At 45.8% G+C, this 576,716-nt stretch overlaps 2 long non-coding RNA genes and 1 pseudogene across 2 annotated transcripts; 2 read left to right on the forward strand and 1 right to left on the reverse strand.

The window, feature by feature from the left end:
• Nucleotides 1–56,418: 56,418 nt before the first annotated feature.
• On the forward strand, nucleotides 56,419–130,162 carry LOC138568939 (uncharacterized). The gene is made up of 3 exons (XR_011303013.1): nucleotides 56,419–56,479; nucleotides 129,204–129,372; nucleotides 130,084–130,162. It is a non-coding gene; the product is annotated as an uncharacterized lncRNA (long non-coding RNA).
• LOC138568940 (uncharacterized) lies at nucleotides 130,163–447,038 on the forward strand. Its single transcript, XR_011303014.1, has 5 exons — nucleotides 130,163–130,188; nucleotides 162,625–162,683; nucleotides 200,387–200,490; nucleotides 200,986–201,082; nucleotides 446,614–447,038. It is a non-coding gene; the product is annotated as an uncharacterized lncRNA (long non-coding RNA).
• LOC138568938 (small ribosomal subunit protein uS10-like) lies at nucleotides 164,049–164,429 on the reverse strand (annotated as a pseudogene).
• Nucleotides 447,039–576,716: the final 129,678 nt, after the last annotated feature.

Below are 576,716 nucleotides of genomic sequence, written 5' to 3' on the forward strand. Positions count from 1 at the left end.
GGTGCCTCGGCGGGGGCCATGACACGGATATGTGCTATAAGTGCCGGTCGACGACTGGAAAGGCCTTATGAAAGGGGAAACTCGAGGTAGGCAAGGTGGCCAAGCCCCATAAGTCCCGACATGCTTGGCCTTCGACCGATGAGTCGTGAGGTGACACTCCTCAGAGGAAGAAGGCAGAGCGGTCACGGTTCAGGAGTGGTTCCCGCCCCTCGTCCGCCTCATCGAAGTGCTCGAGGAAAAGACACCACTGCCCACTATGATCAGGATGATCTTACAGACATTTTGGATCAGGGTCCGTCTACAGATCCCATATTGCTATTTCATGTGGCTCTGCAGAACCAGGTGACTAAAAATTGGGACTCCCCAGAGACTAATCTGGCGGTAAACAAGTCTCTGACCAGAAAATACCGCCCCTCCAGTAGCGATCCCGGCTATCTGTCGTCTCACCCCATTCCTGAGAGTCTGGTGGACCAGGCAGCCATGGCTACCTCGAAACAGGCTGCATACCCTACCATCCCTCCGGATAGGGACGATAAGCGCGTGGATGGATGAGCATGCAAGGTATTTTCAGCTGGGAGTATGGCGTTGAAGGCGGCCAACTCCTCTTGCCATGGCTAGATTTTTGTACAATCTGTGGGATTGCATATCTAAGGCAGCTGAGCATATTCCTGAAAGGGAAGAAAGGGAAGGCTTCCTAGCTATTGTTAAGGGCGGCAAGGAAGCTATGTGTGAATCCCTTCAGTCTGGGTTGGATGTTGCTGACGGTGTCAGCAGATCCATGGCTATGAGCACCATAATAACCAGATTTGCGTGGTTGAGGAAGTCTGGTTTTGCAACGGATGTGCAGGCTAGACTTCTGAACATGGCATTTGACGGGTCTCACTTTTTTGGCAGCAAGGCTGGCGAGATCCTTGAGAAGCTGCAGACCTCTAAAGCAGCCACCAAATCTTTGGGCGCCACTGTTCGGCAGCCTCAGCCTTTTCGTCCTAGCGAACAGCAATGAAGGGGTAGTTCCTTTCGTTACTACTCCTCATTTGGAAGGGTCAGAGGAATGACTGGTCAAAGAGGCCAACGTAAGTTTCCTCGTGGTGGACAAAGTAGAGGTGCCAAAGCCGCTCAAGCAACTGCATCTTTGCCATCTGGCTCTGCTACTGCCGCTTCAAAACCGCTGAGGCCTTCGGTCACAGCTCACTGGTGGAGGGCAGGCTGTCTCAGCATCTGGTAGAATGGTGACCCATTACTTCTTGTGCTCTGGAAACCATAGCCCACAGGTACTGCCTTCCTCATGACAATCCACCGGGAGTACACTCTTTCAGGGTTCCAGATCCGCTCCTTGTGCAGGAAATCTTAACCCTGCTAGAGAAAAGTGCTATAGAACCAGTGCTTGTAGCGGAGAGGAACTAGGGCTGCTACTCGCCTTAATTTTTGATTCCCCAAAAGGACAGGGGACTGAGACCCATCTTGGATTTGAGATACCTGAACAAGTTTCTCAGGAAGGACAAATTCAAGATGGTCACTCTTTCTCAGATCCTTCAGGCCCCCCAACTTCAAGATTGGTTGGTGTCATTGGACATTCAGGATGCTTATTTTCATGTGCCGATCCATCTCAAGCACAGACAATACCGGAGGTTTGCCGTTGGCGGATCGTGCTTTCAGTTTCGAGTCCTGCCATTCGGGTTGACCTCTGCCCGAGGGTATTCACCTGATGGTGGTAGTGGCAGCGCATCTCAGGAGGAGGGAATTTTTGTTTATCCCTACCTGGACAATTGACTTATCAGGGTGCTTTCTCCCGAACAAGCCTTGGATCATCTCGACGTTACCTGTCACTACCTTCACAGACTGGGCTTCTACCTCAATTTCAGGAAGTCCCAGATGACACCTTCCCAACAGCTCCAGTACATCGAGGCTGTCTTGGACACGTCCTTGGGGAAGTGCTTGCCACGCAATGTGAGGGCTCAGAACATTCTCCAGGTGGTTACCAAATTTCAAAATGCCAGTCTTCTGGCCTTCGAGTTCTTAAGGTTGCTCGGCCTCATGGCATTCTGCAGTTTTCTGGTGCCAGAGGCCCATATGAGAATGAGGTCCCTTTAATAGGCGCTCAGGACTCAATGGTCCCAATTCTCAGGCAAGATGTCGGATCGCCTTCAGGTTCCGGTCAGGGTCTCACAGGATCTTCTGTGGTGGACCTGCAAGGAAAACCTCAAGAAGGTAGAACCTTTTTGGCAGCCATGGCCGGAGGTAACTGTAGTTACGCACGCTTCCCTCGCAGGGTGGGGAGCTCATGCACTGAAGGCTTTTCTGCTGTCTGTATGGGGGAAGAATGTCCTGATCATGATGGACAACACGGTGGCCATGCATTACCTTAACAAGAGATGGGGTGTAGGGTCCCTACCACTGTGCAGAGAGGCGATGCAGCTCTGGTTCTGGGCAATTCAGGAAGGAATCTCCCTGGCGGCGGTTCATGTGGCCGGAGAGGAGAACACAGCGGAGGACACTCTGAGCAGGCAGAATGCAGTTCCCACGAGTGGGAAATGGCTCAGAAAGTCCTTCAAGTGATCTTCACCCTTTGGGGAACCTCGCAGGTGGATCTGTTCAAGTGCGAGGAGTACTGTTCAAGGGAATTTCCTCCGAGAGGAGCTCTAAGAGACGCGTTAGTGGGAATTCCCGCTACTTTACACCTTTCCTCCAGTCCCCGTCATGCCTCAAGTTCTGAGTAGAATAAGACCATTCGGGTCCCACATGATCCTAGTTGCTCTGCATTGGCCCAGGAGATCGTGGTCCCCAGATCTTCTAGAAATGTCCATCTGTCCACCGAGGATCTTCTCTCGCGAGAGGGACTTTAGGTTCCCCATCCAAAGGTGATGACTCTCAACCTTCACGCATGGTTTCTGAAAGGTTGAGATACAAGGATTGGGACCTCCCAGAGGACATCATGGAGGTGTTTCTCCTGGCCAGGTGGCCGACAACAAAGTCTCTGTACTGCTGCCGTTGGAACTTGTTCTGTGACTGGTGCAGAGAAAATAATGATAATCCTTTTCCGTGTTTAACTCTGGATGTTCTGTCCTTTAGCCCACAAGGGTCTTCAGGTGGGGGCCATTAAAGGTTAACTGGCAGCGCTCATTAGAAGAATGCTCTTATATTAAGAGTCCTTTGGTTACTCCATTTCTAAAAGGGCTCACACATGTTTCCCCCTTCTCCATTTCAGATTCCAGTTTGGGACCTTAACTTGGTCTTAAAGTTTCTGATGGGTGCTCCATTTGAACCTTTGTACTCATGTCCATTGAGGCTGTTACCCTTTAAGACTGTGATGTTGATTGCTCTTACATATGCAAGAACACTGAATGAGTTGCAGGCACTTTTTTCCAAACCACCCTTTGCTGTATTCCACAAGGACAGGGTTGTGTAGAGTCAGACCCTCCTTTCTGCCTAAAATAGTTTCGGACTTACATTTGAGTCAGAAAATGTGTGCTACCTGCCTTCTATCCTCCTGCATCCTAGTAAGGAAGAGGAGAGGCTTCATAGGTTGGACCCTGGGAGAGCTTTGAGCTTTTATATTTCCAGAATGTCCAAGGTGAGGGTGGATGACCGGGCACAAACTAGTCCAGGCTGTGTCTAAATGGACATTGTCTAGGTGGATCATCTTCACTATTTCTGAATGCTATACTTTGGCAAGGTTCCTCCTGAGGGCTTGAGTGCTCACTCAACTAAGGGCATGGCTACGTCGACAGCCCTGCAAAGGGGGTGTCCCTGTAAAGAACATATGTGATGCTGCAACGTGATCTTCAATGCACACGTTTACCAGGCATTATTCCCTGGATACTGCCCATAGCATTTGGTGCTTTAATTTCGAACATGCCTAAATTCTTCACCCTCCTCCGATTATGGATACTGCTTTGAGAGTCTGTCAAAGATGAGGAATACGTTGGAGGACGCAATCCATTCGAAGAACAAGTTACTTACCCCATGTGACGTTCTTTCGACTGGATGTTCCTCCAATGTATTCCTGCTCCCCCTCCCAACCTGCCCCTCTGTAGAATTTCCCATGCTATTACAGCTTATGTTCCACCAAGATTGAGTATGGTCAGGCCTGGGTTGTGGCCACTTCTACATGAAGAGGGGGCGGGGGGAAGAAACAAGAACTGAGACTATGGGTGCCATGCGTGCTACTTATAACATCCAATGACGTCACCCTCGACGGAGGCCTTCAAGGGACATCGACCCGACTCCATCGACGCAGGGCGCCCGGTGCCGAAAAATTTACAAAACAGCTGAGCTGTGGACACTACATGTCAAAGATGATGAATACATTGGAGGAACATCCAGTCGAAAGAACATTACCAGGAGTAAGTAACATGATTTTCCGTCAACGAGAAGTCCCCCAGCCAAGTCCAACAATTCCTAGGAACAATAATTCAAACGGAATACTCTGTCTTCCCCTAGAATGAGAGGGTCCAAAACATGCTACTGCAGATCCCTTGTTCTACAGCTGGTCATCGGGGAAGGTGATGTGTCTTATTGGTATGATGGCATTATGTATCTTCATTGTGCCACCTGCAAGGCCGGACATGTGTCCAATACAAGAATGGTTAGAGAAACAATGGTCTCAAGCTCAAGACGAATGGCATGATCTAGTGGTAGTTTCGCAGACTGGGGGGGGGGGGGCAGCACTTAAGTGACGAAAGAGAACTTGGAGAAGGGGAAACCTTTTGTCACCCCGCAAACACAAGCTGCAATAACAGACGCATCACTCACATGCTGGGGAACCCATTTCCTCCACCAAACGGCACGCATCATGTGGTCACACACTAACAAAGAAGCATATCAATGCTCTGGAGTTGCTAGCAGTGTGCAAAGCAAGACACGATTTCCAGCATATTTTGGCTGGGAAGACTGTACTCATTCCCACAGACAGCACAACCGCCATGTTTTACATCAACAAGCAGGACGGGACATATTCACTAAATCTGTATAGACTAGCACAGAAGATTTGGAGATGGTGTCTCCAGAGGAATATTTTCCTTCTGTCACAACATGTTCCGGGGGAATAATTGCCTAGCAGACACACTAAGCAGACATACTCTCAGAGCACGCGTGGGAGCCACATACAGGCATTGTCAACAACATTTGTGTAAAATGGAGTCAACTGGACAGATTTGTTTGCCACAAAAGAAATTGGGAAATGCCACATCCACGCCCCTTGGTTCACCAAGAGGGAATCCAAGGGGAACAAACTGGATAAGTTGGCCAGGGATATTTACATGCGCTTTTCTACAACCCCACTCTTCAACAGAGTAATCTACAAAATGCATCAGTAATGCAGGATCAATGATCCTGATTGCTCCATTGTGGGCACGTTAGACAAAACTAAGTTAATGATTTTCGGCTCTCCACAGGTCAGAGCCAAACTCGACCCATAATATGTCAGTATAGCGATTGAAGGGAACTGCATAAAGATTGTAAACAAGTGAAGACTCTAGGAGGCCATTTGGAAGCCTCGCTTGGGGTTGATGCGCACATGGAAGGAATTGTACGTAACACAATACCATTTTAGGGTGTTGCAGCATATTAAACCTTTTCTATCATCTAAAAATCATGAGTCCCTGGTCAGAGCTGTTATTATACCCGATCGAATTATTGTAACACGCTTCTGATTGGAGCTTATAAGAACTAATAAAAACAGACTCCAAATCATTCAGAATGAACCAATTCGTATTGCTGGCGATATTCCAAAAAAAGAATGTCGCTGCTGCAAGGAAGAATCTCCATTGGATGGCTGTAAAGGAGAGAGTACGCTTCAAAGCCTTTTCCCTGGTGCACAAATGTATCTATGGTGACACACGTGTGTACCTTAAACATCTGAAATTGTACCACCCTATGAGATCCCTCAAGTAACTGTGGATACTTGACTTTCCCAAGAAGTAAATGAGCAAGAGGCAACGGGCTTTCTTTCCCTATCTTAACAGCCCATGCCTGCAACTCAATATCTTCTGAGCGCCGGTTGGAAAAGCATCTGGTGGATTTTTCTGAAGTATCTAAAAACCTTTTATTATGAGTAATCGAGTTCTGGCTCCAACCCCTTAGGTACAACTTTCTATTGGAGTTCTTTTCTGGTCACTGTAATCTGGTTAGCATCTTGTTCACTTCTTAGCCTTTTTTTTGTTGCTGAAGGTTTTATGTTATCCTGTGTTACCTTGTCTCTTGTGTTTGTGTGTGCCCTGATATCTGTTGGCTTTGGTGTGTTATAAATAAATAAATTAGTGGCACTCCCACCTACTCAGGATGTTCGTTTGCCCATCAACAAAACTTGTCTCACAACCCAGGTTCATCCTGTCATCCACACCCTCAGGCAACCAAGTTAGCAGCTTGGCTCCTGAAGTCCTAGAGTTGAGACATCTTAACTTACCTGACGTATGCATGAACATATAAAAAGAAGCAAGTAACTCTTACATTAGACACTGCTACTTTAACAAACGGAAAAGATTTGTCATAGAATGTAGAAAGTCTAATGTTAATCCCATTGACTGTTCACCATCTAACATGGTGCACTAGCTACTGCATTTGTTGGACTCTGGCCCAGTGTTAAATTCCCCAAAGGTACATTTAGCTGCTCTTTCTGTATACACATCACACAGCAAGGTTTCATGGTAGAAGATTCCAGTTGTAAAAGCCTTCATGGAAGGGGTGAAATGGATTAATCCCGCTAATGCAAATCCACCCATGGATTTAAACATTGTCTTGAGAAAGCTCATGGGCCCCCATTTTGAACCTGTGCATAAAGCAAGCATTAGCAACTTTACTTACATCTGCTTTTCTTATAGCCATCACCTCTTTAAGGAGGGTGAGTGAGCTTTAAGCATCATCAGTGTCAGAGCTTTTTGTTACTATACACAAGAACAAGGTGATCCTAAGAACACAGCCACAATTCACACTGAAGTTCATATCTAGATTCCATGTCAACCAATCTATTGGGCTGATAGCATTTTTTCAAGGCCTGCACAACTCCGGAGAAAGAACTCTACATACATTTCACGTTAGGATATCTGTCATGTCTAAATAAGACAAAATCAGTCAGGAAGATGGACCAGTTCTTTGTTTCCTAGGCCAGAGGGAGAAAAGGGGGATCCTGATCCTATAGCAGCCCTCTCTAAATGGATTTTGAAATGCATCCAACAATGCTACAGTTTAGCTAACTAAGAACTACCATTTACACCCAGATCACACTCTACATGTGTTAATGGTGCCACATTACCCTGTATTGCAAATGTGCTATCTGAGGTAATTTGTAGAGCAGCAACATGGAGCTTAGTTCACACATTCACCCAGCATTACTGTGTGGATACACAAGCTAGCAGGGACTTTCAAGTAGGACAAGTAGTGTTAAGACATCTTTTTGCTCTGTCCCTTCTAACAACCCACCTCCTTCTATTGCTCACTAGTCTGTGCAAAGCATGTGATTCTAAGCACATCCACAAGCCTTGAAGACAAACATTACATACCAGTAATCCTCTTTGATGCTTGTATGCGCTTAGATTCATATGCGCCCACCCTTCCTCCCCTCGTTGGGGGTAGAAGGTACATGGACAACATACACTTTCAGCACTTTTCTTCTACTTGAAGACACTTCATGCAACCTCAGGTCAGAAATCACACAATCTGAGGACCTTGACCCGTGAAGAACCATACGTGACTGTAGGGATAGTATTGCAAACATGCCCTGTCACCGTCCCTTTTTTCATTTCGAATACAAGTCATGTAATACTCTGTTAACCACTAGATGTTGGCCTATTCAAAGCATTTGAATCTAAGCAGATACATAGAAGCATCAGAAAGACTATTACAGGTATGTAATGCTTGGCATATATTTTAAACACCCTGGCAACTTTCAGGTGCTAATGGTGTTTACTTGAAAAATACAACACCTTGCAGCGCATCTCGTTGCCACGCCTAGTTCCTAAAATCCATTTTCTCTGTTAATGACTGTGACTTCATCGGGAAACTGGCTTTTAATGGTGTGGCATGGCACAGTGCCACACCGCAAGCATTTTCTTTATTTTTAATTTGGCACCCTCCTAGGATACTACATGGATGCAAAAAGGTGAGTGCAGAGGGGAAGTGGGTGCCGGCCAATAGCACTCAGGCTACTTGTAACACAGGCTTATACGAGAGAATACAGCCTGTGCTTCTAGCATCCTGATTGACTTGTGCCCCCTTCCAGGGATATAATGAAAAAAAGCAAAACTTGGCTTTTGTTAGCCTACTGCCCAATCCTCCTGAACTCTTTTCCATCTAAATATTAATGTAACAAACTTAAAACAATACCAACAACTTCAAATAATCAATCCAAATCGAGAATATGTTCTCGAAACAATACTCATACATCTTTTACTTTTGGAAAATGATCTTCTATTAAAAACATTTTAGTTTTTACTTTGTATACGCGGTCAGTGACGTTTTATGAATCGAGAAATCATGCAAAATGTCCCTTTCTCAAAACTGACCACACTAATCTACTTCCTTTACACCCCTCCCTTCAAACAAATCCAACATTGAATAATCCTAAAATCAATTTTTCCAACTTCTGTTTTAAGCCTGATTTTGAGAACCGTGCTGAAGAAAACACTGACTCGAGAAGCGTTACTTCAAATGACGTGAAAACGGCATCCAATCAAAGCAAAACGAAATGTAATCCCGGCTCCTTCATGAACGCATCTCAGTGATGCACTTTATATTCCAAAACAAAGTTAAATAAAACCGTTCTTGAGCTCAATACACACATTTGAAATGTTAAGTCACCTTAATACAGGGTTGTCCAACTCCAGGCCTTGCGAGCTGATCTTTGTCTGGGTTCAGGATTCCCCTCATTAATACTCATGAGAAACATAGCCATACATTGATTCTAAATGTATGCACATGCTTCCTCATGAATAGTCATGATCCTGAACACCCATCAGATCCCTGCCCTTAAGTCCTGGAGTTGTACAACCCAGCCAATACAACCCCTATAAAACATTTTTTAATATGTATTTTTTTAAACTTCCTAAATTAACTAGAAAAACTCATCTTCCCCTACCTAGGAACTACACTAATTGTCACGTCTCAAGGTATCATGGTTTTTGAATATTTACACTACATCCACCCTCGCCCAACCCCTAATCTGGTCGCGCAGTTTCTCACTCTTGTCAAAACGCGCAATAAACAAAACTGCTATCCCTATGCCTTCACCAATCCTCACCCTGCCCACATGCTCCCTATCCTCAAAACTTCCTAATTAATACAAATTATAGCCTTTTAGGGGGTACTCTCCAATGTCGATTCAGAACTTTGTCAAATTATCCTTCAATTTTCCTTCAAGGGTGTTGTGCCTGACTTTTTTCTTATTTGATGCAAATCTGTCCAGGTGTTTTGTCTGTGTGCGTGAAGAATTGGACATTGTTCCCATGTGAAAATGAATGGAAAAGTAAAAAACACAACACCTTTTCTTTTGCTAGCCCTTTATTTTTATTTATTGGTCATTTTCTAGGTGCTTATACAGTTAGCAAAACTGTTTCAAAGCGCCCACAGGGCAACAGGGTGGGGACAGCGGAAGGTAGACAATGAATAACAACAAATAATGAGAAAACCAGGGATGGGCGATGAAACGACTATGCCCTGTGAGTGTTCAGAACGTGCAAGTGCAGAGGGAAGGGCTTAAGGGATAAGTGCTGTGGTGTTCATGGAGAAGTGCTTGGGGTGAAGTGCTAAGAAGAGAAGACTGTAAGTGCAACCTCCCCCTGTGGAGGGTGAGCCGATGTAAGTGCAGTCAAAAGACAGCTGCTGGGATGAGAGATGCGGGAGTCAGGGCCTCAAGGATACCTAAGGGCCCTGCACATCAGTCACACTATTGTATGATTAGCAGGGAAGAGAGGAGGAGAAGGAAGAGGTAAAGCGAAAGGTCTTGAGGCTTTTTCAGAACTTAAGGAGGACTTGCTCATGACGCAGAGGGAGAGGGAGGCTGTTGCACAGGAGGGAGCCCGCAGAGGAGAGTAATCGATGACCAGCTCTCTATTTAGCAAACCGCTTAACACGCAGGGAGTTGGTGCCAGAGGAATGCAGGAGTCTATAATGGGACTATTTGGTCTGGAAGCGTTGAAGATAGTGGTCCTGGCCACAGATAGCCTTGTGGATGATACAGACGGATTTGAATTTAATCCGTGCTGATACTGGGAGCAACTGAAGGCTTTGTAGGGCAGGATAGATGCAGTCCCTGGGCTTGAGGCCAAGGATAAGTCTTGCTGCCCTATTCTGGGCTACCCGGAGGGGTCGCAGGGTGGATAAAGGAAGATTAAGGAGGAGGCTATTGCAACAGTCTAGCCTGGAGAGAACCAGAGCAACATTGAGTCTCTGGGGGAAAGTGAGGAAGAGTATAGTTCCTTTGGGAAGGAAGAGCTGAAAGTGGGACTTCTTGACAAAGTCTGGAATATGAGGGAGGAAGGAAAGGGAGGAGTCGAAGATTACTCGGAGATTCATGGCTTCATAGGAGAGGGTGAGGGGAGCCCATGGAGGAAGGCCAGAGTGAAGGGAATATATATGGTGCAGGGGACCCAGTAGGGGAGAATCTCTGTTTTGATGGCGTTGAGGCAGGGGTCATTAGCAGTGCACCAGGCCTGGATGGCAGAGAGGCAGTCAGGGATGAAGGAGGGTGCAAGGGCATCAGTAGGACGTTTGAAGAAGAGTTGTGTGTTGTTGGCTTAGCACTGGAAGTTGGGGGAGAAGGAGGGATTCAGGTGTGCCAGCAGAGAAAGGTATATGTATGGGGACACCACAGGTGAAGGAAGTAGAAGAGAAAGGGCCCCAAATGGTTTTGGAGGAACGGTCATATAGGAAGGAGAAAAGCCAGTCCAGTGCCCGCTCCGAGATATCATGGGTATCATGGAGCCTTTTTATGAGGATGGAATGGTTCACTGGGTCAAATGCAGAAGAGATCTCAAGGAGGATGAGGACAGCAGGGGAGTTGGAAACAAGGGATGAAAGCAAGTCTTCACAGGTGTTCAGAAGCGTGGTTTCCGTGCCTCCTGGATGCTTGGAATCCAGACTGGTGGTCGTCTAGACCACCAACAAGTTCGGTAGGAGAGTTCAGTTGTGGGAGGGCTAACTTCTCGAGCAGTTTTCTCAGGAAGTGGGTGATAGAAATGGGGCGGTTGTTGGCTGGGCAGGAAGGGTCTGCAGAGGGTTTTCTAAGGAGGGGGCACACATGGGCGTGCTCGAGGGAGAATGGAAAAGAACCAATAGCAAAGGAGTGGTTGCAGAGATCAGCAAGAGCAGGGGCGAGAGAGGAGAGGAGATGTTTTCCTTGATGGTTCTCGAAGAGCATCGGGCAACCTGTTTGGAAGAGACCTTCATGAAGTTGACATCTCTGGTGACTTCTTCAAGGGAGACAGGAGTGCTGGTATGTCCTACGGCTTAAAAGTGATTAACTGTGGCTTTTCCTATAAATGATGGGTTTCACCTTAACTTATATATATATATATATGTATATATATATATATATGCATTTGTCACTTAACTTATAATATTGAAGTGTGGGGATTTCACCGCACTTTGAAGCAGCTGTGATAAGAGCGAAAAGAAAAAAATGCAATTACATTAATTGTTATTTACAGTGCTGGCATTGCTTAAACTAATTGAATCCTCCTTTCTAGGTAGCATTGTTAGGTCCAAGGCACGAGGTAAGCAGCGGTCCATTGTGCTCCCTGACCCTTAATCTTCAGTTTTTTCTTTATTGAATTTGCTGTGCTCCATGCGTGCAGTGTGTGTCTCTTGGACCCCTGCTTCCTGGTACCTGAGCCGTCTCTGCACCATTCTCACTCCTCCAATTGGCCAGAGAGCCCCATAAAACACATCCAACCAGGGCAGCCTCTGCCCTTACAGCCCTGTTGGTTAAGGGCAGCTCCAGAACAACCAGCGCCAATTGTGTTTGCCTGTGAAGCCTCCTGCGTCAACCAGTAGCGACAAAGAAGCTAAGTGTGGTCTGGGTGGGGAATACAGCAATCGCTGTATTCCAAAAAGCCCTACCACACACCTTATATACATACTACACCACACCTTGCCAAAGATTAAATAATGTACTGGTTGGTACGTGGCTCTATATATTGCTTTATTTTCCTCTACTCCTGTGACCCCAAATTAGGCACCCTCCCCCAAACCCTCTCTGAAAATCCAGGTGCCTCTAATCTAGGTATTCTTGCATCTGCTGTTGCATCTCCATTCAAGGCTTTTCTCCAACTTGCTCGGCATCCCAAATCTAGGTGTAGCTACATTTTACTGTTGTGGCCTCCATTCAGGCTTTTTCTCCCACTTGCCAGATGCCCCAAATCTAGGTACTGCTGATTTTACTGCTGTATCCCTGTCTTGGGATCGTCTCCGGCTCCCCTGGTATTTCAAGTCTAGGTGCCTCTGTCTGATTGTGTCTCCTGTCTAGACACTTCCACCCACCACTGGTTCCTCGTACTCCAGCTATTCCACCCTCCACCCATCATTGTTTCCTTGTACTCCAGCTATCCCCCACTCCTAGCACAGTGTTCCAATCCTAGGTATTTCCACCCCATTGCCATTGTCCCCATCCCAGGGGCTGCCCATCCATTCTGCTATCTGACTCCTAGGGGTCGTCACCCTATCGCTGTACGTGAACCACAAAGTCTCTACCACTGCAATTCATAGCTAGTCGCATAGACCACCCTCATTTCTATCTGCAGCCAATTTTATTAATATGCATCAAACAAAATTACACCCCAAAATCAACCCTAATACCCACCACCCTAGCCAGCCCCACGCAGAGGTGTTGAAAAGTTACTCACCTGAACCCATGCAAAACCCAATCACTCGAGGTTAGCTGGAACTGCACCAGGCATCGCACCGACAACAAAACCTTGGAATCAAGACAGAGGTGAACCTACAACAATAACCAAAGGACCCCCCAAAAGACACCAAAAACCACATCGTAACCACAAAGAAAAAACAGTAATCGGCCACCAAACCATGAGGGTAAACAGCCCCTGGTTCAACAACCACAACCTCATGAACTACAAGCGACAGTGAACCACAGACAGTGATGCCTCGCCACAAGAAAGGCAAAGAAACTAAAATGGACAACAGAAATAAAAAAGGAAACCTCAGCCACACAGGAAGGTGCCGATCAGAAGGTTCTCCAGCATGTGGTCTGGCATGGAGTCACATGCTCATGAATATTCCCGTTGTCAGGCTGGAAATCCTCAGTAAAAGAAAAAACCATTTCACTTTCACTTGAAACCTGTATTTCGAAGGGATTGTGTCCTCCGACTTATTCCTCATCTTAAATATCTCCTTCCAGCTCTGCTGGCCTCGGAAATTTTTTTCTCTCTAGAGGGCGCTGCGTGTCGAAGTCCTCCGAGTAGATGTCCCTCGCCAGCCGCTGTATCGACGTTGACGACATCCTGCCTATAAAGGCCGCGCGCAGTGTCCGTTGCTCAGTTCCGTTTTTCCGCGCTTACTCAGTGCCTCGGAATACCGTTGCTCAGTTCTTAGTCAGATTAATCCTATTTACCTCGAGTCATTCGATCCGTACTCGATGGCTTCCTCGTCGGAACCGACAACTCCTCGATCCGGCTTCAAAAAATGCCGAGATTGTGGGAAAACGATGTCGTTGACTGACCCTCACAGAGTTTGTCTGTGGTGTTTGGGAGCTGAACACCATTGTTCGGAATGCAAGGACTGTATGTCCATGACAGCTAAGGCCCTGAAGGAGCGTAGGGGGAAGCTGGAGAAAGGTAAGACTTTTAAAGCTTCTTCTTCGTCGACGAAGTCGAGACACTCGTCTCCTCGTCACCATTCGCGCTCCAGGTCTCGGAGTGGGTCTCATCACTCCTCGAGATCGAAGCACTCGAAGAGGAGACGTCGAAGATCCCCTTCTCCGTCTTCCTCTTCCTCTGTTTCGCCAAAAAGAATCCCTTGCCCCACGAAACATAGTTCCCGGGCAGAATGGGAGGAATTCTGCAAAAATATGATGAGCGTCTTTGAGAAAGCGGCCTCGACCCCCTCGAAGACTGCCGAGAGCGATGCTCTGGTCGAAAGACCCGAAGGTCAAAAACGCCGTGAGTCGCAGTACCCGGCGAAGGTAACCTCTCGAGCGCGTCTCGAACCCTCGAGTAGGACTATGACCTCCAAACCTTCCTCGAAGGTTCCGTCGACGCCGAGGTCGATGTCTTCGACGCCGTTGTCGATGGGACCTTCGACACACGGGTCTGTCGACTCGACGCCAGCTTCGACACCGGCGTCGACGCCAAGAAAAGTCACGGTTACGACACACCCAGTGACTATCCCCAGGTCCTCGATGACGAGATTGTCGAGCAGAATTCCAATTCTGTCGAGGTCATCGAGGCCTCCGCCTTTGTTTTCGACGCCACACTCAAAGCCGTCGTCGACGACATCGACGTTTTCGAGACCGATAATGACAAGTTCGGCACCCTCTGCCTTGGAAATGGGATTTACTCCTTTTATGAGTTCAGAACAATTGAGAACTATGTCCTCAATTTTGGAAGAGGGTGAATTGTCTGAACAGGAAGACACATTCGAGTTGCAGGGATCTGTAACCCCAATTAGAGAGGAATTTTCCTCTGAAGAACGCAGGTTAAAGGATCTTCATGATTCCTTACATGAGGCAAGTGGGTTAGACACTTCCCCTGAGGTGGAGTTTGCTAGGCCAGACCCGGGGGAGCATGCTGAAACCCCCTATACAGCCTTAATGGCCAGAATCACAGAGTTCATGGGGTGGTCTGCACCTTCACAATCTTTCCAACAAGATGACCTCACGGATATTCTTGACAAAGGCCCACAGGAGGATCCTGTGGTGCCTTTTCATAAAGCTCTTCAGAGGAAGATCATGACAAACTGGGAAACCCCAGATGTAGTACCAGCAGTAAATAAAAAACTGTCTACAAAGTACAGGGTATATTCTACAGACCCGGAGTTTTTGTCTAAACACCCATCCCCAGAAAGTCTGGTGGTACAGGCAGCATCCTCTACCGATGTCAAGACGGCTTATCCTACCGTCCCACAGGACAGGGACGATAAAAAATATGATGCTATGGCAAAGAAAGTCTTTTCAGCATGTAGCATGGCGTTAAAATCTGTTAATGCTACTTGCACCCTTGCTAGGTTCAGCCATACACTTTGGGAGTGTGCTTCTACAGCGGCTGACTGCATCCCGGAGGGAGAAGAAAGGGATGCGTTCCTGAATATTATACAGGACGGTAAAGACGCTATGTGCGAATCCCTCTAGACGGGCATTGATTCGGCTGACAGTATCAGCAGAGCAATGGCGGCAAGTACGTCAACCAGGAGATTCGCTTGGTTGAGAAAGTCTGGTTTTGCCCCAGATGTGCAAGCCAGGCTCTTGAACATGCCATTCGATGGCTCTTCTTTGTTCGGGAAAAAGGCGGATGACAGTTTAGAGAAACTGCAAACTTCAAAAGCAGCAGCAAAATCCCTAGGAGCTGCAATCCGTCAGACTCCTTTTCGTCCCACAGGAACCTCTGCGAGAGGCAAGTCCTTTCGCTTCTACTCCGCATTCGGAAGAGGTAGAGGACGACCGGCTCAAAGGGGACAAAGAAGAACTACCCGAGGTGGACGGGGTAGATATTCAAAAGCCGCAACAACAGCAGGTGCCTCTTTACCATCAGCCGCCCCAAAACCACTCTGAGGACTTCCCTCACAGGACACCTGTAGGAGGCAGGTTGACTCAACATCTGGCGGTATGGCAGGCTATCACGTCAGATGCTTGGGCATTGGAAACAGTTGCCCAAGGTTACTGCCTGCCTTTCCTATGTATACCTCAGAATCATCCACCGGGGATCAGCTCTCAGAAAGCTCCAGATCCGCTCCTCTTGCAGGAAATTTTGGACCTGCTAGAGAAAGGTGCCATAGAACCGGTACCTGTAGCGGAGAGGAACAAGGGCTGGTACTCCCCTTACTTTCTCATTCCAAAGAAAGACGGAGGACTGAGACCCATCTTGGACTTGCGAGAATTGAACAAATTCCTCAGAAAAGACAAATTCAAGATGGTCACTCTTTCTCAGATCCTCCAGGCCCTTCAGTTCCAGGACTGGTTGGTATCTCTGGACCTTCAGGACGCTTATTTCCATGTGCCTATCCATCTCAAACACAGGAAATACCTGAGGTTCGCAATTGGCAACTCTCACTATCAATTTCGAGTGCTGCCATTTGGGCTGACCTCCGCCCGAGGGTCTTCACCAAGTTAATGTCGGTAGTGGCTGCAAGTCTAAGGAGGGAAGGGATTCACGTCTACCCCTACCTGGACGATTGGTTGATCAGGGCTGTTTCTCCGGAACAAGCTCAGATCCAGCTAAATCACGTGTGCCACTTCCTTCACAGACTGGGCTTCTCCCTCAATTTAAAGAAGTCACAAATGATACCATCGCAGAGACTCCAATTCATAGGAGCGATCCTGGACACTTCCCTGGGAAAAGCCTCGCCACCAGAGGTGAGGGCTCAAGATATTCTACAGATGGTTACCAAGTTCCAATATGCCCAACGTCTCCCAGCCTTCGACTTTTTGAGGTTGCTAGGCCTCATGGCATCCTGCATTTTCCTAGTGCCAGAGGCTCGCCTGAGAATGAGATCCCTCCAGTGGGCACTGAGGACTCAGTGGTCACAATTCTCAGGGAGAATGACAGATCTTCTTCAGGTTCCCGGCAGGGTGGCTCGAGACCTTCAGTGGTGGGCCTGTCAGGAGAACATTCTGAAAGGAGAACAGTTTTGGCAACCCTGGCCGGAGATAACAGTAGTCACGGATGCCTCACTCACGGGGTGGGGAGCCCACGCCAACGACTTGACCATCAGCGGTCGTTGGTCTCCATCGGAGTCCAGACTACACATCAACCTGTTAGAGCTGAGAGCCATCAGACTTGCGCTGAAGGCATTCCTGCCAGCTGTACAAGGGAAGAACGTCCTGATAATGATGGACAACACAGTGGCCATGCATTACCTCAACAAAAGAGGAGGCGTAGGATCACTACCCCTGTGCAGAGAGGCGATGCAGCTCTGGTTTTAGGCAATCCAAGAAGGAATCTCTCTATCGGCAGCTCACCTAGCCGGAGAGAAGAACTTGACAGCGGACGCTCTGAGCAGGCAGAACACAGTCTCCCACGAGTGGGAGCTAGCTCAGGAAGTCCTTCAAGAGATCTTCGCCCTTTGGGGAACCCCTCAGGTAGATCTGTTCGCCACCAGCCTAAACAGGAAATGCGACCGGTTCTGCTCAAGGGAATTTCCTCCGAGAGGAGCTCTGGGAGACGCGTTCATAGTGGACTGGGAGTTTCCGCTTCTGTACGCGTTCCCACCGGTCCCTGTCATTCCTCAAATGATCAGGAGGTTGAGAAGATTCCGGCGAACCATGATCCTAATTGCCCCGGATTGGGCCAGGAGAACGTGGTACCCGGACCTTCTAGACTTGTCCATCTGCCCTCCAATTCGACTTCCACTCAGAGAGAACCTACTCTCACAGAAGGGAGGTCAGGTTCTCCATCCAGACATCAAAACCCTCATCCTTCACGCTTGGCTTCTGAAAGGCTGAGGTACAAGTATTGGGACCTCCCTGATGATGTTATGGAGGAGTCTTTATACCGCTGCCGTTGGAGCAGATTTTGCAGCTGGTGTAGAGAACAGAATATCGACCCTTTTTCATGTGGTACACCAATGGTTTTGTCCTTCCTACTATATTTGGCAAATTCAGGCCTTCAAGTTGGCACCATTAAGGGCTATCTTGCAGCGCTATCCATCTTTAAGCGTACTGCGGAAGAACCATCCTATTTCAAATTACCCTTGGTAATACAGTTTCTACAGGGGTTAACCAATGTTTATCCCCCAAGACCATTCCAAGTTCCCCTATGGGATTTAAACTTAGTACTAACTTTCCTGATGGGTACACCTTTCGAACCTCTCAATTCTTGTTCGTTAAGATTCCTTACCCTTAAAACTGTTTTATTAATAGCACTTACATCTGCTAGAAGGGTGAGCGAATTACAAGCTCTTTCTTGTAAACCCCCTCACACAATATTTCACAAAGACAAAGTTGTCCTGCAAGTGAAGCCTAATTTCGTCCCAAAGGTGGTTTCTGAATTCCATATCACTCAGAAGATTACCCTACCATCTTTCTATCCTCCTCCTCACCCGGGGAAAGAGGAAGAGAGGTTACACAGGCTAGACCCTAGGAGGGCTTTAAGTTTTTACATCAGTAGACTAGCCAGGATAAGACAGGCAGACCAGCTGTTTGTAGGTTACGCAGGTCACAAGCTGGGGTTACCAATACCTAAGCAGACCATTTCTAGATGGATCATTCTAGCCATTCTGGAATGTTATAAACTGGCAGGGAAAGAGCCCCCTCAAAACCTTAGGGCTCATTCGACCAGAGGTATTGCAGCTTCATCGGCCCTCAAAAGAGGCGTGCCGGTTAAAGACATATGTGCGGCCGCTACATGGTCGTCTGTCCATACCTTTACACGTTTTTACAATTTGGATTCCTCCTCCAGTCAAGAGACTAGGTTTGGAAGGGCTGTACTGCATTCTATTCATCAATAGAAGACAGCGTGAAGTCAGTACTCCCTCCTCCGATAATAGAATACTGTTATGGGAGCCTATCTAAGATGAGGAATAGTCGGAGGACACAATCCCTTCGAAGAACAAGTTACTTCTTACCTTGTAACGTTCTTTCGACGGGATGTTCCTCCGACGTATTCCTCATCGACCCTCCCATCCATCCCCCCAGTTCTACTTCCCTTGTTGTTGCAGCTTACGCTCCTTCAGGGTGATTAGTTTAGTCCAGAAAGTATTATTGTGGGCTACAAAACTGAACTGAGCAACGGACGCTGCGCGCGGCCTTTATAGGCAGGATGATGTCGACGTCGATACGGCGGCTGTCGAGGGACATCGACTCGGAGGACGTTGACGCGCAGCGCCCTCTAGAGAGAAAACATTTTCCGAGGCCAACAGAGCTGGAAGGAGATATTTAAGATGAGGAATACATCGGAGGAACATCCCGTCGAAAGAACGTTACAAGGTAAGAAGTAACTTGTTCTTCTTCTCTAAACAATTCACTGTCCTCTGGGTCATACTGCCCCATTCAATGAAAGTCCTCTCCCTTAGCTCCGCTCCTGGTGGCCGTCTTGAGATTTTTACCGCACACTTCAGTGTTAGGAGTCCTCAAGTTGCTCTCTGAGCTAGTTGTGTTTTTTGCGGATTTTTCCAAACTATTTAAAATGTTGACTGATTTTTGCTTTATCAGCTTTGACGAAGGACGGAGACCAGCAGCGGGGTTCCCCCTACCGGTGAAGATCTTCAGCCACCGTCGGATCATCGAAGATTCAAAAAAGTCCGGCCTTGGGCCTACTTCTCACCTTTCAGCATGACTGAAGAGATGAAGGAAGGTCGAAGCCTATTCAAACTTTGCACAAAGTGTGGATTAGGAAATGTCTTCATGGAGGATTAGCACCATAAATGCTTATACTGTCTGCATCCAGACCACGATGAGGAGGGATGTGTAGTGTGCTGTGAGTTCTTGAAGAAAACCCCAAAAGACTGCTACAGCAGGCAATCAGCGTGGCTCAAGTTAAGCAAGGCCACTGACGCAGCCCCAGGGCAGGGTCAAGCCTCATCCAGAACCGGCCTGTCCGAAGAGCGTTCTTCCTCTGAGAGGAAGTCAAATCTTTTGAGGATGCCCTGCTCACAGGGGTCCAAGAGAAGGTCAAGCTCTGAGATGCTATCTCTAATGGGTATGCCGCAAATGCAGCTCCTGATTCGAACAAAAGGCAATCGCCATCACCATCAACCTCCACGGGGAGCCTGTCTATGAAAGGCGCATCTTCGAAGAGAGCCACTAACCACGTCTAAACTGTGTCTGTGTAATCCAACGAGGGACCAGTCCGGGGAGGACTCGTTAAAGCCGACTAAGACTACACACCATTCCAAGTCAACAGAGTTAATGACAGCATTGTCGATGAAAGTAGCCACGCGCACTTAGTCATCTAAGCCGACGGCGTCCACTACAGCTCGGTTCAGAGTAGAAGTGGCGACTGCTCCACTGGTGTCCTCCCCCCAACAAGTCAAAATACAGCTGCGCGGGCATCAGTGGAGGAGCTGGGCCAGGGAACGACCAGGTGGGCACTCTGACCCAGCAACCTCTGGAGAGTGAGACGCTCCCGCCTGTGGAACTTCCTATGCACGTGGACCAGCATGCTACTGCAGATATACTCGAGTACTGACAAGGGAGAGAATGATCCACACGATGGGAGCTGCTCATACCACGAAGGGGAGGGATCTGGGGGGAGGAGGACCTCGGTCCCCTTTATGGAAGAGGAGATGCATCAGCCCAGATCCCACTCCGCTGGCTCTGTTCACCACTAGGGACGTTTCTCTGGGCATTCTATCTACCCTACACACATTGGTCACTGGAATCCAGCAAAGGATGCCTCGTTCAGGGCCTTTACCTCCACTGGAGGTGCCAGAGTGTCCAAGGTTAAACTCCCCATGCGGAAGAGGAAGTCTAAAGGGGGTGCTAGTCCTCGTCATCCAACACATTCACCACCACCACCACCACCTTGTCGCGAGAAGGCTTGTATCTGCACATGGGCATCGTAACAGCTACTGGTACCGATGAGGATGACTATTTACTTGTGGCTGATGGGGAGACTACACAGGCGGACAAGCTCTATAGGGCCTCTCCGCCAGATGAAGTTGGATCCCTTCATTTGGCCATGTCGAGGGCCTCTGAACTGTTTCAGTTGATTCCTGAGGAGATTAATAAAGAGGGTTTCCTGTACCAATGACGCGAATCGAGGGCAAAGACCATCATGTCCATTCCCTTCCTGGATGACATCTGGGAGGAGGACCTAGCCGAAAAATCCAAGTACAGCCCAACCAAGTGGGACAGATTGGAGAAAAAGTACTGGGTGCCAGATTCGGCCCCCAGGTGCCTAAGGTCTCAGCACTCGCCCCAATTTGGTGGTCTCAGCCGCAGCTAGGAAACACTTAGCGAGCCACTCCTCAGCAGCCATGTTACCTCCGGACCGGGAGGGGGAAGAAGATGGATGCGATGGGCAAGAAGATAATTTACACGCAACCTCTACCATCAAGGCAGCGTGTGACATAGCTGTTATGACCAGGGACTCTGGTACGAGCTGGGCCCTATCCTGGACTTCCTGCCTGAAGACCAGAAGGTTGAGGCACAAGAACTCTTTCAGGATGGGGAAGTGACCTCTGATCACGCCATCACGGTGGCTGTACACATCGCAGACATGGGGTTTCGCCAGATGGGAAACTGGGTGTCTCTGCGCCGTCAAGTTTTGGTTGAAGGTGACAAACTTCCGCCAGGACGTTCAGACTAAGGTGTTGGATATGCCGTTCGACGGGGAGAGCCTCTTTGGAAAGGCGGTCGATGAGTGTTTGCAGGCGATAAAGACCGACATGGAGATGGCATGCTCCCTGAGAACTGTGCAGCAGCGTTGATCATTGTTCTCTCGCTGTTCTCTAGCTCCTACCCCTAAGCAGGCATGAACCAGCCTTGGCTTTGGGCCCCCACCTATGCACCCCAGTGGGAGGCTAGCTGGCAAAGTTTGTCAGCACATGGAAAAAGATCACCACGGACAGATGGGTGCTGGATGCTCTCGGACAGGGGCACACCTTGAAGTTCCAACGCAGATGTCCTCGTATCCCTCTGATTCAGTGACAGGAACTACACAGGCCCCAGCTTCTGTGGGAGGTACAAGCCATGTTACTGAAAGGGGCAATAGAACCCGTTCCCCAACAACTCTGGGGCTACAGAGTATGTTCCAGATACTTTCTAGTTCAAACGAAGGCAGGGGGTTGGAGGCCGATTCTGGATCTGCGTCGTCTCACCAAGTAAAAGTCCCAAAAGTTCTGGATGGTCACGTTGCAACACGTGCTCGACCAGCTGGCCCAAGGAGATTTTCTGACATTTTTGGACCTGGAGGACATCTACTTCCAAGCACTGCAAGTTCCTCTGGTTCGTAGTTCATGGTGAGCACTACCAAGCCAAGGCTCTGCCTTTCTGCCTGAAGTCAGCGTGAGGGTGTTTACCAAGTGCCTGGCCTCGGTGGTGGCACATTGCCTGCAAGGTATCCACGTATACCCCTACCTGGACGACTGGGTGCATTCCCGCTCACAAACTGTATCAAGCAAACACACATCCAAGACCGTAGGTCTGCTGATGTAATTAGAGTTCTCGATAAACTATCCAAAGTCTTGCTTAAAGCCATCTCAGGACGCTCTATTCCTAGGTGCACAAATCAACACAGTGACGTGTTTGGTGTCTCCCTTGGAGGAGTGGTTGAAAACCATACAATGCAAGGTGCAGCACTGGTTGTCCGCCCAGACGGTGACGTTACGGTCCATCAAGTTGCTTCTGGACATGTTGTCCTCCTGCAGACTGTGCTTGCAACCTCTCCAGGAGTTCCTGGATGCGAGGTGAATGCAAGTGTCTGGGAATTTTACAGACAAGATCTCCCTCAACAAGGAGTTCCGTTGAGTGATACGGTGGTGGGTTGTTCGGCACCATCTCAACCAGGGAGAACTGTTTCAAGTTCCTACTTACCAGGAGACGGTAACCACGAACGACTCTCTAGAGGGATGGGGAGCCCACATCGGACAGTTGCACACCAGAGGTCTCTGGCAACGGGAAGAAAAGGACCTCCGCATCAATGTCCTGGAACTTCAGCCCGAATTCTGGGCCGTCAAGTCTTTTCTGCCGTCATTGAAGGACAAGGTGGTGAGGTTCTACAGACAACACCACCACGTCCTATAGCCGGAAATAGGGGGGCACCCGCTCACCGTCACTCTCCAAAGAGGCCCAAGACTTGTGGTGTTGGGCCATTCGTCAAGACACGTATCTCTTTCCTTTCCACTTGCTCAGCAGGGAACTGCATTCTTGCCATGGATAGTAGCATCGACTGGACCAGGTAGATCTTCTGTTCAACAAATGGGTCCAGCCCCAGATCGACCTCTTCGCGATGGCGGCAAACACCAAGTGCCAGAGGTTCGCCAGCAGGTTCGCCCGACTGAGGAGCATGTGTGACATGTTCTCGTTCCTGTGGGAGGGATAATACCTGTGTGCTCTTCCTCAAGTTTACCCTCCTATTGCATATTATCAACACGGTCAGACAGTGCCACTGCAGGATGAAATTCGTTGCCCCATACTGGCTAAGACAAATTTGGTATCCGGACCTGCTGCATCTGTCAGTGGCCCCGTCTATCAGGCTACCACTGTCCCTGGACCTTCTTGCCAGAGAAGGGAGGGCGATTTTGCATCAGGACCCAGAGTCCCTGAACCTGAGGACATGGCTTCTGCAGCCCTAGAGTTGGGAGGGTTATGCTCTTACAGACGAATGTAAGGACATCCTGGCCATGGCTAGGGCTTCATCAATGTTGAAGTGCTACTGGCATGAATGGAAATGCTTCTCCATATGGTGCAGGACGCAGAAGATTATCCCGCTGTGGATCACGGCCCCTCAACCTCCGCCATACTTGCTTTCCTTGGCCAAAGCAGAGCTGGCTCATGCCTCTATCAAGGTGCATCTCAAGCCATATCCAGGTACACCAGGGCTCCAGGCAGACCTTCACAGTGGTATCACAGACTCGTCAAGGAGTTCCTCAAGGGACTCTTCAGGATTTTCCCGCCGTTGAAGGCTTCCTCCCCGCCGTGGGTGCTCAATGTGATGCTTGCTAAGATCATGGGAACTCCTTTCGAACCTATGTATCAGGTCCTGCACAAGTTTCCCTTGTGCAAGACTGCTTTCCTCATGGTTATCACCTTGGCCAGGAGGATTGGGGAGGTTCAGGGTCTGTCTTGCAAGCAGCCTTACTTGTCTTTCCATGCTTCGAAGGTGGTACTGCATACACACCCCACCTTCATGCCAACGGTGCCTTCAGAATTCCACCTCAACAAGCTTTTGGTGTTACCCGTCTTGTTCCCGGATGTTGGCTGTGCCTTAAAGTTCTACATGGCATGTACCAAGAGCTTCCTGAAGACCTCACAGAGATCAAGGAAAGGCCTTTTTGAAGGCTTCCATCTGCAGGTGGCTTCCAAGCTGCATCGTGCACTGTCATAGACTGGCGAGGAAGCTGCTGCCAGGCTGGCCGAGAGCCCATTCCACCAGACCCATTGCAGCAACGACAATGTTTCTCTCTGGTGGAGGTCCAGGCACACCTTCACGAGGTTCTACTGCATCGACTGGGATTCCAGGGAGGAGTCCCGAGTCGGCCAATCGGTGCTTCGCAACCTGTTCACGTGAGGTGAATCTGTTCCAGAGGTGAGTGTTATTGGTTCTGTTGACCCTTGCAACCTCCCTTGGTTGTGTATATGTACTGCTGTCTAATATTCATAAGCATGTGACTCCATGCCAGACCCCATGCTGGAGAAGGTTTAAGTTACTTAACTGTAACTATTGTTCTCCAGCATGGCTCTGGCATGGATACACATGTGAACCCTCCCTCTGTCCCCTCTTGGCTCGTCTTGGTTCATTCTGCCACTTAATGTGCTTACCAAACCTGAAGATGGCCACCAGGGGTGGACCTTAAGGAGAGGACTGTCATTGTATGGAGACAGTATGACCCAGAGGACAGTGATTGGTTTAGAGGAGAAATACAGTTTTAAAGTGAAACTGGTTTTTGTTTGACTGAGGATTCCCAGCCTGGCGACAGGAAACATTCTTGTGCATGTGAATCCATGCCATACCCATGCTGGAGAACAATCGTTACAGATAAGTTACTGTAACCATCTCACAACTACGAAAACAAATTGACGAAGAAGAGGCCAAACGACCCGATGACACATACAAAGAACAGAGCAAAGACAGACTAAATCGCTCGCTACCTCTCCACATATGACTGCTTTGTAAGTAATGACAGACTACCAGCTGCAAACCCACAGGCAAGAAGCGAACAAATATAGACCCCACTGGGACACCAAACACACAATTGATGAACCACCACAACCCTGTCAGAACCATGGAAAATACTCAGAATAAGGGACAAACGTGACTCCATTACCCTCACTACCTCAAAGATGTGCACCAACACAACTCTCCAGCCGAATCATACCAAAACCAAACAATCCTACCATCTTATCGGTATACTATACGAAGAGACTGGGCATAAAAGGATTTTGCCAGCCAACAGGCAAAACCAGGAGCGGACCGCCAGCAAAGGAAAACCAACCGACAACACATCGACCCGAACGGACAACACAAACAGCCCAAAAGGAAAATCGGACAAACCACACTGCAGCCTACTCAACGTTGAATCCATGGCAAAGCACTCAACAGAAATCCATGACCTTCTAAGCCAAAGAGGCACAGACGTACAATTTCTTACAGAAACCTTGTTATAACCACAATGCCATCGCGAAAGAAGCCATACCAAACAATTTCAAATTAATACACATCAAGAGAGAAAACCTAAGAGGAGGTGGAATCGCAGCCATAAATAAAGAACACATCCAAGCCGCTCTACTCAACCCAACCGATGTAGAAGACTGCGAGCTACAGACTACCATCTTACAACCTCAACTTTGTGACCAAACTAGCAGACTCAGCTGCCATTTTAGCAACCTACCACAACAAACTAGTCATACTGGGAGTCTTCAACATTTGGTTCGAAAAAGAAGCTGCTGCTAATGCCTTCTGTGCACTCCTGGAAACCTTGCATTTCAAGCAAGTAGAAAATGGATCCACCTACAATGCCGGACATACCCTGCACACAATAATCTGTAGAGAAGGACTAAGCGTATCTGCACCACCTACACTGAGGGTATTGAGTGACCATTACTTCATATCATTCTACATCTCAATCCAAACCTACCTACTGGTCGGAAAGGAAATACACCATGCCAGCAAGAAAATAAATTGGAAGAACCTAGACCTGGAGTTCTTAACACTTACTATAATCAACCCTACAGAGCAGCACAGAACCCACCGAAACAACTCTAGACGCAGCAGAAAGCACTCTCAACACCTGGATCATTGAGGCCCTAGACCACTTGGCACCAGTAAAACCTTTTAAAGCCACACAAAAAAAACAACTGCAAAATGGAAAAAACATGGAGAGAACAATACAACTGACTGGACAAAATCGAATACCAGACAGCTCAGACTATATAGATCAATAGTTCTCAAAGCAAAAAAAAGTTATCACGCCACAAGAATTGAATCGACAAACAATCAGAACTGTTCAGAATCATTGGATATTTTTTAAAAGCTCATCCTGCAAGAAATCCGTCATCCCGACACAAGCACTTTGTGACATCACCAACAACCTGAGATCAAAAATAGCAACAATCCAGCAGACCAACACAACCCGGGCTAATCCAACTGCCATTCCACAGACGAAGGGCATACTATGGCAAAACTCACCTGCCTAGAACCAATCACAGAAGAAACCTTTGCCACACTGATCAAGGACGCCAAACTTGCAGGATTCCCTAAGGGGCCCTTATTCCTCCTCCTCCCCTCCCCCACATTCTGACCTACCATTAGACATTAGACCCTTGATTCATGTATAGTCTCTTTTTATTCAGATTTATAATTATATTGTCTTGGGAAAATGGCATTACGTTCTCAGAATACTAACCATGTAAGATCTGCATGCTCTTGTGGATAGTCATCATACAGTATTCCTCTGACCTGAATGTTTTTATAACACTTACCTTGACACATAGATCGTACATGGCCATCACTTTTGGATCCAGTTCTTGGGGGTGGACCAGTGCAGGAGGATCACCTGGATGGGGGTTCCTCGGGGGAGTGAAAGTGGGACACCACAGGGTGAGACGTGGTATCCCCTTCCCAATAACACATTTTCCCCATCATACCAGGTAGGATACCTAGGAATTCACCCCCTTTCCTGAGACAAACACTTTCTCACAGATAGGTCTCTGTGAGCGACTGTGGACTAACACCTTAGTCATATAGCTGACATGTCCCAACACAAGGGCCAGGCAGAGTCTGGCAATTACCGATAATTACACACACCTGACTTCCATTACACTTCCCCACACTGATAAAAGGCGGAGCACGAAAGCACACTCTGAGCAAGGCAAAATGCACGAGGAAGTAGCATTTCCAAGGTGGCAGTTTAAAATGAGGCAAAAGGCGGCAAGACCAGAGAGAGTTACAAGGAGGGAACTACCCTTGACCTCTTCATAAAAAGACAGTGACTTTCACAAGACCTTGAGGAAAAGAAACATAATGCCGGGAATAACAGCTGAACAGTGGTGCCGTGTGTGTCACAAGTACACAGGGCCCTCCCACATTGAGAGTCAAGGCGGGGAGAAGCGATTGCTGCAGTGGTACTGTACTTGGCACCGACAACAAAGCAGTGCCAGCCAACAAAGCCGGTGAGTCGGAGAGACTGATAGCAGATGGGACTGTGTTACGAACAAGGTTGCAAGCAGCAACATTGTATGCAGAAAGATGAACCGCATGCGATTGAACATTTGTGAAACCGAAATGGATACCATACACAGAGTGTATCCGGAGCCACATGGGTGCTCATTCGAAGGTCTCTGTTTGGTACCCAGCTGAGCATTTGAGAATTTTTGAACTGTGAAATCAATGTGGTCCTGCAACCGTTCAAGCTAAATCCCATGCACATTCGAAAGTCTTTGGTAGCTGCAAGAAATTGAGATTGGTCTGAGCCTGACTGAGTGAGACTAATTATATAAAAGGTGATCTGAGTCCGGAAGAGGGGGAACTATGAGTCACCCAAGAAGATATTGCTGTGGCAAATGTTAACCCGACTGAGGGATGCCTATCTATGAACTAAAATTGGTCTGAGCCCAGCTGACATAGGCTAATTGTATAAAAAAAGGATCTGAGCCTGGAAGAGGGGGGTCCAAACGAAAGATTGTGCTGAGAAAAGGGATCTGAGTCCAGCTGAGGGGAATCCCGTTGAAGAGTGAATCGCCCTACTTGAATATTTGGAAAGAAACTTTTTTGTTGTTTTTGGTAGATCAGGCCCTCTAAATCAAGAGACGTTGAACGTAAGAGACTTGGGCATGGAAGGCCCTGATGTTGGTAAAGGGAACTGTGCCTTTGTGCCAAAGAAGCACAAGAGTTTGCTATGTTCGAATGAACCACCTTGTCCTGTGCTGAAAAGGTGGGGAAGGGAGGCCAATGACCTGAAGATCCTGACTTATCATTTTGTGAACACTTCTTTATTTTTCATGAACATTCCCCCCACACTTTTGTAAATTAGCGGTAAGGATTGGCAATCGTTTTTGTTTTTTGTATAGGCCCTTTTATTTTGACAAGACTGCACTAGGACTGCATTATTATTATTTGATGGTCGTAGCTTGCTCCCATCTTTGATTTAGGCTTAGGTAGGCGTTTGTCACACCCTTGCATAAAGTTGGTCAATAAACACCCTTAAACTGTGGTCACTTGGGTCTTTCTTACTTTGATACCCTGCCTTCCTTACAGTACACATACTTTAAATATTTGGAATAGTAACACATTAATTCCAATTTATGGGAATTTTTGACTCAATCACTACATTATGGATATTCACTGGTGAATTAATATTTGTTAGTTGTATACATGGGAAGAAGTTTCCGATTTAGTTCCTTCTAATACCGTAACTCCCTTCACTCAGCGCGACATTCACAGATAGCACGCATGCCATTTGCTTTTTTACTTTAGCGGCATGCTATTGCTGTTTACATTGTGGCATCATCATGCCGTGATGTGATGACTTCATACACCACATTGTAAATAAAGCGGGGCTTTTCTGGTGAGCACACACAAATGTTTCCCAGAAGAGGGATGAGAAAGCTGCGGCGCTAAATGTAAGTTAGACATAGATCTTCTGGGACTGCCATATTTGTATTATTGAACCTGTCTTTCTTTATTTTGTTATTTGTGAAACTGGTTAGCAATCACATTGATGCAGCCCTTGCATTGATCATATATATTCACAGCCTCCAGCTTATGCATCCAATGGGTGATGATAAATTAAAGGAATTTTATACGATACTCAATCTTGTCTGTAACCTTCAAAATTGATGACTCACTATTGAACCAACCTGTGCTAGATTTCAGCGTCTACATATCCTGACCAAATATAGAGGTAAAATCCCCATTTGGGCTGGATGTAGGATATGATTTCTCACATGTGTCTATAGAGCCTTGATATAGGCCCCTGCGTTTAATCATGTCGTACCACACACATTCCTCTTCCCTGATTGCTAGATATGACTGTGACCATTCACCCTGAAAAGGTTTTCTCCTCTGAGAAATTAACATACGTGCTTTGACTCACCCCAGAATCCAGGTGAATAATGCCTATTGAACATGGGAGATTATAAAGATCAGATACTTGGAAATGCAATTGATTTATGATCGGAGAGATTGACATGATAAAATCCTGTTTGTAATTTATTTTATTTACCTTGTAGAGCATAAAGATTGAAATGTACTGGAAACATGAAATAAGTTTGCTCCTGACAAAGGGAGAATCCCCAAACGCGTAGAGCTCTGTTTGACATATTGTTTCATTAAAAAAGCCTGAAATACATATTTTTTGGAACAAGTACAAGTGTTGTCTTGGTTTCTTATACAATCAGAATATTAATAGACTTTATGAAATGTTTACTGCATTGCAGTACAGTGTGTGTGCAGGGGAGGCAAGGGTCCTTATTACTTTGGAACTCTCACTTGTTATCTTCAAAGAAGTCCTCAACCACCAAACCCCAGCAACACACTTCCAGAAACGTTCACGCAAAAACTGAATCATACCAACCGCCTTCAAATCAGGATACACCAAACCCCTGATAAAAATGGAATCGAAAGCGCAGAAGATGCAAGCAACTACAGAGACCGATATCCAGCCTGCCCTACCCAGCAACGATCCTGGAGAACCATGTGTACAAGATCTGATTTAAATACTTCAAAACAAACGGAATGGTCCACCGATCACAAGTTGGATTCAGACCAATTATAGGAATAGAATCAGTACTCTTATCGATATGGGACTACCTAATAATAAACACAGCTGACAGCACCTTATCTGCAGATTTTTACACAATCAGCAATGCAACACTAATAAGACTGCTGGAATGTGGCATACAGAAATCTGCACTAAAGTGGCTTAACTCATCCTGCACAAACGAAACCGAAAAAACCTACCACCATTCATCTCAAACACCAAAAATATCTCTTGCAGAATTCCACAGGGATCCAGCTGCTCTCCCCTGCTTTTCAACATCTTGTTCCCATTGAGGAAAATCAGTTGAACCCACGGACTAATCACCTACAACTATGCGGATGACTGATTTTGAAGATGAAAACAACTCACAAATTGCCTCAACAACTGCCTCACAGACATCTACAACTGGATGACAACCAACACCCTCAAACTGAACCCGGCAAAAACTGAAATAATGCTCTCACCCACAAAATTCAACACAGGAAACCCACGACTGGACTAGCTGGCCAGCCTAGGCACACAACTGTTGACTTCCAACGTAGATAACCTTGGAATACTCCTGGACAATGGACTATCCCTGGAACCGCAAGTCAACACAATCACCAGAAAATGCTTCTTTCTCCTAAGGCTACTCAGAGGGCTACTCCCATACCTCGCCTTACCTCACAATCCTATCCCTGATACGCTCAAGAATTGTATTGCAACCGGGCCGTTAGGCAACTGGGCGCTTGAGAACTTCTTAGGTTACAGTTACATGAGTATCTTACATTTTTTATGTTACAGTTACAAGGAGAACAATTGCTTAAGTAGCTTAAATTTCTTATGTTACAGTTATAGGCACATTTTACAATTATAAATATCTTACATTTCTTATGTTACAATTGCAGGCTTAACTGTACAATTACAAGCAGTCATATTAGGATATATTTAGAGTTGACGGAGGTAGAAGGGGGTAAAGGGATGGCAACGGGAGATGGGAGAGGTGTCTAGGAGATCTGTCGTATGAGAAAGGGTGTCAGCAGTTGTTGGTTTGTAGCCAGAGTTTGACATTAGTTTTAAACATGTGAAAGGAGGGAATGGCTCTAAGTGGGTCCGGAATAGAATTCCACAGATTAGCAGCCAATGCTGGGAGCTTGAGCCTCCAGTTCTTTTCAGATTGAAATTTGGGATTTTGATACTATTAGTTTGAGCCTTTCTAATAGGGCGGTCTGATGTAAACCTGGTAAATTGAGGTATGCGGGTGCTTTGTTGTTAAGACAGTTGTGTGCGATGTTCAGAGTTTTAAGTTTGATACAGTCATTGATGGACAGCTAGTTGATAGTTCTTCTTTGGTCAGATATGTAGAGACCTTTGGGGATGCCTAGTGCTGTTCTGAGGGCATTATTTTGCAAGGTTTGAAGTTTGAGTGTTGTGTTTGCTAGTGCCTAGATAGAGTGCTATGCAATTGACTATGTAAACAGCTTCAACCTAGGAATGCCAGAAAGACTCACCAAGAAACGCCAAAGGGTGCAAAACACTGCAGCCAGGATTCTATTAAGATTAAACGGAAGAGACCAAATCACCACAGCTATGAAAAGCCTACACTGGCTACCAGTAACAAAAACAGATTAAATTCAAAGCACTCTGCATCGCCGACAGAGGTTTGCACAGACAAGGAGACGTATTCCTCCAAGACAAGATCAGCCGCTATTGCTCAAGAAGGGACCAAAGATCAAGTGACAACCTACAAATAGAGACAAAATGATACAAAAAAGGAACAGCATTCTCACTTCTAACTGCAAACATCTGGAACACAATGCCCAAAGAAATTAGAACCACAGAAGGTCACACCACCTTCAGGAAACGACTAAAAACCTGGTTATTAAACAGGCAATTTTTAAAAAATTCATTTATTGGGTATTTATAACACACCTATACACAATGTGTTTTGAAGCGCAACAAGACAAGAGGGTGGGGAAAAGGGAGGATAAGAACCAAATGATGCTATAAGGCCTTGTGACATTTGGAATGTACAAGTGCAGTAGGGGAAGTGCAGGAGAGATGGGAGGTGGAGTGCGTGTCAGGGCAGAAGGGCCCATGAGAAAAGGCAAATGCCAGGGGTGGCCAGGTGGACAGAGCCAGGGGAAAGCAGAGAGAGCAGGGGAAGGAAGGTCCACGAGCAAAGTGCGAGGTAAGATGCCAGAGGGGCTACAAGGTACAGGCCCATCCAGGAAATTGCAGGGGGGAGGGCCCAGAAGGGCAAGTGCAGGTTGATGGGGGTCCAGGGAGATCAAGTGCAGGAGTAGACTGCAAACAGGGGAGGGGGTACTGGTTCCCTGAAGACTCTGAAGGAACCAGGCTGCCAATCAAGAAGCAGACAGCAGCAGGGGAGAGGGAAGGAAGAAGAGAAATAGAAGCTTCTGGAACCAGATCCAGCTCGAGTCTGAGAGGGGCAAGGAGGCCATTCCAAAGAGAGGCACCTGTGGAGGAGAGAGATCTACTCCAAACTCTCTGCTTGGAAAAGTTTCTGATCTGCAGAGAATTGGCGCTTGATGGCTGAAGGTTTCTAGCAGGGAGGTATTTAGAGAGAAAGAGTTGGATGTAGAGGTGTCCCAGGCCCCATAAAGCCTTGTAGATGATGCAGAAGCTCTTGAACTTGACCATCACAGCAACAGGGAGGCAGTGGATAGATTTTAGTGCTGGAGAGATGAAGTCCCTGCGCTTGAGGCCACGGATAAGTCTCAAAGTCATATTCTTGATTGGTTGAATGGTGTGAAGGGAGGAGTTATGAAAGTTAAGGAAGAGGTTGTTGCAGTAGTCCATCCTGGAAAGGGCCAGAACTCTGGAGACACTAGGGCTCATTACCGGTCTGGCAGTAACCAAGTCAGGCGCCAGTAAAATGTTGTTTCCCATTCACATAGAGTCCCATAGTACTCTATGGGAGTGGGGATCATGGAAGCACCGGCACCGTTGTTAACGGTGCCGGTGCTGGTGCTTCCATGACGGTCTGCCTACCGTGGCTGCTGTGCCCGGCAGGGTCCGACCTGTCGGGCACGGCGGCTCCGACCTGCAGACTTGTAGTATGCTGGTTCGGAAACAACAGTGTCAGTAAGCTTACTGGCACCGTTGTTTCCGGACCTGCATACTTGTAATGAACCCCACTGAATTTCTGGGAGAAGGTGTGGAAAGGGAGAATACCTCTGAGGAGGTGCAGCTGAGTGGACCTTCTTGTCAAGGTCTTTGATGTGGGGAGAGAGAGGATTCGAAGATGACACCAAGGTTTTTTTTGCCTCACAGGAGAGGTTTGGGGGAGTAAGGGAGCCCATGGAGGGCAGCCAGCGTGTGGGACGGAAAGAGGGGGAAGAGGTCCCAATGAAAAGGATCTCTGTCTTACTGGCGTTAAGGCAGAGATCGTTAGCAGAGCACCATACCTGAATAGCAGACAGGCAGTCAGGAATGAAAGAGGAAGAGGGATATGATGAGGAGGAGGAGGAGGAGAAGGAGGAGGAATGAAAGAGGAAGAGGGATATGAGGAGGAGGAGGAGGAGGAGGAGGAGGAGAAGAAGAAGAAGGAGAAGAAGGAGAAGGGAAGCTTGAAAGAGAGCTGTGTGTCATCTGCATACCACTGGAAATTAGGAGAGCAGGTGGGGATCAAGTGGGCTAGAGGAGCCAGGTAGCTGTTGAACAGCCAAGGTGAGAGGATAGAGCCCTGAGGAACTCTGCAGGTGTACAGTGAGATGATGTAGAGAAAAGAGCCCAGTTGAACCTGGGAAGGTCTGTCCGAGAAGAAGGAGGTTAACCAGTCCAGAGCCAGGTCCATGATGCCAAGGGTATCACAGAACCGATTTGTCAGGGTGGTATGATTGACCCGGTCAAAGGCAGAAGAAAGGTCAAGAAGGATGAGACCGGAAGGAGGGCTGGAATGGAGATTAGAGAGCAGGCCTTCACTGGTGTTCAGGAGAGCAGTTTCGGTGCCTGTGGCAGCTCTGAAGCCAGACTTGTGTTCGTGGAGACAACCAACAGATTCAGTATGGTGGATAAGCTGGGAGATGGCCAGCTTCTCCAAGAGTTTGCCCAGGAAGGGGATAATGGAGATAGGGTGGTAGTTTGTCGGACAGAAAGGGTATGCAGAAGGCTTTTTGAGGAGTGGGTGTAGAAGGGGTGTGCTTTAGGAGTGAGGGGAAGGATCCAGTGGCAAAGGAGTGATTGCAGGGGAGCACCTGTTTGGATGAGGCCTTCATAGAGTGGGCAGGAGAAAGGGGGACCAAGAGAAGCCTGAGAACAGGTGAGGAGTAGAGGAGAGTGAGAACAAGATGTCCCGAGTTTTAGAAATGAAGTGAGAGGCCAGAGAAGAAGTAGAGACCGCAGTAGGGTTGGGTGGGTTCCTTGCAGATTTTGAAAAGTTCAGCCGTGTTAATAGCCGCACGAAGGCAGGCTTGGATATAGGCCCTCTTCCTAGAGCAGATGGAAAGTCTGTATTGCCTTTGGAGCAGGCGACAGGCCAGTTTGTCAAAGGATGTGCTCAAGGCTTGCCACTTCCGCTCAGCTGCTCTGCACATGCGTTTCCGAGCGGCCAGGTCATAGTCATATAAGGAATTGCACTTGGGGGCAAATCCTCATGACATGGGCAAGGATATCCAGAGTGTTGGAGATGGAGAGTTGAAGGTTAGTAAGGGCTGTGTCAGAGGTAGGAATAGGAGGGGGAGTGAAGGTGGCCGCAAAAGCAGCAAAGGACATTCGCTTCATAGATCGAATGATGTAGAAGGAGGCTGGCAGTGCGGGTGGGGGCTTAGCCGGGGACCAGTGAGGTCCAGGTGAGAGGAAAGGAGAGCATGATCAGACCAGGAGAGAGGAATAATGAGAGGGTTGGAGACTGGGATGCCTGAAGAATGAGAGCATCCAAGGTGTGTCCAGCTGAGTGCGTCGGACCGGAGGGAAGAATGGAGAGGGAAAGAGAGGGAGAGGGAAAGAGAGTCACAGAAATGAAATGATATGAATTTAAATTATATTTTATTTATATCTCGCTCGTACACAGGTGTTTCAGAGCGCGACCAGGCAAAGGGAGGGGGACAGGGGAGAAGAATAACAACAATCTTACTAGGCCCAGTGGCATTGAGAACGCGCAAGTGCGTGGGGAACGTACATGGAATGGGGCAGAAATTGGAAAGTGCGGAACATAGGAGAGAACAAAATAAATAAGTAAAATAAATAAGTAAAGGTGATGAACAATGGTAGTGCAGCCGGCAAGTGGCAAAGTGCTAGGTTAGTCAGATAGGGTGTATCTGATAAGTGCAGAAGAGGAGTGGGTGGAGGACTATATGGGTACAGATACAGGCCCCAATGCAAGGGGTGGCCCGGAGGCAGTGCAGAAGGGTGGCAGGGTGAGCAGGTACCTGGGCCCAAAGGACAGAGGGTGGCCAGGTGCATAGTGCAGAGAGAGAAAGCAAATCAGCAGAGGAGAAGAGGGGCAAAGGCAGAAGCGAAGAGGAATGTCTTGAGGCGCTTCCGGAACCGTATATGGTTTTCCTCAAATTTCAAGGTGGCAGAGAGGCTGTTCCAACGGGAGGCCCCAGCTGAAGATGGAGATCTACCCCCAGCTTGTTTCTTTGGAAAACGACTGACCGTGAGGGAGTTAGAGGTAGAGGAGCGAAGGGCTCACGATGGGGGAGTTATTTACGGAGGGATAGTTGAAGATATTTTGGACCCAGGCCCCCGAAAGCCTTGTGGACAATGTAGAGGGTTTAAAATGTAATCCTTTCATCAACAGGGAGCCAATGAAGGGATTTCAGAGCTGGAGAGATACGATCCCAGGGCTTGAGGCCAAGGACAAGTCTGGTAGTCCTATTCTGGATTACTTGTAAAGGGCGGAGAGTGGAGGCAGGTCAATTTAGAAAGAGGCTGTTACAGTAGTCCAACGTAGAGAGAACCAGAGCTTGGTAGACAGTGAGCTTCTGAGGGAAGGAGAGGAAAGGCAGGGTACCTCTAAGGAGGTGCAGTAAGAAGTTTGACTTTTTAGAGACGTCCGAGATTGTGTCCAGAGAAGAAAAGTATGGAGTCAAAGATGACCCTGAGGTTCTTAGCCTCGCAGGTAGGGGCAGGAGGAGGGCCAAGGGAGGCCGGCCAGAGAGTGAGGGGAAAGGATGGTAAAGGTGTACCAATGAGGAGGATCGTGGTCTTGTTGGCATTTAAACAAAGATCATTGGCGGCACTCCAATTTTGAATGGCGATTAGGCAGTCAGAGGTAAGGGAAGGAGAAGAGGTGGCTGAAGGTAGCCTGAAAATGAGTTGGGTGTCATCAGCATAACACTGGAAATTTGAGCAGAAAATGGAAATGCAGTAGGCGAGCGTTGCCAGGTATTGGTTGAAAAGCCAGGGCGAGAGGTTTGACCCCTGGAAAACACCACAGATAGAGAGGGAGATAAAGATGTACCTGGAAGGGTCGGTCAGAGAGGAAAGAGGTCAGCCATGATTGGTGATACCAAGGTTGTCACAGAGACGATTGTGCAGGGTGGTATGGTTGACTGTGTCGAAAACAGAGCAGAGATCAAGTAGGATGAGGACAGAGGGAATGTTAGTACTAAGGTTGGAGAGCAGTTCTTCACAGATGCTCAGGAGAGCAGTTTCCGTGCTTCTGGCAGCTCTGAAGCCAGATTGGTGGTCATGGAGAGAGCCAACAGAATCAGAATGAAAGTTAAGCTGAGCGATGGGAAGCTTTTCCAGGAGCTTACCCAAAAAAAGGGAATAATGGAAATTGGGCGATAGTTAGCCGGACAAGAAGGATCAGCTGTGGGTTTCTTGAGAAGAAGATGTACAAGGGAATGCTTCAGAGGGGAGTGGAAAGATCCAGAGGCAAAGGAGAGGTTGCAGAAATCGACAAGGGCTGGAGCAAGGGTATCAATGTGGTCCTTAATGGTTTTAGAGGAGCAGGGATGGACCTGTTTTGATGAGGCATTCATATATCGGACTTGTCTAGCGACCTCGTGAGGGGAGAAAAGAGGACGGGAGGAGAAAGAGGGACGGGGGTAGCTGAAGGTGAGTCAGCAAGCAGAGAAGGAGAGGGGAGAGAAGGAGGAGTGGAGGAGAGGGTGGACAGGATGTCCTGGGTTTTAGATATAAAGTGTGAAGCAAGGGCATTGCAAAGGCCTTGGGAGGCGAGAGGAGGGGTGGAGACTGCAGCAGGGTTGGCCAGCTCCTTGTAGACAAAGGTTGTAGATGACCCTGGAGGCTGCATCCGGGGAGTTGAGGTGAATTTTGAAGTCTCTGAGGAGTAGAAACGTGGAGGAGGCAAGGAGAGAGGAGGTGAGGTCAGCCCATTCAGAGAGGATGTGGGAGACCTGGCCAGGGGGCCAATAGATGGTGGCCAGAGTAAGAGAGAGGCCAGGAGAGACGTGAAGCCTGCAGACAAGGCATTCAAAAGAGTACTAGGCCTGAGTTGGTATAATAGTAGCAGAGACCCACTCAGGGAAGACCAGAGCAACTCTACCCCCGGACCGGCTAGACGATCTTGTAGTCCTCAGGGAAGAGAGTGTCAAAACCTGTGATAGAGCTGTCTTGTTGAGAGCGAGGTTGTATAGGTAGAGGTCTTCAAGGAGGTGGTAGATGTCAGAGAAGTGTTTGACGGCAGAGCGAGTGTTGAGGGTAGCTAAGTGGAGCAGGTTGCCACTTTTTAAGGTTTTCCGGGTAGGAGTACAGGAATGTGGTACACCCATTGGAGGTGGCAGAAGGAGGTGAGGCAGAAGGGGGGAAGTTCATGAGAGGTGGAAGATGCCTATCAAGAAGGTGGAGGTTGGGCTGAGAGCCCTAGACCATGACCGTGCCATTTAGATAGGCCTTAATGATGGATTTGAAGGATGCCAAGAGAACCTCCCAACGGGTGCCACCATTAATGGGTGAGGAAGAGAAAAGGGACCGCACAGAGACCATAAGCGGAATCCATAGGTCTGGCGAAAGAACGACAAAGAGGATGTTGGTAAACGTCTGCCTGGAAGAAGCCTTGACATAGGTGTCAGCGATGGGTAGGCCTGGATTGGAGACCAGGAAATCCTTCTTGAACATTTTCCTTCCAGACTTCGTCAGAGCAATAAGATAGATAGGGGGATTGAGAGCACCATTGTGTGTGGAGAGCAGGCAGGGGATCGGAGAGAGGGAGGAACTGCAGAGCAGGACAAGAACTGCAACCAACAGCAGTGACAAAACTAGACAACAATGACAACTGCAAGGGGACATCGGCAGCATTAACATCATTGATCGAAAAGAAATACACTAAGGGACATGGTCAAAAATAATAGCGGCAATATCTTAAAGGACCAGAACACCACACCCCCAAATCATAACTAACAACTAGAGTGATGAACTAAGTGAAGGCCACCCACCCAATAGACAGACATAGGGTTAACACCATGTGCAATCATGCACCATGGAAACTCAGACAGCTACCTGCCTACTTCAGCTAGGCCCACAACGGCCCTCTATCTAATGACTCATTCTGTGCACCCTTTCGGCAACTGACTGTATATCTGGTCCACACCCAACGGCCATGACTATCCAGGATAAGCAACCAGGAACACATTAGGTACAACCATCCTTCTGCCACCATAAGGGAAGTCAGCCCCGGACCTAGAGAGAAGGTGAGATCGGCCAATGAGTCACAACCAAGACCAGTGGTAGATACCATTAAGCAGTAATACTAACCGGCTTACTAGCCCTTTTCCTGCTCCCCCAACATAACCAACACCACGACACCTGACTAGGGGATGGCAGCACTACCCATAAACACATCAAGAATCAATCTAATGCTCTCCCCCTACCATCTTAAAGAGCTGGAATGGAAGCTAGAGGGAACTCCACAGTTCATAGTCCATAAATCCACCAACCTCACAATTATACATCAACACAATAGATAATCATACACCAACAGCCCTCTGTGACTATGGACCCCCTAACGGATACAGCTAACCAGTGACACAACCACAGTCCACCCTAAAATCACATGACACGTACACCAACACAAACACTAGCACACATCCGAGGCACTGAGTCCTACCCATACGGTTACAACATGCAGGGCCTCCCGAACCAATCTCCCACATGCAAAGCAATGCTCCCAGACACCAGTTCCTTCTGGTTCTCAAACTATACTTTCCCCACGAACACACCCAGACCTCCTCTCTTGAAGAGCCACATGAGCGACTGGAGACTGCTCCTGGGTGGTATAGATGCATGGTATAAATCAACATAACATTAAGTCAGAGGGTGAACTGACAGAGAAGAAATGTATTCTAGACAGAATAACTATGCCATTTCCCTTTTTGTTGAAGTGTGGCTCTGCCAGTATCATTCTCAACCATACCCCATCTAAGTAATTCTTTCAACCATGGTGAAAGGTGCAGCCTTTGAATCCTTCCAATGTTACAGTGTTAAAACATTCTAATAACCTGTTACTGAGGACCATGAATTTAGTAGCTAACCTACCCTTCTTTACTTGCAGATGTCGAGCATAACAAGCACATCTTGGATTACAAGTAGTCACTCCCGAAAGCTACTCAACACTCTCTTCCAAAGTTTGTGAATAGCCAAGCAGTCCCAAACCTTATGCAGAAAATCTGCTTTTAGGTATAAGCATGCTGCACTAATTCGGGCACAAACTTGTTTAACTGGGACATGTAGGGTTTAAGATGAAATATCGGCTTGAATTATACATTCATTGATACCTCTTTTATATACTGACACGTTTGCCCACTCTGCATGCATTGTAGTCTTTCCACGGTCATTATGCAATTACTTCTTCTTCAGTTTTACCTCATTGGGTGAAAAGCTTGATACAAACCTACCTGCCTACCTAACCCTTGTAGTCCTGTAAGCGCTGTAATTATGGACTGTGCCAGTGGTGCATCACCACCCACGTCTTGTGAACGAAGGAGAATCCATAGAGGACAATTTTGAATTTAACTATTGAACTCGAACAGCAGAATGTTGTGGTCTCTGTATGAAGATGCTACTGTTGAACATACCTTATCAAACTAGGGGTGTCTACCAGACACAAATATACATTTTTCCCTGTGGGATGTTTCAACCCACTAGTCCAGGCCCAGCAACATTACTGTGCATTGCTTGCAGCAGAAACATCAGAATGGCCACTGGAAAGCATGCTGCTTGCTAAAAATCACCAGAAAGTGCGCAGTAAAAATCTGAAAAATAGGCCGCCATCCACTTTTGCCTATGTCAGTGGTAACACCGGAGACCACTGCCAAAACCCATCATTTGGCTGCCCACAGAGCAAAATCATTGCAAAAGAAACACAGAGCTGTTTTAATAATCCGTTTTTCCCTGACTGTCGAATTTGCAAAAATCATGGCTCACAAACCACCCAAAAAGATCCAACCTCCTTGTTGGGTGATGAACATCATTCTACTTCAAGAATCCACATAAATATAATGTCAGCAGGAGTATATGTTATCAGAACAAAGTGCACTTTTGAAGATGGTTGCTGGTAATAAATCTGTCAAAAATGGGTGTAATAACGTTACTCACCTCTGTCAGAAGCTGGCAATTTAAAAACCTGTCATGTTTAAAGTTGTACATTGAACTCAAACTATGCTAAAGAAAGACTTGCTATCAGAAGCCTAAGAGGTGGATCCAATTCAAAACTATATTTTAAAAAGGCTTGAAGTAAGAAATTGGTTGATGTATTTGTTAAAAATGTAAGTTAGATTTTAGGACAAGACAATTTCAGACTTTGGGCCTCATCACAAGTTTGGTGGTAACCCTTAAATCCGGCGGTCGCGCTATTACTGCCAGATTTATAAGGGTCTGCCAGATCAGGGCTTCGGCGGATTTCTCTCCAGCGCTGAGCTGGGGGAAATGCGCCGGAAATTCGCGCTTTTACCGCCGGCGGGGAAAATTCCCCATTGAGCCCAATGGGGAATGGGGCAATCCCGAATGGGCTCAGTGGGGAATGGGGAATTCCATTACCGCCAAACCCATGATCCGGCGCTGGGGGGTTTGGTGGTAGGGCAGATAGCGCCGGCGCTATTAGCGCCGGCGTTACCGCCCAACTCGTGATGAGGCCCATTTTGTTTAAAAGTTAAGGTTTCCCATACTGAGCTTCAAAGACATTCCACACCTTCTACACAACAAAAGAATACTTCCCCTTGCTCTCTGCTAAGAAACTGGCAGGCTGGTGTGAAAGGAACTGGGTGGGGCACTTTGGCATGTTGCTCTGAGTGGAGACAATGGAGTCCTTGAGCTAAATGGAAATGCTAATTCGGGTGTAAATGACAACAGCTGCTCTGGCAGGAAGACAAGCTATGTGACTCTCTGACTCAGCCAAGATCTTGGAGGCGGGCCAGACTGTGGATTGAAACTGGAGTAAATATATGTTTAAGGAAAAGACTTATAACAAATTGTACGGAACTGACAAAAATATGGAACTTAGAGATTAGTAAAATGAAAAATTTGCTCACAGTTTAAAACTAATCTGGAATCCGTGCAACATTCAGAGACTGAACCCCGGAAATGTTCATATTCTAGCTCTGGTGATTATGCTAGGAACATGAAAAATTACAGGAATATACCCAGAGGGTATGTGCAGGTATGGGTAAAAAATTGTACAGATCCGAAAATGTGTAACCGCCCAAAAGCGTGAACAACTGTCATTTGTGAACCAAAAGCTCGTAGGAAGATAAGATTTTGACAGAAACATACCTTAGTCAATCTATCATGTAAATATGTATTATGAACAAGTTGTGCATATTGTAAATATGTTTTTTATGAAAAATAAGATATACTGTACAAAAGCAAAGGGGAAGTTTTCTCCCTAAACCGTAAACATGACACATGATGACGCACTGTTCCTTCCTCCAATCAGGAGAGGGGAAATTCTCTGACCTATCAGATCCTTAGAGGGTTGGGCATAGACAATCAGCCTCCCCACCCACTTTGGAAAATGGGTAAATAGGGACTGTTGAGGAGCCACAGACACACACTTTCTCACTCATCAACTGAACCACTGGCGAAGCACCCTGCAGGAAGATCCAGACTCCAGAACCAGACTTAAGAGCTAGACTCTAGAACAAGACTCTAGAACCCTGGAGCAGAGGCCTAATCCAAAAAGCTGAAACCTTTTCAGCAGGCCCTTAAAAATCTTGCAAACCTGATTTAACCCCTAACTTCCACAGGGCCTAACCTAACTGATCCAACAGCCTGGCTGAGCTGTTTGCTGCTCCTGGCCAAGAACCGTGCTAGAACCCAAGATCCAGATCAGTCCAGCAGAGCTGTAACCCAGAACCCGTCAGACCCAGTCTAGTGCCCACGCAGACCAGAGTGCCTTGCTGAGAGCAGAGTCCAGGTGCCCTGAAGCCTGTCCGGTGGCAAGTGAAGTCCAAACCCTTGACCAGATCTTTGACGGGCCCATCCCATTCCAAAGCCATAGTTGTAAGTATTTAGTGCAGAACTGTCCATAACCAACCTCTTAGTATTAAGTAACCCAATCCAACCATTCCAACCTATCCATAATTGCATTATTAAATCTCTTTTGTCTATCCTAAATTCTTCTCTCCTCCACATAATCCTTGATAATTGTAGTGATAATCATCTTGGCGCTAATATATATTTTCTGGAGAAAGGCAATCATCTTGTGCAGACAGAAACCATCCGGAGGCGCCTCTGGATAGGTGGCTGGGCTGTCTTGTAGTTTGCGGCTCCATAGACTCTTTAGTGTTAAGAAATCTTTCTTCCAAATCTTGAACAGCGCATCTTTCATTTTGAAATCGTGACTTTTTGAGAAAAATCTTTCTTGACTAAAACCTCTGTAACTTTTGAACCGTATGTCCTACAAACGGAATTTAAATGTAATTTTGAAACTAACATCCTCAGCTTTCAAACAAACCCAAAACGACATTCCAATTCCCTATAGATGTTCCGTAAAAGTTGCAGCGATTTCGCATTTGGCTCTATTTCATTCCATGTAAAACAGCTATTTCTTGTTTTGAACTTCTGAATTTCGTTTTCCATCTGATAACCATTCAACAATAATTGCTAGTGTTCCCTGAACTTAGCCAAAGCAACTCTCACTTGTTCTGAATCTCATTTAGCGAATTAAAATCATTTTAGCATTTTTCCCATCCAATTCATATTAAATTTAAAAGCAATTGACCTCTTTTAAAATCATTCCTGTTCTCTCTAAGCTTGCTGGGGGAAGCGGGATTGAAACTGCAATTGTTGATTGTTCTCCCTGATACCTGTGTGCCCTCATTCATCTCTTCATATTGCATATTGGGGGGCGTGAGTAACAACAGGGGGAAAGAGTGATTATATTGTCTTTGGTTGAATTCATATCAAGTTTCTTCTGTGTTGCATTCTTTCCTATCACTGCATTCCATTCAACCCACACAAAGTATTCTCTGCTACATTATTCTTCCTATTCCTACTTCTAATTGATTAAAGAGATTGTTGATATTGTCATATTAATTACCCATTGCTGGTTATTGTTCATATTCATGAGTGTGATATTCAGATATTATCCATATTTATAAAAGTGTGATATATATATATATATTTTTCAATTCTTCAAATAAATCTTTTAATTTGCAAAACAAACCTATTTCTTGGTTCAGTGAGACCGGGGGAATTCAAAGAGAGGGGCGTTATATAACGGTACATCATCCAGAATTAAAAGAACTTTTGACATAATAATATATAAATAAGGGTTTTCATTGGGCATCCCATACTAGGCATTGACTTAGTTGGAGTGCTGGATTGAAATCACTTACATCCCACTGTGGAATATCTAGTGTAAATAAGGAGGATGGCATACTATTTGCGCCAATGATGCCCAACACTTACAAATGGTTCTGACTTGGACTAGAAGGTGTTTAGCAGTATTCTTTGTTGCCCATAGCAAATTCAACAAATTATCAGTTAACATTATGTTGTGGAGTATTTTCGCTTGGCAGGTCAATAGGGTTGACCTCACACCAGGACAGCTGAGCAGCACAATAATATCTGATGATGTCTGGTGCTCCCAACCCATCAAGAGAATATGCCAGCTTTAATCAAAGCAACGCGAGGAACACTGTTCTTCAATAGCTGCAGTGACAATTGGTCCAAGAGCGCCAGGGAACCACTCCGGTGGTGATAGTGCGCAGTATAAATATCCTTTAACATTAACATCTCTTTGAAGAAAGTCATGGGATTACCTGTCCCCCATTGCATTGACAGCTATTACAATTATGTTGTGTAAGGTGTCTCTTGGGTAATGACATTTTAGAAGTATGAGACAGTTTTAATTGCTTATTACTGAATCTGTCTACAATTAAGGATGTGGTATTGTATATTCAGCTCGTTCTGAATGGTGGGTTACATGTGGTAATTGATCAGATTGCTTAATGCGACTTCAGGTTCAAGGTGACACAGTGATAATCTAGTAGGTGCAACAACCATGGTAAAGTGACAGCTGCAAGCACTTTTACAGAGCCAACCCGAAAGGTGATACTTCAGGCTTAGGGTGGTGGCAGGGGTAAGTCAAACCTGTGTGAAATGGTAGTGGAAGACTAGTGGAATGCACAAGACTTTCCCCATCACATCAATGTTCAAGTGCTTTTCGGCCTTAGTTTCTGTGATGTATACTATTTTTCTCCACAATCTACGTTGAGTTGGAGGACGAGGATGGCATGATGCATACCCCCGGGCATCCAGACCACGTCCATCAGCCCCGGGAGCAGGCATCATGTCGCCTTGAGAAAACCCAGCAACCCCTGCTAGGGGCTTGTCTGGGTTCATTCCTATGCCAGGCTCATAGGTGCACACTTACCTGATGCAGACCATGCTGCAAGAAGATCCAAGCCCATGTGAGGCCTGGAAGGGACTACGTTACCTTAGGGACTATTTTGTTACTCGGGTGTGGTCGGGGAGGAAAACCTACCTGGGACTACTTTGGCGGCTATTTAAACCACGCCCGAAGAGCAGCACACGCTTCGCGTTATTCTGCATCCAGCAGCGTAACGCTCACCGTGGCAGAAGCAGCATCCAGCCTTCTGCCACGCCCACCTCGAACCTGGAGCACCTAGAAAGAAGGAAAGAAGCAAAGGTTAGAACAAGAGTATTACCTGATTTCTTACCTGATTCCGGATTCATCGCATCTTCAAACCAGAGGAAAGACTTTGTTTTAAACGCGTCGCATCGCCAGCAGCAGCGCTGCGCCATACTCACCGTTCCACGCAGCATCTCTTCGATCCGGCGCTGTCTCCATCTTTACATCTCCGAATCCCGGCACCTAAGGGGAACAAGAAACAACAAGGTGAGCAGAGAGAACAGACAGAGAATCTCTTTAGCCGCCATATGCTTACCTGATTTTACCGCCGGAGGTATAATTCATCAGCACGCCACATCTTCTTATGCCGCACCTGTAAGATAAGGAGAAAGCAGCAAATTTAACCCTTGGCATTATTTACTGGACAGTGTTGGGTAACACAGACTTTTACCGGAGCGCTTTCAGCTGTCAATCTTCTTATTGGGTCAAAGCTGCAAGATAAAAGAGGAATTGGACAGGAGTGAATTCCAGACATTTTGAACTCTTACGAACTATATACTTACAGCTCTTCGCCAGGACCTTTTGGAGTCAGGATTCGTCTACAACTCTTCCAATATCTTCAGGCCCGTGAAGTAACTGGTCATCAACGTGCCCCTGCGTGCCTCGCAGGATGGAGGGCTCATCCTCCAAGAATATAAGGTGAGATTGCTGAGAGGGCGCTTCTGAGGTGATTAGTGGGGAGGACAGTGGGGGTGCTATCACTAGAATCCACAAGTGGCTAAATCCATCTCTCCACTTGTAGGAGAATATTTATACGGGCCAAGCAGACAAGATTAGGAGGGCAAATCCAGTCAGTCATCGCTGCACTACGCATCACGTGGGTGGAGGCTGCAGCAGTCGGGTCCGACCGACGCCCCTGTGGGAGCCAGGTGAGCGTAACAGAACACGAAGCCTATCTACAAATCCCCACCCGGGCGTTATGGAAACCTCAGAAACAGACCAACTGGCCCAACTATTGGGGGAACTTAGGGCGTAAGTGCACTCCACTCGCCAAGAGACTAATGCCCTCAGAAGAGAACTAATTGTATCGAAGGAGCACACAGATGATCTCGCTAGACAACTGCTGCAAACTCAAGCTGGACAAGCACCCCTACCTGGTTCCGGGGGAAACCCGGCTCTTGTGTTATCGAGTAACCCTGTGCAAATAAACCTACCAGGAAATATTCCATTAGCTCCACCCGAATGATTTGCCGGAGATCCCAAAAGGTTCGCCGTGTTTATGAACCAATGCCGCTTGCACTTTTTATGCAGACCAGGAGCCTTCCCAAACGATCAAGCCAATGTAGCCTTTGTATTATCATATCTCAGCGGCAGTGCAGCTGATTGGTCAATTACACTAGTTACTCAGGATGACCCAATTCTTCGGGATTTTCAGGGCTTTCAAACGAGCATGGAAAGACTATTTACCTGGCACTCCCAAGGACAGGCCCTGGATAACGAACTTTTGTCCCTACGACAGGGTAACCAGGATCTGCTAACCTATATCGCAACCTTCAATAGATTGATAGTGGAAACCGGATGGCCTGAGGAAAAACAAATTATATTGTTTCATCGTGGACTTCGGGGAGAACTTAAAGGCGTCTTGGCTCAAGTTGTGAACCCACCTCAGGATTGCGCAGAGTTTATAGACTTAGTGGTCCAGCTGGATCATCAACTCCAGAATAGAAAGGCTGATTGAGCTAAATTCGAAAATCGGGTATTGGTTAAATCCAACGTTGCCCCCAAAGGAACAGATGCATCAGAACCTATGCAAATCGGGGGGGGGTCAAAGGACCCTTAACTCAAAAGGAAAGGGAAAGAAGACAACAGGTGCAATTGTGTCTGTACTGTGGAACCTCATGACTCATGACTTTTTCTATGGGATTGCCCTATAAAACCACCCAAGAAGGTGGTAGGAGTTGCTGATAAAAGTCCAAAAGAGCCTGATTCAGAAAACGACCATGCCCGACAAGCGTAGAGGTCCGCTTGCCGAGCTTAAAGAAGGACACTCAGACCTCGCATCTGATCATACCAATGGTCCTAATTGATCCTAGACAACCCGCACGTATGCAAGCAGTAAGGGCATACATTGATAGCAGGGCTGTAGGGGAAATATATAGACCACAAATTGGCTTCCAGGATGAATCTACCTCTGTGCTGAAAAACCACCTCAGATGTCATCACCACACTCGATGGAACTAAAATAGCCTCTAGGCCTGTAACTCATTCCACCACAGAGATGACAGTATTGGGTCAGGATGGGCATCGAGAGACTATTGTGTTTGATCTAATCAAAGCCCCACAGTTCCAAATAATACTGGGGATACCTTGGTTGGAAACACATAATCCTTGTATTGATTGGCGAGAGAAGAGAATAACCTTCCCGGATTGTGCACAAACCTGTTACCCAAAGACAAATCAGAACGCAGGCCTGGCCACAGTAACCACAGCAGCATGCAACTACCTCCAGAATACCAAGAATTCCAGGATGTCTTCCAAAAGGAACAGGCAAACACCTTACCTCCTCACAGATCGTGCGATTGTCAAATCGATCTCATACCCAGTGCACAACCCCCTTGTAGCAGGATCTATGCCCTTACGGAACCTGAGAACCTTCACCTACGACAATACTTAGACCAGTACCTTGCCAATGGCTTTATTCGCCCTTCCAAGTCTCCCGTATCCTCAGCTTTGTTCTTCGTGCCAAAAAAGGAAGGTGACCTTAGAACGTGCATAGACTACCGCGCACTAAATCAGATTACGGTTAAAAACTGGTACCCATTCTGATCCCTGAATTACTAGACCAAGTAAAGGATGCTTGTATCTACACTAAATTAGATCTCCGAGGGGCATGTCATCTGGTACGTGTAAAGAAAGGCGACGAATGGAAGACGGCCTTTTGCACCAAGTACGGTTTATTCGAGTATCAGGTGATGCCCTTCGGGTTGTGCAATGCACCAGCAGCCTTCCAGTATTTTATGAACGATGTCTTTCGTGAACTCATTGACGTCTGTGTTGTCGTATACATAGACAATATCCTTGTGTATTCCTCCTCAGAATCAGACCATGTTAAGCACGTATGTGCAGTCCTTGAGAAACTACGCCAGCACAAGTTATACACAAAATTGGAAAAATGTGTTTTTCATGTTACGGAAGTTGAATTCCTTGGATTTATCTTGACTCCAAAAGGAGTCCGAATGGACTCACGAAAGGTGGACGGAATTCTCAAGTGGCCATCACCTAGTTTAGTTAAAGGGGTGCAAAGCATGCTCGGATTTGCCAATTTCTACCGCAGATTCATTCCGGACTTCTCACATGTTGTACATCCCATCACAGCACTTTTGCGAAAGAACAAACGTTTCTTGTGGACCGAAGAGGCTGAAAAGGCCTTCCAAGAGCTGAAAGCGAAATTCACGTCGGCTCCTGTCTTAAAGCATCTACGCCCGAGCTTCCATACATAGTAGAAACTGTTGCATCCAGTTTAGCCTTGGGAGCTGTCCTGTCCCAGAAGGATCTTGAAACTGGTCAACTTCACCCAGTGGCATTTTGGTCCAGAAAGTTCTCGGCACCCAAGTTAAACTATGCTTGTTACCGATAAAGAGTTATTAGCCATCAAATCCGCCTTTAAGGCTTGGCGACACTATCTTCTCGGTGCCAGGCTTGCCATTACTGTAATCACCGATCACCGGAACTTGCAGTATCTAAAAACACCCAAAGCCGAATCATCGCACAAACTTCGATGGGCATTGTTCTTTGCTGAATTCAATTTTGTGATCACTTATCGACCAGGCTGTAAAAATGGCAAGGCAGATGCCTTATCACGAATAGGAATGGAAGAAGCATATGCGAATCCGGAACCGGTGCCTATAATTTCTGAACAAAGAATTCTTGGCATAACTACTTTACAGACACTAGAAGAAATTCATTTAAAAATCAAACAACTCTTCAATCCAGCAGCCCTGCAGTACTGGGTAAAGAAAGGCCCGGAATACTCAGTCATCAATGACCTACCCTACTATCAGGGACGACTGTTTCTACCACACAAGGAATTACAGGAACTTGTCATATCCAATTATCATGATACCCTAACGGAAGGTCACCCAGGTATCGCAAAAACCGAAGCCAAAATTAAGAGACAATTCTGGTGGCCCACCTGGTGAAAAGATATAAAGTCATTTGTGATTTCTTGCGGCATTTGCGCCCAAAACAAGAGTCAGTAGAAAAAACCAGCTGGCCTTTTACAATCTTTGGATATTCCACCTACACCATGGCACACCTTATCTTTAGACTTTATTACTGATCTACCTCCATGTAATGGATTTAACACCATTCTAGTTATCGAGGATCTTTTTTCCAAGATGGCCCACTTTATTCCTTTGAAGGGATTACTTTCTGCTTCAGTCCTGGCCAAGGAGTTCCTCGAAAACATCGTTCGAATACACGGGTTTCCTTCTGTATTGGTCTCTGACCGAGGTAGTTAATTCATTTCACATTTTTGGAAGAAATGTTGCCAATTGGCGCAAATCGACGTAAGGTTATCAACCAGTCACCATCCCCAGACCGATGGTCAGACGGAGAGGACCAACCAGACCCTTGAACAGTACCTTTGTTCCATGCTTCACCAGACCGAAAGTAATTGGAAGTAATTGGAAAGATATTTTATGGATTTCCGAATATGCATACAATAACTCTGTACATTCAGGAACCGGACAAAGCCCCTTTTATACCATATATGGACACCACCCTCGAACCTCAGAACTCGATTCGCCTCAGCACTTAGAAATGCCTGCAGTTAGTCATTTACATTCTACTATTACACAAGCCTTCAAGGAAGCGACAGAACATTTGAAGCAAGCAAAAGAGAAATACAAGAAAAATGCTGATCTACGTAGAAGTGAAACTCCACAGTACCAAATTGGAGATCAGGTTTGGCTAGCTACAAAACACATACCTTTGAAAGGAACTCAGACTTTTAATCCTAGATATTTGGGACCTTACACCATTAAGGCCATTATCAACCCGGTGGCCGTCAAACTGGAATTACCCTCCAATATGCGAATTCATCCTGTCTTTCATGTTTCCCTTTTAAAACCAGTTCAACCAGGAACAAGATTAAACAAACCACCAGATCCTATCTTGATAGATGGAGAAGCTGAATTTGAGGTGAAAACATCCTGGACTCCAAGGTGGTTAAATCAAAATCTTTTTACTTAATCGATTGGAAAGGTTACGGGCCACAGGAAAGGTCATGGGAGCCTAGTGACCACGTTCATGCACCACGATTAGTGAAGAGATTCCATCGGGACTTCCCAGACAAACCAGGACCAAGGGGAGGAACGACTTTAGGAGGGGCCTTGAGGGGGAGTGCTGTCATGATGCATACCCCCGGGCATCCAGACCACGTCCATCAGCCCCTGCTAGGGGCTGCCTGGGTTCAGTCCTGGCGCCTATGGTGCCAGGCTCACATGGGACATCAGTCCTGGCGCCATAGGTGCCAGGCTCATAGGTACACACTTACCTGATGCAGACCATGCTGCAAGAAGATCACTTTTAAAACCAGTTCAACCAGGAACAAGATTAAACAAACCACCAGATCCTATCTTGATAGATGGAGAAGCTGAATTCGAGGTGAAAACATCCTGGACTCCAAGGTGGTTAAATCAAAATCTTTTTACTTAATCGATTGGAAAGGTTACGGGCCACAGGAAAGGTCATGGGAGCCTAGTGACCACGTTCATGCACCACGATTAGTGAAGAGATTCCATCGGGACTTCCCAGACAAACCAGGACCAAGGGGAGGAACGACTTTAGGAGGGGCCTTGAGGGGGAGTGCTGTCATGATGCATACCCCCGGGCATCCAGACCACGTCCATCAGCCCCTGCTATGGGCTGCCTGGGTTCAGTCCTGGCGCCTATGGTGCCAGGCTCACATGGGACATCAGTCCTGACACCAGGCTCATAGGTACACACTTACCTGATGCAGACCATGCTGCCTCGAAGGGACTACTTTACCTTAGGGACTATTTTGTTACTCGGGTGTGGTCAGGGAGGAATACCTACCTGGGACTACTTTGGAGGCTATTTAAACCACGCCCGAAGAGCAGCACACGCTTCGCGTTATTCTGCATCCAGCAGCGTAACGCTCACCATGCCAGCAGCAGCATCCAGCCTTCTGCCACGCCCGCCTCGAACCAGGAGCACCTGGAAAGAAGGAAAGAAGCAAAGGTTAGAACAAGAGTATTACCTGATTTCTTACCTGATTCCGGATTCATCTCATCTTCAAACCAGAGGAAAGACTTTGTTTTAAACGCGTCGCATCGCCAGCAGCAGGGCCGCGCCATACTCACCGTTCCACGCAGCATCTCTTCGATCCGGCGCTGTCTCCATCTTTACATCGCCGAATCCCGGCAGCTAAGGGGAACAAAAAACAACAAGGTGAGCAGAGAGAACAGACAGAGACAATCTCTTTAGCCGCCATATGCTTACCTGATTTTACCGCCGGAGGTATAATTCATCAGCACGCCACATCTTCTTATGCCGCACCTGTAAGATAAGGAGAAAGCAGCAAGTTTAACCCTTCGCATTATTTACCGGACAGTGTTGGGTAGTCTTTTACCGGAGCACTTTCAGCTGTCAATCTTCTTATTGGGTCAAAGCTGCAAGATAAAAGAGGAATTGGACAGGAGTGAATTCCAGACATGTTGAACTCTTACGAAGTATATACTTACGGCTCTTCGCCAGGACCTTTTGGAGTCAGGATTCATCTACAACTCTTCCAATATCTTCAGGCCAGTGAAGTAACTGGTCATCAACGCGCCCCTGCGTGCTTCGCAGGATGGAGGGCTCATCCTTCAAGAATATAAGGTGAGATTGCTGAGAGGGCGCTTCAGAGGTGATTAGTGGGGAGGACAGTGGGGCGCTATCACTAGAATCCACAAGTGGCTAAATCCATCCCTCCACTTGTAGGAGAAAATGTCTATGGGCCAAGCAGACAAGATTAGGGGGTCAGATCCAGTCAGTCATCGCTGCACTATGCATCACGTGGGTGGAGGCCGCAGCAGTCCAGGTGAGCGTAACAGAGGAGTGGGGGGCGTGGAGTGGCTTGAAATCCAGTTCAGATCATAAAAGCTTTATTCGACACAATAGTCTTCGGCACACAGCATATAAATCACAAGTCAATCAATCACAAGAGCAGAATTTGGATGCCATTTTTTTAAAAATTGTTATAACTCTGAGCTGCATTGCTAAAATCATAGCAGATAAATGCATGTAGCTCCAGCAGATTGCTGGCTTGATTTCATCGGGCATTTCCACCTGTGTGTTTTAATATTTTCGCGGGGTGCAGCATGCCAACAGCATCTTTGACCTGACTTCATTGGCCTGCTGTGCTGTTCCGGCACTGTGTGGCCCTTCCATCATGGCTGACACGCTTTATTGTATTCTGCAGGCACCCTACCTGCCCTGCCCTCCATCCTCTGCATCTTGATTGGCTGGCCTTTTGTTTTGACCCAATCAGGGGTTACCAGCAGGCTTCAGTCAGCCCCTACCAAAGACCCACATCTAAGGCCCCTATCTGCTCCCTGTCTGCTGCCGGTATGCTCTGAGGTGGAGTTCTTGTGCCCCCTCACTGGAGCATTCAAGATGCTGCTCCCACACTCTTCAATGGAACCTGGACTACTGTGACTCTCTGACCTGCTTAACAATAGGTTAGTCCCCTCCAACTGCACACATTCCTACCACTTTGTCTTTCCCTCCTTCTCCCCATCGCACCATGTCTCCCACACTTACAGCCTCTGATTGCACTGTGTTTCACCTACTGCTGGCAATGTGAATTTAACTGTGTTTCACTTACTGCTAAAAATTTAAACTTAGCTGTGTTTCACTTACTGCTAGAAATTTGAACTTAGCTGTGCCCTTGTGGCTGTATTGTGTGCTTTTCTCTCGAATTTGGTTTGCCCAGTGACTGCATTGTGCTTCTCTGCCACGCTATTTCTACCCTGACCCTCCCCTGTCTCTCTCCACCTCTCCATTGGTGCGGTCTGTTTCTCCTATCTTCTCTAACTGTTTCTCCATTCACTATCCTTCCCTTCTCACTGAGTCTGGCAGGAAGAAGTTCAAAAAGGATATCCTGGTCTCTAAATGGACTCCCTATCACGGACACTTATACCAGCGCTTCCTCCAGACAAACCCTCACCAACATACTCTTTGTTGTTCCCTCACCAGATCTATGGACTCTTCATATGGTCTCTGTGCGCTCTCCTTTCTCCTCTTCTCCCATTAATGGTGGCACCCGCTGGGAGGCCCTCCTTGCCCCCTTCGACTCCGCTAAGGTCATCATTAATGTCTACCTGAATGGCATTGTCTTGGTCCAGGGCCCTCAGGTCAACCTCCTCCTCTTTGATAGACGCTTCCCATGTCTCATCAATTTCCTTTCATCTCATGCTGTCTCCTCTCTCCCTTCCTTGGCTTTCCTGCCTCCCCCCTCTTTCTCCTCCTTGGCTACCTTGCCCTCTCCTCCTTCCTCTCCTGCCCCCCTTCGGCCTCCATTTACACCTACTTCTACACCTCCACACGGCGTACCTCTGATCTGTACCCCTACCCGGAAGTCCTTCAAGGATGGCAACCTTCTCCCTATTGCCACTCTCAACTCTCGCTCAGCTGTCAAACACTCTTCTGACATCTGCCGCCTCCTGGAAGAACTTGACCTTGATGTCCCCGGTCTCACCAAGACATGGTTCACGGTCATCTCTGTCACAAGCTTTGACACTCTCCTTCCTGATGGCTACAAGATCCCCTCAGCACCCAGATCTACCAGGTCCGGAGGTGGTGTAGCCCTGATCTTCCCTGACTGGATTGCTGCCTCTGTCATTCTTATGCAGACCTACTCCTCTTTTGAATGCCTTGTCTGCAGGCTTTCTCTCTCCCGGCCACTCTCTTACCGTGGCTACTATCTATCGGCCACATGGTCATATCACCTCCTTCCTCTCTGAGTGGGCAGTCCTCTCCTCCTCCTTCCTGTCCTCCTCCTCCTTGGTGACCTCAATATCCATCTGGATGATACCTGTTCCTCCTCTGGACTCTTTCATGATCTATGTGGTTCTCTCCCTCTCTCTCTCTATTCTCCCCTCTGGCCTGACTCACTCTGCAGGGCACACGCTGGATGTTTTGATCTCTGACCTTCCCCCTCTCCATCCCTCTGTCCACTCCTCTCTCTTGGAGTGATCACTCCCTCCTCTCCTCCCATCTCTCCATCTCTACCCCTCAGGCCAAGCCAACTTCAAAACTGCCACCTACCCTCTCGATCATCCGACCCATGAAACGTGTCAGTTGAGCCCTTAGCCAGCACTTAGCCTCCCCGTCCTATGTCTCACTCACATCCTGACCCAGCCCTTTCCATGCTCTACTCCTCTATATGTGATACTTCAGATGCTCTTGCCCCTGTCATGAGGATCTGCTTGAAGCCCAAAGCCAAGTGCAACTCTTGGTATGACTCCGACCTAGCTACCATTAAACACAAGTGTAGGGTGGCTGAGAGGAAATGGTGGGCTTCTTGTACATCCTCTGACAAACCGGCCTGCCGCCTGCTCCAAAGGCAATACCGGCTCCTTGCCCATACTAAGAAGAGAGCCCACTTCCGAGCCCGCGTCTCTGCGGCATGTAACAACTCGGCCGAACTCTTTAAAATCTGCAAGGAGCTGGCCAACCCTACAGCAGTCTCTACCTCTCCCGTCACTTCCCAGGACTTTTTGCACGGCCCTTACCTCTCATTTCATCTAAAAGAAACAGGACATCCTGTCCACCATCTCTTCCTCTCCTACTCTTCCCCCATCTCTGTCTGCTATCTCTGGCCCTCCAGGAACTGCCCCATCACCCTCTTTCTATTCCTTTACTCTGTTCTCCCCTGGCAAGGTTTCTAGACAATTCTGATCTATGAAAGTCTCATCAAAACAGGTTCTTCCCTGTTCGTCTAAAGCCATCAAGGACCACATTGACACCCTTGCCCCTGCTCTGGCCAACTTCTGCAACCTCTCCTTCACCTCTGGAGCCTTCCCCTCCCCTCTGAAGCATTCCCTTGTGCACCCTCTTCTCAAGAAACCCTCAGCCGATCCCTCATGCACGGCTAACTATCTCCCGATCTCCATCACTCCTTTCCTGGGCAAACTCCTGGAAAAGCTGGCCATCCCATAATCTTCACAACGATTCTTTTGGTTGTCTCCATGACCATCAGCCTGGCTTTAGAGCTGCCAGAAGCATGTAACCTGCTCTCCGGAACATCCGTGAAGACATACTCTCCAACCTTGTATCCAACACCCCTTCTGTCCTCATCCTACATGATCTCTCTTCTGCCTTTGACACGGTCAACCATTGCCATTCTGCTCAACCGTCTCCGTGATAACCTGGGTATCACTGATCAGGCCCTTGCCTGGCTGACCTCTTTCCTCGCTGATTGACCCTCCCAGGTCCAACTTGTGTCCTTCCTTTCCTCTATCTCACTCTCTACCTGCAGTGTTCCCCAGAGGTCCAACCTCTCTCCCTGGCTGTTCAACCAATACCTGGCATCCCTTGCCCACGACATTGCCGCTCTTTGCTCTAACTGTCAATGCTCTGCGGATGACGCTCAGCTCGGTTTCAGGCTTCCCTCTGCCACCTCTTCTCCTTTTCTCATCTCCGACTGTCTGCTATCCAGGAGTGGTGTGCTGCCCATTATCTCTGCCTTAGTGCCAGTAAATGGAGATTCTCCTCATCGGCACACCTGCACCCCCCTTTCCTGTCTCTCTCTGACCAGCCTCCCTTGACCCTCTTCCTTCTCCCACCTGTGAGGCTAAGAACCTCAGGGTCATCTCCGACTCCACAGTCTCCTTCTCTCCTCACATCCCTGATGTCTCTAAGAAGTGAAACTAGCAACTGCACCTCCTCAGAGGTATTCTTCCTTTCCTCTCCTTCCCCCAGAAGCGTACTGTCTCGAGAGCTCTGGTTCTCTCCAAGCTTGACTATTGCAACAGCCTCTTTCTAAATCTACCTGCGCGGTGTGGCAGCAGTGTGTTTGGTATCGCTGGTGTGGAAGGTCCTCCGAGTTTTTCTCCTGGAGACCGGCAGCTACTTTGTATCCACCTCCTAATAGTCCTCTTTCTACCTCGGCTGACTTACTTTCCAACTATAAACACACCGCAAATGCGTGGGTTGCCAGCAGTGTGTTTGGCATCGCTGGTGTGGAAGGACCTCTGAGTATTTCTCCTGGAGACCAGCAGCTACTTTGTATCCACCTCCTAATAGTCCTCTTTCTACCTCGGCTGATTTACTTTCCAACTATAAACACACTGCGCATGCGCAGAGCGCTGCATGGTATGCCAGCAGTGTGTTTGGTGTTTGCGGGTCTATGGTTCAGTGGTCAGTGAAACTGTTTAATTTCAGCTGGTAAGATCTCAGCCTCCTTTATGCTTTGATGTTTTTGGAACTCTTCCTCGCTCCTTTAGCCGGCTGCTGAACTTTGATCATATTTCATTGGATTGCCCATGATGCACATACCGTACTGGTTTCCCCTGTTTAAACAGGTGGCAAGATCCTAAACCGCTTGGGGTCGCCAACGGTAAGTGAGAGCACGGAACTTGTTTTGCACGCGAACACTCAGCATAAAACAAACTGGATTGCAGGAACTGCACGTTTCAGCAAGTACGTTTAGATCACACTGTGAAGGGTGTGCAGCAACCCCTGCACGTTCCGGCTATAGCTCATCCCATACGCTCTGTCTGGAGTCCGTTGTTTTGCTCCTGCGTGGATGTGTGACTGTGAGATGTGGACTTTCTAAAAAGCCTCCTACAGGACTCGCTTGGCTTGTTCACCAGTCGATCTGACAGTGTTGTACTGGAAATCTGCACACTGACTCTCTTGTTTTATTAAGGGGCACCTGTGTCGGTGTTCTTCTGTTTTCTTATTTTTGTTTTTGTTGGGCATGTGGGCGACTGCAAGCCTAGTGCCTTTGAGCTTCCCTGCCACCTTTTTCTCAGCCCAAAGCGGATTAAGTCCACGCATCAGCATTTCTACTGTACACTTTACTAAAAGTTATGCGTGTGTCTTGAATAGTCTGATGCTTGAACCCTGAATTTGACTGGTGTGGGGGTGACTGTGAGAGTAGTGCCTTTAAGCCCCCACGCTACAGAGCTGCGTAAGCTAGTGATCCAACATCATTATTAAGGGGAGCTATGAGAGAGCATGTCAGAGGTGGGGGCCAGAGGAGTAAGGAACCTTATATGCCAGTCGGGCCCAGATCTGGACAGAACCGCATCAGGGGAGACCACGCAAGCCGAGCACCTCAATTCGGGATAGAGACGTAAACTAACCAACCCTACTAACAATTTCCCCTTCTGCATATACCTCTCAAACTCCAAACCAAACACAACCAAACCTACAGCACAACAAACCGCACACTACACTGCAACAACAAAACAAAAACGCACAGTCTTGCACAACAGTACACAACGACTACTGGCCGCAAACACCCCAGGCCCAGCCAACGGACGCACCGGGCTGAGGCCACCAACAGCACATCACTGCTCTCTTGCACTTTTCCTGCTTCCTCCCACTAACTCAACCTCCCCTCCTCTTTCAGAACCGCCAGAGCGCCAGCGGACCACTCCGGTGGTGATAGTGCGCGGTACAAATGTCCTTTAACATTATTTTACCCTGTTGCCTGTACTAAAATTGCATCGAAGCTGCAGGAAATCTGCAAAAGAACGATTCTGTCGACTCAAGGCGCCACTGTGATTGTGTGCCTTTGTGCTGTTTGATTTCTTTCCTTTTTTGGGGTGGTGGTGACTGCGGGCTGAGTGCCTTTGAGCCTACTTACCCTTATTCTTTAGTGCAAAGCAGCTTGAGTCCGCATAGCCGCATTACTTCGGCACAGTTTAGTAAAAGTCATGAGACTGCTCAGAAAGGTCGGTTGTAGTGACCTGAATTTGAGTAGGTGTGGGGGTGCCTGTGGGCCTCGTGCCTTTGAGCCCCTACCCCTTAGAGTAGAGCCAGCAGGTGATTCTGCAACATTACTTCATCACGATGCCTGGGTCAAAGCCGTATTGAAGTTGCAGGAAATTTGTAAAACAATCTTTTTGTCTATTTGGTTTTTGCACGCCGATTAAGGCTGTGCAGTGATTGTGTTTCTTTGTGCTCTTTGATTGTTGAGTGTGTTTGGTGCGGGGACAACTATAACCAGAGTGTCTTTGAAATTCCATGCCATTATTCTTCAGCACAAAGTAGCTTTGAGTTTACTCATCACTATTACCGACTCATGCTTTACAAAGTGACGTGAGAGGTTATTCGAGCCTTGAACCTGAGTGGTGCGGTATTTACCCTGTCAGACTTGTTGTGATTTGTGAATTTCCCCCTTTGGGAGGGTGAGTTACTGGTAGAGTGTGGTGTGATCCCTATTGGCGATTTGAAAAAATGGTCAATGGGCTTAGAAGCAGTCGCAAATTGTGTGAGCCCTTAGCAGGCTTGAGCCTAGGCTCACAGCTGGGGGTGATGGAACTACCTACCTCGGTGTGCCTAAATGGGCTTGAAGAGAGCAGCGAGGTGGGCACCACCGTATGTGAGGAATTACAGCCCCCCTCTGGCTCTCAGAAATCCCACACATTAGGGGACGTTGAAATGTGTACTAACCCTGTAATATCGGAGGGTGAGATGGTTGTAGGGCCATATGACTCATTGCCTGCGTTAAAAACATTTAAAATGAAAGAAATTAATGTTTCAGATCAAATGGAAGGCAATGATAGTAATATCTGATGAAGAAATTAATGAACGTGTAGATATCCTTAAGAAAATGGGAATAGAGAGTTTCAAGAGTAAATTAAATGATGTCTCTATGATTGCCCCCGCTATTGAAGCTGAGCTAGGGAAACGCATGTGGTTTTCCCTCGCACCTTCTACCCAGGTAAATCAAAGTGGCCGGCGCATTGAAAATGTACAACTGTTTAGCAAGCCTCAACAGGCACTGGTCGGATTGAGTAAAGGCAGCGTTTGTATGAGAGACCATAATGCTGACTACTCTACGGGTGACTTTGGTAATTGGAAATCTAGCTCCCCGACCGATGTGCAGGGTCATTTAAAACCTATGGTAGCCTTAATGCTCTCGGACCATGATATAGGCATATCCATGCATCATTCTGAGGCGAGCAACCCTGAAGCTCATCCAACGGGTGGTCAGTGTCCTTTAGATTTTCCTGAAATGTCCATAGATCAGCCGGCAGCTGCACTGCTCTTGGGACCTGATTCAGGTACCACCAATCATCACTATGATTGGAGTGCTCCTGAAGTTCGGGCCATGGCTGGCCAACATCCTTTAGACACTTCGGCAATGGGCACGGATTTTCCGGTGCTAACGCGAATATTACATTTGCTGGACAGATGGCATGAACACACGCACTCTGGAATTGGAGTTATGGAGGGTGCACCTGTCGAAATTCTATGCAAAATTAATCGGGTGGAAGGGCTTCTTTTTGCTTGTGACACTGTGGCTGCCCGAACAGCTGGCAAAAATAACCATAATGTGCCCACTGTGGATAGGGCTGTACAAACACCTCCGGATTATAGGATGATAGGCAACCCAATTAAGTCTTTTGATCAATTAGCTGCTGGAAATGTGAGCAGTGGCGAACCGAATTTGGCAGAATTAGTGACGGTCCTTACTCAGCTTGTTACTGAGAATTCACTGCCAATTCATAAAATTGTACAGAATATTAATGTGACCTCATATGACAACCAGCCCAACCCCAATGACCCATGGGGTGAGCAGCCGGGCAACTCAAATGATGCTTCTACAGTGAACCGATTAATAGTCCACTGCACTAACTAATTTGATAGACCTGGAATATGATTTTCATGTTGCATGATTATTTTGCTGTTGTGCCGCCAGTGCTGGAAAACACGGACGTCTCGGTTTCTGTGTTGTCTCGAAATCAAACAAAAAATGGCATTAAAATGAGTGGCCCGACAGAATAAATCTTAGAGCGCAAAATCAAAAAAGCCTCAAAATGAATTCTTGAAGAAAAACGATAATCATGCTTCCATGATGTTAAGGACATCTGTAATCTATCAAACGAAGAGGGGGTTATTGATTTGCATCAGCTTAATGCAGAATCTAAAACCTTAATGAATATTGAGAACATAAATGCGGTACCAATACCAAAAGTAGTTAAGGGAAAATAGAAACTCCAAAAAATCCCAGCACAACAGGGCATACTGGAATCTAGTTCTCACAAGAAATCCAAGATGCCCCCTTTGTTTATGACCAACATAAGCAATCTGACTGATTGAAATTCTATCCGCCACTTGAGATTTAAAAAAAAAGCATCAAATATAATTAAAGGCACAGGTGGAATAATGCCCCAAAAGCCATTGAATCTAAGTACAATTAATCCAGTAACGAAACCAGATTTAAAGACAATGCTTACTCCCAAAGTGCAAAGAGCTGAGTTGTATCTTAAGCCTGTTGAATCCAATACTGCGAATGTGCATTCTGGAAATCTATGTAGTGCACCAGTAAAACTAGTAACTGCCTTGGGTGCACATGTGGTGGCCCGTGTAGGCTATGATGAGACCCCTAAAGTACAACCTAACTCCAGTGTTAATCTCTTGGATATGAATTTAGAAGAGGGACTAAGCGAGGTTGAGATGGCACTTTCGCCTGAAATGCCATATATTATGGGGTGGGAAGCAAAGGCTGGTCCAAATGGAGAATCAAGTTTGAATCGTTCTACTATTTTGAGAGCATTCCAAGCAATTCCTTCCCTGAGGACAATCAGATCAGATGATATTGACTGGGTCCGGTTATCATCCCAAAATTGACAGCGGATGATTTGCGGATACCATTCATATATCATTATTAAACTGATCTGGGAACCAAGAGATGACTTTGAGTTGATTGGGCTCATCCCGTACATTTTTCCGTCTGAATCGGAAGTGACTGCCTTTGTGGAAACCCCCTCCTATTAAGATTGAGGTGCCAGGTGTCCCCGTTATGGGACAAATTCTCTCCCAACTTAATGATGATTTGCTTAAGCAACTTATGATCTTTGCAACTGCATTAACTGGGATTGTGGGATCAATTCCATCTATTCCCATGCAGTCCAATATTCAGAACCTAAACCACTAGAATGATTTTATAGGGGTGACCTTTATGTCGTGGAATCTGTGTGGCCTAAGACACTTTTTATCTTGGGCCTCACACCTTGATCCTGATCTACGACCTACTGTTATTCTTCTTCAGGAAACCATGCATTTAACTCGGTTTGTTGTGGAGGGTTATGACACTTACTACCAGCCAGCCAAATGGGGCTTATTGGTGCACCCTTCTGGGGGTCTTGAAATATCGATTGGCAAAACCTGTAGAATAGTGTCTAAACTAGTCTTTGCCCATGAGGTTTTTCTTGTGGTGGAACTCCATTTTCCAGGGTCAATGAACGAGGGAATTTTGGTTGTAAGCTTATGCTGGCATAGATTGGCATCGCCCATATCTGATATGTTCGATTGGTTGAATCAGATTTTAGAAGATGCAGTTTCTCGTAATCTGGCTTTAAGGGTCATTGTTGGTGGCGACTTTAATTCCACCAGTTTAAACCTATGGTTCCTTCTCGAGGCCCGCCTCGTCTCTCTGTACTTAATGGGGAAAAATGGGTTGAGTATTTCATGTCTTGGGATCTACCATACATTAGGCCTACATCTGATACTTATGGCTACACCTAGAGTAGAGGCTCTGCGCGTTCGATGATATGATTATTTCTTCACATCAACTAGTTTGCTTCACCTGGTACAGGAAGCATCTATTAGTGAATGTGGAGCAAGTGATCATCTTGCTTTAAAACTGATTCTGAATATCTCAAAACTCATGCATAAACCTGTGACTGCCCTAGCTCTTTTGGTCATGGATCGTCCACATATAGCGGTTAGATGGGATTTTAAAACTTGTGCGACTTTAATGAACCGCCTGAGAAATGACCCCATGCTCTGTTCTGTGTCGGCTAATTCTTGGATTACACCTATCATAGCTGAATGCCAGAATGAAGTCCGCATTCAGGAACAATTGAAATGGACTGCACAGCGTCAGCGTAAGGTGGTACCTAAGCACTGTCACCGCTTTAACAATCGCATCTCTTCCCTTAAGAAAGAAAAGAGAAGACAGCTAAGGCAATTGACCCTAGCCAAGTATGATTGGCCTATATAACTCCCGAAAACGTAATATCATTCAGTTGTATCATAACAAGGTGAAGGTTCTTAGGCACAAACTTCACAGAAATGATAATCAAAAGATGATACACCACCTCCTTGACAATGATACAAGACAGGTGTGGGCGATGGTGTGATGCTGGAAATGCATTGGAGGGACAGGGCCTCCCTGTCCTTGTCCTGTAGTCCTTTTTCATTTGTGTTCTGTATTGTTTTCTGCCCAGGAGTGGGACTCCTGGCAGTGCAGCTCTTCCTGTTTTTGGTTTGGTGTACAGACCCATGGGATAGTCTTATGGCACCCACGGGTGGGGGTGCAACCCCGTGTCCCTAGTGTATGTTTGTGGGCACCTGTGTGTGGCCCACAGAGCAGGGTATGGGCTGGTGGCAGCTCCATGCTGAATTTGACAGGTGTCCTCCATTTTGGGATACCCAGGCCCTGCCATTGGAATCAGTTGATAGATTCCTGATAGAAAACAAGATGGCCCCTATGACCTCTTGCTTACTATTGCCTGTTACCTTGTTTTCCCAAAGTCCTGGGAAGCCCTGGCTCTGTCCCTTCCCCCTGACTGGCAGTTGTTGGGTGGAAGTTCCACATATGGTGTTGTTGTGAAGTCCAGGCTAGACTGGCTGGAGCCTTCCCAGTGATTGTATGCTGTGGGTACGCCATGTGGTTGGGACCTGGGTGAATGGAGTGTGTGACCAATATGCACTTTTTGTTGTGGATGTCTGGTTTCTGGTGTTTGACACAATGACTGAGACAGCCCTGCCCGAAACTGGTATGAATGCAGTGTGGAGTGTTGAATGGCTTGGTACTTGTCCCAATACACATAACTTGTGAGTGTCTGGAGAAAAGTGAATGGCCTGAATGCACTATGCACCTGATTGGCTGCCTGCCTGCATGAATGCCCTTCTGACCGATTGGTTGCAGGGCGCCAACGCTCCATTATCGCCGAGCACCGCTAGGAACGAAGCTGCTGCCTCGCCGTCGTCGTTCACCCCTTTTTCCTCGTGGGATCTCGACGATCCGTGGCTCCTGCCTTAAAGGGAGATGCTCAGGAAGGATCCCTCGACGACCCGACGACGACCTCTGCTATTCCAGGTACATTGGGGTTGTAGAACTATTTTAGAAGGAAATAAGACTTCTAGAACAATATATGGACTGGGCTTGTGATATATCTTTACTTTACAGGTTGCCCAGGTGGGGGGATCTCCACACAGAACTGTGTCTAGGTAACAGTGCCAGTATTCTGCCAATTGTTCTAACCAGCTGCTTTCCTCCTATGTCTATTGTTGGTTACCTTTATTAATTGATTTGTGTGACATTTAACCAGAGTACAGTTGATGCACTTGAATGGATCTAATAATAAGTGTGGTACCACGTAGAACTGTATATATTTGCCATTGTAGGCTCACTGAGCACAAAGTGAGTTATTGTGATTGTGTACATAACCTTGAACATAATTATATAAAGACTGTGTTTTAACTAATACAGTGTGTGGACATTCCTTTGTGGGGGCCTGAGGACTACACTGTACTTAAGAACCAGCCTGCATCACCTCCTGAGAAGCTAGGCCTTGATTGCTCGTCCATTGCTACTGTAATAGAGAATCTTGGCTTGGGTCCTCTGTGCCTCCCCTCTACCATATAGAGAGCAGAAGTACAGACACCCCCCTCCAGTCTTTACACTGGTGGCAGCGGTGGGATGCTTATGGTTTTAAGAATCGCTGTATAACGTGCCACTTACAACATATCTGAACTTTGTTAAATTGAGGTTTAGTTGTGTACAAGATACCTACATTACAAGCAATAGAGTCTATTGCAAATGGTAAATTGACTAGGATGAGCTTAGAGGCTCTCCAGAGTGCTTGTGAAGCCAGGGAGTTAGACTTTGTGGATAAGTCTAGGGCTGAGATGATAGCTTCCCTGGTGGACTACCAGACTGATGGCGAAACTCTTGAAGGGGGGATGCAACCAATGAGGACTCTACCCTTGGGGTTGTTGCAGAATCTGTTTCTGGGAATGCCACCATTCCTGCTTCCCCTGTTTCAAACCCCAGCAATTCCTTAGAGCTTGAGTTATTAAGGATGAAATTGGCCTTTGAATACTGCAAGTTGGAAATAGATGCTGAGCTTAAGAAAGAGGAGTTGGCACAACAAGTGGGGCTCAACAATAGGGATCTTGAACTCAAAGATAAGGACCTTGAACTCAAAACCGGGACACTGAGTGTCAGAGAATCCAGCTAGAGAAAGCTAGAGTGAAGTCTTCAGCTAAACCCGTTGATAGTGGCAGATGCCCAGCTATCAGGTTTATGAAAGATTTGGTTAGTGTGTTTGCGGAGGGTTCAGAAATCCTCTAGTGGATTGAAGCGTTTCAAATGGCTTGTGTAATTCATGATGTAGATAAGAGAGATTGGGCTAAGTGTTTGTTAAGCAGAGTGCCTCAGACTGGATATGACCGCATTCTGAAACTGAGTGTGGAAGAAAGGGGTCAGTATGAGTACATGAAGTCTGCTTTGATTGCCAAGTATGGCAAGACACCTACTCAATACCTTAAAAGGTTCAGGGATTTTAAGAAAAGAGAAAATGTGTCTTGGGTTGACTGGGTGAGTGCTGCGCACATGAACATGATGGGGTGGATTGATGGATACAAGGTGAAAACTTTTGTTGAATTGTCCCACCTTTTGTTGAATTGTCCCACCTTTTGTGTTTTAATCATTTTTATGAAGCCTGTTCACCAGAGCTGCGTCAGTATGTTGCTGACCAGAACATTTTGGATCCCTTTAAGCTAGCTAGGTTGGCTGACAAGTGAGTCTCCCACCGGGTGTCCCCTAAGGACTCCAGTGGGAAGGACAAGGACAAAGAAAGCTGAGGAGTCCCAGAAGCAATCACAGTCGGGTAAACCAAAATCTTCCTCTCCTAATATCCAAAAATCTAGTGGGGATAAGTCATCTGAGGGTGGGAATAAGAGAAGTGGTCCGCTTGCTGCAAAGCAGGGTGCCAGTGGTTCCAGTGCCGTACCCCGCATTCCTGGCACTTGTTGCGACTGTGGGGCTCTGGATCACAAAAGGGGTGACCCCAAGTGTAAAGGTAAGGCACTTGGAGTACAGGCTGTCAGCCTGAGCTACCCTTACCCCATGTCTGAGGTGGAGGCAGTGTCCTCCCCTCCTCTACAGGGATCACATTTGGTGCTCCTGTAGAGATTTCCTTAGTGTCCCTTGGGGCCTGGGACCAGTACACAGAAGTACTGGTCACTATCCCACAGAACACCCGTAGGTTTTTGAGAAGTGTCCTCTTGAGTGGCCAGCCTTCTACTGGCTTGAGAGACACTGGGGTAAGCATGACAGTGGTGTACAGGACCCTGCTCAAGTCAGAGGACTATGTAGGTGCTCCTCTGAGAACCACCAGGTTAGCTGGTGGGACTCCCAAATGATCGCCTGTAGCCTTAGTCACACTCATGATTGGAGACAAGACAGGGAAAGCTTCCTGTCCTGGTTCAGGACAATGTCCCTGCTAACATTCTGTTAGGAAATGATCTAGTAGAGTTGGCGTTGATCTCGGATGGTCTACCCATGACTGCTGCTGCAGTCACTAGGTCACAGGTGACACAGGGTCTGGCTGTGAGTCAGGTACCCGAGCCAAAGGCGAGACCTAAGGCAAGAAGATGGAAGAACAAGAAGGCCACCTCTGTGAAGGGGGTTCCTTCTCTTCCTGCTGTTCCTGCAGCGCCCATTGGGATCCATGCTCCGGACAGTCTGGGTCCAGTGGAAAACCCAAACTCAACTCCTGAGAGAGAAGAGATAGAAGACTCTCCTGTGGGAGGGGTTCTCAACCCAGAGGACCACCCCGACCTTCGATGCCTGTTGGCTGAAGGGGGACCCTCCCGGGCGGACTTCTGTAAGGGACAGAGAGAGTGCCACTCTCTCGAGGGTCTGAGGAAACAGGCCCTGTCCCAGGCACAAGGAGAAGTGCCTAGGACCTTCAGAATCTATTGGGAGGGTGAGCTCCTTGTTAGTGAGCCCACTGAAACTGAACCTGGTGCCCTCAAGAGGTTGGTGGTACCCCAGGTTTACTGGCTCTTCCTACTGCAGTTGGCGCATGAGGTGCCCTTAGCTGATCATCTTGGTACCAATAAGACTTAACAGAGGCTCTCTGTCCATTTCTACTGGCCACAGATGGGAGTAGAAGTGGAGTCCCACTGCAGGACCTGCCCAACTTGTCAATTGTCTGGCAAGACTGGAGGCAGTGTCATTGCCCTACTGCAGCCATTGTCAGTGGTTGGCACACCATTTGAGAGGGTGGGCATCGACATTGTCGGTCCTGTTGACCCTCCCACTTCAGGTGGACTTCGGTTCATCCTGCTCTTGGTTGATCATGCCACCAGGTACCCTGAGGCTATACCCCTTCGGACTGTTACTGCCAAGGTGGTTGCCAGGGCTTCCTGGGCATTTTTACCCATGTTGGATTCCCTAAGGAGGTTGTCTCTGACAGAGGACCCAACTTCATGTCTAGTTACATGGAAACCATGTGGAAAGTGTGGGGTAACTGTCACACTGCTCCCCGCACAAGCTACGACTCCTCCTACAAAGACACGCCCCCCCCACGTCCACAGCCTCTTCTCAACCAGCACCCAAACACACACGTCCCGACAGGGATACCTTATTACCTTATCAGGTGTCACGCTATGGGGCACGGCGTGGCATGCTCGGCAGGGCTGGAGTTTATCGCCCTTCATGTTTATGGCAAGCGAACTGGAGGCTTCATCACAGAAATGCACGGAGGACTGCGCGATCCAGCGCGGCTCAGAGCACGTGACTCGTTGCCTAGCAATTCTCAACACTTGGGTACACGTGTCACGTGACAGTGGTCACGTGTTTCCTTTCCATGGATAAAAGGAGTCCGGTTACGGGAAGCGTTGCTTCACAGCTGTTCTCTCTAGATCACGTGTTGCTTACGCTTCGTTTCTAGACTCCTTACTTCATCTGACCTCGGCTTTGTTCTACGGATCGCTCAGTGCCTAACTCTTGTCTGCTTTGGAACTTTGGACTAATTGTTGACGAACTATTTTGCCCAACGGATTGCTTGTGTCTTGCCCCTTTACTACCTTGGGATTTGGATCCACTGATGCCGACCTACGCTCTGCCCTACGGACTGCCTTGTGTTTAGCCCCTCGGACTGCTCTGGTACTCTCTACGTTTCATGTGTTACAACAGGACTCCGGTCCTGTCTTAGGTGGTTACCTGCCCTTCTCTGCTGCCACGTCTGCCCGGACCCGCTGCCCCTTTCTGAACAACTGGCTAACGCCTACTTTCGATTCCCTGAGACAACGCTCCAGTACTCACAGGTATTTAGTGCCCTGGATATTCTCACTAAGATTACTACATTCTGTACAGTTACATAACCTTATACCTTCCTTTGCAGCGCTCCAGGGGTTCTTCCGGTTGTTCCCGAGTCCTGGCTCTACGGACTACCTTCTTTGGTCCTAAGCATCGCTCTGGCGGTATTACCGTGATTGTCAGTCTGATACTTGGGAACAGAGGGATAGCCCATACTCTGCACGACCAACAGCTGCGTAACAGTAACCTTCAAATTCTCCACCTCTTACCATCTCCAGACCAATGGTCTGGTTGAGAGATTTAATACAACTCACAAGTCAATGCTAGGCACTTAGGAAGAGCCCCTCCAGGTCCTGCCAAGCAAGTGGGGCACTATGTGTTATACCTCAGATGGAGGATGACACAGATGATGGGTCAGGCGACAGCAAATCTCAAGGTCAGCCAGGAATTGAACAAGTACTGGTATGACCTTAAAACCTCGCAAGTGGATTGGACTCTGGGACAGGAAATCCTTGTGATGGAGCCTAGCAAGCCTAGAGCTTTGGCAGACAAGTGGACTGGACCCTTCAGGATCATCTCCAAGATGGGCAAAGTCAATTATCTGGTTGACATGGGAGTCCATGGGGTAGCCCCTCAGGTATTCCATGTTAACAGGCTTAAGCCTTTCCACAGGCGAGCTGAAGTCTCATGTTCCTTGCTAGCTTCAGAGCAAGAAGAGGATGAGAGTGAGCCCCTTCCATATTTGCTGCATAGCAACCCTTAGCATGGCTCAGTGGAGGGAGTGCATCTCTCTCCCGATCTGACGACAGAGCAGCAGAGGGCCTGCAGGGCTTTGCTCCAGCAGTATGCCTCTCTGTTTTTACTGACACCAGGCCTTACACCGTGGTGTAGGCACGAAATTGACACTGGTGACAGTGTGCCTGTCAAAAGCAGGTGCTACCGTATGTCAGATACAGTTAAGAACCACATCCAGGCTGAGGTCGCCAAGATGTTGGATCTGGGTGTTATTGAACCCTCAACCAGTCCCTGTTGCAGTCCAGTGGTCCTTGTCCCCAAGGCAAGTTCCCACGCAGGTACCAAGGATTGGAGGTTCTGTGTGGACAACAGAGGGGTCAATGCCATCACCAAAACTGCCGCACACCCATTGCCCAGGGCTGATGAGCTAGTGGACACCATCGGTCCTGCCAAATTTGTGAGCACCTTTGACCTTACCTTGGGCTATTGGCAAATAGCTCTGACGGACCATGCCAAAGAAAAGATGGCATTCTCAACATCTGAAGGACTCTACGAGTTTAGGGTCATGCCTTTTGGGTTGAAGAATGCCCCTGCCACCTTCCAGAAATTGGTCAATCATGCGCTCAGTGGGCTGGAGGCCTTTTGTGTGGCCTACTTAGACGACATTGCTGTCTACAGTTCCACCTGGGAAGAGCATTTGACACATCTGGATACAGTGTTGCAGGCCTTGAAAAAGGTTAACCTCACTATCAAGGCCACCAAGTGCCAGATAGCTCAGGGGAAAGTCACGTATCTTGGTCATGAGGTAGGAGGGGGTCAAATCCAACCTCTCCCCAGTAAAGTACAGGATGTACATGACTAGGAGACTCCCACTACTCAAACCCCGGTGAGAGCCTTTTTGGGCCTCACTGGGTATTATCGCAATTTCGTGGCAGACTATGGAACCATAGCTGCACCACTGCACCACTGACAGCTCTGACTTTACCCAAACAGCCTACGAAGTTGCACTGGACTGAATATTGTCAGAGGGCCTTTAATGGCTTGAAAGAAAGTCTGTGTAGGGCACCTGTGTTGTGGGTGCCTGATTACAGCAAGCCCTTTATCGTTCAAACTGACGCCTGTGACACCGGAATTGGAGCTGTCTTGTCCCAGTTAGATGACAAAGGGAGGGAACATCCCATCATATTCATCAGTAGACAACTCAAGGGTGAGCTACTGTTGAAACGGAATGTTTTAGCATAGTTTGGAGCCTTAGGCATTTTAGGCCCTACCTTACAGGGTCTACCTTCAAGGTCCAAACAGATCATAAGCAGCTGAAGTGGCTTATGCAGATGAAGGGTGGGAACCCAAAACTGCTCAGGTGGTCCATTAGCCTGCAAGGGCTAGACTTCACCATAGAGCATAGACCAGGGAAGAGTCACGATAATGCAGATGGCCTTTCCAGAAGGTATGTTGACCGTCTGGATGAGGGTGTCTATCTTGTGGGAGATTAGGCACCCTAACCTCAGTCTGCGGGGTGGGCGACTGTGATGCTGGAAATGCATTGGAGGGACAGAGCCTCCCTGTCCTTGTCCTCTAGTCCTTTTTCATTTGTGTTCTGTATGGTTTTCTGCCCAGGAGTCCATGTGGGTCTCCTGGCAGTGCAGCTCTTCCTATTTTTGGTTTGATGTTCAGACCCATGGGATACCCTTATGGCACCCATGAGTGGGGGTGCAACCCTGTGCCCCTAGTGTATGTGAGCAGGGTATGGGCTGGTGGCAGCTCCATGCTGAATTTGACAGGTCCTCTGAGTATCCTCCATTTTGGGATACAATGCCCTGCCATTGGAATCAGTTGATTCCTGATAGAAAACAAGATGGCCCCTGTGGCCTCTTGCTTTCGATTGCCTATTACCTTGTTTTCCCAAAGTCATGGGAAGCCCTGGCTCTGTCCCTTCATCCTGACTGGCTGTTGGGTGGAAGTTCCATATATGGTGTTGTTGTGATGTCCAGGCCAGACTGGCTGGAGTCTTCCGAGTGACTGTATGTTGTGGGTACGCCCTGTGGGTGGGACCTGGGTGAATAGAGTGTGTGACCAATATGCACCTCTTGTTGTGGATGTCTGGTTTCTGGTGTTTGACACAATGACTGAGACAGCCCTCCCAGAAACTGATATGAATGCAGTGTGGAGTGTTGAATGGCTGGGTACTTGTCCCAATGCACATAACTTGTTGTGAGTGTCTGGAGAGAAGTCAATGGCCTGAATGCACTGTGCACCTGATCGGCTGCCTGCCTGCATGAATGCCCTTCTGACCGATTGGTTGCCTGAGTGTGACCCAGCAGAATGAATGGGAGATCAACTAGTATATCAGGGGGCCTCTCACTGCTAGAATTCGTGTTCAGAAGCTGAAGAGAAACTGGAGTTGAAACTGAAGCTTAACCTTGAAGCCCTGTTGGAAGATAAGTCTTGCTGCTGCTCTACTTCGTCGATCTGAAAGCTGCTGTGTCACAAAGACTGACTCAGAGAGGACCTGGATAGGCGCCCTCTTCCCGAGCTACGAGGGACCATCGTGCACCAGCTGATCTTTGCCAAAGCTCCCTGGTAGACAGGCCTACCAAAGAGGACTACCGCAGAATCACAAGGAGAAGCGTCCGGACACTGTTGTCCATCCCTGTGGACAACCGCCGTCGCTGACCGGAGCCGCCGTGCTCCCTTTGCCTAAGTAACATTTGATCCAAGGACGCTCTTGCCTACACCGTCGACCACTTTGTCCTGCCAGAGAAAGTCGAGGCCGCCGACGCGCCGAGGAGCATCCGCTGGTGGGTTTCACGCCACCTAACGACCATAGAGACGCCGGACGACTTGACACCCTTGCTCGGCCACAGTTCTTCACAATTTCTTTGCGGTCCTGAACTAACGTCTTCGAGGTGCCCCACACGCCTCTTCCTTGCAGGACGCCAAAGCTCCATTGTCGATGACCACCGCTAGGAACGAACCTGCCGCCTCGCTGTCGTCATTCACCTCTTTTTTCTCGTGGGATCTCGACGATCCGTGGCTCCTGCCTTAAAGGGAGCTGCTCAAGAAGGATCCGTCGATGACCCGACGACAACCTCTGCTATTCCAGGTACATTGGGATTGTAGAACTATTTTAGAAGGAAATAAGACTTCTAAAACAATATATGGACTGAGCTTGTGATATATCTTTACTTTACAGGTTGCCCAGGTGGGGGGATCTCCACACAGAACTGTCTAGGTGACAGGGCCAGTATTCAGCCAATTGTTCTAACCAACTGCTTTCCTCCTATGTCTATTGTTGGTTACCTTCATTAATTGATTTGTATGACATTTAACCAGAGTACAGTTGATGCACTTTAATGGAATCTAATAATAATCGTGGTACCACGTAGAACTGTATATATTTGCCATTGTAGATTCAATGAGCACAAAGTGAGTTATTGTGATTGTGTACATAACCTTGAACTTAATTATATGAAGACTGTGTTTTAACTAATACAGTGTGTGGACATTCCTTTGTGGGGGCTTGGGGACTACACTGTACTTAAGAACCAGCCTGCATCACCTCCTGAGAAGCTAGGCCTTGATTGCTTGTCCATTGCTACCGTAATAGAGAATCTTCGCTGGGGTCCTCTGTGCCTCCCCTCTACTGTATAGAGAGCAGAAGTACAGACACCCCCCTCCAGTCTTTACAGATAAGTAGAGTGATTGCTGGTGCTGCTACTACTTTACACGAGGCTGCTGTCTCAGCTTCCACATGGGTGATTTATATAAAAACCAATATGCACTGCCCATCGGTTTTGAACCCATCGAACATAGAACATTTGACTTGTTGATTCTGAAATGTTCTCTGTGGTTGCGCAAGTACATTGTCAGTGCAATTGCTCTAAAGGCTCTAGATGGCATTCCGCCTTGTGTGATTAAATTCAGTCTTATATAACACACTTGAATCGGTTGCCATGCTTCCAAGTGGGCTTTAGAAAACATATGGGCTGTCCTCTCAACGCATCTATTATGGCACACTTTTACGATCACTCTAAACATTCAAGAACAGGCCCTATCTACATGGCAGCCATTGATTTTATGGCCGCATTTGACACAGTGATTAGAGAGGTGCTTTGACAGAAGATGATTAATCTGGGATTTCCTCTGGATCTGGTGGCGGTTATCACACTTTTACATAAAAATACCTCTTATCAAATAAGGCTGTCAATGAACAGGCGGTAACTGATCCTATCCCTACTGAGATTGGATTTAAACAGGGCTGCAATCTTGCTGCAGTCCTGTTTAATCTCTACCTTGTGGGCATGGATGCGGATTGGAGTGAGAATGTTATTTTCCCAGTGAAATTGGGTCGACTGGTGCTTAATTGGATTGGATTCGCTGACGATCTTATATTTTTAGATCGCACTCCCTTTGGGCTTCAGACAAACCTGAACCTATTTTTCAGTTTCGCCCAAAAGCACAACCTTCAAATTAGTCATTTATTATTTCATTTGCAGATGGCAAGAAGAAAATTGCTAGATTCAATTGGTGTCTAAATGCAGTGTGTATTCCGCAGATGCCCTCAATCCGCTATCTCGGTTACACACTTTCAAATACATATTCCATATCTGCGTGGAAAGATCTTCTTAATGTAAAAGTGAAGACACTCACCTCTCAGATGAAAATCCTCTGTAACAAGTATTGTCAATTTTCTGTTCTCCCCTGTTTACAATATTATCTTTTGAAAGTAGAACCCATATTGCTATATGCATTGGACATCTGCCTCTTGGAGATGGATGGGTTTCTGAATTTGATACAGGGTAGAATGTGGAAGCAGATCCTTGGTCTAGCGCTTTCAATTCCGAATGTACCTATTTGCCACAAATTGGGGATTTTACCCCTTTCAGTCAAATGGCATTGGCGCATGTTGAACAGCTATGCAAAAATGCTCGCCCCTATCCCCCAGAAACAATCTTTATATGAAGACTTGCCACTTATGTTGAGGGAAGGTTCTGTTCCATCTATGGTAAAATTTGAAAAGAAAATGGATGTAATCATGCAGTCGGCATTGATTAGCAAGGATGACCTTGTTGCTGGTCTTCTGTCTTGTAAGCGCAAATTTCAATAGTATTACTGGTGCCTTATGTTAGATCAAATTGGCAAGAGCAAGACTTATTATGAATACGCAAAATTTTGCAGAAAATGGGGTGACAGATCTAGCTACTTGGAGATGTTTCCATGTAATCGCTTGCGCAAGACGTATATGCGCTTTAAATTGAATCAATTGCTGCCAAATTAAAGGACTAAATGTTGGAATGTGGAGGAGGGGAACCCAACTCCTGGAAGATGTTGATTCTGTATACATACCTCTGTACTTGAATCTCTAAAGCATCTGACCATATACTGAAACTAGCACAATGTCCATAGTTTTTTTGAAGCTCTTAGATAGGATTTTTGATCTTATCTATCCTTGTCATCCTGGTTGAGCAGAGAAAGCTTATGGGAAAATTGTATGTGGGCCTCCAATCAAAGGTTATTGCTTAAATTGATTCAACCTCTGAATGTTATTCAAGACAATTTGGATTTAAGGAATAATCCAGTTTCTCATTGTGAGAGCTGAAAGAGTATAGACTGAGAAAGTGATCCACTCCATTAATTAAGATATTGGTTAGAATTAGAGGTTTTATGTTGCAATATGATAAAATAGATGTAGAAAATGATTATCTTATGTTGAAAGGTGAATTGATGATTTCTTTTTTAATGTTTTACATTTACTCTGTAATATTTAAGTTTTTGTAACGGTTTTTAACCAAATACAATTAAAAAAAAATCTATCTGCTTCTACTCTCCACCCTCTGCAACTCATCCAGAACAACAGGACTATGAGACTTGTCCTTGGCCTCAAGCCCTGGGATAGTATCTCTCCAGCCCTGAAATCTCTTCATTGGCTCCCTGTGGCTGCAAGGATTCAATTAAGACCCTTTGCATTGTCCATAAGGCTTTCTGTGGCCTGGGTCCAAAATATCTTCAACTCTCCCGCTGTAAATACCTTCCCTCTTGAGCTCTTCACTCCTCCACTCCTCCACCTCCAACTCCCTCAGGGTCAGTCGCTTCTCCAAGCAATGAGCTGGGGGCAGATCTTTTTTCCTCAACTGGGGCCTCCCTTTGTAACAGCGTCCCTGCCACACTGAAATCTGAGGAGAACCATCTTCAGTTCCCAAGGCACCTTTAGACTTTCCTCTTTGCTTCTGCCTTCCCTCTTCCTCTCCCCAGCTGATCTGTCTGCTTCGGCACTGTGCACCTCGTTACCCTCTGATTTCAGGCCCAGGTCCCGGCCTGCCCACCACTCACCCACACTACCTCCTGGCAACCCTTGCATTTTGGTTCTGTATCTGTAACCCTACAGTCCCCTTACCCGCACTTATCAGACACCCCTTGTCTGAGCTTTAAACCTTGCACTTGCCACCTTGTTGGTTGCACTTTCAGTTGTGTTTTTATCCCTTGCTCAGCACTTTCCACTTTACCCCTCTCCCTTGCACTTTCCCCTTTCCCTCTCCCCTGCTCTCGCGCGTTCTCAATGTCACTGGGCCTAGTAAGATCGTTGTTTTGTCCTCCCTTGTTCCCCTCCCTTACCTCGTCACACTCTGAAACACTTGCGTATGAGCACGATAAAAATAAAGTATATATCATATATCAAGTCAATAAATAAAATACATAAGGGTTGCAATTAAGATCAATCAGCCGTACAGTTTATCAGTCACAATACTGATATGGATAAAATAGAATACCAAGAAACACCATATAAAAGAGGAAGGCTCCAGCATCAAGTAAAAGTCCAATCAAATGATTCCTATAGGTCCAGGCCCGATAGATGCACTTTGCCACGAAGAAAACATTATTCAAATCAGTGGTCACCTGGCATAAAAATAATGCTTCCCTACTCTTCGAATCCCTGCCTTCTTAAACAGCGGAAGCAAATACTGCAGCCTCACGTCCTTAAGTGAGTTGTAATAGATTATAGAGTACATACTAGTTTCCACATCATTGCAGCATAACCAACAGATATCACTATTTTAGCCTTCCATTTGCTAGTACATTTGGCAACCTTTACAGTCTCTTTCCTAAATTCCATGTAAAGCGCTCGTGCATAAGCCAGGGAAATAAAATCAAGATAGTCTTCAAGGTCAAATTCGTTTTTCACAGCCAAAATAGTGCACCCCTATATTCAGCTGCAGACATGGCGTTGTCAGTTGTTCATGCATGGCTCTCTATACTGCATATTTCGCCATGCACTTGCTACATTTGGGAATCCTTTTGGAGTTCGACCACAAATGGCTGGGGTTAAGGGCGCTCAACTGCTGTTTAATATGTTGTACCAAAGCAAGTGAGTGTCCTCCAGGTAGCTCTCATTTAGTAGTTCCTGGGCCACCCAGAGCCTGACCCAATATGTCACTAGCTTTAGAGATATCATGCTGGAATTTGGCATCAGCCGGCACTCTATATGTATCAGACTTGTTGGAAAGCTCCTAGGAAGTCTAAGGAGCGACTTCAGAAACATACTTTCAATCGGGCCAGTTCATGGAACTCACTATGGCATTAAAGCTCTGCACCATACGAAGCTGCTGAGGTAGTTTGCATTTTGTAGGTTTGGATAGTTGGTGATATAGCCCCTTCTCCATGATTTGCAAAACATTTCCTTGGACAACCACCGTTTCCCCCCAAAGTATTTGAAGATCTAACAACCTGGGCAGACCAGGAACCAGTGTCTGAAAACCCCACGCCAAGGTAGTCCTAAAGATGTACTTGTTCCAATTCGACACTATCCACCTCAAGCGAGCAAACGCAGGGTTTTGATCTCTAGGGCCTGAACAGCATCCCCCTTGTCTTTGCTTTTTTCAGGGTCAAGCTCATTTGGATACATTTGCCAACAAAACGCCCAAGGCTGCGTTTGATCCCCATAGGCGATGTTCCCAATAAAATGGCACCATCCATGAAGAAGAGTGCCGGAAATATAGTGGCACCGAACCACGGGAGTCAAATCTTTCGACTTGGCATTTGGACATTAGCTTTGAAATGATCTCATTAATGTACAAGCAAAACAGGAGCGGGCAAGGACAGCCTTGGTGCACGCCCCTAAATGCTTCAGTGGTCTCTCCCCCAAGTCCCCAGCGCACAACAGCTGTGTTTATCTGTGTAGAGCTGGCGAATGACACTCAACAATGTATCGACCCCACCACCCCCTGCTCTTTAGTTGGTTTCTCGGGACACAATCGAATGCAGTCTTAAAATCGACAAATACTGCATACACCCACTTTCTTTTTAAGACTGAGTACTTTTGCAAGATGAGGGACAAATGAAAACATTGATCAGCCGTACTGATCCCCTCTAGAATCCTGCATGGAGATGATTGATGAGGCTTGTAGAACTTGCCCAATCCTACAGTCGTTTAAGGATAACCTTTGCAAAAACGTTGGCAAAGGCGTGAACCAATGAAATTGGCCTGTAATTGCCAGAGTCCTCCCTTCTACCTTTTGAAAAAAAAAAAGAAATTGGCGCAATTTCTGCTTTGCGCCAGGAATCGAGCATCATGTTTGACTTGAATACTGCCATAAAAAGCCTTCATAAAACCGGTGTCCAAACAAGGGGCTCGTCTTTCAATAGGTCTACGCGCATCCTATCCTGGCCTGGGTCCTTCCGGCTCTTTGAGCTACATATAGCTTCATGCACCTCTTTAAGGGTTATTGTTATCAGTTGCCCATTAGCCTCTACGAGCCCTTTATTCCCATCGATAACCCTACCAGGTTAGATATTAACGTGGTCTTCGTGGTTTCGTAAGGACCATGGAAATGTTCGAGCCACTGTTCTGGGTCTATTGTACAGTAAAATGTGTTTATCTGTGGTTCCTTTTTTGGCTGCAACCAGCGACCAAAAGCCCATAGAGTTCCCCACTTGGACTTGTGGTACGCTTCTTTTTCCCACTTTATCATTGACTTACATTTAGCTCTGCCAAGGTGCAATTTGCCCCTGTCTACCCAAACATCTCCAGCAAGACACAACATTAGCTCTTTCTTAGCTAGTTTACACTCACTATCGAACTAGTCATCGGTTCTTAATGACTGTTTTTTAATCTCCCGTGCAGGTTGGTTGACAAAAGGGGAAAGACCTGTGACCAAATGGTCAAACTCTGCTAACACTTCCATGTCACCAGGTTTATTGTTGCAGATGTTTATAATGTTCTGTACTGCCTGGTAGATTAGCTGTTTGGGCTCGCCGGTTGCCAGGCTATCCCACTTGACTCTACGTAGAGGAAGGGACTCGGGAGAGGGGGGCTAATCTGCATCTAAAGTAGGGATCTCCCACACTGGTGCATGCTCGTCCCACCTCCCCTCTAACATTCTAAGAGGTTTGAATTGCAGGTTAAATTATCCAAATGCCAAAATATGGAGTTTGTTGGGTGGGCAACAATCCTGCCCTGTTATTAACTCTTGTATTTGCAATAAAGTTGCCAGTATATTTTCCGCAAAACAGAGAGTTATATACATAAAAAAAATCAGTCAGGGTGCCCCTTCTTGTTCCTAGCTTTAATTAAGTGCAGGTCCAAGGTACTCGCACGCTGATCTTTGTCTCCCACTGAAACTCAGTTTCCACCATAGTGAGCAACCCCACCTTGGGTCTTCCTCTAGCACCCTTTGCTGCTGAAGTATTATATGCCCTAAAGACCTGTAAATCCATTGTTGTCAAAGTCCAAGTTTCCTGGATGCAAGCAAGGTCATAGTTCCGAATTAACGCCCCTTTTGCCAAAATCCGATATGATTTCTTCAAAACATGCATGAGCGCTTGATTTGTTATGAGAACCCCCACCCCCTATCTCTCCTCCCCCTGGTACCCCCTCCAGTGGTGAGAATCGATTGGAGACAGGAATGTTTGGGGCAACTTCAATAATTTCACAGGCTTCACTTAGTAGGGCACAATCAGCAGGCACGTTGCCTAAATCATCTCACCCCCTGCCTCCAAATGTTGTAGATGTGATCACACCGTCCTGTAAAATAAAGGGAGTAGCTTGTTCTATACTCGGCTGTGAGTAAACCTCGATAATGTTACTGGCAGGGGGAACCTGCAGACCTTGAGTTAGATACTGGGATAACATATTTTCTCCCCCTTTCTGTCAGCTCAATCAGCGACGTACAGTCACCCTCTACTAACCGAGAAGGGGATTGAGCTCAATCAGCGACGTACAGTCACCTACTAACCGAGAAGGGCATTGAGCTCAATCAGCGACATACAGTCACCCTCTACTAACCGAGAAGGGTATTGAGCTCAATCAGCGACATACAGTCACCTTCTACTAACCGAGAAGGGCATTGAGCTCAATCAGCGATGTACAGTCACCCTCTACTAACTGAGAAGGGTATTGAGCTCAATCAGCGACGTACAGTCATTTTCTACTAACCGAGAAGGGCATTGAGGTCAATCAGCGACGTACAGTCACCCTCTACTAACCGAGAAGGGCATTGAGCTCAATCAGCGATTACAGTCACCCTCTACTAACCGAGAAGGGCATTGAACTCAAGCAGTGACGTACTTGTAGAATGACAGCATTATGGAAAAACGAGTCGGCAGGGACCCTTCGCCATCCTCTTAGCAAAAATATGGAACTTCATTCTTAAAGAAATCAGAATGATGGAAGAACATCTGACCTTCCCGAAACTCTTCGAAATCTGGCTATTCAACACAGCAGACTAGAAATCTACCCATAACCCCAAACCGGAAACAACATACCACCACAACAAGGCCACTAATGCACATATAAACACCTCTCAACGTACAGCACACTGAAACTAGCACAATGTCCAACAAACCTCTTTTTTTAAAAAACCCAACAAACCCAAACACCAAAACACCAACAACCAGAGCACACCTTCGGAAGATTGCAACGCACATCTCCACCAGAGAACTCAAGTTCCTTACAACAGAAGACCTCATTTAACAAGTCCATGCCCATAGAATCCAAACTGCCTAACAACTGCACTCTCCAAACACTTTAATCGGCACATGTGCACTTACTCACTGGCACAAAACCACAGCAAAGAAACGAATCTGGTTCAACTTGTTGCAGTAGTTTCCCTGCATCTTTTACAGTATTTTGATCTATTCCCCTCGCTGTTCCCCTCCCCCAGCCTCCACACTTCTTTTTACAAAATGTACCCTAACCCAGACCCCCAACCCCCTGCTTAAAATTGCGGCACAATTTCTGTGCCAAGTTGGTCTCTTTAAATTGGGGCTGGTACCAAACACATACTTCCACCCTTCAAAACTCTATAACTGTCCACCAACTGCTAGAACCTACCTGCAGCACACAGTTTGCCCTGCTCCCTCGGGTCTCCCAGAGGGAAACGCAGGTCTTTGGCAAAAACGCCACAGTTCACCTAGAGAACCTACCAGCACTGATACCAGTTGCTCCTGGCTCTAGAGGTACCAGGAGTTCAGCAAAATGCCATGTCTTTTCCCGCCAACCCACTTCGCAATCCCCCACCCCCTCTTCATCTACAGATCCATGAAAGCGGCAGTAGACCATGAAAATGGCAGTGGCGCGCTGTATAGGTCCAAAAAACATATGTGCTTTTAAAATATTGTATTTATATCTGAAGTTCAGCCTGTAGTTACAGATTAGTGATGCCCTCCATATACTTTTTATCGTCGTGGTGTGGAAACTGTATTTTGATAGGAGGGTGGAACTCCAAAAGAATTCACTCTACGTTCTGACCGGCCCATAAGGATCCTGCAACACTGCACTCATCACAGTGCCTTAATGGAATTGCCAAGGCCAAGTTGGTTCATAGTTTGCAATTGTCACCACCAGACAAAGGAGTCTGCACCCCGCTGGACCACTGCTCCTTCTAGAAGGCATTCTTTGTTAAACCCTAGAAAATCATTTTTCCCCATGGCATTTTTTTAAAAACTGTTTTTTATTGTTTTCATTTTCATAGTACATAACAAAAAACAATTCAGCACACACCTGGTACCCAAACCCACTCAAGAAAGGAAATAATACAACCAAAGAGAGGCTCAGCAAGACGAGTCCAGACATAATATAGAAAAAGAAAACGAATTAACAATCGGATACCCCGACATGCTGTTGTTTTTTGACAGTAAATATGCAACATATGGTCCCCAGATGTCCTTAGGCTTCGAGGCTGGGTGCACAATCGCACCATATTCCGTCTCCAGTTTGTGACAGCACGCTACATACGCCTTCCACTGGTCATACACAGGTGGGAGACCCCTCCACCACGCCATAGCCTCTCTCTGTTTAGCTAGCAGAAACAGCCCCAAAAGCTTTCTGACATGTTTCAGCAGCCTATGCGTGTGACCCAGTACAGCGGGAGACGGGGCAACCCTCACCCCAGCAATCCCCTCGGCCAGTTCAAACACTTGTACCCAGAAGGAATATATTCGAGGGCAGGTCCAGGCCAGATGTAAGAAGTCAGTGGGAGAAACCTCACACCTGGCGACTCCGGGAAGAACCTATGGATATCAACTGGGGTCAAGTAAAACTTTAACTTAAAATTACTACTGATTGCCCTCTTTCGCATCTGCATACTGCAGTATGTCCAGACATCGTCCGAAGGGAAGTCCCCAGTGTTTCCTCCCATTTAGCCTGGGAGTTATCGGCCCACCCAGTGGACTTATCAATCATGGTGGAGTGTAGCTTAGAGATCAGCTTAGTCCGGGTCCCCGTACTAACCAAACCATGCAGTACCAGAGCTACCGGGGGCTCCTGAGCGAAGTCAGCGAATCTATCCTTCAACCCAACTCGCAGAACTGAAAGAGATAAAGATGTCTAGCGCCATATCTCCCCTTGGCTTCAAGTTCTTCCAATGTCAGAAACTGCCCATTCGGAAAGAGATCCCGCCAACACACAAACCCCAACCAGTCCATGCTTTTGTACGAAGACTTTCTCCCCTGTGAGATTTCTTTTTTTTCTTCTCGGATTACAGTTCTGCCTGCCTGCCTCTAATGAGACACCAGATGCATTCTTGCCTCTTTACACCTTCCAAAACTACTGTCAGAAGGATCCGGTTTTCTAGGATCTCTGTTCTCTTTGAGACACTGCCAGCTGCTAAGCTAACATCTCTTCGCTATTATGAAGCCCTGCGAGCGCTCTATTTCATCATTTCCAAAGTGTAACAGTTCCCGTAGCACAACAGCATCTTGACACCAGCGGCACACATGCCGTGAGCGGGCTGTAGTTGCCATCTGCCATATAGTTAAAGAAGATTGTTTGCCTTTGCATGACGTTCTGATCTGTAGTATCCCATTTTGTAATGAATTGAAGCCATATGTTGCATTCCTTTACCTACAGCATTTCCATTTTATAAGTTTTAAGTTTGTTTAATTTTTAGATGACCTCTCACCTGGTTCTGCACCCTGGAATCTGTCCATTTGTCCTTTGGTCAGCAGTCGGGGTGGAATAAGGAACTGCACTCTTTCTCGACTTATTGCACTTTACCTCATCCTTTATTAGGTGGCCCTTTAAGATATATAGTTCAAGTAGATCCACAACCAAGTCAGCTATTTTCTCTGCAAAGCAAACACTAACGGCCTGGTTCATGGAATTATTTGCACGGTTCAAAGTGACTTTGCACGGCCGGCCGACACAAACCCTGATTCATGGAACTGTGCAAAGTGTATTTTTGCAGTGCAAACTCAGTGCATTGATATTGATATTTGACACATGTGTTTCATGCATAGTCCTTTTTGCAGTACTAAATGACTTTGCACGGACTTTGCACTGCACATTCTTTTTATAAACCCCCAACATGTATTAAGATGATAAATCAAGCTGAAATCACTGCCCAACAGAACGGGTTCCCAGATGTTTTCCTGAGGACCAGATACTACTTTTATTTTGCATTGTTATGTACCCGATTAAGAATTTCACACTGCAAGAGCAAATGCATTGTGGTTTCCAATGTATTAATACCACATATTCTGTTGGATCTTTATGTTCTACATATTTTTTTCCTTGCCCGCGTTATTTCCAGAGATTAAACGAAGTTAAACTTAATTCTCATATAGTCGTGCAATATTTAGTCATTCGGAAAAGAGATTAAGAATCAGGGAATATGCGTGTGCTTCAGTAGGTATTGGGTGAAGTCACTGCCATTCGCTTTACATGCCAGATCTACCAACCAGTTGCCCATTGGTGTATTCATAAATCACGTTTTGTAAATCGGGTATTTAAAGTGGATGTAATTATCTCTAGTACAGTCAATTGAAGAGTACAAGCACCAGCCACAATAAGCAGTCATTAACAGAAATGTAATGAGCGAGAGAGAACAAATTCGCAGTTTTAGATAATCAAGAGTCGTTAATAGAATTTACACACTCCAATAATAGTTAAGATGACTAGAAATAAGTATAGAGCTCACCTTACACATATCGAATTCTGAACATATATATTTAATTGGTAGGCTAGCGGTGGAAGTCTAGTTAAAGTCTTTAGACATCTTCTCCCTTGCAGCTTGTAAAGCCTCTTACATAATTTGCGAGCACAAACCGCTGCTCCATCTGTCATAGTGGAGACAATTTTAGCTGTATTGACTTTGATGATCGAACTAGTGGAATACCCATGTTTAATAGCAACAGCTCTTACTGCTCCTAGTTGCTGATTTATCCAGGGCTTGTGTCGTAGTTAGTTGCACAGTCCAATTGAGTTCATTATCTATAGTAACATCAAGGTATTCAAAGTGGGAAACTAATTTGACAGATCTGCCATCCAAGCCCCAATTTGGATGGCAGATCTGTCAAATTGGGGATTGGATGTCAACGCACGCAGTCCATCTGCACCGCAGGTGGGTCATTCAATCAATATTTCACATAAGCCACACGTTCAGGCACCCTCACTTGAACTGGCATGTGGTTTTTACATCCACAGAGTGTTTCGGGCAGTGTCACTGCCGTCGCTTATGATACTAATAGAGGCAAGCGCTGAACACTGGAGATTTTGGCATTTTCAAGCCCACTTCTTTATTTTCCCCAGTCAACAATCAGATATGTAACCACTTACTTACCTTTCTACTTTTAATTAATCTGCCACTTTTATCAAACTTCACTAATATTAGTTATTATTTTTCCTTTTTCTATACACGCACTTGGGCAACATTTGACAACAATTGAAATGGTATGTGGTGTTTTATTTATTTTTCATTCACAATTCTATTTGTATTAACATAATGCTGATGGTTTTATAAGACTTGTCCTGATGAAGGAGGGAACTCCGAAATGCATTGGCAAATTAGTCTAAGCTGCAACAAAATGGTCACTGCTTCCTCACTAAGAGACTACTAGTGAGTTTCCAGCCTTTTGGATATACATTTATTTTTGGAAAAAACATAGCGCAGATTGATTCATTATGGAATCTTTTTCTATGAACATTATTGGTTGAAACAGATACACTGAATTCTTTTGAATTTGTATGAATTTGTTTGAATTTCAACATCCCGTGTTGGGATTAACAGAGAGCGACAGTGTGGCTCTGTGCTTATACCTAGCCTTTCCTCATACAGTTGTTTTGTGGTTCAGGGTGTCTCCAGACTCGTGACTGTCAGCTCCTGATAAAATTTCATGGAACATTATTATTTGGGTTGATATACCTTATATTTTTTTTTAAAAAATAATTTTGAACTTAAACATAATATGATGAACATTGTGGTGCCCACTCATTTTTAGTTTGACTATTATAGATGTTTGCCATGACCAAGGTAGGATTTTATTTTTTAGGATCTGTTGAAACATGGTGGGCAAAATTGTTGCCCAAAGCTGTAAGTTTTCTTTTAGCATGATGCTATGTAGACCATCCGGTCCTGCCGCTCTAGAATTACTTGTCTTGTTAATTAAGGCTCTGATGGTATCTATAGAGCACTCCAATTTCCAATCAGCTTTGGTTTGGATAGAATATTTGAATTTGTCAAATACAATATCCAAATAACGATCTTTAAAATGCCGACTCCACTGTTGTTCTTGTACACCATTGACCTGTGCATCACTTTGGCAGAAATGGCTGCGATTATTGAGTAGCAGCCATGTATCTGCCGAATTTTTAGAAGCTATAGTTTTAAGAAAGGTTTTGCTATCATGTTGAAATAACATTGCGCTGCGGGCTCGCACCCAATTTGTATAGCGACATTTGGCTGATCCCAAAGCAGTTTGTGATGATGGGTTTGCTGATCTTAATATGAGTTTGCGTTCTTTACGATATACAGCTCTTCTTTCTCGTACTTCAGGATCAAAAGTATGAGTGTGTTTCACTGACTGATTGTTCCTGATCAGAATGTTATCTGTATAATGCTCTAATATTTCGGTGTATTGCTTTATTGGGTTATGTATGGAATGCCATTCAATCATGTTATTAAATGCGCAGAGCTTTTGCAAAAACCAGGAGAAGTCTAATCTAGCATTATTGACAGCAAGAGATTGTGTGAGATATTGGTGGTCTTCTTCAGATGCAACTCTCTTCCACTCAAATGTGATAGCTAACAAATTATGATCACTAAAAGATTGAGGTATCACATTTAGAGAGATAATCCGTGTGAAGAAGTTAGAGTCTACAAATACATAATCAATGGTGCTGAAACAATTTTGTCTATGCCATGTGGGTTGAGCTGGCAAATCTCCTTTCACCGCACCATTTATCATTGTAAAGTTTCTCTCAGACATAAAGCTAGATCATCTTCAGGCCTCCTGATTAGCACGGTCCTTTTTCTCATTAAAGCAATCGATGTTAATATCGCCTGCTATGATAGTCGATGTAATATCGCAGGACATAGCTACAGCTTCTAGCATATTTGAAAGTTTCAGATAAAATGGGTCATGTTATGTTAGCGGTACTTGTATAGCACACCGTCACCAACGGAATTGGTCCCCAGGTGCTCTGGCGGATCTGTAAACAGGAAGGGTGGGGGTGGGGTTAGTCGGGAGGAGGGGAGAAAGAGAGTGGGAGAAGTGGTGTGCTGTTGGCAGCTTCAGCTCAGTATACACCGAGTGCTGGGCTTTGGTGCTAGTATCGGATCGGATGAAGGCCTCGAGTGCTGTTGGTGAAGTTTATGTGTTGTTGATGCAGTGTGGTAAAGTGCGTGCGGATTGCTGGAAGAGAGATGGTTGTGTTGTTTTGTGTGGGTTTAAGTATGCAGAAGATTGAGGGTTGGGTTAGTGGGGTCTGTATCCTGGTTCAGTTACTTATGATTCCGTTAGAGTTGTATACCTGTGGGTTCGGATGTTGCTGGTTCCTAGTGGGCCGACTCGATTTGGTGGTGTTGCGCTAACTGTATCCTATTGAGTGTAGTTTGGATTGCTGGGTGCATCTGAACCTAATCTTCAGGTGTGGGACTGGGTGGGTGGTAACTATTCTCAGGTGACCTAGTGTCACGACTCGCTCCCTTCGCTCCCGTTCCCGCCACTTGGGGGCATGTTTTGGGGCTTATTCCTTGCTGGACATTTCCTCCGAACCTAATGCCACAGTGCTGTAATGAATTGGGAGCGCTAAATCCCTATTTTCCAAACTACTTCCCTTCCGGATCCATTCCAGGTTTTTGGCAGCCAGCATGCTTCTTTAACCAAATGACTGTGCTTCCCAGAATGCCTGGCCCGCTGCTCCACCTCCACCCTTGCAGGACAAGGTTGGGTGGAGGAAAGGCAACACCTGTGGCTGCAGGTGCAGCAGTCAGCACACCTGAGGCGTGTGCTCGTTAAACAGCTTTAAAAGCCTCAGTCTCACTTCAGACCAGCGCTGGTCATCGTTTGCAGTGTTCCTGTTTTTGACTAGTCCCTGGTTCCTGGTTCCTTGCCTTTGTACCTACTTCCTTGTTCCTGTTTTCTTGTTTCCTCCGCCCTGAATTTCGGATTCATGAGCTAATTGATTTCTGCTCCCTTGACTTCCCTTTTTGTCTTCCTCTGTTTGCAGGCTGCAATTCTCAGTGCTTTCCCCTTTTAGATGCAGCCCAGTTTGTCTGTGTTCTATATTTCTTTGACTCTGTCCTTTGCTGCTGTTACCCATTTGCCTTAGCCTTCCTCTTAGTTTAGTTTGCTGTCTTTTCCTTCGAGGGGTAGGGAGAAGTTTGCATAGGTTATTTCGTTTTTCCCTGCTCCTGATCCTTACTTTCTAGAGGATCCATTCCATGTTTTCCACTGCACTTCTGCATTTATTTTCCCTTTGATTATTAGGTGTGGTGTGCGGTAGTAGCTAGCTCCTGTGTGAATGCTTATGTTTTCCTCACTATTTTGTAGACACTATTCCCATTTAGGTATTTAGTTTTCCTTCCATTGCTGTTCTAGCCTTTCGGGGTCCCAGTTTCTTCAACAGGATTCGTGGGCTAGCTGACATTCAAGAGGTTTATCTCGTCCTCGTGAGTACAGTTCTTAAGTTCCCTTCTGTAATACCATCAAGAGTGTTAGTACACAGATCCTGTCATTGCTTGCCCTCCACGTGGGTTTAGCGCTGTCAGTACCTGTAACAGCAATTGGGGGTAAGGCGCTTGCCGACTTTCCTCGCGGTCAGGTGCTTACCCCACATCCCTTTTCATATATTGGTTTTGATGTCACACTCTATTTGCACTCCTGGGTTCTAGCATACCTGAGTCGTAGTTCCTGGGTGCACATTTCCCTTGCCATATTCGCTGCCTTTGTACTCGCCTGACTAATCCTGACAGTATGACCAGCCCAAAATTCCCATTGAATATGGCAAGTTTAAGAAAGAAAGGCAGCAAGGCCTCTAACAAGTTAGTACAGAAAGCTTCCCCTACATTTACCTGTGACAATCAAATCACTAGTCTTGGCTTAAATGAACTCCTTGTCACGAATGGGCATTTACGAGCAAAGTATTTTCCCCATAGGATGGCACATCCTACATTGCCTGATCCTAGTTCGATCTTTTGTTCTGATCCCGATTCTATGTCAGCGCAAGCCTTAGCCGCAGAAAACAACACACTGTTAGACTTATTATACAAGAGTACCTCTGTTGTTGAACCCCATGATTCCAGTTGTGCTTCACCTCAGATAGAACAGTTTCATGGTACAAACATAACGAATGGAGGGGTTCCTTGCATAACTTCAGTTTTCTACCCTCAGTCCAAATACTTCTTTGCACAAGTACATACGGTAGTCCCTAATGTCAAGAGGTCTAAGGTCAATAGATTGCTTAAGGGTAATACAGACCAAGTTAGTATGAGAAAGTATAAATCTCAGAACCTGAAAGCAGTTGAGGACAATGCACAATCGGTGTACATCCAGATTGCTAGTGCAGGATCCAGCCCTGATGCCACTATGCCTCCCCCTGTGCCTACTGATAGTGATGTACAGTTAATGCAGGGCATGCTAAGAGCTAGGCTTGAGGAGTTAACACAAGAATTCGTTTCTTTACAAGAGGAGAATAAGATCTTGCACGCATTCCTGAATACACCTCAGACTTTATCCATTGATGTTGATGAAGTGAACACAGTTCAGCCCCTGAGTGCAGAGACTTTGGTAAACCATGATAATTGCCAATATGTTAGATCTATTGGAAGTGAAAGTCTTTCTTCTAGCACAGCGCTCAATCTGGGCACAGTTTCTAACAATTGTTCTGCTGATTGTCAGGGATTGCAGTTAGCTGAAGATTTACAAGCCACTCCTTTACCTAAAGTTTCCTGTGTAGCAGTCTGTCATAATTCTGAGCTAGCACACATACAAGCTTCTGATCTCCAAACACAATACACAAAGGTGGCATACACAGATTCAGTCACTACAGTAGGCTTAGGTCCTGCTCTTGATACAGCTGCTGAGACTGAAGTAGATGTTAAAGCTGATGTGGAAGACGATCTTACCTCTGGGTTCACTCTTCCTTCTGCCAATTCTGATCAATACGAACAGTCAGAGACAGTACAGATTTCATGTTCTGATGAACTCATTCCACAGTATACAGAACCAAAAGACCAGCAGGCGATTCCTGAACTGTTGATTGTTAATCTGCCTCTTTCAGAAGCTAAGACAGAGGAATGGACAATTGACGAAATCCTGATTAACAGAGACTTTACTATGGTGATTCCACTGGTTGATTTTGACTTCCACAAAGAAAGAGACTCTGTGTCACCCACTAAAGAAAAGGACTGCAAGGGTACAGTTCAGTCCTTGGTTACTGGAGCCAAGGAGTCTAATGCCCTAAAGGTGCCCTCCATTCCTGAGCCACTAATGTGTCTATCAACTTCTGAGACTTCTGTGTGTCCTCCTACAACCATTGACTCTTCTATGATCCAATCCACAGCCCTGCAGTCATCTTTGGTACACATGTCTTCAATCAATGAACCGCTGCCATGTCTGCCATTTAATCAAGAGCCTCCACCATGCACGGGGTTAGTCCCAAAGACCCTGACATGTTTGGATTCAGCTACCGAGATGGCTCCAACTCGCATGCCTTCAGCTTCAAAGTTTCCTCTAGCCTGCCTGTCTTCAGCTACAGTGACTCATCCAGAAGATCATCCTTCAGCCAGAGAGCCTCCGGTAATCCATCATATGTGCATGTCTTCAGTTCCAGAGTTTATTGCTTGTTTGCCTTCAGTTCATAATACACCGGTATCCTGCTTAGCTTCGCTTCCAACATCAGAGGTATACCTGTCTACACCCTCAGATCCTGCTATATTTTCTACTGCTCCAGACAGTCCTCCTGAATCCCAAACATTTACTGTCGATGAACGTTTAGATTGCCTTTCTTTTGCTTCAGGAGGAGCACCAGAATGCCTGCCTTTTCCACAAGACGATTCTCCCAACTGCTTCACTTTAGCATCAGAGCCTCCTAAAAATGCAGCATCAGAGTTTGAGACTTTTGCCAGCTCCCACTTCAGAGTCATCAAGCTGGACCAAGTGGTGAGTCAGAACCACTCACCTGGGTGTGCACAGGGGGTGGTGCAGACCGGCGTATTACCTACAGAACTTGTGCAACAGAATTCCGCCAAGAAGCACCAGTTGGGTGCTAGTAGCCAAAGAAAGGGAATGACTGCTGCAGTTCAAGATGTGTCTGTTATTGCTCCTTCTGCGAGTGTGCCTGAAATACCAAGTACTGTGTCTATCACTCCTATCGGTATGCCAAACGTCCCTGCTGTTGTATTCAACGTGCAACAAAGTGGCTACACGACTGTCACCAGGAGTACCAGCCTCGTACAACCCATGGGACTTCCAGGCATCCAAGGCGTAGAATATGTGCAGTCAAACCTTAATCATTTTCAACCACAAGCTTTTTCCCAGATGGATGACAGAAAAAGATCTGAACCTCTACCTCAGCAGCCACCTTCTCTAAAGGCTGAACATGAACATTTCCTGAAGCCAGCAACTTCCTCACCTCCCGCAGGTCCGCTCTCGGCAGAAAGGCTAACAGAACTTCTACCATCGTCTAAGGCAAGTTGCACCAGCCTGCCTCCCTCCTCAAAGACTTACAAGGGTCCACTCCCAGTGACTGAGCTTCCTGGACCTTCCAACTCTGCTCCAGGTCCTGCAAGTTCTTCATGCCTTTCTTCGAACCATGAGTCTCTTCCTCACCAGAAGTCACCGTTTCCATCAGTATCACCTCCAAAGACAACACACTCCTATCATGGAAGCCCATCTGCCTTTGCCCAGAAGCCACCATTTCCATCAGTGCCACCTCCAAAGAAAAAGCACTCCCATCATGGAAAGAAGAAGTCTCGTACGGGTGGCGGGCACCCGAAGAGGGCCGTAGGAGGGGGTATACTGTCACGACTCGCTCCCTTCGCTCCCGTTCCCGCCACTTGGGGGCATGTTTTGGGGCTTATTCCTTGCTGGACATTTCCTCCGAACCTAATGCCACAGTGCTGTAATGAATTGGGAGCGCTAAATCCCTATTTTCCAAACTACTTCCCTTCCGGATCCATTCCAGGTTTTTGGCAGCCAGCATGCTTCTTTAACCAAATGACTGTGCTTCCCAGAATGCCTGGCCCGCTGCTCCACCTCCACCCTTGCAGGACAAGGTTGGGTGGAGGAAAGGCAACACCTGTGGCTGCAGGTGCAGCAGTCAGCACACCTGAGGCGTGTGCTCGTTAAACAGCTTTAAAAGCCTCAGTCTCACTTCAGTCCAGCGCTGGTCATCGTTTGCAGTGTTCCTGTTTTTGACTAGTCCCTGGTTCCTGGTTCCTTGCCTTTGTACCTACTTCCTTGTTCCTGTTTTCTTGTTTCCTCCGCCCTGAATTTCGGATTCATGAGCTAATTGATTTCTGCTCCCTTGACTTCCCTTTTTGTCTTCCTCTGTTTGCAGGCTGCAATTCTCAGTGCTTTCCCCTTTTAGATGCAGCCCAGTTTGTCTGTGTTCTATATTTCTTTGACTCTGTCCTTTGCTGCTGTTACCCATTTGCCTTAGCCTTCCTCTTAGTTTAGTTTGCTGTCTTTTCCTTCGAGGGGTAGGGAGAAGTTTGCATAGGTTATTTCGTTTTTCCCTGCTCCTGATCCTTACTTTCTAGAGGATCCATTCCATGTTTTCCACTGCACTTCTGCATTTATTTTCCCTTTGATTATTAGGTGTGGTGTGCGGTAGTAGCTAGCTCCTGTGTGAATGCTTATGTTTTCCTCACTATTTTGTAGACACTATTCCCATTTAGGTATTTAGTTTTCCTTCCATTGCTGTTCTAGCCTTTCGGGGTCCCAGTTTCTTCAACAGGATTCGTGGGCTAGCTGACATTCAAGAGGTTTATCTCGTCCTCGTGAGTACAGTTCTTAAGTTCCCTTCTGTAATACCATCAAGAGTGTTAGTACACAGATCCTGTCATTGCTTGCCCTCCACGTGGGTTTAGCGCTGTCAGTACCTGTAACAGCAATTGGGGGTAAGGCGCTTGCCGACTTTCCTCGCGGTCAGGTGCTTACCCCACATCCCTTTTCATATATTGGTTTTGATGTCACACTCTATTTGCACTCCTGGGTTCTAGCATACCTGAGTCGTAGTTCCTGGGTGCACATTTCCCTTGCCATATTCGCTGCCTTTGTACTCGCCTGACTAATCCTGACACCTAGTGTGACCCTGGTCGGTTAAGGCTTTGAATGGTTCAGGGTCGGCATCGTGTTGAAGTGTTGTCTTAGTGGATCCGTCTTGGTGAGCGTGTGTATTCAGACGTTCGTATCCTTCTGTCCTGACTGGTTCTTTGATTTCCGTGGGGTGAACATCCTTGGGACTGTTTAGTTGTAGTTTTGTGTGGTGGGGCATTGTGCTTCCTGCTTTGTATTGGTGGACAGTGTGTAGTGATGAAACATTCTGTTTCTCACCCATTGCATTGGGGCCTGTGATGCAGTGCTTCCTTCCCCTCTCTATGTTTTGTTCTTAGTGCTGTTGGGGAAGGTCATAGTTAAGGTCATTGTCCTCTTGATGATTCGGTCTAGTCTTTCTGTCTTAGTTTGCTATGTTTACTGTCTTTGGTCGTATTGCGACTGTGTCCCGTTTGGTCCTTTAGTATTCCGTGGGATATTTACCTCAGCTTTTCCCATTGATTGATCGGTGTGTATCATGGTTGCTCTACGTTCATTGATGTTTTTAGTTATGTCGGTGCCCCTGTGGCCAGTCTTTCTAGTTATGACGCGAAGAGCCAGGTTTTGAGTAATTTCCTGAATAATAGGTGGTTTCTTGTGTTACGTATGTACTTTGGGAGGTCATTCCAGGCTTTTGGGGCTTGGTGACAGAAGAGGATCCTCCAAGTTTTCTTTTGTAGTAGGGCTTTGGTTCCAGGCGGATGTCCATGCTTGATCTGAGCGTTCTTGTTGGTTGATGTAGGCACAGTTTGTCTCTTAGGAACTCAGCGCCTTCGTTGTGTACTGCTCTGTGCGTATGCACATTGTTTTGAATTTTATTTGTTGTTTTATTGGTAGCCAATGTAGTGTTTTCAGCGCTGGTGCGGTGTGTTCTCTTCGGGGTAGTTTCAGAAGTAGTCTGGATGCCGCATTTTGAATGCATTGTAGTTTTTTTAGGAGTCGTTCAGGCATGCCTAGGTATAGGCTATTGGCATAGTCTATTTTGGACATGACAAGGGCCATGATGGTGGTCGTTTTGTTGGTGAACGATAAGTACGGTAAGATTCTCTTTGCCGCTCGCAGGAGGAAGAAGCATTTCTTGAGGAGAGCGTTTACTTGTGGCTCTAGCGTGAGATTATTGTCCATCAGAACCCCCAGGTTTTTTACAATCGCCGAGGGTGTTGGGGTTGTCCCGAGTTCCCTTGGCCAAGGGATGAATTGGTTTTCTCCTCCATTTTTTGTGACGATCATTATTTCAGTTTTGCCTGGGTTGATTTTGAGGGAATTGGAGTTCATCCAGAAGAATACATCGCTGAGGCAGTTTTCTAGCGTTGAGTTTCTTTCCGGGTTGTCTTGTATTGTGAAGATTATTTGTGTATCATCAGCGTAGTTGTAGCAAGTGAGGCCGTGGCTTTTGATGAGTCTGATCAGTAGATACAGGTAGATGTTGAATAGTAGCGGGGAGAAGGATGATACTTGTGGTACTCCACAGGTGGAGTATCTCAGGCTGGATTTGAAGGGTTTCATCCATACAGTTTCCGTTCTGTTTGTTAGGAAAGATTTGATCCATACGAGGGCGGTGTCTCTTATTCCAAGTCCTTCTAATCTCGTTATGAGGGTGTCATGGTCATGGTCGACTGTGTCAAATGCTGCTGATAGGTCTAGGATTATCAAGGCAGTGCTGTTGTCCGAGCCTGCGTTGATTTTTATATCGTCCCATATTGAAAGTAGAGCTGATTCCGTTCCTCTCAGTGGTGTGATGCCTGGTCTAGTAGGCCGTGCTCTTCTATAAACTCTTGGGTTGTTTTGTATATGTACGTTTCAAGCAGCTTGGCTGTATACGGGATGTTGGAGATGGGTCTGTAGTTGGAGAGGTCCTCTACGTTTCCCGCTGTATCTTTGCGTAGTGGCCTGATGTATGCAGTTTTGAAGGCTTGTGGCACTTTCCCAGTTGCGATGGAATGGTTGAGGACGTGCCTGTGATATTCCATGGGCATTCTTTGTTTAAGAATTGATTTGTATATGTCTGGTGGGCATGGGTCTTCGGGGGACCCTAAGTTATTGCTTTCATTCACCATTTTGACGAATGTCTCCACTGATATTTCTGGGAAGCTTTGTAGTTTGTTTGGGTGCTCCTCCCGGGTGTAGGTTGGGGTTGTGGTCAGATCAGACGGTCTGCTTTGAATGGTTTGTTGGATGTTGGTGATTTTGTTTTTGAAGTGGTCTGCAAGGTCGTTGCAGAGTTTCACGGATGGTGTTGGTGTGTTGTTACATCCCGGAGGGTTTTTGATTTCTTTTATGATTTTGAAGAGCTCTTTTTGGGTGTTTGGTGCTTCGAAGATTCGGTTGTCGTAGTGTTTCCTCTTTACTTTTTGTATTTCCTTTCTGTAAACCCGGTTGTGTTGCAGGAATTTCAGTTTGTTTGCAGCATCATTTTGTTTTCCCCAATCAAGTTCTAGTCTTTGTTTTTTTCTTTTCATGGTGCAAAGTAGTGGGGTGAACCATTTTGCCATAGACCGTTTATTAGAAGAAGCAAAGGGTTTTTCTTTGGCGATGTTGTCTATAGTAGTTATAATCCAGGAATGCAGCAGGGTTACCTTTTTGTCCAGGTTATCTTCTTCCATGAATGTTGGTTGTGGTTTGTTTAGCTCCAGGAGTTCATGCAGGTTGGAGTTTTTGATGGTTCTCCAATTTCTTCTCATGGTTTTCGTTGTTTTGTCCGGTTGATTGTTTGTTAGCCTGGTCATTTTGATTACAAAGGGGATGATGAGGTGGTCGCTTCAGGGTATTTGAATTGGGGGTGCCGTGGTGAGTAGTTTGTTAGCGAAGATTGCGTCAAGTGTATGCCCTGCCGAGTGGGTTGCTCCTTTGACTAGTTGTTGTAGGTTCATTGCTGTTAGTTGGCTGTTTAGCGATTTTTACATGGTTGTGCTTTCTCCTTCAAACCAGATGTTGAAGTCTCCTAGGACTATCAGGTGATTGTGTTTGATGGCTAGGACGGTGATTGCTTCTGTGAAGGAGTCTAAGAAGGTTGCATCATAGGTTGGTTGTCTATATATTAGTACGAATTTCAAGTTTGTTTTGGATGTTACTGCTAGACGTATAATTAGGGAGTCACATTTATCGATGATTAGTGGGTCTTCCAGTTCGATATCCAGGTGTTCCTTGTGAATGATTGCCAGCCCTCCCCTCTTTTGGTTTTTCTGTTTGATTGGACGCATTTGAAGTATTCAGGCAAGCAGTTGTTGAGGATGATCTTATAATTGTCATCTAGCCAGGTTTCTGTTACAAATAGGATGTCGATCCCTCCGTCGCAGAGCAGATCGTATATCTCGGTGACATGTTTGACATTGATCTCGCATTGATGAGGTTGCAGTGGATCTTATTGGTGTCATCAGAAATTGCATCGGGATTTCGGTAGATATTTATTAAGGCAATAGAGCCAGTGACACTCACCAATTTCACTAGTTGTAAAAAGACACAGTAAGACAGCCACGGCTTTATAGCAAATTCTGAAGTTGATCTTATTGCCACCAGTAACCCCAAAGATGGTCTGCCCTTGCCCCCTCTCACGGCTGGAACAAGGGCAATCGCGTAGTTGTCCCACACAGGTATTTCAAGTAACCATGTTTCCTTTTTGCCAAATTCCTGTGCGGAGCTCATTATAGTGGTGTTTAATGCAGAAAGAGTTAGTACCAGCATAGCCGTATGAGGAATGCTAATGTTTGAAGGAGGATCTTTGCGACATTGTCGTGGAGTAGGATGGACATATAAGGACGAGTCTCTGTGAGCTGGAGCATCGTCAGAGGAGGCATCCAACTGATGTGTACGCTCACTACAAATGGTTATGGGTGATTCACATTGACTCGCATACAGTGAGATGTTACCATTTTGATGATAACTGATCTTTGAAATGTTTAGGCAGTCAGACACAGATATGGTTGGACTAGCCGACAAGGCTATATTAGCATGTGTATTTGTAGCGCCATATTCAGTGTGTAACATTGTTATATCTGAAAGTAGCTGAGGCTTCGGCAGAACCTTAACCGAACGGGTTCTCGTTGTATTGTTTTCAAGATTTGTTATTCCTGTGCGTGCTGAGCACGGAGCAAAAAATTGAACAGATTTTGAAACAACTGCCACGCCTCTTCCCCCATTGGAATTTTTCAGGGTGGGGTTACTGATCGACGACAATGTTTTTGACTGTCTGAGCGTCGTAAGAGTGATGGATTTATGAGAAATGCAAGCATTTGTAGAGCCGTTTACAGTAGCCATGTTGGAATTATAGGCCGAATTTGTAGACATACACGTTGTTAGGGAATACAATTGTCTAAACATGAAAGTAAGTATGAGTATAAATATACCTTAGACAAATTCAGCAATGGTTCACAGATTAAGAAACAAATAATTCCCCACCGGCACCCGGACACGCAGGGCAAAGCGGGCTAAGCGGTACTTAACTGAAGGTACTTGCTCTGCAGGTGCGCGTGCGGGTGCACAAGCGTGCACGTTTCTAACACAAACAAGAATGTCCAGCCCCTCATGGGACATGTCCAGAGACTTAAAGTCTTAACTAGAACAAACAACAAACAAGTATAAGTCTTCAGACTAAAGAAGATCCTGCTGGCTTGTGTAGTTTGCAGATGAGAGAAAAGTACCTTGAACAACTTTGATAAAGTCCACAGCGCCGCATAGGAATTTGGCAAAAAGTCACCAGCGTGGTCCACGCCAGGCTAAGCGGTACTTGACTGAAGGTACTTGCTCTGCAGGTGCGCGCCAGTCATTTACTTGAGTCCTTGTATTCTTTTTGATAGCAGTACATGCTTTCCAAAAACTCATCCCTCAAGAAATACTCCTTTTTTACGAACCAGATAAATGGCTGCTTTGCATGGTTTCACTTAGTTTTGGGCACAACCTGATGCTTAGTTGTGTTTTATCTAATTCATACATTTTGCTTTGAAAGACATAGGATTGGTTAATATAAAAGCCAATTGGCAATTTCTTTTAAAAAGTCTAGTTTGGTTAAAGAGGGCCATCCCCTTACAACTTCAGAATGTCTGACGTTATCATTGTGGTCCGCACATTTCTTCCTGGCCCTGATGCAGTTTCTCCCCATGCCCCTGTGTGTAGAGGTGCTGGTCTGGTAACATTGCCACTCTATTTTAATGAAACTGTATGAATGTCTCCCTGCCAGGTTTGGAGGTATTAGTATTGGAAAGAGTGCATATGCCAGCTGTTCTTGTTGGATCTACACTAACCCTTTGCTACTTTGGAGTGGATCATAACACTTACGTCTGATTTTCATACATGACAATACACCAAAGGCTTCCTGTAGTAGGTTTCCAAGGTGTTCACCTTGTTCCAAAAAAGACAGCGGGACTGTGCTGGGTCCAACCTCCTTGACTTCCCATACCCCTCAAGCGATACACCTGCCCCCTCCCTGCTTTCCTGTTGCAACTTATCACTGCCATGGTACTGTAACCAGGGCATGCCCCCATTTGTGGTGCCAGCCATAAAAAAAAGATGAGAAGTAACAGAAGAGGTCTAGATCTAATAGTGTATCCTCCTTTTGAAAATGTGTTGTTTTCCATCACTGTGAGGTGAAGCCACGGATGAAGTCTCTGGGATGAATTCCCTGTCTTACTCAGTATCCAGTCATAACCTTCCCTAGACTACATTGCATTTACTTTTGCTGTCTACTCTTGCTGTTAAACTGTCATTCATTTGGATTGTGTGGCATTCTTAGAGTGTCTTTTCACTGTAATAGGCAGCAACACTGATTTTGTGCTATCAGGGGTTCCAATTGTGGCTGTGTGCCAACAGGTGCTTTCTTTGCACAGGCCTTACACACCAACACCTCTTTTCTTGAGGGCATTCTGTAAGGTGGGAGGAAGGCAGGGTTCCTGTTGTGTGAATGATGGGATTGGGATTACCTCCCACAAATGGGTCATAAACATAGTTGGTATTTTTAGTATCTTAATGCTTGTATTGTGTTTTCTCCAAAGTCTGTGAAACTTTGTCCCTATCCTTATGGATGCGCAGCTAGATGGCCACACCAGATTGAGGTTTTCTGACCGCTTCCTTCCCCTCAATATAATGAAGGGTTTTCCCCAAGTCCTGAATCAGGGGCAATGGTGTAATTGCGCCCCTCAACACCTCTCTCTGTTACTACTAGCCACATCCGGTTGCACACACCCTTAATAATCCTATTTATCATTTTCACCAGTCTGCTGAGATTGGGATGACCTAGCACAGTGCATTACTGGATTCAAATCTTTAAGGAACTCTGGGATCTAAACCGAACTCCCTTTCCATGAATTCTCTCTCTCTCAAACACTCCAGTTAGAACATGTCTGTACAGTGTTGGTGGTCACCAAACCAGCAGCCTTCCCACTCAACCCATGTGGATTTATAATAAATTAGAGCCAACATGTACACCCTATTGATCCATTTTGTATTTGGTATGGTTATGGGCTTGCAAGGTGGATAACTCTGTAGTCTTGTTACTATTTTCTCTGAGCTGGCAGTATTTGTGCAAAATGTATTGTGATCTAGTATAATCCACCTTGTAATTTTGGTGGCCTAAATGTGTGTGGCTCTGCACGAAGGGGTTACATTGTGGTGGTGGGGGTGTCAGTGGTTTAGAGAATGAGGGAGATGTGAATTATGAGGTGTGAAGTGTAGTATTGGTAGGTAGATTGCTGCCTTGTGCAAAGGTGGACTGCGTGTAGTGTAAGGTGGTAAGAGATGGAGAGTGGAGTCCATTAATATGTGGTAGGAGAGTGATTTGGGATAAATGAGGACTCAATTGCTAAAGCTAAGCCTTTTCCTATGACAAAGTATCACTGGCCAAGCAAGGTCTACCCGTCACATGGAGCTGAATGGGCATCCCAGATGGCTGCACTCTTCAGCCGATTGGGGAGTTGGATAACATACAAAGGTAAACATCAATTGATCTCAATAGATGGAGCCAGCTGTTCACCAACCTCATGATTTAAAGATCCAGCCATTCCTGAAATCTTGGAAATTTTGACTATGAACTCGCAAAGGTTTTAAAAACAATCCTAGCAATTATTTAAAAAAAATGTTTGGGAACTTTGAGGGTCACTGAAAAAAAGATCAAATGTCAACAACTCTGTTCTGTATGAGCAGCAGTCTCTTTCATGGTGGTGGTGGGGAATCATGCTGGGGAGGTAGTAAATGAGCTTTGTCAGGCATGTGGCTGAAAATTAGCAAAACACCCTCTTCATGCCTGGCCACCAGTACTAGTAAATCTTTTGGTTATGCTCCCCCCCAGGGGACCTTTGTGGGCTATGCCTCTTTGACCCTCTTTAATACAAAAGGAGGGGTAGGGGATGACCCCGCATCCTTGAACTGTGCCCCACTCTGTTGAAAGTTTGCAGAAGACTTGTTCAAATGTTTGTAGTTGGCCGCTTTGTGACTTTTACTACACTCAAACCATTCCTCTTCATGCAGTTGAACTTGGTTGCAATACTTTGCTCACTTTTATAGTTTGCTCTTTGACATTCCTCCTGAGTCCCTATGGGCTACTTGGTCTCGACAGACTCAGTAACTACATTATGATTCCCTGGCACATACTCCATTGTAATAAATTGTATGTTTGGCAAGTTTGCTCAATCACCATCCACCTGTATTCTGTAACACATAGGTATTCCTTGAAGAGGAAGAGATGGAACTACAACAAGTGAACTTCTAATTTTCCCTTTCCAATATGGTTGCCTTTTGGTCCTTTCCGTTCATATCCTTTCACCAATCTAGTGTTTTCCAACATGGCCGCCATTCCTTGAAAAGTCTCTTATATATCGCCAGTCAGCGCGTTACTTCAATGCTGATTGTGAGCATTCTGCCGGTCGGAACTACACTGACCTGGAATTCAAGTAAGAGCCTTTCTTCCTAGAACCTATTCCTCCTTCTTTTCTATACCCTAAAGCACGTTCCCTGCTTCTTATTTTGGGAAGTTATTGTGCTAACACTGCTCCCTGACTCACACGTGCCCGGCACAAATTCTATGTCAAGACCGGAGGCTCGGATTATGCTTACCTCTTCATCTTTACTGTCAGCAGCAAAGAAAAACAACATGTACAATAGCATACAAAACCAAGAAAAAACTACAATAACCATGAGGTTTTTCGGATTTTGTAGTCCATCCCTATAGGTCCTTAAAACTGACCACGTGTTCCCAACAACCAATAAACAAATAACAGTCCTCTCAAAACCCTTGTCCTTCCTTTATTCTCCCTCTTTCTTTGCTGCCCGGCAGCGAGTTAAGTACCCTTTTTTCTTATTACATATTGAAAACGTGTGTGTGTGTACTGAGAGTGTATTTAAACTATACAGGTATATATCGTGCCTGCGGGCGGAGCATATCCGCTACATTCACGGTTTTACTGAAGTTGCGGGCGCGACGGGGCTGGGGCACCGGCGGCCGCAACTTTGCAGAACCGTCCAAAGAGGGCACTGCGGTACGGAAGAAGGAGCGCGACGGGACCGCGTAGTTCACTACGCGACGGGCGCTCACTTCTTCCGTGCCGATCCATATTGAGAGGAGTTTGTGTCGGACAGTGTCGGTGATTTGCTCATTTAATTCTGTTTTCGAATCACAATTGGATTCAATAACATTACGCACCGTTCATAAGAACGTAGCGTAGCGGCCTGTGTGTCAGGCACACTACAGCGCCCCTGCAGGCAATTGGTGATACCGCAGTCATACGGGCACAGTCCCAGGTAAAACCTGTTATCAGGTATTAACATACCTGTATATATTATATACTCAGAACCAGGGAATTTAATTTATATTTCTTTTGGACATATTTTTACTCTCTGTACTGAGAGAGTGATAATCCCTGGTATACAAATATAACATTATTATTATTTGCTTTCCCCGGGGCCTGAGACTAATGAGTTCCTCCAGTGATGAGGGGAAGGCTAGTGTTAGCCAAAAGAGGAGCCACATGGCCATGACAGACGTCCTACACAAAGCCCCGGGGGCTTCATTGGGACATGATCCTCAGCAGAGAGCGCTGATGGAGGATTGGCTCCGTTTTTCTCAGGGCCTAGAGGAGGTCAAGAGTTTGAAAGCTCGAATGAAATCCAAAGGGGGCAGTAAAGCAGCCCGTAGGGCGGAGGAAGCCCACACCCCCCCGGGCACTCCACCAGAGAAAGGTGGAAAGAGAAAAAGAAAAGGTAAAGCGGTGCCTAGCAGGGGACGAGAATCATCTCATACCTCAGATGAGAGTGAGAAAGAGTGGGAGGAGGAGTACCCTGAAGAGGAGGAAGTGCTATTGATATCCTCTTCGGGTGAAGAAAGCCATGAGGCGATAAAGAAAAGGAAAAATGAGGAGACTGAGGGGGACGGTGCGGATGATGAAGATTTCGATCCGGAGGCACTGATTCACCCCAGATCTTCAGAATGGGAACCCCCCAAAAGAATTGCGTCATATTTAAAGAAACGCCTGAGGGCGCCGCTAGCCAAAGAAGCTAGAAGCAAAATGAGGGCAGAATGCCCAAGACCACTCCTCCCTGAAGGGGCAGCTGATACGCTAGTGATTGACGAAAAAATGATTACCTTTATGGGTAAATTCACAAAAGATGTGAGGAAAGGACTTGATAGATCCTGGCGATCCTGTCAATCCTGTCAGGACAAGATGCTCGATGTGACGGGACCCCTCACTAAGATCCTCCAGATGGGTGAGGACGCGAAAATAAAAGGGGAACCGATAGACCCGACAATCCTCATAGGTTGGGCCCAAAGAGCGATATGCATGTTGGGTAATGCTAATCATGCCATAACCACCGAAAGGAGGAGATCTTTGTTGGTCAAGATCGACCCAAAATTGAGTGAGTTAGCATCGTCTGACTCAGCTTCGTCAGCTAAAGGAAAGCTATTTGGAGACTCCTTCATCAAGGAGCTCACCAGATTTGTGAACTCCTATGCAGCCTTGGATAAGGCGCAAGCATCGTTGAAGAGAGTTTTTGGGAGACAGGTTTTTGAACGGGCCAGCAGAGGCAGGGGTCGCTCGGCTGGCCGGCACCATTTCAACCGAGCCTTTCAAGATAGAACAAATTGGTGCGATCAAGAAGAGCGCAGAGAAACGCCTTTTTTCCCATCGAGGAGTAGAGGAAGAGGCAGGTAGGGGGGAGGACCGCTCAATTTTTGGAAAATTGGTTAAACATTTCAGGGGGTCCCTGGGTGATTCAGAGTGTTGAAGGCTTTTATATAGATTATATATTTATATAGATTTTGTAGAAACTCCTTAACAGAGGCAACCGCCAAGACGTTCAGAAATGAACAGCGAAGACGAGGCCTTACTGGGAAAAGAGTTACAGGCTTTACGAATCAAACGGGCTATTCGACCCGCGACGGTTCAGGTAGGAGGTTACATAAGCAATATGTTCATAGTAAAAGGAACACACAAGACAAGACCAATCATAAATCTGAGAGGCCTAAACGGATATGTGGTATACAGACATTTCAAGATGGAAGGGATACATCTGTTGAGAGATACTCTTATTCAGGGAGATTGGTTGGCCAGAATAGATTTGAAAGATGCTTACCTGACCATTCCCATCGCAGAAGAGCACTGCAAATTTCTAAGGTTCTTCTGGGAAGGAACGATTTGGGAATTTCGATGTCTACCCTTCGGCCTGGCATCAGCACTGTGGTGTTTCACAAAGATGCTGAAACCCGTGGTGTCTCATCTCAGAGCTCAGGGGATAAGACTGATAGATTGAATCTAGACGAAATTTGCCTAATGTGTCAAGAGAAGGGATTGTTGATAGAACAGATTCAGATGACTATAGAGGTGTTAGAGGATCTGGGTTTCCTAATAAATTGGGAAAAGTCCAATATAATCCCTGTCCAGTCAATAGAATTTCTGGGTTTCATTCTGGACTCGTTACAGGGAACTCTCAGTTTACCTTTTGTCAAGGTGAACGACATCAAGTAACAACTGAGATATACTCTAGCTAGAGGCGAGATATCGTTGAGGGACATAGCGAGATTGGTGGGCCGACTAGCGGCATCAATTCAAGCGATTTTCCCAGGACCTCTGCATTACAGGGCACTCCAGAGGTTGAAGATATCTCACCTCAGGAGGGGCGTTTCTTACGAATCAAGAGTGAATATTTCACAGGATGTGAGAGAGGAGCTAGAATGGTGGCTCATTCATATGGATGCATGGAACGGGAGAGCCATATTTGGTTCATCCCCAGACCTCATTATCGAGTCCGACGCCAGCAGATGGGGCTGGGGAGCCAGATGTGGGAATGTGTCCACAGGTGGCAGGTGGTCGGACCAGGAGACGAGACTCCACATAAACTGCCTGGAGTTGTTGGCAGGGTCGTTTTCAGTGAGATGCTGGACTCAGGAGAAAGCACATTGTTGCGTCCTACTGAAGATGGACAATGTCTCCGCAGTCAGGTACATCAACAGACTGGGGGGACGAGGTCCAAGTTATTGGCGGAATTGGCAAAAGAATTTTGGGAACTCTGTCTAGAGAGGAGAGTTTCGCTGATGGCGGAGTATCTGCCGGGACAGATGAATGAGGTGGCCGATTGGAACTCGAGATACCTCAGAGACGCCAGCGATTGGAAGCTGGACGAGGTAGTGTTCCAAGAAATTATGACACGGTGGGGTCCTTGTCAGGTCGATCTGTTTGCTTCGAGGTTGAACAGACAGCTTCCTCGGTTCTTCAGCTGGAGGCTGGATCCGGAAGCGGAAGTGACAGACGCCTTCCTACAACCCTGGGAACATCAGAGAAATTATGCGTTCCCTCCTTTTTCAATGATAGCGAGGACGCTGGCACAGGTGAGACGTCAAAAAGCATCCATAATTCTAATCACGCCAGACTGGAAGGGACAGGCTTGGTTTGCCAGTTTGTTAGAACTGACATACCACAACCCAATACTTCTACCAGACACAGAATTTATCATTCGAGATCCCAGAGGGGGCAGTCATCCACTGGTGAGGTTAGGAGGACTCAAGTTAGTGGCTTGGGCGATTTCAGGAGATCTTGGGCTAGGCCAGGTTTATCGAATGAAGCTGAAAACATCATTAATGAATCATGGGCCCCAGGGACTCACAAAGCTTATAGATCAGCATGGATTAAATGGTATAGCTGGTGTATGGAAAGGGATATTCATCCCGAAAAAGCAGATGTGGTAGATGTAACCAATTTTTTAGCTCAGATGGCTGTGCAGGGCAAGGCTTACAGAACAATCGATACAGCCAGGTCAGCGATATCTGCGGGACACCCTAGAGTAGAGGGTAGAGCGATTGGAGAACACCTGTTGATTTGTAGATTGTTAAGGGGAATAAAGATGTTGAGACCACCTAGTGTTAAATATAACCAGTTGTGGGATGTAGATAAAGTTTTGAAACTGTTTTTATCTTCGCCAGATAATCAAGATTTATCCCGGAAAGCGATTTCCGGCAAATTATCTATGCTTTTATGTCTGTTGGCATTTAAGAGATCTTCTGATGTGAGAGTGTTGGAGATTGACAGGAAGAGTATATCTCCGAATGGAGTGACTTTTCTTATAACTAAAAGGACCAAAACAGGTTTGCGATCTATTTCCTATGAATCTTTTCCAGATCAACCAAAATTGTGTCCAGCCAGTTGTATAGAGGTTTACGAGGATATGACGAGGGATGTTAGACCCCCAGGAGTGTCTCAATTGTTGATAGCGATTTGCAAACCCTATAAAGCAGTGGTACTGGCCACTATCGCTAGATGGCTTAGATGGGTGATGGTTCAAGCGGGCATAGATGTTGAGAGATATCACGCCCATTCAGCTAGAGGAGCGATGGCGACTAAAGCTTATAACCTAGGAGCTAGGATAGAAGATATTATGAGAGCTGCAGATTGGACGAATGAGTCGACATTTAAAACTTTCTATTTTAAACCCATGGAAAGTGCGTCATCGTTGGTGGTAAGTAAGCTTTGAACAAGCATAATCCGAGCCTCCGGTCTTGACATAGAATTCAGATTTTCCACACATTCATTACAGAAAGTCATAATTCTATTAAAGACACGGAGGCGAAGGATTATCCCACCATACCAATCGTATGAGATGTAATTGATATGCATCATGTTGTGTTTACATATGTACTCTTTATGATAGAATATTTCATTATTGGTAATATTGCTTGATGAGACGGTAGTAATGTTCTGATGCATACGATTGCCCACCCTTATTTTTGGTCTATAGTCACCTTTTACCTGATTTATTTTGTAGGAGGAGCGACGGATAACAAACAAACCGGAGTTTGATGCAAGACGTGGATAAAGTTTGAAGATGTACTGAACACACCCTCGCAGGATCAAAGAAAGAGGGAGAATAAAGGAAGGACAAGGGTTTTGAGAGGACTGTTATTTGTTTATTGGTTGTTGGGAACACGTGGTCAGTTTTAAGGACCTATAGGGATGGACTACAAAATCCGAAAAACCGCATGGTTATTGTAGTTTTTTCTTGGTTTTGTATGCTATTGTACATGTTGTTTTTCTTTGCTGCTGACAGTAAAGATGAAGAGTTAAGCATAATCCTTCACCTCCGTGTCTTTAATAGAATTATGACTTTCTGTAACGAATGTGTGGAAAATCTGAATTCACCCTTTGCGTTTTTCTTCTTCGCATGCAGGGACGGATTTACGCTGACCATAACGAGAGAATCATAACCTCACTCTGTTATTCTCCTTCGGGTTTATTGTACGGATTACCTTTCAGGCACTTAACTTGCCACGTTCCCGTGTGCACAGTTTCTTAGCGGATTTCCAGTCTACGAGTGCCACGGTCCCATGTTTACAGAAACAATGCACATTTAAACATTTCCTTAACGCGTGCAAATGCCCTTGGCGTTCTCTGTCAGTGGAACGCTGCTGCTAAAACTCTATGAACCCGGTGTGAACCCATGTGTGACTACCAAGGACTTCTACCAATTACACAACTCGTTCCTCAGGAATTGACATTATGCAACTCGTGCCTCAGTATCCTGTTTATGCGCAACACGTGCCCCATTCCTCCTGTTTAAGGGATATAACTCCTATCTACGGTAAGTACAAAGATCTAATCACTTGGGGCTTCTCCCATATTATCCTCATCGTAATATTCATCCCTATCATCCAGTTCCCATCTGAAATCCTGTTTATTTTCTCTTTCTTTTATACTGAAGACTTCACAGTGCATGCGTCCGTCTAAGCAAGGAAACATCCCTTTCCACACTACTCCTGAAATCACACTACTCCTGAAATCATCTTTAAAGAACAAATTCTTCTCTACGAGGGTTTCTTCCACAGGAGGGTTTCCCCTACTGGACCCTTGATCCTGAATTCCCACTTTCGGTTCAAAGGTGTAGTTAGGAAGACTCCAGACTTACATCTCATTATACCTGTGTCTATTCAGATAAGGGTTCTGTGAACCAAAATATTGCATACTTGCTAATAGTCATAACAGAAAGTAACACCACACCTACAATTTACCACAATGGATCAACAGGTACAACAACTGATGGCGAGGATGCAAAACCTCTCCAATGAAATACAAGGCTTAAAAAATGAGAAAGCTGTTCTTAGGCAAATGGTGTCACACCCTCCACCACATTTTGACATTCCTCCCATAGCCTTACCAGGAGGTAAATTTGATGGTAATCCCAAGAAGCTACGGGAATATCTAGACTCCTGTGTAGTACAATTTGCATTTAAACCCACATACTTTCCGACGGATCGCATCAAAGTTGGACATATGATTTCTAATCTATCCTGAGCAGCCCTCGCTTGGGCCACCCCATTGGTCACTACCAACAACCCCATTTTGGAATTCTACCTGGGATTTGTCAACAGTATTCGGGCCATGTTCGGAAGACAAGGGGGGTCATTATGAGGTCAGCGGTAAGGGGATAAAGGTGCCGGTAAATGTGCCGGAGCCGTCAACCCCTTACCGCCTCATTGCGAGTTCTGCTCGCGGGACCTGCTAAGGCCGCCTTGTATACACAGGCGTCCTTAGCAGGTCCCGCGAGCAGACCAGGGTGCTAACAACGGGCCCGTTGTTAACGGGCCCGTTGTTAGCACCCTCCCCATTCCCATTGAGCACTATGGGGGCTCGAATGGGAATGGGGATGGGTTCCTTGAATGAGGAATTACCGGGCCCTCCAAGGTCGGAATGGCCCCGTAATTTCTCATTCAAGGAACCCGGACCCAGTACCCGGTAAGGGGGTAGCCAGGCCGCTAATAGGTAGGCATGGTTACCTCCCACCTCATAATGACCCCCAAGATGTTGTTATCTCTGCCCAAGAACACCTTTTGGACTTTAGACAAGGATCAATGGATACCCTCTCCTTTAATACCTAGTTCAAGCAAATGGCCCACAAAACTGCTTGGTCTGATGATGCCTTAATAACCTTGCTTTGACGTGGTCTCAATGAAGAATTAAAGGATGAAATCTCTCGAGTTTCCTAGATCTGGAAATCTCGCAGAGAGGATTACCTCTATCTTACAAATCGACTACCGCTTACAAGAACGACATGCAGAGAAAAGACGTACTTGAGTTCCTCATCTCCTGGAGAATCCCAGATGAGGTCCTAAAATCTCTGAGGACGATGAACCAATGCAAATTGGGGCAGCCCGAGGACCCTTAACCACGGAAGAGAGAACGAGACACAAAACACTAGGGCTGTATTGCACCTCTAAAGACTGTGAACTAAAGGACTGCCCTATTGTTCCCCTGATACGCTCAGGAAATGCAACCTCCCGACCATAAAGGGAACTATGGTTTGGGAAGGAGTTCTCGGTTCCCCTTCATTCACACAATACGTGGTGATAAAGATTTCTTTACAATCTGACACACTATCCTTGAGAATATACCAGCATTAATAGATTGTGGAGCTGCCGGGAATTTCCTGGATGACCAATGGGCAGACAAATACAAGCTCCCTCGCAAAACCCGCTCCACTTTTCTTCCAGTGGAGGGACTAGATGGTACTCCATTGTCATCGGGATTGATTCGAGGAGAGACCAAACCTTTGATCATGAACTTCATGACTCATACAGAAGAAATTGCCTTTGACTTGATTAAAGTCACCCACTATCTGGTCATTTTAGGACTTCCCTGGCTCAAACTTCGCAATTCATCAACTGGACTGCGGGGTCTCTTTTTCTTGGTTCGGAGCATTGTATCAATCATTGCTTATCTGAGGGATCGATAGGACTACATTCTCTTACTTCCACTTTACCTTGTACCTCCCAAGGAAAACCAATAGAACTCATTGTGACCTTACCAAACCATTATCATGATTATGAGGACATCTTTTCCGATCTCGATTTCAAAGAGCTACCTCCTCACCATCGAGATGATTGCGCCATCGATCTTGTGCCAGACAAACCCATCCCCTTCAGACAGATGTACATTCTCTCTCAAACCAAAAAGACAGTGTTAAAAGAATATCTGGAAAGCAATCTTCGCTATGGACTCATAACTGAGTCCCATTCTCCAGTCAGAGCTTCACTATTTTTTATTCCGAATAAACACACCACCAAACTTCAACCTTGTATAGATTTCCGAGGACTAAATAAAATCACGGTCCCTGACAAATATCCCATGCCCCTTATCCCCGACATCTTAAAAGCGGTAAGAGGAGCCACAGTTTTCACCAAGTTGGATCTAAGGGGGAGCTTATCGCCTCATTCGGATTCGTCATGGAGGCGAATGGAAGACTGCCTTTCGAACCCCATTCGGGCATTGTGAGTATCGCGTGTTGCCCTTTGGCCTCATCAACGCACTGGGAGTCTTCCAAAGATTCAGCGACCATGTGTTTTCTGATCTCTTCCACTCAGTAGTGGTGTATATCGATGACATTTTAATTTTTTCAAAAAATCTCCCACACCATATACTCCACGTACGAGAGGCTCTACACAAACTAAAACAACACCATCTCTTCGCCAAACTGGAAAAGTGCGTTTTTCACCAACCTCAAATACCTTACTTGGGGTATATTTTCTCATCCCAGGGCACTCAAATGGATCCTACCAAAGTGCAGGCAGTGTTAGACTGGCCTATTACTCATACAGTAAAAGAAATCCTGAGTTTGTTGGGGTTATCAAACTTTTACAGAAGATTTATCCCCCAATTCTCATAGACTATCCTGCCCATTACCAAACCCCTCAAAAAAGGACAAACATTTCTCTGGACAGATGATACGCAAAGGGTGTTTACTAGTCTAAAACACACCTTCACTACAGCTCCCATATTATGACTCCCCAATCAAAACAAATCCTTCATAGTAGTATCAGACGCTTCTAACAATGCTCTCGGAGCGGTGCTCAAGCAAACTGATAAAAACGGAACAGAGTACCCCATTGGGCCTCATTACGACCCTGCCGCTAATGGTTTAACGGCACCGTAAAGAGCGTCGGCGCCGTTAAACCATTAGCGCCTGATTACAAGGTCCCTTAGCGGGTTGGAGGCTTTAACACCTGCTTTTTGCAGGCGTTAAAATCCAACCCGCTAAGGGACCTTGGAGCTAATTACGGCAACCATAATTTACGATGCCGTAATTAGCGCCTTCCCCATCCCCATCATGCCCTATGGGGCAAAATGGGAATGGGGAATTACCGCCCCGCCAACCTTGTGATGGGGCGGTAATTCCGCCATCCACCATGCCGGAGACCGGCATGGACCATGGTGCTAATAGCACCATGGTCCAGCGCCTGGGTCGTAATGAGGCCCATTGTCTTTCTATCCAAGACCTTGACGAGCTCCGAAATAAACTATACCATTTTGGAAAAGGAGGTGTTTGGCCATTAAAACAGCGTTTAAGTAATGGAGACATCTTCTAATAGGTGACAAATTTCCTATCAAAGTCTGGACAGATCACCACAATTTAAGAGTCCTAGAACATACAGAAACAAAAAACAGCTGACAAGCCTGATGGGCACACTTCTTTTCAGCTTATTGAATCAAATTCACCTTTATTCCTAGAAAGACTAATGTCATGGCTGGTGCCCTATCTTGGAAACCATTGGATCAAAAAATGACATTTCTCAAAGAGAAGATGTTCCCCGATTCTACCTTCATATTCCTGGTTACCGACTACTTGGCAACCCTGCGGAAGGCCACATCTACCTAGGAAACCGAAATTTCCAAAGACAAAGTCAAAGACAAATTTAACTTTGTATTCGAAGATGGATTATTTTTTCACAACACACAACTATACCTTCCTACACAGGAACTGAGAAAAGAGGCTCTCCGCATGAACCACGACAGTTATTGCTGGACATAGAGGAGTAAAAAATACACTTTCGCTTATCAATAGATATTTCTGGTGGCCACAAATATCCAAGGATGTGACAAACTATGTGACCTCCTGTGCAATCTGCAGTCAAACCAAAACCTCACGCCAACACCCCTGCGGATTACTTGTTCAACCTCCCAAACCCTGGCAGCAAATCTCCACAGACTTCATTGTGGATCTTCCCCTCTCTAATGGACACACTGTCATCATGGTCACTAGCAATTCCTTTACAAAATTAGCCCATTTTGTAGCAATCTCTAAAATACCTAATGCAGCACAAATGGCCACAATATTTCTTCAGACCATTTTCTCAAAACAGAGCCTCCCGGCTACCATCATCTCGGACCGCGGGTCCCAATACACTTCCCAGTACTGGACTCTTGTATGCAAATTCCTAGGAATACAATTAGTTCAGGATTTCACCCACAAACCAATGGTCAAACCGAAAGATTAAATCAAACTCTGGAACATTATTTACGGTGTTTTGTGTCAGCTCTAAAGGCCAATTGGAAAGATCTGTTACCTCTGGCAGAGTTTGCCTATAACAGTTCCCACCATAGTACCATCAACAACTCCCCTTTTTCTGTACTTATGGGTATCACCCTTGCAGCATATCCACAGTGCCTCTATCCAGCTCCCCTAATCCCTCTGTAGATACCTTGATGGATTCCATTAAAAAAGGACACGCAGAAGCCCTTTCTGCATTCACAAGTTCTACAAAAGACACAGGCTGACAAAAAGCGATGCTGGTTAGCTTCTAGATTTCTACCTAGCCATTTGGTTCCCTCCAAACTATCCCCTCGATACTTTGGGCCTTTTACCATTATGGCTACCATGGAACCAGTAGTGTACAGGATACATCCCCCCCTGGATCCGAATTCATCCGGGCTTTCATGTTTCCCAGGCAAAACCCTACCTATCGGATCGGTTTGACAGGAAAACTCACACCTCACCACCTCCGATTGACACTCTGTCCGGTCCAGAATACGTAGTCGCCGGAATATGTGATTCCCGCTATTATCGGGGCCGACTTCAGTATTTAATTGACTGGAAAGGATATGCTCCATGTGATCGCACTTGGGAACCAGCTTCCCATGTAAACGCCCCTATATTTGTCGAACGATGTCGCAGGTCACAACCCTGGAAACCAGGTCCCTATCCCACACAAGGGGGGCATACTGTAACACATAGGTATTCCTTGTGGAAGAGATGGAAATACCACAGGTGAACTTCTAATTTTCCCTTTCCAATATGGCTGCCTTTTGGTCCTTTCCGTTGATATGCTTTCACCAGTCTAGTGTTTTCCAGCATGGCCGCCATTCCTTTTAAAGTCTCTTATATCTCGCCAGTAGGCGCGTTACTTAAATGCTGATTGTGAGCATTCTGCCGGTCGGAACTCCACTGATCTGGAATTCAAGTAAGAGCCTTTCTTTCTTCCTTTCTATTCCTCCCCTTCTTCTTAGAACCTATTCCGACTACTTTTCTTTACCCTAAAGCACATTCCCTGCCTCTTATTTCAGGAAGATATTGAGCTAACACTCCTCCCTGTCTCACACGCGCCCAACACAAAATCACCCTTTGTGTTTTTCTTCTTCGCGTGCAGGGACAGATTTACGCTGACCATAACGAGAGAATCATAACCTCACTCCATTATTCTCCTTCGGGTTTCCACTCATTTTATTGTACGGATTACCTTTCGGGCATTAAACCTGCTGCGTTCCCATGTGCACGGTTTCCTAGCGGATTTCCAATCTACGAGTGCCGCGGTCCCATGTTTACAGCAACAAGGCTAATTTAAACATTTCATAACGCGTGCAAAGTCCCTCAGCGTTCTCTCTCAGTGGAACACTGCTGCTATTACAGCGCCTTTAGCAAGAAAACTCTATGAACCTCGTGTGAACCCATGTGTGACTGCCAAGGACTTCTACCAATTACGCAACTCGTTCTTCGGGAATTTATATTACGCAACTCGTGCCTCAATATCCTGTTTCTGCACAACACGTGCACCATTTCTCCTGTATAAGAGATAGAACTCTTATCTACGGTAAGCACAAACACCTAATCACTTGGGGCTTCTCCCATATTATCCTCACCGTAATATTCATCCCTATTATCCAGTTCCCATCTGAAATCCTGTTTATTTTCTCCTTCTTTCATACTGAAGACTTCACAGTGCATTTGTCCAAGCAAGGAAACTGTTACGCTCACCTGGTATCCACAGGGACGCCCCCCAGCTGGGTTACTCGCTGGTATGCTTCTCAGCTTTGCCCTGATGTGGTCTGCGGGGAAGGTTCTGCCTTGTGGTAGAATTAGGCGTGCTCTCCATCCTGCCTTCTTTGCAGGGGCGCGTTGTCTTTCAGCGCGAGTGGAATGTCCGGACTGGTGCCAGCCGAGAGGCGACCAGCCAGATAAGCCTTTTGAGCAGTTTGTAATTTGTAAATGTCTCTACAGCTTTCTTTAATGTTGCCTCTATCTTCCTCTTTTAGGTTGTTCTATCCGGGAGGTTTGCAGATTCGAGGAAGCTGTTCTCAGTAGCTGCGAGTATTTAAAGATGAAGACTGCAGGTAACATGCTGCTGCTAATGATGTTCCTTTTGTCTCCTTGCAGGTTCTGCTTCTCCGAGGTTCGAGGGAATAGCTGGACATGGTGAGCGTCACGTTGCAAGCTGCAAATTAACACGAAGCATGTTCTTCAGTCAGGGTGTGGTTTATATAGCCCAGGTAAAGTAGTACCAGGGAAAGTAGTTCCAGGCCTGCCACACCAAAAACACTAGACCGCATAGCTTGGTTCCTAGGAACCAAGCTATGTGGATGCCTCCATGTTGGCTGACAATACAATAAAGTAGTTCCCAAGCACATTGTTGTTCATGGTGTATGAGCCTGGCGACATTGGCACCAGGACTGCCCCCATGAGGGCTTTTGAAGAGCATGCCAGGCTCTAGAGGCCCGAGTCTTGACTCCATCTGACCAATGGGTTTGCCAGAGGGGGTTTTGGGTGAGGGTCATGACAGAAACATCCCTTTCCACACTACTCCTGAAATCACAATACTCCTGAAAACATCTTTAAAGAACACATTTTTCTCTACAAGGGTTTCTTCCCCAGGAGGGTTTCCCCTACTGGATCCTTGATCCTGAATTCCCACTTTCGGGTTGATGGGTGTAGTTAGGAAGACTCCCCACTTGCATCTCATTATACCTGTGTCCTTTCAGGTAAGGGTTCTGTGAACCAAAATATTGCATACTTGCTAATAGTCATAACATTGTCACACTCTGTGTAAATAGGAAGTGTAAAGATTTGTGGCGGAATTGACCGTAGCCAATTTCACTGTGAATCTGTTTTCACTTCGACAAATCAAATTGTGCTACATCCCAAATCCCCCACCCCTTGCCCTACTTACCTTTTTTCTCCCTGCCGCCTCTGCCATTCCTCCTGCACCCCTGCTGCGTCAGATCCATCCCTCTAATGCAGGTCAGATCCTGCATCGCAGTGTCCCTTTTTCTTTCTTTTTTCTTTTTTTTTGAAAATCTTCAAGCGGTCGGGTGCGGGGGACACTCCCGCAATCCCCTCTGATATTATAGTGAACAAGGGTGCGGGGGACAACCCCCGCAGCCCTTGTTTACTATAATGCCATTTGAATGGGAGATTTGGTCGCAATGATCGTATCGATCAAGTCTTCAATCAAATCTCCCATTCAAACAATTTTTTTCGGTCACATTGGTTATTACTAGTCAAAAACATAGATGCCCAAAGGACTTACACTTGCATTGGCTACCTATATCCAAGTGGATGCAATTTAAATCCTTGTGCATAGTTCCTTGTGCTTTCTATGGCATTGGTGCAGAGTACCTTCAGTCTAAATTTCATCCATACATCCCTGCCAATCACTTTGTTCGCAGGAGGCTCATCTTATTCAAGTGCCACGTTTTAGACTGTCCCACATTGGGGGTTGTGCCTTCTCAGTAGCAGCAGCTAAGCTTTGGAACTCACTTCCTCCCCTACTCCGTGCTACTAAGAATCATCTCTTGTTTTGACAATACCTAAAAGACTTCCTCTTTTAAGTCTGGGACCACCTGCTTTCTGGCTGCCTTTTCCTGTTTGGTTTTTAGCATCAAGATGCCCTTGGTCGTACGTTGCGCTTTATAAATAGCTAGAACCTAACATAACAAGCAGTCTTCAATACCACAACTATTTCCCAAACTAAGGTCATTATTGCTTAATTGACCTATGAAAAGTTACCAGCTCCCTTATGATTGTGTAATTGCTATTTTCTGGATCCTCTAGGTACTGACAATGGTTACACTTTCGCCATAATGACTGTGTGCTCCCCAACACATGATCCCTGGTATCGACTTCAATACATGTTTTGGATGATTTATTTATTTGAGTTTTATAAGAAGCCAACTGCGAACATACTCGCTTTGTACTGCCAAACGTAGAAGGAAAAAGACGTGGGCAGGAGACAGATCTTCAGAGCCTTGAAACATTTGGTTTGGGTAGATTTAAGAGAAGGGCAAAAACAGAAGTGCAAGGAATGGGGTGGAGAGTAAGTGCAGGCCACAAAACAGAAGAGAAGTTCATAAGAACAGTTTATGGGGCAGTAATCTAGAGGTATGCAGGGAGGAGAAGGTGATGTCAACTAAAGGAAGTCCACAGATAAAAGAGAAATCTGGATGTTCCTGAAGAAGGCGCAGAGTTTGAGGTTAAAAGCTCTGAGAAAAAGTAACGTCTTGCTGCCTTTTCTGAAAAGTGTATTGCTAACATCTCAGAGAGAGGCAAGCAACTCATTCCACAGGCTGGCACCAGCAGTAACCATTGACCTGTAGCTGATCCATGTGTCAAACCTATGAAAGGTTATAACTTGTTTCATAGCCTATTTAAATTCATGAAATGCTCTGACACATTTCTCGACACTCAGAATGAACCTTAAATTTAACCTTGATTTAACCTTAATTTTAAAAAAACACATTGGCAGTCTTACAGACAGAATTAGAAATACTTTTAGTGCCCTACCCGATCAGCCCAAACCACAGTTGTAAGGTGATCTTTAATGGTTGTGCTTGTAACATTAAGCTTTTCTTTTAGGAGCCCTGTTTTTCATTACAATCTTTCTTTGTATATTGTAAGCCCAAAATTGAAACTTCCTCCACCTTTTATTTGATATTTTTCAAGCTTGAGTAAGGCCCATCGTGCGAATAACCAACAGCCCTTGGAAGTAGGTGTAATTTTTCTCTTTATTGTTTCTCAATGATAAGTCTGTCTTAAATATACCCCTCTTATAACACCAAATATGTCATGCACTTCCTCAGCAATACTGCTGACTTAAAAGGGCATGCAACGATAGAAAGGACATGAATTCTGGAACAAGAGGTAAAATGGTGTGATTACTTGTGCATCTTATTTAGTGATGTACAGAAGAAATTGCCACAGTGAAAATATATTTTCTGGTTTGGGTTGCTAGAACGTGGTATATGTTTGGCAAGGAATAATGGTTCACCCATGTGCTATTGTTTAAGTCCCTTCAATCTATGCTTGGGTATTGAGTTTCTTTTGCCTTTGATCTAGCACAACGAGAGGCAACAAATCTGAGCACTCAATGGGCTTCACAAAATCACATAACTCCACAAGTTGAGCTTGCTAAAATTGTGACATCGAATGTCCAGATTCTACACACACACACACACATACACATGTCTCCTCTTTTGTTCTAGTTCTTCATCTACTTCTCTTCGCTTTTTTGCTTCCCATCTAGCTCTTTCCTCTTTTTGTCTGATCTTGTCTCTCCTTACCCGTGCTCTTCTTTCTTCCTCCTCTCTTCGACTCTGCATTCTTCTATCTCTTAATTTCTGTACTTCCTCCTCTTCTCTCTTCCTTTCTTGATTATCCCGTTCTTCTATTGCTCTCTGTCTGATGTCATACTTCCTTAGTTCCTCTGCCCTTTCTTCTTTTTTTTGTTGCTCATCCTGATACATCTGTTCTCGCCGCTGTCTGCTCTTCCTTTTATGCTCATCCCCTTTTAATCTCTTTAGCTGGGGGTAAATCCTGCCAAATCTGTGATTTGGCGGAGCCTTAAATGCGGCAGTAATAGCGTTACTGCCACATTTAAGGGTTACCGCCAAACTCGTGATGACCCTGTATGTCTTCTCGACCTTTCCTCAATTTTCCTTACACAATTGTCGCTCTTCGACACCTTAATTTATCACAAATACACAAACAGAAAGACTAGTCAACTCTTCACACTAATCCTCAGTGATCACTCTTTTATCACTGCCCCTTATAATACCCTGATCACAGGATTTAAATTGTTATCTTATATGGACATGTCCAATAAGTAGCCTATTTTACTTTGACTGAAGTATATAACAATTTCTTCTGAACCCCCTTGGGTTAGGACTCCCAAGTTTTCTCTCTCGTTACACAAGAGAAAATCACTCTTTACTTTTCCTGATACTTTTCACGTTACTTTCTAAACTACCCATTACTTTCCTGTTACTTTCTAAACTACCTGTTACTTTCCCATTTACTTTCTAAACTACCACAATCCCATCCCCTCAGTTTGCCATTCCCCTTAGTCTACTCACCATTTGTTCGTTTAGCTCAAGGCCTTCTGTATCGACTCCCCCTTCCAATCGCCACTTTCGCCTGCTGTCCATAGAGCACCCGTGGAAACCAGGAGGGATTTTGTCAAAGAGGAACCTCTCCCACCATCTCGATTTTCTTGCAAGAATTCAATATCTGGTGCGCTCCACAGGAAACCTTGTGATCTTCCGGCTAGATGGCGCAGGGCGTCCGATCATCCGAAGTATTAGAGTCTACTGGTCGATGGGTCTCACTCCCAAACCATCCTCTGCTACCAAGTGAACCCTTATGGTCTTTTTAATTAATGTAACACATCGTACGATGGACGGGATACAGAATAACTCTTACACCAATAAGAAGACCGACTCAGGAAGTTGGCAAAATGTGTCTGTTTTATTCTCAATGATCTAAAACAGTGAATACAACGGACATCAATGGAAGTCACAGAGCATAGTCTCCAAGCATTTCATAAAAAACAGTACTCATATAACAAAACCTCGTCATACGTGACGTCATACTACGTGGCAAGCTAAGAAAACATACGCGGTATTGTGATAGGACTGAGGGTAGTATCTAAGTATACTTTCTATAAGGGATTGGATTGTGATTGGGTCTCTATAATCAGGTGGGCAACACATACCCTCCCTTAGTGCAAGTCATCTTCAACAGTTATTAGAAACACGATACATCACTGGCTCTCAAACTGTAAGAAACTTGACACTCATGGTGTTATCTCTTTGCAACTTAACAAGGGATACCTCAGGGTCTCACATTCACTGTTCTTCAAGGACTGATAACCAGTTTTGGCTGCCTTAGCCTTTGACACCAGGCCAAGCAGCCTTCCTTTGGTCCATCTTTGAGCTACGGCTTATTTCTCTGCTGCGACACACACAACTCCTCCTCCTTTCTCCACGGGTTGAGCTTACTAAAATGATTACATCAAATGTCCAGATTATAAACACATATACATATTAGCGGCACCGCCGGCAGTCTATTCACTATGTATAGTCAGCCTTTACAATTACTTAGTTTACGTACGTTACGGCATCTGTACAGTTATAAAATGGCTTGCATGTTCTGTAGTGCTTCTCACACATGTCATCTTCATTCCGCACATGAAAGTCTTCTCGATTCTTTACTTTGCCATCAGATTCTATAAGGTCTATGCCTTTTCTTCTTCCGTCATCCTTCTTAGTGCTTCACACTCCTGTCTTGTGGTGATGTCACCAGCCTCTCCTTTTCACATCTTCACACTTCTTCGGGGATCTGTCATCTCTTCGGGGACACATCAGATAGGGTTGTCGCAGTGGATACCTTATCTGAAAGGCTTTTTGTGTATTCGGCACCATCGCTGGCGTTGCACATGTCGCAATTTCCGGTTTCCAACATATGGGCAGAATAGGGTTGGGACTTCCTGCAGAGGCATTCCGCTGCTCCTCTACACTTTGGATGAATGACTTGTGCTCTTATGACAAATTGGATTCTGCTCTACAGAAATACAAGGATGAGTAGGGGCGAAAATGCACATTCAGCCCTCACACTTCTACTAACCAAGAGCCAACACAATCACAAAGGTAAAACAGGCACAGTTAAGAGATAGTCCTCCTCCGCCTTTTGTGGTAACATGGGCCGAGGGAAGGCTATGCTATATGGGTGTGAATGTCTCGGGAAAATAGCTCAGGAGCAATGCGCTCGCATTGTAAGCAAGACAACACGGAGCAACACAGGTTTGATCCCCGGGTCCGCGCTTAGAAACCTCTGGATATTAAGTGCATTATAAATGACCAATTACAATGTGATTCTGTAGTGAACCAAACAGCAAAGCATAACCGTCCAAAAAAAAGGAAATGTGCAATCAAGGTTCTATACAAATAGATAGACACAGTTTAGCGATATACCTTCTTTGCTTTTTGTTGTAATGTGGGCCGAGGAAAGGCTATGCTCTTAACAGGGGTGTGAATGTGATTCACCTGGGACCTAAACAGCAAAGCATAACAGTGCAAAATAAAGGGAATGTCCACAAGAGGTCCAAAGAAGGTTCTATATAAATAGATCTACTTTAATAAAATACATCATCTGCAAAATAACGAAATATAAAAACACTACACAAAACCCACCCTGAGGAAAGGACGGAGAATAATCAAGGATAGTACAATGCAGCACTCTGACTACTGAATCAGGGGTGTAAGGCAAATACAAACCACAATGTTCTTTAAAATGGATATGTTTCTTGGATGCAAAAAGGGAATTAGTGACCTAACCAGTCTCTAGGGCCCAGAACTGGATGAAGGGGCAGTTAATAGTACCTTTCTGCAGTTCCTGTCGGGCTTAGCTCTTTGTGAATGGGTGTGACCTTTGATTCCTTTTCCCAGGCCAGCTTCCTGTGGTGTGGATGCCCCTGGGGACAGGGTTTGACCTGCCCTTGCAATGGAACAAAGAGAGGCCATCTCGCAGGGCAACAGTCCTGCCAGTGGGCAGGGGAGCCTTGTCTGGAACAAATACACGTCACCTTCCACAGCTGAGCTTGGCTCACAGGAGCCGACACATGTGATATCAAATTGAATGTGGCTGCAATGATCATAAGTAACACCATGCCTTAACTCAGACACAGCTTTATTTTAAAGTCTACCCTGCCACCATGTATGTATGTATATAATGGATTTATAGCGTGCAGCAACATCAGTTCTATGTCAAAATGTCCCCAAGAAAAATGGTCAGGTGAAAATGTAGTCAGCAAAAAGTTGTTTTAATTAAAAAATGTAGTCATTTAATTCAAGCAATGCAAAGTATGAACATGTTGTCAGTAATGGGTCGTCAAACAAGTGATTTTTAAGTATAGAGAAGTACAAGGCTGTAATGCTAACAATTACCCAAATCTCTATTAAAACATTCACAATGACCCTAACTCCATTCCCAACCCTTACCTTAGCTCTAATTACAATCCTGGTTCTACCCTCAACCCTTACTGAACACTAATCTTTCAGCCTGTTGAAGCATTTTATTTGCATGTCACTCAGGACAAACCAACAAATAAATAGAAAATGAACAGTGAACCTAGCTCCAACCCCAACCTCCAAAGTCCTTCTGCCAGCTGCGGTTTTAGTCAAACTGAAGGGCTCTTCCAATAAGATGTGGTAGAGAGTTGGGAATCCAAACATTGAAATAGTCTACCTGGTTGAAAAGAAACCCAACAGATGTACGGCATAGCCTACTTAATTTAAGGCATTTCTTCCCTCTAGCCCCTTGTCTTGGTTTCTGCCCTGAGCCGGCACATTGTGGCTTTTTGTGGATGTGACAACCCTTGGAGCTTTGATTCTCACATTTAACAGGCTGTGTTCATCACCATCACTCTGAATAGAAATGTTTGCCATGAAGAAGGCTGGGCTTGTTGACACATTTAGAGCTATGCAGTCGAAACTCGAGAAGGCCAGCAATTGATTGGAAGCAAACTCAAGAAGATCTACAATTTGTTTAAGCCAGAGTGAGGCAGCTTCAATCTGCGAGATTGGCTTATGAAATTTAGCAGGCACTTTTGCACTTTTGTACTGTGGACTGGTTCATTGCAGTCATCAGATTGTAATAATTGTCACCATCTGCACTTTATTTGCGTTGTTTTGCACCCAGAATAATTGTTCTTTGCGCTGTTTTGCAATCATAGCTGTTTTTGCACATTCAATTGCATTATGGTTCATTTGTATGTAGGTGATGTCTGATAGGACGAATTGATGATTGTGAGACTATGCATTTGCCTTGTGACTGATGAGATGTTATGATATATGAATTAATATATGGTGGTCACTTTTGGTATTCTTGTATTGTAGGTTGGTTTTATTAATTAAACAATCAATAAATAAATAGTTTTTTAAATCAATTACCAAATTGTCGTGTTGACACTGCAGTGAATTCAATTTAATGTGGCATAGGAGATTCCCTTTTTGTGTTACTTTTGGATCTCCACCCCACTCCCTGCAGGCCAGCTACTCTGGGTATGACATCACAAGCAAACGATGCTGCACATTGGGAATCAATCATATATAACGGTGGGGGCTGGGGGGGGACGTCCCTTTGTGAACACTTTTTTTAGACTCCCAATAGAAGAATTCACTGAAACCTGGTTGGGCGTATAGTCTATTCTACAGTCTTCTAGCAGAGAGGTGTAGATCAGAGACATCCAGGGAAGATGCGTTCTCCTTTCCATAGCCATCTCAAGTGGCCATTTGGACTGATCTGTTGATTACTGGAACTGAGATCATGTTCGATGGAGGTGAAGGATTCTTTCAGGTGCCCTCAGCCAAACCTCCTGGAGTGAAAGTGCAGAGAAACTGACTCATCATGTCCCTGGAGACCCTGGGCCAAGCCTGGGTCTCCTGCAACTTAGAAGCCCAATAACTACCCTGAGCTTCAAACGTATTGTGAGCTGCATCGCTTCGGACATCGCCTGACTGTCCCAAGCTTCTACGTGCTACGTGCTGTTGTTGCTTGTGAACTGCACTGCACTGCACTGTGTGTTGTAATCAGTCGCCAAGCTCACCTGCCTGATGCCGAATCACTGCTTCACAAAGCGCTTAGAAGCCTGTCTTGATGTTGTTGAGTTGCAATAACAAGATAAAAAAGGTATTTCCAGTAGTCTGTTCTTCCTGGCCCACTTTTGAGGACTTGTAATATCTCTCTGTCCACCTTTTTCCAAATATCTGCTCTTAATGCATGCATTCCTGCTGAACTGATAGCCTGTCTACCCTCTGTCTTCCAGACCCACAGTGCTCCTTCAGGACGAACGTCTGCATGCGCTGTGCTCTTATCTAGATGGGTGGGGTGTTCTAGTTTTGATCAATAGCTTGCATTTTTGTAGTTTAATGAAAGGTCAATGTTTTTCTAGAACTTTGGTTGGACATCCTTTTATGTTGGATTCATTGCACTGAGGTTGTTTGCATTGATACTGTTTCCATCTCACATCCCTTTCTGGAGAGTATAGCTGCTGTTGGCCTATGCTACCCTAGGTGGCAACATGTTCAGGTGGGGCCATCTTCACCTTTATGATTGGGATTACTGTTGGTTTAGTAGTAGTGTAGGACTGAGTGGGCGATTCGCTACTCTTCCCTATACTTGTGCAGAGCAGCTGTCATTTTCACAGATATAAAAGAAAATGCACCTCAGCATTAAAAATCGCTGCACAGGTTTTGCAGAAATCTGAAGCAACCCAGGGGTATTGTGGGGAGCTCTCATTCAGATACATGTTTTAAAATGGTACTTTAAAATAGTGCACAGCCAATGTTGTGTTAAAATATGGGTATGAAGCCATACAGTTTACAATCTGTTTTGTAGGGTAACACCTGAATAAATCCAATAGATGCCAACAGCAGTACATAGGCGCATTTCCCAGATGCATTTTCATTATGTTTTCGCTCACAATATATGCCAATATTTGACCCCTGGAAGAAGACATTTTCATGCTGACAGTGACCCATGGTGCCAGTATTGCCACTGTAAGACGTTGTTCAAGCTGACTGTGCCAATATATGCTAGTTTCCGCATGTAAAAATACCCTTATGGTTACTTTTCCAGTATTGTCAATGAAAATGCTGTCTGTGCCATTGTATGACAGTATTACCCTGTAATTGCAGCATCATATATGCTTTACCCATAGTTCCATTGTAAGAAAACATGCTTGTGTAACTATGGGCCAGTATCACACACTGCTTTGCTTTGCCCATAATGCCACTGTATGAACATTTGTCCATTCCTGTGTATGCCAGTATCCATACGTAAGAACACTCATGTTCTCTTTTCTCACAGTGCCATTGTATGAAAATTGGCCTCTTCACAAGCCCAGCGGTAACCGCGCCATCACACTGGCAGGTTGCCGCCAGACTTGCAAATTTTACTGGCGCCTGACTTCCCGGTACCACCGGGGTATTCTGACCCGGGCAGCCGGAAAGTCAGGCGCTGGTAATTCTGTAAGTCCCCATTCCCATGGAGTCCAAAAGGACTCCATGGGAATGGGGACCACGGAAGCACCGGCCCCGTTAATAACGGTGCTGCTGCTTCTCTGTAACTCTGCGGGCGGGTGCCGTTCCGCCCGCCTGGACTGACCCTGGTGGGCGGGATGCCACCCGCCCATAGAGTCGTAGTGTGCCGGTCCGAAAAATAATGGTGCTGGTAGGTTTACCTGCACCGTTGTTTCCGGACCGGCACACTCATAATTGTTCTGGCAATGCCAATACCCCCCACGTAAGAACACAATCTGTTTTGCCCATAATGTCATAATAAAATATGTCAATTCTGGCTGTGCCAGTATCTCCATGTAAGAACATACATGTTTGTTTTGCCCTTAATAGATTCGTAGGAAAACCTGTCAATACTGACTTTAGCAATATGTGTCAGTCTCCCCATATATGAACACACTCCACTTTGCCGTATTGCCAGCATGAAAACATGTCCATGCTGGCTATGGCATTGTTGGTTTCCACTGAACACTGAAGTTTTGTTCATAATGCCATGGTAGGCAAATATGTCTGTGCTGACTGTGCCAAATGTGTCAGTATCCCCACATAAGAACACCATTTTACCCATAATGCAATGGTACGCATAAACTCCCATGCTGGATGTGCCAACAATGTGTCAGTATTACTCCTCACAGTGGGCCTTCAATTACACTACACATCCCATGCCCCAGACTGCATTCCCCATCCCCCTACTTTCCCCAGCCTACCCTCTACACATAAACAGCCCTACATACACATTGCTCACACTCACACTTGCACTATTGCATGCTTGCATACGTACATACCTGCACACGTTGTTTTATTAATTTGCTTAATTGCTCCTCTGCTTTGCGCTGAGACGCTTACTCCGGTGCACCAATCCTGCTCATTCTGCAGGTAGTAGGCAGCAGGAAGGGGAGTTGTCTAACACCACTCCCTGATGCCTTATTGGGGTTGCAGAGCGCCTGTTGCTCATTCCCTAGCACAGCCTGAATTGCAGGCATGCACAAGAGCATCCCTACAAGTTTTTGAGCCTGCAGTACCCCATACAGAATGGCCAGTGGGCTATGCAAAGCTGGGGAAGCAAAGCATCCCTTGGTATTGCACGGTTCATTGGGCAGGCACATTGGGGGTACCTAATGGCAACCACAACCCAGTTGGCCCAGGAGCGCTTCCACAGCTGCACACTGCAGCTGTGGCAGTGTTCAGGATTTCACTGGTCTGGCTTTCGCTCCTCAAAATGGGTGGCGGATCAATTTCTCTGTTGACTATGGATGAGCTGCCACAGACTAGTTTGCACTGTTAGCCTTCATCCCCACCGCTACCTTGCTGCCCAATGGAAGCTAGGATAAAATATTAAACAATAAAGTGACCAGTGTACTGCAGTGCCCCTCCCCTCAAAACAGGGGAACGTCAATTAATCATTCAAAGAGTCTCCTCCTACCCAGGGCTATAACTGCGGCAGTACGCCATTTCATCTGTTAACGTGCCATCTCCTACTACAGAACAGGGTAAGAACCGAGGGGTCACCCTTCTATTTTCGAATTAGGGACACCTTATAACTGGATACTTAGACATTCTTTCTACATTTCCATAGATAACATTGAAAGGTGGGTGTAGACACGGGCATGAGATGATCCCATTATCCTATACAGACAACACAACAAGTGGCCTCCAGGCGATTACTGCAGAAGAGGTCATTATTGCCTTGTATTCCCCACGTTTCATATGTATTGCTTATAGGGGCTCAGTGATACAATTGCTCCTTCTCTCTCTACACATGCCATACAGACCTGTTGACACTGCAAGAATAGCGCTTATTCAAACCGACGCCTCGATTCAAATGAATACCAGTCTCTGGAGCAGTCCAAGATACAGGTGAATTCCGAATTAACCACCAATTATATCACTGGTATATGAATATAGACAATACCGCAGAGTACACTCACACACATTTCTCGCTTACTTTGTAGACTATGTTGGAGTGTGAAGAATTTCTGAATTCATAAAATTGAACATTAATTTGTTCCTAATGAAGGGATAGATATTTTCCTGAAAAGCGTTGAGCTTCATGCATTACTGTATATAATTGTTTTGATTAAAAATATTGTTTGTCTAAATGTCGTGTATTTGTAAACACATTATAAGAGGTTCACTTGACTGTGCACAGGATTTAACTTTAGTAACTGAAATTACCTCAATAGAAACCTCCATAGCTTCTGAGTGGCTGTTACCAGTAGTAAGAGTGTGCAGGGAACGGGAGTGTCCGTCAACTGTGCACACTTTTTTCCTTTGCTATTACCAGGTTCTTCAAAGGGACTTTATTGAGCCTCACCATTCTCTTTTGGCCCCTTGCTGGGTTGTTCTGTGGTACCTCTGTTGTCTTCTGGGTTTCTGGGTCGGAGCTCTGCATGCCTACCCCAAGTACTTGGGATTCCCCCTCCCCTTTCTTTAGCGGATGCTGGCCAGGAATTTGTCTCTCCGCCCTTCCCTTTTCTGGATACCTTTCAGACTGCAGTTTTCTAACCCTCCAGCCAAGGGTACGTTTTCTCGGCTGAGCCACATGCAGGTTCTGATCAGTTTCACTTTCTTGTGGTTTTTGAGTTCCTTCCAGGCTCTTGTCCAGTCGACTTTTGAACAGCTCCTCTCTTGTACATGGCCAATGCCGGGTCAAGGGTCAGAGCCCCTCTTGGCTTTTAGCAATTGTTGTTTACTCAAGGTATTATGGCTCTTGCTTCTAGCACTCAAATGACTCTTGGCATTCTGGGTCAAACAGAGTGCAGCACTGTTCAGTATCCTGCTCTTCTCTCTGGTCCTCTCTTTACCTCCACCAACCTTTCAGATCCATTTCATGACTCCCAGACCACCTGCCTCCTTTTATTCCATATTAACTCTTTGCAGAGATTGAGTAATGTTTTGGATGCGTGAAATAGTTCCCTAGTTAGCCAAGAAGGTTCCACAAACAATTCCTTGGAATCGTTGTTCGACACATAAATGGTAACAAAGATACCTTTAGTCGATCACGTAAAAATCAAGTATGCAACATTAATAAGTAACAATAATAAGCCAATAGCGCTTGTTATAGCAATGCTTTATTTAGATAGAAAAATCCTAAAATAATGGGTCTCATTGCGAGGATGGCGGCAGCAGTGCCTGTACTACAGGTACGGCTGCTGCCGGTATCAATTTTTTTCCGGCACCCGCGAATGTGCAATTACCGGGTCACGCCGAGTTTGCCGGACCCGGTAATTGCCCATTCGTGGGTGTCGGTAATAAGGGACTCCCCATTCGGCACAATGGGAATGGGGAGGGTGGTAGCACTGGTAGCGTTAATAAAGGTACCGGTATTACCATCAAGTTCTGATTGCGGGTGCCGGTATGGCCACCTGGTCAGACCAGGTGGCTGCAAGGACACCCTCAAGCAGAACTCCTAGTATGGTGGTTTGGTAACAACGGTGCCGGTAGCGGTACCGGCACCGTTGTTGCCTTACCGCCATACTCGTAATGAGGCCCAATGTTTCAACAGCTAGGATAACGCTAACAGATAATTTTAACTAGACATAATAAAGAAAGTTCAAAAAAGGTCTCCTTTCAAACGATATATTCTCTCCAGTGTACAAAGATCACCAGTGCTCCCGTAGGCCCCTTGTGCATTTCTAACTCATTCATTATGCATCTCGATAGGTCTTGCTGTGTCTGCTGCTTCCTGCATACTAGGGTTCCTACCTTGCCACAGTTTCTACTGAACAGAATGGGTGGATGTTTGAAATATAAATTGCTCAACAATGTATTCATCGGCTATGCCAGTGAATTTACATGTGACAGTCAGCCCTCTGAGTGTCGCAATATGGTAGTCCACACTCTCCCCTTTGCATTGTGTCCATGAAAAAAGTATCTCCCTAGAAGAGTATTGGTTTCATATCCAAAGTGGCTTCTAAGCTTATTAACAACTTTATTGTGCTTGGAAGAGGATCCGATGCCTGCTTTCCCTCCGGTCCTTGATCTGAGGCTCGGGTAAATGGCGGAAAATTGAAAGGCCATCACTGTCCGAGCGTGCTTGTGCGGATGTGCTGCTTCCTTTTGCTCATCGCTAAAATGAGGCCCTCCCACTGCCTTTGAATAAACTTGAGCTAACTATATTTCTCATTGGACAGGAGGGTTACCCTTGGTGCTGTTAGTAATGGAAAATGAGTGTCCAAATTCTGCATGATACCCTATGCACAATCTGCTTGAGTCACCATGCTGTAGTTTAGCACAGGTGTAGTTGGTGTGCATGCTCGGTAGACTGTTGTATATCTCATTGTCAGCTATCAGAATCCTTGTCAGGTTTATGCACACTTTGACCCTGGAAGAAGGTTAAGTGGAGATATAATAGCTGCCTACTTGTGTGGTCTCTGGCTGTGTCCCAAACGTGAGCAAGATGATAAAACAAGTCCATGGCCAGGATCACCCCACCCTATGGTGAACGTGGCACAGAGCCATCCTGCTCGAGCAGCAGCTTAATCAAGCATTCTTCATGGCATGGGCCGACTACCTTTCCCAGGAAGATGCTGCTGCATTTAATTGCCACAATCTCCGGGCTTACTGACTATGAATCCTTCATGAGAGAGTTCACGGGAATGGTGAGCACGCATGATACCCAATTGCATGACTGCCTGATGATTATCCCATGGTGGTTATTCGGGTCAGGGTAGCTGCACAGTGGGGGCTGTTACTGTGCATAGTAAAATACAAAGCTACGGGGCCTCATCTACCCTGAGAAAGGGTAGTACAGGTCAGTGGCAGCGTGTTTGTTGTGGAAGCAAGACGACGTGAAGCAACACAGGTTCGAATCCCGTGTCCGTGTATATATAAAAAAAAAACAAGTATAGAATTCATTATAATTAGTGCAGGGTGTGAAAATTGTTCTTGTAGGGCTCCCTGAGCAAGCAGATTGAAAATAGTTCCTCTGAATCCTAAGGAAAAGGCCAACAGGCCCGGGCAAGGTTCACTGATCTACTGCCACTGGATGCTGCTTATAGGTCCACTCTGGCCCTCAAAGTAAATGGTTAGGGGTGATGTTCTTCTGCTGTCTCCAGCTGCACACGTGCTGGGTGTGGACCGGCTGGTTGCCTCTGTAGCAGTTTGAAAGAAGTAACAGGACCAGTCGCTAGCAGTATTTTCTCCTGTATGATGTTTGTATGAACACTCAAAATAAATAGCTACACATGTGACTCTTTTTTTTTTAAATTGGCACGGGTTTCCTATAATGGGTACTCCTGTCATATTACTCGGAATCCCAATACTGTATCTGCACCTCTTTCATCATGTTGACTAGCAATACCTATAGATGGCACCCTTGCAAAATACAAGGGTAGATAATTATTGAAACTTTAGTTGGATCACATTTCCGGGTGGGGGGACTAATCACTTGATTTGGCCACCATAGGGCGTGCATTAAATGTGAAATTGGGTGCAATAGTTGCTTTAAGTCCTTTCAGCAGCTTTAGGTGGGTTCTCAAGAGCTTGGTTAATCAAAGACCTGTTTGGTGTAATACTTTTTCTGGAATAGAAATGTTGATTGAGCTTTTTCATATATGAAAATAAAAAGGGACCCCAAAAATAGTTTTGAATATTTTTCCTTTTCATAATGGAGAGTTTATTTTAACAATTGTTGTATTTTACCCCTAACTAATACAAATAATTCTTGCACTATTTGAGGGAGCATTCTAGGACGGTTCCCAAAGTTATAGAACAATGGTAAAACATACACATAACATTGTTATATGGAAAGGTTCCTAACGATAAATCAGCCCAGGATTTCTCTTAACACATCTTCAGTGTTTTGCAAAGTCAGAGTCTCATATTTTTAGCAACCACGCAGCAAAATTATCTTCTGTATGGTTGGGGTTTATGTACAATATTTTGTTCATTGGTTTTTAATTTTTATCAAAAATACTCCATCTAAAAATATAAAATGTAATCTAAACTGAAAGTCAAGTTGTAATACACTACAAGGACCGTATGGCCAGCAACTAACAAAAAAAAGGTGATGACACCTCTAACCCCCCCATTAAAAAAAACAAATCTGGAGTCAAAGACAAAATAACTTTTCATGCAGTCACTACAGTGCAAGTTGAGAAAGTGGGAGGACATTGTCCTTTTGGTTCCTCACCAACAGCTCTCCCCACAGCTTACTTTACGACTAGTGTATACCTTGTGCCTGTCAGTGCATTTCAAAAGGTCCCATCTTGTCTCTACTCGCGGGCTGAAATATTTAGGCTTCATTTGGGACACATCCATGGGAACATTGTCCTCTCTGAATAGCAGATTCTCGATCCCAGCAGATATGCTCAGAGATGATTGGCTCTTATTAGGTACAAGTGATTCTTTTCAAAGGGTCCCAGAATGTATGGCTTCAAGTGTTCTAGTAATATCACTTGTCAGGTTGCACATGTGGAAAACTCAGCTTTCCTTGGCTTATTGTTGGTAATACGTATCTCAACCACAAACTACTATGATCTTGGTGTCCTCCCAGGTCAAATAGGACATCTGCAGGGGATGGTCTACTCCAATCCATCGATGGGATCCCCCTTAGCTCTCCAGATCAGGCTCGGGTGATAATGACAGATTCCTCCTTGTCAGGGTTGGGAGTGACTCTCGACAACCTTCAAGTACATAAACATTGGGACTTGCAAAGGGTCATAATCAACATTTTCTAATTAAAATACATTTTTCTAGCAATGCAAGCATTCCATCCCATCATTCACAGCAGCAGGTTGTTGATCCTAATGGACTCGGCCACTGCAATGTTTCCCTTTAACAAACCAGGGGGCATCAGGCCACCAACCCTGTTCTGTCTTGTCGTAGACCTTTGGAACTGTTGCACTAGTCAGCATTTTTCTGGTAACTCATTTTGTGTGAAAACTGAACAATTGGGTGGACAAGCATAGCAGGAGCGCACAGGGGAAGGGTAAATCGCAGTGGTGTTCTTTCTCATATTTTCCAGGGAATGGGAATCCCCACAGATGGACCTGCCTGTGAAAGAGATCAACAGGACGTGTCAACAGTTTGAATTTCAAGGAGGGAGACGGAGAGATTCCCTGGAAGATGTTTTTGTCCTGGATTGGTCTCACCAACTGAAATATGCTTTTCCTCCACTTTCCCTGATGGGCAAGGTGATGTAGATATTTTGTAAACTGTCACATTTATTTACCCGGCATTTGTATGGCGCCTATACACAAGTGTTTCCAGGTGCCACAAGACAAAGTGGGGAGGGGGCAAGGGAATCAAAACAGTAGAGCAAACAAATAACGGTTATATTGGCCTTGTGACAATCCTACCGTCCAAGTGCTTGAGAGGTAGTATGTGCTGGGGTAGAGGGGTAGAGGAGGAAGTGTAAGAGTGGGGTGCCCCGAGGGAAGTTGGGCTGGGAAGTGCTGGGTGGGTCAAGGTGGCAAGTGCCAGGGGAAAAGAGGGAAAGGGAGGATAAGTGCGGTGGGCAGAAAGGACCAAGTCTGTAACAGGGAGCAGAGGGCACGTGCTGGCAAAAGATGCAGGAGGGACTGGTAGGGGATTGACTGGCCCCTGTGTGACTCTGAGGGGACCAGCCCCCAATCCCCAGTCGCAATGGCAGAAGGAGAGTTAGCACAGGAGGGGAAGAGGGAAGGAAAAGTAGAACAGGAAAGTCTTCAGAAGTTGCCAGAACCTTCTGATTCTGATGGATCCTTAAGGCCCAGCAGAGTGGTTTACAGACTTTCATCTCCCTCATGTTCTGTGTCAGTCACTTCCTTCAAACGAGAGTTGAAAGAAATGCCAACTGTGCCGGTGTTTAAGCCCAATCTTTTTTGATTTTGCCTGTGTAAAATAATGTTTCTTTTCTCTCGTAGGAAGTGAACTCTGTTAATCAGGCCTCCTTATCTAAATGATCCATGCTGAAAATGTATAGTACACAGTTGCTGGACGCTGTCTATTGGCATCCCAGAAACTGCCATGTAAGTTGACAACTCACCAGACCCCTTTGATTAAAGCGCTATATAAACACTGTAAATATAAATACAAAGAACATTCCTGAAACTGTCTGCTCCAATCCAAATTATTCCAACAGGCATGTGCTGCCCTTAAAACTGGGCATCCACAGTTTAAATCACATATAGCTGTGTTTTCCCAAGCTTGGTGGCAGTTTGGTTACATTGAAATCTAAACCTATTTCGAATGGATTGTGTCCTCCCACGTATTCCTCATTTTATGATAATTGTATCCCAGCTTCAGCTGCTTCGGAAACATTTTTCACCAGGGGCGATGTGTTCGAGACCGCAGAGTCGATGTCCCTCGAGGGCTGCCATTGGGCGTCAACGTCATCCGCTGTATAAAGGGCCCAAGCAGCGCCCGTTACCTCAGTTCCGTTTTTCTGATGCAACTGCTTCGTGTCACTAACGGCGCATCTAAAATATCTTCGACACTGTCTTCGTCTTCAACTCCCTCCACACCCAAGACAGGGTTAAAAAAATGTCTAAAGTGTGGCCGGAAGATGTCTATTACCGACCCCCATCGGAATTGCCTCTGGTGCCTCAGCCCAGACCATCGGGTTGATGAGTGCGGGTCCTGTCAGGCCATGTCAAATAAAGCTCTTAGGGAACACAGACAAAAGGATTCGGACTAATCCATTTAGAAAATCTCGTCACAAGTCGAGGAGGTCAAGATCGGAAAGTTGCTCGAGGAAGTCTTCCTTGTCTTCGACGAAAAAGTCAAGAAACCAACGTCATAGGTCTTTTTCCCCCTCGTCCTCTTCAGAGAGGACAGTAACTTACTCTTCAAAACACGATTCCCCAGAAAAATGGGAGGCCTTCAGGGCTTCGATGTTGAAAATATTTGAGAAAACGGCCCAGACCCCCTCGAAGTTGCTGCGTGGTGATCATGCCTCTACTCACTCCAAAAGTGACAGAGGAAAATCAAGATCCAAACACCTAAGGGTTGAAAAAGAGATCAGAGTATCTTCAAGGGAAAGTTCCCCGACACCTCACTCTAAATCTAAGCCTCCGGTGCACAAATCGGGGCAAAAGGAATCAGCATCGACGTCGAAGACAAAACTTGACTCAACATTGTCGACGACCATAGCGTCGAAAACGATTACAAAGATGGCGTCGACACCTGTAGCTTCGATAGCATCGAAGCCTTCTTCGACAACAACAAAGCCTCCTTTGACACCGTTGAAGCCAGCGTCTAACCTATCGAAGCCTTTGACGCCTTTATCGAGGCCTTCTCTAATACCAAGGCCCAAGTCGATGCCATTTTCTATGCCTAGACAAGTTCCACCTTCTTTGCCTGAAAAGGCTTTTCACTCTCAATCTAGACAGGAATTCTTTACATCCATGTCTTCTATATATGAGAAACATTCCTCTGAAGAGGATGTCACTCCAGCTGGAGTTAGATTTGGGGCCAGAGAGGTCCCTGAAGAACTAGTGGACACACAATCAAGAATAACACACTTGTATGATTGCCTACAAAATGCCAGTGGCTTGGACACTTCTCCTGAAGTGGATTCTGAGAGGCCAGACCCTACAGATCATGCTGATCCCAGTTATAGAAATCTTATGGGAAGAGTCATCGATTTTATGGAATGGAAAGCAGCTTCCCCGGATTTTGACCAGGATGACATGACTGATATCTTGAGTGAGGGTCCCTTAAAAGATCCTGTTTTACCATTCCATAAAGCTTTACAAAAAAGGGTAACGGTAAATTGGAATAATCCCGATTCGATTCCAGCAGTGAATAAAAAACTGGTTCCAAAATATAGACCAGCCTTATCAGACCCAGAGTATTTATCCAAGCATCCCTCTCCCGAAAGCCTGGTAGTTCAAGCTGCAACTTCCACTAGGCAATCAGCTTATCCATCAATACCATCAATATAGCTTCTTGGCTATAGTGAAGGATGGTAAAGAGGCTATGGAGGAATGCCTTCAGTCAGGATTGGACACTGCGGATAGTATAAGCAGGTCCATTGCTTCTAGCACGGTCTTGCGCAGATTCGCATGGCTTAGAAAATCTGGATTTGCACCTGATGTGCATTCTAGACTACTTACTATGCCCTTTGACGGCTTGAGGTTGTTTAGCAGCAAGGCAGATGAGAGCCTGGTGTAGCTGCAGACCTCGAAAGCGGCAGCGAAATCACTTAGCGCCGCTATAAGACAACCTCATCAACACTCTTACGCAGACTCATTTTCCTGTAAGAGTCGCCCTTTTTGCTTTTATTCCTCTTTTGGAAAAGGGAGAGGGCAGGCCAGTCCCAGAGGCCAACAGAGAAAACCTTTTCATGGTGGAAAAGGGAGAGGTGCTAGACCAGCCACAGCAGCGGCTACAACCTCCTCAGCCACTGTTGCAACCGCTGCAAAGCCACTTTGAGGTCTTAACCCACGAAACCCCTGCGGGAGGCAGAATCACACAGTATCTGGATGAACGGCGGGGCATTACGTCAGATGCTTGGGCACTAGAGATAGTGACCCATTGTTACTGTCTTCCTTTTCATCAAAGACCTCAAGATCATCCAACGGGAGCCAACTCTGTAAATATTCCAGATCCGCTTCTTGTGCAGGAGATTTTAACCCTGCTAGAGAAAGGTGCAATAGAACATGTACCTGTAGCGGAGAGGAACAAAGGGTGGTACTTCCCCTATTTTCTCATCCCCAAAAAGGACAGAGGATTGAGACCCATCTTGGACTTGAGAAGCTTGAACAAGTTCTTCAGGAAGGTCAAGTTCAAGATGGTGACCCTTTCTCAGATCCTTCAGGCTCTTCAACTTCAGGACTGGCTGGTTTCATTGGACCTTCAGGATGCTTACTTTCATGTGCCAATTCATCTCAAGCACAGAAAGTACCTGAGGTTCTCAATTGGTGGTTCTCATAATCAGTTTAGAGTTCTACCATTTGGGCTAACCTCCGCCCGAGTGTTTTCACCAAACTGATGGCGGTGGTGGCAGCGAGTATCAGAAGAAGGGGGATTCATGTCTACCCTTATCTGGACGATTGGCTAATAAGGGCGAGTTTATCCAAATGAGCCCAGGAACATCTGGCCTTGACCTGCCATTTCCTACACAGTCAGGGCTTCTCCCTCAATTACAAGAAGTCACAAATGATTCCAAGCCAAAAACTCCAATTCATCGGAGCGATCCTGGATACTTCCTCGGGAAAGCCTCGCCTCCCGAGGAGAGCGCTTACCACATTCTGCAGATGGTAACGAAATTTCAAAATGCCTTACATCTACCGGCATTCGACTTCCTAAGGTTGCTAGGCCTCATGGCATCGTGCATTTTTTCTGGTGCCAGAGGCCAGATTAAGAATGAGATCCCTTCAGTGGGCCCTCAGGACTCAATGGTCCCAGTTTTTGGGGGAGATGTCAGATCTTCTACAAGTCCCAACCAAAGTGGCTCAAGATCTTCTATGGTGGGCTTGCAAGGAGAATATCCTCAAGGGGGAACCGTTTTGGCAACCATGGCCAGAGATAACAGTAGTGACGGATGCTTCACTCACGGGGTGGGGAGCCCAGACCAACGATCTGACAATCAGCGGTCGTTGGTCTCCATCGGAGTCCAAACTACACATCAACCTTTTGGAGCTGAGAGCAATCAGCACAGCGATGAATGCTTTTCTGCCCTCTGTACAAGGAAAGAATGTCCTGATAATGATGGACAACACAGTGGCCATGTACTACCTCAACAAAAGAGGAGGCGTAGGATCACTTCCACTGTGCAGAGAGGCAATGCAGCTCTGGTTCTGGGCAATGCAAGAAGGAATCTCTCTATCGCCAGTTCATCTAGCCGGAGAGCTAAACACAGTGGCAGACACTCTGAGCAGGCAGAGCACAGTCTCCCACGAATGGGAGCTAGCTCAGGAAGTCCTTCAAGAGATCTCCACCCTTTGGGGAACCCCTCAAGTAGATCTGTTCGCGACTGGGACAAACCGGAAGTGCAAACTGTATTGCTCATGGGAATGTCCCCCGAGAGGAGCTCTAGGGGACGCGTTTGTAGTGGACATAGTATTTCCATTCCTTTACGCGCTTCCTCCAGTCTCTGTGATCCTCATGAAATCAGGAGGTTGAGAAAGTTTAGGAAAACCATGTTCCTAATTGCCCCGGATTGGAACAGGAGGACGTGGTGCCCGGACCTTCTGGACATGTCCATCTGCCCTCCAATAAATCTTCCACAAAGAAAGGATCTTCTCTCGCAAGAGGAAGGTCGAGTTCTCCATCCAGAGGTCAAGACACTCAGCCTTCACGCATGGTTTCTGAGAGGCTAAGATATAAGGATTGGGACCTCCCGGATGACGTAATGGAGATTTTGCTTTCGGCCAGAAGGCCAGCAACAAAATCCCTGTACCGGTGTTGTTGGAATAAATTCAGTAACTAGTGCAGGAACAAGAATGTGGATCCATTTCTTTGTAATACTCCAACAGTACTTTCTTTTCTCTTGCACCTAGCCAATTTGGGGCTCCAAGTTGGTATGATAAAAGGTTACTTGGCAGCGCTATCGATCTTAAAGCGCTCCTCGGAAGAGGTGTCCTATTATAAAATGCCTTTAGTCATTCAATTCTTGAAAGGGTTGACAAATGTATACCCTCCGACACCTTTTCAGGTGCCCATCTGGGACTTAAATCTAGTCTTAAAATTTCTCATGTGTGCTCCTTTCGAGCCCTTACATTCTTGCCCATTAAGACTGCTCACTCTTAAGACGATTCTGTTAGTGGCTATAACATCATCCCGCAGGGTAAGTGAGTTGCAGGCACTATCTTGTAAGCCTCCTCACACCATTTTCCATAGGGACAAGGTAATTTTAAAAGTTAAACCATCTTTCTTGCCTAAAATAGTGTCTGATTTTCATCCATCACAGAAGATTGTTCTACCTTCCTTTTATCCTCCACCTCACGCTAGTAAGGAAGAGGAAAGGTTATATAGACTGGACCCAAAAAGGGCTCTCAGTTTCTATATTTCCAAATTGACAAATCTCTGACAATGTGACCAACTATTCGTTGGATATACTGAGCACAAATTGGGCCTTGCAGTAACTAAACAAACTCTATCCAGATGGATAATTTTTGCCATCTTGGAGTGCTATAAATTGGCTGGAAAAGAGCCTCCGGATGGATTAAGGGCTCATTCAACCAGAGGCATGGCAACTTCCACGGCCCTTCAGAGGGGTGTCCCTGTGCAGGATATTTGTATTGCGGCCACCTGGTCATCAATGCACACCTTTGTAAAGCACTACTGCTTGGACTCTACTTCATACCAAGGAGGACTATTTGCAAAAACTGTCCTTCATTCTGTCCATAATTAAAAATTCTAGTACTCCCACCTCCAAAATTACCACTGCTATGGGAGTCTATCATAAGATGAGGAATACGTGAGAGGACACAGTCCATTCGAAGAACAAGTTACCAACTGTAACGTTCTTTTGATTGGATGTTCCTCCCACGTATTCCTCATCGACCCTCCCATCCTACCCCTCTGTATAGTTTACGCCAGTTGCACTCTAACTTCCTTAAGAACCTTAAGACTTAAAGCCTGATCAACTGATGCGACCATGAACACTGTAAAAACAGAACTGAGGTAATCGACTCGTGGTCTCGAACACAGCGCCCCCTGGTGAAAAATGTTTCCGAAGCAGCTGAGGCTGGGATACGATTATCATACGATTATCATAAGATGAGGAATACGTGAGAGGAACATCCAATCGAAAGAACATTACAGTTGGTAAGTAACTTGTTCATCTGGTTTATATAGTGACCTATGAGATGAGGAAATATGGCTATACCTCGTCAATGCTGCTGATGTTATTTTATATCAACGTGTTTCCTGTTACTCTTACAATTTTCAGAGCTTTTGTGTACCACTATCTGGGGCTGAGGTTCACCCAGAACAGGATGCTGGGCCCACCCCTGAAGACTTCTTTTGTTCTATGCCTGGGAAGGCATGATACCAACTCAGTGGAACATGACATACCCCAGGAGGTTGCGTGGGAGACAGTACTTCAAAGGACGATTTGCCAGCACAATGTGGTAGTCAGTCCAGGGGTATATTTACTGGAGTTTTTTTGATCAGTAGACATGAGAAGGGCAGGGTATATGGGAGTTGACTAATAGATCTATCCTCAGAGGAAGGGTCATGCCCTCTTGGAAATGTTTCAGCACCAGTCCTTCCTGTGCCCCCTCCCAACTTCCTTCAGACAAAGCACTCTTGGAGCTGACATCAGAAGGCATAACTCTTCTTTCAACAGTTGAGAGTTGCCATTTGCAGAAGGCCTGTAGTGGACCAAATCACTGTGGCAAAATGACTATATAAGGGGGTGAGACCCCCTCCCATCTCCTTTAGTTGAATCCCCTTTGGACACAAGAAGAAGGATTTCACTGGAACCCTATCGGGGGGGTAGCCTGCCCAAAGTCCCCTGCCGTTGGCGAGATAAATATTTCAATGGAAGGAGCATGACCTTCCCCAGTCCACTTCAGGGAAACATTCAGAGTGATCTACTGTTGGAATTGCCTGCCTGCTCCTGAAACACTGGTACCCAGGACACTGCCCACTGGAAATGGAAGTGATCTACGCCCGGGTAGCCCACAAAGAATGTGTCTGTTTTGGCTTTGCGTGGGGGCATGTCGGGGCGTCCTTGCCGTGACTTGCAGGTAGGCCTACTTTGTGGAAACAATTCCATGCATACACAGAGTGCACAAATGTGCTTCTGCGCACAGGTTTGCGCAGAGTTGTTCTATGGCACGCATGAATTGCTCGATCTCTGTGCACTTTTCAATAAATCAGGCCCTAAGGTACCAATAGCCAGGTGCATAGTCTCCTGTTTTCTGGCATCTCCAAAATTCCCCCACCAAAAGGAATGCATGCCCATTTTCTCTACATGCATAGTTCACATCTGTAGCCTATTAGTAGCATATTTTCATGGAGGTCATCTGCAAAGTAGCTTCGTGAGCCACTCCACATTCCATGCTGTAAACATTATGCCCTATACCCAATTTATTGGACAGATGCATGTTTGGCCAAGTGGTTCTTTGGTACTTCTTTGGGTACGATGTTTGTCAGTTTTCCAACCCCCCCACCTCCTTCTTTAGAGGCTGCTTTAGAATCTCCCATAGTTATGGTAGAAAGGGGATGGAAATAGGATCATGATTAAGATATACACCGGAGGGACTACTGTAGTCCTAGTCCATAGTCCTCTGCATTTCATATCTCCATCCCTGCATCCCCACTAATTAAAATACTGGGCCCTTAACTATTAAAAGGTAATGGCGGTGGGCTAGGGAGCATTGCCAAGAGAGGTCCTGTGTGAGTGGTGCACATGCCTGTGCACACTCGCCCTGTGTTGTTTTTCTTTTGAATTTTTGTTTCTCTGCATAAAGCACTGGTCGTCTTCAATTCTCAGGCGTGTCGCCTTAAGTATGGAGGAAAGGGGACTAGGGAGTACAGTGGTTAATGGGCTGAGTGACCCAACATTTTTCTCATTGTTCATTGCTTTCATCTTTTGCTTTTTCTTTCAATCTTCAGGATGATCTTCTTATCTCTGTGGTTCACATGCAACCCCTCGGTATTAGCATAATTGACCTAAAAACATTTGACCTAAACATTAGATAAAATTATTTTGACCTTTTTTTTTGTCAAATTTAATTAGATATATATTATATATACGGGGTGGGTAAGGGTATAGATTAGGTTGAGGGGAAGTGGGGAGGGGGACTGTGGGGGGTCTCCCCCTGCATTTTAGACCGAAAAAAGTTCAAATAAATTCGACCAAATGTTTAGGTCAAATAGACCCAAACCCAACCCCTCTGCTTGTGAACATTGCATGTGCTGCTATTGTCATTCTGTTGTAGTAATGACGCTCCACTCCAGGGGAAAGCAAGAAGCCTTATTTAAGACCCATCTCTGGACACAGCTTCCTGCACCTCGACTAGTATTTCACACCCATCTGCCCAGTGGCCCCATTCTACCCAGCTCCATGGGACCACATACCTGATGTTGCCTGCTCTCTCCACCCTAAATGTCACCATCATTTCCTGCACACCACCGTGGAAAAAGTAAAGGGACTCGCCGTTTTGCTCTATTCATCAGTTCCCTGGTGGCCATCTTGTCCACATGCATTTCATAGGGAATTCAACGTGTGCTTTCTGCACAAAGCTGTTTTCTCTCGGATCCAGAACAACTCACTAGCAGTGACAGCATCTTGAATACTTTTCTTGGCACTCCACATTCCACCCAACGATGTCACAGGTCAGCACAGCTGAGATATTAGATTACATAACACTTTATTAATAAATATATATCCATACATATCTAGCTGATATATATCACATCACCCTTCCTTGGGGAGAAAAGGCCCATTGATAGAACACATGTAACAAAGCCGACCGTATAGAAGCACCCACAGGAGCGCTGGCTACTAATCTACTGGCTAGGAATGCAGGTTTTAATACATGACTGAAGCAGATTTTTAATTCCAGCCACGGGCACCTCTCCAGCCAGTTTACCTCTAGCACTTGCATCTAATGGCAGCCCCACCAGAACTCCTCATCCATCTGCCCAGTGTCCCCTCGCAACTTGCCATCCCGGGGCCACTTACCCTACTTTGACCGTTCTCTGTTACCTCAGCACTGCAATCATTCTCTGCCATGGAAATAGTGAAGACATTCACCCCTGAGCTCTGGTCACTATTTCCCTGTTGGCCATCATGTTTACATATTTCTGTTATGGAATTTGGCATATGTGAACTTTGCAAAGCCATTTTCCTGCAACAAAGGCTAACAGAAGCCCAGATTTTCAGTCTCGACTCAAGTAACACCTGTAAAAATCCTAACACCTCGGGCTAGCGGGCCATCATGGATATGTAAGCATGCCCCATTGCCATTAAGGCTTAAATAATTGGAAACAATGCTATGGGACGAAACAAAATTGATCATTAACATGATTAATGTTGGGTTCATGAGCGAAAAAAGTGAAACCATGCTTTATATCTCTTTGTCCTCCTATGATGCAGTTATTTCCCCTGACTCGCAAGGCACTATTGGAATCGTCTTCTTTTTTCCATCTTGCATGGGTTCCTTTCACCAAACATGAGGTTTTGATCCCTCACTACGACCCGTACCTTACAGTCTGCTGTGTCTAGAGGCACTGGTGACCCTCACTAATTTGAAATGTAAACTAAATGTGGATGTGCCTTGAGGCATTAGGGCGCCAACAAACAAAACAAACATTTATAATAATAGATAGCCCAGATACTGAGCACAAGTACAAACACAAATACAAATACATTCCGGAACAAATGGACAAATTAAAATAACTTCATGAAAAAAGAGAGAAAGTATATTACTCAAAAGAGAGAAAAACATACATGGTAAAACAGATCAGTTTAGGATAATTCTTAACTTGGAAGACGAGAGTGTGTTCTGCAGTTTTGTAATTTTGGTCAAAAACAATGGTAGGCTACTCGTGCCACATCCAATAATAATGCAGTCCGTGTTATCGGTGGAACACCAATTATTAATCTGTATCCTACGAAGGACTTGAAAGTCTTGAGTTCTGAAACAGTTGTGGCCCACGTTTTGGTTAAGCCATGCTAAGATTTTGTTCTTGGGTGCCTCTCTTGATTCAAATTCCCTCGGCTTGTCGACATTTGTAATGATGATGTTTCTGGAGTCCGAAACAAAACTCCTGAAACTGTGATCCGTAATTTTCGCCATCGTTGTTTTTTTAAGGCGAATGTCCAAGGAAGCAGATGATACCGCAGGCTTAATAGGAAGGGGAATACCCCCTGATGGGCCTTCACCCACTGGGAAAATTGCAGGGGATGTTACCATAGCCTACAAAAACAGTTGCTCCTGGTTCTCCCTCTAACTGGTGTAATAAGTTTGTTTCACCCCAAATTTCCTTAGCCAAGGTGACACATGAAGTCACGTAAGGAGCTACATCTCATAATTTCAATTATGCATCCAACAGTGGTATGCTCTATTGTGCCCTGCGTGAATGGCTGTTCTGCCTCCATCAACAACTGTATGCTGTCCTTTAAGATCCCGTTAAAGCATTTCTCCAGGCTGTTGACCTGTTGTTGATATTTGACTATAGTGTGTTGCTCAATGTCCAGACTCTCGTTCTCATCTAATGCCCTATCATGTCAAGGGCTTCTTGTCTGCCAATCACTTCACTAAGAAATGTCATCATCCCTTGTAGTGTGACTTCATAAATTTGACCTGTGGCCTTTGGGATAAATAATCAATAACCCTATGAAAAAACACCAATGCTTTGGGCTGTATGGTTCTGCTGCTTATATGGGCATGATGAGAAAACAATGTATAAGTAATTCCTTATTTCTCTGTTCGCATTCTGCAGAATCTGACCTACCTGTGTGTACATCCCCGTCTACTCCTGGCCACCAGAAATGTTCGTCCACCATGCTCTTGGTCCTCGTTATACCTGGGTGACTAATGTGCACAGCGCTCATAATTATCTCCCTCAATTCCTTTGGGGGTACACTCATTTCACCTCGCCATAGCATGCTAGCTCATACACTGAGCTCTTCTGCAGTTTGAGGACATGCGCATAATCTGTTCTTTATCGGTCTGAGGGTGGGGACAGCCCTTTATGACTGATGTTTTGACTGCCTTAAGGGAAGGATCATTTGTCTCCAGGGTCTTCTACTGTTCCCTGGATACAACTTTCCCCATCTACCATGCACTTACTTTGAACATAATAAAGATAGTGTCACATTTCACAATTGTTCTTTCCCTTATCAATGTCACATTGGAGAGGGAACTGGAATAGAGAACCTGTTACCATGTTATTTTGGAGCATTCTGCTTTGTGCTCTATGATGTACCAGAACTCTATCATTCTAGATGCTATGCTAGCCAACATTGAGGTCACTTTGGTTGCCCCCACACTGTTAGGACACTTACTAGAGGTTTGTGGTCCATTTTGACTGAAAACTCTGCCACCCAAAGCAACTACTTGAAATCATCTGCTGCACAGGCACAGGATAATGCTGCTCGCTCAATGACCAAAACGTACTTCTCTGCTTCAGTCAATTAGTGCAATGTATATCAAACTGTCATAGAAACTGACCCAAAATTCATGTCGCAACAATTCTAAGTTGATGCACAGAAAGAAGCCATGGTTACTGCTGCGTCAGCCCAGAGACAGATAACATGAAATACGCTTCTGCCACTTCTGAGCCGAAGACACAGAAGGTTTAGGGGATCAAAGAGATGGAGAGCAGGAAGTGACACTGTCTGCAAATAGCACTGAACCAAAGAGAGTGAATCAAGGGACTGATCCTTGATGAGGGGACATCCCAAGGACCCTTCCAACAGAGTAGATCGAGAAGGGCGATTAAGAAGCCCCACCGTTTAGTGGAAGAAATGTAGAAGCTAACAGATAATTGGGGGAGGATGTCATGTCCTCCCAAGGACAGTGTACATACTGGCACAGTGATAGAAAAGAAGGGTATGGGATTTGATGGAAAGAGAGGAATTAGGGAGGAGGTATTCCAGAATTGGAAAGAACGGGAAGGAGAAATAAAAGCTATGTTGCTTTCCTTCTCAATTTGCCTCATTGGGTTTCTTTAATCCACCCGTGTACCTCATTGATGGTAGAACAGGGACATCAGCACAGTTTTGTCACCATTGAGTAATGCAGGTATACATCAGCATCTTGTAAAGGGAATATCCTTTACCAATCAAGAGAGCCTCGAAGGGGGGGTCTTTTCACTGTAAACCAGCCAGTTAGTTCGCCTGCACATCCATAATCACACCACCACATCACTGTTGGCCTACATGATTCTAATAGCATCCAAATGGAGTGCAGGGACCTGTAGATTGACCTTACCTACTCCTACGTCACGTCCCCTTTCCTCCATACGTGTGGGATATTCCATCCTTCGGGGCGGGACCGGAGCACTTTTTGGTAACATTAAACAAATATTGTCATTTTTTTTTAATGTGGCTCCAGCACGCATACCTCTCTAATCCCACCTTGCTGAGCTTCGCCCAACGCATCAGCCTTCAGTCCTTTTCACCACGTGGTCGGGATCGGACGCGGTAAGCATCCATGGTGCTTCTCTTTCACCCTGCTTCTTGTCCTTCAATTTGTCTTCTTGCCTCAGTTCTGCGTCATTTTCTTTTCCTCCACTGGAGCGTAAGGGCTTTGCATCATGTGTCTCCTGTGAACGTCAATACACGGCGACAGACGCTCACAATCTTTGCCTCGATTATCTAGGCCCAAAACATCAGTGGAATTTGCCCTCCTATTGCAATCCCCTCTCGTCTGGGCATTCGAAAGAAGACAGGTGGGAGGAGGGTACTACCCATTTTGACTGACAAAAATCGATCCAATGCTACAATTTGACCAATTTCGGCCAGTACCATTTGATCGATTTAAAAAAATAGCGAACATGTGGAGCGGGGGTTGTGAGGGTGTCCCCCACTCCCCATGTTCGGTATTTTTAGGCTTGGGGGTTGTCCCCCGCTTCCTCAGAATTGGGTTTGGGGGACCAAAACGCCCCCCAAAAGAACAACAAAAAAACAAAAAGGGTTGCAGTGGAAGAGGCGGTGACCGAGCAGGTAAGTAGGGGAGGAGGTGGTGGGGGGGGGGGGCTGGTGAAAGGTACATTTTGGGTTGTTTGGCTGAAGTGTAAATCGATTCACGGCAAAATGTACTACGGTCAATTCCGCCACAAATAATTGCACTTCGGTCAGACAACCCAGACCCGGGAGGAGGCCTTCCACAGCATTCCTCTGGTCCACCTAAGGGAATTCTTTGAGGAAAAAAGAAACCACCTGGTGAGTACCCTTCTTTTCAGAGCAACCTGTATGGGTGACGACTTTCCAGGCTCATCTGATTATGGGAGGAGTTGTCTTGACTCTAGCGTCACCTTGGCTCGCCCTGAGGTGCACCAGTTGGGGTCTAAACTGGATACCAGGTTCCCCAGAAAGGGACTAAGATGTCTACCAGCAATGGCGAGGATCCCTGTTGCAGAGCTAATAAAACCGGATTATCATCCAAGGCTTCCTTCAAAGAGACTAAACACAGTTGTTTGTGTAACAAGAGTACACTGCTGCCCACCTCTTCTGCCCAGGGCGTCTGGATGCCTTCGTGCTTTGGCGCATTATAAATGTGTTAACATAACATAGTACTGGCCACACTGAGGGAGCCAAACGGGCAGCAGTTTGTCCAAAGTTCGCTTCTACTGGCTCAGCGCAGGATCCCTCAAAATGGGCTAAAGAGTCATCGAAAGCTCCTAAAATAACAGCCAAAACAGCCATGGCTTCAGACAAATCTGTGACACACATTACCACAGTAAGCCTCAAAATGGTGGCTCCTCAGGTGTCAACAACGACAGCAAATTTGTCTGCGCCTTCATCTATGACAAGTTCTGATGTCAAGCCCAGGTCTTTGCCATCTGCATCTTCATGGAGAGACCATTACAGTCCAATAGTGGATTGGACTCTGCATATGAGAATGCCATTACCACCGACGGTCTCTCTGCCTCCTACCTCAGCACCATAACACTATGTGGATCTGTGATGGGGGGCGAGGGAGTGGCTTTAGGCAGCCAGTGGCAACTGAATCATGGAGACAGAATCCATTTGGCAGACCAAAACCAACTCCACAGCCAACGCAGCCCTCAGAGGAAGCATTTTTCAGCCATTTCCAAAACCTGATGTATTCAGATAAAATGAAGACCTACTTCAAAGACCTCTCTACAGAAATGTTTCTCCGGCCACAGGAAACTCTGAGGCCAGAGGGAGTACCGCCTCCACCTCCTCCTCCACCAATGGTAGAGCAACCTCCTGAGGCAAGGGAGTCTGAGCCAGCGCAACATATGCCGCACTTGGCACCTCCTACTGAAAGTCCAGCTGATAAGTGTGCAGAAAAATGCACACGAGGAAGAGGAGAATCCACTGTCATCAATCAGGTCATTTCATGACCGGGTGATTGATCTTATGTCTTATTTGCATTTTGCAACACCAGGGCCTCCTAGCTCACAGGTAGGCGTTTTGTCTGGGGCTCTTACTTTAAAAGCACTGGATCGATCAGGCCTTTTCCTCCAGAATGATATTTTGGCTGAGGCAAGAAAAATTTGTGAAAACCACACTCGGGCCAACACATAAATAAAAAGATGGACGCTTGCTAAAAGCTGAAGGCGTCAGAGGAAATTCCTCTAACCACATGCCCTTTGCCTTCTTCTACAGTGGTAGTGGTGGCTACCCTCTATGCAAAATCGTTGGCATCTTCCTCTTCAGCATCGCAAGTTTTATCAATGGAAGACAGAAGAAGAAAGTGTTTGCAAACACAACCCTCCAACCCTGTCAGGCAAATACAGAAGTAGTCCCGGTGGATTCCAACCTAATACTGTGGAAGGAACTATTGGATTTCGAACTGTTCATTTCCCAGGATTTACTCAGCCATTTCAAGATCAGTCTGATGGAAGCCAGGGTTCTGTATTTCAGGGAGATGTATTTCTCTATATCTGGAGACTTGGCAGACCATCACAAAGGATCCTTGGGTCCTGTCGGTAACCTGTTTGGATTTCCGTCTCCCACCAGTTCAAAAACTATTGGACATAAATACCTTCAGTTTTCGGTAAGGAGTGAACATTTCCATTACTGAGTCCTTCCCTTTGGATTGAGTTTCACCAAGAGTCTTTACCAAAATGACTGCTGTAATAGCTGCTTTTCTCAGCCTTCGGGGAGTCCACGTTGATCAATATTTTGATGACTGGCTCCTATGAGGGGTCAGACATGGGAGACGGACACATAGGTGGAGTTTTCCCACAAGTTGCCATTTCTTAAATGAAAAAAGGTGAGACAAACACCTATCTTTCCCTAACCTATCAAACTAAGGCTAGAGGAAAGGTTTGGGGATGGGTATCACCAAGACTCACTCATGCCCGTCGGCAATATACCAGTGTCACAGGCCTCTGCAAATACTTTCTGAAGTACTGGGGCCAGAGTAACAGTATAGTTCTTATAGAATTCAGAAGGGAGCCCCTCTGTACCCCGTACACTGTCCTTTCATCGTGGGATGAAAGGACGCTGGGTTTTTCACCGTTGTCATTTCAACATGAAAACCCATCGAATTTTGTAGGGGGTTAAAAAATATATATAGATGGGGCGTGGGTGTTCAGGGATAGTTAAATAATTAACGGGGATGGGGGATAGTGGGGAACCACCCCAAAAATAAAAATAAATAAAAACGATGAGTTTTCACGTTGAAATATCAACGAAGAAAAACCCATCGTTGTTTCATCCCGCGATGAAATGACATGGAACCCTGTACCCAAGGTTTTCAATGTAGAAGGTAGGATCTGGCCCTTCTGTTCCTTCTGGTATACCAAGCACGCGCACATTGTTCCTACATGACCTGCCCTCGGCATCCTCCGCTCGTGATTCCAGTGTGGCGTTCCGCTTTTCAAGTTCCTTGACCCTTGTTTCCAGGTCCTTGGTGGACGCTGATGTCTCCTTCAGGAGCGTTTCAGCAGATGTGACCCTTTCAGCTAGTTGTCCAACATTTTGCCGTAGGAGTTGGACATTAATTTTGACTTCATCTATCTTCATTCCCAGGGATGAACGTAGGGCCACTATCTCTGCAAGAACTTGGTTCTCTTGCGGGACTTGTGTGGTTGTGGGGGCCTGTTCCTGGTTTGTATTCTTAGCCTGCGTGACGGTGCAACTTTTGCCCTGGACCATAAATGATTCCATTGTCATGGGTTTGTTTTTGCTCTTGGTGGGCGACACGTGGTTTAATGTCGTGGGGTAGGCACCCAGTGTCTTGACCCTCCATTGGGCGGGCCTTGTGGCACCAGTATTATATCTCTGGGTGCAACTCTGCCAGGCACCTTCGTAGTGTCCCTGTCTGTGTCATCGCAGTTTAATGGCATTGAGCAGGTAATGTGTTTCCAGGCGATCTGGGCACTGCCTGCGGATTGTTAGCGCAGTGGTAAGCAATGTAGGGTCAAGGGCTCTAGGTATATAGGTGTTCGCACTCCGTGTTCGTAGTCTGTGCATCTAATGTAATTGCTTGCGCCTTCAATAGACTATATTGTCAGGTTTATGCACCAGTAGTCTTTTATGACAGGGGGCGTGTCAGTGCCACGGAATTCTGGGTCTTTTGGACATTGTTCGCAGGGCAGAGAGGCAATGTGATCTGGTTTTGTGAGAAGGGAAGAGGGAGGGGGGGCTGCGGTTCCCACCCAGGTCTTCTCAGTTTGTCTCACAGGTATGCAATGTCTCAATTTAGGGTTACTCACAGTTCATACAGACTGATGTGGCACCTACTGCGAGTGCCAGCGGGCAGCCAGTAGAATGTGGAGGTGAGCAGGGTCCATATGGCTAATGGGAGCTGGTAGCGGTTAGAGGCAGCGCTGCGTTTCGTCTACACGCACCGCAGTGGCCCGTTTGAGGTGAAGGGGGACTCTGGTTCCTTTTGCGAAATTACCGGCTTCCCGGCTCCGATTTGCATCAGTGTAAAGCTTGTCGGACAGGTGTTACTTTCCCCCACCTGTGAGTGGATTCCGGTAAAAATTTTAAATGCTTTAGCAGTTGCTGGAAGGACCAGGGAAGGATCTCGGCGGGAGCTCCACTCAGACGTGTCCTACTGCATCAGCTCAGGCCACACCCCCAGCGGGTTGGGGTTTAAAGGGGCTGTGACTCCCAATCGCATCCTTATCCCAAGGAGAGGAGTCTCTCTCCATGAAATCCTCCTGCATGTTACCACCCCTAGGGGGACTATTGGGTAGCAGCCTCACCTCGCTATCCTCATAGAGAGGGCTTCTCCTCTGGGAAGAAGGGACGCCATCAGAAGGATCGTCACAATGTTTATTTTCATAAATGGAGGAGGAGCAAAATCGCAAAAACAAAACATAAAAAACAATTATTTGAGAGTAGATATATTTCAATTGGCGCATTAAAAAGAAAGCGATGGCTGTGTAAAAATGTAATTTTAAGGGACACCAACCACTCCCTACATACAAAAATCATTGAATAAATTTTAATTGATTTTTGATGTTTTAATTATGACATTGCATAGCACAAGTGTGACATAAAACCTTACTTTTGTTTGATTCAACTGCAATCTAATGAAATATTGAAACATGCAATCTCCCAACTATATAGAACACAATGTACAGTAATAGATGAATTAGATAGAACACTGTTATGATTTCACAATTGACTTTTACAGAAAAACTGCCATTTGTTATTGTATTTAAAAATGAGCATGATGGGTGTCACAATTAGATGCTATCAGTGAGGATGGGTTGTTCTTGACTGTAGCAAATAGTGTTTTGCGATTTCATAACCAGAGTTCTTGAATTTGTGAGCAGGAAAGGAAGCACAATGCTGGATGATAGAGACACTCAAAGTGATCTGTGGCAAGGAGTATATGGTGAACTATTGTGTGCCATTAGGAGAAAAGAAAACAAAATCAGCACTGTGAGAGGGAAAGATTCAACACAGTAGAGCCTTGTGATCATGGTCGAGAAGGATATTGCAGAGTCTTGTTTTCCACTGGGAGGAAAGAAAAGGAATTGGCACATGGAAGTCAAGGGTTTAAATGCAGTGCAGCCTTGTGATCTTTGGCGAACAGTATATTTTGTGATTATATGTTCTAGCCATGGGGTAGAAAAGCATGAGACCATCAGACATTCTTGGGTTGGAGTGATTCATTGCTGTGCAGCTTTGGGAACTTGGGCAAACAGTACATCCAGACACTTGTGTGTCAAACAAGGAAAAGGATTGAAACAATCAACACTGGAAAGTGAAAGCGTTATTGCAGAACACCCTTGTGATGTATTTTGAGCAAACTTTATATTCTGGGCTGTTCCATTATAAAATATAACACAAAATGCTGTACAGATGCCTTATTTCCTATGTACGGGTTCCTCCTCAATGCACCCACCATTGCAGCTAGCCCATCCTGCAAACGGGGCTCAGTTTCTTCAACTTTTTTTAGTGTGTTCTGAGGAAAGGTGTAGCCTGAGGCATGCTCAATATACACAGGCAAAAAATAGTCATGGCACCCCTGTGCGAGAATGAACACAGCTAAATTACCTGTTCTTTGGGACGCTTCCCACTTGAGAGTCCGCAGCCACACTTTAGCTAACTGTACCATTCACAGAAGGGAAATACCCATTTGCATATCAGTCTTTGTCCCGCCCACATGGACAGTCCAGCACCGAAATGCTATGGCAATTCTCTTCTAAACAAGAGTACCAACAACAGCCCTAGACACGTGTTGCAGCCTTGTTGGGCCTCATCAGTGAGGTGGAGCTGGGCCTCTCTGAGCTTAGTGAGCAAGGAGTCCACTTCTGGATGACCCTAGGAAACTTAGGGTGACTAAACCTAAGTCCCTTAAACGATAAAAAATAGCCATAGGCGCCCCTCTACGAGAACGAACATGGCTAAATGAACTGTTCTTTGGGAAGGTACCCACTCCAGAGTCTGCAGCCACACTTTAGCTCAATGTACCTTTTACAGATGGGAAATATCCATTTGCATATCAGTCTTTGTCCCGCCCACATGGGCAGTCCAGCACTAAAATGCTAGGGCAATTCTCTTCTGAACAAGAGTACCAACAAAAACCCTGGACACAGTGAAACACTTTAGCTCACTGTACCTTTCACAGAAGGAAAAAAGTCATTTGCATATCAGTCTTTGTCCCGCCCACATGGGCAGTCCAGCACTAAAATGCTAGGGCAATTCTCTTCTGAACAAGAGTACCAACAACAACCCTGGACACAGTGAAACACTTTAGCTCACTGTACCTTTCACAGAAGGAAAAAAGTCATTTGCATATCAGTCATTGTCCCACCCACATGGGCAGTCCAGCACCAAAATGGTATGGCAATTCTCTTCTGAACAAGAGTGCCAACAGCAACTTCAGACACATGTTTCAGCCTTGTTGGGCCTCATCAGTGAGATGGAGCTTACTTCTCTGAGCACAGTGAGCAAGGTGTCCACGTCTGGATGACCCTACGAAACTTAGAGTGACTAAACCTAAGTCCCTAAACAATCAACAAAATATTCATAGGCACCCCACTGCGAGAACGAACATGTCTAAATGAACTGTTCTTTGGGAAGGTGCCCACTCGAGAGTCTGCAGCCACACTTTAGCTCACTGTACCTTTCATAGAAGGGAAATAACCATTTGCATATCAGTCTTTGTCCCTCCCACATGGGCAGTCCGGCATGTGTCTGGGGTTGCTGTTGGTACTCTTGTTCAGAAGAGAATTGCCTAGCATTTCGGTGCTGGACTGCCCATGCGGGCGGGACAAAGACTGATATGCAAATGTATATTTCTCATCTGTGTATTGTACCAAACGACTTTTTCTAAAAAAATTGTCAAAGTTAGAGTCACATATTTATTCTCACAACACTAGAGTAGCCAGTCAATCCTTGGTAAACTTGGAAACACATTCACTGTGAACATATAAAACGACTTACATGAAGATAGCTGTGCTGTCTAATTCAAATAGCATGCTCTAACTGGCATGCACATGGGAACTGGTTGATTTCAGGAACACGCTGGCCAGAGAAATCAAACCTCAATTGAGCCTGAAGAGAAAATTATTGGGAGCTCGGAAATCAGACACACATTATGCAGTGAAAGCATTGAAAATTCCCTTTAAAGGCAAATCTATAATAATAAGCATTTGCAAAGCAAATAGGTTTGGCTTCAAATGTGCATGGTAAGCCATGGTAAGCCATTTCTGTCCTGTGGGAGCTTACTACAAAATCCTATCCTCCACATTTACAAAGCCGGACCTACTAGATTTGCCAAATCCTGTTTTCCTTACGTTGTGTATGGGGGATGATGTGCCACCTTATTTTGTCTTTGTGTTCTTTGTGGTAGAGCAATTGGTTGATGGATGTGAGTTCTACCTTTGCTTTAGTGGTGGGTTTTAGCCATATAATTAAGTTATATGTTACTTAACTGGAAGGTCATCAGCCGGCCTCAGGGTGCCAAGCCAAAACAGAGGCCTTCTTCCGGAAAAAAAGACTTTAAGTGAGGTCTATGCTCTCTGCATTTGGTCTTCTTAGCTGTACACCACTACTCTACTGTACTCTAGACTACTCTCAATTCTATCACTGGCCATGGCTACCCTTCTCAAAGCAGAACTCATGCTCTGAACTGCTAACCAGATACAACATACTTGGGGGCAGATTTCTCTACCCTCTGCAACCCTCTTCTACCATACATGAGACTGAAGGTTGACCTTCTCAGGTTCTCTAGAGGTTTGTGGTGCATCCATTCCTTGGGCCTATGGACTGGACTCCACCACGTATGCTGAAACCTGCAGAGAATCCAACACTCCCTCTTGCTGCTCTGAAGTCTAAAACCTGTTGCACACCTGGCAACCATGTGTTAAGGTACGGACACTGAAGGCCTACTGCAATAAGGATTTACCACTGATGCAGAATGCAACCGGGAGATTATTTAGAACTGCTCAACAACATGACCTTTTATAATTGGCCCCTAGCATGTTCACCTACCCACTGAACTGTTGGGGTGTCAAACTAGGCGACTTGTAGCAGTAAATAATGAACATGCAAGTAGACAATAGATTCAGCTTTTTATTATTTTAAACATTCATTTATAACTTTTATAAATAGCTGTTAAAATACATTAATCAGAACACAAAAATGCTAATGAAAACACAGTGCACACAATTCTTGAAGGACAATTCATTCATATTTTGAATATTATCCTAGTGTAGAGGTAGTATGTATTTTACAGGGTTTTGATTGCATAAACTAGATTTTTCCCTGGTTGGATTTCTTTGATCGCCTTCCGGCCCCAGAGTATCATCCCATTGTTGAAGTATATATCTGAAAAGAGTTCAAATGTCCCTGTGTCTGGCCCCATGAAAGATACATTCAAAACCGGCTTCTTCTTGATCTCCTGCAATTCACTAAGGGCCTCATCAGGGGTTGGGTGGAGCAGTAAAAATGCAGCAGCAACGTTATTACCGCTGCATTACCGCTCCGCCCAATCCCGAGTTTGGGTGAAAAGTGGGAGGTTTACCTGCAGCTTTTTGTTGGATGTAAAAACCACCCCCTTCTTCCCATTTTCGGCGATATTACCACTGGGGCAATTACTGGGGATCAACAGCACCACTACAACACAGGATCCATTGCAAATTGCACAGGACTGAGTTGCAGTAACGCAAATAGGGTTGGGCGGTAGCGTTGCTGGTGTCCCGGTGCATTTACCACCAGGATACCGCCCAACTCGTGATGAGGCTCTAAATCAGTTAGCAAGACCGGTGGATTATGAAAGGGGACTATAGTATGCAGTGATAGGTGAGTACCATGGGAACATGTATATGAGGGCCACACTGAATATTCAATATGGAAAATTGTTATATACTGCCCAAATATATCTCCTCCTGAGCCCAGCCCATCATAGATAATAGTTTCACTACATCATTACATTGACCACTAATTGGCTGGCGTTATTGATCATGGGTGGTGTGGAAAGACGGATTTCTATTGGTTGCCACTTTACTTTCCAACCTTGGACACTTTGACAAGATGTCCAAATATGAAAGACACATAGGGTAGGGGAAGAGAGAAGTCCATGGTCTGCACTAATTCCAATTAAAAGTACTCCCCATCATTCTCATGCCATGTGGTCTATCTGTAGTTGGCCTTGTGTATCATCTTGTGTCTTTGTGTGTGATAGGGTGTTTCAGCAGGTGTCATATCTGTACTTGGCTCATAATGAATAACCAGCATTCTTTAGGTCTTGATAATGTTTTAGGGGACAGTGCTGGAGAATTAATGTCATCCTATTTACTAGGCTTTTAGCTAATTCTAACGTGCATGTTGTACTCGTTGTGGACACTTGAGACAAAATGTGTCAATCCACTATAGAGTCTCTGGCATACTGATCTCATGCATCTGGACATCAAAGGCTGTTTGTGCTCTTATTGTAACTTAATTAACTTGGGAGTCTGCTGCGTCTTGTCCTGGCAACTGTTATCTCGTCCCTGTGTTCTGCACATCCATGACTCCCTTCCATGCATCTGACCTTGGCGCTTGCTACGAACCACTTTGTGGGCAGCTTCAAAGCTTCTAAAATAAAAATTTCTATGAATTCAGCATCTTGTCTGAGGCCTTGCTAACTCCTAGGCCTGCTGGGACCTCTGTGCTAGGATAATGGCTGTACTTCTGCACTTCTCGTCTTCAGATTGGCAACCTATATTCGTCTCTGTTCATGTTACATTCACCTTGTTTATCAGCCATACGTTGGTTTCCCTGCCCATATATGCTGCTTGTTACCTGCCTACAGTTCCGTCTACCTTATTAGTGTAGTGAGTTCCCTCTCTTGCTATTCAGGAATCCTCCTCCCTTCCATGCTATATACAGCACACTACTTGTACTTACTGCTACCTACCTGTAATCCCTACTAGTGTTGCACAACCTAACTAACTCTTTATGGCAGTGGTGTGTACATTTACTGTTTAAAGCAGTGTTTCTTGAAATCTGCCTTAGTTTGTCTCGTCTCTCACCACTAGACGTACATGGGATTGTAGGGCTGCCTCAGTGGGTATCGTTTCTTACCTGTACGGTAATGGTGAGGGGCAGGGGTAGGAATTGGTACTTTATTTATCTGGTAGGGGCAGTAGGTGATGCCTGCATATTCATCTGTCCCATTACAATTTCCTTGGGAGTTTATTTATCTTCATGAAGTACAGTGTTAACAATTTATTGAATGCTTTCCATATTTTGTATGTGTTTCCATCCATGAAGATTACATTTTCTGAAGAAGAGTTATTTGAACTCGAAACGCATCACACAGTATAACAGATCTGGCTAGTCATCATTAAGGATCTAGTTGTTTTGCAGCTCTGTTTTGTATTGTCGACACATGATAAAAATATGTGGACTATTGTTCCAAGAACGTTAAGTGAAATTGGACATTTTTTGATGTTTATAAATATGTTCTATTAATGTTTATATCATTTGAAGAAAGATTGATGACTACAAGTTTACTGTTCTCAACTGATAAGAGATATATTTTGGCAGTGTGCAGCAATTGTCCATATCGAATAGTCGGTGTATCCCTCAGATACATATTTTGGTTGATCCTGGCTCTGTTGGATCTCATACTTGTTGGCACCCCTTACTTTGCTAATATTGAATACAGATTGAATGTATAATTAAGAGGAAGGATTTTCTCTAAGTAGTTGAGCAGGTACATTCCTTCTTGAGTACCATGGGAAACCCAATGAACCTGCTGGAACCCCTACTTATGTCTCCTGTAGCCGAAATAATCCAGTCATCGGGTCCCTGCCAATCATCATTCCAACCATCTTGCTGGCGGTCGCAAATATTCCCTGCCATAATGAGCTCATTGTGGGACAGGACCAGGTGAGGCGGAAAATGTCTGCCACAGAGCAGCTACAGCTTCAACAATGGCTGGAAACCTTGGTAAAAAATGATGTACAAACTTGCAAGGGTTTAGTGAACGCGATGCACCAGCTTAAAATGCAGCAGTTCAAAGCAGCAATGCAAGGAGGCTACTTTTGTCTGCTGACATATATACATCCAGTGGATGTCCTCAAATGTCAACCCAACAACTTTTCTCCAAACAATCCCTAGGTACATGCTTTGAATAGGTGTCACAATTAGTGACTGCAGTGTAGTGACCAGAGAATACTCCTCTCTTTCTGATCACTAATCATGATGTCTATGAAAGAGAAGGCCAGGGGCTGCTGAGGGAACCTAGGGAACAAAGGCTTCTAAAGCATCCCTCAACATGTAGTATGTTGAAACATCCAGTGGTGACTGTCCTTCTTTAGCTGTAAAGACCTCTATAGTAAGAAATTATGTACTGGGAATGTATTCTTGAGGGCTCTAAGCCCTAATGTAGGCATGGCTTTAGTAGTAAAAAGTAAAACCCATATTAGAGAAATCAAGGGTGAGTATAGCACCTCAAATCACACTTCCCTAGCAAGTCTGGACCACGTGCCAACCACATACAACAAGCCACATTTTTCTCTGCACGTTCAGCTGCAACTCCACCCAGAACAACAGAATGGAAAGAAGCTGGTGCAATGGTTGCCTTCTCAAGACATTAGATCTATTGGGTAGAGCAGAGAACCACTGTGAGAGATAAATGCACCTTTCTTTAAAATCTTTCTAGGTTTGAGAATGGAGGGCCTCCCCTCTCATATTGCAAAATGGAGGGCCTGCCCAATCAGAACCTTATGAGGTAGCATCTGTTGTCCCCTGCTTGCCTTCAGCCTAGCATCTGCAATCCCTTCTTTCCTTTTAGCCCCCTGCTACTTCCCTGGTTCCACTGTAACAGAAGTAGGTCCCTGCCACCAAACACTTGTTATTTGCACTGCAGGGTGCAAATGTAAAGGGCATAGGGCGGCATGCAAGCATTTACGCTTCCCTTTTCCCTTCACATTTGCACTCCGCAGTGCAAAGTGAGTAAATGCTGCCTGGCATGCTGGCATGTCAGCCATCGTTTGCTTTCCATTGTGAGCACCACTTGCCATGCTTGCATGGCAACCGGTGCTCACAATTGAAATGAAACCCTCCCTGACATGCGAGCATCTCAGCTCTCAGCCGTTCTTGCGTGGCTGGATGCGTGTACAATGGTACCCTATGGGGTCTTCCTTCTTTATGCTGGTGCGCAGGGTCGGACTGAGACAAGAAATAGGCCCGGACACCCAAAAGAAACTGGCCCACCCCTCGCCTCTGAAAAGTGGCCCACCCCTCACCTCAAATAGTGGCCCCCAAACCATCCGTGAATCACGTCAATTCACGACTTTACGCTTGAGAAAGTGATAACATTCCTTTTGTTCTTTTTTTTAAAAAAACATCCTCATCACACAGTAAAATACTTATTTTGCAGAACCAGACTCAAGGCATGTCTACTCGTTGCCACCAGTAATGAAAATAGAGTTGCATTTAATAAGCAGTACAGCCAAATGATGACAACGTAACAACAGAACTCAAAAATAACTGTGACAGGGTCCACAGTTCCTGGAAATCCTGCTTCCAGATTCAAAATGTACAACTGCAATCAAACAGCCCTTTTGGTTAAATCTCTGGGGATAGACAGTCAAAAGGTGGTGTTCAGCGCCCTACCAAATGAAAAACAAACATTGGCAATGCTAACAGTTTGGCCTTTTGTTTATATATGGGAAAGGCATTTGCCAGGCAGTTTTAACTGCCCATTGATGATAGCAGGTGCAAAATGGTGCGAGTACTCGGACAACTAATAGCACCGCCAGGCAAATGCCTAATTTTTTCTATATAAGCCAAAACTGTTGGCTTTGCCAATGCTTGTTTTTAAGAGGACTTCAGTGAAGGACATGCATAGTGCTGAGAATTTGAGTGGCTGAAGGCAGACCTGGTGAAGACATTTGTATTACACTAGTAGCTCTTTACTGCTTCCTTTAAGTCATAAACTCTTAGAAAACTGCTTTGCAAAAATACTGGCAGGAACTTCAAGTGCAAAGTTTGAAGTTATAGCAAAGTTTGAGAGGAAGGTAAGGTTCGCCAAATTATCCTTCATCCCTGGGGCTCGGAGGAAATCATGGTGGCTTTGGAAAATGCCACTCAAATGGACTTTAGTCAGAACAGGCAATTTTGCTTGCAATGTGGTTCACTTTAAGACAGGCCGTGTTACTAACAATCAATGCTGTGTTATATATACAGAGTGATGCACGCACATAAAACACAAGCGCTCCGGCTGCATATTATTTGCCCAGGATCATCCCCTGGACCAACGCTTCATTATACATAATGGGACCTTTGAAACACAGGGGCCCGACAACAACACTTATATTCTAGTGGTAATAGTCTACACCTCTACATGGATGGATTGGGTAAGCCCATGCAGGTTTACATTTGTTGACACACTCAACGGAGGAGATACCCGATTTGAGGCTGACTGACATGTATGCAGCTCTGCTCACAGGAAATGCAGATCTTTCTTAGGGAAATGGGTATGGCGCACAGGTGGGTCGCACTGCATCATCCGACCATCAATGGGCTAATGGAAAGGGCAGACAGATTTTAAAAAGGGGGTATTCAACAGCCCTGAGCCCTTGCTTGGAGAGAGGTTGTGGGGAGGCCACAGTCGTGTTTAATGACCCCTCATTCACCTACTGGTTTAGCACCATTTTGCATGAGGCGGGGATGCCAACTTCCAGGCTGGGACCAGTTTAAACCCAGAACAGATGGAAAGGGAGAGTGACGAAGAACAAGTAGACATACAGAATGTACTAGGTAACAAGGAAAAAGTAGACAAGTTACTACGAGCCACGCCACGGTTCACGAAAGTAGTTACTAAACCCGATGACTGGATGAGGGTAAGAAGGCCTACCCTGATGGTCACGGGTTAGCAGCCTATTTACCGGACAAGAAAGGCATGGAGGTCTCAGCAAGCGGTATGGTGTGGAGTAAAATTGACATGAAGGTAAGAGCAGCAAACCTGTTGTGGAGCACTCCCTTGCGAGGTCTACAGGAAGTGAATGCAAGCACACCCAGAAGAATCTGCCTCTTCACACCAGACATAGGAGACAAACAGCGTGCAAGGGGAATGTAGCGAAATAAGCAGCTGTGAATGTTCTCATGTAGTGCAAGGAGGGGAATGGAATGTTAGTGTTTGCTATTGTTCCTCTATCAGTACTGGCATGCTTATGTGTCATGTAATGCCCTTCACTCATGTCCCATGTTTTGATTTGAGGCCCTGCACTCTCAGCCAGCTGCCACCGGTTTCTGGCCTGAAAGGGTTGTGCACCCTGAAGTGAATCAACGTCTTTCTGTGGTATTTGGTTTTTGGAGCTTTCCTGCGTCTTTGTGAATGCCTGTTTTCTAAGCACTACTATTACTTGCCCCTTGTCAAGAGTCTTGTATATTAAGCTATCCCCGCCCCCAGCTGTATTCTAGAGCCCCACTTTCATTGGCCAAGTTAGACAGCATCATGGGTGGTGGACGGTGGTCCTTGACATTTGAGTATTGTCTTTAGGCTGCCTCTCAAGAGTCTGTCAAAGTTCTCCACTTACTGACCCGGGCATTGATAGTTCTACTTGTGGACCTAGTGCTGACGGAACCTGTAACAGGAATTGTAAGTGAGGAGCTTGTCCACATTCCATGAAACCTTCAAGAGCTTCTAAATACCTACCACACATCCCGTTTCATATTTCAGCAGGACTGTCTACATACACAACCCCAGAGTTAGAGTGCATGTGCCTTGTTTCCCGAATTCCTGTTGTTTGATATGCATTTGACTCCCTGTGTGATCTTGCGCACAAGTCCCTTGCCAGTATCCCCTGCCTCGTTTCTCCCGGTGTCAGTTGCCTTCTAAAAAGAACTGTAGCTTTCGGGTCTTCAGTAGAAGAAGAATGGCGTTGCCTTGCACTACTGGCTGTTTCTTCATTGTCCACGGATGTAATCACGTGCGACAGAAGAGGAAGATTAGAGACAGTCGCGCATGACTGTGATCACAGGAACTGCATGCCGTGCAGATATGGGAGATAAGTGGGCGCGTAGATACAATGCAGCCGGCGGGCGCGTACAAGGAGATAAACCCACTGAACCTTGCATGCCATTGTCACACTGAAGCAAAGCGGCCATGTTGCAAGAAAGCATTATTGACAAGACACAGGATGTTGACTTTCTTATAATTCATTTTGTTTGTGATTGTACGCATCACAAACTCTGAAATGTAAGAAGCCTTTGCATCACCCTAGTAGCAGAGAGAGGTTTACTCTTGTTCTCATTCAGGCAAAATCAAATTACATCGCGTATACATTTGTTTAAAAAAAAAAAATTAAGAATGTCAAAAAATCCACCCCCTGCATTTTCTCTCACTGTTGAGTCCACCCAGCAGGATATGAGCTATGCCAAAACTTCAATGAACACAGAATACAAACATGCTAAAGGCAGCAGTTCACCGAGTTTCTTTTCAATGTTCAGGAGTTGGGAGTGTGGTTAAGCCATATTTGGTGCCAGCCAATTCACAGGGGGTACAAACCAAAAACTAGGGAGAGTCACTGCCACTTTCTAGCCCCCAAGCGATGCTTCTGCAATCTCCCTGACACAGGCAAGGTGTTCCAGCAGTGACATGTCAGGGCCTTCCTCGAGATGTAACACTTCCAGTTCCTGCACCCCTTTTCTTTGCCGAACGTATTCCTAGCTCCCCTCTTTCTTTCATCAGCCCTGAGCACACGCTGCAAAGATAGCTCTGTTGGTTGCGCACATGTGCCATAAAGAGTAAAAATCAACGCTCCCCCTAGGATCTCAAAGATATAATTACTGGTAACAGGGCGGATCTTACTTTTAAGTGCAGTGTACCTACGTACACATACGTGTAACTGCTGATGGGGTGCAGGGGCTATAAGGTCAGTCACTATAACAAAAGAAAACACCTTTATTAGGGATATGGTATGGTGAGGTCATCGCCATCCTGGCCGCAAACCCTATCCCTCACCCACTCCCACTTCTACTCAGTGCAGCCTGGCAGCTGTTTCTAATGAAACATATGCACAGCAAACTAAACAGGCCATGAATGCTCCCCCATGTCAAGCTGTCCCAGCAGAACCTGAGCACAAAGGGTTCAATCCATAAAGTGGCAGAACCTCTGCCTGCAGACACGCCTGCCTTACATACAGAATGATGATGCATACTTGCTCCGGCTGCATATTATTTGCGCAGGATGAGGATCACAAGATTGCACTGCACTGCAGTAAAGCATCCTGATTCCAGTACATAACTCCCTGAATCATAATGCCAATGCCATACCCTCCAAAAACACAACCTGCTCTTACTGTCAAATCCGGCTTCCAGTCCAGTCCCACCACACCACCCACGTGACTCCATAATCAGAGACTAACGCTACTTGTGCAAATCGACCCGAAAGGGCCAGGAGGCTATTCTAACAACAACACAACATATTCTAGTGGAGACTTTGTGCAGAATAAAATAAATAAATAATAAGGTAATTTCCCACTGGCCTTCACTCACCATCCATACTTAAACTTCTGTGACATTGCCGACGTGTGGCAGGTCTCGATGCGCTGCTGCGCACACAGCAAAGTGGCGGCTCAGCCTCAGTCTGCCTGCTGCTGCTGCTGCTGGGGGGGCTGGGCCGGGTTCAGGGGCCACTGGCCAGGGCAGGATGTGGGCGGCCCCCAGCCACTAGTCTACTGGCTTGCTGCCTGCTGGCTGCTGCTGCCTGCAGTGTCTTCGTCGTCGAGTCCACTCGTCGTCAGTCTTGGGATTGGGGGCACTGGGCTGGCTCAGCTGGCTGACTCTCTGTGGGCTGCCTCTTCGACTCGTGGCCAAAAAATAATGCCAGGGTCAGGAGGAGGACCACTATATAACAGAGAGTCATCCATGTGTCCACCGATTGTGGCGGCACACACAGTCTGTCTGAGACTGTCGCCGCCCCAGCCCCCCACAGGCACAAGTTGCTTTCAACTTTGCAGGGCAACAAATTAATTGTTGATACTTCCTGAAAGTTGAAAGCAACTTGTTGTGTGTGAACCTGGGGCAGCCCCGCCCCCAGCCCAGCCCTGTAGGAGCCGGAGCCCGGAAGGAGCGCAGCCCTGCCAGCATCCTCCTATTGTGTGCTGCAGTATGTAGTTGTTTGTGTTAACACTGACTGTACGTTCTCACGGGGGGGGGAGGGGGCGGCCCTCTAACATATGCACATTGTGATGCATCATGCATGCATGCATCATGATTATGATGCATGCACTGCAAATCATCAAAGCAAGGTAACAACGTGTGTGTTGCTGTTACCTTGCTTTGATGAATATGCTCCCTCCAGGTCAGGAGGCCCGGCTGCTGGCAGCTCCAGGCTGAGGCTCCCCTGGGCCCGGGCTGGGTGGTCCGTCCCCCTCCCAGAGAGACAGAGGGCCCGGTCCGAGGCGAGCTGAGCACACACAACAAAAAAAAAAGGCCCAGCTTGGGCTTGCAGCCTCACAGCAGCAGAGCAGACACGTGTTATGTGTCTTGTGCGTTCGCAAAAATGATAATGTAATAGACTTTTACACCAAAAAAAAACGGCCCAAGGGTGGCCTCAGGAAAAAACTGGCCCCCAGGTCCCAAAGGTCATCGGCCAGTGGCCGATGGACCGATACGGCCAGTCCAGCCCTGCTGGTGCGTTAAGCTGATGGACCCATTGGGATCTTCAGCATTTGCGCCGGCACGAAAATGCATGCTGTCGCAAACGCTGTAGCATTTGTATGGCAAAGAGGCGGAGGTAGAGCAAATTGTGTTCCATCCTTCCTTGCCGCCACATAAATGAATGAAAATGAGCCGTGGCATGAATGCAAGGCTTTAAAGCCTTACTCAAGGCATTCACATTACGGCTCTATGGAACATGGCCCCCAGTGGCTGCATCCACATTTGTGCAATTGTACCTGGTCTCTTCTGTGCTATTTCCAAGTTCATCCAGAAGGAGCCTCAGTATGTCTTTCAGACAACTTTATTCCTATTTCATGATGTGGCAGCTGTTGTTATTTTTAGTTTTGGCTATTAGGTGGAGCTAAAGTGCTAGCTATAAGCCAAAACTATTGCATTGGAGTACAACCAAGCGGGAGGTTGGATGTGAGGAGTGACACACAGCGTGTGTGTGTTGTTTATTTACCCATCGATTGACTTCCCATGGCCTTGCTAATCTTGGAGCTTTCCCACCCCCCGACCTGATCCTGAGTGTCCAAGACACATCCTACTAGTATCTCTATGAGCTAGCTTTAACAAGCAATAACATCAAACGTTGAGCTTTGTCTGCAAGTGTTATTCCAAAGGAGTATTCCAAGAGTTAGTGGTGTAATTGCAGTTAAATATGTTTCTAATGCAATCAAAATATCTTAACCTTGATTTAAAAGCAGCATGCTCTGATGTCCTGTCACAAACGGTCATTGGCAAAGCCAACAGTTACAGGTGTTACATAAGCCTTTGCTAGGCACTGCTATTGTATATCCTGGTAGTCATACCATTTTGCGGCTGTTACCATCTTATGGCCATAAAGTACCATTATGTAATTACTTAGAAAATGTCTATGCCATGCCTACCCAAAAGTCCAAACTGCTGGCTTTGCCAATGCTTGCTTTCTTTTACGTTTTTTTCTTGCATTTAGGAGACTTGACAGTTATGCCTCCTCCTAACAATAAGTCATGTTTTTCTTTTATCATCAGAGCGTGCTATTTAGCCACCTCCCACTCTTTCTCTACTACTTTGCATTTGGTTGCTGAGCGCATGAATGCGTGCATATGAATGGAACACCCTTTAACCTCATGGTACCGTGCCTATAGACACCTGGAGGCTAATAGCCTTTCACCATGGAGAAATATCAACGCCACAGGACCTTTCCAGCCTCTTGCCACCAATGGCTAATTGGCGGAAGAAACCGCATGAGGACTCAACGGTAGTGAAAAGGAGGTAGATGTTTGCGCCACGGCACCAGCCACTCTTCCGTCAAGGGGGGCAGATTCTGAGGTGCCTGCAAATGTAAGAAAGTGTTCCTCCTTGAAGGAGGAGCACTTTGCTTACAAACACTGTATTCTAATGAAGAAAGAATGTGTTGCAGGGACACTGAAGCTTCGGCTTTTGCGTGTGCCTGATTCATGGCTTGACAACAGCCCTAGCAACCATCAGGAATGCAGAGCAGCTACGTGGAGGGGATTCTCCTGCCAGCAGCACTGGTTTAGCAGGTCAATAAAAGGAGTTCAAATAGGACACCTCTGAGGTGCCGTTAAACGGCACTGCACACTTTTCCCCTTCATAAACATAGCATTTCTTAGACTGCAACACCACTTTTATAGTTTAATGAAAGTTTAAGAAAACTTAATTAAACTAGAAAAGACCTTCCTTAAGCTAGAAAAGTGTCGGTCTTTTGGGAAATGCTTGCAATGCCACTGGAGCACGTTTCCCACACAATGTGTGAATTTAGCGGCTTTTGGTGCTGGAAAGCACCACATCTCCCCTCCAATATTTCCACCCACCTCAGAATGATGGTGCTGGAAACTGGAGTGGGGAATGTCGGCTTTCCACGCACTTTTTTTTATCACAAGCTCTGAATCAGGCCCCATTATCTCTTCAGTACCGTATTTGGTTTCATACAAGTTTCATGAACGGTACGCATTCTGGTTAAATGTTAGTAGAGTAAGGGACGCATTTTGTTATAAAACGAAACGCATTAAGTAGCAGCCATTTTGCAAAGCGCGTCTATGTGCTCTTTACAATTCCATGTTAACAGATGGTGCAGTTGATTCCCATTTGGTTTTGGAGCAATAGGTTTGAATAGATAAATGTCTCTCTCCCTTCGCAAAATAACTTTATTATTATTTTTTATTCCGAGAACGTCTGTTTTGTACAATGAGTGATTCCAATTAATTCTCTGCAATTTTGATTCCAGGAACTGGGCTTTATGGCACTGCCGACTGTATTTATCTCTGAATAGGACTTCATTTAAAGGTAGTATTCTTAGCTCTTTAATGGCTGCATTATGTGTTAGACCTCCATGCTCTGCACTGCACTCTGCATTAAACTGCATGAACAGCAACTTTAGTGGGCAGAAGGCATCAGCATGATTGTTGTGTCATCATTTTGCTCTGTTCTACTATATTTAAAAATAACCCCCACAATAAGCCTCATTGTGAGTGTGGCGGTCATGAATTAAGGGTGCCAGTAGCTCCGTACTGGCACCCTTGCTGGACCGCAACACTACAACTCTGCAGATAGGGGCCATTGTGCCCGACAGGTCTGACTTGCCGGGCGTAACGCCATTCGCCCGCAGAATTTTCAGGGTGGCGGTGCTTCCGAGTGCCCACTCGCATGGAGTCCAAGGGGACTCTATGGGAATGGGGACTTACACTTTCTGCCGCCTGATATCCCGGACTGCCGGGACTTGTAATGTCCCAGTGGCACGGGGGTCTCAGGCGGCGGAAACAATGTCAGAGTCTGGCATCAACCACCGGCGGGTTACCGCTAGGCTTGTAACGAGGCCCAATGAACATCTCATGACGATCATCTCCAGTTTAAAACACCTTTTTGTTAACTCCGAGCATAGTAGTGGCTTAGATGATTTCCCATAGGCATACTGTACTTTTGTCTTTGAAGCCGCCCACAGAGAGCATCCCCTTGACCCAGCACAAGTTCATGTGCAGCCATTGATTCTCCTGAATGTGTATATGTAGGCTGCTGCTCAGGAGTAATACCACTTGTGTTGTTGCGTGGGCATTAGTAGTGCTCATGTTATGTACGCGCTATACATACTCTGTAAATATTGTGCATAGTGGTTGTGTCCCACATCAGGACTATCGGAATGAGTCGGCCCCTTGACAGTGTAAATCATTGCATGGAACCTGGAACCATTGGGTGGTCTAGAGTGCAGGAGTGGTTTTGGTTCCATGCAGTGTCAGTTGCTGTTGTGTGGAGCTGGAGGTCGCTGTTAAGATCCCGGCCTTCTTTCCCCATGAATGCAGCCTCTTTACAGCCTTACTGTTCTACGGATTGGTCATTGAAGGCCTACACCAGTATACACAACAGTGGCGAAGGAGGTGGCTGAGGCAAATCAAAGGTTTTAGGGCCAAGGCTCCAGATCAGATACAATTTAGAAGCAATGATTATTGTGCCCCCATTTTTTTTTAAGTTGGAGGTAAAATGTTTGATTAGGGAGTAAAAAAGTAATTCCCATTTACAATTCGGCCATTTTTAGGTGAGCAAAAACAGACTACAGAAAATTTGCACCGGTGCAAGTGCAAAGTTTGCACCGTATTAGCACCATGGTAAAGTTTGCCCTATTTTTAAGTGAATAGATTTTATTGAAATGTAGGTAATTTATGCATCAGCAATTGTAACTTCCACTTCTACACCAGGCTCAATACTGATTGAAGTGATCTGCTTCACAATTTCAGAAGGACTATGAAGGTCAATCAGGCGCTTGTGAATTCGCATCTGGAAACTATCCCATGTCTTGGAACCTTCACCACGGGGTGTTTTTCTGGTAGTGATTCGCAGAGTCTTAGTGGGCATACAAACTGGTCCCTTAACTTTCAGGTTTGGTCAGTGTGATTCTGATACGGTGGATTGCTACTTCCTGTTCGATAGGTGCTTTGCCGGCAACTTTAAATGCCATTGCTACGTTTGTTTCCCGGCCGACTTATTCGTCCCTACAAAGACACGAACAGCGGTGAGCCAGGAGCTGACGTTAACGCTCACTGCGTGGATCGACAAGTTTGCCCTATTTTTAAAAACACTGGCACACATTAAAAACCATTGCACCTCGTCAAGTGCAGTTTGGCTTATTAAAGGCACCATGGAAAACATTGCCCTAGTGCCAAAAAGATGCACTTTCACTACATTTTTGCACCAGGGCATAGTTTGCCCTAGTGCTAATACCATTCCGTATTAGCACTAGGGCAAACTTTGCCCTGATGCAAAAATGTACCTTTTTAGCACTAGGGCCATTTTAGCCCTGGTGCTTTTAATACGGCAAACTGCACTTGTAGAGGTGTAATGGATTTTTTACAAACTTTGCCCTAATGCTAATACCCTGCAAAGTTTGCACTTGCACCCGTGCCACAATCTGTAATCTGGCCCTTGAACTCTAAAACATATATTCCTTATTTCTTTGCACCCAGTAAGGAATTCCTGCAAATTGAAAGGTGCATGATTCCCCTAAAGTTCACGTCAGATCAGCCGTTAAGAATGTTACTTTATTATTTGTAATCATGCTATTAGAGCTCCCGCCTGCCTCACCGCTCTGCTGGTACCAGCTCTGAACAGAGCCTGGAGCTGCGTGGGTGGAAGCAGTGCCAAGGCTTCTCCTGTGTCTCTCTTGATTCCCATTTTTCCGTTGTATTTTTACTCCCTATTTAAACTTAGTTTGTAGTAAATGCTTTTCTTTTTAGAGAATTAAAGTCGGGGGTACACCACCTATTTCAGGGCTGGTTAGGACCCCATCTATTTTCACACGTGTTTGGGAGTCTGTTTTAAAGCTAGAACACGCCCATTTCAGTTTATAAATGAGGAGCGCAAGGAATGTGTGGGGCGAAGGGGTTAGGCTAATAATTAATGTATGGGGCAACGGTGGGGCTGCGGGCGTCTTCCCCCTCCTGCATTTGCAGCAAAATATAGCAGTAAAAAAAAAGAAATCATCGATTAAATCTACTTTGATCAAATGTCTTCGAGCAGATCACATAGAACCCTGCTCATGACCTCACACGTCATGATGCAAGCTATCATCGATGACCTCGCTCATGACATCATCACTGTAGCCATGCTGTACAAGCACTGCTTACCAGGGTCGGACTGGGCCATGAAATTGTCTCGGGCACCAATGAACAAGATGAGTTGCAAATGGATATTCATTGCTTTTCGACACTGTTTGATTAGTACCCAAGGGGGAGTTTTTTGATGAAATATGATGCAAATTGTGCATTTTAAAGAATATTTAATCAGCAACACTGGTCAAAACTATTAGCCACATAGTGAAGTAACTAATCAAACTGGCCCACATTGGCCAAAAAGGTGGCCCACTTTGACCAAAAAAAAGTGCCCACACCAGCATTCTGCGTTCTTGGTTCGGCCCGGGGTCTATTGCCCTATGGGCCAGTCCGAGCCTGCTGCTTACAGGTAGGTATCCATGCCCCAAAACCGTGTTCCTTATCTATGCCCTGGGCGCGTTATCTCTGGAAATAATGATGGCAGCAATGGCAGGGCATCATCAGCTGCCAATAGCCTCCTTGAGTACTTGCAAGGGGTACGCAGGTGCTCTACATCTCCGGCCTCCAATCACACCTCGGCCTCTGTTTACTTCCCAGAAGAACATCTTTCTGCACGGCTAGTAGAGATACCATCCCCCTAGGGGGGGCCACATTTATTTTGCAATGTGGGCCTGCCAGTCTATTTTTAACCAGGGGAGCGATTTCTTTCTTTGGCTTCTGTTTCTCGCCTTTCCCGCCACATCGTACCACAGACAGAGGGCTCCTGATAATGCATTTCAATGTTTAGCTAGCAAGGGCTGGACAAAAGAAATGCTCTCCTAAAGTGACCTAAAGTGTGGTCGAGGGAGCAGGTGGCCTAGGCCCCAAACAGTGCATTATGGGACCCTGCAAACATGTGATTTGAGTCGCTCAGTAGGCTTGCAGGTGGTCTTGCTTGCATCCAGTGTGCACCTTGCCAGTACATCTCTCTCTGGCACGGTTTGTTAATAAATTGCTATCTGTAAATAAACCGCTCGCTCAGAATAGAAACAATCCATTCAGTGAGTAATAAAACACCATCATTTTGTAAATCCATCTTTCTTGAGAAAGAGGAGTGGGACAAAAATCAACAATGTGCGCTCCTCTCACCTTTCCATAAAATCAAAGAGCATTCTGGGTACATAACAAATAAGTGTGTGAAAGTGATTCAGGCATGCAACCCTTCCGAGTACACAACAGACACTGCACTTGGTGCAGATTTCACACTCCCCCTAACAATACAAGTTTGCAAATCATGAGACGTATATGCTTGCTTTGTCCGTTTTAGTGTTTGTCTACGAGGCTTAGGTTGTCCTGCCTAAGATGGCGACTGGTTTTCCTTTCCCTAAATTCTTTCTTTCACTGCTTGCATGTGGTGGCTGGTTAGTGCTTTCCCGTTCCTAAACGTCCTAAATATGCCTCTTTCTCTGCATGGAAAGCCCTCCAGTCGCTAATTGCTGCATTCACATGTATGCTGCTCCTTTCACTGTGTGCCAATTGCTCACTCTCTGCCACACATGACCTGCACAGGTTTTCAAAAGTGTAAGTGCCCTAGATGTGTTCATTTGTTTGCAAATAGTTTACTGTAAATTGCTCCTCCATGTTTAAGACAGTAGTGGGCGCACCAGTCCAATCGCTTGGGATGGTTATTAATGAGGAGACGGAGGGAGCCCAAGAAAGTTGTGCACTCGGCTCCAGCTAGCCCCGGCCTACTTAAAGCCTCAGCTGTCGCTCTTCTGTGTTTAGACTCCTTTTTGTATGCCATTGGAACCCCATGATCAGGAGCATAACAGGAACCTAAGGGGGCCCCGCCGGTCCAGGGGAATCTCTCTGTTTAGGGACCCTACATTGGCCCACGTTCTCTGCATGTCGCTATGTGGCTGACTCTCAGAGGCTCCCCACTGCGTTTTTATCTATTTTGTGTTACGCCACTCCCGCCATACAACGTGACTCTAGTCTTGGCAGTGTCCTCTTTCTCGCACCTTTTTCAATATTTGAAAATATGTCTTAGCCAATGCATTCAAACACAATGGGTTCGCTGCTATGATGAAATGCAAATTGGGGCGCTTCAGGATAACGTTTTGATCTGAGAGGCCTCTACATCTTTTTTAGGGAGGCTTTTATGTAAAGAAGATTGTGCTCAGTATCTGGTGGACTTAACAGAGCATTTCCACGCAAAAATGGTATCGGGTAATACCATAACAAACCCAAAGAGATAGGCCAGACATCAAGAGAGATCGAGGGGAAAAGACTAGAGAAAGAAGCACAGTGGCATGAACCGATAGAGAAATAAATACAGAGAAAGTGGCAGGAATCGCGGAGCAAACAAGGAATATGGCGACAACTCGAAGATTCAGATATAAGTGAACAGGACTACGACACCAAACAAAGATAACAACTAAAGAATGTGAAGACGACATCACACAGAATATGCTCCTGGAATACCCGCGGCCAAAGCCATCTTTTTAGAGAAACATGGCAAATGCTACATGGCAGAGACATTGTCTGTATACAAGAATCCTGGCTGACAGAACAACCTATGTGCGATGGTTACAGTGTGCTGATGAACCCGGCCATAAAAAGGTAAAAGGGTCAGCCATCAGCAGGACTCATGACTATGATAAAGTGCAGAGCAAATATAGAAATAATTGAGTGGGAAAATATCACCCCTTGGGTTCAAGCTACCATGCTCAAATTAAGGAACACACAAGCCAGGACCAATTCCAATAAAGACACCGAGAAAGATCTGATATGGTGTATTTTAAACGTATACTGGAACCCCATAGCAATAAAAGAAGAAACATTCATAGACGATGTCTTCACAACAATTGACCAAGCCAAAATCAAATACCTAGACTCAGAATGTATAATTTGCGGCGACCCAAACATCGAATTAAACGATCTTGCACTAGAAAATCGGGCGAGAAAATGGAACAAAGAGACAGCTAATAGACAACTATTCAGATCAGACTGCTGGGACACAACAGGAAGTCGAATGATTGAAACCTGTGTAAACGGCAACAAAACTGCAATAATAGACTATATTTATATGTCCAAAGGACCAGACGAAGAGACAGAGTTTGCTACCATCCTTAAAAACTTCAACAGCAACCATTACATATTGAAAAGAGTACTGAATACCATGGCTAATAAGAAACTCACCGGTTCCCTACCTGAGATGGAGATAAATGAAGGAATGACCAGACTAAGGATCAGCCAGCACAAAGTGGGAAAGCTACCAAGCATAATGTCCAAAACAAACCTGGAGGACAAGCAAAAACTGAACTACGCGTGGCTCCTACTTCCATACAGGAAAGAAATGAAAAGAAGTCAAAAATCAACAAAGATACACCAACATGCCTACAATCACAAGGCAGTTCAAAAGAAGAAAGATCTGAGACATGCAATAAATGCACTAAAGAAAGAGAATTCATGAGACTTAGTAAAAAAAGTGAAGTGGGTCAAGCGTCAACACAGAAACTGGATGAAAAACAACAAAGCAATGATTCTGCAAGATGATGCGGAGAACATGCTTTATGCCACAAGAAACCAGAACACAAGACAATTATGGTCACTGCTGAATGCAAAGCCACAGACACAAGATGTCATGATAGCAAATGTCCCGGAGGCAAGTTGGACAAAATATTTCATGGACCTGTATGGTGAAAAGACACGGCGGAAGGAGATCAAAAAGTGTGCAGAGTCTCACTCATGGCACCTTGTTTGGCATCTAGATGATATTACTGACGCAATAAAGAGCTTGAACGGGTCAAGAGCACCAGGGCCTGATGGACTGACCAACATGATCATCAAACAAAATCCAGAGCCGTGGGGCCTAATATGTAACAGCATCTTTGACCTTATAGAGAAAACGAAAAATATACCAGAAACGTGGCAGCAAGCCACCATAATCCCTATATATAAAAGTGGAAAAACTGAAGAACCAAGCAACTACCGCCCACTGGCCTTACTGGATCCGTTAGGGAAAGTTTTCGCAAAAATCCTACTGAGGAGCTTGAACAACTGGGCTACTAAGAAAAATTTGCCAGAAGGCAAACGGGATTCATAAAAAACATATGAACGAACATCAACCTTTTCATTTTGAACTTGCTCAAACAGCAAGCGATACAATCGAAGACGCAAATCTATGCAGGATTTATAGACCTCAAACTTGCATTCGACTCAGTCAACAGAGACCTTCTCTGGAAGAAACTGAGAGATTGGGATTGTCCAAGCAACATCCTGGAACCGATCATGTTATTGTACCAGAACACCACCATAAGAATAAGAATGTCCAAAGAAGGCACACTAACAGACTTGATAAAAACAACCAAAGGACTGAAACAGGGATGCCCCTTGACTGCCACGCTTTTTCACCTTTACACAGCTGATTTAGAAGAATGCATATATTCACCCCGGATCAATCCACCAAAACTGAATGGCACAATACTGACATGCATTCTGTATGCAGACGATATTGTCGTACTCGCAAAAACACTGCAGGGTTTACAGATAGCTCTAGAAAACATACAGACATACATGGTAAACAATCAACTCGAAATAAATGTAAAGAAAACCAAAATCATGACACTGATGAAGCAAAGATGCAAGAAGGGGACAGCGAACAACTTCAGAATTGGAAAAGAAAAAATTGAGGTAGTAACCAAAGTGAAGTACCTTGGAATATGGCTGAATCAATCTGCAGTTGAGACTCGCACGAAACAGCTTCTCAAAGAAAAAGCTCTGGCATTAGCAAGGCAAGCTAAAGTGCTACATGCAAAATACGGAACATTTTCTTTGATACCGGTCATACATTTCTATAAACAAAAAGTGACGGCAATACTCACATATGGTTCAGAAGCTTTACTAAACATAGAAAACAACATTTGGAAACAGATTGAAGGACAGTTCTGGAGGAAAGTCTTAAATTTACCAACATCATTTCCAATGCCACGTTTACGTGCAGAACTAGCGTTACAGTCATTGCAATCTCTCGTCACCTGGAAACAAATGGATCTGTACAGAAAGATCTCGAGTGAAAACTATGCTCCCCCGTTAGAAATCTTCCAAAAAACAACAAACGAGATAAAAGCACTGTATCGAAGCAAAATGCGAAGCTGAAGGCATATCTGGAGACGAGCTCATGAAAAGACCATAGAGAGCAAAAAAGAGACTGATTGAAAACGATTGGATAAAGACAAATGAGATCAAGTCCACATACGTCTTGGACGTCCCGTGTATACGAGACATAAGACCAATCAACAAACTACCAGAATACCTCAAATGCTTCCCGTCAGCGAAAATCATAGATACTTTCATGCGAATGAGATTGAACATCCTTCATACAAGATACTCATGGCTGCCAGAAAAAAAATACCTGCCCAATAGAAACCTTGTACCACATAATAATGATATGCCCCACCCTAAGCGAGAAAAGAAACTTAGCTGTAGGATGGTTCATTCAAAACCACATACCGCTCTCGCAAGAAGACCGATGGGCATCAATTCTAGCTGGAAAAGAAAAAAAAATTGATAAATGCGGTTGTTTCATACTGGAGTAATATCATGGAGCTTACTCAAATGGGGTAGGAAACGGAAAAGATCTCTCAAAGGCAATAAGAGTGAACAATGGACAATTTAAAAAAAAATGAAAGGTTTGTAAGACAAAACAAAACATTTAAAAAAAAAATAAAAAAATAAAAGTATCAGGTAATAATGTCCCCATACATAATGTCGCTGGGAAAAGCCATCAGCAACATAATATATGGTGACATTATGTATGGGGACGGGTTGCAGGGATCTTGTCTCCTCCCCTTGTAAAAAAAAAAAATAGGGTGTTGCAGGGGTGTCCCCCCCATGCTCAATGTAATAATGTCTCTACAAAAAACAGCGACTTTTTTGTCAGGAGACATTTTTGCGGGACATTATTAAATGGAACCGCACAAATTAGACTCCAGTTTGACAAACGGACAGCACTTGCGAATGCATCATTTAATATTTGAATATCCTCTTTTACACTATATGAAATCTGTCATCTACGCACATTGACCATGAATAACACTAAGGGGGTCATTTTGCGAGTTAAGTGGACTGGTAAAAGCGGCAAAAAAACATGTTCGGCCACGCTTACTGGCTTGCCTTATTTCGGTGCCTTTGTCAGGCGGACTAGAAAGTGAGCGGACATACTGGGCCTCATTACGACCCAGGCGGTAAGTTACCGCCTGGGCCGTGACTTTACCACCATGGCGTAAACTACGTTTACGCCATGGTGGTTGGCGGACTTACCGCCCCATTCCGACCTTGGCGGGGCGGTAAGTCCCCAATCCCCATTTACCCTTCCCCATTCCCATTTTTGCCCCATAGGGCATAATGGGAGTGGGGAAGGCGTTAATTACGCCACCGTAAATTACGGTGGCGTAATTAACTCCATGGTCCCTTAGCGCCATGGATTTTAACACCTGCTAAAAGCAGGTGTTAAAAGCGCCATGGCGCTAAGGGACCTCGTACTCAGGCGGTAAGGGTCGGCGCTGTTAACGCTGCCGTTAACCCCTTACCGCCTGGGTCGTAATGAGGCCCACTGTGTCTACCCCCAGTACACAAATGTAGAGGCCTCGCAGCCAGCCTCGTTTTTCATGCTGGTGGTAATGCAATGAATTCCTATACAATCTGCCTGAAATTACCACCTGGTAAAAGAAGGCAGATTCCACTAGAATCCAGTGTAAATACCTCCCGCAATCATTAATTGAGGGAGGCATTTCCACTTTTCCTTTAATGTAATGAAAAAGTGAATAGTAAAGACACTTTACCTATATTTTCCCCTTCACATTTCCACTATGCAGTGGAACTAAGGAACATTTCATGGAGGGAGCCTTTTGCACAAATGTACCAACTTAGATGGCCCCCTCTGTGCCATTTACTCCTTAATTCAAAGGAAGCCACAGAGTGTATTGAATTGTCGGCCACCTGGGTGTATTTACTCCTAGAAGCCAAAACTATCGTCATGAAAATTTACTTTAAGTAGAAGATGGCATGTGAGGAGGGACACACAGGCCGTGGATGTTGTTTAAATAGGCACACACCTAGTGCACGCCACAGGCAGAATGAAATGTACATTTTGGTGATTAGGGGGGGCTAACACTTCAAATGTTGGGAGACGTGCTAACTTTAGAGACACTGGGGAGGGGGCAAACTTATTTATGCGGGGGTATCTAAATTCTTTACACATTCTGACACTGTTCCAGTGCAGCTTCAATCTTACAAACAGTTAACTCTCTCCTTGAAGTCTGAAAGCACCCACTTAAGCACCGCTGGGAGAATGAGCGGTGTCCTGTCCCCTCTCTCTACCCTTCCAATTACTCCCCTGGCATGCAAGTACTAGCCCCACATCACGATTTCAAATGTCTAAAAACGTATTCATGTGAATGCAGGCAGTAACAATGAAATGCTTTACGCTAGTAATTGCTGGGCCCTTGTTAACAGCGAAGCCCAGGCGCTGTTTAACATCGGTGTCCTTTCCTGTCCTGCCATGGCTCTGTAGGTGAGCCAGGTCGACTCAACATAGCCCAATATTTCGAGGTGGAGGAGGTTGAAGCCCGGTCAGCTCAATGGTGCTTCACCACTGGTTCACGCCAGAGTTAATGGTAAAGGAAATGGTCTTTTACAGCCCAAATCACCTGCACAAGGGTTCCCTTTCAGAGCAAACCACGTGCTGTTATAGGGCTGCCACTGTTATGCTTAATATTTTTAAGCAGCCTTCTTATAGGTAACTAGTGTACAGGCCGGTGTACTTGGGCTAAACTACATGTTTTCAGTTTTCATTGACACAGTACCTAAGCCAAAAGCTCCCTCTAGTGGTGACAACAGGTGAAGCTATACAAATTGGCATTGTCTCTATGTATCTTAAGGCAACAGCTCCCTCTAGCGGTGACAACAGGCGAAGCTTCTGCATCGGACAAACATAGAGGGACAAACATACATCTGGCCTTTTATTATATTGTCAGATTATATAGATTAACTGCAGCTGTAAACCGTGTTGTTCTCCCCTCTTTAAGATTAAGAAATGTAAGATTAGATTCTAATTATACATTTTAATCTTTATCCAATGAAAGTTTATAATTATGGACATCTAAATTTACATTTTCACCCATGTGTGGCATTTGGCTTGGTTTGTGCCCCTTAAGAGGGCCCATGCACTTTGCGCCTCCTTTTATAAAAATGGAGCTTAAGGCTTCACACAGAAAGTGTAGTGTGCACTGTTGAGAGGACAGGGGGACAAAGTAATTGGGCCCTCCCCCGCCCCGGTGGCCTCTCATTCGTGCGCAATCACTGTACTCCCCATCAGCAAGCCCTGCACTTGATTGACAGGAGATGCAGTGTGGGAAATCGTGGGCTGTATGATGGGTTGGAGCTGAGCCACGCAGATCGGGCTATAATCTATGTAATCTATAATATCATATAGTCATCAAAGTTGTTACCTTTTAATACATGTCACCATCAGACATAAAATATTAAAACAATCCACGTTAAGATAGAATAAAATTCTCAATCATAAATTCTGTACAATCATAAAACCTACAGTGCAACTAGTTCCAACAATGCATAATACAACAATAAAGTCCACCCGGGACCTGTTCACACTCGCCCTCAAGTAAGTGAATTTAAAATATAAAACATGTTCCTCCACAGTTTAGTGAGGAAGATAATGCATCCTTCATGATGTCCAAGCATTAACGAAAACAAAGACGTTCCTCAGAGTGGATGCATTGAGTCCTGCAGCGTGAATTGCTTTTCCACGTAACTCTGCCGAAGCAGAACATTCACAAATAAGGTGAAACACTGTCTCCAGTTATAATCCTCCACATAACTGGTATCGTCTTTCACTTCTATGGATCTTTGACCATGCACCAGTAATTTCCAAAGTTTTAACACAGTTAAACGTCAATCTCATATAATCCCAAACAAGTGAATTCCCTACGAAATGATGAATATACTTCGGCAAATTCTCTTGTTCAATTATATAGGAGGTAAAGCTGCTTGAATTTGATTTGGAGGCTAAATTGACCAACCATTGCTCTGACGTCAATGATCCCATCAATACTTTCATCATTCGTTTATAGGAAACCTGAGACCTACCGAAGGGATCTACTGTCTGCCACCATCTTTATTTGACCCAGAACACTGGACTGCCTAAACAGAATTCTGCTTGAAAAAACCTAGAAGAGCCAGCCCATAAGCGAGTCCCTCGAAGCATTAACCATCTTCCAGTAGATGTTTAGACAGTTCAGCTCTAGTCTCTCTTTTATTGGCAAAAACGTGAATTCCAAATAGGGAATTTCAACTGATGTATATGCGGGTAGTCTTAAAAGTCTCTTTGGAATGCCTGATTCCAATCTGGTGATCTCAATCTGTAGACCCATGGCCCAAATCTCAGCTGCATAAAGCACAACCAGAAAAATCTTAGCACAGTACAGCTGAATAAGGATTCCAATTGTTAAGTGACTTCAATTCAGCAATCCCACTAAGTCAGTGCCTCGTCTTGGACGCCCAAGGGAAGCCCTTATTTATATATTTTTATGACAAGTTATACTCTGAATGATAAACCCTTATATAACGCCCCTCTCTTTGAATCCCCCTGACCTCACTGAGCCAAGAAGTAGGTGTGTTTTGCAATGTAAAAAATGTATTGGAAAAATTAAACAATATATATATATATATCACACTTTTATAATACATTAATATTTGATATCACACTTAAGAATATGACAGTGATCAACAATGGATAATATTACAATTGTACGCTTATTTAATTACTTAGGAGTTGGTACAGGAAGGAAAAGGTAACTGAGAATGCTTTTATGGTTTCAAGGAAAAACAATGATGGAAATAATGCCGTACAGAAATAAACTGATGGGGTTTCACAAGAGATAATATGTTCCCTTTTCCCCTGGTGGCAATTCACTCCCCCCTATGCAATATAAGGAGATGGAAGGGGAGCACACAATTTTCAGGAATACAAACAAAATACAATACAAAGTTCCAGTTCCCCCCAGCGAGCTTAGAGGAAAACAGGTATGATTTTAAAGGAGGCAAATCCTTTTAAATGTGGTGGCAATGAAGTAAAATATGCTAAAAATGCTTTTAATTCCCTAAAGGAGGTTCAGGGTAGGTGATAGCTATTTAAGATTAGTTCAAGTCACACTTGCGATGCTCAATGAGGGATTAGCAGGTTGAAAACGAATTTTGGCAGTTCAAGCAAAAGCAACTATTTTGACAGGAGCTAAATGGACCAAATCGCAAATCGCAGCACTTTTTTCCGAGTTGGATGATTTGGTGGAGATAGTTTCTCGAAATGAAAGTAAACTTCAGAATGACAAAATGACACTTTTACAGCTTTGAAATTACAGAATGAACACACGATTACTATGATGTAGTTCTGGACAGGTTCAAATGTTTTGAATCAGATTATTTTAAACTAAGAGATGGGTTCTGCACAGTTCTAGCTGAGTACTCACACTATAAATTTGAAATAGGCCGTCAAGGTCTGGTCAGGTTTGGACTGGACTCCGGGCGGTTTCTGGTACTGGTTCTGCTCACAGCGATCTGGTCTGGGTCTGCTAGCAGCACTTCACAGCGGTCTGGTCTCTCTGGTTCTGGTCTCTCTGGATACAGCACTGCTTTCTGGGTCTGCTACTGGTTCTGGATACAGCTCTGCTTTCTGGGTCTGGATATGGTTCTGGCCCAAGGTTCTAGCCAGAATCAATCAGCTCGTCCGGCTGTTGAATAATTGGCAAAAGATTTTGAGGCCTGCTGAAAAAGTTCTGAAGTCTGGATTCTAAGTTCTGGAGATGGTCCTTCTGGATATTGTCTGGTCCGGCAGAGTGCTTCGCAAGAAAATGGAATGTGAGTGTCCTGCCTGTCCAAAACAGTCTCTTTTTATGTGTTTTGAAAGTGGGTGGGTCGGCTCATTCTGCATGCCCAACCCTCTCATTATTTGATAGGTCAAGGATTCTCTGTGACCTGATTTGAGAAGGGATAGTGTGTCAGAGTGAGTCATCATTTTACAATCTATTGAAGAAACGCCCCTTTGTGTCCGTGCAACATATCTTCTTTTTCATAAAACCCACATTTGCAATATACCCCACATGTTAATATTACCTAAATTGCATTACGGATTGCTCAAGGTATATTCTTGCCTACCCCTGTTCTTCCTAAGAGCTAGGGTTCAAAAATGCCAACATTTTTTGTTTTTTGGTTGGTTTACCAATATTGGATTTTAACCAAAAATTACACAGATGTACACCGCCTCTCTACACATATTCCAGTAAATTTTCATTTTTCTAGCATAATCCCTGTGTCTGCAATCTCCATAATTCATGGGGTTTGCCTCAGAACATGGTACAGAGTTTAGTCTGGTCTCAAATTGTGGGTACATTTCTCAGATTAAGGATCTCCAAATTGTACATTTTAGTAAGCTCAATACAATATTTCAGAAGCATTTAACTTAAACATATATTTGCTGCAATATGAATCCACAATCCAGTCTGGCCCGCCCCCAGAAGCTTGGTGAGTCAGAGATCACAGGCCTCTCCTTCCTCCAGAAGACTGTTTATAGTCCACACCCAAAATCAGCATACCCCATTCAATTGAAAGGGTCTATTGTCTTGTGTCCTGCAGGCTGGAGGGGAAACTCCTCCCTCTCAATCAACAGGGCCATGTGATATCCTGGGCTGTTGTGTGTGTCTTTGAGGTGTTAATGGTTCTCAGGAAAAGCAAGTCTTTTGAGGTTTTTAATTGAAATAAGACCACCTTCTTTGCACTGCACAGTTCTGCAAGACAGCTCTCCTGTCAGGATTTATAGAGCGCCAGCGCCGGTCAGTGGCTTGCAATCATACTGCACCCATTTTTGGGAGCTGTCTTGAATTAATACATTTTGGATTTTGAACAGCACCATATTTCTTTGCACTGGTTTTTGCTCTGTGTGTAGCCAAGGATAGGGCCTGGCCATGGTCTCTTGTATTAACATTAACAGAGGCAAAAACGGATGACAACCTATTTTTCATGTTTTCCCTGTGCACTTTCTGGGGAGTTCTGGCCATCATGATGTTTTCAATGCCAGTAATGCACAGTTTTGTGGTAGGGCTTGGATGCATGGGTAAAAACATCCCACACAATAGAGTATCCTCCTCCTTTGTGTGTCAAGGAGCCAATACCACCCATAAATTGGGCTGTTCTAATTCTCAGTTTCTCCAAATATTCCAAACCGTTAAGATAACAATCAAAAGCCAAACCCAAGTAGGTATTCATTAGTGACTTCTTCAATTATTTCCCCATCCATCTGCCATTTAAAGTAAACAGGCCCTCTACCTGGTTTATTACACACTATGACTTTTGTCTTGGTTACATTTACTTTTAATGAATTGGTCGTGGAGTATGCATGGAGAATGCTTAAGGCAGCCTGAGAACCTCCTGGGGTCAGATCCAATAAGACAATGTCATCAGCATAACCCAGCCACTGCAACGGCTGAACTCCCAATTTGGCCAGGATGCACCTAAGGCTCACAAGGACCCCCCGCACCACCATGCATCCCAATCCAACTGGATGTCCCCCCCTGGCCCTCCAGCCGACTGTAACTCAAGGTTGTTCATGTAGCATGACAATCATTTTTTTGAACGAGCCTGTTGGACAGCCACAGCTTGCCAGTTCCCCCCCAATCTACTTCTGACAACAGTGTCGAAAGCTCGCTGTAATTAATAAACGCAGCATACACAGGCCTCTTTCGTATGAGCCATTCCTGTTGAATGGTGTTCACCAGTGCAAGACCATTATTGGTAGTAGGACAACCTTTACGGTAGCCAGTTTGGTTTAAAGGAATTAAGCTGTTGTTATCTGCCCCAGTGCGCAACTCCTCCAGCAGTACCCTCGCAAAAACCTTTGCTAGAGCATCTAACATTGCCAGCAACCGATAATTGCGAGGGTCTGCATGGGAGCTGTTTTTTAACAAAGGCACTAAGATACCATCACGGCAGGATGAGGGCATCTTTTGAGTAATGGCAATGCAAGTGAACAGACCATTTAACAGCTCTGCCCAGAGAGGAGTATCCTTTTTGATCAACAAATTGCACATCCCATCAGGGCCAGGAAAATTTAAAAATGTCTTCCTTATTCATTGGGTAAACCCAAGTACCATCAGTGAATACAATGTCACTCTGAGCAAACTCAAAACCCCCAGGGTAGCAGTCAATCCATATCTGCTCCATGACCCCATTGATATCCCTATGTTGCGGGCCATTGCCATTAAGCATCCGGCAAAACATACAGGAATCATTATTATACATGGTTTCCACTAAATCGCTCCACTGTTTACATTTCACTTTGTACTTGGGTACTTTCAGCCACTTAGACTAATTGCTCTTAATAGCTTTACGTCCCAATGCATGATGGAGTGGGTCAGGAATAGATCTAGCTAGGGCACGCAACTCCCTGTGAACGTTCCTTTTTTCCCTTTCATTTCCTGATTATACAGGTGTTGATGGATTTTATTGGGCCTATTAGCAATTCTTTTACTGCCCACAGGTCTAGGATGTATACTTCTCCTGATCAAGTCAAGACAATATCATACTTAGTCAAGAAAGAACCACATGTCAACAAATTATTCAGAAGTTCAGGCGCACCATCCAATTTTTTAAGATCACTAAACACTCTGCATGCCATTTCAGATGCAACTTGGATTTTCATTCCAAATGAGCCTATTTAGAGCATGATTGAATTGAAGATTTACTGCGGACGGTGTGGCAAAAGACACATTTTCCAAATCAAGATGAGGACAATTGGTGAATGATCACTCTCCAGTGTGTTTGAAACACACATATCTATGACCAGAGAGTGAGCATTAGTCGAAAAGACAAAATCAATAATACTAGCACTATACATGGAGGTCCTTGGAAATTGCAGTGGACCGTCAGAGGGGCGAACCCCATTGACCATGGAAAGGCCAGCAGTATAGAATAATATGGCCCAACCCATTCCTTTTGGACGAACAGAGTCCAAACGTGAATTGTGTGCTAATGCAGAATGGCTAATTCCCAGGTCAAACCCACTGTCACGCGTTCCCCTTCATGGCATCAATGGAACGTGTGGAAACTAGGAGGCCATTGAATGTTCCACTGTCCTGCTTTCACTTCATGGTGTGTGGGTCTAGTTTATTTTCCTTATGGCAGCTTTTTCCTTAAAGCCACGCTCCCACACTTCCTTCGGTGCGTTGCAACCCTTCGCTACCCTGGGTTGCCGCGCTGTTCTTCGCTTACCTTCCCGCTGTCTTTGCTACCCACTCTGCGACTCGTTATCCTTTCGGAGGCTCCCATGTGAGCTGTCCGCTCTCCAACATCCGCTAAACTCTCTGTGTGATCTTTGGGCTCTGTAGCCTTTTCGGTGCCTTTCTTTTTCCCTCCTTCGGTGGCTTCCGTTTTTTTCGGGCTTCTCTACTCCAGCATTTTCCTTGTCTATTTTCCCAGGTCTCTGCCCGTCTCATTTTATCTGCCTTCCTGCTATGCTTAGCTCTTCTGCCCTTTCCTTACTTCCTTTCTTTTCCTGTGTCTCATTCACTTTCTATTCTTCTACTTTCCATCCTTAATTCTCTTCCGTTCTTATTTCTTCATTCCTCCATTGCTCTCCGGACAATTTTGGGAAGTTTTTTGACCATTTGGACATCATTGTACTTCCTCTGTTATACAACTCTGCGACAGACGAACTTCCAGCTGTCTCTTCACTACGCTTGGATACCCATCTACTACTTACCTCGCCATCAGACTTCTGCAATCAGCCACAACTCCACAACACCCTTGGGAGTTTTTTTCTGCATTGGGCTTTTTCCTCTCATTTGACTCTGGCGGGAAGGGGTCCCTTGCCAGTCTGTTTTATAGAGACGGCAGGGTGGCGTCTACCCGAGGGAGACCATACCTCTACAAGAAAAAACATCCGATACGAAGGAGGAAGGGGAAACAATACACTGTCCTCAGAAGATTCAGGTGAGAAGGAGGGGGAGGCCGGAGTGTGTGACAATCCGGAGTCTGCAAGACAGGCCAGTGAGTTCACTGAACTTTCAGAGCGTGATACCCACAGACATTAATGTCTCTAGGAATCTTGGAATTAAAGTCACCACACAATAAAATAGGTGCATTACAGGCTAGAGACCCTAAAACTGCTTCCATATCTCTATGTACCGCAACATGGGATTCCAAATAAGGCAGAAAGTAGACATTAATCACTATTTCCCCTATCCCCACCTCCGCCTCCAAATCATTGATTGGCAGTACTCTACCAATGATAATGTTAGTGGAGTCGCTCAGGATTTCAGTCAAATACAAAGGCTTCTTAGCAACTAGAAACAAACCGCCATTTGGTCGACCTGCCGTCCTTTTAAATGCAGATTTATGAATGAAGTTCCATCCGTCCAAAACTAGGGGTTCTATGAGCCATGTCTCCTGAAATGCTAGAGTACTAAAGATATCAATATAATCCAAAAGGCCATCATTCTCAAACAGGTGTGTATGACCAGTGGCGTAACACAAAATGTGGGGGCCCCCTGCGAGCCATGCTGAGAGGGCCCCCCAAATCGGCAACAAATCACTGGTCAAGCTGAACTCTGGGCCGGCATAGATTATCACGCTTGCAAAATATGCACAGACGTGCTGCTGAAGGGATATGCCTCACACTGCACTAGGCAAAAGATATAAATATGTGTTTTAATGCAATATACAGCACACTTTCTGAGAAAAATTGCCTAAAAAGCCAGAGTGTTTGCAATTGTTTTGCAGGGTAACACCAATCCAATAGCTGCAAGTCACCAACAGTGCACAGGAACACATACTATCGTTACAGTAAAGCATGCCAGGCCACATTTAGACATACCTAGACTGGTTGCACCAAAATGCCAGTTGACGCATTAGCACTCATGAAGAAGAGAACACACATTCAAGCCTGTTGCCTCTAACACAGCCAAACTCTTTAAAATCTGCAAGGAACTGATCAACCCTGTTGCAGTCTTTACCTCTCCTGTTCCCTCCTAGACCCTCTGTATGGCTCTGTCATCTCACTTCTCTGCTAAAACTCCTGTCCTTCATCTCCTCTTCCTCTCTCGGCCCCCCCTTTGGCCATCTCTACGTCTCTTCCTCCTTTCTCCTCTTTCCCTCTGACAACACCTGACGAGGTTTCTAGACAAGTTCGATCTATGAAAGTGTCATCCAAACAGGTGCTCCATAAAAACCACCAAGGACCGTATTGACACCCTCGCTCCAGCCTTGGCCGGTTTCTGTAATCACTCTTGCCACTGGAACGTTCCCCTCTCCCCTTAACCACTCCCTTATGCACCCACTCCTCAAGAAGCCATCTACCGATCCTGCCTGCCCTGCAAACTATCGCCCAATCTCCATCACCCCTTTCCTGGGCAAACTGTTGGAAAAGCTGGCCATCTCCCAGCTTACTCTCCACACAGAATCTGTTGATTGTCTCATGACCTTCAGTCTGGCTTCAGAGCTGCCAGAGGCACAGAAACTGCTCTCCTGAACACCTGTAAAGATCTGCTCTCTAACCTCGATTCCAGCATTCCTTCTATCCTCATCCTCCTTGATCTTTCCTCTGCTTTTGACACGGTCAACCACGCCATCCTGATCAATCGACTCCATGAGACCCTGGGCATCATGGATCAGGCCTTTGAGTGGCTGACCTCCTTCCTCTTGGACAGCCCCTCCCAGGACCAACTTGGTCCTTTTCTCTCTGCTCCATCCTCTCACCATGGTTAGCCCCTTTGGCCCCTCTGAACTCTACCTTCTCCTCTAACTTTCAGTGTTATGCGGCTGACACTCCGCTTTCCTTCAGGCTCCCCTCAGACTCCTCTACTCCCTCGCTCATTCCTGACTGTCTATCCGCGATTCAGGATTGGTATGCCCCCAACGATCTCTGCCTTAATGTCAGTAAGGTGGCGATCCTTCCCATTTGAACTCCTGCCCCTGCTTTCCCTTTCTCACTCTGGCTGCCCACCTTGGGCCCTTCCTGTGAGGCAAACAACCTTGGTGTCATCTTTGAATCCACTCTCTTTATCTTTCTTTTTCTCTCCTCACATCTCGGACGTCGCCAAAAAGTCCCACTACCAGCTGCTCCTCCTCAAAGGAACTCTTCCCTTTCTCACTTTCCACCAGAAGCTCAATGTCTCCAGAGCCCTGGTTCTCTCTAGGCTGGACTACTGCAACAGCCTCTTTCTCAATTTGCCTTCCTCGACTCTCCACCCTCTGCAACTAATCCAGAACAGGACTGCAAGACTTATCCTTGGCCTCAAACCCAGGGATCTTATCTCTCCAGCCCTGAAATCTCTCCACTGGCTCCCAGTTGCTGCAAGGATCAAGTTCAACAACCTTTGCATTGTCCACAAGGCTTTTTGGGCCTGGGGCCCGCACTACATCCAACGATCTCTTCCAAAATATCTTCCTTCTCAAGCCCTTCACTCAGCTACCTACAACTCTCTAAGGGTTAGACACTTCTCCAGTCAGAGAGTGGGGGTAGATCTCCTCTGCAGGTGCCTCCCTCTGGACCACCTGAAGTTCTGTAAGCAGCTCAAAACATTCCTCTTCCCTTCTGCTTTCTCTCTCTCCTTCCCCTGTTGGCCTACCTGACCTACCTGTCTGCTGTACCAACTGGTTGCTTGGCTACCCTCAGAGTTTCACTGAGTCCAGACTCTTTCTTGATCAGTCACCCTTGCACTGCCTCTGGGCCTACCAATCACTTAGGGGCTGTAACTGTAACCCTACAGTCCCTGGTTCGCCTTGCAATACCCAGAGCCACACTGCCCTGGCTGCACTTACTCAGAGCATTGCTGCCCTGTTTTTCCCTCCTCTCTCCCTTGCACTTCCCCCCTCCCTTTTCCCTTGCACTTCTCGTTCTCGCACTTGCACGATCTGAACGACACAAGGCTTAGTAAGATCCTTTGTCTTGTCCTACCTCTATCTTCCCTCCCTTATCTTGTTGCGCCTAGAAACACTTGTGTACCGGTGCATTTTAAATGACTTATATCATATAATTTGATCACAGATGCCCAGAAAAATATACAATGCCGCAGTAAGAAACGGCTAGACTGGCAGCACCCAAATGGCAGTCTAGCCAGGTAATTCACTTAGCAGGACTGCTTTATCAGAAATGCCCAGTTTAAAAAAAAGTCATACCAAACTGAGGAATGACTAGACTGGCTGCCCCAAAATGCCTCTCTAGCCACTAATACCACAAATCATGCCTGCTTAACCTGGACATGGACAGTATTATGATTTGTTGCACAATCCTGTCTCCCCCCCACACATCCGTTCTCCTTACTACCCCTACCCCAACCTCCAAAATCAGCTCCTTGGCCCAGAATTACCTCCATGTCACTCTTCCTTGTCCCAGAGCTTACGTATGAGGCTCTTTGCCTCATAGGTAAGTACTGGGATGAGGAAGAGTGGGACTAGGAGTAATGGAGAGTACAGGTAGCTAAATCAGGCATTACCTCCATGTACCTCTACCTCATCCCAGTACTTGTTTATGAGGCCGAGTGCCTTATACACAAGTACTTTCTCATACACACTGGGACGAGGAAGAATAGGGCTAGTAGTAATGAGTAATCAAGACATTAAACACAAGTATTGGTTCAACACCATTGAGTTGACTGGGATTCAGCAATCCCCTGAAACTTTGGGCTATGTTTGTTGACTCGACCTGGCTGACCTTTATAGCAGTTGCCAGACAGAACAGGGCACAGATGTTAAATGGCACCTGGGTTTCGCTGTTAACAAGAGCCCAGCTAATACTAACATAAAGCATTTAGCACTGTTAGTACCTGCTTTCAAATGCCAAATGTTTTATGTAATTGAAATCGTGATGTGGGTTTAATACTTGCATGCCAGGGGAGTGATTGGAAGGGTAGAGAGGGAACAGGAGACCACTCATTATAACAGCAGTCCATAAGTGGGTGCTTTCAACCTTAAAGGAGAGAGTTAACTGCTTGTAACATTGAAGCTGCACTAGAATAGTCTCATTAAAATGAGTAAAGAAATGAGATGCCCCAAACAAATAAGTGTGCCCCTCCCCCACCGCCCATGAAGTTAGCGCCTCTCCCAACATTTGAAAGGTTAGCCCCTCGAAATGTAGGTTTTGTTGCGCCCCTGAACGCAAGCACACACACCAATCACCATATACACACACGCACCCCCAGCCATCCATGCATTTAAGTGTGCATTATTTCACCATACAGGCACAACCAGGCAGCCACCCGTACATTTAAGCGTGCACCCGTTCACCATACACTCACACACGCACACATAATGGGGTTAAGGGGAGCTCTAATACTTAAAACTGAATTTGGGCCTCATTACAAATATGCCAGTCTGGAAACAACGGTGCCAGTAAGCTTACTGGCACCGTTGTTTCCGGACTGGCATATTACAGCTCTGCGGGCGGTTGCCGTCCCACCCAGCAGGTCAGACCTGCCGGGCAGAATGGCACCCATCCGCAGTTTTCATGGAAGCACTGGCACCATTATTAACGGTGCCGGTGCATCCGTGGTCCCCATTCCCATAGAGTCCAATAGGACTCTATGAAAATTGGGACTTACCATTTGCCAGCGCCTGACTTCCCGGACCGCCGTGGTTGTAATCCCCTGGTGTTATCGGGAAGTTGGGCACCAGTAAATCATTACGGGTCCGGCGGCAACTTGCCGGTAGCACCGGCATGGTTACCGCCAAACCCGTTATCAGGCCTATTGTTTCTTCTTGAAGTCACTCTGACTTCATAAAGAAATTATTTCCGTTATGAACCAAACCATAAAGGAAATAATTTCTTTGTGAAGCGGATCTGTGGTCCCTGAATGGGGAAATACGGGGCCATTCCAACCTTGGAGGACCCGGTATTTCCCAATTCAGGAAACACATCCCCATTCCCATTTCAGCCCCCATAGGGCTCAATGGGAATGGGGAGGGAGCTAACAACGGGCCTGTAAATAACGGGCCCGTTGTTAGCTCCCTGGTCCCCTTGCGGGACCCACAAAGGACGTCTGGTCTGACCAGACGTCCAGAGCGGGTCCCGCAAGGGAACCTCGTAATAGGGCAGAGTGGGATTAACGTCACCGGCACCTTTACCGGCGCCGTTAAACCCATTCCGCCTGCCTCATAATGAGGTCCTATTTCTTTTTGAAATCATAGGGCTCCCCCCACGCCATGACATGGAGGCGTCAAGCATAGCGTCTTCCAGGCCCTGGGGAGGGCGGAGGCCTCGGACTTAAAAAGAAATGTTCTTTTTGTAGTCACTCTGCCTTCATAAAGAAATAATTTCTGTTACAGAAATAATTTCTTCATGAATGAAGACCGAATTCAAAAAGAAAAAAAAATATTTTTTTTTCTCCAGTGGGACCCCCTCCCAGGACAGGTGCTGGCGGGGCCCCCCCGCACTGCGGGGGCCCCTGTTACGCCAGTGTGTATGACCTCTTGTATTCCAGCAAATGAGCAGAAACGGCAGGCTAGGAACTCCGTTGCTTACGCCTTTGCACCATTTGTGCTAACCATCCCCAGCGGGACTCGTCCTCCCTAGTTCCTTGTTCAGTATTTCTAGGGCCATGCAATTCAAAACGCCTCTCCACACAACCAGAACCATAAACAGATACCTGATGCTTTGAAACGGAAACCTCCTTATCAAGCTGAGATGCCTTGGAGGTAGTGACCCCCTCACTCCCAGGACCACCAAACTCTCAGCTCTATCTATTGGTTCAAAAGGTGACACATCCTAGAACCATTGAAGTAGGGAACACCATTACCAGGCTCTTTAGCTTCAACAACAGTACATTCATATGGCTATGCTGTATCACATAATCAATCACGTTTTCCACATGGATAAACACCAAGGATGTCACGTCCTCCTCATTCGCGCACATATGAACTATCTTAACATCGTCCCTACAAACAAATCGCTGTGGCATGATTGATCGGAATAGCTCCATAAATTGGGAGCGATTCAAATGATCCCGTTTGCCTCACCAGAAGAGACTTTTTACTTTCCACACTTTCACCTTATGCACATGTTTACCATCCGAGATCGCCATTTATTAATCATCAGTAATGAAGATTGTCCAGGCTTACAGCTCAGGCAGTCTTGATTCTATTAAAGACGAGGTGGCGAGCATTATGCTTTAACCCTTTATTACTGTTCCCACAGCAATTTAAAGCAAACTTTATATATACATATATATTTTAAACTTTGTAACATTTTTGTTTTCTCCAGGACTTCCTGAAAGTGTAGAAAAACCAACATAAAGGTAACACAGTTTGAAAAAATCCATAAAATGACTCTGGACTACCAATGCCCACAGTCCTGTGGGCCTCTGTAGTCCTGCCTCACACTCCTTAGCCAATCTTCATTCTATGACAAGGCGGAGGCGAGCATTATGCTTGTCCAAAGCTATCAATTACTCTGTTCGAGATTTGAGAGACAGGCTCAAAATAGAAAGTTTTAAAAGTACGTTCATTAGACCAATCAGCTGCTTTCATGATATCCTGTAAAGGAACGCCTGCTGCAAATGCGCTGGATGCTATTGCGCCTCACACTGAATGTGCGCCAAACTGCAATAAATCTACTCCTGCCCACTGCATCACTTCTCTGACTCATCTTGCTATGGTGGCTTTCGCTACTGCATGAAAGGGCTTCCTTCTTGCAATCAATAGCTGTGTCACTCCTCTAGGCCTTATCGCCGCTGTAGCTTTCTCATAGTCTTTGATGCACTGCGCTAGACACAACTTTGCATTATCTGGGAAGTATGGATAAGAAATGACTGTCGAATCTGACTTTGTTCTATTCGTCACATTGAATGCTACTCCATCTGGGTAGAAAATCTTCCTGTCAATCTCTAGGGCCTTCACATCTGACACTCTCCTACATGCTATGAGGCACAGAAGCATGGCCAGCTTTCCTGACAACTGTGATCGCGAGAGATCTTTGTTCTCTGGCCAATCTGAGAATAACTGAAAAACTCTGTGCACGTCCCATAGAACCGAGTATTTGGCCTCGGGTGGCTTCTTTAATTTAATGTCTCTCAACAGCCGAACTACGGCGGGATGCTCTACTATTGGGTGACCCTCTACTTTGTTATGTCCCGTTGAAATCGCGGACCTGTAGACTCCTACTGCTCTGTAGGCACACCCTTCTTCGAATCTCTGTGCCAAGAAATTCAGCATGTGTACTAAAGGTGCTGAAATGGATGAACACCAATGGTTGTGCAGTACGTCGCCCATCGATCCCAAATGGCACCATAGCTCTTAATGGTGGAAGGTGCCCATGAGCTTCTGATGCTCCCAACGTTGCCGGAAACCCTGCACGCGAGTAGGGTAAGCAAGCCTTTCGCTATGAGCGGGTGAAACTGGCCGTCGGGGTCCTCCCTGTGAGGAATCACTCTTGGGAAATCCGTAGAAAGTTCCATCACTACTGGAAGCCACCTTTGGGACTTCCACAATGGGACTATGAGTACTAGTTCTGTCTGTTCTCGCCTTACTTTCTCTACTGTTCTCGTTAACATAATAAATGGGGGAAAGGCATGGTGGAGGGCTTCCGTCCTCTGCTGCGAGAATTCGTCCATCCCCGCTGCCTCCGGGTCTATCCTCCAGCTGTAGAATTTGGGAAGCTGAGTGTTGGGCCTGGTGGCAAACAAATTGAGGCCTAAAGGCCCCCACAGCTGTCAGATGCGATTCAAAATGCTCAGGAGTAGTCTCCAGTCGCTGGAGTCTACCAGATATCGCAAATTCCAGTCCGCCACTGTGTTCTGAGCGCCTGGTAAATATTCTGCTGATACTGATTTCTGTTGGCACAAGCAATGATGCCAGAAATCCTTCGCTAATTCTGCAAGTATCTTGGAAGATGTTCCCCCGAGTTTGTTCACGTATCGGACTGCCGAAATATTGCCATCTTGAGAAGGACACAGCAGCTCACTCTTCACTGCGAAGGAGCCTGCTAAGAGTTCCAAGCAGTTTATGTGTAGCTTGAGCTCCTCCTGTGACCATTTTCCGCCTGTCTGTAGCCCTCTGCACCGAGCTCCCCAACCTGCACTGCTGGCGTCGGATTCTATCACCAAGTCTGGTGCGTCTCCGAAGATAGCCCTGCCGTTCCAGGCCTCCATGTTCTGTAACCACCTCTGGAGTTCTGTAACTGCTTCTTGGTCTAGCGAAATCAACTGGTGATAGCCTAGCCCGCCTCTGAGGTGTTTGATCTTCAACCTCTGAAGGGATCTGTAGTGCAAGGGGCCTGGAAAAATGGCCTGAATCAAGGCTGCTAACAGACCCACTATGCGCGCTAGGCTGAGGAAGAGAAATACCTCTCTTTGCTAAAACTGCCCTCAGTTCTTTCCGTATCGCTCACATTTTTCGAGCTGGTAATTCCAGCGATGCTTTCTTCGTGTCTATCACAAAGCCTAGGAATTCTATTCGCTGAGCGGGCTGGAGGTTTGACTTTTCTACGTTGATGATGAAACCGAGGGAGGTCACTACCCATGCTGCTTGCTCTCGTAGGAGCGCTGCGCTCTGCCCTAGAATCAGAATATCGTCTAGGTAAATAATCATTCTTATTCCTCTTTCCCGAATGGCCGCTGCCACGGGTCTCATGAGCTTGGTAAATGCCCATGGAGTGGACACTAGTCCGAAGGGGAGACATATGAACCTCCAAACCTCCGTGCCCCAGATATTTTCGATGATGTTCTGCGATTGGGATCGTAAGATAGGTGTCTTTGAGATCCAAACGGACCAGCCAATATCCTGTCCTGAGGAGATCCTGTAGGAGGTGAATCCCCTTAATCTTGAAGTGCCTGTACACTATCCATTCGTTCAGGCAATTCAAATTTATAACGGTTCTGACTTTGTCCCCTCTGTGTACCAGGAACATGTTGCTGATAAAACCTGGGTCGCTCTGCACCTCTCGCTCTATCGCTCCCTTGTCCTCTAGGTCGTGCAGTTTGCTGTAAAGCTGCCCTTCCTCGCTCTGCGACTTCAACAGCGGGTTTGGTTCTTGCGCCTGAGAGGGGGTACTTACAAATTCTAGAGTCATGCCTGACACTGCTTGCAACACCCACGCATCGTTGGACAAATCGCGCCATGCTTGCAAAAACCAGGTTGTCCTGCCCCCTACTTTGTAGGTTGCAGTCACCGTACTCACCGCCCGGGGCGCTCTGCTGTCTGTAAACTCCTCTCCCTCTTCTGTTTCTCAGGAAATGGCTTCTCGCTGGGAAGAAATTGTCTTGCTGCCGTGTTTCCCAGTACTGGGTCCTCGGCCCCTGTGGTCTTCTGTGAGAGGGGAAGCGACCTGACGCATGACGCTTAGTTTGCTGTCTATCTTCAACAGCACTCCGCGCCTCCTTTCAGACGAAAGTGTGCAGTTCATGCTCCCCAGTAGGCAGACTGCACACTGTGCCCAGTTGGCTAGCACCTGGGTGTCCACTGGAGTGCTTGTATCCATGGCCCTTTCAGCTAAGTCCATAATCTTAGCGAGGGGCCCGGAAAGGTCCAAAAGCTTATCCTGACAACTCCGCCATGCTCTGTCCACCCCTTTTCTTATATCCTTGGCGTATTTCGTAACAATGGTGACCATTTTAGGGTCGAGATCTGGGGTGTCTGTAACTTTACCTGGCAACTCGGGCCTGGGGCATTCCGCTCTCATCTTTGACCTGATCTCTTGGTCGAGAGGTTTTCTTATGTGGAGGGTCATGTATTGGGCCACTCTGGGTGACGGCACCCAATCTGTAGATTTAGGATGTCTGATTGCTTCCGGATCGAACATATTTCCCAAACCTTCCTCGTCTGGGATCTGTTCTACCACCTCGGGCTGGTGCGGGGGTATATCTTCCTCCCAGCCTTCCTCATCTGGTGTGCATCTGGCATCCTCTCTTCCCCCACATTGTACACCCCTGGGGTCGGGGGTCGAGAGCCTGGCACTGTTGCCCTTTTCAGGAAGGCTTCCTTCAATCTACTCACTGGGTGAACTGGCTCTTGGGGCATCAAACCTACCCCTTCTGGTTGGCTCGGGGGCGTCATAGAGGCTCTGCTGGGCCTTTTTACTGCCCTTCTGATCAACCGCATGGCTGGGGTGTCTTGTTGAGGTAGCCTCGCCAGGGCTGAGCGCCCTCTTCTTAGATCTCCCATGATCAGCCTTTTGTTTATTTAGTATGGCCTCTAGCTGGTCTAACCTCTGGGTAAGAGGGAACACACCTTGTGCCACTGGAAGAGAGAATCTCTGAGGACCATCTTAAAGCTTTGTGAGAGATCCTGGTCAAGTTGTATGCGCTCTTCTGTCCATTCCTCTAAGATCCATTCTGGAGTGGTGGACCTTGACTCTCTGCGCTCTGAATATTGTGCCATTATCTGTATGGGCTGGCACCTCAGCTAGTATGTTTATTTTTTTTATTTTTATAGCCAGATATAGATATCACTAGCCCCATACGACCTCCACAAACAACAATTTCTCATTTTTGTTTTATGAGGCAAACTTGAATAATTGAATCCGCTCGCGCCCCGCTAAACCGTTCCTTTCAGAAGTATAGGAATGACGGTTGAGCGCGACGCGTGGTGGCTGCTGGGGCACGTTGTGCGCAGCTCGGCTCCCGCTGGGTCATAGAGCCCAAGCGGTAACCCGTATGCTGAGTGAATGAACTGCTTGGCTGAAGGAGGCGGGGCCGGGAGCCTAATGCGCGTGCGTTCACTCGCGGCTCCGGCTCCTAGTACTACACGCGGAAAGGAGTTGGATGATGAAATGGAGTGAAAACGCTCTGCGGACTACTTTGAACCTCATCTGAGGTAACGTTGCATTACCCAAAAGAAATGTTATATGAGCATATTAAAGCATGCGCTTTAAGCAGAATGTACATGCTAGAGCGTTATGTTATATTCCCATATAAACGCGTGTGCTTCAAGCAGAATGTATATACTAGCCCGTTATGTCAGCATGAAAAACGTTACAACCACAAGGTAAATAGATTTGAGGAAAGTACTTAGCTCTGGGAACAGGAACAAAGAAAGAGGAGTAGAGAGGCATCTAGGAACATCTTATAGGGGCAGGCTGGCCCAGATTGGCCAAGGAGTGTGAGGCAGGACTACAGAGGCCCAAAGGACTGTGGGCCTTGGTAGTCCAGAGTCATTTTATGGATTTTACCTTTATGTTGGTTTTTCTACACTTCCAGGAAGTCCTGGAGGGAAAAAAAAATGTTACAAAGTTTAAAATATATATATATATATATATATATATATATATATATATATATATATATATATATATATATATATATATAAAGTTTGCTTGAAATTGCTGTGGGAACAGTAAGAAAGAGTTAAAGCATAATGCTCGCCTTTGTCTTGTCATAGAATTGTGCATCTGTCCTTCTGTCCTTCAAGACCCTGGCATTAATGTGCATCCGTCAGTCTCAATCTCAGCATCGGAGGACTTTTTCTCAGCACAAGATGACTTAGTCAGAGGTGGTGGAGGATCTGGAATTCTAAATAGATCTTAAATATCACATAATTCACTGCTACTCTTATGCAACACTTTCTTTTCCCCCACAGTATTATGTTGCTTAGATTTATGTGACACAAATGTTTGACTATTATTACGTGTAGAATTCCCACCAAACTTGCTCATAGACGCCTCCTCAGCTTCAACTGAGAAGGATGTCTGGACCACAAACCTTTTCCACGTTTTCAAATTTTTCTTTTTTTCCTTATTTGGTTCACTTGTGGTCCTATTAATGACTCACTTTACAGAAGAAGTGCCCACATTAAGATTGTTACATGGTGAAGTGGGCAGTGCTATGGTTCTATTTAATGAAGCCCCATTAACATGCCTTGACCCCTTGTTTGTGGTGCTCTTATCAGCGCACATAATGGCCTGTCAAACTAGTATACGCTTTTTCCGTGTATACCAGGCAGCAGAATTAATTCCATGTCTGTACGTGCCAAGGTATTATGCTGAGGTCCTTCCACTATCGAGATAGGAGAGGACTTAAGTGACATAATGTCAGATCTAATACTTTCCACATTAATTTAGTGGTCCTGCATGGTAGTCTGTACATGTTTTATGGTACCAATGATTTTTGCATTTGCTTTATCTTGTTGCTTAAGATGATACCAAATGGCGTCAGTTCTCTAGTCAAGTGAAGCAATACGTTTTCTAAAACTCTGAACATTGAAGTGGAGTCGCCACTAATTACGCTGGGCCTCATTAGGAGTTTGGAGGTAGCCATGCCGTTTTTAGCGGCATGGCTACCCCAAACGGGGTACCGGGTCCGGGTTCCAGAAATAGGGAATTACTGGGCCATGCCGACTTTAGCGGGCCCGGTAATTCCCATTCTCGGGACCCGGACTCAGTACATCCCCATTCCCATTTGAGCCCCCATTGGGCTCAATGGGAATGGGGAGGATGCTAACACCGGGCCCATTAATGACAGGCCCGTTGCTAGCATCCTGGTCTGCTAGCGGGTGCCACTAAGGACGCCTGGTCTGGCCAGCCGTCCAGAGCGGGACCCGCTGCAGATCTCGTAATGTGGCGGCCCGGAATGAACAGTGCCGGTCCCTTACCGGCACCGTTCATTCTGCGGCCGCCTACCTACTAATGAGGCCAAATGTCTTGCAGTGAGTCGCGAAGAGAGGGATGAGGGGAATCAGATGTACTCTCAAACAATGGACCCCTGGTCTCCCAGAACATAGCCAAATCTGGGCTTTGTGATATTTTGAGCTAACTATGCATGCTAGAAGAATGAACATCAACAATTGCCTCAACAGCGTTAGTCAATCCAGGAACAATGATGTGATTCAATTCAGAGGGAGCAGCAGCCGAAACCATCTCAGTCTCAGTTACGAAAACTACTTTATTCGTGCCAAGCTTTTTGGTTTCGTGTGTACTCCTTGTCCGATATTTGTGTGGTTTCCGTAACTGCCTCCCTCAATATGTGTGCAACTGTTTCTATCATCTTTGATCCCAAACATGGAATTGAAGCTGATAACTCGTCCCTGAAATGTGAACATGAATGATAAGGTTCAGAGTTAATATCACTCGAAATTGACCTGGACCCAGACATAGCAAAGAAGTCTGTGATATTTGTGGGTGACTTGGCCGAACACACATTTACTCTGAATCTGAGTGTTTTCCGAGGACAAGATCTTAAATTCTGCTTCTTGGAAACAGTAATCCCAGAGGAGGAGGTAATAGTGGAAGTGGAGGTAGAAGCTAGGCCGATTCTGTCCATTATTTCGACCTTTCAAGTATTTCGAACTCATCCCTCTCAAAGGTATCCACAGCCACCTCAACCACCTCGACCACCACCACAATGTCAGATTCCACTTCAGCGGCGGCAGAGACCAATACAGCAGCTTCCATCTCTGCCGCCTCAACAATGGGCCCCATCACCGCCCCCACTGCCACACCTTCTATGTGCTCATCCGAAACATAGGGAAGTGTGCAAATGGCCATAGGTCAAAAATTCAGACTAGCCAAAGGAGCGCGCTTAGCACGCTTAGGAGCTCATGCTGCAATGGGATCTTTTGCCCGTCGCTTCGGCGTTATTTAGCCCAATTCAGCCAGTCACAACAATTTTCAATAGTGGATGAAAAGAGAGCACAAATGTTAAAGCAAGTGAAACAGTGCACGGCTTTACGCAAACTGCCAGTTCTGGCAGAGTCTAATTGGCCGGTCTAGAGAGTATCACTGATGTAGAAGTGAGGTGATGCAAACACCAAGTGCCGACCCCAAAACAGTTTGCGTTTACCTCTATAGTGATTTTTTCACTGGCAGTCAAGATGCACCTTCTTTCATGCACCAGCAGACTTAGGCCTCCTCAATGCCCTTCTACCCCGAACCACAAAGACCCCGCTGTAAGTAAGGAAGATAAAGGGGAAGCTGTCTCCCCTATAATTGGTTCAGATTCACTCCACAGACACACTGAAGCTCCTAGGTATATGAATGCAAGAAGAAGTACAGGGTGTGGGTGCAATCGCTGCTCTCTCTGAAGGCAGATCCACGGGGCACAGCCACAATTGCAGTGTCCCTCGCCACTCTCTGCGAGCGCAGGAGCATGGAAGGCTCCGAAATCCAGAGCAGCTGTCAATTTGCACTGCAAGTTGGCTTGCTGGTTTACTCACCATCTCTCATAAATTCTCTGAGTCACGATCACGGTTAGCCCGTGTCACGTCAGAGGCAAGAGCAGGCAGCAGTGGCCCCTGAATGAATTCCACTCGCCACCACGCCCCACCGATCCCTCTGCTTACTAGAGGAAAGGCCCTATGAACGTTTCTGAAGCACGTGTCAAGCCGCACTGAGGTTAAATGGGAGTCGCTCAGTCAGACAATCAGACGCTTCTGACACTTCTCAATACCCACAGTCTGTATTTATGTACATATGTACGGATTTATGCATGTATGCAAGTATGGTGACGTTGTGTATATATGCATCTATGTGTGCATGCAAGGGGGGTGTCTGTGTAAGTGCCGTGGGAATGAGAATGCAATGAGAATCTTCTGGGGCTTTTGTGAATGATTGATAGGGAAGATATATGGGTGTATGACTGGTAGGTAATGGGTATGCATATGTGTGTGCGTGAGAGGCTGGGTGGGGATTGGTGCAGGGAGCGTGAATGTTTTCTCACAATGGAATGGCAAGTTTTTATGGCATTTATGGTCAAAGCCAACTTGATGAGGAGCTGTTGTGGGGGAGGCTGTTACATTAGGGCAGGCAGCCCAGCCATTTTTATGGCATAAAGGGCAAAGCCAACATGATGAGTGCTGTGAGTGTTCTTGCAGGGGGAGGGGCATTTGTGCAGCCAGCAAGAGCATGTTGTGTTACTGTTGCATGGCAAAGCCAACATAAGTATGTTCTTATGTGGGAATATTGCCATATGTTGTTGCAGCCAGCCTAGACTTGAATGGGTACAGTCAGCATGAAAATGTTGTTTTACACTGTTAGAATACTGGCATGTAGTAGGCATAGGCATTATGAATGTGTTGGTAAATTGTTCAGTGAACTGTTGGTGACTTGTCATCTGATGGATATTTTCATGTTTTACCCTACAAAATCGATAGTAAACTGTGTGCTTTTTTGTGCAAAGTATATTTTTATTGATATGTCGATAATCAGCACAACCATCAACAATAGCAACGTCAAGTCGTAACAGTACTGCTTTGCTGAAATTTCATTTTCACAAATACAAAAAGAATTCCCCCAAGAACAGAAAGACAAAAAAAGAAAAGAGAAAAAAAAGGATTTGTATAAATGTACGATTGTGAATGGATGTACGTGATTATTTCCTTTCTGAAAATTTTGTATCGGAAAATTCAGAATTCGAAATATTTGAAAAATGGCAATAATCACGAACAGCAGCCCCACCCGCTATCCCCCCTCCCATCACTTCCTTAACCCTAATACTTACCTCCAGCGCCCAACTTATCAGTTTTCTTTCTCCGCAGTGCTCACCCTCTGACATTGAGAGGCGTAACTTCTGCTGCAGGGTCCTTTTTTAATTTAAAAAGGAAAACGTATTTATCCCCCGGTTTCCTTTTAATGGAAGTGGGGGATACCCCTGCAACTCCCAAAGTCCCATAATGTTGATCAAAGTGAGCGAGGGACACCCGTGCAATCCCCTCTCCCATTGGTTAACTTTATGGGACTTCGTTATTTTTCCATTGCAGAATTCAGCATTTTCGTCCGTTCTTTTTTTTTTCCGATCCACATTCACCCTAGCCACATAAGCCAGTTCAGTGTCAGCCGCAATCTGCTAACACAGCAATCCTCCTCCTTCCCTGAATCCTCTGAACCTCCACTAATTCAGAGAAAAGTGTTTCATCAGCTGCGGCCTAAAGAACATGTCCCCTCTCTCCCAGATACAGTCCACAAATTGAGCCCAAGTCGGTGTGAATTTCCCCATTCTATCAGATACCAGCGTGGATATTTTCGCCATTCCGAGTATTTCTGCATGGCCCTTCAGGAGTTTTCCAGAGCCTTGCATGATTTATTATTGCAGCCATTAGCAGCTGTAATATGAGCTCTGCCCCAGGACCTGACATTGCGTTGGAATCATTGTCTGGAACATCCCCCAGGACCAAGGTTAGTGGGCACACTGGGAGGAGCCTGCCAGTTATATCTTAAATCTTTGAGTGAATCTCGTCCCAATTTGTCCATATGGTTGGGCAAGACCACCACATGTGGGCCAATTCTCCTAGCTGACAACATCCATGCCAACAGTGATCTGAATATTCAGGTGAAATATGTGTAACCTCTGCGCAGTCATATACCAGCGGAAGCATAGTTTCAGTGCACCCTCTTTTACCATAGTGCAGAGAGATCTGCCACCAAGATTCCTCTGAAATATCTAAACCAGATCCCGTTCCCATCGGTGCATATATGCAAGCTTTTCCCCCTGGAGATGCATTCTCCAGCAAACAGTAACATGTAGATATCTTCCACACCTCCTGCCCATCCCAGACCTGGTGTTCAAGCCCTGTTGGGGCCTAGGTCCAGCGTGGTTCATCACACTGTTGGATATCCAATGACATATCTGAGAATAACAAAACCGTTCAGCTTCTGAGAGGGAAACCCTTTGCTTACATTCTATAAACATGAGGGGAGTCTCCTATTTAAACAGGCCGCCAAGTTTCAGTGTCCTTTGAGACTCCCAATTAGCAAAAGCCCTATTATTAAGCCCTGGTGTGAAATCTGGGTTTCGGAGAACCATCGCGAGAGGTCCCAATCTAGACCGAATACCCTGCTGAGTTCAGGCTTTATCCCAATGATTTAAGGTAACCCATGTGGTCACCAGAAGTTCCTGGTTGACACGTCCCACCTCCTTAGGGAGGAAGCGAAGATGAGCCAGCTTAAAAGGTGAGCAATCTTTTTTGATCATTTTCCACTTTGGGACTCTCTCCTCAGCCACCCAATCTAACACTGGAGCCACCTGTGTTGCCCAAAAGTACCTCTGTATTAATAGGACATTGAAAGCTCCCATGCCCTTGGATCTAAGGAGGACTTTATGCAAAATCCGGGGGGAGGCTATGTCACCAGATTAAATGCCCCATTGCCTTCTGGAGATCAAGAAGGTCCTGTTCAGGGATCACAATTGGCAATGATTGGAAAATTAGAGCAGATTGGGGAGCAATGCCATTTTGGTTGCACAAATCCAGGCCATACATGAAACCTCCTGCAAGTCCCAGTGTTTAAGCAAGTCCTTAGCCTCTTTTCCACAGTGGGAGAATATTGGCCTTCATTAAAGTGTCATATTTTGATGTGATCCATACCCCCAGGTAGGGGATGTCTTGATCAGCCCAATTGAAAGGGAACCGAGACCTCAAGGATTCTATAACATTGGAAGACTCTGTTATATTAAGACCAACCGACTTCCCTTGATTTATGTGGAACCCTGAAATTGAACTGTAGTCCCCAAGTAGTTCTATTATATCAGCTAAAGTGGACAAAGGAATTCCGAAATATATATGTATAGCACCACTTTATGATGTGTCGCACCATGCAGGAACCCCCAGATCCGAGGATGAAGATAGATCCTCTGAGCCAGTGGCTCGATCACCACGGCAAACACCAGTACAGAAAAGGGGCAGCCCTCTCTAGTTCCCTTCTCCAGATTGAGCATTGAGAACCACAGGCTATTCACTCTCACACTCATGGCAGGGATCTGGAACTTTTCCATGACATACCTGGAGAGGTTTTGCCCAAACCCGTATGCTGACAGCAGCAACCCCAGATAATCCAAGGACATTTGATCGAATGCGTGGTGTGCAACCAGTGACAGGATCACCAAGTCAGCTTGAGCCCAGGGACCTAGGGAAATAAGGTCAATTACCCTCCTGATGTTATCATGTGCCCCCCTATTTTTAATGAACCCAGTCTGATCACTATTAACCAGAAGTGGGAGAGCCTCAGTGGCTAACACTTTGCTGTACATTTTGGCATCTGTATTTAGTAGGGCAATGGGGTGATAAGCCGAGCAGTCCTCAGAGTCCTTCTCCGGCTTCAAGACTAGGAAGGTGGATGACTTTGCCATGGAGTCAGAAACTCTACCTGTTTCCAAAAAATAATGAAACAACTTGGTAAGGTGAAGGATCAGGACCTGAGAAAATGTTTTATAAAGTGTGTTGGAGAAACCATCTGGCCCGGGGCCCTTCCCAAATGGGAGTGCACAAATTGCCTGGGGATCTGAGGGAGGTCCACTAGGGTAATAAACTGCTGGGTTTGGGCCACTTTACTGTGATGACTGGTTGAGTTGCTGCAAAAATACTCCTCTATAATCTTGAGCTTCCCCGATTCATTGACTACTCGACACCCCTTTCTATCTCTCAGGGTCCCTATGTAGTTGCAAGTAGAGATCTTCTGTAATATGGCCGCTAGGAGGTTGTTTGCCGTATTGCCCCTGGAATAATAATACTGTTTTGTGAGCAATATGGAATGGGTAGCTTTTTCCCTAATTGAGCTTCCAATGCCTGTGTTGCAATCCGGAGGTCCCGCGAGTACCCTTTCATACATGCTCCCTTTCTTAACATCCCCCTCTTGGAGAGGTTAGTGATTCTTTCTGGCTCTCCCAAAAGCAGCAGACTGCTCTATTATTGTTACCCTGATCACTGCTTTCCCTGCATCCCATATCATCATAAAGTCCAGTTCCCCCGTATCATTTTCAAAAAAAGTTATTATTCAGAGACTCTACAATGTGGGACCTCATGGCTATTTCCCTGAGGCGGAAGTCATTCAATCTCCAGGGGGGTCTAGCGATGAATAATGCCACACCCAAATCTAAAATCAATTTAACTGGGGCATGGACAGAGAGGGTCTTTGGGTGTATGTCTATCCCAACGACCTCCGGAATGAGGGTGCTTGCTATAAAAACCATATCTGCATTGAGAAGCCTTTATGTACCGTTGAATAAAAAGTGTACTCGCCTTCCCCTGGGTGGAAAAAATGCCAGGTCTCAATGAGGGAATGGTTCCACAGTAGGGTAGTCATTGGCCATGGGTGCCAGGGATTTATCCATAGATAGGTCTACCACACAGTTGAAATCTCCACCCAGTATCAGTTCCCTTTCACTGAAGCCTGCTATTACCCTAGAGAAAGTGGCGAGGAAGAGTCTTGCCCTTAATTTGGAGCATAAATCAAAGCCAGCGTAACTCTGCATTCATGTAATAGGGATGTGAGTAACTAATATCTGCCCTCCCCGTATCTCATCGTGTTCATGATTTTTAGTGAGGTCTGCTTACGGATCATAATGGCAACTCCTCGTTTTTTAAAACCACTGCACATGAAATAAATCCTGGAGTAAGTATTATTGCAGAGCAATGCCTCATCTTTAACCAATGGCTTGGTTTCCTGAAGGGAAATAACAGCTGCATTGAGAGATGCCAATCTATGCAGGAGCGCCTTGTGCTTAATTGGTGAATTGATACCCTGAGCATTCAAGGTTACAAAAATCATATCAGGAGATGCCATTATTGATCACTTTGGGCGTGGCCTTGAGCCACGGTCTTTCCAATGCAACAATGTGAACTGAGCTGACCTCATTTCCAAAGAAGTTTAGGAATCGGCTAAATCATGAAAATTAATTAAAACAAAAACAAAACAGAAAAGACAAGAAACCCCCCCATGTTAGAACAGTAATAATCTAACATAAAACTGTAGAATCAGGCACAGAGCCTCTGGAGCACCCCATGTAACCTCCTATCTATCCATCAGATGATAAAGCAAAACAGAGCATGCAAATCATGAACATTGACAGTACAAGAATCCTGTAAGTGAAATTAACCCAACAATCAGGCATTTAAAGGATTGCCTTGTGAAATGTCATCCATTTTGGTTAGTCTAAGCTCTCACATTTCGCTTCAACCAGACTCCATTTTGTGTCTCCTATTTTCCAGCTTAGAATGTCTGCAGCATGAAGTGCTGAGCTCTTCAGAAAAACATGTTTTGCAAGGAATGATTAGCTGAGTGTTTGTGCAGGCCTCAGACCTTGAAGCCCGGCGTAAGTAAGATAAGAGATAATATATTCCTTTCCTTCTCTCGTCTCCTAAAACTAAATTGCATGGGCCTGAAAATATATTTACCAATGATTAACAATGCAGGAGATGTTCTGTACATTCCAGGAAGGGGATATCCTAAACATACTACCAAGCCAAGGATGCACGGCGACCTTTGGTCAGGCAAAACATATATTAGGTGCACGGGAATGTCTCCTCGCGCTGGGAACAGTTGGACATTTGTGAAAGGTTAACTTGTGCAAGCATGGCACTGATGAGAAATGTATGTTTTTCAGAAAATGTATATATTGCTGGAAGCCATAAATTGTCTGGAAATTGAAAATCTCAGCAAATCAGAAATGTATATAAGGCAAAAAAACTGAGATGTAAATTGCTCACTTTTTATGGCATTCCTAGATGAACCTGGGTCTGCTTGAAGCAAATAAACTGTTGTTAATATTTGACTCGTGACTGCTAGTTTTTTCTTACCTTGTTTGCAGTGCCTGATTTTGGTTTCCTAATTTGGCGCCCAACGTGGGGCTCTTCCGAAGACGATCCATCGCTTTTTGAGCATGGAGTAAACGGACACTGGGACCAGTGAGTACCGGGGGCCCCTGCTGATCTGAGACAGAGATTCTCGCAGCTGCTACTCGTGATCCACGTCTGTTTCGTTGGCCAGATGTCATATCAGCGAGAGTCCCTAACCATAAGCAGCGACTGTGTTTTCGCTTTGTTAGAAGACCACCAGCCATTTATTTATTGATTTATAATAATTTATATTGCGCAACCACTGACCCGGGGGCTTAAGGGCGCTGACATAAACAACAAACAAGTGCAGAATCAGAGAAGCCAAGTAAGGACAAAAGAGAGCCAGGAATTAGACGTGATAATTAACTTAGATAAAAGTGTCAGAAATGCACATTAGTTAAACAAGTGTGTTTTTTTAAGCCCTAGAGGTTTCTTCTCTAAGCTTGCCAGGTAAATTATTCCAAACAATAGGAGCTATAGAGTAGAAGGCTCCAAGTCTGCAAACGGGAGTGGTTAACAAATGGCTGTTATTTGATCTAAGACTATATTTGTTAGTTTTAATCAACAGTTCATCCTTAAGGTAGCCAGGACCAGAATTATTTAAGCAGTTAAAAGATATCAACAGCCCATGATGATGTTTGCTTGATGGGGGATTGTTTTTCATTTAGAATCAGGCGAGTTTCTTTCAAACTGTATATATAAAAAGAATATTTTGCAAAATATTTTGCCATGTAGGACCGTTTTTTGAGCTAATAAATGCCTGGTTTTAGTAAGATGCGCACATGTTGGGCAGCACTTTGCTGCAATAGAAAACAACCCAATGGGTTAGAATATGGCCAGCCCACCCAACCTGAGGTTTCCCCGGCATATGAGATGTACATTAAGTTCAGGTTAGGAACAATAGTTTTTAATAGTGTTTGGTACCGCCAGACCAGACATGTAGCAGACCTTCAGTGGCCGGAGAATGGATCTTTTGAACTCACTAGAATACAGCACTTAGAATCAGTGCTATTACAGAAAATGGCTAGACCCACTGCTTTTGATGCGGTTCGGGATTGGCACAAAGAAACCATGCAGAGCCTCAAATGTTTAGAAAAATGTGCTTGCTGACATATCACCCAAGCAGAAAAGGCTTTAGCACATGACCAGCAGAAGCAGGATGAGGCGATTAGGGACATGACAGGAACATCCAATTAGATATACATAAAATAAACCCATCAAAAGATTTGCACACATCTGATGAGTTATTGGACAAACTGCTGAGTGACAGGCAAGCACCTCCTTCAGCACCACAACCCCCTCCCTATGTTCCAACACCACCTGTGCCAGTCCAGCCACAGCCATCAGCTCCCGACACATGCCCTGAGTATTGGCATGCACCCCCTCTCACACTGGAATCACCTACGTCCTCGCCACTGACATCTCCTGCTTCTTCCAATACTCTTCTTTTACAATATTCATGCTGCCTCAGCGACTGGAGAGCTGTGACTCGTAGTACAGTACCCCTTGAGTGAAAAATTGCCTTAACACGATTAGCAGAAATATATATAGAAGGGGGCGATGAAGCAGCCGCTTCCAGCTCTTTCTAAATGATCATGAAAACATCCCTGAACAGAAAGTATTGCTAGAACAAATGAGAAAATGCCTGGTCCAGATTTGGGGTGATCTTACCAACACCGTGGTCCCCCAGGATTTGCAGGATTTGAATTTTCTGACCTATACCTGGGATACACCACTGAAAATATGCAAACACATGTTAAGTTTATTTTCCTTTAAACGAGAACTGGACCAGCTACACCAATCCAAATTAGATAGAGAGGCAGGTCCCACACTCACTACATACTCTTTCCAAAATAGAACTTTACCCGTACACATTAGCGATACCGAAGAAATGAGCGTCATCACGAGCGACGATTCCAGGTGTATCTCTGATGTCTCTATCTCTCCTATTGAGGTCCATGACACTTTCACCCAATATTCCCTGTCCATTCAGAGGAAAGTGTTGCAAGTCATGGCTGAATATTTGCAAGACGAATGTCGTAAGAAGAAATCATGCTGTGCGGGCGATATTATGAAAATATACAAACACACGTTTGCTGATGACACCCTGCCAACATCACTGTCTTGTGACCTACCTTTGCCCCTAAGTAATAGATTTGAGAATCCCACGGCACAATTACCAGTCATGGAGGGCCCCCCTACTCTTGTACCACAGAAAGAGGAACCAGCCGATGCATACTGACATTACCTAACCAGATTATAAACAAACTTAAGTCATTGGTGCAGGTAAAAATTATTATTTGGGATACATTGACCACCTGCAAGCGAGGGAAAATGGAGGGGGCCACAGAATACTTTAATATATTTTCAGCAAGTGTTTTCGTATTACAGCGGCCATGATTTGAGTACTGAACCAGAGAAAAGATTGTTGATAAATTTGTACGTGGACTATTGCCTGACATTTCATCTCAGATCTCTGCCTCTGAAAGTGCCTGGTAAGCTAAGCCACAATCCGACATCCTACATATGTCCCAGCATTATTAGAATGGAGTGAATAGTGAGAAGGAGAAGATTGAAAAGAAAAAAAGTTGATTTAAAAACTAGGGTGCTCTTGCAACAACTTGTAAGGGGAGATGGGGAGGGAATGCCCAACCCAGAGGACAGTTCACCCCACACAAGGGAACTGTGAATGTGAACCAGTGAGCCTATTGTAAACAAGAAATCCATTGGAGGGCACAGTGTCTGATCCTCCAACAGAAAGCAAATGGGATGTCTGGTAGAAGGCCAAGAGCACATATCAATGGCATGCAGGAGTCAAACAGAAGTCAGTTCTCCCAGAACCAGCAATACAACAATAACGCAGGAAATCAAGATGGGCAACAGAATACTAGGGGCGCGAACATTTTCGACAACACTACCCACACTTATTTTTCTAAAGATTACACATCCGACAATATTTTATTTCACTAGGACAGCCCGAAGCAGGATCTGGAAACCACCCCTATCCCCGTAGACCAGAAAGGACACTACATAAAAATGAAAGATGGGGATAGGGCACACACTTTTCTAGTGGACACAAGAGCTAACAAAAATGCACTATTGACCACTTAAAAGTTCCAGACATCCTCCTGTCAGGGCAACAAAATGTATCAGTAGGTTTCTATGGTACTCTGTTTGTAAACCCGGTCTCCCAACCGGTGCCCATTTCTCTGGGGCCTTTCTCTGACTCGTGTCCCTTTTCGTTAACAACCAACTGCTGTGACAATCTGTGGGGCTGAACTTATTGAACAAATTACACGCAGTAATGTATTGCTCTCCGGATGGAGTTTACCTGACAATTTCTCCCCAGTGGTATTCCACCTCTCAATTCATGGCTTTGCCTTTACACAGTGAGCTGCACCAAGTACCTACACATCTGTGAGAAATACATGACAATAACTTTGGAATTTTAGATGTCAAACCACTGCGCATAGTTTTAAAAACTGGTGCCACATTGCCTCGCATTCCCCAATATAAAGTTTTGGTTGTTGGAGAGCAAGCACTTAAAAGTATTGTCTCTGACCTCGTACATCAAGGTGTGCTAGAGGCAATTTCTGGTAGCGCATGTACTAGCCCAATTTTGCCTGTTTACAAGAAAGGTGACAATGCATTGCCTTACCATTTTGTTATTGATTTGAGAGCTATTAATAAGGTTTTTTTCACCCCAGTTTCCCATTGTTACTGACATCACTAACATTCCAACAATGATCCCTGCACAGGCTACCCATTTTTCTGTAATTGACTTGAAAATCGCATTTGGTAGCATACCCATACACCCGGATAGCAGATATTTGTTTGCCTTTACTCTTGGGGAACGTTCCTTTACTTTCAACAGAATCCCGCAAGGGTACACAGAAAGCCCTAGCATTTACAGTAGGGCCCCCAAGGAACAACTAGATTCGCTTGAATTACCTTCCTCTTGCATGCCAATACACTACATAGATGACCTGCTTATCACTGCAGATTCAGAGAGCGCTTGTAAGGAGGATATCATATTGTTGTTGAAACATCTAGCTGACAACAGACATTAGGCATCTTTAAAGAAATTCCAGTATTGTCAACAGGAGGTCGCCTATTTAGGTTACCTCCTTTCGAAGGAGGGTAGGTGGCTTGCACCTGAAAGGGTACAAACTATCTCTGACATGGCGGTACCAAACACTCAGAAAGAGGTTAGGGCTTTCATCGGGATGGCTTGCAGGCAATGGATTCCAAATATTTCCCTTTTTATTAAGCCTTTGTTAGCCCTAACAAAAAAAGATCTACCTCTACCCCTACCTTGGGCTGTTGTTTGTCAAGACGCTTTTGATATGATCAAACCTGCTTTATGTTCTGCACCAGTATTGGGCACACCAAATTCCGCTAAAGAATTTGTGTTATTTGTGTATGAAAAAGATGATTGTGCTTTGGCTGTTTTGACACAGGAACATGGGGCAAAGAACAGGTCATGCAGCTATTTTTCCTCCATGTTAGATCCTGTTGGATGCACTATGCCGAAATGTCTCAGGGCTGCGGCTGCTGCCCCGTCAGTTAAACAAAGTGAAGGCATAGTTTTGGGTCACTCCTTAACCATGATGGTGACTCACTTGGTAGATCTACGACTGAAAAGAACGCAAACTCAGCAACTCACATTTGCCCGGCTCACGAGATACAAGCTCATTCTATTTGCATCCCACATCAAAATGAAGAGATGCAATTCTTTCAATCCGGACGAAATGTTACCTCCTCTAGACGAGGACAGTACTAATGACACCAATCATGATTGTCTCTATGCCACTGAGCAAGATACAAAAGGAAGGATTGATTTGAGTGACACACCCTTGCCATCCTGGATGGGGTAATATTTTCTGATGGTTCTTGTTTTAAACTTACAGACTGCACTTCTACCGCTGCCTATGCAATGACCACCTTAGACACTATTGTTGAAAGCAGGAGAATTTTGCATAATTCTGCCCAGGCTGCATAATTAATTAATTTAACTTGAGCTTGTGAGATCTCCAAGGGGCTCAAAGTGAATATTTATACTGACAACTAGTATGCCTTTGGAGTAGCTCACAACTTTGGGAGACTATGGGCCGAGAGGGGAGTTTTAACATCCCATGGCACTAAGATTCAACATAATACCTTGATAGTGCAACTGTTGTCAGCATTGGCTTTCCCTAAACAACTGGCCATAATGAAATGCTCAGGACATCAGAGAATTACTGACAATATTGGGAAAGGGAATGCATTTGCATGCAGAATAGCCAAACAAACTACCACAGATCCACAATCAGGAATGTACGTATTAGGACCTGCCAGCTATAAGGTTGCTGAAAGTGGGATGATGGAAGAGGGCATTAGAAGTGTGAAAGAAATTCAGGCAGAGGCCACAGCAGAGGAAATTAAACAATGGGGTTCTGGACTAGCAGGGCTGGATGATGAAGGATGTTGGGTTGATCATGACAAACAAAGATGGATGTTGCCCAGCTATAGTTACTATGGCACATGGCTGGTAACATTAGTGCGAAAGGCATTTGTAAACATTTAGACCCAGTATGAAGAAATGGCAACATCCCCAAAATTGCAGAATGACTAGTTCAGAACTGCATGATCTGTCTGCAACATAACATTGGGAAGGGAATGCCAGTCCCGAAGGGTAGTTTTGGGCCACCTTCCATGCCATTCTAAGTAATACATTTTGTTTTCATTGAAATGGAACAATGCCAAAATTACAAATATGTGTTAGTAGTGATATGTGCATTTAGAAAATGGCCTAATTTCATTGCCGCCATAATACAACAGGTATGTGAAGTGTTACAGATCAAAAAGAAATTCCATTCAGCTCGCCAAGCCCAATTGTGGAAACAGAAAAATAATATGAGGCCGGGAAGCCCAAAAGAAACACACCAACACAGGTTACAAAGAACATAGAAGTGTTTTATTTAAAAGCTACAACAGTTACCAAAGTCAATTGACAAACGGATAGCTATTCGGCTCTCAGAGTAACGTAACGAACTTCAACGAAGGTTCGATGCATTAGTGAGAGAGAGTGTACATTGGAATACTTGAGCTTTTTATATTCTTTATCCAGCCCTTGGCCAACCCCCTCGCGGGTTAACCATTCTAGGGATCGGGCTTATGGGTTCCTTGCCAGGTCAATCCTATAATATATGCATTTTGATTAGTTTTGCTGATATAGTTGTACATTTACACACAGGTCAGCAATAGGACAAGGTCTCAGTTCGCGACCCCGACAAGTGGCCTGCAGGCATATTAATTATTTGTGCGTACGGAGGTCACAACGGCCAGAATCTTACTCAGAATGTCATTCGGCCTCCATTTTGATGTTCAGGGTGACTTCCACATTACAAGAGAACCTAAAATGGCGCCTTAATCCAAGATGGCGACTTACATTACTTTCTCTAAGGTCGAAACCTTGCCGTGGAGTTTGTTCGCATATGATGTTTTAGACAACTTGGCGTAGGCCAATACACATACAATTGCTGCGATAGGAGGCATAATATTGTTTCAATTCTGACAAACCCTCCTTTTGGCCTATGCCAAGTGCTAATATCACTTCTAATACTTTCGTAAATAACTCTATGCATTGTCGTCTATACATCCTGAATCATTATCTGTAATGTCTATAGCCATTAGGTCGTTCATCAGAACCTCTTGTAACACAAACTCTTTAGATGCTGTATCTGGGGCGTACATTTTGTGCCCTACTGTGCTCACCGCTTGAGCACAACACCCCCCTAGCATTGCACATATACTAGGTAGACATTGGAAACAGCAACAAAGGAATAGCAGGATTCCCAAAATAACCAAGATAACAGAAAGCACCTTCCAACCCCAGGATCGTAGAGAATCCCAGAACCAGGTGCTAATATTCCAATCTCCCACAGGAACATGCACCTCGGAACTAAGGATGTGCAAGTTCTGTATTGCTTTAAAAATTGTCGGTGAGGAGTCTGGTACGAAAACACCGCAAGCGGACCCCACTAATTTGCATACTCCACCACGTTCTGCCAGAATGACATCTAATGCCATCCGATTTTGGAGTGCTACCAATCTTATTGCCTTTTGTTCTAGTGTCATATTGTAGAGTATATCCGTGGTCCGGTTGATGGTTCTCTCCAGTACTCTTGCTAGTCCCCTAATATTTTCAGAGTTTGCTATCTGTCCCCAAAATGGCACAACTGATTTCGCTATATATCCCAATACTTGCCCAGGGGTATCCCCATCCTCGTCCCGCCGTGGGCGAGCCTTAGAAACTTCCAATGTACTAGCTACAAATACCCCAGGTAACAGGATTCCTAAATAACAGGTTCCCTGCCAATCCTTGGGCAACCAGGGAAATGCTGAACTACCACAAACGAAATAAACAGGCCCCCCTACATACAGAGGCCTGTTCTCCCCAGTCAAATTTACAATGTTCACACAACCTTCAAAATCTCCCATTGGCCGAGTGCCATTTCTTTGTACACAAAAGGGGACTGAATCGGGGCTATGATTAATAGAGTAGGAAGGGGGCACAGCGTCCTTATTGCCTATCAGAGCCATTTTAAAGGAAATTAGAGTTTGGAAAGGAAGAGATAGTTTATCAGATGGCCTAATAGAAGCAACATTAGGTCTACTTCTATTTGCAAAAAGCGAGCATCCCAGGGGAGTCAATTCACGTTTCTCAAAATCATTTAAATTAGTTCCATCAAAGTTCCCTGAGACGCTATCATTCCAACGGCCAAAGAATAGTGCTCTAAGAGAAGCATAGCAAGCAGTCGTTAAAGGTAAAGGGTGAATATACCATCCTAGCCCCTTGTTCCCATGTTGCGGTAAATGGGTGCAAATCCAGCAATCACTCTTATTAAAAATGGCATGCATTGCGTTCATTACTATCATTAAAGTGTTACTATGATACTTTCGTCTATGCTGGGAGTCTCTAGGTGACAAGGTGTGGAGGTGTACAGAGGGAGTCAAAGCAGTAGGTACAATCTCAACTGGCAGTAGAGGTTTTAGAGGGTAAATTTCTTCGAAGTACCAAAGTCCCACAGCACAAATTCCAATTATTATTAACACAACACCGCAATACGTTTTCGGGGCCCAGGCACATTGTTCGTTGTCCGAGTTGGTCACCCCCTTATTTACAAGTCCAGTGCGGGGAGCAGCGGTGGAGGTGGCAAGCATCGCAGTTTCTCAATCGACGACCCCAATGTTCGTTGCTGGCGACACTACGATCGCGCGACTTCTTAGTCCTTCCCAACCCCAGCCAGCAGAATCCCTTTTTTTTTTCCTTTTGTTCGAAAGGTACTTTCTTTTACAAGAGAAAACTTTCAATCACTTCTTCTTTCCAAATGCACGGAAAAGACCCGTGCCGTAGTTCTATTTTCTTCGTCGAAGGTTGTACCTGGTGGTACCCAGAACTGTTTGATCCGGAAACAAGGCGACATCACTTCCTGAGGGAAGCGACGTATCGGAGGCGACGGAAGCCGCAGAACTTGAAACAATGTTTTCCGGAAGTGACTTTTCCAAAGAGTGCGGAGACGAAATGGACTGTCCCCCAAGCTCCACGGGCTCAGAGAAATTCTCCGACACACTCACAGTGCTGTTTGCTACTCCAGGATCAGAGATTGTAGCATCAGTGAGGGGTTCTGCTTCTTCTGTAACGTGTGGCGTCGGGTGAGGAAGTTTCTTTAAATGCGTCGCGTGGATCCAATGTTTTTTTCCAGCCACCCACACTGCTGTCTGAGTGACCAACAGCACCTGGTAGGGTCCCCTCCAGCGATGAGCGAGACAGGAAGACCTTTCGTAGGCCTTCACTAGGACCCAACTTCCAGGCTGAATATCGTGTCCTGGCCCCGTAAACCGTACAAGTAAAGCTGATTGGACCTGATGATAAATGAATTACAGATTATTAGTCAACTGGTTGCAGTAGTCTACAAGCAATACATTGTCAACCTCCCTCAATGTTTTAGGCCTCAGAAGACCCCAAATATTAGCAGTTCTCCCCATCACTACCTCAAAGGGGGAGAGCCCAGTTTTAGTTTGAGGTGTGGTTCACATGCCTAACAATACAATAGGTAAGGCATCTGGCCATTTCAGTTTGGTGTTGGCACATGTTTTTGCAAGTTTATTCTTTAAGATGCCGTTATGTCTCTCTACCAACCCAGCACTTTGAGGATGCCTAGCTGAGTGAAATCGTTTTTCAATGCGTAACGCTTTGCATATCTGTAAAATTACCGCTGCAACAAAATGGGGACCATTGTCCGACCAAATTACCCTCGGAAGCCCAAATCGTGGAAAGAATTCTTTTACCATAGTCTTTGCAGTGGTCATGGCAGTAGCATCTTTAAAGGGGAAAGCCTCGACCCATTTACTAAAAGCACAAATAATCACAAGAACATATTTTAGATTGTTACACCGTTCCATCTCAATAAAATCAAAGTGGATGACCTCGAAGGGAACAGAAGGGGGCCCGAAGCTTCCCCTTGGAGTTACTGTCCCCTTCCCCACATTGTGCTGTAAGCAAATCATACAATTCTGAACATGGCGCTGTGCAATCTTCGAAATGTTATCATTCACCCATACTTGTTCTAACATTTTCGTGATCTGCTGAGCACACACATGCGTAGGACCGTGTGCCATCGTAACCATTGCCAGCACATATGAATCAGGGAGCAACCATTTTCTTTCAGATGTATCCACCCAACACCCATCATCATCCAGTTTCCCCATTCCTTCGGCCCACCTTTTAGACTCTTCTATTGTGGCATCAGTTTGAATATCTCGCACAGACCCAATACCCTCATCCATTACATGGGCATCTTTTGTTTCCCTTAGAGCATACATGTCTGTGCTAAGGTCTGTGGCCGTTTGCCTGGCTATCTGGTCAGCAAAAGCGTTCCCTTTTCCCACATCATCTATGACCTTACGATGTGCTGCACATTTCATGATCGCTAACTGCCTAGGGAGTGAGAGTGCCGAGAGCAATTGCACTATCAAGGGACCGTGCTGAATCTTGGTCCCATGTGAGGTTAGGAACCCTCTTTCCGACTAGAGCCTCCCGAAGTTGTGAGCCACCCCAAAGGCGTACTGGCTATCAGTATATACGTTTACTATACGCCCTTTGGAGAGTTCACAAGCTCGGGTCAACGCTATAATCTCTGCGGCCTGCGCAGAGTTATGCGGAATTCTCTTAGTTTCAACAACCGTACTCAACGTAGTAACTGCGTAAGCAGCTGTAGATGTACCATCTGGAAGTTTGAAGCAGGAGCCATCACAAAACAGCTCCCCTTCTGCATTGTCCAAAGGAGTATCTATAAGGTCTATCCTACCCTTCGTTTCCTGTTCAGTGGTATACAGGCAGTCATGTAATTCTTCGTCACCGCAAACAGTATTTTGCGGGAAAGGTAGAAGTTCAGCCGGATTAAGAACACAACACCTCTTAATTTGAATGTGAGGGGCAAACAGAATTAATTCATACCTTGTCAGCCGTGCAGAGGTGAGGTGTTGCGTTTGAGTCTTATTCAATAGGACATCTACAGAGTGAGGTACCATCAAAATTAAATCATGGCCTAGAACCATTCCCTCACTCTGTTTTACGGACGCGGCAGCAGCAGCGACAGCTCGCAAACATCTCGGCAAAGCGCATGCGACAGGATCAAGGGTGGAGGAGTAGTAGCCGCATGGCCTATTCTTCCCTCCATGTTCCTGCGTTAACACAGCCAAAGCACATCCATCACATTCATGCACAAACAACACAAGGGCCTTGTCATAATTTGGAGTACCCAGAACCGGTGCAGAGCATAACACGGTTTTGAGAAGCTCAAATGATCGTTGATGTTCTGATTTCCATGGCAGTGGCAGAGAAATGCCCTTCTTCGTCAAAGCCAACATCGGTTTTATCACTAGTGAAAAGTTCGGGATCCACAACCTACAGTAAGAAGCCATACCTATTAAGGCTCTGACTTCCTTCTGCGTATTTGGAACAGACATGCCAGAAATGTGTTTTATTCTTTCAGGTGTCAATCTTCTCCCCTCCTTTGACAGGAGGTAACCTAAATAGGCGACCTCCTGGCAACAATATTGAAATTTCTTGAGCGAAGCTTTATGACCGTTTTCGGCCAGATGAATAAGTAACAATACAGTGCCTTCTTTACAAGCACTTTCAGAATCTGCAGCCAAAAGCAAATCATCGACATACTGAAGTAGTGTACAAGTAGGTGGCAATTCGAGGGTATCAAGCTGCTCTTTCAAAGCTCTACTATAAATGCTTGGACTTTCAGTATACCCTTGTGGTGCCCGAGTAAATGTGAATGAACGTCCCCCCAAGGTGAACGCAAACAAATATCTACTCTCCTTGTGTATAGGAATACTAAAGAAAGCATTCTTTAGGTCCACAACACTAAAATACGTAGCTGTAGCAGGGATCATTGTTAGTATCGTTGTTACATCAGGGACAATTGGAAATTGCGGGGCGACAACTTTGTTAATAGCACGAAGATCAATTATAAAACGGTATGGGATTGCATTGTCACCTTTCTTGTATACAGGTAAAATCGGGCTGTTACATAAACTACCTGCAATCTCCTCAATCACCCCTCGGTGCACAAAATCGGAGACAATGCACTTCAAAGCACGCTCGCCCTCAACTGATATTTTATACTGCGGAATGCGTGGTAATTTAACTCCATGTTTCAAAACTATTTTAACGGGCTCAATCTGTAGTACCCCGACATCATTGTCGTCAACCGCCCATAAACATTCCGGGACAACACTAAACTCAGGAGGCAATGGTCGAGTCAGAAACTGGGAACTGGGAAGTTGCTGTGGTGAAACCGTCCGTCGTACTCCATCAGAGGAACAATGAATTACTGCATTCAGTTTCTTTAACAAATGTAACCCCAGCAAATTCTCTCCACAGTTCGAAGTCAGAAGGAAAGGGCAATGGTCGTAAAGGGACCCAAAGAAACAGACACCGGCGAAGAAACCGGACAGACAATTGGTATACCAGAAAACCCTACAGAAACATTTGTTTGCCCTGATAGTGGAATGTTTGGAACCCGGGAATGATTAATGGAGCACTTCTGTGCTCCAGTGTCTATCAAAAACTGATGTTTCCTTTCTCCACTAACAATTCAACGTAGGGACCTTTCTGATTAACGGGAGTAGGTGAAGGTTCCAAACCCTTCTTCGGGCAGTCCTATCGGAATAAAATGTTATCGGAAGGAAACTCTTCAGAAAGGTAGGCAGCAGAAGGGTGATCAAATATGTTTCTTGCGTCCACACTCGAAGTCTGATTTTCCCATGAAAAAGGTTGCTGAGGATCTTGTGAAAACTGACCTCTATCAGGGCCCCGTGCTCCAGGGCGACCTCTAGGTCGTCTACCCATACTCCCAAACGCATTGTTTGACCTTTGTCGAAGGACAGGGCACTGTGCTCGCCAATGACCTTCCTGGCGGCAATAGGCACATTGATTAATATTCACAGAACCCAAAGGAGCGTTTCCTTTTGGGACATACTGACCTCTGGTCTGTGACGTACCTCCTCTGGGATTTCTAACAATTTGTTGTAACAATACTTTAGTCTTCAAATCTCCTTTCCTCTTCTCTATTTTCTCTTTTTCATTATTCAACGGTTCTCATAATACTGAGCCATGTGCAAAACTTCAGATTGGGACTTCGCCTGCCAAGCGCTCTCAGAGGACATAATCTGTGACTAGATGTCGGGCAACAACCCACGTACAAATTTGTCCACAAACAACCTTTTCCCGGACTCTGTGCCCAAGTCCTGACCACTGAAATCAGAGAATACCTGTTCAAATATATTAAAGAACTCGGTGGCACCTTCAGTTTTTCCTTGAACACAGGCCGTAAGCTTGTCCCAAATAATTCTTTTCTCAGGAATTATGGTTTTCAATTTTGCGACGATTCTATCAGGCAAAGTAAGTATTACCTGAGGTGGTTTTTCACCAGCTGGTCTTTCCCCATCAAACCTAATCAAGTTAGCCCACGCATCTCCTAACCCTGGCACATCGTCTATTGTTCGAACCTGCTTCCATAAATCTACAGGCAGGAGTACAGGGAATAGCAAGTCAATGTCACTTAAGGTGAACACAGAGGACTGCAAAACGGACTCTATCTCTTTATAAAACCCTGTTGGGTTTTTTCTGATATCAGGAATTGATTGTCTAATAGTGTTCACTTCCTGTCGTGAAAACGGGACGTGAGCAAATTGCGATACATAGTGTGCAGGGATGTTCACAGCGGGTGCACCAGTCCCAGCGTTAACGGGAATCTCGACCTTTGGGACAAATGTCGGAGGAACCTCTCTCATAGGCAACTGAGATATAGGTAACTCTGACTGCTTACCAAGCAATAGAGCCAGGTCGAGCGCTAAGGCAGCTGAAGAAGTGTCGGGCGAAAAAGCCCTCTTACAAATACCCAATAATTCTATAGGACAACTAGCCTTCTTCCTTACACATTCATCTTGTAGGTACTGTACCATTACCTGAATCACCTTCTTCTGCATTTCTACTGTATACTGACTATATGTGTCATATACTTCATCTGGCGGTACCGATGAATCCGAGATCCATCGAATCGCATCTTTGGTACAAATTCGTACTTCCTCAGGTGCCGATCTACGACACGGAAGGAACCGTTTCTGTACATACATACTGTCGTCTTCATCATCCTCATCTCGTGATTTCTCAAAGTCCCTCCTATACTCAAACAATATTTCAACATGACCATGTACTTTCTCCTCTGTGTCCCTCGAAAGTGCTAAAGCATTCAGATCCCTCACCCCTTATGGGAGATCCGAATTTTGTAATCTACCCCACATCACACATAAATGAGTCCCCAAACCTTCGATAAAAACATTTTTCTCGGGAAAATTGTTCAAATTTGATAATGTGGAAAAAACGTTAACTTGATCACCTTTCTCCATACAGTGCTTAGCACATGAAAATAATTTTCGTTTCTTGTCTGCGGAAACAGTATTTTCTGGATACCGAGTGAGAAAGCCCTATCCATGTTTCTAACTGACTCTGAATGTTTTTCTTTATCATATAATAACGCCTTTTCGGCATTTATCTTATGACGGCGTGCATGTTTATCCCTACTTTTAAGCTCCTGCAATGCTTCTTTTTTCCAATTTTGCAAAACATCAAATGCTGCAGGTCTGGCCTTCTTTTTTAGCAAGACCGATTCTAGGTATTCAATACGGGGGATCTCGAAACTACCATTGATTGGCCACTGAAATTCGGAGGCATGTCTGGTTTGTCTGTGCCAAATATCATTAAATACTACACTTCCAATGCCATACTTACAGTACATAGTACATGCCGGCGACCCCTCCTGTGGTGCCAGGCGGCTAAATTCCAAAGATTGTCGATCGCTGCGGAACAGAGCCCTAAAGCAGCTAGACAATTTCCCAGGCATTTCACAAAAAAATTGGTGTTACCTGGTCAATAATTGTGTCTGCAGATACAATACGCCAAATTCAAATTGTCAGGGTTAAATTAAGAGCCGGGTCACGACTGCACCTGACCAAACCTAACGAATTTTACCTTGTGTTTGGTGGTTTCGACAAATCTTCCCGCCTCAAAAAATGGACCCTCGTCAAGATGCCGTGTCACACCACACGACTATCGTCCAAGGATCGGATCGTGCAGCGCTGCCGAGGTATCGCGTCTCGTTCGGTCGGGCCCGCAGTATCACACCGTCCGATCCCGGTTCGATAGTCTGCGTCAACCTTCAATGATCCGGCATCAATCTTGAGGGTCCCTATTCGGGCGCCAACTGTGGAAACAGAAAAATAATATGAGGCCCGGAAGCCCAAAAGAAACACACCAACACAGGTTACAAAGAACATACAAGTGCTTTATTTAAAAGCTACAACAGTTACCAAAGTCAATTGACAAACGGATAGCTATTCGGCTCTCAGAGTAACGTAACGAACTTCAACGAAGGTTCGATGCATTAGTGAGAGAGAGCGTACATTGGAATACTTGGGCTTTTTATATTCTTTATCCAGCCCTTGGCCAACCCCCTCGCAGGTTAACCATTCTAGGGATCGGGCTTATGGGTTCCTTGCCAGGTCAATCCTATAATATATGCATTTTGATTAGTTTTGCTGATATAGTTGTACATTTACACATAGGTCAGCAATAGGACAAGGTCTCAGTTTGTGACCCAGACAAGTGGCCTGCAGGCATATTAATTATTCGTGCGTACGGAGGGCACAACGGCCAGAATCTTACTCAGAATGTCATTCGGCCTCCATTTTGATGTTCAGGGTGGCTTCCACATTACAAGAGAACCTAAAATGGCGGCTTAATCCAAGATGGCGACTTACATTACTTTCTCTAAGGTCAAAACCTTGCCGCAGAGTTTGTTCGCATATGATGTTTTAGACAACTTGGCGTAGGCCAATACACATACAATTGCTGCGATAGGAGGCATAATATTGTTTCAATTCCGACACAATCGGCGGGTTTAGTAAAACGTTATAATGGAATACTTAAAAACAAGCTAGCGAAGGTGTGTGCCCCCAGTAGGTTAAAATTGCTTGATGCCCTGCCCTTAGCTTTATTATCTATGAGAACCACAGCTCAAGCAAAAACAGGCCTTTCACCCTATGAGATGGTGATGGGGAGACCTACTAATATATGGAACGCAGCCAGACCCAAGAAACTGTCTGACATTGAATACCCATTATTGGTTGATTATTTTGACTAGTTGACTCAAAATGTGCAATTTATTCACCAACAGGTTCGTGCAGCACTGCCCGATAAATACGTGGGCCCTGGTCACTGCATTCGACCTGGGGATTACGTGTTAATAAAGGACTTCGAGCAAAAATCCAATCTTGCAGCTTGTTCCATCTTCGGACTAGAATCTCAGTGTGATTTGTAAGGAACTCATGATGGCAACAGTAAAGACAGACGCAAGTGATCACAGTTCAAGGGTGTTTATTAAACTGTAAATGCAGGGTGGAAAAACGCCTAACCTAAACCTAAATCTAAGATTGGAGCAGGCTTCGACCATCAAATAAAAAATAAGGCAGGCCTTGTGGCGTCTTGTCAAAGTAAAAGGCCTGTACTAAAAAAATCTATTGTTAAATCCTTTCAACTATTTACAGAAAGAGTGTGGTATAGAATTTTCAATAAAGAAAAAGTGTTCTCAAATAATAAGTCAGGATATGATTGCCAGGGGTCTTCCTTCCCCACGTTTTGAGTATGGGACAAGGTGGAGCTCCTGAGCACAGCACACACTGCAGCCAACCCTGCATGAGCCAACAGTTCCGTACCAACTATCAGGTTCTTTGATAGTTAAGTCTCTTTCAATAAAAGTCTCTTTTTAATAAATGTCTCTTGCCTTCGAGGGCCTGATGTATTCACAAAACAAACAAAAGTTCCTTTCCAAATGAACTTTGGGTGTTGACTTTCCACCCCTTGATCTCCCTCTGCCGGGCGCGGACCCCTGGACTTTCCTCGATTGGCTCAGGCCTTTTGTTTGGGATCTCCCTCTGCCGGGCTTGGATCCAAATGCCAAGAGGGACAATCCACTTCCCCTGGTCTTGCAATACTCCTTGCATTCATGAATCTTAATGTCTTTTTAAACAGTTCTTCAGGCTTTGCACCTTTTTGTCAGCCCCCCCACTCCCGGGTTCAGTCTTGCCAACATTTGCAAAACAGTTCACTGTGGACATCCTTCGGTCAGGTTCATTCTTGTCAACACACTGTATTTCGGAAATTTAGACTTCGTCCCCTTTTATCGGCATCCATCCTTTGGGTTCACTCTTGCCAATCTTGTCAATCATACTTTTCTCATTCAACTCTTACGATGCAGGATTCACTTCGCCAATTCTTATGATACAGGATTCACTTCCCTTAACTTCACAATCATCTGTCGGCCAAAGACTTTTGACTTTACAGAGGATTTTACAAGACCACTGTATGACCACTTCGACCCCTATTCTTGCCTTTCCCAAGGTCTTCTGGTTCTGATAGTTTCAATACTTGGGTAATCATCCAGAGCTTCCTGAGTGAGCCCCCATGCGGTGCCGGACTCCTCTATTGCTGGTTTCCCCCTTTCACATCAATTGCTCTTTATTCCTTCAAAGTTCGATTAGCCGTTTGCTACTTTTCGTTCAACACAGTTCGGTTTCTTATCGACTTTCATCTCGACTCACCGGCTGTGATGAACCGCTTGGCGTTCTTTCTCAATGAAGTCAAGGTTGGTACCACAGAGATAAGTTTCTCTCCCCGGCTTTGTTATCCCAGCAGAGGAGGGTCTTGTGTGCCATTGACACCTGCTGCAACACACGCTGGCTATTGTTCGCTGTCTTCCTTCTGCGGAGGATTCATGTGCCTTGGTCAGAAAGAGCAAGGTCGCTTCTCTCACTGTCGGTATGCGCCGTCTCTGAAAGGGTTCTGTGGACATACATGACAAAACTCTCATCACTTGTTGAATATCAATGATCCTGTAGGTCGTTGTTCTGATTCGCTTATCCCTTGATGTGCTTAACACCGTGAATTAAACTGCACTGAGAATAGGCACAGATGTTCGGGGGAGGCGAGAGTTGGTGTGCTGCTGCATACTGGCACCTTCTGTGTTATCTCCCCATCTGTCACTTCACCCTGACATGGTGCAGTTCTTTGCGTTGCATATATCTTGAAAACCGTGCATCCTAGGGCCTGGATCTCGAGTTTTGTTCCTCATGTCGGGACCAGAACTTCTACGACGGCATTGATGTTTCGCCGATTTCAGGAAACCATTTCATGTGTGAATGTGCTGAAATCCGGGGAAAGGAGTGGGATGTCCAAATGTCATGCAGCCAGTAATGTCTGGAGGGTCCTAACAGGTAACTAAGCAAAATTTGGTCCTTATTGGTGAAACAGTGTGGAATTGTATAAGGCACACACTTCACCAAGCCACAAACGCACAAATGTTGACTTGTGCTGAAATCGGGGAACTGGGTGTCTGTTCTGACTTGAGTGTCGTGTAGACCGATGAGACCTCCGTCCCCAAGTGACGCACAGGGGAACTAAATAGAAACCCGCTGTACGACCCTTGAGGCCACAGGTGAGAGATGTCTTCTCAGATCCACGGAGCCTCTTGGAACACCGATGCTGCTGTCAAGAGGGAATGAGGTTAAGTACCAGGCAAGCACAATACAATGAGGTAAACAAGTAACTAAAGTGTCTTACCTATCTGGTGTAATGGAGACCCAGGTAACCTAGTAGGGAGGTTCGAGGCTCATTAGATGCGGCGATCCCTGGAATGGTAGAACCGCAGGTTCAGCGTGGATGAAGAGTAGCCACCTGTGGGAGTCAGGGCTTGACTTGAATCCCCAGTAGGGAAAAGGCCTAGAAGATCAGCAAGGTACCAAGGGATGATCCAAAGACAAGTCGAGGTGCAGTCCAAATATCCGGCAACAGGTAAACAGTTCCAAGCAAAAGTACCAAGGGGTGTCCGAGGGAGTCCGAGATAGAGTTCCGTGATCAAGGTAACAAGGAGCAAGTTGTAACGCCAAACAGTGTCCGAAGCCAGCTGAGAAGCAATGAGCGTTCTGTCTCTCAGAACTTTATACTGATCGCCCCTGGGTCATGTGACTTCTCTGGATCATGTGACGTCCACCAAGATCACATGGGGAACGCCGTAGTGTATCACGTGACTGGCGTGAAGACGTAAGGCCGCCCTTTCTGCTATACGTTCTCCAAGGCAGTTGCCAATGCAGAAAGGGTTGCAATCGAGCCCGTACACTGGTACAGAGTTTTCGGTTCTGTGGGTTCACCGAATCACTTGAGCCTCGAAGCTTGGGAGGAGATGTTGGGGGAATGTGGGCAGTGTTCTGATGTGTCGTGGCCTGGTGTGCAGAGGATCGCCTAACATAGCCCCCCCCCAACGGCCCACGACCCCGTGGGCAGGACGGATGATCCCTATGGAAGCGGGCTACCAACCGCGGGGCGTTCAAATCAGATGCGGAAACCCACGAACGCTCCTCCGGGCCGTAACCCGTCCAATCCACCAGATACTGGAGCCTACCCCTAAACCATCTAGAACCCAAAATGGCCGACACCTCAAAAACATCAGGAGAGGTCAAGGACACCGGCGCAACAGGGGTACGAAGACGGACTGAGTCAGGACAGGGTTTGAGGAGGGAGACATGAAACACAGGATGGATACGCCAAGAGCTGGGGAGTACTAGACGGAAAGCCACCGGATTAACAACCTGTGAGATCACATACGGCCCGACAAAGCGAGGCAGCAACTTCCGGCAACCCACTAGGCGAAGATGTCGGGAAGATAACCAGACCCTAGAACCCACCACCAGAGGGGGAGCAGCACGACGTTTGCCATCCACACGGGCCTTCATAGAGGCCTTTGCTTCAGTGAGATGAACCACTGTACTCGCATGAAAAGCAGGAAGATCCCTAAGACATGTCGTGGCCGCAGGATTCAAAGAACCAGAGGCATCAGGGACCGGCAAAACCTTGGGATGTTGACCATAGAGGGCGTAAAAAGGAGAATAACCAGTAGCTGAATGAGCCGCGTTGTTATACGCGAACTCCGCAAGCCGCAAAACGGCCAACCAAGAGGACTGATGTTGCAATATGAGGCAACGAAGGTATTGTTCCATCGATTGATTCGTCCTTTCGGTCTGACCATCGGTCTCCGGATGATAGGCCGAAGAATACCTCGTATCAATGCCCAATAGTTTCGTCAAGAACCTCCAAAACCGAGAGGTGAACTGTGAACCTCGATCGGAAACAATGACCGAAGGGAGGCCGAATAGCATAAACACATGTTCAAAAAACAAGTCCGCCAAGACAGGGGCCGAAGGGATACCCCTACAAGGAACAAAACGGGCCATTTTAGTGAACGTGTCCACCACTACCCAGACGGTGTCAAAGCCTTTTGACTTGGGGAGATCGGTAACGAAATCCATTGTCAACGTATGCCAGGGCCTGGGAGGTACCGGAAGCGGAAGCAACAATCCAACCGGTCGACCCCTTTGATGTTTAGCCTGAGCACATACCGCACAAGATCTGACATAACACTCCACATCGCGCTTCATAGAAGGCCACCAACACCAACGCTTGAGAAGATCTAAAGTGCGCTCTTGTCCGGGATGGGCATTAAAGGGAGCGTCATGAGACCAATCAAGGGCTAGATTACGTGTATCAGGTGTAGGAAGGAACAGGCGTTCATGTACGAAAGGTAAACCATCAGAATATACTGGATCCCATTCTCGTAACTGGTCAGAATGATTGCTAGTCCAGGACCGGACCGAATCTAATAGTGACAATGAGGGTGTACAGAGACAAATCACATGGCTCTTACCGAGAACAGTGTCGGGGAATGTAGGCAACTGGACCCCTCCCGGGGAACGTGACAAGGCATCCGCCTTCCCATGTGAAGTGCCAGGACGGTGCATGATATGGAAATCAAAAGCGGAAAAGAAAAGATGCCATCGGACCTGTCTGCTATTGATGCATTTCAAAGAAGCCAGATCCTGTAGGTTCCGATGATCTGAGTATACCGTGATGGGATGTCTAGCCCCCAGAAGATGATGACGCCAGACACGGAAAGCATCCATGACAGCCAAGAGTTCTTTCTCCGTAACGGTATAATGAGACTCAGTACTGGAAAACTTACGGGAATGATATGCAACTGGATGTAATTTGCCTGTATTTGGACATGTTTGTGATAATACCGCACCGAGGGCAAAGGAAGAGGCATCCGCCTCTACTATGAACGGAAGATCAGGATTTGGATGTTGGAGTACCGGTGCGGTAGTAAAGGCGGTTTTCAAAGCCTCAAAAGCCTCCTGCTGTTCTCTCTGCCATTGATAAGATACCTGAGGACTAGTCAGGGCCGTAAGCGGGGCTACAATTGTGGAAAAGGAAGAAATGAAACGCCTGTAAAAGTTGGCGAACCCTAAAAAAGCCTGCAAGGATTTGAGTGTTTGAGGTACTGGCCAATCTAATACTGCTTTGACCTTAGATTCATTCATGGATAACGCCCCAGGGGTGATGTGAAAACCCAAAATCTCAACAGTTGTTTTATGGAACTGACATTTCTCAGGTTTGGCAAACAAGGAATGTTCTCTCAAACGGGTCAATATTTCTCGGACATGATTCACGTGTTCATCAAGATCACGAGAAAAGATTAGGATATCGTCCAAGTACACAACCATATAAACATCCAGTATATCCCTGAATATGTCGTTCATGAATCGTTGGAATGTGGCCGGGGCGTTACATAGGCCAAAGGGCATGACCAGATATTCGTACAAGCCATACCGAGTGCAGAAAGCGGTCTTCCACTCGTCTCCCTCGCGGACGCGTACTAAGTTGTATGCGCCGCGTAGGTCAAGCTTAGTGAAAATGGAAGCATGTGTTAAATGGTCTAGAAGTGGAGTGATTAACGGGATGGGATACCTACCCTTTTTAGTGATAGCGTTAAGACGCCGATAATCTACACAAGGGCGTAAATCCCCCTCCTTCTTGGGTACAAAGAAGATAGGACTTGCCGCGGGTGAAGTGGAGGGGCGGATGTGTCCTAATCGTAGGGCGTTCTGTACATAGTCTTTCAACGCCAGTTCCTCCGAAGGGGACAAAGAATAGATCCTGCCCGAAGGAATATTGGAATCGGGAAGCAGTTCGATCGGGCAGTCATATGGTCTGTGTGGAGGAAGTACCTCAGACGAGCCCCGGTCGAACACTGATTCGAATTCTCTGTATTCTGGCGGAATCCCAGATACCAACCCCCCAACAGTATGTGTATGCACAAGCTCTGGATCGTCGACAGTCAGTGTGAGTTGGGCTAAGGCCCCCAAGGCCCGAGAAGGTGTGTCAGGGGCTTGATGGACCGGAAGACAATAATTCTGACAGATATCAGACTCAAAGACTACAGTACCTGACTGCCAATTGATCAATGGATTATGTTCATGTAACCATGGAATCCCTAGTATGATGCCGAATTGGGGTGTGGTGATCAAATCAAAACTCAGGGTTTCGGTGTGTACTTCTTGTATGTTTAATAAGAGGGGTGCAGTTTGATGTCTGACAGGACCAGAAACCAGTGCAGAGCCGTCTACGGCTTGGACATGTTCCGGTCGTGTTTTTACCACTAAAGGTAGGTTGAGGGAATGGGCCAAATCAATATCTATGTAATTACCAGTGGCACCTGAATCAATAATGATATTGACTGCATGAAGAAGGCCTGTAGAGGGACATAGGGTAGCCTTTACAGAAATGGGTTGAACACGAGTAAAGGCAAGGGAGGTACCCGGAGAAGATGACGGAACACTCGACCTGTTCTCCGGTTCTAAGGTCGAGCCGTCCGAAAAACCTGACTCTTCCTGGGCCGTCGAGGACACTCTTTCACGAAATGTCCAGTGGTACCACAATAAAAGCATGCATTATCCACCCTTCTACGTTCTCTCTCAGATGTTGTAATAGGACTACGTAACCCTCCCACTTGCATAGGTTCTTCAGTACTGGAAGCAGGAGTGCCAACAAGAGTGGGAGAGGAAGAGGCCCCCAATTCAGCTCTACGCTCCGATCGTCGTGCATCTACCTGCAAGACCAGATCAACCAATTCCTGATACTGAGTAGGCATAGAAGGGATCACTGCTAATGCATCTTTCATGGTGTTACTCAACCCTCTATAGAAAACCACCGCCCTCTTGTTTTCTGGCCATGATGTTTCCGCAACTAGCTGATTGAATCGGGTGATGTAATCTATCAGAGACCTTTTTCCCTGAGTCAATTCCAACAACTCCAAATCCCTAGACTGTACCTTGTGTCGGGTATCGAATACTCGGGCCATTTCTAGGACCAACAAATCAAAGTCATAAAGAACTGGGCTATTGTTCTCTAACAGGGGATTAGCCCAAGCAGCTGCTGTTCCGGCCAAATGGGAAAGGGCGAAGGCAGCTTTAGCAGTGGTTGTGGGAAAAGCCAAAGGTCTGCATAGGAAATGTAACTTGCACTGATTAATAAAGGTTCTGAACTTCTTGGGATCCCCTTGATAGCGTTCAGGAGCAGCTAAGGGGGAAGGGGTTGGGAGTATCATCGGAGTTGGGACTACAGGAGCAGTAACGGGAGAGGGTGTAGTGGAGGAGCCGGTATCGCCAAACTCAGGGTCTGCAGGAAGGGAATGTTGAACACTTTGTATGGAATCTAACCTTTGATGGATCACAGTGTTTGCGGCGGCCATATCTGCCCTTAATATTGTAATTGCCTGAACCAAAGCAGCTATGGGTTCATCCGTGGATCCCTGCATCGTCTAACACGACTGTACGGCTTCTCAGTCTGTTCTGACTTGAGTGTCGTGTAGACCGATGAGACCTCCGTCCCCAAGTGACGCACAGGGGAACTAAATAGAAACCCGCTGTACGACCCTTGAGGCCACAGGTGAGAGATGTCTTCTCAGATCCACGGAGCCTCTTGGAACACCGATGCTGCTGTCAAGAGGGAATGAGGTTAAGTACCAGGCAAGCACAATACAATGAGGTAAACAAGTAACTAAAGTGTCTTACCTATCTGGTGTAATGGAGACCCAGGTAACCTAGTAGGGAGGTTCGAGGCTCATTAGATGCGGCGATCCCTGGAATGGTAGAACCGCAGGTTCAGCGTGGATGAAGAGTAGCCACCTGTGGGAGTCAGGGCTTGACTTGAATCCCCAGTAGGGAAAAGGCGTAGAAGATCAGCAAGGTACCAAGGGATGATCCAAAGACAAGTCGAGGTGCAGTCCAAATATCCGGCAACAGGTAAACAGTTCCAAGCAAAAGTACCAAGGGGTGTCCGAGGGAGTCCGAGATAGAGTTCCGTGATCAAGGTAACAAGGAGCAAGTTGTAACGCCAAACAGTGTCCGAAGCCAGCTGAGAAGCAATGAGCGTTCTGTCTCTCAGAACTTTATACTGATCGCCCCTGGGTCATGTGACTTCTCTGGATCATGTGACGTCCACCAAGATCACATGGGGAATGCCGTAGTGTATCACGTGACTGGCGTGAAGACGTAAGGCCGCCCTTTCTGCTATACGTTCTCCAAGGCAGTTGCCAATGCAGAAAGGGTTGCAATCGAGCCCGTACACTGGTACGGAGTTTTCGGTTCTGTGGGTTCACCGAATCCCTTGAGCCTCGAAGCTTGGGAGGAGATGTTGGGGGAATGTGGGCAGTGTTCTGATGTGTCGTGGCCTGGTGTGCAGAGGATCGCCTAACAGTGTCCAATTGTCATGCAGCCAGTAATGTTCGAAGGGTCTTAACACATAACTATGCACAATTTGGTGCAGATTGGTGAAACAGTGTGAAATTGTATAAGCAAAAACGCTTTGCCACAAACTCTCAAACAAATTTTGACTTTTGCTGAAATCTGGGGGAAGGGATACTGTGTCCAACTGTCATGTAGCCAGTAATGTCCGGAGGGCCCTAACAGGCAACAATGTAAAATTGTGTGCAGATTGGTGAAACAGTGTGGAATTGTATAAGGGATAACGCTATGCCACAAATAAACACATTTCACTTTTATATATATAGATGTAAACTGGACCCTTTATAATCTCCAGCTATTTACACCTCCCTCCATTGCTTTATGTATGGGGGTTCATTACATCATCTTTTTATACACTACAGCAGTGTTCTGATCCAATTTCTATCAAATGTATGTAACATGTGTATTTTGGGGGGTTCAATCAGATGTATATGCAAATTATTGGGGTACGGATTAATTGCATATCAAATTTATATAAACATTTTTTAGCACCTTTACACACTAGCTAATAAAAGAGAAAAAATCAAACAGAAATTCATATTTCAATAAAAACATGCCAATTTCTCTAGCAAAAATACACATTTTATATACTTTTAATGACATTCGTTGCAGGATTATCAGAATTTTGCATTATTAGCATCCGGTGCAATGGGGCAAGACGACCAGCTTCATAAAACACTGCGTCGAAGCATGCTTTATAGGACAGTTGATTGCTGCTTCGCCACGTGCAGGGCTCCTTTGTCCTGCATCCACCACCCTACCGCTGAGTTGGCTACTCATCCTTCCACCCCCGTTTTCACTTACCTGCTGACCTGGGCCTCCATCTTCACGCCATCACCTAATCTGCCCACCTCATGACAACGCCTTTGAAAGTGAGAATGGTGACCATCCTTAGATGGGCTACTCTTCCCTAGGATGAATGGGTGTGGCACCACACATGCCCATTCATCAAAGGAGACACATTTTTTTTTTTAAGAAACACTTTTAGCACTGCTTCACTTTTGCCTACTTAGGCTCAGGTTACTCAGCCCTTACTGCCCACGCCCACCACAGACCATTGGGCTTAATGCTATAAGAATTGAAGCACAACTTGACAATATGTATTGTTAACAAACTTTTTGTTTTGTATTGCTTGTGCTTAATTTTGGAAGTTAGCCAGTTTTCAAGCCCATCTGATTTTTTCAGAAAAAACAGAGGCAGGGAGATAAAATAGATTGCCACGGATTGCCCACTTTGGTTGAGTTGGAAATCCACGATTGCCCCATTGCTCACCCCTTTCCTTGTAAGATTCATGATAAGGGTGAGTAGAGATAATTTTGTATATATCAATCTTTTCACCAAGTGGACATGACAGGTCCCAGACCTAATAATATTTCTAACAATTTTAATCCTAAATAATACAAGTTCACCTTTTAACATCACTTAACTCCGTGACCACAAAGCTGCTTATTGGCAGGATATTAAAGGTCTTTTAGGTTTGCATTTACACAAAACAACTTGGGGCAATCATTACAAATCCAAAAACATTTTATTTTCTCCAGTATCAACAGCAAGTATTGGTACCAGAGAAAGTCACACATAAAAATGACATTTGGGCACCCATGTTTGCTTCTTTTCTTCCTCCTAGTGTAAGTGTGGGGTTGTGTCAGGCCTGGGGTCCTTCATGCCACGTCTATCTGCGCTGGCGGTGTTCATGGGCTCATGATATCGGGCCCCTTTGGACGCAGACACGGTTGGGCGCCGCCATCTTGGTTCCTCTGCGCATGTACAGATGCCCGAGTTTGGCGTTCCGTGCCTGTGCAGTTTGGAAGGAACTTCAGGTTGCCACAGCAGCCATGGCCTGCACCCCAGCCCTCCCTCTGAAATACCAGGGCCTATTTAAGCCCTCCAAAGGGCCCAGAAAACCGCTTCTCAATGCGATTAAATCCCTGACCGTGCGTTTGCTCCTTGGCCCTTCCTATACTTGGGTTCACTGCCAGTTCTTCTGGGTCCAGTTTCCTGACAGTCCTCCTGGGTCTAGTTCCCTGACAGTCCTCCTGGGTCCTATTCCCTTCCCTGTCCTCCTCGGTTCTGTCCCTTGCCCATCCTCTGCGGTGCGATCCCTTGCCAGTCCACCTGGGTCCTCTGTGTTGCCTCTAAAGGCGGTGCCACCCAGTCCAGTTCCTACTGTGGATGCTATGCTCAACCAAATACAGGCTCAACATTATCTGGCCTCTGAGGCTTTGGAGGGGGCTTGGACCGCATTAAGGCACAGGCAATTAGGAAATGGACCCCAGAACCTGTCCTACAAGTGGAGTATAAGGTGTGGTTGTCATCCAAGCACCTACCTAGCCTCAATCTACCATTCAAACAGGCCCCCATTACTTCAGACCTTCCAGGATCACAAAACGATTATCTTCCGTTGCCTTTCGGTTACAGATACCCTCTACATGGCACATCCATCCAATGTTCCATGCCTCGCTCCTAAAGCCCTTCCTGCCTGATCTCTATGAATGTTTGTTTCCTAGGCCGGCCAGGAAATCTGCGACTCCCGTATCTGGTGTTGGAACTTCAGTTCAGGCCCGGCTCCAGCAGGGGAGCCAAAAGGGCCAGGCCCGCCCCAAAGTCAGCCTCTTGCCCCCCTAGAAAGAAGGCCATGTCAGTGGTGGTATACACCACTGGTAACCGAGGTAGTGGGGGTGGTTGTCACTCTATACATTCAGCAGCCACCTAAGAGACATCATTCTGTGAGGCTGAATTGCAGGAGGCGTGGCCAGGATTTGTTTTCTTGCCCTAGATCATGATTTATGCCACACAACCATAAAGGTACAAATGACCAGGGAGATGGAGGTCCATTCACACCTCTAAGTGTGGTTGCACACTTATTTAAGCAGGCTGCCTACAACTATTTTCTCAAACCTAAAATCACAATTTTGGTTTCTGTTATTTAAAGTATGTTGATTTTTTGTGGGAATATAGTGGTTTTCCACATCATGCTTAATAAAATGGTTAACTTTATCAAACAATAAATGGCAGGTAAAGTTGCTTCAACACAGATTTCTGCAGAAGGTGCGTCAACTGACTGGGGGCCCTTGAACCACTTGTGTATAGGCGCGTTATAAATGCCATATCATATCATATCATACACATTACATTCAAAGTATATATTCTGCTGCATTAACTACTTGAGTATAAGTGAAAAAATAAGGTTGGCAGTAACAAAAATGTAATTTTGAAGGGGAGAGTGTAGTAAAATCATAAAGTGATAAATGCAAGGCCTTTAATTAAACATTAGCACTACTGTAGCTCTGTGTAACATTCCATGCCATAATTCTGTAGTATGTCTGTGCGATTAGAGAAGGGGACAAGCCATTAGAAAATGACTTTTGGTGCTGCCACCAAAAGGTGCAGTTCAATCTCAATTGCTAGGCTGTGTTCCATCTGCACTAGAACACAAGCAACCATATGAATTTTTAGGCCCTGTGGCCTAGCAGTTTGGGAAGGGATTCTGGCATTAGTGACAGCGCCAAGGCTGATATGCAAACAATGATATGAAAGTCTGGCCAGTGCAATGACGGTAGTTCTAATTGATTCAGAGACTTTTTACCTATCAGGTACAACCAGAATGCATTCTGTGGAACAGAGATAGGATGGCAATAAAATGTGAGGAGAAACACACATCCTATGGGTGTGACTTGTCATTTACCCACCTAATGACTAGCCATGGCTATGTCAATGCCTCATCACCAAAAACTAACCTTTCTAGAACTCTTTGAGCAAGCTCCATCACAAAGTAAAACCAAACGTCTTGCTGTATAGGGCCTGCCAGTGTTATATCTAAGCATTCTTTTGAGTATTTAATTACTTAACTGACTCTGTAAATGAGCTCCTGGTATAGTACATTTCTCTTAATGTGTGTCTTTAGCTAGTTGATTTTATAAGCAATATATTTGTCAATGCCTGTCTTAAACAAGCAATTACAAAGCCAGCAGATTTGGCTTGTGTATAGGTATTAGCAGACATGTGTCAGACAATGGCCCTCATTACGACCCTGGCGGAAAGTAACTGACATGACCGCCACAGCGTAAATAGCGTTTCCGCCATAGCACGATGGAGCAAAGTGCGGCTAATTCCGACCCATCGGGCACGAGCATAACGCAATGGCGGAAGTGCAAAGTCCGCGATGACGGAAATGGCCCCAAAACGCCCCTTACCGCCGTCGTACGCCGCCCAAGGTGCAACTCCGCCACCCATCTTAGCGGTCACCGTAATGAGCGGGCAGCGCAAATTACGGTCACCGTAAATATACGGAAACGGAAGTAAAAACATGGGGCCGGACCGGGAAACAGCACTCCGTACACCTATAAAATCAGAATCCCAACACAACCATCAAAAACCGACCCTGAGACACATCCCAACCCGTTAGCCACCCCAGTTAAAAAAATAAATATGGGAAAAGTTGCTAAAAAAGCGTGCGATCGCAAGCGGCAGGTCCACCTCTCCCATGAGGAACTCACCGTGCTCACAGAGACCCTCCAGGAGAATGCTGCCGTCGTCTTCTCGACGCAAATGACCAGGACGGCACTTGCGAACAAGAAGGCCATATGGGCCCTGGTGGCACAGCGGGTAAGTGCGGTGGGGACCGCACCCCGCAACCCACAGCAATGCAGAAAGCGATGGGACGACTTGCGGATACGCGTCCGGAGCATACTTTCGGCCAACCGAAACATTGCCACAGCCACCGGGGGAGGATCGGAATCACCCATCAAGTTGACCCCCTGGGAAGAAATCTGTGCCTCCACCATTGGAATGGAGAGCATAGAGGGAGTCGGAGGGATGGAGAAAGGAGTGCAGACATCCGAAGAATCAGGTAGGTGGCCCAAATAAAACAATGCTAAATTCACAATGTCCAATCATGTGAAGTACCATGTGTCCCCATAGTGCAATAGAAACACATGTCCAGGAGAACGTCCACATACATTGCCATGATAGCGCCCTTTAAAAGTCAGATCAAATACATAAATAAGTAAAAAACCTAAAAACACCCTCTACATGTGCAGCATGCACACCCTAACTGCAGGCTGCAAAATAACTGCATCCTCAATCCACACAAAAATGAGACCACCTCCAAGGCCCTGACCCAAATCACCCTCAGGTACCACCCCAATGCATGTGATACATTGCCATTCCAATTTCCACAGACCCATAAATAACGCTCGCCCTCCTTTACTCCACCACAGGGTCCGAATCAAACGACGAGCTACAGGACACCCCTACCAGCACACCTGCAAAGAGGGCCAAGACCAACGGCCAAAGACCCTCCACCTCAGCTGCACGGAACAAGACACGGCAGCAGCACAAATCAAGTGGCAGCACACTGGAGGGGACTTCAACAGGCACCCCAGCAGCCAGCATGTCCACAACAGCAGCACCACAGGTCCCCCCAATGGATGCCACAGAAGGCACTGCTTCTGGTGGCAGCAGCACCATAGGTGACACTGCTTTCATGCCAGCATGCTCCGACACCGAAAACAGTGCTGTAGATGTAGGATCCATCCATGACCTGTCTCAATCCCCCTGTTTGTTTCATCCCGTACACCATGAGGAAACCACGCAGGGGCACCCACAAGACGACGACTGGCCAACCCCCACAAGGCCTGTGGCAAGGCAACATGAGGTGATCAGCCCCTCTGTGACACCACCGCAAATGGGCATGGCCCAGCAGAGGCAACAGTCCCTCGAGCAGATGATTGTGCAACAGCAGCAACTGGCCACGCTCCTCAAGGAGCATGCTGCTGAATGTGGGGGTTCTAAGGCAGCCATTGAAACATCTACTGAGACACTTAGGGCAGAAATGGAGCGAAGTACAGAGACACTAAGGGCACAAATGGAGAGAAGCACCGAGAGCCTGAGGGGGGAACTGCATGCGACGTCCAAAGACGTATGTGGTGAACTTGCCGCTGTGCGCCGTGTGCTCACTGAGCTCTCACAAACCCTTAGGGACATGCATGGACGTGAGCAGGCAGAGACATCATCCGTTGCAAGTTCCGTCCAGGGCAGCCCCCAACGTAGATCTGGGAGGAACCTGCGCTCCACAGGCAGGGGTGCCCCTGATACCCGGAGAGGGGGCTTGCAATAGCGACTGCCCACTGACACTGAGCATCTTTGGACACTGGTGTTCGGGTGGGAGGTAGGAGGGTGGAGGGGGTGTGTTGGGCTTCTTTGGGTGGCGGGTCGATTGGGTGTGTAACATCATTTCACATTTGCTATACATTTCTTCATATTCATCCAATGAGATGTGTGGACATTGATCTTTGTGTACGAGGCCTTTCTTGGCGTACAGTCCACATTGTGCATGTTCCAGACACACACAGTGCCACAAGTCCCGTGTCCATGTAACAGCCATCAGGCGTGAGTGCTAGAAGCATGCATCTATGAGATTCTGACGAATTTCACGGGCCTCCTGTGCCTCGCGGACTCCTTGAGGTGCTGCCACATCCCCACCCTCATCATCACCATCTTCAGGTGCTTGCAGTTCTGCGTCAGGGGGCATGGCCACATTTCTACGTACGCACATGTTGTGTAGCATGACACATGCCATGACCATCTTTGCCACCTTCTCATGGCGGTACAGGAGTGCCCCGCCAGACCTGCTGAGGCAGCGGAAACGAGCCTTCAGTAGGCCGAATGCCTGTTCTATGACTACACGGGTACGTGAGTGGGCATGGTTGTAGTCCTCCTCATGCTGGTTCTGTGGGTTCCGGATTGGTGTAAGGAGCCATCTCTTCAGTGGATACCCGGCATCACCTGTATGTGGACAAAGAAGGATGTTTGTGGAATAACATTGCTACGTACGCATCCCCCCCCTTCCTGCCACGTCATTGACGCATCACCTACCCCACATTCACATGCATTAAATGAGACTCACCGAGTAGCCAGGATCGGTGCCCTGCGTGTCGCTCCATGTAGCGTGGTATTGTAGAGTTCCTCAAGACCATAGAATCATGGGTTGATCCTGGAAATCGGGCACAACAATGTGTAAAGATCCTGTTGGAGTCACACACCATTTGTACATTGATAGAATGATATTGTTTCCTGTTGCGGTACTGGACCTCCATGGCATGTGGGACAACCAATTCCACATGGGTGCAGTCGATGGCACCAATGCAACCCGGTATGCCGCCAAGTGCATGGAATCCCACTTTTGTGTTTGTAAGCTCCTGCTCCGAGCGTGGTAAAGAGATGTAGTCGTCTGTGTGCTTCAGGAGGGCATCAAGCACTTGGAATAGTGTCCGTGACAATAGTGGCTGTGAAATGCCATGCAACTGTCCGACTGTGTGCTGGTAGGTGCCTGTGGCCAGGAAGTGGAGTACAGACACCACCTTCAGTAGGGGTGGGATGGCGGTGGGGCTATCTATCATGCTGACAAGGTCAGCGTGTGTCATGTTGACAATGGCGGTTATGGTTTCCCGGTCCAAACTGTAGAGGGTGTGGATCTGCTCAGCAGTGAGGTTGAACGGATTAGCTCGGAGGCGTGGGATTGCGGGCTGCCTGCGTGGTGGTAGTGGCTGTGCTGGTGGGCCTTGCTGCCCGTGCCTTGCCCTCCTCCTCCTTCGTCTCCTCTGTGCGGCCGGTTGTTGTAGTAGTTGGTGTTCGTCTTCTTCTTGAAGTTGGAGTACTTGCAGTGCTATCAGGTCCCCCAGGCCCAACATCGCTAGTCCTGTCGGTAGCATTTTGGAGTGGGTGTGGTTGTGGGAGGGGTTTGGGTGTGCAATTTATGTGTTTTCAGGCTGTATAGCCTCCACCTGTGGTGATTCATTCCACCTGTGCCAGCTGCAGTAACTATTGGGCGAGCACGTCCCGCACACAACGCTGCAATTTGACGCATGGCATCTTGCAATTACAATCATGTATTTAATCCTGATGGCAGTGAAATATTGGTTTATATGTTAATTTTGCTATTGTTCCATTTTTTAACATACTATATTTGCAGTGGCGAACAAACTTGTGAAGGGTCAGTGGAATGTAGTACTCGATGAACGGTGGACCCTCATGCAGCACTGTACCGACATTCACCGACGGGCGGGGAGTCCCATTAGTGATTGGAGCCAGTTTCCATTTTCACACACAGCCACACTACATAGATGTATTTGTGAATTCAAGCGTTCACAGATGCCTTTTCGACGTGATGTTGCAAATGAGGAATTCGAAGGACAGCGCTTTTGGTTTTCAACTAGCGGCGAGGAGACGCCCACAGGTCTGACAGGGAATATAACGTTCTATTGTTGAATGTCCTTGGGACAGGGCCCATGACGAGAATGCAATGATTGATATGAATTGAATGGGATGCGCAATAGCGTAGTGGACGATAAGGCAGGACGTTCCCAATTACATGTTATTTCACTACACTAGAAATCCGGCCAGGAGCACAGTGGATTTTGCAGACTGCATTACGCACAGACTCAATGGAAATTTCTAATGTTATGTGAGTAAATATTCAGGCGTTTTTATACCGGGATGAGGGAATGATGAATGGATGCATGGACAGATGATTTAATTGAGGGTTTGCCATGTACATGGCTTTTTGGAATCTATCCCCTTCCCCTGCGCTATGTGATGCAATGCTGCCATAGTGGGACCATCGTCTATCTGCCCTTGTTGAACCCTCCCTGTCTCGACGCGCCTTCAAACACTTGTGTCTATGCACGTTACCAATCCCATCAAATGGATTATGTTTTAACAGACGCATGCACACAAACACTCGTTTGTGATAGTGTATTCACCTCGATTTATATCGTTATGATTCCCAAGTTATTTTTGGGTGAAATTAATCCTTTTGAGTGGGCTAGCATGCATATGGTTGTAGATTTAGTGTGTTGAATGAAGTGAGTAATACTTATGAAGTTCGGATTCCCATACTATTTTAATTTTTATTCATTTGGGTGACAGGTATCTCCTCCCCTTTTGCCGCTGCCATCTGTACGCCACTCCTGCAGATGGCTTCTACAGTCGACACCTGCAGCTTCGAGTTAATCAGTGGAGCACCATTACGATCTTATGGGACGATCGCCAATGGGCCACATGCCCTTACGCAGTACTAGTGGCTAGGGGCAACATCTCATACTTTCAGATGGACTAGTGCCTACTTCATGGGACGGCCCTGCGGTTCTAGGCGCTTCCATGTTGCCTTTTTGAACGTAAATGTAGCCCCTGTGTACCATGAAGGAACAGGGCGTCACACAAGAAGTAGCTGGTCATTTATTGCGGATGCAGCCCACAGTAATGAAAATATGAAAATTATTTGGGAGTTTATGAGTAAATAGCTGTATTGGCTTGGTGATTTTGATGTGCATTAAATTTATATTCAGTTATTTACCGTGTAGCGTTATTCTTTGCTAGTAATGTAGCATATTCCCATTGGTGCCGCGATGTATTGTGAGATGATATGCATTGGGTTCCGGCTTCTGAGTAGAGTTGTGTGGTACTGTACTGGCCGCGTTTGCCTGCGAAGCCCAGTTAGGTCAGGGATAGGGGCTGCCATTATGACTGTTTTTATGATGTCATGCTCAGGGGCGGGGGATTAGCTTTTGTGCAACAGATGCCGGTCAGCCAGGTGAATTGGTGGAATGATGGGATTATCAGAAAATGGCTGGTCACAGGTGCCTGTGTTTGCGTGCGTTTCTTGGAGGGAGACTGAGGTCAGGTCCATTGGAATTGCTGCTGTATTCGTGCCATCTGTGCCCTACAGCTCCCATTGGCCCCTCTTAAGATGAGCCTGGCTGCTCAGTCACTCTGCCAACTTGTGTGGTACATGCTTATGCTGATGGTTGGTTTGTCTACTGGCAAGAGTACAGGGCTGGTGCAGTCTCCCTCAGGATACTGCTTTGGATGTTGATTTTAACTGGTGGCAAGCGATGGGGGACTATTGTTGTTTTGTCTCATGGAATATTTCAGTTCATTTTGGTGTACTTGTACCTTCACATGCCTGTGCTGCATCAGTACGGCAATGGTGACATGCCAAATATGGATGGCCACTCACAAGCCACTTGGAGCCCCTGCATGCATTTGATCGTTGGCATGCATGGGTGACTTGTACATTTCACTGGTTGCATAGTGTAACTACATTGCGCCTACGGGGAGTTGTGCAATGTGGGCAGGGAGTGGAGTACAGGCACTCAGTAGGGCCATTTACGGTTGGTTCGCGATGCCGTAATTCTCGCCATGGCGGAATGGTACTTTCCGCCATGCTTGATGGCGTTGAGTACATGTCCGCTAGGGTCAGAATTTGCGTACCGTTGCGCCATGGCGGAAATTACGGTTTCGCAAGGCGGGCGTGCGCGTACTTGGTGCAGTTAGCGTTGGCGTTCACTACGGTGTCGCTAATGGCATCGTACTTTACGGTGACGGGTCATGATCGCAACGAGCGGTATTCGATGGCGGTATTACATTTCCGCCATCGTTTTTCGAATTCCGCCAGGGTCGTAATGAGGCCCAATGCCATTAAATGCCCAGTTACTGGCACCATTTTCCAGCTATTCTCATCTTATGGCCAGGTGGTACCCTTATGGCAGTGCCTGGCTAATGCCTATCCGTGCTTTATCAAAAGTCCAAGCTGTTGGCTTTGCCAATGCATGTTGGCTTCCATTTGTCTCCCTAAGTGAATGTGTATATGCCCAGATGTGGGTGTCTTGCTTGCTACGCCTAAACAATCTAGCTGCAACTCACTGTGCTGGTCCAACAAGGCCCTACCTGAAAATGATAAGGCTAGGTTGGCAAGTATTGACCAGTTTCAGATCTTCTCATGCATACTTACCAGTGGGGCTTCGAACTGAATAGAATGTACCTTTGTTTGGAAGCCTGGTCTACTCTGACAGAACATTTCATGATTCAAACTGATGCATACTGACTTGATAACTTCATTCTGTTTGAGTAAATTTACAGATTTTGCATGCAAATAGAATATGTCATGTGTGTTGCGCGATTTGTTTGGGAAGTATGATGGAAATCTTGGGTGCTGGGCATTTAGACAGTGCCGGAAATGAAACATGAACACCCGTAAAATATCAAAAAAGAAGAGCGTTTTCTATAATGTTATGAGCAAAGTATAAAAGGTGATCATCTTTCATAACTAAAAAGCAGTATTTAAATATTTTCTATAGAGTGTAATCAGAGGTGGATTTAACATTTGGACAAGGGACAAATGCCAATGCCCCACCACCCCCCACCCCCCTGCTCTACTCCCTCCCCTCAAATACAAAGAGCCAGGACTGATGAGGCCCTACCAGTGAGATCTTATCTTTTTAACATGTCTTATACAGAAAAAGCTGTGTGAAACAATAACCTTGCCATGCATTTCATTTCACTTTGTGTCTGTATGAGATTGTTTGTAAGTTGTCATTAATTACTATGCTGGAGATTGTAGGCTTCCATTCAGGATGGGGACAATAAAGCTACAGTCATAGGGGATCATTTTCCAGGTCAATTGGAGTGGAAGAAGTGGTGCTTAATGCATGTAGCTCCGCTTTTTATGAGCTGCAGTGTTTTGTATGATTTGACAGGTGAAGTTGGAGAACAGATAAGACTTAATAAGGTCCCCCTGCCAAATCTGATTGGTATTCCACCAGCATGTATTTTTACGTTGGCGGAAAACCAATAGATTCCTATAGGACCTGCCTGACTTTTATGATATGATATGATATGATATGATATGGCATTTGTAATGCGCCTATACACAAGTGTTTCACCTGGAAAAAGCGGGCAGAGTCCAAAGGAATCCATTGTGGATGGCTCCCAGTCGTTAATTGTGGAAGTTATTTACACTTTCCCAGACACGTAGTGGTAAAGTAAAGAGCAAAGGCGATTTTCACCAATGTTTTACTCTTTATTTTTCCAGTACGTGGTGAAAACAATGAAAATTAATGAATGGCCCCTTTTGCAAAAAAGTGCAAACCAGAGAATTCCAATATGTGCAATTTAGGATTCAAAGCAAAATGACCACATTCATCTTTTTATCAACATGTTTCTACAATAATAAATACATTGTTAGGTTGGTTTATCACGTGACTTGGGCATTTTTAAAGTAATCTGTATACAATTTAGTATTATTTTAGGAATTTAAAGCCAAACTTCAACACATATTTTTATCAACTCGAAAGATTTGTGCTCAAGCATCTAAATTTAAGGCTAGGCTTAAATTGTGTCTTTGTCACTTACCAAAGTGTGTGATCCTGGGCATATTTTTTAACTTCACTACGCCTTACCTGTTAAAATTAGGTGCCCCTAGAGGTGACTCAGTTTGCATTATAAGCTATTCCAAAAAGCCTCACTTGTGGTTTAATAGATGGGCAGCACAGGGATTATGACACACACACATCTAACTTTGAAAATATCCGGCCCACATTTATTGAACACAATAGCAAATCAGAATAAACACATCAAACAAAGAGTCATCATGGACAATTGCATATTATAACCAGTATGTACCAGACAATGATGCACAGAGGCACACCCCACCAGGAGCGATACCAGGAGACCGCACACCCCTCAACCAGTAATCTCTGCCTCCTGATGCAGCCCTTACAGCCCTAGCACTCCCTTGCACTCTCAACTCAATTAAAATGTGCTGCAACAATGCAACAAAAATAACATGTTGTGTTTAAAATATAATTGTGGACATGAACCATTGATGAGAGAAATTCAGAATGGGACTACTGTAGGGGTTCAGTTGAAAAGGAGGTCAGAGGAGGTTGTGGAATGGGTGGGTGAAGGGAGGATTGTATACATGTGTATGTTATTGGAGGATATGTTGCTGTGCTCGAAATATTGATAAGATCAACAAGACTACCTGTATTAATTGGACATGGTATGTTCTGTTGTTGATATTTAAAGACGTTTGTAATTTTGTAGGAAACAAAATCTATTCCTTGCTTCAGTATTCTGGGTGGGGGGGTCTATCTTTCACAACAAGATGGAGGGACTACAAGCATCTCCTCCGGGGCCTGCTGGGAGTAGCCACAGTGCTCAGGAAGGTATTGTTGGGCAGACACGATCTGAGATGGTACAAAGACTGGGGGCCTCACTTCTTAGCCCTCTCAGAGGAAGAGGAGGAGGAGGCATCACCCTCAATTCTCCCAAGCCAGTCCAGGAAAGGCATGCTGCGTGCTGGTGTGAATAGGTGAGAGGGGAGGTAAATGGGAACGGTGGTTAGGGCAGCTGAAGGGAGGTATATGGACAGTGAAAGGTGAAGGAGCATCAGATATAACAGAAAGAGGAGAGCAGATTGGAAGGCAAGGCAAATAGATTGCTATTGCAACACTATTTTCCTTGCTTCTCTTTTGCTACGTACAGTTTTACATAGAGGGCTGCAAATGTAATCCTGGAGATCTGGGAAGCATTTTTTTGCTGGATCACAGATCTGGGAAATCTGGATCAACGCCAGCACTTTATTTAGGGTCCTCCTAGACTTACACCCAATGGAAAATGGGCCCCCTGATCACAACCCTGGCCCACCCAGATGAAAATTCCTGGAGCCGGCCTGCTTCAGTTCCTTGTGGATTGGAAGGGATACCCTGCCTGTGCTTGCACATTGGAGCGAAGTCCTAATGTACATGTGCCTCGACTGATACAGGAGTTCTATTCCCATAGCATGTGGAAACCCAGTGCCCCGGTCTTCCAGGGAAGGGTCATAGTGTCAAGCTGCATGTAGCACCCAGTGCTCGCAGGGCCTTTATGAAAGAAGAGTCACACTAACAAGATTATTATTATAACTGTTCTTTTATGACAAGCTTAACACCAGCGAGTGGTTTCTAAGCACTGGATCAGGATTCAGACCTGTGTTGCTCTGCCTTGTCTTGCTTCCAAGACAAACGTGTTGCCCCTGAGCTATCCTTCCTTCCCGATTCACTATAACGGACAATTTTCTGTTTGTGCAGCCAACTTCAAGTTCTGGGAGGACAACTATCAAATTCAGCGGACAGCCGAAGGACGAGCATCCAGGTCTATTATATCCAACATTAACCTAATCAAGGGCTATTGGCAAATTCTCCTAGCTCTGGAAGACCTTTAGAAGACTGCCTTTTCGTACCCAAGTGGGTCTATTTGAATTTACTGTGCTTTTATTCAAGGTGCCTGAGACACCCAACACCTACCAGAGGGTGAGGGGCATGATTCTCCAACGTCACCAGATGTTTTCAGCTGTATGCATGCACAACATTGTTATTTACAGTGGAGGCTAGGAGGAGCAAATGGTGCATCTATATGCCATAGCTGAAACCCTTTGGGACATAGGGTTCACTACCAATTGGGCTATCTGCCACCTTGCACCACCTTCAGTCCGTTATCTGCATTTTCAAGCAGCAGGAGAAAGGGTAAGGTCCTAGAAGGATACATTTAGCAACGTGCCAGCCCTGAATACCACACAGGAATTGCAAGCCTTTCTGGAACTTGTGAGCTACTATTGGCGATTTGTCCTTGAATTCTCAACCATCACTTGGCCCTGCACTGACCAGCTGAAAGGATCCAAGCACAGGAAGATCCAATGAATCGAGAGTATGAGAAAGGCATTGAGAGTATTAAAGCACTCGATGTGCCAACCTCCACTCTACAGTCCTCATAATGGCAGACTTCAGACTTCAATGAGCCTTCATACAGCAAACCGATACCTCTGAAGCAGTCCTAGGGTAAGTCCTCTCTCAAAATCGAAATGGGATAGATTAGTCAATTTTCTTTATCAGCAGGGAAAAACAACTGCGGACAATAAATACACAAGCTTTGAATTTGAGTGCCTGGCAATCCTGTTTAATATCCATTACTTTAAGTAATAACCCACTGGCCAGAAATTCACAATAGTCACAGAACATTCTTCCCATGCATTGCTTTCAAAGGCCAAAAGATACCAATGCCAGTGTAATGCGGTGGTTCATAGTTGTGTAGACTGACAACGTTTCAGTAGAACACCCCCGAGAGGGAGACAATAAAATGCAGATTATTTTAGCGGTTACTCCTTTAAAGCATCAGATGGTCTCCAAGGAAGAAGGTAGACATGGTAAAAAGCCCCCTTCCGGACGCTTAGAGCGCATGTGGCATTGTCAACGGGGCCGGGTGCCATCCCCAAGATGTGCCCACTGGGCCTGGAGAAACAACGGGGGATTCTCTTGTTATTTATTTAATTGTATTTTACTGAGTGTAGACCTAGCTTTGATAAGTAGCTCAGCGCTGTATATCAGAGGTTGATAGGATTACATGTGCAAATTACTACAGTGCTGTTTTACATAATAGCTAATCAACAGGAGCAGTAATTAGGATTGGTGTGGGATGGGCTGCAGGTGGGTTGGGGGTCTTATGGTATCTCAAAAAGGTGCTTCTTGAAGAGCAGGGATTTGAGCTCTTCTTTGACTTGCATGAGGGTGAGCGAGTGCCAGTCTTATATTGATGACTAAGAGGTTCCACATCCTAGGTGCATACACTAAGAAAGCCTATTTCCTGTTTTCTTTTGGTTTGCATTTTTCTAGCTCTAATCTGACCAGGTTCTGGCTTTAAGCGAAGTATTGGCCACCAACGATGGTGAACTTGTCAGCCAATTAGAAGGGAGCTTGCAAAGTAAAAGCTTTGAAAATTATGTAACTGATATTGAAGATGAGTGCTTGCAAAGGGTAATCAACGTAGTTCAATAGGTGTGGGTCTGATGTGGTCAAATTTGCAGTCACCCAGATCACTGCACCAAGTTAGGGAACAATCTCAAACTGCCCCCACCAGCTCTACTGGTGGGCAGGGCTATGGGGGCTAGTCACTGAGGTACCCAATGTCCTGCCCTTGCCAGTGACCAGAAGAAAGAGAGAAGTTTTCCAATGCCCCTTAAAGAAATTCTTTCCAATAAAGTGCATGCTTTCAAAATCTTTCAGCCAGTTGTGTGAGCTTCCATTGTGAATTATGCTTGTGTGGGAAGTCCTGCAGTAACAAAGTCGCTTCTGAAGAATGCAACAGTGATTCCTCTGGAATGAGTGAGCGTAGAAATAAGCAGACAATAATCTATGGATCTAGTTGGTTACACATTTCAAGTTCCCCAGTGAGGGAGGACTAAATGTAGTGAAGAACATAATGGTCCTCGGGATCAAGTACTAGCAGAGCAGAGGAACTCATCCTCATGCATGCAGTAACACCAGGACTTAAAAGGGCAGGGAGGGTGACTCAATACATACACATAGCATTTCTGAAATCCAAAATGGTGGTATGTCTTCATGTAGCCTCAGGGCAGCCCTCTTCCAAACCAATCACAGTCAAGCACAGCCCTCAGTACACAGGTCTACCAAATACCAGTACGCACCACCACAGGGGAGGGGAGATCCTGCTATATAATGCAGCCAGATCATACTGGCAGTGAGGGGAGTTCAAGTAGGTGTTTGTGGAAGGACTTTAATGGAGAGGGGTCTGATATAGAGAAGTAGAGAGAAGGGAGCTGGGGGTAGAAGGGAATGTCTGGATGAGGTTGGAGAAGGAGAGAAGTGTCATCAGAAGGACGAGAGTGGTTGGGGAGTGTAGGAGACTAGAGAAGGAGAAATGTGTCAGAAGAGGAAGAGTGTTTGGGGTATGTAGGATGTTGGAGGACAGAAGTGGCACCTGCAGGAGGATAGTTGATGGGGAGCAATGCCAAACCAAAAACACTAAATGACAGTGTTATCGAAAATTATTAGATCATCTGCATAAGCTAAATATTGCATACGTAGAGGACCAAGCTTGGGGGGAAAAAGCCAAAGGAGGGCTGAGGGGGGATAGCTGAGGGGCAACGTGTTTGTCTTGGAAGCAAGACAACGTAGCACAACACAGGTTTGAATCCTGATCCCGAGCTGAGAAACCAATATCTGGTATTAAGCGTTATCTAAAAGAGCAATAAAATAGCAGTGGGCACTGGATCCATCAAGTCACCCCCCAAGATTCTAAACACCCCCTCATATTGGTGTTTGTATAGAGGACAGTTATGATTTCCAGTAGGCTTAAAGGGAATCCCCATCGGTCCAGTTTAGCGCGCAGGATTGCTCTACTCACTGTATCAAACGCAGATGTTAAATCCACAAAGTATAGATAGAGGTTCTTCCTATATGATCTCATAGATCTACTCACCAGATTCAGCAGAAACCCATTCAGCTCGTGCCCAGACCACTTCTGACCGCTTCTAATGTGTGAGTTTACAAACCTGAACTAACGGGGATGGTGCATAGAAAGAAGATGTCAGCACTGGCTTCTGATACAATTTCAGTTCCCCTCTTTATCTCTTCAACCTCCTCACCTGTGGAGTCGGAATCCTCCTCTACTGGGCTGAGCGCTCGGTGTGCCTTGTAGTCCTTTTCTTTTTTTCGAGGCTGAGCGTGTCTCCCACAAGAGGAAGCCACAGTGAGGGCGTGTAAATACGCCCCGACAGTGTCCCCCTCCCAGGAGGGACAAAAAGGGGAAAAAAAGCCAGAATAGACAAAAAAACCCTAGGACCGGCAGGTATCCTGATGGCAGGTGGGCTCGTAGAAAACAGACGAGAGAATGGGAGAAGGCAGCAAACAGGAAGCACCGGGAAACGTAAACTCCAGCAACACCGGAATGATAGTAAACAAACGAGAAGCAGAAAGCCGGGAACGAGGGAGAGAAGGGAAGAAGGAGGAAGAGTTCTGAAGAACGGGGACCGGAGAAAAGCCGGGAGAGGAAAGGAAAAACTAAGGGAAAGGCTCGAGGAGCAAGAGGTAAACAGCGTGTAGCAAGACCGCAGCAGCGAGGAAAAGCAGCTGACCGTGGAAGGTTGCAACGCGCTGAACCAAGGGAGAGGAGTGGCTAAATAACATTACGGTCAACCAAGCGGAGAAAGACTAGACCACTTAGTGAAACGCAGCGTAATGCGTGACGGGAATCAGGAAGCCCGTAAGCGGCAACGGGGCCAAAGGCGCCAGCTGAGAATGCGGCGCATGACAGAAGAACACAATGGAGGGGAAACGGAAGGAGTTGCCCCCATTTTTAAAACAAAAATTATACTCTTACCAATGGTCTCAGCTCCAATGCAACCACATGGAATTAGTGAGGTGTATTAGCAAAGACATTAACACATTCAGTCATAATAATCGAGGAACCTCTCCTAGTTTTCCTAACACTGAGAATTCCCCTTGAATCTTGAAGACAATTCTTTTCATTTGAGCTACACTTCACATTTCTATTGTCCACTGTTCTACAGTTCAGATTCTTCCAATTTCAAAAGCTTAAGTTTTTATTCAATGACAGACTCCTCAGTTTAGGGATTTTATCCGGGGAGACAATTGATGAGAACGCATGGAAAATATCCATTTTACTTTGGCGACATTTGACGATACGCCAGAAAAAACAATACCAGACTCGCCAAGTGGGCAGAGCGTCCAATTGTTTTTTAAATACTAATTGAACTACATTTCAAACAAACTCTGTCACGTCTACAGCCCGAACCGCTGGATGGATTTCTACCAGACTTGCGTGAGGAGCTTAGGGCTGATCACAAAAGCTTACTTTTGCAGATTTGCTGTTAAAGCATCCAGCGAATATTTTTTTAAGTTGCTAAAAACTAGATTAAGAAATAAGCGATCCCTCAATCCATCGCGCAAACTCACTTCCTTATTCTGGGTTCGCAGATGGTTCTCGAGCAATGAAAAGGACTCTTGCTGTTAGCAGGCATCATGGAAAAGAGCTGATTGGTATATTAGGGAACCTGAGGAACGGCACATTCTTTTGAAAATTATGTCATGTTTGATTCACGAAAATCACCCATTGTCCACGAACAGCATGTTACATGTTAAAAAATATTAAAAAACACAACATTACAGTAGTCTTTCATGTGAAGCAACCTCAGGGGACACAGTGGGTGGTCAGGATCGGGGTGAAATATGGCTGGAACAGAGCAAAAAAAGGCAAATCTTCACAAATATTGGGGGACATTGGTGTTCCAACTGCTCAAATGTTTGGCAATATTTATTCATATATATGTCAGTGTCATGATAGCAACGCTGTACCTATGGTTAAATTGCTCTCCCCGTAGTTACAGGACATTTTGGTCAGTTTATGACTTTGTCACCATTCATCAAATCTGCATGGAACTTTCCAGAAAAAAAGAGACCGGGCTGAATTTTTGCAGAAGGTTTTGTGTGGTTTTGTCAAGGGGTGAGGGTGGCAAATTCACAACAGGCAGGGGGATCCAAAACATTTAGAAATTGCCATTGACATAAAAAATAATGTCTGTTGTGTCTACAGCCCAAACCAAATTTGGCAGGGAGCAGCAGCCTGGTCCTGTCAGAAAAAGCAGTCTACCCCATACATTTTGGGGTAATCTGTGGTTTCATCAAGCACAGTTATTTTGACCACCTTTTGTTCTACTCTTGTTGGTCATTCGACCAACATCCACGTGTGTGTGTGTTTTAGTAGGGCTATGAGATGTGAGGGGTGGGGCATGGTGGAGGTGGGCATATGGGGGAACCCCCATTTATAACATTTTTTTTAAAATTGCATATCTAACAAGAGTCGAACAAAACATGGTCAAAGTAACTGTGGTTAATGAAAGCACATCGAAGCCAACTTCGGTTGATGACGAACAGGCATCTTTCTTGTTATTTTAGAACCTACGTCTTTTGAGGACTGACTGCACTAACCTTATTTATTTGTATTTATTTTTGCATTTGTAGAGCGCACTAAGCCCTGGGGCATCAACCTTAATCTTAACCTGCCATCCAGAGCACTGGCTTTGATAGGTGACCTGACCAGATTGCAACTTAAGAACATTCTGGAAAACATCACTAGACCTCCTGGCTGGAGCCTCATGCCTCCTGCAAACACAGAACATCCTCTCATTCATATTTAGTTCTTTCTCGATAGCCACTTCTGGTCACAGCATCATATGATGACTTCCTGTCCAGCACGTCCCGCCGAGGGGCTTAGGCATCCCTTCCTTCGTGACATCTTCGGTCTCTGAGAACACTATTGTACCCCTCCTCTGTGACCCTCTGTATTCCAGCTCTGCTGTATATCTATCCTGTTGCTACCTCTGTAAAGCACTCCATTATGTATCTGTATTGTTTTACTTCTATGTAAAGTGCTCTGTTGCTTCTTGAAGCCAGGTCCGTGCTGGGTAAACACAATAATAGCAATAATAACAATAATAATGCTAATAATATTGTCTTACCAGACATATCCCATTTATATGATGACGTGGGGAGAAAGGTTTTTGGCCTGAATTGTTGCTGAGCAGCACTTTTTCAGTCCTATCTTCTGCTCATGTTCAAAGGCCCACTGGAAAACTGGCAATGGCAAAGTCATATTTTGAAGATACAGCCATACCGCAAAAAGTCTGCTAGAAGGAAAGAGAATAATCTAAGGGCTTTAGTTATGTTATATTACCAGGGAACATGGCCTATATTTAAGTTTTATTTGGGTATTCGTGTATTGTTCTTTTATTAATTTTCTTTATTCATTTATTCCTTCCCCCACAGTCCTGAAAACAGGCTTTCACAATTTTGATATGAATCCGTCCAGCGACTTCTTTCTAAACTGGCAAAACAGACCACAGACCAGTTATGGGGCCACAGCGGCCACAGGCCAGGCCACAGGCCAGGTCCAGTGTCTACTGTGGGTTGCTTGGCAGGGCCTGCAACAAGGCTAAATGCATGCTCCAGGTAATGTGGCTGATGGTCCTGGCCTTCTGTCCTATTATAGGGGTATAGTAGTGTATTTGGTAATGTAATTTGTCAGCACAGTGGAAAAAATGGCGTAGAGGTGGGCACCTCTATAAGTTCAAAATTTTGATCAAATGGCGTGTTTATTGCGTTTGCAGTAATTTGCTTCTCATATATGGAGCTACCAGGTTAGGAATAGCCCAAATTACACCAGGGCTATAACAAGAACATAGCATCAAAAGAAAAACAGAGTGGGATCCACCCTGTAAAGCCTGGTGCACCTCGTTGCTCCACGAAAGGAGCTCAGTTCATTTGTTCTCAAGTTCCAAAATTAAAAGCTTTTGTTTGTAATTATGTTTGCTTCAATCTTCAATTATGTTATTACTAGTTTGCTTGCTTCAATGATCAGATGTTCAAAATATACTCATTCGAAAATATGCTGTAAAAGATTTGTTTTTTAATCACACAATTATCCCAGGAGAATCAACAAATCCTCAGTTAACAGTACAAGCTCTTTGGCCAATGCATTTCGGTGCAAAGCACCTTCGTCAGGTCTGCGTTATTTAAAAAAAACAGTAGTTCAAACAAACGTTTCAATCATGTAATAAATTGTAAGTATTTACATACCCCCTTTTAAGCGTGTCACAAATGATGCATAGTTGTATGTCAATGAACAGATCAGGAAAAAACAGAAAAAGACAGAGTACCCTAATTAGAATACTCGAACCCATATTTGCATTATGTATCATACCTTTTACAAAATTCAGTAACCCGCGTCATGTTTAATAATTACCTTAGCTATGACTGGCGAGAGTATGTGTCTCGTGTTCCTTCAATTTCAAGTATACGGGGTAGATATCTCTGCGGGAGAAACAGTATGCAATAAACGTGTTGAGCATCATGGTGTAGCTGTGTGTGTTTCAATACCCATGCAGGTAAAGCCCTTACCTCTAGGCCGTACTCGTTGAACCGTTCTGCTCGCGCGGCAGGCTGCAAATGCAACTGCACACCCGAGCTTCGTGTTTAAACGTTGCCATGACGACCGGGGCGACGCCACACGTCCAGGATTGGACAGTGCAGGCGCGCCTCCTGTCCCACCATCCCAAGGGATTGGAGGGGCGGGACGTGGTCAACGTCGTGACAACGCTCTGTCTGGAAGTAGACACTACGTACCGGGTCAGTGTGCCATGTAGTTATGTGTAACTGTAAATACGGCGGTTTGGATATCCTTAAATAAAAGTGTGAGTCAGAAACCCGACTCACACCATGGTAAAAAATCGCATGCAATAGAGTCTGGTGTGTGTTAAAAAGAGATCGGAAGTCGACCTGATCATTATAGAAATGTAGATTGGGCCACCCATCCTTAAAGGGCCCCTACATCATGTCAACATGGTTCTCTAAATAGGTGCTGGTGCCACGTCTGTGTAGCGTCAACACCCATATCCCTAGACAGAAAGGGGCATGACAACCTCACGGTGTGGTTACAAAAAGTTAAACCATGTTCGCAGTCAGAGTGCACGCTCAATCTCCCCTCATGTTGATTGTATATTTCTGCATCCATTGACAAGAGACATCATTTCTTAATCTTATAACCTTCTCTCAATTCTCTTTGCCCGGGCAGATAACGTTCCCTCAAAGCCTGGGCAGATACCATAAGAACCAAAGGATACCACGTGGCTTACGCATTCAACTACGCCCTACGCTTTGTAAGGAAAGCAAGGAATTTGTGAGGAAATGGGAGGCCATTTTAAATAAATGCTCCCTAGATCTAATATTATTGACAATTCAAGAACTGGCAAACAATCTAACCGCAATACATATTGAAATAGAGGAGATTGAGAAAGAATTGGTGAGAACACTGAATCAAGAAGAGGTACAAACGATTCTGGAAGATATCAACAAAAAATTAGCAGATTATAAATCAGAATTGGAGGCAAAGAAGGTGAGGAAATTTCGTAGGGATACATACGATTATTTGAACGGAGAGGTAAACACCTGGATGGACAAATATGGGCCACTAACAGGTAAACCTAGACCAAAGACCAGACCTGAAAATACGAGTGAAACATCCAGCTCCGGATCAGAAAATAATACAACTGAAGGACCCACACGGGGAGAGGAGGAACCTGAAACAAGTAACACCAACCCCACACAAGGTTCATGTACTCCAAGAAACAAGACTTCATACTCTTTTTTAGAAAGAGGCCAAAAAGACCCCAGAGAAACAGGAGGGGGAAGAGGAAAACAAAGAGAAGGTCCGGAAACGAGACAGAGGCAGAGAAAAGTCTAGTACTGAACTTATCTCTAAGAACACTTACGGAACAAGAAACCAAAACGTTACAGAAGGGCCTCAGTTTCGTACCTACATACAACAGCTCCCTATTTGACACTCGGATAGAACTCTTCAAATTGATAAGAAAAATTAAGTTAAAAGTTTTCCTCAATGAATTGGAGGCACCCGAAAGGAGAGAAAGTGATGAAGAAGAATTTAAAGAGTTCAGATGAAAAAGTGGATTCATTCCACCCATAAATGTACCATCCATAGAAATTTTCCAAAAGCAAACCCTGAAAGACCTTGAAAAAATGAAATTTAAATCTAGAACACGTGGGAACATGAATCCCCACGAATGGGAACTAATCAAAAGATTACACAGTGAAGACAAACTAACCATAAGAAGTGCGGACAAAGGTGGAGCACTAGTGCTCCTAGATACTACAAAATATGACGCAGAATGCCAGAGACAATTGAAGGATCGCAATACGTATGCAACACTAGATCAAGACCCTACAATCGAGATCCAACGTAATTTGGAAGAGCTACTGGTCAAAGCTGAAGAACTAAGCTGGATTAATGATCATACCAAGAAATTTCTCACAAACAGGTTCCCGAAAATTCCTCACTTCTACACATTGCCTTAGGTGCACAAACGTCTTATTGACCCACCAGGGAGACCCATAGTGGCTGGCACCAACAGCATATCACAACCCTTAGGAGTCTACATAGACTACTTTTTACAGCCTTTGATACAGAAGACCACAACATATGTAAAAGACACTACTCATTTTCTGCAACATCTTAAAGAATGTGAATATATCACAACAGACATTATGTTCACAATAGATGTAAAACGTCTCTATACATCCATACCACACGACCAGGGAAGAGCAGCAGTAGAATGGCTACTATTACATGAAGACAATATCCAAGCTCAAAAAGAATTCATCATGGCATTACTTGAATTCATTAGTGAAAACTTTTATTTTGAATATAACAAAAAGTTTTTTCTTCAAACATCGGGAACATCAATGGGAGCCACTATGGCACCATCTTACGCTAATGCCTTTATGCACGAGTTCGAAACAGACCATGTCTTGAAAAATGAGAGATGGAACAACAAGCTAAGGCTATGGATTCGGTACATTGATGATATTTTTGGAATTTGGCACAACACTGAAGAAGAATTGAAGAATTTTCTTGAATATTTGAACAGCATTGAACAACGCATACAATTTACATAAGAACAATCCATAGAAACAATTCATTTTCTGGACGTAAAGATCACCAAAGAAAGCACTGGTTTCCAGACAAACATCTCTCAAAAACCCACGGACAGGAATAACATTCTTCACAAATTAAGCTTTCACCAACCAAGCTTGATAAAGAATCTACCATATAGTCAGATGTTGAGAGTAAAGAGGATCGTAAGTGATCCAACAGATTATGAAGAGGCTATCAGCAAGATGGGAGATACATTTCTCACTCGTGGTTACACAAGTTCTGAAATAGAGCAGGCAGAAGGAAGATTGACAAACAAGACAAGAGAAGATCTGTTGAAAACAAAATTCACAACAAAGGAGACACCGGCATTGGTGTTTGTTTCGAAATACTCTAAACAGAGTAAACGCATTAAAGATATAATTAAGAAGAATTGGAACATACTGGCCCTGGCCGAGAGGGTAGTATCACTTTTCAAGGAACTGCCAACCTTTGCATACAAAAGGAGCCAAAATCTTAAAGACAAATTGGTACGAACAAGGGGAAGTATCTCCCCAAAGGACACTGCCAAAACCGGAACATTTCCATGTTTGAGTTGCACAAACTGTGGATATATACTTAAAGGCAATATAGTACACCATCGCACACAGGAGAAAAAATAAAGCTCAGATGTTTTGGAACATGCAATTCTAGCAATGTGATTTACTCCATAAGATGTCTTTGCGGACTATACTACGTGGGACAATCCACACGTACCGCAAAAGTAAGATGGAACGAGCATCGCTCCTGCATTCGCAACCATAACAAAAATTCGGCAATGGCAAGACACTGGGATTTGAAAAAACATAATTTATCCCAGATCAGATTTCAGATACTGCAAGTGGTAAAGAAAGTTGTTCCGCACATGAATATACAACAGAGACTGGACCAGCGTGAGTCTTTTTGGATTGACAAATTGGGAACTCCGACACCAATGGGATTAAATGAAGAGTTACATTTCGCTTGCTTTCTTTAAGAATGATGTGCAGTTGTTTGTGTTTTTCTCGAAATGTCTTTATCTAAATGTTAATGTTAATGCTTCAAAGTCCACTGTTGGAATCTGCTGACAAAGTTGATGGTTTTTGCAGATATGTGTTACAAAGAAAGAGAATTGAGGGAAGGTTATAAGATTAAGAAATGATGTCTCTGGTCAATGGATGCAGAAATATACAATCAACATGAGGGGAGATTGAGCGTGCACTCTGACTTCGAACATGGTTTAACTTTTTGTAACCACACCGTGAGGTTGTCATGCCCCTTTCTGTCTAGGGATATGGGTGTTGACGCTACACAGATGAGGCACCAGCACCTATTTAGAAAACCATGTTGACATGATGTAGGGGCCCTTTATGGATGGACGGCCCAATCTACATTTCTATAAAACACACCAGACCCTAATGCATGTGATTTTTTACCATGGTGTGAGTCGGGTTTCTGACTCACACTTTTATTTAAGGATATCCAAACCGCCGTATTTACAGTTACACATAACTACATGGCGCACTGACCCAGTACGTAGTGTCTACTTCCAGACAGAGCATTGTCATGACATTGACCACGTCCGGCCCCTCCAATCGCTTGGGAGGGTGGGACCGGAGGCGCGCCTGCACTATCCAATCCTGGACGTGTGGCGTCGCCCCTGTCATCATGGAGACGTTTAAACACAAAGCTTGGGTGTGCAGTTGCAGCCCGCCGCGCGAACAGAACGGTTCAACGAATACAGCCTAGAGGTAAGGGCTTTACCTGCACGGGTATTGAAACACACACAGCTACACCATGAAGCTCAACACGTTTATTGCATTCTGTTTCTCCCGCAGAGATATCTACCCCGTAGACTTGAAATTGAAGGAACACGAGACACATACTCTCGCCAGTCATAGCTAAGGTAATTATTAAACATGACGCAGGTTACTGAATTTTGTAAAAGGTATGATACATAATGCAAATATGGGTTCGAGTATTCCAATTAGGGTACTCTGTCTTTTTCTGTTTTTTCCTGATCTGTTCATCGACATACAACTATGCATCATTTGTGACACGCTCAAATGGGGGTATGTAAATACTTACAATTTATTACATGATTGAAATGTTTGTTTGAACTACTGTTTTTTTGAAATAACGCAGCCCTGACGAAGGTGCTTTGCACTGAAATGAATTGGCCAAAGAGCTTGTACTGTTAACTGAGGATTTGTTGATTCTCCTGGGATAATTGTGTGATTAAAACACAAATCTTTTACAGCATATTTTCGAATGAGTATATTTTGAACATCTGATCATTGAAGCAAGCAAACTAGTAATAATATAATTGAAGATTGAAGCAAACATAATTACAAACAATAGCTTTTAATTTTGGAACTTGTGAACAAATGAACTGAGCTCCTTTCGTGGAGCAACGAGGAGCACCAGGCTTTACAGGGTGGATCCCACTCTGTTTTTCTTTTGATGATTTGTCAGCACAGTAACATTATGAGACAAATTGAGTTATAAAAACCTCTGAAATACAATGAAGAACCTTATTTAAAGGGGTATGGTGGTTAAGCTTACAATTTAAAAAAAAAAACATTATTAAAGGAGCATTAGGTTTGCATCATAAAATCTAAAAACTAGACATTTGCCAGTTACAGTTAGCTAGGAAAACTCCCCCCCCCCACAATGCACTGCTCATACTGGGACACATGACATCACAAACAACATCCACAGATGAGTGCTGCTCGACATTTTTATTGCAAAAAAAGGGCCATATTTCACCCCCTCGGGTAAAACATGACATTGAGGTCTGACATGTTCTCTTTTTTACCTTTTATCACAGATTTTATTCCTGCACCAGATCCATTGGTCACGCACAGATGCCTGGATCCAATGTTGTCAATTTGTAAACGTTTTCATGGGAACCTCAGCCATTCAAAATACCCAAAATGTTGACATGTGGATACATGACTATTACAGATATCTGCCGAACCGCATCCTGCCAATCAAACGGAACTGTTTTCTTTTTTACCAGTCAAATTGCATCTTTACACTTTAAAATGTGGATCTGCAAATGTAAGGGCCAAAATATACATAAGCAGAAATTCTGCCAATTTTGTTTTACTAAAAAAAAAAAATAGCTGGCCAGATTTTCACTAAACCAAGATCATTTGCCCCAGGCGTCCCATATCCAGTGTTTTTTTCTGTTGGTGACAGCAAACATTCCATATGGAAATTTGAATTGGAAATGGAAATGCAACGTTTAAGACCCCACTAATAATGTAGACCCTCCTCAACGAAACTTCACAACTTCTACGAAAAGAATTCTAATGGGCATGTTTATTTATTTTTTTAGCCAAGTTTGGTACAGATCCATCAAACCGTGCCAAATTATCAACACATCAACATTGACTCTTCTTGTGTAAGCAACTTAACCCTAACTATATGGTAACTATTGTCAACTTTTGTTCCAGTCCATGAAAGTTCTCCAAATCTGGCAAGCCACAGAACTTGGCGAATCTTATCATATCATATCTTTCCAAAGAGGTTGAAAAGGCATCATTTAGCCTGCAAATCTTAAACATGATTGTTTAGATTTTTAAGATTTTTGGCACACACCTCCCTCTTCAGCTAATGAAGTACATACCACAAGAATGTCTAAATTGGTATAGCTAAACTCCAGATGTTGCCCTTCTAAGTAAAACAACTATCACCACTGTTGGACATGCTCATTAGGTGCACAGGGCCCAAAAGAGGGTCAAATGAAATGAAGTTCATGTTGGCAACACACAGAAACATCAGCCACCAGCGCACCCAACATGGAATGCATGTCTGGTAAGGTTGGAGGGCTAAGAGATATGAAGTTTATACTGCCCAACACACACACGCACACATACGCACAAGCAAGGAATGTTAGGACCAACCACACATCCACACTCCTGTCTAAACGTGCTCTGCATAACAATGCTAAATTAAAGGCCTAGGTCAAGCTAAATAAGGTGCGTACCAACCAACACAAATAAACATCACCCAACACTCACAGATGTGGAAGAAACCTATCCCAAACAAGAAACTAGACACTGCACAACAACATAAATCCACACAACTCACACACACGCGCACGCGTGTGCACACACACACACACACACGCAAGCACATGCAAAAACACGCACACAGTCACGCCCCCACACACACACACACACATTCAGTTCGCTCAAGCAGTGGAATCCTTACTGGGACAAAATCCATTATGCATGGCAACATACAAACAAGGAATGTAAATGACCAATCACACTTCCAACACTCACAGATTTGGAAGAAACCTTTCCCAAACAAGAAACTAGACACTGCACAACAACATAAATCCACACAACTCACACACACGCGCACGCGTGTGCACACACACACACACACACACACACACACACACGCAAGCACATGCAAAAACACGCACACAGTCACGCCCCCACACACACACACACACACATTCAGTTCGCTCAAGCATTGGAATCCTTACTGGGACAAAATCCATTATGCATGGCAACATACAAACAAGGAATGTAAATGACCAATCACACTTCCAACACTCACAGATTTGGAAGAAACCTTTCCCAAACAACAAAACGCCACAGTTCTGTGTAACACAATTCATTACGTTTGAAAATGTGCAACCATGGAATGGAATGACAAATCCATGCTCCTTTGCAAATTGACCCAATATATCCACACTACTTAAACGGCCAATGATTAAATGAAATAAATAATGCACTGTTCAACACTCTTAAAAATCATCTAACACATACACACATAGAAGAAACTCTACCAATTACTCTACTCCCAAAAACCCTGCCACTCAACATTACCTTACCTCAGAACTATGAATGCTAACAATGCCGTTAGATTTGGCGGGACCGTTAGACTTGTTAAGACTTGGCTAGATTGTAAACATTGGCCTGCGTTGCACCTAGATAGGATTGTGATTATTAGCAATGCCACATCTAGTTAGAATTGGCAAAATTAGCCTGCATTGCATCTGGATAGGATTGTGATGGTTAGCAATGCCACACTCAGGCAGAATTGTGAACATTGGCCTGCGTGACATCTGCATAGGATTGTGATTGTTAGCAATGCCACACTCATTCAGAATTGTGAGCATTAGCCTGCGTTGCATCTGGACGGGATTGTGATTGTTAGCAATGCTACACCCAGTCAGAACTGCAAACATTAGCCTATGGCAGACCCAGACACGATTGTGAATGTTAGCAATGCCTCACCTAGTTAGAATTGGGAAAATTAGCCTGCGTCGCATCTGGATAGGATTGTGATTGTTAGCAATGCTACACCCAGTCAGAACTGCAAACATTAGCCTATGGCAGACCCAGACACGATTGTGAATGTTAGCAATGCCTCACCTAGTTAGAATTGGCAAAATTAGCCTGCATTGCATCTGGATAGGATTGTGATGGTTAGCAATGCCACACTCAGGCAGAATTGTGAACATTGGCCTGCGTGACATCTGCATAGGATTGTGATTGTTAGCAATGCCACACTCATTCAGAATTGTGAGCATTAGCCTGCGTCGCATCTGGATAGGATTGTGATTGTTAGCAATGCTACACCCAGTCAGAACTGCAAACATTAGCCTATGGCAGACCCAGACACGATTGTGAATGTTAGCAATGCCTCACCTAGTTAGAATTGGGAAAATTAGCCTGCGTCGCATCTGGATAGGATTGTGATTGTTGACAATGCCACACTTGGTTAGAGTTGTGAACGTTAGCCTGTGCCTGACCCAGACTGGATTCTGTCAGACCCATACCAAATTGTGAATGTTAGCTATGCTGCACCTAGTAAGATTTGTGGGTGGTAGCCTGCGTCACTTCTGGATATGATTGTGAATGGTGGCAATGCCACAGTTGGTGGACTTGTGAACATCGGCCTGCGCCGGACCCGGACCGGACTGTGAATGTCTGCAATGCCACACTTCTGCACTTAACTAGAATCATGAACATTGGTCTGCCAAGACCTATACTAGATTATGAATGATACCAATGCTGCTCTTAGATAGAATTGTGAACGGTGTCCTGCGTCACTCCTAGATAGGATTGTGAATGTTAGCGGTGCCGCACTTGGTTAGAGTTGTGAACATTGGCCTGCGCCGAACCTAGACAAGATTGTAAACATTGGCAATGCTGCACTCAGTTAGAGTTGTGATCATTGGCCTGCGCCAGACCCGACAGGATTGTGAACGCTAGCCTGAGTCGCTTCTAGATAGAATTGCTTGGGTTGGCATGTCCCACACTCGGGTGTAGCTATGAAAATTAGCCTGAATCGCATCTGGATAGAAATGCAAATGTAAATGTTAACATGTCCAACACGTTGCATTGTATCACTGTGTACCTTGCTTTCCTGTTTCCCACACTGTTGCTATATATCCGCATCCCCCCTCCTGCCGCTGTAAGCCCAGCCCCATGTCTCTGTGTCCGTGTGTCACCATGTTCCCTACCATCCTGTTCATGTGCCTGGTCTCGGGCGCTTTGAAGATAACCATCATATCACATCACTATACTTACTCTTTACTATACACAATCATTCGACTAGAACACAGCTATACCCCTGATTAATTCGGCTTAGCTGTTCATATACAAATACGACCGCATGAACACCTCATCACCCTAATAAAACGCAACTAGCCGAGCACATTCCGGCCTAGCTGCTCACATAAGTGTCATTCAGGCCTAACACAGCCATAACCCAGTCTGGGTGTCCACCCACCAGACTTCACACATCCAACTGATATCTTCAGCACCCCACTTAACGGTAGAATGCAGCTACCTTCCAGCACTTACATCAGCTGCACACATAACTGGTGCACCCACGCACCCTACGACACTATCTTTCTCTCTACTGACCAGAACTACGGTTCCCAAGGGCGTTCAACCTACCAACGCTTTGAGGTCATAACAATGATATATAGAGCGCTATATAAATTCCAAGTAACATAACATACCATGTACAAAAACACAACTCTACACACACACACACACACACACACACACACACACACACACACACACACACACACACACACACACACACACACACACACACACACACACACACACACACACACACACACACACACACACACACACACACACACACACACACACACACACACACACACACACACACACACACACACACACACACACACACACACACACACACACACACACACACACACACACACACACACACACACACACACACACACACCCCCCCCCCCCCCCCCCCCCCCCTCCCATGTTGTTCACATAGATAAAAAGGGAAGTTTTCCGGAACAGAATTAACAACGAGTGCACAAGGAATGCAGTGACCAATCAGACATCGATGCGCTGGCTTGAACAGGCCCCCAAGAAACCACAGCTGATTAAATAGTGATGCTGAAGCTCGAGCCACAGTGAGCGATCAAAAGGTAATGCATCAAAACGACACCAGGAGTCCTACACTCAAGCTACCGGTTCCAGCGCCAGGCGATGAACCACAGAGAGGAGCAGATTCTATGTGTGCTGTTTATACCAACGTACCACCTATGAACACGCACACACACACACACACACACACACATCCATGCTCATACATGCAACACTCAGAAATTGAGCATTAAAATGTACTGCTTTCTCCTTATATTTCTGAAAATGTCTATCATATTAACCTCTTCTTAGAAAGCAACACTAAGGCTGAAAGAACGCATGCACTTGTCGAGGCCTTCAAGTTGAATTACAAAATAGCTTACATTCACCTCATCATACATTCATCTCGACTCAAAAAATCACTTGTCCATAAGCAAATCATGATCGTACTCATGCATGTAAAACTTCACCACTAGAAAGGCCAACAACGTCATGCAGGCACCACACAAAACTTCCCAACACTCCATACCCAATGACAGAGTATCTTCATAGTCACTTCCCAGCATGCTTTCACACTGCAATGAAACCCAAATCCTAAACTAAATTGCAAAGCACAACAAAACGCAGATCACTGAATACCAATGGCTTCTCAAACCCATCTCTCACTCACACACTCACACTCCTCCCATACAGCAATACTGGATTTGGTAATCTGCAACTTTGAAATGCATATGTCACAGTAGTTTCCATGCATTGTTTAATACGCTGTATATCTCTGACGTGTATCTTTTAAAGTTGCCCATTAGCAAAACTATGGTTCTGTGTGTTCTTTAAGATGATGTACAACTATGACATACGTCTTTTGAATTTGAAAGTCCATGATTTGGTGTGGTGACATGGGGGGTATAGAGGGGACAAACCCCCCCCCACAATTTTAAGTGGGGGGGATATAATGGCATATGTCCCCCCCAGAATCTCTTGTTGTGCACAGACAGTTCACTGTCTGCTGCTGCTGCACATAATTCCTGGCTCAGCGGGGTGCAGGAGGGGAAAACTGCCCCAGGCCTCGCACTTGGGTGAGGGCCTCGCACCGCATCCGACAGACCGTCATTCCACGCCTATAGAGGCCCAGGGAACACGGTCTCAAGGAGCTCTGGCAATGCTGAGCGAGTTTAGCCGTTATTGGACAGTGGCCCATCTTTTGGCTTGACTGCTTTATATCCCTGATAACGAGGGCGGTGGCATGTCAAAGACACTGAGAGCTTGTATACTGTGACTGAGGTGACATATGACACACACAAAAACACACACACATACATACGCGCGCTGTGAGAGTTTAGACCCACAGGATGTCGTAGATTTTACTAATCGATTACGGAACATCATTTTCAGAAGGAACATCGTCTCCTCTTAAGCTAAAGAACCATAAAAACACGTACCTGCTGCTGACCTTCCACACCACGCTCAGAATGAGTGTTGCTGGCCTTCCAAAACTCTAACAGAGTGGGATGTCCTCTTGCCAACCTTTCAAACCGCACTCAGGTTTAAGGCGCATTTCTCCTCTTATAAAGCACACTTGAAATGGGTAAGATATAAACTTTCCATCTTCGAATGCATTATAACATGGACAAATTATATGCTCTGCATGAACCCACAATAACATGGAAGAGTGATATGTACTGCATGAAACCGCTACAAACGAGCATTGATAAAGCCAACAGATTTGGCTTTTGTGTAGCCATGGGATAGGCATTTGACATGCACTGCCTGAATGGTGATAACTTCACCATGATACGACAACGGCTGCAAAATGGTGTGAACAACTGGGCAAATGATACCAGTGCTAGGCAAATGCCTATGATACCTACACACAATCCATCCAAACTTGCTTGTTTTTCATATGACTTCAGTGCAATGAAGAGATGTAAGGACACACACACTACTTGTAAATTAAGTGGCTGAAGGCACACTTGGTTAAGGCACGTTCTATTACACCAGTAGCACATTTACAGCTGCAATTATTATTTGTATTTCTATTATTATTAGGGTATTTATTGAGCAGAGACCGTGCTTTGGCATGCAACAAAGCGTTTTACAAGTCTTAGGAGAAAGTACACACTGAGGTGAGGTAGCAGAGATTGAACGGAGCGGGGAGCGAAGAATGGGGTGGGGGAGGTTAGACAGTTTGGCAGCAATGGATATGCAAGCAAACAGGGGAGGAAAAAGGAGGGATCAGATCCCCCAGTCTCAGGATAGGTGGGTAGTTGAGCTAATAACTCTCAGGAGACTGCTTAGAAATAACGCTTTAGGGCCCTCTACTGCACAAAGTTTGGTGTTATTGTTTAATAGAGATTGCTCAAAGAGTTCCCATGAGGATATGGTTTGGTTGGGAAGATGCAGGTAGTGGGTTGGTATGGCGATAGGGATTATTAGCATGGGGTAGTCATTGGGTGAGTCAATAAACAAACAACACCCACAAGCTGTGTGCCTCTCCTGATATACTATATCTCTCCTATGTGTAATCCAGTGTAAAAGTTTTGTCTCGTAGGTGGCGCTTAGGCACCACCTAATAACCAAAACTAATAAGGGGTGCCTCCTACCACTCTGAAACAGATGGAATAATCCACATATTGCATTAAGAACACTGATATTGAAATTAGCTCTAGAAAATGTAAAATGTGCCTACTTCAAACCTCTCAGGCATCTCACCCTGTGATACACTATGAGAACAATCAACCATGTACTGGCCTAAGAATAAATATATTGACAGCCCAATACCTCTGAAAGACTTAGAGGGCTTTTGCAGAGTCTTTCAGTGGTTAATCAGAGCCTGATGTGAGACTGGCACAGTCTATCCCAACCCTGCTGACCTCTCAGAGGCACAGACCCGTTGAGAAATGCCCTAATGTGTCCAGCGGTGGGGGAGCAAGCTTGCCCACACACTGGGCTCCACAGTGCAGAAAACTTCCCATGGCCATGCTAATCCCTATGGCAATTCCCACCCAGTTCTTGCCTACCCCCACCCAAAACACCTCCTCATTGGAACTCTTTGAGCTAACTTCAATCAAGACTTACCATCAAACGTTGCCCTCAAAGTGTCCGCAAGTGGTTTCTGAAACGAGTCTTCTGAGAGATAATGACTAATTGAAGTTGTAAACACTCTACTGCTGTAATAAAAATGTCTTGACCAGGTCTGCCTTCAGCCACTTGATTTTAAAGCACCACGTGTCTTTCACTGAAGTCCTGTTAAAAACAAGCAATGGCAAAGCCAACCGTTTTGGCTTGTGCATAAGTATTAGGCATTTGCCAGGCACTGCTATTAGATGCTCAGGTACTCAAACCATTTTGCACCTGCTACCATCAACGGCCAGTTAATATCAATACAGCAGTGCATTTCCCATGCCTACACAAACGCCTAAACTGTTAACATTGCCAATTCTTGTTTTGCTTTGCCCTTGAGTTGCAGGACCATGCATCAAGGATAAAGCAAATATACTACCTGGCTAAACTGAACCACATTGCATATAGGTCGGTCTAGTCAGTAATAACATTTATGTTGCATAGTCACCCTGAACATACTTTCTTTTACTGGCTGGGAGTCCTTATATATATATAGTTCAGAAATTCACCAGCCCCCACTTTACATCATCTATCTGTCACTGTTTATGATGTGTGTTTTAATGTGCACACAGGGGCAGGATGCTCCTTAATGCTCGTATGACGTACCACATGCCGTCATACCATCCCATATATCTTTATGCATATGATACAAAAGTTAGTCTGGCATAAACCTTTCTTCAGTACAGAAATCGAACTTTGCTGTAGTTGATTTGCAGTTGTAATAATTACCCATATTTGGGTTCCTCCACATAAACTCAAGGAGAGATTTCTCGCGTCTCCTGTTTGCCGCCCCTGGCCCAGTGCAAAAAATGGTAAGGGGGGCCTCACCCAATTTCTTCCCCCGGGCCTCACCACACCTTGTGACAGCCCTGGCCGGGCAGTTGTTCGCAACTTCATTTGCATGCAAAGATGAAAGTTCTGCTCGGTGTGTGCCACGGCCCGAGCCATGTGCCTGCGCATATGACTCCAGGCACTGCCCGGGCGAGAAACAAACTGCACATGCCCCTGCGCAGTGCACTGCTGCACAGCCTCTGGAGTCAAGTCACAGTGCTGTTCACTACTGCTGTTGAAGCGAGCACAGAGCATGAGCGAGCAGGCTGACTGAGGCAGCGATGCTGCATGCTGAGTCTCAGGCTGGGCAGGAACGGTCACATCCTATTTGCTTTTGCAGCAGCGACCAGTGAAATTCAAGTGGTTGCAGTCTCACTTGCTGCTTGCTGGGCTGTCTGGCATGGGCGGAGGTAGCCCTGCAGCGGGGATTATGGTCTGGACAGAGATATCCCTGCAGCAGGGGTTCTGGTGTGGGCAGGGGTATGCCTCTAGCAGGGATTTGGGTGTGTGCAGAGGTCAGTGGTTGTTCATTGGATAGGTGGACAAGTTTTAAATTTGGATCCACCTTTAAAAATATAGGAACTGCTTTTTATTTCTTCCACATTTGCCTATGTGTCTCCCGGCCTTCTTTGTCCCCGTTTTCTTCTATCCTGCCTCTTGTTCTCATGCCCCTCTGCTTATGGGGGGTGATGGGTCAGCTGCCTGAAAGGAGAACAGTCATACTTGTACCGTAACCCACCCTGGCCCCATGCCAAATAGGGGAACTGCTGCACAGTGCGGGCATTAGGGGAGGTATGGTATTCGGATGATTACTGAAAAGCTTAGCACCGGCCACTGGCTTAAGAGGTGCTCTGTGTGTCTTTTCAACACTCGTGAAACTGCCAAGGCAAAGAGGCCAGCCAATAGTCTCACAGCAGCCCACTGGTTTGCACCCCTCACATTCTTTGGTGTGCACGTGCACCACCGTCAACAGGCTGCCGCCAGCCCCTAGCTGATGTGCATGATAAAGGGGGGCTAGAAAATGTCCAGGCTTCGAAGGCTCAGAATTGACCATGTCACTTGTTCTAAACATTAGTATTCAACAATGGGAATCACCAATGGTGGAGAGAATGGGAGGTTACCTACCTTTGTAATCAAGGAACATTGGTGGAAGGGAACTTCTATCTGGAGGGATGTTGAAAAGAATACATTTTAGGACTAGAAACTATTTTTAAGTATCTTAAATAGGGAAAGTGAACAGAGGCACGTGTGTTCTGCAACCTGGCAGAACTGCCACCCTTAATCCAAAGATTACCCTGCAACACAGGACAATGTTTCACTGTAGCATGTAAACTTTCCCAGGCTATGCCACACTTTCTTGGCAGTAGTAAGGAATTTCTCTGTGGAAAAATCCCTGACAGTGGCACTAAATCATTCCTTGCCTGAATGGAAGATTCTAGGAGTGCCTTTGAAATGCTACCCACATCCAGTCCAGACTCAGCCAATCCTTAGAACGCTGGCATTCCTCTGCTTTTGGGGCTCAGCATGCGCTGGGTTTGTCACCTCTGCTGAAAGAATATGGGTTTTGAGTGAAAGCAATAGTTCATTAATTACACGCTCCTATTTCCTGCAATGACATGAAGCAGCTTCGGGTGCTCTCATTGTAGCCTCTTTCAAAAGCACATTTTTCACCTGAGTGCCTTGATGTGGGGAAGTCGCCCCTGGGGGCTACATAGGTAGGTTCTCATGCTGTGTACTTCACTCTCTGTGGATTACCCTGCATTCCTGCTGAGGATCTCCCTTTGTCTTCCTATATTACCTCTCACAGTTTTGGGTGTTCATGCAGACTGGATTAAACAAGGCAGGAACGCCACCAACGCCCCACCGTCAATGTGCTCTGGCTCTCTCTGCCAGATTCTCTGCCACCATTCGAATTTGCTTGCAAATATTAAAGCAGGCAGTGGGGTGACCATGCATTTTAAGCAGTCGTTACTCTGCTTCGACACACAAAAGTATAGTTTAGTGTATGTTTCTTGACCTTGATTCAAGCTTCAGCTTCGTTCCTGTATGTGGTCATGGCTCTCCTCGGTCGGTGACCGCAATATACTTTATCCCATGTGCAATTCACATGTGCTCTGATTAAAAAAACACTCCTTTTGCAAACATGATTAACCTCTGGCACTCGAAACACGTGTGTTTCTGCTGTGGGTATTATCATGTTAAACTCTCATGTGTCTGTCTTTTGCATCGCTTGCATCTGAAATTGCATAGTTGAGCTGGGCGTCTGTCTTGAGCCACCTCGCCAATACACACATTACACATTAGACTCAATCATGTTTGTGTGTGCAATATACACAAAGATATAATGGATCTGGTTGACATACAAACAATAGCAACAGAATTTAATATACGTACCGAGCGCGCAAAAGAAATGTGTTTTTTTGAACAAATGTGCAGGATCATCACTTACTACAAATAAATTGACAGTTCATTTTACTCTGTGATTTGTGTCTGTAGCAAAGTCCCCAAGGTGTCTGCTGTCCCCCACCCCGATTTTATGTGTCTCCTACACCCCTGTGTGGGGCCTGTGTATAAGTCTTTTATAGTTGCGCATGAGCAAATCAGTGTTTCTGCATGTCTCAGTAGTTGCACATCACTTGTACTTAATGTGGAAAACACGTTCGTCAACACAAGATTGTGTTACCAAAATAGATTGGCAAATTTGCAGTTTTAAAAAACATGTCACAGTTGTACATCTGAATAACACACATCTTAATAAACATCACAATAGAACATCATATGCACTTGTAAAAGGCATATTTGAATGCAATATTGCATAACCCCGTAACGACTGTGCAGTTTTAAAAATCTTACAGCACAGTTGCACAACACATTAAAATACACACCAAAACATCTCAATACTGCATACCGCATTAAAGGGAATCCTCATAGCCACGTCGCAACACTGTTTCACACCACACCCAAACTCATGGTGCAACTAAATTGAAAAGTACACTAAAAAACATTTGTTATTTTCTGTTATTTAATATTTGTATAGTGCCTATTGCCAGTGCAATGGCTTCAAAACCCTGTGAAGGCCACCACAATAGATGAAGATGAAAATAATAAAGCATTACATTGCATGCAAACAGTAATTAGAATTCAGTGACTATTCAATTACTAGCAGAGATGACTAGTTTAAAACGTTTAAAAAAGCATGCAGTGCATTATATTCGCATGCAGGGATGACTGCTATGTCAGTGACTATATGACAGCCAGACCCAATTGTTTGTGGGACTCTTCTCTATTCTATGGGTTAGAGCGAAAGAGGGGGAATAGGTATTATGACTAGTCTATTAACCCCTAGGGCAACTATCTACAGTTGAGGGCTCTGCTATACTTTACATCTAGAACACATGCACACTGAATAGCAGGCAGTCACATGCAAATAACATGCACAATTGCCAGATATGTCAAAGATACATTCAATGCATGTCCTTTTATCTGTACCATTTCATTATTGCAGTGCAAATGTTTTATATTGGATTCAAATGTGATGGCAGCAATAAATAGCCACCAATAGAGAAAAATACTGCCTCGTCCTTCACAACATCACCAATCTCTAATACTCCAGGGGACATATTAGAAAACCATTGAACCATGACAAGTGTACTTTGGCAAATTATAAGCACCAGGGCAAACATTGCCCGAGTGCTAATATGGAATGGTATTAGCACTAGGGCAAACTTTGGCCGGGTGCGCGTCGGAAATGGATCTTTTTTGAACTAGGGTAATTTTTCCCCATGTGCATAAACCATACCTAAATGCACTTCTCATGGTGAAATGGTTTTCTAATATGCCCCAATGTTTTTAGAAATAGGGCAAACTTTGCCCTAGTGCTAATAGCGTCCAACTTTTCACTTGCAGCAGTGCAATGTTTCTGTAATCTAGCCCCTGGTGCTCTAGGGAAAAACACTCATTCTTTCCCCCACCCACCTGAGTCCCTGAATAGCCATTTCCCTGCACGGCAGAGTCCTGTGCACCAGACCTTGAGCTAGTGGGAATTCTAGTTACGTAGTCTGCTCCTGCTGGGACCCTGCCATCCCCCTTGTACCACCACAAGCCTAATGCTAAACCACAAGCAAGATGGGAACACAAAATCAACATGCACACTTAGCAGTCACATCAGCAACACATTACAATGCGTGTCCACCCATTGAGGGGACCTTGACGTTTACTCAGTAGACAAATCACAGTTTCCTATGAGGACATGTCTAAATGGCAATATATCAATGGGATTTATAATGTAACAATATCCTGAAACATAATTTGGAAACATATTGTATGAAACCATCTCTTAATAACAAATCAAAGTCTATTCTACACATTTATTTATTTTATTTCTTTATTCATACAGGAGGAACAATGCTCTGTTGATCACAAAAGAACGAACAAGAGATAAGAAATCAGATTTGGTGGGCAGTAGTGAGCTTCTTACAATGGGGTGAGCTTGAAGGACATTCTGACCGGGGTGTGGTGGGGAGTAAATGAAACAATCACCAGGGACAATACATAAGTGGACATACATAAATTAAGGACAAACAACATTGGACATTTTTAAGTGCAGGTAGGCGGTACAGACAGCTGTGCTTGGGATATGGCCATGACTGGTGAAGTACTAGAGTGGAGGCAGAGGAAGTGAGGGAGAGAGGCAGGTTAGAGACAAGCAGCCTCATTACAACCTTGGTGCTAAGTGCACCAACTTTACCACCATGGTGTAAACTCTGTTTACACCATGGTGGATGGCGGATTTACCGCCCCATTCCAAGGTGAGTGGGGCGGTAAATCCCCATTTCCCATTTTCCCTTCCCCATTCCCATTTTTGCCCCATAGGGCATAATGGGACTGGGGAAGGCGCTAATTACGCCGCCGTAAATTACGGCGGCGTAATTAGCACCATGGCAGGTTAGCGCCATGGATTTTAACGCCTGCTAAAAGCAGGCGTTAAAATCAGAATCAGGCGTTAAGGGTTAACGGTGGCGTTAACCCTTAACGTCTGAGTTGTAATGAGGCCCATGGTATGTTAGCTAGAAGGCACATGAGAGGCAGGTTAAGAGGGTAACTCAGAGGTGATGAGGTAGGCTTTGAGTTCGGTTTTGAACAAATCTGTGTAGACTGTAAATAAGGATATAGTGGTGAAAAGCTCATCAGTGTAAAGCATAGCGTATCATGTAGAATCAAAGTTTGTGCTGTTTGTGTAAGACCTGCCAGTGTTATCTTTCAGCATTCGTCTGAGAGGTTATGCCCTAATTGTGTATGTAAATGAGTTCTTTTGTAATTAAAGTAAAACAGATCTTGCATCTGTTCTTTGCACTTAGGTCCTGTTAAAAACAAGTACTAACAAATACTATATTTTGGGTTTTTGTATAAGTAATCAATGGCAGTGCTTGGGTCACATCAAGGTTTGTTTTGTATATGGCCTGTCAGTGTTCTTTGTAAGCAGTCTTCTGTCTTTCTGTAATGTCTTAGTTGTGCATGTAAATGAGTCCCTGTTGCAAATAAAGTAAGACAAGTGTGTGCCCTTGCACGTATTCCTTGCAATTAAGTCCTGTTAGAAAGAGGTGCTAAAAAAGACACATTTGTTGACTTTTGTATTGGTATTCTGTATTGTTATGTAAGTGGTCTTGTATAGTACTTGTCTGCCACTATTGGTGATCTTGGTGTGCCTGGCTCTGTAAGAGAAACTGTGGGGTTCATTAGTGGGACAGTGGGAAAGGTGGATGCAAAATGTGTGGTGTTGATGGGATCAGGTCAGAAGTACCTTGTTCCTGAGTGCCAATTTGCTTACTATGAGTTTGGCGGTGATACTTGGGAGTATGTTATCCATAGGGAAGAGTCAAAGATCTGATGGACTACAGCGCTTTTGGTCTGGATAGCCACTGAAGTGGCATATCAGTTGATTGACATAACAAAAAACTAAATGGCATAATAACTATGGCAATCTGAAAGGCAGAGGCCACACTTTAACAGTAGGAGCGAAAACCCACCATAGCTGATCACCATATTAAGAAAATACACCTGAACATCTCTAGCCCCTTGCAGAAAAGTGATTCCTCACAGTCACCCATATAGCCATTACACATGGCCAAGACGGTGGACAACTCTTTGAAGCTGTGGTGAACTCGTCATGCAGAAAATCCACTCCACCAGCAAAAACACATGCTCTAAATGCCGAGATCAAGCAGGATACATTTTCCACAATCAGGGTCGGGATCCCAGAGCTATGGCCTTTTCCTTGCCACCTGAGAAGAGAATCCAGGGAGTTTAGGAGTGAGGATACCCTCAGGTATCGCACACTTTCTCATATAGTCTTGTTTTAAAAGATCTGTTGGAATGATATACTGTTACTCAGCTAATCGTTAAAAAAGAAAATGCATTTCCCTTTGATTTGATTGCCACAACAACGTAAGTCCACAACTAGGCCACTTATCGAGTACAAGATATTTTTTAGTGAATGTATTTTCAGTTCTGTCTAGCAAAAAGCTATTTTAAATCCTTTACACAAAATAAACATTTTCTAATATTATCGATTAATTACATTCAGTTCCTGGTTCTTTTTTAAAATGTTGTCATATTTAGGAAATAAGCACACGTTTCAGAGATGATATACAGATAGAAATAATGTACTAAGAACATCAAAAATACAACCTAGATGACAGCAGGAGACATTTGTACATCTGTAAAAGAAATTGCAGAATGCTTATTTACATACATGTACTTTAATATTTAACATGATGGTATCCTGTATTTCTCTGATACAGTATATTGAATGGCTATGCATATTAGAGCTGCATGGGCTAATGGTTCAAAGTGTTTGTGAACTTAAATTCTAGTAATTACACCAGTGCATGCGATCTACTGGGCTACATAAATACCAATAACATAGAAGTATCAGAATGTAATCATAAGTGCAGATTAATTATTGCTAAAAGCATATTGAGGAAACGTATCCACGTGTTGGACACACTCTTGCTCATGACAATCTAATTCATTTTTAAGAAGGGCTTTGACCTTTTTTCCTTTCATTGTGCTTTCAAGTTTATTTAATTTGAAAGGAGGGGTCATCCAGGCCGAGGCAATATTCTGAGATGAGGAGTATGCAGAATACGAAGATGGTTGTATTTGGCAACACTTGTGTCATCAGCCACAACCTTTTCTCCTCAAATGTAATCAAGTGTAACCCACACAAGCTTTGCACATGGGGCAGTGTCACACATGACATGTCTTCCTTAAACACACAACCTAAATCAATTAGTGCAATATCCAAACTCTGCCTTTGGGACTTGTGCACTGTAATTCTGTATGCAGAACACTGAGGAAACTGTTTTCTTTACAAACATGTCACAGAAATGTGGGAGCATGCTCGTTTTCTTGCTTCAGGCTGAGGTTCACTAATTTGGCCAAATCTAATGAGGATAACCTCAATGCAAGTCTTCTGAGAGTAATTAATAATACCAACTACTTTAGTCATTGCTCCATTACCAAGGCTAAGCTCAACTTTCATGTTACCCTCAGCATTAATCAAAAATTGACACACAACTTTAAAACATGCTCTAAAAACCCTGTTTGAGAAATTGACGTGTGTAAATCAGTTAAGCAAGCTTCTGCCTTTTTGTTGAAGTCTAATGGCATGGCTTAGACATCCAGAAGATCAGTGCACTTCATTTCCAAGATCTTTCCATTTTCTGGGGCCATCATTGCAGAAATAAATTGATCACATTTTGCAATAGTAACTATTAAGCAGACGCAAACAATTGTTTGCTGCCAATCCAACATTGCTCCTGAAGCTGTAAATCCTTTGTGGTAGATGTTGGAAATTAGTCTACTATATAGGACTTTCTTCACACCATTATCCAGCACTCCAATGCAAACCCTTTTCAGCATTTCTGTATAGTCCAAATCAGCAGATTGCCTCATGTTGGAAGTAAGTTTGTAGTTGTAGAAATGAGATTGACATTTCCTATACTGCCAGTGGATGTTTGGGTATCTTTGTTGACTGTCTCAAAAGCCTAATGAGCTTTAACTGGGGCAAATGAAGGAAATCACAGACAACAATCATATTTTCTTTCTCGAAACAGCTCCACATAAACAGCATTCAACACCACCTGCATTCTCAAGTACACACACCATGCTAACTTCATCCAGAAGGAGAACCTTCATTTTACAGAGAGCCCAAGAAAGTTCATGGGCTGCCACTCTTGAAAGCTTCCTGAATTACAAAATGTTGTTATGCCCAACAGGTGGCACCAACATGTGGTGCATATTCTAAATGCTGTCAGCCCAGTGTGGACAGTCACTACACAAAATAATGGGCAGCTAGCATGTTGCTGGACAACGGAATGAAGTGCATGAATTAAAAAGCTCTGACTGCTAACATACAACAAAAAAATGATAGTATTCTTTGCCATTACAGGTATTGTTCACATTATGAAAGTAATGCATGATACTTTGGGTGAGTTTTTAAAACAACACTAACATTTTCAAATCAATGTCTGAATCCTTGGCTTGTTGCATGGTGCGCTTAACCTTCTCCATGGCCAGTTCAGCAGTTGTTTGAAGGACTGTGTCACAAGAGCATTCTGGCTCCAGTGCAGAGACTCCTGGCTTTTTTCAGGAATGTTCTTTGCTAGTTCTTCTGCCAATAGTTCCTGCTGGTGACTTTTTTCATCTAGCATGTGGAGTTATTGCTCGAAGTTGCCATAAACAATTATGCTTTTCTTTTCTTCAAAAGTTGCTTGATAAGTATTCAGAATACTAAGCAAAGCTTGCTCATTACACCAAGGTAAAAACAGCTGCAAAGTAAAAAAAAAATCATTTTTTTCTGGCAGTTTGGCAAGACCGTCTCATGTGGTTAATAAGAGATGGTGTCTCGTGTCTCACCAGGCAACCAGGACCCTGCCATTTGAAATGACCTTCTTTCGAGTTACCTTCCACATTGTGGTATGAATAGTGCTCAGGTACTTCATACAAGAAAAGGTCTTCCAAAAACCAGACCTCTTTGGGTACTAATAGGGTTGACTGGTGGATTTGAAACTAGAAATCTGTGCGCTAATGATCACCCTTAAATTCTATCACAGGTTGAATGAAGTAATTGGATGTGTGCTGGCAGCAATCACTCAGATCCCACCAACCTATCCACCCAGGATGGTATTCAGTTGCGAACAGCCAACATGTGTTTCGACACGCTGGCCGTTTTCAAGGCGAAGACGTAGAAACCACTTTCCACTATGTGGTCCTGAATATCAGTCAAGTGTAGGTTGGGAACAACGCACGTTATAGGTGTAAGTGATATTGCTTTCAAATTCCTAAGCACGCCACATTGGCAAATTCTAGTATATTGCTCGGTAAATCGAGCAACAAGCAAAACCTCGGGTAAAATCCCACAACAAATTGTTGTGGGATTTTACCAACCTACACTTTTCCCAAACTACACTTGACTGATATTCAGGACCACATAGTGGAAAGTGGTTTCTACGTCTTTGCCTTGAAAATGACCAGCATATCGAAACACGTGTCGGCTGTTCGCATCTGAATTAAAGTATTCATTTACTACTCACACCTAACCACTTCATTATTGGTGCTGAGCGCATCACCATCCCTTACCCCCAAATTTGTATTCTCTTTGGGTACTACGTGTCAATTAGATTACTTTTCTGGATGTCTGTATTTTCAGGCATCCTTTCTGCAGGTTGTTCAATTACAGGCAATAGTTTCAGCACATGTTTCCAGGAATGATGCTCAACCATAGAATATTGAAGCTAACACCAGATATATGAGTTCTTGCCAATCAATTACAGGCTTCATATGCACTTCAATATGGATGACAGAGAATCTTGATACCAAACCTCAAAAGCTTCTAAGACTTTTATCTGCTGACAAGCTTGTGGGATGTTTTTACCCATGCATCCAAGCCCTACAATAAAACTTGGCAGTACTGGCATGGAAAACATCATGATGGCCAGAACTCCCCAGAGAGTGCACAGGGAAAACATGAAGAATAGGCTGCCACCCATGTTTGCCTATTTTGTGAGCACAGGAGGGCACTGCCTAACCACCATTGGGCTACACACACAGTAGCCTGAAACCATTGGGAATGGCAATGCTGATTGCCAAAAGTAACCCAGAACTGTGTGGAATTCATTTTCTTAATCCCAAAAATGCTTGTATTACCAGTACTCACCACTATCAGAAAGCCAGCGTTTTAAAACCACCAGACTTTTGTGTAAAACTGAACAAATGAAACAAAACCAGACCAAGGAAAGACTTGCTAAGAGGTGGATACAATGTAAAACTATATTCTGAAATGACTTGAAGGGAGTAATTATTTAATGTATAGGTAAAAATTGCAGGTTGATTTGAATGTAGAAAACTGGGAACAAAAAGTGACATTTAGCTGAAACCTGGCTTAATGAAACTGAATTCTGCCTGACAACTACCCCCGACAGGAGTTGAAACTGGATGCTCAGCCACTCTGCCCCTGGCCAAAAGGAGTTAACACCTCTCTGATTAGATTAGGGGTGGAGCAGTTGGGGACTACAGGGAGTTGAACAAAGGCCTGTCCTGGACTCAGGCAAATGTTATATTGGGGCGTCGTAAAATAGCTTCCTCTTGGGAGAAACGGGGGGGCAGCTGTGCCTCTGTGAACAAGCTGAGCTTGGGGGAAGTGGATAAACCAGTTATTCCACCCTGTGATGTGGGAAGCCTCATCCCTTTTTGACCAGAGCATAATTTCAAAAAGATAGATAACTGATAGTGCGGACTTGTCAGAATTATATAAGTAATATCATTATTTTTGTGATTTTTCTGTGAACATTTTAAGAGGCGTTAGGACCCTGTGGTGTATTCTGGGGGGTTGCTAGCGGAAAATAGGGTCTTACTCCAAATGTCTGCATGTTAAAAATCTGACACTTCATCAATTAATGTCCATACTCCTTGCGCACATGTGTGTAATTTTGGGTAAATGTCCGATATTGCAAAACCAGTTAAAAAGCGCAAAATGTCATTTTTGAATGCAAGCCCCCAGGAAGATCAGAGGTGGACAAGCATGGACCATAAGGAATATATAATGTGTACATGTAATTTCAACAAATTGTATATCTGGGAAAGATATATTTGAATCAAATATAGATTTGTGGGCAAACTGACCAGGGGAGGATCCTCTGACCCATAAACAGACCTCATCATGATGACAATCCATTTCCTTCCCCCAATCATGGGAGAGGGGAGAATTGGGCCAATGACAAGTAGAGAGGGGCAGGCTTAGCTTGGCCCAGGCACACACCCATTTTCAAAAGACATAAAAAGAGACTGCTGGGGCAGGTAGAGACATTCAATTCCATTTGCTGCGGAGCATGCTGACCGACGACTTCACATCCAGAGATCCAACACTTAGACTTCCAAGCTAAACAGAGACTATAGAACTTTGAACCAAGAAGGCCCACTGCAAGCAAAAGTATTTGTTAGCAGGCCTCAAAATCATTTGCAAACTATTCCACAGCCGGGGGAGCTGTCTGAATTCTTTTGCCAAGAACTCTTGCCAGTACCCAGAAAGCAGTGTTACATCCAGAATCCACTTGACCCGGACCGGAAAGCAGAGCAGTATCCAGAACCAGAGGCTGCTGAATCCAAAGAGGCTAGACCAGCAGAGCAGAGCTGACCCAGATCGCTGTGAGCAGAACCGGTGCCTGATTGACCCGCCGAGCAGACTGAACCGCAGCCGGACGTGTTGACCAGATCTGTGATGAGGCCTAGTTCAAATTTATATTGTGAGTACCTAGCAGAACTGTGCAGAACCAATCTCTTAGTTAAAATAATCTAATCCAAACTATTTTAACCTAAGTAGAACAGCCTCCTAGAAATCGTGTCATCTGTCATTTGTAAAGCTGCACAACTGTCACCTGTCAATTCTGAAGCTGCAAGCTGTCACCTGTCATTTTGAGTTTGCTTTAAATCCGGAAAACTACCTTTATTTAATCGTCCGTATCTCTGGAACCGTTTGGGCTAGGAACTTAGAATCTAAGCTTTCCAACAAGCCTAGAACCGACTTGCTACTCCTTATACTTTTGCCGCAATCACGATTCACGCACTCGCGAATTTACCGCGATTTGCGATTTTGGCACAATTTCTCCACTTGTCAAAATAGCAGCTCCATTCTCTCTTTTGTTAAAATCCGTTGCAACTTGGTAATAACTCATAGAGCATTGCTAAAGTGAGCCTGAACTAATACCAACATGCATCTTCCACTCACCCTGAATCTCTAGAGGGAATTAAAATCAGTTGGCACATTTTCCCATCCATTGCCGTCACATTTAAAAAGCATTTTGGGCCTGTGTTTCAAACTCCTACCTGTTTCCTCTAAGCTTGCTGGGGGGGAACTGAATTTCGTATTGTATTTGATTGCATTCCTGAGAACTGTGTGCTCCTCTTTCCATCTCCTTCCATTTCTTACATTGCATAGGGGAGAGGATTTGAATTGCCAGAGAAAAAGTGATTATCTTATCTTTTGCTAAAATCATATCAAGTATTTCTGTACTGCATTTATTTCTCATTGCTTTTCCCTTGAAATCATAAAAGTGTTTTTGCTACTTTATCCATCCTATACTAACTCCTCATTGATTGTCAAGAAGTGTGCTAGTGCCAGATTACCCATTGTTGATCAACATCATATGTCTAAGTGTACTATCAGATATTAATTTATTATAAAGTGTGATATATATATATATATATTGTTTAAATTCTCAAATAAACCTTTTAATTTGCAAAACAAACCTACTTCTTGGCTCAGTGGGGTCAGGGGGATTCTAAGAGGTGGGTGTTATACAAGGGTTGTCATCCAGAATACTGAACTGGATATACAAATACATCAATAAGGGTTTTCCTCACCATCCCAGACTAGGCCTTGACTTAGCTGTAGTGTTGATTGAATATCGCTTACAAACCTGCGCCAACCTCGCTGGTTTCACTCTTTTCTGGATTGGCAAATTAACCTGTAATGTACTGCGCAACATCCGTATTATTATCAACTGCATATTGAACCTCAATGTTGCCATTACAAAGCAGAGCAATGACTAAATTATAGTAATTGATGAATTTTGATTCTTCCAGATGCCTGAATTTGTTAGTGTCTTAAAGAGGTTTGTCAGTAACATTATGGTGAACAGACAAAATAACATAGCAACTTCTTCCTTATCTAATTTCCGGTCTTCTTTCAAACATGCTTAGGTCAACCCTCTACTTATGAAAACCTATCCAGGATCTAACTGTTTCTGGTAATTTCTGCGGTGTCTGCATTTCTTTGTGTATCTAATGCTCTCCTTTCTTCCTGCTAGGCTAAACCTTCTTCTACTCTCATTCTCTTTAAACTATCTGCAGCTTTTGTCACTGTTGATCACTCTATTTTTCTCTCCACACTTACCTCACTTGGCCTATTTGGTTCTGCCTTGCAACAGTTTTGTTTCTATTGTTCTGACCTTAACTACTCTGTTTCCTGGGCTGGACCCATTTCTTCCCCTCACCTCATTTTGTATGCTGTCCCTCAAAGCTCGGTGCTTGGTCCTCTGCTATTCTCCCTCTATACTATTGCTTTTTCCATTCTTATTACATAATTTATACTTTTCTTGTCAATTATACCCTAATGCTACTCACATCTTTCGTTCCCTTCCTTCATTCACTGACTCTCTTTAATCTAACTTTTTGCAACTGCAATTTAGCCATCGAACAATGGATGTACTCTCACTATCTCCATCCGAATCCCAAAAATAGAGAGGGCTTATTCTTCCATGCCACCATCCTCTCTACTCCTTTAAACCCACCAGCTCTTTCCTTTCCTCATTCCTCATTCTCCTTTTCCTCCTCAGCTCATAACCTCAGGGTGATTTTCGACCCCCCTCTATCCTTTTCTGTGCACATGTCATGTACTGCAAGCACCTGTTGTTTCATTGTCTTCAATATTTGCCATGATTGTCCTTTCTTATCATTTCGGGCCAACAAACTACTCATGATCTCCCTTATCTTTCCTTGTATTGACTATTGCTCTGCCCTTCGTACGGGTCTCTGTGCTTCTCATCTTACCCCCCTCCATTCATCTTCTCTATTCTCTCCCTCATCAATCTTTTATTATCCCTTCTCTTTTGATCAATCTCTTTTCTTCCCCTCAATGCTTGTCTCCTTTTTCATTTTCTTTCTATTGGGTACAGGTGTATCCTGCATCCACAGTCTTGCTCCACTTTATTCCTCTTCTGTTGTCTCTTTTTACTCTCCCTCACATTCTCTTCACTCACAACCTAGTTCCTTCTTACTGTCCCTAAGCGCCCTGTGCTTCATCCCGTTTCTGTTCCTTCTCACTCCTACCACCTAAACATTGAAACTCCATCCCTCTATTTATCCGCTCTTCTCCTTTCCTTCATTTATTTTGCGCTCAACTTAAAACCCACGTTAATTCTCATCTGACCATTTAATATTTATTTATTCACTCTACATGTGGATGTATTTATTCTTTTTTATTTTGCATAATTCTGTACCGCTATATTCTGAGATTGTAAAGCGTTTTGGCGAGCGCACAATATAAGTTAAATTAATACATTTCATAACAGAGCTGTCAAGATATTTTGCCAAAGTGAGGGGCATATTTTACCCACACTAGCATATGAGAATATTGTCCGATGACACCAAATGGAGTGTTGTCTTTGTCACAATAATGTACAACATAGCAATGAAACGATGGTGGAAGAAGTGTGACACAAGAAAAAGATCCATGGCATACAGTTCTTAGGGTGACATGCACTTGGCCACAACCTTGTCTGTGTTGCTTGCTCAGATAAAATCTGCAAGATCATCCCATCCATATTATGCACAATTCAGAGTAACAACCGGGCTGGAGGCTGAAAGCTTTGCAACATGCACCTCCCCCCTGAATGAAGGATTTATGTTTCAGTATTCTTTTGTTGAATGCGTACTGGCAAGGATTGTGGTAATCTTTGATTGCAAAATGCATTCTTACTCTTTCACCTTGAGGACCACTTCTCTTGTAGTAACATTCTGAAAACCAGTGCAAGCCTTCAGGGTGTGAGCAACTGAATAGCAAAGAGTGGTGAACTAATTCTTGCGCCGCAAGTGGAAATTTACTCTCTCTTGCTACAGAAGCTTGGTTCCCCAGGATATATGCTTCTGCAGTGGCTTTGGATGCAGACTTACGTATGGGGAGGTGAGCCAATTGCCTGCCCTTTCGAGTCAAAAAAGCATCAAGCATCTAAGGTCATCTCCCATAGACTGATTGATGCACTTTTTACGTGCTGAATCTGATAAAGTTCAATGGAATCTCGCATGACCTTGCTTCAATTCAAGGGATGCATGCTGTATTGCTCGTAAAGAAAAGTAGCTTTAGATTGGGAAAACTGTCCTTTACCACTTGGTTTTTGCCAACTAACTGTAGTGACTGGAGATTCTGGGGTCTCCTGAACATCAACATAATACTCTTTCTCTTTAGCCAATTTTCCCTGTGCTGCCAATTTGTTTTTTCTTTTGTGGCAGCCCCATTCACGAAACCTACAAGAGCACCCTCAATCTGATGTGCAACACCAAGATTTTGCACATTCTCATTTGATTCAAGTGGCAAGTATACATATTTTCTGTTTACAGCCGATACACGCACTTTGTGAGGAAGACCACAAGCCTTTATCTCATGCCTCACTATAACCTGTTATGGATGAACGGGGTGCAGAGCAATAGCTTCAAACATATTCAGATTTTTAAGATATGGAGGAACAACAGACACCTCCTTATTGTTCCAAATAATTTTGGCAGGCATTGAATCTTTCTTGAAGCTACAAATAACAATATGTATACGCTGTCTGAGCTTCAATGAGGTCAAGTTGATCCTCCACAAGCACATATAAGTACAATGCTTTCCAGGCATCCTCTTTTTCATAGATAATCTTCTTGTGAATGTATTGTTTCTGCACTTGTCGCAATTAGAATGTGCGACAACATGATGCACAAACCTTTTCACTGGCAACAGAGTTAAAGACGAGTATTTTCTTCCCAAATCTATCCACAAAGGTGTCGTTGGAAAGCATAACATCGAAATGTCCTTCTGTAACAGCTGTCGCTTCATTGTCCAAATCTGAAATGAAAAATGACTCAGATTTCAGATTTCCAACTGATTTCCAACTGATTCCCAACTGTACTAGAAGTTAGAGTTTGTTTAAAAGTGCAAAAGACAGACATGGGATCTTGTAAAAGTATACATTCAAATGAAGTTTCCACATCTTTGTCTGGTGTGTTGCCAACATACGAATGTGGTGGAACTGACTAGGAGTGGCCTTGCAAACCAGTGAGCACTCACATTTAACACTGATAAACACTGATGAACATTTTGCAGAATTCTGATCTGATTCTTTAAATTGATCATTTCATTAAAGGAGGGGTGCAAGGGCTCTGAAGGTGCACATGAATACTGGTGAATACTGGTGAATGATGCACAATAACAAAGACTTCTACTTTAACACTGGATTCTCGCTGCACGAGACTGACCATCAGCATTAACATGCTTCTCAGTGTCACAATGTTTCATCACTTCCCTTTCACTGACAATGCCATCTTTCACTCCATAAACTCACCCTGCTTCTGTCATTGCAAAACGTGTGTTTGTGCTTTGATGCTAAGCCTCTTCTTTAAAAATATCTCAGTATGAGAAGTATGAAGCCAGTTGCCACCACTGTACAACACATCTTCAGAGTCACTCTCTTAAAGGAGTAGGATTTCTGAAAGAGCTGTCCAGCTAATTTATTGAACTTGTTCATCCTTTCTCCTTTCTCTTCTTCTCCCATTAATGGTGGCCCACGGTGGGAGACCCTCCTGGCCTCCTTCTACTCCTCTAAGGTCATCATTAATGTTTACCTGCATGGTACCGTCTTGGTCCAAGGCCTCAGGCCAACCTTCTCCTCTTTGATAGACGCTTCCCGCGCCTCACCAATTTCCTATCTTCTCCTGCTATACCCTCTCTTCCCGCCATGGCTTCCTTGCCTCCCCCTGCTGTCTCTTCCTTGGTTACCTTTCCCTCTCCTTCTTCCGCCCCCCATTGGGCTTCTTCTACACCTTTGCAGTGCATACGTATAAACTGTACCCCTCCCCGCAAGTCTTTCAAGGATGGCAACCATCTCCATATTGCCACTCCAAACTCTCGCTCAGCTGTCAAACACTCCTCTGACATCTGCCATCTCTTGGAAGAACTTGACCTCGATGTCCTCAGTTTCCCTGAGACATGGTTCACAGCCAGCTCTGTCACAAGCTTTGACACTCTCCTCCCTGAAGGCTACCAGATGCTTTCTGCACCCAGGTCCCTTCGTTCCGGGGGCGGGGGTGTAGCATTGATCTTCCCTGAGTGGATTCCTGCCTCTGTTATTCCTACGCAGGCCGACTCCTCTTTCAAATACCTCATCTGTAGGCTCTCTCTCTCTCTCCTGGCCATTCCCTTACTGTGGCTACCATGTACCGTCCACCTGGTCTGATCTCCTCCTTCCTCTCTGAGTGGGTGGACCTCTCCTCTTCCCTCCTGGTCTCGACCACTTAACTCCTCTATCTTGGAGACTTTAACATCCACCTGGATGCTTCCTGTCCTTCCTCTGGACTCTTTCACGACCTCTGTGACTCCCTCTCACTCTCCATCCTCCCCTCTGGCCCGACTCACTCTCAGGGCACACTTTGGATGTTCTGATCTCTACAGACCTTCCCCTTTCTATCCCTCTCACCACTCCTCTCTCTTGGAGTGATCACTTTCTCCTCTCCTCCCAGCTCACTTTCTCCATCCCTCAGGCTAAGACAACTCCAGCACTGCCACCTACCTTCTCGGTTATCTGACCCATGAAGCGTGTGTCATTTGAGGCTTTCGCCACCACATTCTCACCCCCCCCTTCCCCCTTCGGCTGACTCACCCCCTGACACAGTCTTTTCTATGCTCCACTCTGCTATATCTGATACTCTGGATGTTCTTGCCCCTGTCATGAGGATCAGCTTGAAACCCAAAGCTTAAGTGTAACTCCTGGTATGACTCAGACCTCATCACCCTTAAACGCAAGTGCAGGGTGGCTCAGAGGAAATGGCCTGCTTCTTGTGCATCATCGGACAAAATGGCCTGCCAGCTGCTCCAAAGGCAATACTGGCTCTCTGTCCGCATCAAGAAGAGAGCCCTCTTCCAAGCCTGCGTTGTTGCGGCATCCAAGAACTCAGTCAAACTCTACAATCCTGCTGCAGTCTCTACCTCTCCTGTCTGCTCCCAGGCCCTCTGCACGGCCCTGGCTTCTTATTCCATCTCTAAAACTCAAGACATCCTGTCCTCTCTCTCTTCCTCTTCGCTCTCTACTCGCCTCTCTTCTTCTGGCCCTTCCGTTGCCACTTCGCCTACCTCCTTTTATGCCTTTCCCCTGTTCTCCCCAGATAAGATTTCTATACAAGTCTGATCTATGAAAGTCTCGTCCGAACAAGTTCTCCCTTGTTCCTCAAAACCCGTCAAGGACCAAATTGACACCCTGCTTGGCTGACTTCTGCAACCACTCCTTTGCCACTGGAGTCTTCCCTTGCCCCCTGAAACACTCCTGTGTGCACACTCTTCTTAAGAAACACTCAGCTGACCCTTCCTGCCCTGCTAACTACCGCCCAATCTCCATCACTCCTTTCCTGGGCAAACTCCTGGAAAATCTGGCCATCTCCCAGCTTAATCTTCACACTGAATTGGTTGGTTTTCTCCAAGACCATCAGTCTGGCTTCAGAGCTGCCAGAAGCACGGAAACTGCTCTCCTGAACATCCAGGAAGACCTGCTCTCTAACCTCGGCTCCAATACCCCCTGTGTCCTCATCTTACATGATCTCTCTTCTGCCTTTGACACGGTCAACCATGCCATCCTGCTCAACCGTCTCCCTGATAACCCGGGTATCACCGATCAGGCCCTGGCTTGTCTGACCTCTTTCCTCTCCGATCGACCCTCCCAGGTTCAACTTGAGGAGAACCATCTCCGGTTCTGGACTCCCCTCAAGACTTTCCTCTTTGCTTCTGCTTTCTCTCCTCTCCCCTGCTCAAGTCCTGACTGAAATTGCACTGGTCACCTGGCTACCATCTGATCTCGGGCCCAGGTCTCCTCCCCTGCCAGCTGCACACCTGCACTGCCTCCCGGGCAACCCCTGCACTTGGGGGCTGTTTCTGTATCCCTACAGTCCCCACCAGCTCTTGGCACCTGATGTCTGCACTTACTCCTGCACTTGCCACTAGCTGGCTGCACTATTACCTACTGTTGTATTTAATTTTATTTATTCTTTACTGTGATCTTATGTATTGCACTTCCCCCTGTATCCCCCACACTTACCCTGTGCCTCCGCCCATGCACTTGCACAATCTCAATAACGCCTGGCCTAGTAGGATCGTTGTCTGTGTCTTCCCTCTGTTCCCCCTCCCTTGCCTCGTTGCGCCTTGAAACACTTGTGTATAGGCGCGTTATAAATGCCTTATCATATCATATGATATCAAAATCAAAATGAACAGTTTTCTTTTAGTGTGAAAAGCTTTCTGTATGACACTTTCTTTTATTGTTTAAAGCTCAACAGAAAAGTATGGCTTTATTGTATGTCTTTCCACGAACTAGTGAACACTGTACAGTAAATCATCTAGTAATGCACTTTTATGGTGTTACATTTGGTACAATAGGTGCAGTGGGTGGAATCCTTATCCCGCCAGCGGATTCTTCAGCAGATCCTTCTTTTGTTTTTTAATCTATTTTTAGACTCTTGGGCTCATCTAGATTGTTTTGAGGGTCTTCCATTGCGTTTCACAACTTTGCAGGCCTGACTTCCCTGCAGATAGTTATCAGACATGTTCTGATGGTGTATATACTTTTTGGACGGCATCTTCATCAATGATTTTGCATAACAAATATACGGCTCTTAATTATATCCTAATCTTTTTACAAGGCAATTAAAATGCTACATTTGGATTAAGGGACCTTCTGAGGAAAATAGCATTTGTGTGGTGCTTTTAAGAAAGAAGTCAAATCTCAATTACACAGGAAGATGTCCTTGACTGGTTCCCAAACAGGAACAAAGTGATATAATTGCTACCTTTTATTACACATTCCCAAGGCCCTGTAAACCAGTATTCTATTACTGGTGGTGTAACCAGCAAGTGCAGTATTAAGAGAGTGATCAAGGGGGTGCAATAGATCAAAGGGCGGAGCAAGTGGGTGAAAGGAGATCAAATGGTTGAAGGGTATGCAACAGGGGGAGGGACAGGGTAAGCAAGTGGGGGACTGAAAGGTGGCGTATAGGAGAGTGAAAGTGGGAGCAAGGGAGAGTGATGGGGAAAGGAAGGACAAGATAGAAGGGAAGTGGGCTAAGGAAGTGTGTGCTGTGAGAGAAGCAAGGTAGATGGAAACTTATAATGAAATGTATATCTTACAGGTGCTGTGTGCAAATTGAACATAAGGACTGTTCTTAGGATGCCTTATGGGCAACATTGGTGTGACCCCTAAAGATATGTTTTACTGTCCGTATGGACAAAGTCAACATAATGACTTTTCGCAACAGGGCAGATACTCCTTCAAAGGGTTCAGCTAGTATGGACATGTTATTGTACCATTGAATGGCATTTTAATTGGTATTATAGGCAAAGACAATTTGATTTGTGTTCCTACATGTGCACTTTAACCTAAATTGCTGGTGCCACTTTGGACATTTTGTACAGTTGTGTGGCTTTTAAAAATGGCATTATGGGCAAAGTGAGTATGAAAAGTGTTTTTATGTATGGGGGCCTAGAATGGTGCAGCCATCATGGGCATGTGTTTCATAGTTATAATATGGGGAAATGCATTGTATACATAACATGGTGCATAAAAAAGGATAGACGTGTAAAGTGATCAGTGTTTCATGTGGGGGGAATGCGTGTAACATGTGGGATTGTTTTTCTCTGTTCATAGTTTTGGTAATAGTGCCAGAGTGAATGGTGTGTACAGATTCGGATGAACAATACCACCTGAATGTGCATGGAAGTGTAGTGTGAATGTGCTTGCATATTGACAGCTCTTTATCTCTTCACCTCGCCCCTGCAACAATTGACATTTGTGGTTGTATAGATACACTCAGGGTCACAGATATACACAGAGAAACAGACTCATACACACACACCCACACCTCCGAGTGGAATAAAAACCTTGGCATGTTCAATGTGCAGCAAAGAAGCCAACTCACACTCACACAGGAAGATGGTATCTACACATTCTTAAATATGGTGGTTTTATTAATGCCACTCACTCACACAATCTTCAAAATTGCACTTATTACCTTTTTAATAAACCATCTAATCTAGGATAACAATGACGTGTATTTTTAAGTGATCGGCCAGTGTAAAGACCTTCTACTATAATAAAAGGATGCACTTTTGAAACTCGTTGTGCATTAAAAGAAAGCCCTGCTCTGCTTTTACCAGGGAGGTCCACACATACTATCATGAACATACCATCTTCTCCCTTTTTGTTCTGAATTTAAAGGTCCTTCAGATTGAAGTAAGAACCTTTATTTTTATCGTACAAAAGTAAAAAACTTTTTTATGTAATCAAGTATGGATATAGACCTAGTTTGTCTTAACAAATCTACTCCTCTGCTTCATGGGACTTCAGACTAAATTAAAGACATTGGGCTTCATTACGACTGTGGCGGCCACGGTATGAACGGTTCCGTTCATATCGTGCCGCCACATTACGAGTTCTGCAGCGGGTCCCGCTCTGTACGCCTGGCCAGACCAGATGTGCAGACCGGCACTCACAAGCAGAACAGGGTGCTAACAACGGGCCTGTTATTAACGGGCCCGTTGTTGGCATCCTCCCCATTCCCATTGAGCCCTATGGGGACTCAAATGGGAATGGGGAGGTACTGGGTTCGGGTCCCGCAACTGGGATTTACCGGGCCTGCAAATGTCAGAATGGCCCGGTAAATCCCATTTTGCGGGATCCGGACCCGAGTTTGGGGGTAGCCATGCCGCTAAAAACAGCATGGCTACCTCCAAACTCGTAATGAGGCCCATTGTTCTTTTCCGGCTGCTTTTAACAATGGTGCCAACTCCCACACACACATAGGGATGGCCTTTACTATTTCTCAAAAATGAACATGTCATCAATGATGTAATAAGTAATGTCACATGTGACGTCATTGTTGATGTCATCCGTGATGTCATTAGGGTTTGCTCATTGGCGGCCCGATAGGGGACTGTCTAACCCCCCACTGAATTTCAGGGCTTTTGTTGCATTAAAGGGTCACCTTAAAGCCACTTCAACTAAAGTTTTCTCACTGAAAATGAAATATGCAAAATATATAGTAATATGACAAGATTCATGGTGTGGATGTCCTTAATCAATATCTGCAAATGCCAATCATTGATGATAACACACACTGTTGACATTTGACCAGACGAATGTAATGCCAGCGCCTTTGGATATCGATTCCGCTTTTACTAAGCTCTGCTAAAGGGTTGGAAATGTAATCAAGTGCTTTGGCGCCATCAATGTCCACCCAGGGGTGGGGCAGCTGTTTCCCGGGACAGGCCACCACCGACAATCAAGACAGCATGCAGCTCACAAGCGGCAAATCCATCAGCTCAACGTTTGTATTTAAAACAAGCTGCCGAGGCCTGCCAAATAGTTAGGAAAACCTATGATTAATAAAGCAAGGAGCCGATGTGTTTTGCTTCAGAGATCCAAATTGCTAGGTATCAGTATAACTAGTCTCAGATATCAAGGAGCATGCATATTATGCCTCGAGTGCGCTTCAAACAATAATTACACTTCGAGCTGGGCGCTAAGCCAACTGCGCAACACTTCTGTTCCCAAGGAACCACAAAAGAAAGCTCAAATGGAGCACCTCGTGTTGAGAGGGCTAGTGATCCATGTGTTATTGACTCCCTCCCAAGGTTTTATTTCTGAAATATTTTGTGACTAAGCCTATGCACCGTCAGTAGCTAAAATGGCGTTTGTTTGAGGATACATAACTTCTGCGCTTTTTCCGTTGATGAAAAAGCTGTATTATTGAGAAATATATCAACTGTAGCCTGAAAGATAAACCAGTGGGTTGCCACACCTGCTTCAGAAACCTGAGGTCAAATCGCAATCACAGTTCCAGATCCTGATGTGTTGACTCACACTTTCATTCTTCAAAGGTTGATAAAGTTAGTGTCTTGTTAATCAAATGCCTACTATCACATTGTATAGGAACCGAAGAGGTGCGCTTCTCACATGGATTTTTCATGGGTAATCCCTCTTTACAGAGCCCGATTGGGGGAACTCCATCTTCATTCTACTGATCCGCAAACATTTCGCTTTCTGCAGAAAAAAAAAGCATGGGAGCAGGCAGGGTTTTCAATGAGGTTCTGAGCTACTGTATTCCAGGGCCTGACAACCCCTGGCATGGCCAGTCCCCCAGAAGTCTCATTCATTTGCCCAAGTGTGCAAGTAGCTTACAGAAGAACGCAATGCAAGTGCATGTTTTTCTGAGGGGGTGTGTGTGTGTCTGCAGCTCCATCTGGGTGTGTGTGTTCTTTGTCTAGCCTAAGTGTCTCCTCAGGCCTAACGCAGCCAAACACAGTCTGGGTGTCCACCCTCCAGACTGAACACATCCAACTGATTTCCTCAACACCACACCTACCGCTAAGAAGCAGCTATCATGCAACAACCACACCAGCTGCACACATATCCTGTGCGCCCACGCAGCATTCAACACTCTCTCTCTCTCTCTCGCTCTCTCTCTCTCTCTCTCTCTCTACTGACTTGAACTGCGGTTCCCAAGGGCGTTCAACATAACAGCGCTTTGAGGTCATACCAATGATATATAAGGTGCTAAATAAATGGCAATTAACATAACATAACATGTCGAGAGAAAGAGTGTGGCATGTGGTGGTGGTGGGATCTAGCTGGATACGCCCATGGACGTCATTTAGGGGTCTCCAGAGCTCGCAACTGTGACCTCTGAGGTCTCCCTTGCGACCTCTGCGGTCTCCCTCGGGGAGCCTCTCGGGGAGGTTAATGGTATTCACAATTTTATACATATTCGATACCGCGCCCTTCCTTGAGGACGCCGTGTCCAGAAACCTTTCAAAGGGCATCAGCTGCCTCCTCAGATTGTGCCCCCAAAATTGGTCACACAATATGCCCTTGAGGCTGAGGTATTCAAAAATGGTAAGGGACCCTTGACCCAGTGCATCCCTTAGTTCCTCGTAAGGCAGGAATTCTCCCTCCCTAAACATTTGCCCCGCCCATTCCATTCCCATGTATGACCAGATCTGAGAGTTCCGAAACCCCTTGTTACCTAGGTTAAGGGGGAGTCCCCAGAGGGAGGACATCGGGGACGGCCATGAAGTAAGATAAGCCGTCTGTGGGCCCTCTCTCCAGATTTCCCAAAGAACTCCCAGGGTCGGATGGGTTCTCAGCTTTCCCGGGATAGACTTGCGCGGGGCCCACAGGAGGTCCCTGACCTTTAGGGGGTGGGTGTCCATGTCCTCTAAGTACAACCAATACGTCCCCATCCCTTCTTTCATATGTTCCAGGAGGACTCTTAACTGGGCAGCTCGGAAGTAAAGGCGGAAATCAGGGCGCCCAAACCCCCCCCCGCCTCCCTAGGCAGCGTTAGGATCGCCCTCCCAGAAATCAGGGTTTTCCCTTGCCATATGAATTCTCGTACTGCGTGCTGTAGGTCCCTTAAGGTCTGCTCTGGGACTATGGTTGGGAGCGCTGTGAATAGGTACAGAAGTCTTGGCAGGACATTCATCTTGACCGCTGTCATCCGCCCATACCAAGATCATCTTACCCCATCTCCTCAGGTCCGATGTGATTCCTGCCATTATGGGGTCGTAGTTAGTACTAGCAAGATTAGCCAGGTCCCTGGTCAGCAGGGCGCCCAAGTATCGTATGGAGACCTTACTCACTGTTATCCCTTCAAACCTATCCAGCGGGTCCATCTCTGGGTCCCGTACTTTCATTGGGAGCAAAACTGACTTCGTTGGGTTAATTTTCAGCCCCGAGAAGCGCCCAAATGTGGCGACCAGGGACAAGAAGGGGGGGAGTGAGGAGGCAGGGTTCACCATGTATGCCAGAATGTCATCCGCAAACAGGGATACCTTAAATTCCACCTCGCCTCTACTAATCCTCCTGATGGCCGGGTGTGCTCTAATCGCTATGGCTAGTGGTTCCATCGTGAGGACGTATATCAAGGGGGAAAGCGGGCAACCCTGCCTGGTCCCCCGCGAGAGAGGAAAGGACTCGGACAACCGCCCGTTCACTTGAAATCTTGCTGTGGGGGCTCTGTAGAGTGCGGACACCCAGCTCTTAATATGTACCCTGAAGCCCATTTTCTGGAGGAGGAGTTCCATATACCTCCATTTCACCCTATCGAAGGCTTTTTCAGAGTCAAGGGAAAGGACACATGCGTCCAGGTCGGATTCCTGTGCATAATGAAGCAGGTCTATCATTTTGCGGATGTTGTCCGCCCCCAGCCTCCCTCTAATGAAACCCACCTGATCACCATGGACCAGCTTCGGCATTATCCCTTCCATCCGCTTCCCCACCACCTTGGCCAGGATCTTCACGTCCGTGTTTGGGCAGTGATATTGGGCGGTAAGAGGAGCACTCTTCGGGGTCCTTACCCTCCTTGGGCAACACTGCTATAATGGCTCCCATCATGGAACCGGGGAGAATGCCCCCCTCCAGTATTGAGTTGAAGACCTTCGCCAGGCGCGGGGCTAGGGTGGAGCGGAACTTTTTGTAAAAGTACACCGTGAAACCGTCCCCAGGAAGTCCTCTATTTGAGAATCGCCCTTGCCATATTCTGATGTGTACAATTTTTTGTAGTATTATGTGGGGAGCGTCGTAGCCCATCGTCCCCTGAGCGTTCCTCATTGCCTTCACCATTCTACTACGCTGGACCTCCCTTAACCTCCAGGCTAGGATCCTGTCCGCCTTGTCCCCCTTCTGGTAATATTTTTGTTTAACCATCTGGTGACTTCTCTCTGTTTTGTGCAGGAGGAGGTCCTTCAATTGGAGCCTGTAGTTCTCCAGGGTGGCAACCCATTCACGCTCGAGAGGCCGCTCTCGGGAGCCACATAGCTGGAGTCGGGCTATCTTTTCCCTCAGGGTCTTTTCCCGGGCGTCCCTTTCTCTTTTTTTTCTGGGCTCCTATTTTGATGAGAACACCTCGTAGGGTTGCCTTGAAAGCGTCCCACAATGTGTGTATGCCAACCTCCCCATTATCATTTAACTCGAAAAACTCTGTTATGGCCTCTAGCACTTCCTGGGCGAGGACCTCATCTTACAGTAGGGCGTTGTTGCATTTCCAACGTCCCCTGCATTCCTTGCGCCAGCCCTCAGCAATAGTGACACAAACCAAGTCATGGTCAGACCAGAGGACCGGGTCAACCCAGTGGCCCGAGATATAGGGGCGCAGGGTCTCGTCCACCAGGATATAATCAATTCTAGAGTACAAGGTATGTATGGCCGAGTAGTACGTAAATGAGGGGACGTCTGTCCTAGGGGTCGGGATTGTGTCTACCAGGCCCAGCTCTAAATGAACCTTCTGGAAATTACGTGCCATGGCTTCCTCTGCGGGCCTGATGATTGGGGGGCCCACTCGTTTTCTATCTGAGGACGGGTCCAGAACCATATTAAAGTCTCCCCCCACTATCACTGTGCCATGCACAAAGAGTTTCAGTTTGTCTCTTCCTCCCAGAACTGAGCTTGACCCTCATTCGGGCCATATACGACCGCGAGAGTTAGGGGGGCGCCCTGCAGAGCACCCCTTACCAGTAGGTAGCGGCCTTCAGGGTCCTTCAGTGTGGCCTCCTGTTCAAAGACTACACCCCTCACTAGAAGGATAGCCACTCCCCTCTTCTTAGACCTGTGTGATGCACAAAGCATCTCGCCAATTCCTCCTCCCCTCATCTTGGGTTCCTTCCCCCGTGCCCAATGTGTCTCCTGCAAAAAAAAGCAGGTCCAGTTTGGCCCTCTTCAATTCTCTACAGACTAGAGATCTCTTGGTGGGGCTATTCAGGCCCCGCACATTCAAGGTGCCCACCCCCAGGGCCAGCAAGCCTTCAGCCATAATCTATGCGATTCTCCCATTTGGCTACCCACATCACATCGAAACTCCCGTTTCGCTTCTTTTGTCTCGCAACTTGATTGCTTGAATTCTCTGTCCCTCCCCCTCGAGGGGCCCTAAAACGGACCCCCAACTGCCCCCCACCCCTCTCCCTAAAAAAACAACCCCAAACAACTTGAACTGACCCACCTCCCCCCTTTCCGGCGTCCAGCCAATTAGTCCTGCCAGTACTGGCATTTGGCCGGACCACCAGCTTGTCCCCCTCGGCCAGGCTCACAGTACAATGCTCGTTTCCTTGAGCCCCACCTTCCCCCCCCTGCTTCGTCCCATCGGCAGCCCCCATTATACTTGCTGTTCAGAGGGACACTGTTCTCGTTGAAACCTCACAAAAATCCATTCCTGCCCCACAGCTGGTCAGGACTCCCCCGCCGTCAGCCCTCCGAGTCCATGTGCTCTCCTTCCAGTGCGGGTGGTGGCGTATTCAGTTTCTTGTATTTCCGCAAACCGGGTTTCCTTCTCATGGTGCCCGATTAGCCTGGGTCTCCCCCATCTATCGCTGCTGGGCCGACTGGGCCTCTTTGAGGGGTGGAGTCCACCACATAGTCCCGGATGGCCCCTCTTATATCCTCTTCGGTGACCAGCATTGTCCGTTGGCCCATATATTCAAAGGTCAGGGAGAAAGGAGACCCCCACCTGTAGCGCACCGGCCTCTCCTTGAGTAGTTGCGTTAGGGGGCGACACATTCTGCGCTTGGCCAAGGTGTAAGCAGAGAGGTCCTAGAAAATGGAGATCTGGGCGTTGTTATAGGTGATCACACCCGCCTTCCTTGCTTCCTCCAGGACCTTGGTCTTTTCTGTGTATTAGTGGAATCGGGCTAGGACAGACCGGGGATTCCCCACCTTTCCCCCTGCTCTGTGCACCCTGTCGAACATGAGTTCTGTGGTCATCTCCTCTGCAAACAGAAGGGTAATGATGTCTCTCACCACTCGGGTTAAGTCCCTCTCAGATTCCCCTTCCGTCTCCGGTATCCCGAAAAATCTTAGGTTGTTCCTCCGCTCCCTGTTTTCATAGTCATCCATCTGCCAGGCTCTCTCCTCGTCCCTTTTCTCCAGGGGCGATAGCCTCATGTCTATTTGGATCTCCTGGGCTGCTGATGAGGACTGGTTGGTTTCCACCTGTAGGAGTCTATCCTCGACTTTGTCCACCCTTTGGTCCATCTTTTCAAACTTCTGGGCGATGTCTGACCGCATTTCCCTAATTTCTTGTAGGATGGAGGCGTAGCCCTTTTCCATCGCCGTCGTGGACTTCGTCAAGGCCTCTGGGTGAGCCATGACACCAGAGCCAGAGAAGCTAGGACTCCCCGTCTCCCTGTAGCGGAATGCCTGCAGGGTCTCTAGCCAGTGCATACAGTCCTCTGTTGCGCACCCTGCGGGGTCCTCCACTGTCCTGGAGCTGTGGGGGGGTTTCCCCGGGGCCCCTCCCTGTAGTGCCGGGTCAAGGTTTTTTCTGGGGTAGCCCGTGGGGGACAGGCGCCCCTGTGCAGGGAGGGGCGGCCTCCAGGTGGGCACACGCCCCACCAAAGCCGGGTGGGGGCCTCACACCCGGGCCTCTCCTCATCTCGGTGTAGTCTTGCAGGGTGGAGGGACCGCCGGCGCCGTTCCCCTGTCTCTGTCCGTTGCCTCTGTTCTGCTTCCGGGAAGTTACTGGCGGGCACACACCCTGGGGCTTGGCACAAGGGCCACCACCTGTTTGGCCGGAGCGGATGGATGTCTTCTCTTTTCCGGGCCGCCCTCTCTTCACTGTGCTTGGCTCCCGGGGATGTTGGGGCCGGCTACCGCAATCTCTGAGACCCGGGATCAGTGCTGCCTCGCCGCTCCTCCTGCCGGGCCTGCTCTGCCTGGGACTTGTGCTGACTGAGGGTGGGGGGAGGAGGGGGCAGGGAAGGCACAAGTTTCGTAGCAGGGGTCATTGTTCTGGGAGTGGGCGCGCGCCCCCGGTGCCAGGGGGGTCAGTGATGACGGGGGCCGGCCCCTCTGGTCGGCCACCTCACCTCAGCGTGCCGCTTCTTCTTCCCGTGTCCCAGAGCCTGTTGGGGGTGAAACCGGTCGGCGGGCTTCCTTGCTTCAGCAGCTCGTCTCTCCTTCCTAAGGCCCGTTGGGGGCCGGATCCACCCGCTGAATTCATTCGCTTCGGCGGGCCGCAGTGCCTTCTTGGGTGCCACGGCCCGTTGGGGGCCTGGTCTGCAGGCTGATCTCCTCTCTCCGGCGGGCCGCGCCTCCTCCCTGGTCGATGAGCCGGATGCTCTCTCTAGGCCGCACCTCTGTCACGGCCCATTCTCTGGTCTCCCGAGGGCCTCTAGCTCCGCTCTTTCGGGTGGTGGTGCCACGGGGGGTCACCGACACGGACAGGCCCGGTGAATCCACCTGGGAGGTGACGGGGGGGCTCAATCCCCATTAAAGTCCCAGCCTCTGCGGGAGCACGGCAGCTAGGCAGCCATTACCTATGCGCCCCCTGGTGGCCTCCGAAGATTGTTATTTAAATAGACTAGTGCTAAAGCAGGACTTTTAGCATAGTAGAGTTTATGGACCAGATTTTAATAGTTGCATGATGTGTTGATATCATTTTGATATGATGGAAGGTGGTTTTGCAAATAGGTCCTGAAATGCAGGGTAATGAATGTGCTTGTAGTCCTGTGTATTTGCGCAATGGACAGGTATCCATATTCTGTAGTAGTTTCATTTTGATTTTGTCTTTGCTTTTTACATACTGATTGAGGAAGAGGTGTAAAGATTTGAAAGATTTTTTGGTAATGTTACACATTGATGTGCATATTTGCGCACTGGACAGGTATCCATATTCTGTAGTAGTTTCATTTTGATTTTGTCTTTGCTTTTTACATACTAATTGAGGAAGTGGCATAAAGATTTGAAAGATTTTTTGGCAATCTTACGCATTGATGTGCACGGCCATTTGTAGACTGGAAGTTTTGGTTTATTAGAATGGAGAGTTGATTTTGAGTTTTTTGGGGATATTTTTGTGAGCAGAGTTTCTTGTTTCATAATGGTGTTATGTTTTTCATACCCTCGTCCACTGCTATGTATGCTAATTGGGTTTGTTTGCTTTTGTTTATATGCTTCTTCATGAAAATATGGTTCTGTGGTTGTGGTGTGACTCTATTCACCTCCATAGATGTTTAAGGAGTTATTTTTGTTGATATTCAGTTTATTGAGAAGTGTTTTCTGTAATTTAGTAGTTTGTTTTGTTAGTGGTTTCATTCTGTTTAAAATAATATAAATAACTTCCTTTTCAGAAGGATTGCACTGTTTATAAGAGCTTTTAGGATTAGTTTTCTGTGGTAGGTTTTAAGGATTCTCCATGATTTCTCTGCTGTTTTTATAAGGTTCTGAAGGAGTCTGTGGTGAACAAGGATTGCACTGTTTCTGAGAGCTTGTAGGATTACTTTTCTATGGTAGGTTCTAAGGGTTGTCCATGATTTCTCTCCTGTTTTTATAACGTTCTGAAGAAGTCTGCGGCGGGACATTTTTTGTAAAATAATATTTTGGTATGGTCAGTTGCTACTATATGAAGATTTATAGGTGCAGTGTTAGTAGTAGTGGTAAGTAAAGTCTTGTTAATCACTTTTTGGTTTGATAGAGGAGGGAAAGTTTCTGTAGTGGAAGCTTGTTTTGTTTCATGTAATGACTGTATTAGCTGTTTTGTTTGAACTTTTTGTACAAAATCTGGTAGAGATGGATTATTATTTGGACACTTTTATTTTTATTTGCTCTAATTCTGCGTCGCTTTCTACAGAGTTGCTTTTTGGTAGGCATTCTTTGGGATTTGTTGGAGAAAAAAAGTGTGTGTTGGGTTGTTTTTCAGTGTATGCATGCTTTGTGCATGAGTGTCTGAATATGATGGTAAGGATGATTGTGGAGGTGTGTGATTGTGCAATGGGCAGTTATATTAAGTTGGGAAGGTTATTCTTGTTTTTGTGTGTTAGTATACTGGGCTTGAAATGACAATATAAAGTATGCAACTGGTAAGGGGAAGCGGTAATAATACATCTAATGGGAAAGGGTTAATACACTTCTTTGTTCTACAACCGTAAAATGCTAGTCTGTTTGAGTAACTGTGAAGGGTGGATTTATAGTCGGAGACAGACTAGTGCTAAAATAATATTTATTTTTGGCTTAAGGCAGCAGATGCTGAAAGAAAAACTGTTAAGTCCGCCCGGTTATCTTCACCGGTATCTTGTCCTCCTGTAATACAACGGCGTTGGGCCTGGCTTGGTCCTATCTCGAGCCGCTGTCCGGATAGGCCCACCACTCTGGTTCGCTCTCCTCTCTCCTCCCCGTGTCCTGTGTAATGAGAACCACCCATTAGTCATCCTGGTCGCTCTTTTATCACAGCCGGAGGTATCAAGCCCCCACCAATCCCTGAGGGTTTGAGTTAGCCCCCTTTTTATTGGTTCCTGGGACATGGTCCCACCTCTCTTAAGGGTTGCCATCCCAGTGTGTTGCTCTTCCCGATCCCCTGGTGGTGGAGGGCGGTGGTGTAGGCCCCGTTCCCCTGCTGGTGGAGGGCGGTGGTGTTGGCCATGCGGTTGTGGCCGCGACGCGTAGGGACGCGTCCTGAGGCTGGGCCCTCCCCCCTGCAACGTGCAGCTCCAGCAGCGTCATGAGCAGCACGGGACCAGCGAGCCGGGCGCTGCTCCCCCGTGTCCCGGCGCCGTCGTGAACACTGCTCCCCACCCCCCGGACTGGGGCGAACAGGTGAGTGACGAGTGGCCCCGCCGCGGCTGCACATAGCGGCTTCCTCCGCGGCCCCGCCGGGTCCACCCGTAGCGGCTTTAGTCGCGCGGCTAGCCTCCGCGGGTTTTCCTTTCCCCTCACTGGCCGCGGACTCGGCAGCGCCTCCCGACTCGTGTGGGCCGGCTTCACGCCGCGGCTGCCGCGGCACCATCCAAGGCGCTGCTGCTTCACACATCCCCACCCCAATCCCAGGCCGTTCAGGCCAGGGTGAACACCTAGACAGATAGTCAGCCACCAGCTGAAACCTGGCAGGTCTGTGCAATGTGACGAAATCAAATGGCTGAAGGGAGAGAAACCAGCGGAGGACCCTCTGGTTCGTGTCCTTATGTTGGGCCAGCCACTGGAGGGGTGCATGGTCGGTGTACAGAGTGAACCGGCGACCCAACAGATAGTACCGGAGCGAGTCAACAGCCCACTTGATGGCCAAACACTCCTTCTCAATGGTTGAGTAAGCCTGCTTCATGGGGTAACAATTTCCGACTGATGAAGCACACCGGTTGCAGGCCCTCCCCATTCTTCTGCGATAACACAGCTCCCAGGCCCTGGTTTGAGGAGTCCGTTTGTAAAAAGAAATGTTTCTGGAAGTCCGGGCAACAGAGGACCTGGTTGAACGTGATCCTTTGTTTTAGGTGTGCTATGGCGTTCAAGGCCTTCGGGTGGTTGGTCAGGTTGGGATTCCCCTTGAGTCTCAATGCGTCCGTTAAGGGAGCGGCTATCGAGGAGAAGTCAGGGATAAATCTTCTGTAATACCCGATCAATCCCAGGAAAGCTCGTATTTGTTTCCTGTTGGTAGGAGTCGGTATATCTTGGATAGCCTGTGTTTTGGACAACTGCGGTTTCAGCACTCCCCCACCCACTATGTGGCCCAGATATTTGGTTTCGTTGGTTCCCATCGTGGTCTTCCTGGGGTTGATATGTAGGCCTGCCTTCTGTAATTCAGCCACTACTTGTTCCAGATGGTTCAGATGCGATTCCCAGGATTGGCTGTATACCACAATATCGTCCAGGTAGGCAGCGGCGTATCCAGTATGTGGTCTCAGTATGATGTCCATCAATCTCTGGAATGTGGCGGGAGCCCCGTGGAGACCAAAGGGTAGGACGTTATACTGATATAAGCCTCGTGGGGTGGAAAAGGCAGTTTTCTCCCTGTCCTGGGAGCGAAGGGGTATTTGCCAATAGCCCTTGGTTAAATCGAGAGTGCTTAAGAAACAGGCTGCTCCAAGGCTCTCCAGGAGTTCGTCCATCCGAGGCATCGGATAGGCTTCGTATCGGGACACCGCGTTCAATTGTCTGTAGTCCATACAGAAACGAACCGAGCCATCCGGCTTAGGGACAAGCACTATGGGTGATGACCAAACGCTGACCGAAGGCTCGATGATGTCCATCCTTAGCATCTCGTCCACTTCGGAATTGATGATGGTTCGCCTGGCTTCGGGTATCCGGTAGGGTCTAAGCCTCACAGGTGGTCCGGGATCTGTTTTGATGACATGCTCAAGCACATCTGTTCTTCCAGGTAATGCGGAAAAGGCGTCAGCATAAGGGGACAACCGGTTCCTGATGTCCGTCTTCATTTCGAGGGTAAGGGTGTCTCCCCAATTGACTGAATCTAGGGTATCAGGAACGGTGTTCGGGATCTCGTCCGGTTTGGCTTCCTCTATGCATACAAAGGCGCCCAGAAGAGGCTCATTCCATTTTTTTAGAAGGTTGATATGATAGACCTTTTCAGGGGTGGTACGATCAGGCTGGTGTACCCGGTAGGTTACTGGGCTTAGTACTTCCGTGACCTTGTACGGCCCTCTCCATCTAGCCAACAGTTTATTGGTGCTAGTGGGCAGGAGTACCAATACCTGGTCCCCTGGGTTAAAGGTTCTCATACGGCTCCCCTTGTTATAGTTTCTTTCTTGTGTTGTCTGTGCACGTCCAAGGTTACCTTGGGCCAGGGTACGAAGTGCGGTTAGGTGTTCCTTTAATTCCTCTGTATACTCGGTTAAAGACACTTCTTCTGTGGTTTCCCATTCCTCTTTAACCAGGTCTAGTATTGTTCGAGGTTGTCTCCCAAACAAGAGCTCGAAGGGAGAAAAACCGGTGGACGACTGGGGGGTGTCTCTTAACACCATTAACACTAGGGGAATCACCCGATCCCAGTTTTTTCCGTCTGGTCCCGTCACCCTTCTTAACATCTTCTTGATTGTTTGATTATAACGTTCTACCAGCCCATCAGTCTGGGGATGATATACTGAGGTTCTCAACTGGTTGATCTGGAACTGTCCACATACCTGTTTTAAGAGGGTCGACATAAAATTGGTCCCCTGGTCGGTGATTATCTCAGAGGGAATCCCTACTCGGGCAAAGAATGGAATTAGCTGGTCGCATAACAACCGGGCCGATGTTCCCTTTAGGGGAAAGGCCTCGGGGTATCGAGTGGCGTAGTCGACTACGACCAGTAAGTATCTATAACCACGGCTGGCTGGTTCCAGGGGCCCTACTATGTCCATGCCGATCCTCTGGAATGGGATTGAAATGCGGGGCATTTTCTGTAGTGGTGCCCTTGCGGGTAGAACCCCGCTAGTCAATTGGCAGGTGGGGCAGTTCTTGCAGTGTTGGGCGACCTCCCCATATATGCCGGGCCAGTAAAACCTCTTTAGTAGGTTTTGTTGGGTTTTAAGAGAGGCCATGTGACCTCCACAGGGATGGTTGTGGGCCAATTGTATCACTATAAGTCGATGGCTCTTTGGTAGCACCAGTTGTTCCTTCATGGCGTCGTCGTCACCCTTATACCTTCGGTATAGGAGACCTTGTCGCAGTAGAAGCCCTGGGCCTCTGGCGATGTTGGGTTCCCCTTCCCGGGCGGCCCTTTCTCTGGCCACTCGTAGGGTGGGGTCAGTTAGGGTCTCCCCCCTTATGGTGTCTTCGTTGTCTTCTAGCTTCCAGTCGATAGGCCGGGTCATATAACTGGCCTGACACCATGCCATCCGGGTCCTCCTCTTTCGCCCGGGTGGGGGTTCCTGGGAGACGGGGTCGGTTCCTGTAACATCGGATTTGGACGGGGACTGCCCCTCCCTGGCATCCCTTAATGTCTGACCGAAACCGGGGAGGTCGGTCCCAATTACCACCGGGGTTGGGAGACAAGGTAGGACGGCAACCCTCAAGGGAGAGGAGGTTTCATTCAAGTCAATTACTACATCCTTCATCGGATAACATTTGGTGTCCCCATGAATGCATCGGATAGGTACGGTTACATTAGGTAAGCAGGGAGCGTTACTCACAGTTGGTGATATGGCGGTCTGCCTGCTGCCGCTGTCCAAAAGGGCACGTGATGGTCGGCCGTCGACTCGAACGTCCACCACATATGGTCCTGGGACACCGTTCTCGTCTATCGGGGTCAGATAGCCGATGTCCATGGGTTCGACTGTTCTTCTCCTGGGACAAAACCGGGCTATGTGGCCCCACTCGTTGCACTCATAGCACTGCGGTTGCTTGTAACCAGAGGTCGGTGCTGGGGCCTTCTCCTCGTTTCCTGGTCTCTTGTCTTCGGGTCTCCTGTTGTTCTCATCGGGAGGTCTCCATCTTATGGGTAAGGCTCGGTTACCCCTAATCATATGGGGGTCGGATATCGGGATGGCGGTGCGGGCCGATACCCCTGTAGCTGGTAGTCGGAAGTGGCCTGCCTTCTGGTATGCCGATGCAATATCCACGGCTTCGGTCAGGGTGGGTTGATGGTGTTGCCCAACCCATTTCTGCATCTGGCCGGGCAGGGCTTCGATGAATTGTTCCAGAATGACTTTATCGATTAGGGGTTGGTTAGCGGGGTTTGGAGCCGACAACCACTTCTCTGCTAGGTCCTTTATCCTATAGTACAGCTGGCGTGGATTCTCCCCGGTCCTGAGCCTGGTTTCCCTCAGTCGGATCCGGTAGGCCTCGTCGTCCAGGCCCAAGCGGTCTAGTACGGCAGCCTTGATCTCCCCGTACGGCGTGTTGCCGTTGGGGTTTACCGCCTGATAGGCGCCCTGCATCACCCCGGACAGTAGGGGGGCGACGTACTGACCCCACCGGTCAGGAGGCCACTGTGCGTTTCTGGCTATACGTTCAAAGCTCGTAAAGAAGAAGGCGGGATCCTCTCCGTCCTTATACTTTTGTAGGAGGGCCGAGGGCACCAGTGGTTGGTTTCTAGTGCTGGCCACTGCATCGGTGAGACGGGACATGGCCTCATGCTGGTTGTCCTGTGCGGTGGTCAATATAGAGCCTTGCAGCTGTATGGCTTGTTGAAAGGCTTGCCAATCCGCAGCTGCTTGTTGGGACTGCAGTTGTAGCATCTGTTGCAATTGTTGTTGGCCCTCAGACAAGGTCTTTATCAATGACTCCATCGCGCTGTCTAAAATCCCACCTTCGTCGCCAGTGTGAAGGGTGGATTTATAGTCGGAGACAGACTAGTGCTAAAATAATATTTATTTTTGGCTTAAGGCAGCAGATGCTGAAAGAAAAACTGTTAAGTCCTCCCGGTTATCTTCACCGGTATCTTGTCCTCCTGTAATACAACGGCGTTGGGCCTGGCTTGGTCCTATCTCGAGCCGCTGTCCAGATAGGCCCACCACTCTGGTTCGCTCTCCTCTCTCCTCCCCGTGTCCTGTGTAATGAGAACCACCCATTAGTCATCCTGGTCGCTCTTTTATCACAGCCGGAGGTATCAAGCCCCCACCAATCCCTGAGGGTTTGAGTTAGCCCCCTTTTTATTGGTTCCTGGGACATGGTCCCACCTCTCTTAAGGGTGTAGGCCCCGTTCCCCTGCTGGTGGAGGGCGGTGGTGTTGGCCATGCGGTTGTGTCCGCGACGCGTAGGGACGCGTCCTGAGGCTGGGCCCTCCCCCCCCTGCAACGTGCAGCTCCAGCAGCGTCATGAGCAGCACGGGACCAGCGAGCCGGGCGCTGCTCCCCCGTGTCCCGGCGCCGTCGTGAACACTGCTCCCCACCCCCCGGACTGGGGCGAACAGGTGAGTGACGAGCGGCCCCGCCGCGGCTGCACATAGCGGCTTCCTCCGCGGCCCCGCCGGGTCCACCCGTAGCGGCTTTAGTCGCGCGGCTAGCCTCCGCGGGTTTTCCTTTCCCCTCACTGGCCGCGGACTCGGCAGCGCCTCCCGACTCGTGTGGGCCGGCTTCACGCCGCGGCTGCCGCGGCACCATCCGAGGCGCTGCTGCTTCACAGTAACAGAACATTATTAATAATAAGTATTGTACTTTCCTTTGTGTATGGAAAGAGTAGGTTTCTTCGAAGTCGTTGCTTGTACTTTAGACGATGCTGCTTTTCAGGAGAGTGGTCTTCACTGCAGTTGTAAAAGAAAGAAGTTAGTGAATATGTGTGTTTATAGCACTTTTGTTAATGTAGACATTGTTTTTTTGTTGTTGTTGTAGTAGTAGTGTTTTCTTACAAGTGAGCATAGTATGCATATGCACTTTCCTTCATCTATGTGCATTTTGTATATTTTATGTAGAATCTGTTAGTTGAATATGTTTTACAAATGAGTATAATAGTAAACTTATAGAGCACACTTGTTTTTTTAATGTTATGTTATTGGATGGTAAGAGGTGGAAGAAATAATCATATGCATTTTTTGCTATTTTTACAGGGTAAATGGCAGAGATTATACAGAGAAGCATGCAATGTATGAATTTGTGAAGGTGTGGGAAATAAAGGAGTAGGATTTCATATAGAGGCAGTGGTGTTGTTTGAGCTTGGAGCCTTTGTAATTATATTGTCTGTGTGTGTGCTTGAATGAACATGCATGTACTCATCCTGGCTGTGTGTAATTTCATAACACACTGGACAGTTTTTTTCATAATTATACTGTTATTACTCCCATCTTTTAATATGAAATACCATTTTTTTTAGATAGCTCTGTGAGTAAACAAAATTTGGAGAGGAGACAGGTTTGCAATTGATATTTCATTATACCAAATGGGATAAATGAAGTAAGGTCATTTTACAGTTTATACAGGGTAAGTGGAAGTTACTCTGTTTATATGTATTCTTAGAAGAGTTGTACATGTACTGTGTCGAAAATATGCATGCCTGTAGTCTGTGTTCATGCATGTGTATGTGCATGAATCTGCAAGTAGAAATATTGGCCAGTTTTATAGTAGTTGTTGCTGTAGGTCTGTTGCAGTGGCAGCGGAATTGTACTGAGAGTGATCAATAGTCCATCTAAAGTGCTGATGTGTGATGATAGAGTTAGATGTTGAGTTCTTGGATGTGAGTGGTGGATGATTGTGTGACTGTTTAATAGTAGCCAATGAGATAATGGTGCAGAGAGTGAAGTGGAAAGGGTAGAAGGGTTGCCCCAGTGTTATGCGCTCCTCGAACATCGTGAGTGTCCACAGGCAGAGTGTGCTACATCTGGGGTTTCTCAGCAAATGCAGCATGTAGATGGGACTGTAGGGATGAACCAATCAGATGTGGATGTTGTGGTTTGTGTTGAAAGAGGCTGTGTAGTGAAGATGGTAGAGGTGGAGAAAAGCAAGGTGTCGGTGGTTGGAGATATGTTTGTGCATGGTTTGGAGTGGTATGCTAAATGTAGGATTGTGGCAAAACATTTTGATGTTAAAGGAATGGAGATGGTGTCGAGCACTATGCCTGGTGTTAATGTGCAGGGAATTGGCAAGTTTGTGGAGATATGGGCAGGCTAAATATTGCACATGTAGTTGTTTTGCACTGTGGTGCTTTGTATTTGGGGTATATCAGTGCCCCTACTTTGTTGACAGATTTTGAATATTTGGTTCAGGTAGCAATGAAAATAATTCCAAATGTCAAGGTTATTTTTTCTGGTTTAGTTCCTAGGGCAATATGGGACAAAACTTTATTTTTTTTGTGCTCATCAGGTGGAAAGAAGAGGATGTAGGGTGCGGTTTATTGAGGTAGGTGGCAGAACATCTTATTCTATGTTTTACAGTAATGTTGGTATCATTATATTTGACCTATCTACAATTCTTTTCTATATATGCAGTGTAGTGACATGCATTGGTTGTGGGTTGTGCATGGTAGAATATACCTAATGGTGTGAAGGTTTATTTTATGAAGTGATAGTTTACTATTTGTAAATCCAGTTAGCTTGCAGTTCTTTTTGGTACCATTTGCATTCTAACGTGAAAGTATTACTATTATGTATTTACTAAGTGTCTGTATTTGTAAGGTGGTAAGACACCCACACTGTTCATTTAGCTAGTGACTGAAAGTGGGATAGTACAAACACACTTGTGCAAATTATAGGCCATTAATATATAAGTGTTGTCATTAGGGTCAGGGTGGGCGGAGCGGGTTGTAGCAGGGGTTGTTTGGACATTCTGTTACGACCACTTTTTGTCAGGGCTCGAGGCTTGCTTCTTTCAAAAATGTTTTCTTGAGTTGCCGTGTAAAGAGGAGATGCTATGAGGTGACAGGTGGTGTGGCCTGACTGTGGGAGTTGCTGGGAGAGTGCGAAGTTCTCCAGAGGAAATAAATAAATCCGTACAAATGCTGTCCACATTGGTGAATGGTAGCAAACAATGTATATGTTTTTCAAAAATATTTGTAATGCCACAGTGGTGTGAAGTGCTATCGGTTCCCATTCTGAGTGAAGGTCAGCGCAGTTGAATGTTTGTTTCCTAGCTGAGCAAACCCACGCATGGTACACAGTATAAGGTTCAATTGTTTTTTGACCTTGAAACAAAGGGAGGATTGTGAACGGAATGCATGAAGGGAAGGATGTAAGACTTTCAAATATGATAATGTTGACCATTCAAAAATTGAACAAAGGAACATGTAATTTCATTTTACAAAAATTCGTTGAAGTGAACGAAGTCTGTGTTTTACACCAATTTAATGGAAACGCCGAATATTATGTAAGTTTTACTTTGCAAGATTTTATACACGAACTAGTCAAATTATCATTCGGTGACATTATTGGTGGGGTAAATTGTATTTTTTGTTGTGTGTGGTATATTGCAATGATACGCAATTACAGGTTGTGTGTGTAGTTTGTTTTTTTGTGAGTCCATGGGCAGTGCAGCATCGAGATGGGTGTAGTTCAGTAGTGGGTTCCCCCAGGTTCACAAACACGTAATTGAACGTTAATATTTAATTAAAATTTCGTGTTTTGTGTTGTTCTTGGTTTTATTTAGCTCTCCGATTGCAGAATCAGCTTTAGCATCCCATTTCGAGCTGACTATACTCCGTAGCAGTAACTTGTACAGCAAACTGAAGAGTACTTTGCACGTTTTTTTTGTTTGAGTTAGCATTGTTTGACCTCCATGTTTATCAATAGTTGTAACAGGGGCCCAAATTAATGGTTAAAATGATAAAATGTAATAAGATCGGTTACTGCGACGCATTTCTGTTATCTTTTTTTAAACAGCTACATCTTGACTTTCTGCGATTGTCATGGATTCCAGATACCAACTGATGTTTTTTTTAACAGTCAGCTACAGATTAACATCAGTGGGTGGATCACATTGACTCTTTTTTGCGATGATCGACACAGGCCCATATGCCCCTACGCCATACTAGCGATAAGGAGCAACTTGATATCGTTTATGGAGGCATAACGCGAAGATCATGGCAAAGTCTTGCGATTCACAGTGCGTCCAATGTGTTCTTATATCAAGAAGGAACACCGCGTGACTCCCGACAAACATGTGTGGATCGAGAACGAAGAAAACAATGACCTATTTTCTTGCATATGTAAGTCTCCGGATGTTCTCGGAGCGTTTATTGGGAAGTAAAATTAGGTTACAAATTGAACAGTTTTGCTATTTCATTTAAAAGTATGGTTTCATATTCAATTTTGGGATGTGCTGTGTTGTGAGATGATGTGTGTTGATATTCCGGGTTCTGCGTCAAGTAGCGTTATGACGTAGGTGATGATTGGGTGCATTTTACAACACTGTATATATCAATGTTCTGAAGATAAGTGGAGCATATCACTAGGTTTGGTGATGGTAGCCTCAGGGGCGGGGCATATCAATTAGTGCTGCCAGGGCAGTCCACTTTAGGTGATGCGGGAACGGATAAGATTATCACAAGATGGCCGCACCCTGCTGCCTGATTTCGCATGTGTAAAAAAGAGGAAAATTACGGTAAGGTGCATAGGAAATGTTTGTACGACTGATCAATGTATGCTTAGAAGTACATGTCCGAACACTTGGGAAAACTATATTTCTGAGTGCATTATTATTTTAATAGATCAATTTTTTGCTTCATTCGTTGCAGATGATTTTTAAGGTCTGTTTCTGTATTATTTTTAATGTCTATATGGTGCATTTAAAAAAAAGAAATGTGGAAGGTACACATATAGTTATGGGTAATAATTTGTTTATATAGAGCAGTGTGGTCTTTTCCATTAGGAAGGCCGTTCTTACACCTGATTGTACCCCAGGCAGGAAGCATCATTGGCGCCCCTGCCCGCAACAAAAAATGACAACATAACTTGGGTGCAGATGAGCACAGACCCTTTTACTATAGTACTTTGGGGGCGTGATTCAGGGAGGGCTATGTTTAGATTTAATAAACTAATTACAACTGCATGATCTTCCCTGCAGAATATTCCCACTATACAATGCATTATTCACCAATATAAATATGTTATCCATTCTATTGAAAACTGGTTATAAAAAGAGGCATGTTAGTATGACTTCAATTCTACAGTTCATTATACAAATGTGGATCTTGCACCAATTAAATGTAAGGTTAGTAAGATGGAGAGAGGTAAAAGGTATGTGTAAATCATAATGCTTGGCAATACTGTGATGCAAGCGTCATCGCAGGTGTTTGATGGGTCCAATATCCACATACCTTTACAATGCGCAGGCATTTACAAAATGAATGCCACCAAGTTGTTGGTTGAGAGGGTGCACACTGTGAGCCTACTTAGTAGATTTCTGCTAAGAGGCTGTATACAACTGAGTATGCTGGAATTTTCAAACACGATGAAGGAGGATTTCTCTGCTATAAAGGAAGTCGTTTCAATGCATAAATATAAACATGCTTCCAATCACTGTATCAGTAACTAGTCTGCCAAACATTGGTTTCAGTCCGAAATGCTCCACGCTACATTTAATGGTCGTCTTCGTATCCTGCTGTTCAATCAGTGCACATTTGAGCCTTGTTTGCATTTCTAAACTCCCTGCCACTACTTGATGTCCAAGTGCATATCTACCATGTGAGCCACTAAGAGCCATTCCTGGCTTTTCTCGTTGCATGAATGGATTTGTAGTTTCATGTTTCCCTTGATAAGTATGGGCCTACAAATTCCAGCATCTAAAGTCAAAAGCAAGGACAGGCTTGTGTTATCGGGCATGATTTAGGACCACTTGACAGCTATCCAAGTGTCCATCAAAAACTCATGCTGCCGACAGGTTTTGCGACTGCTCTTCACACTCTGCTATGCCCAGTCATGTGCTTTTAAATGCTCCTGTAGCAGATGTGTTACCACGTGTGGGTTTTTAGGTAAACTAAAGCATGTGTGCGCCCTATATTTTTAAGAAGACTGTCCCTTATTTCTGAGAACACCTCATGGTGCCCATAGTAGTGAGACGTTCAGCAAATGGTTATTTTCTTAAGTCCTATCAGTGTAAATTCAGGTTCTAAGGGTTTTCAATTCCAGTTATAAATGCATGATAGTTCATATTATAGAAGGCACAGAGATTTAAGTCAAGTGCTACGAGATGAGTGACTAGGCAGCCATGTATTTTTGAAATGTCAAAATTAACTTGCAGGATTAAAATCACTTCTTTTAATCCTGCGTGTTAATTTTGTTTCCCATTCACACCTCGTTCACACTACCATTCACACCTACTGGTGGTGGCGCCCCCTGGAGGCTGGCACATCAGGCAGCTGCCTGCATGGCCTGATGCAAAGACCAGCCCTAGTATCATTGTTTTTGCTTATTTCATCACAAGGAAAATTTTCTTCCAGCCATTCCAAAGTAGTAGACATTTCTGTGTAAAAAGAAATATATATATTATTTTTACTGTGCCTAATACAGAAAGTTTATAAATATATAAAATCAGTGAAAAAAAATGTGTTAAAGGGACATTATGGTTAAGTTGTGCTACTTAAAACCTATGAAATTCAGTGTAAAAACTTTGTTAAAGGGACGTTATGGTTAAGTTGCGCTACTAAAAACCTATGAAATTCAGTGAAAAAAACTTGATTCAAAGTAAAACCGAAAACCCCCTGAGATTCACAAGTTATGGTAAGCTAAGCAACCATAACTCACACCACCACCGTGCACTGCTATGACTAACACCCAGGACATCAAAGATGACATCACAAATGTCATTGATGACATCACTGATGACATCACATGTCTTGCTCCCTCTTTTTTCCTTTACTGACATATCTAGGCCACATGGTTTTCTTCAGTAACAGTCAGGAACTAAAAATTCAAAAGGTACTATATTTGTAGACCTATCCTTCAAGTATGTTCTTACAGCAATTCCCCTAGGGTCCAGTCACATCATATGAAACATATACGCAGAGGAAGACACAGGCTTGAAAGACAGCAATCCTGTCTGTGCATGAAGATAATCAGTAGGATTATCAGCACTTTCTGATAGTTCTATTGTTTTTTTTATTACTGTACTTTCCGTGTATATGCTCATAATTGTATACATTGTACTCACAGTACTTTCCTTAGGGTCCAGTCACATCATGTGAAACATATACATAGTGGAAGTAGCAGCTTTGAAATACAGCAATCATTTCTCTGCATAAAGATAATCAGTTAGGTTATGAACACTTTCTGGTACTACTGCTGCTTTTTTGCTTACTTCACTTTCCCTCTATATACTTATATTTGTATGTGTTGTTGTGTCTTTGTGTTTTGTATGTAATAATGAAATTATGTAGTAAGTGGGTTTTATTAGCTACTTATTACATGTTGCACAATACGCAAAACTCTAATAAGAAAGCATTTATCATTTCACCATTCAACATGGGAAGATTATGAATATTGCACCTCCATCATGTATGCTGCACACAATGCTTATGCTTATACATGAGTAGCTTAGTATACTGGAAAGAACTTCATAATAGAATGCTATTTGTATCAATGCATTGCTTAATGCATTACGTAGCTCATGCCATTTATTCCAATGATCCTTGACACTTTTTTGTGAAAATTATAATAAGAATCCCTTGTACAGACTTTTCATGAAAAGTAAATGCACATGTGATGTCATCAATGACATTTTTGATGTCATCTTTGATGTCCTGGGTGTTAGTTTTAGCAGTGTATGCTGGTGGCGTGAGTTATGGTTGCTTAGCTTACCATAACTTGCGAATTTCAGGGGGTTTTCGGTTTTACTTCGAACCATAACGTCCCTTTAACAATGTTTTTTTCACTGAATATATATATATATATATATACATATATATATATATATATATATATATTCTTTTTATTCATATATATATATGGTGCATGCAGTAGCCATTGCCTATGTGTATGTATGATTAAGTTCCTCTATTAACAAGAACACTCCAACATAATATTTTCTTTAAATGAGTACTTTCTTTAATACATGAAGTATTTCATGCTAGGTCTCCTAATCACCTTTGACATGTTGCTACACAACCCCTTGTAGGAACTGTTTATCACAATTAATGTAATATGTGATGTCATCAGTGATGTCATCAATAACATGTGTGATGTCATCTTTGATGTCCTGTGAGTTAGTGTTAGCAGTGCACCATGGTGGAATGAGTTTTGGTTGCTTAGCTTATCATAACTGAATTTCTAGGGCTTTTTGGTTTTACTTGTAGCTGTAATGTCCCTTTAACAAAGTTATTTCAGTGAATTTCATAGGTTTTTACCACTGCACCCATAATTTGCTACATGTTCCTTATATTATACTCACCCCCAATGAACCAGCTGTAGAGTTTGCAAACAGTATGGATGTCCGCGGACAGAAGTTAGCATTCACAAAGCCCAGAAGCACAGGGGACAACAAAACATGTTCTACCCTTCAACCAGTAAACACATATACATAAAACATCATTATGCACATTTGCTACACCCATATATACCTTTTTGTACAAAATCATCATTTGAAAATGTACAAATTATTTTTTCATCTAGCACACAACATAATGGAATGCACCAAGCACAAACCATAACTCTACACCTCATGTTATCACCTCAGTACAACTCTGCATACAGACTCACATTCACCAGGCGCTTATTCAAAGACAACCTCTTACTAAATAATAAGTACACTCTATTTATTTCGCTATTATTACCATTCATTATATAAACATTTCTCATAAGCAGAAAGCATAATTCTTTTATTTTCACAGAAATGCAAACACACTTCAGTGGTTGGAAGAAAACTTCCCAAAAAAAGAAATGAGTGCTGATAACTTGTCTAATGGTAAAAATACATAATATAAAGAAACAATGTAATGACTAGAGACCGCAGTGAAATAATATATATTTTTTCTTATAGTACCTAGTTTACATGAAGAAATAACACCCCAATTTAATTATGCAGAATCCCAAGAATCACAAAGAGAAGCCCTATCCCCAACTGTACATAATGCAATCATGATGTTGTCTGCAAAATTAGATGAAATCAGTAATGAATTTAAAGAATTTTTAAATCATGTCAAAAATAATTTCATAAAAAATGTTAATAATCACTGTCTTTCTTGCACCTGTTCCCCTTATCCCCAGCAATCATTCCCATCAAATTCCCCAAATTTAAATGAATGGCACTTTGATGAAACCTCACTCCCTTCCTCCCCTGATCATTATTGTACATTAATTCCTAATTCTCCCATTTATTTTCCCCATTTTGATACCCCATCCCTTTCCTGTTTACTTTGATTTGTTATACTATAAATCTCTTTGTATATTGTTCTCTCATATTTTTTTTAAATGCCCCTTAATAGTCAGTGGACAGTGCGACTGTTTGGGGTGTTTGCACAAAATGGTGGTGCCCCCAGACATGCGCCGTGTCTGGACAGGTCCAGTGTTGCATGCTGCACTTTTAATTAGTTTACGGACAGCACGCCTGTTATACGGACAGTTACGCACATGTGCCCTGCGTCTCCCGCCCAATGGGTGTCTGTGGATGGGTGTCAGAGCCGCGGTCGTCCCCGGACATCACCATTTGACCGCACCCGTGCAGCGTGATGGCCTGACCACGAATGTTGTCCTCAGCCACAGACAGTTTCAAACTTCATTTTCCACTAACGTAGGGTGTTTCAAGTTCTTTTCAGAGGTGATAGACACATTCTTAATTGATCTGGCAAATTTTTTCAACTTTGAAAGGCATATTTTCATCTTGGTTGTCCGCAGACAGTCGTGCGGCCTGTGGATAACTCCTCTGAAGGGACCCACCCATTACTTTCAGTCATTCTCAATCTGGCTATCCAGGATAGAGAATCAGGAGTGACACCTGCTTTGCAGAAAAGCCTTTATTCGCACTGATGGCTTCACTCATTGCCAGCTCTCCTTCGCTTAGGCCGCCACCACCACAACAGCCTGGAGGGCCTGGAGAGGGGAACAGGCATGGAGATACAGATGATGATCAAGAGGAAGATGGATATGAGGTAGAGGAAGTCCCTACCTCCAGCACCTGGAGTGAGTCCTGGGTGTTGTAGTTTTTCACCATCATTGGGGGTACCAAAGGCTCGAGCAGCCAAGATAAGATGCACTAAGTGCTCAGTCATGGAAAACCTAGACTGTACTCCTATGGGACCACCTCTATGCTCCACCACACTAAATCCAACCACCTGGGTGTTCTGAGAAAGGTCATACCTTTCTCAGGGAGAAGTAGGTTGACCCCCTCTATCCAATCTTCATCGACCGCTATTGTTACCACAAAGAATACTCCTATGGGTGAGAGGATCCCAGCGGCTGCCTCGCAGGCCATACAGAATGCTGTTGACCCTTACCTTTTGAGGGTCACAGTGCTATGTTTGTACTGCAAAGCACCGTTCTGTAGGGGGAGCAGTTTTGGAGGGCTTTTGAGTCCGCGGTCAAGGAGCATGAGAAACACTGCCCCGCCTTAAATTTAAGGTCTGCCCAACATCTTCACCTGTCCACCTGCCCCTCCATCTCTGTGGTTGGTACCTCTTCCCACCCTTCCTTCCCTCACCTTACCTTGCCTCTCCTGAAAACCCCCCAAAAAAAGCCAAATAAAATACAAAATCAAAAAAAGCACAAAAAGGTTCATTTAGGAGCCACCTTTCACAGTTAAAAGATAGAACTGAACATACAACTCACAGGCCCCTCTGCAGCCTGCATAGTCTGTGGACAGCACGGTAGTCTGCAGACATATGGAAAATTCCAGGCGTGGGTTGGGGAAATGAAAATCCTTGAAATTGTTTTTTGTGCAAAAATGTGGCTCTTAAAAGGACCTTTTTTTGGTCTTTTTGACTTTGAATTTTTTTTATTATTTCATTTTATATACTAAACTAAAAAAGATTCTACAGTAACATAATTATTTTCTTTTAACTTTCACAAAAAGTGCTTCTATTTCTTTGCGTCTATTTTTCATTTTTATTTAATGCAACTTCTAACAAATACTTGAATCATACTGTATGTGTTCACAAAACGGCCTCAATGCATTTTTTCCAGATAAATCGGATTGCCCTCATCAGTTGCATGCACTCCATCTCACCATCAAAATGTTGACAACGTCCAATTTAATGTTTTAATTATAAAAGGTTGTCATGCCAACATCTCTCAAAAAAGCACATACAGCTTTATTCACATTGGGCCTTGCTTTTTCCATTTATGGACAAAATAAATTCAAATGCATCCACATTTGCCTCACAGCAATCTGAGAAAAAATAATTTTTGAATGTGGAAACAGTTCCATCAACTTTCCAAATGTATTCTTCATTGCAAACTGTATTGAAATTCCAGTAACGTAGCCCAAACTGTTCCCTCCAAAGTGAACAACAATGATGTCTGGATGTTTAAAGTGAACCATAATCTCACAAATGGGAGGAAGTCCGCCCCCTTTATTTCTCGCACTCCATACCATGAACCTTGAAATTCATGTAATCCAAGATTTTCAGTCAATCCACAGTGCTCAGAATAGACCTTCAGCCAATGGATCCAAGTGTCCCCCAAAAATCCATACACTCTGCCTCCTCAAAGACATAGCCATCTTCAGTACTCTCATCAAGCAAATCTCCTGCTACCCTCTCTTTCTGTACACCAATACCCAGTAAACCTGATTGGCTGATCCCCCAATGTCCATGGACATCCACGACAGTGCATGGTCTCCGCAGTCCCTTCCCATGCCAGGCACCCTTAAAGGACCCTGATGTGGCATGTGCTGTCCTTGGACACCGTAACACAAGGGCAGCCCTTCTACCCTTTCCATTTTCTTGTTTCTAACATACCCCCATTGGCTGATTTCACACCTCCATCCACCAATCACATCCAAAAGCTCTACACCTAATCCTGTCCTCTCAGTTCAACACTTCAGATTTAAGCTTGAACTCTGAAGTACATATCTTCTGTTAATCAGAGACATCTGCATTAAAACTACTGTGAAACTCTCCAAGATTTCTATTTCCAGATTCAACAGCATCTGCATCTAATAAAACATAGTACAGGTATGCTTATATTTTTTAAAGTATTTTCTTCAACTCTTTGTTCAAATACTGCTGCAGAGCAGTAGTATGGTTAGTTGCACTCTAAGAAATGTTCGCAGCTGAAACATCAGGTCCGAGTCCAGTTTGCATAAAAGCAGTCTTTATTGGTACATCAAAACAAGAGTTAAAAGCTGTACAAAAGTAGCATTTCCCAAAAGGAAAGATCAAAACAAAAAGTTCGGCAGCTTCATAAAGCATTTCGCAACAAACACATCGCTTGTTCATATACATATAGAGGGTTCCTGCTACTTACCCTATATTAATCTTCTCAATAAGCACATTCTCTTTTTTATCACTCCAGCTACTCACATCAAGCAGTAAATACTTACAATGCTCTGTGTTTAAAAAAAATATTTTTAGGAGTTATTTGATGGACGTTAAAAACATAATTATAAATGAAATAAATAAACAGATTATATCTGCATGTATAGTAGCACTGTGTGCAACTTTTTATAAAAGAATGGAAAAGCAGATAGAATAGATTTGTAGACCATTTTTAAGTGGCACGTAGTGTGTAACAGTTTAATGTGTTGACAGTACATGCATACTTGCCAACATCACCCATTTCAATCTGTAGGTGCTTATCAAGACTTCATTTTTTTCGTTGCATTCTGTGACTTGTAATTCCACTCCTCCCATTTTAAAACTCACACTACAAGTTCCAGAATGCAAAGAAGAAATCAAGACTGGACTGGACAATTCAAAAGTGTGACATTTATATACAATAGAAAATATAACATGCTGTGTGTTTAAACATGTTTATTTTTAGGAGCCTGTAAATAAAATGCATATCTGCATTTATAGCAGCACTTTTTGTAACTTTTTTTCTAAAAGAAAGAAAAAGTACATTCAAAACATTTGTAGAATATTTGTAAGTGGAACTTTGTATGCAGAAGTTTAATATATTCGCAGTGCATGCATACTTGCTAACATAAGCCATTTCAATCTGTGGGTGCTAATACAGTCCTGGTTTTGTCTCTGCAATCTGCGACTTGTAGTCCAAGTTGTATAATGGGAAAAGTGGAACTACAACTCCAAGAATGCAAACAAAATAACTAGGACTACATAAGCACCTACAGATTGGAATGCATCATGTTGGCACGCATGCGTGTACTGCCAACATATTAAACTCACACACACACCAAGTGCTACAAATCTTTTCCATCTGCTTTTATTTTCTTTTACAAAAATTTGCTTACAGAGCCCCTATAAATGCATTTCTTAACTTTCATCAAACTACTCCTGAAAAGATTTCTTTTTTAGAAATGTCATACTTTCCAACCTCACTCATTACATCCCTTGCACTACCACCATTCTCCATCTGCTCACACATCTGTGAAGCACCAAACTATCTGTACACAACACTTCACCATACATATGAAGTACTCTTCTTTCCCAACCTCTACTACAAGATACCAAACACTGCTGCAGCAACACTCCCCCATTGTATCACCACTAGGCCACAGTTTTCCTATTGTTTAAAAACACTGCAACACAATTCAAATATATTACACCACAAACAGAGCATTTCCTTCATTGGAACCAGCAGCACAAAAATAACCTAGACATGCACTTTTTCCTCACACCCATGTTTGCCCTGTTCCTTCCAAGGTCCGAAACGCAACTATTTACACTCCAATTCTTCTCACAACACAGTCAACACACTTTAGTACACCACCCATGACATGACTTCATTAACTCCTTTTCCCAAGAACTCCTCCTACCTTCATAAATAAGAACCTAGCTTAATAAAGGTACTTCTCCATTAACACATACACCCACTAACTTTCTTTTACAATTACAGGACAGACGAAGATTACAGAAAACAGCTTCCAAAAAAGAATAGCCTTCACATCCTACAAAGTAAGTACATTAATGTACCATGTAAATGATCAATATGCTTCCACTATATATTAGCCCAGAGTATTCTTTTCGAATCAACATTTATTTCACTCTAACTCCTTATATTGCTCCATTCCCACTCTTTCCATTCCCATCTAAACATCACCATTACAACACCCACTGTTTTCCTCAAAACATGTCCCTACTTATTCAATCACACCACCACTCCCTTCCTCACTAATCCAAGCCCATCATACCTCTACAGACTCCTACTCTTCCAACCTTCCCAACCACACCTATTTTAGCACTTCACAATCAAACAGCACTATATTAATCTCTACTCTACGCATACTCCCAAATAGCTCAAAATCCCACTCTTCACCCTATCCTTAACCCTCTCCAATCAGGGTTTAGACAAGGTTTTGGCACAGAAACCTCATTATTGGACCTTAAGTCACAACTTCTAAAGAGACTAGACAATTAGCAGATCTTGCTACTCATCTCTTTAGACTAATCCGCGGCATTCGACTTGGTCGACCATACCATTCTGGCCGACAGGCTTATGTCAATGGCAAATTGCTCCTAAGCGGCCACTAAATGGCTGTTTTCTTTTCTATCCAATAGAATTAGTAGGGTTTGTGCAAACGAGGCTAAGATGCCTGCCATACCGGTGCTCTTTGGAGTTCCGCAGGGAGCCAGCCTATCACCTTGCATTTACAACATCTTTATGGTTCCCTTCTTTGCACATCTTGCACAAGAGGGGGTACTTTTTTCTAATTACGCAGACGACACGCAATGTGTCATTCCGCTCATTGGACAGCATGATCTGGATGAAATCGAACTCAATTGAATATTCTCCATCATCGAGTATTGGATGATGCAAAACAATCTGGCCCTCAACCGGGGAAAGACTGAACTCATGGTAGTGGGTTCTGAGGGTATCCTAGCCAAAATTGACCCGGCATACAAACATTTCCAGTTGGGGGACGTTCAAATTCCACCCTCCCGAAAGTAAAAATCTTCAGAGCGGTACTGGACGAGTCATTAAATATGAAGGCCTATGTGGGTAGCATGGTCGCATCCGCGTCCTACTAACATCAAATTGTTGGCTCATTTGAGACCTTTCATCTCCCAACAGAATGCAGAGGCGATCGTACAAGCCATAATAGGCTCTAAATTAGCCTATTGCTGTAGTCTACTGGCAAGGGCCAGCAAAGCTACGATCAGTAGACTTCAGGTAGTCCAGAATGGAGCAGTGAGAGTCGTAGCAGGTCGCTCCTTTCGCTCCCATGTGATGGAAGCATGACGGGCTCTGCACTGGCTCCCTGTGGAGGCTTGAATCTCCTTTAGATTTCTGGTTATCACCTGCAAGTGCCGTATGGGAACCATGCCCCCATATCTACAAAAGACATTAGGGAAAAACATTCTCATAGAAACCTACAATCTAATAATCAAAATCTGCTCTTTTAGCCTAGATGCAAAACTAAGAAAGCCCAAGTGGGAGCATTCTTTTGTGTGGCTCCTATGCCCTGGAATGCTCTGCCAACACACTTAAGAAATTAATCTTCCCTGAGCACCTTCAAAAAAGAGCTCAAGACCCTGCTTTTCAATTAGTCTGTGCTTTCCGTCGCCTTTCCTCTCCCTGTCTCTCCTGCATCTCTGGACAGCCTTCTTTTGTTTTATGTCTTGTTTGTCTTGTCCGCGCCCTCAGACCCATGGGTCTATGGCTGCACAGTATAAATGTAATAAAGTAAAGTAAAAGTAAAGTACAATCACACCAGCACACCCGTGCACAATATATGCATATAAATTCCACAACTTTCACACCAAAACTTTCTTTTTTCCCAACAGACACAACAAAATGCCTACTAAAAAGCGACTCCGTAGAAAACAAAGATAACATAGTACAGATAAGAATAAAAGCAAGCAATATAGTCATCCACCTCTAAAACAATGTATACAAAATATTAAACAAAACAGCTAGTAACCTCACTCAACAATACAAAACCAGCCACGACTATAAAAGGTAAGGCCCCCTCTTGCAAAAACTAAAATTAAAAAAAGATGTACAAACAAAAGCAGGCCTACTAATGAACCTAACACTATATCTACCAGTGTTAACGTAACCACTGTTAAGCAATCAAAACAATTATTGTTAAAAAAGATGTTCCACCGTAATGTTCTTCACAATCTTTTAACAGAAGCTGAAAAGTCACGGTCTATGCCTAAAAGGTACAGCAAGACACTAATCTTAGAAGCTCTAACTGACAATGCATTTCTACTAAAGAGAACATTGTTTTTATTGATTTTAAACAGAATGAAACCACTAACTAAATTATTAATAAATTACAAAAAATACTTCTAAACATGCATTATGTCAATATAGATACCTTTTCAAACTTCTGTGAAAGTGAAGGGATTCACACAAGCACCACAGAACCATGTTTCAATGCAGAGGCTTGTAAACAAGAAAAACAAAAACAATTGCTATAGACTGTGATGGCCGAGGGTATGAAAGGGTAGGGGAGACCATTATGGCAAAAGAAACCCTTGTAGAAAAAAAACATCCCCAACAAACATTTAACCAAATGTTCCTTTCGCCCAAACAAACCGTCCAGTGTACAAATGGACATGCAGCTCAATGTGTAATATATGCGAACAATCCTTTAAATCTTTACGACAATTCCTCAACCACTACGTGTAACTAACAGACAAAAGTTAAATGAAAACTTTACAAAACATGGACTCTTGTTCAGTGTGCAGGCACACTGAACTTTAAGGACATTCATTAGCCTGCATTTTAGGAACTTCTTGCAAAAGCACGTTCTTCCACATCAAAATGTTAGCAACACACCATTCCGCTATACGGAATCCTGTGCATAGACTATACTATGCAAGGAGTCCTGCTCTAGAACTTTCAACATTTAAATAACATTCTCCTACATGGAACAGACAACAAACTCCTTCAAAAAATAGATCTCATCCAAAGTAAATGCTTTGGAACTGAAGTTGACTTAGAAAATTCAGTAACTTCAGAAAACATTACCAAAAACCTCACAAACACCAGCCTCCTAACAAACACATACAAAAAAGAAATATCTAAGTTTCAGAACACATTTGCTGAAATACCAGACCAAGTGTGTGTCTGTTGTCACCAAACTCTTTTATAAAAAGAGCACACAAATAGTAGATATGACCTACAACATAGAGGACAATGGGGAATCCCAATGGTTCCAATTAGCCTTATATCTAACAGCAAAAAATAAATACAAAATAAGTAACCCCTTAATACTTTGCACGTACTGCAACACCAAGCTTGACCATACCCAAAAGCCATCACACGCTATCACTAATAACTTAGAAATATTCCCACTTCCAAAGGCTCTCCAACAACTTAACTTGTATGAGAGCATTAAAAAGAGTACACCCATTCTAAGCTATGGCCCTCTGCATTGTCCACAAGGCTTTCTGGGGCCTGGGTCCAAAATACCTTCAGCTATCCCTCCGCAAATACTCTTTGCTCCTCTACCTCCAACTCCCTCAGGGTCAGTCGTTTTTTGAAGAAACGAGCTGGGGCTAGATCTCTATCTTCGGCTGGGGCCTCCCTCTGGTATAGCCTCCCTGCCACTCTAAAACTTGAGGAGAACCATCTCCGGTTCCGGAAGCACCTCAAGGCCTTCCTCTTTTCTTCTGCCTTTGCTCCCCCTCTCCCCTGCTGATCTGTTCTCTCTTGACACTGTGCACCTGGCTACCCTCTGTCCTTCGGGCCCAGGTACCTGCTCACCCTGTCACCCTCCCGCACTGCCTCCGGCCCACCCCCTGCACTGGGGTCTATATCTGTACCCATAGAGCCCCCCCTTTTTCTTCCTGCACTTATAAGACCTACCCTGGTGCCTTAAACCTAGCACTTGCAAATTGCTGGCTGCATTACCACTGTATGTTGCCTTTATTATTTATTTATTGTTATTTATCTGTTTCTCCTCTGCTTCGCACTTTCCACTTCTCCCGTCGTCAATGCACTTTTCCCCTCCCCCTCTCCCATGCACTTGCGCGTTCTCAATGTCACTGGGCCTAGTAAGATCGCTGTTTTGTTCTCCCCTGTTCCCCTCCCTTGCCTTGTCGCGCTCTGAAACACTTGTGTATGAGCGTGATAGGAATAAAATAAATAAATAAATATCAATCAAATTCCTTCAACCGAAACAGCCAAATTACCTCCTTGTGAGTTATTAAATGGCATCCGTGGCAAAGTAGTATATTTGCTGTTAGATCTTAAAGAAAATGTACAAACTCTAGGAGTACAACGACCAATAGATCAATCTTGATTGTACTATTTAATGGTGTACCAACAAAAGTTAAACAATGTGGAAACAATCAGTCAACTTAAACAAAGTTAGACAAGCCCTACAATATCTGAAAGAAAACAATGAATACCACAAAGATAGAATCCTAGAGGAGAACGTAAGAGAAACCACCCAAATACTTCAAGATTCACCAGCAACCGGCCAATTTGAACATGTAGATCCTGTTACTGCAGCCAATGTTTTAGACCATTATACAATTCACCCACTACAATCCAAAGACACCATTGAAGATGCATTAGAAACATATCAAATGTGCCGAGCAAAAGGATCTCCAATGAGCATATGGGAAAAGAGTGTAGAAGCACATTCTTTTCCTCTACTCTTTCCTACAGGAAAAGGAGGTAGATATGATGAAAGTTCCACACAAATCAGTGCATCAGAACATCGATCTTAATAAATGTATTCGAAAGACCCAGGATTCAGACAAAATGTAAAATGCATTTTTCACCTCCTGTTTGAAAGCGAACTAGCAACTCTGTTATGGAGTTGCACACATTAAAAACAGGCTCTAATTATTTAAACATATCAACTACTCAATTGCTTAAAAAAAGAAAAGAAAGAAATTAAGTTTTGCAGCCAAGTTTCACAGATCTCTTGGCAATCATGCGTGGTACAAAAGAATTCTGGTTCCGACGTCATGCTGATGTACGTTGTATGCTAAGGAACATAGGCCAACCCACATGGTTTGTTACTTTAAGTTGTGCAGAGTACGCATCGGATGACTTGCATGACATCTTACACACTGCAAACCAAAATAAAGATTAAATATATATAAAAACACCAGGAGACTCTGTTCTCTTGCCCCAATGAATGTTTTAAAGTACTTTCCCCATTGCTTCATTGCTATGCTGCACTTCCTCTGCAGTATAACTACCCTTCCACTCGGAGAAGTGCAACACTTCTTTTGGAGAAAAGAATATCAATAGAGAAGAGCACCACACATCCACATGCTTTTGTGGATAAAAGATGTTCCCAAATTTGCCCATGACAGTGATGCCACTGTTTTTCAGTTTATTGAAAAATACATTACCTGCGACATCCCTTCAGAAACCACAGATAGTGACCTACGAACATAAATCGTACACTTCCAAAAACATAAGTGTGGTAAATACTGCCAACATAGATATGAAAACAAAGGTAAATACTCTATCAAATGTCGCTTTGGCTTCCCTAGATCAGTTTGCAAAAAAGGACAAGTAAATAGCTTCATGTCTTGTGTTAAACACAGTGTAAAAGACAAATCACTGTAAAACACATACAACATTAAAAGGGATGAAGCATCCAATTATATAAATGCTTACAATGCAATCATTGCCCTCTTGTGGAATGTAAACAAGGGCATACAATACATTATAGACAATTCCACTGCACTTGCAATATATGTCACAACCTATCTAATCAAAGCTAAGAAAACAGAGCTAAAAGACCTCTGGGATGACATATGATCTGCAAAACAGTGTCACAAAAATTGTACAGCTTTGGTATAACAATGCTCTCCCATAGAGAATGTGAGTGCTACGAAGCTGCAGACTGTTTAACAGGTACAGCTTTATATGGCCTCATTCCAAGTGTGGTAGTCTGTAAATAATTGTGCCGGTCGCATCATACCGGCACCCTTTCTGGACTGCCACACTCCAACTCTGCCTTCCGGGGGCCATTGCACCTGGCAATCTGACTGGCGGGGCGCAAAGCCCGGGTAGGTGTAGTTGTCATGGTAACACTGACACCATTAGCAATGGTGCAGGTGCTTCCTTGTCTCCATTCCCATGGAGTCCTAATGGGGACTTACACTTCCCACTGCCTGATATCCTGACCACGGGACTTGCAATGTCCTGTGGCACCAGGATATCAGGTGCTGGAAACGGTGTTACGAGTTTGGCAGCAACCCATCAGTAGTACCGGTGGGTTACTGACAAACTCGTAATGAAGCCCTTTGTCTACCTGATCCCTGGTCCAGCTTCATCCCAAAAAAGAGTACTAAAATCCTAGCAAGAGAAACAATATCCACAAATGATCCTAACAGCCAGGACATGTTAAAAAAACAATTCAATTTATACATACTACCCAAACAGAAGCACTGCTTTGGAAAACATGTGCCTGGACGACATAGCCCAAAACTACTTCTACAAAAACAATGTCACACCAGATGAGACAACTCGCAAATATTCAGTCTCATCTTGTGAAGGAAGCCTAGTAAAACTTACCAAGCCCAGCCTAATTAATCATATAAAGTTATCATTAAAATACCTTCAACATAGACAACTGTATTACATGGCCGTACTGCAACTTTTTAAATCTTGGAAAAAAGAAGAAGAATTATGAGGTGACTAAGACTCATTTGAAGCTGCATTCAAAGCAAATGAAAGCAGTATAACAAATGTCAATTTCAAACAATACAAAGAAATATTGGACAAATAACACCAACAAGAGGAAGAAATTGAAGCTCACCTAGATAAAGATACTTCTGGGGGCAGTTATCCTTCCCTTACAGGAATCCAAGAACCACTTGGAGACCCACCCATTCTAAATGAAGCAGAAATAGCCATGAATGAGGTAGGAAATACAATGTATCAATATAAACAATCTGAAGAAGACTTGTCAGTGCTCAAATCACAGCTGAATGATGAACAAGTCACCATTTATCTAGAATTCACTGAAGAAAGTGAGCATGGTTTTAAACATGAAACAAAAAATTGTAGTTGTATACATTGTAAACCTCTGCTCCTGTATGTAAGTGGTGATGCTGGTTCAGATAAAACATTGTTAATTAAAATAATCAGCAAATGTCTACAAAACCTAACAAACAACAACCTTTCAGCCAGTTATAGGATCCCCCACAGGTTTAGCTGCCTACAATACAAGAGGTGTGACTTTACACCAACTACTGCTCCTTCCAGTAGAACACAAAACAAATTAGAATACTACAAATTATCAGCAGAAGCTACTACTGAAGTAGGCACAATTCTGAAATAAATAAAATTGCACCTAATCAATGAATAAGCATTGTTTCCAACTTCATGTGTGCTTTAATTCACTTCAGAGTGCAAGAAGTCTTAAAAACGACTACGAAGAACTGTTTGGACAAAAACATGTCATTGTTTTCAGAGACCTCCTACAGTTAACACCAGTAAAAGGTCAACCTATTTTCAAAACATTAGGACAAAAACAATGCTACAACACACTCGGCAGCATTGGGAATGGAAATCTCTGGCATCATTTTCAGTACAGACAACTAGCTCAAAACATGGACCAGTCTGTTGACCTCACCTATTCTAACATTTTAAAAAGCATTACAACTGGTCTGCTTACTAAAGATGCAAAATCCATCTTAAATAGTATACTAATCCATGAGCTATATGAGTAAAACAATCTGCTCCTGATGCCATGCAACAATTAACTGAACAAAATATAAAATTAATTTCCATAATGCCAAGCCTTGCAAGTTGTAGTCAATTCAACGATACAATGTTAAAAAAAGAAATGCAATCCATACTACATATCAGCTCTGCAGACAAACTAGAAGTGCATGGGATGCCATTCTCTATGTGTCAACAAACAACAGCACAACTAAATAGCTCAGAAAAATGCATCTCCAACACAGCTGGATTGGAGAAAATGTTAACTTTGTGTTTGAACTGCAGAGTAATTCTAAAAAGTAACCTTGACATAGAACAAGGTTTAATCAAAGGAGCAGTTAGTACAGTTGTTGGCTTCCAAACGTATCCACATGACAACAACATTCAGTTTGTCAACATCCACTTTGCCAAATTTGCAGAAGTTACACGAATTGCCCACACAATAGCACATTTCCTTCTTTTCAAAGAAATGTACGTACGCAGAGAACAATTCTCTCACTCTTTTGCATATGCTGTCACTATTTACAAATCAAAAGGTCTAACCCTAGATCAGGCCTTGATTGACATTGGCAGCACAGTTATTAAAGAAGGTATGTGTTAGGTAGCACTTTCACGTCTCTGTGCACTCAATGGTCTATTCCTAGTTAACTTTGGTGCAAACAAAGTCAACGCTGACATTCCTTGTATCCTGGAATACAACATGCTACGCGCACTATACCCCCATCTAGATTTGTACCCTGTAACTCAAAAAGAAAACTTTAAAAAAGAAAACTAATATAAACAGAACCTATAACGACAAAACTGGTGTAAATTGCTATGCAAATGTAACAATCAATCTTCTCTTCCAATTGCCACAAATTGTTCACATCATTTACTTAAATGTCTCGGACCAATTGTGTTTGCAAATGCTCGTCCTTCATAGAAATGCCCCAAATAATCCTGACAACACTTACAGTGTCTCAGGTATAAGGCAAGAATGGGACTACTGTGCAGGAATAGTAACATTTACCATAAACACACAGGAAGATCCACAAGAATTGCTAATGTACTTACTGCAAGTACTGGAACCCAAAAGCATCCTTATAAATGACATCTCCCAGATTTCATACACGTGGAAACATACATGCACTCTCTGCAACCATGTTTCACATCCCTAATGAACGATTTGTATATGTATCTATACCAAATTGTGAATCCATTCCATTTCACCAGCTTCTGTAGAATGCAAATCATGGCAGATTATGCCCTTTTTGCAATTCAGACAATAGTTCCAGCATACAAATAAACTCATATAGCCAACTGTCATACCAATGCTTCAAAAGTACAATGCAGATAGTACCAAAAATAACTGTACTCTCACTAGCTTTGCACATGGCCAAGTATCTCTAAACCTTCACAACAGTAGGCATAATATACTACACTAGTGCCACAACCACTTCAGGGCACTACTCTGCATATGTCACAAAAATAAGTGGTTGGTTTGAATATAAAGACACCTCAGTTATTTCAAAACATAGGTTACCAGCAAACCTAACAAATGCCTACTTAATATTCCTCCAACCCAAATGTACCCACTAAAGTGTACCACAATGAACAGTTAGAATACACCAACAGGTATCTAACTACATTAATAATATATCAATAGTACTTTTAAAAGTCAATCTAGTTAGCATACATCAAGAGGTATCCAACCACTTCAAAAATACCTTTGATTACAATGCACTTCAAATACGCCATCACAATTCTTGTTACTACAAGACTTCTTTTAAAGGCTAATGTAGTTAGAATGCTCCAACAGATATGTAACTATTTTAAACATTCCCTTAATGACAAACATACTATCACATTTAAACTTCCATAATTGTAATAGGGTTTTTTTTAATCCTGTATGGATTTCTTTCCCCAATGACCCACAGATTATTTAAAGTTCAATACAACAACAGTGTATCATACACTAATGTTGTACCAAACATAGTACATATAGACTCTAATTCATAGAATTCGGCGCACAAGTGGCGCACACGGCTGGCGCACAGTGTGCGCGTGCGAATCCCTGCGCCAGCCGCGTGTGCCAAAACCCATTTCCGCGCACAGCGTATTCATGGATTCCAGCCACCAAAACCAGCCGTGGCGCATAGTGGCGCAGCGACCTTGCAGCAGCGCCAGTTACGCCCCCAAGAACGCCTTCCGCGCAGGGAAAAGCCATCAAAATCCCCAATCCAGCGCAAAGGGCTGCGCTAACCCTGTACCAGCACGGCAAGCGGGCTACGTGTATTCCAGGGGTTCACGTGAAGTCACTCACGCGATCGGGCCTGGGGGAGCGGGCTACGTGTATTTCTGGGGTTCGCGTGAACTTTTTCACGCAATCGGGCCTGGGGGAGCGGGCTACGTGTATTCCAGGGGTTCGCGTGAACTTTTTCACGCGATCGGGCCTGGGGGAGCGGGCTACGTGTATTTCAGGGGTTCGCGTGAACTGATTCACGCGATCGGGCCTGGGGGAGCGTGCTACGTGTATTTCAGGGGTTCGCGTGAAGTTCCACACGCGAATAGCCTGAGCGCGTGTATTTCAGGGGTGCGCGAGAAATTCTACACGCGATTTCAGCAGGGTACGTGTATTTCAGGGGGGCACGAGAAATTCTACACGCGATTTCAACAGGGTACGTGTATTTCAGGGGTGCGCGAGAAATTCTACACGCGATTGGCCTGGGTACGTGGATTTCAGGGGTGCGCGAGAAATTCTACACGCGATTTCAGCAGGGTACGTGTATTTCAGGGGTGCGCGAGAAATTCTACACGCGATTGGCCTGGGTACGTGGATTTCAGGTGTGCGCGAGAAATTCTACACGCGATTGGGCCTGTGCGAGTGGGGCAGTGTATTACGTGGGTGTGCGGGAAGTTGAAGAGGTGAATTGCCAGTGTGGGTCCTCCCAGGTCTCCCCTCTACCCTCTCCACGACCTCTGCAGGCAGCCCACACCACAGGGGACTACCCTGCACCCCTGGTCATGTCCCGCAGGCAGCACATCCACCATGGGCATGCCCCCCAGCCAAGCCACATGTCCCCTTGCACCCCCACCCCCCAGCAGGCCCCCACTCATGTCCCCTTGCACCCCCACCCCCCAGCAGGCCCCCACTCATGTCCCCCTGCACCCCCACCCCCCAGCACTGTGGGGCACCTGCCAGCAGGCCCCCAACCATGTCCCCTTGCACCCCCACCCCCCAGCAGGCCCCCACTCATGTCCCCTTGCACCCCCACCCCCCAGCACTGTGGGGCACCTGCCAGCAGGCTCCCAACCATGTCCCACTCATGTCCCCCTGCACCCCCACCCCCCAGCACTGTGGGGCACCTGCCAGCAGGCCCCCACCCATGTCCAACTCATGTCCCCCACCACCCCCACCCCCCAGCACTGTGGGGCACCTGCCAGCAGGCCCCCAGCCATGTCCCACTCATGTCCCCTTGCACCCCCACCCCCCAGCACTGTGGGCACCTGCCAGCAGGCCCCCAACCATGTCCAACTCATGTCCCCCACCACCCCCACCCCCCAGCACTGTGGGGCACCTGCCAGCAGGCCCCCACCCATGTCCAACTCATGTCCCCCACCACCCCCACCCCCCAGCACTGTGGGGCACCTGCCAGCAGGCCCCCACCCATGTCCAACTCATGTCCCCCAACCCCCCCACCCCCCAGCACTGTGGGGCACCTGCCAGCAGGCCCCCACCCATGTCCAACTCATGTCCCCCACCCCCCCACCCCCCAGCACTGTGGGGCACCTGCCAGCAGGCCCCCAACCATGTCCAACTCATGTCCCCCACCACCCCCACCCCCCAGCACTGTGGGGCACCTGCCAGCAGGCCCCCACCCATGTCCAACTCATGTCCCCCACCCCTCCCACCCCCCAGCACTGTGGGGCACCTGCCAGCAGGCCCCCACCCATGTCCAACTCATGTCCCCCACCACCCCCACCCCCCAGCACTGTGGGGCACCTGCCAGCAGGCCCCCACCCATGTCCAACTCATGTCCCCCACCACCCCCACCCCCCAGCATTGCGGGGCACCCTCCACCAGGCCCTCGCCCATGTCCCATCCATGCCCCCCTGCACCTGGGTCCCAACAATCCCCAATCATGTCCGTAATGGCCATCCTCCCCTGCCAAAAGGCCCAACCAACTATCACATCCACCCACATATCAAAGGCAATTACATGTTACACACCCAATGTAAATAATGCAAATGAACACATGTCTGTCACACACAATGGCTGCAAGTGAATGTTAAAACACCCAACATGACATGCATGAAAGCAATGAGATGATACGACACATTGAAGGATGAAAGTAAAAATGTATTGAAAATCAACTAGAATGGAAATGAAATGAGAAAAACCACAAAGAAAAACAACAAAAAGAAGAAGAATGAATGTCCATGAAAAAAATCCAAAAAATCAAAAAATCCATAGAAGAACCATTTACAAGACAATCCCGGGTCCATGAGCCCAACCAAATGAAACCTAACTATGTCAACTAACTAAAAACTGAACTATATACAAAAAAGTGGTGCATTGTCCAATCGCAACCAAATCAAAAAAAAAATTCAAAGGAAACCTACCACTAACTATATAACTATATACAATGGCAGCGGGCAAGTCCTGCGGCTCACTCTGTGATGTTGCTGGCCAGGGCATCATCGAACTCCATGTCGATGTCCCGGAGGCGGGACTCTGTCCTGGCCCCGAGGTCTCGCAGGGTCAACCCCGTGTCCACCTCAAACTCCCTGCGAGCTTCCTCGAGGCACTCAGCCCGCCTCAACGCCCGACACATGGAGAACTCCGCCCTGACCATGGTGAGCCGCTCCTCTTCCGCCCGCTGCCGCTCCGCACCTATCCGCTGGACCAACTGCTCCCACACGGAAGACACTGCCATCCCAGGGTTCTCCTGCCCCTCTGATCTTGATGGCCCCGAGCCATGATGCCTCCCACGTCGAGCCTGCTGCTGCCTCCGACGCCACTGCCTCTGCCAGCACGACGGCATCCAGGCTGATGGAATCCACCGATGCCGTCGTGCACGTGCCCTGCCAGATGATGCCAGCACATCCTCCATCTGCAGGGGGACAGTTGCTGGTGTGTCCACCCCTGCTGGACCTTCGACTCCCGACTGTGGCAGGGATGGGGTCCCCACCGAGCTGGCTGCGTTGGTCGGGGCAGGTCCACAGGGGGCCCTGGTGGCATCTGGGCCGGAAGACGGCATGGAGCACGACTGGCGCATAGCCCCCACAGAGGAGGAGAGGGTCGCCAGAAGGCCACACACATGTAGGAAACCCCCGACCATGGCGGCTCCCAAATGGTTCACGTACGCACGGTGCTCTTCGTGATGATGTGCATGCTCCTCCCGGGAAGCATGCACCTCATCACGAATGCCAGCCGTGCGCAACGCGACACCAATCAGGACCCTCTCCACACGGCCAGGGGTCCCCTCGTCCGCAGGTAGAGGAGTGTCAGATGACATGGACATCTCCCCTACCTGCGGACGGGCCTGGGATGGGGCATCCCTACTGGTGCATGGTGGTGCAGTCACAGTGTCAGGGACAGTGACATGCACAGGCACCTCCACGGCGACCTGTGCTGCCTCCTGCCCCTGCCCCTGGACTGCACCACTTGCACCAGCGGGGATGCCCCCACCAGGCCCCATGTTTGGCTCAGTAGCGGCCTCCTCCCCCTCTGTGGAAACCACCAACCTGGATGTCTCCACGCCGTCTTCCGCCGGTGCAAGCCCCTGTGGGGGCTCACCCACCCCTTCCGCTGCAGCCGTGGCGGCATCCCCGCCGCTCTGCTCCACAGCGCCTTCTCCGCCCTCTTCTTCACTTGCCACTGTGTAGAGGGAGACATAGAACACAAGCATCAGGGTACTGTACAATGGTCCCCTAGACAGGAAGCAACAGCAGATGAGTGGCACTGTCATACATCACTTCCATCATGTCCCTCCACAACACATGGGTCAGTGCAGGCAAAACACATACAGTAACAGGCATGGCGTATGCCATGGACATTGGCATACATGACCAAGGGACTCATGATTCATACAATGTTGGTTTTAAACTCACATGCATCATGGGTCTTGCCATCACATGCACACACCTCACCGTAGTTCCATCCATCTGGCCTCGTACACCACAGACGCAGTGGATACAAGGATGACTAGGCTGCATCAGTGAATCTGAACATTGTCACAGACATGTGTCATGCATCCATGGCATTTACAAGTCACAGACACGCAGGTCAGACACACACACATGGACACCATACGTGTACATGGGACCAGCACCCATCCCTCACCCCCACCCATGTCCGGGAACAGAGACTGCCATGCTTCCATGTGTCCATTCCGCACAGAGCCCCCCATGTTGCAATAGAACACATCACTGTACTCACATGCCTGACCATGATGTCCCTGCACACACACATACGTACATGGCCTATGTCACACATACAGGCAGGTATCAGACAACCACCACACTGCAACATGCCCTGTCTCACACAGCAATGCTTGGCCACTTACCGGCCAACTCCAGATGGGTCTGCCTCCGAAGGATCTGGGCGTGGAGCGCTGGGTCTACGCGTTCCAGGACCCTCATCTGGATGTCACTCAGGCGTGCCCGGCCCCCCTCCGCGAGGGGCCGGGCCTTATTGAGGGTCCTGGACCTCAAGTCCTCCCAGCGCTTCTTGATGTGCTTGATGTCGCGGGTTGCCACCCCCTCCGCGTTGATGGCAACCACTACATCGTCCCAGATCCTCTCCCGTCCTTCCTTGTTGGCGCGTGGTCTTCCGAAGAGGGCATCATAATGCCCCAGGACATGCTCCACCAGGACACCAACTTCCTTCTCACTGAAGCTGGTGGCCCTCTGCCTCTCTGGCTGGGGGTCGCCACTGGTCTCAGATGGTGCTTGCCCCGACATGGCGACCCCCGAGGCAGGCGTGGGTGGGCAACTGGGTCCTGGGGCTGGGCTGTGGAGCGATGGTATCCCAGTCGGGAGTCTACTGTTCCAGCAGGGGTGGACACAGCAACTGGACCCCTGCAGATGGCTGATGTGCAGGCACCAAATGGCAGGGCACGGTGGCAGCAGGCAGGCAGGCAGGCAGCAGCAGATGGCACGTGGGAGGCTGCTCGGGGCACTGGGGGGGCAGTGATTCGGCTTTCTGGGCAGGAGCGGGGTCTTCCGTGTGTATTCGCGTGGCCAGCTTGATACGGAGTGATTTGGCACGTGAAAAATCTGCACGTCAGCGTGTAATTCGAGGAAAGGCCCTTAGCGCGTAAGCGCGTCTGCACGCATACGCATTTTCATTGGACCAAAGGCCCTCAGCGCGTGAGCGCGTCTGTGACGTGACGTGCGAGGGTGTATCCCTCATTGCACGTGATGACAGAACACACGTGGATTTCAACCAATCGCGTGTGAAAGTTCACGGCACCCCGGAACACACGTACCCAGGCCAATCGCGTGTAGAATTACTCGCGCACCCCTGTAATACACGTACCCAGCCCAATCGCGTGTAGAATTACTCGCGCACCCCTGTAATACACGTACCCAGCCCAATCGCGTGTAGAATTACTCGCGCACCCCTGTAATACACGTACCCAGCCCAATCGCGTGTAGAATTTCTTGCGCACCCCTGAAATACACGTACCCTGCTGAAATCGCGTGTGGAACTTCACGCGCACCCCTGAAATACACGCGCCCAGGCTATTTGCGTGTGGAACTTCACGCGCACCCCTGAAATACACGTACCCTGCTGAAATTGCGTGTGGAACTTCACGCGCACCCCTGTAATACACGTACCCAGGCCAATCGCGTGTACGCTCGCTCCCCTCCAATCACACGCGATGACACCCGAATACGGGAAACACGTGCACGGCAAAAGACGTGCACAGGCGTCAACGAGTCCGCCCACACGGAGGCGTCCCGCGGACAGCATAAAAGTGCGCGCAAACAACAAACGCGTATATACAGCGGCGATGAATGCCCCATTTGTTGCTGCACTGATCGTGGGACACCGCAGGAGGAGGAGAATAGCCAGGGCACGCATTTTTGCACCACGGACAAGCCTTTTTGGGATGCCTGACGACCAGGTCTACGGCAGGTATAGGTTTCCACCCCATATCATCCTAGACCTGGTCAGGGAGTGGGAAGATGACCTCACATCCCCCACCCTTTGCTCCCAAGCATTGAGCCCCTTGGAGAAGGTGCTCAATGTCTTGCATTTCTTGGCCACTGGGTCGTTTCAGCGGACCACTGCCATAGTGGGGGGGGTCTCACAGGCCACGCAGTCACGCTGCCTACACCAGGTACTGGCAATCATGACAGCGCACCCCTCAGTCCGCAGGCACATATACATGCCCAGAACACCCGCAGAAAGGCAGGCCGTTGTCCTGGATTTTTACAGGGTGGCACACTTCCCCAAAGTGCTCGGTGCCATAGATTGCACCCATGTGGCCCTACGTCCACCTAGGGCCACTGAGCACATCTACCGAAACCGCAAGCACTGGCATTCCATCAATGTACAGGTGGTATGCGATGCAAAGGGAATCATCACCTCTGTCTATGCAAACTACCTTGGCTCCACCCATGACAGTTTCATATACAGAATGTCCGCCCTGAGCCGGGCCCTGGAAGCTGGGCAGCATGGCGACACATGGCTCTTAGGTGAGTACAAATGCCCTTGCACATGCATGCAAGTCACACACAGACAAATATCCAAACCCTAATAATCTCAATTATTATCACCTCCCCAGGGGACAGTGCCTACCCTCTGAGCAAACACATGATGACGCCAATCCGGAACCCCACCACACCACCCCAGGTAAGATACAACACTGCCCATATTGCAACCAGGGGCATAGTGGAGCGCACATTCGGAGTGCTCAAGTCACGTTTCCGCTCCCTTGACCGCTCTGGTGGGCAACTACTCTATGCACCACCAGTAGTGTGCAGGATCATTGTGGCAGCATGTGTCCTGCACAATGTTGCAACACGGCAGGGCGTCCCGGTGGACATGGTGGTGCCCCCACATCCCCAACCACAGGCACAGGCGCTGCCCATGGGAGGGGACAGGGCACGTGGCGAGGAAGCCCGGACCCAGCTTGTGGCCACATTTTTCACCTAAACTCCCACCCCTGCGGAGTGCACACAGGCCTGGCACATACCAGGTGACAATCGATGATGACAAAGTGACAGTCAACTGTCACAACCCTACCACCCTGAGATAGTTGCCATGGAAGTGCCACATCGTCTGCATCCCTAGCTACTTAAACACAAGCTATCCTGTGCAACCAAAATGCACACATATGACATGTGAGATGACATGGGCCATACACAAGTATTCCAAGGCGCTATGAGGCAGGGGGGGGGGAACAAGGGAACACAGAGAACGGTACTACTAGGCAAGGTGTCATTGAGATTGTGCAAGTGCAGGGGTAGGGGGAAGGGAAAAGTGCAAGGGGAAGGGTGGGGGGGAGTCCAGTACAGGGGAAGTAGGCCAAATAAATTAATACATAGGTCGCCTGGTGGCAACTGCAAAGGTAAGTGCAGACAAGTGCTGGGAAGGGAAGGCTGTAGGGATGGAGAGACAGTACTGCAGTGCAGGGGTTGCCAGGGTGGCAGTGCAAGTGGACAGTGGCTGGGCCAGGGACCGAGGTTGGTGAGAGTGTCCCAGTAGCAGCTCCTGTGCAGTTCCAGTGAAGAATTCTGCAAGGGAGAGGCAGAGAGTAAGCAGAAGCAAAGAGGAAGGTCTTGAGGTGCTTCCAGAACTGGAGATGGTTCCCCTCAAGTTCAAGTCAGGCAGGAAGTCTGTTCCAGGGGGAGGGCCCTGCTGCGGAGAGAAACATACCCCCAGCTAGTTGCTCTGAGAAGCGGATGACCTGGACATGCAAGGTGTGCATCACACACACCTGCAAAACAGGCCATGGCCATCACTGTCATGTCAGTCAAACCCTCCCAAACATCAACATGACATGGCAGGCAATACCCATACACCGACGCAGTAACGATAAGGTACACATTGCCATGTCCTAAATGTACAGTGGCATCGGACAATGATGCCTGACCCGGAATCAGATGAAATGACAGACAAACAAAATGTCCCACCCAAAATAAGTTTTTTCCAAATGCATTGCAACAGTCGTAGACGTAACATCACAATGAATGCCTGTCTATATGCACATTATGCATTGCAAAATCAACACTGCAGCTCATGTGTGCAGTGTCCCACTCCTGCATCACACTGCTCAGCGCACAGCACAGTGAACAGCCATTGCGTGTGATGCACACCCTGAGCATCACATCTAAGTGACAGACTACATCAAACATCAAATTAGGCATGTACTGGAACCATAATCGGTCACAGAACATGTGCTGCCGGGACACAGTGGGCACCAGAATGCAAACAGTGTACACGTGGATATGCAAGGGTGGGAGTACATGGAGTGCATCCGAGTGCAAGTGTGTGGTTCTGCAGGGACATACACTCCACATATGCATGTGCACTCAAGTGACCATCAGTGCTCCCTACACATCACATCTGAACATCCACCATGTGTACACCCCAGCATGTCAAACCACAACTATCCCCTCGCACCTGAAAGGAAAACACAACACATGAACAGGCATTGATCAGCAGAACACAACATGTGCATAGGACAACAACATTACAATGTCAGAGTTCCCATCACACTGCAGGGCAATGCAACTATCAACAACAACCCCCCCCTCCCGCGCAAATGACCATGGCCCACTGAACAACTGCACCTGGGTCATGGAGCCTCCAACCCTCATTTCCACCCGGCCACAGGATCACCTTTACCCTTCGTGTCCATCTCCCACCTTGTGTGTAAAAAGATGCATGAACCCTCAGAATCCACAACCATTTCCAAAATCACAAAATCCAAGGCATGAAAACGAACCCAAACACCCTCCAGTAGATGACTTGACAAAGCAGTACCTCACAAACGCCAAGTACTACCACAATGATGCAACAACCAAGGTAGCACAGCAGAACAATGTCACGACAGGATGTGAGACATGTGTGGTACATGACATAGGATGATGCACCATGAATGGATGTGTACTGTTACAGGTCCCCTGTACAGGCGCGGGAGTCTCATGAAAGAACCACCCACACCATGTCCCGGGTGCCTGCAAGGTCAAACTCACACAGGCCCCTGAGATCATGGTGGGGAATGAGGTTCAGGGATATGCAGTCGGGACAGGTGTAGACACACTGGATGACTGGAATGAGTGGCAGGTGAGGGGAGGAGGAATGACACATGAAACTAGGGAATGCACGAATATGTACAACCTGCATGAACACATACACAATCCAAACAAACTTGGACATCATTGTCATGGCCTTCTGTAGTCCAGGCTCAGGAGTGGTACGAACCAACCACCCCCTCTAGGGTTTTGGCGCCTGCAAGTTCGGGGCTTACACAGGCATCCGCAACCCCAGTGGGGAAAGAGGGTCAGGGAACGTTGCTTGGATAGGCACGGGAAGCAGGAACACCGGGTAGAGGGCACAGGTTTCATAATTGCATAGGATCACGGGTGATTAGGGAAAAAAACATACCAAATCGGACCACACATACATCCATGCATCAGTACACTCCACAGCAAGCCTATGCAGGGCAGTTTGTAAGGAAAACAACAAGACACTTAGCTCTGGTTTTGAGTGCTGGCCTCCTGCCTGCGCACTCTCAGGGCCGGTTACAGGAGCACTGCAATGCTGCAAAGAGAGACACAGTCAACAACCTGTATGTGCCAATTACACTAAAACACAACACAAAACATGCCCCATAGCAACAAACTACTCTACAAACAGACAATCAGTGCTCGATGCTTCGTAACCATATATAACATCACCCCTGTGACGGGTCATGCACAGTCAATGCAGTAAGTCAGGCGCTGGTGGGTGCGTGGCAAATGGAACACCAATGTGTCACAATTCACACAACATGCAATGTTCCCTGGGTAAGCAGACAGACCCATATGGCAAGCCATGACTACAGAGCAAGTTGCGTACCACCATGACCAAAACAAAGTTGGCAGTGCATTTATCATGAAGTACGTGGAATAGACATGCACTGCACCCAAGTATGTCCCTTGCTGTATGTCCCTGTGAGCTGCCCCTTTCCATGTCTCGGAAGGCTACATGGTTGATACAAGTGCCTCAATGAACCTTGTTGTACCGCAGGGTATGTGCCACTGCCCCTGCATGTGTCCCAGACAACCCTACTATCAACAGCCATCAGTCCACAAACACATCTGAGCTGCATTGTGTGCTTCAACACCAATATTCGTCTAAGCTCACCCTCAGTGCTGTGACTAAGCCCCCATGTGCAAGTTGCCTGGTGCAAGCTTTGCTGTGTCGTGGCCCCCCTGTGCTGCTCACCTTGCCAGGAGTTCCTTGGAACATGTCAGCAGTTCTAGGATGTGGGTCTGCAATCACTGTGGCTCTGCTCGTGCACACATGTGCATGTGGGCACCAAGAAACGGGTCAGGAATTCCGTCGTCCAATGGGCCATGTCTGCTGCCAAAGGTGCTCTGGTGCCTCATCCCCCTGCAGAAAGTGCATGAAACAAATGATTAATGCATCAAAGTGATCTGTGTGTGTCTCATCAGGCATCTCATTACTTGACCATGTCAGAGAGTCACATCACAAATCACACCATCAGCCCGTCTTTGACTTCCAAAGTGTGGAACACTATCTACAGCATGAATTGCAACAGGCACGTGTACAGGAAAGAAATGAGACATAATACACAATGCATAGCAATCAATGTCCACATTAACCATGACACACCCCATCTAGCAAAAGCTGAACAGTGGACAATTACACCCAAATCATCCCCACTAGGGGTGTCAACACAAGTCACAAAGCACCAGACATGCCACAGATATGACAGTCCAAAGCCCTTGTGTAAAATTCTGTAACACCGAACCATCCTTGCGAGCCCATGGATAAGGGAGGCAGGAGTGGCATATGTGAGTCAAGGAACCCAAGCAGCAAACACATACACAAGACAACCATGAAGGGCCCAGCTGGAACAGACAGTGGATGCCTTCAAAAACCACAAGGCACCGCACTGTCACATGAAAGCACAATAGACTACAAATTTTAAACTAACTCAACTATTAACTAATTACACTGACTATGGAAAACCTACATTACCTATTTAAACTAACTATCAAACAGAAACTTAACTAACTAAACTAAAAGAAAAATCAAAAATGGCCACATACGACCCAGGGGGGGAGGGGAGGCACCCAGGAGGGGGGAGGTACAGGGTGCTGCTCAACATCCACATGAGATGATGCTGAGCCAAAAAAAAATACCTCCATGGGCTCAACGCCTGCACAGCACGACCTATGTGGGAGATAGTTGGTCGTCCGAGTCTGGCTCATCCTGGAAAGGAGGACGTGGCACAGTAGCCTGGCCACGCCTAGCCGCAGCTTGCCCCTCGTCGGCAGCAAGTCTGCCGGACAGGTGAGCCTGGTTCTGTGTGGCGATGTTACATAGGTCTGCATGCAGAACCTCACGTGATACACGTGCTTCCTCTTGCAAGGTAGCACGTGTAACACGGAGTTCCTCCTGCAAGGCCTGGCTGGACAACCGCTGCACCTCCCGGCAAGCCTGTAGCTCAGCCGAGATGGTGCGCTCAAGCTGTACAAACCTCTCCTCTGCCTGCTGCCTCTGGGACATCATAAGGACACCCAGAGTGGATCTGAGGGAGGCATACTCCTCCCTCAGGGCATCCATGTGCGCCTCTGCGTGAGCAGCAATTGCTTGATGCAGAGACGACATTTCAGCCTGGCGTGCCCTGTCTGAGGCCGCCATGCCCAGCCTGAGCGAGCGGGCCGTGGACCGTGCCGCCTGCTGCTGGAGAAGCCCCTGCCTAGCAGGGGGGAGCACAGATCGGGCCACACGCTCCATGCTGTCAGCGATGTTCTCCATTGCTGCCCCCTGCCGTTCGGAATTGGCAGTCATGTCTTGCTCCCACTCAGTATACAGCGGTTGCGCGCGGCGACCGCGTTGCCGGGCTTGACCCCTGCGGGACCCAAGGACCGCGGGTCCTCACTGTGTTGGCACCGCCTGCGGCTGCACGACTACATGCCCCCGTCGACGTGATGTCCCAGGCACATCAGTGACTGGTGTGGAGGGTGACCCTGCGTCCCGATCCACCACGGGCGGAGGAACCAAGACTGTCTGATCCCTCAGTGCAGGTGTCGCAGACAGAGGAGTGTCCACATCAGAATCACTCACCCCTGACACATGGACTTGATGCTCATCCAACTCAACATGGACGTCAGAGTCGTCATCAAGGCTGGACTCATAGGCAGCCAGAGACAGGATGGACTGCAGCACTTGGGGGTTTTCGTGGCCTACCACCCCACGACCCCCACTAGTGCCGGGTTGATGTGGTCTTACCAACCCTGTGTCTGGCATGACAACACCATCCTCTGCATCCATTGCGTCATCACCTGAAAAATAGAGAGGAAAAGGTCACTACACATGTCAGAAGCACACAACACACACACACACACCGACAGCAAAGGCATCCGGCAGACATGTGACACACAACATATGACCTGGCATGCATGCTGGGTCTACTTTGATTAGCTACTGTGATCAGACCTGTTGAAAGGTGGCAGTTTGCATCGAAGTGGGTCTATGCAATGCTGAAAATGTGTACGCCACTCACTACCTACATGTACAAGCACTCCATGGTGTGTGCCAGGAAATGTGAAGGCAGTGCAATGTCAAATTCAGACATCACGTGCATTGTGTATTCAATGTGTACCATGTCTAGCAGCCAAGCACCCCTCCACCCCAGTACCAAAGCAGGGATGCCTAGCATGGTATCAAAAGGCTGCCCATACACCTGTGTATTGACAAGCAGTGTTGACTGGCATCAACAGCTTAATGTGATTCAAATTACAACACTGCAAATGATGCTGGGACAGTGGGCAGGACACATGATGGAAGATCCGGAGGCCGGCCACGTGTGAAGAAGACACGACAAGAGTTGGACTGAGTCATTGGCCATTGAACAGGCTGAGGCCTGTGAGCCACACAGATTGTCAGAGCCTAAACATGTGTGCAACGCAGGACTGAGCCACAGTTGACATGGGGAGGCCGATAATATGGCAGGCAATGTATGTAACCAAGGACTCATATTACAGTGATCATCCAGTCAAGGATACATAGGGGCATGCGTGCAATGCACATGGAGCATGAATGGGCACTCATGTCCCTGCGGGACATCTGACCCATGCACAGTACAAGTGGGATACCCTGCATCGAGTACTAAGGCTGTACCACATGGCATATGTCTGGCAGTTTCTGAGCTGCAAGTTAGCATCTACACAGGACACATGAACAAGAAACTACACATTGGCAAGAATGTAGCAGACCAGTGCAAAGGTGGAACTGGGGTGCAGAGTGGCGGAGGAGGGGCAAGGGAGCATGCCCACATGGAGTCCCGCATGCAGGCAGAGGAGACATGCATGACGGTAGCATTGCATTACTTACACATCAGAACCATGTACACGTCACATGTAGCAGCAATCATGCACAACACATCCCACAAGTGAAACACACACGTCCTCAACAACTACGCATCAACACTCACTGGACTGGGCATCAAAGTCCAGCATCTCTCCCACACCTTCGACCAATTCTGGTGGTATGAACTCCGCAACGAGAGCCTCATGCGGAGTGAGTTCTTCCTCCTCTGGTGCAGGCCCACCGCCAGTCACCAGAGTCAAGTTGTAATTTGAGGCACGCTTAGCCTTAGTGCTGCGCTTGATGTCATTCCAGCGCTTTTTGCACTCCTGCGCCGTGCGCACCTCATGGCCGAATGAACTGACATGTTCCGCAACATGCTTCCAGTGGGTGTTACGTTGGGCAGCCGTAGTCTGACTATTGGCACCCACTAGCATGTCACGGCTGTGTCCCCGCACGTAGTCCACGAGGAAGTCCAGTTCCTGCTTACAGAAAGGCTTCTTCCTCGACGTGCAGGAGGTCGTGGCTGTGTGTGGGGTCCCAGCCTGTGCTGCAGGTGCAACCTTCCTCCTCTTGGACAGTGGCGCAGACCCTGGCTGGCTAATGCCGCCCTGACCAGTTTGGCCAGTGGGTTCGGTGGATTGAGCCGAGGGAGTGGCAGGTGGAGGGATGACCAAAGGCCTGACTTGTGTCAGTGGCAGCTGGGTGCCCACTAATGGACCCTGCGCAGCAACATCAGCTGTGGCAGGGTCATTGACCGCAACGGTCCTGGTTGGCAGACTCACAACCGGGGTGCTGTTGGGTGCATCTGCCCCTGCACTTGCCAACACCCGGCTGTTCGGGGCAGCAGATGACATGACTGCCCCAGGGACACGTGTCTTGGTCTGAGCAGCCCGGCGTGCCCCTATGGTTTCCCCCCTGGCCTGTTGGAGATCTACCAAGGGCTCTTCAAGTGCCAACGCAGCCTGCGCTGGCAGACCCTGAGCCTGGGTGGCGGTGTCCACAGCTGCACCTGCAGCTACCGCTGCCCTTGGGCCCGTGGCAGTCGATGGAACGGACTGCCGGGTCATACGGGTGCCAGTGCCAGATGCAGGAGCTGCATCCCCCGGAACCACAGGGGGTGGTGGCATGGCTGCACCAACACATGGCACAACATTGTGCTCAAGTGGCGCACCCCTGCCTCTTCCCCCTCTGTGGCTGCCCTGGACACCCTGGAGTCCCCCTACTCCCTGGTCACCACAGCCACGTCCCCGACCACGCCCGCCACGAGGAGTACGCCCAGCTGAGGCGCCCCTCACCTTTGGTGGCCTCCCAACCATGGCACAGATGTAATAGTGCTGGCACAGATGGAGTGGTGCCAATGGGAGGTGTACAGCACAATTGACCTGGGCAATTGGGGTGAAGGGGGTGGGAAGCAAGATGTTAACAGCCCCCCTGCACCTGCAAGGCTGTATGTGACCCCGGTGATGTGGTGACGGGTCACGCAACGCTCAGGCACCCCAAAACTGCAGTAAAACCGTGCACGCAACCCTGCAGCCTACGTGCGTGGATTTAACCTCCCGCAGTACGCGGTGGCACCCAGTAACACGAATAACGCGTACGCGTGGGACACGCAGGCTACGGTGACATCGAAAATGGGTGCAATACACAGGGGCACCCGCAGTGGGAAAAGGAGCGTTTGCGACTCACCGTCTGACTAGCGCGATGCAGAAAAACACGCGTAGCCAATACCCCCGCCAAAAGAAGAGATACGTCCTTGAGAGCTGTATAGTAGATGGCGCGCGAAACAACTGGAAGCAGCAACACACGTCGGTCTCCACGGAAGGCACGTACAGCGAACTGCTGGGCCCGCTCAGCTTTAACCCGTGCTGAGGGAAACGCACGCGCGCGTCACGTCACATGCGGACGTGCAGTTTTTCACGTGATTACGCGCATTACACGCGGACGTGCAGTTTTCCACACGCGATTAGCCTGGGTACGTGTATTTCAGGGGTGCGCGTGAAGTTCCACACGCAAATAGCCTGGGCGCGTGTATTTCAGGGGTGCGCGTGAAGTTCCACACGCGATTTCAGCAGGGTACGTGTATTTCAGGGGTGCGCGAGAAATTCTACACGCGATTGGGCTGGGTACGTGTATTACAGGGGTGCGCGAGTAATTCTACATGCGATTGGCCTGGGTACGTGTGTTCCGGGGTGCCGTGAACTTTCACACGCGATTGGTTGAAATCCACGTGTGTTCTGTCATCACGTGCAATGAGGGATACACCCTCGCACGTCACGTCACAGACGCGCTCACGCGCTGAGGGCCTTTGGTCCAATGAAAATGCGTATGCGTGCAGACGCGCTTACGCGCTAAGGGCCTTTCCTCGAATTACACGCTGACGTGCAGATTTTTCACGTGCCAAATCACTCTGTATCAAGCTGGCCACGCGAATACACACGGAAGACCACGCTCCTGCCCAGAAGGCCGAATCACTGCCCCCCCAGTGCCCCGAGCAGCCTCCCACGTGCCATCTGCTGCTGCCTGCCTGCCTGCCTGCTGCCACCGTGCCCTGCCATTTGGTGCCTGCACATCAGCCATCTGCAGGGGTCCAGTTGCTGTGTCCACCCCTGCTGGAACAGTAGACTCCCGACTGGGATACCATCGCTCCACAGCCCAGCCCCAGGACCCAGTTGCCCACCCACGCCTGCCTCGGGGGTCGCCATGTCGGGGCAAGCACCATCTGAGACCAGTGGCGACCCCCAGCCAGAGAGGCAGAGGGCCACCAGCTTCAGTGAGAAGGAAGTTGGTGTCCTGGTGGAGCATGTCCTGGGGCATTATGATGCCCTCTTCGGAAGACCACGCGCCAACAAGGAAGGACGGGAGAGGATCTGGGACGATGTAGTGGTTGCCATCAACGCGGAGGGGGTGGCAACCCGCGACATCAAGCACATCAAGAAGCGCTGGGAGGACTTGAGGTCCAGGACCCTCAATAAGGCCCGGCGCCTCGCGGAGGGGGGCCGGGCACGCCTGAGTGACATCCAGATGAGGGTCCTGGAACGCGTAGACCCAGCGCTCCACGCCCAGATCCTTCGGAGGCAGACCCATCTGGAGTTGGCCGGTAAGTTGCCAAGCATTGCTGTGTGAGACAGGGCATGTTGCAGTGTGGTGGTTGTCTGATACCTGCCTGTATGTGTGACATAGGCCATGTACGTATGTGTGTGTGCAGGGACATCATGGTCAGGCATGTGAGTACAGTGATGTGTTCTATTGCAACATGGGGGGCTCTGTGCAGAATGGACACATGGAAGCATGGCAGTCTCTGTTCCTGGACATGGGTGGGGGTGAGGGATGGGTGCTGGTCCCATGTACACATATGGTGTCCATGTGTGTGTGTCTGACCTGCGTGTCTGTGACTTGTAAATGCCATGGATGCATGACACATGTCTGTGACAATGTTCAGATTCACTGATGCAGCCTAGTCATCCTTGTATCCACTGCGTCTGTGGTGTACGAGGCCAGATGGATGGAACTACGGTGAGGTGTGTGCATGTGATGGCAAGACCCATGATGCATGTGAGTTTAAAACCAACATTGTATGAATCATGAGTCCCTTGGTCATGTATGCCAATGTCCATGGCATGCGCCATGCCTGTTACTGTATGTGTTTTGCCTGCACTGACCCATGTGTTGTGGAGGGACATGATGGAAGTGATGTATGACAGTGCCACTCATCTGCTGTTGCTTCCTGTCTAGGGGACCATTGTACAGTACCCTGATGCTTGTGTTATATGTCTCCCTCTACACAGTGGCAAGTGAAGAAGAGGGCGGAGAAGGCGCTGTGGAGCAGAGCGGCGGGGATGCCGCCACGGCTGCAGCGGAAGGGGTGGGTGAGCCCCCACAGCGGCTTGCACCGGCGGAAGACGGCGTGGAGACATCCAGGTTGGTGGTTTCCACAGAGGGGGAGGAGGCCGCTACTGAGCCACACATGGGGCCTGGTGGGGGCATCCCCGCTGGTGCAAGTGGTGCAGTCCAGGGGCAGGGGCAGGAGGCAGCACAGGTCACCGTGGAGGTGCCTGTGCATGTCACTGTCCCTGACACTGTGACTGCACCACCATGCACCAGCAGGGATGCCCCATCCCAGGCCCGTCCGCAGGTAGGGGAGATGTCCATGTCATCTGACACTCCTCTACCTGCGGACGAGGGGACCCCTGGCCGTGTGGAGAGGGTCCTGATTGGTGTCGCGTTGCGCACGGCTGGCATTCGTGATGAGGTGCATGCTTCCCGGGAGGAGCATGCACATCATCACGAAGAGCACCGTGCGTACGTGAACCATTTGGGAGCCGCCATGGTCGGGGGTTTCCTACATGTGTGTGGCCTTCTGGCGACCCTCTCCTCCTCTGTGGGGGCTATGCGCCAGTCGTGCTCCATGCCGTCTTCCGGCCCAGATGCCACCAGGGCCCCCTGTGGACCTGCCCCGACCAACGCAGCCAGCTCGGTGGGGACCCCATCCCTGCCACAGTCGGGAATCGAAGGTCCAGCAGGGGTGGACACACCAGCAACTGTCCCCCTGCAGATGGAGGATGTGCCGGCATCATCTGGCAGGGCACATGCACGACGGCATCGGTGGATTCCATCAGCCTGGATGCCGTCGTGCTGGCAGAGGTAGTGGCGTCGGAGGCAGCAGCAGGCTCGACGTGGGAGGCATCATGGCTCGGGGCCATCAAGATCAGAGGGGCAGGCATCGGCCGGAGGGCAGGAGAACCCTGGGATGGCAGTGTCTTCCGTGTGGGAGCAGTTGGTCCAGCGGATAGGTGCGGAGCGGCAGCGGGCGGAAGAGGAGCGGCTCACCATGGTCAGGGCGGAGTTCTCCATGCGTCGGGCGTTGAGGCGGGCTGAGTGCCTCGAGGAAGCTCGCAGGGAGTTTGAGGTGGACACGGGGTTGACCCTGCGAGACCTCGGGGCCAGGACAGAGTCCCGCCTCCGGGACATCGACATGGAGTTCGATGATGCCCTGGCCGGCAACATCACAGAGTGAGCCGCAGGACTTGCCCGCTGCCATTGTATATAGTTATATAGTTAGTGGTAGGTTTCCTTTGAATTTTTTTTTTTGATTTGGTTGCGATTGGACAATGCACCACTTTTTTGTATATAGTTCAGTTTTTAGTTAGTTGACATAGTTAGGTTTCATTTGGTTGGGCTCATGGACCCGGGATTGTCTTGTAAATGGTTCTTCTATGGATTTTTTGATTTTTTGGATTTTTTTCATGGACATTCATTCTTCTTCTTTTTGTTGTTTTTCTTTGTGGTTTTTCTCATTTCATTTCCATTCTAGTTGATTTTCAATACATTTTTACTTTCATCCTTCAATGTGTCGTATCATCTCATTGCTTTCATGCATGTCATGTTGGGTGTTTTAACATTCACTTGCAGCCATTGTGTGTGACAGACATGTGTTCATTTGCATTATTTACATTGGGTGTGTAACATGTAATTGCCTTTGATATGTGGGTGGATGTGATAGTTGGTTGGGCCTTTTGGCAGGGGAGGATGGCCATTACGGACATGATTGGGGATTGTTGGGACCCAGGTGCAGGGGGGCATGGATGGGACATGGGCGAGGGCCTGGTGGAGGGTGCCCCGCAATGTTGGGGGGTGGGGGTGGTGGGGGACATGAGTTGGACATGGGTGGGGGCCTGCTGGCAGGTGCCCCACAGTGCTGGGGGGTGGGGGTGGTGGGGGACATGAGTTGGACATGGGTGGGGGCCTGCTGGCAGGTGCCCCACAGTGCTGGGGGGTGGGGGTGCAGGGGGACATGAGTGGGACATGGTTGGGGGCCTGCTGGCAGGTGCCCCACAGTGCTGGGGGGTGGGGGAGTGGGGGACATGAGTTGGACATGGGTGGGGGCCTGCTGGCAGGTGCCCCACAGTGCTGGGGGGTGGGGAGGGTGGGGGACATGAGTTGGACATGGGTGGGGGCCTGCTGGCAGGTGCCCCACAGTGCTGGGGGGTGGGGGTGGTGGGGGACATGAGTTGGACATGGGTGGGGGCCTGCTGGCAGGTGCCCCACAGTGCTGGGGGGTGGGGGTGCAGGGGGACATGAGTGGGACATGGTTGGGGGCCTGCTGGCAGGTGCCCCACAGTGCTGGGGGGTGGGGGTGCAAGGGGACATGAGTGGGACATGGTTGGGGGCCTGCTGGCAGGTGCCCCACAGTGCTGGGGGGTGGGGGGGGTGGGGGACATGAGTTGGACATGGGTGGGGGCCTGCTGGCAGGTGCCCCACAGTGCTGGGGGGTGGGGGTGGTGGGGGACATGTGTTGGACATGGGTGGGGGCCTGCTGGCAGGTGCCCCACAGTGCTGGGGGGTGGGGGGGGGTGGGGAACATGAGTTGGACATGGGTGGGGGCCTGCTGGCAGGTGCCCCATAGTGCTGGGGGGTGGGGGTGCAAGGGGACATGAGTGGGGGCCTGCTGGGGGGTGGGGGTGCAGGGGGACATGAGTGGGACATGGTTGGGGGCCTGCTGGCAGGTGCCCCACAGTGCTGGGGGGTGGGGGTGCAGGGGGACATGAGTGGGACATGGTTGGGGGCCTGCTGGCAGGTGCCCCACAGTGCTGGGGGGTGGCGGTGCAGGGGGACATGAGTGGGACATGGGTGGGGGCCTGCTGGCAGGTGCCCCACAGTGCTGGGGGGTGGGGGTGCAAGGGGACATGAGTGGGGGCCTGCTGGGGGGTGGGGGTGCAGGGGGACATGAGTGGGACATGGTTGGGGGCCTGCTGGCAGGTGCCCCACAGTGCTGGGGGGTGGGGGTGCAGGGGGACATGAGTGGGACATGGTTGGGGGCCTGCTGGCAGGTGCCCCACAGTGCTGGGGGGTGGGGGTGCAGGGGGACATGTGGCTTGGCTGGGGGGCATGCCCATGGTGGATGGGCTGCCTGCGGGACATGACCAGGGGTGCAGGCTAGTCCCCTGTGGTGTGGGCTGCCTGCAGAGGTCGTGGAGGGGGTAGAGGGGAGACCTGGGAGGACCCACACTGGCAATTCACCTCTTCAACTTCCCGCACACCCACGTAATACACTGCCCCACTCGCACAGGCCCAATCGCGTGTAGGATTTCTCGCGCACCCCTGTAATACACGTACCCAGGCCAATCGCGTGTAGCATTTCTCGCGCTCCCCTGAAATCCACGTACCCAGCCCATTCGCGTGTAGATTTTCTCGCGCACCCCTGAAATACACGTGCCCTGCTGAAATCGCGTGTGGAACTTCACGCGCACCCCTGAAATACACGCGCCCAGGCTATTCGCATGTGGAACTTCACGCGCACCCCCGGAATACACGTACCCAGCCCATTCGCGTGTAGATTTTCTCGCGCACCCCTGAAATACACGTACCCTGCTGAAATCGCGTGTGGAACTTCACGCGCACCCCTGAAATACACGCGCCCAGGCTATTCGCGTGTGGAACTTCACGCGCACCCCCGGAATACACGTACCCAGCCCATTCGCGTGTAGATTTTCTCGCGCACCCCTGAGATCCACGTACCCCGCTCAATCGCGTATTTGACTTCCCGCGCGCCACTTTTTTGATGCGCTGGGACTCTACCGCCTGCCTTCGTGTGGCGGCCGTGTTTCAGCTTGTGCGTGTCTTTGCCTGTGCGTGGCTTTGCCCTATTCGATTCCATGAATACGTGTGGTTCGAGTGCGTGTGGGCGTTCCGTCTGCTTCCCTGCAGTACATCCCCAGTTACGCCCTTATTTTCCCGTGTTGTTCCCCATTCCGCGCGTTACGCCCCATGTCCCGCCCACTTTCTGGTGTGTGCGCTGAGGTTGTGCGCTTTCACTGTGCGCGTCGCGCACGCCTTTCGCGATGTTGCAGTGACTTGTGCGCCATGCATGGGTTTGGCGCACATCCCGCGGTGAACACGCGCAGGGACTTCCATGAATCGTGCGCGTGCGCCTGTTTTTTTCCGCTTGCGCCTGCTTGCGCGAAGATTTTCGGCGCACGTTTGTTCCATGAATCGGCCCCATAATGTACTATTTATGACAGTTAAAAAAAGTAAAATGAATATGCAAAATTGTATGCAATTAAAGCTCTTAAAATATCCTGCTTAACAAATTATAGTTTTCCCCACAGAAAAAGACCAGATTCTAGCTTCATTACTGTATGCAACTAAGTAACCATACCAAGTATAAACAGATACATATCCCATAGTCCACGGCACTATCCTCAATTGTACCAAAATCATAAATACCATATACAGTTCATTTATATCATTCTACCACATTACACACACTTTATACTCCCACTACATCACCTATAATTACTATACACATATTACTACTGTGGTGGTGGTGGTCAGTGAGCAGAGGTCACTGGCCACAACCAGCACAATAGAATTAAGCCATATAACAAGTACGTACAATACACCTTCAAATAATAAAAGTCACCCTGAATCGCCTGCAATTGGAATGATGTACGTGGACACCAATATTGACGAGGAAATCGGTGGCATCTACAAACCCTTTTTTTCACCTATTAAAACATCTCCATATCATCTTTATTCCACTCTCCTACCCTTTCTATGGCTCTTTCAGCCATCAAATAACCCCAAATGTGTTTTCCAAGCTGTTCACTCACGGCACTGTCCACGGACTACGGACTACTGCTGCGTCCTCAGAGCGGGTGACACCCGTGCCCACTTTTTCACCTAGAAAAATAGGCCCATATCATCTTTATTCCACCCCCGACCATTTCTAGCCCCTCTTTCGACCACCAAATAACCCCAAATGTGTTTTCCGGACGCACCTCACGCTTTTGAGCATCCAATCAGCAGGCGTGTATGTTGTCCGTGGTATCACGCCGCCCCATGATTGGTCCTTTGGGGGTGTCCGAGGAGTAAATAGGGAAGTGAGTCTGTGGACCGGATCCAGATATCACAAATTCTTTGTAACTACTTTTGACCATTTAAAAAAAAACAATTGGATTGATTTACACCAAATTTACAAAAACACACTTTTGGGACCAAGCTGCTGCTCCTGGCGCAACTTTGATGAAAATCCGGTTTGAGTTGTAGGAGTGAGCAACATTTCTTTTCTATTGCGTCTTTTAGGATTTTCCACAAATGATGTCTGTACACTTCACCATATGATGTCAGTGCCTACAGCCTGTGACATACCTGTTTTATGCCTATTCACAAACAGAACTGCTGGCTTGTGCTATCCCTGGAGTGCACATATGAGCAAACAATCAACATGTTATAAGGCATAGTAAGGGTTTGCTGCAATATAAAAGTAATCTGTTGCTATAGCGGGTGGGGAGGGGGTGGCGACGCAGGCTGTGCGGTGCAGATTATAATAGATGTTTTTACCTACATGACATGTCAAATGGGATCCGTCCTGGTCTTCATCACTAAGAATGAGATAGCAAAACATGAGCCACCTTGAACTTCATCAGGCCCGGCTCCAGCAGGGGGGCCAAGCCCCCCCCCAAGGCCACTCACTGGCCCCCCCTAGAAAGGAGGACTTCAATGTGGGACCCAAGGGAGTGTGGAATTTGGGGTGTGGGGGGCATTTAGAGTAGTGGAAATGGAAAGAAATTGGTGGGGGATCCCACAAGGGCCGGGTGGGGGGACGGTGCCCGAGGAGGAAGGGTTTAGGGGAGCGTAGTTAGCAGTTGACCTCCGATCAAAGGAAATGTCAGAAATAATAGTTTTAAACAGCGCTATTACTTTCATGCTGCTTCTTTTCTAAACTATATATCAATTCCACTTTAAACCACTTCCATGGCACTGGTGATGAGTTACTTCACTATGTGGAAAAATAGTTTTGACCAGTGTTGCTGAGTAAATATTCTTTAAAATGCACAGTTTGCATCCCATTTTTTTTTAAAACTTCCCCTTCAGTACTATTCAAACAGGGTGATTTCTGTTGCTATAAGCAAGGTTTTCTTTTACTTGAATCACACCCGGCACAGCTCCTGCAGCTCCGCTCTGAAAGCAGTTGGGTGGCTGCATCATGTGTGGTAGTTTCAATGTTAATGGGGTATTTATTTATTCATGCAATATTTGTCGGATACATGCATATTTATTTATTTATGCAATGTTTGTCGGATACAGGTATTTTACAAACATTACAGAAATAAATAAATAATCTGGGTCCATGTATCCGAAAAACATTGCAAAAATAAATGAACCGGGTTGTGGCTGAGGACTGTAACTCCCTCTTGTGACCCCTTGCACACGGTCACCAGAGGAAGTTATAGTTTGCTCACGGGCGCTTCCTTTTTTTTTCCCCCAGCACTGGCTCTGGCCGGATCCCGAGATCCAGCTACACATCTGGTGCCGGATCTCGGTTCTGGTGAGAGCCGGCTCAATTGCCAGCACTGGGCATTTCACTCAAAGGGCCTGATTCACAGAAGTGTTTTAAAATGGTGCAATCCCATAGGAAAGTGTTCTGTGAATCAGGCCCTAAATGTGCAGCAGGAACCTCTGAGAGATTACCATTCTGAAAGGCTGCACTACAGGAGGCCCAGCCAGGATTTGTTTGCTTGCCCTGGACAATGATCTATGCCTCACAGACATGAAAGCACAAACAACCAGGGAGATGAGGGCCATTAAACACCACTAAGCATCCTCAATCACACTTACTTAAGCAGGCCTACAAATATTTTCTCAAACACGTCTATTTTGTTGTGGGAATATAGCATTTTTTCACATCATGCTTTATTAAATGTTTAACTATATCAAACAATAAATGACACATGGGGGGTCATTATGAGTTGGGCGGTGAGGGATTACCGGCACCGGTAAGGAGACCGGTGCTGGTAATCCCCTACCACCCAGTTCCGAGGTCCCTTAGCGGGAACCGTTAGGGACGTGTGGTCGGACCACACGTCCTTTACGGGTCCCGCTAACGGACCAGGGCGCTAATAACAGGCTTGCTAGTCGCGAGCCCGTTATTAGCACCCTCATCATTCCTATTGAGCCCTATGGGGGCTCAAATGGGAATGGGGAATAGTTTGTTCAATGGGGATTTACTGGTCGCTCTGGGGCGGAATGGACTGGACAATGGACTTGAACAAGACCGGACTCGGTCACGGTATGGGAGGCAGCCATGGTGCTAATAGGTTACGCCTATCTCGTAATGACCCCCATGATGTTGCTTTCACACAGATGTCTATAGAAGGTGCATCAATTAACTGGGGTCCTTTACAAATTACATTGAAAATATATATTCTGCTGCAATAACAACTTAAGTATAAGTGAAAAAATAAGGTTGGTAGTAACAAAAATGTAATTCTGGAGCGGAGAGGAGTAAAATCAAAAAGTGAAAAAAACAATGGGGGCCCTGGGAGTCCCTTTGGGAGTCCCTCTGTCGGACATTAGTCCCAGTTACGAGAGATTAACCCGGAGTCTTTAGCTCACTATCTTTCACAGATGAGAAATATCTAAAACATATCAGTCTTTGTCCTGCCCTAGGGTAGTCCAGTACTGAAATACTAAGCAATTCTCCTCTGAATAAGAGTACCAACAGCAACCCCAGACACGTGTTTTGGTCTAGTTGGACCACATCAGTAGGGTGGAGCTGTGTCTCTCTAAGAATAGTGAGCAAGGGGTCCACGTCTGGATTCCCCTAGTAACTTAGGGTGAGACCCAAAGTTACTTAATATGCAAAAAAACAAGGGGGACCTGGGAGTACCTCTGCCGGACATTGGTCCCGGTTATGATAGACTTACCCAGAGTCTTTAGCTCACTATCTTTCACAAAGGAGAAATATCTAAAACATATCAGTCTTTTTCCTGCCCTAGGGCACCGAAATGCTAAGCAATTCTCCTTTGAACAAGAGTACCAGCAGCAGCCCCAGACGCAGACCCTTTTCTCACTATTCTTAGAGAGGCATAGCTCCACCATACTGATGAGGTCCAACCAGACCGAAACACTTGTGGGGTTGATGTTGGTACTCTTATCAGATTTCTTTTAAATTCTCATTGACTTTTATGCTGGAGTTTGTAGGCTATCATTCAGGATGGGGAAAATAAAGCTACAATCATTGTGGATCATTTCCCAAGTCAAGCGAAGTTGAAAAAGTTGCGCTAAAAGCATTTATCACAACTTTTTGTTCACTGCAGGAATTTGGATGGTGTGGTAGGTGAAGTTGGAGAGCAGATTGAATTTAACGAATTTGCCTGCTCTTAAAGTTCCCTTTGCCGAATCCGATTGGTTTTCCACCAGAATGTATTTTTATGTTGCTGCAAAACCAATGGATTCCTATGGAATCCGCCTGACTTTTTTACACTGGTAAAAGCAGGCAGATTCCAAAAGAAAACATTGTGGATGGCTCCCACAATTAACAATTGTGGGAGGTATTTACACTTTTCCAGACACATAGAGGAAAAGGGAAGATCAAAGGCGATCTTTACCAGTGTTTTATGCTTTACTTTACCAGCACTTGGTGGAAACAATTACAATTGCATGGAGGTGTACTTTTGCCAAAAACTGAAAACAGGAGTGGTGCAATTTAGGATTGCAAACAAAATTACTCCCTTACTCTTTTTCATCAACACGTTTCTACAATGATAATCTTGTCAGGTTGGTTTATCATGTGACTTTTTAAAGCAATTGTATAAAATTGAGTATTATTTTAGATATTCAAAACCAAATTTCAACACATATTTGTACCAACTTGAGCTTGGAGGATGCATAGTCAACTATCTAAATTTCAATCAAGTTTCAAATTCTGACTTTCCCGCTTAACCAAAGTGTGTGATCCTGGGCAATAATGTAATCATTCAGTTCACAGTATAAGCTATTTCAAAAAAGCCTCACTCGCGGTTTAATAGATGAGCAGCGCATGTGTGAAGACCTGCCAAGAACACACACACGCACCATTCTTTGAAAATATCAGGCCACATATATTGAACAAAATTGTGAAATTGAATAGCAAATCAAAGTAAACACATCAAACAAAAAGCCATCAGGGACAATTGCATATTTTCTAACCAGCATGTAAACAATATGTACTAGACATTGATGTACAGGGGGATGGAAGGGAGGAAGCACCTCTCCTCCCCGCCAAGCCCAACGTGAGCGATACCAGGCAGCTGGAACCCCTTAACTTGTACTGTCTGCCTATTGATCCCACTCCCCCAACCCTAAACTCTCTCTCCTACATGCTACCACTCCCTCGTGCACTCAACTCAATTAAAGTGTTCTTCAAAAATGTAACAAAAAAATAAAATGTTTTTCTGCGAAATGTCATTTTGTAAGAAACAAGATGTCCTATTCCTTGCTTCAGTATTCTGGAGTGGGGGGACTGTCTTTTACAACTAGATGGCGAGACAAAAAGCACCTCTTTCTGGGCCTGCTGGGAGTAGCCACAGTGTTTAGGATGGCATTGTTGGGCACACACCAACCGAAATGGGACAAAGACTGGGGGCCTCGCTGCCCAGTCCTTGCAGAGGAAGAGGCAGTATCACCGTTGATTCTCCACAGCCAGGCCAAGAAAGACATGGGGGGCTCATTAAGAGTCTGGCGATAACCGTGCTGGTACTACCGGCAGGTTGCCGCCAGACCCTTGATGATTAACCGGTTCCAGACTTGCAGGAAAGACTGGGGTATTACAACCCAGGTGTTCCGGAAAGTCAGGCGCCGGTAAATTGTAAGTTCCCATTCCCATGGAGTCCCCTAAGACTCCATGGGAATGGGGACCAGGGAAGTACCGGCACCGTTGTTAACAGTGCAGGTGCTTCCATGACGGTCTGCCTACCGTGGCCGATGTGTCCGGCAGGGTCTGCCCTGTCAGACACAGTGGCTCTGGCAGGCAGACTCGTAGTTTGCCAGTCCGGAAACAACAGTGCTGGTAAGCTTACCGGCACCATTATTTCCAGACCGGCAAACTTGTAATGATGACCATGGTGTGGGTTTTTGGGGTAGGTGGGATTGGAGGTAAATGGGAATGGTGGTCATGGGGACCTGACCTGATGGAAGGTGATTGGGTGTGCAAGGTGAAGGAGAAGTGGATATAATAGAAACGGGAGGAGCAGATGACAAGTGAAGATAGGCAGATTGATGTTGCAACACTATTTTCCTAGTTTCTCTTTTGCTCTGTGCTGTTTTTATAGAGTGGTGCACATTTATTTTTGTCCGGATCTGGGAAGATATTTTCTTCTGGATCACGGATCTGGGAAATCTGGATTAATACCAGCCCTTTCTTTAGAGTACTCAAACGCCCACACAGAATAGAAATTGGGCCCCCCTGATCACAAACCTGGCCCACCCAGATGAACATTCCTGGAGCAGGGCCTGAACTTCATTAAACTCCAGGCATATTGGCTGTCCTGCACCAAAGAGCTGAACGCAGAATAGAACAGGTCTGTGATTACTGAATACGAGAGTTCTGTTTTTGAGTGAGCAGAGTGCGCATAGAAAGTGCTGCAGCCCTTGCTTAGCACAGACTTGGGGACATGTGCATGCAATCAGATCACACGCTTTGGCTAGATAGTAATGGAATGGGGTTTCCTATGCCTCCAGGCCCACAACAGATTTATTGGCCTCTGCAAGACAAGCACTACAGGAGAAAGACAGGCAGTCAGTGCAGACCTGAAATCCGAAATCATTACATAAAAGGCCAGGTGAGGGGGTGAGGGCATACGTATGCAGTGATGCAGTCCAATATAAACTGATTATAATGAAACTTGAAGCCGTACCACTAAGCTTGGCTAAAACACTATGGGGTACCTTTGGCCAGAACAGTGTTGGGAGGGAAGTTTAGTTTATGGTGGGAAGGGATCTAGCAATTACCACATATTTGTTTCCAAGCAAGCAGGTAGAACGAGCAGGATCCGTTTTTTCTTGCTGGATTAACACAAGGGAAAGGTTTGCAGCTGTGCCCATGTCAGAAATGCTGTGCATGAGCCTTCACGAGTCAGCAGAGGAGGTCTCTCTGCAGGTGTTGAAAGGCAAGCCATGTCTGCGCCTGCGTGGTTCTGAACCAGCACCGCTGTGCCTGCTGCAGTCTGCTGACTTCTTCGTTTATTGATATTTTATTTCCTCTCCCAGGTCCTGCAATGTCCTGTTTCTATGTCTTGGCATACTATTCCCCTGTCCCATGTCGATGTCGTCGTGATCTTTGCTGCTGCAGAGCTTGCCACATGTCAGGGCGGAGTCACGGCAGTTTGCGCCTATGATTATGATAGAGAGAAGTGCACTATGATTGCTCTGTGTCTCTCGATTTATTAAGCATTGATGGTATGCAGATGTCTTGGTGGGCTCTCCATGATTCAACATAACATTGACGACGAGTGGTTAACGACTCCACGTGTGTTGCGAGGCTTCTGCTACACCGTGCTCTGAGTCCCAGGCTCGCCGGGCCCACAAAGCAGATCTCGCTCCGTGTCAGGAGTAGGAATCAATGTCCCGGGCACGCAGGGCCCATAAAACAGATCTCGCTCCGTACCAGGAGCAGAAAAGGCAGATAAGTCTGCCCCGCGCCATCTGCAGGCAATGTGGGAAAAGCGTTCCACACGCCCCTCTGCTGGGCCTCATTTACCGCTATGACCAGGAGAGGGAGAAAATAAGCTATTCAGCGTCAGCAGGCAATGCGAAGACAGCATTTTGACACACCCTGCACAAGCACTTCCACAACAGTGCATCTAAGGTACGGAGGAATACCATTACAGCACGTTCTGGGCCCAGCAGCCCAGGTTATCCGTGTTGGGCAAGGGCAGGTGGTTTTCTTGCAAGAAGAAGCATATCAGCAGAAACAGTCAGGGGTGTAAATACAGACTTACATCACAGCAGCTACATTTAACTGTGGACATATAACAAAGCACTTATAAAAGGTCTGACAATGACGACATTGTCTCTACCACCACCCCATCCACATCATCCTCTGGTCTGCCAAACAGGGAAGAGGGAGGACAGGAGTCCCTTCAACTACAGGCCGTCCCGCCTTTTGACATATCAGATACCAGCAGTTTGGCACCACGTTGGAGCAGATGGCTAAAGGAACTTAACATTTACATTGATGTCACCGGAGTCAGAGAAGACGGACGATTGAGAGGAATACTAATGCACTCTCTAGGGCCCATGGTACGGGTCATTGTGTTTGAAATGCCTGAAAGTGCCACTAACACATTCCAAGGAATCATTGACTCATTAAACACTTATTTTGCTCTCCTAAGAAATGTGGATTATGAGAGGCATATCTTTCACACCTCCACCCGGGAGAAAAGTGAGACAATGGACACATTTGCCATACGACTACGCAAGAGAGTCAAATATTGTGATTTTGATCATTATTGAACAGAGGAAGCATTAAAATTACAAGTAATTGCTGGCTGTGAATTGTCTGAGGTTTGGAAAAAACTACTGCAAAAGACCCAGTCCCTGGAAGAAATCCTCATGCTCGCAAGGGCCAACATCGTGCTCTCCATGCAGGCAGAGTCGCTGGGTAGTATAAAGGTCTCACATTCAACAGCTGCAGCGCCCATATGCCAGATGTGATCCTCAGAAAAACCAGCCAACAAGGAACAGCACAAATGCTACCGGTGCGGATATCATTTTCCTCATGTTGGTCTCTGTCCAGCGACTGGCCACTCATGTGATGGCTGTAGAGATGAACATCATTTCCAGTCTGTGTGTAAGACCATCAAATATGTCCAGCAGTCGGCAGATCAGAGAAGCTCTAATAAGCCAGCTGATGGCCCTCTGCCCGGAAAGTGGAGGTCTCCAACTGACAGGCAGACAAACTCACCAGGAAGATGTCAGGAGTCCCTGCGGCGGATCAGAAGACGAGCTGAAAAGAAAGGGAAATACCACAGAGCGCCCACGCCAGAAGAGCAGAGGAGGAGGCCAACATGCCAAAAACTACGATATATAGCAGCCTCTCCCCGATATCAAGGCGACTCTGATTCCTCATCAAGCAGAGATCACAAATGCGGGTACATCCGCGCCATTGGGACCAAGACAGCAGTGGAATATAGTCTGACCTTATTGCTCCAAGTAAACAGTGATGCAAAAGAGTTTTTGATTCACATTGGGGCCACAGTAAATGTGGTAAATGCGGACACGAATCGAGGGCTGAAAAACAAGGGGACATTACAGCCAGCTGACATAGATACATATCCCTACGGATCCCATAAGCCACTGGAACGCAAATGCATGTTCAAAGCCACATGTGCATACATAGACAAGTTTGCAAAATCGATCATATACGTGGTAAAAGGAGAGGTGCCAGGAGGCAGTATTCTCAGTTTCAAATCAGCCATGCAAATGGGGCTAGCTCACATAATGTACCAAATAATGACAGCTTACACCAGAGATCCCAAAGACATGGTAGTCAAGATGTTTCCTTCTCTATACACAGTATTGGGAAAGCTCAAGGGAAACAGATTATGTTGCACATCAATCCTGACGTCAAACCAGTAGCACAGTACTATTAGGGAATTCCCCTAAATATTAAGAAGATGAAATACAAGCATTGTTGAACCAAGACATCATTGAACATGCGACAGGACCCACTGCATGGGTCTCACACATTTTGTGCCTAAAAAAGAAAAAGGGAACAACATTTGAATCAGTGTTGACATGAGAGCACCAAATCTGGCCATTGAAAGGGAGAGGCACGTATCCCCAAGAATGATGGACAAGATGCATCTTCTGCATGGGTCGAAGGTTTTCTCAAAATTCGTTGTAAACAAAGGTTATCACCAATTGGAACTACACCCTGAATCTCACTGCATTACTACCTTAACAACGCATTTAGGATTATTTGGATATAAAAGACCCACCTTTGGGGTCTCATCAGCAGCTGAGATATTTCAATTAATTCAGCACATATTGCAATATCTTAATTAGAGTGATCACATCTTAATATTTGGGGCAAAACAAGAAGCGTATGATGACACGCTGCGTCGGGTGTGCATGGCACTGGAGGATGCTAATCTGACACTAAATGCAGCCAAGTGTGTATTCAGCAAATCCACACTGACATTTTTTGGCCATGCATTTTCGAGTGAAGGACTACAACCTGATCCAGACAAGGTGCAAGCTCTTATTGCCACACCGACACCCACTTCAAATTCGGAAGGGCAAGAATTCACCTGGTCAATGGAATGCGAGGATGTATTCATGGAAATAAAACTACACACTGCATCCGCTTCCTGTATGGCTTATTATGACCCAGACTTGGAAACAGAACTGAATGTAGATGCAAGTCCTGTCGGTCTACGCACTTTACGCACTATCCTGGTGCAATTTAAGCCAGGTTCATCCTCACCTTGCCGGATTGTGGCTTACGCTAGCAGGAGCCAATCGACAACTGAATGTGCATATTTGCAGCCCGATAAGGAGAGCCTAGCAGTAGTCTGGGCTTGTGAACACTATCATCTGTTTTTATATGGAAGGAAATGTACTATCATCACTGATCACCAAGCACTTACAACTATCTATGGCAAGCCAAGATGCCTCTGTGAATTGCACGCCGGGGGCTTCGTTTGCAGGAATTCTAGTTTGATACTACCACCATCCTGGAAAAGACAATAATCCAGCGGATTTCTTATCTAGATATCTGTTGCCTGCTAAAGAAGAAATACAGTCATCCAAAGCAGATCAATACATCAAATGTACCCGAAATCATGAAGGAAATACATCAAGATTGAGTACTGATGCAAGTTAAGGACAAGGTAACATCAAGAAGATGGCGTGAGTCATGCAAAGGCAACTCCAGCCTGTTAAAAGAACAGTGAAAGCTGTTAAAAACATTTCACCTGATAATGTTAAAGGTATTTGTACCATGCACTATCACCAATGGAATTGGTCCCCAGGCCCCTGGTGGATCTGCAAACAAAAGAGGAAGGGTGAGGGTTAGTAGGGAGAAGTGGGATTAGGAAAGTGAAAGAAGGTGGTGTCCTGTTGGCAGCTTCAGTTCTGTTTTCACTGTGCGCTGAGTTTCGGTGTGATTATCCCATCGATGTGGGTCCTCATGTGCTGATAGTGGGGGTTATGTGTTTTGTTTGTTTGTTGGTGCGATGTGGTTAAGTATGTGCAGATTTGTGCATGGAGTTGTGGTTGTGTAGGTTTTTGTGTGAGAGATGTATGCGGAAAGTTGAGCCTTTGCGTTAGTGGGCTTTTGTCTTTTAATCTTTGCATTTCTTGTTCCACCACTATGGGGTTGGTGTTTTAGTTTATTCCTCTAGTTGTTAGGTGTGATGGGGTGGCAAGTTTCCATCTGAGCTATTTCAGGCTTTTCTGTACCAGGTTGAGGTGCGCATTGTGCCCTTCCTCTGCTATTGGTGTTGAAATTGTATGTTCATCTGTTCCCTTTCTATCCAGTTCCCTGTCGGTGATCCATCGTTTCCTATGTTTGTTTCGTCAAATAAAGGTGTGTTGACATCTATTCCTTACTCTTTCTTTCCTGATTTGTCCATATTCATTCCTTAGTGTGATCCTAGCTTTACATATTTCATTTAGTTAAACTAATATGCTTTAAGTGGTCTCCCCCCTCTCTCTGTTTATGGAAGTTATCTTAGGCAGATGGGAGGATCAGTTTCAGCTATGTATGTGCTCCCAAGGCATTCCTTCTAGTTATGGGGAAAAGAGCCAGGTTTTGAGTAGTTTTCTAAATAGAAAGTGGTCTGTTGTGTTACGTATGTTCTTTGGTGTTCATTCCAGGTTTTTGGTGCAAGGTGAGACAAGGAGCATGCTCCAAATTTTCTTTTGCTGTATGGCTTTGGTTCCAAATGGATGACGCTGCTAGATCTGAGTGGTCTTGCTGGGTGGTAGACACTTATTTTCTCACTTAGGAACTCTGTACCTTGGCCATGGATTGCTCTGTGCCTTATGCACATTGATTTGAACTTTATTTGTTGTTTTATTGGCAGCCAGTGTAGCATTTTCAGCGCTGGAGTGATCTGTTCTCTTCGCAGCAGTTTGAGGAGGAGTCTGGCTGACGCATTTTGTATGTGTTGGAGTTTTTTTAGCAGTCGCTCTGGGATGCCTAGATATAGGCTGTTGGCATAGTATACTCTGGACATGATGAGAGCAATGATGGTGAGCTTTTTGTGGCACGAATGAGAGGAATGGTAGGATCCTTTTTACTGCTCGTAGAAGCATTTCTTTATTAGAGCGTTTATTTGTGGCTCTAGAGTTAGGTCGCTGTCCATAAAGACTACCAGGTTTTTTACTATAATTGATGGGGATGGTGCTGTACCAAGTTCTGTTGGTCAAGGGATGTAGTGATTGTTTACTCCCTTCTAGAGATTATCATTTTTTCTGTTTTGCCTCGGTTGAGTTTGAGGTAGTTCGATGAAGGCAGCTCTTTAGTGTTGTGTTTTCTTCTTGTGTGTTCTGTATTTTGTAGACTATTTGTTTGTCGTCAGCGTAGTTGTAGCATGTGAAGTCATGTCTTTTAATGACCTTGATTAGTTGAGACCGGCAAATGTTGAATAATAATGGGGAGAAGGATGATCCTTGTGGTACTCCACAGGTGGATTTTCTTTAGTTGAATTGGAAAGGTTTGATCCATATGGTTTCCGTTCTGTTGAAGAATTTCATCCATAGTAGGGCTTGTTCGGTGATTCCAGTTTCTTCCAATCTCCTGATGAGTTTGCCATGGTTAACTGTGTCGAATGCTGCAGAGAGATCTAGAAGTATAAGAGCAGTGCTTTTGTCTGAGTCTGCGTTCGCTTTTAAATCATCCCAGATTGAGAGAAGTGCTGTTTCCGTTCCTCTCATTGGTCTGAAACCTACTTATGGCTGGTCCAAAAGGTGGTGCTCTTCTATGAATTCTTGGGTTATTCATAGATGTATATTTTGAGTAGTTTCGCCTGGTACGGGATGTTGGAGATCGGTCTGTAGTTGGAGAGGTCCTGTCATGATCTCTGCTTCCAAAAGGTCAGGGTTTTCCCAACTCCCTTGGAAGCAGATCCATAACCCAGGTTCCGAGTGCCAACCAGTCCCAATTGGGACCTTTTGGACCCAGTCCTGGCGCCAGTGGCACCAGGCTCATAAATATGCCCAGTCCCAGCGCTGGAAGCGCCGGGCTCATAATGCTTGGGTGGACTTACCTGCAGCAGACCATGCTGCTTACTTGCCTGCCAGTTGAGTCTCTGATCCTCTTCTGTTTGGAACTACTTTTCCTGTTGGGTGGGGCAGGAGCCACTCCCTAGATTCAGAACACTGGAACTCTTCTGGAAAGCAGGAACTCTTTTCTTACCTAGGCGTGGCTGTGGAAGGAGACACCTAAGCACTACAGGAGGCTATTTAAACCACACCCGATGGATGAATCTTGCTTTGCGTTATTCTGCATCCTCAGCAGCAGAACGCTCATCGTGTCTTCTGCATCTGATCCTGGGCCTAAGGAAAAAGGCTTACCATCCTGAATCCAGTCTTCAGCAACACCTATAAAGACAAGAAAGAACAGGTTAGCATTACGGTCTTCAGTGACAGCTCTTCACTTACCTGGTCCATCGGCTGGCACCAACGCCTCGCGCTGCATTCCGGCATCTGAAAGACAAAGGCTTACCTACTCTTCGTGCGCTCCGGAGGTCTTCACACTGCATTCCGGCATCTGAAAGACAAAAGCTTACCAACTCTTCGCACGCTCCGGAGGCCTTCGGCGCTGCATCCCGCATCTGAAAGACAAAACAAGGTGCGTTTAAAGACATTGGAGAACTTTAATACTCACGTGCCATTACTCCTTTCCACATCTAACCCAGTGGGTATTCCGGCACCCTGCAGCCGCTCCGAACTTGTACCTGCAAAATAAAAAGACAGTTAGAGCGCATCGTGAAGCAGGCAACAAGCGCTTACTTACGTGCTTCCAGGCGCTTCTATTCATCACACGGGCTCCATCTTCAACTCACTTCAGCCCGTCATCCGCCATCGCCGGAACCCTGCAAAACAAGAGACATCATTACTAAAGACTTTAAAGACATTAGAATTACTCGAAACTTACCGTTCGTGCAGTAAACGACGGACAGCAGTCCTCTGAAGTCAAGAGGCCTGCTCCCCTTATCCAGTGAAGAAACTGGTTACAGCACCCTGCCTCGAGGCAGATGGAGAGCACGGCGTTCACTTACCTAAGGTGAGAGCGTTAACCTTTGGGGTTCTACAGGAGAAGAGAAAGGGAAGAAGAGAGAGACATTCAATAACCCAGTTCATTAATCCCACATTTTCTATCTGCAGACATCTTACCCTTCGAGCCAGACATACAGTGCACAGAGTTCCAGCCCAAAGAGCCAGCCGTGTGTTACACATCACCTTTGAAGATACGGTATACGCCCAGTCAAGACCGGCGCCTCTACGGGAATCAGGTGAGCGTTACAGAACGCAAAGCCTACCACAAAACTCCCGTCCAGGCGCTATGGAAACCTCGGATACCGACCAGCTAGCCCAGTTACTTGGGGAACTAAGGGCAGAAGTGCATGCAGCCCGTCAGGAAACGAACGCTCTAAGAAGGGAACTGATTATTTCCAAGGAGCGACCAGATGATCTTGCTAGACAATTGCTACAGTCACAAGCCGGACAGACCCCGTTACCCGCATCTGGGGGAAATCTTCCTTCTACATCCTCTATGAATCCAGTGCAGATCAACCAACCTGGGAATGTACCTCTGGCTCCGCCCGAACGATTTTCTGGTGACCCAAAGAGGTTTGCAGTATTTATCAATAAGTGCCGGTTGCATTTCTTATGCCGGCCAGCAGCCTTTCCAACTGATCAAGCTAAAGTAGCTTTCGTGCTTTCGTACCTTAGTGGCAATGCGGCAGACTGGTCGATCCCTCCAGTAAATCAAGATGATCCGGTCCTCCATGATTTTCAAGCTTTTCAGCTCAGTATGGAAAAACTGTTCGCAAGACATTCACAGGGGCAGGCCTTGGACAATGAGCTTCTTTCGTTGCGACAAGGTAAACAAGACCTTTTGGCTTATATTGCGTCTTTCAACAGACTGATAGTGGAAACTCAATGGCCTGAGGACAAAAGGATTACACTGTTTTATAGAGGTCTACGCGGAGAGCTCAAAGATGTGTTAGTCCAAGTAGTGAATCCCCCACAAGATTGTTCGGACTATATAGACTTAGTCGTTCAAATAGATCACAGACTGCAGAACAGGAAGGCCGATCGTTCCAAGTTTGATGCTCGAGTATTTTCCAAACCGCCAACTCCTTCCAAAGGAGTAGACTCCGGGGAACCCATGCAAATAGGGGGCCTGAAAGGTCCTCTAACACAAAAGGAGCGGGAAAGGAGAAAACAGTTGCAATTATGCCTCTATTGCGGAAACTCAGGGCACTTTCTTCGAGACTGTCCGGTGAAACCTGCCAAGAAGGCAGTAGGAGCTGCAGTTACCAAAGTTACAAACTCTGAGCAGGGAAACGACCTCGCCCGACAAGAATAGAGGTCCTCTTGCCGAGCGTGAAAACCAGTTCCGTGACCTCGCATTTCGTGATACCTATGGTCCTCATTAGCCCTGATAATCCGGATCGATTACATGCAATTGAAGCTTACGTCGACAGCGGTGCCATCGGCAATTATGTGGATCATGAAATGGTTTTGAGGATGAATCTAACTCTTTGTCCCAAGGCTGTAAAGGACGTCATTACTACGGTGGATGGTACGGAGATAGCCTCCGGGCCAGTAACGCATACCACTCAAGAAGTGACGCTAGTAAGTCAAGATGGACACCATGAGAAGATCGTGTTCGATGTGATCAAGGCCCCTCAGTTTCAGATTATTCTAGGAATACCTTGGTTAGAGAAACACAATCCTCTGATCGATTGGCGAGCAAGAACGGTCCAGTTTCCAGAATGTGTCTCTACTTGTCACCCTCCACCTGGTGTTGCACTGGCAGCAATTTCTTCAGAGACTCCCCAGTTACCTCCCGAATACCTAGAATACCAAGATGTTTTCCGGAAGGATCAGGCTAACTCTCTACCTCCTCATAGGTCTTATGACTGCCAGATAGACCTGATACCTGGATCTACTCCTCCTTGTAGTAGAATTTATGCCCTCACCGAGCCTGAGAACCTTCACCTTCGACAATACCTGGATCAATACCTGGCAAATGGGTTTATTCGTCCTTCCAAGTTCCCTGCTTCTTCAGCTTTGTTCTTCGTTCCAAAAAAGGAAGGAGACCTTGGAACTTGTATAGATTATCGCTCCCTGAACCAGATCACCGTTAAGAATAGATATCCGTTACCTTTGATCCCTGAACTCCTGGACCAAGTCAGAAAAGCACGCATATATACAAAGTTGGATCTTAGAGGAGCTTACCACTTGGTACGAGTAAAAGAGGGCGATGAATGGAAGACGGCCTTCCGCACCAAGTATGGGCTATTTGAATATCAGGTCATGCCCTTCGGACTTTGTAATGCCCCGGCCGCCTTTCAATATTTTATGAACGATGTCCTCAGAGAGCTCATAGATGTGTGTGTTGTTGTTTACATTGACGACATCCTCGTTTATTCTTCATCGGAATCTGAACATCGGAAACACATGAAAATGGTCCTCGAAAGATTGCGTCAACACAAACTTTTCGCTAAGTTGGAAAAATGTGTTTTCAACGTGACTGAAGTTGAATTCTTGGGATTCATATTATCACCTGGCGGAGTGCGTATGGATTCAAAGAAGGTCGATGCAGTTCTCAAATGGCCATCACCATCCTCCGTAAAAGGTGTGCAAAGCATGTTAGGCTTCGCTAACTTTTACCGCAGGTTTATCCCCGAATTCTCTCGAATAGTCCAGCCCATCACTGCCTTGTTAAAGAAAAACAAACGTTTTGAATGGTCTACCGAGGCGGAACAAGCTTTCCAGGATTTGAAGACTAAATTTATCCCTGCACCAATCTTAAAACACCCTCGCCCCGAACTCCCCTACATCGTGGAAACTGATGCTTCAAGCCTTGCCATGGGGGCAGTTCTATCACAAAAGGACCCGGTAACCAATCAGTTGCATCCCGTGGCATTTTGGTCCCGCAAATTCTCGCCTCCTGAAATCAATTACACGATTACTGACAAGGAACTTCTGGCTATCAAGTCTGCCTTTAAGGCTTGGCGGCATTATCTGCTGGGGGCCCGACACACCGTTACTGTGATTACGGATCACCGAAACCTGCAATATTTGAAAACCGCAAAAGCCCAATCCTCTAGACAACTCCGTTGGGCATTATTCTTTGCCGAGTTTGACTTCATAATTACCTATCGACCTGGTACAAAAAACGGTAAAGCTGATGCCCTTTCTCGGATGGGAGTGGAAGAACACTTGATCAACCCTAAACCTGTACCAATCATTCCCGAACAAAGAATTCTGGGTGTAATCGCCACAGAATCCATAGAGGAAGTTAAGGATAAAGCCAGGCAACTTGTAACTCCAGCAGACATACAGAATTGGCATCTGCAGGGAAAGGACTTTGCAGTAAAGGACAACTTATTGTATTTCCAAGAACGATTATACCTACCCAGCACAGATTTACAGAAAAAAGTAATCTCTTGTTATCACGATTCTTTAATGGAAGGACATCCCGGTATGGCCAAGACCTCAGAAAAGATCAAGCGCTACTTCTGGTGGCCGTCTTGGAAAAAAGATATCAGAGACTTTATAATGTCCTGTGGAGTATGCGCCCAAAACAAGAGTCAAAAGGAAAGACCAGCAGGCCTCTTACGCCCTATTGACATCCCACCTCGCCCTTGGCATACGCTTTCTATGGACTTCATCACCGATCTACCTCCATGCTCCGGATACAATACGATTCTAGTAATCGTGGACTTATTCTCCAAGATGGCGCATTTCATTCCGCTCAAAGGCTTGCCAACAGCAGCAACTCTGGCCCGAGAATTTCTCGAAAACATCGTCCGACTGCACGGTTTTCCTTCGGTTCTAATTTCGGATCGAGGTAGTCAATTTATTTCTCATTTTTGGCGAAGTTGCTGTCGGTCGGCTCAAATTGATGTGAGACTATCGACCAGTCACCACCCTCAGACCGACGGACAAACCGAGAGGACCAATCAAACTCTGGAACAGTATTTACGCTGCATGCTGCAACAAACTGAAAAAACTTGGAAAGACATCCTTTGGATAGCCGAATATGCCTACAATAACTCTGTCCATTCGGGAACTGGGAAAACCCTGTTTTTTCTTTTGTACGGCAGTCACCCTCGAACCTCGGAGTTGGATCCCCTCCAAGATCTTGAAACACCAGCAGTAGACTACCTGCATTCTACAATCACCCAAGCCTTTAAGGAAGCTGTTTCTCACCTTCAAAGGGCTAAAGAACAATACAAGAAAGGAGCAGATCAACATTGGAAGGAAGCCCCTCAATATCAAGTAGGGGATCAAGTCTGGTTATCCACCAAATATCTACCTCTAAAAGGGCCACGCACATTCAACCCAAGATACCTTGGTCCCTATTCCATCACTACCATAGTAAACCCAGTAGAGGTCAAGTTGGACTTGCCCCCGCACATGAAGATACATCCGGTCTTCCACGTCTCTCTATTAAAACCCGTGCAACCTCAAACCCGACTAACCAAATCTCCAAAACCTATCCTAGTTGATGGAGAACTCGAGTTTGAAGTCAAAAGCATTCTGGACTCCAAGATCTCCAAATCTAAACTATTCTACCTAATTGACTGGAAAGGCTACGGCCCCCAAGAGAGATCCTGGGAACCTGCTGAATATGTCCACGCTCCTCGCCTAATCAAAAGATTTCACCGAACATTTCCTGACAAGCCAAAACCCCCGGAGAAGCCCGGTTTGGGAGGGGCCTTGAGGGGGGGGGGGTACTGTCATGATCTCTGCTTCCAAAAGGTCAGGGTTTTCCCAACTCCCTTGGAAGCAGATCCATAACCCAGGTTCCGAGTGCCAACCAGTCCCAATTGGGACCTTTTGGACCCAGTCCTGGCGCCAGTGGCACCAGGCTCATAAATATGCCCAGTCCCAGCGCTGAAAGCGCCGGGCTCATAATGCTTGGGTGGACTTACCTGCAGCAGACCATGCTGCTTACTTGCCTGCCAGTTGAGTCTCTGATCCTCTTCTGTTTGGAACTACTTTTCCTGTTGGGTGGGGCAGGAGCCACTCCCTAGATTCAGAACACTGGAACTCTTCTGGAAAGCAGGAACTCTTTTCTTACCTAGGCGTGGCTGTGGAAGGAGACCCCTAAGCACTACAGGAGGCTATTTAAACCACACCCGATGGATGAATCTTGCTTTGCGTTATTCTGCATCCTCAGCAGCAGAACGCTCATCGTGTCTTCTGCATCTGATCCTGGGCCTAAGGAAAAAGGCTTACCATCCTGAATCCAGTCTTCAGCAACACCTATAAAGACAAGAAAGAACAGGTTAGCATTACGGTCTTCAGTGACAGCTCTTCACTTACCTGGTCCATCGGCTGGCACCAACGCCTCGCGCTGCATTCCGGCATCTGAAAGACAAAGGCTTACCTACTCTTCGTGCGCTCCGGAGGTCTTCACACTGCATTCCGGCATCTGAAAGACAAAAGCTTACCAACTCTTCGCACGCTCCGGAGGCCTTCGGCGCTGCATCCCGCATCTGAAAGACAAAACAAGGTGCGTTTAAAGACATTGGGGAACTTTAATACTCACGTGCCATTACTCCTTTCCACATCTAACCCAGTGGGTATTCCGGCACCCTGCAGCCGCTCCGAACTTGTACCTGCAAAATAAAAAGACAGTTAGAGCGCATCGTGAAGCAGGCAACAAGCGCTTACTTACGTGCTTCCAGGCGCTTCTATTCATCACACGGGCTCCATCTTCAACTCACTTCAGCCCGTCATCCGCCATCGCCGGAACCCTGCAAAACAAGAGACATCATTACTAAAGACTTTAAAGACATTAGAATTATTCGAAAACTTACCGTTCGTGCAGTAAACGACGGACAGCAGTCCTCTGAAGTCAAGAGGCCTGCTCCCCTTATCCAGTGAAGAAACTGGTTACAGCACCCTGCCTCGAGGCAGATGGAGAGCACGGCGTTCACTTACCTAAGGTGAGAGCGTTAACCTTTGGGGTTCTACAGGAGAAGAGAAAGGGAAGAAGAGAGAGACATTCAATAACCCAGTTCATTAATCCCACATTTTCTATCTGCAGACATCTTACCCTTCGAGCCAGACATACAGTGCACAGAGTTCCAGCCCAAAGAGCCAGCCATGTGTTACACATCACCTTTGAAGATACGGTATACGCCCAGTCAAGACCGGCGCCTCTACGGGAATCAGGTGAGCGTTACAGGTCCTCCATGTTTCCTACTGTGTCCTTAAGGTGCGGCTTGATGTATGCTGATTTGAAGGATTGTGGCACTTTCCCTGTTGGGGTTGAGCGGCTGTGGGGGTTTCTGTAGTAATCCATGGGTGTTCCTTGTGTGAGGATTGATTTGTAGATGTCTGGGGTGCATGGATCTGTGGGGGAGCCTGTTTTGTTGCTTTTGTTTACCAGTTTGACGAATGTCTCTGCTGATATTTGTGGGAAGATTCAGAGTTTGTTTGGGCGTTCCTCGTTCAGGTCAGTGGGTTGCTGATTTTGGTCATATGGTCTGCTTTGTATGGTCTGTTGGATGGTGATGATTTTATTTTTGAAGTGGTCTGCGAGGCTGTTGCATAGTCTCTTTGATGGTATAGGAGCGTTGTTGCAGCAAGGGTTTTTTTTAAATTTTGTTTATGATTTTAAACAGATCTTTTTGGTTGTTTGGTGCTTTGATGATCCAGTTGTCGAAATATTTCCTTATTTTGCTTTTTGGATTTCCTTTTTGCATGAGCGGATTTGTTGTTGGAATTGGAATTGTTGGAAATTGAATTTCTTTGCATGGTTGTTTTTGATCCTCCGTTCTAGTTCAAGTTTTCATTTCTTTCTTTTCATGTTACTGAGTAGCTGGGTAAAGCACTTTGGTGTCGCTCTGAATGATGGGGTAAAAGGTTTCTCTTTGGCGATCTCTTCTATTTTTGTCGTGATCCAGTTGTGAAGGAGTTCTATTTTTTTGTCCTGGTCAGCTTCGTCCATAGTTGTTGCTTGTGGTTTGTTGATTTCCAGTAGTTCAGTTAGGTTGCAATTTTTGATAGTCCTCCAGTTTCTTTTCACGATAGTTGGCAGATTGTCCTGTTGCTTGATTATTGGTGTGGCCAGCGTGATCGCAAATTCTAGATCATACATCTTCTACTGATGGTCCACAATTAAACATCTAATGTTGATGACCATCAGTAGGAGATATATGATCTAGAATATGGAAAATTGAAAGCCACTGATATCTAATTATGGATCATTAATAGGAGCCATATTGATCCTAGCAGTATAACTGCAAGGTGTTAAGTTAGTCAAGACAAACCAATGGTTGATATATGCTCCTTTTTTGCACAAAATATGCTATTTTTTGCACAAATAATGTATGTTTTGTACAGAAAAATAGTCACTTTTGATTAATTGAACTGAGGCCAAAAAACTTTGTGTATTTGATTGTGGAATTGAGTGATTTAAAATGTTTTATTGATGTTTTTCTATGAAATAACAATACAATTGAATGATTTATTAATAATGCAGTCCTAGGCTCCTCACCTGATCATACTGTTGTGAAGCACAGCATAGTTGTTTCAATTCCATGGGGCATCATACTTGTTTAATATAGACAGTAATCAAACACCTCGATTTGAGGATCCTAGATAACAGGAGAAAGGCCTAGGTTTCACAGAATGGCAGACAGTAATCAAACACCTGCATATGAAAATCTTAGACAGTGGGAGAAAGCCTAGGTCTCACAGAATGGTAGACAGTAGTTAAAGACATGTAGATTAGAGGCCCCTAGATACCGGGAGAAAGGCCTAGGTTCCAACATAAAAGAAGTATTTCAGTGTATGCATGTGAGGAGTGTTCACATTTGATTCTAAGAGGATGTCCTGGGTGTGTCTGTGAGGCAATTAGATTACTTATTGCATGGGGTGTTGGTAGTTACTATCCGTAGTAACCCCTACCTTGTCTGTTGATGCTGGTTGAAGGCTGTATGTTCCTCCTTCAGCATGTGCGCATGCTGTCTGATGGTGTTTGTGCTGTTTGGGGGCATCTTGAGGTGTTGGCGGGAGACTTGTAAGCAGCTGCTTTGGCAATCAATGGTGCTTGTTGTTGCAGCCCGGTGCTGCGTGGGCAGTACTTCTATACCTGTCGCTTGGTCTCTGCGTTGTTTGGTGTGTAGCCGAATGGGTAGGAGGTCAGGAATTGGGGTATTCTTGCATACAGTGTATGTGGATTGTGTTTGAGAGGTAGGACAGAACCGGGAAACAGTCAGGGAGTCGGGGGAAGGCGTGAGGGTAACGCTCTGCAAACAGAGGTTTTGCTCCAAAAGAGTGGCTCAAGGGGACAGCACAGGGCCAACACGCTTAACTGCTGCCCGGGATGGTGAAAAGGCACAGGTATCTCAAGTGCAGAGGGTTAGGGCCTCGTTGTTGTGCACTTGCTCAATAAACTAATCATGCCTGGGGGGCCAGCAATCGAGGTGAGAGGAAACCGAGAACCAGGAAGGGGAATGTGGGAAGGCACAAGGGTGGCGCTCTGCTCTGCAAACAGAGGTTTTGCTCCAAAAGAGGGGCTCAAGGGGACAACACTGGGGCCAACACGCGTACCTGCTGCCTGGGATGGTGAAAAGGCACAGGTAGCTCGAGTGCAGAGGATTAGGCCCTTGTTGTTTTGCACTCACTCGATCAACCAATCAGGGCCTGGTTCCAGGCAATGGAGGTGGGACGGGACTGGGAACCAGGAAGGGAGTCTGGGAAGGCGCAACGGTTGCGTTCTGCAAACAAAGGTTTTGCTTCAAAAGAGGAGTTCAAGGGGACAACACGGGGGCCAACAAGCTTACCTGCTGCCTCGGATGATGAAAAGGCACTGGTAGCTCGAGTGCAGAGGGTTAGGCCCTCGTTGTTGTGCACTTGCTTGATTAACCAATCAGGGCCTGAGGGCCGGCAATGGAGGTGGGAAGGGACCGGGATCCAGGAAGGGAAATGGGGGGAGGCGCGAGGGTCGCGCTCTGCAAACAGAGGTTTTGCTCCAAAAGAGGAGTTCAAGGGGACAACATGGGGCCCAACACGCTTTCCTGCTTCCTGCTTCCTGGAATGGTGATAAGGCACAGGTAGCTAGAGTGCAGAGGGTTAGGCTCTTGTTGTTGTGCACTCATTTGATCCATCAATCAGGGCCTGGGGGCCGGGCAATGAAGGTGGGACGGGACCGGGAACCAGGAAGGGAGTCGGGGGAAGGAGCGAGGGTCACGCTCTGCAAACAGAGGTCTTGCTCCAAAACACAGGGGTCAACACGCTTACCTGCTGCCTGGGATGGTGAAAAGGCACAGGTAGCTTGAGTGCAGAGTGTTAGGCCCTCGTTGTTGTGCACTTGCTCGATCAACCAATCAGGACCTGTGGACCAGCAATGGAGGTGGGACGGGACCGGGAACGAGGATGGGAGTCGGGGAAACCTGTGTTATCTGCAAGGCTGTAGCCCCACAAACGTTCCCAGAACCTTTAAAAATGACCCCAATGAAGGTATGGTACGAAGTTGCGGTTGACATGTTTGCACCACTAGCCAATGGCAAACATATATTGGTAGTCATGGACGAGATGTCTCGCTTTCCAGAGATACACTTGGTTCACTAAATGGCAGCACATGCGGTCATCCCAGCACTTGACAGAATATTTGCTGATTATGGTATTCCAACAACAGTAAAATCGGACGATGACCTACCGTTCAGTGGGCATGAGTTTGCAATGTTTGCTGAATATCTTGGGTTTCAGCACCGAAAAGCTAACCTCACGTGGCCTCAGGCCAATGGCACTGTCAAACAGTTTATGGCTAATATAAAGCGTGCGCTTCAAGTGTGTTCCATCACACGGGGATCATTCATGCAAGCCATTTGCATGCTATTACGAGAATACCCCGCACTGCTCGACGGGAGTCTGCGCTTCAGAATTGATGTTTGGCAGAGTAGTAAAAACTAGACTACCACTAGATACTAGATACCAGTATCTGGACCTGATCTAGATTTGATAGCATGAGCAGGGTGCTGCATGCAAGAAGAAAATGAAGAGGTATGGAAATAAAAGGAGAAGAGCCAAAGAGTCGGATCTACAAGTAGGGGATTTAGTACTGGTGCAACAATCTCAAGGGTAGAAAGAAGTATCTGGTTTTGATCGCAAGTCTCTGACCGCCGGATTGGGTATGAATGCTTAATTATTTTACCTTGCAGAGCTGTTGCCGTGATGAATTTTTAAAAGGAATGAAAGAACATGAAACATATGTCAGCGGTTCTGTCATTTTTATAACGACTATAGTATAATTATATGTAATTCATTTACTTTTGATATATTTTAATTAATGTATTTATACATGGTGTAAATAGATGCATTTAACAATTACATTATAATGTGCAGAGTGTCTAAGTCAAATGTCTTTACAATATACTCTCTGAAAAATCAAATATTTGATTTATTAGTTTAGTAATGTTAGGTGTGCTGAATTTTATCCCAAAATAAATATGTATTATTTTGTGTGATAATTATAAGAAAATAGCCTGCCATTGTTGCTTTTGCCCATTGTTTGGGTACATGATGTGGTAACTGATCCATAGAACCACTTTCACTTACTAAAAGCATTGTCAATGTTTTAGTGTAAAAAGTAGAAACAAATATCCTGGCTACACCAGGAGCTTTCCTCAAAAAAAAAAAAAAAAAAATATATATATATATATATATATATGTTTTTATATTTGTTCTCAGCTGTCATTTAAGATAGGAAAAGGACAGGGGCATGCCTTCTGTCTTTATCTGTCATCAAAGAAAACATGGGCTTGCTTCCCTCTTGCTTTTCTGAACAGGAGAAATAGTTGCTCTTAGCGTAGTTTGTCATTGCTGGTAGGTCTGTCTCAGGAAGTCAAAAACAGAATATTTCCCTGTGTCTTGACACTTACTCTCTCTTTTTAATCTCATCAAAATTGACTGCCTTTCGTGGGAAGTTCTGAGACCTTATTTTCCAGATGAGTTCCTAACTCAGTAATACGACACGAGTTTGGTCTAATTTCCTTAAGTACGAGGGCAGTGTGGAGGAAAATGATGAGCTATGCAAAATTAATAAACCCCCCCGAGCCACTCTCTATGTGCAAAATGGGGAGAAGCACAAACAAGCAACTTTGGTAGATCAATAAGTACCTTGAAGGAACAGATGAATAACAAACTGAATGAAATTGGCTCTTTAAGTGAAGAGCTGATCATAAATCAAGCAAAAGTAAAATAAAAGCTGTCTGTTTGATTGGGGTAAACATCAGAATACATAGCATAGCACAGGCTCTACAAGGAATATGCTAAGTTGACATATAAGAGGTAACAGGTTTCAAGGTACATTCTCATCTTTCCATGCCCAAGAAGGAGATTATTATACCTCAGTTTCCGTCTAAATCAACTGCCCACACTTGAGAGAGTTGGTAGCTGGAATGGTGGGAGAGAGAGTCTAAATTGTAGGCTATGTGGTGTGGTAGAAATGAAAGAAACCACTAAACATCTGGTCATGGGCTGCACTGCCTTAAGGGAAGACCGTAAAAAATCCTTAGACATGCTGTTTGGAAATGAAGTGTTGTGGGTCCGTTTGATGGGTAGACCAGCGCAGAGTCGTATTCTGATCCTATGTGAATTCCTGTACAAAACTTTGGGAAAACTTGAAAGGATTGCAGATGAAGAAAAATCATCTGCACTGGTTCACCCCACCTGTATAATTGACTTACTGATTTTCCTTTGCTAATTTTTACTAGACTAAAAGTGATGGAAAATTGTGTCATTTTACGTTTTTTACTTTCTTTTAAATGATACTGTTTTGGGTAAGAGTCTTATCTGTTTTCAGATGGGAGTCAAAACGCAATAAAAAAATAAGATGTGAAAACATATGTTATTCGATAATTTTGCATTACAGTTACCTTACCATGCAAACACAGATTTTGTATTTGCTCTTCTTCTTCCGTGTGCTCCGTTATAGGTCTATTACTGAATAGTATCCACTGCCGCCTCTTGTGCAAACAGGTTGCTTGTGCGGGCTGCCGGGTTTAGACCTGTGCAAGATCCTTTTTCTACAGATTACTGAGGCTTTGAGTTGCTTGAAATTGATCTGGAAAGACTTACAGACTGCAGTTCTGTTTAGCCATCTTCTTGTAGGTGTTGGCAAACAAAAGTTGTGTCATATTGATTGTCAAAAAAGGCACTCTGGGGATTTCCATGTGCACAATAGTTAGCATGTTTGACTTTACATAGTGAAGGCATATTCTTTATCTGAGCTCCCCTAGATGCCCAAGTAACTTCATTTCCCGTTTTGGGTAATTTAATTACTTTCATCTGAAACAGGTCCATTATGGGTTGGCTGGTCTGGTATTAAAGTGCTGGTATTTCCATGTATCAGCACTTTACCGGCCCGGCCAACCACAAGGCAGAAAAATGCCTGAATCACCGGCACTGGTACTAACAGTGCCGGTGATTCAAGCAACCCCATCCGATGGAGTCCATGGAATGGTGAGTTACCAGCGTCTTAGTGGCCTGTGATATCCTGGTATTACCGGGATATCGGGCGACAGCGATGGTACAGTAGTTCCCCGGTATCCGGCCAGAATTACAGCGGGATACCGGGGAACTCATAATGGGCGACAAAGTCTTCTTTGATAACAGCATCTCTTTTCCTTTCCAATTCTGTGCGGTCTCAGATAGGGGTTTGCTCAGTGACATTCCAGATTTACACCACACTCCTAACTAAATTTAGCTCTGAAATAGGTTAGGCTGGTGCAGTTGGAAATGTTCTGTCTCATAGGTGAAAATAATCATACTTTTTGGACCTATTAGTACTTAAAATACCTCAAGGATACCTTTTTTTTGGATGGGAGTCTTTTCTTAATATGTGTGGCTCATGGTATGGTACGTGATTTTCACATATCTGTCTGCTCTGACTATAACTATTTATATTTTGATTTGTATATTTGTTTGTAAATTTAATTTGGAAGAATCCTCTTAGAGACTCCCAAAGATTGTTTTAGGCCGGTGGTTGCTTATTTTCCTCGTAGTTGCCAGTACTGAGGCTGCTTATATATCCATTAATCTGTTCTGCTCTTTAGCAGTCATTTGAAACCATTCATGAAATAGTTTGAACAATTCATTTTTGTATTTCTTTTTCTAATTATGGCTCTCATTTATCACTTTCAAAAACACTTGTGGGCCTCATTACGAGTTCGACGGTATCCCAGTGGTAAATCTCCAAGAATACTTTCCAACTGAATTACCGTTACCGACACTTGGTCCGGTGGATTTACGGCCAGATTACAAGTGGCGATAGTGGTGTCAATCCCCATTTGTTTTAGTCTGTTGGACTCAATGGGGCTTTTTTGGCAGAATTATCGCAGCAGAACCGTTGTTACTGTAATTCTGCTGATTCTGCCGTTTTTTCAGCAGTGAGTGGGAGGATTTTCCTGCAGAAATTTCCTGCAGGTAAATCCTCCACTCCAGGCCTGACCTCATTATTTGGCATAGTGGTAAAGTTTGCTGTAATGAATGTACCATCAATTTTACCACTTAATGCGATAGTTGTAATGAGGCCCACAATGTTTTAATTTAACCGTCTCTGATAATTCACTTATTCGTTGTGGATTTGGGTAGTTCCATCAAAGTATAATGAGTGTTTAACATTATATCTGTATTAAGTCCTTCAAGTAATTTTAACGCATTGTATTGACTCTCAGTGCTCTACAGATTTATTGAACTGTTAATGGCGACCTCGTTTTAACAGTAAATATATATTTTAGCCTGCACTCTGTTTTGAGTGGTCTACATGGTCAGAGTGACGAAAAGGTTCTCTCCTTGTTTTAGCTATAGCTTCAGATCCTGTGTGATATAACCCTGATTGCTAAAAAGTATTTGATTGTCCTTCCGTGTCACCATGTAGTCCAATATTGGGCTAGTGGAGAACAAACCCTAATTCAAATCCTTATTTACTTGAAAGTGCACACTCAGGCTCAATGGCAAACATTTGTAAGTTAGGTAGAAGTAGTGCTGATGAACACATTGAGCCTCATTACGAGAATGCTCGTATTCCGGTGGTAAATCTGCCAAAATACTGCCTAACGGTTTACCACAGTATTACAAGTGGAGGCAGGCAGTGTAAATCCACATTTTTTGGAGTCCAGAGGTCTACATTGGGGATTTGTGACGGAATTACCACTGGTGGAATTCCGAGTGGTAATTCTACTGGTGGTAATTCCTACTTCTGTATCAGTGTATTGTTCCGTGTCATGTTGTTATTATTGAGAAGTGTAATAGAATAAAATATGTATCAAAAGAGGCCCAGAAAAATGTTCTGTTATTTAATCAGTAATGTCACATTTTATGTAATTATTGATCGCATTGCTGATATCACCAATGATGTCATCAATGATGCTATCTGTGATGACATCATTGTGGTCATACGCTGCACAAAAGGGGGCGCATAGTCAAGGCGGGCTTGCTCGAAATGCGATTGCTGAATTTTAGGGGTTTTGTTGCGTTAAATCTGATCACCTTAACTCTCTCTTAACCAAGGTTTTGTTTGCTATGTATTTTTCACATTACATCTGGTCACCTTAACTCTCTCCTCACTAAATTTCATCACTGAATTTGAAGGATTTTGTAATACTGTTGTTTTTTCAGGGTCCATGGCTAGTGGGCCCTGAAAAAACAGCGTGAATCTCATGAGATTACAGCGGCAATGCTGCAAGACGTGCTCAGAAAAAATATGCATTACACGAAGTAATGAGTGATAGGGGGAATGGGAGAGGGTTGAATGCCTGTAAGTAAAAGTCATTTTGCACCTGCAGTGATCACATAGCCGAGACAGCGGGGTAATGGCTCTCTCTGCCCAAGGTAATGGCTAGTGGGCCCCGAAGAAACCTATTGGTGCAACATGTACAACATGTACAGAGGCCATGGCCATAGGCCATTTCCATGATAACGGGAATAATTGCTCAGAATTAAAAAGTCTTCCACGCTCTTACAGGCATGGCCATAGGCCATGGCTAGAGGGCCTAGATGAAACCTATTGTTTAAACAAATACAATGGCCATGACTGAAGGCTGTGGCCACTGGACATAGCTAGTGGGCCACGTAGAAGCCTATTGGTGCAACATGTACAGTGTCCATGGCTGAAGACCATGACTAGTGGGCAGCAAAGAAACCTATTGGTGCAACATGTACAGTGGCCATGTCTGGAGGCAATGGCTATTGGGCCCCAAAGAAACCTTTTGGAGCAACATATACATTGACCACTACTGAAAGCTATGGCTAGTGGCCCCTGAACCATCTATAGTATAACATAACCCTTGACATTCAGGGAAAATACTTTAGTTAGGAGAGAGTTAAGATTATCTATTTTTAACATGAAAACTACATACCAACAAAACCTTTGAAATTCAATTAAAATATCTTGGTTAAGTGAGTGTTAAGGTAATCAGATTTAATACAACAAAAGCCCTGAAATTCAGCAATCAAATTTCGAGCAATTTTCCGTTAACTATGCGCAGCGTATGACCACAATGATGATAGCACAAATGACGTAACTGATGATGTCACTAGTAACCTCAATGGTGACATCACTAATTACATCATAAATGCCATCACTGATGCATCACTGATTATGTAACTAGTTACATCGTGCATGACATCATTGGCATCACTGGCTTAATTAATTACATTTTGTAAATATGACAACTCTGTTTTTTTAACATAACATATGTGTACATATTTCATACTTGCACTGTACAATTCATTCTGCCCTTATTTCTTTAAATGTAAGGCACAGTATATCATCATCATCATCAAACAACTTTATCCGGCCTGTGAGGCCAACAAAGTACATCCTAGCAATCCATTTCTAGTTCATTATTAAATCAATCACGAGAAGAGAAAAAACAAGACAATGAAAGAGGCAGCACCTTCGTTGAGTGCTAACGGCAGATCTTTATCAAAAATTCAGAACCACCATCCCCATGCCCCTTTTAACTCCCGAATCGCCTCTGGCCCAAGGGAGTAAGGTTCACCCTAGAAAGAGGTCTGTTACTATTGGAATTACCAGGAAGGGCTGCAAGGTCAAGATTGGGGGAAGAGCTGACTATAATCCCACTTCTTCGGGTCCTCCCATGGCAATTACATTTTCCCAGAACATCCCTTGTCATGCGATCATCCCTAAAGACCAGTTTGACGGTGTCAGAATTGGACGGCAGTACCTTGGTCAGTCTGGTGCACTCCAACATACAGACCTTAGACACAAAAGCATAGTCCCCTACATAGCGCAACCAGTGAAGGCATTTGTTCGAAAGGGCGTCCCTTGGTTCTCTACTATCAAAAGGTAATTTTGGGACCCCATAGAGGAACACCGTAGAGCTTCTAGGTCCTTCGTGTGCATAATGCCTCTGCAGAGACCTCCCAGGACAGGGGTTTGATGCATTACCTCCCCTCCCCACTGGGCGCTTATTTCCCAAGTCCCTCGGGGCAAGGTTCACCAATGGTGGGGCTTAATCCCCAGGGTTGGACTCTTAATGGGCTCTCTCGGTATATTGGGTATTGGGGGTTGGTCTGCTTCTGATTGTCTCTTCGTAGTTGCGACGAACAGGGCTACAGAGGCAAGGGGGGCACAAGGACACAGGAGATTTGGCTCTGGGTCAACAGCTGGACCCAGACCCCCAGACCCAACCCCTGGTGGGCCCTCTCCACCCCTCTCAGCACCTCCATCCCCCTTGGCCCCTGTGACCCCCTGACTCAAAATCAATAATAGTTTTTTAATATCAGCCAATTAAGAAACACATATTGGCAGGAGCAGTCTGACATAGTGATAGATGCTGTGGGAGATAATTATATATTATCACAATGCACACGGGCACAAACTTTATTTTGTATGTGATTCTTTTTTTTTAATAAAAGTGGTAATTTAGAAAAGAATGTGTTCATCTAGTGTTATTATAGTAAGAATTATACATTTAAATGTGAACATTGATTATTTTCATAACACATACTAATGAACAAGTTTCTACTTCTATCTATTCTCATTTTATGTTTTACTAGTACATATACTTATTATATGATGTTTAAAATAACTAAAACAGATTTACCAGAATCCTCAAGTATCTTCCCTGCAATGAAGTATTGTAATTGTTTACTAATACATGAAATTCAAACCATTTGTATAACGTTGCATATTTTATTTTAAACTTTATAAGTTGATAAGTACTACAAATGAATGCTCCACATATAATTATACTTCTGTATTAGTGTATTGTTCAATGTCATGCTGTTATTATTGTTAATATGTATCAAAAGATGTCAACAAAAATATTTTAACTTATCTAATCAGTAATGTCACATATGATGTAATTATTGATCTCATTGGTCGTGTCATGTATGATGTAATTGGTGATGTCACCATTGGTGTCATCAGTGATGTAATCTGTGATGTCATCATTGTGGTCATACGCTGTGCAACAGGGGGCTCATAGTTAAAGTGGACTTGCTCGAAATCGGATTGCTGAATTTCAGGTGTTTTGTTGAGTTAAATCTGAACACTGTAACACTCTCTTAACCAAGGTTTTTTTCACTGAATATGTAGATATATATGTGTTATTTTTTTAAATATTTTCATGGTTCATTTTAAACTAGTGTCTTACATGTGCATATGGTGTTGATGTTTGTGGAGGATTTGCATAAGGAATCATGACAGCATTGTTAAACATTCACATTTTGTGATTCATCAAATAACTGTATTGGGAGTACAAGTGGCATCCACTACAGAGCCGCGGACCAGAATGGAGTTGCACCATCAGCACGTTATACAGTTTCAGATAGATTTGTTTTTGTTGATTGTTGTTCTGTTGTTTGAAATGTGCCGTTTTTTGTTTAATGGTTTTTTGGTTGAAAGACATCTGATTTTGTCTTTTTGTTTACTGAGCATTTAGTTTGTAGGAGGGTCTTAGTAAACGAAAACGTATACATTTGCTCCTTTCTCAATGCAGAGCAATTAGCTCAGAAAAGAGTGCAACTGATTTTTCCAGCCAAGGAACCACACAAGGCACCCCTATCCCAACCATGAACACAGTATAATATTCCAGCACAGAGAGACAGGTACACATTATGAAAATGGCCAATCTAGTAGCCATCATGCTTCTGCACCGAATGATGAGGAGGGAAATGATACATAGGCAGAAGATCACCATATTTCAACTGGCTGATGAAGAGGTCACCCAGAGGTACCACTTCCCACCCCATATAATACTGGAGGTGGTGAGTCATTGAGAGGGGACCCTTGCCACACCCATAATATGAGCCCTTGCCATGCCACCACTAGTCAAGGTACTGTCAGCCTGTATTTCCTTGCAAAATGCTCCTTCCAGATCACCAGGGTGTCACAGTGGTAATATCATAATCCTTACAGTGACAGGCCCTACACAAGATCTTTAAAATGATCCTTACATCTGCCAGGCTTTATATAGGCATGCCTCATTGTATAGGTAACAGGGCAGAAATTGTGAGGGCATTTTACGAGATAGCTGGGCACTGTGCATTTGCATTGCCATTGATTGCACATATGTGGCCCCCATACTCCTGCGGCCATACAACATTTGTACAGGAGTGAGAGGACATTAGGAAGTAGAGCACTTTCCATGTGGCTTTCTAGCAATCACTGTCAGTCTTACGCAATTATATGAATTATATGCATACTCCTGCTCTTCATCAACACAATCCTAGACATTGCTCTGTGACATTCCCGAAAACTTCCACCCGAGACATTTAAATGGCATATACTCTCTCCCACGTGAAGGGTGTGGAGTGAAGTACTCATATTTAAAATAATTGAGAACATTTTTTTTTTTTAAAAGACTGCTTGGAAACCACTCCTCTAAATCAAACTGTCATGCCCCTGCCTCACACGGATGCGCACAGGGGCTGAGAGGCGCGGCAGATGAGGGATGGTGCGGGTGCGAGCTAAGTATATTTTATTGTTAGTATGCGTGTGTGTATGTGTGTGTGTGTGTGTTTGTGAGTGAGTGAGTGCGTGATTGTCTGTGTGGGAGAGGAGGGGGAATGATTGTGGTGGGTTAGAGAGGGGACGTTGAATGTGTGTTTGCTTAACTGTGGGAGAGTTATGGGAATGTTTTAGCCTGGGAAGGGGGTGGTGGGTGATGAAAAGGGAGGTTCAGGGGAGTTAAATCCCCCGATTTACTGAACATCCAGCAGGAGAGGGTGGAGCTGGGGGCGGGATCACCTTCAGAGGAAGGGTTTTGCTTTCAGTGTTAATATTTTGGCATTTTAAAGGCCATGCTGGTCTTTTTGTGTTCTGCCTCTAAAATGTGGAAATATCACACAGAACCATGTGAAGTGATCCACTTTACAAAGTAAGCTCTCCACACGGCTGAAGATAAAAACATATGCATTACTGTTATATTCTGAGATGACTTATTATGCAAATATAACAAGAGAATGAACATTAAACACATTTCCTGAAACACTTTGTTTTTCAGGGTGGATGCGTTCATTTTGGGGCATCTGATGAGATGCACATGTTTTTGGCGCAAAGGGATGCGTGTGTCAGAATTTGCACAAGAACAGTGCGCATCTCACAGATACGCCAGAAGAATGGGCATCTCATCAGGTGCACCATTAAATGGGCACTTTTTGCACCTCTTTTGCGCAAGAGTTTGCGCACTGGGGGCCCTATTCGTAAAACTTTTTTTGGGACAAGTGAGGAGATACACTAGCACATCGCCTCGCTTGCACCAAGAAAAGCAGCAGTCCAATTCACAAACGGCATCTGAATGAGCGCAATAAGATGCACTCATTCAAATGTCCTGTTTGCCCTCTTAGCACATTTGCACAAATAAGGAGGTATTTCTGGGCATTTAAGAGTACATCCCAAATTCACAAACGGGATGTGCTTTTAAATCTCCTGTGTTTTTTTAAACAGAGCCTGTCATGATATTTTTTTAAGTGTGACACACTTTAAAGTGCCATGGATGAGAATGCTCGTCCTTTTTGCATAGACTTGTATAATAACCTGGCAGTTAAGGGGTTAAACCGTGGCTGCCAAACTTGCATTTTCATCACAAAACCAGGGATGACATGTTTTTTTTCTCCACATTTCACTGAGACTTGCACGTAAAGGGCCCGTCTTGGTGACATGCACTCCGAGCAACCATGTGGCTGCATGGAACCTGTCATACATTATTGCCGGAGTGCACACCTGACACTAATCTATGCAATGGGCCTTGATACTAATGTATGCCCTTTAAGGACTCGTCTCAGTGAAATGAGCTTGCAGCAACCACGTGGTTGCCGAGAGCCTGTCATACATTAGTGGCGGAGCGTGCTCCTGACACTAATCTATGCAATTGGCTGGACAGCACATCTTTGCGCCACTATCCAGCACCTCCTGAAATGCTCACGTCACTGTTGCAATGAAGGTGACCTGAGCATTTCATAATGAGCGCAAATCAAAAGACTGCACTCTCTGTGCTCCTATCATTTGTGCTACTATTTGAGATTCTGACCATAGGGCATTTTATTGGGTTCCTTTGTGAATTTTCCACCTTCAGTGAGATGCGCAATGGCGCAGTTGCGCATCTCATTGAGATGTGTATGTTTGTGAGAGTCTGCCGCATCTTGTCAGTCTTTTCCTTGCATGTTTATAGGAGACCTACTCAGACTGTCATGTGCACATAGAATGTTAGTGGGAAATCAATGATGCTGCACAGAATACTACAGTGTTTTGAATTTGATAAACTGGATTGAAACATGAAAACAGTTACGGACCTTCATTCGTGTTAAAGATTCCTCCAGATAAGCTTCCTTCAAAACCAGAGAAAATATCAACGTACTATGCACAATTCACAACCCTTGTTTGAGAATGGTCTTCGGCATCCCGCTTACCTACCGCAATTTAGAAAGTGCAATGTTTCTTTTATGAGCAAAAAGAGGAACACCCACTGTTATTTTTGCCATAATCCCTGTGTTCAGAACTGGCTTTGGGCAGTAAGGGCCTGCCAGCTGCAGAGACATAGACAGGGTAGGGCCTGACCGGGCAAGGCCCACCCAAAATCTGCAAATGCCCACTCAGCAGCACTGTGTGGGCATTTAAGATGTTAATGTCACTGCAGTCCATCATTCCTTATTAAGGTAAGAGATCCTTTTTAGGATCACGTTATGATAAACATTTCAGATTAGAACATTATAGAATTTACAATAGATTATCCTTCACTACAGGTATAATAATAATCTTTCGCTCTGGAAGCATATATGATGTCAAAGTTCAGCCTATGAGAAATCCATAACTATTATTAGCCGTTTTTAAGGGACCAATCCTTAGGGTGAGTAAATATTTGTTACATCAGTGATATTGGGTACTGTTTTTGGAATGTCTCACAACCTGCGGGACATTTATTTCAATGGGAGGTTTAACTATAATTCTCAAAGTGCTCATTGTATCTTTATATATTTTCCTTTTATCATTTGGCGTTGTATTCCGGTCCTGCTTTGACTGCAACCCTCACAACCTGACCTGGTGTTTGATGTAACATGGTATGATCTATCCTTTTTTTCATATATATTCATCACATAATTAAAATTTTGTTTGATTTAATGTCAACATTTCTATTTTATGTATATGTTTCAAAAATGGTGTTAATATTCATATGTAATTTGCACAGCCTTGAAAACGACCGGTGGTCGAAACACGTGTCGGCTGTTGCGCCTTTTGGACAATAAAACAACTCTATTTTGCACTTGGATTTGGACTATGGAAACGTCCTTTTTGCAATTTCTTTGAATTTGGAACTATTGACCTTGAGCGCAATACACACCCCCGAAGCCAAATCTTTAATTTTTACTGTTGTATACAAACTTTGTGGGAAGTTTGAGGGGGCAGTTTTTTGTTTTGCAGCCGAGGTAACCTGCACTAATCTTCAGTCTGGTTTTGTGAGCTTTGAGAGTGGTAACTAGCGCACCAATAGAGACCGATCCCACGTTAACAATTCTTTGATTATATGAGTAACAGGGATGAAAATAGAGCGGCACTCTTTGCCCCAAGGGTAGTACAGCTAATCCTTTTAGAAGTAACTTCAATACAGTAGAAACTTTGAGACAGAAGTTTATTAAACTTGAACGTTTGTCAAAAAAAGAAATCAATAAGTACTGGGAACACGCCTCTTTAACTAATTATTTGGAGAATGGGATTATACCTAGAGGACAATTTTTGACCAATACAGAACCTGTGATGCCCACCCCGTACTTTTTACCTAAGATTCACAAACATTACATTGTTTTTCCACCTGTAAGACCTATAATGAGTGGCATAGGGTGGGCCACAGAAGGACTTTCACAATATTTAGACGAAGTGCTTAAACCTCATGTCATTGTTATGAGATCATATGTACAAGATAGCACCCATGTGTTACAATTTTTGAAATCAGTACATTGGGAATCTGACTACTTGCTTGCAACATTGGATGTTACAGCTCTATATACGAGCATTGATCACAATTTGGCAATACGCAGTATTGACTACATTTTTCGTGATTTTTCCGCATCTTATTTGGATCATGTCAATTTATTGAAAAGTTTTTTGAAATTCACACTTGAAAACAATGTGTTTATATTCAATGATCAATATTATGTTCAAGCCAAAGGGGTTACCATGGGGGCAAAATTTGTGCCCTCCTTGGCAAGCCTTTTTATGGCACAATTTGAGCATATCTATATTTACAGTAATGTTGAATACAAGAACAATTTAATCGCTTGGCGACGTTTCATAGATGACATCCTTATTATCTGGAAAGGCGATTTGGAGTCTTTTGACAATTTTGTTCAATATATTAACAAGAATAATTTTGGACAAAATTTTGTGGGCTTGACTTTTTAGACTTGCACATCTTTATAGAACACGGTAATATCCAAACTAGGACCTTTCGTAAACCAACAGAAGTCAATTCTGTACTTCAAGCGCAAAGTAGCCATCGGCACTCCACAATTGCTAATATTCCATCCGGTGAATTTTACAGGGCCAGAAGAAATTGCAGCAAGGATATTGACTATGAGGAAGAAACTAGATTATTGAGATCCAGGTTTTTGAGCAGACGATATCATTTAGCATGTATTAACAAAGCGGAACAAAAATATCAAAAGTTTAAACAGCCAGATTTACTTGTTGAGCATTCTAATGTCAAACAAGAATCTAAACACATTGCAATTATCACACAGTTTTCAAAAGATTCATCCACTCTTTATCGTTTGGTAGAAAAACATTGGAACATTTTGAAATTGGACAATGATTTGCTTCCCTATCTTTCCGATAAACCCAAATTTACTTACACACGAGCTCAGACAATAAAACAAAAGCTCAGCCCTTCTTTTCTTGAAACTCAATTACATGATTCAGGCACTAATTGGTTGAAGAAAAATGTAGGTTTTTTTAAATGCAGTAACTGTAATTATTGCAAGTATGCCCATAGTAACTGTCAATCCTTCACAGACATGAAAGGTAATGTAGTCAAAATCAAACAATTTATTAATTGTAGGACTACTAATGTTGTGTACGCTATCATATGTGTCTGTGGTAAATTATATGTAGCATCCTTCGTACAGACCATGACTGGCAGGATTGGTTAATGACTTTAATTGCAGGCTAAAATCAACATTGGAGCAGCTGACTATAACAGATGCCTCAGACAAGAACAGCAACTTAAATTGAGAAATGAAACTCAGAAATACATATGTAAATATATCTGATCATATGTTTATATTAGGAATTACATTTTGCCCACTAACTGTTGAACCGTGGTGATTAGGACATATGTCATTTTAAAGCTTATGTCAAGGCAGCTGCCAGAACTCTCTCATCCAAATCTGAGTTCCGGAACTTAAGTGTTTGTAGCTTCCCCAAAAATATGATGAAGCTATAAGTGGGGAGCTGGTGGCTTATTAAATTAGATATGTAGGTAGAAAATGTTACTTCATAACTATTGTGATTGTTGTGTAAAGATTGAAAAACTGCTAGTAGCACAGGCAATAGCCTGCCGAAACGGGAATCATTTTCATAAGTCCGCCATGATTAGGGGAACACAAATATATATATTATTTATTATAATGTTTATTTGTTAATTGCATATGTTTGTCACTTAGGACTTTTTCAGTGCAAAATTACATATGTAAATAAATGTCAGACAGGTGGATGGATCCATCCTTTGCATAAGTTCAATCATAGAACTCCAAGGGCCTATTGGCAGAGAGGAGTTGAATCTTGGGGAAGAGGCGAACGTAACGGGTCCAATGAAAATTCAAGGCTAATAAGTCAACACCTCCTTATCTTAATATTTTGGGGGTGGGACCTAGAGGGTTAAAAAGTGGTTGCACAAGCCAGAAAGGTTAGAGCTGCTTAAAAATCTTCAAGGAGACTTGCCCAAAGACCATCTGGGTGAATCCTGAGATAACTGCCTGCACTAACTAGATCGGAATTATTGAAAATTGCTGCAGGGTTATTTTACCTCGGAGACAGCAATTGGGAAGGCCGAAATACTGAATGGGCCCTATGACTGAGAAGAGCCAAATAGAGGGATGAAGCCGGTGCCTACCCTTGACTGAAGTATCTGACCAGATCCCTATACTTCCACAAGAGAGGGTCCTGAAACCTGGCTGGTTGTCCTGCGTGATAAACCCAGAGAGATCCAATGTGAGTAGCTTTATCCAGACGAAACTCAGGGTGTGGGGGATCTCCTTGCCTTAATTGTTTTCCCTTAACAGTGGGTGGGGGGCAAACTGAGTGGACCCTTAGCATATGTTACTGAGTAATAATTTAATTAACTCCCCTATAGATTGATGAAGGGAAACTCTGGGGAGTTTGGAACCTCTGCCCTCTTTCCTTGCTGGAATTTAAGTTATAGTCATTTAAAGTAATGGGGTGCATCTATTCTTCCTGTCAAACCCAGCCTTCTCTAATGAAAATGGGCGCCCTTGTCCAAAAACGAAATTCCTAACTGTCACCACTCCACAGACCTTGCCTTTAAACAGAGGGGTGCTGAATATAACTGAAGCCTCAGTTTTTGCTGCTGGTGGAGAAGTGCTCGGTTAAAAGAAACCAAGTGTAATTTCTAATTGAAAAATGCACACTCTCTACGGAGAGCGAGTAAGTGACCCTGATAGAAGGAAGATTTTGTATTGCTTTCGGGTGAAGAAGGAAGAAGGGTTCTATCAATCAAAAGTATTCTCAAAATTCTGCGTGAACTCACTGGGAAATTAAAATATGCAAAGTGCTGCATGCGTCATTGCTTTGGAAACCAACACTGTGCCGTTGTTTTAAATCTAAAACTTATCAAAAAATGCTAATATTCATAATCTGGTAATGTTCCAAAGCATAATTTAATTTTGACATCAAAAGGGGTTTGTGGGACAGGAGGATTGACTTGTTTATTTGGCCTGTGTTCTATGTACCCAAGACAAAAAGGAAAAAGTGCGTTTTGCATTGAAGCTTTGTTTTGTGCCACAGAGGAAGTGGCGTATGTGATCATTTGGTGTGCATATTCATTGAACCACTAATTTAAATAAATATATGTTCTTCTGTACCCCGGCTTGTTCTTGGCTCATTGTTGGCACAGGGGGAGGGTTCTATGTGGAACTATATGAATCATAGATAGGGCTAGTTTCAATAAGACAAATGACTTATTGAATGACACCTCGATTGGGGGGGGAACTCCCCAGGTTAAGGGTGGTCTCTCAATATATTGTTACATACATTTGCTGGTATCTGGCCCGTAATTCCAGCGTGATGCTGGAAAACTGCCATACCTTTTCTGCCACCTGATATGCCGATATTACCGGGATATTCCAGGTTGCGGAAAGGGCTCTAAATCCCCATTCCATGGAGTGGGGACTGCCGGTAATACTGGCTGTTTTCTTTGCCAGTGGGGGCCTGATTTACCTCCACCTGTTGGCTGGAGGTAAATCAGTGAGCCCTATCAGCAAACCTGTTAGTTTGAGGGTTCAGTAAAAGTCCAGTCATGGATTTACCACCCCCTTTACCGGCACTTTTACTGCACTGCCAAACTTATAATGACCCCCTTATGTGACTGGCTCTAACTTAACTCTCACCTCAAGTGATCCGTGAAATAGATTTTTCCATCATCTTAAAATGGAGTTAAAACTCGTTGGTGATTGGATATTGCTAAGTACCTCAATGCCTCAGTAAATATCTGTAAATAGACCACAGAAAATTAAAGGGAACAACGAAGAAAATCAGTTTAAGTCGGTAATTACCCTCAAATCAGAGCACATGAACAGCATGCACACATCACAGTGAAAGCTGCATTTATCAGGGCCTAGAATACATTTGATTGTTGTGTGAAATCATACTTCATGCTGCTTTTTAAAGTGAATCAGCTCCTTCAACCAATTGATGTTACCGCAAATGGAAGCAAACAGGCAAACAGGCAACCAAATGGTGCTACATAAAAGTCTTTCTGTACAGTTCTTTTCATGCATTTTATAACATCAGCTAACAATGAATTTATTTCGGGACATACAAACCTTACAAAAAAATGAACATCTTGTTATGGAGATCTCAAGATGGGACTGAAATTATAGGCAACAGAAATAAGGCAACCATTTTAGCGTTGAAAATATCACTTAGATAGTTTGATCACGGGGAACCTAATGTAAACAATACGCTTCAGGCTGTTCTTGTGTATACAGCATTAGTTAAAATGTTGATGAATACAACAAAAATATACAAATTAAATGGAACACTCGTGGGGAAAAAAGAGACACAGGTTTCAGATTTTCATTAATTTTGCTTTTGTTTCCCAAAGAGTCTTCCCGCTTCCCTCCCTCATTCGAGCTATGGAAACTTGCTAAGAGATTTGTGTACCTCCCGCTGAAAGTTAGCTTGTGGCCAGGGGTGGACTGGGATCAAAAAGAGGCCCAGGAAATACTTCAAAGTGGCCCCAATTACAAATTTTCAGCAAGCCCAACCATTTCCCTATGAAAAAATGTGGAAATGCTACACAAAAGAGCCCCAGGGTATAGACTTCCATACAGGCCAGTCCACCCCTGCTTGCGGCCTACCACAACTTTTCATCCGCATTCTATCATGGTCTGCCCACAAGTTCACTAGCAGCCACCAAACCACTGCATTTTACACAACGCAGTGGTTGGCTCACCTTTTTCTTGACATTTTGGGGCAGCCTTGCGTAGGTGTATACCGATTTCAGGTTCCCGCAAACTGATAGGATTCGAAAAGCTCACAAAGTGTTAATGAACCACTCTTGTCCAAAGCTCAATTTTCAGTGAATTATTCTGCCTTGAATTTGGCGGAAAGCTGAGCCTGATCCTCTGCACCAATGCACTTGAGAAAAATCAGGGGGAAGCCACAATGAGTGCCATGCCATAATGAGAGCAAAGCAAGTGGCCTGTGTCAGATATGGGGCCTGAATACGCACGCGCAAAGAGGAAATGTGACATACACTCCACACGCCGTATTTCTGTGTTTATATATGTGTGCCAGGCTCCTGGCCAGGACGCACCAGATCACTGTAAAACAAGGGGATGCAGTACCAGGCCACAATAATATGCATATCATTTGAAGACATTATTATAATGGTAAGGAAGGAAGGATATGAGAGAGGGGATACAGAGGGTTACAGCAGGGAAGGATAGGCAGACCCACTATGGGCCAGGAAGGTTCTGCAGCTCTGCTCCCAATCAAGCCACATTTCATTGAGTTTTCCAACGCTCTGGCCTGGGTTGATGCACAGGATCAGCCTGTGTTTAAGGTTTCCTTTACTTTGAAAAATAAGAAAGTACAGCAAGACTAATTGATTATCCCAGGATCACACAGTTTTGGGGAGATGGGGAAAACAGTATTATTAAGCATGCCCCCTGCTAACAAATTTTACAGCTTCGACCCTGAGTCGATTCTTCACTCTACGGGTTGTGAGCGCTGCATGGCATCCGCGGCAGTGCACAATCACAGTGCATTCAGTGGTAGACCACTTCCACTTTTGAAGGAGAACCAGGGAGAGTCACAAATGACCCACAGACCTTTGCAGAATGGTATTTGGCACCAATGCACTCGCATTTTACTCAAAAGAGGCTTTTTGTACCATGTCAAGTAGATAACTGCTGAGGTCATTATTTGGACACTATGGTTACACTTTTTGGAAACTAATGCTTAACAAACTTGTACATTAAATCAATGGGTACTAACAGTCAATGAGTTTGTAGTTTGCAACTAATGAATAATGTACCCTCACTACCGTTCTTGCAAATAAAGTGTTATTCTCCCCAGTAACGTTAGACTTAAAGCAAACAGTAAAGGCAATTGTGATTTCAACAACACGGCTTAGAAAAAGCAGTGAAAAATCCAACAGCAACCCAGAAAAGAACTGCTGGAATTCCTCACCACCTTGCAATGTCTGAAAAAGATAACACTGCAAATGTCTGTCATCCTGACTGGCCAAGATTATGAGCAAGTGTTTTACTGGAAGACACTATGGTCTCTTCATTATTCTAATTACCTGTCATTATGTACACAGGAAAGGACCATTTAGGACAAATGAATGCCCATGTTAAATGAAGTTCAAGAATGAACCCGCTGTGGCACATTTCTACACAAAGGAAAGGCACATTTCCCTGCCGGAACTGCAAAACTGCACTAACACAGCTTACTGGCTGGTACCACTAAAGGTAATTCAGAAACCTTGCAGGTAGCTCAAAACGGAGCAGGGAGAGCAGTGTGTGTGCTGGCCAGCACAGATCATATTACCCAGGCATGGAGACCCTTGAACGTCCTGCCAGTCCCTCATCGCATACCCCACAAAATCCTCTCTCTCACATAGAAGTCTCTCACAGGAAAAGCACCGGGCCACCGGCCGCAGCGGTTGCATAAGGGCCCGCTCACACGACGCCTTCGCTCTAATGGACCCAACAAACTCATTTCTCCTCCATTTAAGTTGAAAAACTGGCAGCACCTGTTTTGATGCCCACCTGCACCAGGTCTTTGGAATTCTCTCCCGCCCAGCATAAGAAACATTCCATGTCTTACCAACTTTAAAAAGGCCATAAAGACCTATTTCTTTGATTCTAAGGACTAGGTAGATTCAGCACAGGTGTTTTTATTGCTTCCACGTTATGGACACCCCTATACATGATTGCTATGTCGGTGGAGCATATGGTAGGGGCCTCCTATTACCAATAGCAGTCATTACATTCAGCCGGCTAATATGTTACAGGGGTGTCCCTTCAGAGTGCCCGTCCCATCACTCAGACCCTATCTTACCCCCCCTGTACCCAACTGTATGGAGGGTATGCTGCAGCGGATGTTTATTTTACAGACCCAAAACAGCACACATCTCTGGCAGGATTTTCCCCAGGTCAATAACCTCCCCTGGCTGATTTTTAAGAGCACACCTGGGGCCTCACTTCATTACATGTGTGGTGCATTAGCACGGCTGCAAATGACCTTGAACTGCATTTTATCTAGAACAGATGCAATTGGACATGCCCATATTGCATTTGGGCTGCAGTAAATATGCGGGACGGAGTCCCCCGATTGGCACTCATTTTTAGCATTTTCAAGCACTACAGCACATCTTTATCCCCGTACTGTGCCTTTACCCTACCCTTTCCAGAGTCCAGTGGTGGTGTTCTTAAGGGCAGACATCAATCACTGATGTGTGTCTGACATGGATGCGTCCATATATGATGCTTCTGGCCAGTATGATTTGCATGCCTAGAAGTGAATCAATATCCGGGCTGAAATATGCAAAGTTTGAATGTGGTCTGCACTGCACCCCAGACTTGCTTGGCATAATGCCGCGGGCCTCACTCACACACACACGCACACTCAACGGGACTTTTCCCTTTTCTCAAGTCTGGTACCAACGTAAACAAACCCTGCCTGCAATGAAGCCCAATGCAAGAAGCGCCCCAGTGACCTTGTGTTGATCCGAAAACGAATGGTTAGGGATTCTTGGTCTCTCCCACATAGCGATTTAGGATTTTCACTTGGTTGCGTAGCAACTTCGGATTTTCACTGCAGAGAATTAGTTGTACTTGAACATAAGCAATATAAAATAATTAAAGAACTATACAATATTTCACCATACTCTCTAGGTCTCATTACAAGTCTGGTGGTCCGGAAATAAGGTTGCCAGTAGCAACGTAACGGCACCCTTTCCGGACTGCCAGACTAGGACAGTGCAGGTAGGTACCACAGATTCCCTGGGAATCCTGGCCCTTGTCTTCAAGGCAGCACTGGCACCGTTGACAACGGTGACAGTGCTTCCGTGTCCACATTTGCGTGGAGTGGGACTCCACAGGAATGGGGACTTACAGTTTCTGCCGCCTGACATTGTGTGCCGCCACGACAATGTCCCGGTGGCACCAGGATATCAGGCGGTGGAAACGATCTTACGAGGTCGGCGACAACACGCCGGTGGCACTGGCACATTACCGCTGAACAGGTAATGAGGCACACTGTCTGGATAGCTTTGACCAGATTTGCCAACTGCAATAGATAAGCAATAAATGGCAAAATAGCTTGGAGGACCTATTTCAAGACCAGTTCTCAGCCTCTACCCAAGAGCCAGAGAGAAATCCTAACAAGAACAATGCAACTCGATGGTAAAGTACAGGCAATATAGGTATTACAAAACCCCCACAATAAGTTATCACTGAAATCAAATGATTGTGTTTCATTCAGGAGTGATAATATTTCAAAACATAATATTATAGCAATTTGGAATTTCAGTTCGCATAATTTATGTTACACAGTGTTCCCTGCTTTCGTATGCTCCACTAACAGAAATGTCAAGACTAAGCAGGCACACTTCCTTTAATGAACACACAGCAGCATTTTGAACCATTTTGCATTATTGTACACTGCTTTTGTCTGAAATATTAAAATGGCAAAAAACAGAACAAGGAATGAACTACTTCCATCTTTCTGTGAAAGGCATCAATTTAATTGTTCATTTTTAATTTAAATGTATATAACATGTGTAATACCGACAAGTGGTTTCTAAGCGCGCGCTGCGCTGGAAGCAACAAACGTGTTGCCCTTGAGCTATCCTTCCTCCCCTTAGGGGAGCAATGAGCAGATTATTTCAGAGAAAAAAAAAATTCCTACCAAATTGCAGGACCAAAATGTGCAGGCAATTCCCAATTATTATCAGGATGTGTGTATGTCACATGGCCACATTCTGATAACCGCTGTGAATTCACATGTGCAATTGTGTAATAACGGGGGGGAGGGTCAGGTCATTTCCATTCATAGAATACTGCACAAAGAGGACACACTGGTCCACATCACATATTCCCCACTGCATCTGATTTCAATAGCCGCAGAAGACTGCACGATGTTTAGTTTCAGATCCTTCTGTGCATTGTTTAAAACTTGGACCAGTAGCAATATGAACTTCTGCTATCCTGAAAGCATTTCTATTCTTTAACAGGGAGAGAATGTATGCTTGTCTTTTTGATGTTTCACCTGACTGATGCTTAAAAGGGGAAATGTGCACTCATCGAAAAGTCGGCTCGTCTGTAGGCCGGAAAGGGGAGGAGCCACGTTGCGTGCCTTTTTGCTGCCGGGTGCCTTCCTGATATACTTCGGAGTTGCCGGTGAATATATCCTGCTGGCCCCCAGTCCTCCTCCTGGGTGCACAACGCAAGCCCGGCCCGGAGGGAACATTGCTTTTCTTCAGTGGGGTGCCGACCCGCTCCCTGAGCCGTTGCTGCCCCACGAACTGATCCTTGACTGGCCACCGAGTCGGACCTTGCCAACGGCGGCGTGCCAGCTGCGTTCGCTCGTCGGGGCTTGCTAACATCATAAGGTGGGCACCCTTGTCGTGGATCCTCCCGGGACACTCTGGCGCATTTCCTCTGCATATACCTGCCACACAAGCAGTGTTGCCCTCGCCGCCCCCTATGCAGCGCATGCTGCCCACAAACTACGCTGATGATTGAGTCACACGCCTAAGTGCTGGCGATCGCTGACCACCGACTACCACTGGGCACCAGAACGTGTGTAGACGCAACCCAACAGATTTAATATATGGGACGCAGCGAAAAGAAAAGTATGGGCCCCAAGAAAACTGGTCCGATGGACTCCTTTGCCAGCTCCCAGCCACATGGGTCTGCCGAGACACCCGCTGAGCCCTCGGACGGCCAACCGGAGTCTCCAATGGATGAGAGAGTGGACAAACTATTATTGATGGTCCAGAGTGGATTCCTGGCGGTTAACAGCAAACTGGACGATATAGGGGCCACGATCAGCTCTCTGAAGGCAAGGGTTGACAAGGAAAGTGCATGCACTACGGAGGCGGAGAACAGAATTGGAGTCAATAAGGACTCGATAGCACAACATAGCCACAATATTGCCCAGTTAAAGGGTGACCTGCAGAAAACCCTGAATAAGTGCAAGGACATGGAATCTCGTTCCAGGAGAAACAACATCCGCCTCGTCGGAGTAGCCGAATCCTTCGGAAAAGGTTCCATGGAACGCCAGGTGGAAAACCTCCTGAAATCCCTCTTGGGCCCCGATGCTTTCTTGGATCATTTTCTCGTGGAGCGGGCCCATCGTATCCTGGCCCCCCTCCCAAGCCTGGAGCACCGCCCCGCACGATCATTGCCTGACTCCTGAATTATAGAGACAGAGACGCTATCCTGAGGCTTTCCAGAGAAAAAGGTTCCCTGCATTATGAGGACAACAGGATACACATATATCCGGATTTTTCAACTAATGTGCAAACGTTGAGGAGTTCCTACGAACCGGTCAAGAGACAACTGAGGCTACGCCAGATCCCATATGCACTTGTCTTCCCGGCTAAAATGCGCATCCAACACGGAGACAGTGCACACTTTTTTGAGAATCCTACGGAGGCCATGATGTATGTCGAGGCCTCAATCCCCCTTCCCCCGGGGAGCCGGGAGACTAACCGAAACTTGCTGCCCCGGCCGGTGGCAGAACCGGAGGACCATGCTAGCTGATGAGACTTACACCGCACTGCCTTGCCACAAGTTCAATAACCCGTTGACGGAGAGGTGGCCCTGTTCACCATATGTTGTCGTAGGGCCGTGAGTCCCCCCCATGGTGGTCGGTCACATGAGTACAGCTCACACCCCCAGGAGACTTCCCAAGTTATGGTTGATGGGATACATCATGGGGTTGAGGTTGATGATGAGGGTGGGGTTTGGCGGGGGAAACAGGTAAAAGTTTTTCCTGGGGTTCTGCCAGGCATGGTTGGGGATGTTACAAAGTTAAAATCAGGGGACTACTTTCCAGCAGGACTCTTCCATCACTTGAGACAATGGCGCCATACTTGGCAAACGCACCCTCCGATAGGCAACTATGGCGCAGGCTAAGGGTGAGTTGAACATTAGACTACTCTCCTGGAACATTCGCCGTCTCAACAATCCAGTCAAGGCAAGGAAAATTGACGCATACTTTACACGCCACGACCCCCACATCCTTCTGATACAGGAAACACATGCGCTGGGGAGTATCAATACCAAATTCCTCCCACGATGGGGTCCTCATAGGTACTTCACAGAGTATTCAACACAATCCAGGGGAGTCCTGACTCTTATACACCCCAAGCTATGCTTCAGGTATCTTTCTAGTAAGATAGACCCTCTAGGTAGATATGTGTTGGTATGGGGGGAGGTGGCGGGATGGCAAATACTGCTGATTAACACACACGGTCCTAATATAGATGACTCGCTATTTTACTGTGCAATCCTTGATATGCTGTCCACATCGGAAGAGGCGCAAATAATATGGGGTGGGGATTTCAATATGATTCTTGATCACTCCCTGGATCGTTCATCTACCTCCCCCAGGGCCCCGTCCACATCGGCTCTTACTGTTAGACAGATGATGGAACAGACCGATATAATTGACGCATGGCGCACGTTACATCCACATGAGAGGAAATTCACTTTCTACTCATCTGTTCATGACTCCCACTCCCGTATAGATTATTGGTTCATTAGTTCATCCCTCTCTGGGGCGATCGCTGACTGTGCAATACACCCCCGCACGCTCTCAGACCACTCGCCGATAACACTAGACATCAGCCTAGATGACTCCCCACCTCCGGCTAAAAGGTGGAGAATGCCCTCTGCGATCCTTAGGGACCCTAATATCTGTGAGGCACTACATATTGAAATTAAGGAATTTCTGGAGTTGAACGAGGGTTCGGTGAGCACCTATGCTATCCTATGGGAGGCATTCAAGGTTTGGATCCGGGGTACTATACTGGGTAAGTCTACAGGTATGCTGAAAGCAGTGAGAAGGGAACTGGGTGTTGCTGAAGCCACAATAGATACATTACAGACGGAATATAGCGCCACATTGAACAAGGAAACCCTATCTAAGATGCATGCTTCCCTCAAGGAATTCAATGAGCTAGGCAGTAGGGAAGTCTTATACATGGCTGCCCTGGCTAATGCCTGCAGGTACGGGGAGAGTAATAGAGCGGGGAGATTTCTGGCCAACATGCTTAGAACAGACAGGCACCTCAACCCAATCGCTAGCATCCAGAACCTGGCTGGGGTCACGGTCAATAAAGAAAGTGACATTAATTCTACTTTTGCTGATTTCTACTCTGCTCTGTACTCTGATCACAATGTTAAAACCAGTGAAGACACGTTCAGGTACCTGGACTCCCTCGATCTCCCAACGCTTACCCAAACAACACAAAACATTTTGATCAACCCGTTACTATTGAAGAACTCACTGAGGCCATTAAATCTCTATCTGGTGGCCGCGCCCCTGGCTCAGACGGCCTGACCGCCGAACTGTACAAAGAATTTCAGGGTGAGCTAGCTCCACTATTACTGAAAGTGTGTGAAGAGGCCATGAATTGTGGTATCCTTCCAGACTCGATGCGTGAAGCAGTTATTACGGTCCTTCTGAAGCCACGCAGACCAACACAGGATATGGCCTCCTACAGGCCTCTCTCCCTAATCAACGCTGATGCAAAAATCTTCGCCAAGGTGCTGACCACCAGACTCCTGCCATACATGCCAATCCTGGTCCACCCTGACCAAGCTGGCTTTATACCAACTAGATCTACAGCTTTAAACCTGAGATGATTATTTAATGTGCTGGCGCAAATAGATCCGGAGGCAAAAGCGGCTGTAGTGGCCCTAGATGCCGAAAAGGCCTTTGATTCCGTTTCTTGGACATACCTTTTCCTGGTACTCGAGAGGTTTGGACTTGGGCCATATTTTATTAAATGCGTCCGGCTGCTATATACCCAACCATCCGCCAAGGTCCTAACTAATAACACCCTGTCCCCTTCTTTCCATCTACACAGAGGGACCAGACAGGGCTGTCCTTTCTCGCCCATTCTCTTTGCACTCACTATTGAACCGATGGCAGAATATATCCATCAACACCACTCGCACAGAGGTCTCAGGATGACTGGCCCTCCCCAAATGATATCACTGTACGCGGATGATACGCCGTTATATGTCCGGGACCCACATGAGAATGTGCAACACATTATGTCTGATATACACGAGTTCTCGGAATATTCAGGATATAAAATCAATGTCCCCAAATCTGAAATATTTCCATTGACCCCTAATACAGGTGACCTATCTCACATTACAGGGTTTAAGCCTGCCCCCACGCAGGTAAGCTACCTGGGAATCATGGTGGCCAGAGATAGACAGCTGTTGTACTCGCATAATCACAGCGAATTACTTCTCACCCTTACGACCAAGCTCCAACTATGGGCTAACCTCCCTCTGTCCTTATACGGCCGAGTGGCCCTACTTTAAATGGTAGTTCTACCCAAACTCTTATATATGTTCAACAACATCCCGATTTGGCCCGGTAAACCCTTTTTTTGCGAAACTTAGATCATTGGCGTCTTCCTTTATTTGGAACGGGAAAACTGCTAGGCTGGGGTGGGACAAGATGGTGGAGCCATACTCACAGGGCGGTATTGCGGCCCCTGATTTTCAATTGTATTGTATAGCAGCACAGGCACAATTTGTGAAGCATTGGTTTGACCCCAAAGACACAGCCCCACACATTCTTCTTGAAAAGCACGCAGTCCGCCCTAATGATATACGATCGGTCCTTTTGAACCCCACTTATGGTAACAACTGCCCTTTTGACCCGGTATACATCACCACACGAGCTTGGTCCAGGGTTTACAGGAGGATTGGCCTGGAGATCCCCTATGACCCAGATATACCCCTGTGGAACTTCTCTAGTATTTCCCTGACTTTTGACAAGGCCCTTCAGCAAATCTGGGACCCGAATAAACTCTTCAGGATGCGAGATATGTTCCCTGATGGCATGTTTTGTGAACTCGCAGACTTCATAGATGCGGTTGGGGGGGGTCAGCTTAAGCGGCTTCAATATTATCGTATGAGAACAGCTTTTGCTGCTAAATGGCCTTCCTTCCCCGTTACATTACTCCCCGGCTAGGCTGGCTAAGTTTGTAGAGGGTTGCACAGGGACATGTTCGAAATGTGGCGCCCCCGATGCTGGAGCGTATCATATGTACTGGTCGTGCCCTGTTATTGCGGACTTTTGAAGAGAAGTGGCTGAGCTCCTTGAGGAGATAACAGCAATCCCAGCTGCTCTGTCCCCCCTGAAATACCTGTTTGGTGACATTGGAAAGGTGAAGGAAACCACAAGAAGGTTTTTTAACATCTCATGTGTTATTGCCAAATGCTGCATCCTTAAATGTTGGAAATCCGCCGCAGGGCCTAACCGATCTAACTTCCTGAAAGACTTATGCATGGTGAATGATGATGAGGAACTTTTTGTTTTATCAGTCCCGGCGCCCTGTCGTCCCAAAGATATATGGTCGCTGCTACATCTGTACCTATGTGATTTGATGTCTGATGCTGATGTAACACCTACTCCATCACCATAGGTGACGATGCCTGCATCGTTGCCACAGATGTATGTCATTGTCAAAATTATGCACATGCTGTGCTGCACTGCTTATGAGAATTGTCTTGCTGTGAACTGTTCCCTTAATAAACAAAGTAAAAAAAAAAAAAAGAAATGTGCCAGTAAACCTGCTTACATGTCTGAATCAGAGATCTTCTGCACTTTTCTGAATTGTGCTGTTCTGTCATCACATAACTTTACTGCTTTTCGAAAGCAAAGCGATTAGTCATTCTGCACTAAAAGATATGAATAACCATGCATTCATAGCAATCACCAAATAGACTAGTCCCAAAGATCAATTCTATGCCAAGACAGGAGGCAAGCATTATGCTTTACTTTCTTTATTGCTGCAACATCAGCACTTCAAAACTCTGGACATTTAAACAGGGCATTTTCTGTTTTACTCATCACCCTTTGCGGAAAATGCCAATCCAATTGTTTAAAAGTTCAAGACAAAAGCAAAATCAAAATATCCTTTTACAGGCACTGTAAGCCCCATGAGCCTCTAACCATGGTAGTCCCGAGGCTCATCTCCTCCACCTATGAGGTGCCTGGCTCTGGTATAAGAGGCACCAGTCCTTGGACCCTTCCTCTTTCTTTTGCAGGGAACTGTTATTATTTCCTGAACGTAGAACTTGTAACTTGAGAACCTCTCCGATCATCGGAAGTGTCAACTGCTCTCTTGGTCTCACAGTCGTTCTGGTCCAATGGGACAACGTGCGCACTTCGTGGCCATACTTTCTACATCCCTTCAACCTTTTTCAAGTTGCTTTCTGGTCGTCTCCTAAGAGAAATCGAGAAGAAACCATGAAGGCGGGGTTGCGCTAAAGTTCTTTCACAGTATGAACACACATGCTGAACATCAAGACTTTTGCCATTTGAGGTGGGATTTAATGCTTGCCTCTGTGTATTTAATAGAATCAAGACTATCCTGCACTGTAAGCATGGGAAATTTTCATTCTATGTCAAGACAGGAGGCAAGCATTTTGCTTGTTCAAAGCTTGCTGCCACCTTAGTAGTTATTTCGGATACACGTTTAAAATAAATTTTTGAACATTGATTCAGAAGACCAATCCGCTGATCTCATAATGGGCCTCATTACGACCCTGGCGGAAGACCATGGTGCTGTTAGCACCATGGTCCAAGCCAGTAAGTTACTGACAAGGTTGACGGGGCGGTAATTCCCCCTTCCTCCATGGCCCTTCCCCATTCCAATTCCAATTTTAAAATTAGGATTGTTACTGTAAACGTGTTATTTTGACTATTTTTTTATTTTTTAATTTTTTTAATTTGATTTAACTGTCAAAAACAGTTTTTACAAAAAGAAGCAGGAAAAAGTTTGATGGGCGGAATTCAGTGGTCCTTTCCACCCTCCCTTTTTATGTAATGACTCATTTTCTTTTGGTCCAACTAAACCAATGTGTCTGAAGAATCCCACCACAGCAATCAACCATTGGGTTTTTTCGCCACTGATGAGACAAGACCACCATTCTTGTTCATCATAAGCATAGAGGTCCTTGAAGAGATGCCCCAACCAAGTCTTTCTTTTGTTCTTCACTCCTGGACATGAAAGTAAAAGGTGTTTTATAGACTCCACTTGCTTTGGCATCTTACAAAAGGAGCAATTGTTCGAATTCACTAGACCACTTATGGCACAAATTTCCTTGGTTCTCATAAGATTCAACCGAATCCTTAAAAAACATTGGCGAGTTAGTTGGTCTGTACATAGTTCACGGCGGATAAAGGCCATCGCCGCCAGTATTGACCCTCAAATTTCTTCCAAATTGTGTCTGGTAGGAAGGGCATGGCTTCCGCTCCGTAAGTTAGACTGGGCACAATTTTGGCTTTGAAGAAGTCCAGTATGGGTTTTAATGAAAACGACCAAGCTTCCTATTAACCAATTGTGCTACCAAGGAGGTAATTTTTTCATCAAGATACTTTTGCATCGGAAGCTCAATGCTGCTGTTGTTTAACACAATACCAAGGTATTTAAAGCTTTTCACCTTCTCCAGTTCACTCCCTTCAGCGTAGAGTTTAGGAGTTTTCTTGTTCATCCCAGACTTTCCAAACCACATAGTTTTTGCTTTTGCTTTATTTAGCTCCAAGTTGTTTTCTTTTATGTAGGCAATCAGGTTGTTTAGCTGCCTTTGGAGATGGTGTTTGGTCAATTAAAATTATGTCATCCGCATAAAGTAGTCTGGGGATTGGTAAGTTTCCTATCGTGGGAGGGAACGCTCTTATCCTTGCCTGTGAGTCCATAAAGTCCGCTGTGTAGGAATTGTACAGGGCCGCAGCTAGTGGACACCTCTGTTTGACTCCTTGCGCCATTGGTATCTCTTGAGATAGAAGGCCAGCTCTGTTCAATCTCACTCTCATAGATGTTAAGGAGTATGGTGACTTAATGGGGCAAGAATCGAATCTGGGCAGTTACGCTGTTCAAGCTTGTTCCAGAGCATTTCCCTGTTGACCTGGTTGAATGCCTGGACCTGTCAATGAATACCAGGTGAATGGCTGGTTTTCCATCCAAAACTTTTGCCTTCAAGGCACTCAACAATAAGATGTTAGCCTTGGTGCCCATACCTTTCACAAACCCTGCCTGTAAGGGATCATAATATTTTGAGAGTTTTATCCATTCCTGTAGATTTTCTAAAGCAGAGTTAAGTTTGCCAATGGTGTCCAATAAAGCGATGGGCCGATAGTGACAGGGGTCATCCTTGGCACCTTTTTTTTAAGATCGGGACAACATGTGCTTTTCTCCATGATGGCGGTATTTCTCTTGTTTCAATGCAGTTGTATAAGACGGTACTAACAAAGGCCGTCCAGGCTTCTGGATGTTTCTTCAATTCACAATTGGTTATCCCGTCTGGGCCTGCCGCTCTTGAATTGTTTTGCTTCCTGATCTTATTTATGATTTTATCCATATAAACTGGAACATCCCATCTCATTTCATTATTTGCTAGAACAGGTGACATCCTTCTGGGAGTTTCTTTTATACAATTCTGTAAAATGGGAAACCCAGATGTGCTCAGCCACATTGTTCTGCAGGACGGTGTTTGTCCCCTTAGAGCTTGTTCTGATCAAGGACCAAAAGTCCCTTGACCTCTTCCCACTCAAAATCCTGAGAATCTGCTTGATATAGTAGATGGCGCCTGTGTTGCAGCCATGTTCTATAAGTTTTTGCCATACCCTTGGCTTCCTCAATTAATTTTGGATTACTTGACTGCTTGGCCTGCCTCTTGGCTTTTCTTACCAGCCGCCTCTTTTCTACCAAGATCTTATTGTAAACATGTAAGTTTGATATGGCCAAAATAGGATGAGTGGTTGACTCCGTTTTGTAGGCCATCAATAGGGGGTTATAATCTATTTTGTCCGGCCTCACGAGAATGGGTCTGCAGACATGAACGATGGTTTTGTGCGGCTTGATTCCCAAGTTGTGACCAAGATATTGTGGTTACTGTTTATAGTTTTAATCACCCTGAAACTCACAATTTGGACCAACAATTCCCGTGGGAAAAAGGTATGATCTAATGTCATACCTGTTCCATTTCTCTCCCGAGTTGGACATGCAGGCTCAGAGGTGTCTCTTATACTGTGCAAGTTGTGGAGATCATTTAAATCCATCAAGAGGCTCCATTTATTTCCTCTTGTTTGTGAGGGGAGAATGGTGTCTTTTCACTTAGGCTTTTGTTCTTCTTCAATGCAAACAACATTAAGATTTCCAGTAATGATTATGTGATCCACTTTGTGAGTCTCTTGTGCTTGTGCCTTCTCTAGTAGATCCTCCATCTTGCTTCTTCTGTCCTGCTTTGGTGTAGTCCAATTTTCTTTTTGTTTCTACTATGTCATGCTCAAAAGTTATTTTTAGTTGCGCATGTGGGCCTTTTGGATATCTTCCAGGATCTCTGATGCGGAGGTCTGGCCTATGTTGAATAATTGTGCTGTCTTGACCTCATGGTTCGAGGTTGGTCTCTTGCTGCGGATCTATTCTCTGGAGTGATTTTTGACTGCAGCTCTGGTCTATTATCCAGATTCTCAGCTCTTTCCTCTCCCACCTTAACCCGCTGATGCTCTTGCGGGAGGGCTTGATTGGTTTAATGCATCGAATCTCAGCGAGCCCTTTTTCTCGTAACCGGTGTTGTCTGACCATTTCGGATGTTTTCTGTGGTCCTCTAAATTTAATTTGCTAAAATCATAACCCAGTGAACGAAAGTTGTTAATGGCTTTTTTCAATAAGTACTTTACTTTTGTTGAGGCTATATGAAGAAATGAGGCGTCTCTACGATCTTCATGAACGGGTTTGACTATTTCTATGTTGTCCGAGTGAAGGTGCCTAAGGCTTGGTGTGTGATCACATATTCTCAGCAAAGTTCACCGGTTTAGGATTAAATTATCCTTTTTTGTCACCGTTCTTTAGAGCTTGAAAGTTCTGGTGTCTTCTTTTGTCCTGAGCAGCCCCTTATTGCTCCTGTCTGCTTTATGTCTATCCTCCTCCTTCATTCCTTCCTTTGGGGCTGGATTGGTGCAACTCCCACGGCACTTTCTTCCTTCTTCGACCACCGAGTTACTCCTCTTCTTTCGATTCGCCAAGGAATCATTAGACATTTTTTCCTCACTCCGATGGCTTTTTCTGGGACGCGAGCTATGAGCTTCACCATTCCTGCTGCTTCTCCGTACTGGCGAGCTCGCAACCTTGAGGGTGCATCTAGAGTCAAGCGGCCCCGCTCTTGAATTCTCTCGAGCAGGACATGTATGTCCCCTGTGTACCAGTTTGCGTTTTTCGGCCATTGTCAAAAATAAAGGAGACAAAAGGGCCCTAGCTTTGCTTTACTCTTTGCATTAGACTTTTGCAACAGCGGGTGTTTGGCTCTGTGCTTTTCTTTTTTTTGTAGCTGATCAACTCAGATTCCAAGTCCTCGATCGTATACAGGCTCATATTCATGAGATCAACCGTTTCCTCCTTGTCTTGACTTGACGTGATGGATGTGTCCTTTGCATCCAGGCTCCTCCAGCCTGGCATCAGCGTCTGGGTAAATTGAACTTCTCTTCTGGCCACTTTTAATACCACGGGGGGTTTGCATGTCTGGCTTTGACGGATGTCGGCATTTCTTTGGTCCTTGTTAGGGTTGGAGATAGTTTCTTTCCTCACCGCTTCGCCTTGGGTGCCATACAGATTCCTTGAGAAAATTCCATAAGAAGCACCGCCCACTTTGGCCCCTTTGTGCGGCTCTTTAGAGTCTAATTGTGGAGAGAGTTGAGTTATGTCGCAATTACTGGATATAGCATTCAGAATGCCTCCATTGGACTTAACTTTCGTCAGAGGAGAACGTTTTTTAAATAGATTGCTGCACTGACCATAATATGTTGAAACTATGCCTCCAATTGGGTGCTAACACAAAGTTCACTCCAGAAGGAGATATTCTGGAAGTACAGTCAGGAAGGAATAGACTGACACAATTATCAAGAGATCTAAGAGATAATGGCAGGCCGGAAGATATAGATTATACGCAGTCTTTGGCCATCTATAGTGAAAAAACCGGCACAGGTAGATTTAAGGGATTTTGCCATAAATATAACTTCGACCATGAAGTTGATACAAGAAAAAGGTAACTAAAGCGAATACAAAGAGCGCACAAAAAAAAACCTTCCCTGGTATCACATGCAGTTGTCAAGAAAACTAGGACAGCGCATAATAATTGGTTGAAGAAACACAGACAATCCCTAATGCAATCGAATGCGGAACATATGCTGCAATTGGTTGCATCCAAAAACTTGAGGGAAATTTGGCAAATCTTTAACATGCTGGATGGCCCCCAGCAGAGTCTCATTACCAATCCTATGTCAGCGAAGGACTGGATGGATCACTTCTCCATGCTCTTCTCAAAGCCCAGTTCACATGTTATGAAGGCTGCAGAGAATTCCTGCTTAAGTTGGGAGTTTGAGACTGAAAGGGAGGATATCCCTGCCTTAATTAGAACCTCCAGCAATTCCAGAGCCAGAGGTGCTGATAGTTTTACGATTTGAACATTAAAACAGCACCCAGAGGAATGGGCAACTTTTTTACATTGCCTGTTTCTCTTGGTGGAAGCAAAACATACCATTCCGGCCACATGGACAAAATCTATTATCGTACCAATCTTCAAGAAGGGAGATAGGTTTGTGGCAACAAACTACAGAAATTTCACCCTCTTGGATGTTATTGGGAAGCTTTTTGCGGCTTTGATTTTGAATCATCTTACGGACTGAAGCTGGGACTCCAAACATCGGGATGCTGGTAAGTTGGGTTTGAAAAAGGAATTGGAACATCGCTGAACCTTTTTCTAATCCTCTTTTGAAATTAAGAACTGTTAAAACGAACAGCAAAAATATATACCTTGCATCAGTGGACTTGTCACAAGCCTTTGACTCAGTTAATAGAGAGAAGCTTTGGCTGAAGTTAAGGGACTGGGGTTGTCCTGCTGATTTACGTGAGGCTATGGAGGCTCTTCACTTCAATACTAGTATTCAGATCAAACTAAATCAAAAGGGGGACATGACAAACCTCATTAAAACAGGACTGGGCCTCAAGCAAGGGTGTCGCCTAGCCCCAGCCATCTTTAAACTGTATATCTTTGACACGGGTAATGCTTTTACGGATATTAGGTGCTTTCCACCATGTATTGCGGGCACCCCATTGAATAGATTGTTGTATGCAGACAATGTTATTCTTCTGGATCATACTCTGATTGGGCTTCAGCGCCAATTGGATGCCTTGGCACCTTTTCTGTTTTCCAATGACCTGAGAGTAAATGCTGCCAAAACATCTGTGCTTATTCTTGGGAAGTTAAGGCACCAATCTCTAAAGTTTAAGGGTTGCTCAGATTCGAGAGACAACAGAAATACTCTACTTGGGTATACCAATTAATGCAAGCTATAGTGAAGCCCCAGGAGAAGTAGTGCTGAGGTGTAAATTGAAGATGTTAATAGCCCAGGCAAGATTGATTAAATGTAGATACTGCAAATTCACATTGGCACCCTTGCTACGCTTTTATACCATGAAGGTAGTTCCCCTTGTGACCTATGGGGTTGAATGCTCTCTTCAGCTGAGTTGGAAGCTATGGCAAATTCTAGAGGATCTCTTCTGGAGAGCCATACTCGATCTCCCAAATTGCATGCCGATGGCGGTGATAAGGAAAAAGTTTGGACTGACCTCTCTTATCACCTATGTCAGTTGGAAAACACTATCACAAAAATGTTTATTGCCTCCACCTCATAGCGGCTTGGGGCTGCTGGGACAGGCACTTAAAACAGGAAAAGACCAATTACTCGTTGAATGGAGTACTAAATGCTTGGGACTGTTGGACTCAATCGACACTACAGAGAAACTGTTCATTGAAAATCCAGACTTTGTGAAAAAACGTCTGTATGAGTATGACTGGATTGAGTCGTCTGAGTCAGCGCAGTCGTCCAAACTTTTTGGAAAATACTGCATAGCTCTAAATAAGCGTGGTTCAATTCTGTTGTACTTCAGCAAGTTTCCTTCAACTGTGCTGCAACAACAATTTCTAAGATTGCGCTTTAACATCTTTCCGACGAAAGAAATTCTTGAAGCCAGGAAAACGAAAAGTATTAGAGACAACAAATGCAGGCTCTGAGGTCACAAAATGGAAACGCGCCGCCATCTTATCATGAGCTGCCAGGGTGTTATGGATACTTGATGAAACCTATTAGGTAGATTTTCTGTGAACAATCGAACACTAATCAAGAAAGATATTACATGGTTCAAGGTTACCTGTAACTTTTGCTTTGCTAGAGATGGTATCAATCATTTTCAAAATCCTTGAAGGAAAGAAGTGAATCTAGATTGATAAAGGAGTTAATTCTTGTGTATTGTGGTGTACAGGTTGTAGGAAATATGACTTTTGGGACAGTAAGAGCTCTCAATTTTCTTTGGTTTCAGTCTTTTTTATCCTTTTTTATTTTTCTTTTGTAGTTTTTCTTTTATTATTGGTTGAAATGGTTGTATTATGTGCTTTTACTGTCATGGAATTTTAAATTCAAAATGTAAATGGTGAAAAGCTTCTCTTGAAGCTAAATGCTAATAAAATGTAAAAAAAAAAAAATAGATTGCCGCACTGATTTTTTCACTTTTTGTTTCTTCATTTCTTCACATTGTTTTTCGTCTTGTCTTTTGTCCAGAAGTGGTGCTAGGCTTTGGTTGCTCGCTTTATTAGGCATCGCTTTGTCGAGATTTGCGCCAACTGTCCTCAACTCCTCAGTTTGGTTGGCCATCAATGCATTGGTCGATTGAATGGAATCTGTGGTAGCCGATTCCGTTTGAATGTCCTTTGTTGTTAAAGTAGCTTTGTCTCTATGCTGTGAGGTTTCTACCTTTTTAATCAGCACGTGGCCTTCCAAAAGAGACAGTTTTGTATGCATTACGGCCATAAGTGAGGTATGGTCTTTCAAAGTTTCATGTAGTGACTCATACAGCTTGCAAAAGGGAGCAAGAGCGATTGTAACTGTTGACATAATCGACATGAGGTCTGGTTTTTTAGAAGGAGTTTCTCTTGTTGAGGATGAAGCAATCTCACTCACGCATCTATTAAGAGGAGTTCTTTCATTTATTGACCCTCTAGGGGGCGAAAAGTACACATATTGGCCCTCATTACGATACCGGTGCTAAACCATGGCGATATTAGCACCATGATTGGTGCCGGTATCGTAACAAGTCCGCCAATGTTCAATGGGGAATTACCACCCCATTCCAAGGTTGGCGGGGCGGTAATTCCCCATTGAATTAATTCCCCATTGCCCTTCCCCATTCCCATTTTTGCCCCATAGAGCTCAATGGGACTGGGGAAGGCGGTAAGTATGGTACCGCAAATTGCAGTACCGTACTTACCTCGAGAGTCCCTTTGCGGGTCCCTACTTTAACAGCTGGTCTAGACCAGCCCTTCAGGTCGGGTCCCACAAAGGGACCTCGTAGTAAGGCACTAGGTGTTTAACGGCGCCGCAGCCTTTTACGGCGCCGTTAAACACTTAGCGCCAGGGTCCTCATGAGGGCCATTGTCTCTTTGAACGCTATCTTTGTTGTTCCTCCTTTTTGTCTTTCTCTGCTCTGATTCTGGAGCTATCCCCGAGGGATTAGGGGTTGCTTGGTTGGCCATGAGTTTTGTTATACTGTCAGGCTCATTTTCCATAGGAATCTGGTCCCTCTTGCTACCTTGAGGGGTTTTCTTTCGTCTTGTATCGCCATCATACATTGGGTCTCTTAACTCTATCTCACCAGATGATTTTAGGCCTATTAACAGATCCTTCTCTGTGCCCAGGTCCCACTTTGACAAAGAAGGACCTTTGGGGGTACTGAAGGAGGCCTCCTGCTCAGTCGGAATCTTAGAGCGAGGCTTCCCAAAGTGCCATCTCTGGACTGGAGAAGTTATTTCAATGGGACCGGACTTGCTCCCCTTCTCGACGTGTATAATTTGTAGATCTTCTGCAAATTGACCCTTTTTCTTGCTCTTTTCAGGTGTGCCAATATTTTGGGGCGGTAGCTTTGGCAGTTCTAAAACGCTCAGGATTGCTTGATATAACTTGTTTCTGTTGCGCTGAACACTCCTTCACGCTGCTCATGATGTTTTGTTCTATTCGCAACTTTTCCTGTCTTTTTCCCAGATGTCCTTCCTTTCCTTTCCTTTGCTGCGCATTGAGCAGTTTATGGCCGCCATATCGCTCTTCCTTTTCTTTTGATGAGGTTTCACATTTTCGCCCGCGGGGCGGCGGCGATAGAGGGGGCTCGCCCAGGCTCTGGTTGTTGTGCTGCTCCCTTCTTCTCTGGTAGAGGCTCTAAATTCTCTTCTCTGTTGTGATGTGGATTTGAGTTTGCAACGTTTTCTTCTGCGCCCCCAGCGTCCAGCTGATATTCGAGGCTGTGTTCTTCCATTGGAGAAGTTAGATCTTCAATTTCAAGCCTCGGGTGCACTTCTATGTTAACTGTTTTCAGCACTAGGGGCGCAGGGGTAGGCGGAGGGATTGGAGCAGGTAGCGGAAGCACGTTCCGATGTCACTCTTCTATTTCATGGGTAAGAGTCTTGTGTGGGTTGTTGTTAAGCTCTGTTGGTAAGGTGAGCGTGTCGAAGTCAACCAGCGTAGTCTGCTCCTCAGTAACAGTGCACTCCCCCACCTCTATATCGGCTTCTGGGGCCAGCTGTTGATTTCCCTGCAGGTCCACCCGAAGGGCTCTAAGAGTCACAAGAGACTTCCAAACCGCCACCTCCGCTACCTCAAATGCAAGGTTTATCGCAGAATGGTTTGATGCGCTTGTGTCTGTTTTCCTGCAGTCCGGGAGGTGATAGGATTTTATTCTGTGGTCTCTCAGCTGACTAGCTCGTGGTGTGCCGAGGTTGGCAGATGAACTCAGCGGCGGCTGCTTGTTTGGCTGCATGCGCACATCGTGTTCCAAGCAGCAAAGAGGACTGCTCCGCAACTGCCGGGTTTCTTCCTCCATACCGACCTGCCACAGACTGCCAAAAACTGCAGACCACTCAGCAGTCCACTCCGCGGCTGCTCTGCGGAAAAAGTCTGTTTTGTAGAAAGAAGTGGGTCCTCCCATTAGCACAATAGGCACAGTAAACAGACTCTGTAACCACGAGCAAAGAATACAGTGCCAGCCAAAGACTGCAGACCACTCAGCAGTCCACTCCGCAGCCGCTCTGTGGGAAAAGTCTGTTTTGTAGAAAGAAGTGGGTCCTCCCACTAGCACGATAGGCACAGTGAACAGACTCTCTAGCCACCAGTAAAGAATACAGTGCCTGCCAAAGACTGCAGACCACTCAGCAGTCCACTCCACGGCCGCACTCTTGGAAAAGTCTGTTTTGTAGAAAGAAGTGGGTCTTCCCACTAGCACGACAGGCACAGTAAACAGACTCTGTAGCCACCAGCAAAGAATACAGTGCCTACCAAAGACTGCAGACCACTCAGCAGTCCATTATGTGGCCGCTGCGTGGGAAATGTCTGTTTTGTAGAAAGAAGTGGGCCCTCCCACTAGCACGATAGGCACAGTAAACAGACTCTGTAGCCACCAGCAAAGAATACAGTACCTGCCAAAGACTGCAGACCACTCACCAGTCCACTCTGCGGCCGCTCCGTGGGAAAAGTCTGTTTTGTAGAAAGAAGTGGGTCCTCCCACTAGCATGATAGGTACAGTAAACAGACTGTGTAGCCACCAGCAAAGAATACAGTGCCTGCCAAAGACTGTAGACCACTCAGCAGTCCACTCCGACAATACAATAAAACATTTAAAACAGCGTTTTCTAAGAATAGATATCCTTGCATTTGGTGTTGAATCATTTTTTTAAAAAAAGGGTAAGCCATCTTGCAGTGTTAGGCATACTCATATGCAGTACCCTTTGTGAAGACCACATCCAATTTAGACTACAAGTGTAGGTACAATTTCACCTTTGGTACAAGCCTGTACTACACAGTAAAGTGGTAGCGATGGCTGAGCAGCCAGACTTATCTCAAGAGTAAAGTGAGCAGTATCAGAAGTAACACAAAGGACAACAATTACTATGATTCAAGCAAATACTGTTTGAAGGTTTCTGAGTAAAAGAATATACATTTATTTACACCATCAGTTATAAAACAGTTCACAATTATGAAGAAGCAGAAAATCACAATCTTAATACACTACAATGACCCCCAATCAATTCTGGACAAGCTAAGCTAAACAATGAAGTGTGAGCAAAATGTCACTCCAGCAATTTAAAAGGGAGGAAGAGACAAGGTTATCCAAAATCAACAACAACAACAAGTGATAGGCAGGGCAATCTAGAAAAGGCTTACTACAACTAGGATTCAAATCAGTAGGCCTGGGGCAATGTTAATGGTTCAGAGTCTTTGCAGAGGATCACACAGTTCAGAGTAGTTCACGGTTAAGTCTTTTCCAAGAGTTCAAAACGAAGTTGGTCAGAGGAAAAGTTATTCAAAAGAGAAGAGGAGGACAAGCCTTTGCGAGGTGAAAGATTTCAAACACTTTCACCGCGGTCGGAAGGAACGAATGACCGGATTTGCACAGTATCTTAAATGAAGAAGAATGCTGTAGCTGAGGCGGTTGTTCCTGGCAGTTCCTGCAGGCTCACGGTTCCTGAAGCGACTGTCGTGGTGACAATAAGGAGGAAGAATGGAGGGTGCTGCACTGCCCAGGGAAGAAGCCAGCAGCAGGGCAAAGGGTTGAACAAAAGATGTGCTCCTTAAAAGCATAAATGGACTCTCTCTCACTGGCTATCCGGTTTCCTGTAGCACAGCAAATTCGACCAGACTGAAGAGGAGGTCCAGGGGCTTTGTGAGCTGGTTGGTCCCACCAAGCTCAAGGGGAGAAGACTCCTTGCGGATCTCCTATGTCATCGAAGTTTCAGGGGATTCGGACCTGCGGCAGGGCTTCACCGGGTGTCCAGTAGTTGGTTGCAGCAGTCGTCTTCCTTCAGCTTCTCGTTGGCTTTCTCGATCCAGTGGTGACTCTCCCTTCCAAGTCCCAGAGAGACCTGCTTTTAAGCAGTTTTACCCCATTCACACAGCCTGGCTGTCAATCACACAGCAGGGTGGCTGTCATGGCAGGACAGTCACCTAGCCAATCAAATGAGAGTGTGACTTGGGTCTCCAAGGAGACCCTGTTCAGGGGGTCTCAAACCCCTCCATCACATCCTGTCCACACAGACATTCAGGTGCCTAAGGAGGGCTTCTGTGTAGAAGCACGCCAAAAGACGGCGAACAAAGGAACCAAACGGCTGGGGGCGCAGAGTAAAACATGAGAAGGACCTTTACAAAATGAAATGGCAAATAAACCCAATCGGAATCAAATAAAAATAAAAGGGGTCCAGCGGGTTAGAGTTTGAGGCTACCACCATAGCCTCTAACGTTACCGAGGCTATTTTCATAGCCCGCGGTAAAAATAAAAATGGTAGATACCACTGCCGAAATAATGTTCCATGAGAATCAGACAAAAAGGGATAACTATTAACCACCCTTCAGTACTCTATTGGAAGATAGGTTGTACTTGTTCTGTAAATTTAAAAGGACTAGTAAAGTCAATGGCAACTTTACATGTTCTGGGAGACAGTAGTCAGTCCCAGAAAATGGAGTTTAAAGTGGGAAGTCTAAAAAGACAACCCTGTGTCACTGCACTAAAGGTGATGTGTGACACACAGTACAATGATGATGCCTATGGAGTGGGTGAGAGTCCATAGTCCATGAGCACAAAAATGTTTACAACAATTAGCAAAAACACATGTAAGAGTGGAAAAAAAGGCTCACACTCTTACCAGGTGAAATGATATAACCCTAGAAATCCAGCAAAGCTGCTGAGGAACTCAACAGGTAAGAGCAATTAACCATTCTGGAGAATTCTCCCTAACATGCAGTTTATCAAAACCAGTTTTTTTAATTAAATATAAAGATTCAATACATTTTTTCAATAACACTTTTTAAAACATTGGAGGATATACCAGATATATTGGTAATTAGGAAGAATTTCCTTTTCATTTAAAGTACATTACTTGGAATGTCTACATATGCATATTTTCGAAGTGTAGCTATTACACATCTATTTGTGGAAGCATATGGTGAAAACGTTGTTCAGGTTTTTTCAAACGTTATCTTTGAAACGATCATGGCAGTCATCTTATTTCAAACTGGCATTACAAGTAAATGGTTAAAACATAAATTTGATCAAATGAAAAGTCTTCATCTAGCTGGAAATTGTATCACATAAAAAAGTACAGGCTTTTGCATGATTGCATCACTTGTTTTGTTTATCATTTATAGGATGTTTTTGAGTAGGTATACAAATAGCACTTTTATTTGTTAACAGTTTTTTTTACAGTATTAATCATTTTACGAAATATGTCCAAACATGAGAAAAACAGTAATTTGATTTAAGAATGTGTTGTCTTTTTCATATTTTTGCAGTCATTATACCTCATTTTCTGTAATCGAGTTTTGCATTGTTTCTCCCACCTGGCTAGGGGTTTTCTGCTCCCTCCTTTGGGGCAACCTTTGTTTCAATAGGGGGTGGGTTTTGGATTTTAGGCTCCATCATTTTAACAGACTTCCTCTGGGCAGAAGTAGGTGCTACCGTTTTGGGTACAGGTAAATCGTTTTTCTGTCACTGTTACTGTCACACATGGGTTTTTCGTAGAAATGATGTTCATCTTGGTTGCATGCTTGAGATTTGCATTTAAGGTCTTTTTGAGTTTTGTCAGCTTAATACATGTTCTGCATTGTTTTGCATATTTAGTTCAAATGTCTGGATGGTGGTTTTTTCATTTGTGGTAACATGGCACCAGTGGTTATTTGGATTTCATTGACTAACAATGCATAAGCAACATAGTCAAATCCGTTTGGAAACAAACATCAAAACAACCCTACACCCAGGGGCACAGTAATGTTTGCAGGAATGTGTTGTCTACATGTTAGCAGGTGGTGATGTTGCAGTATGGATTGTTTCTACTTCTTTCTTTTTTAAAGACAGTGGACCTCATTACGGGTCTGGTGCTAAACCTGCCGGCTATACCGGCGGTTTAGCACCAGACCTGAAAAAAATGACCGGCACCTGACTTTGTGGTAATACCTGGGTATTACAACCCCGGCAGCCGGGAAGTCAGGCGCCACTCATTTTGTTAGTCCCCATGGGAATGGGGACACAGGAACACCGGCACCATTAATAATGGTGCCGGTGCTCCCGTGAGAACTCTGCGAGCGGGTGCCGTCCCGCCCAGCAGGTCTGACCCTGGCAGGTGGAATGGCACCCCCGCAGAGTTGTACTGTGCTGGTCGAGTAACAACGGTGCAGGTAGGCTTACCGGCACCGTTGTTACTGGACCAGCACAGTTTTAATGAGGCACAGTTTGTTAAAGCAGTCTTGGGTTTTGGATAATGTAAGCTTTGAAGCTATACCTGTGAATGTGCATGGAGTGGACTTGTGTATGAATGATGGTGTGCAAGTGATTGTGGCAGTTGAATATGTGGATGAGGGTGTGCTTGACATCGGAATGTTTGTATGTTGTATGTTTGCTTTTGTATTTGTGGTAGTATGAGAAGGATCTGTAACTGTTGTATGTACAATTTGAGTGATGCTGAGTAGTGGAGTGAAGGTGAGTGGAGTAAGTGTGTTTGTTGACTGAGTATGTATGAAAGTGTTTATGTGTAAGTCACTACATGAAACAAATAGTTGCTACTTTTCTTTAGGTATTTTATGTTTCTTGTGTTTTGTAAGAAAAGTAAAAATGTGTTATGGTGCAAGGGCCACGCGCCGAGAAGGAGCTTGCGCGAGCCGTGGTGTAGAAAATAAGTTGTGCAGCTTTTCGTATTCATGGATTCCAAGAGGCAGTAGTAGCCGTTGCGCAAGTAATCGCTATCTGCGCGAGGAATGCCCCCAACACGCTTCGATGCACACCAAAAAGCAAGTGAAAGGACTAGCATGGTGCAAGCCTACGTGCCATCGCTTGCCCAGGATCCTGCACACAAGTGAAATGAAGCGACAACACCTTGCGATCCCTGGCCGCACTCCAGACAAATCGCATGCCCTTCCACGCAAGCCCAGGCTGTACCCCAGCCAAATCACGCGACAACACCACGCAATCTCCGGCCACACCCCAGACAAAACGCGTGCCCTCCCATTCAAGGCCAGGCCGTACCCCAGCTAAATCGCGCGACAACACCTCGCAATCCCCAGCCGCACCCATGACAAATCGCATGCCCTCCCACGCAAGCCCTGGCCGTACCCCAGCCAAAATGCGTGCCCTCCCATGCAAGGCCAGGCCGTAACCCAGTGAAATCGCGCAACAACACCTTGCAATCCTCGGCCGCACCCCAGACAAATCATGTGCCCTCCCATGCAAGCCCAGGCCGTACCCCAGCAAAATTGCACAACAACACCTCGCAAACTCCGGCCGCATCCCAGACAAAATACGTGCCCTCCCACGCAAGGCCAGGCCGCACCCTGGCAAAATTGAACACCCGTTACAAAAACCTAAGCCCACCCTACATCATCGGCACCCACCCTGTCCACATACCCCCCTCTGCACATGAACCACTGTAGTACACACACCACCCCCAGGCCTGAAACCTGTGACACCCCCTGCATGCAGCCCACTGATAAAGGGACACCACCCCCAGGCCACCTCACCTGTGAAACCCCTTGCAGGCATCCCACTCATGATGGGACACCACCCCCAGGTCACATCACCTGTGACATCCCCTGTAGGTAGCTCCCTCCAGAAGGGACACTACCCCATTCCCCCTCACCTATGACACCCCCTGCAGGCAGCCCACTCATGAAGGTGTGCCATTTTATGTGTATTTGATATTGAATTATGAATAAGTGCCAAGACTTCCCGACACTGAGTAGAATATGTTGTGTAATAACCTTGCATGCCCCAGCTCTTAGCAAATCTATCACAGCCAATCGCCAGTTCATGTGTTTCCTGTAGAAACAAAATTCGGGCCTTATGTCGTTTAGCATATAGTTGAGTCTACGCATTTTCACTAGATTACCCAGACCTCGCACATTCCAGCTCATACACTGCAGTGGCTCAGACAACATCTGGCCAGTGCATTGTGTATAACCTGAGCCCATCCTGGGCAAATAAAGAGCATTTTGCTGGAGCAATCACCTTGGGACACTGCCATTCCCCAACTGTAACAGACATGTCAAGAACATTTTGTATATTTTCCCCAAAGTTCCCCACCCCCATCTCCATCCCTCTCCCAATCTCCCAATCCAATTATTAATACCCCAACCCAACAACCCAACATCACTTGCAGCTTTGCATGGGGGGGTTGCTCGCTGACTACAGCCCGGCTTTCAACACAGCCTCACTTAGATCATGTAAATCAATTTGCAGGTGCACTCTTCCCAAGTAAACATTAATCAATTAAAGAGGCAGCAGGAAACCCATCTCTAGAGTCCCCAATAGTGAGTCACTAGGCAATCTGTACATTTTCTACATCGCAACAGGGGTCAGTGACTAGGGCTTATGCATGACGGATTAATAAAAAGTGATCATCAAGGAATTTCATGGACTCTTCCGGTATGGTGAAAAAATGTACCTTATCAGCATGTTCAATCCGTAGGTTGGCTGGGTATATCATTGCCTATTTAACACCCAAATTTCAAAGTCACTTCTTAGCAGCCATAAAGGATTTTCGTTCCTGTTGTACTACAACCGAGAAGTCAGGGTACATGTAAATTCTGTTGGAGCCCAGCAACAGTTTCCCCTTAGCTCTTGCATCCCGCAGCAGCGCATCTCTATCCCAGTAGTTGAGCACTCAGGCTATTATTGGGTGGGGGAGCCTTAGGGGCAAGTGATCGGTGGGCCCGTTCTATTGGGAACTTTGGTGATAATTTAGGGGCATCCAATAAGGACAGGAGGGTGCGTTGAATAAAGTCTTCCATAGAACCGTCGATATTGTCCTCTGGTACCCCTATTATTCGCAAATTATTGCACCTTGAATGGGAATCCAGATCTTCGTTCTTCTTGCTAATCGTCAAAACTTGTTTTGAGAGCGAGGTGTCATCAGCCCTGAGTACCCTGATCTCGTCCTCAGTACCCTTCACTGTGGTCTCCACCTCTGTGATGCGGGCATCAGACCATACAGGATTTAATGGAGCTAATTGTGCCACTCATATCGTCAAGTTTGGTGTGTATGGCCGTGAACCCCTCACGCATATATGCCATCATAAATTGTAGTTCACTGGGTTCTTCCGGTGATGGAAACCCACCACCAGTACCCACCGCCCCATCCTGGGCCCAGCCTTGGCGTACATGTTGATAGAGGATTGCTTCTTTCCTGTACCCTTGGTCTTGTTTGTACAGCGTTGTGTCAAGAGGAGCTGCAGGAGTTGTGTTGTGAGGTGGCAGGAGGGAGGCAGAGGCCTGCAGATTCCCACCAGTGTCTATCACCACCGTTATATCATGTACTGTAGTGTTGTCCTAGTACACAGGTTTAGGCCCCCAGGACTGAGACGGAGGCAACAGGAGTAAATGTGGGCTGCAAGAGGTAAGTATTCGAAAGGTTCCTCAGGCGGCTTCCAGCATCACAGGGGTTCAGATTGTGTCATAAGGTGCCCACCATCTGCAGGAGTGGGGTCGCATGTCTCATGTTGCAATGATTCCAGCACCATAGTTGTAGGGGCACCCTTTCAGTATGTTTCAGAGGAAGGGTCTGAGGGTAACCAGTCCATCCACCCACAGCGACAGCCACTGCACAAGACTCCAGACACAGCCCGTATCAACTCTGTAAAATCAGGGTCCAACATCAGCCTCCAGGAGTGGGAGATGTGTGCACAGCGCTTCAGCACCCGCACGGGGCCAACAGGCAGGCGTGTGCAGGCACTGGATCCAGTGTTCTGTGGGGCACACCCGTGGGCCATAGCAGGAGGCGGGTAGCCCTTGGGTGGGGGCCCGCCACTCCGGTGTAGACCTCGAGGGGGGCAGACGAATCCAGTGAACCCTGCCACTCACTGTTCCAGCCCAAACAATGGGCTCCATTTAGCATGAGCTCCTAAGCCCAGCTCGGTTCCTGGCACACCAGTTCGAGATGAGCAGCCTGGGCAGAGGACAGCGTCGGTACATACATCGTCTCACTGGAACATCAGCAGCGTGCCTGGGATGAGTCAGCCACAATGCTGGTGGGTTAATCCCCAGGGGGCCAGGGGGCCTCAATCTTTGCTTGTTGGTGTGGTAGGGCGCCAGTGACCTCCACGCCCATCTGCTCTGACTCAGTGCTGCAGTTCAAAGGTGGAGGAGGGCGGTAAGGTAGATCACTGCGCCAACAAAGCACCCTCTGAAGTGAAAGGCCTGGGAACAGCACAGGGGCTCTGTCAGCGTTCAAACATCTCAGGCCATGTGTAGAGGTGCTCCGCTGTAGAAATAATACAGTTTGGATGCAGTTCACACTTTTAAGACAAGGTTTTGGGCTGTGTGAAGGTCCCAGGCTGCAGACCTTCAGACTCAGGTGGCCATCTTCAGCCACATGCAACAGCACCCCCCCAGAGATGATCTTCTTGATATACCTTTATAAAGCCCTGATCTTTTGATGCTAAAGGTAAGCCAGTCATTGATTAAGTTGTGTGCTCTCCCCAGGCTGTAATAGAAAGCATGAAACTTCCCAATGTGTTGTCTGCCCAGATAGCCCAACTCATATTCTTAATGAGAGCATGCATATTAGTGGAAAGACAAACTAGCATTATATACACTGACTATTGATATTCTTTTGGATCTGTACAGGCTTAAGGCCAACCATGGACACAGTGGTGGTTCCTGACCTCAGTAGGTTCACCCATAAAAATGCTCTTTTTTATCTATTCCCTCCTTGTTCTAGTGTTGTGCAAAGTGATTGCTACTGTTAAGTGTGCTGCTCATCAACACATTCATAAGGAGGCTACAAAAGAAAATGCCTTGGCTGAGACAGTGTCCAAGGAAGCAGCTCTTTCCTGCTCTCAGTTTGCGCACATATTTCTCCAGACTAACTGAATGCAGCAATCTCCCTTAGCTCCCCTGCAGGGCCTTTCCAAAATATAGAACACTGCACCAGAAATTGAGAATGATCATGGAATATTGCAGGATGGATTTTACATCTTGATTCCCCCTGGTGCTCTACGGACAGACCCTTGTTGCACCAAAGGCATTGCCTTACTTTGACCACCTGCAACATCGAGTGTTCTTATGGGCAATGGGGTTATGAGTGCTCCTATGAAAGGTCATTTGTATGCACCTTTCCTCTGTAGCTCAACAATATTGTAAACAATACTTGGCAGCAATGTAATGTTGGAAAGCAGAAAAAAGATACATGTACACATATCATCTATGGGGATATTTTGTAAATATTCAGATTGATTTTATCTGAATGCAGAGATGTTGTGGATTTGGATATGTATTAGTGCTGGTAGATTTTTTTTTTCAGGATGGGTAGAAGCCCATCCTTGTAGGAAAGCAGATACAAAGAATGTAGTGAACATACTTACTAAATACTTTGTTCCAAGATATGTAGTGCCAGTGAGAAGAAACAGTGAGAGGGGTACACACTTTATAGGACAAATTGTTAAGGAGTTTTTTTACAGCTTTAACAATTCAGCAGATGTTCCACTGTCCACATGATCCACAATCAGTAGGTGCAGTGGAATTACTAAATGTTTTCGTGAAAACTAACCTGGCTTAAATATGTGCTCTCATGAATTTCAAATGGCTAAATATACTCACATTAGATTTTATGAGCATGCAGAGCATGTGTGACTGAAAAATACGACTTTGTCCATATGAAATAATCACAGCGCCTTCCTTCACCAACATTGCTAGCTTTAACACAGACAAACATTCACCTAGCTAATGTAAAATATTGACGTATTGCCAGGTGCAAATGAAATGTGTCAGATCTATCCACAGGTCAAGGAAGTACTACGAAAATACCCTGAACAAGCGTGTCACTCACTTGAACTTGGACATTGGGATTATGGAAAGGTACATCGGGCTTATGGAAAAGTACATCACTGAAAGACTGCCATAACAACGTTACAGAAGGGTCTCTATCAGGTTCTGCTCCAAACACTGCTTGTAAGTGCAAAGGACTGCCTACTTGAATATATGCCTCACACTGTTATAGGGAAGAAGGTCCCAAAGATGTTCTACCTTTCGCTGACAGCTAGTGCTCTGCTTGCATTACTGTTGTCTGTTATTGGACCAGGTGAGGCACCTAAATGTAACAATGCAGGTGGATGTTTTAAAACCATGGCACGGGGAGCAAATACTATCTTAAAAAGACTATCTTAAAATACATTGCTGAAGTGTCAACCCAATGAACATAGTAACAACAGCCGTTGTAGAAAGTTGGCTGTTATATAAGAAGCACAGAGTTGTTACTTGGCAAGAAGGGAACTGTGGGTATGGTGGGTCATGGTGTTGTGGGGTACATTATATATCACACTTATATATCACACTTTAATCCTGTTGAAGCTGAGTGTCAGTGGAGAAAATTCCTCCAGGGTGTTAGGCCCCTCATAAATGGTTTGCTGTGCTGTTGCTTACTGTGACTACTGCTAAAATGCCTGAATTTCTCCCACCCACAGTCATCAATCCTCTAACTGCAATGGCAAACAGTGATGAAATATAATTGTGTCGGCACTCTACTTGATGTTTTTCATATCACTTTATATTTTGAAGACTATAATAGGAAATATCAATGGCTTATCCAACTTCACATTAATGGCGAACAGATTGAATTGGCCCTAGCCCTCTGAGCAGGATAATTATGGGATTGGCTTATTCATAGTGACATTTAGGTAAATAAAGGGTAGCCAGTTTGTCATAAGTGACTTCTCATGTCTGTTCTGGAGCAGGGAACTAATGCCAGTTATGGCCAATGGAATTTCCACACTTGCAAATTATGCATAAACTTAGTCCACCTCACACAGTAATGGTTGGTGACAAGGTATGCTCGGCTGGAGTAGGAAGAGGTATCTCTCAAGATGGAAAGAAATGTTTTAGTGTAAAGGATATGAGTAAATGGTATCATTACGCGTGACATTCTTTTCACACTGAAGACCCAATTCAATGAGCACACCAGTTATTGGCAAGATGACAAGGATCAACAAGTAAATATATGCTATGCTATCCCATTTAATAAAACAATGCTTGCAGCCCAGTGTTTCAAAACATTTCCTTGGGCTCCTTCCAGGAATACAGAAGATTTTAGACATTGTAAAATAGACACCTGTGCTACAGACTTCATATGACTCTGAGAAGCACGTGTTCCAGACAGCTTACAGAACTGCCACCCTTTTACACCAAGTGACATCCTGTGTATTTCAACAGAAGCTACCGGTTGTCCTAAAAATTAAGTGCGAGTCATTTTGTTTCTAATACTATTATTTTTCATTTTTGTGCTGAGTTGTTGATGTCACAAACACACCTTTGGCAGACTTTTGTGTGCAGCTATATTAATGCACAACAGCCTCAATTTGTAGAAATGAGAAGGTGCTGCGATAATAAAGAGAATTACGTAAATATTGAAGATGAAATAGAAAGATTAATGAATAAGATAGTATACGATTTTATTATCAAATCTATGTGTAGACAGGATAAGAAAAATTAATGCAATTTCATTTTGGACCCAATTAGGGACAGACCAAAACCTTTGTAAACATTGAAAAACAATTGACATGAAATGGGAATTATGATTGATGGTCGTGCTCAAAAATTGTTGAAGCAGAATGTCATATGAACAGCTATTTTCTATTTGGTCATAAGGGCACCCTTGTTTATTGAAACTCCAAAACACCTCAATATACTTCTGTGTCGTTGCGTCTGACTGTATGGAAGTTTGGATGGCCAACCCTGATAAGCTGGCAGCTAAAACGTTGAGTGCTTGACAGTGTGGATTGTGGGGCAGTGTTACTCCTGCACCTGTGTGAGTGGATATGTCTGGAGAAACCCTGTGCCATTGTGGTGAATCCTCCTGTAACACACTTAGAGTACAGATGGAAAGACTGCCTGCTCCTGCAGATTCTGGACTGTGCTGTTCTGTTTGTGCCCTTTTCTCATATGGATGCCTGTCTGTGATGGAAGAATCTCTTGCTGGGCTCCTCGTCTTCCCTCCATCACTGGGCCCTAAAACTACAAACTTGCAGATTCGAATGCTCACCAGAAGCTTTCCTGTCCTTCTGGGATTCTCTAGACTGAAGGTTAGGGCCCCTATGCTGTGTGGCTGGAACCCTAAATTGCTTATAGCTGTTTCACCTTGACTTTGTTTCTTCATGGAACTTTGTATTGCCTGTTGCAGTTGTTCTTCTTCAAAGGACCATCCCTGCTTTCTGGCTGATCTCTTTCTCCACCTGAGTTGCCTGTGACCTGCTGGGTCACCACCCTTATTGCATTGTTGCTGTTCCTTCTACAGTGCACTTCCTGATGTTGGTCATCTTGACCAGGTCGCTCATGTTTGATGTTCTGGCTAATTAAATGACCCCTTACAAGCTCTGTTGAGAAATTCACTTAGGGGTACCCTGCCCCGGAGCATCCAGTTAAGGGCTGAAGGATCTCCATATCCTGTTCGGGTGGCTTATAAGCCTAGGTAATGTGTTCGTTTTCTCCTTTGTATTATCCTGTACCATAACTTGCAATCCTATGCTCCATTCACCCCCACCCTTACGACCATGCTCTTCCTCCACTGCCTACCCATGTTCAAACTCTACAACAACCTTGCAGAAACACCCATAGGAAAAGCCCAGACACCATCTACTCTGGTAGCTCTTATACAAAATGAACCCCAAAAAAAGACACATTGTACTATTCTCCTATCAGATATGCAATTAGGAAAAGTCAATGTCCCTCCATTCAGAGCAACTGCTCTCTTAACAAACAGCAATTGATCACCACCCTCAATGAACATGTCGAACCAGATTTTACCACCCCTATTACCATCCCCTTCTATTTATTCACTCTATATCCACTTCTATATATCAGGATTGTTCCTATGCCAAGCAAACCAACCCACGCCAAGTAAGTTTGCTACCAAAATGATACTATACCAGGATGTTACCACAATCTACTCAAAACCACACCCACTAATTCAGACAACTCCCATTCCAACACCTCCACCAATACTCACAATCATTCCCCCAAAACATACTCAAACAGACAAAGCACAAATATAACAACAAAATGCAGACCCTACCTAACCAGTACAAATCGTACAAATCTCATTCCTCCCTCATAAGTCACTCCACATGCAGGTGCAGAATATACCGAGCCCAACACACCATCCCCACACATAACACCAGACACCACACTCCACCACAATACTCTACTGCACATTACCACACCCCTGTATAACCCATTGTAAATCTACACAACCACCCCACCACCCGCACCAGTCACGCACTTCACAAATGTGTTAAAAGATGCTCAGCCATTCCAAGCCAACAATAACTACATGGACCAATATCACATCAACACCACAACTCTCCACTCCTCACCAGACCATAACTCTAGTGGTGATCTTCTTTCATTGACTTGTTTGCTAGGCTGCCATGGATATTTAAGTCACCTATGTTGATGTTGTTGGCATGCATGTGAGACATGGTTGTGACCAAGTCATTGAAGCATTCGATAAAGGAAGTGTTGGGTTTGGGTGGTCTGTAGATGAGGTGAAAAGTAACTGTGCTCAGTGGAGAGAGTAGGAAGTGAAGGGGAAGGTGTTGTTTTCAAAAGAGCCAATGGTGGTGATGAGTTGTGTAAGTAGAAGGGGGATGCAATTGTAAATATATGAAAAGGTATGAGGGGTAAACACTTACATGCTCATTATGGTTGTAAGGAATGCCAGCAGGCTCCTCTCCTACAATTGCTGTTGCAGGTAATGTCAGCGCCAAGCCATATATAAGAGAAGCAGGCACCCTTAATCTTATAATACAAGGCAGCTTAAAGACAATAGTCACAGAGACTAGAAACACCACCTGCAATGCCAGCTATGCCCACAAGCCCTACCAATCAAACAGGGACCAAGAAAGGCTATAATATCATTATTTTTAATCTGTATTTTTATCTGCATATATGTTATGATCCAAATATGAAGCAAATGTTTGAACTTGATGTTAAAGAAAAGGTTTGCTTTTAAACCAAATATAAATAAATATTTTTTTTTTTAAAAAAGGCAATAACAGCAAAAGGAGGATCATTTCATACATAAGACTCTTCACAGTAGGAAAAGAGGGAGGATTACATAGCCATTCACATGGAAGCAGGAAGAAAAACACACCACATCTAGCAACCAACAGGGCACCACGGTAGAAGTGCAAAGGAAAACCAGGAAAAGACTACAGAAGGGCATCAAGGAACAGGAGCAGTGAACCCCCGACTACAAGCCCAAAATCTCCCCTGTCCCCACCCAGGGAAGGAAAGGAAAAAGGGAACAAGAATAGGGAATCTATCTGAACGGGTGACTCAGGGATCAAGTTTACACTGCGGAACACAGCAAGGTCAAAGGACTATTGAACAAAGATAAACATTTGAAGAGCAAGACATAATTGGAAAGAGCTTACTTGTAAAACAGGGGAAGTTAGAAAGGGATTCCAGAAGCACAAAATACTAGTAAGCACACAAAAGTCTAAATCCAAGGATTCAGAAACAAATAAGAAGGAGTCATAAACTAGGAATAAAGAACCATGAACAAGGAACTGGTCACAAACAGGAACACTGCAACAATGACTAATGCTGGACTGAAGCAAACTGAACATTTTAAAGCTGGCTAACATGTCTGAGGTATGATGTTTGCTGGAACCTTTCCAGCCACAGGTGTTCCTTATCATATAACCATGTTATCATATAACCAACCTTGCCTGCCCTGCAAGTATGGAGATGAAGCAGTGGGCAAGGCATTATGGGAAGTATAGTATTTTAAATGGACAAGCATCCTGGCTGCCAAAATCCCAAAAGGGATCTAGAATGAGGTAAAGTGGAACATGAGGTCGTTGAGCTCTCAGACCACCAGAGACATGTGTCATGAGGTTCCGAATGACACCCCAAAGCATGCGTGTAAACGAGCGCGAAAATGAATGAGCATCCCATTGTAAGGGCCTCATTACACGGTAGGCGGTAACCATGGCGCTATTAGCGCCATGGTTGCCGCTGGTATTTTACCATGTCCGCCTTGGTGGATGGCGGAATTACCGCCCTACTCCAAGGTGAGCGGGGGCGGTAATTCCCCATTCACCAAGGCCTTTCCCCATTCCCATTTTTGCCCCCAAAGGGCATAATGGGAAATGGGAAGGTGCTAATTACGGTACCGCAAATTGCGGTACCGTAATTAGCACCAAGGTCCCTTTGCGGGTTCGTTTTTTAACGCCTGCTAAAAGCAGGCGTTAAAGTACCAACCCGCAAAGGGACCTCGTAATATGGCGGTAAGGGTTAACGGTCACCGGTAACATTACCGGTGACCGTTAACCCTTACCGCCTTCCGTGTAATGAGGCCCTAAGTATTTTGCTCATAACCATTACACGGTTTTAGAGTGGGAAAGTTGCAATTATATCTCCCTCTAGGTGAAAGGGCCATAAATTCTTGCATCAGAGGTGTCAGACGCTGTCTATGCGTCGACCGGTATTGCTGGACTTTTATCAAAAAATATAATGAAAATAAAGACTTTGGGCCTCATTACACGGTAGGTGCTAAACCATGGTGCTGTTAGCACCATGGTTCATGCCGGTAATTTACCGATTCCGCCATGGCAGAATGGGGAATTACCACCCCATTCCGAGGTTGGTGGGGCGGTAATTCCCCATGCCGCCATGGCCCTTCCCCATTCCCATTTTTGGCCCATAGGGCTCAATGGGAATGGGGAAGGAGCTAATTACGGTACCGCAAATTGCGGTACCGTAATTAGCACCAAGGTCCCTTTGCGGGTCCCTACTTTAACGGCTGGTCTACGCCAATTTTTCAATTTGGTATTTCAACGTAGAACAGCTATCCGCCCCTTGTTATTATGACCTCTGTTTTACTTTGATAAATTAAACAGCATGGTGCTGGTTCATATACATACTGATATAGGTTTGGCGCCCAATGAATGGGTTGGACCCATTTGCATGGGAGTTTTAAAAACGTGTGTTTTTTGATTCCATATGAATACTGGCTGTATCATTCACGCTATTCATTAGCTTTGAAAATATGGAAAGCGCTTCAACTATTGTAGTGGAGAATGTCACAAAATGTATTTAATAAAAATATTGCTATTCACGAGCAGTGCATTTATTTCCTCCTGCAAGGTAAATACTTGCTTACCTTGTTTATAATAGAAGAACGTGAAGAACTGCTCCCCAGCCTCCCTTGGCCTCTCTTCCACCCCACATACTTTCCCCTCCTCTCCCATCACAACGGCTGAGGTCTCTAGAGTAATCAACTCTATGAAGGTCTCATCCAAACAGGTATCACCCTGCTCCTCCAGAATAATTAAGGACAACATCTCCTCCGTTGCTCCAGCTCTTGCTGAATTCTGTATCCACTCCATAGCATGCACACTTAAAGTTGCATGGATGTTTTTGTTCGGCATCAGGAGCCAAAACTAGCTCCTGGCCCCTGTTGGTTTTAAGCTAACCAGGCTCTTCTAGGCTGAAAGCAGGAGCTAAATAGCGTACAGGCCCCCTCAGCTTCGAACCCTGCTCTTATGCATGCGTATGTATTTATACACAAAGGGCCCAATTCACGATGAATTTCATTCGTGTTTTTTAAAGTGCGATATCCGCTAATTGCATCTGCAGCCAACTGCAAATTGTGCACGCGTTGAGATCCACATAGAGAACAACATACACAGCACATGACATTTGTGCCTAGTGCACTTCAGACCCTATTCACACACATATATAGAACTAGCTCAAAGGGCTCACAGCAGGATGAGTTTTGGGCCTGGACGGGCAGGACGTGGCTGGCAATGGCCATAGACCCTGGTTAGTCAATGGGTGGGTAAAAAACCAAACAACAACCACACCTTGTGTGCCCGTTCTCACAGGTCACTTCCCTCCAGGCTGTACTTTAATACAATAGTTTTGGTTTACTGGTGGCGCTTAAATGCTTAAATGCCACCTAATAGCCAAAACTAAAAAGTAAGGATTAGTCTGAAGGATGGTGCGTGCACACACACACACACACACACACACACAGCCATGCGCCTGCGCGCATCAAAAGAACATCACGAAGCAAAGGACACAAGGGCTGAGCACAAAAGAAGTAGAGAATTGAAAGGAGTGAAATACATCAGATCATCAACTGACTGCCTCTGGCATTGTGCTGCTGATATATTCCCTCCAGCTGGAGATACATAATATTAAGCAGTAATATGATAAAAGGGAAGATATTACTTCAAGTGAGAAAAGAATTGCACATTTACATAAAAAAATAATTAGTGCCACATCGAGAAAATTGATGGAGAAGCAATGACTTCACAACAGCCTGTGATACTCATGTTCACATGAAATAAGGCTGCGATGCGAGAACCTATTAAAAATTCCATTACAAGACTGACAAAAAAACAGAAAGGAATGACATGGCGCCTAGGAGCGAGAGGTTGGAAGCAGAGAAGTGGCAGGGCAGATAGAAAGCTTTCTTAAAAACATATCTATTTTAATGACGCCTTTTGTTAGACTGGACTTTTCGATCATGAGTTTATGGTCCTTTTTCTTATCTACCTTGCAGTTTGAGATGGGCACTTTACAAGGCAATTAAAGGCTAAGAGAAACGAAGAAGAAAATTAAGACACAGTAAATGCGACAAAGAGATACATGTGCTGCTGTGTGCTTGAAAAAAGCACCTCAGAGCTCTACCAACGGCAGAACACAGGGAACCTCTCTACAAATATGGCGCTGTGGGTAAAAACGGTGTCAATTCCTTAAACGCTGCATTACCGCACCGCTGTACTACGAGTCTGGTGGTGAAGTGGAGGATTTAGCAAAAAGCTAAAGGGGAATCGGCCACTTTAACGGCAAAAATTGGTGGCTTTACCTTTGCAGTATTACTGCTGGTGGTTATTCTGCCGAAATCCCTACGGAGTCCTAAATACTCCATAAATGGGGGTTTACGCTGCCCTAGCACCACTTGTAATCCTATGGTAAATCTGTGGGACCAAGTAGCGGTAATGGGGATCAAGTTTGGTGGTAATTCAGTAGATTTACTGCCGAATTGCCACCAAACTCGTAATGAGGCCCAGTGTCTTGTGACAGCAGTTTACGTGCGATATGCCATAAATCATCTGTTTTCAATATCAACGCTCTGTGCAGCTAAAGCTGCACTTCCAGTTACTTAAAGAAACTCAATATTTTGTAACTGAAAAGTCTGCTGGTAAACTCTTCATTTTTTAAATACATTTTTGAGTGACCTTTGATTAAAAATAACTGGTTGTATATAACTTAAATGTATGTAATCTGTTACATTTATGTAATAATGTAAAGGTATTCATGTAAGATTCATGTAACATTCATGTATTCATGTAAGATTTCGTTAAATTCAACTTGTAGAAAGTCACGTGTCGTGGATATGCGCTTCAGAGACCAGCTCTAAAGTTCATTTTGAGTCGCCACCAAGTGCTCGGAGGCAACGTGGCTTTGGCATCGTAAGAAACGAGTAAGAAGGCCACCTGTGATGAAGTTCACATTGGCTGGCACAGCAATTAACCCAGCAAAGTGATAGCGCTCTGAAGTCTAGTCACAGCTTCAAGTGCCTCTAATTTCAGGCGAATAGCCTTTCAGGTGACAGGAGAAAGGGTTTGCTTTCCTACACTGCTAGTGTTTGCTAAAAGTAACACTGTTGCACTTTTAATGGGAGTCGATTCTGATTTTTTACCTTTCCTAAATAGATGCATCACATTTTGATCTAGGAGGCGGATACCGCCTAAACTGTCAACTAGCGTTTCTTCACAAATCATTCAGAGCCTAACAACATTGCCCAATGATTCCACAGGGACAGCCGAACTCACTCAATATTGAGAACTCTCTAAATCTCACACTATCTCTCTCTCGCTCTCTCTCTCTCTCTCTCTCCCTCTCTCTCTGTCTCTCTCTTGCTCTCTCTCTCTCTCTCTCTCTCTCTCACACACACACACACACACACACACATACACACACCCGAGGGGAACTGGAAACAGGAAGCAATGAAAGTTTCACAAACAAACACACACTCCGGATCCCAATTTCTCCACACAAGGGCAGCACCTGGAATGCCCCTTCGTCACACACTACCTCAGGCAACCATATGTTGGAGAAATCGACCAATCCAATATGTAATCACATTCAATGAGGACAAGAGAAAGTGGACAAAAGAGTTGAGAAATCCATAACCCCACGTCCAGTAAAGAACTCAAACCCAGAGGGAAAGACAAAGCGTGACAGTAAAAAAAAACCACAGAGCTTCTAATGGGGGCAGCGGTAGAGCCCATAGCTGTGCCTTCCATCTGATGGTAAAGTTCTTCTCCAAACCTGAACATTGTTTATGTGAGAGTCATGTGATCACAGCACTCAATGAATTCCCTTCCGGAATGGTCCATGGCCCAGGTCAGAATGGTGTTAAATCTTTAAGGATCTTTGATGTCCTTAATGTCTGTAACAGTTACTTCTAGAGGGATCCTTATGGGATGACACATCTAGGCTTATATGTCAATATCTCCCTTCATCAAATTGCATTCCTTAAACAATATTTAGAATGTGGGTTGTATCTGTTACATAAGATTTCGTAGATGGAATCTATTGTCTCAGATAGAAAGCTGCGTGCTACGATAAGACTTCGTGAAAAATACACCTCTAATGAAATTGGTCATCCTGGTGGGTGGCTCAAATTCTTAGGAATCTTGGGCAGGGCATAACACATCTCCATTCATGTGGAAAAAGAGCTGAGAAAAACACTTTCTGCTTAAATAAAACTGCTGTATTTCTGTTTTCGTTAACCTTGTCCTATATAACCCACCTTTGGGTCTGTATAGAGCCCATCCTCATCGTTTTATGAATTCCTTTGTCACTTAGCAGTCTCTGAAATTCAGCTATGCTGCGTGGTGTTTTCCACAGGGCAATGGCTTCATTTTGACCTATTGTGGCATCATCTTTTAGACCATTAAAAGCCTCCCTTTCCTTTCTTCTGAGATTCTCATACTGGCAATTGCCACTTACTGGATACATCTGTTTTATACCCTTCTCTCAAAAACCTTAAGTTCTGGGGACATTTTTTAATAAGGTTACCTAACTGTTTACCTGGCCACCCACTGAACCTCACGGCACCAGGCTCCTGCACGACCAGTAGCCCCTTGCACTGCCCCCGGGCCGCCCACCCCCTTAGGGACTGTGGGACTCCTCACGAGTTGGGTGGTATCCCGGCTAGGATAGCAGGCCAACTTTATTTGCGTTAGCGGCTCTCTGTCCGGTGGTATTACCGCCGGATCACGTGTTGGGTGCTAAACGTTACTCCCCATTCTCCTCTGGGCCATGGGGAATTTTCAGTGCAAGTATCGCGCGGTAATACTGCCAGCAGTAATTGCACAGAAAATAGGCATTTTCCCGGCGTGTTTAGCTGGGGTAAACACACCGGACTCGAGATTGGGCGGAGCATTTAAGGGCTACCACCCAGCTCGTGATGAGGCCCAGTATCTGCAACCCTACAGTCCCCTGGATCCCTGCAGTTACTTGAGCCACCACTCTGGCAGCACTTACCGTGGTTTTTGCCACTGCATTCCCCCCTCCCGCCTCACACTTCTCCTCTTCCCTCCCCCTCACACTTGCACGATCTGAATGACAAAAGTCCTAGTAAGATTGTTTGTTTTGTCCTCCCTCTGTCTACCCTCCCTCGTCTTGTCGCGCCTTGAAACACTTGTGTACAGACGCGTTATAACTGACATATCATATCATATCAAAGGGGCATAAATATAGCATTGAACCTGAAATCAGTTACGTTTTCTCCCCCTGAAGTAGGTGCATATGCAACAACTATTTTAATCTTAATTTTACCTGATTCGACATGATTCATTAAGTTCACTACCAGAGGCTTGAACTCCTAGTGAGCCCGTGTGGTTCTTGGTCTCTCCATTCTCGCTCGTTTTCTTGTACACTTGTGAAAAAGTTTCATAGTACGCCTCTGTTACATCTCGTCCCCATCATTGTTGGGTCATCTTTTTGCCACTCATTATTTGGATAACACATTTTCGTGGGAAACAAAATAAAAAGACAAGTGGCCTCATTACGACTCAGGCGATAAGGGGTTTACGGCGGCGTAAACAGCGCCAACCCTTACCGCCTGATTCCGAGGTCCCTTAGCGCCATGGATGTTTTAACACCTGGGTGTTAAAATCCATGGCGCTAAGGGACCTTGATGTTAATTACGCCACCGTAATTTACGGTGGCGTAATTAACGCCTTCCCCACTCCCATTATGCCCTATGGGGCAAAAATGGGAATGGGGAAGGGTAAATGGGGATTGGGGACTTACCGCCCCGCCAACCTCGGAATGGTGCGGTAAGTCCGCCAACCACAATGGCGTAAACATAGTTTACGCCATGGTGGTAAAGGTACGACCCAGGCGGTAACGTACCGCCTGGGTCGTAATGAGGCCCAAGTGCTTTTTGTTTAGCGAATGAGGTCATTGTGAGAAGCCTCTTATGAGGTCTAGTGGGTTGATTCTATCAGCATGCTGCCCCTATCAGCATGCTGCCCCTAGAGCCCACAAGACATAGAAGAGTGACTATGATGTGGTAACTTTATCACAGAATATTTCTTGTCTTGAGCTTCTTGTCCCCTGCTTGCTGACCAGTCCTCAATCAATAAGCAGTGGAATGAGCCAATGAATAATGAGGACGTTTGGACAGAGGCAGAATTAATGGGGTTCTGAACCCTCTTTGTATTTCTTTACACTTGGTACAGTTATCCTGTATGAAGGCAATGTGCTTATTTATGTTAGGTTCAGCTACTGGATGTGGTGCACTCCTTGAGTTAGGTGAGACTGTTTTATTTAGGCATGCACATAGGAGACTGCTTTATTTGGATTGTGCTCCATTTCTAAATCAGGGTTTATTATTTGTCTTTTGAAGAGAGCATGAGAAACACTTTTTCGAGAGTTTGAGATGTTCACCCATTACTGAGTGTCTATATTGTCGAAGATATTTGTGGTGCGACCACAGGAAAGTTATGTCATTCCACAGTTTCTTATGACCCAGCAGTATTGTTGTTTGGCGATTAAGCACTTTGACTTTGCATCCCACAGGTCTCCCCTACTTTGAAGGATTTTATGGGCAAGATGATTTATCTAATACCTTTACGGTTGCCCTAGATGTAATTATTACATTTTAACTGGTGATAAAAAAGGAACCATCAACGGAAAGGTAACTTGGATACTTGTACCTGTTGAATTCTTTTTTCAGGGCATATCCTACATTCCCTTACTAAAATTCCCTGAAGAAGGTCCAACCTATGTGATTGAAACATATAAGGCAAGTTAGTCTTCTATTGCATGTTTTTTCTTTGTATTAACATTTTTATTAAGCATATAAACAATACAATTCAAAGATCCCACATTTAATGAAAAACAAAAATACCCCCCCCCACTTTCCTTCACAGTTACGGGCAAAAAACAATAAAAACATTCTTGTATATTACAGAGATAGTAGGTACAATGTAAGCAAGCATACATTACAACTCTAGGAATCATTCCCAAATTTGTTCAAAAAGGTCAACTTTCTTATTCCTATACAAGATCACCCTCTCATTGTATTTTGCCAAATGTTTATAGACCTTTGAAGCAAAGTAACCTTCCTGCTTGAATTTTAGCTACAACTCGGCCCAGTCTTTGTACTCTTCAGGGATTCTCTCTCCAAAAGCCCTCTTTATTCTTCAATATTCACCAAATGTGCAAACTTCCAGACCCTTTTCACTCTTTAATCTGTTAAAAGTGATCAATTTTCTATCCTCGAATAGATTGCCTAGCCATTGGATCTGCGCAGCTCAGAAACCAGTTTGGCCAGAACATCGTTTTCCTTTCCAACTTAATCTCAAGGTTTAGCCACAGCGATGAATTACTTGAGACAGAGACATCTTTTTGGTCAGCTTCAAAAGGCTCTGCCAACATTCTCTTAGCAATTTTGTCAGTGCTGTCCTGGGAGGATAGCTTAACGGCAACGTGCGCGCCCTGGAAGCAAGACGACACTAAGCAACACAGGTTCGATCCGATCCCCGGGTCCGCGCTTAGAAGCCTCTGGGTGTTTAAGCGCGTTATAAATACGCAACTATGACAAAAAAAAAACAATTCCTCTAATAGCGCCTCGATGCCCGTGGGCAGTGTGAGCGCTTTAAAAATGCAAAAAAAAAAAGTGCGTATGATTTGCATCCATTTGCATCTTCCGGAAATAACAGCGCCCTTGGTGACAATTGAGTACATCCACTCGTTTCTGCATGGCTCCAAACATCTGGTGAATTCTCAATAAATGGGGGTAAATGTCTTGCTCCAAATGCTAGGTGGTAGTTTACAAACTCTGGCACTCCTAAACAACCTTTCTCTGTAGTTATTTGTAGCTTCCACAGCTTCAGGCGTGGTGCCTGGCAGGTTCCTGCTTTTAGCACTTCATTGTTATTAGGTGAAACATGGGTAAATGTTGCCCTTCAGGGTACTTCATATGTATATGAAAAGGCCTCTGTACCTTCCCCCCACAGCTCAAATCTTAAAGGGATGGTCTAGTAAAAATTTTTATTTCAAAAATAGATAGGCCACATTAAAAAAAAAAATACTACCATCCTCCGTTTTAAAACTTCCTATGTAAAATTTTGAGCTATTCAAGCTCAAAATTCGAAAAAGCAAGCACAGGGGCGCCGCCATTTTGTGAAATGGAGGCCCTCCTGTGCTGGCTTTTGCTTTTGCGGCACTAATGAAGGAAAAGCCAGCCAGCTGTAGTAAACAAAGTCTACCGCTGGGTGGCTTTCCCTTCATTAGTGCCGGGACTCGGAGGACGCGGACCGGAGACCAGAGCAGGAAAGCTGCAGCTGAATCTCGGTAAGTGTTATTTATTTTTTTTACAAAAAATAAGCACCAGCTGCGTTTTTTTTTCTAAGTTTTCCGGGCTGGAGGAGCCCGGAAAACTTAGAAATAAAACCGCAGCTTTAAAAACGTTGTATTTATGTTTGCGGTCGCTTTTGAAGCGACCGCAAACATAAATACAACGTTATTGTGTTGGGAAACGCTGCGGTTTTTGGTTCCAAGTTTCTAAGGCTCCTCCGGCTCGGAGGAGCCTGAGAAACTTGGAAAGAAAAACCGCAGCGTTTTCCAACACAACCGCGTGTGTTTCTGCCTGCTGTGGCTATCACTTTGGGTCTCCGGTGCTCCCACCGGAGACCCAAAGTGATAGCCACAGCAGGCAGAAACACACGCGGTTGTGTTTACATGCCGCGTAGTGTTTCTACCTGCAGCTGATTTCCCATGGGGGCTCTCGGGCTCCCCGTGGGGAGCCCGAGAGCCCCAAATGGGAAATGCTACGTTGTCTGCCTGAATCTTCTTTTCCATTTGGGGCTCTCGGGCTCCCCGTGGGGAGCCCGAGAGCCCCAAATGGGAAATGCTACGTTGTCTGCCTGAATCTTCTTTTCCATTTGGGGCTCTCGGGCTCCCCGTGGGGAGCCCGAGAGCCCCAAATGGAAAAGCAGATTCAGGCAGACACAACGCGGCTGTTTTCCGCAACGCCGTGTTGTGTCTGCCTGAATCTGCTTTACCATTTGGGGCTCTCGGGCTCCGGGGAGCCCGAGAGCCCCAAATGGTAAAGCAGATTCAGGCAGACACAACACGGTTGTGTTGGAAAACGCTGCGGTTTTAAAACCGCAGCGTTTTCCAACACAATAACGTTGTATTTATGTTTGCGGTCGCTTCAAAAGCGACCGCAAACATAAATACAACGTTTTTAAAGCTGCAGTTTTATTTCTAAGTTTTCCGGGCTCCTCCAGCCCGGAAAACTTAGAAAAAAAAACGCAGCTAGTGCTTATTTTTTGTAAAAATAAATAAATAGCACTTACCGAGATTCAGCTGCAGCTTTCCTGCTCTGGTCTCCGGTCCGCGTCCTCCGAGTCCCGGCACTAATGAAGGGAAAGCCACCCAGCGGTAGACTTTATTTACTACAGCTGGCTGGCTTTTCCTTCATTAGTGCCGCAAAAGCCAGCACAGGAGGGCCTCCATTTCACAAAATGGCGGCGCCCTTGTGCTTGCTTTTGAACTTAAATATCTCAAAATTTTACATAGGAAGTTTTAAAACGGAGGATGCTAGTATTTTTTTTAATGTGGGCTATCTATTTTTGAAATAAAAATTTTTACTAGACCATGCCTTTAATTTTTAACGGAGGTTTCCGTCCCTCTAAACTGTAATCTGGTTCAAGGACCCCTTCTCAACCTCTCTCCCAATACGTCACGTTGTGTAGCTATTTTTTTGTGAGTGTGCTTTTTCAGAAACAAGAATATAACATTGTTGATGTTTTGTTTGGTGTTGCTTTCTTGAAGGTACATCATTTAAATTGTTGTCACGTTGATACCTGAAGCACTCATTCCATTGAGGAAACTAAAAGCTAGAACGGTACTCATTTTGAGTAACATATGAATTTACATATTTCACAGGTTGATGTATCATATGCCAAGTAACATTTTAATTCTTAATATGTCACTTTCCATCTAGGCGTTGCTAGATGGGCCCTGTTTTTACCTTTGCATTCTGGGACTTGAAGTTCTCACCTTCATTATCAAATATCTAGGACTGAAAGTCTCAGTGAAAAAAACACAACAACAAACAGGACTGGCATGTGTAGCATCTACTGCCATTGTTATGGCCTACAAGCGCTGGTTGAATGAGTTGCTGGCTCGGCCCATGTTTGGCCGTAAGAGCAAGGCCAGACACCCTGGCTTGTCTCTGGCCCATGAAATCTACAGCTCCCCTACCTCTACTTTTGAAACAAGCACTGAAGGAGGTGCAAATCTTGACAGGGTAATTTTTGACTCTGTCGTGTTTTGTTTTTGAAGTGTAAACTGCGGCTGTCACGCTAGTATTTCCATCCCGCCAAAAGGGGATGGAAATGCTTTTTGCAGTCATTTCACAGAGACAGGCTCTTTAAGGCCCATCTCGGTTAACTACGCTCCCAGCAACCATGTGGTTTTTGGGAGGCTGTCATGCATTAGTGTTAGGATTGGCGAGGGGGCTGGACAGTACATCTGTAAGCTATTGTCGAGCCCCTTCTGAAATGCTCAGATCACCTTTCAGAATAAGGTGACCTGAGGATTCCAGCAGTGAGCGCAAATAAAACATTTATGAGAATCTGGCCTTCTACGCTTAACTGTTCTTGAGTTATGGCCCCAAAAGGTAGCAGGTGTCAGCTTTATCCTACCTATTTTCACCTATTGATCCAGCTCATACTTTTGTCTATGAATAATCAGCAGGGATCATCCTGGCTTAAGGCGAGAATGTTGTTGATATGTTACAGTAATGCTTAACATTGATGTCTGTCTTGAACAGGCGAAACGTGCGTTTTTGTTAACGGTAAGGGACTAATTCCCAGATTTAAAAGCAAGGGTAGGCATGTGAATTTGAATAACAGGTAAAGTGCAAGGGACTCTCCCTTCTACATGAAAGAAATACATCTCCTCACAACCCAACTCACAACACATAAAAGGACAGAGTATCAGGCCTTGAAATATTAAAATCATATAAGGACTTTAGTTTGAGGACACAATCTTCGGTAGGTTTGGTTTTTAGTCTCCTCTCTAGTCATTCACCTCACACTTAATGGTTAATAAAATATTCAGTGACTAGCACGTTTCAAAACAGAATGTCCTGCCTCTCCCACTTTAACTTTCCAGTGGTAGATTAGAGCATGTTTCTGTTGCTCTGGTTGGGGTTTAGCAGAATTGGTTTCAATGGTGGCGTGTTTTCATTGGCTTGTAGTTACGGTGATGTCTGGATAGGTTACTGTATGTAGTGCGCCTGATACCTCACTGAACTGTTTTGGTTGTTATGGGTTTTTATTGTAGTTGTTGGTTCTAATCTGTCCTCTTTTTGGACGAACCTAGTAACTAGAGTGTTAGTACTCGCAAAATTATTAAATCCTCTGACAATACAAATGCGAACCGATAAGCCTGCAGACCCACAAGCAAATCCTAACCTGCATAAAAGAATCTGACTTCTTAAAGAAAAAAAAGGCACTAAGCTTTATATGGACAGGGGATTCAACCATAAGTATTTCCGTGCTGAGGTTCAGGAATGCTTGCATTGTGAGTTAGTCGTGCGGTCCTACATGCCCATCGCCTATCTGTCTGATAAGGGATATGGATGGGGCTCTGCTCATATTATTTTTGTGGAAGGGTTTTTCTCCCATTTCTCTCCAAGACAATCATTGTGCTCAAAAGATGCACATGAAGAAGTCAAGAGCATCTGGGGACAAAAATCTTCCCAAGAGAAGGTGTGCTAAGGGTACATGGACGAGGACTGAGATTGACTTATTTGTACACTAAATTGAGTTTCATAACGAGTGCTGATGGGCTATGTGAGAAAACATTTTGAATCAAAATGTTGTGGCTAAGGACTTTGAGAATCAGAAAACCATCCAAGGAATCTTAGACAATCATTGTAATTTGTAAGTAAACAGAATATTTGACATTAAGAATTCTGACTATATTGTATGGTCAAACACTTAAGTATTCTCGAGTTTGCTTAAAGGGGTGGAATGTATGAATCTCTTCCACAGACTCAATGAAGAACCAATAAACAAGCCCTTTGTGTGAAGTGTTCAGTCCAGATTTTCTAAATGAAATAGATTGACTGTCCCTCCAATACCCAATTGTTCGGAAACCCGACTGTTTTTCTGTGTTAGATTCCGAATCTGTCCAGCTGACACCACCTTTTACTAAAGACACTTTGTAGGACAAATAGACCTACAAACATGCATTAGTACCCGGCACTCACGTCCACGGGATTACACTGAAAGGTGATTGGCTCATTTCCGAGCCATACCTCAGTGTAATCCTGTGGACTGACTTACATTCACTGCCGGCGTTCGTTCCCGGCAGGGGGCATGGCAGCCCCTTAGACAATGAGCAGTGGTCGAAGTGAATGACAAGAAGTAGTGGAACTATGTACCCTACTGGTCTGCACCGCTGCCCACAAGCCCCATCGCCACGCCCCTCCCATGCACAATACAAACCCCAAAACACATGTGCCTGCTGTTTAAGGGAACGTCCAGTGCAGTGCACTGAAAGTGCAAGTTTCCACTTCTTCCTACACTTTGATTTTTAAACGAAACCGTTCCGGAACGTTTTCTTTTAAAAATAAAAGTACAGGAACGGTAAAACATAATTAAAGGAAGTAGAGGAGCACCGCTCCCGATCGCTCCCGACCGCTGCCGCCCACTTCGACCACTGCCAATGAGGAGGCTCGAAATGGGGCAATCCCCACTCCGAGCCTCCCCATAGCTGGAGGCTGCCTTCGTCCCATGCTGGGGACTCAGGTACGTTTTTTTTCCTCCACCCCCATCCATCCCCTGCAAACTATCCCCTCCACAGCCTCCCAACCCCACTTACCTTCTTTTTTCTTCTTTTCACGGTAGCGAACGCGCTGGGAACACTTCTGTTCCCAGTGCGTCCGATCCCGATGGCCGCCATGGAAAGGGAAAACAGACTACGTTTTTCCTTTCCCGGTGGCCATTTTATTTGACTTTTCTTTTTTTTTTTCTGTTCCGAAACGCTTTGTTCAGGCCTGTAACTATGGGCCCTGGGGGAATTACCTTGGGTGGTATTGGCCTGCCGCCTCAGGGCTTATTGCCACAATAAGCACGGCTATTCAGTGATTATGCTGTCATGGGATGATGCATAATTTGGTATGCAAGAAATTCACCTGAGCACAATGCGCTGTTACAGGCTGGTGGGCCAAAAAATCGGGTTGCGTGAATAATCTATAATTGAGGATCCAAATGGAAACTGCTTTCACATTTGTTTGTGTGGCAGCTTCAATCAAGTGTCCCTCTTGCATATCAATGCTTCCCACTCAACAATTCTGATAGTGAGCAAGCCACATTCTGAAACACCTGACAATGGGCCTCATTACGAATGTGGCAGAAAGGCAACAATGGCGCTGGTAGTGCTACCAGAGCCGTTGTTACCTCTCCGCCACATTACGAGTTCTGCTTGCAGGTGCCGGATTGCACGCGTGGTCTGACCAGGCGTGCAGACCGGCACCTGCGAGCAGAATTCGTGATTGCACCGGCACCGTTATTAACGGTGCCGGTGCTACCATGCTCCCGCCCCCATTCTGCCCTATAGGGCAGAATGGGGATCGGGAGGCTGGCCATACCGGCACCCACGAATGGCCAATTACCGGCCCATTTATCTCGTAATGAATGGGCCGGTAATGGCCCATTCACGGGTGCCGGGCCCGGTAGCGAGTTTGGCGGTAGCCGTGCCCTTAATAAGGGCACGGCTACCGCCAAACTTATAATGAGGCCCAATGTGGCCTTTCTGTAGAATTGAGAATGTCTAAACATTATCTGGGGTTTGGATAAAAGGTTACAGCTGCTATAGGCTTAAACACAGGGAATACATGGTTCGATTCCAGGATCAGTTTTGAAGGAAGTGGGCGAGGCCGAAAGTTGAGGGAGTGGTATAAAATTGAAATAGGATTGGCCATCTTTTTGTAACTAACACTGATTATCTCTAGCGGAGGAGAAATGCCAGTGAGCATCTTGTATGAAGTACAGAGGTGACACTTCATGTCAGTGACCAGTAGCAGGTGAAGAGAACATCCCAGTATTGTTTGGAGATTCCATTGAGTGGCTGCAACAGAGTATGCTATGTTTTTTGTGGCGAGACGAAATAGAACCTGCTTTTATTTTTATTATTTATTTGGTGAGCGCAGACCTAGCTTTGAGAAGCAACAGAGTGTTTTACAGAGGTAACAACAGAACAGATATACAGCGGGGGCGAGAGGGTAGGATACAGAGGGGCACAGGGGAGAGGTACAGCAGAACAGGGTGGCAGGGAGGCCTCAGTGTTGAGGAAACTGATTGATTTATGTTGAGATGGTATTGATAAACAATAGTCATGATAAATAGTCTATGCTGATTTAGTCACTAAATAGGGAGTAAATTAAATTTGTGATGGATTATACCTAGTGTATACCTAATGTATTGTTAATGCACAGAATTTGATGAACAAATATTTACTTTTGAAAAGCTATTAAAAAGAAGGGTAGCCTTTTCTTCAAAGAAATTGATTCACAGAGTTCCTTCGTCTTTAAAATCTGCTCCTTCTCAGCCGTTTCTCTTTCGGAATAAAATTCTATAAAATACATATATAAATTCATATAACACAGGTATAAAATACAAAACAGAGATAAACTCCTTTAAATAGAGCATGTTCTGAGTCATAGCAATACATTGCTGTTCCTTATTCTTAGAGTCTGCCTAAGATAGGACAGTAGCCCCAGCCTATTACTTGTGTATCAGCTCTCAGTAAATAACAAAGGGCCGGCGACATTGTGTGAAACCGGCCCCTGTTAACACTGGGCAAAGGCCAAAAGAATATGAAGTGCAAAAGATCTTCGCATGAGGCAGGACACAGGTTACACTTTTGTCGCCAATTGCTACCAGTCCAGTGTGCTGTGAACGCGCCGAGGGGAAAGCAGTTAAAACATCTCTAGAAATTAGACATCTGTCTTTTAACATATTACTCCATAAAAGGTAGTTCTGGAAACCCCCTGCAACCCCCCACCCAATCCAAAACCCCCTGCAGCCCCCCACCCAACCCTCTTATATTATATATAATCCAAAACCAACCCAATACATATATAAAATAACTAAAATAATATAAAGGTCAATTAGGACCACTATAATTAGGTAAATTGTGCAAAAGGTCAATTTTAAAAGGTCAATTTGGGTAATACCCCCATAACATCACTGTCTCCAGAGCTCTGGTTCTCTCTTGGCTGGGCTACTGCAACAGCCTCTTTCTAAATGTGCCTGCTTGTACTCCCCACCCTCTGCAACTCATCCAAAACAGGATGGCGAGACTTGTCCTTGGCCTCAAGCCCAGGGATCGTATCTCTCCAGCAATGAAATCTCTGCACTGGCTCCCAGTGGCGGCAAGGATTAAGTTAAAAACCCTCTGCATTGTCTACAAGGCCCTTTGGGGCTTGGGGCCTCAATACCTCCAACTCTCTCTTCATAAATGTCTTCCTTCTTGAGCTCTTCGCTCCTCTGCCTCCAACTCCCTCAGGGTCAGTCACTTCTCCAAGCAATGAGTCGGTGGTCGATCTCTTTCTTCGGCTGGGGTCTCCCTCGGGAACAGGCTCCCTGCCTCTCTGAAACTTGAGGAGAACCATCTCCGGTTCCGGAAGCACCTCAAGACCTTCCTCTTTGCTTCTGCTTTCTCTCTTCCTCTCCCCTGTTGAACTCCTGGCTGAAACTGAAACTGCACTGGTCACCTGGCTACCCTGTGTTCTCAGGCCCAGGTCCCCTCCCCACCAGTTGCACTCCTGCACTGCCCCCCTGGCTACCCTTACACTTGGGGTCTGTTTTCTGTATCCCTACAGTCACCCTACCAGCACTTGGACACTTTATGTCTGCACTTTCCCTTTGCACTTGCCACCAGTTGGCTGCGCTTAGTATTGTTTTACTGTTGATACCATGTACTGCACTGCCCCCTTCCTCTTTCCCCTTGCACGTTCCCTCTCCCCTGCTCTTGCGCGATCTCAATGTCACCTGGCCTAGTAAGATTGTTGTCTCTGCCCTCACTTTGCTTCCCCTCGCTTGCCTTGTCGCGCCTTGAAACACTTGTGTATAGGCACATTATAAATGCCATATCATATCATATGGGTCAGCTACCACTATGATAGAAGGAACCTATTATGCGGGTATTATCTGAGGCCATCTGTCTCTGTGTGCATTTATATTTAAGTTATGTGACAACCCGAACTCTGAAGGTCTTTCACTCATTCCTTTTACCACGCCTGTAGTTGTCGGACCTTTTCTTCTCTTCAGAAATCTTGCCTTTCTAAAATCTAAATGCCCACCACCGGGAAGAGGCTACAGGCCTAGAGGCAAACTAGAGGGCAGGAGGTCTGAGTAGGGTCATTCATACCCACTGACACCCTCCTGCCGTGCCAGCCTTAGAGAGGCATTAGTCTGTTGTTAAATTTCACAATATCTGGTATGTCAGCACTCAAACGACGAGACCCGTCAGCTTCTAAATGCCTCCATCTGGACCTGGCCCTTCAAATGCCCCTATCCGGTCCTGACCTCCAGGTTGATAAAGTCACCCACATTCTCATCCAAGCTTAGGAGTACTTATCAGGCCATACCTGTTTTCTGTCCGTTAGTACAAATTGAATAAATAAATATATCACAAGGCAGCTTCTGAGGGGCAGCCTCACCTACAGGATGGAAAGTGAGATTGTCTCTGTGGGGCAGCAGAGCAGGAAGGAACAATGGCCTGCCACGGGAAGCTCTTTAAATCTGCCGGGCTTCCTGGGTATCCAGCAGCCAATCGGGGAAGGTGGAAGGAGAGAACAGGGCAGAAAGAGAGGGAGTGTCAAACTAACAAAGGGAGGATAAGGGACTCGACCGCCTCTTCCGCACCACAGAAGCCGAATAGATCGACCCTCCCACTGTGGTTGGCACGGGCGCCTGGAATGAGTAACACAGGAAGCCACGTGGCAGCCAATGGGGGGAAGATGGAGTTAGGGAAAGGGGGTGGAATGACAAAGGAAAGGAAGGGAAAACATAACAAGCAGGTACATAACAATATTTACCATGAAGGACAATACTCTTACACTGGTACCCTGAATCCTGAACACCTAACCTGACCTCCTAAACCTGACACACACCTACTGCATACAAAACCTGATAAACAGTAGAGTACCTAGCATAGCATACTCTTAATTAGTGGCCTTTTAAGACACCACTTTAAGCACAAAGAACATAGTACATAACACATTACTGAAGCAACGTTGTAACATTTCACTTGGCACATATAGGTTTGCAAACAAGCAGAATGGCACAAACAAAAGGGGTGTCCCTTGCATGAAAATACGAGACTCATGGCCCACTGGGCACAATGAAGCGACAAACAATAGGTCAAAACAAGTACACAAACACGTGCCCTCGTACTGTGAAACACTAATGTCCTTATCCCATACAAATTAACTGGAGATCATGCTCTCCTTGCAAATCCATAATAGCCAGGGATACTTTTTGTCAGTTCTTAACTTATTGGCATGTCTCTTCCCATGCCCCCAGCAATGTTTGTTCAGGAAATAAGCAACCACAAGAACATATGCCTTATTAGCAATACAAATGGGTAGAGCACTTAACTGACGGTCCGGATGCCTCACGAGGACCTCTGGACCCTGAAGTCTGACGCCCAACACGGAGGAACGCGGTGCTCAGGCATCACCGCCGCGGCCCAGGCTCCTGCTCCTTCATGTTCCAACTGCTGATAATCACTGTCGTGGCCCGGGGTGCAGCCCAACAGTCCTTTGGCGTTCCTACACCGCCAGATCTCCTTGTGTCCTCTGCTGCCGCCGCCCGTGCTGATAATCTGCAATTACCTGCACTGAGGCATGGGCGGCGGCAATCTTTAAGCAGTTCCACTAATTAGCAGCTGGCGTGTAACGCGAATTCCAGAACTACACCATTCCCAAGGCATGCTGGGACATGTCGATTTGTTGTACATTTAGCGTATTTTTGGGTAAAGGAAGCACCGTCCCTTGCCCCAAACCTTATCCCTGACAGGGAGGGAGAAGGGCACAAGGACAGGTGCAGGAGCACAGGGAAAGCACTTGCAGTGCTAATTAAATCATTAAATATGGTAAGATAATGGTAGCGTGAATGCCCCTCTGATGATCCAAATGTGTGTAGGCTCAGTAAGTACCGCAATAGTGCTTCAATGAATCAAAAATAAAGAAGGTAACCTATACGAGAAAAAACTTAGAATGGTGGAACTAAAACGCCACCCATATGGATTGACTGCTAAATTGCCACTGACGAGTCAAAACTAGCAAATTAATAACAAATAACAGCCATGGGCAAGTCTTTTAGTTAAATGGTTTTTACCATGAAAATCTCAGCCACCCCTTATCATATTGTGCAAGGGGACCCCAACATTTGTATTTACGCCATTCTTCTACTGATTTGAATTTACACAATTGTGTAGAATGGAACTTGTATCTGCAGAAAGCACACACGTGTGGCCGTAGTTGCAGGGAAGGCTAAGCAACCTTCTTTGCATACCCATAGCACACATCACTCGCATTTCTCCTGGTGCAGCAGCGAAGCAGCGATTCTTTTCCCTTTACATTTTAATTCTAGGTTACGTGTCTGGTTAGAGAACAGAACACGCATCCCACAGAGGCTGGCCTTGAAGTGTATTACACAGACCTTTTCCCAAAAGGAGTGAGAAACAAATAGTACCCTGCAGGATTTAAGTAGCTTCACATGTTGCTTTTATTTATTTTCCCAGCGATCCTGGATTTTCCTGTTCATCTACTCCTCTAAACAATCCTACAATGCCCGCATGCTAGCTCCTAACAATAATGTCAGCTTAATTTATGTTTAAATCTTACCAACCGGATGTGACGTGTAGTTTCCAGCTCAAACAAACAACATTCATAATCTGGATCAGATCACGCTGCCCCACTGTTTCACGTTTGAATGTCAACAATTCACAGCATAAACAGTTTTGCAAAAAGGGATAGCCTGAGGAGCAGATATTAACATAATACGTACTGTGTGCACAGTAAAAAGGTTGCACCTTTTATTCAAAAGCAGCCACTGAAGAGTAGGCTCTTAAACTAAACTAAAAGGATATCCTTATTACCCGATGTGGGATGTTGGAGGGGAGACACAGACAGGTGATTTTATTTTTCAAAGGATTTAATCATGCTGTGGCTTTCACAAGGAGAGGGTAAGTCCTTGTCTTGTTACTTACCCTAATGGAAAAGACTAGAGTCACAATCTTCGCTGGTTGCACTGGGCAGAAGCAGAAGAATATGGCCAGAATTAGGGAATCCATGGGTCTCCCCTGCTCCTGGGCATTGGTGGTGGGTGTGGAGGATGCCCTGGCCAGACTGACCCTGGAGGGCGAGAGAAGCGCCTACTCGAGCTGTCTGGCAAACACCGACTTGTAAGGCATGCCATGGCCATTTTTTTTTTTTTACATATGTATCTTTATTTTGTTATACCAACCCGAAACATAAACAAACAAGTACAAACCCAGTGAGCAGATTATCAACCGTGTTCATCCTTCATATAGGCTAGCATTAATGTAAAACAATGCTCAGGCTGACTCCCCCTGCCGCCCGGGCCAACTCTTAGTTTGGTCTTACTTTCTGATACACTGCCTACCAACTACCATCCCGGTGCCACCTTGCTCCTCAATCCTTCACAAGCTGCTTTCCATGAACCGCCTCCCTGGTTTATTTATTAATTGAGTCTTAGAATTGTATTAAGATTCCCCCCCTCGCCACCCTCTTTGCTATCCCTTCCTAAAACCTTTCAATCAGTGGACATGACCAGAACATGTGTAACATGTCAGCTTACCCTTGTGTGCAACTTGGGCAAGTTTGATTCCCTCTCCTTTTGATTTGTGCTAATCTCTGTGGGGTCATGTACACCCTGTGCCTCACGTACAGCTGGGTAAGCTTAAATGTAGCATTTCTTGAGACATGTTTGGTGTACTTCAGTGCCCTTCTCCATTCTGCATCCCTGAAGAACCTTCCTAACCCTGTCACCCATTTCCCGCGTGCCTTTAGCTCTATTGTTCCAGTGCCCCCTAGAAGCAAGTCATACAGTCCAAAAACCGAGTGCCCTCCTTTCGACACATCAAACATGGTACCAATATTGCATTGGTCTCCGCTTTCCTTTCTCCATTCAGCCACCTCATTTTAATTTTCTTGACCAAGCCCATGTATAATATAAACTGGCCTGTGTGTATGCTGTAGTCACTGATAGACCCAAAGTCTATTAACTTGTCCTCTCAAACTAAGTACTCTACCTTTGCAATCCCATTGCTTTCCCAGTGTTCTCTGAACTGCTTGACGAGGTGTTGCTGTACTCCGATGATCCCCACCAAAGGGACATGTGCGGAGCATGGGACAGTCGTTTTCAGGTGCTTCCAGACCCTGCTCCATACTTCTTCACCTAGCTTCAGCAACGCCGAGTGTCTAGGCAACGTGGTGTCCCCTGTCCACATCCCTTCTTTTTGAAAGAATTGTCATCCCATCATTGGCTGCAACAATAGGGTGTGCTGCGAGATCTCATCGCCTGGCCAGTTCACAACAAATTGCAACTGGTTTGCCAAGTAATAGTATTCAAAGTGGGGGACCCTCTTTCCGCCCTCTCCATAGTGTCTCTGCAGGGTGTGCAGCGCCACTCAGTTCCTGCCATTGTCCCACAGAAATTCCCTAGCTATTTTGTCTAGTTGTCGAAAGAATGCTCCAGGTATATTGTAGGGTATATTTATAAAGTAGTATAGGAGATGTGGGAGTACTATCATTTTTAGTATTGCTGCCCTACCTGGCCCTCCCAGGGGCAGTCGCTTCCAGAACCGCATGGAGTTGGTGACCCCACCCAGGGCTTTTAGCATGTCATTTTCGTGTGAAGCCTTGGGGTCATGCCACACTCCTATGCTTAGGTACCTAAAGGCATCTACCTCCCATTGCAGGCCCAAGCCTGGCAGTTCAGTTACCGCACGCCCTCTCAGGCCTGCAAGTGGGTACAAGCAGGATTTCTCCTGATTCACTCTTGTTCCTGAAAACTTAGCGAACTGGTCAGTGACGTCTAGTAGATGGGGTAAGTTGTCCTCTGGTTGACAGACATACAACAACATGTCGTCAGCGTACAGTTAGACCAGGTGTGTTATCCCATCTATTACTATTGCAGCCTCTGCATATTTTTCCCAGAGGAACACGGCCAGGGTTTCCAGCGTCAAGATGAATAGTATTGAGTACAGTGGGCAGCCTTGTTGAGTGCCTTGTGAAACTCCCATGCCTCTGATATGTGCCTCCCTGTTTTAACTCATGTCTGAGGCGCTGTATATATCAGTTTCACCCAGCGCAGAAAGACTTTGCCAACACCAAAACGCCCCATGTTCGCTATCAGCCAGTCCCAACGGACTGAATCAAAGGCCTTTCCTGGGTCCAAAGAGGCTGCAGCGCAGTCCGATGTCAGCTGATTAGTGGAGTCCATAACGTGGTGAAATCTCATCAGGTTCCATGTGGTGTTGTGCCCCGGGGCGTAACCCATCTGATCCGAATGGATCAGATCCCCTATTACTACCTTAAGTCTGTTTGCCAGTAGTGCAGTTAGAATTTTGCAGTCCTTATTTACCATTGACATGGGTATGTATGATCCGCAGTTATTCAGAGGCTTGCCAGGTTTGAGGATGGGCACTATGATTGATTCTGTCAGACCGTCGGGCAATTTTCCTGTTCGTATGCCTCTGTAAAAGTGTCCAACAGCCTGGGGGCCAATGTTGTTGCGTAAGCTTTGTAAAACTCTCCGGGAAGTGCATCCGGTCCTGGGGTTTTGGCTGTCGGGAGTTCCGATATTACTGCGCTTATTTCTTCTAGTGTCAGTGGGGCGTCTGATACTTCTGCATGTTCCTCCTCTAATCTAGGTAACCTAATTAAGTTTACGGCCTCATCAATGTGCCTGTCCACTTCAGTTTTATCCTCTGAGTATAGGGACCTATAGAACCTGGAGAATACCTTGTTCATCCCCTGCTGGGTTTGAACGGTCTCTCCGTGCTCATCAGCTATGGCGTGGATCATTTCCCTAGGCTTTTCCATCTTGCACAGCCAAGCCAGCAATCTCCCTGGTTTATCTCCTTCTGCATGCAACTTTGTGTGTACTTTGTAAAATCTAACCCTCCCAGCCTCTCTCATTCTCCAATGCATTTTTGTTTCATCTTAAGCAGACTACTTGTTCACCCTCACCCTCTCTCTCCCGTTTTTTCCAACCTTGCAATATCATCTTCGATTTCCTCCAGGTTCCGCAAGATCCCCTGCCGGAGCCCTCCCGTCTTCCCTATTGCTGCTCCTCTCATGACAACTTTAAAGGCGTCCCAGAGTGTACCTACCTTAGTCACACTGCCCGTGTTGGTTTCAAAGTATTCCTCTATCCGTTCTCCCAGGTAGGTGCTAAAGTCATCATCTAGTATAGCTTCCGCCTTCAGTCTCCAAGTGGGTATTGGGGGGTTTGTGTGCAGGACCTTGCCATATTGCTACTAACGGTGAGTGATCCGATAGGACCCTAGCCCTATAGTCTATATGTGCAAACTTTCCCAGTGTTTCAGTTCCTGTGAAAATATAATCTATCCGCGTCTGCATGTAGTGCAGGGTTGAATAATATGAGTACCAGAGCTTTTCCCCATGCGTTTCCCTCCAAATGTCTACCACCTCCAGGTTCCGTAAAAGAGTGCCTAAGGCGTATAGGCGGTGGTGCTGGTTTATTATTTTTGTTGTCTAACCTGTCCAAGGTGGGGTTGCGGGTACAATTAAAATCTCTTCCCCATATCCACATGGACTCTCTGTACATTGACAATTTAGAATGCAAGGATTTGAATAACGCTGTGGCGTCATGGTTGGGTGCATAGGTGTTCACAAGGTAGACTCTCCTGTTTTCCCACAGCCCTTGTACTATGACTAACCTGCCTTCCCCATCTTTTTTGACCTCTATATCTGGAAGGGTACGGTGAAGGCGATCCAGATGAGGACTCCTCTGGCGTATGCCGAGAAGGGTGAGCCATACAACCTGCCTCCCCACTTCCTACCTATCACAGCCTGTCTATCATCTGTGAGGTGTGTTTCTTGCAGCATCACCACTTGTATGCCCCTCTTAATCAAATAAGTGTGCACCCTTAGCCTCTTGATTTAGTTATTTAACCCTCTTACATTCCAGGTGACTATGCCTAGTCGCGCCATGTATGTTTGCATCTTGGTGGGCTGGTTCCCACCACCCCAATAACTCGCCTCTCATTTCCCTCCCTCATGTTGTAATATCCCTGTCCCCCACCTGTTCTTCCAGGCAGGTTGTTGCAACCACTGGGGGGTCGGGTGCCAAGAAAACATTCACTTTTATATATTGCTTGCCTATACTTCAATTGTCCCAATTTAGCCTACCCATTGCCTATTGGCTTCGGAAAGTTTACTCGAGAAACCCTTCCCCACATATAAGAAAACCAGAAAACCATGAAAGACATCTTGGCTGACCACGACCAAGCAGTGGTCAATCTCAGCACTAAAAACTCTGCCTCAGAATATGTTGCCCACATACTGACTAAACAGGGAATATCCACATACATCCAACAAATCCTAGGCAGCTATATAGCCTGGGACTACATAAGAATAATATTTAACATTGTTAAAACCAGACAAACTGAAGGTGCTTGGTATCGGATGCCGACGGACTGCAGGGAATGTCGCCTATGTGGGGAGGAGGACTAAGAAACACTGAGACATTTGCTGTGTGCATGTATATCCCTAGATAAACTAAGGGTAGGTGCGATGCGATAAGCAGGAAAATGGGGAATCTCATCTGAGAAATGCTTGTGGAGTGAATTTATGAACAGTAATAATCATGCCTGTAATATTTATTTTACCATGCTCTGGAGAGAAAAAGTGAACATTCTTAACATCTTATCATGAAGGCTCTGGCTCGGTGCGTCATGAGGAGAGGGAGATTATCTGGGAATCTTTTATTTTTTGCCATTTGTTGTGTAAAGTTGAATAAACTATATCACAAACAAAACATTTAAAAAAAATCAATGGTTGAATTCCCCTGATGGCCCTTGAAAGTATAATTACCTGAGTTATCACTGGGTGTACGACCATCAACTGATGTAAAGACTCCACTCCAAGAGCCAGGAGAGGCCCACTGTGCAGGTGCGTTTATCCGTCATTGTAGGATCTGCGATTCCTAGCACCATATCTATCAAAGGGCCCAAAATATCCTGCGTGGGAGCCATTGCTTATTTGTAGGTTGCAATCCCCTCCAAGTACAATGGAAATGGGCATAGGGCACTATCTTAGTGCATGGTCTTCCATAACTTATTTGAAGCTCATGTGACCATGGGGCTCATTATGAGTTGGGCGGTAATACGGTGGTAATTCATCCTCAGCAGAATTACCATTACCACTCTGGTGTCAGGTGGAATTACTGCCATATTACAAATTGGCGGGAGCTCACACTCACGATTGGCAGTAAAGGTAATTCCCTCTGGCGGACCTGTATTCTGCATGCTGGTATAGCAGAAGATCTCAGTTGTAATCATTAACTCCCTGCTCCAGCACTGGAGTTGGGCGCTTTCCATTGCAATACGGCACCACAGCCACACCAGTGTGGGTCTGCAATAGACCATACCCTTCACACCACATGTGTAGGATGCCCCTCCACCATATAGCATATGTGACTAGCAAGTCACAGATATGCATGATGACTAACAGCATGTTATTGGTCATCCAACAGGCTCACAGGCGAGTCCGGAGAAGGAGAATGTAGGACCATCTACATCCCATGGCTGGGCCTCCAGGGCAACGCCAACAGCCACCAGCCCTGCACCACGCAGTGATGGGAATGTAAGGGGAAAGGGCAGGATTGTGGCACCAGGGCCCAACAGCACCACAGATGCCAGTGCCAGCACGACACACAATGGTATCAATGATGACACAGATGCAGGTAGTGCATCCCTGGCACCTGCAACCACCCCTACACTTGCCCACTGTGGTCATGACAGGGGAGCCCGATACTGGCAGGTGCACAAAGGTCACTGCACACCCACCCACCCAACTGGCCCATCATACCCCCTTGTCACCTGAGCGGTACACCCAGCCACATGGTCGGTATGGAGTCGGAGGGTGACATAGATGGTAGGTCTTACAGCTCACCCTGCTTCAGCCCCAGACCTCCCCATAGCCCTCAACCAATACCCCATGCATCACAGGATACCATCTGGAGGAAGCTGTATGCTATGGAGCAGCACCAGGTTCGCCTGGGAACCCTATCAGACACTCAACTTCAACACCTTCATGCCATCCATGACTGGGTTCTGGGCATCTCACAGAGGAAAATGAGGGCCATGGACCAGGACTGATGACAGGCAGCTGCAACATCTGCCGCCATGACTGCCATCGAGCAGAGGGTGAGGGAGATGACATAGGGCATCTCGGCCTTTGCCGATGCAATGCTGGCCAGCATGCCCTTGGCACTGCAATGTATCTGGGGGCCAGAGTCGGACCAGTCCATCTCCATCACCCCCACAGAAGGATATTTGCCCCGCACCCAAGGCTATGCTCTGTGCGCAATCTGGCTCCAAAGGAGCTGGAGGAGATTAGTTGGGGCAAGAGGCCACACACGTGATTGTGCATGTATATATAGGCATAAGGGAGGTGATTGGGAGGATGTGTTGAGGATGGTGTTGTGAGGAGGAGGGTTTTTTCACATTTGAAGATCAAATAGTTGTTCACTTGAAGCAATGCTCGGTCATTCCTCATTGTGTACATGTGTTTCATTCATAACATGACTGTATTTACAGAGGTGCATAGCATGTGGATATGAATGTGGTATAAATATTGTCCATCATGTCTTGCCGAACCAGACGTCCATCCCTGCACTATTCCCACCCACTTCATGGCAGACCATCACCCAGAGGCAGCAAGTCCTCCTCTTCTGGGGGTGGCATGTTGACATCAGGGGCTAGGGGGACATTCTGCCTGAGGCAAATGTTGTACAGCACGGCACAGGCAACAACATTTTTATCCAACCTTCTCTGGCCTCTAAATTAAGGCCCATCCAGTCTGGTGTAGGCACCGGAAACGAGCCTTCAACAGGTCAAAGGTCTGCTCGATGCAGAGCCTGGTCTGGACGTGTGCCTGATTGTAGGCCACCTCCTGTGGCGTCTGTGATTTCTGCATGGGTGTCATTTGCCATGGTAGCTGGGGTATCCGGAATCGCCTGCAAAGGCAAAGGTCATCAGTGTCAGTCACAGAGCATTGCAGATGCGTTGCCTTTTACTATGGCATGTTGATAGACATGCCGTGCATACATTTTACGTGTATTGTCGCACAACATGTCTTACAATCACAGATCTTGCATGTGGAGTCATTCACTATTTGTTTTTCATGTAACACCATGCACACAGCTCATGGCCAGCTTTTAGGGTCTGTGGTTGTCATAGCTGAATGCTATGGTGCCTCTGTTGGGCCTGTGCATTGCTCTCATGCATGTGCCCTGATGGTTGGTTAGTTGTACTTCTGCAGGTTTGTGTTGTCAGTGTCAATCTATATAAATAAAAATGTAAATGTTTGTTTGTTCATAATCTCAAATCTCCGAACGTTTTTCACAGATTGCTTTGAAATTTTGACACAACGTTGCATTCGAATAGGCACGTGTTTTTATATACCTACTATACATAGATGTCACACCTGTGACAGGTAAAAACATGCTTTTTCTGATAAAACAGCGCCATCTGTTGGACGTAAAAGCAACACACGCTATACTAAATATTTTATTGCTAAACAGCTCCATCTGTTGGATGTAAAAGCAACAAACGCTATACTAAATATTTTACTATTCCATTTCAATGTTTCTGATTTAGAATGGCTCAAATACCTGCAGAGGAAGCATGTGCAGCCAGACTTCAGGATGCACGGTAGCGAGCAAGGCGATCGCGTTCTGCAGCTTCAGATCTGCTTTGTTCTCAACAGAATAAACACGACAGGCTGAGAGTGGCTGAAAGACGTCAATGAGAAACAGCAGATCAGCGTCAAACACGAATCCGTGCTCAAAAATCACGCAATTACAACGCCTTGCATTCCAGTACAACCCAGATGATGATTATAGTTTGAGCCGGCATGTACTCATCGGCACCATGACTGAAGTGTGTCCTTATTGCAAGGCTCTGAAATTTATTGGAGAAACGAAAGGAATGTGTTGCACCGCTGGAAAAATTAAACTGCCTCAGCTTGGAGAACCGCCAGAGCCATTAAAAACGAACCACAAGCATTGTGAAATTAAACATATTAGAAACGTGCGCTTTTTCTTTTCATTCTTTTCCATTTAACCAGACTGAGCCACAGCAACGCGTGGCCGGGGACGGCTATTCCATTATAGGTTCATATACCATTACTACTGCCAGTGTTGCATTCCTTAGGTATAGTGTTGGGAGTTTGTCGTCCCATAAATAGGGATGCATAATGTTCCACTGTGGCTACTTTAGTCCTCTGTGGTGTTGCTAGCCTGTTGGGGCTATACATTGGCGATTTACTACAGCATTGTCCATCATGTCCAAGTCCTGTGGGTTGTAGGCTGTCATGTGTGCTCTGAGAGGACAGTGCATGCATAATTCAGTTGTGGAAATGCAGCGCAAACCCTTTCAGTAGTGCTGCGAGAGTACTTTGTGTTATGGCACTTATATTCACCCAATATTCAAGTCTGTTCCCCTATGTGCCTCTCCATGTAACAGCATTTACTTGGGACAACCAGTGTGTTTGATCTCAAGACTGCAGCTACTACAAAATGCTGCAACTCAGATGGCCCATTCCATCGATCTTCTGCGTCAATTGTACTAGCTTCCTGTGCATAGCCATATAGAGTTCAAGGCTATGTGTATTACCCACTGGGCCATGCATCAGGGGCGGCGAATATTTGCAGGCTAAGCTCACCCCATACGTCCCTGGTAGATGCCTGCGGTCTGAATCATAGAGGCTTCTGGCAGTGCCACACTTTCAAAGAAGTTGGCTGGGAGGACATGCCTTCTCCTATCTTGCACCCAATATGTGGAATAAACTTCCTAGGGGCCTGCAAAATATTGATGACCATCTGATATTTTGGAAAGCCCTGAAGACCTATCTTTTTTTAGTTCTGTAACGCATTATGTTTGATGAAGGTGAGACTGCTGTTCTCTTCATTCTCCTCGTTGTTTCCTCTTCAGCGCCTAGATGCCTATGGCCATAGTACCGCTCTATAAATGCTGTTACATTACATAACAGGAAGTGTGCTGTTCCGCAGGACCATGGAATTGTGGGTGGAACGAGGGAAGCAGGAACAGCAGTGTGTGATGAAGAGGACAGGATCACAGGTGACCTGGACATTCAGGGCGTGATACTGCTCCTGGTTGCGGTATACCTCTTCACATGCCTGTGAGCCACCAACGCCACATATGTGCACTCCACAGGAGCAATCACGTTGGGCATGCCGGCTACTGCATAACAACTTTCCTTCATGGCATTCTCCTGTGCCGGGTGGTGGGCAGGGAGATGTGCTGGGAGACATGGTGCAGGAGGGCTTCCAGCACCTGCATGAGTGCATTGGAAAATGTGAGCTGTGACATGCTGTGCGACATGCACACAGTGTGCTGGAAGGTGCCAGTTGCCAGGAATTGCAGGACAGACACAAGCTTCAGCAGCACGGGGTAGGTCTGTTCTTATGTTGATCCTTCTGTCTATGTAATCCTGGATCAGGGTCAGCAGCTCAGCTATGGTCTCCCTGTTCAGCTGGTATTAGATGGTTGCCAATTAAGGTCCAGGGAGAGGGCCTGACCTGGGATATGGGTGCTCACCTTACATGGCATCTACTCCTTCTTCTCCTCCTCTCTGATCTAGTGGCAACATGGTGCTGGAAAGTGTACTTGGGAAGGCGTGTACCTTACGTACCCTTATTTACCCTTATGTACCTTTCTCAAGTGGCTTGGGTGCACCTGTGGCTTAATTTATGGCACCTGTATGCATTTACTTCCACCTTTTAGGTGGAGGTAACGGCACTGTGTTTTTGGCAGAATTACTGCCCATTTATTTTCGGCAGTATTTTGGCCATATTTTTACTTGTAAAACGGCAGAAATACCTTTTTGGATCTGGTTAATTCAGCCATATGTTTGTGGTAATTCCACTACTGCCACTTTTACTGTATAACACTGAACTCATAATGAGTCCCTATGTGAGGTATTCTTGTCCATAATTACTTCATCAGGAGCTGTATTCTTAATTGCATCTACCTGTGGGGTTGGGTCGTTAAGCAGTCAGTCCACCTCCGCAAGAGTAGATAGGAGTTCAAATTTATTTTCAGTGAATATAGACCCTGATGTTAACTTTGTATGGGGAGAAATGTTGAGAATGTTGGAATGGCTGCACATTGGAGAGATTTTGTTACTTCCGGGAGCATAGCAGGAACTGGGGACCAAGTTCTTGGTTGAATTGGAGGCCTTCGTGGAAACTCCCTCAAAGATTCAGTCCCTTGGTTGAGTGCCCTTAGAGCATGTAATAAAGGTTGACTGTGAAGGATAGAAAAAAGGAAAAGGGACGATGCTCATCCCCTTTGAGATTGAGAATTTCTGAAGTTTGAGTTTATTACATATGCAGCAACTGTTGGGGTTGCACATGTAACTATGATACAGTCACCCTCTAGTGTTTTTTTCCAAATTTCCTACCCAACTTTCTCTCCTCACCATGAGGTTCTCTTGCAGATTAGTATTTGGCCCTATATATTTGGAGTTAATCTAATGAGATACCTTGTTTGTCAGCGATGCCGTTCCCAGCAAAAGAGATTTAGCCTCAATTATAACGTCTACTATAGGTGTTGCATTTACGTTCCTCTTATATGATACAGAGTTAGTAACCTTTTTTGAATCATCACATATGTCAGCTATTACACTCAGTGGTGCTCTCGTCTTATTGTTTCCAGTTACTAGAGGGAAAGTCTCATTTTTGCACATTGTCAAAGAGTCTGAATTGGCAACAGGCACAAGGTCTAATACTCTCAAATTAGAGTTGACTGATTTTCAGACGGTTGGTGCTATCACTGAATCGTCCTTTTTTCATTTCTTAAAATATCGTCCATGATTAATAACAAGTTAACATAGATTTTCTTTTAATTAGATAAAATGTCCATGGTTAGTTTCATTGTCTCCTTCAATTCTAGAAGTGTTGCTTGAGAATCTTTGTGGAGACTGGTAAGGTCATATTGTGTGCTTCTGTTATTGGTCTTGGTGGTTGCTAACATTTGGTGGATGGTGATTGAAAGGTTTGCTAATGCAGAAGTGGTGATCATTTGCTGGGGAGTCAGCCGCGGTGTTAGCTGTCCGGGATCGGTTTCTGGATTTTCCTTGGCCTTGTTGTGATTTGATCTGGTCAAATCTGGTGCTATAGACATATGTTGCCATAGGAAATGAGATCACAGGACTCCGGCTTAATAGAGCTTCTAGGAAGAAAATCTGTTTTAGTGGCTTTTAGTGCTTTTTATGCCACTAGAATTATTTTTCCCAGCATCCCAGTCATTTCCTGCAGATATCTATCCAAAAGGGATTTGGGATACGGTTTAGATATGTTAAGTATACTAGACCCCTTTCTTTCTAGATGTAACCTCTTGTTGTCCAGTAGCTTTACGCTTTCCCATTGCCTGTTGTTAATTAGGGAGGGTGGCTCAAACGCTATTGCAAACAGTCACCACCCAAACAACTGGAAATTAAAACAAGCTGGTTCAAACAAAGTCCTGCAAATGGATATGCAATTGTAAACACAAACGTATATAAATTGCATGAATACCACTAATCAGAGTTCCTTGGGTAAAGCTACTTCAAACACAATCCTGCAAATATATTTAGAGAGCAGATGTGCCACTGTTCACAGCTCCTCTAGTGTCCAAGTATCTTAAAGTATCCAATTGCCAGAAAAAATGCAAAGTGCTATGTCAGTCCTTAGGGCAAGGCAAATAGTGCAAATAAGCAAAGTGGACAGTGTAAGCAGCACAATAGTATACAATATTGTTAGGCTAGGTTGGGTTTGGGTTCAAGAGGTATGAATATCCTACCACATACACTGCGGGCCGTGGAGCAGTAAGCACATAGTGGTTCCTTGGTCAGCCAACACGCTGAGTCAAAAGACACACGTGGCTTTTCAAACATAGCCTTGACCCCAGCCTCAAGCAGAGCCAACCTCAACCAGGTATTCAAGGCACAGCATCAATCCACAATCCAAACAGTCCAAGCAGCCAAATGTCAAAGCACAACACACAAGCCACATTCTGAGTGATGATGAGCCAAATCTTAAACAAGTTGCAAGAGTCCTGTGAATTGAGGGGCTGCGGTTCAACCCGGGAATAGCGGGAAACTGCCTGCACCACTATCCACTCCACTCCGATAGAGCATGAGCATGGGAATACAGGGCACATTTTCCTCTTCTGCATGGCAAGGGTTCCCAGCTGGTCTGGACTATGACAGTGGGAAACAGCCCTTGCTGCTGCCCGCTCTGCTCCGCTTGGGTAGAGCTTATGAGCATGAGCACAGAAATACAAGGTCCCTGTTTGGCAGAATTACATCCAGTACCCTTTGGGAACACTACACACAATTAAGACTACAGGTGTAAGCACAATCTCAACTTTGGTCTGTACTACACAGTTTTGTGGTAGCAGGGCTGAGCAGCCAGGCTTATCTCAAGAGGGATGTGAGCAGGACAAGTTGTTACAGAAAGGACTTGCAATCACAGTGGTTCAAACAAACACTTACTCAAGATTTCTTGGTAAAACAATATTAATTTATTTACATTGTCATTTAGAAAACATTCCACTAGCAATAAGCAGCTCAATATCACACTATAATATACTCCAGTACCAAACCAATAGGTTTCTGAACAAGTTAGGCTCCCCAGAAGTGTGAGCAAAATGGCATTCAGTAACTTTAAATGGGAGTGAAAGACACAAGTTATAAGATACTTTCTTTGGCAGGGCAAATAGTTTCAGTTCAGTCTTTGCCGATGTTCTTGGAAGTAGTTTGCACGAAAAAGAGTTATATGTTGGATTAGGAGCGAACAAGACTCCAAAGTTGGGAAAGTTTCACAAACTTTCACCGCGGCAGAGAGGATTTCTCAACTGCGTTTGCACAGTACCTGGGTAATGAATAAAAGCTGTAGCTGAGGCAATTGTTCATGCCAGTTCCTGCAGATCTTGCTGTTCCTGGGCCTCAGTCGTGGGGACAAGATGGAGGACCTCGAGAGGCTCCTGCACTGCATGGGGACGGGTCCACAAGCTTGGAAAAACGTCGGTTTAAGGTGTGAGTGCCTTAAAGTCCACAAGCTGGTATCCTTCTCCCTGGCTATCTGGTTTTCAACAGCACTCTGAAGAAAATTCCACCAGTATGGAGACGGTTCACAGGTGGCTTGCGAGTTGGTTGTTCCCACCAGCTCAATGGAAGAAGTCGTCCTAGAAGGGGCTTCTCTATCAAGGGAGTTTCAGGCTATTCAGACCTGCAGCAGTACTTCACCAGGCAAACCAACGGTCCAGGAGTTGCAGCAGTCATCTTCCTTCAGCTCGGCTTCGGTTCTTTCGTTCCAGTGGTCGACTCTGCCTTCCAAGTCCCAGAGACCTGCCTTTTAAACAGTTTTCCCCCTTTCATTCCAGCCTAGCTGCCACCTACCCAGCAGGGTGACTGTCCTTGCCGGACAGTCAGCCAGCCAATCATGCCAAAGTGCATTCAGGTCTCCAAGGAGACTAAGCACAGGAAGTTTCGGGCATCTCCCTCCCTTCGTGTCCACCCCAGACACTCAGGCGCCAGAGGCAGTCTTCAGTACTGAAGCCTGCCAAAGGCAAACAAACAAAGGCACCAAACCTTGTTTGGCACGCAGAGACAAAACACTAGAAGGACCTTTCCAAAAAGAAATGGTGAAAAAAGTCGACTGGAACCTGTTTTTAAAGAGGGGGCTCAGACGCTATCTTGAAAAACATGGCTCTGGTGGATTTTAGCTACCGAAGCGTTTAAACGGGTTGCGGTCGGGAAAATCATAGCAATACCACTGCCACCAGCCATTCTGAGAGGAAAGGGTAGCATTTGAGTGCTACATGAGTTTTCTAGGCATAGGGAATACTAGGTATTCCCTCCAGCACTTTGCTGTAAGGCAGGGTGTGCTGGGTCTAGCAATTTAAAAAGACTAGCAAAGTCAATTTAACTTTACATTCAGTGGGAGACAGTAGTCAGTCCCAGAGAAGGTATTTAAACCTTGGGAAGTCTGAAAGACATCCCTGTGCCACTGCACTAAGGGTGCTGTATGACACACAAGAAAAGATGATGCCTACGGAGTTGTCTAAAACTCCATATCCAAAGAACACAAAGTAAAACACACATCAAAATACATGAAAGAGTGGGAAAAAAAGGCTCACACTCTTTCCAGGTAAAAATGAAAGTCCTAAAAATCCCGCAAAGTTGCTGGGGGTCTCAAAAGGTAAGGGAAATTAGCACATTTCTGAGAATTCTTCCTAACACTCGCCCCCCCCCCCCCAGACTAAGGGACAGGAGGATTTAATCCACTCCTGGATGAATCTCCTTAGTCCAGTCCGTTGAACATCCTGGAGAGACCATCAGTATTTTGGTGGTTACACCCTGACCTGTGCTCAATGGTGAAATCAACCCATTGCATGCTGATTGACCATCTCAATAGTTTTCGGATTTTCCCCTTCCATTTGTATCAACCATCTCAAGGGTTGGTTCTCAGCCTGAATCACAAAAGTAGATTCATACAAGTATGGCCTAAACTTCTTCAGTGACCACACAATAGCAAAACATTCTCTTTCAATGGTTGACCACCTTGTTTCTGGTTCCTTCAGCTTCCGGCTGATGAAGCAAATGGGGTGCTCCCTACCTTTCTCATCAAGCTGACTCAGAACTGCACCTATACCTGTATTGGAAGCATCTGTTTGCAGAATGAAGGTTTGTTTGTAGTCATAGCTTAAGGGAACTGAGCACCAAGATCGACGAAGAGAGAGTTGCACACATCTGAGGTGCCTGTTATCAGAACTGGATCTTCTGGTGAGCTATGAGACACTACATACAGTGCAGAGGGCTAAGGTAGTTCCTGGTATCTTTCTTCACCAGCATTACCGCCCACATCCACTCATGAGTCTCAGAGTATGTTGATGATGATGTGCAAGATAAAAGGGACTAGTGCAGGTTGCAAAACATGATTTTGGAGACCGGTAAAACTGAGGAAGAGTAGGAGGAGCACAATGCCAAAACTACAGAGATAGAAGAAAGGACAAAGCTACTCTGCCACATTTGTAAAGTATCTTTCAAGGACAGTCTGGTAAATCTGAGAGTGCAAAACATCACTGTACTGCATCCACACCTGTAACTCCGCCCGGTGGTGTAGAACATTAATTGGGGGCCCCCCTGCTATGCCTTGCAGAGGGCCCCCATTCTCTGCAACAAATCACAAATCAGCTCCTCCGCCCAGAATTACCTCCACATCCCTCTTCCTCATCACAGTACTTACCTATGAGGCACATTATTGCCTCATAGGTAAGTACTGGGATGAGGAAGACTGGGGTTAGGAGTAATGAAGATTACAGGTAACTAGCCAGGCATTACATCCCTGCCTCTCTACCTCATCCCAGTACTTGTGTATGAGGCAGCAGGCCTCATACACAAGTACTGGGACGAGAAGAGGAAGGCTAGGAGTAATGAAAATTACCAATAAGTAACCCAGGCATTCAAGACAAGCACACACAATCACCTCCACATTCCTCATCCCAGTACTTACCTATGAGGCACCTTGCCTCATAGGTAAGTACTGGGGCGAGGAAGAGTGGGATTAGGAGTACTGAAGATTACAGGTAATTAAGCCAGACATTACATCCACTTCCCCCTACCTCATCCCAGTACTTGTGTATGAGGCAACATGCCGCATGCACAAGTACTGTGACGAGGAAAGTAGGACTAGGAGCAATGAAGATTACTGGTAAGTGATCAAAGCATTCCCCATACACTAACACACGCACACCCAGTTACCCATACATTTACATGTGCATCCTTTCACCACACACACACACACACACACACACACACACACACACACACACACACCCCCACCCATAAATCATGTACTCACTCATTCACACACATTCCATTATATACATATACACACTTAAATGCATGCACACACATATATCAACACAAAATACATTTCCTTACCTTTGAATCCGTTGATCAAGGGTAGGGAACGACGCTTCCAGCTCCCTGCAGCAGGAACGCTTGTTCCCTCATGGAGTTGGAGGCCTCCATATCACGGTGTGCGGGGGAACCCTATGATTTGACTCATTAATAGTCCGGCGGTAACCGAGGCGGTAAAACCGCCTTGTTACCGCCGGACTCGTATTACCATTCTGCCTCCGTGACTCCCGGAATTACCGGGGCATTACAACCCCGGTGTCCCGGGAATTCCGGAGGCGGAATGGTGGTAATCCCCATTCCCTTTGAGTCCCATAGGACTCAATGGGGATGGGGATCATGGAAACACCGGCACCATCTCGTGATGGTGCCGGTGTTTCCTCGTCCGCCTGCAGGCGGGCGGTGTTAAACCTGCCAGGTCGCACTGGCGGGAATGACACCTCCGCCTGCAGGACTCAAGATCACCTGGTATGGAAACAACGGGGCGGCGGGTTTACCGCCACCGTTGTTTCCATACCGGGCGAGTTATAATGAGGCCCATAGTTTCTTTTTGAAGTCACCTTGCCTTCAAAAATAAATTATTACCAATACGGACCAATTCCCATAACGGAAAAAAATTCTTTATGAAGGCTGAAGGAAACGATTTATTTTTGAAGTCATATGGCTCCCACTACCCTGTAACATGGAGGCCTCCAACTTGGAAGCCTCCATGTCATGTGGTGGGCGGTGGGGGCGCTTTGACTCCAAAAAGAAATAGTTTCTTTTTGAAGTCCTTCTGCCTTCATAAAGAAATTATTTCGGTTACAGGACTGTAGCGGAAATAATTCCTTTATGAAGTTAGAGTGACTTAAAAAAGAAACTATTTCTTTTTGTAGTCCGAGGGGGCCCCCGCCAAAACATATGGCAGCGAGGCCCCCCAAGCACCCCAGGGGCTGCGGAGGCCTCCACTACGCCACTGACTCCACCACCAACTTTTTGACCAGCTGAATATACAAGGACACTTCTTCTTGGGGCAACAAGAGTATGGAACAAAGAATGTCAGCCTTTCACTATCTGCGCCTCAAGAAAACTGTCTGCTGGGTAAAGGTTATTGCCAATTTGGATACCACATCTGTGTGTTGTCACATGAAATAACACCATGCAGAGGAATGTGATGAGCCCAGAACACCTCTCACAGTAGCAGGTTACCATCCCTCCCCATTGCGTACTATCACCCCAGAAATTGCTGCTGCTGTGCTAAAGCTTTAGTGACTGACTGCATCAGTGACTGATGTATGAGATGTCATTGGCATTACTGCACCCACTGTTCTGCGTCCTCATCCCTCTATTTTACAGTCACAGTAATGCACAGTCAGTCTTGTATGAAGTATGGAACTTCTTCGGACATCACAAAGGACAAAGAATGGCAGCCTGTTGTGAAAGACGGCATCATGCACGTGCTGCGTAACTGAGATCTTCCTTTGATCCATTGTAACTGGTCTTGGTTGTGCAATGACGTCAAGTAGAGCAGAGATTCATCTTGAAGCCCTTAGGAAAATGTAAACCTGGTCTTGTTGCCCTGACTCCCCACACCACGTTTAAGCTTCCCCTGAATAAATGTGATGTGAAAACAATGAACACATTGATCAAAATAGATGATCTGTGGCAGCAGGCTCGGTAAGAAAGACTTTAACCACAGGAAGGAAATCCAGGTGAGGTTGAATGGCTAGGAAGGTCTACGGAAGGATGGCTTGGAGCAGATTGTTAAGTTGTGGGTTGGGGGTTATAAATAACCACTCAGGAGCCTTGTTAGGTTAAGGTATCTTTAGTCAGTCCACAGGAACACAGGTAAGTACATTAGGAATAATACAGGATAAGTTCATAGGATAGAAACATCCACCGGTCCCCCTGTGCCAAGCTTAAGTTTCCAACTGGCAATCCAGGAACACAGGCACTCACATCCAAACATTCCAACCAGAACACTCCATACCAAACATTCCAGACTCAGGCACACATACATACAGGGAATAGCCACATATTAAGGATAGGTAAAACACAACACATCTCCCTCCATACATAACCATGCAATCAAGGGAAGAAACAGAAGGAACAGTGTTACTAACATGTATGTATATAAAAAAACGATCCTTCTAAACATCCATCCAGCAAACTGCTCCTAGCATAAGGCTATCCCCTACCAAATCCTTAGTGTATCTGCCAATTAGCTAACCCACTTCCAAAACAATCACTAGAACCATAACAGGCCTATTATGGAACTCGCTACAAGGGAACCAGCCCGCAATCTCATACACAACCATTACCACCTACATCACACAATAACCCTGCATCATCATTCACCAACTACAAATTGTGCTAACACAATCTACAGGGTTAAACCCCACTATCTGCCTAAAGCGTACTCATCTCCACTCCACTGTGAGTGTCCTCAAAACACCCTCACCTGGCACCAAAACCAATGTCGTTCATATAACACAGTATTTGACCTAATTAGATGTCAACTTAATACTAGGTAAGCAGCATGGACACTACTTTGAAAATAACATGCTTCACCAGAGAGCACATACAATAGCAACACTCCAAAAACATGCCAACTCCCTCACATAAGCCTTGGCATTACACCAAAACATGCCAACTGGACTGTGCCCACCACTGAGCACAAATATTCGACACCAACAGTGTCGGGATTCTTGATACCCCACCATTTGACACACCACAGTGTCAGGATTCTCTATCCCTCTATCTATGACACACCAAAGTGTCGCAATTCCCCAACGGGACCAACAGCCCCCACAACAGGTACCTGGCGCGACCACCTCATCCGAGGAAGACCACCACAATGGCATCTAGTGCCGGGACACCCAGTCCCCCAAGATACGGCACGACCACCTGAAGCCAGGAAGACCGCCAATTACTGCTGAGCACACAGTCGGGATTTCTCATCCCCCACAATTTGACACACCAAAGTGTCGGTATTCTTGATACCCCATATTTTGACACACCAAATGAGCACAATACCATTTCCTCCACTCCACCACTCCAGGCACCATGCCTGAGCTACTACATGCTCACATCACTGCACAGACTCATTCCCTCAAACACACCAGTCAGGAAAATTGAGCATTTAATATGATAAACAAGGGTTAAGCACCACACTTGAGTCCAATAATAAAGCTTACAAAGTCCTTATGGTTGTTTTCCTGTGGAAGAATAATTGGTTAATACAGTGCAAAACATAAACACAACTCACATTAGGTTTTCAATTTCAGTACATATCTCTTGAATTTCAGCACATAGCCAAGACATCAGAACTTCCCATGGACGCACCCATTAGCGCCAGACAACGTCACCAATACTGGCAAAACTCACCACCTCTTTAGGCACCTCAACACTGGGAAATGCATCCCCAAACACAATATGCCCTTAGAATGCCATATAGCATAATAACCAACATCACCAACTGCCACAAAATACATTTGAAGTAAACACATCTTCTCACTGCAAGATGTAATGTTGAAATCTTTTGTCATTGACCCACCAATATCCAGCATTGCAATACAGAAATCATGACATTTTTTTTTTTTTTTTTTTTTATAATGACCTTTGCATCACTCAATATAATTTCCATGAGCTCGAGACATGCTGCTTTCAACCATAAGAAAATAACAGGCCATGTACAATTGTAATGTCAATGCAACTAGATGAAAAAAAAACAAATCCGCCGTATCCTGCAAAATAAACGTTAGCATAGTACCTAATGTCTCCGATGGTTTAGTATGCATTAGGTGCAAAAAAAAACTCTTCTGCTTTGGCAGCTAACACAGCTGATCCACTTGTAAACTTCCACAATACGTTTTTCCGGATGCCACGAAACGAGCACTTTGATCCAAATGTTATAAACATACCATAGAAATGCGATAGACGCCGTAACACATTTTGTATTTGTTGCAATCCATTTCCTTGATGGATCCTTCATGCTACGCAGATGAACAGATGCCGCAGACCCGGAAGTACTGCACGTTGCGGGCACGTTGGAAGGTCCTTTTTTCCAATGCAGCACACTTCGTCATGACACGAAGCAGGCTGCTGCGCACTCCAGGAACGTTCGCTCCAACGTTCCAACACAGCGGACCCTCGCCGACACCACCAGCATTCTGATGACATCACCATTACTGTCGGGCACGCCGACCCGTACAGAGCTCCCCGCACCAACCGTCGCCGGTGCAGCCAAAGCAGGCATCCCTCAAAAACGCCGAGAAAGTGCGAACCCTCACACGCCACTCCAAAGCTGCTCCAAAAGGTAAAGCCATCACTGCCGCTAATATACGTTGCAGTCTCTGCTATTGATGCAAAGTTATAATGTGCTGGCCACATTAATCCTCGATATTTCCCCGGCCCCTTACACGCTGTCACAATCGGCCGCTGCTAACTTCAAAGGCCAATTTTAATTACGCTGACAGCCATGCAGCGCTGTCCTGCAGTGTCACTGAGTTGAGCCTTTCACTCATCCATGCAGGCACAGCACGCTTACCTTGGGGCCGGGGGGGGCCGGTGGATGCCTCTGTGGTTACTGCTCCTTGCTGGTGGGCATCTTGCTTGCCACTTTCTGCTTCCCGTTAACCGTCCTTGTTTGTACTGCTGCTTTCCTTGTTCTTTTTTTTTTTTTCTTGCTCCCTTCAGTTTCCAAACATCCTCGTCGCCAATGTTAAGTTGTGGGTTGGGGTTAGGAATAACCACTCTGGAGCCTTGTTAGGTTAAGGTATCTTTAGTCAGTCCACAGGAACACAGGTAAGTACATTAGGAATAATACAGGATAAGTTCATAGGATAGAAACATCCACCGGTCCCCCTGTGCCAAGCTTAAGTTTCCAACTGGCAATCCAGTAACACAGGCACTCACATCCAAACATTCCAACCAGAACACTCCATACCAAACATTCCAGACTCAGGCACACATACATACAGGGAATAGCCACATATTAAGGATAGGTAAAACACAACACAGATCCAATAGGTGAGTTCAGGGTGGAAGGTCACGAAAATGAAGGGTAAACATAGAAGCCAAGGCTGGACAGAACTTAACAGTAAGAAAAACAAGTGCAAGCAGGGGACGAAGGACAAGGCCAAGAAAAAGCTACAGAAACAGGAAGCCTTAAATGGGAAAAGCCCAGAGACAAGAACAGGCAATGCAGGAACAGGCACAGAGAAGGCAGAAAAACGTTCAGCTTCGAACAGGATGCTTACTGAGTGCAAAATACACACCCAGTATCCTGTGATGGGGATTTAAATAGCTCATGGGGGGAGAGCAAGGCTCTGTGATCCCTATTGTTTTGGCATGACCTCTAGAGCACTCCATTCAGAACCACGCATGCTCAGACCCTGATAGCCAGGCTGCTGCATCATATTTTGGACCAGGTCATATTAGGAAGGGATTCTGTGGTGCCTTGTTCTGTAATTCCCCACAATTTCAAATTCATATTATGTTTTTTTCCTTCCAGTACAGAAGGGGCCCATTTCAAGCAAGCAGTGGGCCTCATTGCAAGTTTGCCGGTACAGTAACAACGGTACTGGTAAGCTTGCCAGTACTGTTGTTACCGTACCAGCAAACTACGAGGTCTGCTCGCGGGTGCCTTTTCGCCAACCAGGTCTGACCTGGCAGGCGGACCGGTACCCACGAGCAGACCATGTCGGATGCACCGGCACCATTCTGAATGGTCTACCCATACCCATTGAGCCCTATCGGTCTCGAATGGGAATGGGGAGCATTTATTTCCGGCGCCCAGGAATGGGCAATTACGGGGTCCGGCGAGGCCGTAATGACCCTGTAATTGCCCATTCCCAGGCGCCGGAAAAAAAACGACTCCGGCGGCAGCCACGCCGGTCTTACCGGCAGGGCTACCGCCAAAGTCGTTATGAAGCCCACTGTTTTGAGTGGCGCAGATGAAAATTGCAAATAAGTCAGAACCTAATTTATTGGATTTCCACCAGCCGCTGGCCCAGGAGCCAGAATAAAAAAGAGTGTGGGGCAAAATGCAATGCTGTGGGGTTCTGTATGCCTGTAGGGATCTCTGTGGGCTCTTATCAGTTAAAAAAGGGAAAGGGACTTCCCTAACAGATATTGCATTCCAGGAGTCACCTAAGAAGTAGGTTAAAGAACAGGTAAGAGCACACGGAACATCAGACTGATCACCGATGGTGGGAAACTTTTACAGCTGAGGCACCGGGTCGCCTCAGAAGCACTTATCAATGCAATTATTCAAAGAAGGTCATTAGGCATCACACCTCACTATTAAGACCATTCAGAAACACCAGACTTGCCTTGAAAAAGATCCTTGTATGTTTGAAACACGTGTCGGCACCCATAGCAACAATAGAGATCCAATGGCAAAATTCTAGAGCAAGAGTGTTCTTTATTTACTAATTGTGACTAAGCATTGTTTGTAACATCAGAGATCTTGACTAACTGCGTACGCAGTGCCGATATCGCAGGATTCCAACAACAATCCTTGGCTACCTAAGAAGGAGGATCTTCTCCCTGGACTGCAGATAGCTGCTGACCTTTATTAAGCCTTGGGAAGGCACAGACCCACTATCATTGGGGAAAATCACCAACTGACACCAGTGAACCTATCAACAGTCTCCTCACAACAGACGATAGGGAACAGCCAATGGAACAACAGCAATGTTAAATCATGGAAGGCCTATATAAGGCCAGAACGATAAAGCTGAACAATGAGCTTGGCACTTTAGTGAAGCGAGCACTATGTTTCTTGTAAGTTACCTGAACTCTAGGTGTCTTGCAAGGAGTAGGTAAAAAAGTAGCAGTAACAGCATTACTGCCACTTTTTCTGTACTGCCATAATATGGGTTTGGATTCAAAGTAGAGAAAAAGCCTCCAGAACTTAGATGAAGGTATTTTCTATACTCTAACTCCAAAAACACTAGAAATTACTTCGGACAGAATTACCACCCACAGGAATTCCTCCATAGGTCCCATAGAGACTCCATGAATGGGGACTAACAACGCCTGACCACCACTTGTAACCTGGTAAATGTACCTCTACATTGTTTGTCAGAAACAGTAATCACGTTTTGTGGTAATTGCACAGAAATAACAGCCATCCTTGCATCCTAATTCTCCTTGACCTCACAGCAGAATTTGACACAGTAGATCACCAGACACTCACCGGGAATCTACATCGCTGCATGGAGATCAGCAAGATCGTCCTCAGCTGGTTCAAATCCTACCTTGCTAATCACAAACTGTTTGTACAAATGGATTCTTCTAGATAACTTACTCTACCCATCACCTATGGAGTCCCGCAAGGATCCATCATATCCCTGTGATTTTCAATCTTTATATGGAACCTCTCTAAAACCTCCTCACTCCACGCAACATTCCCATTCACCAATACACAGATAACATGCATATCTACCTCAAGATATCCTCCATCGATGAAATCCACAGCCTCAAGGCCTGCCTCACATTGATTCAGTCCTGGATGTCCAGTGCTTCCCTGAAGCTCAACCCATCCAAGACCGAATTCCTACTGCTGATCAACAACACCGAACAACCTGAGATCCAGCAGTAGGCTCTCTACTATGAACCTCGAGGGCTTCACACCAAAGCTGGCCACCTGTGCCAAATCCCTTGAGCTCAGCATCGACAGGCACCTCAGGTTCAAACAGCACATAGCAAGGAAGACACATACGGCTTGGTACTAACTTTCTCTCCTGCAGAAAATCAAGCCATTCATCCCAGAAAATCACTTCAGATCCTCTGTCCAAACCTTGGCCCTCTCACACTTGGATAGCGGCAGGGCCCTTTTGGAAGAACTTCCGCCAAAAACTCTGGCATGCCTAAGAAGTGCCCTGCATGCTTCAGCAAGAATCATTAAAGGACTTTGCAAATTCAGCCACATCACCTCAACCCTCATCGAACTGCACTGCCTTCGACTGCAACCCCATGTCATATTCAAATCCTGTTGCATTATCTACAAGGCTGTCGTCCTGAAGTTTTCAGGCTACCTCACTGAGAAACTCAGCATCTCCTTAGGCCCGCGATCCACCAGAAGCACGGAAATGTGTAGACTTGAAATATGACGGTGCAGGTAGGAAAGAACCAGAAGACAGGGCTCTGTCTAAGCTTAATGTCTCTGTAACCTCCACCCCATCAACATCAGATTTGCCCCATCTCTTCTAGAGTTCAGGAAATGGCTCCTCCCTAACACCTAGGTCCACACACCCTGCACTCCCCACCCTACCTGAGACCCTGTGATCTGCTCCCCACTGTCTCCTCCACTGTTTGCTTGTAGATCCCTTGCTGTCAATTGCCCATCCTGGCCCTCTCCTGTTAGCTCCTCGTTCCCTTTTCTCTGCTTCCCTCACTGTGTTCTTCCCCTATGATTGTAAAATGCTCTGTTGCTTACCAAATGTAGGTTCATGCTCAATAAATACCCTAATAATAATAATAATAATAATAATAATAATGATGATGATGATGATGATGATGATAATAATAATGCAGCCAACCCTGAGTTTGGCTTTATTATGCCCTGGGCACGGGCTCGCAAATTGACCAGGTCCATGCATACGACTATCTGGGCCTGAGAGTAACCCAAGACTGTACCTGGAGGTACCAGATGGTGAAGGCAGGACTGACTCTAGCCAAGTACAGTGGTGCCATAGCCAATTTAGCTAAGGAGCACAGGGGTGGTGTTGGAATTGAAACGATATTATGCCTCCTATCGCAGTATTTGAATGTGTATTGGCCTATGCCAAGTTGTCTAAACTATCATGTAAATAGACTCCGCGGCAAGGTTTTGTCCTTAACGAAAAGTTATGTAAGTCGCCATCTTGGATTTAGCAGCCATTTTAGGTTCTCTTGTAAAGTGGAAGTCACCCTGAACATCAAAATGGAGGCCGACTGACATTCTGAGTGAGATTCTGGACGTTGTGACCTCCACACACACGAAATAATTAATATGCCTGCAGGCCACTTGTCGGGGTCGCGAACTGAGACCTTGTCCTATCCCTGACCTACGTGTAAATGAACAACTGTATCAGCGGAACTGATCAAAATGCATACATTATGGGATTGACCTGGCAAGGAACCCTAGGCCTGGTCCCAAGAATGGTTAACCCGCGAGGGGGTTGGCCAAGGGCTGGATAAAGGATATAAAAGCCCAAGTATTCCAATGTACGGTCTCTCTACTAATGCATGGAACCCTCGTTGAAGTTCGTTACGTTACTCTGAGAGCCGAATAGCTATCCGTTTGTCAATTGGCTTTGGTAACTCTTGTAGCTTTTAAATAAAGCACTTTGTATGTCCTTTGTAACCTGTGTTGGTGTGTTTCCTTTGGGCTTCCCAGCCTCATATCAATTTTTATGTTTTCACAGTGGGGCTCTGTGTGGAGCCCTAAAGGCTTATAAGACCCAGGCTCGGCAGGTGGCCCTTTATGGGGCCGAGCTGTGGGGTTGGTCAAAATGTTCCCATTTGTCTACTGTAGAGAATAAATACTTGAAGAACCTCCTGGGACTACCTAATCCCGCCAGAATGTTCAGATCTTCCTTGAGTTAGGTCTAAAGCCTATTGAAAAAGTGTGTATGGAAAACCAAGTGTTTTACTGGCTAAGGGTGTGGACCAATGTGAATCTATCCAAACTCTAAGGAGCAGTCATGGATGTTTTGACCCAAGAAGGCGCAACGAGACTGCCGATGAATTCCCAACGCTTGGTCTTTCTGACTATTGGACTGATCCAGGTCATATTAATGGAAATTCTGAGGGCAATATCCGGCGTGCGCTTGTGGTTGCAAGAGAGGCAGAAATTGGATGGGGACTGCAGACGTCATCTCTGTTCCACAAATATTGGTCCATGAAGCAGAGTGGGAGCTAGGAAGACTACTGGGATTTAATGTACCCAAAGCAGATGAGATCACTTTTTCTCAAAGCTCGCTGGGGTATACTTCCTCTAGCTACTTTAAGGTCCAGGTGAAATCCTAATGTTAGTGTTCTTTGCCCTTTTTGCTTGGACACAAGAGAGGATACGGTTAATTTCCTACTCCTGTGCCCTAGCTACGGTGCTCTGAGAAAAGGATCATTAAAACCTCTCTTTGCCTAGCAGCCAAAGGCAAACTTGCTACTTTTGCAACAAGGTGGGATTTGCTCAGGGCCTGGCGAAGAAGAGCTACATTTGTGGCACAGTCCTAGCACATCATGTCGGGCTTTAAAGGTTAGTTCAGAGATTACACAAGTAAACCCTTATTTGGTATTGTAGAAGGTAACTTTCATCCTAAATTGTGTGAATTGATTACTGTATTGAATTTTCAATTGGCCACTAGCACTTTAGTGGATTTTATCGTGGGCTATCATTATGAACAATTAACGTGAATTGATCAATCAGGTAATGTTTATCTGATGATTGTTTGCCTTGTTCCACATATGTAGGAATATGTGTTTATATAGAATATTTACATACTGCCTTCAACAGGTAAGGCACTGTATGAGCATTAGCACTTTCTAAGGTTCACAGATGACCAAAGGTTACCTGAGGCGACACAAAGCACAGTGCTTAAAATAGTATTGTTTGTGCTGCAGATTAATGTGATTTTATTGATTGTCAGGGTAATTCATAGACATTCGCACAAAAGTGGCGCACGCGGCTGGCGCACAGTGTCCCCGTGCGATACACTGCGCCAGCCGCGTGCAAAAAAATCCTTTTCATCGCACAGCGAATTCATGGATTTTAGCCTCCGAAACCAGCCGTGGCGCAGAGTGGCGCAGCGACCCTGCAGCAGCGCCAGTTACGCCCCCAAGAACGCCCTCGCGAAAAGCCTTCAAAATTCCCAAATCATCGCAAAGGGCTGCGCTAACCCTGGACCAGTTCACAGGGCTGCCAAACAGCAAACGCCAAGCGGGGAACGTGTATTTCAGTGGTTCTCGGGAAGTTTGACACGCAATTGTCCTGGGTACATGTACATCAGGGGTGCGTGGGAAGTAACACACGCGATTCCATCAGGGCACGTGTATTCCAGGGGTGCGTGGGAAGTATCACACGCAAAAACAGCAGGGTACGTGCATTTCAGGGGTGCGCGGGAAGTATCACACGCAATTCCATCAGGGTACGTGTATTCCAGGGGTGCGCGGTAAGTATCACACGCAAAAGCAGCAGAGTACGTGTATTCCAGGGGTGCGCGGGAAGTATCACACGCAAAAGCAGCAGGGTACGTGTATTTCAGGGGTGCGCAGGAAGTATCACACGCGATTCCATCATGGTACGTGTATTCCAGGGGTGCGCGGGGAGCACCACACGTGAATTGCACGTGTGGGTCCTCCCAGGTGTACCCTCTACACCCTCCACGGCCCCTGCAGGCGGCCCACACCACAGGGGCCTACCCTGCACATGTCCCGCAGGCAGCCCATCCACCATGCCCATGCCCCAAGGCCAACTCAAGTCACCTTGAACTACTGCCCACCAACGCATGTCCCCCTGCACCCCCAGCCTCCAGCATCCAGGGGCACCCTCCACCAGGCCCCCACTCATGTCCAACTCATGTCTCCCAGCACCCCCACCCCCAGCAGTGCAGGGCACCCTCCACCAGGCCCCCACTCATGTCTCCCACCACCCCCACCCCCCAGCAGTGCAGGGGCACCCTCCACCAGGCCCCCACTCATGTCTCCCATCACCCCCACCCCCCAGCAGTGCAGGGGCACCCTCCACCAGGCCCCCACTCATGTCTCCCAGCACCCCCACCCCCAGCAGTGCAGGGCACCCTCCACCAGGCCCCCACTCATGTCTCCCACCACCCCCACCCCCCAGCAGTGCAGGGCACCCTCCACCAGGCCCCCACTCATGTCTCCCATCACCCCCACCCCCCAGCATCCAGGGGCACCCTCCACCAGGCCCCCACTCATGTCCCCCAGCCAGCATGTAATCACAATCTAGATCCCTGGCCCTTATGGTCAGCCTCCAAATGCCAAACCCCCACCCGAGTATTGCATCCACCCACTTAGAAATGGCAATAACATGATAGAACCCCAATTGCAAGTTTGGAAATGAACACATGTCCCTCACATACACCCAATGGGTGTCAGTGAATGTCAAAACCCATATCATGATATGCATGAAACCAATGAGATGATACTACACATTGAAGTTAGAAGAAAAAATATGTATTAAAAGCAACATAAATTGAATCAAAAATAAACAAACAATAATGGAAATTTAAAAAAAATAAACCAGCATGTCCGTGAAATAATGCAAAACCACAAATCATAATCCAAAGGAAAGGTGTCCAAAGTCACAGTCCACAAAAGTAAATCCAATGGAAAATTAAAATCGAAAACCATTGCTCCATGGGTAAATACTAAAAAAAAATGAAAATCCAAAAGTCAACTATGTACAGATAAACAATCCAGGGTCCATGATCCCAACAGAAGAAATAAAACCTATCTAATAACACTACCTAAAAAAAAAAATATATACAAAAATGTGGCCCATTGTCCAAAAGGTCCAAAAAAAATGCAAAACCAAAGGAAACCTAACACTAACTACAGAACTATTTACAAGGGCAGCGGGCTAGTCCGACGGCTCACTTCGGGATGTTCCGGGCCAGGGCATCATCGAACTCCTGCTCAATGTCCCGGAGGCGGTCCTCCTCCATGGCCCCGAGGGTCCGCAGGGCCGTCAACATGTTCACCCCCAACTCCCTGCGGATTGCCTCGAGGCACTCGGCCCACCTCAGGGCCCTCCGCATGGAGTTCTCCGCCCTGACCATCATAAGCCGTGCCTCTTCCGCCCGCTGCCGCTCCGCATCTATGGCGTGGCCCAACCGCTGCCACACGGAAGACACTTCCCGTCCTGGGTCCTCCTGCCCTCCGGCCGATGCCTGCCCCTCCGATGTCGAAGGCCCCGAGCCATCATGGCTCCCACCACGTTGCTGCTGCTGCTGTGCCTCTGCCCGTGCACTACCTCCTGCTGCCTGCACATCCTCCGCTGGCTGGGGTGCAGTCAATGATGTGGCCACCCCTGCTGGACGTCCGACTCCCGACTGTGGCAGGGATGCCTCCTCCACCAGCCTGGCCGCACCGTCAGAGGCAGCTCCACAGGGCACCCAGGTGACTAATGGGTGGGAAGATGGCACGGAGGACGACTGGCGCATAGGGGGTTCAGTTGAGGAGGGGGTCTGAGCAAGCCCCATCAAATGGAGGAATCCGGCCTGGGTGACCTGTCCCAGTAGGCCGACGCGGTCAACGAGCCATTCGAGATGACGTGCAGTCTCCTCATGAAAAGACTGCAGGTCACCTCGCATGGCCCGTTGACGCAACGCCACACCAGTCAGGACAGGCTCAACCCGGACCCGGACCCGGATAGCCCCGTCCACAGGCAGAGGAAGGCCAGTTGTCGTGAGCTCATCCCCTGCCTGAAAACGGGTCTGGACGTAGGCATCCCTGCTGGTGCAAGATGATGCAGTGACAGGATCAGGGACAGGATTGCATACAGGCACCTCCGCGGCGACTTGTGCTGCCTCCTGTCCTTGGTCCTGCCCTGCACCACTAGCACCAGTGGAATCCCCACCTCCAGACCCCATCTCTGTTGCTTGCACGGCCTCCTCCTCCACCAAACCCCCCACCAACCTGGATGACTCCGTGCCATCTTCCCCCGTTGGGCCCTGTGGGGTCCCAGCTGCCCCTTCTGCTGCCGAGGAGTCCAACTCCAACCTCTGCCTCTTGGACCTCACCCCGGCAGCTGCGGCCTGGGACGCGGCACCGGACTCCTCACTCCCCGATGAGATCACAGCCTGGGAGGGGAGCCAGGCCTTGCGTCTCCGGCTGGCGGTGCGATCCCCGCCGCTGTGCTCCACAGCACCTTCTCCGCCCTCTTCATCAGTTGACGCTGCAGACAGGGAGAAATAAAACACAGGCATCAGGGCACTGTACAATGGACACATACACACATGACAGTTGCACATGAGTGGTATTGGCAAACCTCAGACATGGCATCACAATCGGCAACACACATGTCATTTCAACTTGCACACATGAGCCATACCACAGCCATATCGCAACTGCCAGCACCATCCATACACATACAACAGCATGAGCAGGCAAAGGTGAGCCAGACATCACATGCAACACAGGGAGTGCACTACGCATGTACGCACACCACCACACTTGCATGCATGTGTACACCTCAGCCAACTGTCGCAGTGTTCAGATGGGCATCCATGTCACATCTGCCAATCAGGCTTCCACATCCCGCTGTCACATGCATCCATGTTGCATCACTGTTGCACCCTTGTCAAATACACACACATGCACATGTACACAGTGCTGATACATGCAGCTGAAAACAACATACATGCGTGACGAACATGCCTACTTACATACACATTCATCCAAACATGTGTGCCCACACAACTGCATTTGGCATGCAAGCCTACACACACAAGCACCATCCATGTCTCACACATGACAGCTCTCGCATGTGTTAGCCTCACGGCCCTGTACACCCCCACCCATACTCAGCCCGATACAAACAGATGTGCAACCTGCACACTACTGGCACATCACCACATGCACAGCTTACAATCATGATGCATGTACACTTACTGCTCGACTCCAGACGGGTCTGCCTCTCAAGGACCTGGACGTGGAGCGCTGGGGATATGCGTTCCAGGACCCTCATCTGATCTTCTGACAAGTGGCCCCGGCGCCCCTTAGCATCCGCTGCCTTCAAGAGGCGCCGGGCCTTGTTGAGGGTCCTGGACCTGAAGTCCTCCCAGCGCTTCTTGAGATGTTGGAAGTCGCGGACTGCCACCCCCTCCGCGTTGATGGCAGTCACGATGTCCGTCCAGTTCCGAGTCCGTCCTTCCTTGTCGGCGCGCAAACTTCCGAAGAGGGCATCATACTGCCCCAGGACTTGCTCCACCAGGACACCAACTTCCCTGGCACTGAAGCTGGTGCCCCTCTGCCTCTCTGGCCGGGGGTTGTCAGTGGTGCCAGATGTTGCAGTGCCCGACATGACAACCCCAAAGGCAGGAGTGGGTGGGCAACTGGGTTCTGGGGCTGGGCTGTGGAGCGATGGAATCCCAGTCGGAGTCTTCGGTTCCAGCAGGGGTGGTCACAGCAACAGCACCCCTGGCTGATGTGCAGGCAGCAAATGGCAGGGCACGTGGGCAGCAGGCAGTCAGGCAGCAGCAGATGGCAGGTGGGAGCGTGCTCGGGGCTCTGGGAGGCAGTAAATCGGCTTTCTGGGCAGGAGCGTGGTCTTCCGTGTGCTCACACGTGGCCAGCTTGATACGGAGTGATTTGGCACGTGAAAATCCTGCACTTCTGCGTGTAATTCGAGGAAAGGCCCCCATGCGCAGCTATGACGTCACACGCATGGCCGTAGAGAATGGCGCGTGTAAAAAAAAAGATACACGTCCGAGTGTCAAAGCGTGTTATTGGTGGAAATGGCCTCATCGCGTATGCGCGTCTGTGACGTGTGTATAAAAGGTACGTGTAGAACGCCATTTCCTTGTACGTGCTTTTCGTGGAGAGTGAGTGGGTGAAATCTGTACTTCTTGTCGGTTCACACGCGATTTACTTCACAGCGTTTCAAGTTCGTACTCCCTGTTACCTCTGACAGCTTTTTCTCTTTTCCTCTTTTTCCTGGGCCTGTTTCCTCAAACAGCGTTCCCTTCTACTGTTGTCCTGTCTCCTCAGACAGCGTACAATTCTTCTTTTGGCGGGGGTGTTGCCAGTGCGCACACGCGCATATTTTTCACGCTTTTGTTCCTGGCAGACGGTGAGTCGCGCATGTATTTAACATCTGTGCTTGCCCCGTGTGTCGCATACCCCTTCAGAGGTCATTCTAGGCTGCGTGTGACACGCATACGTTCATTCTTGTGTTTCTGGGTGCCACAGCGTAGTGCAGGTTTATTTTTCCACACACGTGGTCTAGGAGGGGTTGCGTGCACCTTACTTCCCTTTTTTGGGGTGCCTGTGCGTTGCGTGACCCGTCATCTTTCCCCAGGGGTGACATACATCCTTGCTAGAGCACTAGGGTACGATTACCATCTGGTACCCAACTCCTTTGACCCCCAATTGCCCAGGACAATAGTTCACAGCGACTCCCATACGCACAATAACATCAGTGCCATGGCTGGGAGGCGAACAAGCCGTAAGGGTGGCAAAGGTGGCCGAGCCCCAAGTGGTGGCCGTGGTGGATCCGGTAGGGGACATGGCCGTGACTTGCAGGGTGCCCCTAGCCCCCCATGTTTGGAGGAGCAGTCAGGGACACCCATGCCCCCCCCCCCTGGTTGAGGGTAACGTGGCTGACACCATCCATGCTCAGCCCTTGTTGGACCAGCCCACTGTGGAACCAGACCTGGCACAGGGTGACTCCATGGCTGACTTCCAGGTCAGCAGGTCTAGGCCACGTGCGCCTGTGCACGTTGGTGTCATCAGGCCACGTGGATCAGGGGCAGCTAGGTCATCTGCTGCCCCGCGTAGGCAGGCTGGGGAGGCTGCAGGGGCAGCTGTGGCTCCATCCACCCCACCTCTCACACACCCAGCCAGGACAGTGTCGGTCCAAGCCCATCCTGCTGACATTCCCCCGAAACCATCACACTTAAGCTAATGCCTGCACCAACTCCCATGCTGAGTGTGCAATCCCACACTCCTAGTACAGAGTCCACCGGGGCTCCTGCCCCTAGTGTCCAGAGTGGCGTAGGACACTCAGGATCCCCACCACCTTCCAAGCGGAAGAGGAAGAGTGCTCGTCCAGTAGAGGCTGATGCCCCAGACACGGCTACACAGTCCGGCCCGTCAAGGAAGCCCAGCTTCAATGAGGCCAAACTGGATGCACTTGTATAGTATGTGTCCGCACATGACCGCGAAATGGTGATTGTTGCAGGATCCAACACCACACCTGCACAACGTCTGGCACACTGGCAGACCATTGCGGACATCATAAGTGCCCTTGGAATTGTGAGGCGCACAGCTAATGAATGCTACAAGCGCTGGAATGACCTGAAGCGCAGGGCAAAGAATAAGCTGGCCTCAAGTCATGCCGCTACTCTAGTGACTGGAGGTGAGTCTCCAGCAGAGGACATAGAATTCACTCCACATGAGCATGTTGCTGGGACCTACGTCACGGAGGAACAGATCCAAGGCGTGGGAGAACTGGCAGATTACGAGGCATTGTCCGGTGAGTGCACATGCATGTGTGTGTCATCCATGTGCATGGTGTGTGTGTGAGGGCTTCTGTTTGGGTGCCAGGTGAGGGTGTGTGTGCCTGAGTGGTTTGGGTCACCCATGTGCCTCATCCAATACATTCTGCGCACCAGCATTTGGGTATAGCAGTATCCCTTCTGCCAACATTAGACATCTAGCCCAACACCACGCCAGTTGCCCTTGAAGTGTCATCTTGCCACAACATTGTTGCTTATTTTCCTCTGTTTATTCAGGCAGATTGTTTGCATACCACCACTTTTACTAGGCATTTCTCAGTCCTATTGTCACATGTCTGACATGGCTATGGTACAGTGGACTGGCTTTGTTTCCTGGATATGATTTGTTTAGACATGTCCCTGTGCTATAGGACCATTTTGTACTGGCAGCTCCAGGTTAAACATTTGAACCATTTCAATGAAAAAATCAATTTCATGAGCAAACTAGACTGAATGAACAATTGGTGCCCTCCTCTCCCTCTTCACTTTATGGCCAGGGTACATGCCATCTGTGTGATGGCATGTGTATTTGACCTGTCAATCACAGGCCAATGTGTGATGCCACTGCTAGGCAGCATGCAGCAAATGTGTTCATCTTCCATCTTGGTGTCATCAATGTGTGCCATCTGCCTCCCCTTCACACGCAGTGACGGTGCATGCATGGGAGGGTTTTAGTCATGTGGGACATGTGTCAATCAAGTACTGTTTCTGTAGCTTCTCAGCCCTAATTGTGTGCCATAGTGCTAACGCCTGTTTCCATTTGTTTTCTTTTATGTCTTTGCAGGGGATGACGCACTTGATACTGCTGGGGTTGTGGAGATGGTGCAGACCCAGGAGGGGTCTCAGGCCTGACCGACCACCAGTGAGGGACGTGGTGTGGTGGTGGGTGAGAACCCACAACTGCTGCAGGTCGTGCTCTCAAGGGGTGTCTCTGTCTGCACCTCCCCCGAGCTGTATTCAGGTGTCGATTCGGATGATGAGACCTATGTGCCGTCGCAGGTGAGTGTTCCTGGGAGGGATTCTGTTCTGTCCGACCCACCTGCACCAGGGTTAGAACCCTCAATGGGGATGCCAGTGTTGGCAGGTACGCCTTTGGTGGTTACGGATGCAGGGTCACACTCCGCGACATCTGATCCTGTTCCTGGGCCAGCAGATCAGAGGGGGAATGCAGTCCTGCAGCCTCAGGCAGTGCCGGCACAGCAAGGCGCAGTTCGCCTTGCCCCAGACAGGTGTGGTGCCCGCCGACGTGGTGGCCATACGCCACCTGGCAATACCGCATGGGAGCAATCCATATACGGTATGGCAACCCAACAGGCAGCATCATCAGAGATGATGGCTCAGGCCATGGATAGGGTGGCCACTTCCATTGTCCCCCCCGAAAGGCTGATGGAGCAACTACAGCAGGCAACAGACTCCATCTGCCAGTCACACAGGGAGGACATGTTGGTGTCCGACAGGGACAGGCGGGCGGCACTGGCGACTATGCGGGAAGCCATTTCCATAGAGTCCCAGGGCCACAGGGAGGCCCTGAGGGTGGAACTCCTTCACCTCAGGACGACTCTTGTTGAGCTTGAGGCTTCAGAACAGCAGCTGGAGCGTCTCACACGTATGCTCTCAGCTGAGGTGCAGGCAACTAGGGCAGAGGTCGGTGCATCACGTGAGTTGTTGCATGGGGACCTGCGCACAATTATCCTCCAGAACGAGACCTTCCACACCCGCATGCTTGCTGCCATGGAGGACCAGACTAGGGCTTTGCGTGGGCTGCCTCCCATAGTGCCACCACCTCCTGATGCAGAAGGAGAGGGTGAGGAGAGCGACAGCAGTGATTCTCTCACAATAGGGTAGCCGTGCAGGCCATGAGCCCATGGAGGTGTTTTTTTTTCGCAAGATCCACACAGGTGAGTTTTGGTGTGCACCCTGTCCTCGGACCTCCTGGGTGGCCTCCCCCACCCCCCGGGTCCATTAATGGGCATTTTAGATATTTATTTTACGCTGTATTGTGGCTGGGCACATGCAGGCTTGTCATGAATTTGGTTCAGATGCTTGGGTTTGTCTGACACACACCCCTCCTGCTTCCCGTTTCCATGGGCTTGCAAAGGGTGTGCCCAAGTGACATTGACGTACATGGTGACGTTGGACTCCCATTTGATGTGTGGGCAGTCTGTAGTCAATACTGTGTATATATTCCTAGTGCATATTGTTGTTGTATTGTACACTGCATGGTGTATTGAAATGTGCCTCTGCATCCATCTCATCCTCCTAATTTGCAGGTCCATTTCTCATGTCTTCACAAGGCGGTCTACCTTGGAACTGGAGTCCATGTTGTAAGCAGTGCACCTACACTCTTGCGCGGCGCTAACACTGTATACTTGGAAGTGTGCGAAGTGCTGGCATTATCAGTTAGTGAGGCTACCAAATTTTTAAGGTTGTGTAGGTGATTGGTATTCTTGGTAAGTATTTGGTAATGTGTGTTGTAGGTCCTGCATTACTGTGAGCATTTCATGTGTGGCCAGTTTCCATTAGGGACACTTTAGTTGGTGACACTTGGGGCATGTTGTGGGGATTAATTTGTTTGCTCTCACATTGCATGACATGCCATGGTGTGTTGTGTGGCCGTGCCGGGGGGGTTTGGGTGACATGGCACTGTTCTCATGTAGTATTTTGCAAGTGGGTATTCATTTCTGCAGCATGGAAGTGTGTCTTTTGATGAAACTGCATTGGTGGTGTTTGTGTAGGTAGGGATGCACACATTCTGACACTTCCACATGAACAATCTCAGGCTGCTATGGTTCTGACAGTTGACTGTCCCTTTGTTCATCATAATTGTCAGGTCGAGTCATCATTGCTTATCAGATGGTATGTGCCAGGGCTGTGTGCACTCCACAGGGGTGTGATTTCTATGTGAAGTAATTAGCCACCAGCTGCATATGGGCTGCCTCCCCCCGTGCCCTTTCCCCTCCCATGCGCAGCGGGAGTGCATGTGGTTGGGGATGTGGGGGCACCACCATGTCCACAGCCAGGCCCCGGCGTGTTGCACCATTGTGCAGGACACATGCTGCCACTATGATCCTGCACACTACTGGGGGTGCATATAACAGCTGCCCGCCAGAACAGTCAAGGGAGCGAAAGCGTGACTTGAGCACTCCGAATGTGCGCTCCACTATGCCCTGGGTTGCAATATGGGCTGTGTTGTATCTAACCTCGGAAGGCGTGATGGGGTTCCGAATTGACGTCATCATGTGGGTGCTCAGAGGGTAGGCACTGTCCCCTGGTGAGGAGGTGATGGGTATCATTAGTGGGGTAGTGACATAACTCTGCATCTGACATGCATGCATGTGCAGTGGCATTCATACTCACCAAGCAGCCATGTATCGCCATGCCGCCCAGCTTCTAGGTCCCGGTTTAGGGTACACATTCGGTAAATGAATCTGTCGTGGGTGGACCCTGGATAGTTGGCATATACTGAGGTGATGATTCCCTTGGCATTACATACTACCTGCAAGTTGATGGAATGCCAGTGCTTGCGGTTCCTATAGATGTGCTCAGATGTCCTGGGGGGACCTAGTGCCACATGGGTGCAGTCAATGGCACCTAGCACTTTGGGGAATTGTGCCACACCATAGAAATCCAAGGCGGCAGCCTGCCTTTCTGCAGGTGTCCTGGGCAGGTATATGTGCCTGCAGACTGATGGGCGTGCAGTGATGATGTTCAAGACCTGGTGTAGGCAGCGTGACTGCGTGGCCTGTGACACCCCACCCACTATGGCACTTGTCCGCTGAAATGATCCAGTGGCCAAGAAGTGCAGTACATTAAGGACCTTCTCCAGGGGGCTGAGTGCTTGGGAGCACAGGGAGGGTGATGTGAGGTCATCCTCCCACTTACTGACCATGTCCAGTATTATGTGTGGTGGAAACCTGTACCTCCCATACACCTGGTCATCAGGCATCCCAAAAAGGCTGGTTCTGGGAGTGAAAATTCGGGCCCTCACTATCCTCTTCCTCCTCCTTTGGTAACAAACGGCCACTGCTGCTAGGAACGGTATATTCATCCTGGCGTCTGAGCTTGTTTGTTGCTTGCGCGCACTTTTATGCTGCGCGGGTCGACGTACGCCTGATTCATGCTGGCGTACGTGTTTCAGGATTGGACCATTTATTTTTCGGTGCGTTGTAGGCGACCGTGTGAATCTTCCCACCCACCCCAGGAATACACGTAACACGCTCTCCCAGGCCCAGTTGCGAGTAAATATTCCCGCCCACCCCTGGAATACACGTACCCCACTCTCACAGGCCCAGTCGCGTGTGGAACGTCACGCGCACACCGAAATACACTTACCCTGCAAAATCGAGTGTGAAACTTCACACGCACCCCGAAATACACGTACCCAGGGCAATCGCGTGTGGAACTTCCCGCGAACCCCGTAATACATGTAGCCTGCTGGTATCGCATGTGGAAGTTCACGCGGACCCATAATACACGTACCCTGATGGTATCGCATGTGAGACTACCCGCGCACCCCAGGAATAGACGTACCCAGGCAAATCACACAGCTGGGGGGTGGGGGTGCTGGGAGACAGGAGTGGGGGCCTGGTGGAGGGTGCCCATGGATGCTGGTGGGTGGGGGTGATGGGAAACATGAGTTGGACATGTGTGGGGGCATGGTTGAGGGTGCCCTGTACTGCTGGGGGGTGGGGGTGGTGGGAGACATGAGTTGGACATGAGTGGGGGCCTGGTGGAGGGTGCCCCTGGATGCTGGGGGGTGGGGGTGCAGGGGGACATGTGTGGGGGCCTGGTGGAGGGTGCCTTGCACTGCTGGGGGGTGGGGGTGGTGGGAGACATGAGTGGGAGCCTGGTGGAGGGTACCCCTGGATGCTGGGGGGTGGGGGTGGAGGGGGACATGAGTGGGGGCCTGGTGGAGGGTGCCCCTGGATGCTGGTGGGTGGGGGTGATGGGAGACATGAGTTGGACATGTGTGGGGGCCTGGTGGAGGGTGCCCTGCACTGCTGGGGGTGGGGGGGTAGGAGACATGAGTTGGACATAAGTGGGGGCCTGGTGGAGGGTGCCCCTGGATGCTGGGGGGTGGGGGTGCAGGGGGACATGTGTGGGGGCCTGGTGGAGGGTGCCCTGCACTGCTGGGGGGTGGGGTGGTGGGAGACATGAGTGGGGGCCTGGTGGAGGGTTCCCCTGGATGCTGGGGTGTGGGGGTGCAGGGGGACATGAGTGGGGGCCTGGTGGAGGGTGCCCTGCACTGCTGGGGGGTGGGGGTGATGGGACACATGAGTGGGGGCCTGGTGGAGGGTGCCCCTGGATGCTGGTGGGTGGAGGTGATGGGAGACATGAGTTGGACATGTGTGGGGGCCTGGTGGAGGGTGCCCTGCACTGCTGGGGGGTGGGGGTGGTGGGAGACATGAGTTGGACAAGAGTGGGGGCCTGGTGGAGGGTGCCCCTGGATGCTGGTGGGTGGGGGTGATGGGACACATGAGTTGGACATGAGTGGGGGCCTGGTGGAGGGTGCCCCACAGTGCTGGGGGTGGGGGTGCTGGGAGACATGTGTTGGTAATCAGTAGTGCAAGGTGACATGTGGGTTGGCTGGGGGGCATGGCCATGGTGGATGGGTTGCCTGTGGGACATGAGCAGGGGTGCAGGTTAGTCCCCTGTGGTGTGGGCTGCCTGCAGGGGCCATGGAGGTTGTAGAGGGAACACCTGGGAGGACCCACACGGCTAAATTACGTGTAGCATTCCCCGGCACCACCGAAATACACGTACCCTGCTGGAATCGTGTTTGAATCTTCCCGCGCACCTCAGAATACACGTACCCTGCTGAAATCGCGGGTGGGACTTCCCGAGCACCCAGAAGTACACGTACCCAGGCCAATCGCGTGTGGAACTTCCCGTGCATCCCGAAACACACGTACCCAGGCCAATCGCGTGTGGAAATTCCCGCGCACCCCGAAACACACATACACAGGCTAATCACGTGTGGAACTTCCCACACACCCCGAAGTACACGTACCCAGGCTAATCGCGTGTGGAACTTCCCACGCACCCCGAAGTACACGTACCCAGGCCAATCGCATGTGGAACTTCCCGCGCACCCCGAAACACACGTACCCAGGCTAATCGCGTGTGGAACTTCACGCGCACCCCGAAGTACACGTACCCAGGCTAATCGCGTGTGGAACTTACCGCGCACCCCGAAGTACACGTACCCAGGCCAATCGCGTGTGGAACTTCCTGCGCACCCAGAAACACACGCACATGCTATTTTTCACACAGCGGGTGTCCGTGTTTGTCGGTACCCCTTTGCACCTCATTTGTCCTAGAGGGCCACTGTATGGACCATTCATCATGGCTGTATATGGGTGCTTTTTGTTAGCGCACATTTTGGCGCACATTTATTTCAGGCGCAGGGACGCTACCGCCTGCTTTCTTGTGGCGTACTTGTTTGGCCCTGTGCGCGTCTTTCACCGTGCGCTGGTTTGCCCTATTTGATTCCATGAATATGGGTTGTAGGCGAGCGTGTGGGCGTTCCGTGCACTTGCCTCCTGTACTTCCCCCATGACGCCCATATTTGCACGCGTTGTTCCCCCTTCCGAGTGTTACACCCCGTGTTCCGCCTACTTTTGTGATGTGCGCCGCGCTATGTGCGATTTCGCAGTGGCTGTGGTGCACGCTGTTGGATGACTTTTTCAGCGCACATCCAATGTTTTTCTCGTGCACGGACTTCCATGAATCGATGTGCGCTGGTTTCCCTGCGATTTTCGCACTTGCACTGCGATTTTCGCACTTTTACTGCGATTCGCACGTTTTGGCACCTCTGCACGGGAATTTTCGGCGCACATTAATTCCATGAATTGACACCTTTATGTCATGGTCATTGTTATGCTTCTGATGTTTTTAAATGTTTGGCTTTAACAGTAAAAAAATACCCAAAAAAAGCATATACGAACGAACGAACGGAAATATTTTAGTTATTATTTATTTATTTAAAACTTTATTTTAACTTTGTGCAGAATACATCGCTTAGAGTCATACATCTTATACTATTACAATTTGTGTAGCATCATAAAGGTATAGTGTGTACATTTCCAGTCATATCTCAATCAGTATATCTCTTCACATTTACATTTTACATTTCCATCATTTACTCAGATCTTTGGTTAGGCAAGTGTTCTCGGAAAGGCTCCCAGATGTCCTTGGGTCTGCAGCTCGCTGGAACCAGCGAGATATAGGCCTCCTCGCATTCAGCGACATACACCATTTCCCTAACCCACATACCAATGCCGGGTGCTCGTCCAGACTTCCATCTATGCAATATCCATTTTTTGGCCACGAGGCAGGCCAGGTTGAAGAGGCGTCTCAGTTTAATTGTGATTTTCCCTATATCACCAAAGAGGTATTTTGGAAGTGACAGTGTAGGGGGGACACGCGTGCACTCTTGCAGGATATCAACAAACTCCTGCCAGAATTGGGCGACCAGTGGGCAGCCCCAGTACATGTGATATGCGCTGGCAACTACGGCGTTGCATTTGATAGAGGTGCCATTCGCCGTAGCGGCGAACCCAGCAGCATTTTGAATTGGATAAGCCTGTGTCGAGCGTTAAGGGACATCTCTTTAGTCAGACGACACTAGCTGGAACACTGTACGTCAGCATCCTGGATACCTAAATCTGACTCCCACCTCTTCCTAGCCCGCTGTGGTTATATTTTAGTTATTTCTAAAACTGTACCTGCAACTAGTTGCCTGCAGTTGATGCCTTTTTACATTTTTTAAAATCTATTAATTCATCCTTTTTTAAAAGAAAGCAAAAGGCGCAGAAGTGTATCTGAAGACGTACCAAACATGAGTAAAATCAAGAGGCAGCTGTTCAAATAAATACAGTCGCTGTATACAATACATACAGGGATATATCATGTACATTATTAGCAATAGTAACTTACAAAGTGAAATTATAATCTAGCCATAGGTTTCCTATAAAAAGAAGACAATTGAAAACAATGCTAAGTGAGGAAGACAACTGTTTCAACAAGCTGACCCTAGAACCGGAAAAGAAATGAGAAGCGGTTCTTATTGTCCTTAGACAAGGGACTTCGCTCCGGAAGTGGCCATGACTTCTGAGCCCTCAAGAGTCCCGGGCAATGTTTAATGTCACAGCCAAATAGCAGAGAGGGCTAGCATGCATGGCTGGTTGTGCTAGGCATGACAGGTTGGACCTGTACTGGATTTGTAGATGTGCTGGGGGTATACTGCAGATCATATTTTCACATTGATTCTTTTCAGACATCTTGCATGGATGTTTCTATTAAAAGAATACATCTGTGCCCTAGTTTTTCTTTCTCCCTTTTCCACAATGTTCACTTTACTCCTCTCTTTATCTGTTGCTAATTGTTGCACGTTAGCAGAATAGTCTATGGTAATGCATTGTCAATAAAAAATATGTTTCAAAAATAGAAACAGGAGATTACGCTTAGTGTTCATAAATGACTGGAATAATTCAACAGGAGACTGGTAAGAGGCGCAGGCGTGTCTGAGTGCGGATTAGGGAATTCTTGCAGTGTTAATGGGTCTGCGAAGGAGAATTTGACGAGATGTATGGGGAAGGGCCTTTGTGTATACGTATATGCCAACCGTGAGAACACCTATGTTCCTAATACACTATGATGTCATGCAATCTTATGCTATATTAATAAGCATTTCCACGGTCTCCATCACCACCACACCGGACCGAATGCACTGAGGCTTGTCTGGATAGTGGTGAACTGTGCTCTCTCCCAGGGTAAACCACACCGTTGTCCAAGGGCGAAAGGAAAAATGTGAAAGTAAAAAAGGTGTGGGATTTGACTAGAGGCAAATAGACACACAATTGGAAAGGCATAAGAGGGTTTGGGGAAATGATCAGGATTGTGGAAGTAGAGACCATGCATAATCATCATTAGTGGATCGAACAAATGTTACCCACGATGCCGAGCAACTTTTAGTGGAGTCAGTTTCAAGCACATGGATTGGGTGGTACCAGATTTAGTCAATTCATGGTTGTATGAAGAACTCGAGAGGGGTTTAAGTGGCCCTTGAAGCGTGGAGGCGTATTTGCCAGGTAACATACACAAGGAGGATAATCTGGGGGTAACAAGCTGACCGATACGAGTGCCAGAACCAGGAGTTCATACTATAAAGGACAATGAGGGGAAGACAAAGGAGAAAGTAGGGAGAGGAGCTGGGGATGTTCTTGATCCTACAAGGGCCACTTGATGAGGGATGAGATTTGGCAATCATTGTTGAGTGCTCGGATATGCACCCATCTATAACAGAAGTGAAGACCCTGGTCCCCCTAACCGAGGGAGGAAGTCACCCTCATTAGGTCGACAGCTATATCTGGAGAGACAGATATATACGTTGTCAATTCAGCTTTATTCTAAAAAATACAGCAAGGAATTCCTCCCAAACCCAAACTACCAACTGCACTCATTACCAGAGCAGTAGATTGGCTAAATGTTAGTAAAAATGTTATTTATAGTTAAAATAATTCTTATGGTTGTCAGAAGGAAGATGGCTGTGCCAAAGAAGATACCCATGGTCATTCACAGTCTAAGAGGTGGAGTAAAAATAGATGCACTTGGTAAGAATAAGTGAACTCTATGGGCATCCCCAGAAGAAAAGGCTGTGACAGATGCATACCGCGGAATGGCGAATACATTCAAGAAAGAATGCAGTATGTAGTAAAATAATACCACAAAGGAGGTGTAGAGAAAATACTGTATTTTGGGCGTGCTGCTGCGTTGTGAAGATGTGCAACATCTGTTAGGTCAGTAAAATGATCAGGCCTTTGTTTCCTTTCCAGAACATGGACCACAGAGAGAAAGACCACCCTTCTCAACCCCACACACTGGAAAACAGGAAGAAGGCGAACTGCTCTCTCCCATCCCTCCCTCCTCAGCCTGCTCCCTGGCCATATCAAGCTCCCAAACAAAAGCATGGTATTATGGCACAACATAAAAAAATATATAGGTCCAAAATTAAATATTGTATAGCGTGTGTTGTACATTTTTTAAAACAAGCGGTGGATCCTTCAAGTGTAAATTTAGAGATGTGAAAATTCCATAATAAGCATATCAAACAGGCAACTGTATAATACAATTGTAGGTTTATGAGAAAATGTGCATGCTTAAGGCAACTAAGGCTTCAGTAAGAAAACAGCAGAAGACTGACCTCCAGAAACACAGTAGGCCACAAATTACAGTGAGACTCATTGGGTGCCATTACAACTCAGCTGGTATCCGGTAAAAGTGCTGATAATACAGTTACCGGTACTTTTACAGGACCAGCAAAGAATGAGACCCCCGGAACACAACTGCCGGAAATACCAGCGCTGATACCACCTCACACGGAATTAATGGCGCTGGTGTTTCCTGATAACTAAATACCGGCAATGCCGGTAAACTATGCCGGTTATACCGACACAATGCTATCACTGGCATATCATGAGAATGGTTTGCTGGAATTACCTGCAGTTCTTTGCCAATAATTCGGCAAAACCAAGGCAGCAATACCATCACCTCAGAGCAGCCGGTAAATGGACAAAGGTGAGAGAAACAAGACAACAGGTACACCCAATCCACCCAGGTGCACCCAAATGCACAAAGGCACAGTACTTAAGGGCCACACCTTACCCAAGAACAATTTCTAACACAACCATGCTGCCACTCATTGCTGCTACTATGGACCTGGAGTTGCTTGACACTGATGTACAGCTGCTGGAGCAGCAGTAGTGGCGACAGGAGGCCAGGGATAGAAGAGGAGAAGAAGGAGGATGAGGATGGGGATACAGGTGTTGCATGTGGCGAGGTGGAGGCGTGCCGTGATCCCTTGCATAAGGACCATGCCCTGGGCCCTCACAAACAGCCAGATGCGTACCTTGTACTGCCTAAACAGCAAGACTTTACATGACCTCATGACCCACATTCATGAGGACATTGAGAGCAGGATGTGCATCAGGACATCCACACCACTGCTGCTGAAGCTAGTGTCGGTCCTGCACTTCCTGGCCAGTGGCACGTTCCAGCACTCAGTGGCTCAGCTGCATGGCATTTCACAGCTAGCCTTCTCCACAGTGCTGGTGCAGGTACTGGAGGTTCTCCTGTGCCATGTGGGCCAGCACATTGCCCTCCCCACCACCCAGGCACAGTTAAACACCAAAAAGGCCAACTTCTATGTGATTGCGTGCAAACCCAATGTGTTGGCAGCATTGGACTGCACACAGGTAGAGCTGATGCCCCCCACGCCTTAGGAGAGGTCTGCAGGACCCGGAAGTAGTTCCATTCCCTCAATGTCCAGGTGACCTGTGACGTCAACCTGACCATCATGCACTGCTATGCCCGGTTCCCAGGATCAACCCACGACTCCATGGACCTACAGAACAGCACTCTGCCGGCTAACATGGCGCATCAGAGAGGACAAAGACCTGAATGTTGGGTGAGTACATGAAAATGTACACCTTTATTGCAGAATGGGTGACATGCAAAAGGCGGGGACTAGGTCACAAATACATGTCCAGCAAACACCCTGCACATGCAGGACCAACCAGCTCATGCCTCATTTGACAAGCCACAACACACAGGGATAGCACATGACTGGAGATGGAGCAGCCACTGACCAGGCCGTTTCAAATCCAAAAGGACATCCACATGTAATGCTCTACAGGTACCAGAACACAACCCCCACCCTCCTCGAGGGAATCTGTAGACTAGGCCACCTAGGGTCATGAGACACATGTCCTGGTGAGACAAGGGACATGCATGCACAGACTGACTGTTGTGATTCTGCTGTCACAGGCAACACGACTGCTGAGCATTATTACTTACCCATGTGTCCCTACCCGTTGCAGGTAACTCAGGATATCCGCTGTATTTGTGGCTGAGGAATCCATAGACGCAGGGGGAAATGGCATACAACAGGGCACATGTGAGGGCCAGGGTGACCATCGAGCGAACCTTCGAGCTCTTGAAGGCACGTTTCAGATCCCTACACCAGTCTGGTGGTGCGTTCATTTACAGGCCAGAGAAGTACAGGCAGAGAGTATCTGCGTCAGATGCAACATACCCCTGCCCCCAGATCTGGATATTCCTCTGCCAGATAAGGGTGTTGATGATGCAGAGCCAGCTGGGTCCATACACGTGTGCATGGAGGCGCGGGAGGGGCGCATGGTTGTCGAGAACTCATAGATAACTTCTTCTGAGTACCCCTTACACTCTGCACATCCCTTGTATCTTACTGCATATGATGTGCACACACAATGAATACTTGCACCAAAATAAGGAATGTCCACTCATTGCTTCAAGTATAAACTATTATGTATTGAAAACATAATCTAAATGAAACATCCTGTGCCTCCCTCTATCTCCTCACACACCCTGGGCCTCATTACGACCCAGGCGCTGGACCATGGTGCTACTAGCACCATGGTCCATGCCGGTCTCCGGCATGGTGGATAAGCGGAATTGCCGCCCCCATCACAAGGTTGGCGGGGGCGGTAATTCCCCATTCACCATTTGCCCTTCCCCATTCCCATTTTGCCCCATAGGGCATAATGGGGATGGAGAAGGCGCTAATTACGGCACCGTAAATTACGGTTGCCGTAATTAGCTCCAAGGTCCCTTAGCGGGTTGGATTTTAATGCCTGCAAAAAGCAGGCGTTAAAGCCTCCAACCCGCTAAGGGACCTTGTAATCAGGCGCTAATGGTTTAATGGCGCCGACACTCTTTACGGCGCAGTTAAACCATTAGTGCCAGGGTCGTAATGAGGCCCCCTGTCCCCACATACCTCCTCCCCTTCCCCACACAGCCCACCTCCCCCACAGACCTCAACCCCACACATCCCCTCCGGCTCCCTACCGATCCCATTCCAAAACACCTTCTCCCCTCCCCACACACCCCATCCCAACACACCCCTTCCCACTCACACCTCATGCCCACACACCCCTCCCCCTCTACACGCACCCCCCAAACACCCCACACACCTCAAAGTCGCAAAGTGAAAAATAATAGTGTCATAATAATTTTCTCTGTCTCTTAATCACAGGGCTCTTGGATGACCCAGGTTTAGAGGAAATCCCCTGGGAGCGGCACCTTGGGCTGTCCTGCTGCAAGTTCCCAGGGGTAGGGATGGTTGAGGGCGGGTCTGACCACTGGGCATGCATGTACTCTAGGGTGACCTGCAGGGTGTGGGAGAGGGACTCAGCCATGGCCGAGATCCCCTCTTTCCCCTCATGGACCCTTTAGGCCAGCATGTGCAGTGTAGCAGTGGCATATCCCTGTGCCTGTGTGCTCCTGTGGCTGTTGGCCTGTATACACTCCTGCAGCAGCTGCAGCTCATTGATATGCTGCTGGGCCAGTTCTGTCATTGCCTATGCCAGTCCTCCATTGCATTGAGCCACATATCCATGTCCTGGATGTTGGGGATGGATGGACAAGGGGGGCTGCGCAATGTTGCCAGACTGAACGATGGGGTCGGGTAGGTGGTGTGGTCCTCCTCCTCTGATGTGTTTTACAGGCCACTTTGGTCTGGTGGCTGGTGTGCCCAAAGTAGTGTGGAGGGCACAGGTGGGCCGGTGGGGCCCCTGACCACAGGTGGGATTTTTGCAGCAGTTGGCGACGGCACTGCTGCCATTGGGAATGGCACAGCTGGCAGTGGTGGTGGCATAGGAGGAAGTGGATGTGGCACATGAGGAGGTGGATGTGGCACAGGAGGAGGTGGATGTGGCACAGGAGGAGGTGGAGCTGGCACAGGAGGTGGTAGTGCTGGTGCAGGAGGTGGCAGTGCTGGTGCAGGAGGTGGCAGTACTCGTGCATGGGGTGCTGGTGCAGAAGGTAGTGCAAACTTGTCAGATCTACCCACATGTTTTGAGCTTGATGTCAGTCGAGTTGCGTCATCGTCATCAAAGGATGTGTCTGTTGGGGTGAGATGAGCATGCTGTTAGTCTTCTGGGAGTTACATCTGTGGGTTTACATTACACTCATGCTACATTGTGTGTGTCCTGCTCTTCTCATGCTGTTTCTTTGATCTGTTTGTTCTGATTTGTGCTTCTGCATGTGGATGGGGGAAATGCACATTGACTGTTGGTCTGTGAAGGTGGCTTGTTGTGCGGTGGGCCTATGATTCCTGTCCTGTTCTCCCTTGGCACACATGGGCGCTGGTCATGTATCTATCTGTGGGGCATTGCATTTTGGGTTGTGTAAAATGTAGCTGCACGTCTCCTACCAGGGCATCAGGGGTGCCGCCGTCCCTCCTCCTGTGGCAGAAGATTCCCTCCTATGGGTGGCCAGGATGTTCCAGAACCACAGCCGCAAGTCGTACCAACGTTTGTGGCAGTCACGTGGCATGCGTAGGACAGTCCCCCCAGCTGTCATCTTGTCAGCCACCTCCTGCCATATGGCCATCTTCTTCCTCTTGCTTGTCGTTTCAGTTTGTGCCCCAAAAGATGGTCTCGGCATGCCTGACAACATTGTCGGCAAGGGCAGCCAGCTCAGGCTAAGGAAACTTTGGCTTGTGAGCTGGGCCTCAAGAACCCTAGATTTCCCACTTCCTGGCATGTCTGCAGTGTCAGATGGGGTAGATGGCAGAAGTGGGGGATTTAAAGTGGAGTGAGACTTTAAAATAGGCATCGGCAAGCTTCTTGTTCCTGCAATGACGCCATTTCCGGTCCTGGAATTTTTGACACTGGTAATTCCGGCAGTTACGGTGACGGTATCAGAATTTCTGGCGGATTTGGAACCAGCATTTTTGTGTCGCTGCAGTAATTCCCATGCAGCAGTACTGTTTCCACCTGAGGGTTGTGTACACGCATGCAGACCTATAATGTGCCGCTAATGGTAATAGCGGTGTACCGGAATACCCGTGTGTTTCTATGAAACATGTTAATGACCCCCACATTAGTGACAACAAAGTACGGCATAAATTTAACCTTCGCAACCCAGAAGCAAAATTGACCAATATGAAAGGAGAAAAGAAATATGAACAGAAGTGACATTCTCCAAATTCATGAATTGTGCAGCTGTAGGAACGTCTGTGCATTCAAATGCACCTATTGATTATGGGAGACTACCAAGTCATTTTACCACTTTTTGGCTAATGATGCACCGATTCTTACTAACTTCATCCTCTACTTATCAGATTTTCTTTAAAGAAATGTTTTACAGAATTTTTTTTTTGTAGCGAAGCTTAATTGGCTTCAACGATATCAAATAGAAAAACTCAGAATAAAACAATGCATGCAGCATCTGTGTTTGTTGTTGTTAAGAAGGGTTTCTGAACTGTGACCTGGAGGGCCAGAGGTTCAGAAGGACAACCTAGTTTCTTGGAACAGGTTAACCTCTGGACAAGACAGATCAATCAGGGTAGCTATGGCAGGCAGTCAAGACTAAGGGCCTCATTACACGGATGGCGGAGAACCATGGCGCTATTAGCACCATGGTTCATGCCGGTAAGATACCGGCACCGCCTTGGCGGAAAGGGGAATTACCGCCCGATTCCAAGGTTGGCGGGGCGGTAATTCCCCTTCCACCATTGCCCTTCCCCATTCCCATTTTTGCCCCATAGGGCTCAATGGGAATGGGGAAGGCGCTAATTACTGTACCGCATATTGCGGTACCGTAATTAGCTCCCTGGGTCCCTTTGCGGGTTGGTTTTTAACGCCTGCAAAAAGCAGGCGTTAAATCCCCCAACCCGCAAAGGGACCTCGTAGTAAGGCGGTAAGGATTTACCGGTACCGGTATTTTACCAGTACCGGTAAATCCTTACCGCCATCCGTGTAATGAGGCCCTAAGTCTCAGGAGGGGTGAGGGTGACTGAAGGACCTCAATGAGCTCAGAGAGCAAGGACACTTACAAATTACTCCAGATAGGTGTTATATTAAAAGTATAGACACATTTATTACACAGCCTTTGTAACATAGACCATAGTAAAAGAATCACAGTATCACTCAGTAAACCAATACATCACACTCGATACAATATATATACAAGACCATGGGGGTCTAAAGGGGTGACTGCACGAAATATGACGACAACCTAGAGGGGGAAGGAAACAGGCAGTGCAGGTAATCGTTAGGCCCAGTTCAACATCAGCAGTACACCTAACTAAGAGGCAGTCCAAGCCCCAAGAAGAGAGGAACCTTGTGCTCAATAGTGTTAAGGATTTCAATCAGGCGATACAGTCTGCTCTCGGCCTAGTGTACAGCGCAATGGAAAAACTTATTTGATATATAGATTCAATTATTTGAAAGATGTACCACTCGTATCACACCCCTTACTTAAAAATACCCCGGGCCACGCTGGACCAGGATTCAGGCTGGTTTGTAAAATGTATTATTTATTTATTTATTTATTTATTTATTTATTTATTTATTTATTTATTTAAGATCAACATCACAATGTAGATATCAATAGGTAAACAACAATCACCAATGGGGTGACAGAACACTGAATAATATCTTTAATACACTAGGACTAAGTAATGAGCAAAACAAATACAGCACAGAAAATAATACTTTTGTGTTGGTTTCAGATCAGATAGCACAATGGTTAGAGGTTTCCCCTGCAGCACCCCTCAACCCCCAATAGGCAATGCAAAGAGATGGAAGGAGACAGCAGGTATTCAGGAATAGTACAGATCAAACAGTGTCTCACTTCCCCCTTCCCCCTTACACAGAAAGAGAAAAACCAAGTGGGCTTTTCAACTGTCAGTATGACTTTTAAAGTGGCTGAGCAAGAACTCTAAATGTGTGGAAAAATGTTTGAATTATTCTAAATTCCTATGGGAGCCGCTTTGAACAGTTGCACACAATCACCAGCAATGATTTAGTCCAAAAAAACAACTGAAATCTTAAAGTCCAGGTTGGAAACAAATGGAAGCTATTTCACACGTGTAAACATTTCTCAAAATGGGAATTTGCGGCAAACATTTCCGTGTGCGATATTCGTGATAGCGGGAGAATCGCACTGAAATGCGGTTTTGGGTTCTATGGATAGCTATGGATGTTTGGTACAAGTAGGAGTACGAGTTGAAATTTCATTTCTATCACAAAAACCGAGGGAGTTATAGAGGTTTTAGTAGAGGTCTATTTTTGCGAGATATAGGCGCGGATTGGGACAGAGGCTTTAGTTTAAAATCAGAAAAATATTGACTATGGACTAGAGAATCCAAGCTAAGCCACCAGGATGGCACAGGTAAGAGTCAGGAGTGATTTGCGACTCAGTCCTGGTTCCTAGCTGCCCCCCTTGGAGAGCTAGGCTGGTCACTTGAATGAAATTAATAGCTCAAAGTTGACAAAATGACTAGGAAAAGGAAGCTTTTACAGATAGGCAGAATAGGAATTCACTACAGATTTAGGCAATGTTACAGATTATGGAACTAAGGATAATTCAGAGGTTAGGAGGGGACAAGATAATGCACGGTAATCAACAGTTTCTAGCTTCCTGTTAATACTCACAAAACAAATGGTTTTAAGATTTTGGACCGTCAGGATTCTGGACGGTCAGGATTCTGGACCATTGAATCGGATCTATCAGGGACTGACAGCTGGGTACATCAGACTGGACAGGGTCAGCAAGGTGCTCTGGTCACAGCACGGCACAGGACTGGACGGGATCTGCCCTTCTTGGTTCTGAGGATATTTCAATTCAGCAGGCAAGCATTAACAGCATGCCCGGCTGTATTATGATGCTTCCCCTTGGCTTTTGGGTTTCTGTTGTAGAATTTGAGGCCTAGCTGAGAATGGTTCAGCTATGATTGGCCCTTTGCTTTGCCAAGTTTCTGGTGTCTGGAACATGGAAGATGTAGACTTCAGACGTAGGGCTGTCACGCTCACCTGGTCTCCACAGGGGCGTAGCACGTAGCCGCACGAATGATGTCTGCACTGGCATTGCACAGCTTGAGTGATGATGCCTGCCCGCGTCTTCTCCCTCGATATCACCCCAGGAGGCGTTTGCCTGCAATGTCGAAACAAGATATTAGCTAACTGAGTGGAGCCGGATTGGTTCCACCTCCTTTAACCTTCTGATGCCCCTTCTCCTCTTCTGTCTCAACTTGGAGTTCTTAATGGTAGGGTCTCCGTCCTGCAATCTCTAGCAGGGGCGCGGTATGCACAGTCTTTCCCAGGACCAAGTTACTTCACTGATCCTGCAGGGCTGTTGCAGAGTTTTTGAATAGCTGGATTAAGCAGGTAAGTCTCTATGCCAATGGATGCTTGATATAGGTGCTTAATGTCCTTATTGCCCAAGTTTTAACCTGTGTTTCTCTTTTCTTTCAGGCGCGGTCTTGAGCAGTTTTCGGATGAAGATTAGACTCTTCCTAAGATGCTGAGCAGATTTCCTGCAGGTGAGTATTAGCGCGGGTGAGTGGCACTGAATGTCTGTATGGCAGTTTCTTTTCCGTGCGCGACTAACCTGCTGTTTCTTTTCCTTTTCTGCAGGCGCAGCACGGATCCAGGACGGCGATGGGAAGACCTGCTTCAACGAAATTCCTGAAGAATGCAGACCCCGGGTGAGTATTGGGCGTCCATGAAGATACCTTCTTCTTCGCAGGTGCAGCGGCCCGGAGAGCAGCTGAAGGCACGGCCGATTGGATGGAATATTGCAGGTAAGGCCTTCGTTGCTGTACTAACTCCTGTTCTCTTCTTTTCCTTCTCTCAGGTGCAGCTGGATCGGGATTTCAGGATGGGCATGGCTGTAGAAGTTCGAGTACTGAGCAGACACGGTGAGCGTTACGCTGAAGGAGTGCAGAATAACGCGAAGCGTGTTCTGCCTGTAATGTGTGGCTTAAATAGCCTTGTAAGCAGTGGCGGCTGGTGACTTTGAAAGATGGTGGGGCGTACATTTCTCGGGGCAAATATTGGAGCGAGTGCAGTGAGCGAGGCCAACCCACCTCAAGGGGGGGGGGTGGGTTCTCGCCCCGTGAAAATTTTGGAAAAATGGCTTCCAAATTTTGCAATTTACTGTTCAAACCCACAGAAATATGACATAAAAAGTATTAGGTTTTACATACTAATGGTGGCACATTTTTCTTACATGTGCAAGTGTGATCATGTTTTTTTTACAGCAGCTTGTATTGTGAATAGCTGATACTATGTTGTATGCATGAATAAATTCATTATATAGATATTGAGTAATGGTAGTGGAGATGGGACTTATGCTTGTGTACCAGGGCTGCTTTTCATGACTGGGGTTTGTGCCAGAGCTGGTGCTGGTGGCCAGCGCTTGTTCTTGGGTTTATGATGATATTGCTTGGTGATTCTTTTGCCACAGCTGTCGCCTGTGTCAGGAGTCAGGACTAATACTAGAGGCAGCCTGTTCTTGGTTCCAAGCCTAGCGATACATTAACCCAAAGACCCCTCTCCACCCACTGCCTAATGATGTTAGCTTCTCATGTATTCAAGGGCTGGAGACCAGCAGACCATGGCTGCTCAGCTGTTCAAAAAACAAGTGAGCAGAGAGATGAAGTGAAAAGAAATGTTTTATGAATGTTGAGATGTATTTGAATTTAGCATATTTGCTCCCCAAATAAAGATGTGGGATTTTGAAAATCAGCACATCTACTTTAGTCAACATAAACTGCAGTAGATGTTTTAAAAGGTGCTGTTTAACTTGATGCTTGCTTTTTTTGAATATACACCATGCTGTAGCACAGAAACCTCCACAAATCCTATAGTTCTGCAATAATCAATTTAATTCACGGGTCCTGTTGCAAACGCCACCCTCGTAGCCCTATCTCTCCACGAAGCCTGTGATTATAAGGTATTCTGGGTAATCTATGCAAATGAAGTATTCTGTTTGCTCTTCGTAGTTCCGAAGCAGACTAGCTGTAGCTGTTATCACTCAACGCTTATTAACATTCTGCAGCCCTGAGATTTCAACATAGCATGTTTAAAAAGTAAACAGTGGGCCAGTCCACGGGGTCAAAGATCATGTGATACTACTTCTTGTGTGCAGTATCATTATGAGGTGAGGGACCACCTACAGGCTTGTTGCTTTCAGGGGTCAAACTCACCTGTGACAGGCCTCTGCAAGAAGATGGCAGGGTGGACCATGCATCCCTTACTCTTTGGTACATACCTAGCCATGACCGGCTGGACAGCCAGCCAGTAGGAGCTCTCCTCTAGGTCTAGAGACGGGTCAAGGAGAGACAGGTGCCAGGGCTCGTATATAGCCCTACCTCCTCTATGTCAGTAACTGAAGAGGGTCAGGCCAGTAGTTCCACTTCAGATTCACCTGCACCAGATCCATGTGACCTATACTCGATTCACAGAAAAGCCTCACTCAAGCTCGAAAAGTCCCCGTCCCCGACCCATTATACATACCCTAACCCCAGCCCGACACTTACATACAAAGTAATTCATTTTCAAACGTCTTACCCAGCACTTGCACCAAAAACGTTGTGTGCAGTAACTCGTGTCTTTTCCCTAACATTCTAAGACAGATTAAGTTACATGTTTGTGTGTATGTCCAAATTCGGGCACCCCCTTGTCAAACCCATATCTGCATAATTCTGCATTGTACGAACAGCTACATTTGCTGTTCTATTTTTACGGTATGCATCCATACTCGATCATAATCTCTGTGATTTACGCCAAAAGTTATGAAAATCCCCTAGTTGGGCCGTCTTTTGTGAATCCGGCATGAGTCGTTTTTTGATTTAGTGGTAGTTTACACATCTGTAAATAATAATTAACCTTCACTTTTTTAAATGCTACTTTTTTCACAAATCACACTTAGGATTGGCGAAAGCTTTTCAAATGGACCCCAGACATATTTTTGTTTTAAAATATGAACTGTTGCATTACGTTCTAGCTATGCAGTATCAATATCCCATACATGCATACAGGGTTTCATTATATTAGCTAATATCTATATAAAGGTGCTGGTCAAAGAGCGGGTTGAGTCTCTGTGTTGCAAAGATCTATTTGGAACCTATGGTTAAAACTCTATATCGCTTACTCAGCTCTTGACGGGTTTGATATCTTGTGTGCTACTGTTGAACAAATAACATTTGATACGGCAGTCATAACTCGCAGATCATGAGGGGCAGGGCCTTAATGTAGGTGCCGCCTGCTGGGGAGGGGGTTCTTGCTATAAGCATGCCAGGGCTAAACCCCAGGGTCCTAGAGTATTGTTTGAATAAAGAAACCATGGCACGTGGCTAATACACAGTTTTTTGGTGTTATTTGGAAAATGAACACACATGTCCTACCTGGAAATTGAATCAGAGGCTCTGCACGGACGTGCTCTCTTCCCTTGTCATATGTGGCGAGAGCCAGACAGTGTCTTGTTGATGAAGAAGGGGGTGAGGAGGCAGCAGGGCATGAGGCATCAGGAGAAGATAAGATACTTTTTTGAGGTGTGGGTGAGTCCAGACGGGGTGGGCTGTGGTAAGGAGTAGGCAAAGGCAGGCGGGTTTTATGGCAACACCGAGATGAGGAGGCTCGGTATGGAAGAAACGCAGGATCGCTGTCGGCTGAGGCCTCCTGGTATATAGTGATTGATTGTCAGTTCTTAAAATGGCTTTGGAGGGTGGGAGGTTGGAGGGCAATAAAAATCACCCATATTTGTTAAAAAGGGCTCGGGAGGAAGGCGGGTCGCCTCAGCCTCAGCACCAGCACATATATCCGAGTTTAAAGAAGGTAAGAGGGGTGCATGAACTCTGGCGTCTAGGCATCAGGAGAAGGTAAGATCATTTTTCGAGGTGTGGGTGCAGAATCTTCAGTACTTACCGGAGTTGGCGAGGGCTAATTCTGCGGTACGCAGCACGTGAAGTGGGCCGGCTGTTCTCTGGGCAGCTCTGAGTCCATCCGCTTAACTCATGAAGTGAGAATTTCAAAGGCACACGCATGCACCCATGGCCAAAACCCCACCCACAATCATGGATGTCATTGGCTGGCAACCAGCCAATGACATTCTTCATTAAACCTGTTGCTAGCCTACAGAAAGGTCAGATTCAGGCGTGCTGTTTGCGCACAGATTACAATACTGGCGGGGCCACCCATCTAGCGCCCCGCCAGCCTCCTGGATTGTGATGGTTACGTAGAGTGCGTGGAGCTATGAGCTCCACACACTATACAGTAGGGAAAAGCTCCGTAAAACGGGACGCGCCCCTCTGTGTAAGGGTGGCAGGCCCGGCCACGTTGAATGAAGACTACAATCCAAAGTGGCAGATTAATTATTTATATACATTCTAAATAAATAATTAATCTGCCACTCTGCAACATTGATTTGCTGCCATGCTGTTCTGCAGAATTCAAAAGAGAACCAAGTTGTGAAAATTTAAACAATGTTCTCTGCACACTCCTGGGGGCCCTGGGAGGGGGGGCGGAGCCCCCCCACCCTATGTAAGCAGCCGCCACTGCTTGTAAGTAGTTCCAGGTAAAATAGTCCCTCAGCCACACCCTACAATCTCAAGTAAAGTAGTCCCCCAGCCACACACAGGGTTTACAGACAGGCTCAGCCCTATTAGGCTGTGAATGTGGTCCCATGCAATTAGCACATGTTATGAGCCTGGCGCCAACGGCACCAGGACTGAGTCCAGAAAACCCTAGGACACACTTTTGGGGCTTGATAAGCCCCTAAGGGTGCCAGTGACTCTGGAAGGCCCATAAACTCCAGAGGTTTGGGAGTTTGTACCATGACAAGGACGCTCCGCCAGCATCAGGAAAGTGAGTGGATCTGTCTGTCTTTATGTGCTGTCAGCTGTGTCTATTTATGCTCTAAAATTACATCATAAAGGGGGTATGTGGGCCGGCTTAGCTAAGCTTGCCCCTTTGAGCTGGGATAGGGTCAACGCTTCATCTCCGCCTTGCATTTGGGGTGATTGGATCAAGGCCGGCTGATGTCACATTTTATGATTTGCTTTACACTTCTCAGAGACCTCCCTTTGGCCACTGGCCTCAAAATCGGATTTTACACTAAACACACATTTCTACATTGGTCACCTTTACATAAATCACACACAAAGATGCCATATTTTGTGTAGCATATTTTCATCAAAATCTCACAGCTGTAAGACCTTGTTTTAACTTTCTACAGAATTTTGTCCTTTTCACTATGCACACAGTTTCCAAATTGTATGCAACTTTCCACAAATGTGCGTGTTTAACATAGGAATAGGCGTGTACATTTTCACAATTCTAACAGTAATACATTTTGCATAAAATCACATTCCTGTCCAGAACATGTCACACAGTTCTGCCACCTCTTCACATGTGCAGAAATTAAATTAACAACTCTGCCATTTTTATATTTTTCACCATTTTGCATAGAAAGTTAGAAGTCTTTTAAAATGTGTTCTTTGGTCATGTTTAGCAACATGTGGTCGCTTGGCTCCGCCTCTTTTTGTCTCCCTGCAGACTAAGGCATCCCCCTCCTGGCTTGTTCCTTCCAAGAGAGTTTTCGACTTCCTTCACACCTCCAGATTCCTGGGCTGCAACTTTGTCATTGTTCCTTTGCCTTGTGTAGACAAGATTCTGCTCTAACCAGCAATTAACACCTCCCCGTGAGTTTCTGCTGAGAGGAAGGCCCGCCTTCCAGGAAAAAAAACCTGCTTTTCCAGTTCTTGGAGCCCCAGTCAGGCTAATTAACTTTTAAATCCAGCAAAACCAACTTTGTTGCATCAAACATAATACATTATTTTCTTAGCCTTAAATCTGTGGGATCGAAAAACACAACTAAGATCTGTATTCCTTTTGGGCAACAATCCTTTTTCTGTTCGCTAATCCAGCAGGCTTTTGAGTTTTAGCTCACTTTTTAAAGTTTCATCAGGAACTCCTCTGACAGCTGTCATTCAGGCGGCCCAGGGTACTGCACCCAGATTTTGGCATAGAGGCTGTCAGTTTACAGACTTTCCAGCTTTTTGATGAATGTTTTGCTCTTCATATTAGGACTTTTTATATTTACAATGCTTCATTAGATACATGAATTTTAGCGCCAGGCAAGATTTTGAATGTAAAAGTGTTGTATTATAGGCATTTTGGAGTTTTTAGCAACAAAGCAAATGACATTTGTAAGCATATTTTGGGGGTTCATTTGCAAAGTGCTGCTTCTCTGTCTGCACTCGGTTTGCTGGTCATGGAGCCCACTGGCACATTTCAGCAGGGTGTGCTCTATCCCACAACATACGCACCATGGATGGCAGGTTGTGCATCCCTCTTTTTGTGTGCTGGAGCACACGGTTTTGGTAGGTTTTTGTAGGTTTTTGGCACACACAAGGGTTTTGCCACTATTGTTGCTGTTTCTTTCCCCATTACTGGCAGGGTGATGCCGCATAGCATAGCATAGCGAAGTGGGTCAATACATCCCACAGAGCCCCCCCTCCCGACTTGGTTTTGACTGCCCGTCAAGGGGAAGTCGGGCGATTGGGATGTTCTTTTCTTTTGTCCATGTGAAGAAAGTCAGCGGCTTCTCCCGTCATTGTTGGAGGCGACCCGCTCTCTTTGCTGGTTCTGGTAAGGAGTATTTCTGCTTCTGGTTGGGAGTATGGAGCGGCACTCCGGGCTTCTTGGGTATTTCCTCCCGTCCCCGAGTGGTCCACCTTGGTAATCCCTTTGGATGATTCTTAGTCCAGATGCTAGAAGATAGATAGAACATAGCATGGTTATGGATATTTTCCCACTCCTGTGTACACACGTCATTTGGGGATGCCAGCAGTGCGAAAGACACTTGCATTGGTTATAAGTGGCACTTTTCCCCATCTGGATTTCCGGTTGGTTCCTCTATTTGCCGCAAAGTATGCCTGGGATGGCAACTCTTCAGCTGGTTTATGTGGACCCACTTGGCTTCCCCTTCTGCCAAACTGCCCTTGGGGATGCAGATTCTGTAGGCGACTGGTGAGATTCTGTCCACAATTTCAAAAGGACCCCACCAACTTGGGAGGAATTTGCGCTCTTTGGCTTGGTTCCTTTGGAAATTGGACAAGTAGACCCGGTCTCCTACTTGGTATTTCTTTTTAGTTGTCTTAAGATCATAGTGGGTCTTCATACTGTCTGCAGATCCCTCTAGATTCCGCTGAGCATAGGCAAAAGAATGTTGAAGGTGTTTTCTCAGATTCTCAACATACTCATGAGTTGTGGGGGCATTTATCAAGGTCTGCTCTTGGGTTCTGTAGAGCAGATGCTGGGGTAGCACCATCCTTTGTCCAGTCATCAGCTCAAATGGAGAAATTTTTGTTGCAGAAGAAGGGCTAGATCTGATGGCCATGAGGACAAGGGGTAATCGAATGTCCCAACTTTGCGCAGAATCTGCCACAAACATTTTTAATATGCTCACAATAGTTTTGTTGTGCCTCTCAACTCCACCACTAGAGGACTGCCGGTAGGCAATGTGTAGTTTCATTTTGACCCCAAGTATCTCCCACATCTTTGTCATCACTTCGCTAGTGAAGTGGTTACCTCGGTCTGACGCAATCCTTTGTGGTAGTCCAAAATGCAAGAAGATGTGATTGATCATCAGGGCAGCTGCTGTTTCTGCCTTGCAATTTGGGGCCAGGAGACATTCCACCTATTTAGTGAACAAGCATGTTACGGTCAACATGTAATTGTTCCCCCTAGAGGAGCGAATCACGGGCCCGATAAAATCGACTTGCAAATCTGACCAAGGCAGCGTCATCCCCCTATTTTGGAGGGGAGCACGGTGTGTGAGTGATGTTGGCTGAAATTGTGCACACACCAGACACCCCTTCAAGTATTGGTCGAGGTCCTGCCCCCTGTGTGGCCTGTATGCAACCTCTTGCAAGATTTCTAATGTCATACGAAACCCCCGATGACTGGCTGTGGCCGCATGATGGGCGTGACTTAGCATCAGGTTTCGGAATGATGTAGGGACCACCCACTGGTCATGGCCAGATATGGATTTCCTCACCAACAAACCGTCTTGGATTCAGAAAATGTTTGGACATTTCATTAACAGTCTGAGGTCCTCTTTCCCAATGTAATCGGTATGCATCAGGGGAAAGTTCTCAGGGACCTTAATGTGTTAATAAGACTTACCAATTATTGGATCCTCTTTTTGAGCCATAATCAAATCAGCATCTGGGGTCTCCTTACTCCATTGTTAATTGAGAGTTCATTGTGAGCATTTGTCTGGGACCTAGTGATAGCAGTGACCTGGATTTTCCACACCAGGGACTCGATCTCAAGTAGATCCCCTTGGGTGGATCCGGTTTTGGCCAGCTGATCAGCTGGGTCATTTCTAGTTTTGTCTGGTCCCTCTTTTTTAGAATGACCCTTGATCTTTTTCCAGTAGATGGTCATCCCAATCGAGGTGACCAGATCATCAATGTTTTGTATTAATTTTCCATGTTTTAAAGGTTTATTATTAGCACATAGCATGCCTCTGGTTTTCCAGTTAACCAGGTGCTCCATGAACCCATTACGTACATAATCTGAATCAGTGATTATGACCAGTTCGTGGAGTTGGTGTTGGATGGCAGCGACGATAGCTTGATGCACAGCCATCAGCTCTGCCACTTGACTACTTCAGGGACCGATTTTGTACCCAAGGAGGGTTCTGGGGCATCATTCACCCATGCATTCCCTACACCGGCCACAAGTTCCCTTGGTAGGAGCACACATCCACATAGACAGCAGGCATTCCCTCACACTAGTCTTTTTCATAGACTTTGTGTGGGGAATTAAGGTATGCCTCCATGTTGTCCTTGATTTTAAGACTTTCGTCCTTGAGACAGTTTTCTCTGGCACAATCATGCAAGTCAGCCAGACCTTGCGTGAGGTGACTCTTCTTGTTTTGGCCATATCTGACCTCCACAGGAAAGCCTTGCATTGACAGAATCCAGGAAGTAATTTAGGAATTACTCACATTTCCGGCCCGGATTCTGTCACCTTGAAGATATTGCAGAGGCTGGTGTGGAGTCTCCACTATGATGTGTTCCCCATGGATAAACGGGTGGTAATTCTTCAATGCCCACGCCGTTGCCAGGTGTGCCTTCTCACAATCGTTGAATTTTTCCTCCACAGAGGATAAAGTCTTACTCGCATAGGAGATTACTTTATTGGCCTTGTCATGCTTTTGGTATAATACTGCCATCAAGCATGTATTTGAGAACCCTGTCTTCAAGAAGAACTCCTTGTTTTTTGACAGGGTAAGCTAGGCAAGATGCTTGTGAGAGGCTTCTTTTGAGTTGTCTTACTGCCTGGGCTTGTTCTGGACGCCACTCCAACTTCATCCCCCTTCAACAGATGGATCAGGGGACTCGTGATCTCTGCGTAGTCCTCAATGGACTTTCTGCTGTAATTAGTTAGTCCAAGGAGGCTCCTTAGTTATTGCAGAGTTGTGGGGTCTTATATTTTCTGGAGTGTTTCTACTTTCTTTTCCTGGGGTTAGAGACCTTCAGGAGTTATCTCATGCCCCAAGAAATGTACACGGGTCCTGCTCTGCTGTGCCTTTTGGAAAGAGAGTTTTGCTCAACTGTGTCAGAACATAACGGATCTCCCCCATGTGTTCCTCCACAGTTGAGCTTTTGATTGGAACATCATCTACATAGGCCAGGTTACCCCTTTCACCCAAGTCGGTCATGGCCTCATGCAGAAAGATGTTAAATTCATTGCCGGAGTTGATATATCCGAAGGCAGTCTGGGTCCAAGTGTACTGCTGCCCCCCAAAGGTAAGGGTCAGCTTGTATTGGTCCTCCCTACTGACAGGTACAGTCCAGTACCCATTGGTCAGGTCAATTGCAGTGAATACTTTTGACCCCTGGATCTGGGCCAGCCCTTGGTCAATGTAGGGAAGAGGCCATCGGGAAGTATGGACCTGTTTGTTGAGCTCCCTTAGGTCAGCACAGAGTCTCCACTGGCCGTTTGGCTTCAAAATCCCCAGCACCGGATTATTGAAGGTGCTGTGGACTGGAAGAATTATCCCACGGGACTCAAGGTTCTTAATTATTTCAGTAAGGGACTCCATTGATGCGAGAGGCAAGCGATATTGCTTCACAAACACTGGAGTCATGCCAGGGTCCGTGGGAATTGTTGTTGTGTGGATGTCGGTGCGACCACAGTCATATGAGTCCACCACAAAGAGGTCTTGAAAATCTAAGAAAACTTGTTTCAATTTTTGCCTTTTCTCCAGAGTCTCACAAGCATCAGCTAGGTTGACTCTCTCTTCAAACATCTGCCTGAAGCCTGGAAAGACTTCTGGTTTGGCTATCTCAGCGGCCTCCTCCAGCTGGGTGGAGAAGTCCCTGGTCAAAGTGCTGATTTGGGTTGATGGCTTCATGTGAGGAAGGCAGTCCTTGTGGATTTTAAAGATCACCTCATCCCTCCTGAAGTCACAGGTCACATCTTCCTTACCAAAAGGATAAGGAAAAGTACACCAGGAAATTCCCCCCATGCCGGGTGAAGATCCTGTCTGGTGTTGTGTCATCGTCGCTATTACTGTCAAAACAGTCCTTGGGGATTGGTCCTAACAGTTCGTTACCTAAATCTATGGAAAAATGTCGGCCATCAACCTCCATTCCAATAATGGTGCCTGCACCCAGAGTGATACTCTTTAGGTCGCTGTTATCCACCTCTACTGGAATGGTGTCGTATTCTATATTGACTACTGGTGTTGGGTTTACCCCCAACCCTTGCTGTTGGAACTGAGCATTGAGATGAACATAGGTGTCCAGATTTTTCAGTTTCTGTCCTCTTTTAATTTTTACTTCCAGTGAGAATTGTCGGGTCCGTTCTTGGATGGTGACTTCCTCTCCAATCTGAATTTGAACTGCATATGGAAGCAGTTGAGCTGACCGAAATGCTTTCTCTGGTTCATCAAAGTCCTTAGGATTACCCACTAATCGGGACCAGGCTTTGAAGTTTATTAGGTCCAAACTAATGGCAAAGCGATTGAGAATGTCACTACCTAAATAAAATGCAGCAGGGACATCTCGCACGACCCAACAATTATGGACTATGCTCTTGTTGCCCGTGGACATTTTTAGCATACACCTGCTCGGCAGGAGTTGTTTGGAATTGGGTGTTTCCAGGTCCTTTTCCCATTTGTCTAACAGTTTAAATGTGGAAATGGCTGGATCTTTTGGGAGTTTGCGGAACATGGCCTTGCTGATGAAGCTCTTACCATTGTTCACACATACTCGGATGAGAACAGAGTCCTTCCCCTCATTTAACTGAATAGGGATGAACAACTGCTCTCCAATATTCCGAATATCAGCCAAGCTTTGAGCTGATTTCTCATCATTTTGGACTATAGGAGTAGGATTTTCTGATTGTGAATTTGTATAGAATTTCAGAGTGTTCCCTTCCAGTGTGGAATGCCACCTTAGACTGGAAGGAAGGTTTATTTCCAGAAATAAAGAGGACTCCCAATCACCAGTTTGTTGTCCTACTGCAATTACTGTCACATCTGGGATTTGGTTATTCTGGAAGTGGAATTCAGTTTGGTCAGGTTTTTGTTCAACCATGTGGCATGTGCCATTTAAACTAACATGGTTGACACTATGTTTCAATTTTATTGGTCGGTTAGTCTGGGTCCAGAGGGCCTTGTTTACACAATCTATAAGGGGAGACAATCTACGAAGGATGTCATTCCCTAGTAAACATGGTGTGCCCTCTGGAGTCACAACTATGACCGGGTACTTCACCTTGTGTTGCCCAATTTTAATATCTAAATCTGCAGTCCCCTCGACAGGAATTTCCTTCCCATCGAAGTTCTGAAGTTGTCCACGAAGAGGGATGAGAGAGATTTGGTATTTCTCCCCCCTTCCCGAATTCAGCTGATCAAAGGCCCTTTTTGACAAAAGGGTGGCCTGGGATCCAGTGTCTACCAGTGCCAAAATTGTACATTGCCCCTGTATTTGGACCGGGGCATAAAATCTTCCCTCCTTCTCCCTAAGGGGGCAAAGATAATGCACATTTTTGGCCAATTGGTGGGTTAATTTCTTTGCTTTGGATTCTGACAGAGGGGTGATTTGGGCAGGATTTTGTTTGGGATCTTGGGAACCTTTAAGAAAAAGGTGGCAATTGGATATGGGAGAGGTTTTGGGCTCCCCTGGTTCTGATTCTGGGCTGCCCCCCCTTTTGGGGGCAGTCACCAGAATTGTTTTGAACAATGAGATTTTCTTGCTGGTCATTCTGGGGTTTTATGATGGGCAGTTTTAACTCGGTCCCCACATCTACCCAGTCTTGATCAGGATCTCTTGGCACCCATTTGTCTTTGGGAGGAGTTCCCCCTTCCCTGAAGGAGAAGATCCTTTTCCCAGAATCCTCTGAGGACCCCTCTCCTTCAAACTGGAAGATTTGCACCTCCTCCACAAAATGGGACTTTTTAGGCTCTTTATTTCTCCTACCCCCCTCTGTTCCTCAGGTTGCAGACTTTCGGGGGCAGTAGATTTTGGTTCGGGTTCCTAGGTTTCCAGGGGCTTTCCACAAGTGGGAAAGGAAGCTTCCTCTAAGGCTTTACACACCCCTCCCCTGTGCCTCCTTCCTGGGAATCGGTGGGTTGTCGGGGTTCTTCCCCTGTCATTGTTCTGGAGCACCAGACCCTTGATTTGAGGAGTTCTGAGTTGCCATGTTCATTGGAGGGTTTTGCTGCACCCTCAACATGCGACCCAGATCCTGTGCCATGTTCTGGACTTGGCGCTCCAGTTTTGACACCCGCTCTGGCTGGTACGGGGTCCTCTGGTCTACGCTTGGTTGATCACGGGAAGGGTAACTATCCCTTCTCCCATAACACCCTTGGTTAGGATAGTTTTGGTACCCCTCCACCCTTGGCCTCCCCTCTCCCAGATTGGGCTGTCTGGGCTCAGGAAAGTTGGGAAAGAAAGAAGGGTTGTTTTCGGGGTTGGTGTTTGGCAGGTACCGGGGAAACAAATTCAACCCGGCATTTGAGGGATTACTGCCCTCCTGGGGAAAGTGAGGAGGGAAGTTCCCTGGGTTGTCAGCTGCCTGGTTGGACCCCCCCCTTGGGCTGGAGGAGTCCACACATAGCCCAGGATGGGTCTTTTGCCCTTGTAGCGGGGGCTGATGTAGTGAGGGGATTTAGGGGTCCCATTTGTGCGGTTACCTCCCTGACTCCCTGTTTGGGATTGGCCCAAGGGCCTTCTGGGTCTGGGGTTGGTAGGATTCTGTGCGGGAATGTTTTTAGGCCCCCATCTCCAGATCTAAAATGGGGGCAACCTTCACCTCCACCACCTTAGCAGCAACAGGGGTGTTGGTTGGTTTTAGGCTTTTGTTAGTACTTTTACTTTCTAGTGGCTTCTGCACTACATAGATGCAAGTTGCTTGTTCAATGACCCAGTCTAGTGTTCATTTCTCAGCAAGGTCCCTCACTAGCTGGGTCATAATGTATTTAGGGAGGGTATGAAAGAAGGTATTAATAAATTCATGTCAGCGCGCACCCTTCTGGTGGTCTGCGCAAAGGCACGTTTCAGTTCTTGGACAAATTCTTGTGGGGCTTGGTCTTCCCCACATTGCAGGTTGTAGGCTGGCTTGCGGGCCTCTTGAGGGTTTCTATGAATGGAAAAATACATTAGGATGGCCGCCCTATAGGTGGATTATCTTGAATGGTTCTGATCCTCCAGCCCCGCAAAGAAGCTGGAGTGTTCAGGTGAAAATGTCCACTTGACATACTGAATACAGCTTTGGCTATCCTTCAGGTGAAAAGTCTCCATCATTTGCTCAAACAATTCAAGGTGCTCCCAAAATGAATATTTGTCATTTTTGTGATAGGGCATGATGACACTCCTAATAGCTTTGATTTGCTTCAGGGGATTCTTTCAGTAAAGCTCTCTTAACTTTCTTGGCCTTTTTAGTTCTGGTCGCCCTGGTCCACTCATCCTCAGCTGTCTGTTCATCTAGGCTCTCTCTGATTCTGCGAGCTTGGGAATGGCTAACAGAATGTGGGGGCCTAGTCTCTTGAGATCTATGGCGCTCAGAAGAGTCTTGTGACTCTCCCTTGCTCCCAGGATTAGCTGGGTACTCCCCCCCCACTGTTCTAGCTGGGAAGAGGTTTTTAAGATGCTCTTAGTGGGCCGATTTTCATGGAACTCCCCATCAAATTTGACTGACTGATCTCTAGGTAGGTGATATTTCTGGGGATCCAGTTCTCTGATTCTCCCCTCACTGGATTCTCCCTGATCAGAGAGGCAGGCCCTAATATTTGGGAACCTGTACATAGATGCCTGCCCATCCATTTCTGGGAGGCGTTGATCTGTCAGTCCCATATTTCCCATTATGTTGAAGTCTACCATCCCCATGGCCCTTGGTTCATATGTGCCAGTCGACATGGGAGTGGCACATTCCATGGATTGAAGGGATTAAAGTCCCTGATGCCAGGGTTCTTGAAGTTATGCTCAGGGGTTTATCTCTCCCATCTTACCTCATCTGTTTCAGCCCCTACTCCCTGATGACATGCCAGAATCTGACACTTTTGTTCCTCTATTAAGGCCTTACTGGTCTCTATGAGTTGTTCTTGCATGGATATCTGTGTATGGAGCCTGTCATTCTTTTCACAGAGAGCCTCATTGTCTCTCTGTGCTTCCTGTCTGAATTGGGAGTATTGGGCCAATTTTTGCTGCAGGAGACTCACCTCCTGAGTTTGGTCCTTAGTGGTCTGATTATTCTTTGCCAGATCATGCTCCACCCGCCTGGTGTGCTGTAACAGCTTTTCATAATCCATTTTGATTTCACCAAGTTCCTGAAGGGCTAGGTGATTTTCTTCCAACTTTGTTTTTAAATTACTGACTTCCGGGCCCAAGGTGTCCCTTTCCTGAGTTAGAGTGCCCCTTTGTGCAGCCAGGTCGTCCCTCTGCTTTTTAAGTGCCACAGCTTTCTGGTGCTCCTCATCAAACTCTGTTTGGGATTCAAGGTCTTTAATAATTAATGTATTATTCTCCTCTTTCAAGGATTCAAGGTGGTTCTGTAATGTGACTACCTGCTCTGCGCAGGCTCTTTTAAAATGTAACTGTTGTGCCAGCTTTTGTTGACTCTGTTGTATGGAGTCCAACCTTTCCTTACACTCTTTGTGCAGTGTCAGTACCTGGGCATCTTGCTCTGCATTTTTTTGCAGTAAGAACGTCAGTTCTTATTGCAGTTTGGTGGCATACTGCCTAGCCTCTGTTTCAGATTCCTTGCTATCCTGGAGCCTTTACTCTGCAGAGTCCAGATTAGTCTGGATTTTCTGCATTGCTTCCCTTTGCCTCTTTGTGAAGTCTACCTAGTCTGTGTGCTTTTCCTGTATGACTCCTATGTGGAGGTACAGGTAGGCCGCTATTTTGGCAATTTTGCATTGCTCCTCTTTTAATTTTAGGGGTCAATTACAGCTCACTGAGTGCTTGATGTAATGGCCCCTTGTCCTGACAGATATTAAGGTTGGTTTCAATGACTTCTTGTTTTATTCCCTGCAGCCATACCTGTTTGTCCTGTTCTACCCATTCACCCCTGACAAACAATTTGTGCAGTAGGTGTTCCCTTGCAATATTGATTTCCACTGGGGTCGCCATTCCGGAAATATTAATTTCCTTCTGGCTTAAATTCAGGGTAAATTTACTTTTTCAAACAGGCCTGATTTCTAGAGTATTTATTTTAGGGGTGCTAATACAGTGTAGCACAGTACTCACACCACACAAAGTATTATTACTCTGCAGGCTAGACTGCTGTGTTAGACTGTCACGGCTAGCAATCAATCAAACCCCGGACTCGAGCCCCCAGATTTGTTAAGGATTTCAATCAGGCGATAAACTCTGCTCTCGGCCTAGTGTACAGCGCAATGGAAAAACTTATTTGATATATAGATTCAATTATTTGAAAGATGTACCACTCGTATCACACCCCTTTCTTAAAAATACCCCGGGTCACGCTGAACCAGGAATCAGGCTGGTTTGTAAAAGGTATTATTTATTTATTTAAGATCAAACTCACAATATAGAGATTAATAGGTAAACAACAATCACCAATGGGGTGACAGAACAATGAATAATATATTTAATACACTAGGAATAAGTAATGAGCAAATCAAATGCAGCACAGAAAATAATACTTTTGTGTTGGTTTCAGATCAGATAGTACTATGGTTAGAGGTTCCCCCTGCAACACCCCTCGACCCCCAATAGGCAATGCAAAGAGATGGAAGGAGACAGCAGGTATTCAGGAATAGTACAGATCAAACAGTGTCTCACTTCCCCCTTCCGCCCTTACACAGAAAGAGAAAAACAAAGTGGGCTTTTCAACTGTCAGAATGACTTTTAAAGTGGCTGAGCAAGAACTCTAAATGTGTGGAAAAATGCTTAAATTATTCTAAATTCCTATCAGAGCCACTTTGAACAGTTGCACACAATCACCAGCAATGATTTAGTCCAAAGAAAACAATTGAAATCTTAAAGTCCATGTCGGAAACAAATGGAAGCTATTTCACACATGGAAATATTTCTCAAAATGGGATTTCACGGCAAACTTTTCCGTGTGCGATATTCGCGATAACGGGAGAATCACACTGAAATGCGGTTTTGGGTTCTATGGATAGCTAAGGATGTTAGGTGCAAGTAGGAGTAGGAGTTGAAATTTAGTTTCTATCACAAAAAATGAGGTAGTTATAGAGGTTTTATTAGAGGTCGTTTTTGCGAGATATAGGCGTGGATTTGGACAGAGGCTTTAGTTTAAAATCAGAAAAATATTCACTATGGACTAGAGCACCCAAGCTAAGCCACCAGGACAGCAAAGGTAAGAGTCACAAGTGATTCGCGACTCAGTCCTGGTTCCTCGCTGTCCCCCTTGGAGCGCTAGGTTGGTCACTCGAATGAAATTAATAGATCAAAGTTGACAAAATGACCAGGAAAAGGATGCTTTTACAGATAGACAGAATAACAATTCATTACAGATTTAGGCAATGTTACTGATTATGGAAGTAAGGATAATTCAGAGGTTAGGAGGGGACAAGATAATGCACGGTAATCAACAGTGTCTAGCTTCCTGGTAATACTCAAAAAACAAATGGATTTAAGATTTTGGACCGTCAGGATTCTGGACCGTCAGGATTCTGGACCATTGAATCGGATCTATCAGGGACTGACAGCTGGGCACATCGGACTGGACAGGGTCAGCGAGGCGCTCTGGTCACAGCATGGCACAGGACTGGACGGGATCTGCCCTTCTTGGTTCTGAGGATATTTCAATTCAGCAGGCAAACATTAACAGCACACCCGGCTGTAATATGATGCTTCCCCTAGGCTTTTGGGGTTCTGTTCTAGAATTAGAGGCCTAGCTGAGAATGGTTCAGCTATGATTGGCCCTTTGCTTTGCCAAGTTTCTGGTGTCTGGAACATGGAAGATGTAGACTTCAGACGCAGGGCTGTCACGCTCACCTGGTCTCCACAGGGGCGTAGCACGTAGCCGCACGAATGATGTCTGCACTGGCATTGCACAGCTTGAGTGATGATGCCTGCCCGCGTCTTCTCCCTCGATATCACCCCAGGAGGCGTTTGCCTGCAATGTCGAAACAAGATATTAGCTAACTGAGTGGAGCCGGATTGGTTCCACCTCCTTTAACCTTCTGATGCCCCTTCTCCTCTTCTGTCTCAACTTGGAGTTCTTAATGGTAGGGTCTCCGTCCTGCAATCTCTAGCAGGGGCGCGGTATGCACAGTCTTTCCCAGGACCAAGTTACTTCACTGATCCTGCAGGGCTGTTGCAGAGTTTTTGAATAGCTGGATTAAGCAGGTAAGTCTCTATGCCAATGGATGCTTGATATAGGTGCTTAATGTCCTTATTGCCCAAGTTTTAACCTGTGTTTCTCTTTTCTTTCAGGCGCGGTCTTGAGCAGTTTTCGGATGAAGATTAGACTCTTCCTAAGATGCTGAGCAGATTTCCTGCAGGTGAGTATTAGCGCGGGTGAGTGGCACTGAATGTCTGTATGGCAGTTTCTTTTCCGTGCGCGACTAACCTGCTGTTTCTTTTCCTTTTCTGCAGGCGCAGCACGGATCCAGGACGGCGATGGGAAGACCTGCTTCAACGAAATTCCTGAAGAATGCAGACCCCGGGTGAGTATTGGGCGTCCATGAAGATACCTTCTTCTTCGCAGGTGCAGCGGCCCGGAGAGCAGCTGAAGGCACGGCCGATTGGATGGAATATTGCAGGTAAGGCCTTCGTTGCTGTACTAACTCCTGTTCTCTTCTTTTCCTTCTCTCAGGTGCAGCTGGATCGGGATTTCAGGATGGGCATGGCTGTAGAAGTTCGAGTACTGAGCAGACACGGTGAGCGTTACGCTGAAGGAGTGCAGAATAACGCGAAGCGTGTTCTGCCTGTAATGTGTGGCTTAAATAGCCTTGTAAGCAGTGGCGGCTGGTGACTTTGAAAGATGGTGGGGCGTACATTTCTCGGGGCAAATATTGGAGCGAGTGCAGTGAGCGAGGCCAACCCACCTCAAGGGGGGGGGTGGGTTCTCGCCCCGTGAAAATTTTGGAAAAATGGCTTCCAAATTTTGCAATTTACTGTTCAAACCCACAGAAATATGACATAAAAAGTATTAGGTTTTACATACTAATGGTGGCACATTTTTCTTACATGTGCAAGTGTGATCATGTTTTTTTTACAGCAGCTTGTATTGTGAATAGCTGATACTATGTTGTATGCATGAATAAATTCATTATATAGATATTGAGTAATGGTAGTGGAGATGGGACTTATGCTTGTGTACCAGGGCTGCTTTTCATGACTGGGGTTTGTGCCAGAGCTGGTGCTGGTGGCCAGCGCTTGTTCTTGGGTTTATGATGATATTGCTTGGTGATTCTTTTGCCACAGCTGTCGCCTGTGTCAGGAGTCAGGACTAATACTAGAGGCAGCCTGTTCTTGGTTCCAAGCCTAGCGATACATTAACCCAAAGACCCCTCAGCAGCAGGGCGCACCGCCTGCATCAGGAAAGTGAGTGGATCTGTCTGTCTTTATGCGCTGTCAGCTGTCTCTATTTATGTTCATATTTCTACATTAGTCACCTTCATATAAATCACACACAAAGATGCCATATTTTCTGTAGCATCTTTTCATCAAAATCACACAGCTGTAAGATCTTGTTTTAACTTTCTACAGAATTGTGTCCTTTTCACTATGCACACAGTTTCCAAATTGTATGCAACTTTCCACAAATGTGCATGTTTAACATAGGAATAGGCATGTACAATTTCACAATTCTAACAGTAAAACATTTTGCAGAAAATCACATATCTTGCCATTCCTGTCCAGAACATGCCACACAGTTCTGCCGCCTCTTCACACATGCAGAAATTAAATTAACAACTCTGTCATTTTTATATTTTTCACCATTTTGAATAGCAATTCTTTTAAAATGTGTTCTATGTTCATGTTTAGCAACAGATGGTCGCTTGGCTCCGCCACTTTTTGTCTCCCTGCAGTCCAGGGCATCCCCCTCCTGGCTTGTTCCTTCCAAGAGAGTTTTTGACTGCCTTCACACCTCCAGTTTCCTGGGCTGTAACTTTGTCATTGTTCTTTTGCCTTCTGTAGACAAGATTCTGCTCTAACCAGAAATTAACACCTCCCCGTGAGTTTCTGCTGAGAGGAAGGCCCTCCTTCCAGGAAAAAAAAACCTGCTTTTCCAGTACTTGCAGCCCCAGTCGGGCTAATTAACTTTTAAATCCAGCAAAACCAACTTTGTTGCATCAAACATAATACATTATTTACTTAGCCTTAAATCTGTGGGATCGAAAAACACAACTAAGATCTGTATTCCTTTTGTGCAATAATCCTTTTTCTGTTTGCTAATCCAGCAGGCTTTTGAGTTTTAGCTCACTTTTTAGAGTTTCATCAGGAACTCCTCTGACAGCTGTCATTCAGGTGGCCCATGGTTCTGCACCCAGATTTTGGCATAGAGGCTGTCAGTTTACAGACTTCCAAGTTTTCTGATGAATGTTTTGCTCTTCATATTAGGCCTTTTTATATTTTCAATGCTTCATTAGATACATGAATTTTAGCACCAGGCAAGATTTTGAATGTAAAGTGTCGTATTACAGGCATTTTGGAGTTTTTAGCAACAAAGCAAATGACATGTGTAGGCACATGTTGGGGTTTCATTTGCAAAGTGCTGCTTCTCTGTCTGCACTCGGTTTGCTGGTCATGGAGCCCACTGGCACATTTCAGCAGGGTGTGCTCTATCCCACCACATATGCACCTTGGGTGGCAGGTTGTGCATCCCTCTTTTTGTGTGCTGGAGCACACGGTTTTGGTAGGTTTTTGGCGCGCACAAGGGTTTTGCCTCTATTGTTACTGTTTCTTTCCCCATAACTGGCAGGGTGATGCCGCATAGCATAGCGGAGTGGGTCAATACATCCCACTGAGCCCCCCCTCCCAACTTGGTTTTGACTGCCCATCAAGGGGAAGTCAGGAGATTGGGATGTTCTTTTCTTTTGTCCATGTCGAGAAAGTCAGCTGCTTCTCCTGTCATTGTTGGAGGCGACCCGCTCTTTCTTCCCATCCCCGAGTGGTCCCCCTTGGTAATCCCTTTGGATGCTTCTTAGTCCAGATGCTAGAAGATAGAACATAGCATGGTTATGGATATTTTCCCACTCCTGTGTCCACACGTCATTTGGGGATGTCAGCAGTGGGAAAGACACTTGCATTGGTTATAATTGGCACTATTCCCCATCTGGGTTTCCGGTTGGTTCCTCTATTTACCGCAAAGTATGCCTGGGATGGCAACTCTTTAGCTGGTTTATGTGGACCCACTTGGCTTCCCCTTCTGCCAAACTGCCCTTGGGGATGCGGATTCTGTAAGTGACTGGTGATATTCTGTCCACAATTTCAAAAGGACCCCGCCAACTTGGGAGGAATTTGCGCTCTTTGGCTTGGTTCCTTTGGAAATTGTACAAGTAGACCCGGTCTCCTACTTGGTATTCCTTTTTAGTTGTCTTAAGATCATAGTGGGTCTTCATACTGTCTGCAGATCCCTCAAGATTCCGCTGAGCATAGGCAAAAGCATGTTGAAGGTGTTTTCTCAGATTCTCAACATACTCATGAGTTCTGGAGGCATTTATCAAGGTCTGCTTTTAGTTTCTGTAGAGCAGATGCTGGGGTAGCACCATCCATTGTCCAGTCATCAGCTCAAATGGAGAAACTTTTGTTGCAGAAGAAGGGCTAGATCTGATGGCCATGAGGACAAGGGGTAATCGAATGTCCAAACTTGGCCCAGAATCTGCCACAAATCTTTTTAATATGCTCACAATAGTTTTGTTGTGCCTCTCAACTCCACCACTAGAGGACTGCCGGTAGGCAATGTATAGTTTCCTTTAGACCGCAAGTATCTCCCACATCGTTGTTATCACTTCGCTAGTGAAGTGGCCACCTCGGTCTGACTCAATCCTTTGTGGTAGTCCAAAACGCATCAGGACAGCTGCTGTTTTTGCCTTGCAATTTGGGGCCAGGAGACATTCCACCCATTTAGTGAACAAGCATGTTACGGTCAACATGTACTTGTTCCCCCTAGAGGAGCGAATCACGGGCCCGATAAAATCGACTTGCAAATCTGACAAAGGCAGTGTAATCCTCCTATTTTGGAGGGGAGCACGGTGTGTGAGTGATGTTGGCTGAAATTGTGCACACACCTGACACCCATTCAAGTATTGGTCGAGGTCCTGCCCCATGTGTGCCAGTATGCAACCTCTTGCAAGATTTCTAATGTCGTATGAAACCCCTATGACTGGCTGTGGCCACATCATGGGTGTGACTTAGCATCAGGCTTTGGAATGAGGTAGGGAGCACCCACTGGTCATGGCCAGATATGGATTTCCTCACCAACAAACCGTCTTGGATTCTGAAATTTTTTTGACATTTTATCAACAGTCTGAGGTCCTCTTTCCCAATGTAATCGGTATGCATCAGGGGAAAGTTCTCAGGGTCCTCAATTTGTTGATAAAACTTACCAATTATTGGATCCTCTTTTTGAGCCGTAATCAAATCAGCATCTGGGGTCTCCTTACTGCATTGTGCAGTGGAGAGTTCATTGTGATCATGTGTCTGGGACCTAGTGATAGCAGTGACCTGGATTTCCCCCACCAGGGACTCGATATCAAGTAGATCCCCTTGGATGGCTCCGGTTTTGGCCAGCTGATCAGCTAGGTCATTTCCAGTTTGGTCTGCTCCCTCTTCTTTAGAATGACCCTTGATCTTTTTCCAGTAGATGGTTATCCCATTCGAGGGGACCAGATCATCAATATTTTGTATTAATTTTCCATGTTATAAAGGTTTATTATTAGCACATAGCATGCTTCTGGTTTTCCAGTTAACCAGGTGCACCATGAACCCGTTCTGTACATAATCTGAATCAGTGATTATGACCAGCTCGTGGATATGGTGTTGGACGGCAGCGAGGATGGCTTGATGCACAGCCATCAGCTCTGCCACTTGACTACTTCAGGGACCGATTTTGTACCCAATGGAGGGTTCTGGGGCATCATTCACCCATGCATTCCCTACGCCGGCCACAAGTTCCCTTGGTAGGAGCACACATCCAAATAGACAGTGGGCATTCCCTCACACTTGTCTTTTTCATACACTTTGTGTGGGGAATTAAGGTACGCCTCCATGTTGTCCTTGATTTTAAGACTTTCGTCCTCGAGACAGTTTTCTCTGGCACAATCATGCAAGTCAGCCAGACCTTGCGTGAGGGGACTCATCTTGTTTTGGCCATATCTGACCTCCACAGGAAAACCTTGCATTGACAGAATCCAGGAAGTCATTTAGGAATTACTCACATTTCCGGCCCGGATTCTGTCACTTTGAAGATATTGCAGAGGCTGGTGTGGAGTCTCCACTATGATGTGTTCCCCATGGATAAACGGGTGGTAATTCTTCAATGCCCACGCCGTTGCCAGGAGTGCCTTCTCACAATCGTTGAATTTTTCCTTCACAGAGGATAAAGTCTTACTCGCATAGGAGATTACTTTATTGGCCTTGTCATGCTTTTGGTATAATACTGCCATCAAGCATGTATTTGAGAACCCTGTCTCCAAGAAGAACTCCTTGTTTTTTGACAGGGTAAGCTAGGCAAGATGCTTGTGAGAGGCTTCTTTTGAGTTGTCTTACTGCCTGGGCTTGTTCTGGACGCCACTCCAACTTGATCCCCCTTCAACAGATGGATCAGGGGTCTTGTGATCTCTGCGTAGTCTTCAATGAACTTTCTGCTGTAATTAGTTAGTCCAAGGAGGCTCCTTAGTTCTCGCAGAGTTGTGGGGTCTTATATTTTCTGGAGTGCTTCTACTTTCTTTTCCTGGGGACAGAGACCTTCAGGAGTTATCTCATGCCCCAAGAAATTTACACGGGTCCTGCACCACTGCGTCTTTTGGAACGAGAGTTTTGCTCAGGCAGTCCTCAACTGTGTCAGAACATAACGGATCTCCCCTATGTGTTCCTCCACAGTTGAGCTTTTGATTGCAACATCATCTACATAGGCCAGGTTACCACTTTCACCAAAGTCGGGCATGGCCGTATGCAGAAAGATGTTAAATTAATTGCCGGAGTTGATGTATCTGAAAGGAGTCTGGGTCCAAGTGTACTGCTGCCCCCCAAAGGTAAAGGTCAGCTTGTATTGGTCCTCCCTACTGACAGGTACAGTCCAGTACCCATTGGTCAGGTCAATTGCAGTGAATACTTTTGACCCCTGGATCTGGGCCAGCCCTTGGTCAATGTAGGGAAGAGGCCATCGGGAAGTATGGACCTGTTTGTTGAGCTTCCTTAGGTCAGCACAGAGTCTCCACTGGCCGTTTGGTTTCAAAATCCCCAGCACCGGATTATTGAAGGTGCTGTGGCCTGGACGAATTATCCCACGGGACTCAAGGTTCTTAATTATTTCAGTAAGGGACTCCATTGATGCGAGAGGCAAGTGATATTGCTTCACAAACACTGGAGTCATGCCACGGTCCGTGGGAATTGTTGTTGTGTGGGTGTCGGTGCAACCACAGTCATATGAGTCCACCGCAAAGAGATCTTGAAAATCTAAGAAAACTTGTTTCAATTTTTGCCTTTGCTCCAGAGTCTCACAGGCATCAGCTAGGTTGACCCTCTCTTCAACCATCTGTCTGAAGCCTGGAAAGACTTCTGGTTTGGCTATCTCAGCGGCCTCCTCCAGCTGGGTGGAGTCCCTGGTCAAAGTGCTCATTTGGGTTGATGGCTTCAGGTGGGAAAGGCAGTCCTTGTGGATTTTAAAGATCACGTCATCCCTCCTGAAGTCACAGGTCACATCTTCCTTACCATAAGGGCAGGAAGAGTACACCAGGAAATTCCCCCCATGCCGGGTGAAGATCCTGTCTGGTGTTGTGTCATCGTCGCTATCACTGTCAAAACAGTCCTTGGGGATTGGTCCTAATAGTTCATTACCTAAATCTATGGAAAAATGTTGGTCATCCACCACCATTCCAATAATGGTGCCTGCGCCCAGAGGGATACTCTTTACATCGCTGTTATCCACCTCTATTAGAATGGTGTCATATTCTATATAGACTAGTGGTGTTGGGTTTACCCCCAACCCTTGCTGTTGGAAATGAGCATTGAGATGAACATAGGTGTCCAGATTTTTCAGTTTCTGTCCTCTTTTAATTTTTACTTCCAGTGAGAATTGTCGGGTCCGTTCTGGGATGGTGACTTCCTCTCCAATCTGAATTTGAAATGCATATGGCAGCAGTTGAGCTGACCGAAATGCTTTCTCTGGTTCATCAAAGTACATGGGATTACCTGCTAATCGGGACCAGGCTTTGAAGTTTATTAGGTCCAAACTAATGGCAAAGCGATTGAGAATGTCACTGCCTAAATAAAATGCAGCAGGGACATCTCGCACAACCCAACAATTATAGACTATGCTCTTGTTTCCCATGGCAATTTTTTGCATACACCTGCTAGGCAGGAGATGTTTGGAATTGGGTGTTTCCAGGTGCATTTCCCATTTGTCTAACAGTTTAAATGTGGAAATGGCTGGATCTTTTGGGAGTTTGCGGCACATGGCCTCGCTGATGAAGCTCTTACCATTGTTCACACATACTCGGATGAGAACAGAGTCCTTCCCTTCATTTAACTGAATAGGGATGAACAACTGCTCTCCAGTTTTCTGAATATCAGCCAAGCTTTGAGCTGATTTCTAATCATTTTGGACTATAGGAGTAGGATTTTCTGATTGTGAATTTGTATAGAATTTCAGTGTGGAATGCCACCTTAGACTGGAAGGAAGGTTTATTTCCAGAAATGGAGAGGACTCCCCATCTCCAGTTTGTTGTCCTACTGCAATTACTGTCACATCTGGGATTTGGTTATTCTGGAAGTGGAATTCAATTTGGTCAGGTTTTTGTTCAACCATGTGGCATGTGCCATTTAAACTAACATGGTTGACACTATGTTTCAATTTTATTGGTCGGTTAGTCTGGGCCCAGAGGACCTTGTTTACACAATCTATAAGGGGAGACAATCTATACAGGATGTCATTCCCTAGAAAACATGGTGTGCCCTCTGGAGTCACAACTATGACCGGGTGCTTCACCTTGTGTTGCCCAATTTTTATATCTAAATCCGCAGTCCCCTCAACAGGAATTTCCTTCCCATCGAAGTTCTGAAGTTGTCCACGAAGAGGGGTGAGAGGGATTTGGTATTTCTCCCTCCTTCCCGAATTCAGCAGATCAAAGGCCCTTTATGACAGAAAGGTGGCTTGGGATCCAGTGTCCACCAGTGTCAAAATTGTACATTGCCACTGTATTTGGACCGGGGCATAAAATCTTCCCTCCTTCTCCTTAAGGGGGCAAAGATAATGCACATTTTTGGCCAATTGGTGGGTTCATTTCTTTGCTTTGGATTCTGGCAGAGGGGTGATTTGGGCAGGATTTTGTTTGGGGTCTTGGGAACCTGTAAGAAAAAGGAGGCAATTGGATATGGGAGAAGTTTTGTGCTCCCCTCGTTCTGATTCTGGGCTGCCCCCCCCCCTTTTTGGTGGCAGTCACCAGAATTGTTTTGAACAATGGGATTTTCTTGCTAGTCATTCTGGGGTTTTATGATGGGTGGATTTAACTCGGTCACCACATCTATCCAGTCTTGAGCAGGATCTCTTGGCACCCATTTTTCTTTGGGAGGAGTTCCCCCATCCCTGAAGGAGAAGATCCGTTCCCCAGAATCCTCTGAGGACCCCTGTCCTTCAAACTGGAAGATTCGCACCTCCTCCACAAAATGGGACTTTTTAGGCTCTTTATTTCTCCTACCCCCCCCTCTGTTCCTCAGGTTGCAGACTTTCGGGGGCAGTAGATTTTGGTTCCGGTTCCTGGGTTTCCAGGGGCTTTCCACAAGTGGGGAAGGAAGCTTCCTCTAAGGCTTTATACCCCCCTCCCCCTGTGCCTCCTTGCTGGGAACCGGTGGGTTGTCGGGGTTCTTCCCCCGTCATTGTTCTGGAGCACCAGACCCTTGATTTGAGGAGTTCTGAGTTGCCATGTTCATTGGAGGATTTTGCTGCGCCCTCAACATGCGACCCAGATCCTGTGCCATGTTCTGGACTTGGCGCTCCAGTTGGGGCACCCGCTCTGGCTGGTACGGGGTCCTCTGGTCTACCCTTGGTTGATCACAGGAAGGGTAACTATCCCTTCTCCCATAATACCCCTGGTTAGGATAGTTTTGGTACCCCTCCACCCTTGGCCTCTCCTCTCCTGGATTGGGCTGTCTGGGCTTAGGAAAGTGGGGAAAGAAAGGAGGGTTGTTTTGGGGGTTGGTGTTTGGCGGGTACCAGGAAAAGAAATTCAACCTGGCATTTGAGGGATTACTGCCCTCCTGGGGAAAGTGAGGAGGGAAGTTCCCTGGATTGGCAGCTGCCTGGTTGGGTCTCCCCCCTTGGGCTGGAGGAGTCCACACATAGCCCAGGATGGGTCTGTTGCCCTTGTAATGGGGGCTGATGTAGTAAGGGGACTTAGGGGTCCCATTTGTGGGGTTACCTCCCTGACTCCCTGTTTGGGATTGGCCCAAGGGCCTTCTGGGTCTGGGGTTGGTGGATTCTGTGCGGGAATGTTTTTAGGCCCCCCCATCTCCAGATCTAAAATGGGGGCAACCTTCACCTACGCCACCTTAGCAGCAGCAGGGGTGTTGGTTGGTTCTGGGCTTTTGTTAGTACTTTTACTTTCTAGTGGCTTCTGCACTTCATAGATGCGAGTTGCTTGTTCAATGACACAGTCTAGTGATCTTTCCTCATCAAAGTCCCTCACTAACTGGGTCATAAAGTATTTAGGGAGGGTATGAAAGAAGGTATTAATAAATTCCCTACTGTCAGTGCGCACCCTTCTGGTGGTCTGTGCAAAGGCACGTTTCAGTTCTTGGACAAATTCTTGTGGGGCCTGGTCTTCCCCACATTGCAGGTTGTAGGCTGGATTGCGGGCCTCTTGAGGGTTTCTATGAATGGAAAAATGCTTTAGGATGGCCGCCCTATAGGTGGACCATCTTGAATAGTTCTGATCCTCCAGCCCCGCAAAGAAGCTGGAGTGATCAGCTGAAAATGTCCGCTTCACATACTGAATACAGCTTTGGCTATCCTTCAGGTGAAAAGTCTCCATCATTTGCTTAAACAATTCAAGGTGCTCCCAAACTGAATATTTGTCATTTTTGTGGTAGGGCGTGATGATACTCTTAATAGCTTTGATTTACTTCAGGGGATCTTTCAGTAAAGCTCTCTTAACTTTCTTGGCCTTTTTTGTTCTGGTCACCCTAGTCCACTCATCCTCTGACTCAGAGGCACTGCTACCTGAGGTGGCTGTCTGTTCATCTAAGCTCTCCCTGATTCTGCGAGCTTGGGAATGGCTAACAGAATGTGGGGGCCTAGTCTCTTGAGACCTATGGCGCTCAGAAGAGTCTTGTGACTCTCCCTTGCTCCAAGGATTGGCTGAGTGCCCCCCCACCGTCCTAGCTGGGAAGAGGCTTTTAAGATGCGTTTAGTGGGCCTATTTTCATGGAACTCCCCACCAGATTTGACTGACTGATCTCTAGGTAGGTGATATTTCTGGGGATCCAGTTCTCTGATTCTCCCCTCACTGGATTCTCCCTGATCAGAGAGGCAGGCCCTAATATTTGAGAACCTGTACATAGATGCCTGCCCATCCATTTCTGGGAGGCGTTGATCTGTCAGTCCCATAGTTCCCATTATGTTGAAGTCTACCATCCCCGTGGCCCTTGGTTCATATGTGCCAGTCGACATGGGGGTGGCACAGTCCATGGAATTGAAAGGATTAACGTCCCTGATGCCAGGGTTCTTGAGGTTATGCTCAGGGGTTTCTCTCTCCCATCTTACCTCATCTGTTTCAGCCCCTACTCCCTGATGACATGCCAGAATCTGACACTTGTGTTCCTCTATAAAGGCCTTACTGGTCTCTATGAGTTGTTCTTGCATGGATATCTGTCTATGGAGCCTGTCATTCTTTTCACAGAGAGCCTCATGGCCTCTCTGTGCTTCCTGTCTGAATTGGGAGTATTGGGCCAATTTTTGCTGCAGGAGACTCACCTCCTGAGTTTGGTCCTTACTGGTCTGAATATTCTTTGCCAGATCATCCTCCACCTGCCTTGTGTGCTCTAACGGCTTTTCATAATCCATTTTGATTTGACCAAGTTCCTGAAGGGCTAGGTGATTTTCTTCTAACTTTGTTTTTAAATTACTGACTTCCTGGCCCAAGATGTCCCTTTCCTGAGTTAGAGTGCCCCTTTGTGCAGCCAGGTCGTCCCTCTGCTTTTTAAGTGCCCCAGCTTTCTGGCGCTCCTCATCAAACTCTGTTTGGGATTCAAGGTCTTTAATAATTAATGTATTATTCTCCTCTTTCAAGGATTCAAGGTGGTTCTGTAATGTAACTACCTGCTCTTCACAGGCTCTATTAAAATGTAACTGTAATGCCAGCTTTTGTTGACTCTGTTGTAGGGAGTCCAACCTTTCCTGACACTCTTTTTGCAGTGTCAGTACCTGGGCATCTTGCTCTGCATTCTTTTGCAGTAAGAGCGTCAGTTCTTCTTGCAGTTTGGTGGCATACTGCCTAGCCTCTGTTTCAGATTCCTTGCTATCCTGGAGCCTTTGCTCTGCAGAGTCCAGATTAGTCTGGATTTTCTGCATTGCTTCCCCTTGCCTCTTTGTGAAGTCTACCTAGTCTGCGTGCTTTTCCTGTATGACTCCTATGTGGAGGTACAGGTAGGCCGCTATTTTGGCAATTTTGCCTTGCACCTCTTTTAATTTTAGGGGTCAATTACAGCTCACTGAGTGCTTGATGTAATGGCCCCTTGTCCTGACAGATATTAAGGTTGGTTTCAATGACTTCTTGTTTTATTCCCTGCAGCCATACCTGTTTGTCCTCTTCTACCCATTCACCCCTGACAAACAATTTGTGCAGTAGGTGTTCCCTTGCAATATTGATTTCCACTGGGGTCGCCATTCCGGAAATATTAATTTCCTTCTGGCTTAAATTCAGGGTACATTTACTTTTTCAAACAGGCCTGATTTCTAGAGTATTTATTTTAGGGGTGCTTATACAGTGTAGCACAGTACTCACACCACACAAAGTATTATTACTCTGCAGGTTAGACTGCTGTGTTAGACTGTCACGGGTGGCAATCAATCAAACCCCGGACTCGAGCCCCAAGATTTGTTAAGGATTTCAATCAGGCGATACACTCTGCTCTCGGACTAGTGTACAGCGCAATGGAAAAACATATTTGATATATAGATTCAATTATTTGAAAGATGTACCACTCGTATCACACCCCTTTCTTAAAAATACCCCGGGTCACGCTGGACCAGGAATCAGGCTAGTCTGTAAAAGGTATTATTTATTTATTTAAGATCAAACTCACAATATAGATATTAATAGGTAAACAACAATCTCCAATGGGGTGACAGAACACTGAATAATATATTTAATACACTAGGACTCAGTAATGAGCAAAACAAATGCAGCACAGAAAATAATAATTTTGTGTTGGTTTCAGATCAGATAGTACTGTGGTTAGAGGTTCCACCTGCAACACCCCTCAACCCCCAATAGGCAATGCAAAGAGATGGAAGGAGACAGCAGGTATTCAGGAATAGTACAGATCAAACAGTGTCTCACTTCCCCCTTCCGCCCTTACACAGAAAGAGAAAAACAAAGTGGGCTTTTCAACTGTCAGTATGACTTTTAAAGTGGCTGAGCAAGAACTCTAAATGTGTGGAAAAATGCTTAAATTATTCTAAATTCCTATTGGAGCCACTTTGAACAGTTGCACACAATCACCAGCAATGGTTTAGTCCAAAGAAAACAATTGAAATCTTAAAGTCCACATCAGAAACAATTGGAAGCTATTTCACACATGTAAACATTTCTCCAAATGGGAATTTGCGGGAAACTTTTCTGTGTGCGATATTCGTGATAATGGGAGAATCACACTGAAATGCGGTTTTGGGTTCTATGGGTAGCTATGATGTTATGTACAAGTAGGAGTAGGAGTTGAAATTTAGTTTCTATCACAAAAACTGAGGGAGTTATAGAGGTTTTAGTAGAGGTCGTTTTTGCGAGATATAGGCGCGGATTTGGACAGAGGCTTTAATTTAAAATCAGAAAAATATTGACTATGGACTAGAGCACCCAAGCTAAGCCACCAGGACGGCACAGGTAAGAGTCACGAGTGATTTGCAACTCATTCCTGGTTCCTCACTGTCCCCCTTGGAGCGCTAGGCTGGTCACTCGAATGAAATTAATAGATCAACGTTGACAAAATGACCAGGAAAAGGATGCTTTTACAGATAGACAGAATAAGAATTCATCACAGATTTAGGCAATGTTACTGATTATGGAAGTAAGAATAATTCAGAGGTTAGGAGGGGACAAGATAATGCAAGGTAATCAACAGTTTCTAGCTTCCTGTTAATACTCACAAAACAAATGGATTTAAGATTTTGGACCGTTAGGATTCTGGACCGTGAATCGGATCTATCAGGGACTGACAGCTGGGCACATTGGACGGGAAAGGGTCAGCAAGGCACTCTGGTCACAGCACGGCACAGGACTGATAGGATCTGCCCTTCTTGGTTCTAAGGATATTTCAATTCAGCAGGCAAGCATTAACAGCACACCCGGCTGTATTATGATGCTTCCCCTAGGCTTTTGGGGTTCTGTTCTAGAATTAGAGGCCTAGCTGGGAATGGTTCAGCTATGCATGGGCCTTTGCTTTGCCACGTTTCTGGAGTCTGGAACAAGGAAGATGCAGATTTCAGCAGCAGGGCGCTCATCCAGCATCAGGAAAGTGAGTGGATCTGTCTGTCTTTATGTGCTGTCAGCTGTCTCTATTTATGTTCTAAAAGATCATCACAAAGGGGGTGTGTGGGCCGGCTTAGCTAAGCTTGCCCCTTTGAGTTGGGATAGGGTCAACACTTCATCTCCGCCTTGCATATGGGTTGATTGGATCATGGCCGGCTGATGTCACATTTTATGATTTGCTTTACAGTCCTCAGAGACCTCCGTTTAACCAGTCGTCTCAAAATTGGATTTTACACTAAACACACATTTCTACATTAGTCACCTTTATATAAATCACACAGAAAGATGCCATATTGTGTGTAGCACCTTTTCATCAAAATCTCGTAGCTGTAGGATCTTGTTTTAACTTTCTAGAGAATGTTGTCCTTTTCGCTATGCACACAGTTTCCAAATTGTATGCAACTTTGCACAAATGTGCGTGTTTAACATAGGCATAGGCGTGTACATTTTCACAATTCTAACAGTAATACATTTTGCATAAAATCACATATCTTGCCATTCCTCTCCAGAACATGTCACACAGTTCTCTTCACGCCTCTTTACACGTGCAGCCAGAAATTAAATTAACAACTCTGTCATTTTTATATTTTTCACCATTTTGAATAGCAAGTTATACGTCTTTTAAAATGTGTTCTTTGTTCATGTTTAGCAACAGATGGTCTCTTGGCTCTGCCTCTTTTTGTCTCCCTGCAGTCCAAGGCATCCCCCTCCTGGCTTGTTCCTTCCAAGAGAGTTTACAACTGCCTTCACACCTCCAGTTTCCTGGGCTGCAACTTTGTCATTGTTCTTTTGCCTTCTGTAGACAAGATTCTGCTCTAACCAGCAATTAACACCTTCCCGTGAGTTTCTGCTGAGAGGAAGGCCCTCCTTCCAGGAAAAAAAAACGCTTTTCCAGTTCTTGCAGCCCCAGTCATGGTAATTAACTTTTAAATCCAGCAAAACCAACTTTGTTGCATCAAACATAATACATTATTTTCTTAGCCTTTAATTTGTGGGATTGAAAACACAACTAAGATCTGTATTCCTTTTGGCCAACAATCCTTTTTCTGCTCGCTAATCCAGCAGGCTTTTGAGTTTTAGCTCACTTTTTAAAGTTTCATCAGGAACTCCTCTGACAGCTGTCATTCAGGCAGCCCAGGGTACTGCATCCAGATTTTGGCATACAGGCTGTCAGTTTACAGACTTTCCAGTTTTCTGATGAATGTTTTGCTCTTCATATTAGGACTTTTTATATTTACAATGCTTCATTAAATACATGAATTTTAGCACCAGGGAAGATTTTGAATGTAAAAGTGTTGTGTTATAGGCATTTTGAAGTTTGTAGCAACAAAGCAAATGACATTTGTAGGCACATTTTGGGGTTTCATTTGCAAAGTGCTGCTTCTCTGTCTGTACTCGTTTGCTGGTCATGGAGCCCACTGGCACATTTTAGCAGGGCTTGCTCTATCCCACCACATATGCACCATGGGTGGCAGGTTGTCCATCCTTCTTTTTGTGTGCTGGAGCACACGGTTTTGGTAGGTTTTGTTGGTTTTTGGCACGCAAAAGGGTTTTGCCGCCATTGTTGCTGTTTCTTTCCCCATAACTGGCAGGGTGATGGCGCATAACATAGCGGAGTGGGTCAATACATCCCACAATAGTACATGCAATGCAGACGCACACGGTTTTTCCAATGGGCAGAACAGGGTCTCTTCAGGGGTCTCTAGCAACTCGGAAAGGTGGATGAGACGATGCAGAACAAGTTTCTACTATTCAAGAAGGACCTCCACTTGAGGGCAGAGGCAGTTTGAAAGTGCGGGATGAGTCACTATTTCACAATAGCTGTGGAAAGGAGAGGGGCACTGAGGGGCCACTTGTAAGTAAAAATGGGCTCTAGGGGCCACTGGTTGGGGTAAGGAGTACTCACCGGTCCCCGACGCAAGCAGATCCAAACTTCGCCAGTTCAGTCCACTTCGCTGGCAGGTTCGAACGCGGCAAAAAGGACGTTTCTGCACCTTTCAGTTCCTTGGATACAGCGATGATTCCCAAATGGGACAGTGGTGATTTCTCCGCTCCGGGAGGACGAAACGACCCAGTTTCACTGCAGCAGGCTTCAGGGGCAAGAGGTTCACAAATGCAGCGAACTTGCACAGGTCGTTGCCACGGCAGGGCAACACAGTAACCACACTTCCTCCGGTCCTGGCGCACTTGTCTCAATTCAGACCTGGGAATCCCAAGTGTACGAAATTCAGTGTGAGGGTGTAGTGGACACAGAACGAGCAGTATACCAAGTTTCGAGGGCCTCTTTCAAACGGCAGCGGTGACAGAGCAAATCAACTGGGTAAGCCTGTCAGTCCACTGGTTGGCCTAGGGACACTTCCGAGAAAGCTTAATTGCAGGTTTTGATGAAGGTGCCGAGAGTAGTTGGTCCCACTATTCCAATGGGTCAAAGTATCTTTGCAGACCTTCTAGGACGACCAGATGCAGAGGGGTCCCACAGGACAACAGGGGGTTCAGGGTGCCAAACCTTCCAGAGGGTCACCAGCGGTTTCTCAACTCAGCTTTTTAGTTGCAGGATACTTGGATCCTATCCTTTGTTCAGTGTGAACTCAGGAGATCGACATGGTAGTGGTGTTTTCAGCCTCCTCTTATCCAAAGTTCCCTTTGCTCCAAAACGAGGGAGGACCCAATGGGAGATCTGCTCACAAACACTCACTCCATACGTGGACCAATCATGGACCACAGTGGTCCCAGGCATTCATGGCACTCCAGACTCTCTGGCACCCAGAATGTGTATTGGAATCAGACATTCCAGCCCACATCCTAGAAGCACACACAAAAGGCATGCAGAAGCCCGCAAAAGCATTGTGATTCGCGGGAAAGTTCATGACCAAATAAGGACTGACCTGGGTCGACTCGACCTGGGGAAGGTGAAGGGGAAAGATGGCCAAAGGACAGGACAAAGAACCTCGTGGCATGGCCATTTTGGAGCCAGTCCACCTATTCGTGCCAAACGCGGTAACCACAGTTAACATGGCAGGAAAGGGTTAAAAATAATGTGAAAAGATAGCTGCGACCAATCCGGTCCATGACACATCTGCACAGTTCATAAAAAGTCCAGCAAGAGTATCTAGGGCCTTTGGAAATGACTGGAGACCCAAGTGTGCTGTATGGTAGAATACATTGCACACTTGTTACATGTTGCACAAAGGTTGCAACATGAGGAAAGGACTAAGGGAAACAAAGTCTCCCAGTACTGACTGTCTTAAGGGCATGTCAGTTTCCCCATAAAAAGTGAGCGAAAGCCCAGAGGAGTGCAGCTGAAGGCTGTGCTTCTCTACCAAAGTCAGTCAATGGTGTCTACACAGCAGCAAACATTTTGGGGGTTGACACATGGAGGGAAAATTACATACAACAATGAAATCTCTCCTAACAGTTGTTTGAGCATAAAACACATCTCCAGAAAAAAGCACAATCAAGGGACACCTAAGACAGTTTTTTAAGTTAGGATGCTGTCAGTGGTGGCTGGTGAATTTTTGTATTTGGAGGGGAGAATATATTTCCCACAAATATGCCTGAAACGACCAAGCATAACGAGAGAGCCTAACCAACAAAAGGTGTGTTGTGGGTGTTTTTTCCCCAAGAAAACCCTTTGAATAATGGGATGAAATGGTCCATTATATAGCACACATTCGGTGGAAAATTGGGTAAAAAGTCAGGCAGTTTGCAATTGGTTTTGTAGGGTAACTCCATTCCAGAAATGCAATTGATACGGGTCACCAAGAGTGCACAGGAGCATTTCCCAACACATTTTCATTTCCTGATGCCTTTACCTACAATAGAGGCCAGGAATACAAAATATGTTCATGCTGGCTGTGTCCATACATTTCCATGCTGGCTCCAGAATATAGGAATATTTGATTTGTGTATAATGCCAGTAATTATACTATAAAGCTCTGCCGATTTATGGCAGCATCCCCACATAAGAACGTACTCATGTTGGCTTGGCCTCTAAAAAGGCCATGCCACAATAAGAAACCATGTCCAAACTGGCTAAATGCTCCTGCGTGCTGTTGGTGACTTGCATCTATTGCAATTTTGGATTGGATTAACCCTCTAAAACCAATTGAAAACTGTCTGGCTATGTAATACATTTTTCACCGAAAGTGTGCTGTATAATGCACCATTTTAACCCATCATTCAAAACGTTTTCTTGGTGGAACCCAAGTACTGGGTTGGATGGTGCTCCATTACTACGCTAGGTCTCTATGGCATATTTGTGGGCAATATTTAGGCCCCTCGCTGGACATCATTTGGGGGACGGAAGGGGTTTCGACCATGCAACCTCTGGCTCTGCCTCTGCTACCCCTGGGGAAGGGGTTGGGATTTCAAAAAGAGATAATTTCTATTTGAAGTCACTCTGACTTCAAAAATAAATGATTTCCATTTTGGTTTTCTGTAAAAGAAATAATTACTTTTTGAAGTCAGTAAGAGTGATTTTAAAAAGAAATTATTTCATTTTGAAATCCGAGCACCCCCACAGCTCCCAGGACAGGGATGGATCTGGCTCCTGTGCTCTGCTGCACATGACAGGCCTTGTATGAGAGCTGGAGCATGGGAGTCAGAGTCATGCCTGCACAGGACAGATTTTGGAAGGTAAAAACATTTAATTTTCATTGTAAAAGTGTATGTGTGTGTGTGTATTATGTAATGTCCATATGTGTATATATCACATAATGTGTGAATCAGTGCATGATGTTTGGTAGCTGGGAGTGCTTGTGTGAGAGAATGGTGAATGAGCACATGTGTAAATGAGCAAGTAGTGTGTGAATGTGTCTGCTTGTGTTAAATACCTGGATTACTTGCTAGTCATCTTTATTACTCCTAGTGACACTCTTCCCCGTCCCAGTACTTGAGTATGAAGCACCTTGCCTCATACATAAGTACTGGGACGAGGAAGAGGGATGTTGAGGTAATACTGGGTCATGGAGTTGGTTTTGGGGGTTGGAGGAGGAGAGTGCGAGGGGGAGGGGACATGTGGGAAGGGTGGGGTAGGAGAGCAGTGGTCTAATACATAAAGGTCTTCAATGACAAAGCAGGCATGATATGTATTGGTGGCTATACTGCATTCTAGTACAGCCAGTTTAGTCATGTCTTACTGTGGCATGATATTTTTACTGGACATCTATACTAAAGTAAGCAGGATAAGTTTTATTAACTGTCAAGCTTGACATTTGGGTGCAGCCAATATAGCCTTTCTTACTGTGTCATGGCATATTTTCTGTTCCTATTATCATGATGCCTACACCCGGGGACCCAGACCAAGTCCAGCAACCCTGGAAGCAGGCATCAAGTTATACTAAGCAAACCCAACAACCCCTGCTAGGGGCTATTTGGGTGCAGCCCTGGCGCCTATGGTGCCAGGGTCATATGGAGAGTCAGTCCTGGCGCCATAGGTGCCAGGCTCATAGATCAAAATTTACCTGATGCAGACCATGCTGCAAACTCACCTGATGCAGACCATGCTGCAAGAGCTCCAAGCCAAAGGAGGCTTGGAAGGGACTACTTTACCTAAGGGACTATATTTTTACTCGGGTGGGGCTGGGGAGGAATACTTACCTGGGACTACTTTGGAGGCTATTTAAACCACGCCCGAAGAGCAGCACACGCTTCGCGTTATTCTGCATCCAGCAGCGTAACGCTCACCGTGCCTGCAAGTCTGCATCCAGTCTTCTGCCACGCCCGTCTCGAGTCCGCAGCTCCTAGAAAAAGGGGAGAGAAGGAGAAAAGGTTAGAACAAGAGCAATACCTTTGATCCTTACCTGAATTCCCGATCCATCGCGCCTTCGAGCTGGAAGAAAGAAGTTATTTTATGCGCGTCGCCTCGCCTGCAGCAGCGCCGCGCTGAACTCATCAGCCTTCGCAGCATCTTCACATTCCACCACATCCTTCTGCATGCTCCCGCCGTACTCCGGCACCTAAGGGGAAGACAAGAACAGCAAGGTGAGCCAAGGGAATACACAGAGGCAATATTAGTTACCCCCCATAGACTTACCTGATTTTACCACCGGGGGTACTATTCCTCTTCACGGGTCTGCGCAGCTTCCACTGCATCCTCGCCGAACCCCGGCCCCTAAGGGGAAACAAAAGGACAGCAATGTGAAACAAAGGGACAAACAAGGGGAAACCTCCTCACCACAATAGATTTACCTGATTTTACCACCGGAGGCATTATTCCCCGAGACTTCATATTTTCTCTCAGCGCCTGAATAAGGGAGAAAGCAACAGGTTACATATTGACATTATTTTATCGAACTGTGTTGGATAATACAAATCCTTACCTGAATATTACCGGTTGCCAAGAGGAACTCTTCGCTAGGGTCAAGCTGCAACCTGCAAGGAATCGGACAAGAGTGAAAGCCAGACATTTTAACTCTTATGAACTACATACTTACGGCGTCTTGCCGGGAATCTCAGAGTCAATATTGTTCTGGAACTCACCAATTCCTTTGAGCCAGTGAAGCAACTGGTCATCAACGCGCCCCTGCGCTCAATGCAGGATGGAGAGATCATCTTTCCAAACCATCAGGTGAGACTATAAGAGGGGACATCAAAGGTGATCAGTGGGGAGAACAGCGGGAGTGGGTGAGGGTTAACGCTCAACTCCACGGGTTGTTAATTACCTTTCTCCATTTGCAGAAGAATATTCCTATGGGCCAAGCAAACGAAGCTAGGTGGGCCAGTCCAGTCCGTCATCTCGGCACTACGCGTCACATTGGTGGAGGCCGCAGCTGTCCAGTTCAGATCGACACCCCTGTGGGAGCCAGGTGAGCATAACACCTATATAATGAAGTAAACATCATAAGTGTTATTACCTGGCTAGATTAGCATGTTGGTGTAGCTAGTCTAGCAATTTCTTATTGTGGCTTGACATTTTGTACTGGGCATCACTGATAAAGCAATCATAATACGCGTAATTACCTGGCTACACTGGTATTTGGGTGAGGCCAGTCTACCTGTTCCTTACTGTGACATGACATATTCTTCTGGACATCTATGATGAAGTAAGCATAAGAAGTGTTATCACGTGGTAAGATTGGCATTTTGGTGCAACCCATCTAGGTATGTTTTACTGTGGTATGGAATTTTTTTGCTGTACATCATGAGGGTAACAGCAAACATGATAAGTATTATTACGTGTCTAGCCTACATTGTGCAGACCGTTTTGACCCCCTTTCCTTATTGTGGCGATGAATTTTTAATAGCAAAGTGGTAAAATAGCTCAGAGGGTTGAGCACTCACTGATGCGATCTATGTATGATCTGCTGGTTCGAATCACGGCATGGCCAACTCAGACTTTAATTCTTCCGAGGTAGATAAATGAGTATCAACTTCGGTTAGAATGATATTTGTATTTAAATATGTGCTCTGTATTGTGCTATGCATAAAGTGCTATATAAATAACAAATCATTATCATGTATCAAAGCATTAATGCTCCTGTGCATTGTTGGTGACTTGCATCTATTAGACTATTGGATACTGTAATACCACAGAAACTGGTAATTTGTATTTATATTTGTATTTTATTAGATTTATATAGCGCTTTAATCCAAAATGCTTTACAAGAGGAACAAGCAAAATACAAGCATTACATAAAAATTGAATCAAACCAGAAAACAGTACAAGGAACAATTTACATTATAGATGATTAGACCAAGGTAACAATCGAACTGCGCCACACACAAAAATTCAGCAAGTACAGGGGACTGCCTGTCGGCTGTTAATGAGTCCAAGGGAGAGCCTATCTGTCTAATTTAGAATTACAACTGCAGTATATACGAAGTTATGGTTTTGACTCCGGTTTAGGAACATTTGATTTACACATCTTACTTAATTGTGGCTCAGTTTGGACAAGATTTCTTGCCTCAGGGGAAGAGCTTTGCTCGAAACACGTGTCAGGCTGTCCCTTGCATACATTAAACAATTGTACACCTGTACTTGCTGAATTTTTGTGTGTGGCGCAGTTCGATTGTTACCTTGGTCTAATTTGCTTACACTGTGGGTGCTGGGCAAGGCACTTACCTACCAACAATTGACCGCAGCCGCATAGCCCCCTTATTATTAAGGCATAAGCGCTGGGTTCCTTTGGCCTTTTTTGCCCAATTCTCTTTACATTATAGATGTTGTTAAGCGTGAGTGGAGGGGGACGAAGGTGAGAGAGGGAGAAGGGGGTTTAGGGAGGTGAATGAAAGAGAGAAGATTTTAGAGAAGTGTGAAAGGTAGGATAGGAGGAAGAAGAGAGGATGGAGAGAGGGAGGCACTTCCAGTGGAAAGGAGTGAGTAATTGGAAAGAGCAGAAGTGGGAAGGGGCGCAGGTTGGAGGAGGAGAAGCGAGTAGGAAAAGGTCAGCAAAGCGGAGTGAACGGGAAGGAGTATAAAAAGTGAGAAGGGAGGATAGGTAGGGAGGTGCAAGACCATAGAGAGATTTGTAGACTAGACAGAGGACCTTTTTGACTTGGGAGTGAAAAGAAAGCCAGCCTAGTGAGGTAAGAGAAGAGGAGATGGAGTCGTGAGGTGAGAGAAGGCAGAGGGAGCGGATGGCAGAGTGGTAGACAGATTTGAGGGGGGAGAGGTGAGTGGAAGGGAGACCAAAGAATAGAGTGGAGCAGTAGAAAAGTCTAGAGAAGATGAAGGAGGTGATTAACAGTTTAGTAGCGTGAAAAGGTAGGAAGAATCTAATTTTACGGATGTTATAGAGATGAAAACGGCAAGATCTGGCAGTAATGGAAATGTGGTGAGATAGAGAGAGGTGGGGATCAATGTAAAAACCGAGGTTACGGGTATGAGGAGAAAAGGGGAATTGGGAGGGGGGAAGAGAAGGAAGGGAGGAGGGGAGGGATGAGGGAGCGTGTTGGCAGGGAAGAATAGGACTTTGGTTTTGTCAGCGTTAAGAGTAAGGAAGTGAGAGGACATCCAGGATTTAATAGCAGAGAGGCAAGAAGAAAGCTTGTGGTGGATGTCAGGAGACAAGGAGGAGAAGGAGAATAAGAGCTGGGTATCATCCGCATAGAAATGGTGTGGGACACTAAAGGAGGAGATTATGGGAGCTAAGAAGGAAATAGGGGCTCTACTTATAATATAATGACAATACCTGACATGCAGATATAACTGGCATAATATGGATGTAACTGGCCATACAATGCTGACGTGTCATATCTTTGTCAGGGCCTCGGCCTATGATGAGTCTATTGGGGCTAACCCTATCATATCATGACCCCATCCAAGGCATAGGAAGGCCGCACCCTTGTTAAAATGTGGTGGGTATCTAAAATATTCTTCTCTGCTTTAGTACCTATTTGGAATTTTAAAAATTGTACATTTATGTACTTGTTTTTACACCCAGTGATGTCACCTAGGTTAAAGGGGAACTGATGCCAACCGGGTCAAAGGTCATGTGCCATCACTTCCTGTGATGCCATCAGGTGTGTGATGGCTGTGTATAGTTGGGTACTTCCCTATTTTTTGTTTTCGAGGGATCAGTCTAATTTTGGGAAGGATATGACTGTTTTGTTAGTTACTTGCTGCCCTATTTGACACATTGTAGGGAGGTGCTGAGGACAAAAAAGCCACGTACTAACCCCACCTTGATTAATTCTTCTTTGGCAGAAAAAGTTGTATACTCCTGTTTTTATAATATAACAATTCGTTTTTATTAGTGTTTGTAAGTTTATAATAAACTATTTTTGTAAGGAAGCTCTCGTAAGGAAGCTGTATGTTGATGTATTGTGAATAACCTACATCTATAACGGTTAATCAGTGGTGAACCAACCCAATCAAACCGACCAAGGTAGGGGGTAATCAGTCTTTGTTCTTTTGCATATATCAGGTGCGTGATGTCACTTCCACTACCCCTGGCATTTTGGTCAAATCGACGACCCTTCCTCCAATTAAAAAATTCACCATCTGCCACTGAATAAAAGCGTTTGAGTGTCTGCAAAAATGACAAGAACGCTCGACAACAATGATTTCGTTAAGGTGAAAATCAAATTAAATGAACCACATCCACTTCAATTGCACGCTCTAACTAACCTACTAAACGCTAAATTGACATACGGATAACGCCTGCAAGCGACAACCCCTTCTTCTTTAATCACTCCTCGCTGTAATTCAAACACTTCATGAAGCAGTAATGCTCTTATCAATATTTCAAACCCTATTGATCTCCTGGCGCGTGCATTGCTTCACGGCAGGGAGTCACCTGGGGCTATTCTCCATCCTCGGGTGGCTAATTGATTTTTAAAACCGTTCTTTTGTGGCGTATTTTATTTTTGGATGCTCTCTGCCGGATCCACTTAAGGAACAGTTGTTGTTTCACAAAAGGCTGTGTGTACAATTAACCCTACACTAGGCAGGAGTGGAGGGCAGTCTGCTGTTCATGGTATGTATCTTCGCAGGCGGTTGTGGAAAGTACTGCTTCTCCCACATGCCCTGCCAACTTTAGCTAAGGTGCAGACTTCCGCCAACAGCGCTTCTATGTAGATCATGCACTTGGGCTACGGAGGCAGCCATGTTTAGATGCGGATAATACACATATTTCAATGGAAACACCTAGGGCCTGATTCATGGAATTATTTGCACGGTTCAAAGTGACTTTGCACTGCTGAAAAGTGACTTTGCACTGCCAACACAAACCCTGATTCAATGAACTGTGCAAAGTGTATTTTTTGCATTGCAAGGCCAGTGCAAAGACATTAACCCTGCCTCCTGGAACTGTGCAAAGTGTATTTTTGCAGTGAAAAGTTCATTTTGTACTGCAAAAATGACTTTGCACTGCAAAAATACACATTGCACGGTTCCATGAATCAGGGTTCGTGTCGGCAGTGCAAAGTCAGTTTTCAGCAGTGCAAATTCACTTTGAACCGGGCAAATATTCCATGAATCGGACTCCTAGAGGTTGAGTCACAAAGTAATTACCAGTGGTAACTCTTGAGCTGCCCTGGATAGAATCTTTCTGATTCACAAGCCTGTTACTAGTAAAAACTCTGACTTACTTCTGACTTACTCCTCTGTTTCCAGGAGGGAGTCAGTGGTATTGTGAACCAAACAGTCTCTCTCCAGGTGTAAGGTAGAACTATTACTAGTAACATTTATTGAATCTGTCGCTTATATGGGAAACTAATCACTACCCCCTTTTTTCATTGAAGTTGAAAAATATTGACAATGTAACCATGTACTCATATGTGAGGTATTCTAAGCAACACATTTTAGTCCTGTTGGTGTTGTTCAGATGTCATTTGCCCACACTTAGATAACGTTCAATGAATTGACAGCAACCGAATTAATGTTTGAGGTTGTACCGGGCTTTGTTTATTTGTTATAAACTGTGGAGGGATAATTTAAGGGACGTCATTTGGGGGTCACCAGGGGTCGCACTTTTGACCCCTCCAGTCTCCCTTGCTACCCCTGTGGTCTCCCTTGCTGCCCCTAAAAAAGATATATATTTTTTTCAATGTGTATTTTTTCTTTTTTTTACATTGAAGCTCCTGGGCTCGGGCCAGTGCCATGTGGCTCTTTGTTCCTGGGGTGGCAGGCATTTTTGTTGAGGCTTCTTAAAAAAAAAAAAACAGGGAGTTCCACAAGTGTACCACTTTGAGCAGTGACCCTAAATAAGAAAGAATAGGAATAACAAATAATTTGTCTTTCTCGAATTCTATACAATGCTAGACTCATTAAAGGGGTGAAAGGTTGTGTTCTATCGCTTCCTATGATGTCACTTCGACGTGGGCTCAAATGACATCACTTCCTGTGGAGTCATCAGAGGTCAAGGGTCATGTGAAGTCACTTCTGCTACCCCTGGCATTTTGGTGAAATGACGTCCCTGGATAATTAAAGGGTTAATGATGTTATGTTGGGTTTCTGATGATATTACAGTTAATGATGCCCAGCATCGTCAGTGTGCCATCTCTGAAACTAGAGAAATGTGAAGCATGAAATATAATACAGTATGCATGTTGTTTTGAAATGGGTAGCTGTAGGGATTATAGCATAGGTGGATTTTTAGCTATGATGTGTACTGTCAGTTGATTTCAGCGATTTAAGGTGACATGAATCCCGAGAGGCAGGAGGGTGATGGGTGGTGATGGGAGTCGAGAGCTACTCTCAAAGTAGTATGGACATGGTGCTTAAGAACGTCTGTATGTGAACAGGGTTTTAGTTGGTAAAGAGGTGAACGTCTTTTGACAGTTGTCTATCCACTAGCAGATGTTAGCATGGTCAAGCAGGGACTTTTTCCACGGTGCACTTGCCTGTAGAGAACTCTGGAGATTTTCTGGTTGATCTCTACATCCTGGACCTCTTTTGTGTGGTATTCCCAATTTTTCCCATAGGAAAATGGTTGTGCTTGCTGAAAATGTGTAATATGCGGCCACTCTTGAAAAATATGTCCAGCCCCTCTTTTGGTTCCCAGTCCACCCCTGGACTTTTTTCCTGCCAATTTCTGGTCTTTTCAGGAATGTGTCAGAGCACCTTCATAGGTAACACACCCACTGCCCCTGCTCCCCAAGTTCCATTGCATTTGTGCATGGAGCATTGAGGCTTCCGTCCAGTTGAGTGTGATTTTACTCACGGCAGGGCTTACAGAAAGTCCAGTAGTGATCTGTTTTCGGGATGACGGTCAACTGATTTTATGACTACGTCGGTCATGTTTAGATCCTCTTTAAAACCTGAAAGATGCAACATTTTTCCCAGACTTTATTCCTCATTCTTGATAAGGCTGCAGAGAATATGTCCATAACTGCAGCATCCGTTTTGTAGGCCTTTACAGTAACTAGGACGGTTGGTTAAATGAATTAGCATTGGGTGCCCCTTTACCAGGAATTAAACTACTAAGCTGGACCAGCTATGAGGAAAAGAGCTTGTGTGTCTCCCTTACGCCACGGAAATATACGGAAAGCTATGCGAGTAGCCGTTTCTCGCCATGGTCACGCTTTGGCTTGCGCAGGTGCGTGTCGGTCCGATGCTCAGTGGAGTAACTTTGCTGAAAATGTTGGGGGGGACATGACATCTGAAGGAAAGGTGCCTCAGCCAAATGAATGGGGACCAAATGGTGTGCCATGAAAGTTGGGGGGGTCAAACACCCCTGTCGCCCGATAAAATTACGGCCATGCCGATGCTTGTCACCTTCCACCACATTTCTGGTGGGAAGTTCATGTCAAAGCATCTGCTGGCAGCCAGAAGTGTCAATGCTTGTCTTTGCTGATAGTTCTATGGTCTGCCCCACCTGATTTCACACGAGCTAGGCCAAGTTAAATCTGCTGTCTTCCAACGGGTCCTCTCGATTCTTGTGCTGATTATTTATTGTTTTTTTGTAACACGCACTGCACAATACCATACCTGAGTTCGGTTTCTAAGCGCAGATCCGGGATTCGAACCTCTGTTGTTCTGTGTGGTGTTGTCCCAAGGCCAGCGCATTGCTCCTGTGCTATCCTCCATTCACCATTGCAGCTGTGCCACTACTGGTCCTTTCAAGAGAACTGGCAGCTCCAGATCTGTATTCTTAACTGGATCAGTTGAAGCTGTTCTTCATTTCATACTATGACTGGTGTGCTAGCTGGACAGGTAAAACCTGAAGCTACCACAAATTAATATTCTCCTGTTTCTGTTTCTATTTATTGTGTATTTAGAATGGGCAGCCATTACCACTGGGTCATTCTGGTATTTTAACAGCAAAACAAGTAATTTGCTGAGCACGGTAAGTACAAATCTAAGGAAAAAACAAGGACTTTAGTTTATTGTAAAGACCAAAGCTCCAGAGGCAAAGAGTTCCATACGAGAGTGGTCTGAACAGAGAAAGCATGTCCTTCCATGCATGAGAAGCTTAACCAAGGGTTTATCGTTCAGCCTGAATCAGGAGAACAGAATGGTCAAGGAAGGACATAAATATGAAACTTGTCGGCGAAGAATTCCTGGGTACCGGTCAATATGTACTCATGAAACAAACAAAGCAGGTATTGTTTCTCTCTCTTCTTTATAGGTAGCCAATGAAGGACGCACATATTGGGTGACAGAAAGTCGCATTTTCTGCACTGCAGCAGGAGCCAGTCTGCTGCATTATGCACAGGCTGAAGCTGTTGAAGAGACCTAAATAAAGGGCTTTGCACCACTGGCAAAGCAGAGAACACTGCAGTCCCTGCAATGCAGCGGGCCCCCTATTCCATGTTCGGGGGGCCCTGGCCCCGCCCTGACCCTGACTTATGTCAGGGTGAGGACTGTGCCGGGCCGACAGTTGTTGGGAGTGCGGGAAGCAGGCGCTCTGCCTCCGGCTCCCCTGTGCCTCGTCATACAGGAATCAGGAAGCACGAATGGGTGAGTGACTGGTGGGTGAATGGGTATGAGTGTGTGTGTGTGTTTGAATGTTCTGGTGGTGGACAATGTGGAGATTTGCACTGTGAGAGAAGATGTAGGGACGAGTGAACTGTTGGGTGTATGAGTATTTATGTGATTGTGTGAATGAGTGTTGTGAGAAATCTGAGCATATTTTCACTCCTAAACCCCTTGGATCCTCTGCGAAGGTGGCCAGGGAAAGGCCATTGCTATTCGATCCCGACCCTGGGGGAGGAGAAGCGAGGAAGAATCACCTTGGTGGAGGATCCTTGGGAACTGAAAGTGGGGCTCCCTTGGGTGAGACATGGTAGCCCCCGTTCCTTAGTGACAAACAACCCAACCCATTCCCAACTTTCATGGGTTATTGTGAGTCAGAGTCAATTCCCTTTATTCTTTCACACATGACAATGGACAGTACTGGGACGAAGAAGAAGCAACTAAGAGCAATGGAGACTATGCTCTTTTACCACTCTGGTACTGGGATGAGGAAGATGCCTGCTGAGAATTATAATGGTCAGGCATGTCCCTTTAATTGTGGTCAGACAGGGTTAATTGAACATTTGCACCTGCAGCCTGTCAAAAAGGGTTGCAGGTGTATAAAAGGAGCCCAATTCAATATGTGATGAGGAAGGTGGAAGCAGAAACGGAGTCGAAGCAGCACCAGCAGCAGCGAGGCCAAAAGAAGCAGCAGGGAGCCGCAGTAAAGAGGCACACTGAGGTGCTGAGGCCTGCTGAAGCCGAAGTCCTTTAGCTCAGATCCAGCACTGGAAAGGGAGCCATGTGGAAAAGCCATCCCTTTTCATGGAATTCAAAGTGCTTGTTCCGCTTTGTTCAGATGATGGCACAGGAGTGCCTGAGGTGCAGGAATTGGAACCCTGATGCAGAAACCAGAGGGCTGAGCGATCCATTCTGCTGGGAGGTTCTTAAACAACACCAGTGAGTTTCTAGCCAAGGAGAAACCCGGTATGCAAGTGTTTGAATTTACTGAGAGGAATACATTGGGCCTCATTACGAGGACAGCAGTAACCCGCCGGTGCTACTGGCGGGATACCGCCAACCTTGTAACACTGTTACGCCACCTGACATCCAGGTGCCACCAGGACATTTCAAGTCGCCGTTGCTCAGGATGTCAGGGGGTGGAAAGTGTAAGTCCCCATTCCCGTGGAGTCCAACGGGACTCCACAGGAATGGGGACACAGAAGCACTGGCACTGTTGCTAGCGGTGCTGGTGCTTCTGTGAAAAACCATGCCTGCAGGGGCCGGTACTCCTAGTAGGTCAGACCTGCTGGGAGATCCAAACCCTGCAGGCAATCCCGTAGTCTGGCGGTCTGCAAAGGGTGCCGGAACGTTGCTACTGGCACTCTTATTTCCGGACCGCCAGAATTGGCATGAGTTCCATTGTATCGGAGTGATCGCGTTTGAGAGAAAACATGTTCTTGAAAGTCTCTGAGCATTGGACATTTAATTTTGAAGTGAGTATCAGAGTGGTCAAATGTAAGAGAAAAAACATTCTCAAAAGTCTTTGAGCAATGGACAGTTCATTTTGAAGTGAAGAAAGAAGTATTGTACCACGGGCTGAACAGCAAGTGTGTTGCAAGTGCAAGTCGTGCTTATTGAACATTGTTAAAGGAGTATTACTCCGCAGGCTAAATAGCAAATGTGTTTTGAGTGCAACACCAAACTTACATCCTGGGTCAAAAGGGAAGGTGTGTTCTAAATACAACCCGTGTCCAGTGAATCCTAAACAGAACAAAACCTTAACAAGTACAATTTAACATTTTATTGAACAGTGAACTGAGTGAAATCTAAGACTATTAAGTGTTGAACTTTACCTTGAATTTAACATTCCACGTAAAGCCAAAAACTGCATATTACAGAGAATTACCTTTGAAGCAGAACTAATTAAGACTTTGAAGTTGCTTTTGAGTATAGTCACAATATATAACCGATCCATTAACTATAAAGAGAAGCCTCACGAGAGGCAAAGACCTTTACAGAGATAAAAGACAATTTTGGTGTTGCTGAACTTAAGTCTTGCAGAAGGGAACCCTGAGGCTGGAGCTGTTTCTATTGTTGTGCTGAATTTAAGTCTTTGGGAATGGAGCCCGAAGGCTGGAATCCTTTATTGACTTGAGGACAGAGACTCAACATTCTGGAGTACTTGGAGTTGTGTTACTTGGCACTTGGGGAAGGGACCCCTGAATACTGGTGAAAATGACTTTATTCTAAGTTCAAGAGGGGTACCTTTAAGGCATTTGTTAAAAATGTTTCATACTTGGGGAAGGCACTTGGAAGGAAGCTGCGAGCTGGAAGAGGCTTGGAACTTTGTGTTGGGCACTATTTCTTCTGGTTGCTTGCATCCCTAGACATTGTATAGACTAGTTGTGAGGACAAGTATAGGTTTTGGACACAGACAGATTCTTCAGTTGAACTCTTTGACTTAGACTTTTCTCAGCATAGGACAAGTTAGGCTTTTTTGCATCCTCACATTACGTTAATAAACCTATTTGTTTTGAAATCTGAATCTGTTGTCTGTGTCCTTCTTCATGATGCCTTCACAGTGTCTGTGTTCAGAATGCAGTGTGAGTGAATGTGAGAGAAGGTGTATGGGTGAACAACTTGTGGGTGAATAGGTGAGAATGTGCTTATGTGTGTGTGAATGTTTTGGGTGGGGGCCTGTGTGGAGAATTCAGTGTGAGTGAAGGTATGGGTGAGTGAATGGTGAGTGAATGGGTGTGTGTGTGTGTGTGTGTGTGTGTGTGTGTGTGTGTGTGTGTGTGTGTGTGTGTGTGTGTGTGTATTAGTGAATGTGACAGACAGAATCTATATGGGTGAGTGACTGGTGGGTGAATGGGTATAAATGTGATTGTGTGAATGTTCTCAGTGGGTATGCCTGTGAGTGAATGTGAGAGAAGGTGTATGGGTGAGTGATTGGTGGGTCAATGGGTAAGAATGTGATTGTGTGTGTGTGAATGAATGTTCTCGGTGGGTGCCTGTGTGCAGAATGCAGTGTGAATGTTCTGGATGCCCTTGTGAGTGTTTGTGAGGGGAGTATGGGTGCGTGCCAGGTGGTTCAATGAATATGAATGTGAATTCAAATGGGTGCCCATGTGGAGAATGCCGTGTGAGCAAATGTGAGAGAACATGTATGGGTGAGTGACTGGTTGGTGAATTTGTATGAATGAGGTTATCTGTATGTGTGTGAATGTGTGTGTGAATGTTCTGGGTGACTGCCCATGTGCATAATACAGTGTTCATGGATGTGACAGATGTGTATGGGTGAGTGGCTGATTGGTGAATGGGTATGAATGTGATTGTGTGTGTGTGTGTGTGTGTGTGTTTGTGTGTTAGTGAATGTTCTGGGTGGGTACCTGTGTGGAGAATGCAGTGTACATTTTCTGGGTTCTCTTGTGAGGGATTGTGAAAGAAGGAGAATGGGTGAGTGCCAGGTGGGTGAATGGGTATGAAGCTGAATGTGAATTTTCTGGGGGGCTGGTTGCCCATATAAAGAATGCAGTGTGAGTGATAGTGAGAGAAGGTGCATGGGTGAGTAAATGGTGGATGAATGAGTATGAATGTGATTATGTGTACGTGCGAATCACTGCTGGGCCCATGGAGCACTGGAACCTTGTTGACATTTCCTTAAGTAACATGGTATTTTTTACTGACAATATTTGCAAAGCTAACTTGATGTGTGTCATTACTTGGCTAGATTGACATTTTGGTGCAGCCAGTCTAGCTACTGCTTGGTGTGGCATGACATTTTTATTCTGGGCATCTATGATAAAGCAAGCATGATAAGTGTTATCACGTTGTTAGACTGAGATTTTGGTACAGCCAGTCTAGCCATTTCTTATTTTGGCATGACATTTTTTACTGGCCATCTATGATGGAGCAAGCATGAATGATAAGTTTTATTATGTGACTAGACTGGCATTTGGGTGCTGCCAGTCTAGCCAATTCTTATTGTGTCATGACATTATTTACTGGATATTTATGATAACGCAAGCATGATAAGTGTTATCACATTGCAAGGCTGGCATTTTGGTCCAGCCAATCAAGCCATTTCTTATTGTGTCATGACATTTTGTACTGGCATCTAAAATAAAGCAAACATGAATGATAAGTGTTATTATGTGACTTGACTGGCATTTTGGTTCCGCCAGTCTAGCCATTTCTTATTGTGGCATGACATTTTTTACTGGGCATCTATGATAAAGCAAGCATGATAGGTGTAATCACATGGATAGACTGGCATTTTGGTGCAGCCAGATTTGCTATTTCTTACTGTGGCATGACATTTTGTACAGAGCATATATATAATGAGTCAAGCAAGATAAGTGTTCTTTTGTACCTAGACTGGCCTACTCTGAAGTAAGTTTGGACATGTTTTCTTATTGTAGCATGGCATTTTTATTTATATATTTATAGTATGTTCTTAGTGGTGGTAGTGACATATGTTGGCAGAGCCAGCTTGGGCCTGTTTTCTCTTTAGTATCATTACAGGCATTATGCACAATATACATATGTTCTTGTACAGAAATACTGGCATACATTGGTGCAACCAGCATTAACTTTTATTTATACTGGCATATATTGTGGGGAAAGGCATGAAAATGTACTGGGAAATGCCCCTGTGCCCTGTTTGTGACTTGCATCTATTGGATTTCATCATGAGTTACTCTACAAACCGATTGAAAACTGCCTGACATTTTACCCAAGTTTTTACAGAAATTGTGCTCTATAATGTGCCATTTCAACCCATTATTCAAAACATTTTCTTGGGGGAGAAACCCCCACCCCGGAATCCCTTCTTGTTGGTGTAGGCTCACTCGATACTCTCGATACTCTCGGTTGCTCTCGCATACTTTTGGCAAATATTTACAGCCCTCCAATAAAGAAATACACCAGCTGCCACTGGTGGCTGGTACATTTCGGTGCCAGGTACCAGGCACCGCTCCTTGTTTCTATGCTGGGTGAAAGATTTAAGCTTTGATTAAAAACCATTCTTACATCTACATATTGGAGTGCATGCAAGACCCTGCCGCATCATGATCATCATGGATATCGTGTGGTGGTTCAGGCCGGCCCAAAGTGTGGCATGTCCCAAGCTTTGTTGAGGAGCGTGGGGCAGGACCCCCTCAGCATGGCTCACAGGGGGCCCCCAAATGTTGTGTTACGCCACTGCTCATGGACTGGGTGAAGTTACTACTATCTTTAACTACCACCTAGATACAAGATACCTAATATTTAAAGTGAGTCTTGTGAAGTAGTTGTGTTGTGAGTTAAGGTTTAATTAGTAATGTGATTTACCTCATTTGTACTAGGGAAATACTCCATTGGCACTAAGTGTTTCTATCTTAACTTTGGCAATTCAACATTTGTAGGTGTCACCGTAAATCTGAAGTAGTTTTCACTCTTTGTGAAAGCCCCTGTTTTGCTTTTTGTGTTTGACTATTTTGCTAAATATTTTGACAAGTGCATTATTGCAAGTGTGTCGTTGTTAGTCGTGGTGTGCTCATGTTGTGGGTTTGTATGCAGTGCAGGTTGGGTATGGCTATTGCCATACATTTTTATTATTGGTCATGGTGTGGACTTATATGTATTGCTCATTGTCCATGCACAGAAAAGCAGATACCAAAGTTAAGGTTCAGTACCTTTATTTGTAAGCTTCAGTACCTATATTTATACACAGTAAGGAAGTTGGCAGAACCCCTAAAGGGTGTCTAGGGAGGAATCTATTGACACAAGATACATATAACTATACTCCACAGTACACAAATTCGAGGTAAACACAAAGGGCCTCATCACGAGTTGGGCGGTAACCCTTAAATCCGGCGGTAACGGTATTAGCACTGCCACTACCGCTCCGATAGATCAAGAGTACAAATACCGCCGGCAGTATTACAGCTGGTGCAAGTACAGCCGGCTGTAATAGCGCCGGCACACATTCATGCTATAACAGAGCCATCACGAGTCTGGCGTAGGCGCTGTTAGTGCCAGAAAACCGGCGGAAAATCAGCCGAAAATACCCCTAGCCAAATGCTGGAGGTAAAAGAACACAGGAGACAGCAAAAAGTGCCCAGATGAATCCAATGTAAATCAGAGGCCTGAAAAGGACCCACCCATGCACGACACACACTTCCAAACCCCATGCTGCCATTTGGAGCCAGGAGCCTTGATGTGGGCATCTACCTGCTGCGAATGGAGCTACAGAGGCCAGCCAACCAGGCCAGGGCCCTGGGAGCAAAGGGTGTTGTGGGGATGAGGAGAAGGAGGAGGAGAGTATCACCAGCAAGCCAGACAGCCATCCCCAGGCCAACACACTGGGCCCTGACTGATGGGCAGTTGGTGACCGAGAATATGCTGGACATGGCAATCATCATACAGTTGCTGGACACAATCCAGGCTGACATAGGCAGCCGTCTGGCTATCAGCACTGCAGTGTCCCCGCTCGGGAACCTTGTGTCTGTGCCACAAAATCTTAGGACTGGCAGCTATCAACACACTGCTGCCATGATGCATGCCATGGCTCAGTCCACCCTCAGTGCCGTGCTGGGACAGGTGCTGGATGCACTGCTGCTCCATGTCAATGAGCACATTGCATTGGCAGCCACACATGCACAGGGGAACCAGCTGAAGGGCCAGTGCCATGCCATTGGACAAGTCATGAACGTCATAGCAGCCGTGGCCTGCACACATGTAGCACTAGTAGCACCCAGGGTACATGATGCGGCGCACAGAAACGGTAAGAATTACCATTCCATGAATGTGCACATGACATGTAGACCTGACCTAACCAACAGCCACTACTGTGCCCTCTCACCCGGATACACCCACGACTCCATGAATCTGTGCAATAGTACCCTGCCAGCGTACATGAAGGCACAGAGGCCTCAACACATGGATACTGGGTTTGTAAAAATTAAGTCCTAAATGCATGTCAAATGACATCTGATGGGGGCAGCACTAGCACTGCAACTTTCCCATGCATGTCCCTTGCACGAGAACCCTTGGACATGTGGAACATATCAGAACACAGCCAGCTGTATGGCAAAGGCATGTGGGAGCACAGTCAGATAGGGATGCCCAACTACCACAATGCATCCTCTGTGTGTCGCAGTGTTGCTCCCCACCCTGACACACCATAGACATCCCACCCTGGCCACCCGACAGTCCTGGCAATGGTGCCCGAAAGTAGGCACATCCACAACAACACAACACACAAGTTGCTTGATCCAAGATAATGTACATCCCTGAAACAATGAGTCCTGATTGGCCACTCACATGCCTGGATAAGTGTACACAACAGAGACAATCAGCAAACACAACACCACCCAAAGGGAATGCCAATGACACATGGCCGAACAACATGTCACATGCACATGCAGATACAAGGGTCCCCTCATCCAGCGACAAGGGACAGACCTGATACATCTAGACACGGGTGTGGTGCTAGAAGTAAGTAGTCCATCGATCCGATGCTGTACCTTGCACAGCACACACCACAATGGAAGTGACCATACGACAAGTAGTGCACATGTACTACATGAGTGTGATACACATGAAGACTCACACATACATCAAAACACAGCTGCATGTCGACCTCAGACCATGCATGTCCTGCAAGACACAGTGTGCATGGCAACATAGCAATGAGATAGAAGGACCTCTTCAACACAAACTTGATTCTGCTGCCAATGTCACTGATTACTGAGCCTTGTGCACCCACTGAGCCAACCTTAGCCTCATACCTGCATTCCCTCCCCTGCAGGTGATTCATAATGTCCCCAGTACACATGGCTCATGACTCCTGTGTGTCATCCACACACTCAAGCTGAGTGGGCATACAACATTGCGCATGGACGTACACATATCTGTGTTGAGAGGGCAATTGGACTGCTGAAGGCACGCTATTGGTGCCTATACCGTACGAGAGGGGTATTGACACATGCACCTTGAAAAATCTGCAAACCTACCTTAACATGTGCCATGCTGCACAACATTTGCTGTTGCAGGAATGTGCCACTGCCCCCCGATGCCAATGTGCAGCCACCTGGGGATGGAAGTCAAGATGATGATGTGCCCGAAGCTGATGCATGTGTAAACAGGGATGGGGTAGGGGAGACGAGGTTGGCCATACAGGGCTTGATTGATAATTGTCTCTGATACTTGTACCACTTATCACTTGTACATTAAAGAGCACATGATCACAATCATGAATGTCCATGCTTTGTATGAATTTTGAATGTGATTTATTAAATGTTTGACAATCCCCCATCCCCCCAAAAAGGAACCCCCAGCACACAATCCCCCCTCCCCCCAGTGAACTCCCCAGTACACAATCCCCCCTACCCCAGTGAACTCCCCTGCACACAATGCCCCCTCCCCCAGTGAACTCCCCAGCACACAATCCCCCTTACCCCCAGTGAACTCCACAGCGCACAATCCCCCCTGCCCCCCAGTGAACTCCCCAAAACAGTGCAGGTAGGTGCATGTTCTCAGGGCCTGCAAAAACTGTGCCCTGTCCACCTATGATGGTCGCAGGCGCTTTCCAAGTCCGGGCCCCTCTGGCGAGCGGGCTCTCAGGTGGTGCATTGAACAGCGCCTAGGTGAAGGCTCCAGGGACCCCTCCGTGGGCGTAGTAGAGGTCGATGGGATGGCTCCGGTGACCTGCAGCTGCTGGTGGAGAAGATTGTTAGATACACTTGTCTGATCTGCATGCGCAGATAGTACCTCGCAAAACTCCCGTACCCTTTGCCCGAAACCTGTCAGGGCTGCGGTGCATCCCTCCACCACTTTCCAGGTCCGCGCGTTGTCTTGGACCATGGATTTAGTGGTACCCCGTATGGCACCGCTTCTTATGGCCTTGATGGCCTTGATGTGGTGGCTGTGTACTTTGGCCATGGACTCGAATTACACCTGTTTGGCCTCAATAACATCCAGACGTGCCATCACAGCAGCTTCCGTGATCAATGGTACTTCGGGTGTGATGGGGACCGGGCTGACAGCTATGCGCTACCTGGAAGGGGGGATGTAGGGGGACATGTTGCCACCTTGGATGGGGCTGCTGCGGTCCGGTTGCCTATTCTCTGGGGTACCATGGGATGGTGTATCGACGTCTGGCTCTGGTGTGAGGACATGATGCACACGCACACCTGGGGTGTGTGCATCCTTTGCAACTGGCTCTGGGCTTTGCTGAGGTGTGGCCATACCTTGTGTGTCACTGTGGCTGGGTGAGGTCAACAGTTCAGGTTGTCGTGCAGCAGTTGCTGTCTGTCCCTCATCAGGCTCAGACCCACTGGTGACTCCCTCCACATCCAGTGTTTGCATGGTGGCTTGTGATGAATGAAGCGCTGTCCCCCGTGGCCTCGTGGGTTCTTCACCGTCTTGTTGGGCTACCGTGTGTTGACGTGGGATCGGTCTGGCGCCGTCTTGTTTCCGGGCGGCCCCTGTGCAGGGTGGTGGTGCTGGTAGAAGCGCGCTGCCTCGGGCACGTGGTGTTGTAGCCTCCTCATCGTCATCGTTGGCCTGTGGTGATCGCTGTGTCCCTGTGGGGTACATAGGGTGTGGTATGAGTTCAGGACAGCCTAGATAAGTATCATGCATGTCATACCTTCAAGTGGGTTTGTACACAGTATTAATCATGTATTGCAATTGCATTTTATTCACTCCCCATGTTGTGATTGGTGGAATGTGTCACTGTGGAGGGACACTGCACGGACATGTTTGCGTGACATCTTCAGAAGCCTGCTGGGGATGTACTGTGCCCATGTTGCTGGTTTTTTTTTCATGCACACTCACACATCACATAGCTGTGCCATGGCCATGAATGTCTGTTTATGGCCCTTGTATTGATGCAGTGCACCTACAGGGGAGTCTAGGGGGCGATACGGTACAGTGGTACAAGGGGTCAGTTATGGGTGTCTGTGGCGCCTCACGCAGATTGCATGCACATTCATTCACTCAGGGTCTGCATGTGTGGCCCTTACAGGTTTATGCATTTTTAGGGGGGCTCACCTGCAGCCTGATGGGTACCGGTGCCAGCCTACGCTTCTCCGACTGCCTCTATGGTGCCCATATCGATGTGCGTAGTCATCTTTTCTTCCCAGGGTGTGAGCTCGGGTGGTGGTGGTGGAGGCCCTCCTCCAGTCCCCATGCTTGCACCCCTGTGCTGGTAGAGTAGCCCACGTCCTCGGACCTGCAAGTCATTTAGCCGCTTGAGGCAGTCCTCCACATCCCGGGGCACAAGACCCACTGCAGATACCCTCTATCTGATTTCCCGCCAGATCTGCGCTTGACGCTGCTCACTTGTCTTGCGCTGCAGTGCAACGTATAGCTCTTCCTGGTGGGTCACTGCCTCCTCCACAAGTATGGCCAGCTCCTGGTCATTGAATTTAGGTTTCCTGACCCCGTCCAGGGCTGACTTGCCACTAGTGAGCTCCTGAGACATTTTTCAGTCTTCACAGGGGTGGATGGCTTGCAGGGGCTGTGATATTCGGCAGATTGTAATTTCCAAAATGGCTGCCACTTTATTTCCCGTTCCCCCTGTGATGCTTTTCCTGTGCGCTATTAGCGCCGCGGCTCGGCGGTAGCGCAGAGTGCGATGGATTTACGGGTTCCTAGGCAATTTCGACGCCAGACGCTATTTGCTTTAACGCCATGTCCCTGAGCGTGTCGTTAGCGCAAATATCGCTCGGCAGGAAATCCGCCGGAATACCGCCGTACTCGTGATGAGGCCCAAAGTAAGTGAGTGAGATAACAAAATCCTAATCTAAGTGGCAACTTCAAGCTCCGGAGTTCAAAGTCCCTAGTCAAAGAATGCCATTGGGCCAGGGTTGCAGTACCCTGGATTAAGTAAAAACGGACAATTTGTGGAGCATAAAGTGTTACTAATGTAGATGCACAGATGATCCTTCTTGGCTTAATTCATGGTTGACTATCCTGGGCTTTGTGCATGGTTGGCCATCCTAGGCTTAATCCATGGTTGGCCGTTCTGGTCCTGATACATGGTTGGCTCTACTAGATTTGATCTACAGTTGGGCCTCCTGAGTTAGCACATGTTTGCCATCTTGCCTTGGCGCATGTTTGGCCCTGCAGGGTTTGGTGTATGTTTGGCCTTCCTGAGCTAGCTTCGTGGCTGTCCCTCTTGGACTTGGCCTCCTGTTATACAGGCAAACATGAACAAGGGGTTTAATTTGTCATCTATTAGGGCAAGGTGTCCCTCCTCCCAACATGGCTTACAAACAAAATAATGTGATTTGTCTCCGGCTCTTCCTCTGGGTCAGGGTAACCCATCCCAGCCAAAACTTGTGACAAAAGGAGTACCAGTGGGCCTTTAGTATCTCACCCCAGCAAGAATTCAAGAGGTCTTTTGCTCTACCTCCTGAATCTGGGTATCACTCTATGTCGATATTATTGAGGATTTTCTGCTATTCACATTAGTACTCCTAATACGCGGTTACTTTTCTTTCTTCCAATCATAGTCTTTGGATCTGTAGGACTTGGCCCCTCGGCTGCAAGGCTTTTAATGTATTTAACCTTTGACCTCACTCATCTCCATACCCAAGCCAGCTGCTGGGTCAATTGGCTTGGCCAATCTTTTCTGTTTGCACCTTCTTTCTCTGTTTTTCCATCTACTTCTGAGGTTCTTCTTTTTTTAAATAAATTCTCACCTCCTTCCTATATTCCTATATCCCTCCTCCAACAACATCTTCCTTCTCCACCAGCAACCTCTCCTTGTTTACTCCTCCTTCCTTGATTGATTGATTGATTGATTGATTTAGAATTGTAGAGCGCAAATCCTTTTGGAACCAAGCAGAAACATGCATTTAGGTGTGGATGTTATATTCCTTCCAGGCTTAGACAAGATAAAGATTCACTGGAACAGATAGTTCTTCAGGTTTTTCCCCAAAAAATGTGCAATATAGCTAATGTTACGCAAGTCCTCTTTAAGTAAGTTCCAGAGGCGAGGGCCCCTGATAGAGAAGCAACAATTACCTGGGAGACGTAATGAGAAAACAGAATAGACAGCACATTTTTACCAGATGAGCGAAGGGCTCGTGAGGGCAGATAAGGCTTAATTTCTGAGATAAGGTACTCAGGTGCTGTTGTATAGATAAACTTATGTATAAGACACAGTGATCTACATTCAATTCTCTTTCGATCCGGCAGCCAATGCAATCTCCTTCGATAGGCAGAGATAGGAGTCATTTTTGACAGGTTGCATATCAACTTGATAGCAGCATTCTGGGACACCTGTAGTTGTTGAAGTTGGCTGTCAGGTGCTCCCAGAAGAAGAGTGCTGCAGTAGTCTAGTCTGGACTTTGTCATTGTCCCCATGACCGCAGCCTGATCTGATTCAGGAATAAGAGGCAGAATAGGTTTTTAAAACCTCAGTTGATAAAACACAGACTTAACCACCTCTGAAGCATGGGCATTACAGCCCAGAGATGATTGCCAGATGCAGCCAAGATGTTTTACTTTACTTGAAAAGGATGTTGCTGTGTCAAAAATGGTTGGGCAGGGAGTAGTTTCATAAAAGTTGTTTAAATGGTGTATTGAACCAAAAACTATAACCTCTGTTTAAGAGGGATTGAGCTGAAGCTTGTTTTCAATCATCCCGTTTTTTATCGCATTAACACAGCCTAACACACGTTCAGTTGCATCTGGTGCTGCTTTCATTCTGTCGTAGACCTGTGTGTCGTCTGCGTAGCAATGGTAGTTCAATTTGAACTTTGAAAGATATCCATCAGAGGTGTAAGATAGATATTGAACAAAAGTGGAGATAGAGATGACCCCTCAGGCACTCTGCACACGACTGGATGGGCATCAGAATTGAAACCTCTGAGTTTGACTACTTGGGTACGGTTGTCAAGAAAAGAGGAGAATCATTTCAAGGCTCCTTTCGAGACCTGGGCCACCTCAGAGAGTCTAGACAGTAAAAGGCCAAAATCTACTCTGTCAAAGGCCGCTGACAAATCGAGCATGATTAACATGTTCAGATCACCTTCATCAGCTGCCCTTAAGATATCGTCCCATACAGCCAAGAAAGCTGTTTCAGTACCCTGTCCAGCCCTAAAGCCAGACTGAAACGTGTCCAGAATGGTATTTCCCTTCAGATGATTCTGCAACTGTGTGGTGACAATATTTTCCAAGATCTTAGAAGGCCAAGGAAGACCAGCAATTGGACGATAATTTCCCAAGATCTGGTGATCCACTGTGTTTTTTTTAATAACAGCGCCAAAAAAGATTTCTTAAGTACTGCTGGCACAGTTCCCTGATCCAATGCTGCAGTCACAAAATCTGTTATAAAGGGTTGAGGGCACCGGCAGATACGCTGGGATGGGGTCATAATCGTGATTCGTGGGTCTGAGTTTTTGAATCATGGCTTCAATGTAATTTGGACCTACAGATGAGAAGGAAAATCGAGGCACTAAAGAGGTTGAAATTGTTGGTGGATCCTGAGCCTGGATAGTGATCGATACATTAATAGTTTGAGAATCAATGTTCAATCAAATAGAATTAACCTTTTCACTAAGGTTAGGGAAGGGGGTAACTTAGGTAATGCACACAATGGCAATGTCACATGTTTAATTATGGTAAATAGTTCCTTAGATTGATTATTTGAGGATTCAATTTGATTTTGGAGAAACTTTGATTTTGCCAATACTATTCCATGTTTGTATGCCACCAGTGCTAATTTAGCATTGTGGTGGGAGGATATATCTTGAGGCTTCAAACCAAATTGTTTCCTTCCTATGACAGTTTTGCTGAAGTTCTTTCAAGGAATGGGAGAATGTTTCTATTTTTGCTTTGAACTTTTGCCTCTAAGGGAGCATTTTTGTCACCACGCTTCTTCAGGAATGACATATTAGACTGATATAATTTTTCGCATTCTTTATCTGCAGAAAAATATACTAGGTCTGCGGTTAATTGTGGTCCTGTGATTGCATCCTTCACTCTTTTGTTCTATCCATTCAACACCAGCAACCTCTCTCTCACCAATCTTTCTTCCTCCACCTTCTTCCTCTGTCACAGTCCTCTCAAGCATGTCTTCACTCCAAATACCCATCACCCTAACTGAGGCTAGAGAGACTCTTTTATAATCTTCAGACTGGGCACATGCACCCCGACTAGCCGGGTGTAGTAGGGTGGTCCTTGCAATGCCTTGATTGGTCTTGAGACGTGGTAGTTCAGCAATCGGGGGCGGGGCGTGCCTTGGAAAAGGTAGTGGCTATCTTGGAGCAATGCTATGTTGTTTGGAAGGCTCTTTTGTGAGAGAGGCATTTCCTCTCTCCCCGTTCTTCCACCCTTTCTGTAAGAAAGATGTTCTAAATCTGTAGAATGTTTAAGAACTATTAACTGCTCATTCCTCTTTGCATTTGGGATTTAAAATTATTGGTATCAGTCTACATGCAAAGGGTAACATGTATTTTGTAGGGGAAAGCACTGCTGCAGTATGGAGAGGAAGGATGTACCATTACACTGTTCCAGGTGGGAAAATGGGGAAGATATGCACATCTCATTTTAAGCCCTGTTGATGCCCTTGCTGTACATCCATTGTAAGGACAGTGGCTTTCCCTAATGACTTAGACTCTCCCTAGGTCTTACCCTTCTATCAATCAGATTCAGGACATTTTAAATCTTCTCCAGGTTTTTGGACTGTGGTAATATGTCCTTATGGGAGGCGTAGTGCATAATTCCTCCCTTTGTATTTGGTCTTAAAATCTTGAGCTCTCATCAGGGAAATTCCTGCCTTCTGCTTTACTGTCAGCATGTCCCATGCCCCCTGTAACTCAAACCCATAAATAACGTTTTCCTTGCATGTAATGCAGTGGGTATTTGTGTAATCTTGGGGGGGGGGGGTCAGAGAAGGTCTCTCTTAACCTCTGTCTGGAGCATGGGATAAATGGAAAGACTATAAGGGATCCCTCGTTTACCACATTTAGGACCTGACTACCCTAGGGATCGAAACACAGGTTAACTAGGATTCTTTAGGGGCACACTGCACAGTTTTATGATTATAGTGAGGAGTCTGAATCAAGAGCTGTATTCTTTTGTAAATTGTTTTATTTTTTACCTCAATGAAAATAAATTCCATATAACATCATCATTGGAGCAGCACAATCATTCCAGTTGATGTGATTGTTGAATTGATATTGTTTTATAGTTATGGGGTAACACCTATATTAGCTAGGGTTGTTGCTATCCAAATATATTATAGAAGGTACCAGAGCGCACGTATACACTGACCATACAATATAGGTGTTTGTAGTTTAATAGTACAGTGTCAGTGCAGCGTACCACCACAACACAACATGGCAGAATACTTACTCAATAGAGAAGAGGACCGAGAAGCACCTTTTGCACTGCAGGGCAGCACAGCCAATGGTTTTAGAGCTACCAACACCCAGTCAGAGACCCCGTCAGCAGAAATGTGTCAGGCTTGAATGACTCTCTGAGAGAGAGATAAATAAATATTGGGACCAAGCATCAATGGCGAACTACCTAGACAATGATAAAATACCCAGAGGTCTGAGTGTATTGATATTTCCTAATTTTGAGAATAATGAAGATAAGGATTTAGCCCAAAAATGAGAGGATAATTTGAATAATAATTCAAAGGTAATGATTCAGCTCTTGATAGAGCATGCTACCAGAAAGCATGGAAGAATTCAATTACACATTGAAAAATTTAAACTAGAGATAGCGGAAATGCATCGTTCGGAAAGTGCTAAACAGAGAAATTATCAGACAATGTATGACATATAAAAGCTGCATCAGGATGAAGTCAAATTAAGAAAATGTCGCTATTATTTTAGGGATGACCGAGACTATAGGGATTATAGGGTATATATGTTCCAGACTTAGTATGATGAAAAATATGATGAAAATCTCAGACCCACTTCAAAGGAATTCACACCAGCCTCCTCAGCCGGGAGTTTGGATATAGAATCAGAAGGGAACCCAACCGGCACTGATGTACCAGTACAGGGAGCTGCAAGCCAACGGAAGGGTTTTTAGAAGAAATCAAAAGACATAGGAAAGGGAATCAAAGAATAGTTTTAAAACAAAAACGTGTAAGATTTGTAATGCCACCAGTGGTACATACATTAACACAAAGATCTCAGTCAGTGGGACAAGGGAAGGGCAGATGCCGACTCGGACGAAGATCAAGATCATTCCAAAAGGATAACAAGATTGCGAGCCAAGATACAAAAGGCCAGGAGACAGGGATGAACCTTAGTATTAATCTTTAAATAGAGTCCTTAGTAAACCAGAGCTAACAGTTCTTAACAAAGGATTCTCATTTGCACCCACAGTCAAAACCAATTTTATCGAATTTCAGATTGATTTATTCAAATTTGTGAGGAAATTGAAATTAAAAAAACTTTTGCTAGTAAAGTAAGAACATATGAACCTCAGGAAGTGCTAATGCCAAAGAGTGACCTTACATTCACAGACATTGAAAACACTTGTTTACTGATGACATTATAATCTGATCTAGAGACCAGTAGAGAAAAGTCTGTGAGGAATTAGGGGTTTATCCAAGGAATTTGGAAATGAGGAAGGTCAGAGCTAAATCCAAATTTTTCATAAGGCAGCGACTAAGGAAATTCACCATCACATGGACAGGACGCATGAATTTAGAACACAACATTATTTGACCATGGATGAGAAAATAACTTTGGAAACATTATCTTAGGATCCCAATATTGTGATTAAGGAGGATGACAAAGGGGGAAATGTGGTCATCCTAAATAGAGAGGACTACATTAATATGGCACAACAGCATTTGGAGACCACGGGATGTTAGAGGAAATTGTTGTCAAATCCAATGAAGGGAGTGGTTTAGGAGTTGCAAGACCTATTACAAAGGTGGCATTGTGAAGGGATACTTACCAATGATGAAAACCATTTTGTGTTGTATCAGAACCTACCATGCCAACAATTTATTTATTTCCTAAGATTCATACAATTTTTTACACTCTACGAGGGGTTCGCCCAATAAGAGCGGAATTGGTTGGGTCACAGAAAGGGTTATCCCAGTACATAGACATGTTATCAGACAGGAAGTGATGGCCCTACCCTCATACATCAGGGACACGACACAGGTACTACACATTTTACAGCATATTGAGTGGCAAACTGAGCTTTTTCTAGGCACACTAGATGTGAAAGCCTTATACACTTCAATTGATCATCTACTAGCCATAGAATCCATTAACTCTATATTTAGGAACCATTTAGTATCTAACTACACTCATATTTGAATTTTAATTCCTCAAATTGACATTAGACCACAATATTTTCATTTTTGACAACAACCACTATTTACAAATTAAAGGGGTTGCCTTGGGTGCCAAATATGCGCCCTCACTGGCAAACCTATTGGCCAGTATGAGCAGACACATGCACTGTATAACAATGAATACAGTAAATTTATAAATGTTTGGAGATTTATAGATATCATCTAGGTGTAGTCTGGTACTAAGGACAATTTCAAAGACTATGTGAGGTATCTTAATGCAATGAGTTTGGCATAGAATTGATTGGGCATGTAGACCAGAGTGCCATTGACTTCCTTGACCTGCACATGTATGTGGTACATGGCATGTTACAAACAAGGGGCCTCATTACAAGGTTGCTGGTCCGGATGCAACAGTAGCGGTAAGCTTACTGGTACCGCTGTATCGGGACCGGCAAACTCTGCGTTATGGTCCCGGGTGCCTTTCATTCTGCCAGGTGTTCCCCAGCAAGCCTGTAGCACCGGCACTGTTATGAACGGAGTACCCCGGTAATTGCCCATTCGCGGGTGCTGGATTTTCTTGCCAGTATGGAGGTAGCCTTGCTGTTAAAATCAACAAGGCTACCTCCAACCTCGTAATGAGGACTTTTAGAAAACCCACAGAAGTGAATTCAACCCTACTTGCGACTAGCTGCCATAGGCATTCGACCATCACCAATATACCAGTGGGGGAGTTCTACCGAGCAAGATGCAACTGTAGCAATGATTTAATATTTGAGCAAGAATGCCAATGTATCAAGAATAGGTTCCGGGGAAAGAGGATATTCAAATCCATGTATTTCACAAGCACATGAAAACAAAGTGTACACATCGACTGCACTAATATGATGCATCCAGTGGCTAAAGAGAACATTGAAGATACCTCTATTATCAGCATCATAACTAAACATTCAAGTGATAACAAAGCCATGTATAGAATTGTTAAAAATATTGGCATTTATTATAATTGGATTCTGATTTGGCTAAACATATTGAATCTAAGCCTGGGTTTATTTACACCAGGTCACCGACAATCAAGACTAAATTGAGTCCTTCTTATTTAAAACCAGCAGAAGTCAATGAAGTCAATGAAGTCAGTGGTAGCAACTGGTTGAGGGCCAAGGGATTCTACAAGTGTGGAAGTTGTACAATGCACAAATATGCCCATCCAGACTGTGAAGCTTTTACTAGTCAGGGAGGACCAATGGTGTACATAGAAGATTTATGAATTGTAAAAATAAATTTGTTGTCTATGCGGCCATTTGCATTTGTCAGAAAATATATATTGGAAGTACCATTAGACAATTAAGGACACGCATTCGAGAACATATGCACAGAATCATTGACAGACAAAACACCAGTTAGAAGACAAAACTAAAATCAAATTCATTGGACTGCAGAAAGCGATTCCTGGGAAAAGAAGAGGGGGATCAGAAGCGGTTACTACGCCAGCCGAAGTCTTGACTAATTTGCAAGTTACGTAGTAGTATCATTGGATTAATTACAGATCATGTAATGAATGTGTTCCTATAACTGAAGAATGTTGATAAACGGCTTGGTCTGTATAATATGTGCTCATTTAACAATAATGCATTTGTCATCGTTTGGTTAGTCCTCGGCCGAATGGTCTGTAACTTAACCAGTAAAATTATGTTTCAAAATGTGGATACTAAATTTAAATATTAATGGAAGTCTGTGGGCAACGACACAGCAGTGCCCAGGTCAAGCAGAGATTTGATGATTGACAATGCCCAAATACTAGAAGAGTGGTTATATGATTTCAGAAATATTGATATGGTATTAGGATGTGATAATGGGAACTATTGAGACATCATTTCATTTTCTGAATGTTGTATGAATAACCAACACTGATTGAATGATGGTAAAATGGGCAGGTAAGTACCAGCAATTACCAAGCCACTATATACAAGGAATCAAACGAAATGGGACTAAATATAATCAAGTATGGAAGAATGTTTTGCATAACTGCATCGCAGATTGACTTAACATATGTGGATTCACAAGGTTAAACGTGATGTGGGAATTAGTGGTTATAACTCACAATCTAAAGCAGCCATTATATGATATTTATATGTAGCATAGACAGGAATAATTTGGCAAGTCTGGCCAACTCAGGGAGAATTAGCTGTCACTATTCCACTATCACTACATTTCCAGAATGTATAAGATTAGGAGGTCCATAGTTCTCATTGGTGATTTATGATGTATTCATATTAGAATCAATAAGTGATGTACCACATCCAAATGTATAAAATTTATTGGAGTCAATATGGGAAAGAGATTGACATTGTAGCACAATCATGGATTTGGCGAGATTATTACTGCGATCGCATATTTCGATTGCGGCAATAATTAGCTTTTGTTTACTAATGATAACCGGAAGTGATGTGACGCATCATGTACGCATGACATCACGCTGCTAACTTAAATATCATGAAAACAAAATGGCAGCCCTTAAATGCTGCAAATGAAGAAGACTCTTCCCTAAGCAAGGCAGTCATTGAAAGAAATACAGGTACGTTTTTTGATTTCTTTTTCATTTTGTCAAAAAAGGTAATCTATATTTGGTAATTTATATGCATTAGCCTTGGAATCATAAAAGAGTGACCTACTCCCTACAAGATATCGTATATAACCATTTTACTATTGGCGTCAATAAAACCAATATGTTCGGGGGTGACAGGTCTTATTAACCCAATTCTAATGAAACAGATAGATCAAAGGGAATCTGGTGGTTATATACGACACGTTGTGAGGAATTAATATTATATTACATGAGGTTATCCAACCAGCAATGTGGGGGGGGGTTTACAGGCAAATTAGCCTAATCAAAATATAATAAAGTTAATTGCAGAGAATACACTAATCAGAACATTTTGCTAAAGGCTTGAGATCAAACTGTTAATACTGTACAATAAGTATATTCAATTTTCATTTGTAATATTGTAGTGAACATAATTAAATGGATATTTAAGGGACATGACGGACATAAGCCACATTGATATTGGTGAGCAATTGGAAATCAAATGGTAGGTTTAAAAGTTATACATTAAGGAATTAACTAATCTAACAATCCATTCATTTTTGGTCGGACAGATATAGATTAAGGACCAGCACGAATTGGAATATGTAATGCAAGTAACTGCCGCGTACAGCACAAAATACAGGGTGAGTCCAATCAGGTATTGGGCACGCTGATGATAAACCAAGCTTGCCACCAAGCACTTTTCAAATGATGTTAACCAACAGTTCACAGGGCATAGACACAATCAGGTGATTTGCATGGGCTTACCTGGGTGCCCTTGTGATATAGTACTTTTGAATTTGGTGTTGGAGATCTCCCTTACGTAACTGCTCGTGTAAACCAAAGGTCTAATTATATCAAGGTAAAACCCTGCACAAGGGGTGTTTTTGGAAAGGTGGATCAGATAATGAGAACTATTACGATGAACAATAATGTTTCTGTTTTGCTTTCTCCCTTTGTAATTTGTTTTCTTTTGTGGTACTGAAAAATGTTGAATATAATGGATAACTGTATGTTTATGCAATGTTGCTATTTGGAATGTTAATTGTTGACATATATCTGTATAAAGTCAAAGGATATGACAAGAGAATGTTCCATTAAGAGTACACTAGTCTTGAGAAAGACCTAGGGGTCGAAACACGTGTTGACTAGAATTCTTTTAGGGCACACTGCACCGTTTTCTGATTATAGTGAGGAGCCTGAATTAAGAGCTATATTCTTTTGTATATATTTTTTTTTTATCTCAATGGAAATAAATTCCATCTAACATTATCATTGGAGCAGGGCAATCATTCCAGTTGAATGTGTACCCTAGTGGGTGGCCTCAATCCCATAGTCCCCTGGTCCTCTCCAATGCCTTCCTCCAATGTGAGTATGACACAGGCACAAGCTATTGTGCTGAATTTTGTGTTGTGTGTGCGATTACAAGTCCATTATTTTCAACATATCATTGCTGATCATGGTGTGGTTATGGTGTGGCCTATCATGCAGTGCCAATTTTGCATGGCTATTGTGCTCATCTGACTATATCATTACAGGCGCATTATTATTGGTCATGCTATGGGCTTGTATGCAGTGCCCTTTGTCTATTGCCATTGTCTGGAATTTTGTTAACACACCTATTACACCAAGCATTTCATTCCGAACATATGGTCCTTTGTCATTGCGTGCTCATGATTTAGGCATATATGCTTTACATTTTGTCTATGGCTATTCTGCTGAATTGTATTATGACCATGCAATTCTGAGTGCATTGTTGTTAAGTGTAGTCTGGTTGGTCATAGTGTGCTCTAGGTGTGTGCTCGCATGCTGGTACATTTATTAGGGGCATGTGAATATCTCAATGCAAAAACACGTTTTCTTCAGCATTCTTTTCTACATTAACATGTTTATTAAACTTCACCAAATGTGCTCTTAGTGTTCAGATCTGGCTGGATCAGTTGTCACTACATTTGGTTAATTTTCTTTTATCTATGTAAAGTGCCATGTAACCTTAACTGTAAAGTTGTGAATGATTCTGGAGCTATCCAGCAGTCATTGGTAATCTTTCAAAGAGCTGGACGTTGTTTTCTGTTGTTCATTTGGGATCTGGAATATATTATTTAGGCATGGCTTTTAGGCATTCGTTTTAGGGGTGATCTTTTAGGCATTGTAGAATATAATTCTAGTTTTTATTCCAACATCTTTAAAAGATCATCTTTATTTAAATGAAAAGGCATCCATGTAACCCTTGCTAGGGCTCCTTGTTTACATACTTGGTGACATAGTGTCTTGATTGAATGTGCACTCACTCACTTGTTGGTTCAGTCCAATAGCGCTACATGAGCGCTTACATTTCCTGTAAAATTTGCTAGCAGACTTTGAGGGAAGGGAAAATACTTTGGGGCATGGTGGAAATAAAAGTTTGCTGCGTCTTGATGATCGATGGCATTAGTTTCAGGGTGATTGCGTGTTTGACATAACACACCAACTGCTTGAATGGAGGAGGAATTAGCACTCTGTAAACTTTTTGGGATGAGCACTTAGACATGACTTGTTTTAAAAGCCCACCATAGTTGACACACACAAGCACTTGCATTTTTTTTCTCCATATCGTTCATATTTATTAGCACACTATAATGGCATTGTTTTGGGGTTAGGCTGGTTGATCAAATGTGAGCTCACACTTGCCTTGGTTGAGTGCAGTAGCTAGCTGACACACAAGCAGTTGAATTTCTCGTAAAATGTATTAAACACTTTGCATTAAGGGACGAATTCTTTGGGGTGTTTGAAGAAGAAGAATCCTTTCCAAACAATTCAAAAATGAACAATCGGCCAGTGTGCCCCAAAAACATTTCCTCCCTCTCTCAAGGTGTGCTAATTCATTTGACAAGGAATTCAAGTGCTCGTCGGCGTCACTAACAGTGCTCTACCAGTACTTATCACTACTTGTCAAATGTATTAGCTTACTTTGGTTCAAGGGGGAACATCCTTTGGCATGCTTGCTGATTGAAAGCACAACTTGGTTGAGTTGACAACCTCACGCTTTTGAATTTGCAATCAAGAGGAAAAGTCTTTGGTTTGTGGCTCACGCTCGACTTGTTTCCATGCAGTTGCTGGCACAGACAAGCACTTGAATTTCTTGACATATTTTAGCAGACTTTGTGAGAAGGGGAAACACCATTTGGACACCTGTTTGAACACTGGCTCACACACACCTTTGCTGAGCACAGTAGCCGACACAAACAAGCTCTTGAATTTCTTGTCAAATTGATTAGCATTCTAGGTGAAAGGCAAATATGTTTGTGGTGCGCTGGTTGGTTGAACGTGTGTTCATGCATGACTTGGTTGAGCGCAGTAGATGACACAAATGAGCACTTGGATTTCTCGTCAAATGTATTAGCACACTTTAAGCAAAGGAGCAATCTCTTTGTGGTGTGTGGCTTGATTGAACGTGCGCTCATGCAAGACTTGGTTGAGAGAAGTGGCTGATACAAATAAGCACATTCATTTCATGGGCACACCTTAGCGAAGTTGAAAAACTGCTTGGAAGTCATTGGAGGGCATTACAGTTTTGGTGGTATCCCACCAAAATGGTAATACAGTTTCCACCACTTGCAATGCTAGAATTACCGGCATATTCCAAGTGGTGGAAATGCTGGTAAATCCCCATTCAATGGAGTACCATAAGATTCCTTGGCACCATAGTAGAGCAACATGAATCAACCAGAAGTAGCACATCAACCATGGCTACCTGTATGCAGAGTGTTGAAACATCAGTGGAGGTGGCTCTGTGGGCTTCTAATGTCATCACTGGCTTAACTGCACCTGATGCACCTGACGCTTCACTACTTCCAACCCAAAGCACACCTTCACTAACATCTGAGTTTGGCACAAGTGGGAAGGAATCCCATTCTCAAATGTTGCAATAGACCAGGTTCCATGTCCAAGTTCTGTAGGAGTCTGTTGAGATGTCAGCAGAGGAGCTGCCCACTAAATATGTTTCAGAAGGATATGTTCTTAATAGAGGGGCTGGGAGCGGCACTACTCAGCAATAGCTCAAGTGCTGCAAGGTCATGGTTAATTATCCATTTAGAGATGCAAAATGTTTCGCAGTCTGACACTCCACTGTATCCCCCTCACCACTTCAACTCCTTTGCCCTATGAATCCAATTATGGCAATCATGGTGGTGATGACTCTGGGGAGTTTGAAGATGATGACCATCAAGATATTGACAAAAGTCCACCTTGTCAAAAGGAAAAGTGGAGAGAAATATATGAGAGCACTGATTCTGAATCCAATCCCAGATTAAGCAGCGACCCAGAGGTTCTGATGGAGGAGCAAACATTGTAGTGATGGTAAATGAAGGTGACTATTGTGGTGAGGAGGATTAAAATGATGTTGATGCCCCATAATGAAGTAACAAACCTGCAACATTTTGCATGTCTATGATTAAACAACGTAGCCAGGGGTAGGTAATGCATTGCCATGCTTGGACAAGCCACCATACCATGAAACCTGATTGTCACTCACACGCTTAATTTTGATGCACTCCCTCAAGGAGGGTGTGCATCGCTAATATTTACTCACTCCTGTAGGGAAAGGGATGACCACACAAATTCTGAAACACTCCTGCAGGGAAGAGGGTGCACACCTCATCTTTGTGGCCCTGCTGGAAGGAAGGTGGGTGGGTGCAAACACAATTGTTAATGCTCTACCACATGGAGGCACATACAGCCATACACACATTTTGCTACTGTGATGCAGAAAAAGGTGTGTGCATACATTTTCTAAATCACTTTTACAGGAAAGGAGTTGCACATATAAGTCTAATTTACTAGTGCAGGGAAGCATGCCAACACACCAATTTGGAGGCACTCCTTCAAGAAAGGGGGTACACAGACACATGTTGATGTGCTCCCACAGTGATTGGGGCACATACATAATTGCCAATGCACTTTCACAGGCAAGAGGGCACACATACAATTTCAAATCCACTCCTGCAGGGAAGGGGGTGCATACACAATTTCTAACATGCTTCCACAGGGAAGCAGGCACACACACAATTTCATATTCACTCGCATAGAGAAAGGAGTAGGCACACACACCATCTAATAACACTCCCCCTGGGAAGGGGGTGCACACACAATCTGTAACATACTCCTGCAGGGAAGTGGGACCACACACAAATTCCAATGGGCTGGTAAGGGGGGTGTGATACTTGAAATGCCTTTGGAGGGACAGGGCTTCCTGTCCTTGTCCTACCACTTCTCTGTGTGTGTTTTCTCTATGTTTTCTGCCACTGAGATCCTGCCTGGACCTATGTCAGTGCAGCTCTTCATTCTTATCTTTTGTTGAGCATCACCCATGGGATGACCTTATGGCATCCATGAGTAGGGGTACACCCTTGTACCCCTCATGTATGTTTTCGAGCATCTATGTGTTGCCCAGAGAGCAGGCTATGTGCTTGTGGCACATACATGCTTACTTGGCAGTGACTCTGAGTGTCCTCCATTTTTGGGAGATCCAGGCCATGCAATAGGAATCAATGGATTCCTGTTAGGAGGCAAGATGGTGCATGTGGTCTCTTTTTCTATTGCCTTTCACCTTGTTTCCCAAAGTCCTGGGAAGCCCTGAATCTTTCCCTTACTCCTGAATGGTTGTTTGGTGGAAATACCATAAATGACCTGGGGAAGCCTCCTGTCAGACTGACTGGAGCATTTGCAGGTGTTGTGGGTTCACGCTAGGGGTGGGACCTTTGTGAATGGAGTCTGAACTGAACTCACATTCTCTGTTGTGGGTGCGTGGTTTCTGTGTGTGTGACACAATGAATGAGACAGCCCTGACTGAAACTGACATGAATGCAGTGTAGTGTGCAGAAAGGCTGGGTTCTTGCCCCAATCCACATTACTTTGTTATGGGTGCCTTGGTTGAGTGATTGGCCTGAACGCCTGTGAGCCTGATTGGCTGCTTGCCTGCATGAATGCCCTACTGTGTGATTAGCTGACTGAGCCTGGCTCAGCCAGAGTGAATGAGGGACAGATGTGTATATCTGGGGACCTCTCACTTACCAATTTGTTCAGTAGCTGAAGTCAAAGCTTAGCAAGAAGAAGCTGCTCCTTGAAGCCCAGCTATGTCCTCAGCGCTCAGTGCTCCTTTGAAAGGACATCCTTGCAGTAAATACTGACCACCATTTCCCACCCATCGTGCGGTACTGTCGAACGCCCGTCGGTGGGTTTCCCGCCACCAGAAGCTATCGAAGTCGTCCCGAGGGTCCAGACTTGGCGAAAGTCCAAGTCCATTCCAGGGGTCGAGTCCAAGTTACCAGAAGCCGTCCAGAGGTCCGTGCTGCGGCTGCAGCACTGAAGAACCAAATGTCAGAAAACTGCGATATTCTGAAAGACTTTGGTATTTTTTTGTCTCGGACTCAACATCCCAGTGGTTCCTTCTTCCAAAGGGGGTCCATCCTGGGAGGGAATTGTCAAGTAAAGCTGAAAAACTGCCACTTCGCCTGCCAGGGCAACAAAGGTACTGTGATGAGGAAGAGCTTCTTCTAGCCTCAGGAGTCGTCAAGGTGTCCCAGATTTGTCTTGGCTCCTGTTCTCCTGTGGCCTCTGAGTTTCTTTTGGGTAGTAGAACCTTTTGAAAGAAAGCACAACGTTATTGAACAATATTAGACTGGGCTGTAAAAGACAATATTACTTATTCCCTAACGTTTCTATTACAGGTTGTCCTGGTGATGGGTTCCTCACTCAGAATTAATTGTCTAGTCTAAAGAAAGCATTTTGCCACTGTTCATAAATAACCTGCCCTTCTTTCCAATTATATGCTGGTTACACCTGATTTTAGAATTAACCTGCCACTTAAAACTGTCTGCAGTTAGTGCAGTTCTTACTGAATGTAAGTAGTATGTGGGACCAACTTGAGTGTATATATCTACGATTTTCTAAATAAGTATTCCATGTACAAAGTGTTATTATTTATATGTATATACTGTTAGTAGAAGTAGCAAACCTTATTTTATATAAAGAAGCTGTGTTATCACCTAACATAGTGTGTGGACATTCCTTTGTGGGGGCTTTGGGTAAACACTGTACTTAAGAACCAGTCTGCATCACCTCCTGAAAGCTTAAGCCTGGCTGCTAGCCATGTATACCAAATTGAGAGCCTTGCTGGGGTTGTTCTGTGCATTTACCGTACCATATAGGGGCAGAAGTACAGATACCCCCTCCAATCTTTACACAGTGCACACATCATTTCTAACACCTCACACAGGGAAGGGGGTGCATATTTAATTTCTGCTGCACATCAACAGGGAAAGGGGTGCATACACACATTTTGCCTGATTCGTACAGGGAAGGGGGCACACACAGAATTTTTGCCTGGCTTCTGAAGGGAAGGGGGGACAAACAAAAAGTTTACCTCACTCCAACAGGGACGGTGGCAAATGCCTAATTATTTTATGCACACGCCATAAGGAAGCAGGAGCACACACACAACATGAATGTCTCTCTCATGATACTTGAGTCCGAATAGAGAGAGGATGTTCTTGATTAACCCATTCTCAAGTCTGAGCTTATTACCTTAATGTGGTGAAACTCGTTGCAAAACATAACTTCCAAATCTCAGCAAGGCATACTACACTGCTTCTGGAGGTTCCGGTAAGAGGCAGAGCAAATGTATTTCAACAGAACTTGAGCAGCTGCCCTTAATTCCCCAAATCCCTAGGCAATTTCTCCTAGGCTGATGATACACAATGCTGTCTCTGCCTTTTCTCTATGTGACACTGACACCGCAATCAAAATATGCAGGCTTGGCATGGAAAGCATAGGAGAAAGAAGATGCCACACAGTTCCTTCAGCCAGCCCATCATATCTAAGCGAACTTCTAATGGTGATGTTGTTTCCCGTTAACCTTCCAGGTGCTTGCAACACAACCCTTGTCATCCTCCCTGTTACTGGTGGTGAGCTCTAAGGGACAGAGCACGGAGGATGCAAAGTCTCATAGTTTTGGATTATAGCATGGGACATCCACCCAGTGAATTGTTACCGATAGTGTACTCCTTCGTAGGAGTCTGCAAATGTCTACATGCCACTCCACAACATTAATCAGATTTGTTATCCTTTTTTAGATTGGGAAGAAGACTAGGCATATTCATATGGTCTCTCCCTAGACAAGAACACTGAGTAAAGCCTATCTAAAATAGGATTTAGAGAAAGTAAAATGCCTCAGTGAATGATTTATTCTGATCGAAAACAAAAGGCTTCCTGATTTCTGATTACGGTGCCTGCGTTTCAAATTTCTGCCCTCAATAGAATTGTTTCAACATTCAAAACATTACACCAAACCACACTGGACAAAGTTTAACATGTTTTTTTTGCTTTGCTTTTCTAAGTTTTTTAAGTTTTCAGATTATGATTGTTTTGTTTATTTATTTTTATTTATGAAGGAGGAAATGAAAACAACATAATCCTCCCAGTTCATCAAACAACATTAAATATTGGCAGTTCCCCTGTGAAAGGTCCAAACTGCCTTAGAACATTTGAAAGGACATCCTTTCAGTCACTGCTGACCACTTTTTCCTGCCGGAGCGAGCCCACAGTCGTGGGGTACTGTGGAACGTCCACTGGTGGATTTTCCGCCACTAGAAGCTATCAAAGTCGTCCAAAGGGTCCAGATTTGGTGAGGATCCGAGGCCCATTCCAGTGGTCGAGTCCAGGTTGCCAGAAGCCGTCCAGACGTCCATGCTGTGGCTGCAGCACCCCTGCAGTACCACACCATCAGCATTTCAAATGGAGTTGGGTGGTGTGTCGTAAAATGCTGAATCCCACTAGCTAATCTCTCCTTCTCCAACAATTTTCGCTGGCGAACAATGTGCCCACACAAAAGGCAGCATGTCCTGAGCTGGTGGGAAAGGTTGTCTTTGCCCTTACTATCTGGGTGAAGCACTCTGTAAACAATACACCCTGCTATGCTGCCTGGAAGGGTCTGGTTCTTTTGTCTGTGAGAACAACACCATCGCTGTGGGAACAGGACTCACTAGAGGGATAGGCTTTTGATAAGGGTGGTGTTGCTGTTTTCCAGTATCCTGTGAGTGGCTAACCTCCTCCTCATGACATGTTGTGGGTTGAGGTGGACATTGTGACATTAGAGAGCCACAGTATTCCGTAAAGGTTGGCTGAGGTCCGACTGATGGACACCAGGCACTGGGTGTAAAAAACAGTTTTAGCCTCAGTTGGTAAAAGCACCTCATGGAGAATGATGGCAAGGGGGTGCTTTTCCTTTCCCAATGCCCCTACAGATAGACTTCTTGGCCTACCTTGCATACTTATTTGCCTTATTGTCTCTTCCCCTTGACTCCTGCGCTACTGGCTGTGCTATCATTTCCTACACGCCCTGTCTTTTGCATGCAACTCGTCCCTTTATTCCTGTTAGGAAAGATTTTATAATTGTATGTAATTTTCCCTCCATGTGTCAACCCCCAAACTTTTTGCTGCTGTTTTAACACCATTTACTGACTTTGCCAGAGAAGCACAGCCTTCAGCTGCACTCCTCTGGGTTTTCGCTCACTTCTTATGGGGACACTGACATGCCCTTAAGACAGTCAGTAGTGGGAGACTTTGTTTCCCATAGACCTTTCCTCATGTTGCAGATTTTTTGCAACATGTAACGAGTGTGCAAAATAACTTACCTTACAGCACACTTGGGTCTCTAGTCATTTCCAAAGGCCCTAGAAACTCTCGCTGGACTTTTTATGACCTGAGCAGATGTGTCATGGACCGGACTGGTGGCAGCTATTGTTTTCTTATATTTTTAACCCTTTCTTGCCATGTTAGCCGCGTTTACCGCGTTTGGCACGAATAGGTGGCCTGGCTCCAAAATGGCCATGCCACAAGGTTCTTTGTCCTGTCCTTTGGCCATCTTGCCCCTTCACCTTCCCCAGGTCGAGTCGACCCGGGTCAGTCCTTATTTGCTCATGCACTTTCCCACGAAACCCAATGCTTTCGCGGGCTTCTGCATGCCTTGTGTGTGTGCCTCCAGGATGTGGGCTGGGATGTCTGTTCCCAATACACATCCTGGGTGCCAGAGAGTCTGGAGTATCCTGAATGCCTGGGACCACTGTGGTCCGTGATTGGTCCACGTATGAAGTGAGTGTTTGGGAGCAGATCTCCCATTGGGTCCTCTCCGTTTTGGCGCAAAGGGAACTTTGGATAAGAGGAGGCTGAAAATACCACTTCCATGTCGATCTCTTGAGTTCACACCGAACAAAGGATAAGGAGCCAAGTATCCTGCAACAACAAGCCGAGTCAAGGAACAGCTGGTGACCGCGCTGGAAGGTTTGGCACCCTGCACCCGCTGTCGTCCCATGGGACCCCTCTGCCTCTGATTGTCCTAGAAGGTCTGCGAAGATGCTTCAACCCATTGGAATAGTGGGATCAACTATTCTTGGCACCTTCATCAAACCCTGCAAGTAAGCCGCTTCGGAAGTGTCCCTGGGCCAAACAGTGGGCTGACCAGTTTACACAGGACCTTTGCTCTGTCGCCGCCACTGTTTCGAGGAGGCCCTCGAAACTTGGTTTACTGCTAGCTCTGTGTCCACGGCACCCTCACACCGAATTTCATACACTTGGCATTCCCAGGTCTGAAGTGAGACGAGTGTGCCCGGACCGGAGTAAACGCGGTTACCGTATTGCCCTGCTGAGGCAACGACCTGTGCAAGTTCACTGCATTTGTGACCCCCTTGCCCCTGAAACCTGCTGCAGTGGAATTGGGCTGATTCCTCCACCCTCAGCGGAGAAATCACAACTGTCCCATTTGGGAATCCTCGCTGCAACTCGGGAACTACACGGTGTTGAGACGTCCTGATTGTCGCATTCGAACCTGCCAGGGAAGTGGACTGTACTGGCGAAGTTTGGGTCTGCCTGTGTCGGGGAACAGTGAGTAATCCTTACCCCAACCGGTAGCCCCTAGCACAGGAGCTCATTTTTACACACAAGTGGCCCCTGAGGGCCCCTTTCCTTTCCACAGCTATTGTGAGATTGCGACTCCATTCCCCACTCTCAAACTGCTTCTGCCCTCAAGTGGAGGTGCTGCTTGAAGAGTGGGAACTTGTTATTCATTGCCTCATCAACCTTCCTGAGCTGCTAGAGACCCTTGAAGAGACCCTATTTTGTCCATTGGCACAAGCGCGTGCATGTACTATTGAGCACAAGGCTCCTCTCTTCGTAGGGCTTGGACTGCCTCTTAGTTAGGTGTATTCTTGATGTGGAACTGGGTCTAAAGATTACCTGCACTGCCTGTTTTCCTCCCCATCTAGGTGGTCAACATATTTTGTGCTGTTAACCCCTTATACCTCATTGGTCTTGTATATGTATTGTGTTGATTATGATATATTGGTTTATTCTAGTGTTACTGTGATTCTTTACTATGGTCTATGTTACAAAGGCCTTGTAATAAATGTGTCTATATTATTTTTTTTTAAACTTTATTTATTGATTGTGGTACACAGCATTGCAGCAGCACGATATGTCATAAATATCTACAACAGAGATGTTCAGTTCAGGTTCATAAAATAGTATACAGTATTTACAGATCTGACACATTTCTGGGCCCTGCTGGGCTGCTACTGGCCGAACCCAATTCACAAAGATACGCTCTGAACGGGGCCCAAATGTCCTTTGGTTTACTTGTATTGGGGAGTGACACCACATATCGTTCCTCGCATTCATTCACATACATTAGCTCTTTAAGGAAGTGGTTTACGTGTGGCGCCTGTGCACTCTTCCACTTCTGCAGAATGCATTTCTTGGCCACTACACATGTAATGTTGAAGAGCCTTCTGGTCACCTCAGAACTCTTGCCTATATCCCCGAATAGGTATTTCTGTGGCGTAAGGTCCGCCGGGACGTGTGTGACCTCTTCTAGGACTTCCGCTACCTCCCCCCAGAATCCGCATATATGTGGGCAACTCCAATACATGTGGAATGAGTCAGCTTGTTCAGTCCCACACTTTTGGCACCTACCAGGGCAATTTTGTGTAAATTTCGCACATTTTTGGGGGGTGTAATGTAACTTGTTCAAAACCTTAAATTGAATCAGCCGGAGGCCTGCATTCTTGGACACCCTCATGGTCAGTTCACAGTTTCTCGCCCAGGATTCGTCTGTTATGGTGATACCCAGGTCTGTTTCCCAGGAGGCTTTTATTGTGTTTACCGACGGAGTGTTAGCCTCTATAGCCATATATAGTCCAGAGACACTAGTTCATGACCGTGTGGACAAGGCCATGAGACATGGGTGCGGTGGGGGTTCGTCTGGGAACATTAGCCATCTAGCCTTGAAGGCCATTCTCATTCTGTGATATTGTGGAATCTTCAACTGGTCTCTCCCCATCCCTATTTTGAACTCTTCCAGTGTTATAAATCTACCGTTGGGGAAAATGTCTTTGATTTTAAATTCACCTTCTGGGTCCCATGTCTTCTAAAATCTAAATCGTATGAGGGTGATATGCCAGGGAAGTTCCAAAACGGGGCCTCCAAATAATATGGTGTTTCCAATTCGAGCCTATGGTAGATCTTGGACCATGCGTGTACTGTTGCACTGACTGGACCAAATGGGCATTAATCTTTGTGTTTGTCTTTAAAGATGACTGGCCTCAAGTCGGTTGGACCTGCTGCGTGTTTCTCTAAACATATGTGTGGTGAAGTGTCCTGGTCATCGTACCAATGTCTGACAAACTGGGCCTGTGCCACCAGGTAATATAATTCGAAGTTTGGGGCAGCGATGCCACCCTTATTGTAGGGTTCCACCATTTTCCCCCATTTCATTCTGGCCGCTCCCCCGCACCAGACAAACTCAACAACCATGGATCTGAGAGTATCGAAGAACTGTTTACCAGGCCACAGCGGGATATTAGTGAATATATATAATAGCTTTGGTAGAATAACCATTTTCAATATAGCCACCCGGCCGGAAAGCGAAATGGGGAGCTTAGCCCATAGACGGAGTTTGGTGGAAATCGTATTTAATAGTGAGTCATGGTTATCAGAGTACAGGGATGTCCTGTCTCCCGACACAATAATACCCATGTATCTTATTTTAGTAGGAGACCACTGTAAACCTTGTGTGTTGCTCGGGCACCTAGTGGAAGGGGTTAGGGGAAAGATTTTGGATTTGGAACAATTGGTTCTATATCCTGAGTATTCTGCAAACTCGTATATGGTTTCCATCGCTGGCCCCAGGTGCACGGCCGGCTCTCGGATATACAATAGAGTGTCATCTGCGTATAATGATATTGACTGGGTCAGGCCAGACATCTTTATACCTCTCTGTCCTTGGTGTTCCCTAATAGCTGCTGCGACCGGTTCCATCGTAAGGGCAAACAGTATGGGAGAGAACGGGCAACCCTGTCTCGTACCTCTTCCCAGTCCAAACCATTCAGACATGGTGCGGTTTGTAAGTACCCTGGCACCCGGGTTGGTATATAATAGCCTTAAGCATTTTTGAAAGTAGGGGCCTAGTCCAAATTTCTCTAGCACCATAAATAGATACATCCATCACACTGAATCAAATGCTTTTTCAGCTTCCAAGGATATGGCCACGGCCTGGGCTTCGGGTTTGATCTGGGCCATGACCCCAGACAGCCTTCGAAGATTCAGTGCCGTTGACCTAGTGAGAATAAATCTGCACTGGTCTGAGTGTAACAGCGTGGACATGTTGGGTAGGAGTCTCGGAGCTAGGATTTTAGCAAATATTTTTGCATCGCTATTTATTAAGGATAGGGGCCGGTAAGAGGACATCTAGTTCGGTGGACGTCTTGGCTTCAGGAGCACTGTTATTATGGCTTCTTTCATAGATGTAGGAAGAATTCCCAACTCCATGGCCTCCTCCCACACAGACAGCAATATCGGGGCCAACTCTAAGTGGAGCTCCTTATATAACTCGGCTCCCAGTCCATCCGAGCCGGGTGCTTTCTCATTGGCTAATGATTTTATTGGTTCCTTTATCTCGTCAATCGTTAGGGGCTGATCTAACAGTAGTTTATTCTCCATAGACAATGTTAGGAGTGTAATTTTATCTAAATAATCTCTGGTGGCAGTAGCTGATTTCAGGTCATGGTTATCATATAATTCTGAGTAAAAATGGGTAAATTCTCTATTTATGCCTTCCTCACTCGTGGTAACTGTGTCGCCCCCCCCTATTATGCTAGAAATCGATGTATGATGTCTCTCGGCCTTCAACAGGTTGGCTAGGGTTCGACCTGCCCTGTTCCCTTCGCCATATCGGCGTGCTCTGATTGGAGTTGCCATATATAGTAGTTCCCTAGTGGCTAGTTTATTAAACTCTTGTAGGTTACTGTTGATATCTGCCAGGATGCTGTCTTCATGTGTGGTTGTATATCTCGTTTCTAGCTCCCCCAGTCGTTTCTCCACTTCTGCCAGCTCCAGACTCGGTGTCATGCACTGAGGAATAGAACGAGTACTGTCTGGTATGCGGATGTAGCGTTCTCTAGGCATCCACCATTGTTACTTGTGATAGGATGTGTTGTAAGATAACGGATGCTCTTGTAGGGTTTCTGTGTTTAGAGGTGGAGTGGTCCAAAGCAATATGCAAGATGGTATTAGAGTCCCCTCCCCACAATATCTGCTCGCCCCCAGAGAGGCCCATCTCATGAACCACATTTGTATAAAAATCAGGGTCATCCACATTTGGTCCATAGGTATTCATCAATATTAGTTCTTCCCCAGCAATAATGCCCCACACTATGACATAGCGACCCTGAGAGTCTATTTTACTTTTCACAAATCGGAAAGCAACAGAGGAGTGTATTAGGGTGAGTACTCCTCTTGCCTGTGAAGAGTATTCAGTATAGAATCTGTGCTGCCCCCACCCTCTCAAGAGCTCAGTGTTGACTCTCTGGAGTGCATGTGTTTCTTGTAACATGATCAACTGGGGGTGGTGTCTGGTGACATATGCTCCCACCTTGCTCAACTTAGCGCGATTGTTTAGTCCCCGGATATTCCATGTGAGAAGTTTTAGTTTCAGCCCTTGACCCGTCGCACTAGTGTGTGCCATGTCTTCAAATGTTCAGTGCGTCTCTTGTTTTGCTGACTCTCGGAGGTGTTTCATGTGCTGCAGCGCGACCGCAATTTTTAACTTGTAGGACCCCTCCAACTGGATCCCAGGACCTCAAACCCCCACCCCCGTTCCCACATAGCTCAACGGAGCCAAATATCTTGTAACATTTTGGCCCCCGACCCACATCATCTCCCCCAACTTGATGATGCTGCCCTTCAATTTTCATTTCCTTAACTTGGTGGAACTCTCCTGAGGGTCGCCTGTTGTGTCCATCTGACTAGCCCCCGGTGGAGGCTCACGGCTCGATTAACCATAAGTCTTTGTTCAGGCCGTCCATGCTAATGTAGCTGTATTCTTGTGGCGGTAGGCAAGTGGCGTGCTTTTTCAAACTGTCTTGTCTCTCATCTCCCGGATGCGGTCTCACATTTTGATCGATTACTCGATGTCCGGGAGGCAGCGGGATAGAAGCTTCCACATACGCCATAGCTTCTGTGGGGTTTTTGAAGAAGTGGGCTCTTCCCCAGGTTGTATTCTCATTTTCGCCGGGAAGATGAGAGCATATGGTATGTTGCACATTCGCAGTTGCTTTTTAACCATTTCATAGCACCTTCTTTGTGTTTGTATATTTGCTGAGAAGTCCGGGTATATGTGGATTCTGTTTTGCTCATAGTGTAAGGTTCCCTTCTCTCGGGATAATCAAAGTATGGTATCTCTGTCCCTGTAGTTAAGGAGATGTGCGATTATGGTGCGGGGGGAGCCCCTGGCTTCGGAGGTGGTGCTAGGGTACGGTGGGCTCTCTCAATTAGAAAGTGTTCCAAAAATGAGTCAGCTCCTAGGATGTCTTTTAACAGATTTTACACCTGTCTTTCTATGGGTCCCTTACCAAAGGTTTCCGAAACTCTGACAATTTGGATGTTGTTTCTCCGAGATCTCGATTCGAGGTCTTCACACTTATTTTGGGTTTTATGCAGTTCCGTTTTGAGCTGAGCTATGTCACATCTATGTTGTGAGATTGCATCCTCGTTTGTGCATATTCTGTTCTCTGCTTCCGATATGCGTGCACTTTCTTTCTCGACTCGTGCTTTCAGGGATCCGATTGGCGCCACTTTATCATCCAACTTCACATTCACCGCCATGAAACCATTCTTCACCAGTGTTGCCAGGCGATCTAGCGGATCTCCCTCCTGTCTATCTGGTGCCTGTGGCGCCCCCCCGGCCGACCCGTGCGGCTGCCAACTGGTGAAGGTATCCATTGGGCCGGTCTTTTTCCCTCCCGTGCCCCTCTTCTCACTGCAGCCCATGTGTCGTAGCTTGCAATTTAAGGGTGGATGTGTTCTCCCACGTAGCACCACCAACGTGATTTCGCACAGGGGAACCGGGGGGGGGGGATTTCCCCTCACGCCCGTCCCCGCTCCGGATGTTTGCACGTGCACTGGGAGTAAGACTGCCACTTAATTAGCAATCAGATCCCTCCCAGGTTTACCCCCAAGTCTGTTTGGATTAGTGCCTCATCAAGGTGCTTAGTAACGTTCTTAGGATAGATGGGGTCTTGCCTGCGTGGGCTGCTTATTTGTGCCCAATATATTCAGGACGTGCTAGGATTGCGGGCAGTTGTTCGAACTTCAGGGCTTATATTAACCCAATATATCTTCTACGGGCTTTTTTTTTTTTCTTTAATTTTCCCCTTGTGATGGTGGCCGGGGCACCCCCCCCGGTTCCCGCCTCACTTACTTGGCGTGGGGGGTTGGTGTCCACTCTCCCCATGCTCCCGCAGCTCCAGCCCGCCCTCACCGCGGAGCCATGCGCGGCCGCTGCGTGGAGGCGTAGACACGGGGCAGGTCCCCTGTGGCAGCTGCAGCACCCCCAGCCGCACGCACGGCGGGCACGGCGCGCAGCCTCTGGCAATTTTCTCTCCCTCGGTCCTCTCCTGCCCACGTCTCCTGTCGCGGGTCTCGACGAGTGGCTGGCGATGGTATCGATGCCGCTCCGGGGCGAGGCGGCCACTCAGGCTTCCCCTCTGGCCTTAGAACGCCGAGGGCAATGTGGCGCCCCTCCCCCCAGCATGGCTTGAATCTGATGTTTTCGTGGAGCACCTGCGCAGCCACGCAGAGGCCTCCCAGCCGCTTAAAGCTTCGGTGGCGATATCTCGCCCGTCCAGCCCCAGATTTGTATAGTTTTTCGTGGGGATGTACCTGCATACCTCCGACACCTGATTTTTCCTTTTTTGTACTTCTGGAGCGGCGATGAAAGGATTTATTTGAGAAAAGGGTTGCTTCGAGCCAGAGCTCTCCCCTTAGGCAGCCATTTTTGATGTACGCAACAGCGCCACCTTCAAATGTGTCTATATTTTTAATATAACACCTGCCTAGAGTAATTTGTAGGTGTCCTTGCTTTGTATGCTCATTGAGGTCTTTCAGTCACCCTCACCCCTCCTGAGACTTAGTCTTGACCGCCTGCCATAGCTACCCTGATTGGTCTGGCTGGTCCAGAGGTTACCCTGTTCCAAGAAACTAGGCTGGCCTTCTGAACCTCTGCCCCTCCAGGTCAGAGTTCAGAAATCCTTCTGAACAAGTTGGTAGCAGCGGTGGGATGAGGACTGAAGGTATCCAGTGTTGCATACTAGTGAAGGCATTTCAAGTTATTTCTACCAGGACACATAGTGAATTTTTGTAGTATAACTGTAAAAAGGCCATAGTCCTATCTAACAGTATGGAAACAAGTACCTTGTTAACTTTAAATGCTTCTAAATCTGAAACATTGAGAAAGATGTGTACTGAGAGAGGTGTTTCCTAACAGGGCACAAAAGTAGAAATGGTCCAAAGAATCATGGACTGGCAAGAAGCTCAGCTTAGACCTATAGCTTCTGAGGACAGTGCAGAAGGAGGTGGGGCTGCTCTCACTGGTCGAACTGATAGTTCTGCTGCTGCACTTATCCACAGCAACCATGAGGACATGGAGGATGCAATGTCTAATGTTTCCTCTGCCAGTGCTGATGGGGAGGCCATACTTGAATTCAAGAAACAGGAACTGCTGTTTAGGCACAAGGAGCTTGAGTTCAATATGGCCAAACTAAAGATAGAGCAGGCAGAAAAACAAAAAGACAAGGGATCACCAGTTGGAACTGGCCAAGCTTCAAGTTGCCAATGGATCCAAGGGTCCCGGACATGGGTTTGGGGCCTCCTATCATCCAAGGTTTCCAATAGATCTGCTCAGTGTGTATGAGGAAAAGAATGACATTATGGACTGGCTGAATACATTTGAGTATGTATGTGAAGTTCAACAAGTTGACAGTGCTGATAGAATTGCCTGGTTACTTAGCAGACTGCCACATTCTGGCTTCAGTGCCATTATGGAAATGTCAAAAGCTGAGAGAGCAGATTTTACAATGTTGAAGCAAACTCTCATCTTAAAAATTGGAAAGACTCATGCCCAATACTTAAAAAGATTCAGAGAGTACAAGAAGAAAGAAGGTGGTACTTGGGTATCTTATGTAACTGAATCCTTAAAGAACTTAACTGGCTGTGTTGAAGGTTATAAGGTCTCTACCTTTGAAGGTATGATAGGTCTTGTCATGCTGGAACATATTTTTGCATCTTCTTCCCCTGAGCTTAAGAAGCATTTGGCAGATTCAAAGGAGATAGATCCTAAGAAGCTGGCCATTGCAGCAGATGTGTGGGTGTCACATAGAGTGTCCCATAAGGACAAGACTCATACTGGTAAGCAGGAGGAAGGGAACAAGTCCAAAGAAAGGGAGTGTGGGGAAACTGATAAATCTTCCTCCCATAAGGGCCACAAAAAGAAAAATATTGGTAAGACACAAGAGAACTCACGGGGTAGTGGAGGTCAGCCTCCAAAATAGAACTCTGGTTATAGTTAGCCTCCCTATGTAAACAGACTAAGTGGTTCTTGTTCTGCTTGTGGAGCAACTGACCACGTGAAGAGGGATCCCAGATGTAAGATCAAAACCTTGGGGGTCCACTCTGCTAATCCGGCCATCTCCTCCTATGAGGAAGAAGAGATTACAGGAACATCTTTCTCCTCAGACTCCTTCCCCAGTGGGATAGAAGCTGAGGTCAGTTTCCCTGGGTTCCTGGGAGCCTAAAGTCTCAGAGGCTTATGCTAGGATTCCAGATAACACCAAGCACTACTTTAAAGACAGTGTGCTGATCAATGGAGTAGATACTCCAGCTCTTAGGGATAGTGGGTGCAATCGAACTGTAGTGGATTCTACCTTGGTAGACCCAGAGGAAGTTGCCAGAGCTACTGTGATGCCCACTAAGTTGGCTGATGGCCTACCTCATGTTCCCAGTAATACCTCTAAATCTTACTATCAATGGTACAGCAGTCAGGATTCCAGTGAGCATACAGAGGAGTGTCCCAGGAAAGGTCTTGTTGGGCAATGATCTCAGGGCTTTATGGCTTGTGGGAGACACTGCTGACAGACCCTGCACAAGGTCTCAAACTAGGGCAGCATTGGCCAAGACCAATGCCCTGCCCCAGCCAAAGGGGAAACCGAAGGCTAAAGGAGTCAGAATATCAAGAAGAGGAAAATAAAATATTCCCCCTAACTCACCTGCCACTGAGGTGGAGGTAGTTGGTCAATCACCAGGACCTACCGAGGAGGTGGATATGCCTGAAGTATTTCACCCCAATGACCATCCTGAACTAAAAGATTTATTAGTAGAAGGTGGTCCTGACAGGGAAGAATTCAGGAAAGGCCAACGTGAGTGCCCATCTCTGGAAGGCCTAAGGAGGCAGGCCTGCTCCCAGCTTGAGGGTGAACCTCCTGGGAAGCATCGGATTTATTGGGAAGGTGGGCTCCTGTATAGTGAGCCTACAGAGTCTACAGAAGGAGACCATAGGGGGTTGGTGGTTCCCCTTGCTGTAAGACCCTTCCTCCTGCAGCTGATGCATGAAGTGCCCCTTGCTGGTCACCTTGGAATTAAGCGGACCAAGCAAAGGTTATCCATGCACTTCTACTGGCCCAAGATGGGGGTGCGAGTAGAAAGTCACTGCAGGAGTTGTGCCTCCTGCCAGTTATCTGGTAAGAGTGGTTCATCAATCCAAGCTCCATTGGTACCACTTCCAGTGGTGGGGTACCATTTGAGAGGGTAGGGCTCAACATTGTTGGTCCCCTTGACCCTCAAACACCCTCAGGCAATAGGATTATCCTGGTGCTGGTCGACCATGCCACCAGGTATCCTGAGGCCATCCCATTAAAAACTGTGACTGCCAAGTCAGTTGCAAAAGCTTTACTTGGCATCTTTACTAGGGTTGGCTTCCCTAAAGAAGTTGTGCCTGACAGAGGCAGCAACTTTATGTTGAAGTATATGCAGCCTATGTGGAAGGAATGTGGGGTCACCTATAAGTTTTCCTCCGCATACCACCCCCAGACCAATGGTCTGGTGGAAAGTTTTAACAGGACCTTGAAAAGTAAGATTGGGGCTCTGAAAGACCTCAAAGAAGAAAATGGGATCTTCTATTACCAAGCTTACTGTTTGCCTACAGAGAGGTACCACAAGAAGGTGTTGGCTTCAGCCCCTTTGAACTTCTGTGTGGTCACCCTGTAAGGGGACCCTTAGCCATAGTCAAGGAGGGATGGGAGATGCCCACTCCCCCCATTACTACCAATGTAGTAGACTATGTGCTGGGGCTCAGAAAAAGGATGGTACTCTTGATGGGTCTGGCTAGTGACAAGTTGAAGGCAGGACAAGCTCTGGTGAAACATTGGTATGACCAGAAAGTTTCCCTCATCAACTTCACAACTGGTCAAAAAGTCCTGATCATGAATCCCATAAGGCCTAGGGCTTTAAAAGATAAATGGTCAGGTCCTTACACAGTGGTGGAGTCACTGGGTGAGGTTAACTATTTAGTGGACCTTGGAAGGCCTGGACAGGCTCCAAAAGTGTTCCATCTAAATAGGCTGAAGCCTTTCATCCCAAGAGATGAAATCGCAGCACTGCTAGTGTCTTCAGATGTTGAGGAAGAGGAGTCAAAACCTCGCCCTGACTTATTCCAAAGCAGTCCTTCAGATAGCTCCATTGAGGGT

Source organism: Ambystoma mexicanum, chromosome 2q (assembly GCF_040938575.1).
Source record: "Ambystoma mexicanum isolate Mex_15411 chromosome 2q, UKY_AmexF1_1, whole genome shotgun sequence".
Taxonomy (NCBI): Eukaryota; Metazoa; Chordata; class Amphibia; order Caudata; family Ambystomatidae; genus Ambystoma; species Ambystoma mexicanum.